At 41.2% G+C, this 576,716-nt stretch overlaps 2 protein-coding genes across 6 annotated transcripts in view; one reads left to right on the forward strand and one right to left on the reverse strand.

Moving 5' to 3' along the window:
• Positions 1-2,406: 2,406 nt before the first annotated feature.
• On the forward strand, positions 2,407-277,066 carry fstl4 (follistatin-like 4). Its single transcript, XM_030069530.1, has 16 exons — positions 2,407-2,597; positions 22,026-22,185; positions 33,535-33,568; positions 110,162-110,404; positions 184,720-184,910; positions 188,993-189,113; positions 239,280-239,446; positions 245,115-245,235; positions 247,979-248,140; positions 253,378-253,512; positions 256,191-256,217; positions 257,430-257,548; positions 259,647-259,796; positions 266,888-266,995; positions 273,958-274,067; positions 274,328-277,066. The coding sequence occupies exons 2-16, from the start codon at positions 22,036-22,038 to the stop codon at positions 275,028-275,030; spliced, it is 2,541 nt and encodes an 846-aa protein (XP_029925390.1). The 5' UTR covers positions 2,407-2,597; positions 22,026-22,035; the 3' UTR covers positions 275,031-277,066.
• Positions 277,067-430,931: 153,865 nt separating this feature from the next.
• Positions 430,932-576,716, reverse strand: part of rapgef6 (Rap guanine nucleotide exchange factor (GEF) 6) — a 188,188-nt gene continuing 42,403 nt past the window's right edge. Inside the window, exons 4-31 of one of the 5 annotated variants that reach the window (XM_030069452.1) lie at positions 573,938-574,021; positions 559,228-559,297; positions 550,352-550,495; positions 548,501-548,518; positions 500,879-501,010; positions 494,162-494,342; positions 491,669-491,805; positions 489,539-489,697; positions 488,030-488,182; positions 485,576-485,740; positions 483,623-483,730; positions 482,620-482,823; positions 481,728-481,836; positions 481,299-481,542; positions 474,984-475,141; positions 465,534-465,774; positions 454,475-454,642; positions 453,357-453,572; positions 449,037-449,248; positions 448,131-448,254; positions 444,849-445,069; positions 443,384-443,557; positions 442,094-442,240; positions 441,187-441,306; positions 438,187-438,415; positions 434,077-434,627; positions 432,373-432,729; positions 430,932-432,083 (exon numbers count right to left, since the gene is read on the reverse strand). In XM_030069452.1, coding sequence (XP_029925312.1) covers positions 432,061-432,083; positions 432,373-432,729; positions 434,077-434,627; positions 438,187-438,415; positions 441,187-441,306; positions 442,094-442,240; positions 443,384-443,557; positions 444,849-445,069; positions 448,131-448,254; positions 449,037-449,248; positions 453,357-453,572; positions 454,475-454,642; positions 465,534-465,774; positions 474,984-475,141; positions 481,299-481,542; positions 481,728-481,836; positions 482,620-482,823; positions 483,623-483,730; positions 485,576-485,740; positions 488,030-488,182; positions 489,539-489,697; positions 491,669-491,805; positions 494,162-494,342; positions 500,879-501,010; positions 548,501-548,518; positions 550,352-550,495; positions 559,228-559,297; positions 573,938-574,021 — 4,849 coding nt within the window. In that variant the 3' untranslated portion in view covers positions 430,932-432,060. Of the gene's footprint in view, positions 432,084-432,372; positions 432,730-434,076; positions 434,628-438,186; positions 438,416-441,186; positions 441,307-442,093; positions 442,241-443,383; positions 443,558-444,848; positions 445,070-448,130; positions 448,255-449,036; positions 449,249-453,356; positions 453,573-454,474; positions 454,643-465,533; positions 465,775-474,983; positions 475,142-481,298; positions 481,543-481,727; positions 481,837-482,619; positions 482,824-483,622; positions 483,731-485,575; positions 485,741-488,029; positions 488,183-489,538; positions 489,698-491,668; positions 491,806-494,161; positions 494,343-500,878; positions 501,011-548,500; positions 548,519-550,351; positions 551,182-559,227; positions 559,298-573,937; positions 574,022-576,716 lie in introns of those variants that run through there. The other 4 variants (XM_030069454.1, XM_030069450.1, XM_030069451.1 and 1 more) reach the window with 4 other exon arrangements.

A 576,716-nucleotide genomic window follows, 5' to 3' on the forward strand; every position in this document is an offset into this window, starting at 1 on the left:
AAGCATTTTTTTACATACACCAAAAAGTTACAAGAGACTTCCAGAGTTGCACAACTGTGCCAGAGTTGCCAGCCCTTTGCTGCATGTCATGCCCTTTCCTGTCTCTCTCCAAGGTGGCTGTCCAATAAAGCAGAAATGCTCCAAACCAATCTTAAAAAACATCTACTGTTTTACATGCTCCATAGAAATGACAGTTGTGGAATTTCAGATAGACATTGATTGATCACCAGTTTTCTGGCCACACACTCTGTCCACTGATTAAATCAAAGACACCAAGTCAACTTTTCAGCTTTAAATAACCTCAATGAAAAGTTGTGCTGACCCCAAATACTGTGCCACAAGGGCATATGCCTAATAGAATTCTCCTAAAACACTGTCTTGTAGCTTCAGTGATGCATTCTCCTCTAAGGAAGGCCATTTCCCATCTTATCAGATATCACCTCCTGCTGCTACAATACACCCAATTATCTGGCAGAATGAAATGTATTACGTGCCTTGGTCTATGTTTGTGTTTATGCTGCTTTCTTTCTTGCCCTATAACTCTCACTTTTCTTTCTTCCTTCCTTTCTTTCTTCCTTTCTCTCTCTCTCTCTCTCTCTCTCTCTCTCTCTCTCTCTCTCTCCACACCTCGACCCCTTTTTTCCCCTGTAGTTTACTATTCCACAAAGCCTGCAGCACTCTAAGGAATCAAAAGACTTGCAAGACTTCCTCTCTTTACTTTTCTACCCCTCCTTTTTTACTTATCCTTTCTTTATTCCTCCTCATCTATTTTTTTCTTTTTGTCTTTTTTTCTGTTTTTTTCTTTCTTTACTTGATAAATGTAACATCAAGCATAAATATTTCAGTGCCATATGCAATTTTGATGTAGGCGCCACCATTCCGGTGTCTTTTTAGGATGTGTAATTGTGCTATGCACGGTGACTCTTCCTTATTTAATACAAAGGCAGAGAGTGAGTGAGAGAGACAGAGAGAGAGAGAGAGAGAGAGAGAGAGAGAGAGAGAGAGAGAGGGAGCAAAATTACACCCATTTGCTTATACAGAAACTGTTTGAATTTTGGGTCACTACCATATACTAAATTAACCAAAGTACAATACGTGTGTGTGTGTGTGTGTGTGTGTGTGTGTGTGTGTGTGTGTGTGTTTCCAACATTTGAACACCACTTAATCTGCCCAGCTAATCCGTTGTAAAATTGCTCATCTGTGAAAGTGATTCCGACATTAGGTAGGCTATCTGTCCCCTGCATGGCTAATGGCTTTTGAACTTGAATTCTACCTTGTGATTGGTCAGTCATGCTTTACGTGTTTGTCATATAGTGCCTGCAGACGGTAGACCAATGGAGTCTGAATGGAATGACAGAGGGGAGAAACAATCTGCGGAAAACACAATAAAATATGTACGCGTTGATTTTGACAGTGTGACTGCTTGACTTCCTCGCTGAATGAACCCAGGCGACATGAATAATGTTTCAGAACATCCATACGATCCGTCATCGTACAAGGCTTTCCCTCTCTGATCCCTACCTGGAGTTCATCTAGGCTACTGGATTGGAACAGACAAAACACTGCAAAAATGTCATCTTAACACGTCATTTCAATGATACTATCTCATTAACAGAAAAAAAAAAAAAAAAAACATGGGGGTGAGATGATGAGGATTATACATCCACTCTTTATCAGCGCTGTTTCATTGCTCTCCCGAAATTTTCAAGAGTCAGATATAAATATCTCGAGAGAAGAAGAAAGGAAAAGAAAAAAAGAAAAGAAAAAGAAAGAAAGAACGAAAGAAAACTACTGAACAAATATCTTTTTGGAAACACGCTGATTTACACTGATTTAAAAAAAAAAAAAAAAAACACCCTGCTGTTTTTTTGTTAGATTAAATGACTTGGTAGATGATATTTATTATTGTTTTATTTTATTTATTTATTTATTTATTATTAATTCATTAATTTGTATGTGGTCAGCATGTAGGCCTACTCTACTAACTTTCGCAACTACATGCCCTTTACCTATACCTAAACACGATTCAAACCTTAACTCCACACACAAATCCTAATCTTAAATTACCCCCTTAAAAAGTAAGGATAAGCATAATCGTCACTGTGGAAGGTTTTTTTTTTTTTCAATCTTTGTATCCTTGTAAGGGCATTCGGTCCTCACTAGCATATAAAATACAAGCGCACACACATACACACATGCACGCATGCACACACACACAGGTGTCGCTTCCAGCGCGATGAATCTGCAAATGCAGCCTCACTGCATTTGGTGTGCAGCGGCTGACGTCAGGAGGAGAGCGGAGCGAGAGGAGTTGAAATAGGGCAGAGCAGGAGCGGAGCGCTGAGAGGAAACCAGCCGGGGGAGCCGGAGGATGGCAAGCCGCTGCTGAGAGTTGGGACGCACTATCCGTCGCTACTAAGACTACAACTACTACTAATACATCAGCCTATAATTAATCTGAACCCTGTACACCCTGCCGAGCTGGGGGAGAGGAGTGGAACTAAAGAGCGCAGTTTGGACGCATCGGTGCGAAGAAATCTGTGGCATATTTGCTCGAATTTCCTTTCTTTCTTCCCCATTTCCTCGGAATACCACAGGTAAGGTGGCAACTGTATTCATTAAAGCAGCATAAAGAGTCCAATGTTGCTTAAAGGCTTTTTTGAACAAGACTTGTTTGACTGTTTTGGGGGGTATTCAACACTAATTGCACTGAGAGTGTGAGTGGATGAAAACATGACTGTAAAGAGGATGGAAGTGGCGTGCTTTAATTTTGAATTAGTTTGTGAGTAGCTGGGGAGAAATGCATCAATAATACAGAGACAGAGCTCCAGAATTTACAGCCTCAGAGATATTTGAGGTGCAGCCTCAGCGCAGGGCGATGTCAACGACAATATGTGACAGTGTATAACTACACAGCCTATGTGTGTCGCCTATTGATACGTGTCTGGCGCAACACGGGGCGTAATTAATCATTTAATAAGACCAGATGCGAGCTTCGGTAACCTCACGTAACCGTGCAGCTCTACCTGCCGGAAAACAGCAGCGCAAATTTTGATAAATGGTTGCAATAGGACTCCTCTGCCTGGATGCACCAGGTTTGCTCAGCAGCAGAGGCGCTGAAATGATAACATTAGTGAAACACGCACATCTCTCGCTGTGCACTCTGGCGCTGATCCCCGGCCCCCCTCATCCCCTCCGGTCTCCCCGGTCAGCCAGATTTCTTGGCAGGGCACCGGGAAGACTTAATCCATTTGAGATAAGCTAAACGGGCTCTCATAAAACATTGAATCCCGAAGGGAGAACATTCCTAAACAAGGGGAGTTTTTCTATTGGGGCAAAAATTATTGTCCCTCTTTTCTGAAAATGTGACAAATGAGCTACCCCAGTGCTTTCTTATGGGTTAATCTTATCAGCGGCACCAGGGAGCTTGGCAGAGCGGCAGGAAAGCCTCCGTGACGGCCAGCGGAGTGGGAAATGAGGATGACTTTGGTCGGCGCGCGGTACTGTACTGTATAGCGTACTGCGCCGGAGCTCTCCATGGTGCTGAAAACGCTCCTACCTCCCTTTACCTCTCGCTCTCCCTTTCCTCTCCTCTCATTTTCCTCCTCCTTCACTCCGTTCGCCCTCTCCAGCCTCGACTTGGCTTGTTGTGCTGGGATGGAACCAGCTACGGACCCATCATCCTGCACTAGAATTATGGCAATTCATCACTGCGCTATCTGTACAGACTGATATAAAACGTGACCATCAGCTGTATGCGGGCCAGCGACCCCTCAACTCCGCGTGCCGAGAGATAAGCTTCCGCGCACATGCACCCGCATATACCTGGATCGATATCTCCGCCTCGCTGCAAATGAGAACATTAATGGCAGCGTTTCTCAACTCGTGTTGCATGCAGCGGGGCTCCGGTTTGGACACGTATATTGTAGTGAGTTAAAACCCACAGACATTAACCTGGTCGTTTTTTATGGAGGAAAATAACACACCAAGCATGTAAACACAAGACATGATATATGATTTACAGTGTAGCTAAAAATACAAACGGAAAGTGCAGTGAAAACTGGTTAGGTGGTTTTCATTGATTCAGTGTGCCAAAACAGAGGCGTTGTAGTCGCCCGTTCAACAGTTGGATATCCTAGTGTGGCTTTCCGAGCTTACCGCAGTAAAGCCCAGGAAGAATATAATGATTAAGGCAATAAAAGGCGAGGGACAATGGGTAAGTCCATTTCCAATGAGTTCACTTGACTTCAGCTTAAACAAGGTCAAATGAATGGTAAGGAAATTACGTTACCACAGCCTGGAACATAAATGTTGGCGGTTCATCAGCGACTCAGAATCCCAGGTAAAGCAATTTGTAAGAAGACCTAATGTTTTATTGATTTATTTAGTTAGTTGTGTTAATGAACACGTCATATCCACAGTCATGTCACAGTGGTCTTGCAACCCAGTGTGGATTCGCAGCCCACAGGTCAAGAAATAATGATGTAGCCCAGAATAGTGACTCAGTCAGGCTTATTACAGCAGGCAATCTGGTGTGTTACTTATTAGCTGTCTGACTGAGAGCCATTACAGCTCAGCGTCCAGCAGATTATGCCTGGTTGTTGTGCTTCAGAGACAGCCTAATAGTGGGATGAGTCGCAGACATACAGAGTAACAGGGATGCATACATACTAGCACATTATCACACATGGTACATTACACACACACACTCATGAGTGTGGGTGCAAACAAAAAAAATCTTCTCTTCAACTTTATTCATCGGAGTTGTAGGAGGCCTTTGGAGGACTCTCACCGCTAACCCACCCCCCAAGCTGCAGCACCAACCTGAGCCAGTGCAGGTGTATGTATATGTGTAAGATGGTAGTGTAGAAAATAAATATAGAAATAAATAAAAGTAGAATTGAATTTAAAAAAGTATGGATTGCAGTAAGAGTCTGATCCATTCTACTGTAACCAGACACGGGACATAGTTTGCACATGCCTCTATACTTCTCACATCAGGCTATTTTTAGTCTCATCTCTTTAACCATATCCCTAGCCTTTATGCATTTAAAAGCGGTAACATTAGCATGTAATTGACTTTTTGAGTGACACTGCCACAAAATTAAGCTGCCGGCATTTTCTTCTCGCCACTAAACTGGTCAGTGCTTTTGATATCCGCTGTCTTGTCTTGGTTGTTAAGCGTAAAAGAAAATAAATGTGATACTTTATTGATCTCAGAGGGGGAATTCTCTTTTCACCTACCCCTGTCCCGGGAGTTCAGAGGTCAGAGGTCAGGGTCATCCACAGCGTATGCCCTCCTGGAGCTGGTAGGCTTCCAGGAGTCTTCAGCCAAGTTTGTGCTCGCCGATGCGGTGGCTTGAACATGACTACTTTGGGTTGAAGTACAGTCTCTCCAACCACTAGGCTTTCCCGATGCTCACAAAAACTAAAATACTGAAAAAGAGGGAGTGACCTAGTGCTGCGAGAGATTCAGTGTCTGAGTATTTCTCCCTTTTTAGCTTTTGCCTTGTCTTTAAATGTAACTGCACGTTTTACAATAGAATCCCAACTATTTTGGAAGCTGAGGTCAACTGATAGCAAAAACCTTAATCATCTAAAGCATTACTGGGAAAGATCGTAAGATACTGAGGCAAATAGTGAAACTTGTGCTCTTAATTAATAGATTTTTCAACTTATTGTTGTATTTTTTTAATTGTTTGTATTTATAGTAGAATTAGAAGCATAAGATTATTGACAGAATTTCATCAATAGCAAAAACACATTCCCAACCCCTTTGTCCAAATTCCAGCTCGGTGCACTGAACAATCCACAAATTAAGAACCCAGGACAGCACTTCCATATAACTTTTAATTATACTAAATTAAATTTCCATTTCAATTATAATGCCCCACTTGTGAATGGTTTGAATGCTTGGCATCACATTGCCCGAACCCCATGCAGGGCTTATCTAATCAAGAGAAGGATTTATTTCCACACAACAAAGCTATCCCCCACAGTAATCTGAACCCACCCCCTTCCCTTCCTTTTGACGCCTAGTGAGTTTGATTTGTTTGGCTTTGCAGATTTTCCAAGTAAATATAATGAGTCATGCTCCAAAACAAAAGTAGAAATGTTTTACAGATGGTGAGTCACACTTTTATGGGTTGGCTCTCTTGCCGTACAATCACCCTCTAATGAGGCTGACAGGATTACTTTTAAATTAAACTGATGAGATACCTTCTCATGGGTGCAGCACATTAATCCACACATGCACACACAGGGAACGATAAAACTTGTTGGCATGAGGTTTATGACAATGGGAAGCACTTTGCTGCAACTGAGGTGGACTAGAAACTTGCATAGTTTGACTCTCTAACTTTTTATGCAGTACCACTGTGCCGGTCTGCTTACCTGCTAGAAGTCCTCACTTGTCCCTGTGGAGTACAAGGCCGCAAAATGTGGCCAGCATGGTTCACTTGAAATTCCGATCACTAATGTTGAACTTCTAGAAATGACCTTTACTGCTGCATCTCATATCAACACAGCGGCTGAGCTCGGAGCATCAGCAGCACAGCTCGGAGCAAACAGGAGCTCGCTGCCTCTCTGCCTGAATGGAGGAGCCTGACGAAAGAGTCAGCACAGAGGGGGAAATGCGTACAGGGGTTATGGAAAGGTCACCTCAAATTCAATATCTGTTTTCTGCAGTGAATTTAGTCAACCATCTGCCTACCCTTTTATGTGCTCATTCCTTATTCCACGCACATAATCTTACTTTTCACTTTTCACTTGATTACAGTAATTTGATTGTTTACTTTCTCCATCTTACATGATATGAAAAGTTCTTACCAGTACCAGACTATTATTAGCTGCTAATTATTTTCAAAGTGCTACAATACACCACCTTCAAATGGTGCTTTCTTAGAGCCAAATGGCTAATTACACCTGTTAACTGAACAACCTTCGACTGGCGTAGCAGAGGCAGTGTGAGCTCAAGCTGAGATAATCAGCCGCAAGCTTGCTGTTTTTAATGACAGGGGAAGATATTTGGGCTCAAACAACAGGTGAAGAGGCCCATAATCCCGTAAAGCCTACTGGAATTAACGGAAACTTTGTCTCCTTTCTTTGTTGCATTTCAAGCAAAAGCTGAAAAGGGACTTTCTGACTATAATGTGGTGTTTTCAGTGCCCCAACAAGTCAGATGTTAATTGCAACAGTTCGTTCTTCCAGCTCAAAAGTGGCTAAAGCTTTCACAGTTTCTTGCAAAGGTAGATGATAGGACAGGTGGATGGCCAGGCAAATCTCTTTTGATATGGTTTATTATTTTCAGTAAAGGATACTATGAGAAACATAAGCACTAACACCACTTACAGGTGTATGATAGAGGCTGCCAGTTATCTTTATTGCTGTCCAGTTTGTTTGCAGTAATTATACCAAGGTATCATGACTTTTTTGACAATGATAAATATCTTAGTATTTAACAGTTAAGTCTACAGAGCCACATATGATTCACCATATCACTGAAGAACTATTTACCTCTATATAGAGCAGCTTGCTGCTGAATGGAGCCATGGATGGGTCCTCAAACAACATCACGCGGGTTCAAATGGTTCTTCAGTGAGCGTTGGTCCTTCAGAGCACCATTTTCCTCTGAAGAACCATTTTGCAGTTTGAAAGTGTTCTTTTCTTGCCTCTTACAAATACAGACCTCTTACATGTTTTTTTGCTGCACTCTGCTGCCGCTATATAATCAGCAGTCAAGTTAGTGAGGCAGACCACGTTGTTGTGGCATTGCAGAGCCTCCTGATATCCTTTTCCCTCTTACAGCCATGTCATATACCCTGTGGGGGATTTCTGGATTTAACAAGTCACTTGCCGTATGCGTATGTGTGTATGTGTGTCTGTGTGTGTGTGTGTGTGTGTGTGTGTGTGTATGTATGTGTGTGTGTGTGTGTCAGCCATACCTGACAAGTAGGATGTGGGTTTTAACACCCAAGGGCTGCAGACCTGGTCATGGAAACTTGTCAAAGAGGAAAAGCCAATATCGGTGGAGAGAAAGGAATAGAAACAGAGTGAGAGAGACATAGGGAGGGGAAAGACGGCCACAAAAAGAAAGAGTCACTGTCTCTCTTTCTCTCTCTCTCTCTCTAACTACAGTCTTGAGCAGGGGCCTTATTACTCCCAGCAGCCTGAAGCTCTGTCTCTGTCCTACAGAGATAGAAAGTGGCAAGGAGAGAGTGTCAGACAGTAATTAATTCTGAGGAAACATGGAAGAAGCCATGCTGTTAAGGATATTTGGTCTTGTTATGGGTTGCACCAAAACTGGATTGTTTTCCCTGTGCTTTTTTTTCCGGGAGCCAGACATGAACTTGCATTGTTTGTCTCGCCGAGGGAATTTGCACCATGATCTAAACAGGCACACATGCAATTGCTCCTCGGCAAAATGACTGCACTAATCTCTGTATTGGTTCTGCCATATGTTTTTGTAGCATATTTTAATTGCTCTAATGGCGTCCTTGTTGTTGCTGATGTTATTTGCTATGCCGTTTGTTGTTTCCAAGTAGGCTACTTATGTGTGTGTCCGTCTGGCTTATGCCTCTGCTATTGTCTTTGCAAAACTGTATTGTTATTGTGTTTTCTGTTGCCTGCAAACTGATAGCCCTGTCTTCAATCCATGCTTTGTTTTTGTTTTTTAATTTCTTTTCCAACATTTCCCTTTTATGAGATGTTTTGTGAAATTGTGCTTCATTGCTTGCCTGATTAAATAAAGATCAAAATAGCTAAATAAATAAAATAAACATATCTGTTTTGAGAAAGTAGTTTTCATCAATATGTGTGAGAGCTCTAAGAAAAGTGGGCTTGTGCTTGGGTACTAGTTTGAATCCTAAAATTGTCTGGGAGAGTTTGTTCTGATGTCAATGTGAAAAGTTTTGGCATTATTGAAAAAGATCATGCATTGTCAGTAAAACGTACCTGGATTAATATAATGCCTGGATGTTGCTCTTCTTGCACCAACTACAATATTTAGTTGTCCAACAACTCAACAGTCAGCATCAGTGACATCTCAGAGGGAGTTTTTGTTTTTCCTATTTTATAACCAAAAACAAATTGTCTGAGTGTTCTTTGCTCAATAGCATTGATTTTATTGTATATGAAATATGAAATAGTCACTGAAAAGTCCTGGTTTCAGCCTCTATGCTTGTGTAAAGTCTTATTAACCGTGAACTGTCTGGATCCTGGGCTGATGGTAAAGATAAGGGCTGTCAACTTTCAATGGGTTCACTGCCAGCCCTCTTTCTCCACTCTAAGGGGCAGCACTTATGAACCTTTTACATTACTGTGAATGACAGTTCATAACCTTATCTTTCCAGGCTACTGTGCTGTATAAATCCTCTTTGGGTAATTCCACTCCAGAGCAGTCTGAGATTTATCACAGTTCGTTGTCATATTAAAAAAAAGTCCCTGAAAGGATGTGTATCCTGTTAACCTGGAGTGTCTGGAAGATAACTAGGGTTAGAATGTGTGATCCTGACACTCAGCTGACAGGCGGCTTGACTCCCCTGGTCTCCTCAGTATCTTCTCTAACCACACAGGAAAAAAAAAAAAAAAAAAAAAAAAAAAAAAAAAAAAAAAAATATATATATATATATATATATATATATATATATATATATATAAATTGAAGAGCGAATCACTGCTGCGTTCAAGCATCATAAAAAACAATACAGGCGAATGCAATCCCCTCAGTGGTTCTGTTTCATGCTATATAGACATCTGTCTGAGCAAAGTGCTGTTTGAAACCCGGTGCAGGCAGATAGGCCAGCAGATGGAGGATAATAGTAGAGACTCAACAGTAAAGGCTTACGTTTTGAAGTGGAGCGTCAGTGTGAGGCAGCACTCAGTGATAGCATTTGCATGCAGAGAGTTTTGTCAAAATGAGTCATTTGCTGTATGATCTGGGGTAAAAATGACACCCGCTTTTACACAATGATTGATAGTGGAAAAAAAATTACCTTTCTAGTTTTGAAAAGTAAATCTTGGCTGGGAAAATGCAATACACACTATACTCGCTGATTTTCCAAACGGATGTATAGTGATTTCAGCACTAAATCTTTATTTCAGAAGCATACAAGTTTATAGTTTGGGGTGGTGAACTAGCAATTTTACAGCATGCAGATTAACAGCATTGTAAGAATCAGCATGCAGTGTTCAACATTCACAGATGGATTTTTTTTTTCCATCTCTTCCTCCCTCCTTCGTAATCTTTTTAAACACTCAGCAACTTGCAGGGAGGAAGCATGCTGAGCGGGGACTGATTGTCGCACTGGAACTGCATGTGCCATTTGTAATTGTGACAGCAAACCTACCTGGAGTGGAGAGCTGCGACAGAGAGTAGGAATGAGAGCTCAGCCTGATCCCTTCAATTTGTCTCAAAGCTCGGCTAGTGGCCTTCCCTTCCCTTGCTGCCATCACACACACACACACACACACACACACACACACACACACACACACACACACACACACACACACAAACACAGAGACAAAAATGAGAGAGAGCCTCTGAGGCTGCATGCTGTGTTCATGTTCATACAGTTTTAAATTAGACAAAGATGCCCTCTAAGTTTTGGCGCATCTTAGCTGATTCCATTTAGTGAATCACATATTGACTAATGACATGGTTTTGATCAACAGTAATGTCTCAGTGAAGACAAAAATAAACCATTGCACACTGAAATAACTTTACCTTTTTTGGGATTGAACAAGGTGTTTTGCCCATTGCTTCCTCAGTTTCGCTCAATCTGAGGAAGATTGGAAGCCTCCTGAGGAAGCAGCAAGCGAAATGCATTGTTCACTCCCAATAAAGTTACAGTAAAGTTATTTCAGTGTGCGGTGGTTTATTTTTGTCTTCACTGAAATGTTCCTGTGACCGACCAGTATCTGATTGTAAACACTTTCTGCACTCACAGAGTTCAGCTCACAGCCCAACAATATCTGTTGATCTGGCAGCTGTCTGATAGTTCTGGACTGTTGTCAAGATGGACAAATAAGGCAGTGCCCTTTGTATGTTGAAGCATGTCTGCGATTTGACAGTTTAGGGTAATTGCATCTCAAGAATATTTCAAGGATAATTATGATAGCAGTCATCTGCGGTGATTTTTACTTTATTGCTGTCAGCCCGAGAACAAATTAAATTTATATCTGGCATTGCTATGGTGCAGATCTTCCATGTTGAGGTCAACAGAGATGAAATAAAAAACAAATGTATACAACTTGGTCAGGTGGTTTGTGGCATATAACTCTTGATGAAAGTAACACTTGTGTGGCTGCACTGCCATCAGATTGGATTGAATTAAAACATAACAGGAAGTAGAAGAATGGAACAGCCAAGGCACGGTTTGCAGTGAAGGGACATGCTCATTTACAAATACATATCCTGTTAAATTTTGCAAAGACTGCGTTCAAAGCAGGCCTATCAGAAGATTAAATTGAAAACATTGCCATCTAAAGCCAGTTTCGGTGTAATATTCCACCTACATTCTTGTAATGCTCTGCTGAAGGAGAAAAAACTGTATGATTCAGCTCAGCAACCCTGAGATTAGCATCAATTTGATTTAATTTGATGTAATTGCTGTTCACAAAAGCCTGCAAAACCACTTTTGGGTTATGAGAAAATGTACTCAGAAAATGCTTACCACAAAAGAAAAAAAGATAAATAAATAAAAATCAGTGCTGTGTAGCGTACGCTGCTTACCGGGAGCCAAACATGATGTCGCTGACACACATCACCATTAGCTGTGGCCTGACAGCCTGTGTGTGAGCTTTGGTGAGCAGAGCCAAAGGTTTTTATAGTTTCTCATATTGTGCGTTCAGAATGTCCAAAGAACATCACATAAGCCACCAGCTTTCACTTCTCAGCTAAAGAGAACTTGGAAATTTATTCAGTGAAGCTCAAGGTCAACATTGGTTTTAACATTTTTCAAAAAATTATGAATTCGTTTTCAAAACAGTAGAAGTAATCATTCAAGCCAGATCTAAGTAGAAATTCCAGTCATTTTTAATTGTTGAAATTCAGGAGAAAAAAAATAATAAATAAATGCAGAAATCCTGGAGGTCAAACTAATAAAATGAAAGTCATCAAGTCTTCAGGGATTTAGTGCTGTATTTGTTTGACAAAAAAAAGAAAATAAATTCTGAGTCATACTAGCAAATATTATACACAATGATATAAAAAGGCTTTGGTTGGTGAATATTGGTTTTGTCTGCCACACAGACTGACTTACATTACAAGGTGACTTTGAAGTGTTATGATAAATTTGCCTAAATACTTTAACCATCTTCACATAAAAATAGTTGGCAAATAGGTTTATTACCTACACTCAGTAAATTCATGGAGGGAAGAGAGCCTAAATGAATAAAAAAGTTTTTTTCTAGACAGTGATTTGAATTGAAAGAGGGACATTCAACAACAGCTGCGTTAATGCAGACGACTGATGATTGGCTGAAGGACATAGACAAGGGCAAGCTGGTGCAGGTGGATTTTAGTGCTGCATTTGATGTTATAGGTCACTAATTGTTATTAAGTAAACCATAATGTTATGGCTTTGATCCATCTGCAGTGGCATGGGCTGCCAGTTACTTAACTAGCAGAGCAACACTAGTTTACTTCAATGGCAGCTGCTCTGACATGAAAGAAGTAAGAAGTGGATCATTGGAATATGTCATTTTTACAAATGATTTTCCACTAAGTGTGAACTTTTAAAATACGGCAATGTATGTAGATGATTTGACAATATATATGTCTGCAAATACAAAAGGTGTACTTGAAACAGTATTGAATGCAGACGTTAATCTACAGCAGGCCGGGTAAACAAATGAATTTGTGCTCAATGTAGCCAAGACTAAGTGTATGTTGTTTGCCTCAGATAAACATTAAGGAAACACATTTGTTTGGACTGATCCATAAAAAACATACTGATTGAACAAGTTAATGAAGCAACTTGGAATCATCACACAACATCATGTATCATGGGACAAACAGGTAGATGAAACTATAAAAGAATGGGTAGAGGTATGACATTTATATATCACACCTCTACAGGGGGCTGTAGTGCAAAACAATGGAGGGCTATAGCGTTGTCACAATTAGACCATTGTTCAGTTATGTAGTCTGACACAACAGGAAGGAATTTAAACACACTGCAGGTCACGCAAAATAGAGTAGCACATATTTCACTTAGCTGCCCTTAAAGAACAGGGATATTTAATATTCATAATCATTTATCATGGTGAAGTGTGAAAAGTAGGTCATGGTTATGTCATTGATTAATTTGTTTGATAAAAAACACATTTTTCTGCAACAAAAACCCCAGAGGTACTCTACAGGAATCTTTTATTTAGTTCAGGGAGGCACCACTATCCCACAAGACAGGCATCCAGTGGCCATTTTGTATTACAGAAATATCATACTGATGCAGAAAACAGTAGAATACCATGCAACTACATTTCTGATTGTGGAAGACAACAATATTAATATATTTGAGAAATTGTGAAAATTGTATTTATTGTCACTGGAAATGGACTGTTGAGTTTCTCCTACATTGTGTGTGTGTGTGTGTGTGTGTTTTTCCATGTGTCCATTTGTCAAGACAACTTTGCAACTATACAAGAATGAGCCGTGGCATGAAAATGAGTGCTTGACCTTAACCTAGAAAAAAACTAGGCCATGGCTGACTGAGGCTGATGTGCTCCAAAGGCTGAGGTGTTGGCAGGCACGCAGGATGCTGTGTTCTTCTGAATGCATTGTATTGATTTGTGACTGTTGTGCAGGAGCAGATGGCCTCAGCTGGACCTGAGCGCTTTACATTTACATCTCAGCCTGACCTTCTTCATTGTCCCTTACCATTAGTGCAGCGATGAAAAAACTTTCACTTCCCAGATTGTCAACATGGAAAGCTACTGATAGAGCTGAAGGGACAGGCTTTTATTTTTTCCACATAGAGAATTATATTGCTATCCATACAGTTAGAATAGTCTAAGGCTGACATGCCATCACGTGCCAGATTGTAAAAAAAAAAAAAATAATAAGCTATATGTTTGAGCAGAATCAACTAGTCCTATTTCAGCTTTATTGTTAAAACATTGAGTTTAATCTCCAAGGTCTTCGTGAAATTCCACCGTATATGCAAGTGCTAGTGAATTGCCATCTATTAGATATTATGTTTGTTTTGTTTTTGTATTTGTGGGTAATCAAAGCTAGCAAATATAAAAACATAAATACACCAAGCAAACAAATCTATAACCTGAGGACAGCACCTAAAGGTATTATTTAAAACACTTAATTCCAACATGGTCCTCAGTAACAAACTACATTACAATATAATCATGGACAAAGACAATCCTAAAAACATAAAAATTACATTTAACAGGCCACTATCCTCGCAACTGACCTGCTTATTGAAAACACCTCTGCTTTGACTATCTTTAATTTGTCAGTGCTGCCACAAAAATAATATCCACTCAGAAGAAGCTGCATGTAACCGGTAGCCAAAACAGAGAGAAGTGGTGCAAGAGGTTAGAGGTGCAATTTGTTAGAAACAGCAGAATTGCATTATGGCATTTAATTATTCTTTGAGGAAAATAAGAGCTTTCAGTCGTAACTTCCAGAACAAAACAACTTATGCAGTACTGCAGTGTTTCCAGTTTTCTTTTCCGACAACACTTTCCTTCATATGTTTCACAATAAAAGCATTATTAAGAAATGAATGGTGTATGCCCACTGAAACGCTAGGGGGCTCATAATTTGAAAAGGATGCAGATCATGTTAAGTTTGTATTAACAGTGTCATGCAGTTACTTTAACAATGCATCTCTGATTAAAATAAAGTGAATTAGGGCCTGCTCACATTAGGGCCGTTTGTTCTGTATCCTGCTAAAGCAAAAATGCCCCCCTCCCCAGTCCCCGGCTGGCCTGCACTCACATTACATAAAGCCCAAACGCGCCCAAGCACGATTGCCCCCGGTACGTACGTCATCACGTTGAAATACGACAACAGGTATGGTCCGACGTCATCATAAATCAATATAGTTCAAATACATTTATCATGTCTTCCTTTTAACTAAAAGACATTTTTGTTCCTTTTAATAAAACATGGGATGTTTATTTACCTTGACAGTTTCGGAGGTAACTTCCTCCTTCTTCAGAACGGTCCAACTGACAGCCGGCACCTGGCAGATCCGGCACAACCTGACTGGGTGCCGCGGCCGGTGCCGTCCGGCATCAGGTCTGCCAGATCTCTGCGCACACAGACTGCTGTACTTTCATTATAAACCGACTTTTGTTTATATGCGGTTGCAGCAGCACAACAGACAGTGACACAGACAACATGGTTGATTATTGATTGCGCAACGCGTCCATTCGCCGGTAATCGCACCGCGCGCATTAAACAGTTTTGCAGAGGCAGGAGGAAAGTTGCATGATTTACGTGGTATCAACGTCCGCGCACTGCGTGCGTGACCGTGCATGTGCTCGTGTATGCGCCCGTACCGTGCTGAAGCACACCCCTTCCAACCGTGCCAGAGGGGAAGTGTACTGTATTCAAGCACGGAACGGAGCGCTCACACTAGTCAAATAATCCGGATTTTAGGGGCAAACATGCCTGGGCGCTCCTTACACTTGTGAAACAGATGGAATTAGGAAAAAAAAGGCCTTTTAGGGCCCACTCACATTGGCAAGTTTGAGCCCGTATCGTGCTAAAGTCAAAATCCCCCCCTCCCCAGTCCCCGGCTGGCCTGCACTCACATTACCTTTTTCCCAAACGCGCCCAAGCACGATTGCCCCCGGTGTGCACGTCATCACGTTGAAATACGACAACAGGCATGGCCCGACGTCATTATAAATAAATGTAGTTCAAATACATCATGTCTTCCTTTTAACTAAAAAACGTTTTTGGTCCTTTTAATCAGATATGGGATGTTTATTTACCTTTACAGTTTCGGAGGTAACTTCCTCCTTCTTCAGAAAGGTCCAACTGACAGCCGGAGCGGCACCTGGCAGATCCGGCAGACCGGGTGACCGGGTGACCGCACACCGCGCGGTGCCGCGGCCAGTGCCGGCCGGTGCCGATGCGGTGCCGGCCAGCACCAGGTCTGCCGGATCGCCGCACACAGACTGCTGTGCTTTCATTATAAACCGACTTTTGTTTATACGCGGTTGCAGCAGCACAACGGACAATGACACAGACAACATGGTTGATTATTGATTGCGCAATGCGGCCATTCGCCGGTAATCGCGCTGTGCACATTAAACAGTTTTGCAGAGGCAGGAGGAAAGTTGCATGATTTACATCCGCGCACTGCGTGCGTGACCGTGCATGTGCTCATGTACGCGCCCGTACCGTGCAGAAGCACACCCCTTCCAACCGTGCCAGAGCGGGGGAAGTGTACTGTATTCAAGCACGATACGGAGCGATCACACTGGTCAAAGAATCCGGATTTTAAGGGCAATCGTGCTTGGGCGCGGATCAAACTTGCCAGTGTGAGTGGCCTCTTAGGGCCCACTCACATTGGCAAGTTTGAGCCCGTATCGTGCTAAAGTCAAAATCCCCCCCTCCCCAGTCCCCGGCTGGCCTGCACTCACATTACCTTTTTCCCAAACGCGCCCAAGCACGATTGCCCCCGGTGTGCACGTCATCACGTTGAAATACGACAACAACAGGCATGGCCCGACGTCATTATAAATAAATGTAGTTCAAATACATCATGTCTTCCTTTTAACTAAAAAACGTTTTTGGTCCTTTTAATCAGATATGGGATGTTTATTTACCTTTACAGTTTCGGAGGTAACTTCCTCCTTCTTCAGAAAGGTCCAACTGACAGCCGGAGCGGCACCTGGCAGATCCGGCAGACCGGGTGACCGGGTGACCGCACACCGCGCGGTGCCGCGGCCAGTGCCGGCCGGTGCCGACGCGGTACCGGCCAGCACCAGGTCTGCCGGATCGCCGCACACAGACTGCTGTGCTTTCATTATAAACCGACTTTTGTTTATACGCGGTTGCAGCAGCACAACGGACAATGACACAGACAACATGGTTGATTATTGATTGCGCAATGCGGCCATTCGCCGGTAATCGCGCTGTGCACATTAAACAGTTTTGCAGAGGCAGGAGGAAAGTTGCATGATTTACATCCGCGCACTGCGTGCGTGACCGTGCATGTGCTCATGTACGCGCCCGTACCGTGCAGAAGCACACCCCTTCCAACCGTGCCAGAGCGGGGGAAGTGTACTGTATTCAAGCACGATACGGAGCGATCACACTGGTCAAAGAATCCGGATTTTAAGGGCAATCGTGCTTGGGCGCGGATCAAACTTGCCAGTGTGAGTGGCCTCTTACCCTCTCTAGTTTAGGTAGATAAAGGTCTCAGTCACATTTGAGTAAAATAATCTTATTTCTATAAATGTCATAGAATCTTTTTAAAAAGATTTTATTTTCACGGACCCCTTGCAATTACACCACGGACCACTAGGGGTCCGCGGACCCCCGGTTGAGAAACACTGATTTAAGGGATGAGAAAAAGAGAACACACATAGACAAAACTATTACATATCAGCAATCACTACTACAGTACAAAGCTTTTTTTAATCTACTTTTCATGTATTTTTTTTCCTTATGAAAATATTGTTACAAGCTTTAACAGACTGCTGGGATTCCTTGAAATGCTGATGAAGAAATGAGTTGGGAATTTGCTTTAGCAACGTGGGCAGGCAGTTTTCAGAGCTGTAGGAAGAAAACGTTGGAGTCCTAGGGTCCTCACCATTCCTGTCGCCCCAAATTAGAAGTGCTAAAGACAGGAACATGAAGGATAAGAGCCTGAGGCAGACGTATGTGGATGAAGTTGGATGTCCAGGGCTTGGAGTCCGCCCTGTACCTCTCTGAGACGACTTTAAATGTGAACAAGTCCAGTCTGAACAAAGTCATTGGTGGGTCCAGTGGTTTAAAGGAGCCTGTCTCTTTAAGCTTTTTAACATGCTGGTCAAATAATGGCTTTCTCATACAAGTTCTCCCTCCTGATGAATTTCAAAATGGACCTGGAAGCCACTTTTTCATTACACACCATCAGGCCTCTGTGTCAGTGAGTGTGTTCCTATATACTTGTGTATAAATGCCTGAATGTTTGCGTGTGTGTGCGTGTGTGTGTGTGTGTGTGTGTGTGTGTGTAGCTCTGTGTGTGTGTGTGTGTGTGTGTGTGTGTGTGTGTAGCTGTGTGTGGGCCAGTGCCAGCGGGGGCAGGCAGCACATTAAGACAGTGACTGGCAGATCTCATTTGGTGTTTAATTTCACAAGGGTGAGCTCTCATCTATGAGGGCCCATTAGCTCCAGGCTAGCGGCTGAATGATGTTGGTGGTTTCTGGTCGAGTTATGTTTACACTGAGAGGTCTTCCACTGTTTTGCAGGTCCTTTGCAGTTTTTTAGTCAATAAAATAAAATAAAATAAAATAAAATAAAAGATTGATTCTGAGGTGTCATCTCTGAGTTTCTCAGTTTCTGATGGTTTGTGACTTTAAAGCTCAAGGAACACTGCAGGTCAAAAGACAAGAAAGACTGAAGGTGAATTTCTTATTAGCAACTACCTTTCATTAAACTGTTTATTTTGTAAAAGAAAAAAGAAAGAAAGAAAAAAGTGATGTTATGAAAATTGAAGTCCTTTTATTTTCTTATGAGGCTTCTAAAGAGTAAGGGGAATAAAATTATAACCGGGAACAACCAGGGAGTAACACAGCAAAATGAACCACAATGTCCATGTAATATGCAATATGATGTTTTACTGAAGAATGGCTGCACATATTATACCACTATCAAAAAACAAAAACAAAAAACAAACAAACAAACAAAAAAAAAAAAAAAAAACTGTTACGGTTGTCACACTGTCCCCTAAAGGGAAATTTGATATCAGAAAAAACAAACAAACAAACTTGTAAATAAAGACAGTAAAGGCACATAATAAGAGTAAGACCAAATGATATAAAAGTGCAGTTATACAAATAACAAACTACACCAAGCAGTCCACCCATAGTCCATAGGCGGAAATCCCGGGGTGGTCGGAGGGGACAAGACCCCTCCATCCATAAAGTTGTCCCCCGAAACAGTGTGTTTTTAAGTGTTAAATTTTTTTGAACCCCCCCATGCCTCACAGTGGTTTGGTCCGCATCCTGCTCCCGGCAAAGCGGCAGCTCGGTAACTTTCAGTTAGTCCGTCAGTCGGCGAGGCAGCAACCTGGTGAGAACTAGCAAGAAAACCTCCTCAAGTGAAAGCCAGTGAGTCATTTATCACACCACTTGTTCACCAAGCACAAGGCTGTAATATGAAAAGCGATATTTTCCTCTGCTTGGTCCAAAACCTGCCTCTGTCAGCTCTCTGTTTAAGCTAACAGCTAATGATTGTTTACAAGCTCAAGCGAGTGCAGGACAGTGAGGGAGAGAGAGGACAGACCACAGGAGGAGCAAATACTGAGCTTTTTATTCTTTCAAAAAGTCTGTCAGGATATTAATGTCACAAATAGTTCATATTTTACTGGTATTTTCAGTTTGTCTCTAGAAAGATATCTTTTTTTTTTTTTTTGCATTTTAAGTTGCATTATTTTGTGGCATAGTTTCATTTCATTTTCTTATTTTATCTAAAAGGGACAGTGTACAGCTCATATACATACATAACATATACTGTATTTGATGCCATATCTTGCTTTGTTTTTTGTTGACACTACAATGAATATGTGTTTTGAAGAACAGTTTGATGTAGTTGAATTATTCAAGGTATTTCCTCTAGTTTTACAGCTTATTTTGAATTTCTAGTTCTTGTAAAGCTACTTTGATGGACTGTAGTAGAAATAGAACAGTGAGCAAAGAAATTTGCTTAGAGGATTATTGCTTTTAATAGCATTATTTAAAACATATGAACATGCTGAGGGCTTAACGCTGTACGGCAAATTTCAAAGGAACGTAAGAGAGAAAGAGGGTGGTCCAGTCATGCCAGACAGCAATTTTTTCATGCCCCCCCCCCAAGGAATTACTCCCTGAAATTTTACTGTTTATTGTCCCCCCCCAATAATGAAATGGGATTTTCGCCCCTGACCCATACAGACCAGCATACGATAAATCCAGACAAGAAGTCAAGAGTTTGGCAGAGTCCAATAAAGGCTGGTCATTGGTGAAAAATACAAAGTTCCTCTGGAGGGCATTAGACTCTTTATCATTCAGCAATCTTATTGCAGTGGGGATAAATGACTCCCTGATTCATTCACTCTTGAATTTTGGTCCCCGAAAGCAGCATCAAGACTGCACTGGGTCCAACTGCCCACTATGTTGAGGATCACACTGGCATTTGGTTACCATCTCTGAAATATTTCAAATCTGTGTCTGACTATCAGAAATGTGTCCACTCTGTTTTAGCTGCCAAAGCTGTTCAAATTGGTGATAGCAATATTTGAATGGTTATGTTCCGGTAAAGCTGCTTCAGGAGTTTTTCACACTGCAGCATTACGACCATACACATCTTCATGCTGTGAATGTATTTTTTTCTCTTGGATCAGCCTGCAGGTGTGTGTGTGTGTCTGTGTGTGTGTTTGACAGCACTAAAATTGAGCTTTTCAGTTTGCTATATATTTTAAGCTCCCATGCTGCACTCAACCATTCTGCAACTTCAGAGAGCCGCGTCTACAGTGACATCAAAAGATTTCCTGTTTCCTTTGTAACACAGATGTAATTATCCCCTCAGTTTTCGCTTTGATGCTTACATACAGTTGTTGCACCATGCTGTGCGTCTGTCCTGTTGTGTATTTGTCTTTGCATGTACTGCATGTACGTGTAAATACAAACATGTGCAAATAACACAGAGTTTGTTGGAAGGGTTGAAACATGACACAGTCCAAGATATTTATGTTTGCTATTAACACATGCTGTGTCATATGTCAGTGGATCCGTATGTGCATTTTGTGTGATGAGACATCCTATCATGTCATGCATGCCTGGAAGTAGTACAGTGGTTAAGACTCCTCTCTCTAGATGCTCTTTAGATTCCCCAAAACCTTCTCCTAGCCTGCGGCCCTCTCTGCTTCCCTTCTGTCTTAATAAAAGGTAAAGCACTGAGGGAGGTGGACTTTCATTTTCATTAAAAAAAAAAATCAAAATCATACTGCATTGTTTGAAGGTGATTTCAACTCTCAGGCCGCTTAGCTCATCAGCAGCCTTCATCTGTTTCATGGGGAAGAATAGAAAATAATATCTCAGTTCCTACTTGGCTCACTACTTAGCATTACCGACTGAACCATTGTGAAACATGCTACAGTAGATATTATATCCATACAGGGATGCACCCCTTAAACAGTACTTTTACTGTGTTCCTATGTTATACCCCCATATGCATAGTGACTACAGTCATCTTCAGTTTCTGCAGTCTGTTTTAAGCAGAAATCTGTGCTACAAGTAGTCACTCATTAAAAATCATACTGAGGCTGAATGTGACTGGTTTAAAATCTAAATGAGGAGCAACAGGTTTTAGCTCTAATGTTCATTTAGCTCTAATGTAAACAGGGCCTGTGTGTTGTCTTCCCATCCAAGCTGTATACCAATAGGTAGCCTTATAAATCAGTATTACACAGCCATGATACAAACTATGACAAACCGATAAGTTCTTCAATCCTATAACATCACTGAAATAAATTTGCCTCCAAAGGATTGCGGGGTATTGATACTACAGCTGATGTGTGAAGATTTGTAGTTGAAGCTGAATTTTCTCAATGATCTGTCTGTCTAACTTTGTGGAATTATTTCTATGCCAATCATTAAACAGCAAACATTGTACAAACCTTTATGACACCATGACCTAGTTTCATAGTGCCCAGGTACAGAATAATGAAATGTTACTCTGCTTATTTTTTACAAGAATTTGTTTCCTGAAAAGCATTGTACTGCACAACATGTTTGAAGACTGCTGTGGCTAAATGAGATAGTCCAGTGACTTTGTGTGTGCCATGTTTTACCTTTCCATGCAGGTAGACACTCATGGGCAGCCTGGGTGTTTGGGCTGTGGCTGTGGCCACTCTGCTGGGGACCTCGGGGTGCTGGCTGGCTGAAGGCCACAAGAACAGCAGGAGAGGCGGCATGGATATAGCCAGCACATCACACACTTCCTCCCAGGAACCACACTCCATGGTAAATATGCTGTACACCTTCTGCACACACACATACACCTGAATACATGTGTACACAGTTGTTGCCACAGATGCTAAAAATTCATGCAGTTGTAGTTCAGTGAGGCACTTGAAGGTGAGTGCAAAACAGAATATGTCATGGTGTGTTATGGCCACACACACGGACACACTTGTGCACATATACACAGCACGCCACCTGACACACATGCAAGGATGCACACACTCATTAATGTGCAAGTAGGTAAAGGAGCTAATTTACAGTTGTGTCACAAATCTGCGAGCAAATACATCTGGTGTGGTCCAGTGGAGAATTGGCCATGCGCAAATGATGGCTCAAGTTATAGAAAACAGACAAATATCTGAGACTTTTCCAGATATTTATTCACCACCTGGTTGAATGTGTTGGTGCTTTCAGAAAAATGCAAGATTCCTAGCTGTTGAACGCTACTTATAAATAGCAAGATGGTACTGTCACTACCATATGACATGAATGTGGCTATGCTTTATCTATGCTTTATTAATGTGTCTACTATATATCTAATGTGCAAGTCAGAGGTGTGTAAACCAAGGGAGTGAAGGTCAGTGAGCTAAACGGTATGCTTAACTTACTTTAGATTAAATTATCTAAGCAGAAAATTGACCCGACAACTCAGTGATAAAATGATCAGGTTAGAGTCTGATGAAATGTCCATATTGTGTTTTGACATGCAGTGAAACCCGATTTTCACTAGGGTGACCCAGGTTTGAGTCTGAGGCATTTCTGGTCGTTAGGCCTAAACCTAACCTTTCTTCACCTCAATATACATATTATATCAAAGGAAATTTTGTGTTCATGGATACTAACTTAATTTGTTTCCACATGCACAAAAAATGGACAGTTCGTGTCCATGGGCATGATTCTGTAGATTAAATTTGGTGACTATTGCATGAATTTCGATGAGACAAGGCTGAACACACACATACACTGCACACTCTTTGTTTCCCTTGTCTTTTCTTTCTCAGCAGTCCCTTCCTCTCCATCATCTGTCTGCTCTATCTTTTGTTCTCATCACGCTCCTCCCTCTGTAAAGGTCTCTTGGGCTATCTACTAACCTGTCACGTATCCCAGTTTTTTTTTTTTTTTTTTCAGAAGTCACTTTCTCCAAAGATTAATTACATATTTTAAAAAGTAAGAGTAAACTTCATGCTATATCTGACATATTTAAATACTCCTACAGTCATTTGCAAGAGAGTGGAAGGAGCTGTCTTTTTTGTGGGAGGAGGGATGACTGTTTTGTCTGCGAGGCTGTTGAGAATATGGGCACAGGGTTGCCTAGTTACCTTGCAGTCTGAGGCAGGCATTTCTTTATCTCTCTCTTTCTTTATTTTCCCCCACTTCTTCTTCTGCGAAGAGGGAACCTATAGGAAGATAAAGCACATGAGGGTGTATAATTTAGTCAAATAACATACCAAATGCGGCTGTATGATACTTCACTCCCCTGCATTCGGAAATGGAAGCCACCACCAAATGAATCGCCACCTTGGTTTCACTCTATTTAAGTTTGGTTCAAATCCCTAAATCTGGATTCACTAAACCAGGATTAGTTTTTTATTGTGCAGCCTGTGCTATAATGTGAAGCGTTTTCAGATCTGAAGTCTCTGTGGGTGTGTTAGCACTGATAATATGTGACTTGCTGTGCTGCATGAACCTGACTTTTCATTTCATGCAGCTAAACCTTGTGGTAATGTAAAAGAAGTGCCATCTCTCATAATTCCTAACCCTAACCTCGACTCTGGAACATGAGAAACTGAAAATAAAGTTTTTTTTTTTTTTTCAGTCCAAAGCATTTCCATCAAAAAAGAAGAGAAACACTCACCATTTAGCTTTACTGAAGTTGGTGTTGGATAATAGCTTGTAACTTTACCATGTAAAAGGTATATTGCTTTTCTTTAATATTAATTAATATTAATATTTCATTGTTAATGGCTGAGTAGTGTTTTCAACCCCTGATGTTCTTTTTTAAATTCATTTACAGTGGATATTACATAGCTGGTTGAACTCAGTCAGCTTTGGAATTAGCTCGGCTGGTTGCACAACTGTCTATCATGGTGGCACGCAGGAGGTTCAGGAGTTCAGAAGAGGAAAAAGACTAACCCTGAGAGGAATCTGGTCTTTTGTAGCTTCAATAAACCCTTAACACGTGTTTTCTGCATAACAGAAAACATAGGGCCCTAACCGGCTCTCAAAACAAGGGACACGCACACACAGACACACTCAATACCATGCAGCCCTGCAGTCGTCCCAATTCTTTGTGAAATGAAGCATGTACACCCCCTGGTCTGTTCTAAGTCTGACTCACTTTGGGCTTTGCCAAGTTGGCAGCCGGCTGTGGAATGTCATTTTGCCCCGGTGGTTCTGTCCCCTTAAATCCCTTGACGCAGAAACAAATTCCCAGGCACTCCCCCATCTATCTGGCCAGAATTGGAAGCTAAAAAGCTGTCAATCGGCGCCAAACTTTAAAGTCGACCCCGGGGTGAATTGGATCGCATGATTATGCAGGATGCATTCGGAAAAGCCTTTGGGAATGAATAAGTGGTGCCAGTGTTTCTCTTTTTTTTCTATGCACAAATCCCCCCCAAATAATACAAAAATCTAAACAGTGAAACAGTGGTGCTTCTCAGGGGCGTTACATACTGCAAAAAAGACGGCGAGGAGAGAGGCTAAACCGACCAGATAAAAGACTTTCAACTTCTGCTTCCTACATTCATTTCCTGAGGGCCATCTTGGATAATTAGAGGTGAATTATGAGCTGACAAATCCAACACTGCGTCTCTGGCTGCTTTGGTACAGTTACATTACCCGAGGCAGATGGAAAGATGCCAACATGCAGCCAAACCAGGCCATGTGGGGGCAACTAAGGCCAAACAACACTAGAAATGTATGCATGACGCCTGGATATTGTACAAGTGCAGGATAATGGGAAAAGGGCTAGGTTATGATGGCGGAACAATCAATTTTCCTTGAGAATGCTATGGATGTAGCTTTCCTGGGACCAGTGCTATGTTTTTGATTCAAACAGAATAACAGATCAATGTAATACAACAGAATCCCAGTCTATCTATCTATCTGTCTATGTATCTGTCTGTCTATCTGTCTATCTATCTGCTTTTGAATAGTAATATACCATTTTATCACATAGCATAACATATGCTTATACCTTAACTGTTCTCCAAAGCACATGAATCACGCTTTGCTGGACCTCGACACATTGTACTATACCATTTTTCAGTTTAAATAACTTCACATTGATTCAGTGTGGTTCATTTCACTGCATTATCTCAGCTTTACCAACAAGTCACCAAGAATATTCTCAAAGAAATATCATTTTGATGCTATCTTGCTTCAGTAGCTTGGCATATTTCCAATTGAGAGACAGCGCTGGGGCAGGTCACGATGCAGGGAGGGACAGCTTGAAAGTGGGCAGGTCAGATCAGGACAAGCCCAGCGTACTATCAGTGTAGCTGATGAAGTTACCGACCTGTGGACTGCTTTGTTTACTAACCTGAGCCGTCACAAATTATGGATTCATAAAAATAAATAAATCACAACCACTCGGAGGCAAACCATGCAGTCTTAGGAGAAAGGAAGCAAAAATGCACTGCAGTGCTATGTTACCACTCATGTTTACCTGAAAACTGTGAAGTTGCAGGTTGCAGGGGAGGAATCGTCCAAAAATCTTCGATGGAATTATTGGAATGTTCGCTGCCTTCTACACCAAGGCCAAGTCAGCCAAGAATACTCTCAATGAGTGACAGGTCCTCCCTTTGTTGAAAATTCAGATAATGTGCTTGATCTCTTAATCTATTGATTTATAGTTCATTCAGCAGCAGGATTCACAGTGACTATATTACAGTTTACCACCTTAGCTATCTTTGCTGTGGTAGTAGGCTGGCTAATGTTAGCAAATGCACTTGACAGGTAGTAGGTGATTTCGTCTCTGCCCCTTTCATTTTCTATGAAACTGCTGGGAAAAGGTGAGCACACAGGAGAAAATTGCCATTTTGAGGTTGCATCCATTGCAGGGACTGACATAATTTGTCAATCCTTGTTGCCTATCGCCTACTCTCTGTCAGGCCTACAGAGAGACGCTGCAGTGCTGGTCCAGCTTAACTACTGTTGTTTAGCATGTATTTTGACATTGATATGTGTTATTATAAGGACAATTAGCAAACAAGGTGAAAAAGGGCTGCATTCTATTCAATTTGAGAAAGCACTTACTTCTATTCAGGGTCGGTGGAGGTGAAAAGGTAATTTTTCATTTTATTGTGACTTAAGTTGCGGAAATACCTTTGCAGCGAAATTCCTGTACTCAGAGTGATTCTGTGTTTCATTCTTTGCTTCTTTATTCTTTAGTTCTTTTTTTTTTAAAATGAAAATAAGAGAGACAAGACAGGAGGGAGGCAGAGTAGAAAATAAGAAATAGCAGGGAGGAAGACGGGCTGGACGAGGAGAGATGTGCATTGGGAGTTTCTTGATAGAAAGAGAGAAAAACTGGGCAGAGGAGGTGAGGGGGAGGAAAAGATGATGGTGATGCAGTTGGAAAAGATGCTATGTCGCAACCGATCACTGAGGATGTAGATGCCAGCCAGAAACTCCCCAGACATCCTTACTGTGACACCCATGTTGTCTGAACTCAGAGTGGAAAGCCTGATGGATAAAGACGCATCTTGTCCCTAATTCAGAGCACCCAAGGTTAAAAGAGAAGGTTTTTTTTGTAGTCTTATCTTGCTACCAGTGAAGGGTTTTTAATAAGCTGACAACTTTTGGATTGCCAGACAGCTCAGGCAGTAGGTACTGACCAAACAGAGGGTCAATAGGTCAGTGAATTGCAATGCATATTTGGACAGTTCACTATATATGGCACAATAAATATGGAATATCCAGCTTCATTCTATTGCCCTGTAGCAACTAGCAACATGACAAAGGTTAGATCATGTATTAACCCATCAAATATGATAAAATGTGTCTATAAATTGTCGTACATGTAACTAAAACTTGTAATTTACTGTAATGATATGTTGCACTATTTTAAAACAAAACAACTCTACAAGGTTAATTTTTGACTTATTTGGAGGGGCATGTTATTATATTTTTAAAAAGTTTATTCATGTATAGGTTGAACTGTCGGTCTAAAGCACACTGTACAGTGATTACACAAACTAGTCCCAGGCTATGCACAGTAATATAAAGACGCTTATCAATACATGTGTAAAAAAAACTAATAAAACTAATTATACAAATGTACATTTTCCTGTAATTTTCATGCAATAACTTAGATCAAAGGAGCACAGTTACATTTACTCCATAATGCACTACATGTTTGTGCTATGCTTGGGTGTCACTGGTTGTGCTGTTATGCTTAGAAGTTATTTGCAAAGGGGTCGAGGTTGCATGGCACTGACAAATCCATTTCACCTGCCCTGTTGTGCCCTTCTGTTGGAGTGTGATTAGCACATTAATTAGGAAGTACTATATGTGGTAGTCTATAAAACATGTAAAAACTTAATGAGGCTCTTTTGTGTGATTTTGTCCCGAGGAGCTAGAGACAAATTAGAATTAATGAAAATGTTTAAGGCACAGATCATGCCAGTGGATATCAATGGAAACATGAAGCCACTGTAGCTAATGATGTAGAAAAAAGCTGAGGGGAGGAAAAAAAAGAGAGAGAAGAAGAGACCTCATAGGTACAACTGCAATTTGCCAAGTTTTAGTTCTATTTTTAGGATTCATCAGCATTAGGCCTGACAAGGTAATGCCACTTACATACAGTGCTGTTGCTTTCCTCTGGCTCTTTTTCATTTAGCTCATTAAGCAGCTTGTTTTGCACTGATTAATTACTATTAGATAAGATTGGTCCAAGCAACAGACATCAGGGAATCGCTATTGAATGTAGATAGATGAACTACTTGCCTAATGTGCGATGTGAACACAGACACACACACACACACACAGACTTAGCTTAGGTCTCTTGGTATGCTTCCGTGGAAGTATTAAATTTGAATATGATTACATTTGCTGGCACCAATAGCTTTCCCACCTCCTCCTCTTAAGGCAGTAAAGATATTCTCCTACGGGTCAAAGTATCAGTATGCTCCTCTTTCTCAGTGTGAAGGAAGCTACTGCCTTTGTCATTTAGCAAATATACTGAAACAGCATAGCTGAGTTGGCATACAGGGAGCTAATTCCAGCAGAGAGTTTTGCTATTGACTGGAATTAGAGGGAGAGAGGGAGAGAGGGAGAGAGAGAGGGTACAAAACATATGGGTGCTTGAATGAAGAGTGCCTGCACAGCATCCTACATAAAAGAAGAAGGAAAAGGCATATTCATAACCTGGCTCCATAACAGACACAGCTCGGCTTGAATTGCCCTGCTGTTCAACTTTCTTTCCCACAGAATGTCAGCCTGTATGGCAGCAATGTCAGATTCTTGTTGTGTGTAGGTATTTAATGGCATCCAAGATGGAAGCATATAGCACTGAGAGATCTGTTTATGTGGATATGCTGTAAGTCTATAACCAGCTCATTGGGTCTGTTGCTGCTGCATATACCAATGCAGCAGGCTGGGGTTGGGATGATACACCATGTAGAAAAATCGTAATACTGGGACAAAATTATTGATAATGACCAATATTTTGTTATATTTACATTATTGTCGAGGTGTGAAAAGACCATTTTTGCCACAGGGAGACACCAAAGCATCAGTCTTGAACACAACTTCCTTGTTCTTATGAAGTTTTTCTGGTACAAGTGCAATGTTAAATGGTTCTCTTTCTCAGCGACGTCACTGGACATCCCATCCACTGCGACATCCACAGTCAGATTTGTGACTTCATTAGCTTGGTGTCAGGGTTGGTTTTTCCTCCTCACACAAAGTATCGTTAACAAGGTGCTTGTTGCTGTGTGGTGTAAGCAGAGTCAACCTGCTGCTGGTGGTGTTGGTAGTTTCCTTTTACAAAAATGGTAGTTGCAGCCTCACACCACACAGCAACATTAACTCTGATCTCCGGCTAGGCACACTTCAGACTGTAGATGTTTGCTGGGTGTCTTTATCTAATGCAGTCCACAGTGTCATGCATGTTGAATTGGTGGGAGAAGCTATCATTGAGAGAGAGAGAGCATTCTCATTGGCTGTTCAGCCTAAGCAAATATGCACACAAGAACAGACACAGAAATATGGTTGTGTTGCTATTGTGATAACTGGCTAGCAAGCAAGAAAGAGCTAGCTGTGGTAAATAAATAAACCTCTGGCAAGCAGAAGACCTTCAGGCTGACAATGCCAGCACCAGCTGCAACTTCTCACTAAGACATATTCAAAACCATAGATCATCGGGTAAAACTATTTTTTTTTAATCCCTCTGCAATCTTGATGACAGAAAACCTCAACAGCTGAGGTTCACACAGGTGTAGAACGTGTGTGCATGTCGGCCTGCAGCTGTGTGGTGTGTTCAGCGACAACTTTTAGCAGGCAAAATGAAGCAATGCAAAGCGCTCTGCTGGTTAGCCTGGGTGTGTCCAGTGCATCAAGTATGGGAGGATATGTATTCTGCTTTTCCTACAGCAAATAACAGTCAGAGACTGAGCACACTGCTTGCAGTTAAGTGGCGTTACATGATTTGTGGATATTTAAGTTGTAGTAGTTTTCAAACAGTTCTTTCTTGCTGCCATTTGAAGCCGTCAACATGCAAAGCTGCTAATTACAGCTTTAAAGCAAAGAGGTAGAATATCTACTGTAGAGTTTTTGTCAACGTTGTGCAGTGTTGGAAACATGGAATTAGCCATGAAACCTTACATCAAATGACTCTATCGCTGTGAGACTTGCCCCCATGAAGAGACATCACGTTATGACACTGATATACAGTAAGTGCTTCAATTGGCTACTATATCATTAAATACTACCATAAAAATCCCCTATAGCTGGATGCACTGAGTAAAGTGACAAAAAGAAACCCTGGAGAGTAGTGGGAGAGAGCAGCCACTATTTTTAGAGAGAAGCAAAAGCTGAATCATAGCCTTTTTTTCACCTCTATGCTTGGTTTGATTCTCTAATCAACTGATCAAACAGCGGCTCTCGAGATGATGGAAGACTGTGCTGATGAGCACACTCAATTTTATCCTGCCATCATGAGGAAGCACGTCTGCAATTAAGATGGACAGATGGCAGAAAGACAGAGAGATAGAGATATAGAGCGAGCGAGGAAGAGGCAATGACAGGAGGCAGCGTTTGGTTCAAGAACTGATGTGTCCCTTATGAGGCTCTCAGTCTCCCGGGATGCCAAGAGGCCTCGCAGACTCACATATGTTGTATCACTGAGCCTCATTACCACAGACATCCAGACTGAGGGACATGAATGCAAAATGTCACAACACTTCAATTGCTGCTGCATATTGGCTGCTTCAGAAGCGGCATTACACTGTCAGACCTGCTTCTGTTCTATTTTTAAACTGCAAGCGGATCCTTTGTTTTGCATAATATGTGCATTAAGTCACATACTAAGTTCATTTATGCAGAAGCACATTCTCGGCGTGAAAACAATGGGGTGATTAGTAGCTAACAAGCACACAGCACATACACATACACACACACACTGCAGGTCAGGGAAAGGCAACCGCAAAAATAACACATACTATATCCAGTAAGGTGCAGTGCGATTGAGCGCACAGTGGGAGCTGCCTGGTGGCTGCAGCCATTCGAGGCTTTCACAAACAGAACTGCAAACATTTCCAACCTTGTTCAGCCTTAATGCAAGACTCCATAATCTACTTAGTTTTACTCGCCTGGCTTTTCACCCTCGTTTTCCTTTTACTGTTCTGCCTCCTCGCTCCTGTTGTCAGGCGTACAATGAATTCATCCGCTACGTTATATTTTAGAGCGCTTGTTTTAGTATGCAGATGTACCCGGAATGCTGTTTCACATTTTCTTTTCTGCCCCTGTCACTACTCTTTTAAACCGCCGGCGATATGATTGTGCCTGGCTGTTTCACTCTGACGCAGACTGACTTTTTTCTCTTCCAGTGTCCTCAGCACTCACTGTATTGTATCTCATTTGTAAAAAATGTCACTTGACTTTTTTCATTCTACGGAGCCCTGGAGAGGCCACCGAATATTTTTTTTTCTTTTTTGTGTGCACAACTACTGAATCGTGCCCATGAAATACTAAATCGAGATCATAAAATCCTAATTTGTGTTCATGATTTACTCATTTCATGCTTTCAGTTTGCTATTTTGAGCTTTCAAATTAATGAAACTGTGCCCAAGTTTTGCCTAATTTGTTTCACAATTCAGATTTCCTTCTGTAAGGTGTACTGCAGGCCTATGAACATCCATCTATAGCCATACGATCTGCCGTTGTCTTGCAGTGTTGGTTTACATTGAATTCAGTAACTTGATCCAAATCAGCATATTGATGCCAGTGGAGTTCATGCACCTTGCTCACTATAATGCCATAAGAGGTAAGGGTTCTCAACATGTCTCCATAACCTATCCCCATGTCAAAATCCATCTCATTCAAAGAACCCCATCCCCATGCTGCTGACAGCTCATCCATTACATCACGGCCACGTTTTCTTTAGATGAGGGAACGATGCAGCTAAAATGTGGGCACTGTCATGAATTTGAGAGCTTGAAATGTCAAAATGAAAGCACAAAAATGTAAATCATGCACATGAATTAGTATCCCGTGGCCTCGATTTACTATTTTGCGGGCACAAATTAGTGCCAGTTTTTATATGCTTTCTATACTGCTGAAGTAGCTCCCACTCCCCTGGAAAAGGCTATATGCAGTAGAGAGGAGCTGCTGCAGTGTTTCTGTTTTTATATTATTCCATGACATTTTTTTTTGGTTAATCACATATTCACAATGATGAATACATGCTTCCCAGCACCCACTTAGCACATTCCTACCACATTTGTGCCCTTTGGGGACAAACAGAGGTTGGGTATTAGTTGTTTTTAGGTGCATTGTGCTAAGTATTTTTAATAACTTGGAATGGGAACGTTTGCCTCAGTTTGTCAGTTGATTTATCATGTAATATGTTGCATATTTTATTCGTTTGTCCAGATGTTATGCAGTAGATTGTATTTTAAGCTGTATTCATTTATTTTATCTGCAGTGTATTATGACACAAATCATGGCGTGACCCATATATCATGATACATATTGCATCTTGAGGTCTTTGCCAAGACCCGGCCTGCCTGAAAAATGTACCTTGACATAAAAATCCATTAATCTTTTTAGAGTGTTTTTGAGGGTTAGGGTGCTGTTGGCTTATATGTACTGTACCACCCCCGTGTGTTACTTCTCCCACTTTTCTCATCCCCTTAACATGCTCATCCTCTGGACTTGTACTGGTGGAAGTGTTGTTTCATCTAACCATTTCAATTAGCTGAGAGCTCTTGATTTCCAAACCCCCTCATCTTTCTTGCGCACACACTGCGTCTTCAAGAGATGCTGATAATTAAACCAGCTACCATGAGAAACCCAAAGCTATCCTTGATACTATACTTGAACTGTTAAGTACAGAAGCACCAATCTGTTTTTGCTGCATCGGGCCCTGTGGTTAAATTTTGTCCCAAAGCTGGCGTTGTTTACATGATGAATTATGGGAATGAAGAGATATCTTGCTGTTGCATTTATTAGCTTAAGTTTTGATGCGAGAACTGGCCACACTGTAGATGGTAGCCGAACATGTTTTCCATGCTTTTCATCATGCAGAAGTTTGCTGACATTTTGGATACCTTGAAAAACAAGAGTGAAATCGGTATCTGTCTTCACATATGAGCGAGTAAGAAAGAAGCCAGACAGCGTGGGTTAATTTTTCAAGGCAGTTTCATTGAGGTCATACTTGAGTATACTCTGAGTTAAGATAAATTAAGCACTGTGTCTTTGAGATCGTTGCTGCATGAAATTTCTTGCAACTTCCTCAGCATTCTGAGAAGCATTCCACCACGGCGTGGTGACACCTGCCATCTTGCAGACTGTTGGTAAATGTATTTCCAAACAGGGTGAATGAATTGACTTGGGCAACTGCCTTTGTAAAAGCCTCCTCACGTCCTCCCTGTCATCCACCATATGCTTTCTTTCCTGCTCCCCTTCTTCCCCTCTTTCTTTTACTTTTTTATTCTCTTTTTGTCTGTCCACCCCTGTTTTGCCTTTTTGCCTTCCCTCTCTCTCTCTCAACTAAAAAAAAAAAAAAAAAAAAAACGGGAAAAAGCATGGTAACACATTGTCCGCTAAGTGCTGCACAGAGGGCTGTTTTTGTCTCACTCCTCCAAGCCTGTAATAACCACTTTTGTCTTTGCTCTCTGTTTGCAGGAGAAAGGGAAAGCAGACGGGAACATCGATCAATGTGAGTACACTTACTGTGTTCAAACCAAACAGCATTTTTCAAAATATGCCATGTTGTGCTCTATGACATTTTTTTTTTCCCCGATTATTGTGGCATACATGTCTGTTTGCCAGATGCTGGGGAATACTGCAGCAAAGTATTTCAAATCTGGTAAACGCCCTCTATAAAAAAGACTACATGGCCTATTAAGACCTCCAAGGACCATGTAACTGTGACAGTTGGTAAAATCCAACGATTTACTGCATGCCGCATAATCGGCAGTGCACATCGACTGAGCTTTTGCCCTGTCTGATGGAGGAATTGTTTGAAAAATTCAGAGCTTGCAAGGGTTTCAGCCGGATTCAAGAGATGATCTGCCATCCACCTGTAGTAGAGGCAAAGCGCCTTTGTTTGACTTTTTCTTCAGCTGTATTTTACACTTGAGAGTTAAAAGACATATCTGTTCATTCCAAAACCTGACAAGTTCTCTTCAGGTCTGAAATGCTTTTAGTCATAACATCAAAGGTCATGTCATGGGTAACCACAGAAAAAAACAAAGTTACGAGGGGAATTCTGAAGTAATCCTCTGATATTGAACTGAGGCACAAAGTGGTGGCACCTGAAATCACTCATCCACTGGTGTCAGGCCTGTCTATTTGCTGAAAAATGTATTTGTCAGATGAATAATTATTCAGCCGCTACCAATTTCCGCACAAAGTTCAGTCCCTTGTCAGAAATGAGTAAGTTTTGTTTGGTTTGTGCCTCGGATGCTATTTTTCACTGCAGTAAATGCTGAGAAAGTTGATTCCTTTAGATAAACAAATTCACATTCCCAACTCCAAACTCCCTTTTAAAGTGATATTTCACTTTGGCATAACATGGTTAGTCTCCAGCAATTGTACAAGTAAATAGAGGCATTAGCGGCCCATATTCTCTATTGTCAGCATAGTAGCGTCTCCCAGTTGTCAAGGTCCTAATACATTTCCATTCATTTTTCAGGGCCTTGCAAAAAAAATAATAGTTCGGAGAATAAATCAACTACCGTGTTCGGGAAATCAATGTTTTTTTTTTTTCTTTTGCCACAGAGGTTTCTTTATTTATGAACTGCCCTGCTGTTTTTAAGTTACCGATCACTATCATTAGCAGGATTTTTTTTTTCTTCAGCCATAATAACATCAAGACATAGTGCAGCTCAATCCAGTGTTGTTGCTATTCTTGTAGGCATAACCTTGAAAATGAATGGCAGTGAGCTGGGAACAGGCATGATTAGCAATGCTGACAACAGACAATTAGGTGGAAAGATGTCACTAGCCCACTTTTGGTGCATCTACATCCAGATGAAGCCGAAAACATTGCATGTTACACCAAAGTGAAATATCCTTTACTCTCTGGTGTCTGAGAGGCATTTTTTAGGCATTTAGGGATTCTTACAGTCAAAATGAATCAGCCATTCATAAAATCTCATATTGGATAAATCTACAGGGTTGGGGCAGGGTTTCAGCCACTATATTTTATATCTAGCAACCACCAATACCTGGTGGCCACATCTGAGAGGTTTCCTTGTTCTGTGGCTGTATTGAAATCTCTTTCCTCTGTGTAGCGTATGGCCTAAGCTTCTTTATACGTTGTCTTTAGCCTCCTGTTTTGTGCATTTTGCTGGATTGTAGCAGTGAGATTGAGGGGTTTGCAGGGAAGTTACTGTAGCAGCAATAATTCTTAGGCTGGCTGCTCCCTGTTTGACAAGTGACTTCCTCTGTAAGCATTAGGCCCATTATGGCGCACTGTCATCTTCATCTCCAGCGTAAAGTACTATTTCTCTGCTCGCAATGTGAGTTTTCACTGCCTGCTTCCATCTGGTCTCGCTAAGACCCAAAGGAAAAATTGCATTTGTGTTTATTATTTTCTTCAGCATTATTTATTTTTTCCAACCTCTCAATGTTTGTTAGTTGATTTTTCTTTCTTTCTTTCTTTCTTTTCTTTTCTTTTTTTTTTTTTTGGTGGGGAGAAATCTAATTCCCCAGGTGATAATTGCTTTTTCCGGCTATGTGTGCTTTGCTCTGCTGCGTCTTACAATTCTCCTGCAGCGCCTCACATCCTGACAGGAACCATACTGTGAGATGATGTTTGTGCTGACATTTGTACGTGAAGACAGAAATACCCTACGAGCAATGATCGGGTATATGCTCACAGAAAAAAACAGAAAAGTAGCCATGCATATGTACAGTAGCTTGATGTGTGATAGATTTACCACACTTATTTTCCTTGTCAGGGTATCAGTCTTAATTAGCAAATGGCACTGTGAAGTATCTATTTTTCAATAGATAAATGGGTGTGCAGCCAGTTTTATCTTGCTGTGTACTATAATACACGAACACCTGTTGGCAGATCAGTGTTAAAGGAAATCCACCTTTTTTATATCATTGTCTCACCTTGAATTGTCTTGAGTGTTTGATAAGAAAAAAGTTTAAATTGCATGGCTCATGGAGAGCAAACACATGAACTACGACTATTTCTGTTACAAGAGAGTCGGCAAAAGGAGCATGAAAATGTCCATTTCGAATTCTGAAACTCTCCATGCAGTAGACACGGCCTTCAGCCACTAAAACGACTGAAGCATCAGTGCACCCAATGAGTAAGTAGGACTCCTGGCCCAGTTTGGTGAGCGTGGTTTGGGCAGTAGTGAACAGTCAAGTCACTCACAGTGAGTTTGAGAATTTGAAATGGACATTTTCTTTCTTTTTTTTTTTTTTTTTGTTGCTGTTTGTCAAAATTGCTGATGAACTCCATCCCAGCAAAAATAGTTTTTGGAGTCTACATTCTCCATTTGGTAATGCATCGGACTATTCCTTTAAATCTGTTCAGTATGCAAATGCAATATGAGAGGGGACGCTAAAAACCAAGGTGTTAAAGTGCCTCTTTGAACTAGACCTATACAATTTTAATGTGTATCTCCAGGACTGAATGTTTCGGTCACCTATCAGGTGAACTGATTTTGTCCTGCATTTATGAAATCACATCTTATTAAACCTGCACTTGAGTAGTCATTGAGTAGTAGTCATTGAGAGTGATGATCCTGCTGTGCATCCAAACAGAATAGAAAAACTTTATATGCATTAGAACTCCTTACAATCCAACAGGACAGATTTTTTAAACCTTTTTTTTGTTATTATATTGAATAAGGTTGGGCAGGGAAAACGGACTGTACGTGGACACACGCACACAAACACACACACACACACACACACACACACTGACACACACAGGGGAACTCCCCAGTACTACCAATACTCACAAGTGCCTTGATAGCTGTTGTCTCTGCTGCTATCCAGATTTTTCCAAACACTCTGGGAATTCATAGCAGCAGCCTCCCGATAACAAGCCTGTTTCTCTAATTATCAGCCGACTGTTGCCATTTTATATGCCTGACTCTGCTTAGTGATGTGCGTCAGTTCTCGGTGTGAATCATTGTAATAAACAAGGTGATAACATGACATGACTGTAGTTGTCATCGCTTTACGTCGACAACTGCTCGACTGTGTTAGTGACAAGCACGATAAGTGTGCTGTACGTGACGTCAGCACTGACAGGGTTCCCATTCTTTTCAAGACACAATTTTCCAAGACATTTTAGACGACCTGCAGTATGACAGACGGGGATCACAGGCAAACTTTTATAACTAGGCAGTGTAGACATGAAATGAGATATGATTCAGCAACTGCGGGGCCTATTTCTCACATGAAGCTGACTCAGATATGGATTTTGATGGATGAAGTTTTTGATAGATTGTTGTGGAGAAATTTGGAGTTTACTGAACGGCGACTGTGTTGTTTCTCGTTTGAAAACAATGGAGTGAATTCCAACAGACAGCCCAACCAAGAGTGCATTCACCCATTAAGACTGACTCATGCTAAGAGCTGTGGGCAGCAGACCACTGTGGAGCCCGCTTCGATACTGAGGGCTCATGAGTCCATTTTTGAGGCACAAAATAAGAAATGGGGCATCCTGCAGTCTCGTGGACCTTTTGGGAACACGCAAATTTGAACCACAGGACTGCATTTCCTCCATTTCAAACAGGGTCTTAGTTTCTGCCATAACTATGAGAGTAAAAGTAGATCTCTCACTCCAAGGATGTCAAATACCACAACTTGGTCACGGCCTTCTGCGTCTGGTGCGGATGCCAGAAGGCACCCATTAGAAGCCAGAGGCACCCTTTGGCACCAATAAGAGACGCAGATGATAGAGATTATAGTGATTAGGTTTACTCCTAAACCTAAATCATGTGACACTGACACGTGATAAAAGTGAGAAAGCCCGATGTGTCTCATCCTGACGCTGAGGAGTGCCTTTTGGTGTTGGTATCACATGTGAAATGGGCGTGACCAAGCTACGGTATTTGATGACCTTGGAGTCTGAGTGTGTTACATCCTTCTTGAAATGAGGCAATATTAGTATATATATAATGACCAAGCATCTTATGGTAGTGATAATTTTGTGGAATATGGATAGGGGAAACAATTTATATTTATGTTTATGACTGTCTTACTGTGTACAACCTCAGCAGCAATTTTTGCCAAGATTTGGGCTTTTAAAGGCAGTGGTCTTAAACTTGTGATCAGCTGATGAACAGCCTATTTATTATTTTTGTCTCACTCCCATTTCTTCTTTGTGCATTTTGAAGCTCTACTTAGAACCTTCTTAAGATCCAACAGTGCAAAATGTAAATTCTTGCAATTTCTCAACTGGTCTTAAATTTTTGATCAGGAGTGTACATAAACCACTGTTGGAGAACAGTTAACCAAGCTGTTCTGCTGCAGTTTAACCTTCACCAGGGTTCAAGGTTAGCAGACTCCAGCATTAGTAAATACATAAATAATAAAATGCTGTTTGTAATATGGATAGGGGAAACAATTTCAGCATTGACTGGCATTTATTGAGGCACTGAGGCATTGATTTCAGCCTGCCAGATTATGTGTCTTGATACTCAATGCTTTCTTTAATAGCCAAAGTTTTGGGGATAAAAATACTCAAGCCAAGTGAACACACTTCCTGCCACACTTTTCTGACTCCATGTGATTTACAGTTATAGTTTATACAGCTTATATTGAGGATGATTTTTTAAACATCTCAGTTTGGTAAGTGTGTGACCTTCCTAAACAAACCGAGGAGAGGAGCACTGCCTATCAGAGAGAGAGAGCGCTGCTACTAGACTACGTATGTATCCCTCAGGATATATTCACATAAATCAAATGTTTCACTGAGCATACCTGTTAGGTATGAATATGTTTATATAGTTATTTATTGGGTAATCTTTTTCTTATTTAATGCAGTTGTGTGTGATATTATTTTGCCTCTGCACAAAGAAATTATTGTGGGAGAAAGCACTTAAGAAATGACAAAGGGATCATTTTATAGTCTGACAGCTTCCACACAGAATCGAAGGACGCATGCGGTTTGTAATAATAAGTGTGATCTCCGTTTTTTTCAAGGCAAGTAGGTGGGTTACCTTCGGTTGACTACTTTATTCATTGTAATATGGTGAGCTGCGTTGAAAACGTTTTACCGCTTGAAAGCCAGCAATAGAAAATCTGTCCGCAAAAAGTGAAATTATTTTTTGTTAATAACATTGTCTCTCCAAGCGTGAAATCAAGGCGATGTGGTCCAAGGCTGCTTTGACAGACTGTAATTGTGCACCGACGAAGGGGACACACATTTTGTCTAGGATACAAAATTTGGCACAACACCAGGATGTGACTCAGGGTGCATTTAAAAGCTCTCAACCCTCATCTTCAGGGTGTTGCTAAACAAGACCCAGAGCAGACCATACCCTTTGACAGTTTGCACACAGAGGATGTGAGAATGTGTAAATTAATGTCCATAAAAAAGTGGGAGACAAAAGGTGCTTTCAGCCAGGCCAAGATCTAGTGCATGACACGAAAAAGCAGTGAAAGCTGAAGGAATACAATGTTGCATGTAGATATAACAGCCTATTAAAACCTGTTGCTTTAGCTTTTCAATTTTCACTTTTTTGTGTATAGTATCTTGAAATATGATGTATTTATTTATTTTCTTTATCAACACTCTGATTACAATAGAAAGGTAAAAGTTATTGTACATAAACCACTGCTGGAGAACAGTTAAGCAAGCTGTTCTGCAGTTTAACCTTCACCAGGGTTCAAGGTTAGCAGATATAATCAGCAATAAATACATTCTGACATCCAGCATGGAGTCCATTCAAACTCCAGCATTAGTAAATACATAAATAACAAAACACTGTTTGCAATACTGCTAACCCTTATGGGCAATGACATTCCTTGCAGTCAGAAATATAAAGTATAAGTTATAAGAATGTGCTTTATGTACAGAATAGGCTGTGTTTATATGTATAGGTATATGTGTTGTCCTGTGTGTGTAATTGTGTGTATTTTTATTTTATTTGTTGTGGTTGTACTTTATTTAAGTGAACATGTCCTTATGGATCTGTATTCCTGTCTTTGGTCTTGGCATATGTTTTTTTCTGTGAGTGTCCTTCTATGTATGCATGTTTTTGTGCTTTGCCAGTCCTTGCACTGTGTGTGTGTGTGTGTGTGTGTGTGTGTGTGTGTGTGTGTGTGTGTGTGTGTGTGCGTGTGTGTGTGCGTGTGTGCGCGTGCGTGTGCGTGTGCGTGTGTGTGAATATGTATTTATGTCTGCATGACAGCATCAGTGCCAAGATAAGGTGCACTGCTCTAGTAAAAGGCTCTGCGACACTGTTGATGGAGCATACCGTTATTGACAAATATATTCGCAGCTGGGGAATCAGTACACCACAGTGCTGTGTATCACTAATGCCTGACTTTTAATAGCTTCAGGTTGAGCTGCTTCTCGTCACATAACCTATACAGGTTTATGTAACAGCACCAATCCCGTCACACATCAGCACGCTGCCTTCAAACTGTGTTGTAACCTGGGTTGTGTAGGTTTTGGTACCTTCTCAGGAGAGCAGGCAGAAGATCTGTATTGTGTTACAGCACACTCTGAGTTGTTCTCATGAAATCATATGTTGTTGTTGTTTCTGTTAAATCAATTGCATGTTTGGGAAGCCATTGAACTTTGCAATAATTTGCCATTTGTCGGGGCAAGAAGCAAAGGTTTGGTAGGCTTTTATATTGCCTGTTTTTTACCTTCAGTGATACTGATAATGTTTGCTTAGCTCTTGTGTTCTTTCAGGCATTTATACAGTTCCACACATTTAATCCAAGGGGCCGTCCAGTACCAGCACAGTCAGCCATGGTTGCATCCACAGGAGCGGGAGGGGGTTGAGTACCTTGCTCATTGACTCCTTGCAGACTGGACTTTTAATTATACAAACAATTCTTGGAGGCAGAGCTTCTCTTCAGGCAGAAATAATCTCATTGGTTGAGTTGTTCAACCTCAAAAGGCAGAGCTGAAGAAGACAGCTCTTTGGGCTAACGTGGCTCCTCGGCAGCAGTGGAAAAATCCTGCTTCATATTTCAAACATTTTAGCACCAGGCGTTCCAGAGCAGGAGCTTGAACACATGACGTAAATAAACAATCCCACATATTAGAAAGCCATTATCGATGGCCATGCTTACTCATTAACCAAATGCTGAGGTTTTGTGATTAACCCATGAGGTTACACGCTTGCCTCTGCAAGGAAAACGTGTTTTATTAGCATGCAATGTGGGAAGTATGACTCAACAGTGCAACTGTGATTGTTCACCATTAACTGCTTAAATCTGAATCTGCAGCCTGAGGGAGGGAGCTCAACTCTGAGCCTCAGCTTCTTCCCTCAGGCTGCACATTGAGGCTTCCAAAGGCAAGATGTAATAGGTGGAACATTTTCTTTCATACCCATGGCTGTAGGTTTATTGAACTCAAATACTTTTAACTTCAACTGATTAGAATATATGGGGTGGGTAATGTAAGCTGTATGTATTATTGTTTGCCTTGTATATTGCTGTGCTTGTTATGGTGGCTGCAAAATGAGTTTTTCTTCAGGGACAATAGAGGTACTGAGCTGAGCTGAGCTGAAATAAACCGAAGTGTGGTGGCTTACCATTACTAGTGTACAATTCCTTGTGTGTTGCCATGTTTGCATGATGTTACATACAGAACTATGCTCTTAGCAAGTTTCCTAGCTGGAACAATGTCTTTGTTTGGCATTTCTCTGGTTGGAGGTTGGGAATTCTGACTTTCGGAGTTGTCTGGAATGCAACATAAGTGACATCAGACTGAGGCCTGATGAAAAAAGCAAGATGAGAAGGGAGGTAGTTAATATAATGCAGCCTAGTACTCAGTTCGGTCCAGTGCAGTTAAACGATGTGGCCAGAGTAAAGTGAGCGATGTCCTGCACTGCCATCTCTTGGTGCTGAGAAAGATACTGAGAAACTGAGAAATTAAGTTTGCTACTTATATAATGCAGTTTGCCCACCATTTTAGCCTGACGTAATCTAAACTCATGATATACTTTAGAATAAGTAGCCTACTTTCAAACTGATGCTAGTTGCTTGAGGACAGGACTAATTAATACTCTTGATTTTTGTTTATATTGTTGGTTGCCTGCCTAATGCAGATCATTCTCAGTGTTTACCCACATTTTGCTTCCCAACACATCACTGATTAAAACACTAGATTCAGTCATTTTAAATGAAGCGTGATCATTTGATCTTGGCACTAACAACGGCGAGAGGATCAGCCTGGACACTGTCACCCTGCCCATCTGGTTTTCTGCATCGTTTAAAGCACGAGATCAAAGTGCAGTGATGAAGATTGTACTTCGTCTGTGACCAAAGTGTGAGCAGAGGAGAGCTAAAGCGAGAGTGAAACGTCTCGGCCAATTGACAGATCGGCCTGTAATGTGTCTGCCCCGTCAAGTGACAGTCTCTTTGATACTGTGAGATTTTTTTTCTTCTGTGTGCAGTGAATTCCCTCTTGAGACTAATTATCCGCTGCCTGTTTGTATGCTAAACTGAAACCACTGTCAAATTCAGGCAGTTGCATTTCATTTGCTCGTTTTCTTAGCGTTTGCTCGTTTGCCTTGGATGATGATCAGTGTAGCTCTGTGGGACTGTGTTTCCATAGCTGTTGGCGGGTTTCTGCCTCTTCCGCTCGCCATCCCTCATTCTCTGTTTACTCTCCCCTTCTCCCCCTTTTCTCGCTTTCTCTCTCTCTTTATTAAACCGCTTCTATGTCCCCTGCTCTCACTCTGTCACACTTCCTCCACTCTCTGCCTCTATCCCCTTTATTTTCACACTGCCTCATCCTCCCTTTCTTGCATGACAGTCCTTTTTATCCTGGTGTCTACGCTCCTCACATTGAGGTGATAGCATTAATCAAATTAGCCCAGTTTTACCTGGGATACACAGATGTTACTAGGGGAAGTTGCTTTGGTGCAAACATGGCACATGATGGTTTCAGCCAGCTGTGACAAAAGCCGTAAATAAATGACATTTTACTGGCTGGTGATGCACAGCCAGCCCCCGCAAAGGTCAAATTGTCGCAGTAAGGGAACAGAATATGCATCCACTGTCACTGAGCGTGTTCCTTTTTTGCAGTTTGTTATTGTTGTCATTGAGATCCATATGCAAAAATTGAATATTGCCCATTCATCTTCCCGGGGAATGGTGATTAATTCGGCCTTGAGTGCCTAATTTATGAACCTTTGCAGAGTCCTAATCAGAGTTTGTTACCGTCACAAATTAAACAATGGGAAGAGGCAAAGCAAGTTAAGCAGTCCTGTGGTTCATTTAGATTGTAATTGGGTGAGAATTAGATGGGACAAGGCTGACAGAGAGACTCTCTAATAAGCAGCAAATGACTGGGGAGGAAGATGGGAGAGGAAAGGAAGTAGGAAAGGGAAGGTCGGAGAACAGGAGAGGAGACTGGAGAGTGGCCACGCTTAGAGAAGCAGCAGGAGGGGAAAACAGGAAAACGCATGCTAGCAGGGTTCGCACTCGTTCCGCTGCGCAGCTGAAACACATTTAAATGGACTGTGAATCAAACCCCAGACTCTGTTTTTTTGTTACTTTGTCATGTCATGTTCAGCCATGTTCAGACAGCAATATGGCGTTATTTAATAACTTTGCAATGCTAATGGGCATCAACAGATGATGGTAGCATCACTGGTGAGTTATCCTGAAAATAGTCAGATGGCAAGTGTTTCTATGAGAGGGTGGGCCAGAGAGTAGGACAGAGAAAATGAGATTTGGATAGAAATGGGGAAGGGAAGGCAGAGGATAAAGACTGCATGGAAAAGGGGACAGAAGAAGGCAGGAGGAGAAAAGGACAGGATCTAAAGAAGGGGAGAGGGAGAGAAAGGACTGGCTCAAAGAGGTATGGTAGGGAAGGGAAAGCAGCCTGGATCCAGACCAATTAATCGCTTTGTTTTTTTGTTTTTTTTAATACTGATTTTTACGTTTGGGGTTTGAGATACATGAGCCATGTCTTTGCGGGTGCTTTCTTGAATTCATGGTCACCTGGGATAATTGTATGTCCATGTTTGTCCAGACCAATCTCAGACTCAAAGAGCTGCTTGATTCATGCGTTTACAGCATCCAGCCCACAAACTGTCCATGCCACATGCCTCTCTACTCAAACTGCCTCCTCACTGCTAACCACTGCCAGTCACATGAATCACCAAAATCAGCTTTGGTGAGGTTCTTAAGAAGTGCATTTGAGTCCAAAATAATTAATTCAGGATCTAGACTTCAGGAGTAGGCAGCAGGTAGCAAACGAAAGAGAAGATAGAAGAGAGCAGGAAGGAGAAAGGCTGAGGAGGAGGATAATATTATAGCAGAGAAGGAGGAGGCAGGAGAGGAATAAGGCCAGAGTAAAAAGAGATGGGCTGGAAGAAAAGGTAACAGAGGAGGAAGTGAACAGAGTAGGAGCAGTCCTGCCATCCTCTGTGTATTTTATGTTGAAACATTACATTTTGATATCAAAGCTCAGAGGAATAAGTTGATTCTGTAAAACATGCTGAATTTTTTTTTTTTTTTACCTGTAAGTTTCCCCATTGTCTCTGTGCAGAGTTTCACCTCCTTTGGCACGGTAAACAGGGAGCTGTGGAAAGACAAAACTGTGAATTCACTGTAAACAGCAAAGTTTGATGTGTTATGCAATTAATTAATTACAATATTAATTAATCACAGTACAATACTAGTAGTTAGCAATATGCTTGTTGATGCGCTGAAGTCAACTGCCCAATGATGAAAGGTCTTGTTAGCTAAAGTTAGCTGGGCAGTTGCTGTATAGCAGGTTATCCGATATCCATGTCAGCATGTTGCACGTATCTAGTGTTAATGAGCTGTTGTGTTACATGCATCAAATATTGCTATTTGTTAGGATTGTGGGAATAGTGGGAGTAGAGATGAGAGTCAATGGAGCGAGAGTGAAACCTTGATTAGAGGAAGTGTTGGCAACTCCCTTTTTCGAGAAAGTAGCTGTTGGCTGCTCAAAAAGTCATTAAAAGTTGATAGATAATGTTAGAAGCCTATTTGCATGCTGGTATCCCTGCTAAAATTCCCTCCTCTCAGCTAAGGGAGGGGCGGCTACATCGTGCACGGGAAACACAGCGATCATAACACCTGTTTGGGATGTGCAAACATACATCTGGCTTTGGTGTCACCTGCACCGCTATATCACCAGTTGCTTTGGGAACACAACGCTAACAGTGTTTCTTATCGTCAGCAAAAAGTTGCAAGGTGTCACTATGTTGCTTTAGAGAAGTAAAGTTTCCCAGGGGAAGGGGGAGGAGGAGGGCTGAAAAGTCACTAAATCGACACCTCAGGACAAACACACACCACAAATGTGTGTGTCAAGCACTGCGGGAGGGGAATTGGCAGAAATGAAAGCTATTATAATAAAAATTGTTAAGGGACGATTTAAGTGAAGACTGAAGTCATCTGACAAATGTGGCAAATAAGCAAATCAAACTGAAATTGAATCTACATTGTTCTGAGTTGCTAAAAAAAAAATAATAGTCTTTTTTGTCAGTTCAATCTAAACTGTCCTTGTTTTCACAATTTAACTTGCTGTCTCTTTAAAAGCAGAGTGCTAGAATGGAAGTGTATGATATTATGGGTCTAAATGGTGACTTTTATCTCCTCATTTCACAGCCCACTCTCTGGTGTCTGCAGAAGACTTTCAGCCTGTATGAAAGTATATCAAGGAACTCCCTGCACATGTGCTTTGTCTGCTCACCCACACCACACACACACATGCACACACACACAAGCCCGCGGTCTTGAATTTAACTCAACCAGGTTTGAGAGCTCTCCAGGTACTCTAATATTGTAGATTATACTCTCCCAGAGACATCCCGCATAATTAAAACAGGCAATAAGGATCATTTTCACTGCTGATAGTTGTAAGTCACTATCACAAAGTCACGTCGTAAATCTCTGTGAAATATGATTTCATTACGCTGTAGAACAATAAAGATTACCAAGCGAAGAGTTCATAAAATACTGACCTGAAATCACTGAGCCATTTGGGGACTTAATCAAAATAGTAAAATGAGATCGGCTTTGCTAAAACACCCTCCACCTTATAGACTTGGTTATACAATTAAAATATCCTCTTCAAGTACAGTTGTGATTCGCACCATAAATCCTACGATTTCCACATCGTTGTCAACCCGAATTCGACCAAGCTAGGAGTTACGGCTCCCCGGTGTTTGACTTTTCTTCCCTACGTAATCTAATTGAGAGGCAGCCAAAGTTTCACACTGTGATAATTTTCACCAAAAAGTCTGAAAGTCAAAGACAAAGGGGATTGTGCCAGCAGTGTAAGCTCCATGTTGAGCGTGCCCGCAGATACAGCTGAAGGGCTTAAGGAGGGCACACGGGCTCTCCAGGGACTGAGAGGGACTGACGGTGGCACTCTGAATAACACTTTGCTCTGACTGGAGGAGGCTGTGGCAGTGTGCCTACTTGAACACACACACACTCACACACACACACGCGCGCTGGAGTGCTGATACGTAGACCAAAAGAGACAGAAGCTGCGTGGAGATAGACATGCTGAGAGGACCAGTGAGCGGTGATAGACATTGATTCAGAGAGGTGAAAACCACCTTGCAGCTTCCTTTGATCTTTAAGCAGATTGAGATATGTTGTTGCATCATAATACTTTTCTATTTAGCACAGCCAAACAGTGCTAATGTGACAGCTATTTGCATATCTCAAGAGAGGGAGCAAAAAAGATTCCACAGGTTGAATTTTCACCAAAAAAAAGAAAAGAAAAAGAAAAGAAACATGACCCACTTTTTCTGTTCTATTAATACTTTCCTTTTTCCATTATTAATATGTGTAAAAAGTCCCTGTGGTTAAACAGAAGAGTGGACGACTAACAGTGGTAGACATCTTGGCTTAATCGTCACTGTTTTTTTTTTTTTTTTTTTACACTAGAAGAATGAATCTGATTATACACGAGCTAAGTTTGAAAGTGTACAAATTTCTCTTTTCTTGTTACTAATGTAATTTATGATTTAATCTGGTTATATAAAAATGTTCAGTTTTTTCCCCAGCTGTGAGCTGCTTGTGCCTGGAACATTTCCAAACAGTAAGACCAAAGTCTTATTCGGAAATTTTTGCTTTTTTCCTCACCCTCGCAGTCAGAGTGACTACTGCCCCTCAAACATTTTCCTAGGTAATCCAAAGGGTGATTATTCATAAATTCCATATTTTCAGCAGTGCCACATGAATTAGATGACATAATCAATACAGTTGATCAGATTTTTTTTGTTGAAAATTTCAGGCTGTATGCAGATAACAAGCCTGTCAACATACAGCAGTCAGAGCTGATGCTGAAAATGGCTGAATATTTGACAGAAGCTTCAGACTGTGTGTGTTTCAAAACAATGCCAGTTATTATTTATTTATTTATGTATTTATGGTTTGTTTGAATGGGACCCAGATACAGTGTGCATAGACAAACTGAAAACAGCTTTCCAATACAAGAACACCCGTCCCCCTAATATTTAAAAACTAACCCCAACAATTCAGCAGAGAGTAAATATCTGCAACATAGACCGGCTCTGCAAAATAGCATTGCATCAACGTTAAAACTTAAAGTCTGAAATCCCATGTGAACCACACAGTAGTAGCTGAGTATTTATGCTACTCTGACTATCATGAAGGAGTAGCCTAACTACAGACACCAATATGTGCTGAGTCATGGTTACTTTCTACTAACCTAGGAGAGTAACAATAACTGAGAGGCATATTATAGACATAATACCTTTGCTGAAATCTTGGATTATCTGTGTACACAGATGATCCATGGCTTTTTGAGACATGCAATAACTGAAATATATTAATCAATGGAATGATTTTATTATAAAGTATTCTATTATTTTATTCTATTCTATTCTATAACAGTATTCTATTATAACTTACACTTAGGATTCAAATTTTGCAAAGATGCAAAACTCGACAAAGCTTTGAGTTTTGAGCAGCTTGGAGCTAAACAATAAGAAGAAGAAGAAGAAGAAGAAGAAGAAGAAGAAGAATTAGTAGTTGACAGGTTAAGTAATTATCGAAAGAATTGTTAATTCCAGCCATAATTTGCAATCGTATTTCCAGGGGTTTTCTTAGCTACTGCAACAAATTAATATTAATATTTTCTTGAAATATGATTACTATAATCCCATTTCATGTAATCCGTTAGTCCGCAGATGTACATTACATACCACTGACTGGGTGCCTGACTTCAGCCGTCACTGTGGACCCTGTGGATCCCCTTCATCCCCTGTTTTTACTGCCTGCCCCATCAACAGCAGACAGCTTTATGAGCTGAAAACAAAAATGATTGCCTTTGAATTCAGATTATATGCTTCTCTGCTCAGCTCTCTCTTTTTTTCTTTCTCTTTCTCAATTGCTCTGCCTCTGCGCTCCTACCCCATTCCCACCTCCATCACCACCTACCTGCAAGTACACACATACAAACACAGATCCGCTCACACACACGCCTGCTGGAGTTTGAGGATAAGTTATTGAGATGGGGATCTCAACCAGCAAGGTCCTCAGCAGCACTTTGTCACACTGCAGAGGACAATGTGTATTTGCATACCTCCAGGGAAGTGGAAATATTAATAAGATGCTGTCAAGCCAGGTTTCTATGACTCAGTAATCACATTTGCTCCAAAATATCTTTGTATGCCTTCAATGTCAACACAATTCTTTAGTTGGGGCTGTTTTATTGTTCACAGCACATTCTTTTACGACAGATGCTTCTTATTTCATTCCTCAGATCTTCCTGTTGTACTTTTATAAGTTGGATTTTTGTGTCTCTGTAGATTGGTTAAAAAAGGTGCCGTACTTTGAAATTTTCTGTCATCTTAGGCAAACAAGACAGGCGATGTGTCAGGTTTGATAGCGTTGTTCAGTGTTGTGGAGGGTGCAGACAAAAGTCAAATAGAGATGTAGACTGAGAGACAGTCGGGGTAGATGTGACAAATACCCCTAAGCCTTTGTCAATATTAGACTTTTTAGAGACAAAGACAGTGACTTAATGTGACACCAGCACACAGATAAAGACAAAGGTTTGCGCAGGTGCTACATCTCTAAAGTGACTAAATCAAAGTAACACGCTGTTCGCTAACCTTGCACAACGAGTGGACAGTGGCCAAAGAATATAGTCCTTTTGCTCTTGCCATGGTGATTCATATTTAAATTACAAAATATCATTGTTTTACCCAAACAGTTATGTGTCCATGCCATGCCGATTGCAAGTGTGCCCATTTCTCTAGCACTTCTAACCTCGCCCAAACAGTTGTAGCTGATAATCCTCTGCCAGGTGGCGTATAAAGACTGGGCAAAGAGTTTGTCCATTCAGAACCGCTGCTGTCGTAACTGCAAGACTTGGCATTGTTGCCAGCAAGTTCGGAAATTAAGGGAGAGGGTGTTCTGTCCTACAATCTCAAATCGGATCAGAGAATAATGCAATTACAGTACACACAACAGTTTAGGTCACAAGGGGCGTCATCCATGGTGGATTAGTCTTACAGCTGAAACATTTGCAGTTGGTGATGAAGAGGCTGTTTGCTCACACACTGCTGTTTTCCAGGGCTTGTTTATGCCACAACTTGATTTGCATAAGTTTCTTAGTGAGTAAGACTTTGAACTCAGAAGATGATGCAACTGAGAAGCAAAAAAAAAAAAAAAAAAAAAAAGAAAAGAAAAGTGTACAATGTGCCTCTGCAAAACAATCTGAAGCTGAAGGTTTGGATATTGTCAGAGAGAGATACAGCGGCTCCAAGGACTACAGGTCATCGCGGCCGCGCTGTAATGGACTGTAAACCCACAAGCGACAGGGCAGCCAAGGAGACAGTTGCGACGCAGCATAGATTAACAGAGAGATTGAGTGCACAGACTGGAAGCCTAGGGGAAGGGTAACAGTGAGGGTCAGGAGAGAGTGAGACAATAGTTGTAGTGGAGAAAATAATGCCTTGTAAGTAGAAATGAATTTTTATTTGAAATGTCGAAGGGGACATTTCTGGTTAAACTGTTACACGGACAAACGTGAAGTTAAAATATGAGGGATCCCACTTCAACTTCACCTCTGAGGTTACTGATCTCGCATGACGTTACAATGTATATTATCTATAAGAACATCTGTGAGTGTTTCTTATTCCTGTTAACGCTCGGTTTGAAATGCCCTTACTCTTAGTTTCTTTAGACCACGATGTCTGCAAAATGATAATGTCAATTTAATATGAATGCATGATGGTGTGAGCATGATTGTTGGATGGAAGAAATCAAATAATCTAATACATCTCTCCTAAGTATGGATTTTGGAGAAAATTATGGAAAACTACAGTTGAACTGCTCTCTAGTGTCTGAGTTTAAACAAATCTACGATTAACTGTGCATGATTGAGATGTTCACTAGTGACAAACGTTGTGTCAGAGTGGCTCGACTTTGCAGACTTTATGCTACGTGTTGTTAAGTGTTGCCTTTGGAAGCGCACTAGTTGAGATGTAATTATGTTGTCCTGATTAGTTTGTGAGCTTTGAATTCAGAGGGAAGGATTAGAAGGTGGCACGTGGTTTACATGGTGGCTTAAAATTGATATAACCCTTTAAATCTGCATTTTGTGCCCATTCATCTTGTTCCTCTATTTATAGCCGATTTGTCTTTGTCAACCACAGATATAAAATACTTACCATAATTTAAAAAAAAAAAAAAAAAAGTTTGCAATTTGCAAGAGTAAAATTTCATCTGAGTGTTTTTTTTTTTTTCCAGAACAGTGGTAGTGTCAATTTGGAACAAAACTCTTCCCTTGACAATGATAATTGAACTTGAGACGGTGAGGCCTGGGGTGGAAAGCTTGGGGCTCAGATGAAATAAACGGGCGAGCATTGAAAGGCAGTGAGTCAGTAAGGAAACGAGGCAGGGATCAAACCAGTGCACCCTGCCAGGCTAGACTGAGATGAAAATGAATCAAATGGGCACCGAATAGAATTTAAAAAAGGTTTTAATATGGTATTTGTATTTCCTACATCATTTTCCTAAATATGACAAGCAATTACCATTGTCCAGATTTTGGCAGCCGGAGTGAGTGGGCCCTGCCAGGATCCAGCCTTTGAGGGTGTGCTTTTAGAATTCAATATGCAATTTGTGATTTCTCTGAAGCTCTTTATCCACATCTGCTCCTTTTGTGTTGGTGACAAGACAGTGCATAAAAGCGCCGCAGCTCCTGTGACAGACATTGTGATCTCAAAAAACTATGCCCATATCCCACAGAGAAAACTCTCTAAAAATAACCTTGTAGATTTACTTTATTGTCTGATCGCTGTCATGGTATATATACCAGCATCTATTTTTAACACTCGAGTTGTAACAGTGAAACCTTTTGAAGTACGTGAATCTTAATGAGAATCCTATCAAGGATGTAATCTCAAAACAAGTCGGTGAAGGAACGGCACCCTTGGCTATGTAGGTGGGTTGCTTGTTCCTGGAAATATTTGCCACTTTCTTTGGAATTAAATCACTGAATAATTTATAATTCAACAAATTTAAATGTAAAATGGCCTGGTAGCAAGCTACCAAGTGGGGGGAGCATCACTGCAGCTGCAATAATAGCAAATATAACAGGCTGCTTTTCTTCACTGTGCTCACTGTGAGCAGAGGAGGGTGACTCGAATCATATCATGCATATGGAATGTGATAAGGTCATAGGCTCTGATGGCACCACAGATAGGTCAAAGGTCATAGGATTCATAATGTCAGCTGAGATATAGCTGCTCATATCACCGTGTTTGCCTTCATGATTAGAGTTTGATTTTATGTAACTTGAACTCTTGATTGGACTGCATAGGCTGAGATTCCCGCTCACGTCTATATTTATGAAAGGTTTGCAGTTGCACAAATTGGATTTACCAGAATCACAAGGTTATGCGCTTTTAACCTAATTAAAATGTATTTTAAAGTGTGACAGCAGTAGGGTGCAAAACGGGAGGAGGACGTTATTAAAATTATCATGAGGACTCCTGTCTGATTTGGTTAAGCAAAAACTTCTGATTTCACCCTGGATTGTGCATGGATTTGAACGCCTAGTGAGAGCACATCTTATTTTTTGTGATAACATGGCAGCTGTCTCGTTCATAGGGAGGGACAGAGCACACTGCTTATACATTACCCTATGTGGGATGTCAGAAGATGAGGTAAAAATAGGTGTAGTTTCCAAGTTATGCTATTCTGTGTTTCCTGGAAGAAATAAGGTACGACTTTGAGTCACGACCCAGCAGCAGACATGCCATTCCCGCTTTGCCCAAACTTTTAGCACTCTTCATCTCTTGGCCTCAGGGTGTTTTCAGCTGCTGGTGGCATCTACAGCCGGGATGTCACAAGCATTTGTTACTCTTGTGCTGTCTGGGGCAGTGAAGGCAATGCTACAGTGACATGGACAATATATCTGTTTCCCATGAACAGCAGACAAAATCAGACACTACAAATGTTTATGTTTTTTCCATAGAAAGATTCCCAAATGTCATCAAAGCAGTAAATAAAGCACATGGGCCCATAACATCTCCATCTGTAGTTCACAACATTTACCAAAACACAAAACCTACTCCACAAACATAATGCCCAGTGTGTCATCACAAACTAAGGAGCCAATTCCCTGGTTACACCCACAGTTAATTCATAACTACCAGCAGGCTGCATGAGCTAATGTCAAACAGAGACCAAGGCTGTGGGTGTTGTGGTTTTTAGGTAAGAAATATAATCCTGCATTCTCTCAGTCTCACAAAATGGAAGAGATAGCCGCTGCCTTTTCAAGTTCACAGAGGAGCTGTCTATTCAGCACCACAAACACAGTGTGCTGCTGGTTTGTTTGCTGAAATCACACATGCATGCGCAGATTTTTCAGCGCATCATCACAAGCACTTAGTATTCAGCTTGAGAGAACGTGCATCTTCTGTTACTCACAGCTCATGCCAGTTTTGGAGAGAGGCAAGGTGCAAGCCCTAGAATTAAATAGCGCCTGCAGTACACTAATTGCTTAACTGTGGCTGAATTTTGCTTGACCTCATTTTGATAACAAATGATTGACAAACAAAACCTGAAACAGTTGCATTGGTATTTTCTGTGTGCATTTGCGCATCTTAGTAAATATGGATGTTTGTTGTTAAGTATTATTAAGATCTGGCTTGGGGTAATAAAAAAAATGCTCAAAAAATACTACTATCTGATCAGAGCTTAATATTAGCTGCTGGCATTATAGTATGATTGACGGGAGGTGGTATTTTCTGCCAAATAAAGCCAAATGATGAAATGTAGGATATTTGATTATGGATACCCTAAGATCCAGATAAGCTAAAGGCCCTTTGCCAAATGTTGTTGGTGTTGGTCTTGGTGTTTAGTTTGGGCAGGTGAGAGCAATGCAATTCAAAGTTGATGAAGTTTGTTAGGAGTGAGAATATAATCTCAAACAAGCACCGGCCATGACTCCAGAACACAAGGTTTTATGGTTACAAGCAGACAGATGTTGTAGTATGAACAACAGAAAGTAAATGACACATCATCGTGCTTAGTTCATGTTTCAGGTTACAAGAACTGTAACTGGATTTGTTTTCATTCCCCTGCCACCTAAATCTCCAACCTCACAGGATAACAGGCCACCAAAAACTCAGTAGTAAACAAGCTACTTGTGAGCCTGATGTGACTTACAAGATGTAGTTCATTTGTAAGTGGGCACTGTGAACCGAAATGAACCAAATACCAAAATGCAAATCAGTAAACTTTTCTCCGAAAGTTTGGACAAAAGAAAACCAGCTGTAGGTGTAATCACAGCCCATATGTTAGAACAGGAGAATGTCAACATATGCAGCTCCAAATCCTTCCCTTTCTCTCTTTGTCTTTCTGTGTGTTCACTGCCTTTACTCTCCACCTTATCTTTTCCTGTCTGCTTCTCTTTCTCTTTGCCATCAGTGGCTCACTCTGATGTGTCACCACTCTGCCAAGCTTGGATTATTAGTGTTGAGTTTCCTTTACACATCTTGTAACAATACACTTGTTTGATATCTTATTCAGCCTTGTGATTAACTAAGCAACAGGGTTATCTTCTCTTTTGCAGAGGTTTTATTTGTACTTCAAACAGCGCTTCGGATTAGGTCAGTGACTGTGCCTCATGTGTTAATGGGAAAGGATAAAGAAAGAATTCACAAAGGTGCCACCTAGGCACACCTACACCCACATTCACTTTCAGATGACTGGAAGCACTCATGCTTACAGGTGAGCTTACAGGTGATGTATGTATGGATCAATGCATACCTACCTGGGTTCACATACACTCACACATTTGTGCTTTGCTGCCTTCAGATAATTCCCCAGTGCTCTCCTGCTCTGCTTCCCTCTATCTGTGCTGACTTCATTTCCTCACCTATCATTCCCCTGCCTTGAAAACTGTGGCTGCAAAAGGATGTCTGCTGATGGAAGGATGTGCCTTAACATCCAAATTGTCATCCGTGGACACCTTAGTGCACCATGTACACATTTGAGTGTGTGCTCACGGTGCTAAAGAAAATGTAGAGGGGAAACGGCTCAGTTTTTCCAGGACAGACCTCTGGCTGACAGTGAGCCAATCTATCCATCTACAACACATTTTTGTTTGGTGGTTATATGGTTAATATATGGTAAATACAGTGGTTATGTTAATACTTTGTTACATCTATTTCTATGTGTGTATGTAATTGACCTAAGTGCTTAACACCTTTGATTTTTTCAGATATTAGATTGGGATCCAGAGTTAATTTGTGCTGATTAAAATGATTATTCCAATGCAAAGAAAAGCATTTCATGGTTGTTCGGTACTTTTATTTAACTACAATGGCCCCTCACAGCTGCTAATTTTTCCATACAGACATAATTTATGAATATAGTTAAGACCTTGCTTTCCTATTTAGGCTGCCTTAAAAATTTAAATAAATAAAAAACATTGGACTGGATTTTGCCAGATGCTATAGCTTATAATGTCAGTATGACTTTTGGAAATATTCTTCTGAAAGGCACTTAAATGTTCAGAAGTATGCTACTGTAAAGTAAATTGGCACATAATAGTATTCATGATGGAAAGTGACTTCAAGTCATTAGAATGAAACCCTATTGTGCAGTGCACTCCTAATGGTCACTGGGAATTCCTTATTCCTACCATTTACACGGGACCGCGCCTATGGAAAGCTAACAATAACAACCCAATATCAGCAATTGGTATCCCGTTTTGCCACACAATTACATGCCTTAAAGCCTTCAAACTTCCCTACAGGTAATACAATACAGTGAAGAGGCAATCTTGCTCAGGAATAAAACATCTCTCACATCTCAGCTGCTCTCTCAGGGGAGAGAGATATTCTCCAGTAATATTCAGGAAATGTATTTCATATTCAAACACAAATGGAGCAATTTGTGCAAATAGCATGCGTAATAGTGGGGCAGACTCCCAGGTGTGTGAACGACAGCCGGGTCCTGGAGGAGAGGCTCTTCACCCCGAATACATCAGCAAAGAAACCCCAGGCTCATGGAAATGGGGCAGGGAATGAATTAGGGGTGTCATTGGTTAAGGACATCAGTGAGAAAGAGAGAGAGAGACAGACACGCAGGGAGAGCGAGACAGAGAGAGAGACACACACAGAAGGAGAGCGAGATGTAATTGCTACTTGCCATACTAAGCAGCATCAGCAACTATGGTGTGAAATCAGATAAAGTTGGCTGTGGCTAGCATGGTTATTTTGACGTGTCGGAATGAGCTGTCTCTCAGTGAGCTAAGTGATAATTCAGCTGTCATTCTGAGGGGGAGGCGATGATAACAAGTTTTTCAGATGCTTGAAAGAGGGCATGGATTGGAGAAATCAACCCAGCCTCACTCTCTGTTAGTAGGTTGATGCAAATTACGGAGAAGGCATTCAGCTTCTTTCTCTCCTACTACTTACAGGGTGTTTTCTCTAGCTCTCACCTTCATTCCCATCCACTCTCCCTGTGTCTCTCATTGTCTTCCTTGTTTTTTCACTCCTTGCAACCACCCTCTGTCTCTGTCTTTGACTTTTTCAGTCTCTTGCACTCTTTGTAATGAAAACACACATCCTACACATGGATGCAAGCAAAGCCATTTACTTACGGCCCGATTCAGATTTAAGCAACTCAAAGTGATATTTAAATTGGTTTTTACGATGTAGTCTGTCAGCCTCACATAGCCTCCTACAAAATGCACAGTTGAGTTGAAAGTATATAAATTATGACACTGACTTAAGTCTATTTATATAGTCCTTATATGCCAGAAACCTTGCAATGTCTAGTGCTCCCATTATTCATCACCACTGCATCCTCTAAATGCCAAAAACATCAAAAAAGATCTGACTTTTTCAGTCTCAAAAACTTGAAGCAATAACTCGTGTAGTTAAACCCAAGTAAATCTTCAAAAAGCAACCATAATGATCTCAGTCTGACGAATAAATGAATCCTTCATGAAATTCTTGGATTGAGCTTTTATGTACAAATGTTGCTTTTTTTCTCTCACTGGATTCTTCTGATATCTACTCACACATGGCTTCCTGTAACAAAAGGCAGCTGAATTTCTAAGCGATCATTTTTAGACAGAAAGTATTAAAAGAGGGCAAGAACGGTGCTGAGAAAGTGAGCTGAGTTTAACAGATGCCTGCAGCATTCAGCATTTAAGCATGGATAAGGCTGTAATGTATTTTAGTATTCCCGTCAGCTTCCTACACAACTAGGAATTACAATTAGGGATCTTATGTTTTTTTCTGAAAACTCCAATATAGCAAACTAGGAGGTGAATGTGGAAAATGGTGGCTGTTAAAAGTAAATAACTCTAATGCTACTTTTATCTTGCATGTGTTTTTAACCAACAAACCAACTCTGCCTATCATATTTTGTTAAATTAATGGCTTAATACTATTATCTTATGGTGTAGGCTTGTAGAATTGTGATGTTATCTTACTTTACTTTCCTGCTCACGCACATTACTTTCCAATTGACTTGAACCCTTGCAAGTTGTATTGATGGGAATCTTTCTGACATCTGGCTTTTCATTCCCGTATTAGGTGGGCACAGCATTAACATTACATTTGCTGCTATGGTTACAGAGCTTAATGGCCAGCGTACGACTTTAGAACAGTGACTAAACTTGAGCCGCACTACATGAACATTGTGAATGTGTTGTCAATCTGAATTGCAGGCGCACAGTAGTCAAAGGAAATGCCTCAGCAGAAGGACACACACAGTAAAGGAGAAATATCTAGGTCCAGATTTTCCCCCCACGCCAGTGAGAGGGACAACGACGCCAACGCTATGAAAAAAAATAAATCTGTGCCAAACGCCAAGGCATGCCCCACAGTCCTCGCTGAGCACATCAAATGGTCCAAGTCTGAATCCTGTAGGTCAAACATGTGAAACTCAAAATCCATTAAACCCGTGTAACTTTGGGCCCTTTCACTTTTTTCACTCTTTCTTTTTCTTGTTTTTTCTCACATACTGTAGCCAGGTGAGAGAGGCTGATATACTGTGTACATTGTTTAGCCTTGCTGACTATAAAGAGGATTTAGGGAAATATTATATATTAATGCCGTCTGAATATTTTAATGCAAAGTTTAGCCGGGTTGGGATGTATAATCATTCATCCATAGCAATTCTGCTATACTGCTTTTGTGTGTGTATGTGTGTGTGTGCACATGCATGTATGGGCATGTATGCTGAGAGGGGGTTGAGTTTATAAAAAATATATACGTCTCCCTTAAGTCGTCCTCTGAGGGGTGTAAGGCTGTATCAAGCCAGTTGTTAACAGACACCACTGGCAAATGAAAAAGTTGGGTGGTAGAAAACTGTGGCCACATACTGTCACGACTCTTACATATTTTATTATCTCACACCCCACTGTGCTCTTTTGTCCTGAATGTGCATTGGCCGTTTGATTGGTTCCTGTGTAAGGACATTGCCAACGGCCAGGGTTGAAACAAATGGGAATGAAGCTGTCTCACTCTCTGTTGTGTCGCTGTAGCCAGGACAGGAAGCAGATCTACATGGAGCTCGTGCTGTCATGTTGTACAGCTTTAGTTATGCAAACATTTCTTGGAGGCAGAGCTGTTCTGGAAGCAGAAATAATCTCCTTGGTTGAGTTAAACCTCCATGGGTGGACCCTCCCCAAAAATCACTGTTTTTCTGGATGAGTAACGGACTGAAGCCAAGTGGAAAAGGCACGAGGTAAGGGAGCGGCTAGATGACATTATGAAGCCTATTGCTGCTGTTGCTTATTGAAAGAAATGTAATTTAAACACACCACAGTATGTTATCTAGGTTAGCTCGTTAGCCTAATTGACTCTCCAAATGGGGTCCACCCTATGTTCCCAAGGTCCTGTGTTCACGCTATGCAGTGTTTTCAAACTGCAGTCTGCCCAATGTTCCCTCAACATAAAAAAAGAAAAATGTCAGTATCACTGGGATATCAACAAAAATGCATCTGATGGCATGTGTTTTATCAATAATTTCTGAAATGATGTTTGCTTTTTTATTAATATACCAGGAGAATAGTATTGGGGGAACATGGAGGATTTTTCACTTAAAAAAATACATTGAGAGAACGTAGGACTTAGGGAACACAGGGCCCAGGAGACAGGGATATGCGCCCTTTGAAACTTGCCTCTTAAGCTGTGGTTATCCAGGTGAGCTAGTTTAGCATGTGAATACTGATAGCAAACAAAATGAACTGAGTGATTCAGCTGCTAAATGTATGGCCATTTAGACAACGAAGACAACGGCCTGAAAAACATTAGATTCAGTTACATCAGGAAATGCATCATATGAACCCTCCTGAAGAACAACATTTGTTTCAGAACATACATTATATTGTTCAACAGTGGAAGGGTAAGCAAGCAGGTCATTTTATACATTTTAAACGTGTGTGTGTGTGTGTGTGTGTGTGTGTGTGTGTGTGTATTGTTATTTATCTTATGAGCAAAGTTCTTTCCTTGTCACTCCAGTTTGCCAGTTTGCAAACTTGCACTCTGAAAAGCTGTGGTCCTTTGGCCTAATCTGCCCATTGAGGTTGAAAAATGTTTGTACATCTAAAACTCCAATCTGCTGCTTTCATATTCAGTTAGATGCAATGTAAGGCTATTAATGTTCTTTTTGGTTCCGGCGGGCGCTATTCCAGCTTCCATATGTTGTTCGAACTATTGATCAAATGTTCTTTGGGAGGCTGTTTCAAAATGTATTCACACTCTCAAACAGGCTTGTGTGCTGTGGATGTAACTAAGGGTCAGTCCCTTCGGTGTGTGACTTGACTTATTTTCAAACGGCAGTTTGGATCAGAAGGTCCAGAGTGATTGAGGTACAGGTAGGAAGAAATTCTGACAATTGTGCTCAGTTAGTATAATAGTACCATATTATAATGGAGGCTGATTTAATTCATTATGCCCATTCAATTAGGATGTTTGAAATTTGGATAATGAGGTTCCACTGTAATGGCTATTGAGTTTTAATTCTTCATTACAGAAGGAAGAGGAAGATTACTTTAATATTAAGTTAAATTTGTCTTTCACACACATAGACCCCTGCAAATCCACATTTCATCAGAGCCTGCTGTGGAGCAGACTCTGCATCAGTTTGAGCTTCAGTATGTTGCTCCAGGGCACTGTGCTAATGACAGTGCACTCACAAGTGGAACACACTCCCACTGGTGCGCAAGTTTGCAGCAGCAGCTTTTGAGTTTTCCTCAGCCTTTGTACCTGGAGATCGTCCTGCCACAACATGCCAGCCGTGCACACCGTGGTTTCTATTTTGTTCTGCTTTATTTATTTATATTTTTTGGCATGGCTTTCAGCAATCATCACATTCTCACACCAGAGGCTCATTGAACTGAATTTCCCGAATTTCCCTCGGGATCAATAAAGTTTCTATCTTTCTATCTTTCTATCTATTGACCTTGAAATCTTTAATTCGGAGGAAACTGTGGCTTCTGCAGACTGTATGCTGTCCTCTCTAACAGAATTTGACAGAGAGTAAAATGACCAAATAATGATCCCCCATCTTTCTCTGCATACCAAACACACATTAAAATCATTCTGACCCCTATTAAATCAGAAAGATGAAATATATTTGAAGCTATTTATTAACACCAGTCGGAACTGATATCAAGTTGAAGCAATAACATCGCCATGCTGCAAAATAGAAACTCTTTGGCTTATGGATGAGGCTAATTAAGGCTTGCTGAGTTCTCATCTTTCTCATTCCCCATTCATTTGGCATATTAGCCGAAATACTCTAAAAAGTGTAATTACATTCATGTATCATTAATAGCGTATCTCAGTGTTATTTAGATGGAGAACAGAGAAATGTAGTTGTACCACACTGCGTGTTAGCCGATAGATTGCACATGAATCACACACATAATCTTTCAATAAAGTTATAAATACTTTAAATATTTGCCTAGAGGAGGAATATAGTGATGTACTAAGCTGTGGAAGATAATGGAATACCATTTTTCATCTTCCATTATTTGCATTTAAGAAAAAGAAGATCTTTTTTTGTTCTTGCAAAGCCAACCTTATCAAGGATTAAGGGATATGAATGCATTCAAATCTACGCTGCCTTCATACTTTGTATTCACGAGGCTGTTGGGCCAATAGCACTTTTTCACACATTTACCAACCACTGCAAGTAGTAAGCTATGTTAGTTAGTATGGAGTAGAGCGTATCTGAGGCATGTGGGATGTCACTGTTGTCGCTGTTTCTTCTTTTTTTTTCCTGTCGAATATCAATGAAGAAGCATTTCTCAGATGCCAATGATAATTTTATGTTTGCATCCCTATTCTAAAGAAATCAATGCATTTTTAAGGTAAATTCAGGGACATTGTGCAGGGCCACTGTGTATACAAGAAAACAAACTAGCTAGAGAATACTGCGTATCTGCACTGACACTGAACAGGAGTCATTTATGGCTTAACACTTGACAGAAGAATGGTCGGCTCACTCGGTATTACTGGAGGTGCTGTTTCAGGAATGTGCCTTAATCAGTCAACTTATTATGCTGACATGTTCTTGCAGGGTTGTACAATTGCAAATGACAAATATGACAACTTCTCCCCCAGGATCATATGTGCTACTAAATTGAAAAATTAACAAGCATGGGGGGAAAAAGGAACATCATCTATGAAAAATAATTGAAAATGCCGAGCCTGACTTTGAATCTTGAGTATTTGATTCTCGTGAGCTCCTTCCTCAGTCCTTTAGCTGGCATTGGCAGTGGCTGGGATGAATTTATTTTCAGGAACATGAGTGACAAAGTGACACACAGCCTGCACAGCACCTCTCCTGTTTCAGTGATCGTGTCCTGGTGGCCCTGACCTCGGATGAGAAACCAGAACCGCTTGCTGCTCGCTTCAACTCTCAAATCTACTCTATCACCAAGGTATATTGATCTCTATTGGATTCAGTCCACAACGCACTCTCACCTAACTCTGAGGTTAACCCCCAAAGGCACCTTAAGACTCTCTGAAGTTTATAGTGACTCTGCCAGGCAGGGAGAATGAATGAGCAATGGCTCCTCCAGTGCCCAAAGGCAGCTTCAGCCCAGCAAAATCACAGTGCGGCACTTTCAAGTCCTGATTTCTGTTTTTTTTATTTTTTATTTTTTTCATTTCTCTTCATGAGACTCAGATGCTAGGCAAGGTTGAGAGTTGGGAGATTGGGGAAGAAATCATTTTCAGAGGTTGAGACAGTGTCAGGTAATGGGGATTTTGTTGACTGTAGCAGTTTATGTGTTTTTGAGCGATGGAAAAGTTTGGGTGGAAAAAAAAGTTATAGCAGTAGGATCAAGTTATAACTCAACGAAATGTGTATATTTCAGCTTCCTGCAGTTGATTATGCTTGTGTGATTGACTGTTAGATCTAAGTATGTTTTAGACACCAGGACATGGTTAAGTGCAACACATCCAATACAAGGCTCACACAAGCAAAGCAAACACGTTCACAGAAAGAATCAGGTCTCTCTCTCTCTCTCTCTCTCTCTCTCTCTCTCTCTCTCTCTCTCTCTCTCTCTCTATGTGTATGTGTGTGTGTGTGCATATTCAGGTATGTGCGCACACACCACATCACACTGTTTTGTAGTCAGGCAGAATATCTTAGCCCAGCATTGTTATTACCATAACATTAGCATCATGTACATTATGTAGGCTATACTGCTCAGCAAAACACTGGAAAGAGGCAAAGATCGTGCTGAGACAGAAACACATACACAGACACACAAACACACGCACACCAGTGTTTACTGCTGCAGACCCCTGCTGTTCTTGTTTCAGTCAGATTCCTCGAGACGGCGAAGTATATTTGCTTATTAGAGACTGATATTGCTATATTCAGCAAGGCAAGGGCATTTTTTGGCAGAAACCAAAACAAATAAATCCCATTCATATGAAATAGTCACAAGAAAATTTTTGAATTTATATCAACATTACATATACTGACATGCCTGCAGCTTGGCTTTTCCCCTCCTTCTTAAAGTGATAATCAACAAGATTCGTGTTTTTCTAGGTTTGGTAACACCTTTGGTGAAGAGCAGCCATGACCTTGGTTTTTTTGCACTATTATTGTGTTGGGCACTGGTCCAACATAATAATTAAGACACTGAATACATAAATGATAGCAAAGCTCACTAGGCTAAAGGAAAAAGAGACATTTGCATTGCTTCTCAACTTGCAGTGATTTTTATCTTTGATAAGCTCGAAACATGAGGTTGCACCAACACTTATTTCTTTGTTATCACAGCTCAACTACCCAGTTTATTTATTCTACCAAGCTGCTGTTACAGGTTTTGGAGACATAAACTGCATTATTTCATGTGTAGCAGAAAAGTTTTGCCAGGAAAGACTTACCTGACAGTTCAGAATAGCAAATGTTACAACTTTTAACAAGTTAAATCACTATTGTTAGTTAAAGTATAGCAGGATGTTGAACCCGTCAGTGACAAATAGTAGCAAAACAGACATATATTTATGTATTTAGGGTGTGGATTATGACTGAGAGGAAATATAGATGATGGTTTCATATGAAATTGTCACTTCTGCAGCAGAGGGGGCCACATTTCTTTCTTTGAATATGTACAGTTAGACTGCAGAAAAAAAGAAAGAGAACAAAAAAGCAACACTAATGTATGTATTGTTTATGCCGCTGTCAGGCAGCTAAGAATGCACGTTTTGTTTGAAGATAGATACGAGCAGTCAAAACCTGTGTGGCAGCGCATTCTGCAGCTTTGGATTTTCTTTTTCTTGTTTGAATGTAGATATAAGACCACAACTAAAACTGCGGCATAGTCTGTGCATGGTGTGCGGCTGTATCTTCATACAGCTTTTTGTGGGTTTATGCTTTATATTGAGCTACCATTTGCAATCAGCTGCAGAGATTATAGTATCTTTTATAGTTTTCCCTTCCTGCACTTTGGGCTTGTCTCCCCATAGTGCTCAATGTGCAGTTGTAGCATTCACAGATACGGAAAGGCCCCTGCTGAGAACTAAACACAGCCGGCCTTTTCATTTCCTGTTTCTTCTCCTGGTTTTGTAGTGAACAAGGGACAAAGTTGGCAAGGGGGCGATGTGCATAGAGTTTTACATGAAAACTTTCTTTCTTCTTCCCTTGCTGCTTCTCTTTGACTAAATTATGTCATGAGTAGAGCTCATCTGAGCTGAGATTAATTAGGGTTTGTAGAGATATAGGGCCCTATCTTGTGCCAGCCGCTATCCACTGCCACTACCCGCTACCCGCAAATTGCGGATTTAGGAACTTCCGCTATCCCTAAACGGTATCTTGCGCCACCCGCTACCCGCTATCCGTTATGCCGACTCCGTCATTTGCGCCTGGAGGTGTGTCCGTGGGCGTGTTTCATGCGCTATCCCTAAAGTTGCTATCTTGCGCACACACTTTAGGGAAAGCGGATAGCGGGTGGTCCTGACCACCCGCTATCCGCTATCCCTAAAGTTTGGGCTGTTAGGAGAGCGCGCCCAGGCGGCTTCAGTGCACGCCCCGACGGAGCCTCGCCACGCACACGGTCGGACTGATACCGGGACGCCGCTGGAATGGACTGAGTATATTACTCATATAGACTGTTTAGAGGAAAGACTGTTTTAATTGGACACTTACGCCAGCACGTTTTATTGTTTTATCATAAGCCAGCAGCTGTGCTATATTTTTATTTTTAATATTTTATTTGCCCAATCTACCTTGTCAATAAATTAGTTTACACATAGTTCCACCTCTGCCTCTTGTGTGTGTGTGGTGTGACCCGGGGATTTTACTCAATCAGTACAACCTTGTGACACGTCCACTTGGACGCATGTGGCTCCACCTCCCAAATTAACTCGCCTATAATAAAATATATAATATGTATATAAAGCCAACTTGCTTTAGCCTCAGTAGAAGCCCTGAGAAAATCTACCTCCCTCTCTCCATCACGGGTTTAGGATTTAGGATTTAGGATAGCGCAGCCTGCCCTTAAAGGCAATGGCACCTGGCACACTGATTGGTTTAACTGGCGTAACGCCCAAAACACGCCTATGCATAATATAGCGGGTAGCGCAGGTGTTTTGCGGATAGCAGGATTTGCACAAGATAGCAACTTTTACGGGGGAACGCCTCTTCCTAAATCCTAAATCCGCAAATAGCAGGTTTAGGGAGTCTGGCGCAAGATAGGGCCCATAGTATGCACAGAGAACAGTGGGTAATAAAGCTGCAGAACAAGATGGAGCAGTGCTGTGACTATTCTATCAACAGGGCACACAGTGTAGCTGAGCTGGATAAGTACAGAGGTGTAAACAGGGCCATGGGTGGAGCTCTGCCCCCAACCAAACACCCCCAACCGAACATCCCCACCCTCATCCTGTGATGCAGAGGCTGAAGCTAGATTTACATCTGGGTTTACACAGAGGCTTGTTTCCCTTCAGGGCTCAGCAGTGTTGCCAGGGCCTGCTGTGCAGTGCTGAGCCATGCTGGGTAGGCCGGGGTAGGTGTCGGCGCAGACAGACTTTGTTCACACTGGGAGATCAGGCAGGCGCTGCTCTATAGCTACAGTTAATGGAGTGACACACAAACATTTGCATATGAAAGTGTGTACACACAGAGATAGATACACAACCTTACATTGGGATGAGCAAATGCGTGCATACTGCCTGTATGCATACACACATCCTCCCTAGCTCACATATTAACACATGCATGCCTGTGCATGGACACACATACACGCACAAACACACACACACACTCCGCATCCTGCCTCTGGCCCCCTCACTACTCGCATTGATCAGCACAGCGAGGGCTGTGCAACACAGCAAAATTGTCAGTGTTAATTTAACTCAGAGTGTAAAAATAAACAGCGTGTCAGTGTTTATGTAAGTCTGCAACTGTCTGAGTTAAGTTAACATTTTTGAGCACCCGACTCAAAGCCATATCAGCAGTGTGAACGGACAAACAACTCTCCAGTCAACACTGGCCAAACTCAGACTAATCGGCCCTGAAAAATTAACACTGGAAAGTCATAAAGGGAGGCTGGAAGCTTGCAGGCACAAAGCACACCAGACCAGACCAGAGCAGCTATCACCTCCCTCCCCTCCCTGCCTGTGTATGCATGGCTGGATTCCAATCGTGGATGAATATGGAACTCAGCTAAAGTTGATGGATGCCATTTGTCTTGGCAAGCAATCATACCTGCACCAGTATTTTCGGTCCCCTTCATTCTCTCTCTGCCTCTCAAGAGAGAAGTCAGTTAGCGTGATAAGTGATATTTATAGCCATGATGGCAGCTGGGGAAAGCATGCACAGCATAGCAAGGCAGGGACATATCAGGAGAGTGGACGATTCAAAGGCATCAGGGAATTGGGGCTTTGTTTTCATTAATTGCCTTCCTCGTTTCTCCCTCCCTCTCCGTCGCTGTGTGTTTCTCTCTCGCTGTCTCTGCCACCATCTCCCACATACAAACTCCTCTCCTCACATCTGGCTTGAAGGACAAATATATGGCCGGTTGCTGTCATCACTTTTTGTCTGAAATATCCAGTCTGTTGAAAATATCAGAAAAGGTGCTTTCACTGCCAATGTGTTATCTTCTTCAGCTGTTAAGAGGGTGAATATTTTTAAGGTCAAGGGTGGCAAATCTACCGTGCCTACATTGATTTCTGAGTGCAGCTGATGGCTGGTTTCCCTTCCAATCAACAGCAATCATCACACCTGATTGAAGATGATAGATCACCTATGATGAGGGTCAAATCATGATAACTTAAGGTATAATAATGATAATGGCTGGAGATCCTGAGGTGTTGCAGCACCATTGGCTGACCTTTAATCACCTGCTATGACTTGGAGGCACCGAGCGGCAGTAAATGTTTTTACTCGTTCCAGCAGAGCTAATTCAATTGGAACAGCCAAAGAGAAAAGGGGTTTTTGAAAGACTGCAGCACCTTGGAACAGCATCAAATGACAGGGTCAAAAGGAAAATGATAGAAATTGATTGGAATTAGTGTGAACTCACTGTGAAACATTTGACTCCATAATGAGAAATCCGCTGTTTGAAAAAATACGGGGACTTACACCCACGCCACAGTTTCTGACATAAATGTCAAATCATTTTGGAAAAGTGCAAATTATTAGCTGTTTCATGACAGTTGCTTTCAGAGTCTTTATGAGAATAGAATCATCATTATTTCCTGACTACAGTGAGATACATTTCAAGGATTGAAACAAAAAAAAAAAAAAATGCTGTGCTCTAAATCATAAGGTAACTATAATTTTCAATAAACTTTAGATAAATGTATTATCATGGGGTCCAGATTGTCGCCTGGGTTTATTTTGTGCAGTCCTAATCTGTAGTCCTGCCAGTAATTTAGCTCAGTAATTTTGGCAATGTTTGGCTTCACTGGTGCCTGAGCACGGCCCGTTTTCCCTCTATAATCAATTTGAGCGTTGATCATATTTGTATTTCTAGCCCTTCTCTATCTGCTTACACAGCATTACATATTGCTGGGTTTCATTATCAGGTGGGCAGCTAGCCGTGTCAGGGAATAAGAAGCGAAGGCTTGGCTAAGACAAACACTTGGAATGAGTTTGGATATCTTTTTTTCTCTAATAAGCATCTTCAGCCCTGCTGAGAGCTGTTTATAAAAACACAGCGCCATTCCCCATCTGTACATTAACTGGGCACAAACAGAACGAGATAAATTGGAAAGTATGTTTTTCCCCTCTTTTATGCATAATTATGTTTGTCAGTTGAATGATAGAGAAAGCAGGGGTGAAGAAAGAGGCATATCACATGAGCTGCAATAAACCACTGCTGTTAAACACTGTATAGTGTTCTTTTTGGACTCAACTGCCTGATACATGATGACCTGATGACCTTGACAGTGCAAAATGTCAGTGTAGCTGTGTGTGTGCATGCAGTTGCGATCACCTAAGGTAGATGGATTCAGTCACATCATCATTATGCCTATAGTAGTTCATACTTATCTGTGCAACTTGTTTCTCATGTTACACACCGTCTAAGCCCCCCTCTGACACTGTTACCCAGAAGTACCTGCACTGAGTTCAATAGTAAATGAAAGCTTTTTTTTAGATGGCCGACAGTAAAAGGAACAAATAGTTGGAGTGCAAAGTGTTAAAGCTGCAGAGCCCAGACTGTAGATGTAACAAATATCCCAGTGTCTCTCCCCTGCTGTGCTGTGCATTTTAATTGGATACATCAATAGGTATGAAAAGATGTGCTTTCCTCCAAGGGGCCAAAACCGGCCTTGGCTTCAGAAGTCCTGGGAGAGACAGTCCCTCTGTTCCCATCTGCTGACAGCTGAAACATTGTGCATCAAGAAGACAAACCAAGGCATGCGTACAATGTAGAACTATAAAGTGAACTTTTCTCTAAAGCTAGACTATTCGGATATTTCCCAGTGTGAGGTTTTTTTTTTAAATAATTGCGCCATCAAAACGATCTTCACATGACTTGCATGTAAGCGAATGTATCTGCATAATCTTGATCTTGGCAATGGCAGTGCGTCTGGGCCACACACAGGTGTGTTTTATGACCATGTGAGGCCGTGATCACATAGAACTCGCTTAATCTGCTGAAACACGAAGCACACTTGTGATCGTTTCTTGTAAACAAAGCGTGCACTGAGCGCAAAGGAGCACGACATCATTCCTGTACTTGTCTGTCAAGCTAACAGGGACTAATACGTTGAAAATAAATGGGGTTGAGACAAAATAAGCAATGATTAATAGCCATTTCTTTACTGAGAATGTTGCTAAACCTAACTTCTACTCACTGGGAGAATATAACTGTATGTCGAGCTAGGTGCTGCTGACCTGTGGGACGACACAGCTGAAGCAGACACACAGAGGAACGCCTGAAAACACGGCACATCCAAAAACACAGCTGAGTTCAAAAGTGCAGTCTTTATGATCACAGCCTATGAGGCAATATGAGCTGTGATTTTTCCTGCAGTTTGGACTTCTTCCCGGCTCCATCTGCAGAGCTGGGAGTGACTAATTTCATTTACACACGTTATTGTAATTGAGTTACGTTTTTTTTGTGTGCCTCTACTTTCTCCGGGTATCTTTTTAAAGTCACTATTTTACTTTTACTTTGAAACATTTTTGCTTGAGTTCTGTCCTTCACTACATTTTAAGTCTCATCCATTACAGAGAACAAATGAACAATGACAAACTGTGGAACCTTTCACAATAAAAGCTCAGTCAGCAAAGATGAGAAGAGGAACCTTCGTCTGCTTTGTTGGTTCTACTTTTTTTCATTTCCAATTTTCCAATAATCCAGATGGCCAATGGAAATGAGGACCATTTACACTCCACTGGCAAAATATGTGGGGAAAACGTAAGTGTGGGGAAAAGGATAATAATATCAGTGAGTTGGCCTGATGATGAGAACCATGTAGACTAAGCCATCATATTATGTGCTTAATCCACCCTTGTCAGTTGAATCTACAGGGTCCCTACTTCTGTCAACCCTCAACAATTTTGCAGAATGCACCTTTAAAAGAATGTAGTTTGGACTGTGATCTGTCTTTTTTTAACTGCATGGAAAAATCCACACCTAACACAGTTACTGCTCCCAGTACATTTTGAATGAGCTACTTTTTACTTTTATGTTAGTACATTTTTACAGCAGTACACTACTTAAGTAAAATATCAGCAAAGTAACAGTACTTCTACTTAGGCAGCAATTCGTAGTGCACTTTCCATCACTGTCCAGCTGCCCTTTTTACTTCACTCTGCGATGTCTCCATTGACTCCAAAAACACAGCACTCGCACATCCCACTCCCCTGGCTTCATACATCGCAGTAGAAGGTCAACAGGTGATGTTACAGTCACTTTGACCACTATTTTTAGTGACATCTTTGTTTACTGTGATGTCTTTTCCTGTAGAAATTTCAGCCAGTGAAGTTGGCATTTTTGAAGGTGGAGCTCTTTTCTTTCCCCATTCAGCCACCTTCTCTCAGTTAGTCTAAATAAACTGCTGTTGCTGCTGCCAGAAACATAAAACACCTCAATTCTCCAGAGGATTATTTCGAGGAAAGACCTAGCTGACACCGGGTGTTTGGAACTGCAAAACTAAAAGCTTTTATGAACTGAGAATGGGTTGAATCACTACTGTGTTATATCGGTTGGTGATATTGAGTAGCACACTGGACCACAATTCAGCCTTGGGCAGAAAATACAGAAGATGATTGCAGAGTAAAGATGATATTATGAGGATGTAAGAGAATACAGCATTATCACAACCAGTTAGAGCTCAGTCTGCCAAATCTGCACACACACAGACACAGAGTGCACTTGCACTTTTTTCATGTGCCAGATGTTGCAAATTCTTTATATGAGAAAATATTTCACAGCTACTTCTTTCTGTGATGATACTGTGTTTTCCTGTTTCCTCACTGTGGTTCCTGCTGTATGAGTGTAAAGTGGTCTTCGGCATAGTAACCTGGGGCTGAGAGACAGTATCCTTAACTGAGAGCCAGTGTGTGTGTACCTTCAAACTGTGTCCTTGACGCAGACGCTGAAGTCCTTCCCGCCTCAGGCATGCTGCTCCTGATTGCCCCTTGCACTCTTATCCCTCTGGTGAAATACATTAATATATGCTTCCCAAAGGGATACGCAAAGAAATTGCATATCCCTTTGGGAAGGTAATTACACTGTGTTTAATATGGCAATTTGAAGTGCTATAAAAATTCTCCTTAGCATCAAGTCTCCGCTGCTTCTCGACTGATTTCATCTGTATTCTGTGCAAGTCATTGAATCCGGAGGGTTTATCTCACATACAGAGCCAAGATGTCTGTTCATTTGCTGAGTCACACAGGTTTCTTATTCCGCATATTTTCCATTTGAAAGTATTCATTTGTATTGTACGGATTTCATCGGAGGCTTGTTCCCATGCTTGCGCTTTCACTTTTATTTTTGGCATTTCTGCTTTATATGACAGTCACAGTAGAGAGAGACAGGAAAGGCAGGGGAGAGAGAGGGGATGACACTGGGGTCAGATTCGAACCCAGGACACTGCAGTCAGGACTCAACCTTAACCAGTGGTACGTGCTCTTATCTGGTGAGCTGCCGAGGTGCCCTGTGCTTTAACATATTTAGTCAATCCTGAAATGAGGCAGGTTTTATTAAGCGCCACATGACTCTTAGCTGCATTTGAAAAGACATGGTAAGTGCTATAAAGGTAAAAGACTGCACATAAACCAGAGCTGGTACTCATTCCAAAGCATTCTAAATATCCCATGCTAAGCTAGTGTACAATAATCATTAAATCAGTTATAATGATTACTGATAAACCACCAAACCACCAAACTACACGCAGCACGCTGGCTTAATTAAGATGGTCATCACTTTGAGAGTGCTGTTGAAACATACAAATGAGATCTTCCCCGTGTTTCAACATGCACAGTCACTGTCTGGGCTAAAGAACCAGCGAAGGCACAAATAATTACAGTATAGGACAAAACATACTTTCCGGCATCACTCTCTTTTCTGATTGTCATCAGAACAGCACTTTCCTCACCAATACTGTCATACATGTCATTGCAGCTGTTTGTAAAAATATTAATTTTCCATAGAACCACTGAAATACTAGCAACCAATTACCATGTCAGCTTCATACTGATGCAGTGTCTCCAAGTACAGAAAAATGAGCTGATGTCAGATGTGACACTTTTTTATTTTATAGAGGAATCCAGGAGAGAGAGAGAAAAAAGTAAGCACTTCCCTATTTCAAAGCCCATCAGAGACACAAAAAGTAATATTGCAAAAGTTGTTTTCAAAATGGCAGATATGTACAAGACACCTGGTGATCTGGGAGGTCTCTAAGAAGAGATGCTTCTCCCTTCCTCTCCATAACCCTCTCTGACTGACTATCTGCACTCCCTGTTTTTTCACACCGTCTGATGGCTTGTGATGACTGAGGAGGCGTGAAGCAGATGCCACTCAGAGGACAGAGCACAGCTGCTTGATGCAATAACTCATGCAAGGGGTGTGACCTCAGTTGGTGATGGCAGCGGGTCTTGCACTGACTGACAAATATACTCAGCAGAGCAACACTGCAAAATACTACCTACCCAAAGGCACAGGACTTAGCTCCCATTCAGGTTCATGCATTGTGAGGACATGTCTGCACTTCAGTTAGATTTCTTGACTGTGACCAAGTTGTGCATGGCTCCAGTCTGTACAAGACTATAGATTAAGGGATGATGCTTACTGATGTCTGTTATCCACAACTGTTTGTAGGATACATTTTGGTATATTAAGACCCCATGTTTGGCTAAAGGCAGTGGGACAAATTTGCGAATTCCATTTGCAGCCTCTAATTTCAGGGATGCGACGTACATTTTTCCAAGGACTGCACAATTACACACACCACATCCACTGTGGGTGCTTTGTCCAAAGGCCTGGTTCCCCCAAAACACAAAAAAATATATGTTTTCCCACTCACTTGTGCAATCTAGCCACCCAGATAGTTTTGTGATTTGGTGGCGTTTCCACTCAGTACAAATTCAAGGCAAATAGAAACAGACTGATAGTGTTCTTTGGCAGGAAATAGTTCCTGATGAAACTCTGCACTCCTTTGTTTTTTGGGAAAAAGCTGTTGCTGTCTAATTGTTTGGGCTAAAGGGAGACAGACTAGATTGTACTAGGGGTAAATGGGAAATCATATTTTCCTTTAGGTTTTTGGGTGAACTTTAAGTTTTGCCTAACAAGCATGAGGCTGTGGCAAAATAAATGCACAAACCTCTATGCTTTTGTGCACACCAGACTTGCTGCCCATGACTTGGAAAGCTACTCAGCACAGCTTCCAAGTTTATAGTACGATACAAATCATCAGGCGTATAAGAGCGCAGACGGTGACATCCATGAGGCTACACTGGGCAGTAGTTCACTCAGCTCCTCTTTCCTCTGCATCATTGCTCCCACAGGACCTCCTGTTCCCACCAATCCTCACTCAATACCTTCATCCAAAAACAGCAAGTTGCCAGGGTGCAACAACTGAATATACTGTCTTCTTTCCAACAAGTGGATGAACAACAGAAGACAGAAAGCTGTGTGGCCTAAATTCTGAGGTAGAACATCGACAGGACAGGATCCAGAAATACATATATTTCTGGATCCTTGAAATAAATATGCAGGATTATCATGGTAACCTGTCAGTTTATGAAATCATGTAAATAGATTAAGCAGACTCCTGTCGTAATATATGTTAATACAGGGCAATTTGGAAATTGTGTGATTTGTGAACTGTTCAGTTTGTTTGAGCTGTTTGCTGCTGCAGTGCACTGTTTGAGACTGACATCCAACAACTCTCAAACCCAGACTTTTTGTTTTGGAGGTAGCAAAACTTAGACTTATACTGGCATTTTGAAAATGACGGACTGCTTCAACCTCTTGACATTTTTTTTTTTTCCCACCTCATCATCATTCAAGACCAAATTGCTGGAAATAATGGCAGATCTTTGGGGGATAAAAGCAGCAGGTTGAAGAGAGGCAGTGGTAGTCTTTGAGGGAGAAGGGAAGTTGGGCCTGTGAAACCTCACCCAGGGGAAAAGTCTGCATGGTGATAACATCAGCTGTTATCACTAGCTGTATGGTTGACTGCAGCCTATTGTTCAGGGACAGGCAGACCCATCCGTCTCCACTGACTCTCATAGGCCGCTGTATGGCTCAGGAATGGACTATCAGGATGAAATGCTGGGCTGATTTTCCTAACCATTTCATATTTTTGAGAATTGCAATTATTGTTGTGTCCGTTTTGCTTTACCCCCTCTCTGCAACAGAATGATTAAAATGCTGCGAGTGAATGTTTGTTTGTTTTTCATTTTTTTCCCTACATAAAGGAAACAAGGAGAAATGGGGAAGAGATCATTTGTGTGATGTTTTTGAAGATTGTTTTGGAAGATTGACTTTCACTGCCCTGAGTGTTCTTGACTTTAACTATTCATTTTATTTAAGTTTTATAACATCTTTGGCATCGAGGCCTATTGCTGTGGTATTGTTGCACACTGTATCCAGTGTATCCAGTACTGTGGCATCATTTTCTTTGGATTTTCTCTTCTCTTCTCTTCTCTTCTCTTCTCTTCTCTGAAGTTTGAGGGTATGTAGGTGGCACTCTTGTTGGTCTGTTTGACCATGGTGGTTATTGCTGCTTTTGCTAACTAACCAAACACATGTTAAAAGCATGGCTTCCTGTGTACCAGAACATTTCTCCAGGAAAGATCTTCCACACCTGGCATTTACAGAAGCAGATGTAAAAGCTTTCCTGAAATGGCTATAGGTTGAATCACAATAAGACAATAGAAAAACGGGGAATTATTTGTAGGAAAATGTTCCAGATTATTAGTTGAAATCGTTTCTCACATGTGCACTCAACTCTGCCATTTCCACTCCTGGAGCTCTGGATGCAAATTTGCAGGTTTCTGCAACTGTGCACTTGCTTTACAGGTGAAATGCAAATGAAGGCTTGTTCATCTTCACAGCAATACAGTTTAAGTACAGCTGTAGAACAGAGGCATGGTGCAGAGCTGCATAGTAGTGAACAATCAGTGTCTGACAGGTACTGATTGAGTAGAAGAGTGATCCAGATCTGTCTAGTTACTTGTGTGATACAAACCCATTCTGCAAAGTCTGTGAATTACAGAGTTACTGGCCCTAAAAGACAGGTGATGGTATTATGATGAATGAAACAAAATGCGACTCATTTGTATTTGTCCATATGTAAGAACAAAGTGTTCAAACAATCTTTTTTGCCATTTCTCTTATGTAATTGAATTTTCAGGTAGGCTCTCACGTAGCTCACTGTAACTTTATATAATCCATGAAAGATAGCCTAAATGTGTGTTCAGCTGTCAGAGTATAAGGTAAGATGCCATATAAGTGGTGTGCTAAATTTGGTTTGCTCTTAAAAAAACATCACAAAAAACACCGTGTTCGAAAATGTGTCAGGCTGTTTTGTAGTCCTCCCAGCCTCCAAACTAGAGATCCCTGGAGGCACACGCTATTTTTTTATCAGTGGCTTTGGAGGGGTTGCTTTTTTCCATGACAAAACGGTGAAGATGGACACACTCGTTTGTAAAAATGAGGAGATCCTGTACGACAAAATGTTTCTGCCAGTCCACAACCGAATGAGTCAGTTCAACACCTAGATTGTTTTGTGCAGCTGAATTAAAGCCATATCAGCTCTTAGTGGGCAAACGCTCCAGTCAACACTTGGCAGCTACAAACACTTGTCACAAAAAAAAAGAAAAAGAAAAGAAAAAGAAAAAAAAAACAGTTTAAACACAGGAAAATTTGCTGTGTGGAAGCCACGTAAAAGTGTTTTAAAGTGGTATGTGAATAAAGGATATTACTGCAGATATTCTAAGCTGTTAATTTGAATTTCAAATCTGGGGTGTTCAGCTTGCTGCACATGCAGAATCCCATGCTTTTTAAAGGTTTAGTGCCTTTAATATAAGCTGCTGTTTCAAATGTAAACCATATGAAATAGTAATGGTGAGGTGACAGGATGTGGCATTGTAGTGGGCTCTGCCGGTTTTGCTGATTGTACCTGTTGGACTCTGACTTAATTAACATATAATTGCAAACTCATCAAATGAAATATGAAATTTGCCTTGCAGAAACTTAGTATTACCAGTATAATTAATCATAATGATCTCAGACCTTCAAATCCTTCATAAAATGCTTGGAATACACTTTTACGCACAGACTGCTTCTTTCCACGTCTCATTTCTCTGACCTGAGCGCATATTAACTCCGATGCAGGTTCATTTCACCTCAAATTCAGATTCATTTTAAAGTTATCATCAAATCAGACAGAATACCAGGTTGTTTTGAAAGTTCCACGGAATTGTTTGAACGTGCAGATTTTAAAGGATGCGTTCACTGTGCTGTGACCTTAGGTGCGTTCCGATCGCCCTTTAGTTCCCTGTGCAGTGGACTACACAGGGTGTGCTGCCATGTTCAGTGTGATTCCAAACCACAGGGAGCAGTGAACTGTGCAGGGAACAAGTGAACAACGGTTCCTCACTTCGCCCAGTTCGCCAACGGATATTACCCATCAGTCATTGCGCGCCGGCAAGTCGAACCAACGGTTAACTGAACCGCCTCGCTTTGAACGACATATGTTGCCTGTTGTCATGGCGACGAGGCGGCTCGAGACGCGGCGGTTATTTCTCTCACCACCGTCATTATTAAGGATTTTAAAATAATCTGTCAGTGATCAACATATAATATGACACAATTTGTAAATGATGTGATGCGAATCTCTTCAGGAATGACACCGTACATCTTGCAAATGACAGCGGTAATGTGAATGAATGAAATAACATTTCACAAGACATTTCACCGGGGCGTGTTTTGGAAACTCGGCTGGAAACAGCTGTGACGTTGCAGGGTGTTCCGATTGGAGTAAATTCGTGAAGTGAAGTTCCCCAAGCCGACGTTACCTGTGCAGGGAGTAGGGAGTAGGGAGCTCTGTCGCAGTGCACTGTGGATCGGAACTCACCTCTTGTTTGAAAGATGATTTTTGGAGCCAGAGCACACAGCTGAGATCCCTCCCAGGCTACTCCAAGTTACATGCAGCCTTCCCATCCCAGCAACAGGTGCCTTGTCAAACAGTTTCTGTAGCTGCAGTACGGTTTGGTGGTGAGTTGAGTAGCAAGCCGCTGTCTCTAAGAAACTTATATTCTGATATAAACGTACTTTTTCACAAAAAACAAACAAAAAAAAACATGTCCATGTCCAACATACATTGTTATATAATTAGGATTCATAAGGTTTCCAGTTCACCGTCCACTGGCGTCCTAAGCAGCTTTGATCCAAAACAAATAAAGGCACAGTGTTTGAAGGTGATGTCCCAGGAGAAAGACATGAAAAGACGTGAAAAAACATGAAAAGAAGTCCATGGCCCAATTTTCTACCACACCACCAAAAGGACAGACAAAAAGCCAAGATAAAAAAAAAAAACAAAACAACAAAAAAAAGCACACACACACACACACATGCACACATTGCAGCTTTTAAATTTCTCAAGTCTGAATTGGAAAAAGGTCAGTGGATCTAAATGCACTTGAAGATCCGTGGAACTTTGCATTTAAAGAGGAGACATTAACAGAATGCACCTGCAGTGTAAAAGATCAGCCGTGTTTTACTTTGTCAGTGTTGCCCTGGAAGTGTTGTACCCAGGAAGAAGTTATCTATTTGCATTGCATTGCATTGCATTGCAGTGGAGGGGGGGGGGGGGAAGCACTGGGATCATAATTCTTAGAGTTATTGAAAGGCCATAAACAGGAGAACAAAAATAAAGCACGCTCATAGCAGCACTCCAGATAAATGTCCCCACGGTGGGAGGAAAACTTGTTTTTTCTTCCCGTGGCTGAAAATCAACCTTGAGGTTTCATAATGTGCCGATGATGATGGCTAGCCACTACATGAAAGCAATTTCATCCGCGAGTGAGATCCTTGACTGGTGGAAATCACACATAGCGTCTACTAACAGCGAGCCCGTGCGGACAGACGCATGCATGGAGGCGCCCCGGCATCAATCACGCTGCAGCCAGAATTTTTAATAGGAAACAGAGCAGCATAATAAATAACACAAGTCAAGCGTATACTGTTACTAATGATCTTTAGATTAGCCATTATGAGGAGCAAAAGTGCTGGGAGTCACTTAATTATTCTCTGTGGAGGCGTCTGGGCCATTGTATCACAAAAAAAGAAAAGAAAAAAAAAAAAAAACAACTCGCCCAGCAAAAGAAATTACATTGTTGGAGAGATGTTATGAGCATCGTGAGATGTGTGTTTGTGTGTGTGTGTGTGTGTGTGTGTGTGCAATGCATCCACCCTACACGTGCTGCCATTAAATATTGTAATTTTGTGAGCACGTGCCTTTGCTGGGCAGGTTAATATTACTGTGGGAACTCATTGTTATGAACCTTATCTGCACATATGTGTGGGAAGGGCAGTGTAATATAATGTCAGAGACGAAAGTTATGCCTATGGATGTGTGTGTGTGTGTGCTTGTGCTGTATGCCTTTGCTGTTGCTAAAGCCAAACCTTTTTCTTTTTTCATGCTACTTTCTTCTGGTTTGGTCATTTCTCCCGTTCAGTTATTTTTTACTGACCCACATATCCAATCCAATGGCCGTTTTATTATTATTATTATTTTTTTTTCAATTTATTCTGCCAGATAATCTACTTAACACATTTGGCTTAATTTTTTTTCGCACTACATGGCAACCCATATCAGGCGTCTTCTTCAGAAAAGACTGAGGTGTGACAGCTTGCAGAAACTGAAACATTCCTGCAAATTTAAGTGTGAGACCCTCCCAGATTTAACTCCAAGCCACATCAGCCAGTATCACGCATTTTGCAAGGTGTGTAGAGAGGACTGCAACACAGGACTATTACAATTACATTTCACATTTAGCAGACACTTTTATCCAAAGTGACATACATATGAGATTTTCATACACCGATAGGGGATGATCAATCCATTGGGTGAGAAGGTGTTCCCTACAGAGCCTTCTCCTAAAGACTGAGAGGAACTCACACTCACACTTTAATTTGCTATTAATTTGCTAATGTCCAAGAAAGTCTCCCTTTTTTCTTGTTGAAAGGCAAAGGTCAAGTTGCAAACATGGTTGCGTGTTGTGCTGTCTTTAAAATTGAAATAATTATAATATCTCTTTGTGGTGGGCTCTGCAGGGCAGCTTTAGTGCTGGCAAGAGGTTAGATCTGTCTGTGTCTCTCTGTGTGTGACCTTTTGATTAATGGGTTGGCAAGGTGGCCTGGTGGAGAGACTGCCCTGTAACTGAAAGGTTGCAGGTTGAGTCCCTGTATTAGTTAAAATGCATCTATCAATAGCCCCATGTCCTTGAGAATGAACCCCAGTTTGCTCACCCATTGTGCCTGCTCTGAATACAGACGTCAGCTAAAGGCCTAAATCGTAAATTGTGCGGTTTTGCAGACCAGGATAAGATATGTGCCATTTTGATCAATGTTTCAACAGCCCCGCCAGTGGGAGGAACTGGAACTGATTCAAGGTTATACCAAGTGCCATGTATCCCATTTAGCCCCATCTCTTAATCAGAGTGTTTTAAAGGTGCGAGAAAGGAATGTGTCTGTTCTACGTCTGTAGGCCTGCTTGTGAAGATAAATGGAAGTGTGGGAGTGTATAAGGCTGGGTTTCATGTCTGGTGATAAACTGTCTACCTTGCAATATCACTGATTGGCCTGACAAGGATGCTCAAACAGTCAAAATCTCACACGTAAGCACACGCAAGTGCAGAATACACTGATTGGCCTAATAAAAGCACCATAATTAAAGGTGAAACTGTTAAGAGACAGGAATAGAAGACAGGAAGGAACGGACATGTTTCACTCACTGGCTACTTCCGTCATCATATCTGGAATAAATACGCAGACCTCAGTGCTGAAACTTAAATGGGTTGAACATATTTTTTCTTCCACTAGTATACAAGTGCATGAAGCTTATTTGTTTGAGCAACATATTGTTTGAGCAACATGCCACAATGTTGCCGAGGTATGACCTCGGCAACATTGTGGCATGTTTAACTCAGACTGTTATTCTGTAGATCATTTTGAAAAACAGTTAATTAATAAGGTTTTCTGGGTGCATTTTGCAACTGTCACCTTTCAACAACCACATGTAAAGACAGACGGACAGACGGACAGACAGATACAGTAGATAGACTGCTCACTATGTGCCATGAGAAGATATTGGTGTTTTCTTTTCTTCCTACAATGATTGAAACACCACACCAGTGATTTTGAATGTTTAGCCCGTTTACTACAGTTTACCCACATTTTACATCGCAACAAACTGTTTTGCAAATCATGGGGTGGTGCTTAAGATTTCACAACATATAATCAAAAAGGTAAAATTCCTCGATTTTCAAATTTGAGTTTGTGGCTGAAACAGCCACCTTCCACCGGTCTGCTTCTGTGGCTAACAAAGTCGTCGCCATTCATAAACCACTGCACTGATAATTCACTGTGTAAAGCAAACCTTTCCCTGGGGACAATTTTTTTCTATTTCCGCTCAATTTCAAATGATTCAAGTCATCAAAACACAACAGTGCTACCAATTTTAGGAAAACGGCTGTGTTACAGTGATGGCATACTGGTGTGAAGAAAGTCTGAAGTCTCTAAAAGTTAAATTTCATATTTTAGTGAGATGAATGGAAACCAGTCAATAGACCAGAAGTGGGGGAAAAATGATATTTTAGTTTATTTAGTTTATTGCTTTGGGAAAAGATTAAGTTTATATATCTTGTAGATATTTCACTGAACTGAATTCTTCATCAGTGAATCCTCTGCCTGTTACTGAGTGCTAATAAGACAATAGTGATGCAAACATTATTGCTCAGTGGTTTATGTCCCCATCTTTCCTGTTATAACCCTCTTGCTATAACTCATTTGCTTGAACGTGTGTAAAGAGGTGGTCTGAAATTAGTATGTGAAACACAGTATGTGAAATCTGCACAATGCAATATTATCCAAATTTCTCCTACCTATTAATGAGTGCTAAATGGACATTAAATGAGACAAATGTCAGCATCCTTTATACTTTAGTCTATTTGCAATGCATTTCTTACTTAGCCAGTCAGTTTGTTTGCAACTTTCAGGGCACAATCGGATCCAGAGCGCTTGGCGGAACGTGGCGATCTTCTCCAGTTGTTTCTGCCTCTTGCTACAGAGCTCTAATTAGGCAGTAATGACACAGCTGTCATCATTTAACAGCTATCAGGATTGATCTCATGGTTTTGTGGCCTATTTCCTAATTCCCAGTGAGTATCGTGGCACCCGGAGTTGTTTTTACTCCTTCAAGTTGTTTCTCATCTCACTTCCCTGCTCAGCTACTGTTGTCAGCTGATGGCCAAGAGAGAGAGAAAAAACAGTTTTTAATAAGATGTGTACCTGTGCACCTAAATAACTACATTTATGAACCTCAATTGTCATGACAGGAAGAAAAGAAAGAAAGATGGGGAGATGTGTGCATGTGTGTGTGAAAGAGAGGAGCATTATTAAATATGTCATGTGATTGTGTTGTTTACTCCCCTCGTCGTCCTTCTTCCCTCCTCCCCCTGCAGTCCTCTGGGACCCCTGTCTCTCTGCCAGGGGCCCAGAGGCTCTGTGCTGCTGAGAAATGCGAGTCCCCGCGTGTGACTGTGCATCCTTGATGTGTATGTTTCTGCACGTGTGCGCATGTGTGGCTGTGCTTGTGATTAAGTGCATATTTTTGTGTTTTTATGTGTTATCATGTTTGTGCGTGTTGTGAATGTATTGCTGTGTTTATGTATTTATGTGTGTGTGTGTGAGAGAGAGAGAGAGAGAGAGAAAGAGTGAACTGTTTCTGATGTAAATACCTACTCTAAAAATAAATAAATAAATATGTGCAAGTAATTACAATAAAAATCATACATAATTAGTCATAATCATACATAAGTTACTCAAATTATGTGTGTGTGTGTGTGTGTGTGTGTGTGTATGAGAGAGAGAAAGAAAGAAAGAGAAATTACAGAAACAACATAAATAGATACAGGTGTGGAGAACAAGTCAATAAATTAAGGTAAATTAGATAAATGAAATAAGTTTAATAAAAAATAGAAAGGAACATATCAACCTGTCTATCTATCTATCTATCTATCTGCACACACACACACACACACACATTAATTATCATGTTATTTATTCATATATTTATGTCAGGGTTTATTTATTAGTATGCTTATATGTGTTTATTCTTTCATTTATTTATTCCTATATTTACTCGTTGACCTGTTTATTTTGTTATGTATATGTATATAATGGTATATTTCCTCATCTACATGGTAATGAGGGGGCAGCCGGCGTTTCAGCTTGTTTGACCCAAGACTCTCCCGTAGTGCCACTGACGACAGCCGGACTGTCACAGATCTTCAGTAACGTGGACAGATAAAACCTTCCGATAAGTAACTCTAAATCCTGTGCAAGGGAAAGACTCAGGCAATGAACCACTTTGTCCAAATTGCTCAACACAAAGTCGGCCTCTGTCTCACTAACTGCACCTAACTGGACCGACTTGTCAGACCGTTCCTCCACATCACAGTGTCTCCAGCTGTGTGAGCCGAGGACCTCAAAAAGAAGTACAGAGAATACATACTCACATACATACTCACTTGTTAGGTTTGATTCTTTTATTAATGTGTCGATTTGTGAAATTCCTAATTTTCTTGCACATTTATTTATTGTGTTTAGGCATTTATTTATTTAGTTCTTTATTGTGGATTTTGTCAGGCTCAAGTGGCTGTGGGCTTTTTCAATTAAGTGGTTTGGTCGCTGCAGGCACCCATCTCCTCAAAACTAAATGCACCCCACATTTTGGGACTCCCTCTGGAGCTCCTTGTTGAACATGTCTTAACTATAAATGTACAGTGCATCACATCAGTGTTAGACAGGGAAAACTAGAAGTGCACAGTAATGCTAACCTGAGGCACTTGGTGCATTTTGTAATGTGCTCCTCATCATCTTCTTCAACTGTAAGCTGTCCATTTTCAATTTGAACAAAGCTTTCCCATTTGTCAATTTTGGATGCATAGTGAATGCCAATTAACTGAATCTGATGATGATGATGATGATGATGAACACTTGTTGCTGCCTCTGTTAACGACACTCACAGCTGTGCTTTGCATTTGAACAGCAAAAAGCAGCATTCTGTGTCCTGCATGATGACGTTTCACACAATATCTGATAAAGTGTAATTCAAATCAAAAGAATGCATGGAGCGTGGATAAAGATCCTTAGTTTGCTCACCAGATGAACATGCGTCAAATGGTGACTTCGCTTTTTTTTTTTTTTTTTTTTTTTTTTTTAAAAAAAAGGAACACTGGGTCCACACAGCATTATGGTCTGTGGCACAGAATCAGTAGGAACTGCTTGGAAAATGAACAGCTGTGTGTCTTTACTCTAGCAGACCGCCCATGTCAGCCGGTACAGATGTGTTTTCTGTTCTTGTATTGATCTCCACCAAGATAATTTGGGAACGAGTTTCTTCAAAAGAACACAAACACTGACTTGTTGTTCTCAGATTTGGTAATAACCTCATGTCTCCCTCTTGTCACCTAGTGCAGTGACATGCTAATTTTGGTGCGGTTTATTTTGCAAAAAAGACTGACTTAAACCCAAATCAGCATTATTTTATGATAGTGTGGTTTTCTGAGGGTCCAAAAATGAATACATGAATAAATAAAGACCCTAGGAGAATAGTAATACGAATCAGAATAATCCCTTTCCATACTCTTCCAATCACCTTTAACCATCTTTTTGAGATTGTTCTCTGTGGAGCATCTCAAGACTTCTTATCTGATGTTCACGAGTCAAAAGTTTCAGTCTTATTCCTGGCCTCGTGACAGGGTTCTTCATGTTCACAAGTCTTGATTTCATTGCCCTTGAACATACTTTAATTGCAGCAGGGAAACAAAGCAGTGCAGGAGCAGCCTCAGTGATGATGTTCACCGTCTATGGAGGAGCTTCAGCCATAATAAAATAAGTTCCCTTCGTAATTTGACATTAGGTTGATTTCAGCTATTTAATTAAGGATGTTTACTTTGTTCTAATTTTACATGAACCTACAGGCTAGTACATTATAATACAAGCTATAGGCTATAAGTGATATTGTAGCTTCCCTCTGCCTTTTCGGTGCAAAATGGGATGGTTTGGCTTGCAGCTTGACAATTTGGGTACATGCTGTAATAGCTGTCACAGAAGAAGAGCAGAAGCCTTGGCAATCAGTAGTGCATGTTGAAATAACAACCATATGGTTCAAACTTTCTGCAAAAATCACAGTTTGTTCCTTCAACTGTTAATAATGTTGCTCACCAGTCTTAGATAGTTGTACATGTCATTGCTACGTTTCTCTATGAATTTCTAATGCAGCAGCATGGTTTGCTTTTACAGTCAATAATCGTCTTTGCCACACTTCATACCCATTTTTCTTTCCTGTCAATCTCCAAATGGCTATCTGTTTGTGAGATTTTTTTTTTCACAGCAAGACAAGGAGTGAAAGAAATATTAGGGAAGATGCAAACCACTTAACTGTCTGACAGCATTCGTGGAAATCAAGATGCCTCCCTATTTTTGGTGTCTTCAGATGTCTATGGCTCTCCTCTGAATCATTTGCATAGCTATCCCAGCATTCCTTTGGGGACCCTGTCTCTCCTTCCTACACTCAAAAGAAAAAAAAAAAAAGATCGACCCATAAAAATGACAAGGAATATTAGATGAAAGCGTGGAGAGAAGTTAAGGCAGAAAAGTGGTGCTAAATTCATTTCTGTCAGTTTTCAAGCCTTGCTCGCATCAAAGTTGTGCTAATGAATATTAATAACAGTGATTGCAACAAATTTGTCAGCGAAATAGAATATGACCAAATGCTTCAGGTGGCTTTCAGCTACAATAAACCGTTCTGTCTCTATTCAAACATTGCCTAGATTTCCAGATGGGTTACTTTTCAAAGTGCCTGGTCACTAGTAGAGAGAAATAATTATTTTACACATGTAAAGGACTTCATCTCATTTACTCTGCATACAAAGTAGGGATTTGTTTTGGGAAGGTGTCTGTTTGATGTTCCAAAATGTAGCATTAATTCACAGTGTAGGCAGTATTTTGCAGGAATAATCACGCCTGGCACATTTCTGTAGTCACAGGGTCATATAATTACCGGACTGGTGTCAGAAGAAAAGAAAACTGTTTATAAGGCTGATGGAGGAAGGAACCCTAATTTTCCCTCTTTTTTCATGTTGCAATTATGCCTGAAATTTTTGAATAATTTTCTTTTCTTTGAAGAATTTTCCATTCAGCCAACATCAATCTATACATTATGATAATGGGAGTTAGGTGTCAGTATCACTCTCACCGCACAAATTATACCATACTGCATGTGAACTTAGGACTTTGCTGCACTATTCATTCTGAAAGGGCACTTGCCATTTGGTATTATAATTGGTTGTGTTAATTTCATCATTTTTAAAAGGGAAGAATGTATTCAACATTCCCCTCCACGCTGGTTACCACCATGATGTCCATAATTCAATTAAAGCCTATCATGGATAACACAATACAGCCATGGAGATCATTCCCATTGTGGTTCTTGTGGTCCTTAATTAACATCCCTATCTCCCGCCTCGCCCGTTCAAAGAGAGTTAAGGGCAAAAGAAGGCCATAAGAACTCCATAAAAATGCAAATCTTAGCCACATGTTTAATGCAAATCACCGCAGAGGTGAACTTAAATCCAGCTTGAGTTAAACCCCTTTATAAGAAATCTCCCTTTTTTAACTTCTGAGAGCTCGCCCTGTTGAGGGAATAAATACCATTAATGTCACCTAGCTGACAAATGCAGGCAGTGAAAGGCTCAAAATGTTATTAGGCCTATTTTTTATGTGTTCTATTTCTTTCATGAGTGTCAGATAATTTCTGTAATTAGTGTCAGGTAGCTGCGATGTGTTGCGCTGTTTGTCTTTCCAGGAACACAGTGGAAGATGTGTTTGCTCCTGTGCTCCTTGCTAACACTTTGGCAAACAGTGATAGAGGGTGATTAGTGTTATCTCAACAGAGAGAAAATGAAAATTTGCAGCAGTTCTCAAGCAAAATGGTGAGTGGTCTTAAATTACACACAGCTAAACCTGGCAGTTGTTTGTCGGAGATTGGTAAAATTTAGAGAAATATGATATATATATAAAAAAAAAAAACATATTGGTTTGCACAGCCAGAATATGAATATGTTGTTGCTTGAAATAAGAACAAAACAACTCAATGTTAAAATCAAGCCATTTCATACGGCTTGAGGCTGTTGTTTAGCATCTTCAGCAGACTGCAGCAAAACACTTAATTTTTTGTGTAGGTAGCTGTTTTTACAGATATTCATCCTCTCTTTATTGTGCAACGCCATATCTGTTATTGCTCACACAATACACTGAGAAAGAATACACTGGGTCACACCAAACAATTTGACCAGGACGGGAGTTGATAAGGGAATGCAGTATAGCTGCTGAATTCTGAATTAAAATTAATTTGACCTCAAATTAAAAACAGTATACCCACCCTTGACCTGAAATAATAATGAAAAAAGCATGACTTTCCCCTTCAGTGTACCCCTCCCATAACATTGCGAAAGGTCCCTAACATCACTCAGCAGTTGCAATGGCAAAGGAAAAAATATATATTCAGCAATCTAAATCAGAGACAACAGTCATGTTTCAGTGTCAACCCTTAAAAAACAAATCAACACTCATTGATTTGCAGCAATAATAGACAAACAAACAGAGAGAACCTCTTTATAGAGAGAGAGAGAGAGCACACTTCTTTTTCCAGTTTCGCTCCATTGTAGCTGCAGCTGCTCTCTGCCAGTTTTACCAATGGAAAAACAGGATTACACTCTTAAACGATAAAGAGCACCAGAAACACAGTGTAAATCAACAATACCTGCTTTTTTAACAGTGCTAACCAAAATCTTTCTTTATGTCTTCAATGCTTGTGCTATCTTTTGAAATCCGTGTCCAGAGAGCACAAGGGCATTCTTCAAGCGGTGGGCTTAGATTATAAGGACACAGTTGTCTCTCTCTTTCTTTTCTTTTGCTTTCTCTCTCTCTCTCTCTGCGTGCCATTCTCTGTCTCTCCTTTGCTCTCTTTATCTCTCTATTGCTCTATTTCTTTGTCTTTTTCATCTCTCCCCCGTTCCCTGAGTCTAGATTTTGGCTTCAAACCGGCATGGCTGACTTTGTGCCCAGCAGTCCAGCCGGCCAGTCAGCCAGCCAGCTGGGCAAGCAGCAGATGACGGCCTGTTATACCCATAATGGGGGCGTCCAGCTCCATTTTCACCATGCCAGGTGGGCCTCAGCGGAGACCCGGAATGGACGATGACTCACCACCACTTTCTCCTCCTATTCTCCTCCCATCATCCCTCCTTTTTCCAGCGTAATGGAGCTAATGTTCTGCCTCATGTGGACAGCTAACAGGAAGGCCTGGGCCTTATGCAAACTTTATGATGGCGGAGCCCGCCGTCTCTCCGGCACGCTGTATAATGATTGTCGTTCGGCGCTGCACTTACTCGAACCTGATTTCTGCTGAATTATTGATGATCAACAGGGTCAGGGTTTGCTTTTAGTGCTCCCCTGTGGGGAGGCGCAGGGCTTCGCACTGCATCTGCGCTCATAATATCATCACCACCCGTCCGACATAGAACAGACTCAGTCACTCAGCAGCAGCCAAACTTCCACCTAACTAAGTAATGGGTTTGTGAGCAAGTATGTGCTTGGTGTGTGTGAGTGTGTGTGTGTGTGTTTCTTCATTTATATTGCATGAACGCTCGACATTCTGAACTCTTTTTTTTTTTTTTTTTTTTTTGTTCCTGGCATTTTATTTCTTTGTATGGGGGAGCATGCTCCACAGCTACTGTATATTTCAGCTCTACAACTGGAGAGACAGACACAAAAAAAGACAGTGATGGAAAGACAAGAAGAAAACAAGAAACAGAGGGGCAAGGTAACTGACTGACAGCAGCTGTTCCAAGCTGAAATTGAACTAATCAGCTGATTTCTAGTAGGATGAGCTTGCCTTTCGAAGCTGCTCACAGCTGACCGACATTGCCGTCCCTATTCTCCTCCTCTCCCTCATTGCACATGAACAATTAATGAGAATGGTGTGTCTCCGACCGCTCAGAGGAAATGACTTGATTAAGACAGCTGTGTCTAATTGGCACAAAGATGCATTGTTGAAGTAATCGCCACAAAAAATTAGCTCTCTGAAGCTTCAAGATGTTCTGTCCCACCCACTGTACTTACACAAAGGAACTGAGGCCAAGTGGAAGTCCCTGCACCGCCTGTGCATGCGCTGACTCTCTGTTACACATCAAAGTTGGATCTGTTCCGTTAGTCAAATCATTGCTGCAGGGCGGTCGCCTTGGTTACCTTCACATATGTTTATGGAAAAAGCAAGATCCTAAGAAATTGTGGCATTTTCACTTTTTGAAAAGTCAACTACCCAGGATTATATTGCACAACATGGCATTAATGCATGCTTTAAATCAAGAGTTTCATAGATGCTGATGTGCAGGAAATTGCTAAGTCCAAAGACTCAGGTTTACATGAAGTGCACATTCAGCAACAAGCCAAATGGCCACCAAATATTATACAATATTAAAAATCGTATTGAAAAAGATTTGGAAAATGATTTGAACTGAATCATAAAGATAATCAGGTCCTGGTGTGAGAAGCAGCTCTGGACAACTAGATAGGCAACATCTCAACTTTCATTTTGGTGCTGGTTTCACAGTTGATCATCTATTTAAGATACAAATATTTGCTGTTGTTGTATCAGTAGCCATTCAACATAAAAATATTTGCCAGATTCATAAGCATTTACAGTGTTTACAAGGGGCAAGGGCTGTCACACTATTGCATTCAATGCCAGTGTTTCTTTCTCTGTGATTTTTAATGGCCAAACTCTGTTTTGGAAAATAGAGCTATCTGTAGATTTTGCAGAATGTGAGCAAATGTCTTAATGATGCAGGCAAATTGGCTGTGTAGGCGTATGTTCATGTGGTTTTGCTGGTGCTGGGTATGTAACAAAGTGTCACACACAGCGCACTGAGATCACACATGCATGTTTTATTACTTTATTGCCAGTGATATTTACTTGTTTAATATTGAAGCACTGATGAAGTAGGATCCATCAAACATTTGTCTTGTATATCTATTTTTCATTTTGACCAGGAAATCATATTTAAAAGTGAATGTCTGTCTTTTACAAGCAAAGCCTGTTTTTGTCCAGGAAGCGCACACAGAAGGGCAAACATGAAAAAACATTCTCACCAAAGATCCATTAAGATAGAGCATGAATATTAGATAAATACACTATATTACACTTTTTTTTTCTTGCATGACAGAGAGTGATGACTGCTCTTTGTGGTTCAGGTCTGAGCGCTTGTGGCTCTTTGTGTGTGTATGTGTGTGTTCCGGAGTACAGAGTCATTTTCTCCATGGCTCTCCTTCATAAGTTATTTACATGGCCATCTATTATGGATTGTAATCTGATTGAGGCTGAGTGTTCTCTGTCTTGCCCCCTCCATGAACTCACCACATGAGCACCGATTTTGAAGAAACCGGATTCAGCCCCATTTCCACCTCCAAAACAAACTCCCGCACTGAGTTTAGCGTTTGTTTCATACTTAAAAAGTTTTGCTGCAAACTTTTAAAGGTTGTTTTGTGTTGTTTGCGAGTTGTTTGAAAGATCAGAATGGTTTTATCCATGGGTGGAAAACGGGGAATGTCTAAAAGTCTCGGCAAGAGAAAGCAACCTCAAAACAAATACTGTATCTGCTCTTTTATGTTGCAGAATGGGTTGCTCAGTCCCATTTTCTGTATAGAGCGTTTTACACAGCACAAACAACACCCTCCGCGTTTCCCCCAGCAACAAAGATCAGATGGAGTTTGTTGCTGGTGTTAGCCACGTTCCCTCCCTTAGATTTGACTGCTGAACCTAAATCTAACTCGGACTTGTACAGAATACCCACATCGCCAAGCAAGAAGCATATTTCTGGCTTCACGTAAACACACTGGCAGCTCCAACAAGTCCTAAATCCCTAATCCTCAACACACTTGGCCAGATCCACCTCTCCCTCCATCCATCTCTCTATTCTCTCTTTCCCCCTCTCTCTCTCTGTCTCTCCCAAGCTCTCTTGCTTCCACTCTTGCCCCTACTCACCCTCTCTTGCTGTCACCACCCTCTGTCTTATACTCTCTTTCACTCTCTCTCTCTCTCTCTCTCTCTCTCTCTCTCTCTCTCTCTCTCTCTCTCTCACTCTCTCTCTCACACACACACACACACACAGTGATGCAGAGCCTCAGTGACCGCTCAGTGGGTGTCCCTCAGATGCTTGGCTTCTGTTCATTCCCACCCGCTGCCCTCGCTCCCTCTCTCCTTCCTCTCTTTCACCTCCTCATCCCTTTTTCTTCGCTTTCCTCTTCCTTCTTTTTATCCTCCTTCGCCATCTCCTCCTCTGTCCTCCCTCACTTCCGGACCTCCTCTCTTCCTCCTGCCGCCTCCCTCCTCTGCCACCACCCTCTCTTCTCCCTCCTTCTCTCCTCTTTGTCTCTCCACCCTCTTGTTATTCTGTTCTCTGTCTTGCCATGTCAAACTTTTTTTTTTTGCGCAGTTGTAACAAGTACAGACATATTATAGACCTTATTAATTTTTATTTTATTTGAATATGACTTCAGCTCACTGCTCTCCCCAGTGCTGTGGTTTTCAAAGTGGGGCCAGAGACGCTCAGCGGTGCAAAAATGAGGAATAGTTTAATTTCGCTATAACTTAATTCACTTGAATTGTTACAAGATAAATAAATAACTAAATATAAATGTATAAATAGATATGGAGGCAATTCATATAACGCACATTGTCGCCCTAGAAAGCCCTTCTATGTATGTAATATGCTTTAAGCTACAATAGAAGGCAAGAAGCCCAATATTACTGTATTCCTTTGTAGCAGAGATGAAGGCAGCTGATCGTTTGGGAGCCAGAGTTGAGGTCATCACATTCAGACGAATTAATAATTCATCAGGTTTATTTCTTCAAATGTGCCATGGGACGGCGCAGAATCTGTATTTGTTTCCTCATGTCTTTCCTTCTCTTTGTCTGCTTGCCTTCTGTGTTCCCACTGGGTCACCTCTCCCCTCTTTACTGTCACCTTTCCCTCTCTTCTGCTCATCCTCCTGACCCCGCTCCCTCCTCGGGTCCCTCCTCTCGTCCCCTGCCTCCCACCTCCCTGCTCCCCTACATTGTTCCCTGTCTCTTTCGTCTCCCCGCCCGGTCCCTCCTGCTGCCTGCCCCCCTTCCCCTTCTTCTGGATAATGACAGCCGGCTGTCAACAGCGCGCCGGCTCTTCTGACCACCAAGTAGACTTGACGGCGGCACTGATGAGATCGCTCACCGAATGCCTCTCTCTGGGCAGAGCTGAGTCAAAGCTATTTTGGATGGTGGTTGCTCTCTTTTATTTATTCATTATATTTCTTTTTTTTTTTTTTCTTTGAGTGTGTATGTGTGTGCGTGTGTATTCATGTCTGTGTGCTTATCTCCTCCTCCATGTTTTGTTTTGTTTTGTCCCTGATGATTTTAATCCAAAAAGAGTTTGTATATCTAGCCAACGCTAGATATACCCCCCCCCCATGATGCCTCTTGGGTACCTCGAGGCAAATCATCATTTAAACATTAGATCTGTCAGTTGTATAAGAGGAAAAAAGTGTTTATGTTTTATTCAGTACCTCTAATTCTGGGTTGCTCCATTTGTTGCTCCGTCTTTACCTGTCTGTGGCTCGGCATTGTCTTAATGTGGGACTATAGGATTTCTGTGGGGTTTATTGCTGGTCAGTGGCGTGTGTAGTCTGACTTACTTAGCAAAAAATATATCACTGTTAGATTAGTAATGATGGTATAATCTACAAATATGTGTGTTTTCAGGTTAGACTGCAACAGCCACCTCAGTGCCTTTCAATACTATCATGTCATATCATAATTGTGTATCATGTTGCAATAGGATGGTCCACATTGCCAAGAAAGTGTGCCGTCATGTCACCTTTAAACAATAAATGAACAGTTCACCCAAAATACAGATAATTAAGATATTTTCCCACTTATCCCTGGCACAGGCTATTCATCCAAATGGTTTCTGTTTGATTTGGTGAGATTTCTGCTCTGCCACAGTTTTCCCTGTCTCCCAGGACACAAGTACAGTGGAGCTGCATGGATATTTCTTCCAACAACAATGACAGGGATAACCGCCATAATCCATAGCCCTTGGGGTCAAGGGGTTTCTTGGGAACTAATTCCTGCCAAAAAACGCCAGCAAGCTGTATCCAACCGCCCCTAGCAAGTACAAATTAGACTCAGAGAGCATTTTCTTCGGCCAGAAATAGTTCCCAATAGTCCCAACAAAAACTATCCGGATGGATAGATTGTATCAGGGATAAGTGGGAAAGTATATTTTCTGTATTTTGGGTGAATTGTTCATTTATGTTGACTCGAATTTCTGAGTTGTTGCAACATCTCTTAGTTGAATGCTTGCATTTTAGTGGAACCGTGTAATCAAAACATCTCTGTGCACACATTCGTTTTGCTGAGGTTCCTTTGGGCATATAAATATCATTTGGTCAGTGGTAGTTCCACACCTTTCCAATTAAGCTGCATATAGGGAAAAGCTATTAAATGGATTGGCCTTCAAGTTTTCCATGGAAGCCTTTGTAAGTGCAGAGAAAAATGAGTCCAGTAGTAGGAAAAGCATATTAATAAGCAATACCTTGGTTTTCGAGCAAAGCAGGGAGCACTTCTCATTTTTTTTTAAAGGCAATCCTGCTTCATTATACTTTACAATGCATGGTGGGGAGTGACAGGAAATACGAGAGAGATGAAGCATGACAAAGGTCACATGTTGGATTCAAAACTCATGACACTGCGTGGCTGGTGCAAGTCGCTTGATGTGCCCCTTGTATGTTTGCTGGATGCCACGAGTAACACGCTAAGACATGTGTACTCCTCTGCAGCAATGTGCCAGACAGCGTGTGTGGCTGCAAATGGCGTTTTTGTAGTGGTGGCGTTATTTTTTTTTTTTTTGACTGAACAGAGACGCGGTATAGAGCTTTCAGCTTTTAGAAACAATTGTACATCTGCCAATACGTTTTTTAAAATTGCGTTTTTCTTTGAGGGCAGCACACTGTCCCGTAAGTTGTCATGGCTGTTTTTTTGTGTTTACGTCCGTGAATTTTGAAAGCCATAACAGCATATGAACAGCATCAGGATGAGGTTCATTTTTGTTTTGTTTTACTTTTTTTTTTAAAACTGAGTGGACACCTGGTAATGGAGGTCCTAGCTTTTCCAGCTTCGAGTAACCATTATGCCACTGTTGCTCTGACACGCTGACAAGCTTCTTATCTCACTGGTGGGAGATAAGAAGCATGCAAGCATTTACAGTATGTAAGCAGTTAAAGGTACACTCCAACATATGGACAAAACACCCTTTTCTGATTTCCCCAGACTGAGACAAGATGTTTGATACCATTTTTCACCTCTGTAAATCCACTGGTTCAGTTCCTATGGGTAGCATTTCCTTAGCTTAGCAGAAAGACTTGAAGTCTATGTGAGTTATTAGCATTGCTCAATCAAGGTGACATGCATCCTTGCTGCTCTGAAGACAATGTCAGATGACTGTTACGACTATTGGCCGCTACTAGTAGTTAACACACCTATTCATCAGCATGAATGTTAAGCAGGGCGTTGCTGAAGAAGAGCCAATGTGCTAATTCAGACCCTACCTGCATAAAGACAGTAATGGGCAAAATTTGATGCTGCACAAGATTTGATCTGGCTTTCCAAATGGTCCCGTAGAGTGATAAGATGTTCAGTATTAACAAACAACATGATGGCATTAAGCCCTGAGAAGCTAATGCCCAGCCCTTCAGCTCCTGGCTCTTAGTGTTGAAAGCTCGGGCATCCCCTGCTTTTAAAACAGAGAGCTCCGGGAAAGCTCTTGGGCAGATTTTTAGTCTTGCTTTTTAGCACTGTGGGTCAAGGGGAAATGCTTCTTTTCTGTCTTTTTTTCCCCTTTATTTTTTATGATTCACAAAGATATCCTCAAAGGCCTGTGCAGCCCTTCAGACTGTCCCCTAGCTGTGCAAGGGCTTTCAATTCCAAGTTGAATCCCTCTCTCCTTTCCCGTCTCATCCTTTATCAGTCCTATCTTTATCCTTTCTCTCTGTTTTTCTGTCTCTCTCACATCATTTATCTTTCTATCTTTCTGCAATATTCTCAGTCTGTACCATCTCCAGTGTCATCAAAACCACATGAGTATATCTCAGTGGTTATAGTTAGTTTCTGAGTAAACCTCGGCACGGCACTTTTCATAAACCTTACTTGAGTTAATGAAAAAGCTAGCATTACAGACACTGAAAACTTTACAGTCCCATGCAAAATTGTAGAGAAAAAAAAGTTTCCCTTTTGTCTAAAATTAGTTGAATTGTTGTCATTTATTACTCATGCTCCATCCTCACCTCTGTTTTCACAGAGGAACTATCCTAATCCATCTCTGCTTGATTGGACCGTCTAATTAACTCTCCCTGTCGTATTATGTCAGATTCACCATCACATAATTGGATTTTTTTCCCCTTCTTCTAAGTCTTGCTATTAAATAGACATAAAAAGTAGACAGATATATTTTCTTTCTGCGCAAAATATGAAAATAGGCAGCAAAGACATGAGCATGTGTGCGTATGTTGTGAGTCTTTTTGCACAAGGCAGTGTTTTAAATAAGTAATCCATGCGTGAGCTCAGCAAAATCAATTCAATATAACATTAGGTTTCCAATAACCACTGTTTTCTCTTGTTAATTTACCACACAATCAAATCCTACTGCATGTTTTGCAGTGGTATTTGCCTGAACATTTCTTTAGGAGATTATTGACAGTTATAGTATTATTGTTGGGCCTTATGTTTGCAGACAACATAATGCCCTCACCATTAAGACTCTAAAACAGCATTGAGAAGTAATACAGTCCAATACCCAAAAGGAGTGGAGTGCAATTGATCTGCTTAATATATAGTGTGACTACAGTCCAATACCATTACCTTCAGTGTAATGCTCTCTCAGTCACTACACGTGATTGTTAACCAGACTTTCATGGACTCTCTTTAACATCCAGGTAATTTAAAGTGTGAGACCAGCTTTGCCAAAGCCTTGTAGCTACATTTAGGCATTTCAAACATTGGTGCTATGAATTGATATATATATTTTTTTTAACTGTATTGTAGTACTGACATGTCATAGTGTGTATTGTGTACTACAACTGTAACTTCAATAAAAACATCAGGACAAGCCACAATTGTGCCAGTTTATGCAGTAAATACCCTTGCTAGAAAATAAAAATAAAAAAACGCAACTGCAAACTTAAAAATGGTATGCTCAGACCTTGTTTCTTTTTGCTACACATTTCAGCACCTTGCAGCTGGAGATATATTCTGCTCTATATTTACTCAAACAACAAAAGGCACCCAAACAGAACCGATAGCGATTTATACAATAAGCACATCTTTAACACAGCAATTAAGCAAACATATCATCCTCCTGCAGCAGTCTGTGTGAGCGCAAAGCTCCAGATGAGGTGGAGGGAAGAGCTCAATTCACTCAGGACTAATATTACCTGGAGACGCTCAGTGATTTGTAATAACAGCGGAAATCGCCTGGGATTTGAATCTACCTTCTCTGCAGTGTTACTGAACTTATTTTGGTGAGACAGAGGTACCCTAGATGACTACTAATCTTGTGCAATCTCTGTAAGTTCAGCCATAGAATTTGTTTTTGCCGCAATGATGTTCTTCTGTCTTCCTCCTCTCAGGACAAGGTAGTAGAATCTATAGACGGAAGTTATCAAAAGCATCCCCTGCAAGTTTAAAATTCTTGATTTCATACGATTGTATCTGGGTCGCTGGTGATATCAGGCAAATTTCCTATCCTGGTGCAATATGTCTCATAAACAAACAGATATTGTGTGACAAATTCCTTAATTCAGTGAGGTCGCTGCATAATAACTATGCCAGTATTCATGGAGGCAAGTCACAACTCCTTATTATTTTATTCTCCAGGTTTCCTAAAGTATCAGTCAGAGAAGATGGTGGTTGGTGGTTCTCAACTGGTGGGCCGTGTCCAAAGTGTACTGGAAGTTGAGACTGAGTGGACTGTAGGTTCAAAACTGTGCATGAATGCATTTCGTACTGGCTCTTATGTGTGGGGACTGTGAGTTAAATGACTTTGGACAATGTGGCCCTTAGACTAGACCAGCTGAGAGCACTGAACTAGTGCATTATTCCTCTCCCCTTTGCCAGTAATTTATAAATGACTTAACATGGTAATTACCTTAGTTACCTTGTAGTGTGAATAATAACCCCATTGTAGCAACATGTGTGGGTTCAAATATCCAAGTTTTTTGTGTACCTGTTGCTCATTTGTGCACAGATCAATAGTGCTATCAGTGGTACCATCATCAGTGACAGGCCGATCATCAGTGCAACAGTTTCAAATGCCAGGTCAAGAGAGCGGTCAAATGCATGTTGTAAAAATCGTTGGCCAGTTTCAGCAGAATGGTAGTCACAGGTATGACATCCATCAGGCAATAACAGTTCATGTCTGATGTTGCACTATGAATTATACAGCCTATAATTTCACAGCCTATATGATCAAGGATTAGAGCCAGTTTATATAGCTTATATGCTGGACAGATGGCTGAGCCTAAAACATGTAATTGTGATGTAATTACGATGTTTGGGTGCAATCTGTGATTTACAGGCCAGCAATGTCATGCAGCCAAGAGAACGATGTGTTAAACACAGTGTATTATTGGAGTTTATTTACCATTTCTGCTTGCTGTGCACTTTTACATGGAGTGTTCTGTCGGTAGTAGGCTACACAATCTGGGTATAAATGCATCATTTGACAATGGCGATTAAACCAGTGATTGGCTGATCTACTGTTTCCAAAAAAAAAAAAAAAAAAAAAACGGCCCGAGAAAACCTCATGAAAGACATTCCAAAAATTCAGCATAACCATGAATGAAACTACTAAGGATTATTTCTCAATCGAGGACTCTGTTCTCTATGAGAGCAGCCCTGTAGCATCAATAATATTCTATGCAGCTAAATAGATATCAAGGGTTTAATCTGCAGCACCAGCGCTGTATGGAACGGCTTTCAGTCAACCATAGCTCACGCAGCTGTGGAAGGTTTTACATTCTGTGTGAAGAGGATGTATCTGTTCCATCGTCTCTCTCTCCCCTCTCCACCTCCCACCTCTGGTGGCCTCTCACCCCGTGGGGGGCTATTAGTCATCTGGCTGTGGGAGCAAGGCCCGAGGCCATTCGGGGCCACTTGGTCTCTGTTCTCTTACAGCACTGCTGGGAGGGTGGTGCAGGTGTTGTGTCAGCAGAAATATACGTAGAGACATATAGAGGTAGATGAAGAGAGAAACAGTGAGACGGCGAGAGCAAGGTGAGGCTGAAGACTGATTGAAAGGATTAAGATGTAGCTGATAATAAACAGGAGTGCAATATACTGGGAATGTAGTATGGGAAGCTGCTGGAATTATGGAAAAAAAATATTAATCCATGATAAGGGAAGTAAACTACAAAAAAAAAAAAAAAAAACTCTATCATGATAAGTAGTTACTCATATTTATTGTTTAAAATGTTGCTTTTCTTCAAACAGGTTGAAAAAAAAAAATTGCCAGTGGGGTGAGATTCTTATTGGTCTGATCTGCTTTACTCTGCCTTGTTTTCAACGTATCATTCCTTGTCCTAGAAAAGTTCCTGAAACAAGTAAAATTGCCTCGGAAACAAGCAGCATTATGTTGTCTGACAGGCAGATTTTTCCCACTTTTTTTTTTTTTTTTTAAGGAAACAAAAAAGGATTTTAACACTAAATATTGGACAATATATATCTATATATCTATATATCTATATCTATATATATAGATATAGATAGATATAGATATATATATATTTTCTTTTGTTTCCACATACACAGGCACACGTGCATGATCACAGATGCACACACACACACACACACACACACACACACACACACACACGCAAAGATGAAAATTTAATTTCAGCACTGACAATTAAGATTGTATGGCTCCTGGCTCCTATGTACAGCACACGAGGGAAGTTGCTTCTCTTCTCACAGCATAATATGTACAACACACACTCCTGAAATGTGAAGGGATTTCTATTTTTTTGAGAGACTATATTCCCCTTGCAAATACACACACACACACACACACACACACACACACACACACACACACACACACACATCTGCTGCTGACAGTAGTGCAGAAAATATATTTGAGAGCTTATTTCAGCATTGGACATGCTGGCATTAATGTGAAAATATGAGTGTGGCGACAGAAGAGGACTGATGCTCAAGCCCCTATATTGCTGTAGCCTCAGTTGTAGCTGCACTGATTGTAGGATTGCAGTAAATAACCGAGCAGGAGGAGTGAAGCAGCCTCTCTGAGTCCTGGGGATCAATCAGACGCAGCTATATAGGGCTTTTTAAGTGTACTTCACCACTACTCTTGTCGACATATACTGTAAACACTTCAACACACACCAGCACGTAGTCAGGTGAGGAACAACAAGGCATACATTTGAATTTTGATCCCGCTGGAGTTGGAACATATGGTGCACTGCTAACACATGCGTAAAACTGTAAAACCTTTTCATTAACAAAGCACGACACTTCAGATTAATTTCTGTTCAGGATGCACAAGTGTCACCCTGTAAATGAGATTTGGTGACTTTGCTCTGAATGAATGTATGGATTTATGAATATGGATGCCAAAGGGGGAAAAAAATTGAACATGTAATCTGGCGTTTTTTCGTAAAACTTTGTTCTCATTAATGCAAGTGGGAAAAAACGGCAAAGAGGTGAGATAATTCCTTGTTCCCAATGCAAAGCAATTCATTTTAAATTCTCAGGTAAACCTGTCTCACCTTGTTTATAGTTTCACCTGATTTAATGAAAAGACACCTAACAAGTGAAGACTTGATGAGCTGTACTGCTGTGATGGATAGCCCTACATTTTGCAGCATAGAATGTAGAGAAAGAAGAGGCAGCGTACACCCACTTCCACAACTATCACGTTGTGCTGTTTTTTTTTGTTGTTGTTGTTTTTTTGTTTTCAGTCTGTGCTGGAGTGTCCCAAATTCCAATAAACCCTTAGAGCTGGGTGATATGGCCTAAATTAAATATCACAATATCTTTGAGTGAATACCTCCATATTAATATTGTAGCATTATTGTGGGGGTGACTAGTGGTGCTTTCATATGACATTTACAAGAAATTCATTTATAATGTGAATGTTATGCCCAGTCAGGTACAGGCAAATAACAGAACAGCTACAGCAGTCCAACATGGTCAGAAAATTGCATCATTTTTTTGTAATGCAGCCTTCAAAACTAGGAAAAGACAACATTTATGTCATATCACACGATGATATGACCCAAAATCCCAGATGATCTCTGGTCTCACATCATAATATGATAAATATCGATATATTCCCCAATTACAACTTAAAGCTATTCTATGATAATTTCAGCAGCAGGTTAGAGAGTGGAGATAACAGGATAGGAGGCAAATGTGCCCCATGAAAAACCTTGACTCTTGAAATCATGATGTCACATTTCATTGCTCGGGTCTTTAATGACAGCCACTGACTGGGCAATGCCGATGCTAATATACTGCCACAGTTCCTTGGGATTTGAATTCCAGAATAATAATCATTGCAAATGTTAATTTGCCAAACCTGTGGGCCCCCCTGACGCGAGCTCACCCAGGTTGCTGAACTGTGACGCCAAACAATGATTATTCCTTTCTCCTCTCCGGCTATTTCTCTTAATTAATTATTGTAAGAAGCCTCCAGGCTGTATCACATATTCATTATTTCCCAACAAAAGTCTTGCTACCCTCCCAAATCATCTCGAGTTCCCTGGGGGGGGGGGGGGGCGCAGACCCATACAGTGAGAAACACGTACCTGTCATACTGTAACTAACATTCGACTGTGTGACTGACAGCTGTGTAGTGTGGATTCCAGCTTACCCCAGTCTCACAATAGTTTCCCCTTGCTGTCAAAGCTTTGTATCACACCAGCTCCTCTGCCCTCACGCCTCCGTCAGTATTTACTCGCATCATTTTTCTGCTCTCATTCCCTTTCCCTGTGGGCAATCACACTCCTAGTTGTCCATGCCCAGAGACAGCACAAGTGTGGATGCCGATGTTTTCCCCTAGCCTCTCACAGTCATACTCTGATTTCACTTCTGTTTTAAAATGGACAAAATGAGACTCTGGGCTTTCTTCGTTTCAAACTGTGGAATAGCAAGATAAATTTTTAAAAAAACACACATTGAGGGTGATTGGATTGTTGTTTCTGTTTCTAGGTGTTATAGGTCTGGCTGGCTAAATCCAAATTTCTAGATATTCAGTTAATTTGTTGTTAGGTTGCTATTCGAATTGGCCTAAAGGAATTTCAGCATTTGGGTAATTCAAGAGGGAGGGAGACAGTTACATGATATCTTTCACAATGTGTACGCAGAGATGCTGAAAACATCTGCACTGTGGAATCACTTCATATTAAACTGATGACATGGAGGTTAGTGTCAAATATGGAAACAAAAATGATCATGCCAGTACATTAAATTTTCAAAACCATCTGAATCGGGCAAATATTGGGACGCAATTGTTAAAATGTCACTGACAATGCTACATGTTCATATTTTTGATTGCAATCTTCCCACATTTTGGGGGAACTTACTGGTGCTGCAGCATCTCTATCCTTTGAGAGATCCCTGTGTTTGTTTGGAGTGCACTCAACTATAGCCCAATTTTTTTTTATTTTTTTTTATAGGCCAATTAATTTAGAGAGAATATCTGAATATTCATCAGTAAAACTCAGTGATTATCCAAACATAAAACAAAAATGTCTTTGGAACAACCCTAGTAGTGTATAGGGAAGATAGTTAATCAAAACAAACAAATTACAAGGTCTTCAATATAGCAATAAACAGCATGTCATTGTGCTGCCTTATCTCCTGTGCCTCTCCTGCTCTGTAGACAAGCCTTTCAGCAGACATAAACCAACAAATACCTACCATCCACTACGAAAAAAAAAAAAAAAAAAAAAAAAAAACTACAAGTGTGTAATGGATCACATGAGGGCTGAAGGCAGAGGCAGCTGGCTCTCTCAGGATTGGATGTCCAGTGAGCGGAGCCTCTCTGTGGCCTGGCTGCAGATTGAAGGGGATCAGTAGATCAAATAAAGGCCTATCAGTTGAACCAGCCAGATGAGCTCAATGACATTTGGTCTCAGGCACAGACAGAATATCCCCAGTCTTTAGAGGCCAAGTCAGCTACCACTGACTCTATTACAATCTGTCGCCGAAATCTGTCCCTCTGAAATTCCTTATTTTCAGTCTTTGCTCAACTTATTGTTTGTCCATTTGTTTGCACGTTCATTATTTCTGTCTGTATCTTTCACTTTTCCTCATTCTCTTTTTCTCCATCCCATCAACAGTTTGCTGATTTTGCCAACCTGCCATTATTGTCTCTCTGTTTTTCCCCTCCTCCTTTACTCTGTCCCTTTCATGCGCATTGCATTATTTCTCCCTCATTAGCTTCAGTTTATCACGTTCCCTCATTTGATTTCTACATTTGATTTTCTCTCCTTAAACAGCTGAGTGTTGGAAGTTCATACCTTAACTCCTAACTGTGATTAGTCATTAAACACCATTGCATCCGCAGAATAAAACAGACACAAACTCTTCACTGGACAGTGGTTATTACTGTGGGATTTTTAGTTCTACACCGTTTTCTTAATGAAATTAATTAACATTTGAGGCCGGGCCATTTTGTCATGGCCCCATGAACAATACCCACGCAAGGTAAATGGCCTCTCTCACCCTCTTCATTACCAAAGAATTAAGGACATTACATGTGTTTCTTAGCGCAGCGGGGCCTCACAAACAGTACTGGCTGCCAGTCGTTTCACTTGATTACCTCTTTCATTTGCATCCTTTATAATCCATAATCTGGGCGGGAGGAGGAGAGTGAGAAACACACAAAGAGACACAGAGCGAGAGAACATAGGCACTGAGAAAGAGATCATAACACTCAAAATGTGCTAAGAGGGGCCCTATACTGTTAATTATACTCAACCAGTTATGTCTGCTTCTCCTTTAGTTGTACCATCAAACGCCACTGTAGCCATCAGCCATTGAAGGAAAGTTTCTTTTGAAATCACTGAAAGCTGCTGCAAGGCTCAATTTTCCACTGTTGCCACACTTATTCATGCTATAGTGTGTTGAAATAACAAGAAATAAAATTGATATTGGTTGTGTTGTTGGTGTATAGGCTCAGGTAATAATCAGTATGATTTTTATTAAAAAAGAAAGAAAGAAAAAAAAAAACAGCCTTTACAATTTTCAAAGTGGCAGCCATACTCCAAAAGCAGGTTATTATTGTATACTGCTGTCTGGCTATAGTTTGTGGCGGTGATGTAGTTTGTTTCAGTTAAGCTTAAAATATATCAAAGCTATACTTGTGCATATTGATGAACATAATCCAGTTGCATTTCACCTCTGCTCCTCTTTCATAACATGACAGTATGTTGAGCAGCTAGAAGGAACATTGATGCAACTCTGACGGTGACAACGAAACACGGTCAGTGGCATTTGAGGGTGAGCCCAGTGAGCTAGGCTTCAGATCCAGCTGCAGCTCGGAGGTGGTGGTCTAGAAACCTGAGATGTAGCTGAACAGATTTTGTGTAGATTTATCTCAGTCATCCAGGTAGGACGACATCCACTACATTCAGTCTATTCACGTCTTCAACCGAAAGATGAAGTCCAGAAAGTGAAGCCCTGTCTTTTCACTGTACTTCAGTTTGTGGGTTGAGGATACTTCCTCAATTGATTGATCCTGAACTTACTAAAACTTTGAGTTGTGGAGTTACTATCACAAGTGTTGATGGTTTATAAAGACAGTTGCGCCCTGAATTCACCTGATCTACAACATGGTGAAAGTAAAGAGTGGGACCCATCGCTGTGGACACAGATGTTAGGCTGCAGCGGCGCTGATCCATCACTGCGCGGACAGAAATTTGACGGACTCCATCTGTATCAGAATCTGGTTTAAAAATAAATAAATAAATAAATAAATCTAATTCCATTGGGTAAATGGATGATGGCAACTTTGTCAGTCCCAAAAAAATGTAGCCTCTCAATACTTTTGTGTCTGTCAAAAACCAAAACAAAACAAATGGAGACTGACACATCATCAACAAACCAACACTGCTTATTTAAAAAAAACAATTGAAAACAATCATACGGACAGACAGTCTCTATGGCCAGCGCCTCAGCCCCCTTGACTTTGTTTTGAGAGCTGAGCATGTTATCTTGTGTACTTTTGAAAAGACTTTGTCATTTATTTTGAAGTTCTGTCCCCGCAGTCGACAAAGTGAATCAGCTGTTGACACTTTCTCTCTCATCAGTGACAAATCAAGTCACAACAATATTCTCCAATCAAAACAACAGTGTGGTGAGGACCAGGCAAATTGATTGCGGGCTCTGAATTGAAATTCCCTCTTGTGCCTGGAGGAGATGCTGCCTGTGGACTAAATGGTTCAGTTTCATGAGCCAAGCTTGGAGGGGTTGAAAATGATCGCCTGAAAGTCATTAAAGAGCCGATGCCACTAAAAACATGTTGTGAGTAAAGGATACGGTGTATTGTGATTCTTTACATCATGGCTAGTATAGTTTGGATTCATACTCAGTCTCCAGTTATTATCATTTTAGTCTTTCTAATGCATGGGAAACTTAGGTTCTGAAGTTCATACACTTTCTTATTATGTAAAGAATTTCTTTTTGTAAAAATAAAATAGCAATTACAGAGACATTCCTTACAGATCCGATTATCATCTCTCAGATACGTCTTTACAGCCATTCTCTTGTGTAGGGAAGACCACGGTACTTGCTAACCTGCCATTAAGAGAGAGGTCATGGAGGTAACAAGTAATTTGCAGCACTTAATGAAGAAAAATGACTTTAGTCGGAAGTTAATATTAAATGTAATTATCTTCTCTTCTGAAGTTACTTCATATAGTAGTGTTGCTGCAGTCTAGTGTCCTGAGTGAGTCAGCAGGAGACATAATTTTTCAAAGTCACTATTCACGACTATTATTGTTCGAAAGGCCCATGAGTCCTGGTTGTCAAAGTCTGGGAGAGGGAGAAGGAAAGAGAGAGAGAGAGATAGACAGCAAGAGAGAGAAACAGAGAGAGAGAGACAGAGAGAGAGACAGACTGACAGACAGACAGACATCTTGGTATTGGCAGACACTGAATTTTGAAAGGCTCATATTGGGATCAGGAACAAAAAAATGTTGATCAGGATATCCCTAGTTAGAAGTTCTATTTTCTGGTGAAATTCTGAAACTAGCAACACTGCTTTGTGCATGAATTTGTTCTTGAAAAAGTAATGGAAGCACACTCTTTAAAACTGAGACATGTGACTTCTAAAATTCAAAGCAGCTATCAAGTGACGGCAGCTTATTATTCTAATGTTATGTCTAAAAAAATTATCCAAAATAAATCCTCCTAAAATCAGTGCAAAGCAAAAGTATTTCCTCTAATATCCAAGTAAAGGGGGCTGTAACTGCTTTTATTTCACCTCTGCTTACCTGTACTGCACATAACCAGAGGTGAAATAACTTTAGAGCTAAAAAGTAATACTTCTATAAATATTAGTGTTTTTACTACAATGCAGCAAAACATACAGTATGTTCTTTTCAGTTTGCATGTCACAGCATATCTCTCACCCAGCAAAGCCACAAGCTGCTGCTGGCCATTGATATTCCAGCTCAGCATGCGTGTCAGAAGCACTTTGGCCAACAGTGCGGCGCAGGGGGAGACGGTGTTTGACGGCGCATCTCTGAATTTAATTATCTACAGCTGCTTTGGAGCAAATAGAATGATCTGTAGGATCAGCAAACGTGACAGGGCTTTTCTTGGGGTACAAAACATACACACACTCATGCACACAAAGCATGAACGCACGCCACAGAACTATTAACAAGGAAAATGAGACGATAACACAAGGATGGTTGAAGGGGCTTTGTCACATCTAACAAAAACTGGCTGCTGGGGGAAAAAAAAAAAAAAAAAAAAAAAAGTTCTGTGGCTGTAAATGCCACGTCCTCATATCCTGAAGGGTCCGCGACTGCATCCTCTGTGTTTCTGTGGATCAGGGCAGACTTTAACATGGTACCGCTGCAGGCAACAAGTCCCGCATCAGCAGGGCAAATGTTCTTCCAGTCTAATTAGTAAAAGGCATGACAGTGTCCCTCCTATCAAAAACCACAAACTCCCTTCTGTGGAGCTGGCGTAAATAAAAAATAAATAAATTTGTTTTGATTGCCTTTAAATATTTAAGGGATTTAAAGAGCTTGAGAGCCTAGCCTCAGGTATAAATATACTGAGGCATATTTTGGTAACTAAATGCAGCAAGGGTTTACCCTTATGTACTTTGCCTCCAGAGTGCACTGACATATACTGTAGCCCAGTGTGTGTGTGTGCATGTTTTTGTGTTTCAGTGAGTATAGTGGACATTGCGTACTGTGTGTGTGTGTGTGTGTCTGCCTGCATAACAGATGTCGTTTGTATTCATATTACCATCACAGTGATACAGCAAACCTGAAAGGCTGGGGCTTACGAGAGTGCTGCTCCTCCAAACAAATGAAGCGGCAGTCAATCATTCGGAGAGTCATGCTTGGCTCCAGTTTTGCTCTCATCTACTTAGGCTTGCAACAGCGGAAATGAAAGGGGAAACATCTCTTTGTATGTGGAAAAATGTCACAAAGATAAGGCAATGGTCTTAACACTTTGTACAAATCCCACATGTACCCCTGCAATTACTGACAACGCTCCATGTGTGACGTGTCCTGAAAATCTCTGATTGTGTGGTGGACAATTGCCGGACTCAATTTCCCTGAAGCCCAATGGAGCTCAGCAGCAGAAGAGCCCTACTGGCAATGAGGTGGACTATAGGGAGGAGAGAGGGATAAATAGATACAGAGAGAGAAGAGACTGAAAGAAGGAAGGAAGGAAGGAAGGAAGGAAGGAAGAAAGGGGATGGGAGGATCCTGAGTGGATGGTCAGCCTGGCATTGTCTTGGCACTGCAGAGCTGCTGAACTTGTAAGAGTCATTTACAAGCATTGTGCCGCAGCTTAGACAGGGAGGATTATCAGACGACACTTTTAGCCTCTTAAGCAAGCCACAATGGCAGCCAACATGTTCCAAGAGAGAGCGAGAGAAAGGGCTTACTGCGAGGATGAACGCATGTGCTGGGACTTAGCTAAATGTCGGACGACTTGTGTATTGTCAACGCAACTTTTTATGTGCCTTTGTTTCTCTTGTTGGAGCCGCTGTTGTTCCTGCGCTCTTTTCTGCTCACAGAATAGGAAGCAGCGAGGGAAAGAGGGAGAGAAAGGAGAGGGGAGGGGAGAGTGGGAGGGAGTTTGAAACAAGAAGAAGTAGAAGAAGAGAAACAGCCACCGGTGGGATCGCTGCCGCTGGACGGTGCTGCTAAGCGTTTAATCTCCCACGCTCGGAGAATACAAACGATCTGGTAATCGTCCCCGACCTTGACATGAACAACAAGGTCACAGGGGAGCCGGGCTATTTTGCATTTCCCACAGATGCTTCGCCGAGACATGCAGAACAATTAGTAAACTGGATGAAACGGAACTGAGTGTACCCCACTCCCCCACCACCCTGACATAATACGCACTCACACGCATGCACACACACCCCTCAGGGTAGGTGCCTGCCCCCCCGGCCTCCAGCAGATTCCTTATACTTACTTATGATGGAAGAGTAGTCATCACTATCAAGCCAGGTCAGCCTGTGTGTGTGTGTGTGTGTGTGAGTGTGTGTGAGTGTGCGCGCGTCTGTTTGCATGCATAGATGTGTCTGACACTAGTGTTGTCTGTTAGACAATGGCTGAACACAACAGTTTGTGTGTATAAATGTGTGTTCATCTGTTTATGTCTGAGTGTGTGTATGTTTGCCTGCAGACTGATACCTCAAAGAATGTAGGCAAGTGCAAATGTTTTGTGTTTGTGCGAGTGTGTGTGTGTGTGTGTGTGTGTGTGTGTGTGTGTGTGTGTGTGTGTGTGTGTGTGTGTGTGTGTGTGTTTTATTAGGCTTTTTGTCCGCCACTGTGCGTCTGCCCTGGAATTGCCTTTATGTAATTAAGGGACTTTTGTCCTTTGACAACAGCGCATTACCTCTATTATTAAATATGCTGCGAGCTGAGATATGATTATTCTCAAGGCAAATTCAATTTCTGTTTTCAGCAGTTTGATTATAAAAGCCTAGACTCGGGTCTTTAGAGTTAAGCCAGTATGGTTTTTAGGCTTTACCACAGAGAGATAATAGAAATGGCCCCTTCTCAGCCTCTTAAACTACTCAACCTCAAAACAATACAAACACAATGGGCACTAAGTCCCTTTAGGATGTGTATTATTTTCCTGTTATGAAAAACAGCTCTCATGGTGTCCTATAACTTAGGATTAAGTTTGAGAGTGTCTGTAGTATAAACACACAATATGCAAAGATATGTTCAGTCAGTTTTAGTCTGTTGTTTGTTTGCTTGTTTTTTATTTATTTGTTTCCTTGTTTCAGGCAATTAAAGAAGTTTTACTGTTTAGTTTTTTGAACAAAATGTTTTTTTTAGCTGTAGTTGCACTTCATTTTAACCATTTAGAAATGATTTGTTCCCTACATTTATATCAGGTTCAGTCAGTGTGTAGTGTAACATTCCTTCCTTGTAGCGCTGCAGCCCAGAATTGCCTCCTTTGTATTTTTGGTGGTAATTAACGGAGCTTGTTAGCATCAAAGGTACAAAGGTAATAATAAAGTAAAAAAAAAAAAAAAAAAGACTGCAAACTTGTGGCTTTAAAGAAGAAACTCAGCTGGGTCACTTAAGGCCAAAGCTTTGCCTTTATGCCAAAATTCCGCAATTTTATTTGATCTCGGGGAGATAAATAACGATACATTTTTTCAGCCACGGGTCCATAATGGCTGAAATGCTCCTGGTTTCCAAACAGTTTGTGGAGTGTGTGTGTTTGTTTGTATATACTGTACTGTAACAACATGGACAGTACTAAGATGTTACTGAGGGAGACATGGAGAGCTGGGGTGAATGTGTTTCCTTGTCTCTCCACAGGCAAACAAAACAATAACAAACTAAATATTGAACAGCGTTGGTGAATTGAGCATCAAATAGTCTGAATATACAGTAGTTTTGCCTCAAAGATGAAGACGTTAATATTTCATGTTATCAGGAACCACTTAGTCGGAGCTGCTCCACTGCCAGTGAATTCAGCGCCGACTGTGTGGACACTTGTGTGGGAGTTGTTCATGTTTGCTAATATTGATTAAACTGTCCATGATCATATGAGGAATGCGCAAATTCTGTCAGGGGAGATTTTTCAATTTAATATTTATTTCTAATTTATTGACACTGACATTGTCAAGATTAATGTACAAATAGGCTGGAGAGGCTCCGTTGCTCCACCCAGACCTGCAGGCGTGGAGTCTTTGCCTTCCCCTCAGGCTTGGACTCATAAATCCGTGCTCAGATCTCAACAAGAGAGGGGGGGGTCCCGGTCAAGCTCAGAGGCAGGAAAGATCAATCCAAGGTGGTGTGTCTGCAGGCCTCAGCAGCTTTTTGACTTGCTTTAAGTGCAAATAGATTAAATCAGTGGGAAGTAGCAAGGTGTCTGAAGCTGGGGAGCAGGAGAGAGTGGGTAACGATGGTGGTGATGCTGGATGTGTACTTGTGTGTGTGTGGCCTAGGGCAACTCCCTGTGCTTTTATATTTAATTATTTATTTATTTTTAATGCATGTGTGTGGTCTTAATTAGTTGTGTTGTGAGAGATGTTAATGGAACAGCTTTTTTTAAAAAAAAAAAAAAAAAAAAAAAAAAAAAACTGTTTTCCCACTAACCCCTTGTGCAGTCTATCCATCAAGATACTTTCTGTGTGATTTGGTGAAGTTTCCAGTCTGTCTCCCTTCGTCCCAGTACGATGGTGCGATGGACAAGAGCGAGGTTCTGTTCGACTCTCAGAGCGAAGGAGATCTGTGATGTCTTACGCAAAGGGTGTTTGTAGATGCTCAGCTGAGGAGGAGAGTAGACTGACGCTCACACTGTGTAGTACCACACCAGTTCTGAGGGTTGCCCACTGGCATGTCTTATTTAAAGGAGATATCCTTACCCTTATCCTTAAGTATGCTGGAGGTCAACAGCTCTGTGTCCGTGTACGGTGTCAATCTGCCTGGCCTTGTCTCCCCATGTCTGGCATGCCCCCGACTTGTGTGGCCTTGGTACCCTGGAGACAGTTTGTCTTATCAGCGCAACTGCAGTACAAGTCCAAAGACAGAGAGCAGCTCAAAGGCGCCTAAATGTGACCTACAGCTACAGTCCCTGACCCTGACTGCTTATGGCAGTACCTATGGATCACATCTGTGAGGGATATTCCTTCGCAGATTGGGCTCAGCTCCATTGCACCATCAAAAATTTACATGTGAAAAACTTAGCAACAGCCCTTTCCAAAAACAGTTACAGGGATACCCGGCATAATCCACAGCCCCTGGGGGCAAAGGGCTTTCTCGACGACTGTTTCCTGCCAAAGAACGCTGGTTAAACTGTATCAGTCTGCCACAGTAAGTAGGAAATCGTGGTGGATAGATCCAGTTTGCTGGTGTTCTTCCGCAGGAAATAGTTCCCGAAGAAATCCTTTACTCCTATGGTTGTGGATTATAGTACTAGTTTTGTAAATTTTTGTAAAAGTATGTACATTTTGGACAGTTTGAGCTCCAATAAAGAATACCCACCGGGCCCTATTGTTCTGGAGTGCTTTTTTTTTTTTTTTGTATTTGGTGTGTGCCGTTCCTTTAGAAACAACACCTGGCTGGTGAAATGCTTGGGAGTTAGGCTGTATCTAAGAGGAAGGTTTTTCCTCATTAACACACCGGCATAACCACAACCAGAGCTGGAGGTTCGTAACTTTAGCTGGTGTTCTCTCTACATTTGATGTTGCAAGGCACTGAGCCTCTTTCATTTGCATAAACATTGAGTTGGTGTATTACCATGGTAGTTCAGTGCTTAATTTGTCTTGTGGCTGTGTTGTAATGTGTCCGTTTTCCTCCTGTGTCTTGCTGTGCCGTTTTGTCTACAAGTGCAGTATTTGTTTAGGGTGAATGTAAGCTTCTTTTTGTTTTCATTTGCCTCGAAGTGCCACCAAGCAACTTCACACTTTTTAAAGTTTGAAGGATTTTTTTTTTTTATCCTGAAATTGTGTAATGTGAAATTGGTAAACTGCACATTTCTTGCACCTAAATTTTTTCTTCATAGTGGCTGTTTCAGATGGAGGTGGTGAAGACGTTCAGCCATTATTGATATTTTCAGCTCTCTCTGGGAAAAAAAAAGCCCTGCACATTGTTGTTTAACAAGCAGTTTTCTGTTTTGCTCTTACGTTTCATTTTGCTGTTTTGAGATTTCCAACCAGTGAGCATAGCAGACACCTGAATTTCATTTGGGCAAGCTGGACAAACCTACGGGGTCTCAATTAGTGGGGGTGGTCTTCTTTCCTGCAGCCCTAATTTGAGATCTAGGTTGATGAGATGGGCCCACCTACAAAACAAGACAGCCGCCCGTAGCTGGCAGCTTTTTAATATGTCATATGACTCTTGTGATGTGCCGTAATGACATTTTCCCAAACACACCACAAAAAGCCCTCTTGACTGTCTTTTTCTTTCTTTCATCCCAATGGAAAGAATGGATTTTATTTATGAGCTTAAAGAGCTAAGGCTCTTAATTGTGCTGCTGTCCTCCATCCAGCCTAAACCCTCTCCCCTGTCGCCTCTCCTCTCTCCCAGCCCTCTCTGACCCAGACGGAGGCGCCTGCCGGAGGACCTACTGTGGACGGGGTCGGCAGTGTGTGCTGATGGCAGAAACCGGGCGCGCCGAGTGCGTCTGCCAGGAGAAGTGCAGGCCCTCCTTTGTGCCGGTGTGCGGCTCGGACGGCAGGTTCTACGAGAACCACTGTGAGGTTTACCGCACCGCCTGCCTGGAGAGGAGACGCATCTACGTGGTGCACAGCAAGGACTGCTTCTTCAAAGGTAACCACCGACACTGCACATGGTTTGGTAAAATCTTGTAATATTTATCTCACGTAAACAAAGTAGACCTGGCCATGACATTTAGTAAGCCAGTGGTTTTCGCATTAACCCCGTTACATCACGTTATAAAAAGGATGTTGCTACTTGTCTCCTGTCCTTATCGGTGCATCATGTGTGTTGCTTTTTTTCTTTGGTTTACTGAAGAGGACCAGCTGTTGTGGTTCCTTCCTGCAGTCGTGTTTTGTTAAATCTTGTCACCTGTGTCCTGTTAACCCAGTCTGCTAGTCCCGCCTCCTGTGTTTCCCCAGCCTGTCAGCTCGCTGTGTTAGTTCCCTGTGTCTGCCCTCGCCTCCTGTACCTGCTGGTGTTAATTGCCTTGTGTGTTTTTAATTTCTCTGTCCAGTCATGGTCCTTATCAGATCCCACTGTTTGTCTTGCCAGTTTCCTCTTGTTCTGTTCCAGCCTGTATTTACCCTCAGTATCATATGGAACTCCTCTTCACTAAGCCTGCCTCTGCTCCTGCTTTTGGGTCCTCTTACTAACACGTCGCATAACATCAGCATGTTGGAGGTGACTTTTCCATCAGCCTTGAAGTCCCTCCTCTGTCTGCTACTGACAAAAACTCTGGAAGTTTTAGCTTCCTTTGTGCCCTCCACTTGTGTTTTGCTGTAAATCAACAAAAGGACATTTCTTGACCCAGTAGCATACAATGTAAAATTCAGTTTAGAGGCTGGTAGATGCTGTCAGTCTTCTAGGCAATAATCTTGTTTGTTACACTGCTGCCTCAAAATAAATGTGACTATTAATTATTGATGTCAGAATTTTCCACATAGCACCTTCAATCTTATAACACTTAGTTTCACACTAGTAAAAAGAGATAGCCAGTGGGAGAGGATCATTTTCTGTGTACAATGCAGCTTCACCTGTTTCAAGCAGGTTTTGGAGGAACAAAGTGGTGTCTTGAAATAAAGCGTATCACTTCAGATGATCCATGCTATTTTCAGGCGATTAAATAAAATCTTGAAAATTGAAATCAAGTTAAATAATTTTGGCACACTGGATTTTTGCATTAATGAGAAAAAACAAGTTATTAAAACTTGAAACAAGTTTTGAGTGGGTTATTGATCACTTTTTGCAGTTTCAGTGCTCCGACACCAGAGCAATAACACAGTGATGTGTCAGAGAACTGATGCGGCGGGTTAATTTTTACTTTTGCATAGGCTAGTGCGGCAGAGAGTGATGCTGTTAATGGCTTCTTTCTTTTAGAAAATCCTCTATTTGCCCTCACTTGATGTTGTGAAACTTGCAAGGTACACTTTGAGTAATTGGAAAGCCGCACTGGTGCTATGACTTCATTTTGACGTTGAAACGTTTAATAGAAATAGAGTTGTACAGACAAACAGAGCAAATGTTCCATAACGCGTTGCCACCCGCCAAGCTCTAGTCACAAGCATCAATCACTCGGTGGAAATCATGCTTTTCCTGTCAGGGATCTGCTCAATCAAGTAAAAGAACAGAGACATTCGTAGTCTGGCGTTGAGGGCTGTGGCATTCGGTCCAGTTTGTTAAGAAAAAGCGAGCTAATCACTAACACTGGCACTCTGACAGTAAACTTTTTTTTTTTAACAGACACTTTATTCATTTGTGTGTGCTCTACTATTGTAATCGTACTGTTTTTCAATTCAAGTCAGCTTATTCCCTTAGCAAGTGGAGCTAATCACAGACACTTGCTTCTGAATCATTTCTGCTGGAGCCCTAGAAGTTGGTTTAATGAGCAGTCTTACTGTAGAATTTTAATAGTGAGTTTCCATTCAGAAAGTAAACAAACTTATGGCACTTCAAAGCCACTATTGTCTGGCTCCTCTTGCTATAATTTCTCCCAAGAGTTAATACTGTACATGTTTCCTGTGTGGCAAATGAGATCAATATTCAATCGATGTGCATGCAACACACTGATATGCACCCGTATAAGCGTGTATGTGCACATAAGCATGCAGACACACAAACATAATCTAACCTGTGTTGACCCTATGTTTATCTGCGTCACACTCCCCTCTACTCCCTCTACCAAGTCAATATTCCAGCAGTGACAAATCAACACAAGGTTACTGTGGATCACCAGCGCACTATAGTAAATCATTAAATTCTCCACTGCTCGACTATCATTCATTAGTAAAACTGCACCCTCAGCATGAACACTCGGCAATATTATCCAGCATAAAGCCCAATCACTTCATCATGACTTCGATTTAGCTGTAACATGGGTACATAGGACTACTGCTCATTTAACATACACTACTTGGACTTAAGAGAACACAGGTGTCTTTTGCTGGAAACATGCTGTCCATTTTTCTTACTGTGATTCAGATGAAAAGATCGACACCAGTCTCATTCCAGTGCGTCCAGTGACTGACAGGCCACATGCTAACTTGGTTAACATAAGACCACGATGTCTGCCGAAGTGACTAGCCTAGTTCGTCTGGCACAGCAATATTGTTAAACTAAGTTATTACGTTAGTTATTGTTAAACAAGTTGTCTATATACATACTGAATGTATTGTATGTTGCTGATTTTTGCTGATTTGGATCCATGTTCGCAACAACTGAACATCCAAACAACTACAATTCCAGTCAACCCGGATTGGCGATTGGTTATTTATGAAATACTGAGAGCTTTTCTTTTTCTGACTGTCTGAAGTACATAAAACGCCTTTGTGGCCTACGGTAAGTGTTGTATCACCCTCTCAGCATAGATGATGACTGATGGGAATTTATGACTGTGTTCCTGCTTCCTGATAAAGAACTGGCAAATCCATAAGTTGCATCTGAAGGAACATTGCACAGCTGATCATCGATGCATCCAGCAGATGGATGAAGGGTCAACGATCATTCAGCATGATATACCACTGAAACAACTGCTATCTCATTTTTACTTCTTGATTTTTACTTGAATATGAGATAGAGTCTTAAATATGCATGCTGTATTGCCTAACAGACTCAGATGCTGGAAGGTGTATTTTTCTCATTCCACAGGTGCTAGGCTTGTATAAATATTAGTATTGTGCTAACTCTGTCAGCATGTTGCCTGTTGCTGTCTTTGTACTTGACACTATAATGAGACTGGTGTCATCTAATTTGAATCATGGTACAAAAGATGAAAAGCAAATTTCCCCAAAACAAACACACACAAAAAATGTGTGTTCCTTTAACAACCTCTTTTCTAATGCCAGTGGTCTTGATGGTTGACTAAAGCCAGAAGCAAATTACATGACCAAATGCTGCAGGACATCTCACACTTGAACAACAATGTGAGTTTGCACATTACAAGGGAGTTGAAGACATTGAAATCTCGTAGGTACGGCCCTCATGGGACCAGTGCCCTCAAGACAGAAAGCCAAACGGGTCATTAGTGGAGACATTTGCACAGTGGCGTCCAATAAAGACAACAAGAATTATGTGGCAATTTGTGTTTGAACACGAATATGTGCGGACGGAAAAAGGACGATGACTTGGGTTTGGTGGTTAGGTCGATTTGGAATTACAAAGCAAAAGCATGCACTTCCTCAGTCTAATTGGCCAGTTTGACAAATTGCCTCATTGTGCCCTCTCACACTACAAGAGCAACGATCAAAGTTCCCAACATACTGGAAAATGATCGGGACGTCCCGCATGGTCCAAGACTGCATCAGGGGATCAGGAGATGACAGACTGACCTTCTCACACTACACAAGCAATTTTCACTTCAATCTTGACTATTTGTCTGGGACTGTGTTGGACACCTATGTCACATCGGCTGTGACATCATCTGGTCTTACTGACTCTTTCACTGTTGCCCTTACTGAGTCCTCACATGCACTTACCCACATTCTCAAAGGCAGAGTGGTTGACAGTGACTCTCAAACACAACACACACACACACCTATGTGCTGTATACCTGTTTGTATCTAACATTCCCTCACACCTTGCCAGCTTGTTTTTCAGCTCAGGCTAGTATTAGACCATAAATATAATCCAGGTGGATACAAAAATAGAAAGTAAGGCTGTAGTTGTTTAGAGTGCATGGTGTCATATCAATGCAGTGTACAGATGCACACACACACACACACACACACACACACACACACACACACACAAACACACACAAGCATTTTCAGTCATGTCACATTAGGGAAAGGAAGGATTCCTGCCAGACACCACCATGCATAGCTAATCCACATTAGGGATGTTCAGTCGCCACATTAGGCTTAAACCAGTGATGTCTGAATGCAAAGGAAATGGAACATGCCGGAAATCAGTCAAATGTCATGGGAGCTGTATGTGTGTATGTGTTTCTGTGCAAATGGGAAGTAATTATTGCATGTGATGCACTGAGACATTAATGAGCAGTGTGTAGGCATACCGCATACTGTCAGGTTATTCTGATGGCCAGTGTCATTATTCACATTTCGATATACCATAACACGCACTGCAGAGGTGCCGCAGCAGTTAAGTTGTCACTGTAGCGGCATGCATCCCTGTTGGCCTGGTGTCGACTCCATCCTTCTATGTATGCCCGTCAGCAGTCTTACTGTCTCAATAAAAATCATTGCTGAGAGGAAAGGACAGCCAAAACTATTAAAAAAATGCCCCTTGTTCTTTGCTTTATAGAAGGAGTTGTGTCAGTAATTTCACAGAATGGCAGGCATTCTGATATTGGGATTGCATTGGGATAGCTCAAAAAAACATGCAGAGCTATCCATCATTAACTTGTACCCCTGCTTCTTTGATGTTGTTTGTCTTATTTAATATAGACGAAACTCTATATAAAACACATTCATTACTGTTTTTTCTTCCTGTTATTTTTATTGTGAAAGACGAGTTGGCAGTCCACTTGCCTCTCACTCCTTTCTTTAGACAGGAAGAAGGAGCAAGGCTTCAAATTTAGGCCCGCGGAGGCAACCGCAGCTCCAGAGGCGGAGGACTTTACCTTGGAAAAATCTCTCAGTACCCAAATATTCTCTTTGATGCAGCCTGGAGGAGACTGCAGTCTGCCTCTGACCTGATAGTATTGGTGTACTGTAAATGTTTGGTTGTGGATTTGCTGGTTGTGACAGGCAAGAGAGATGCTTGCATCCAGTGAAAGGGATGACTATAAACCTCTGAATGGGCCCTTTTGTTCTCCCCTGTCACTGACTTCATGATTTTGTACTTAACCCATTTAGCTGCAGCTTTCATCCTCTGTCACTTTGCAATAAGTGAAAATTGTAGAATAGCTTTAGAGTAAGAGAATAATAGAACAAACGAAAAAGTAACACCCATGGACTAATATATTTTCAAGCAGATAGACACTATTTAGGAATGAGACGAGGGGAAATACATTGTTAGGAAACAGAAAAATACTGAAAAATGGATTTTCCTCATTCTACCTTTTGAAAAAGTTGATGCCTGCTTTTATTGCAGCACTTGAAAGATTAGTCAGAGATAGCTTGCCTGTCCTTTGAACAAAATATTAAAGCCTTAATTATCAAATAAATAAATACTGAACAAGCAGAGATGAAACTTGTGTGTGCAGAACTTTAGTAAGTTGGCAAAGCTTCAAAGTCTGTTATCATTTGTGCCAAATTCGCTTTGCAGCAGAGGTAATACATGGTTGGTTAACAGCATTAACAGGCCAGCAGCACGCCTAATAACCAGTTTAGAACTTACTGACAAACACCACGTGTACTCCCTTAGGATATTATCTTTAACCGAAAAGTTTTGTTTCACCATTTGAAAAAAATTAGACATTTTGAAGGGGTTTGAAATTGGCACCTTGTGCTGCATCTTTTGTCATTATATCTCATACTATCTTCACTCATCACCCATCCAGTTTACCAACAGCAATAAGTGCCTTGTAAATACACTATCATTGAATATTTTACCTAGCTATATATTTTAGATACATTTTAATTATTTTAATGAATTCCTTACTGTGCTCAGTGTTAGTCCCTGTCATGGCTCATGCCTCCACAAAGCTGCAAAGATCTATTAAAAATTCTGGTCATTTGTTTCTGTCTTACTTATTGATAAAAGACATATCTTATTGGAGAGGTGTAGCCTCAGAGGTGTAAGAAGTCTGTGGGAATCCCCAACAGATCCAGTGTGAAAACTGAAGTTTTAGCAAAGTAAAGGCAGCTCAGTGGCCAGTATGTATGTGTCACTGAACAATGACTGTTAAAATAAATAAACTGTCTTGGTTATTATGCAGATAGCCAAAAATATTGGTGAATCTCACAGATGTTTTTCATGGAGTTTAGGGTGATTTTCTTCTCTTTATATGACATCACATTATGAACTCATGAACTCAATACCTGTGTCACTATATAGGATGTGTAAGGACGACAGAGTATCTTGCTTACCTCCTTTTATATGAGCTGATTTTAAAGGTATTAAAAGTATTTATTTGGTTTTTTAGCCTCTGTAGCTGAGGTTAAGTAGTTTCCTCAAATGTCAAAAACACAGTGAAACTGAAAAGCTAATGCATGACACACAAACACAAAGGCAGCATCATAACAGTTGATTAACAAGCAGATCATGGAAGGTCATTTACAAAATAGGCCCCGACCAATCACTCTGTTTTTTTCTCTCCGTTCTGCCACGGTGAGCGCTGTACCAACACTATGAGGTCAACCCAGTTGTGACACTGGCTTTGATTACAGTCCCCTCCCTTTAAAACTGTTTGAAACAGAACTAACATAGTTGATTAATTGCTTTCATCTTCCTGATGACGGCAAAGCGCCTGAGTCGAGGCGGTCCAAAGCGGCATCTGTTTTTGCTGGATAGCGGTGAGCGCCTGGCAGGGGGTCTCTCATGCTGCCGCTGTGACTGCTTCATTAGGGACGACTGCCGTACTGGTGACACTGGCGATGCAGACGGGTCATGTGTAGGCAGCACTCAGACTTAGTGAGAAAGAGTTAGTTATCGCCGGGTCGAGGTGAGCTCTACCTCAGCTGGGAATGTGCACCCAACCATATCTATCCATCCATCGAGTCCCTTTGATCCATCCGGCCAATCATCTGTCATGGTCAGTGCTAGACATCACAAGACAAGTAGTCAGTGTATCATGATAAACATTCAAACATTCATAGAAATACTAATTAATATTGCAACCAGTGTTGGAGTAACACATTAAAAAGGAATGCATTACAGTTTCCAGATTACTGTTTTTTTTAATGATAACACAGAAACCAAGTACCCACTTATTCAATTACTTTTTCAAATAAACAAGGTGTTCCTCGACATTTTTTTATCCTGATTCTTTTGTTGATGCAACGCAAATAATTCATTCGCTGTTTGTACACGTGGGCCACATAGGTGTGCTGCAGATTCTACCTGTGTTTAGCTGAGCCCTCAAACTCTAATATCAGCCTTAACGTCATGGAAGTATTCCTACAAAAGGACTAGTGTGTCTGTCATTCTTGTTATTACCATGCAAAATATATGCGATACGATGGCTATAGTGTTGTGATGTTTAGTAAGGATAATCACCATGTGCATGGCATTGGAGAGAGGATCCATTTTTAGTAAGTGCTCTAACATGTTACTTTTCTTAATAAATAATGTAACAAGTTACTTTTAAATGTAACATCACCCACCACGAGCAAAATTTTCAAGCAAAGTCTCAAAGGATCTCTGTCTTTTTTTTCTCCACTGCTTCCCTCCTTTCTGTCCATCCATCCGCCTGTCCGTCTGGCTGTCCATCCACAGCTTCTCTCAGTTCAAGAGCCACCTTAACCACTCTGATTACTCTTATCGCTCGGCCTGGCTCGGTGGCGGCTATTGCATTAGCCATCAAAGCTGCAGCCCTCCTCTTTCTCTCCAGCCTCTCCACAGCCTGTGGCAGTGCTCTGCCTCCACCGTCCGTCTTATTGCTCGCTAACCCCCTGCCCTCTTCTGTGGCTGAGGCCATTAGCTCGGTCACACAAACACACAGCTCTCATAAGGAAGATAAACTTTGGCGTGAGCTCCAGCCCTACAGCTTTACTTGTGTACTCCAAGGCCGGGTGGGGTCACAGCAAGACGCTTTTAAAGGTGGCAAATATACTGATTCTGTGTGGGTGTTTGCAGGACATTCATAATCTCTCTCTCTTGCCTCAGTCTCCCTCTTTTTTTTTCACTTGCTCTCCTCTCTCTCTTTCTCACATCTTACTCTGTGCTTATGCTCTGTAAAAGGGATTAAATGCCCTGTTTTGTGTCTCTGCATAGCAGTTTGTCATAATTTTGGTGTATGGTGTTATTCTCTCAAAACTGAACTGAACCCTGGCTGTGATGTCTTCTTTTAACTGAGACACCATGGGTTTGCTCTGTTTGTCCAAATAACCTTCACTTTACGGAACATGATTACATGATTTGGGGGATTTTTGCAGTTTTTAAAGAGCTATATCAGCCATTTCTAAGTCAAGGATGTTCATAACTGCAGTGTTCAGCTTCAAGGCGTATCACAACTTTGCCTGCAACAAACTGACCCAGCGCACTCGTCTGTTCATGAGAAATTACCCTCATTCATTCTGCTGCAACCCTTTAAAGCCACATCATTCAGCGCTATGGCAGAATGACATGTTTTATAAATGCACACAATTTGCCTAAACTGTGCCAGTGGAGTTGTAAAGTTGTCCAGGTCGCGCAACGAAACAGTAGATCAGAAGTTTCCGTCCAGCTCTGTGTTAGGTTAATCAGGACTCGAGCTGGGCTGGGCTGCCAGGTGTGACACGTCCATGCACACACACTCTTGTGCGCACACACAGCACCCTCCAGGCCTCCCCTGACAGCCCTTTATTTGTTACAGTGTGCTTATTAACGAGCGGTCTAACTATCCCCATCTTTCTTTTCACGTTTTTTCTTCAGCCCAACATGTTTCTCCCCGTTTTCTCCTTCTCTTTCTCCTCCTCAGCGGTCACGTGGGTCTTACCTCATTAAGTTGATTTCCTCCCCACAGATTCATTATGGTGGAAGTATTTGCTGTATGAAATGGATGCCCTGTCCCAGATAGAGATGTCCCCTGGTCCGGCGCTAGTCCCCTGCCTCATAAACATCAGTCTCCCCTATGAAAATAGAAAGCTCTCTTTGGCCACTGATGTCCCCGGCTGTTGTGGTAGTGGGACATTGTCAAGGATACTGCACCAAAAAGAGCGCTGCACCCCTTTCAACAATGAATCAGACGATGGCCAATACGTTGAATCAGGCTGCACCTGGTATGCTGTTTAGACACAAAAACAGTAGGTTTGGGATTTTCAGAAACCCATTCTACTGATCACTAATCTAGAGCGAGAGGTGCTAATGCACTACCATATTATTACTTTTCCAATAAAGGAAGGCAAAGATATTGCTTCTTCAATTCTGTGATAATATTGCAGTTACCAGTAAAGAATAAAAAGTCATTTCTTTTATTACCACAAAGTATTCCTCACCCCTTGTCCCTGTATTCATTTTCATATCATTAGTCATCATTCTATCACTTGCATGCAAGCAAGCTAACTTAGATGACAAATGTAGACAGGTTTTCTTTCTCTGGGTGGAATTATTCTCACTGCTTCGATTTTAGCAAAGAAAATGATAATAATAAAAGTCTTTTTTTGTTCATTGATCCTTCACACAGGGACATAGCCAAGCCAGTTTTCAAGTGTCTATTAGAAAACTAATGGTGTAGTGTGATGAATTACTACTCCCAAAAACTCATAAATGCGATAATGTTTAATTTTAATGTATCATTTGTTTAGTAGCAGCAATGCTAATCAAGCCCACAAATCGCAAAATCCCAAAGTTTTTACATTGGTGCCCTCGTTGGTGATGCACTTGCACCAGAGTGGAGCCATTTAGACTATAAAACTGCTCACGCATTTATCTATCTTGTGCTAGTGCTGCACAGTTCTTTTCATAATATTATTCGTTTATGAAATAACAGCAAGACCTAACTGAACAATTCTAACTACAATACCTAGAAACCCTGGAAGGTGTCATGAAATGTGAACTGCACACAGCATGCTCATATTCATCCACCTGACAAGTCAGTGATCCTTTTATACTAAGCCAAAAAAAAAGACACAAACGGTCAAATCCAATGTTTGTGAGTGGAGCTTTTTCTGGACTGATGAAACATTTGCTTGCTGCTATTTAGGAAACTAAAAGTATATTGTCCCTCTCGATTACATGGAAAGGGCATTCTTCTCTATTGTAGCCCTGCTTTGTGATGAGACAGGTGTACACCCCAAGTTCTCAAGTCTTTGGTGATCATAAGTGTAGGTTTAGAAATTCAGATCCTCCCATTTTACTCTCATCTTTTCTCATTGGTTAGGAATGAAACTAATGTTCTGATAGATCACGGAAACTTGGCTGGTTTTCTCTGTATCCTCTCAGGTGCTGGGCAACACGTCACAGATGGAGAGCCGTTTTGACAAAATGGCCTCCTTGCGGCATATTGCCCCTCAGCTGGGGAAACATGAAGGCTGCCATATACAGAGCCAGCTTTACGTATGCACTGCGCCCACACAGTGATTACTCTCCTATTAATGTGTGTCTCCCAGTGGTAGGGATAGGAGCAACAAAAATCAATACTTTGTAATGCAGTGTTGCTTTCCTGCCTAGTCTTTTAGCAGTTTTCTAATGCCAGCTATTAATGTTTTCATTCACATTTCACACATAATGTCCCATCTGTCGCTATTTTCACGATTATAGTTCTATTAAATTGTGTTCTTCAGAAGTGGGAAAAGGGTCCTTTCAAGAGTGCTTGAGCGTCGGAAAGGTCTGACATTTTATCTGGTAATGGAGTACCGGTTTTACCCATGCAGACTCTTTAAAACAACTGCTAAGTCTATAGTATGCAGAAAACTTAGTCCGTCTCTTGTGCAGATGTCTGTGAGAGGGTATATTTAACACTTGTGCTTGGTAAATGGTGTCAAACAGATTTAGGTTATTTGACATGAGCCTCTTTTAGCAAGGAAAACAAAGGATTAAAGGAACATTTATCAGTGTTTTTTTTTTTTTTTTTTCCTGAAAATATATGTCATTTTATGATGATTGTTGGTGTAGATCACAGTTCACCCATCATTTTATTCACCACTACATCACCGGTGATGTCTGAGTCTGAACATAAGGGGGTGGATAGCAGCTATCTTGATGACAGATTGCCCAAACTCACTATATTTGTCTGTAATATTTCTCTGTAGAACGACCATGGACTCATTTATCCTCAGCTTGACTAATCTGCACATGAAACGATGCTGCCTCTTGTCACTGATGAGTGACTTCTTCAGACAATATTGAGTTATGACTCTGCCCTTACAGACTGATGTTTATGTGGTATATGATGTGATCATTATTATTATTATTATTATTTTCATTACAGCTGCTGTCTGTAAAATATTTTTTCCTCGCACGACAAGAAAAATTAATGAAAGTTGTGACATAAAAGAAATACAGAATAGTATATCATCTAGCGGTATGAGATTACAATTTGTGTAATAAAACATTTTATGGGAAAACATTAACAGTTCAAAGACTTTCTTTCTGCTGGCTATTTTCTCGTCATTTTTTGGCTAAACAAACTGGTTCCAGTGAGTGCGATTAGCTTACAGTTTCCAGGAGAGTGATGGAAGAGCCTGAAGCCACTTTTTTCCGCTATTGTATTTGCATATTTGCATGAGTGTAATACATATTTTTTTACTTTTAGTTTCTGCCCAATATGCAGCAGATCATTTGCAGGCACTGCTGCTGTGGAGCAAAGTGATGCTTTTAGATGATGGTCTTTATGGAGGAGCTTTGATAATTAATCCCTCTTGATTGCTGAAAATGTTTTACAAATACACACAATTTGCCTAAACTATTTAAATGTTTAATGCTTTATAATCTTCATCTTTCAATTTTTATTTTTTTTTTATAACTGAAATTGCTCCAGCCTTTGTGTTTGTCTTCTCCTAGTTGACAATTTTCCTGGTAGCTTTTCTTCTTCATATGCCAACTCTTGCCAACTCTGCTTTTTTGTGCTTTTTTCATCACCTCTCCATCATAGACTGCCTACTCATCCTTCTCTATCTGTCTACAAACACTCACAATAAGACACACACTTTAGCACACACACATACAGACACACGCAAGCATAATGCGGACACACCGCTTCTATCGTGACAGAAACAAAATAATCTCCTCTGAAAGAAAAGGTTTATTCATGCCTAAGAGATTTTGACATGCTTGTCACAGCGCTGGTGTTGCCTATCACTGCCTTTTCAGGTGTGAGCTGTACTCCACATCACCACAATAAGTGCCTTGGATAGGCTGCACAGGTTTAGCTTTTAACGCGTGCTGCCCAGCCTGGCACATACGCCTGTGCCATAATTGAAATGTGAGATATGAATGGGTAAATTGAAACTCCAGTGCCATTTGGAATTCAATCTTTTTATTTCTCTTTCTATCTCCCTCTCGCACACTCTCACTCTCACTCTGTCGCTCTGTTGCTGAAGTAATTACCAGCTCCCTAATGTTGAGTTTGTAAATGCTTTACAGCAGAGGCCATTTTGGCATTCTGTTCCATCTCTTGTTGAGTTAACAGGTGGTGTTTTTTTGGGAGCTCTCCATCTACACGGGCTGCTTTTATTGCTGTTCATAACACCACTCTTTAAAAAGCTGTTGGCAGCCACCTTAGAACAACAGAGAAGCTCGAAAGTGACAAATGAATTCATTTGGCCCATCCCCTTCATTTCACAATTCTTTCATCAGTTAAATGGCTATGTAAAAGGCAAATACATATGGCTGCCAGTGCGGCTGGACCCAACTTTGAAAACTTTGCTCATCAAATGTGTTTGGAGTCTCGATCCAACTGCTTCTAAGTGAGAAGTGTGTGTGTGTGTGTGTGTGTGTGTGTGTGTGTGTGTGTGTGTGAGGGGTAAATTAACATCTCTCAAGTCAGTAGTGCTTTAGACAGCAATCAAGTAATGTATGTACTGTTTGCCGGTGACTCGTCTTTAGTGGCATGCTGCCTATGATGCAGTGTAGAAATATACTGCAAAAAAAAAAAAAAAAAAAAAAAAAAAATGCCCATCTCAACAAGTCATTTCATCTCATATTCAGTCTTAAAATCCTTCTTCAGACAAGTGGAAAATGTGAGATAATCCCACTTATTTAAAAAGCAGTTTCACTTGTGGGACATTTTTTTTCTTGGAACAGCTATGAATATGAGAAACAAGGCACAATAAAGCAGATCAGCCCACAAGGATGAAGAAAATGTCACTTGATTCAAGAAATCAAGTGAGGTAGAATTATCTCATCCCACTGCCATATTTTTTTTTTTAGATGTTTTAAGAAAATACAGGATTTCTTTAAACACTAAATCTGAGAGTAAATGATCATTAAAATGGAGGGTTTTTTTCAGGGCGTATAAGTCTCTCCTGTTTCTCAGTCTCCATGCAGATGTATCTATCACCTACCCCACCACTCTCCCCATATACCGCTCTCCTCCTCTGTATCTTTCGCCCTCGTTTTTCACTCCTTATGCCCCCAATATGGTGCAGACAGGGATTTGAGCGACTCTGTCAAGCTTCTCTCTACATTCCCTGATCTGTGTTAAATTGGCTCACAGCTTAAGTGGAGTGAGAACCTGGGAAAAAAAATAAAATAAATAAAATATATGAATATCACCTCCAGGCAAAGTGACCCAAGTTTAAAAAAAAAAAAAAAAAAAAAAAAAAGAAGTGTGTGTGTGTGGGTATATATATATTTATGTACATATGTCTCACTCACTTTATATATGTACACACACACATACACGCTGGCAGCAGGCGGTGTGTCTGAAGTGTGGGTCACGATCACATTTCAGAAGGCAGATTTGGTGACATTAAACCAAAGTATTTCTGCAAGAAGAGACGCAATTACTGAGGCAATATGAGAGAGAGGTCACCTTGCCCGGATGAGTCACAGTTCTCATGATACGGAAGTTTTTATCTAACTCAGGAAAACATTAAAATCATATTTGTTTAAAAAGTGTATGTCACATAATCACACATTCATCCAAGACTCATTCAAATGAGTTATAATGGAGCAAGGTTGTCAGAAATTATTACCTTGTGAAGCAGCCTTCTTACAGAACCACATTTGACAAAACCTTCTTGTACGGTGCCACACAGTCGGCACACCAATTTCCTAATCGGAACTTTCTGGAAGATTTTTGCCGAGCCTCTCCAGCCTCACAGCCATTTATGCGCTATGTAATCATTGGCTGATTTGGATTGTAATAACGGCAAATCACAGTCGGCTCTCCTGGTGCACAGACTTGTCATTTGCTTTCATGTCACTGTGCATGGGCGTGGGTTATCACATAGGGAGTCAAGTTGAATTATACTTGATCACTCTCATAAAGTCTGTCTAAATTGGGGACACGGGCTGCCGTTTCATGGCCTGGCTCACACCCCTCCTCGCCCCCCCCCCCCCCCCCCCCTCTTCCCCTCTTACTCTTTCCCTCTCTCTTCCTCCTGCTCTCCTTTTCCTCCTGACCTTGCTGGGGATAGATAGATAAATAGTCCCTCCACTGTCCTGTGTAATGTGAGCTGTCAGATTATATATTTCCACTCTGCCAGCTGAACAGTTGGACCAGAGGGCAAAGAACAAGCCCAGATTGACAACTAGTGAGGTTCAATGTGCTGTAGCAACTGATTTGCCAAATGTCTGGCTGACTGAATGATTCACTCACCGACTGTCCAGCTTCTTGCAAAAGCCCATATTTGACCAAGGTACCTGAAGTACTTGCACCTGAAATACTGCTCTCACCAGTGTGTGTGAGCCCCCACAATGTAGGTACAAGAAACCTCAAAATGTGCAGCAGGCAGTTACATTCTTAAAAAAAAAAAAAAAAAAAAAAAAAAAAAAACATTATATCCCTCTCTATAATACACCTCATACCTTTTCATGAAAGCCCAAAATGCAGTTTCCACCAAGAAGCACATTGCCAGCCCACCAGCCCACACAGATGTATCCCTAAAATTATTTTTTGACAAGGCTATTAGACAGTGGTGGACGAAGTATGCAAGCCCATTAATTGAGTGAGAGTATAGATCCTCCTGGTCAAATATTTTTCCGGCACAAGTGAAAGCTGCTCAGTCAAATTTTTACTTGAGTTAAAGCACTGGAGTATGTGCTTTTAAAGATACAGTGGTCCCTCGTTTATCGCGGGGGTTACGTTCTAAAAATAACCCGCAATAGGCGAAATCCGCAAAGTAGTCAGCTTTATTTTTTACAATTATTATAGATGTTTTAAGGCTGTAAAACCCCTCACTACACACTTAATACACTTTTCTCAGACAGGCATTATCATTTTCTCACTTTTCTCTCTTGTTTAAACACTCCCAAAGTTCAAACCTTCGTAGAAAAATAAGTCCAGTATTATAGAATGAACGCATTCTGTACTGTACAGGACACACGGCACGGAGGAGATTGATTGACAATGGTTTACAGTCCCTTAGCCAATCAGGACGCAGAACACAATGCGCGGGCTCTCCCTTAGCCAATCAGGATGCAGAACACAATGCGCTGTTGTTAAAAAAAAAAAAAAAGCATGCAAAATTGCACTAAAAAAAAATCCGCGAAACTGCAAGGCCGCGAAAGGTGAACCACGTTATAGTGAGGGACCACTGTACTTAAGTTTTAATATCAATGTATTGCTGTATTGTTTTCACAATGCATTTAGAGATCCTCCTATCTCTCTGAAACCACCTAATGAATTCACGTACAATTCTTGTACTCACCACTGCCGGGTTAGTCGTTTGTACTTTGCCATGGAATGGATGTGTTTTATTTTGAAAGCGGGAGTCTTGCTTGTGCTTTTTTCACAGAGCTGGATGATGTAGTTCCAGTTTTACATCAAACCCAGTTGAGAGCAGGTCTTGTGATTGTTTTTGTTCCTGCGAGGAACACAGCATGTGGCCTGCTGCGTTTTAGGAAAAAAAAAAAAAGAAAAAGAAATCAACAGCTGACTTCAAAGCCATGCATAAAAGTAGTGAGTAACGACAACCTGCATAGAAAGGTAGTGCAGTCGAAAGTACAATATTTGTCTTTCGAATGCAGTGGAGTAAAAGTCATCACTTTCCAAAATTGAATAAATAAATAAATAAAATACTTGAGTAAAGTACAGACACTTGAAAAATGGACTTAAGTCAAGTAAATGTACTTCATTACTGTCCACCTCTGCTATTAGATTCAGATGTGCGATGGCATAATTCAAACTGGGCCTATCCCAGAGACGTTGATTGGCTCTACTCCAGGACAATGATAGTTTTCCAAGACTTATTACACACTTGGTGTTACACGCACTGGAGGAATGGCGTGTCAAGTCAGTTTGCAGTCATCCACTTTGTATCTGAAAATAATGAGTCAGCTTCTGCATGATGCCACATTATTGGCTCCAGTCACCTCTGATTTTATGTGTTTGTATTTGTTTATGGATTGTTCATATGAAATGGTTCTTAATAGTGTCTCTGTTCCATTTGACACATCTGCTCTCCTTTTATTCAAAGATATGGCGCTGACATGAATGAGTGATTTAATAGCTAATGGCATGAACCGCCCTGGAACAACATCAGCGGTGATCTGTAATGAGACTGTGTTTATTTGGCTTTTGCCAGGCGTAGTAAACAGTCTTTATGGCTGACAGACCCGTTGTTTGTGTACTGTATATTTTAACAAGTAGCCTAGTTTCACAGCAATGGTGGACAAAAATGTATACATAACAGGAGGGAGCGAGGATGGTGTTCACGTGATATTTCCCCTTGGGAGGAACAAGCATTTGCGTCTTTTGTCACATTCCACGGTCATTCCACACAACCAACATGAGAAATTAGCTCCAATATATATTGAGTGGCACCGTGCCCTTGGCGCTCATTATCAGCAAGTACAGCGTCTCAATAACCACAGGGCCTATGTGCATTATCAAGTCACCGCTCCACTATAAGTCGCTGACTATGGAGAGCGCTCTAATTCCAAGGCCCAGAGGGAGCGAAGACCCCCATAGCTGCCTCGGGGAAGTTATCAGCACGTGTTGTTGTTTTCATGCTCATCCCATGATTTCCTCAGAGAACACAAGCTGCATGCACGGATGCTGCTGACCTTTCTGTTTTAGTGCCTGTGTTACAGGTGTCATTCATGCTAGCAGGAACTAATAGCTTCCTCGCAGGGTGAGTCTCCATCTGGTCACAGTCCCTCAGCACTATGCCTGCTGGCAAGCTGCACGGTCATGCTGCCAGCTGAGCTAATTCAGAGTTTGCTCTCGTGTTAGATGAAACGAAGGGCTTCTACCTGAGGACCGAGTTGGATTGTCTTCAACATTGTTTACACCATTACATGTTTACATTTTGAGGTTTTTGGCTGAGGCTGTTTTCCAAAGGGACATACAATGAGAGAAAAGTAGAATGAACATCTGTTCACATGGGACCAATATGACCTCTGGGCATCCAGCAATTTGCAATAGTCACAGAGATTGTTGTGATTTTAATGCCATACAGATCTGTAGTTGTAAAGTAAAATGTCCAGTGAAAATACCCCACCGTATTCTGGTTGGGACGAAATGATTACTTTTACAGGAGACATTAGATAATTTTGTGCATCACAGACATCCCCAGTGATGTTAGTCCCATCCATATCGACCCTGTTTTCACAGACAACCTCGGCAACTACCTACTATTTTTAGTCAAACTCAGAGGATCTCTGGTAGATTTAATCCCATACGAATGGAAATCTGTGTACTGAAACACAAATTGTGTGACCATTACTGGATATTGTAGGCCCAATTTATTTTTTAATTGTATCCTACTTCTCACTGGAATGCTGGTCAGATGTGGAACTTATTAGAACAGCCTTTCACTGATCAACTGGCATGGGCCGCCTAAAAGCACCAACCAGTTATACTACCTGCTTTGAATCTTAACTGCCATCTCTGTAATACTGCGGAGAGATTACACAGATTCTCATCCTGTCAGAACAGGTATATGAAATTTCAGATGTCCTCTGTTAGTAATTAAATCTCAGACATCATTTGTGAAACTAATCCCCTTTTAATGGGGCCAAAGGTGCACTGATAATACTAATTCCATGTGAATCCAGCTCTTGGTCATTTCAGCCATAGTTTGTTTGGCACACAATTTCAGATCTCTATCCTCATGCTGCTGTGAAGCAATAGAATATATTGAGGAGGGTTTTATATGCATTTTCACCATAAATTTCATGTTTTGCTTTGCTAAACCAGGAAGACACAAATTGTGAAATCTTGACTTTATAGAATCGTATCCACAGCAGTGGTGATTATAGCAAATCTCATTATCCTGTGCAAATGTGTTTGATAAAGAATGGAGAAGCTGGAGGGTCATTTATTATTTACATGAAGCCCACACATAATATTAGTCCTGTGCAAATTACAAGCAAACGGAGCTACATTGCTTGGGTTATGTAGTGAACATGCACAGTAGTCTTTCTTTCAGTGGGAGAGGGAATGGAGAAAGTGGTGATGCAGTTGTGAATATTGGATATGAGCAAGGCTTAACCTTTCAGGCGATGAAGTCGATGTAGTGAAGGTGGTTTTGGACTGCTGAAGATATTGCACATGTGGCTTGGTGTACACAGTTAGCCGTCTAAATATCTTTGACATTTGTCATTGGTTTGCTATACAAACATTCTTAGCAACCGCCACAAGCCTACTGCTATTTCTAAAATTTGACTGCAAATATTACTATTATGGTTACAACTGCTAGAGGGACAGTGTCTCTGCCAGAGCCTGTCAGCGGTGTAGTAGTGTACGTATAATTATGCAATACTGATATGTCAGGATGGGCTTTCTCTACATCAGTTTTCTCCCATTATATTTTGTTTTGGTGGGATGTAAAAGTCTCTAAAATGGCCTAAAGACCACAGACCATAGAAAAAACAAAGCAGTAACAAGTATTAAGAGAGGTGCTAAGTAAGATCTATTAAGTAGTACTAAGAGGTGTGCTAACTGAGTTTTGTGACGTGTGTGTTGTGGCCAATTTAGCTGCGATTCCACAGTGAATGGGCATTAAAATAAACACAGCAGTAAATTCACTTATTAACATATGGCCAGTGCAACAATACCAATGTGTTTTCTGCATGCATCATTCTTTATGCATCTTCATCACCAATAAAGGAAAGCCACAGAAAAGAGAACTGGAGATTTTAGCTGCACAAACTAATATACACATACCACAAAATTATATTGTGTTGTGCCCTTGTGCGAAAATGCTGTGTTGCTTATCGTTTCAGACAGTTAACCCAATGGGAGGAACAAAAGAGATGGCAAGACGTGCCTCTGTCTCATGTCTCCTCTGTGCCATAGGCTAACAATAATAGGCATGTTAGCAGCAAGACAAGGATTTCACAGGCGTAAAATAGCACACGCGATCACTGAGTTGGTAATTATGATTAGACTTGATAAATAGGAATAGGTGGTTCATTACCATAATCCCCTCCCAGCACTTTGCACTTTGACAGGAAAACTCGGATGAATGTATGTGAACAAAAGTGGTCTGGTCTAATTATAGACGCTGAGGGCCCAATGCGCTGGTGCAGTAGATTGCGACAGTCAGTGGCACAAAGCTGCACCAGATCTGCCCACGTGTGGCACTGAAATCCCCAAACCTTCCCCAGCTCCTCCGGTGATGTTGCAGGTCCTTGTCGATGGGATGGCAGCTGTCATGCTCAATGCGTTTGACATACATGACAGTAAACCAGCCTCTTGAACTGTCAGTTACATCATGCACAGTAGAGGAAAGAGTAGAAGTGCTGTTACTTTGCTGTTATTGTCCTTCAGTAGCAATAGAAATACTGCTGTAAAAATGTACTGAGGTAAAAGTAAAAAGTGTCTCATTTAAAATGGCAGTAAAAGTCAGAGTTCCTTTTTCCTAACAGTAACTGTGTTAGCTGTGAATTTTTCCATGCAGTTAGAAAAGGAGGAGAAAACACACTGCAAACTACATGCTTTAAAGGGGGCATTATGCAAAAAATGAGGTGAGGACCCTGTACCCTCAACCAGGGGCAGACTGGGACAAAAAATCGGCCCGGGCATTTTGGACCAGACCGGCCCACCACATTCGATAACGCACACCTTTCCGGTCTTTTTGCTCTCTTAAATGTGTATACCAACTGTGCAACTCTTTAAAACCATAATGCCATGCAATTAGTTAGCTGTCATCAGCAGTGTTGGGCACGTTACTTTGAAAAAGTAATTAATTATAGTTACTAGTTACTTCTACTAAAAAGTAATTAATTACCAGGAAAAGTAACTATTACGTTACTTTTTAAAAAATTGTTCAAATATGTCAAATTACTTGGCTGCCCCAGTCATACTGGCCTATAGTACTATAGTGGAACAATAAAATACAATAGATGAATAGGAATTGAACTTTTTTATTCTGTTGAACAGGCCACAACTGGCCAACACCTTTTGGACATCTATTTCAGATCAGTAAGTGCAGGTGCCTATCAACATGAATGGAGAATGAGCCCAAACTGCACATAGGAAGGTCATGGCGACAAACAAAGTATACCACACAAATCCTTTAAATCTGAATCTGATACGATTGGTATATATATCTCCCCATAAAGTTAGAACAAGGCATTAAAAAAAGGCAAAAAAAAAACAACAAAAAAACAACAACAAAAAAACCCAAAACAAAACAAGGCAAAATAATAATAACAATAATAATAATGATAATAATAATAATAATTTAGCACCTGGGTTACAAATTCACAAAAAGAGTACAGAAATGAAAATTACAGAAACCCTAAATGCCACTGTGTGTGTCATCTAGCCAGTGATAGGCAGAATGATAAGAATCACTTCACTGTCATGGTTAACAACAAAGTGAGGTAGGCTAATAAAGTAAAATCCGCCTTTTGTCCGGGTGGGGAATTGAACCGAAGACCTCCTGCATGGCAGACGGGGGCACTATGCGCTCTACCATGGGGTATTGTGTTCCTGTGGCATTGTTTGGGCTTGTTCTTCATTCATGTTGATAAATTACGAAAAAGTCCGATCGGTTTGAAAATTGACAGCCGCTTTTTTTCTCGCAGTTTCTCTGCGCCACTTTTGTGTTTTCTCTCCATCTCAGTAGATCCTATGAGATAACGCTCAACCGGCGTTGCACTGCACACCGGCTCACCGAGCCACAGGCTCGTGATATGATTGGGCCAGCCCCGTGTCAGTGAAGAAAAATAACCAATGGGCCGCAGAGCAGCGTGTCTCAGGGGCCGGCCCGGTGGTTAGTAAACAAACTCTTGCAATGACTTTATTTGCCGAAATCATTATGCAGGCGGGACCAAACTACGCAAAAGGGGTTGTTTAGCAATGTGATTGGGCCAGCCCAGTGTCAATCGGGCCGCTGATCTACTGATCTTACGGTCAGCTATTTCAATAATAATTAAAAAAAAAAAAAAAAGTGTCGGGGGACTGTCGGCCCACTTAGCACATCGGCCCACCGGGCATTACCTCAACTGACAACTGTGCAATAAGCACATAATATACAGTTGAGTTTAAATGATCCTTGCTTCCGTCGACAAACTGCAGTTTCTCATTGTGTAGCTTTTATTATGAAATTGCAAACTACAAAAAGTAGAACCAACAAAATAGACCCAGGTTCTTCTTTTTCATGTTTGCTTAAAGAGCTTTTGTTTTGAAAGGTTCCACAATTTGTCATTTGTCGCTGTAATGGATATATTTTAAAATGTAGTGAAGCACAATACTCAAACAAGAATGTACTTAGGTAAATTTAAATACTCCAAAAAGTACAAGAACACAAAAACTGCTCATTGACGGTAACATGAGTAAAAGTAGCTCTTGTGCTACATTATTTTTGAACCTACAGGAAGAGGAGGCTCCACTCCTATGTCGGAAGAACTATTCAACTCTGCTATGAGAGCAAGAATAATTAATTGAAATGATTTGTAAAAGACATAAGGTCTAATATACTACACAAAGTGGGCAGTCCTCTGATATGCAGCGTGTTAAAAATGAACATATTCTTATGAACAGGCCTGTTTGAGTGTTGACCGGAGGGCTCTCAAGGCTCTCCACCCGCATTGTTAATGTGCTGCACATTTTTTTATGTAATATTAGATATTTTGTTTGCGGGGGATTGAATTGTAATCTCTGGCCTTTCTCATTATCATGCAAAACAGTTGCATTATTCAAGTGTGCGGCACAGTGATGCGAGCTCTCTTCAGTGATGGATACTATTTCAGATGAATTAGTCACTGCACTTCAAGTGAATTACTTACAGCTGGGTGGAAGGCAAGTGTTGCTTATTACTCACGATACTAATACAGCAGTTTGTTTGCTGCACTTGTATTCCAGCTCCCTCCCCTGCTACACAACATTTTCTACATTTTAAATGTTTAGCTGAGCAAGCAGGTAGAGGCTTTGTGCCTGTTGAAGGTCATGTTAAAGAGCAGGCGGTTGTTGATAGACAAACTGGCTTTTGCAGGGATTGAACCTGTGCCCTTTCTGTCAGAGAACAGACTATCAAAGCTCTTGACTATCCTGCTTCCATGTTTATTCTTTTGTGCTGTGGCATACCACGCACCGTAACATAAATGGAACTACAATAAACAAAAAGATGCTTCCGCCCTATGCTCATATAGTGTGCGCACAAGTTTGCTTCTCTTTCTTAAGATGGCAAATTATCATCATTAACTCTTCATGAACGCTGGGCCCTTCTTCAGTGCAAGGAATGTCTACAGTGTAAACAAACCACTTCAAGGAAATATGTTTTTTCCCTTAACTGAGAAAAAAACAACAGCTGAAATCCAAAATGTCAAGGAACAGCTGCAATCTTGTGCAGACCGACCTAAAAAAAACTTCATTACCTCCCGCACAGAAGGCATAAGGTCCTCTGTGGAGAACAAGATTGTTACCAGTGGTTGATGTTGGAGAAGAGAATATATATTGCTCAGTGGAGGCGAGGAAGCCTTAGATGAACATACGTGTGTGATTAACAGTCAGACATTCACACTAAGCCTTTCATTTCCACCACAATAATCCTCCATTCTCTTTCTTTCTCTCGGTCTGTCTCCCTCTCTCATCAGTGCTGATTGCGAATAATTGATCAAGACAGTTGATAATTATCTCTCTCACTCATTACATCTGCAGTTTTGTGTGTGTGTCTGTGTGTGTGTGTGTGTGTGTGTGTGACTGAGAGTGTATGTGTGTATTATTAACAGCCCTGTGTCAGCCAGTCAGTGTTGTATCACTGGTATGTTGCAGTATAATTGATTTAGTATACGTTTTTAGCTTTGTCTCCACAAGCTTGAAATTGTACCCTGATATTTTGGCTGTCCGATTTTTTTTTTCTTCCTCGTTAGTCCTCAGATTCACTCTTCCCTTTGTTAACTGTCCTGCAATCAAGAATTGAAGCCTGTGGAGCGGGTTCTTTTAGCTTGTGTGTCCCCAGGCTCTGGGCCTCTTTTCCACTGGATGTAAGAACATCAGAAAATATGGAAGCATGTAAGAGAAATCTACATAATTTTTAGATATTTTTTTTCTATTTTTTGTGTTTGATTTTATTCTTTTAGACTTTCTTTTATTTGTTTTTAATAATTTATGTGTGAGTATACTAAGTATTATTACTCGGATATGAAACACATTGAAGTATTATTACTGTTATTAAAATGTCTTTAGTTTTGTCAGTTTGGTTAAATGTATGAGCACAACCAGCATGAGGAGGCATTGGTGCGGATGTTTACTGAGACTGGGACGTCGACATGACAGGGAGTCCGCTGCCTTCACAAAGTGTTGGCTATTGGAATGCCTGTTCTGAACAAACACCCCCCATATTAGAATAAAAATAAATAAAAAATAAAAGTAAAAAATAAAACTAATATTGAAACGAATAAAAACTAAACTAAAACTAAACATTTTGAAACACTCTGGAAACCACTTTGGAAATGAACTGAAACGCAACTGAACTGAAAACAAAAATTAAAAATGAGTTTAAAAAATAAAATAAAATAAAATAAAAAAAAATAATGAAAAATGTAAAACTATAAGAACTCTGATTTAGTTCTGATTCTGGTTTGCAATAAATGTTGGCACAAAAAAAAAAAAAAATGATTGTAATGTTGGCACAAAAACACCAACCACTGGCAGCTTTAATCTAAAATGTCGGCATCAGTATCAACCTTCAATAACATGGAGGCTGAGTTCATTTGAGAGTGAAATGTACCATCCATATTCATCAGTAAGGCACATGTCTAACTCACTGACTGCACTACTACCATACTATACTATCTTAACATTCCCCTTTACTGTCTTTCCTCCCTCGCTTGATTTGCTATTTTTCCCTTGCTTATTCTTACTTCAGACAATGAGAGCAAATCCCCAGGCAGATGATGACAGCAATGCCACAAAAACACTTATACTATTTTAATGGTCTTGTTATCGAGTCAGATATAGTTGTATCCATTGTGGGCAGAGACGGCGTCTGGTACCTTATCTGTGCCAGACTTATGATGTTATCCTTCCCGCTGTCTGTCTCATGCTCGGTGTGTAAGCAGGGGTTCACATGCAGAGAGGTTGATAATTGAAATCCTGAGTGGCAGGTCACTTTCATAGTAAACAAACAGTGTACTTTCGCTTTGGTAATTGCTTTTGAAGAGTACTCGGTGAGAAATGCAGACTTGCACTCACAAAAGCACATGCCAACCCCTGTGCACGGACACACACACACACACACACACACACACACACACCCCAAAAAAAAAAACGAACCCAGCTCTTTCATACAGGGTCATTTGCAATGGAACGCTGCACGAGTAGTTGGCCTGGGAGCTTCAATGACAAATACACTACTTCTCCCTCTTCATCCACACACACATGCACACACACACATAGACCAGTGCCCCTAGAGCCCACAGAGGGAGTGACTTCCATCTCTGCCTTCTTTTCTAGCGTACGGAAAGCAATGGAGCAGCCATCCCTGCAGCTACATCAGTTTCTCAATCAGCCACTTCACTCTTTTGTCCCCCGAGCCTCAACCCAGCTGTCCTGCGCTCTCCAACCCCTCCGCTCCCTTCTCCCCTTTCTATTCTGCTCTTCTCCCTTTTCCTCCTCGCCTATCCACTCCTCCCTCCTGCTCTCGATACTAGTTATTCACTCAGCCACTTCACTCTTCATCCCTGAGGCTCCGACCTGCTCTCCCGTGTTCCCTTCTTTTCTCTCCTCTCCTGCCTATCTGCTCTGCTCTGTTCTCTCCTCTCTCCATACTGTTATCGCCTCTCCCTCTTCTCTTCCACTCCTCACTCCTTTCCTCTCCTATTGTCCATGAATGACCTTTCATCTCCTCGGTTTTCATCTCAAAAAAGTAGATCTGGAGCTCTTTTCTAACCAGCTAACTTCCTCCCTGGAAAAAAAAAACAAAAAAAAAAAACTGCAGCTCTCTGGCTCCGCTGACGAAGGTTTAACTCAATCAGTGAGATTATTTCTGCCTTCAGAGCAGCTTTGCCTCTGAGAAATGTTTGTATAAGTTAAACTCCAATCTGCCTCAAGAAAATCTCACGTCCTATGGGTTCCATCTCGCCTCTTTCCCTCTCGCCCATCTCAAAACCTCCCATTCCCTCTCTATTTGTTTTCAGCATCATTTTTGTGTTCCTCTCTTTCGATCTTCAATTCTTTGACTTCTCTCCTCGTCACTTCTTCAGCTTTCCTTCCAGCCTTCTCTTCCCCCAATCTATGTCTCTACTCTTCCCTCACCTTCCTATTTTGCAGCCTTCCCCTCCCCTGCAGCCAAGCCCTTCACAGTCACGCAGTGCACTGAGTGCTCCCTCCCTCCCCCGTGTACCAACCCAGCTTCATGTTACTGTCCCTCAGTTACACCCCAATCCATTCTCCAACGAGCCTGCAATAATCTGTATAACACAAAGAGACACTTTCCATCTCCAGAGCTGTGCGATGGCGATTCAGGCCACTGCGCTGCTTCCCCCAAATGGCTCACAGCTGCAGAGAATAGCGTGTTGACATTAACCTCAAATGTCTCACACTGAGGAATATATTAGGCTTTAATATGCGGAGATGCCCCAAGACTGAAGGAGCTGAAACAATAACTTAGTGTGTTGCCTCAAAGGCAGGGCCAAACTTTTAGAGACTTTTATTATCTTTTACAATGAACCAAATTCAAAATCATGACAAACAAATGAGGCTTTATATAATGCGGTAAATACATTTGCAGGATAGAGCTGAAATATTAAGTTAAAGGTTACAGTTTGACAGGGAGCTTTATTACTATGTTATGATCAGTGTTTGATATTAAGTCTGCTAGCAGTAAAACTGTTTCACACACTGGTGGCCACAAAAGCCAGCTAGAAGTAACTGTTTGGGGAGGACTTCAGTACTCAGAAATAATTGAACAGAATGCCAGTAAACTGCACACCTCACACTCATGTTTACTGGCCTGGCTGGTCTGTGATTGCTTTATTTCAAAGCTCACCAAAAGGACAAGGAATGCAAAAGATCTGACATTTCAACAAAAAGAGGAAATGTTTTCCTTTGAGTAAACTTGGCACCTTTCATTTTTGTTTATCGTTTAAAGATGCTCATGAAATGTGGCATTTCATTTGGGCAAACAGGGCAAATCTGAGGCATCTAAGGTGTTGGATTCGAGAGCGGCCTGTTCCACGCTGCAGCTCCACTTTGGATTAGTCTCATAAGACTTGGTGGGCTTTTTGCATAAAATCATGTATTATTCAGGTTTAAACTTACTCAAACCATGGTATGGTTCTGTTTTGTTTTTTGTTTTTTTTTCTCTGTGTAGCAGGAACATGAACAAGGCAGCCAGCACTTAATCCTTATCTTGGATGCAGTCAGTAGGGGAGCTATGCATCTCACTGACTGCACATGATGCTTAATTACTCAAACAGGTGCTTGCCACTGAGGCAAGATTGATGCTTCAAGAGTGCTCAATTAATTGAAGCCCATTATCAATAACAGACTGTGAATCATTCCTTAGATCTTCTTTGATTTAATTTAGCAACACACAAGGATCAACAGTGTTAATTAGAGATTTACAAGAAGGTAAGGGCATCAGAAATAAATGTCAGCATCTGGTATGATTAATTCATCACATGCTCTCTGAACAACGACTCCATAGGCTGTTACTCACTTACCGGTCTGTGGTTAAGGTTTAAATGAGCAATTCATATCACATTAGCAGGTAATATATTTCATGGCTCTCTTGAGAGAGCACACACATGATAGACATGACTAGACATTACTAGTTATGGAGAAAAATGAGGCAATGATATCCTCTGTCCTAGAGCTAATTACATGTTGCACTGACCTTGTGTGGATTGAGTTAACCTAAACTGATGTGCACATACGGCAGTGTGTGGTCAGCAGAGACTTGTGTTCACACATACAGGTGCACGTACACACACACACACACACACACACACACACACACACACACACACACACATTTTATCTAATGCGATTACCTCGGCAGACATTTATAGACCTAGTTAATCAAACAGCAGGAGCGGCGCACCAGTCCATATACTTGTTTTTAATTCCAATTAAACCTGGGCTGTGGACAAACTAATTTTCTAAACCAATTACTCTGAGAGGGGATAAGATACAGAAGTAACCTTTGAACAACCTCTTTCTACGAAATCACTAACCTATGCAAAATAAAACCTCGATATACAAATCTCCTGGTAAGCCTGGCTGCAAGGCAACATGCCAGGAATGTCTCGTAAAGAAAGCACGGCTGACTTTCACCAGATTTATGTGTGAGGGAAGGGCCTCTGCATCTGACAGCCTGCAGTCAGTCTTTAGACTGAATCACTAAAGAAGGTAAATCTAAATGTTCCCTAAGCTCCATATCTGTAACTCTTTGACCATGTGACCACTTTTAAGGCTCTTTTATTATAATTTAATGCAGTTGAATGGTATAATAGCATGGATTGCATTATTCCCATACGGCAAACTGGTGCTGCAATTAAGCATTCAATATAAGCATTTATATTTTCTCTGTAGTACAACCCTTCCCAGGGATATAGTCTTACACTACAACCCAGGGAATAACAATCTGAGGTCACACTATTCATCAACATCCATTTGAACCATACTTATTCTTCGTGAATGAATAATTTAATAGATCAAATAACAGCATTTCCATTTTCAATACTCAGCACCCATTGGCCTGCACACCTAGCTGCACAAACAGCTTACCATAAATGTATATTTATTTGCCTAGTAGTAGGTTGTATTTTAAGTACTATTTATATAATTTAAGTCAAGTCCTGTAGAGTACTGCAATACATCATAATACAAATCGTACCATGCCCCATGTATTGTTAAACATATTTTATCATTAGGTCTTTGCCAACACCCGGTCCTGTTGGCACACTACAGTGCATAATCCAATAGACAGTGTAATATTTAAGCGATGAATTTAGATAATTCATTATCAGAGTTCATCAGTTCAACATGAAATGGTATCCTGGTACATAGGGATTCACATGGTTAGTGTCTGTGTTACAGTTATCTTAGTCCCCAGGCAACCAGCAGGGGAAGTTCATTGAAAATATTTAACAGCAACAATGCAGTCAAATATCTGAGATGATCAAAGAAAAAAATATCTATAAAGGTTTAAAGGGTGAAATGGCCAACGATACTCTGACCTTGGCAGGCAGGTTGCTCCAAAGGCACTTGCGTGAGAAAAGGCTCGGCCATGATCTCAGATATAAAAATGCTCTGAGTCTTCACTGACTGAGAAACTCCCTACATATTCAAGCTCCTGACCCATCGCCACCCCTGCAGAGGGCCTGCAGAGCCCCTTTAGCACTGGGGCTTTGATCAGCCAGCTCAGGGCGGGTGCCAAGAGCATCCTAAAGCCTTGACTTTGACTGGTGCCGGACCCCCTCCTAGAGAAGCCCAGCCTCATGGTGCGGCTCCCCCGCTGGTGTGAACCATAGATCTGCTGGCTGGCAGATCCACAGCTCTCAAATTACAGGATAAAGTTGGCTATGAAGAACGACATGCGTGTATATACGTATATACATTCCCTTCCAACATTCTACTACTCTGTAAAATGTCAGCTCAGTGACTACAAAAATGCATCTTAAGAAAAGTTTTGAGGGTAGAATCATCACTGGAAATTGGGGATTTCTATTCCACCACAACATGTACATATTATTCTAAGAGGTCTTTTTTTCCCAAATCCCAAACTTTTTGAGTGCCACTGTATCACGCTGACCAAACCATCTGTTGCTGTCTTCGCTGAGATACTGCTGCAGCAGTTTGGGGGAATAACCTAAATCCCATTTTGAGGGGCAGCTGTTTGACAGCTCTGTGGCAACTACATAGCAATGGATGTCAAAAAATGGCACTCTGCATGCTTTTCCACAAAGGAGATTGTACACCCGTCCAGTGACAGCTAGCTCACCACCGAGAGATCGAAATACAGTTCAATTTTCTGACTCTTTTTCATGTTACATGTTGGAGGTAAGAGGCTATGCGTGTTAATCTTGCTATGTAAGGTACTTATACTGGAACGCTGGCTGCTTGGTTCTTAAACTGGCATTTAGCTGATTTGTCATTTTCAAAGCATTACATAAGCAAAGTACATACGCTTGCATAGCAATTTAGCTTTAGCATATTCTCTCCAGCCTTGGGACCATTTTGTTAATATTAAGCTGCACCCATTTTGAACTTGTCTCCTCTTTTTCCACCAGATAGCTCTCTCCTATCTGAATCAGAAAGGTATCACAGCATTCACGTGGTGAATCCACAACGCACAGTGTAATGAAGGCAAGTCACTCATGCAAACCATGTGTATCATATAATTTGCACATGCTCTGCATTCACCTTTGCTATTTATTAACCTCAAACCACAGCTGTCATGACAGTAATTACGTTGAGTTAGTATTTTCTAATGTATGTAGAAGCACAGAGTTTAAGGGCAGCGATACAGTGGCCTTGTGCTTGGGGAGATATCAAACACCCAGCATGTTCCTTTACTACTATGGGTTTGTTGCCATGGGAACCCATGCAAATGACAAAAGGAAGGAAGACCTTGCATTTTCTTTAAAGTGCTCCAGAAATATCTATTCATGCATACCTGGTGTATAGGAGAAACTGAGCAAATACAGGAGGCATATACACCAAATGAACTGCATGTGTCTGCGTGTGAGTCACAGTGAGGGTGTTATCTTCGGCCGGTTTTTCACACACAAAAGCAAATAAATATGTACATGGTTGCATCAGGCAGGGGTGAGAAAAATATTAGATTGCCAACAGTGCTTAATCCTCCTCGTCAGATACACTGAGGCACGAAATGGTGTTTTGTTGCTATGTAGGTTATTGTGGTCTGTGCAAGCTAGGCATTTTGTTTTGTGGTTTATTCTGCTCCTAAGGGTGCTGTAAAAGTCAGTTCTTGTATTAGTAACCGTGCAGTAGTTCTGGATATGGTAAACAAGATATGAAAAAAAGATTTCATATGAAAGAGATATAAAATAGTCCCACATGTACTTGTTGAGTTATTGAGTTTAAATTTGATTTCACTGGAGGTTTATCGGTTTTGCGATTACTGTGACTTCCTTAGGTTGTCTTTCTTTCACAGATTAATCAGGACAATCCTGCCAGCACGTTTTTGTGGTGTAGCAAATTGCAGTAGATTTCACATGGAAAAGCAAGACTTGCACTATGTTTCTCTTTTATGCCACATTGTGACATTGTGTTCATCCCATCTCTAATACTCACAAATAACCACTGAAATGGGAGACGCTAAAGATTCGTGTTAACTGCCCTCCTTGCCATTATATCATGTGTCTCTAATGTTACAACCCTAACTGATGCATTAGAGGTGTCAAGAGTGAAGCGAAAGAGTGATGAAACTTGCTTTCTAAGGAAAATGGAAGACATTAACACCCCCTCAAAGCTTCAATATACTGCAAGTCAGCAACAGACTCTATTGTTTTAATGTTTTCTTAAACGGATGGAAAAATAAACAGAATATTGTTTACAACTTGGCATAATGCATTTTTATTTACATGACACACTTTGATGTTGAAGTCCCCCGATATGGCATAAAAATCAACAGTAAAACTTTTCACAAAATGCAAAATAAATCATTATTTGTCCATGTACGGAATGAAATCTATACTGTAAGTTTGTTCCGAGAGGCCCACTGGTGTAAATGTCATGATCTCCTTTTCCTCATTAAATAGGAACAGCATGTGTGTATGATAAATGTCAATTCCAATTCAAGAAAAATACTTCACAAATGTACTTTGAATGGCTTATCCTCTTACGCTACAATGTGCTATATTTTATATTCATTTGTATTTACAGTTGATTTCAGTTTTCCTGACTAACATCAAGTGTAAATGCTTTTTCTGAGCATCTATGGGGAACCCCGCTCGTCTCTTCACTCCTCCATTACCCTCCCCAAAGCCTCAATTACTGCAAAAGGCCAAGCTTGTCATTACATAAGGAATGTTAATTTCCCCTCTGAAACGGCAAATTATTGTATGAAACATTGCATTTAAAATGCTGATTTATCAAGGCCACGAGAGGAATGGAAAGATAGAAAGAAGAGTGGAGGAACGAGTGTGGGAGAGAGCGGACCATTTAAGACATGCGAAAGCAGTCCAACCAATTGCCGCACTGTAGATCAAATAGATTGCATTTAAGCTTTGCAACGTAAGGAATTTCCAGAGGCACTCAGAATGGAAAAAGAAAAAAAAAAAGAGTGAAAGCGAAATCAAGAATTGATCACAGTTCTATGACTTTCATACACTTTGCAGCACTCACTTTTCAGCCAACTTCCTCATATCAGGGTCTAATAAGGCTGAGACTGAATTACAGCATCAGTTTAAGCTTGTTAAATCTACATCTGAAGGAGGACTGAGACATGGGGTTTACCTGTATTTCAGCCTCTGTGCAGCCTGTGATTGAAGGGCCTTGTAGAGGGTTAAATTGAATGGGAAATTCAGATAGAACCTTCTGGCAATCACCTTCTTCTGCTTGATTTTTTTTTTTTTTTTCCTATTATAAAACGTTGGTTATTGGGAAAAGCTGAATTCATCTCAGAGAAAATACCAAAAACAGTGAACATTCAACAGTATCACATTTTTCCCCTCTCTCAAAAAGAGAGGCCCTGGAGGCTTACGTACCACTCCACACAGAATATAAGCTCTTACCATCGGCCAGGCTATCTGTCTGTCCTGCTGTCTGTGATGGGGCCAGCGAGTCCCTTCGCAGAGCAGGAAATGACCCACTCCACAAAGGCCCTCCTCACCACACGCGGAGCCCCGCTTGATACGAGAGTGCTTTAAGAGAATAGTGATCTGAGGTTTCACAGCAAGAAGGGACACTCTTCGAAGGCCAGTGTCCAGGCTGAATAATGCGAAGTCTCTAGATGTGTGTTATCTTCTCCATGACTTACTCATGAGGCTCTTTTCCTTATCGTCCCTTTTGAGGCCTGCAGTGTCTCTGTACGTGACATTACTCATTTCTTTTGCCTTCCCTTTCTCTCTAAATATACCCGTCTTCCATTCTATCTCTTCCCGGTTCATGCCTGTTTTTTTTTTTTCTCTTTCTGCTAACCTGCACTGTTCTCAGACCCTCACCAGCATTTCTGTTCGTAGACTATCTCATTTCTGAGGTCCAACATATATTGCAATCACTACATAACAGCAAAAGAGTGATGACATACATAAACAAATACAATTATCAATATGGCAACATACAGACAGACAAAAAAAAAAAAAAGACAAACCACATAAACTAAGTAGAGTGCCTAACTTGATCATTTGAAGGAAAAGGTACAAGATACCTTTGTAAATAAGGGAGACAATTGAAATAAATATATATAAATATAAGCTGAAGCCAGTGAATGTGTCTTCTTCAGTTGAGAGATGGCCATTCAAGTGCATCACACATTGTGCAGTGATGAGTGAGAAAAAAACATCCAAGGACAAATCTGCAGTCATATGCTGTGCTAAAGGGAACAAGGTCTGATTTTACTGCATTTTGATAGACAGCATCTCCATATTCAAGACTCAGAGGTTGAGAGGCAAGTTTCTTACGAACACCGCATGTAAAACAATTTCGAGAACGCTGTAAAACATTGATTGCAATGTCAGCATTTTACGTGCAGTAAGACATGTGATCTCAATGAGGGTTCAGTATCAAGCCAAACACCAAGATATCTAATATTATCAACTTTATGCAGAGGAATGCCGTCATTACAAGTTATTAGGCAAGAACCTGGTTTGGATTTGAGTTTCTGTCTGGGACCAAGGATCATAATATAGGATCTTGTTTTACTGAGCAATAGTTTATTACATGACAGCCATTCTTGGAAGGCATTGAAATCAGACTAAAGAGAAGCTTCTGGTATTTCCTCCATTCTTACATGTTAAAATAACTTTGTAATCTTACACCCAATCGTGACCATCAAAAAACATTTGAATCAAAAATTTTTGTTTACATCCCTTTACCATTATGTTTTATTATAATCACTTTGAAACTACTTCTCAGTGTTCAAGTATGACATCCTAACAATTTAATACTTAACAGAAACCAAATCCCTATAAGGCAAAAACACTTGAAATGAGGGTTTCTGTCTTAATGAAAGTCGACTTGGAGGTTCTAGGACATGAAAGAGTAATGAAAAACCATGTGCTTCTGTATCTGGTATATAAGCAAAACATTTACCACTGCATGGTTTGCATATGACATATCATAATCACCAAATGAGCATATTAGAGTCGTAGGGGAATGAGAAAATGTGGTAATAGACTACACAATCCATTATAAAACTGGTGTGACCAGAGTATGAGGCTGTGTGCAGCAATGTATTTACCACTGGGATCTGTATATTTCTTTTGTTTAAATCTATATTCTTAATAGTATGCTATACCATAATTAGTGTGCCATACTATAATTAATCTTTGGATTAATCAGATTATCTACTGTTAGGTGAAGTGACATTAGATGATTTGTTGATATGATGTATCTGTGGATATGAAAGTCATGACATGCCTATATGGCAAAAATATGTATTAGCATTTATTGTAAATGTTTTGTTAGTTTGTCATACTAATGACTTCTTCATGGACTCATAGTATTGCTCAAAGGGAGACCAAATACTTGTCAGTTATATTTTTATTATGACTTGTGAAATCACTGCTGCATGAATTTTAAGTCAGGTTTCAATACCACCATTATTTAAGACCTTCTGAGAATTTATATTGGCTCAATTTACTGATGTAAAAAAAAAAAAAAAAAACTAAATACATGAATATTACATTGACAGTAGTCCTTGAAAATTTCATTTAACATAGGGTAGATGCATGCATCATAAATCTTGAACCAAAAAAAAAAAAAAAAAAAAACGAATCACATCTGGTGTGAAGGTCCACTGGAGAATCGGCTGGGTAACTGGTAAAAACTGTGCTAAAAAAAAAAAAAAAAATAGAGAGAAATATGTGAAAAAAGATAGTGATCACTGCAGGTCTAATCATACTATAACTGAAATACATTGTTATATAAGGTTTTTTTCATGATTTATTGTGCTGTGACAGAGTCAACTGCCTAGTCATTACTTTTCGCCTCTACTCCAAATCTGTCGAGCTGTACCTTGAGAAGAGTCCGCCGAGACAGCCTCTGGTCTTCTAATCGTAACATATTTCTGACATTCCTTTGATCTTTCATTACACCGCTCTTTTTCATCGTGTTGTTGCAGTGTTAAGGGTTCATGCAGTTTCCCAGTGCAGAAACACACACGGCTGTCTGTCAAGGCCTATCAAGCCCGACTTAAAAGGTGACTGTTTTCACTGTACTCTGCTGTGTGTGCTTCTTTCCCGTAATTAATTATGGTACAGAGAGCAGTGTGTGTGTATGTGTGTGTGTAGGAGTGCATGTGTGGATGTGTGTGTCTGACTGTACGTATGTGTATACATTTGTGCCCATCTCCACAGCCACTATGTTGCTGTTGGTGCATAGAGGGTTTTAATATCCATGTAAATATAACACCAGAATGAAAGCTGATTTGATGTCCATTGTGGTCCATAACTACTAGCTGGATCATTTTGTGACGGTCATGGAATTATGAAAAGTCCAGGAAAGTCAGGGATTCTTAGGGCAAGCGTTGGAATATCATGGGATATTGTCAGCTCCAGTTTAATAAGTCACTGACTAGTCACTAAACATAATTTTTATTTTTCATTGGCTGCTGTTCTCTTCTCCTGCAGAATAAAATGAAAAAAAAAAAAAAAAAAAATATATATATATATATATATATATATATATATATATATATATATGTCTGAATCTGAAGAGTCTGGATCTGAAGTGTGTTTCAAATTTCAGTCAAGAAAAAAAAAAGACCCCATTTACACCTGGAATTAAAATGTGATCTGTATCTGAGCATATCATCCAGATAAGGAAAAAGGCATGTAAATGCAAGTCCTGATATCAGATGTCATTAGCCAGATAACATATCCAGATACAGAGATTACATTGGTCCAAAAGACATCATTTTACATATGGCATAGTGGAAAATGTAACTATAAACTGTAACTATAACTATATATCATATGTACATTTTGTGTTTATTAGGGTTATATGATGTGCTGAATCCGCACATCATGTAAACCTAACTGCTTGTGCACACTGCAAGCACCATGGTTGTTCTATTTTGACGAATATTGGGTGGGGACCAATTGCATCCGCACAGCACTCTCATGCAGCTACAAAGAGCTCGGTAAGTGTTTACAGTGCAGTGCATTATAGTACACATGGTTGTGATGAGTTAACATAAATAACAGGAAACATTATTACATTAATTAGGTAGCATTAAATATGCATTAAGATTTTTACTGTCCCATGTCGGTCTCGCACCACAAATAAAAAACAAACAAACCTTGAAGGATTTCACACATTGCAAGAAGGCCAAGTGATGCAAAATGGTCTATTACATTACATACTGCTCCTGTGAGAAACAAGATGCAGAAAAAGAAAATGTTTCAGTCAACAAACAATCATCAGTTCTTGAAAATGCAGACCTTATATAAAGTTTGACAACCATTGAAATCACAGACAAGCCTAGAAGAGACTTTGTCTTACAAAGGAGACCAAACCACCTTTTATTATGCTTCTATGAACACTGTAGAATTTTTGTACTTACACATCTGAGACATTTTGCCCTTAAACTCAAGAAAGAAGAGCTTATTTTACCATACCGTTACCATTACCATAATACTTCTGCTGTGGGTTGACTACTTCACCAAGTGCTTTCTAGTTTTCAGAAACTCCCTGTCCAACCCGTACTTTCCGCTTTGGCTCCTCTTGGCTGGCCAGTTTGTTGAATCTCCACATGTCACCGGAGTTTTCCTGGTCGCTCTGCTCTCTAGGAAATGAATGGACTTCTGGTGGCTTGCTGATCATGTTACTCTCAGTGTGAGCACGCAGTGAGGGGCTGGACTTAGCCGCATCCTGCACGTCGGCTTCCGTCAAATGCTTGCTGGGTATGCATGCATGTATGCACACCTGGCCATGTACTGTATGTGTGTGTGTGCCTGTGTGCACATACAGACAAGACAGTGGGGTGAGCTTATTACGGCAGCTGATGAATAGATTTCCGCTCGGGTGGAAAAAGAAGGTAGTGGTTGCCGCCTGAGGATGTTCCTTCCCAAAGAGCAGGTGGGACTCTAGGACGCAGCCTCTCAGTGAGGGAGCTCTGAACACTTCCCCAGGTAGCCGATGATAGCCTCCAACTAGGCAAACACCGTTCATCATGATAGGCCCGCTGGCAAGCTGATAGAGCACTGAGACAATATTTGGAAAGCGTTATTCTGGATAGTCTTTACTGATGTGTATTTGTGTGTGTGTGTGTGCCCATGCGTGCGAGTGTTTGTTTGTGTTGGTGGTTTCCAGAGGGCTGCTGCTCTTCGCTGAAGTGTGTGAGAGTGTGTATATTTGTGTGTTTCCCAGAGGGCTGCTGTATGCATTGATGTGATTTGTGTTGGTGTTTGGCCGATAGCTCATCCTCACTGGAGAGGATGCAGAGGTTGCATTATTTTCTCCTTCTTGATATCAGTGGTTTACAGTCCCCAGCTTTTATGAATCCATATTTACATTACGATGCCAACACAAGATGTATATAAAGTTTATGTAGTGCTGTAGCCACTTTAGAACTCCCACTTTTTACTGCATGCATGTTGAACTATGCCACCTTGCAAAGGCAAAAAACAGTAACTACGTTTTGTGGCTTTTATGTCCAACATCCCGGCAAAGGTTCAGCATATGAAAGTTATAAATACTATTCAGTCATACTCACAGCCCACTTCTGCACCAACAGTATTTTTTTTGTTGAGGCAGGAGATCAACTTTAAATAAGTTTTTCTCAGTTTCACTGCACTACATTTACTTGCTGGGCAGTATTGTAAAATCAGGTTTTATCATCCTTTCAGTTTTGTGTTATAATACACTGATTTGGTTCCTCTGCATAACACGCAAGAGACAAGTGTCTCTTCAGAGATACACTACAAGGATGATAAATGCATGGCGGGAGGTGGGGGGCATGGCACTGCTTTACATATGAACTTTGATTAGTCTGTAATCACTACGTTAAGTCCCAGTGTATAGAAAATTAACTATATCACTCGTAATCATATCACTCCTGAATTCGTTTTGATAGCATAGTGTTATACCTGTGCAAAAATAAGACCATTATGCAGAAAACAGTAAGAGCAAACTCCTCATTCTATTGTATGTTATTTATTATTATATATTATATATTTAAGTATTATATTATGGGCAAACAAACACACCTAGCTAGGGTGTGCAGCATCATCTATTGTTGCTGTCCTGGGATCATCTGCTGCTAGTTCAGCAAAATGTTTGCCTGGAAAAATATAATTTGTAACTGCACATTAAAACACATCGTGACATTCAGTGAGCAGGTACCATTATCTCACTACACGTTTTGTGCTGTATGAAAAGTCACGACATGCATTTTCATGTCCTGTTTGCTGTATGTTTTTCTCGGTGGGGGGGTTGGGGCTTTTCGCGGAAAAATACAACCTCTAAAATAGTACCAATAAGGGACTCGTGGGGCCGCCAAAGTCAACATGTTTCACGTTCTACAGCAGGAACTTTAATAAAAGACTGCTTGGTGGTAATATATGAAAAGAAATTGAATGAAATGAATGTGAATGTCAATTACTTCCCTGGAATATGTTTCTCCTCTGTGACTCCGAGTCTCTCTCCAAATAATGAAGCTTCATTACAGGAGGCTGCCATGGACAGGCTGTGTTGCATTTTATGCTCATCAGAGCAGGAGTTACAAAGGCAAAGGGAATGTGGAATGTGGAACAAAACTGTGACTCATTTTCAAGAACAGCCGGTATGTGCAGATTCGACGCTCCAGTATGATAAACATTTATGATTTGAAATCCAAATTAACCCTGTAACGTAGGGACTTGCACAAGGCAATCATCGACTCAAGTTAGATAATACAGCTATAGAAATGACAGAAATGTGCAAGATTCATGTTGCCATCATCAGTGAGGTATCTGCACTTGAGACACTGCTGTCTCAGGTGCAGAGAAAAGCATTATACCTTTAATACTGGTAGGATGCTGTTAGAGGATATTGTTATCCATTCAGTCTCTGTAGTCTTATTAGTCATGGTGGTTGCTTCACTATCTCATTGCTCCCAATGAGCAATGAACAATGGTTTTGTATTAGGATTAGGACAGCAGCTGGCTCTCTACAGGAGGACATTACTTGAGGTCACTATGCGGTGAAACATGCCCATCTTAACAAGTCACTGATTTTAATATTCAGCCTTTAAAAAACAAAACTCTGCCTGGGGGGGAGAGATAGCTTCATGTGTTTACAAAGTAATTTAATTTGTTTCAAGAATTATTTTCTTCTTTCTTCAAAAGTGGCAGTGACAGTGCACTCATATGTTGTTTTTTGTGTCTTTTTTATTTTATTCAGACAGTAGGGAAGTAGCTACAGCGACACGGGAGAGAAAACTCAGGCAGGATTCAATCTCAGGCCAGCAGGGGCACACATGTTTTTCCAGAAGAGGGTGTCTTAACAACTCACCTCTCTGGGCACACATCAAACATGACTTGTTCACATGGATATATATATATATTTTGAGGAGGATAGTGTTGTCTTATTATTCATCTCAGTTTCTTCTCATTCTCAACTCCCTGCTCTCAATGAACAATGAACAGTGGCTGTGTTATGGGATAGCAGCTGGCTCTCCACATGATGAAAACACCAAGACCTGGCTTTGATGTGCTAAGCCTTTGTTTCTGTGTGGTTGAGATGTGGGTAGGTGTGTGTGTGTGTGTGTGTGTGTGTGTGTGAGTGAGTATTCATGTCATACACTAGTCCACGTTCACCATGACTCTGTCTGTGTTAAGGTTTCTGATCACAACAAATATGTACGTCCATTGTTCTTTACCTGAAATGACTGTTTTTATTCTCTTAAAACATTTTTACTGTTTTAATAGATCTTTCTACTTCCCATACTCACTTTCCACAATTTTAACTTTGCAGACTATGGTCAGTGTGGCATTTGAAAGACCTTCATTCTAATTACTGTGTGAGGAAGCTCATTATGCAGCAATGGGGTGCAGTAATAGTATTGGTTTAATGATACTTTTAAAGTGACATTTCTACCGGAGTGGGATATTTAAAAGCCAAGTTACTTTACCAAATTTATTCTGTTACTCATTTCCTTTTAGCTTAATTCGAAGAATAATGGCAGCAGCAATACCAGCTGAATTTGCTTGGTCCTTCTGACAGTACCTACAGTACATTCTTTGGACCAAGCTGAAGCAGGAAGCAAGTTGGATCCAAACTACAACACCGACAAGACTCTGCTTTCAGGTCCTGAAGGTGTTCAAATAGCTAAAGCTGGGCATTATTTGGGACTGTGCTCTGACCTCATCAGTTGGTTGCTCCTCTTCACTCCAAGTTTGCGATTGATCAACTTTGTTATGCTAGGTTTTAAGGGAGTAAGTAAGGGATCATGTGCACCACGGCCCTTACTATGGCAAAATAAACCCAGACGGGGTGATCAGGAACTTGACATACATTGCTCTGCTTATTACATGGCTACTAATGAAAAACAGCAATAATCTGACTCTCAATAAATTATTTTATTGGCTTTCAACACTCTGCTAAAGCAAATAGTCCATAGATTCCATTTGTGTCCATTGCTAACTTAAACTCTTTCATAACATTTCAACAGCTGTTTATATGTAACTGTGGGATTCCATGATATCCATGTTATAATGGCTTTTTGGCTCCAGCAGGTGTCACCTTAGTTTGATTAATGGCAGGTAATGGACCAGACTTTCTGTGCAGAGTGATACATCTACAGCAGCAGTCAGTTTTTCCTAATGATGGTCATTATTCAGAAATATTGCACTGCATGGACTTTCTTTGATCAATCAGATTTGAGTATTGAACTAAAGTCGTGTAACTGTTGGTAAACGTGCGAGCAGTTGGGCTGGCACAGAGCTGGCGCAGAGCTGCATGAGCTCCAATAGGAAAGGTCATATGAGAGCAGAGAGAGCTTGAAATCAGGCAGAAAAGACCACAAAATATCCTGTGTCAAATCGTTTGACAATGATGAGAAAATGTCTTTGCACCTTTTTTTTTTTGCGCTGTGCATTTTGGCCATCACTGCATCTGAATAAATGTAACTGTGAACCTTCTGGTCTCATTTGGCTGAGTGTGAGCTCTCTCTGTTTCCTTATTGTCTGTGTTTGCCCACACACTGATCTTTGCTATGTCACCACTGGCAGCTTAGATCTCCCATCCCTGCAAAGTCCTGCCATTATTCCACTCGTCTCCTTCCTGATTCCCCAGCGGAGGAATGACCTTACAACTTCAGTCTGAACAGCAGATTCGCTCGCTGCCCTCCATCATAGCTGAACACTCATCTTTTCGTGTCATCTTCTTGAAACTACAAAATATCCCGTCTTCTCTGCTCGGGGTAATTGCTTTCAAAAAAAAAAAAAAAATCACATCTGTCTTTCTCCTGAGCTCTTATTTTATTTCTCTTCCCAGCACTTCTCTCTTGCATCATCATTCTGCAGTTACAGGAATAAGCCAGGGCCCAAAAGCTCAGATCTTTGATGTTCTGAGTATTGACTGCTGGTAATTTTGATTACATAGGGAAAGTGCGCTGGAAAAGCTCCTTGCCTTTAAAAATAAAACCAACTCAATAATATAATTGGTACTTTTAATAATAAGTAAACACTCTCAAATAAAGTCATAAAATGTTGCCTATATTACATTATGACCTTTGATTTTGGTCGACACATATCATGTTCTACACACAGCATTAGCCCATCAAAGAAGATTATTCAAAAATATTAAATGTGGGTGTCAGGACACTTCCTCATTATCACTGCCATCTTTTCAGCATTGCCACTATCAATACGTTCCTCCTGGGCCAAAAGGCTCCTCTTGTCCTGTAATAGCTGACAGTCCTGGGCCTGATCGTGCACGGGGAAGGTATGGAAATGAGCCTGAAAGCACCATTTAATGACAGTTAGTATTAATGTTTCCTTGGAAGACGTTAGATGCGATTCGCAGACAGATCAATCTGCATATATTCACGGCAATTATATGGTAATTTAAGAGGGAAGCCTTGCATTCATGAATACTGCTCATCAATCACAATGCCACATTTAAAATTCAGATTCTTGCACAGTACTACACCACGTGATGCAGATGGCCTACTTAAACGAGATGTGTGGTCACAGGGAGGGATTGAACCAAAGTATAGTTGAGGTACGCACAGGTATATTGTTTATACCCACCATTCAGAATATACGGGATAAGTCGGTATCAAGCGTCTTAGTGAATCCACAGTGATGACATGTACCATGTACTTGAAACTTTATTGGGCTTGAATCCAACTCATGACCTGTACTGCTTATTGTCTCACTCCTGTCTCTCCTGTCACCCTTCACTGATTACTGTCTAATAAAACAAGTATATGAAGTATCCCAGTGTGTATCCCAGAGTTCACCCTGCCATGGCAGAGTCATTGGAAGGCAACCAATTGAAAAGAATTTCATTTGTATTGGTTTCTCTGGAGAGTAAATGCTATTTCAGAGGTCTTTCCACACCTACTTGAAAGTATTTCCTGACTGGAAAGACTAGAGTCGAACTAGTCCCCGCCTCACCACCACCACCACCACACACACACACACACACACACACACACACACACACACACACACAAACACACACGCACACAAATACACACCTACACATACGGAGAGAGGTCAGAGTTCAGGCTCAGCAACAGAACAGTGTCACTGGAGCTGGGCTTCTGGTTGAAGGATATTCTCCATAATCACTGCACTGTCCTGCTGTGTATTTACAATGCTCTCTATTTACCTTTGAAATATATTAGCTGGTGTGATGAGAGTGCAGTATACCCTCTTTAGCTGAGAGCATGCTGCACCCTCACTTTCTGAGTGATAGTAAGACATTACTATTATCATTAAATTGTTTCATTATCCAGACAAAGAAAACTGACCTTTTAGTAAGACGAATGAATAAATAAATGAATGAATAAATGAACAAAGGGGTGATATTTTAGGTGTCCATGGCCACGCATGCCATTGTTTTTTGAGTCCAGAGCACAGACAGGCAGTAAAAATCACGCAAGACCTGTTGAGGTAAGCAACAAACAATTAACCCAAGATTGATGTCAGTTTCACCAACAAAGTGGGATTGAAACCTGTTTACCTAGGTTGTAAATTAGAGTTTGGGCATGACAACTGGCAGCATTTAAAACGGATCACCAGGTGCCCAGACATCTGTGTGATTCGCTTCAGGGTTAGAACAGCATGTGTGTATATGCGTGTGCGTGTGTTTAGGTCTATCTGCACTCTCGGTGTGCGTGCATGAGTTTGAATGTGTGTCTCTGTGTACACTTGGGCCTGTTTGTGCGGGTATGCGCGTGTGTGTGAGTGACTTGAATTATTTACAAGAAGCGATCGAGAACGGTCCTGCCAGCAGCCTCCGCATCGAGCACAGATGGAATTCTGGGAAGGGGCAATGGGGTGAAGAAACAGAGGAGGAAGGAGGGAGGGAGGTAGGAAGGAGTCAGGGAGGGAGAGAGGGAGGGAGGCGCAGGAAGGAAAGCAGCGGGGAAGGGGACATGCAGAGAAACAATGACGAAGTCAAAATGTGTCTCATCCTGATTAAATCATGTAGAGGCTGCAGCAGCGGCAGTAGTCCCAGGCATGTGCCAAATCACGGCTGAACCCCCCCAACTACTAGATCACCCACCAAAAAAAAAAAAAAAAGAAAGCAAACAAAGCTGATTTATTTTGCATCTCATTTCACACATCCAAAAATTGTAAACAATTGTTTATCATTTCTATTTGGTTATGGAGCAATTGAAAGCCAATGAGTTTGATTTCATCCTCCAGTGATCAGTGATGTCACTGGATAACAGTGTGTGTTTGTGTTGTAAGGAAATCGAGGTAATGCAATGCAGTTTACGATTGCATAGCACAGAGTTTCATTAAGGAATATCAAATCTAGTTTCCAATTCAATAATGATTCAAATTAAAACAAAACAGTTGAAACAAAATTTGAACTAAATGTCACAGAAAAAAAATCAATATTGACGGATTGCAGGGACAGAGCAGAGCTAAGGTATACTGTTTATGGAATGACCCTTTGTATTGTACGTCTGTATTTCCAGCTCCCATCTCTGGACTCTGTGGCCTCTTGGGCATTCATGATTTTTTTTTCTTTTAACCTTTATTTATCATTGCATCTACACCTGGGAGATGTGCAGTACAGCTGCAGTTTTATCTACAAAACACCTTAAATGGATCAGGTTGGTGGCTAATGGCTGATTTATGGCTCCGCATCAAAGTGTCACCATAACACTGTCATAGTTGTCTGTGGCGGTGTATTTATAGCTCTGCCTTGGTGGATGTGTGTGTAGACCACCAGGGCGCTAGATGGCAGTGTCAGGTTTTTATTGATTCAGTGCTAACAGAGCCCAGATAAAAATGGAAGAAATTGTGTTTATTTGTTTATTTATTTCTCACACAGTTAAAAAAAAAAAGCCCACTGACAGACATACATAGTGTTGACAGTGCTTCTGCCAATACTATGCAGGCTTTTTTGAACTGTGCTTGAATGATTTTCTTGGCCTACGCAGCTTTAAGGATGTCGAATTGCAATTATTAAATGCACAGTGAGTGTCCCTGATACTACTTGGGACATTTCTTGCCGTGAATTGAGTGACATCTGGCAGTCTTGATAATTTTGTGATGAGTTGCAGTACAAATGAACATCTTTGCAAACCTCCTCCACTTCTGTCTCTTTGTGTGGCTGCATGTTGTCTTCATAGTCGGAGGAACTCGGGAAACACAGGGGAGGAAGAGCAGTGTCCAAGCAGGCCAATCATAGTTCTTGTGGTTTTGTGTCACTCTATGCGTGTGCAGTTACATTTTGGACAGGTGCTCATCAGCTGTGACAGCATCCTCTGCAGGCTGCTTAGCTCACACCAATGGTGCCATCCTTTTCCATGTTTGTCCAGGGAATTTAAAGTGTAAATGTAATGTCCCATCTCAGTTTCTTTCTCATATCCTGTCCCTGCCCAAATTTCCCAAGCCAAGCTGGGATTCAACACTAACAATGTACCTGTCACATGTTTACTTTCCTCACCTTGACTCTCCTGCCACTTCCCCATGCCAGGCAAGCATACTTATAAAATCCAAGGTGATATTCAGCCTGAATCATTCTAACTCACCTCCAGTGGACACTGCTTATCATCGCAGCAATACATCATGTGGCCCCAGCTTGTAACAGCCATATTAACCAGACATATGTTTACCGTCTCTCTGTTTGTGGGGGAGGGAGTTGTAATTTTTGTGGGCTACTGTGAATCCCTACAGGTGTTTAAAGGTCCAGTCCTTGATCCTGGCATAAACAAAAAGCATCGGCTCACCTTCCCAAGGTTCAGTCCCACAAGCCCAAACAATGGGTTTGAAAACATTTTTCACTTGATGGTGGAAGTTATTGTTTGCAATCTGTGAGTAGCCGGCAATGCCACTAAACTTGAATAAGTGAATTCACCCAAAATTTGAACAGAACAATATGAGACAGTGTGTCTTGCAGGTAAACATACAGTTGTAACCCTAAAAATACCTCCTATTCTGTGTTTTTACTTTACAGCTGTCCTAATCTAGTATTGCAACAGCCCCTTAAGTCTATTCTTTCATGCTTATTCCAGATAGAGCCAACAAGGCATCACACAAAAATTCTTTACATTTTAACTATGTTATTCTTTGCTGCCTCTGATAAACCACCAACAATATCAGTATCTTTGAAAAGTAAACCAATCCAAGTAATAGCCCAGAGACAGAGTATGGCACTGAACAGTCACTTTATCTTATTAATAACCTTATTAATAACCTTATAGCGCAAACTGGACTGTATGCTTTTAACCAAGACCTGGCTCAGCACTCTTATTGAGGCCTCTCTCTCAAAACTATACCTCCTCCTGCAGACAAGGGGGAAAGGGTGGCGGGACCGCAACTACATCCTCAGTTGCTCTTGCCTGCAGGGGCATATCTTTGGTGATTTGTGTTCATTTGAGTATCATGCCACCGTGACGACCTTTCACTGCCATCAGTTTTCTTTATTTTGGACCTGGTGCAGCAGTCCCAGTCCCTCACGCTTCTCTTAAAAATCAAACTTTTATTAGGTGAGGTTTTGATGGCTGATACAAATACCAATATCTATGGTTTGAAAGGTGACATTTTACCCTATTAAACATCTTTTTCATGTCAAAACATCACAAAAAGCCAAGTATTCAGTGTTTTGTCAACTTTAAAATTATTTCGATATGTGGAGTGAAACTGTGGAACAGATTGACGGGGGAGCTAAGGCAATGTCCAAGCATAAGCAAGTTCAAACAGCGGTACAAACACATGGGGCTCTATTTTCGCAGACCAGGCGAGGCGGAGGCGCAGCGCAGCTGCGCTGCGCCAACTGGGAGTGGCCAAGTGGATTTTGCTATTTTGGCACGCCGTGCGCCTTGGCGCAACTACTGCGCAGTTCCTCCTACCGGCGCAAGGGAGGAGAGAAGGCGTGGAGTGGGTTTGACACAGCCGATTCACTTTAAACCAATCAAATGAGCCCCTGTCCTCACCTTTAAAATGCGCTGCGCGAAGGCGTAATAAACGTTCACACAATTGACATGGAGAAAGAGAGCAGCCGCGACACACACGCAGTGAGGCCAGTCTTGGCTGCTGGAATGTCGCTGGAGCTACCTGCCATCCATCTGTCCATCCATCCATCCATCCATGCATCTATCCTTAAATTCGTCTTCCTGAGTCCCCTGTCTTTCCATTACCTACCTGCCTCGCATCTCTCTTTTTCCAGCTCTGTCACCGTCTGTTAAAGTTATTGATTTTTACAAGGAAATATAAATTTTACTGTGAAGCCCCCATTTTTAATGAATGTTTTTACCTCAGAGGATAATCCTCACCATATTCATATAAATACATGTTTGTTTTGCAACTTTTGACTCCCGTCACTTACTGATGCAACGACATACTAGAGATTAAAACAAAATCCGGTTCATGAAAGCTTTTACATTTGCTGTTCTAAACGCCCAGAGTCTGGCAAGGAACCGATGCATTTTACATTTTCTATATGTGTGGAATCAGGGTTTCCCCTAGAAAAAAAATTGGCACCGGACAATATGACCGGCAGGTTTTCAATTTACCGGACAAATGTTTGAAATTCCGGTCAAATATTATCTGAATTTATTGAGCTTAAAATTATATGCAGGCTACATAAGAATGACATCAAGGCATGTCAATTTATATCGTAATATTTTTATTGAAAAGTAGGCTATATCAAATAAAATTAGTGCCGTCAATTGACTCAAGTGCGTAACGTCTAAAATAAATAAATAAATAAATAAATAAATAAATATTGCACAAGCCTGTGCTCTTTTAACATGAACATTGCATACAATTGCAAACAAATGCAACTACAATTTGCAAACAAAAAAACTGGCTCATACCATTTTAATAACGCTGCGTGCTGCCAACTTGAAATCAAATAGATGCAATAAAAACTAAATTCAGCAGCTGAATTAAAATCGAAAGTCTCAAGTGTCTCTCCGCAACTTGCAATGCGCATCAGTCTTGTGACCTTGTTCTCCCCCAGGCAACTTTGCTGCGCTGTTTTGATCCGGTTCTGCAGAGAAAAACCTCTCTCTCTCTCTCTCTCTCTCTGGTACATTGGAGACAGGGATCACGCAGGCTATTTTTTTTTAAATAAATAAATAAATAAATAAATAAAATTACGTGAAAATTGACTGTTTTAATAAAATTCAAATTGTGCTTAGAGGGAATATTTTCACCGGGCATTTAAAAATTACCGGACTTTGGCTGATTTTAGGCTACCAGTCATAGTCCGGTGATTACCGGATAACGGAAACCCAGAGTGGAATATTTATATATATGGAAGAAGAGCTGTGTAGTTAACAGGAGCAGTGCCAGACACCATGACTGGAAAAAAGACATCACGGTACTGGATACATTGTTTGACTGACAGGTGATCAGGTTGGGTTTCCATTACGCTGCCAAACGGTGCCAATCTTCTTTGATCTGACATCAGTTGTGACAGGACAGTCGATATGGAGATACATTTATGTGCTGATTGAGATAGTAGCATTGAATTGTGTTTTTTGTGTTTATTTATTGCATTGTTACTGTGCCTGACAATCTGTGAGGTTTTGGAGACGTGTGCGCACTGCCCGCCTGCCAGCCAAAATTCCACTGCGCCGGCCCCGCTGCGCCTTGCGCCGAAAGTAGACGTGGTTTCAGGAGGCGAGCTTTTGGCGCACCTCGGCGAAGCCTTTTGGCACGAAAATGTCACTGCGCCAGGTTGAATCTGTCGGCACCTCCCCCTGCTGCGCCGCCACTCCCATCTCGGCGAACCTCGGTCTGGGAAAATAAGAAACTGTGCGCCCCACGGGTTGCGCTGGTCGAAAATAGCTTTGCGCAGGGTGCGCCTCACTGCGCCACCCTGCGCTGCGCCGGGAAAATAGAGCCCATGGTATTCACAAAGTATAGGGAAGAGGAAGGGTGTGACGAACACTAGGGTTCTCACATATTGTTTATTTACTTGTTATTTATTTTATTTATTTTTTTGTTGGCACCGGTAAATATGTTGAGTTATTTGTGATTGTGAGTATGTGATCAGAAAAAAAAACAAAAAACAGGATACACAGGAGGTAAACTGATTAATTACTAAGTGGAGAGGGGGTAGGATTCAATAAGCATTGTGCGTCTTCCTACTCCTTTTCGAACATGTTAAGTTAATATTGTTTTCAACTGTTCTTTTGCTGTTTTGCTGTTTGTTTGTTTTTTTCTTTTTGGACAACTTGCACATGTTCGAAATAAAGCCTTCATTCATTCATTCATTCATTCATTCACCCCAGAATTTTACTCTTGTTAGGGTGCAAACTCCACCCCACCACCATGGCTCACAGAGACTCCTTCCTGTAGACCGATGAAATTCTTGTAGGGTTATAGCAGCTGTTTAGGGAAAGGTGAAGCATGTTTGATTTCAGGATTTACCACCACTGCTGAAGCTGTAGAGAAATCATTCATCATACTGGTGGTGGACAACACTGACTGGCTGATATACAGGTCTAACCCAATTACTGATGCAATCTCCAAACATTTGTACCAGCACCATGCCCGGCTGTGCACAGTTCACAAAGCAAAGCAGCTCTTTTGTCCCACTGGACTGGGAGGCTCCTTTTGAAGTACTGCAGATCTGTCTGATTCATCTGGTTTTTGATACGTCCAGATGGCATTGAACAGATTTTTTTTTTTTTTTTTTTTTAATATATGGCAAAAACAATAACAAATCATTTAATCTTGTACTGAGCCCAGAAAATGTATCTTTGTTAAAACAAGTTTGAAAAAAATCTGCCAGTGGGATGAGATAATCCCACATTTATTTCCAGAACGTTCTTGAATCAAGTGGCTTTTTCTTGACATTAGTAGGCTGATTTGCCATAATCTGCCTAGTTTCTACATATGTATACTTGTTCCCAGACATGTGTTGAACAAGTGGGATTATCCCATTGTACTGGCAGACTGAATATGACACTAAATGATATATAAAATGATATATAAAATAAAAATTATATATATATATATATATATATATATATATATATATATATATATATATATAAATGAGATATATTGATATATAAAATGATATATAAAATAAAAAATTATATATATATACAGTATATATATATACACACACACACACACACACACATACATTTCAGTGTGATCTCAGTCACTGTTTCTGGTGTCAGATGTCGATCCACAGTACAGGATGTACCTCTGATAGGATTCTTTACTCTTTTGGCACTATGCACCTCCAGCAGAAATTGAATTGAAATTACAGCAAATTGTCTGAACAACTCAGATTTTGTTCTGTTCTCAGCTGACTGAATGCACAGGGAGTCATTACGCACATCCTCTGACTGAGAGACACAAATTTGCATGATTTTATTCCTATCCAGTTCTACTTTACATAACTGAAGAAATGTATAGCCTGTAGAAGCAACAACTGCAGTACTAATGGGGGATAGATAGAGGATATATGCATTTTCTGCAGATTTCTACAATGACCCATTATCCTCAACACCATGAGAGCACATCCGGTTCCAAGAATGATGTCTGGGCTCATATATTAGACAGATTTACTGTGTCAAATTGTACTGGAGCCAACACTGTAGGGGAGACTGTTTAGTATAGTTACACAGGTTTCTTTGTTCCCTTGTAGAGAAATATTCAGCACAATAACTCAACCATGAGCCTTTTTCAGTGGTTGTTATTGACTAGTACATTCTCAATTTCAAGTTTCAAGTGGTAATCCTCAAATTCCTCATTTTTACATTTTATTTTGCCGTCATTTTTGGAGCTAAGCAGTCATTGCTGTCGTGTTGTGCCTCACTGCACTGCCCGCAGGTAACTTGGCACTGCTCAAACAGTGTTTCCAGTACCGCGATGTCTTGTTCCTCGGATTTTCTATCGATGAAGATTGAGTTTCCGTCAGCAAGGCACTTTTCTTTGTCTGCTCAGTGGTGGTGGCTGTAGCCGCCAATGCTAATGACTTTATTTTTCCCTGTTTATTCCTTACAAACTGCTGTTGTTATTGCCTGAGACCAAAAAAAAAAAAAAAAACACTATACATGCAATAATTATAAATCTACCTACGTGGCAGAGGATTTGTCCCAAAAGAGTCTACAAAAGCAAATGTAAAATCTTCCATGACAGCTGGGTAGAGACTAAATTATCAGTAATCACTGCTACAGTTTCAAAGGGCGTAAAAGTCACACAGTTATAGAAAACAAAACGACAACCCCTTGACCTGAACCATCATAGCAGACAAGAAAAACTCTCAGGCTGTCCAGGAGTACAGCGGGTGCCAAATGGGCAAATATAAGTTTAGATCAAAACAGTCCAAACCAGATACACATAAATGAAAATGATGGGAATTATGGTTTTAAAGCTGTGTATTTCACATCTGTCTCACATGGTCACCCAGTGTATGGCTGCACTCAGAGTTGATCTGGTCCGACCTCTCCTATTCTGCAACACCTGTTCCCTGGCACTGACAATATCGCATTGTCTTGATCTCAAGCCCACCGGTGTGTCTGCGTGCATGTTAGACACCTGTGTCTGTCTTTTCTAATAAGGTTAGGCCACGGCACAACTCCAACAATATCACCACTTCCTTTACTGTAGCTGCTAATGTTGCACATCTGCTCTTTTAGCAGGTTGAGATGATTCTCAGTGGGAAGCTAAATTAATGTGCAGCTAAATTACACATCTGAGTTCACATTTCATGTAAAATGTGGTTCAGGAGGCAGACTACTGCCAATTAAATTTTAGTTGCCTCAGCAAGATTTGGAGTGATCTTAGACAGCAATCTGTCTTCACTTAGTTGAACTTAACTTTTCTTTTTTTCCTCCCTTCCTGCAGCCTTTGCCTTATCTAATAGGTATTTTCCTCTCATCTTTAAAAGTCAGTCTGTGACTGTGAACTTGTCTTTGTTAAATCCAGTAGACAGTGAACTACCAGGCACTCTTGCAAAGGCACATCATTCTAAAGATACAAGAGCTTTTGGGTTCTTTTGGGGTGCCTCTGGAGCTCAGCTGGTAGAGCGCACACCACTTATCAAGGCTGAATCCTGACCGCAGCGTCCTGGGTTCAGATTCAAGCCCAGGCCATTTGCTCCACGTCATCCCCTCTGTCTCCCCTGCCTTTCCTGTCTCTGTCTACTGTCATTATCAAATAAAGCAGAAATCCCAAAGAAAAAATCTTAAAAAAAAAAAAAAAAAAAAAAATCAAGAGTTTTCCAGACCTTATACAACATTATTATCTTTAAGCAACATGATTACTTGACAACACAGTGAAAAAGATGCGGTCTGTCTCAGCAGTTATTCTAATGTTACACATGTTCATGTTGCACAAGGTTAGGGAACGGTCATGGGTTGACATCTGCATGCCAAACAAACAAACAAACAAACAAAACAAAACAAAACAAAAAAAACTCCTTCCCTAACAACTCATTTAGTTTCATTTATTTTATTTTATTTTATTTTTTTTTTAACAAGGGCATACAAATCTGCCAGTGTTATGAGATAATTCCACTTGTTCCCCATGCTAATGATCTTGTATTTTTTCCTTAAATCAAGAGGCATTTCCTGGTGGGTTGATCTGCCTTATTCACCCTTGTTTCAACTTATTTTTACTCATTCCCAGAAAATTCCTGAAGCATCTTTTGATACAAATCAAATGATCTTATCCCCATCCCTACCCCCCTGTTTAAAAACAAATAGATTTCAAGATTGAATGTGAGACTAGAATGAGTTGTTAAAATGGAAAAGTATTTGCAGTGTTAATAAACGAGTGACATTTTCCTCACAGGCAGGCATGCAACAAATGCCAAACTCTAATAACGAGACTTCACTGACATTTTGATCTACATTAAAACCACTAGAAACTAAAGCTCATTAAAACTCTAATTTGATTAGCACTTCTGAGAACATGCAAGTATCGAAGGCAAGCGTTGGATTAACTTAATCCATTAGTGTCTGTCTGTGTGGGATACGGTGGAAATTTAGGCTCAACACTTTAATGCGATTATCAGCGCTTAATTAAAGCATTATCAAGATGGCTGCCACCGAGAAATGAAAGCCATTCTGAAGTTTGTTTTGGTTACCGGGAGGACGGAGGTGCAGCGGCGTTTACCTGTCCTGTCTGTTCTGATGAAATATGGGCTCTGTATGTGTGCACTCGCAGAACGGAACGACTGATTAATTTAGTCCAGCTCTGTCTTGTTCATGCTTAGCCAACTCGCCGTCGTACAAACAGAACCATTCAGTCAGCAATAGTTTGCTGCAGAGTGGAGTGCAGACACACGGTGATTAATTATCTGCTGTAGCTGAGGTGTTAGAAGCCGACTGCCGGCGTTCGCTGCCAGTCATGTGCTTCCTTGTTTATTGTCGGCAATTAAAGGAGTATATCTCGCAAATGAAGCGATCAGGGTATTATACATGTTTTTAGAAGCTGCTAAATTCCGTGCAAATAATTTTTCTCGTCCGGCTGACATGCATTTGATGTAGCCGTGTCAAGAAACCATCTCATTTAACTGGAAATTTCAAAACATTGCCTTTCAAATCTGAAGATTAAAGCGCCTTAAAATAGCAGACTTTGCTTGTCTTAGTGAGGCATTAAACTGACAATTATTAATATACTCCCACTTTCCTCCCTCTAGAGACAATGACAGTTACACTAGCCCTAATCCACTGTTTGGGTAATAATTAGTTGGATTTTTTCCCCCCCTCATTATTCATTAAATGCTCCCTGTCGATTAATTATTCCAGGAGTTCAGAAGGCTCCAGAGAGACAAGAGAAGAGTTTACTGTAAACGTTTATCATGCCTCGCTATTCTGACAGCAAAAAGAGCTCCTAAAACAAAGATGGCTCCCCGCTGCTGCAGTGTGAGCTCAGTGCCAGGATGCTTCTAACCATTTCTAATGAGACTTCTTTACATCGTCTCTCTCCGCCTACTAGTCACACTGTAAATTCAGAGAAAAACATTCCCCGCCGCTCTTGGTGTTTGACTGGTGTCTTCAACATTATGTACAGACGAGTGTGGCTGCTACTTCAACTGGCAGCCTTTTAGATTGCATTTAGGAAAGATAAATGTCATCATAGCTGGACTCGAACATTTAAACACTGCTGTGTCTGGCAACTCTGCGCTTTGATTTGTCTCAGATCTGCCCAAATGTTCTTTGGTCTGGAATTACATGACATGACATGATTATCCTTGTGGGGGAAAAAAAAAAAAAAAAAACCTTCACAAGTCATTTAGTCTGGGTTGGGATGATTTCACTTGTTTCCTGTGTGCTTTACAGTATTTAAAAACAATTACTTTGTACAAATATGCTAAAATAAGGCAGAATAAGGCAGATCAGCCCATTAATATCAAGAAAAAAATGACATTTGACTCCAGAAAAAAAAATGATTTGCATTGTATGGAAACATGTGGGATTATCTCATCCCAGTGGCGGATTTTTTCCCCTTGTTTTAAGAAAAACGGGATTTTAAACACTGATTATGGAGGTTTTTTGTAGAATTCTTCGTCTCAAAATATACGGAGTTAAACATCAGAACACTTCTGAATTCCTGATAATGTCCCTGTCAATGTCTGATAAGTTATCACAGAAAAAAAAATACACTACTGCTTTACTGTGATTGCTTAAATGTCCTAGTTCCATATATATTCCTCTGTGTGGAAAAGCGCTCTTATCTGGCTCCACTACGCAAAACAATTGTTTTCAACGACTAAAACACATGAGTCTGGATATTATTGAATTTGCCTGTTTACTATGCCATTGTTTTTCATTAATCTAGACAAATTAAGTTTAAGTGTGTGAAAATATTTCTTTTTTTTTTCTTTTTCTTTTTTTTTTTTTTTTATCCAGGCTTTGTTAATTAAAGAAGGTACACTGACAAACTGTGTAGTGCTAATGCTCTCAAATTAGTGGCTGGCAGAAGCAGGAGTGGATCAGAGAGAGAAAGAGAGAGGCTGCACTTTGTGTAACTCCTGCTACACCGCACTGACCTACATCTACTCCACTACCCATCATTTTGACATATTTTGGCTGCCAACACTTTCATTCTTTAATTTCATTCTTTTCTTTTTTGGCACTTCTGTCTCAAACTACTTCTGGCTCTTCTGCAGCTAAAAGTGCTGTTTTTTCCCTTGTCTGTTTTCTAATAAATGTGGATAGGAAGGATCTTCCCAGTTCTGATCTGGATGGCGTAAATGGATTGGTGTAACAAAATCAGATCCAGTGTGTGCGACCTAAATGTGACTTGTATTTGAATGCTTGAATTCATTAATCTGAGACAATAGTCATTATGTGGGCAGCCGCAGCAGCTTGGCTCAGACAGCATTAGCATGGAGGACAATGCAACACAACAATGGGCGCAGAGTGGAATGGCTGACTTGTTCGCCTCAATTCAGTCAAAATTGCAAAGTACGAGGGCACATACTGTTCTGTCACTGAAATGTGTTCCTAACAATCGCAAGTGAAATGGCCGACTGTAGCACAGAGAAGCGAACGCATATCATCTTTTGCTCTCGGTGGTCACGTCTTTGCGACATGGCAGTCTGTTCATTTTGGTATCAGTGGTGGTTAGAGCCTAAATCAGACACAAATTGTCCTCCCAAAAAAGTCCAATTTGTTTGGAACAGAGCAAATAGGCCTGCTTTATGAATGTAGCCTAATTGTTTCTGTCTGTCTGCTGTAACTGTCTTTCTCTCTGTCTCTGTCTCTCCAATATCGTTTCATGTAGCTGGTATAAAGCAGCAAGGGAAAAAAAAAAAAAAAAAAAAAAAAAAAACTACAACACCGTACCAAGGGAAAAATGTATATGAGAATTGCCCGGCATGACATGCCTTTAAAAAATCAACATGTTGGAGCTCAGAGACAGCTCGTGGTGGATTTGCGTGCGATGAGTGACAGCGTTTGGCGAGGGGAGAGGGATGTGGAGGCTTGGCCCGGGATCCTGAGGGGCCCGCGAGCCAATGGGTATTTAAATGGCTCTAGATCCTCGGCTTTGAAACATGTCATTCCAGCTGACAAGCCATTCACTCAAGGGCCGGCTCCCACTGTTAGGATGAAATCATAACATCTGAAAGCCATCCATCTCTGCTAGTCTGTTATATATGAATTCATGAAGAATAGTGGAACAGGAAAAAAAAAATCACAGAAATTTCACAGCAACTTTAAAAGGTCACCAAGTTTTTTCTTTCTTTGCTAGAATGCTCTGGGTTTTCTTTCTTCTCTCTTCTTTTCTTTTCTCATTCTTTCTCTCTTATATATATATATGACTTGTTTTTTTTTCAGCGGCAATTCTCTGAAGGGACAAAGGGTTGAAATGGGGTACATGTTTTTTAACTGCCCAAGCCCCAGTGATAAATTCACCTGTTCCACGACAGCACTGTGGTCATTACTAAAAATAGCCACGGAGCCGGTAAGGTCCAAATAACTCACAGTCCATCCAGGTCACCTCATTATTAACAGTAAACCACAACTTCGACAAAACATGTTTCCTTTAACTTTTATATTTATGTCCTTATTGTCATGATGACTCACGCCGACGGCCGCAGACGTGTGCGACCCAGATAGCTGCACATAATGAACTGAGGGAAAACGTTAACAAGGAGGCCATATCAGTGTAAGCCAGACAGGAAATAAAAAAAAAAGAGGGAGAAATAGAAAAAGAGAAAAAAAACAAACATGTTTTGTTTGTGTTTTGTTAATTTCTCCCTTCATTAGTTCTATTTTCTGGTTAATGGCCTGCACTCCCACTATGTCTACCTGCTGGCAGGGAGAGAGGTGTGTGTGTGTGAAGGGCTCCAGTTGTAAACCTCTAATGAGTCAATATCAATCCACGGCTGCCGATGCAGCCCGGGGCAGCCGGCCGGCTACGCCACGCAGCCGCGTGCATTCACCGGCTTCTTGTTCTGTTTGATTTATTTAGTTTCTTTTCTCTCATCAAGCAGATTGGGACATGGAGCAGAGCGAGGTCAATAAAATGTGATTCTGAAATTTGGAATAATAATACTGCTTTTAAAAATAATAACACTTTTCAGAATAGCATTTTCATTTAATTATTTATTCATTACTTGGCTGGCAACTCAACACAACAGTTGTAGGAACTATTAGATAAAAGGAAAAATAACTAAATAAATAATACTGGTAATAATAATAATAAATAAATAAATACATACATACATTTAACAACTGAAACAAAATAAAGAAAGAAAAAATAATCTATTTAATTGATAATTGTTGCTCTAAAATTTATTTTATACTGGAGTTTTAGCCAAACAATAATGCAGTGATGCAGTATACCGGCAGATTCAGCTTTACCTACTCACTTTGGGCTGCTCATGATTTCTGTTATAACTGCTCTCAGATAAGGTAGATTTTTAGAAATCTGGATTAGACAAACCAGCTGGGCATGTATGAACATCAGCTGTACCAATTTATAGACAAATCCTTTCAAAGCCAAAACTTTTGCATTCTTCCCCATGGAACAAAACGTAGCAACATTTGTCGCTTAATAAAAAACAAGAGAGACATCTTAGAAGTCGTTAAATCTAACAATAAAGTTGGCAAATTGGCAACAGTGATTGGAGTTTTAATTACACAAAGATTTCTTGGAGGCAGAGCTGCCGAGGAAAAAATAATAATCATCTCACTGGTTAAACCACAGTTGCCAGAAAACCACAGTGTTCTGATATGTGGTGTGATGTGATATTTGATATGATATTTGCAAGGATAAAATCCAGAAATATTCTGAAATAATTTCATTTCGCAAAGTTTGCAAAGAAAAAGTGAGAAAAATATGGAGACACTAAATTGACACACTGGACATGCATCCCCTCCCAAGCCACCTCTGATTGGCTAATAATTGTTGCCTTCATTTGGTTTGGTTGGTTAAGGTTAGGATTAGCCAATCAGAGACAGCGTTGGGGCGAGTCTTCACGGTCAGCATGCTGTGTACTCACAGCCAGGACGTCAAGTTCAACATACATCCTGTTGCTTTTTGCTTTTCATTTGAAGGTGAACTCAGCCACAGTCGTCCCCAATAACATTTGAATTAACACAAAGAAGGAAAAGCAGTGCCAAAATATCTTTACCTTTATGCACCGCCATGCAAATGGCTGTGCTGTAATTATTGGTAGGGAAATAAATGACCACATTATCAACTGATTGCATTGTCCCTCATTAAGTCAGGGGAAAGGTACACATGATAATTGAGGGATGTCATCAAACAAAGTTGAAATTAGCTCCCCATGATTGCTTCATCTGATGGTAATGAAAACACTGTTGCTATTGTATGGATGTAGAGACTCAAATATTGCAAACCAATTCATCTTGCCTCTTGGGAAAACATCAGAGACTAAATTAATTTTCCCTTTATGCCTTGCAGTGGGTTTATGCCTGGCATGATTGCTAATACAATGAATATTTTGATGAAACTACAAGAATAAAGTTGGGGGTGCATCCCATTTCCTGTACGCACCCAAACTCTCTGCTTGAAATACAAATGGAAATGTAATCCAATGCACAACTCAAGCCAAGTGTTTGATGAGGCGTTTTTTTTTTTTTTTTTTTTTTTTTTTAAAGCAGTGAAAAGTACGTAAAAGTTTCACTCCTTTCGACAAAGACTCCTGTCGAAAACCTACGGCTGGTAAACTGAGAAGTATTAATGATATTGCGCCTCAGTGTCAGTGTACCCTCAGTATACGCTGATATGCATGAGGGTAGTAACACTAGGTGTCGAAGCTGCCACATCAACATGAGGAAAATGAATCTGCTGCCAAAGGAAACTCCAGTACAAAATACTGTAGCTCCTGCCAGTGAAGCGATGTTGTGACCCAGAGAACTGAAATGAAGACAAGAGATGAAGAGTCGTCTTATGGCAAACATCCACAGGCAGAATTTAGATGAAAGACAAAACTCTGAGATAAAAGGGACACATCTTCCTCCCTCTGACTGAGGAGGCCATGAAAGAATAAAAGGCTTGTTCTCATCATGCATCTCTGTCTTCTCTCGCGCCTTCTCTGTTGTTTTCATATGTCAGTATTCTCCAGCACCGAGCTGCACATACCTCTGTGAAACTAATCGCTGTACACCTGCCAACTTCTTGATCATAGCCAGTGAAAGAGCACGGACGTCACCCATCCTAATTATTCAAACCCCGATGATTGCCATTGAAGAGTTTCTCCTCTATTACTTTTTTTTGGTTCCTTCACTGCATACTCACCTCTAAGATGTCTCTGAGAGCGGAAAGTTTCATCTCCATGCAGCACATATGTGTTTCTTTCTAAATTGGATTCTTTTGTACTCCTCCACTCCTGTTCCTTTGCTCTACAAAATCCATCCAGCCGATTTTAATGAATTGTCTCCACAGCAAATGTTTGGAGACCTTTGATCTTCATTGCGGCATTTTCTAATGAGGTCTGCCGACGGTGACAAACCGAGGCCGTGGTCAGAAGGTTTCGACATTTTTACCGCCCCGATATCTTGTGGCAGGAATTTGTTAATGTTGACTAGTGTCAAATTGCTCTCATTTGCATGAGCTTGAATTTGCATTCAGTCGTGAAGATGGTATGAAGATGGCAGTCGGCCACAAAGAACACACTAGTGGCCAGAGTCCTTCCATGCCTGTTGATTACTATACCAGCTAGTTCCACTCTCGCTTTTGATTGGCTGAGAGGCACCAGTATATCCCAGTTATGGCGCTCTAACTCCATTTTTGTATATGTATCTCTCTGCCTTGTTTATCATTGATACCTTTCACTAAGTTGATACACAGTCACAGTCATGTAGATGGAACTATTTTTCTTTGTGGTTGAAAGTGCAGTATAATCGCAATGCGCTCTACTGTATGATTTTTTGGTATTAGTTTTCAGCGAGATGTGCCTTAAAATTCATTTGATCTGCTAATATCACATTTTTACAGCGCTCCCTCATGAATTATTATTTGAGTTATGAGTTCCTGATGAGGATCCTTACAGTTAAAAACTTTCATCTGATTTGACATTAAACTTTAAGAGCAATTTTTAATTCACTGCATAATCAGTTTTTTTTTTTTTTTTTTTTTTTTTTTTTTTTAATTGTAATTGCATTTAACTGCACATTATATGGCGCTGGACAAAGCTGTCTTGTTTTAGGACAACCCATTTATCTTACTTTTCGGATGATAATACCAACACAGTGTGGCTTTTAGTGCTTTTCTCGGTGAAAAGTAATACAAAAGTGTGTTTCAAAACTAGATATATGTCTTTGTTGAAAATGACAGCAGGCCAATGAAAGAGTATTCACTGGAGGGTACTACCCTGAGAAACTTGTTTAATAACTTTGAGGCTACCTCCCTCTTTGAATTGGCTAAAAATCGTCCTTTCTTTCAATGCCTCTGAAACTTTCCCCACAAGGTCACTGCGGTATTCGGGCAGGCTGATGTTGGATGTTGGTGCGGGGTCCTCTGTCGTCAATGGGGTTCAGTTAGGCCACATACAGCCAAAGGCAGCCATCTCCTCCAGTTGCCACATCCAGGCAATTTAAAACCTGTATACCCCTGGGATCATCAGGCAGCAGCTTGCAGGCCCCAGCAAGGGCTGTGAAAGGCCTTGAGATTACTGTAGCTTACACTGCAGGTGTAGGGGAAAGAGGAAGATGGATGCTAAAAATGTAATCAACGCCTGAGCTTGTTCCCAGTCTCAATCTATTAGCAGGAGCGGGGGCTTGGTAATTATTTTCTTTCACTAAATCCGCTTCACCAGGGCAGAGGGTGCAAGTGCAACTGTATTTATATTCAGTCTGTGCCAGATACCACAGAGAGTACAATTGTTTTTGTTTTTTTTTTTTTTTTTCTGTTGTTGCTCACACTTTACTGAACAGAATGATTTCTTTTTACTTGCTTTAGGGGTCACTGAGGTCACCATACAGTTCGTGACTCGGAAAACTGCTGGACTCCATTAGGCAACACTCTCACGCTATTTTATGTCCAAAACCACATTTTGCAAGAGACCGCATTCACATGTTATAGAGTGTGAAAAATGACAAACAAGAAATTGCATAAGTTGTGGTTTTGTTGTTTCTGTGGAAATACAGCTGCAAAATGTGTTGCTTGTAATCAAGCTAGCACCTTTATTTGTGGAGGCTTTTGGTCAGTACCAAACAGGCTTTTTGTTCTGGAGTCTTTATTAGCCTTTATTACTGCCAGAAAGCCCAAAGGAAACTTCAGAAGTTTTAGTGTGTTTGACGTAGTTTATTCAAATATTTCTTTACACTGGTTTGTTTGGACAAGGTTATTATCATAAATCAAAATGAAAACCTAAGTTTTAAGGTTTGAAAAAAGACTGCTCTAAATGATTATTTATTTGCCAAGTAGCCTAAACTGAAAACTGTACTGAGCATTTTTTTCTCTCTCTCTCTCTTTTATTTTGTTATTTTTTTTAACTTTGCCATTACCGCCCCATGTAATTGTGCTAGGTCTCATTCAGCCGGGGCCCGTTGCTCACTCATGTTGGTAAAGCAAATATCACAAAACTATTAAATCTAAAACTACACTAAAACTACAGTTAAAGCTATCAAGCTCATTCCAAAAAATAACTAAAACAACTGAAATTGAAAAAATAAATAAATAAATAAAAGGAAAAATTAAGGAAAAATAGTTAAACTTTGATAACCTTTGTGAGGGTGCCATTCAGTGCCATTCAAACTCAGATGGACACTAAACAACCAAGAGCTCCAAGAAGAATGTCAGCCATCTTCCAGCAATCTGTGGTGCACTAAGTTTGAAGTGAGAATGTAATCAAAGCCAAATACAGGAAACAACTACAAACTGGTATAAGTACACATAATCATAACTTCTGTTATGATTTGACGCTATCCAAATAAAATTGAATTGTACTGAACTGAACTGAAATAGCATAGCACCAGTGAAAGTAAACAAAGAGCACAGGAAAGTTCATTTGTTTCGTTGCTTTATTTTGACCCACCAATGCCAAATTCTCCAACCTGGCAGGAGGACGCTGTTGATGACACTCTTTTTTTGTTCATAATCGAACAGCGTAAACTAAAAAAAATGCAACAAAGTAAGTTTTTTCAGTGTGGTTTGGACTGGAGAAAACATACTGCAGATTTGATCGTACCCTTTGACTTCAGATACCTCACCCAGTTGTTTTCCAGTACCTGGCTTTTAAGCCATCGATCCAGGAGCACTCTGTCAGTAAACTCCTCTTCTGACTGGAGAGATTCTCAGTGAGAGCGAGTAAGTGAGAGCGAAAGAGAGCCAGACACAGAGGGAAAGAGAGGAGGAGATACAGAGCTGATGTGTATAGTGCTGATGTGCAGTTTGAGAAGCCAGGTCTTGATGATAGGCATGTAGACAGACAGGCAGCCACTGAATGCTACTGTACTATTTTTCCTTCACTGCTTTGCCAATAACTTTGGTGTTGCAAAGGGTTTCTCATTTAGTGAGTGCCAAGCTGCACAGACTCTGATAAGACTTTCCGAGCACACACTGATCCACTCTGCTGAATGTATGACGAGGCAAACTGGGCGACAGCAGGCCTGCACTCAGAAGTCTCGTGGCAGCGTTTTAAACCTGTGAGAGTGTATGGGGCGAGGAACGGGGGATTTCACTTTAAACTGTGAATCATCACGTTTTAGCTCTTGTAATATGGGATTACTGTCCACACTATCAGTACTACAGTTCCCAAGAACAGTCCCATATGGTATGTGTATCTAGAAAGTGAGCTTTTGGGCTGATACTTAGGGCCCTATCTTGTGCCACCCGCTATCCGCTGCCACTACCCGCTACCCGCAAATTGCGGATTTAGGAGCTTCCGCTATCCCTAAACGGTATCTTGCGCCACCCGCTACCCGCTATCCGTTATGCCGACTCCGTCATTTGCGCCTGGAGGTGTGTCCGTGGGCGTGTTTCATGCGCTATCCCTAAAGTTGCTATCTTGCGCACACACACCTGACCACCCGCTATCTGCTATCCCTAAAGTTTGGGCTGTTACGAGAGCGCGCCCAGGCGGCTTCAATGCACGCCCCGACGGAGCCTCGCCACGCACACGGTCGGACTGATACCGGGACGCCGCCGGAATGGACTGAGTATATTACTCATATAGACTGTTTAGAGGAAAGACTGTTTTAATTGGACACTTACGCCAGCACGTTTTATTGTTTTATCATAAGCCAGCAGCTGTGCTATATTTTTATTTTTAATATTTTATTTGCCCAATCTACCTTGTCAATAAATTAGTTTACACATAGTTCCACCTCTGCCTCTTGTGTGTGTGTGGTGTGACCCGGGGATTTTACTCAATCAGTACAACCTTGTGACACGTCCACTTGGACACATGTGGCTCCACCTCCCGAATTAACTCGCCTATAATAAAATATATAATATGTATATAAAGCCACCTTGCTTTAGCCTCAGTAGAAGCCCTGAGAAAATCTACCTCCCTCTCTCCATCGCAGGTTTAGGATTTAGGATTTAGGATAGCGCATCCTGCCCTTAAAGGCAATGGCACCTGGCACACTGATTGGTTTAACTGGCGTAACGCCCAAAACACGCCTATGCATAATATAGCGGGTAGCGGAGGTGTTTTGCGGATAGCGGGAGGTGCACAAGATAGCAACTTTTACGGGGGAATGCCTCTTCCTAAATCCTAAATCCGCAAATAGCGGGTTTAGGGAGTCTGACGCAAGATAGGGCCCTTACTGTTTCACCATCTAAACGGGAGGCATGCCATTCATCATCTCAAATTTATTTTATTTTTTTCTAATCTTTTACTCACTTTCAAAGAGTCCTGTGACAACAGATCATGTTTAACGGCCTGCACAGAACATGCTATATGTTTATGACTCAGCATAAACATATAGCATGAACAAACTCTCCTGCCAAGGCGCTGACATCAGTGAATGTGTCCAGGGAGCCACCCAGAAATAAAAAACCAAAGGCCAACAGATGAAACATGCTTGGTAATGCACAACAATAGAAAAGGAGGGAGTCGACACATACTCTGGCTCTGAACAAGTTTATTAAAAAAAAAACAAAAAAAAAACTTGTTCTTCTTCTGCCTTCTTTTTCTTTTCCCATTGTGATCACACTGGTCGGCTGGCACCTCATCAACACATGGTGTGCACTGTTCTCCTCCTCTCTGCTAATGTATAACAACAGACTGCAAGACTACTTTAAGTGCTATTTCAGATTTTTGCCCATATTTCTTGGTTTATGCCAGAGTTTCCCAAACATTTTCATGCCCGGATCCATGTGTAGAGGTATTGTTTTGGGAAGTCAAATAAAGCTGTCAAGAAAAAGCACCTGTATCAATCATTTGGGTGAATTCTACATTTGTCTGATATTTAGCTGTACAGTATTGTCTTACATTTAAGAGTCATGGCCCATAGTTTGAAAATCACTGGTTCATGCAAGTGAAATATATCCACATCCAAGTTTTGGTCCATGAACTCTGTCCCTGTCATGAGAACAAATGGGCGGTGTAGTGCTTCAGAAAGAATGAAATAGATACAGACCAGAAAACAACACAATTTTGAGTTGAACAATTGTTTTGAAGGATGCATAAGAGCCCACATTTGCTATAGTTTCACTTTCACTGCTCTTTTCGGTCCCTTGGTTTCCAAACTGGTGGAACTATTTTCTACCGTAGAATAGTTACGCTATTTTGGAAACCAAACTTTGTGAATGCATTACACTCCCATAGACTAACTAATACCCCTGTATGGATGAAAACACACACTATCACTTTATGTGGTGTGTGTTAGGGTGGAAAAGTGAAAACAAAAAAAAAAAATCTGCATTTATTAATAGTTTGACAGCAAAAGATAAGGAAAGCCAATGGGAAAGTAAAAACAAATTTAAAAAGTACATCTGTTGTGAAACTGAGAAGTCATTAGAGTTTGTTTGACATGTTTTTTTTGTTTTTTTTTTTGGAGGTGGATAGAGATGAGGAAATGATCACTATAAGCACGTTTGAATTCTGTGTTGTTGCTCCTCTTTGTTTGCAGTGATCTCTATTTAGATCAGGGGTGTCAGACTCATAGTAGGTAGTGGGCCATATTCATTCTAATGAGACCTCACGGGGCCCAGATTATGTTTTTACTAACATCAGGATGGCTCAAGTTGACACATGGATATTCTAGGCTACTTTCTGATTTATTATTTTAAATTAATCAAGTTGTAGCCAACCAATTAATGAGAAAATATTTGCTTGCACATAAAAATGTAGAATGCATAAAACATAATGCAGAATTACATAAAACAGAAGAGAGTGCATTTTGCTCACAGAAGTAAATAACCCTTCTTTCCTTCTGTCTTGAAAAATTCTATAGGCTATACCATGTCAACCTTTTGTTTTTTGATAACAAATGAAATGTGGACTTGATAGCAACACACAACACACACACACACACACACACACACACACACACACACGCACATGTGGCTCTGCTCCCCTGCTCTGACACAATATCTGTTTTGCTGCTTTCACCAGAATGGGAATTATTTTTCATTTGGAAAAATCTGTTCATTTTGATCCGTTCACCAAAATGATTCGTTCACTGATCCGGTCACTCGTTTGTTCAGTGGTCCTACATGATCTCGCTCTCTCATTTATTGAACGGGATCGACTCAGTGAAGGAGGCTGACTGAAAACAGAGCGACTCAGCGAGGTTACCTGTCAGTTCAGTCCCAGTTGCGTTGAAAAGACGTGAAAAGCTGCTGCCTGCCACTCTCACACACTTGGAAGTCATGCAGAGAAAATCCATTTTGTGAAACATGTGACTTCTTGTCCACATTTCTTTGCATTAATTAAAAAAAAACACTAACACACTTTACTTACAGGCTTAACTGGGTTGAATAGGTAACTTAACTGGATGTTTGGGTGTACTTGTTGTCGACTCCAGGATGCCCCGGTGCCCTGTGGGGATAATGAGTTCTTTATTTTAGTGGCAGCCACGCTGGCTGAGTCACGCTGTTTTGAATCAGCCTCCTTCACTGAATCATCCGATCCGGTTCAATGGGCCAGATTTGGCCCACAGGCCATATTGCTGACATCTTGGATTTAGATGAACAGGTAGTACATGTCAAAAAAAGAGAAATTCAGCCTTAGTCAATCCATCAATCTATGGGTACTTTTGCACAACTGCTATCATGTTCATATCTCTACTTTCCTTAAACCTGCCCTCACCATTATGTGGCTTATTGCTTTGTATTATACAATGGGTAATTTCAGTCTAGTAAAATGACTGGGCCAAGACATGAGCGAGCTTTGCTACTAATTCCCATCACTATGCTAAATCCTGTGGCTCTAGGGAGTTAATTAACAAGCTTGCCTCCTTTTACATGCTTTTATTTTTATGTAGACACACCGCACTACACATTACAAATGCATCGGCTGCCAGTGATCAAAACTCAGCTGTGCCTCACACTCCACCACGTTCTCTTTTTACACCCATCATCACAGTAAAGAATGCCCTCCTGGGTGTTATTGCTGCATGTAAAACCTCTTTCAAAGAGCCCTGTGCCAAACATGCATTTAGAGGCACATGAAAGGTGGTTCCAAGAAGTTATTTTGAGCGCGCAGACAGATAGAGTTGATTTGTTACTATGGCGAGCATTGTGTTAATGACGGTTGTGTTTATTTAGCGCTCCAAGTTTCTGTCCACCAAGAAGGGACTTTAAAAAACATAATAATAGGATATATAAAAGGTTATGAAAATTAAATGTCACATTGAGATCACATTTCTCTCACTTGCTGATGTCCTAGTTATTTCATGCCTTTAACTTTAACTGAACCCTCTCCACATTTTGGAGAGGGTTTTGGAGAGTTTTTTTAGCTGCAGTATTTTGTTGTAATTTTTTCGAACCAGCAATTTTCTGCAAATATTACGAGGACAAGTGCTTTTTTTTTTTTTTTTTTTTTTATTTGAATCATCTTTTATCCACATAAAACACAGCACATAATAATAATCATTTTTGCCCAAAATGCCACTTACGCCCCTTTGGCTCTAAACACTTGATATTACACGTAATTATATGTGTACAAGAGTATCATTCTACAGTGGACTAATTGCGGCACAGTTTAATACGCAGATCCTTGCATCGTTATCCAGAGACTTTCAGTTTCCATTAGTCCTCACACTTATCATCCAAATAACCGAGACTGTGTCCTTACAATTTAAATATTTCAAAACATTTCATAAACATTTCAAATGAACAAGCCACAAGTTCAAGTGATTCCAATCATAATGATCAAAGAGGTTTTCCTGTTCATTATACCTGCTCAAACCGCCGCCTGCAGATATTATGCAACATGAAACTCTCCCGTGACTTGTGTCACCCCTCCAAGATTGGCTTGGCTCTTGCAGACCTTGTTGCCTTCAGGAGCGAAGAGTGTCCATCATATTCATAATTATCTGTGAGGGAGGTCCATCACCATCGAATATTAGCAGCACAAAGACGGCATGGCAGTAAATAATCCCATCATTTCACTCATAGGAGGTCATGCAGACATAAATTTAACACAGAGTGCTTTTACGTCCTTGAGGGCATTGTAGGGAGGTTTCATCATCTGAAGGATTGATGCTTTGGATTTCCACTCCCTCCTTCTTTTAACTAGAGCCAAAGACTCCGTTGAGTAAAAAGTACTCTTTTTGATTTCATGCACATCTCAATTAAATGTAAGACTATTTTTCAGTTGCATTGCACTGGAACTGAAGTGGATCAGTACCAAATAAGTTTACCTGTAACAAAGTAACTGCACAAAGGTGAACTTCAGTGTGCTAGGAAAGGAGTAGCGCGCTATGCCTTTGCCATGAACAAATACTCAGATATATACTCACATGGGTCCACGCCACATTTTGTGTTTTGTTTTTTGACCTTTTATATACCACTCTGAGATATAGCTGCTTTAAATGCCTCAGACTTCCTGCGCTCTCATCTACAACATCCCCCGCAGTACGAAGGGAACTTTCTTCTCGCATTTCTCTTCTTTCAGTTTATTTTCCCCTCCCTGACATTTATAAAGAGTGAGCTCGGAGGGTGTTTTCAGCGGCACAGATGAGCTCTGTCTCTGGGACATTGGGCATCCATTGTGCAAGCAGATTCGGATCACTCACTTAAGCAGCTACCATTTCAAACGGGCAATAAAGAGAGTCCTAGTCCCTCTAGAACAATAAAACAGCGTTAGAGTCAGGGGTGGATGCGCTGCAATACAGACAGATATTTCTCTGCAGCTGCTGCGCTCAGCAAAACGACACAGACAGAATCAAAGGACATCCATACCAACCAGGAGAGAGAGACTGACTCACTGTTTCCAGCTATAACAATCACTGTGTGGACTCGGCAGAGAGGCGAGAACACATACCCGGATTTAAAGCGGCGTTCAGTGATCTGTGACCTTTACTGACCTCTATCGGTGAACAGCAGAATTGCGACAACACCAGTAGGACTCATCTTCTCATACACAAGTTTCTGGCTTTGGGTCCCAACACCCACGCTTTTTTCTTAGCCAGTTAGCCACTTCAAACCGGAAACTGGCCAAAGTGTGTGAGTGGGCATGGAGACTGCAAGTTTTCAGAGGGTTTTTCAGTGCACATTGTGACACGAAGGAAAGCGAGTCTGCTCTAGTGTTTACGACCCTTGAATGACATAAGGAAGATGTGTTTTGTAAGTAAATGTGTGAATTAAAGGCCCAAGTAGCAATTTAAACTTTTAAAACAACAGACTGGCCAAAATCATAGATAAGTACATTAGTGGATAAGCAAATAAAGACATAAATGAGTAAGCAAATGATGAAATCACATTTGCCTAATTTATACTGGGCATATTGCCCATTAATAGAGGCTATAACAACCTAATATAACTTTCACTTACATAGGCAAGTTGTCATCTTAATTGTCGTTTCTTGCTCTTGGTCCACAAACTCCTGATGAATTGTGGGATACATTAAGCAGATCGAGTGCACCTGTGTCTGGGTCTTTTCCAAAAAAGCCTCCGGTGCAGCATCCACCACCTACCTCACCTGTCCCCTTGATTTATGGAGGGCTGTAATTGACAAAAACAATAAAGTCACATTTCCACTATAGGGATGAGTGAGCTAACTAATTATAGAGTTGTGATTCAACAGTAAAGTCATTTTGCAGAGGTATAATATGACAGTAAGGAACACCTTACATCATAACACTGCTTTGACGACTGCTGTTGTGGCTTCAGAACGAGCATTTTAGCCTTTGTAGAGGAAGTATGTGGCTTACTGTGTGTGTGTGTGTGTGTGTGTGTGTGCAGGTTAGTAAGTGAGGGCTCTAAAAACCAGTATTGAAAGCCAGAAATCTCAGCACCTGTCATCGTGATTATTGAGTCATTGATACTGATGAACAGCACTATCAACTCCCTGCAGATATATTATGATCATTTTGTGCCATGGGGCAATAAAACTCTCACTTATTGCACCTTTAAAGAGACTGTCTTGTTACTGGAAGGTCAGTCCCTGCAGTAGGTTAATCTTCTACCACGGTGTCACAAAATATCATTGGTATGACAAGCTGTTTTAGTCTAAAATGCCACCAACTTTACAAGTTCGAACTCAATTTTTACAAGTAAAAATCCCAGCTAAAGACAATTGCAATTACAGTTTTACTAGCAGAATTCCAGGTATCAATTGCTATATTTGGCAATATATCAGTTGTGCTATATTCTGCCTCTAGATATCAATAATATTTATTCTAGCTTGTCAAAACTGAATTTTAGATATCTATAGCTACATTTAGGGCTCTGAAATTACACATATCTTTTTTTACAGCTAGATGTAACTGTAAATTAGTATTTTTACTAGTCAAAATTCAATTATGAATATGTGCACCTGGAATTTTTTACTTATCAAAATAATAGTATTGATGAATGGATTTACAATCTCTGCAAGTAAAATGATTAAAGATAACTTCATTTCACTTTTTACAAGTGAAAACTGATCTGTAGACAATAAAATGAGATTGCATGTAAACCAGTGGTTAACATATGACTAATCCAAGTTTCTTTATGGATATGTCTCCCTGACTTTATGACTAGTCAGAATCTTTGTATAGATACGTGGAGCTAATAAAAAAAAAATAATAATAATTGTAGGTATACGGAAATAGAATTTCAACTAGTAAAAATGTCATTGAATTTGCAGTTGGAGTTTTTATGAGTCAAAAATTTTGTTGTAGTGCTGGTGGCATTTTAGAATGAAATGACACGCCATGCATTGAAGGAAATGCAGTTTTCCATGTAGATTTTTTTTTTTTTTTTTTTTTTTTGTCTTTTCTTATAGTGCTGTCCTTTTGCTCTGTGCAGACATTTGTGGGGGCAGAGTGAATGTGAGGAAAAGATGGGATTGTTCTTTCCATATATGACAAGATGTAAATCAATGTGGGGGTGTTAATTTATTTCTGTCCTTCCAGAACAGGGACAGAGAAGACAGCTAGGTGATGATCCCTCATGTCTGATCCATCTCACGCCCCATTCCCCTCGCAGGAATAACATTGAGCAGGGATTTAGCCGAGACCTTGACTTGACTGCCAGCTAGCAGAAAAGTGTGCACATTGTGTGTTATGTGCGTGTGTGTGTGTGTGTTCATGTGTAATAGATATAAGGTTGTGAGTGGGTACAAGAGCATGTTTCTGTGTGTGTGTGTTTCTTTGGGATTGTCTGCGTATGCGTGTGTTCATTGTATCTGTGTCTGCGTGCGCACGTGTGTTGTGCGTCACAAGTATATTTGAGTGTGTTAAAGGTCATGCGATCCTTCCAGGCAGGGGGAATAAAAGAGGAGATAATTCAGGATTTTTGGATTAATGGCTTGTTATAATAACTTATAACGTTATCATCGTTGACCTCTCCCACCGAACAAAACATGTCAACGCTCCCATGATGGATGTTCTCATTACCCAATCTGAAAACTACAAATTAGAGGCTCTTCCAATCTCCCTTACAAGATCGCCAGTGATTGATCCACCGCTGAATGTGTGCAGGAAGAATTTAGTGAAGGGGCTGAAGCTGTAAAATTCCCCTCTGTGCAGCGTCCTGGCTGCTCAGCGGGCTGAAGTGCGTGCCAGGTGCCTGCATCATGGTGTGTTTGAATCCAGCTTTGCTGCATGTTATCCCCTCTTTCTCCTTTGTTCTGTATAAGCCCAAGGAGCACCTGTCTCTCTCACAAATTTGCCCCACATCGCTCTCTCTGTATGTAATCCAATAAAGCACAGATACCCTGCAACGTTAAAATTTTTGTTACAGCAGTATTAAAATAATCTTGGCCTTTTGACCCTTCGTGAAAGCAATGGATAGACATACACATGCATGCATACATTCATACATACATACATGTTGGAATCCCTGCCCCCAATTGTATTTCCTGTGTTCGGCATTGATTGTTGTTGAGCTGTGTACCTCCTGTCCCGACTATGGATATAAATGAGCTTTTTAGCTAAATCTGGCACCACTGTGTCCCAGACAAATAAACAACAACTAAACTGAATTCAGCTCAGCTCAACTCAATACTACCACACTGTTTCATGTTTGTGTGCAGACTCCATATTCCTGTGTGTAACTCGCCAAGTGGAGGCAATGCTGGTATGTTTCCAGTGCAGCTACACTGGATTTTAATAGGACAGTGTTTCTTTTTCACTATCTAAACCACAATATATGTCAAACACGGGGATGATTTTTGGTTTTCTGTCAATGCTGGCCCGGCTCCATATTGCAACGCCACAAAACACCTGCGCCCCCCACCCCTCCTCCTCCTGACAGGCTCATGAGCGGCCCATCAGCAGCTCCCGTCAAGACAGTTATTAGCAAGATAGTTTGTTAGCGAGCCAGCTGCAAGCAATGTCAAAACGAAAAGTGGAAGACAGGTTTTTTTTTTCAAGATAGGTGGGAAGTTGATTTTTTTGTAAACACAAGTCAACCCGCCTATATTTTGATGTGCGACTTTTTAAATACTTTGGCATATATTGAAAATATTAGTTGTATTTCTAGTTGGATTTGCATGCCAGTGATGTGCATGTATGGGTAAAAACATGTATGACTGTTGATTTCTCTTTTGAAAGGATTCAGGGCTTGCAGTGCAGATACAGAAAAAAAAAGCATTGTTGCAGAGGAATGTTTCATATAAAGTTTATACTTGTACTTACACAGGGCAGATTTTGATCAAAAGAATAACTACTTTGGGTCAAAAGCCTTCAGTCAATAAAAGCCCTGTTTAGCCCTCATATTGGTTGTGATTTTTTTTAATTGGGCCACTTTAGTGAGCAGTGAGCATTAGGTTTTGGGGAATCAAAGAGCAAAGCTTTCTTTCTCGACTCATCATGTTGCAGCATTGTTCCACAGTCAGGGGGAAATCCATTGCGGAGGAAGCAGAGAAACCGATTTCTCCACCCACAGTCGTCTCAATAAACCAGAATGTAATGCAGCTCCAGTTTTTCTCAGTAAAATGTGACTCTTTGTTACATTTCAGTCCCGTTCAGTGACCCGCAGCCAGGTCCGAGCTTGGTGGAGAGCTGGGTGGTTCACACCTATCCCATCTGATCTGTTTTAATCAAACCATCCAGCGTTCGTTGTGTTTGTTTGGTACATTTGGAATGGTGGGAACACGCATTCAGGACTCCGATGCGGATCAAACAAGAGGATCACGGTCCTCGTGAAAACTCGGGCTTCGGTCCTGTTCAATGTTACCACAATATGGTTTGTTACAAGTGTGAATGTAGACCAACCTAACTATAGGAGGCGAACCAAAACACAGTGCATTGTGGGCTGAAAGCTGATGTTGACACCTGAAGCTGCGAGAGTGACAGAGCTGCTAGTGCTGCCAAAATGATGATGGGAGACAAACATGGAATAATGATGAGGTGAGGGTCGCTGTGGAATTATGGGCCAACAACAACATTTCATGATTGCTTGTGGAAACCTATAAATACCAAGCTCTACATTATTATGTCTTCGCTCCATTCTACCAGTGTTGCTCTTCTTGTTGTAATAAGCCGCTGTCTACAACTGGTTTCACTTGTGAAATTACTGTCCAGTTGATGAATCACCTGTTCGACAGGTAATTCGTTCATAAAATTTAGTTCTCTTGACATAGAGCCATGGGAACACCAACTGTACCTGATGAAAAATGCAACAAATTAGCAGCCTGGATCAGACCAAACGAACTGCAGGTGCAAAAGTGACTTTAAAGGACCATAGCAGTGATTTATTACATTTTTCTTCACACTTTACATTGCAACTGCAAACCATGCCAGGGTACAAAGGATTTCACACCATAACCAAAAATATGGGTTAAATTAGGATTTTTGGTTGAAAAATCCACCTTAACTGTAGCTGACAAAGTCGCTGATAAAGTCGCCAACATTCATAAAGTACAGAACTAATAATTTGCTAGGTGATGCTCTCGTTTTCCCTTTGACGATGTCCTGCAGAGGGACCCTTTTCCTTCTGCCCGATGTCAACTCATCAACACACAACAGTGCTGCTGCTTTTAGAGAAAGTAACGCTGATGACTTTGTCACAGCGATGAAATACTGATATGAAGAAAGTTTGAAGTCTCTGAAAGTTCATTTTCATATTGTAGTGGAATGAATGTATACCAATGGCTGGGGGAAAAAAAGGCAGGGAAATGATGCTGGATTTCTAAAATATGTCTGTTTGCTTTGGGAAAAGATTAGCAGAAACGTGAAGAGCATATATGTTTGTAGATGTTATGTTAAACATGCAAAATCACAAGGGTGGTCCATGAAGCCAGGAAAACATCGAGAAAGCCCATGTGTGCATAAGTATAAAAATATGACCATCTTTAACACAAACTGTAACATACAGAACCACAGCAGGAGACGTTTCTCCAGCTGAACCCTTGTTGACTCCCCTGCAGTAACAATTTTGCTAACAACCCTGAAGCGCCTGAGGACAGCTTCGTACCGCTGAGTCTGGGCCCCCGAACTGGCTTGTCGGGGATGAATTTTTCGGCTCTTTCAGTTCGGTTCATCGTGTCCTCTCACTTTGTGTTCATTAGCTTTCATACATGTTGAGTTGTCAGAGGAGATTAGGCAATGAGATCCACGCCCTGCTCCTCTCAGAGGGGGGTCCCACGCTCCGCAGTGATCGGGGGGATGTCGCCTAATGACTTATTCATACTGGAGAGCTTTTCATATTTTGTTCTCTCATCACCCTGCCTCAGATGTGCACATAGGACTTGCTCCCTGCCGCCCTCCTGTCAGCCCTCTCTCTGGGGCTGCCGTCAGGCCCAGGTGGGATTGAGGAGAGGGGGGGGCGACGGGGTGGAAGGAAGAAGAGAGGGAGAGAGGGGAGGCTCCTCTCATCTTCTCCCTCTCTTTCACTCTCATTTGTGCGTGTGCTCTCCGTTCGTATCAAGTCCCTCACAGCATGCGGCGGACGTGTTTTGCATAAATTTTGATTTCAAGTGTAAAGAATAAACACTCATTGGTGCCCTTGATTAATTTGTGGCCTCTCATTTCCTCTGCACATCCTCGTCGCAGGCAGAGCCGTGCAGAGAGTCGGGAGCTTGACGCCCAGCCTGGTTTGATACATGAGCTCTAATCCCATAGCAAAAGAGGACGAGAAGCTTGAGAGGGTCTAAATGAGGATGTTTACCTTTTGTTTTCATGTGGATTCAAGGATTACTCGTAATTAATTGGACCCCCTGCACCGAAAAGCTGTCAGACAAATTATGCAAACATGAAAAAAAAATCATATTTTTGAATGAGTAAACATTCTCTCTTTCTTTCTCTCTCTCTCTCTCTCTCTCTCTCTCTGACTCATACACACACACACACACACACACACACACAAATAAAATTGTTCCTGGTCTGTCCTGGTTTCTTTCTCTCTCTCTCTCTCTCTCTCTCTCTCTCTCTCTCGTCCTGTATAAAACACAAACACATTAAAGCCAATTTTCAGCTTCAATCCAAAGCCTTCAGTTTGTGTAATTGAGGTTAATTGAATGCCTTTTCTTTCCCTGTGTGTGTGTGTGTGTGTGTGTGTGTGTGTGTGTGTGCGCGCTTTCCCAGGTGATGCATGCACCATGTCGGAGTACAACAGGCTGAAGAGCATGCTGTTGGACATGCAGCCGAAGGTGCTGAGCAGTGGAGAGCAGAGCCAGCAGAGAGACATGGAGGAGAAGAGAGCGCTGGTGGACACCATGTACAAATACCTGGACGTGGACCAGGACGGCCGGCTGGTCAGTGATGAGCTAGAGAAGGTTGGTATCAAGTTGGACAGGTTCATGACTGTACACACACACACACATATCTCCTCACCAAAAAAAACAAAAACAAACAAAAAAAAAACTGTCTAATAATAACCTTTATTTATATAACACATACAGTTACAAACTGCTTCACATCAAAGAAGGTAGTGTAAATCTATAAAGAAGGTAACCATGTGGTCGTTGGATTTTAACAAGAGCTTAAGAAACAAAGAATAAGGCTAATCTGTAAAAGTTAGTTTTCAGGAGCCACTTGAAACAATCAATAGAGTTAGCATGAGGACAGCTCCGAAGTGACGGTGCTACCACTGCAAAGGCACTTGGATTTAAAGTACAACCCAGGAACTGATAAGAAGCCTCGATCGAATGACCTAAGCTGCCGACTGCTTGAGTAAAGACTCCACAGCTCTGCAGCATAAGCAGGGGGAAGGCCATACAAAGCTTGTAAGCAATTAGTAAAAGTTGGATTGATTGATTTATTGATCATTCTTAAATATACTGTCTTCAGATATTGTCAGGTAATTCATTAATCGCTGAAAAGTATAATAAATTGACCATCAGTTACTTTTTTGAGTTTGTCAGAACTTTGGCACTGACCGTTTTGCCCTATAAAGATAAAGTAAACCAAAGCCAGGTGACTGAAATGAGGCTGTTGCCATGGAAAAAGTAATAGGATTCAGTGGGAAGAAAGGAAATAGAGTACAGTGGTCCCTCGCTCTAACGCGGTTCACCTTTTGCGGCCTCGCAGTTTCACAGATTTTTTTTAGTGCAATTTCGCATGCTTTTTTTTTTTTTTTTTTTTTTTTAACAGCGCATTGTGTTCTGTGTCCTGATTGGCTAAGGGACTGTAGACCATTGTCAATCAGTCTCCTGTACAGTACAGAATGCATTCATTCTATAATACTGGACTTATTTTTCTATGAAGGTTTGAACTTTGAGAGTTTAAACAAGAGAGAAAAGTGAGAAAATGATAATGCCTGTCTGAGAAAAGTGTATAAAGTGTGTAGTGAGGGGTTTTACAGCCTTAAAACATCTATAATAATTGTAAAAAATAAAGCTGACTACTTCGCGGATTTCGCCTATTGCGGTTTATTTTTAGAACGTAACCCCCGCGATAAACGAGGGACCACTGTATTACAATATTAGCAGCCATGTCGAATATAAAATATGCAATAAAAACAGTAAAACAGTATCAAGTAAAAAAATAAGCAGTAAAGTAAAAAAAAAAAAAAAAAAAGCAATAAAATACCATATAACAGTTGTAGTGCTCTGGGAACTTATGCTGACCTTATGCTTTTGGGAAAACAGGCAGGGAATGTAGATGAGATTGGCACGGACATTTTCAGGATGAGGGAAATAGATTATTATGGGCATCATCTGGTATCAGGAAATGGGCATCACAATGGAGTGTTAATTACAGTCATCCTGACCCATGCCATGATTGCAACGCCTTCTGCCAAAATGCAATGAACCGCGTTAGAGTCCCACCCCAGTGAGTACAAAAGGAGGAGTAAATCAGTGAGCGTATTATAGCTTTACTTCATTAAAAATAAAATCAGTAGGTTGACAGCACACAAACAAGCTCGTCAAATGTTAACAATCAAAAGCCAAATATTGAACAATGATACAGTCTTTAATCTTCTGTCATCTCACTGAGGTTTCGAATGACAACACGCTTTGCTCACTGCACACTGAGAAGATTCAGAGCTTTTCGGCCTAGTTCTCGGAGCAGAAGAAAGAGAAATACATTATAAAACTCCTTCCGTGGTGGCTCCATTCTCTTTCTAAAAGAGCTCTGATTGAAGATTTTGATCAATCACACCCGGCAATTATTAATGTTGATACGTTGCCAGGAAACCTTTAGAAAAGACACTCTTATCCTGTAGGAATTCATAAATTCGGTTTCAGTGAAATAATGCTTTAAAGATCAAAGGGGTTCAAAGATGAATTTCATGACGAAAATATTCTTAAATGCCATCAATCAAGACCGTCTCCAGTTCGGGGTCTATCTTTTTTCACAGATGGCCTTAAAGGGGAAAGTCACTGTACTTCAGCTTTGAAATATGTTATTCATATGCCCAAGGACAGATCAGCCTGTATCAGTGAACGCTGGCTGCAGTCTCCTGTAGGCAGAAACAAGAGAAAGGAGTTTGTCACATTCCTTAATCTGCCATGTCACATGAGCAGCTCCGTGGAGAATGAATTGGAAAAGATGAAAGAGGGCAGGGCTATATTTTCAGGTTTGGAAGTGATGGCTGAAGGAATTAAAATTAACATGTATCTCCTACTTAGTAGTTTTAGGTTTCATTCACGGATTTCTTGGAGCCAGAAGCCTTAGTTGGCCTTAAATCACACTGCATTAGTACAACCTGTGTGAGTTGTGCTAATATGATCGGTAATAGGAAGGACACTGTCATGCCTTAAACTATCTTACCCAAAGAAAACCAAGTGTCGCTATGGTTCACTGTCTATTTTTAGAAAACGTCAATTCTTTATGCTCCATATCAAACTACACAGACTCCTAATAATCATATCCCAAAGGAACATCCAGGCCTTCATCGTTTAGGCCGATTTTGTAGTTTCAGTCCAAATGTCATCCAGTAAAATGCATCTCCCTATTTGCAACTGACTTTCATTATGGGCTTATAAGCTGCATTTCCCAGTTAGTTGCCGCATACTCAATGCGTTAAACAATCAGACTGAATATTGCAAAGTCATGTAGGCATGCAGCTATGGTGCATAGTGAGTGAATTTCAGGTAATATATTGTTTTTTTTTTTTTTAATGGAAATACATTGTGTAATCAAATCCTTTCATTGTACATGTAAACAAATGATTACACTAGTCTGTCCTATATGAATTTTTAAATAAGTAAATAAATAAATTTGATGACATTCACATGAGTTTGTTGGCTTGTTGATCATAGGTTAAAGTGCCTTTCAGTGTGTGACTAGCATTTCTGTATCATTAAATGACATGATCTTCATTCATCCAGAATGTCAGTGCTGGTTTCAAGCTTCAGGACTGACACGTTCTTATTCACAAATACTAATTAAGCTGCCCCTTTCCCTTAAAAATAACATTTTTTTGTGGTTAAATTATGTGGCGTTTGGACTTTAAACAAACATTTTATCAGTCCACAAAGTCAATCTTTCAGCTAGTGCCAGTGGCGTAGCTCCAGGCTGGGCATCGTCGTGACAGTGAAGAATGAAGTCGGAGTGTAAATCCTTCCTTCAGTGCTAAGCGCTGGGCAGCTCTAAGCAGCACTTAGAGATGCTGATAAAGCGCAGGAAAACCAGCGTCTATAAAAGCTCCAGGGCTCATTAAGCTCTGATTCTGGTGATGTCTTTGGTGTGGTGATGTTTTTGTTGCATGTTTCCCAAAGATCAGATATCACTCCTCAGTCAAACCTTGGATTTTCTGTTTGTTAAAGTTTGGGTCTCAGGAGGTGGCACTCTAGAGGCAAATTATACTGTAACTGGATACCTAAAACACATCACTGTGCACTGAAGATTTTATCTGGGGAAAGGCCAAACTTATAGTAGGTGTTTAGGGCAGGAGATGCAGCAAATGTAAAAGCTTTCATGAAATAGATGTTGGTTGAATCACTGCTGTGTTTTATTCATCACCCATGCACAGCAGCCAAAATTATTACACAGTCGATTATTACTTTGGATACTCATCAGCCTAAATAATCCTGCAAACCCATTTTAATGAATGGGAGATTCTTTGTTTCTTCTCTCATATTCACAAATATGGATTGGGCTGCCCTTAGCTGATAGGAGAATATTTATAAAACATTAAATGGTGCCATATCTCTCCTTTGTAAAGGTCAAATTTAAAGTTATACTGAAGGTGCATAATTTGGTGCCATCTTACAGTAGATAAGCTAGAATAAAGAAAGATAAAGAGAGGACTAAAATGATAACATAAAGGCCATGATAAGATGTGAGACCTGTGTAGCTCAAAATGTTAATTTGCCTTTATCACCTAGTTTCTGCACACTTTCCTCACACCATTTTTTCACGAGATTACTGTTTTCTTCGTGCTGACTGTATGATTCAATGTGCTGGTTAGATCTCTATGAAAGAGCACCTGGAGGACAGTCTTCTGGAGTGCACCATGCAGGACCTGCTGCGCTACGATGACTACAACAACGATGGACACCTCAGCCTTCATGAGTTCTACACGGCTTTCCGTGAGTCTGTTTTGCATCCCTGTGTTGCTCTTTCGGCATTCTCATTTTTCCCCCCTTTTCATCTCCCCCCAAATTTCCTCTCCGTCCTCCTCTTCCCTCTCTTTTTTCCCTTTCCCTCTGCAGCCTTTTGGCCCTGCAGCCGTATCTTATTCTGTAAAACTATGTCCAGTATGTGCTGTAGTACAGTGCATATGAGAACCGTGCCTTTAAATAAAATACACCACTAAGTCCCCCATACTTTTTTAAACCTGCTGTCCCCTCTCTCCCTGCGATCCAAACAGAAACATGGCACTTCAGAGGTCATCAGCCAGTTCAGCCACAGATAACCTGATAATTCCACACTAGCTTTCTTGCCCAGATCTAGCTGTGATTAGCTGTCTTTCCACTGTCGTGCCACTGCGAGCTAGAGCTGTCTTCGAGCCAGACGGTGGCCTCCAGCCGCAAGAACAAAAAACATTCGCATTTCTGCTCTTGTGCTGATAATCCCGCAGTCTCCTTCCATCCATGCATGTGAGTGGGAAATAGGAAGCGAGTGGTTTAAGTCTGCACACTTGGCACCGACTAACTACTGCAGAACTACATACCATGGGACTCTCTCTCTCTCACAATATATCACATAACGTCCTAATTTCGGCAAACACCGTCCATTTGATGTTGGACGTTATCCTTTGCCCAGATAGTGAGCAGAGCCCTAATGTCCTCATTTGACCAGTACTGCCGCTTGTTCTCCATTTTTCTTTTCTCGATTATTTTTCTGCTACAAAAGCGAGCTGCTCCGCTGACATCTGTACTTATCAGCTGCATCGTCTCCCCACTTATCACCCTTAACTCCTGCTCAGACCTCGGTTCGCCCTGTCAGGCCCATGGGCATTTGGCACCTGGAAACTGGCCCCAACAGCCCCACCAAGGAGCCCATGTTTGGTGCGACAGTAGAAAGCTGGCTGTCATAGCATCTGATGCTGCCATCATGGCCTTTGGGGTTTAGACTGAGCCGCAGCTGAGAGCATTGGCTGGTTCCACCTTATTAAGACCAATAATCACCAGTCGGCCAGAGATGGGATAGTAAAATCAGCAGCGAAATCACTGGACAGCAGAGCAACCTGTGACCAAATAATCTCCATTTTAATAGGACATTTAGTCTCATATTCAGTTTTAAAATCTTGTTTTTCTTGAAAGAAGTGAAAAAAAAAAATCTCCCAGTGGGATCCCACTTGTTTCCAATGCTAATCAATTAATTTCCAGAATTTTCTTGAATCTTGAAGTGTCATTTTCTTGATAATAGTGGGTTGAGCTACCTTATTCTGCTTATTCTGCATACTTATACTTATACTTTCCTTCAGAAACAAGTGAAACTGCATTGGAAGCAAGTGGGATTATCTCGTCCCACTGGCAGATTTTTTTCACCTTGTTATAGGGAAAAAAAAAAATATTTTAACCATGAGTGTGACATGAAATAACTCGTTAAGATGAAGCGTTTTTAGAGTGTTTGTAAGTTCATCCTTTTGATTTTCCATGTACATTTCCGTTTTCCGCACATTGTTCCACCACAGATTCAAAGTACAATGAAATAACCTTAATCTGATATCAAAACTGGTGATACAACCCAATAAAGTTGATAAATCATGGAGTTAGTGGTGGCAGACGGCCATTTTGTAGTCCCTACCTGCAGTCTGTGCAGGTCTGTTAAGCCTCCCCAGTCATTTAGCTTCCTAATGACTGGTTATAGTGGGAGCTGACCCCGCTATTATTCAGCTGCACTCCCTTCACATTCCAGATGGGCTGTGAACAGGCATCACATGGTTGGTATTTATCTACCTACAGGCCTGCCTGCAGGGTTTGTTAAGGTGTTTTATGTTTGACAAGCAGGTGAAGGAGTGGGCTGGGACTAATAAAACAAGCTATTGATCAGATGATGCTCAAGGTTAACTGTTGGGATGCAGCGAAGAAGACACCAAGGGGGAGTAGTTATTTTTGAGTGGCGCATCTGGTGTTGTGGATAATGTTGATGGTGTCGAGATGTTCGTGTGTTTGCGTCTGTGTGTGTGTAAGTGCAAGTGTTCATGCATGCATCTCTGTGTGTGTGAAATTGTGGGTGAGTGTCTGTGCACATGTGTGCCAGGCGTGTGTGTTTGTGTATGTGTGTGTGTGTGTGTGTGTGTGTGTGTGTGTGTGTGTTTTCCTGGGATGCAGTCAGCGCCCTCCCCATTCCCCAGTGAGTGGTCTGAGGAGCCGAGCAGCCAGGAATCACAGGTGTGTTTAGCAGAGTGGAAATTTACAATATGGGCAAAAGCATAGCAATAAAATTCAAATTATAGAGCTAAACGATGTGAATGCTGTAGCAGGTATTATGCTCTGATGGATATTCCTCTGTCAAGTGACTCGTCTGGCTCTGCGAGGAGTCAGACCTGAGATGAGAATTTGAAAATGCAAGCTTTCGCCTAGTTTTGAGGACATAAACAACTCGGTGAGCTGATTTGGGAACAGCATGCCACAATCCTAGCTCAGTTCACGCGGTTCTCCTCTGCTTGGCACTTTCTTTCTTTTCAGCAGCTCTGATGTCTGAATCACAACAGTCTGGCTGCTTCCAGCAAAGACAACTCGGGTTTCAGTGCTGGTCCTGCATTCACTGAACTTCTGCATTGTTAAGAACACCTGATTGTTTTTCCCCTCCTTGTTGTCTTTTTCCTTATTTAACATATAAACGCTGACAGGCACCCCGCTCCTCACAGCTCTATTCTGTGGCTGTCTAAATCTATTCCTCTCTTTTTTTAACCACAAATTGAATAGAGTAGAATATGCTTCAAGAATACTCCCACGATGATTACATTTATATTGATTTTTTGCCTTATTCAAGCTTTTAACAGCTCAGCACGTTGTTTTATGTAGTTCTTTTTACCTCTTTGTTCTGCAGCCCTGGCACCTCTGTTAAGTAGATTCTGCTTAAACACCCTCTTTCTCCCTCCAAGATTATGAAGTTATAATTACGATCAATTTCAAGAATAATACTATCTGCTTGATTTGATTTCACAGCGTTATTGATATAATTTTGTGGAGTACTGGCAATCACCGGGACTCTGCAATCACATTTACATTTATATTTCAGGCATTAGCTGGTGTTCGTATGCAAAGAGACTTGAAATAAGCACAACTGCAGAAAAATCTCAATCTAAATCTGCCGTTGTTCCATGAGCAGTAAGTAGTGCAGGGTAATATAGCAGGGGTCATAGCTACAGCACATTGGCCATATATGTAACAAATAAATGTGTATCTTGAATTACTCCCTATGGCAGAGAATGGACAAACGCTCAGAAAAAACAACAAATAAACAAACAAATTGATCCCTGTCATCCTCTATCCTTTAAGTTGGCCTTAATGTTCAGTTCCCATTTCTGTCATACTCAATCTATTTACCTTGTCTGTTCGCATTCATGTTTGTATGCTATCCAAATCTGACTTCAGTCAAACAGATTTCTGTCCTGAAAGGGTCTGCATAAGTGCATTCACAAGCATGTGTGCTAAACAACAAATAATAACATTTTCATGGCAGTCCATCATTACATTGAATGACAGAACGGTGCAAGAATTCATTGCTTGGATCTTTTGCACTGAAAAAGCGTGATGTAGGCCTACTCCACTTGTCATTGCTCTCAAAATGAATTTGGCATTTGGCCTTAATGATAGCTCTAGAGGTGCACCTTCATAGTGTTTGCTCAACTCATCAGGATTCACATAGCATAGATCCTGCCGTCATTCCATTTGAATTTTTTTTCTTATGCCACTACATAATAAGCAGTACATCCACACATCTAGATGGGAAAAGAATAAGTGTTTTAATTCAGTTGTGGATGTCCCTTTGGGCCTGCTGGTAGCGCTAGAAGGAAGGCCATAGGGTCATCAAAGTTGCCAGGTTTCATCCCCTTGGCAACGTGAATATTGCCACCAAATTTCATGGATATCCATCAAATAGATTTTGAGATATGCCAGTGTGGACCAACTGACTGACACAGTGACATGTAGACCCCCTACATGCAAACAAAGAATAAACCTGACCATTGTTGCAGCAGTGGCATTTTCTGGAAAAAAAAAAAAAAATCAAATTTTTATGTTCACGCTGCTCAGATCTGTGTCACCTGTAGCCAAACTTGTAATGTGAACATCGTGTTTGTCCCTATTTACAAGGGACAAAGAACATGGTGTTGAACAGTTTATAGTGCTGAACACCCTAAGCTGTTAAAATATAATAGTTACTAGTCGTTTCAAATGGAGCTGCGAGGCTACATTGGAAGGCAGCCCATAGAAAGAGAGAAACCCTTCATATTAATAGTTTAAATTCAATCCAAAATCCTGTATTTGTTGTTATGTTAAAGTGTGGCTCCCTGCAGTTATTACTTAAAAATAACTGATAATTTGCTCATCTAAACCTTACATTTTCCAGTGCTTGTCTGAAGTGTGAAGTCACTTGACAGTAGAAAATCCACCAGAGCATAATACCTTCTACAGTATTCACATGACTTACTTATGCAACATGTATTCCACTTCTGTGCTTTTGTCCATATTGTAAATCGTGCTGATGACTCAGTTCTTAAAACATATAAGCAAAGGTCTTATGATGGCTCCTAACTTAAATCAAATGTCATCATCATCATCAGCAATCACTGCGATTCGAGAATGATGGTCCTCCTTACGGTGGGTCGTCATATGGCTGAGGACGCCAACTCTGGGACGACAAACTTTCTTGCAGTGTGGGCACTGATGTGAACTGCTGGAAGTGGAGTGTGGGAGAGCCTATTTGGTGGGGACTCCACTGCTTGACTCTGGCAGCCTGGCGGAGATCGTCTTCATGGAATGTAGCTCCTTCAAGTAAAAAGTTTCTCCATGGGGTTCTGCTTTGAGCAAGGTCTTCCCAGTCAGAGTCAATGTGGAATTTTTTGTGGTTGATCTTGATGCTGTCCTTGAAGCGCTTTTTCTGACCTCTGGGTTCTTCTTGGCCAGAGTTAAGTTGTGAGTAGAGGACCTGCTTTGGGAGGCATGTGTTGGGCATACCTATTACATGGCATGTCCATCTCAGCTGGTCTGTGATAATGGTGGTGGCAATGCTGTTGATGTTTGCTTCCTCAAGAACACTGTTGGTAGTACCCTTCTCTTTCCAGCTGATATACAGGATTTTTCACAGGCATCTCTGATGGTAGGACTCCAAGATTATCATATGTCTACTGTAGATGGCCCAGCTCTCCACACCACATAACAGTGTGGGCTTGATAAATGCCTTGTAGACCAGTATCTTGGTCTTTGCAAGCAGGTCAGTTTTCAAAGACTCTTCTGCAAAGTTTTGCAAAGGCGCCACTGGCACAGCAGATGCGATAGTGTACCTCACTGTCTGTCCTTACTTTCACACAGGCAGTGATTTCCTTTAACATAGGTGTAAGTTTGGTTGAAACTCTGGCTACATTATTCTAGAAAACTCCTGATATTGCTTTGAGCTCTGCACAGACCGAGAATGTTATTCTGAGCTACAGAAGGAGAGCACCAATGAATAGTAATTATTGTTTTAGCCATGGAACAAATTGCAGGACAGAGATAATGGTGAAATGGCTTTCACATCAATCCTGGTTTGGTAACCGTGTGGATTCACTGAGCACATGTGCACTGTGTATCACAACCAGAATTAGAAACACTGTAACACCGCACAGACAAACAAACAGGGATTTGTCGTGTGGACATTGCCATTTGTGCAGGAACATAGATATTACACATTAACCCTGCAGTGACAGATTTCAGTGATTTAGCACTGAAGCACATAGGTGTGTAGGCTTGTTGGGCAATTACTGCAGTCTGGAGATATACTTTGTACAGTCACACAAGGTCACACATCCTTTGCCAAAACATGTGTAAAGCGTATAAAGCTTCTTGGGGCCCCTGGGTGATACAGGGACTGCATGTACATGATGTAAGGTGAGTAACCTTTCACAAATGTTCAGCGGAAGCCACTTGCAGACACTACATAATATCATCTTGACCACACGTTCTGCGGTTAGACACGGTCTATATCCGTGTATCCTCACCACAGCAAATTAGGGGACAGCAGGGAAAGACAACACAGAGGTAAAGGAGGACACTGAAGACTGAGGAGAGGCATGGAAAAGGCAGCAGGACTATGAAAACAACATCATCTTGTTTACTTGACAGAAATGTCAGAATACAGACTCTGTTATTCTTATGCTTGCAAGTCCTTGCCATTGTCAGCTTGTACCACTGACAATCTAGGAAATTTGATGAATTCAGCTATTCCATTCATCAAGTTACTGTAGATAAGAGGATTAGCTATATAAGTCAAATGGAAAAACATGTAATTGTTTGCTCAAGTACTGTACTTAAGTATAAATTTTATTTACTTTAGTATTTTCTTTTTGTGAGTTTTACTGCACCATATTTCAGAGATAAATATTGTACTTTTTTATAGCACTACATATATCTGATGGCTGTAGTTAATAGTTACTTTTTGGAAGAAACATTTCCATGCAAAGCATCAAATCTGATGCATTGTTAGAGTGTAAGATAGCCACCATTATATAGAGCAGTGAGAGCTACAACTTTGAAATACTTTTCACAGGTTGATACATCAGTAGTTGAACATATCTGAAAGGAATCATTCCTCACAATGACTACTTTCATATTTCATAGATAATTACACTTCACCACTAGTACGAATGCGATACTTACTTTCTTCTCTGTTGCTACATTTAATTAGGGTTTTGGTAAATCGTATTTAAAAAAGCACTTGTTAAAATACCGTTCCTCGTCAATGCAAGAACAAATGGCACAAATTCGATGACTGTTGGCACTATAGTCTTTGTTCAGGTCAGCATGAAAACATAAGAACTGAGAGAAATAACAATTCTGTGAGCTTAAACAAATGCCCCCGAGTGCTGCTCCCATGTCACCCCATTTTGTTGTTTATTTTCTTAAAAGTTGATGAGAAACTTTGAATCCACGCCCCAGTAAACCGGAAAAAAGCATGAGACAGTAACGCAAGAGTAAACAGGGTAGAGACAGGAAGCAGGAGAGAGGTGAGGAGCGAGCAGCAGGACGGCAGTACAAAGACAGAGGCATGACAATGGAAAGCGCTAAGTGAGAGCGATGGGGAGTAAAGTGAAGCAAAGAAGTGAGAGCAGCTGAGGTGAAAACTTTCTCTCAGTTCAGTTCAGTGATGCTTTTATTGGCATGAGACACATAAGTGCATATTGCCAGCGCAAGTAACAGCAAATAACAGATTACAAAAAGAGTTTGTTCGCAACCATGACAATGTGGCAACAACAAGTGGTTCAGAATACCTGTAGTCAATCGATATTTCAGTACACACATTTATTGCATAAATAATACATGTTTTTTCCTTATTGTTAAGGTACCTTCTGTCCAACAATTAACCAGGCTATAATAGAGATACAGGTGATTTTGAAGGTTCAAGGCTTTGGAGGTTTTAAATATTACCACATGTTTTGAATTTCAGAGGACAGATTTATCTTATCAGTATAATGCAGTAGCAAGTGCTCACACTCCATTCTTAATCTTTCTGCTCTCCTTTTCTCTTTTATTCTCTCTTCATGCTTGCCAAAAGAGCAGTTATCTGCATGTGCGGATGTTGCTAAGAGACTGTAGTATTTTCATTGAGTCCTTGCTGAGCGGTGCATGTCTCAAATGTCTTTGTTGGTAACCTTTATATCTGAAGGCCCAGAAGTTACGGCTCCTCGTGGTGCTATTCTTCTGTGTAGATACACTGGAAGATTGTTTTGTTTTTGTTTTTGTTATTGTTTTTGTTTTTGTTTTTCTATTTTGTGTTTCTCTACAATTTGAATTGCATATGCAAGTGTGTTGCTTCCTAGTTAAAGATTAATTTCAAGTCTCAGTTTTGCTTTCCTAATTAGGTAAACTGTGTTGTTTGGCAACATATCGTAATATATGTTTTCCATACTGTTTGATGGACTGCTTCATTCCTTTGCTGAGGATGTAACTTTACTGGAGCTGGCTTTGTTAAGTGCATGTTAGTAACATTAGTTTCTAAATTGCAGTAATGAGCCACTGATCATTTGACTGACAGCTCTGAAACACTGACTCACATCAGGCAAGCATGTAGCTAACTAATGGTAAACTCATTTTCACTTGTCTCATTTTTTCCGCTCTCTCTCACACTTTAAGCACTTGTTCTCTCAGTTCTTTCTCTCTTTTTGTCTCAATATTATTCCTCCACACTGAGTCAGTTTGTCCTGAGTGCTGATCATAGTGGAATTATGTGGAAATGTTAAGCTGCCCTGGTAGAGCTACTCAGATCTGACTAATTAATAAAGGGGCTGAAGTAGCAGAGAAGGAGAGGCAGGAAGTAGATGAGGAGGAGAAGAAAGAGGACGAATTGGAAAGAGAAAGTAATAGGATGAGGTGGAATAGGAGAGAAGTATCAAGGATTCAAGGTTGTGAGGAAAGAGGGATGAGAAAGGTGAAGGAAGAAGAGGAAGAAGAGGAGCGGAAAGGAGAAGGTGTGACTGTACAGCAGGAGAACTGGGTGAAGAAAAAGAGCAAGTGGGGAAACAGGGGGAGGAGGCATGTCTGTGGAGATTCTCAGCCATCCAGGTCATGATATGCAAATAGGGTTAGAGCAAAGTCGACTGGACTTGATAGCAGCTTTCAGAACAAAATTCTGAAATTCTACTTACAGGGGGGAGGAGGCGTTTAATTGGTTGGCTGGTGAGAGGGGAAAAGAGCACTCTGGGTCAGTGAAATGTGAAAAGGTTCTTAGGGTGACGAGAGGGATGGGTGTGTGTTGCACATATGCCTGTGTGTGTATGTGTGTGTGTTTGTGTGTTTGTGTTTGTACTGTATGTGTGAATGCCTGCCTGCATGTGAACACGTTTCCCTGCATGTCTCCATCTGCCTGTGCACATGTAGGTGTTTGCCTGTGTGTATATGTGTTTGGCTGCATATTTCGTTACATATGTGTGTGTGTGTGTGTGTGTGTGTGTGTGTGTGTGTGTGTGTGTGTGTGTTTTCAGTGTTACATACAGCAACACTACCATCTATCAGAAGGCCGTCTTTGTCACAAAGAGATCACAGCCCTATCAGAGATGCAAATGACCACATTACCACAGTCAATTAACACCCATCCTGAAAAAACAAAGACGCTGTCAATCAGTGGAGGACATTTAGCATGCTTTATATTGTGTTCTATATGGTTTTATCTATTACTTTATCTATTATTTAAATTTCATTCTAAACAAATGCACAACAGCATTTTCATACAATGCGGTGATGCCAGGCCCGGACTGCACATCGGGAGAACCGGGAGATTTCCCGAAGCGCCAGCCTGTCACTGGCCTGGTGGCCTGCCAGTCTTTTTTTTTTTTTTTTTTTTTTTTTTAGACATGTCGCCGGCCAGGCCAATCAGCTGTCAGGCCGGTCCGGTCCGGCTGGCCTCGCCAGTCTGACCTTTTTTTTTTAAGTCAGAGAGACAGGCCAGGCCAATCAGAGGCCAGCAACCTGTGAAGAGATCAAGACGTGATTGGTTTGTTTTGATTAACACCCGCCCCAACAGTCCGAGTCCGTTGTAAACAGAGGCAGCATGTTGAGGAGGGGGTGTCGCAACTCGTGTGTGTGTGTCTGACTGTGGAGGAGAGGAGAGGAGGCGGAGGAAAAGGTTGCGTGATTGAATTGAAGTTAATACATTAATTCGGTCCCGAATTGCGGGACCCGACGTGCCCCGCACTTTAGGAGGAGAGGAGGCAGAAGAAGAGGTTGAAGAAAAGATTGAAGTTAATACATTAATTCGGTCCCGAATTGCGGTCCCGAAGCGCAGCGCAATTTGCTTCCCCCGCCACCCCCTCCCCTCCCATACGACTGGACCCGGATTAACTCCCTCCACCCCCCCACCCCGGCCTGCTCACATGACTGATTTGTGGCCTGAAAAAGTCTCCCAGTCCAGCCCTGGGTGATGCCATTCAGGATAAGGGACAATTCAATTTCAAAATCTGACGTATTTTGCCAAAAAACAAAAATAAAAGAAACCTTCTTAATCTTATCAATGAATTATTGAGAGCTATGTTTGTGTCATTATTATTCAAATTTGAGCTTTGATTTGCAGTTTTGACTCGAAGGAATCAAAGTGAACCCAACCCACATGCTACTGAAGCATGATAATATCTTTGTGTTATTGCCCAGTGGCTCCCATCAAGGTTTGGCCTTTCATGTTATTCAGATTTGTCCTTTATCTGCACAAATGATCTTGCTGTGATCAGATATCACTTGTACAAGGCAAGCCTGTTGTCCTCTGACAGCCAAATGCGCAAGAGACCTCCAGCTATGCACTTAAGAGAGGGTGACTTTGAACTGTAGTTACCTGTGGGTTTATATTGATGTTAATTTATTTAAGAAGGGACAGTGCATATTAATTACCATGAGCACTTAGGTCCATCATGTAAATGTGCCTGATTTACCCATGCAGGCTAATCTGCAGTCTCTGGCAGGTTGATGGCTTATAAAAAAACATTAGGCCTAACAGAAAACATACAAAAGCACATGAGCACTGACAAATAGTACATCCATGCAAGAATTAGAAAGCAACAAGTGGCCATTAGCACATAAAAGCACATTAAAGCAGTAATAAAGACCCTGGCACCCCGCAATCTAACACTGCAGCATGGCAGTACACAAGCTAGTATAAACATGTAGGTGGAGTCATGCAACTCAATCTTACATTTCTTACTGTGTAGCCACACAAAAAGCGACCAACAAAGTATCAAACAGAAGTCATATCAAACACTCAATATGACAGCACATCACAAGTAACACCATAAAAAAGCACTTGATTGTCATGTCAAGTATTGTATTGCTGTAAAGCTCTTGACGCAAATGTGCAATTTGTGATATTGGGCTATACAAATAGAATTAATTTGACTTGACAGTGACATAACTTCTACTTCAGATTATGGATTTTACTGCCCAGAAACCACTGATTTATAGATTTGGACAAAGAGTTGAGAGATGTGGTGTGTCTTAGTTCTGTCGGTATAGTGTTCCAGGTATGTGCTACTCAATGGGAAAAGGCTGACTGGCCAAAGTTGCTTTTTTTATGTGGTATTTTTCAATAGGTGCAAATGGTTGCAACTCTGGAAGATGAGTTTTAATTTTGTTTATGTATTCACTGAGTGGAGGGGGAGCCAGTCCATAAAAAATGTTATACACAAGTAAAATTTTTGCAATTTTTTTCTTGTAAATTTGTTTTCCCAGCTAAAAAACATCATATTCAGTTAAAATTTTACAATGACGATTTTTTTTCTTTTTATCCAGTGTTTTCAAAGTATGCTTATAGAGTGTTTCTGCTGAGGTTTAACGTGGTCTTACATGTCTGTGTCCAGCTGGTAAGACCATAGTTCATGTGTGACAGAATCATGAAACTGAGGCCTTAGTAGTTAAATTGTTCCAAATATGTGTAAAATTTGTCAAATTGAATTTGATTTGCTTCACAACTTATGTTTTGAATGTGAGTTGTGAAGCTATTATTATGCCTGAATGTTTCAGTTCTTACAGTACTTCTCCCTTCTGCTATAACATCTGGCTCTGGATCTCTGCTTTTAGACTCTGAAAAATTTGTACAAACTGTTTTGCAGACATTGATATGTAAACGTGTTTGTTAAACAGAGTTATTGACCATTAAAGCTGATAGTTCTGCTACAGCTTGCTTCTTATTTTTAGCATGTACATATACAAATGTATCATCAGCGTACATCTGACAAGTAACAGTAGGTGGACAAACTTCAGGTTCGTCATTAATAAACAAACTAAATAAAAGAGGACCCAAATTTGAACCTTGAGGTACACCAACATAATTATCATCTATTTGTGAGGTTTTATGGTTAACATAGACACATTGCTGTAAGGTATGATTCCTTCCATGCCCACTCAGTTTTTACATTAACACTGCCTCTCCTCTCTCCATTGTTTCCTGTCCATTTTCTCTCTATTGTACCCTCCTTTTTTCTGCTCACCTTTTTCCTCATACCTGTCTTTCCTTGCTTCTTCAGCTTCAGTTATTTCATCCCTTTCCTTTCCTTTCCTTTCCTTTCCTTTCCTTTCCATTCCATTCCTTTTCTTTCCTCTTCTCTTCTCTTCTCTCCTCCCCTCCCCTCTCCTCTCCTCTGTCCCCTCTCCCCTACTGGTGTCTGATGCCTCATTACTGCTCAATGGACCTTTACAGCTAATTGCCAGTGTGTATATGGAGCGTTCTGGCACTTTCCGTGTGTCGGCTGTATTCCTGGGTAATTACCCAGTGTCAGGTAGCTGCAGTAACAGGTAAGGGACTGTCGAGGTTTGGTCTCAACTCCTCCATGCTGCACTGTTGTGGCCGAGGAGAGTAAAGAGAAAATACCCCAACCTCTGATATGGTGCATTACACCATTATCTTAATATGTGATGCTTGTTTTATGTGGTCTAATGGGTGGTTTGCTTCTGGAGTGAGTGATGATCGCTGTAAGTGTAGTTGATTTTGTGCATGCGTGTGCATGTACATTGAATGGCTTCAGTGAGGAAATTAGAGTTGTAATCATTGGTGCTAAGCACTCAGCGATATGCTGTTGTTGCACTGCACAGGTTGGTCGTAACAGTGTATCCATTACTGAAACATCTTTTCCTTGGATTTTCCATTGTTGGAGTTACAGTGTTAGTGATGCTCTATGCCAGGGGTGCCCAATACGTCGATCGCGATCGACTGGTCGATCACAAATCGATATCGAAATCGGTAGATCGCGTGGCATTAAAAAAAAAAAAAAATGGATGTTAGCCTATCAGGGCAGGGCAGCCAGTCTGAGATCTCCTGTTTTCTGACACACTGCCGCCACGCATGCGCAGTTGAGCTACTGCAAAATTCCGGCGGGCTAAATACCTAGCTAGTCGTCCAAGTTATTTCTACCAAAGAAACGATGTAAAAATGAGTGGAGCAGCTGGACCAAGTAAGAAACCAAAAACTTACCATTTCCATCCGGAATGAGAGGTGGACTTTTTTTTCACAATGTCATTTTCGAAGTGCGTTTGTCTGATCTGCCAATTCACCATCTCCCGAAGAGGGGAAATGTGGAGCGGCACTTTCAGACTGTTCATAAAAACTATGACACTGACTTTCCTCCGAAAAGCGAGCTGAGAAAGAGAAAGGTGAAAGAACTAAAATCACAGTTGTCCGGACAGCAGTCACTTTTCTCGCAGCTGACCTCAAAAGCGAAGGCAGCCACCGAGGCATCGTTCCGGGTGAGTCACTCCATCATCAAGCACAAGAAGTCCTTCCAAGATGGAGAGATGATAAAAGATGCATTCGTTGAGGCAGCTGACTCGTTATTTCGGGATTTTAAAAACAAACCGGAAATTTTATCTTCAATCAAAGCTCTTCAGCTATCAAGAAGTACAGTTACACGGCGCTGTGAAGTCATGGCCGAGGATTTGACACAGCAGCTTTGGAAGGACATCGCGGACTGCGAGTGTTTCTCACTTCGGTTGGACGAGTCAACAGATGTAAGTGATACAGCCCAGTTGTGCATTTTTATTCGGATGGTGTTTACAGATATGACTACAAAAGAGGAGCTGCTAACAACACTGCCCATGAAAGAACACACGCGGGGAGAGGACATTTTTCAGTCTTTCAAAAACTTCATCGACAAAACCCGGCTCCCAGTGCACTTTTGGTGTCAATCACCACGGACGGTGCGCCAGCAATGGTTGGCCGCTCTAATGGATTTATTGCCAAGTGCAGGGAGGACGATGCTTTCCCCGACTTCCTTAATTACCACTGCATAATACACTAACAAGCATTATGCGCAAAAATGCTAAACATGAAAGAGATAATGGATGTGACAACGAAGATCGCCTGTTCTATTCGAGCTAGATCTCTTCAAAGATGGCTGTTCCGTGCGCATCTGGAGAAGGCCGACTGCGACCACTCTGAGTTGCTGCTTCACACTGACATGAGATGGCTTAGTAGGGGCAAATTCCTGCAGAGATTTCGAGAGCTCTGTCCGGAGATAAAGGAGTTTCTTCTGGTCGCTAAACATGCAGAATACAAGCAACTAAATGATGACCAGTGGCTGCTAGACTTGGCATTTTTAACTGATCTGACCAACATGTTGAATGAGCTTAATTTAGAGCTGCAAGGAAAAGACAAAACCGTGGTCAATATGATGAGCTCAGTTAATGCTTTCAAACGAAAAATGCAGCATCTGTCGTCAAAACTGCAGCGCCATGATTTGGCGAACTTCCAAAACCTCGCGTCAGAGCTGGAGACGCAACGGAAGGCGTGTGCGCAACTTGACAGTGCGCGCTACACAGAGCAGATTGACGATTGTCTGTCAGAGTTTGACAAACGCTTTCAAGACTTTGCTTTACTCGAGCCAGTTGTGACATTCATGTGCTACCCATTTAGGGAAGATGTTGAGGTTGATTCACTTGCATCAAAAATTGCAACGCTGTTTCATCTGAATTCGTCTGGAGTGGAGGATGAGATTTTGACACTACAAGCTGACATCCAGCTGAAGTCCAGGGCCCATGGACAGTTCTGGAACTTATTCACAGAGGAAAAGTACCCAAACATGAGGAAATGTGCTACCTCCTTGACTGCATTATTTGGCTCCACTTATTTGTGTGAGTCAGCCTTTTCCCACATGAAGATTATTAAGTCCAAATACCGTTCCACCATGACTGATGATCATTTGGAAGCCTGCTTGAGGCTGGCTACCAGCAGCTACTGTCCGGACTATGCAACCCTAGCTGATTCCATTCAGTGCAAGTCATCAGAGTAAGGTAACGACCAAAAATGTAGAAGTTGTATTGTGCCATACTTGTTCATGCAGTTATGCAAGGTACATCAACACGCATATATAAAGTATACTCAGTATACATATATGTATGCATATATGCATTTTTAATGTAGGTAGATCATTTTGACTGGGACATTTTAAAAGTAGCTCATAAGCCGAAAAAGTGTGGACACCCCTGCTCTATGCTCTATTCTTTTTCTGTTGAGCCATGATGGCTATCATTGTACATACTACCCAGTTTGTCCTCTATTTTTAACACACAGAAAAAAAGTTGATTCTAGAAGTGTAAAGAACATGCTAGAGGATTGGCCAGAAATATGTTTCCATCAGATGTATACCACAGTACATGTAAAAGCTCTGCTGTTTTGCAGTTTGATTTTAAAGCTATCAACGGTTTAGCCCCTCCATATATTTCTGATCTACTTCATCCATATTCCATGTCTAGGTCATTCATGCCCAACAGTTAGTTGTTGATTTCTGTTCCATGATCTCAGTTAAAGCTGAGAGGGGGTGGAGGCTTTCTCTGTGGCCACCGTGAGGTAATCGCACAATCACGCCCATTAGGTCTGCACCCTCCATTAATACCTTTAAATCACAACTCATTACATCTTTTTTCCCTTGCTTTTAATTCCACATAAGCTTGACCTATGTTTTGTGTTGTTTTTAGTTATTCATTTATTTATTTATTTTCTGATTTTATGGTTTATCTTTTTATTTTGTTTTTGTTGTTTTGTTTTGTTTTGTTTTGTTTTTTTAAATTGCACAGTGCTTTAGTTGGCGCTGTCATTTTTAAATATGCTCTGTAATGACATGACATTAACTGGCAAGAGAGGGTATCAAATGAAAATGCAGATGAATCGGATTGTTTCTTAAAATTTACTGTTGTATTGTAATCTAACCTTGTCGCTTTAAGCTGTAGCTGCAACTCTCACCTTCCTTCACCAATTTTAGCCAAATCCTCATAAATATAGCCATCCAATTCCCCAACTTACTCCCAACATTCCTTGTGTCTATGTGTGTGCATGTGCACACACATAGACACACAACACACCTTACAGCCAGTGGTCATTTGGCTGTCTGCTCTGAATACAATGGTGAGAGAAGCCCAGCAAGTCTCCATGGCAACTGTGGATGTCTGTTTAATCTTGGGATCATTTCTTTTGTGCAGCACTTAGCCGATGCAGCTAATTCCCTGGTGGAGAGAGAGCAGAGAAAGAGAGCGAGAGACAGAAACAGAGAGAGAGAGGAAAGGATGGAAAGGAAACATAGCTGGAAAGAAGAAGAAAGATGAGGGGGAAAAAACAGAAAGGAGGAGGACAGGGGAAGGGCGTCTTCATACAAAATAAGTGTATACACTCTTAAGGTGTAAACATGACTCTTAAGGAGAGGCAATAGTTTGTTGTGTGCATCCAAATGAGAAAACATAGTCCCTAAAGGGGATCTAAAGGAGGTAGGGCATCAGTTTGTGTTATGGTATTACAAACACACTCCATGTACAAGACATCTGAGACACAATGAAGCACTGATTCCCTCAACAGAAATATCCAAGCTTCGAAAACATCTGTCAGATTTGGCACACAGTGCTTGTCCAACGGTGCAGTACAAACTGAGATTTACAGTATATTCCTCTATTCTTTAGAGCATTGGACACTTTTGCAAGTGTATTTAGGTTCATTTTGTTGATTTTGTTCAGTTATGTTAATGAGTTTTGGCACAAGTTCAGGTTCTATGGTTTGAATAAGCCTTTCAAAGCATGGTTAGTGTGAACACGCTGTTGGTAGAGAAAACTAAACTCTAATGGATCCTCTAACAGAAAACTATTGGCATTTACATTAACATCATTCAGCTGATGCTTGTCCAGAGGAAATTACAGTGTGATAGCAGAGATTCAAAAACTCACTCAGTAAGACTTTGAACAGGACACATGGCTGCTGATGGGCACACCATTCAAACCTGCAATCTTGTTCCTCATGGGAGAGTTTCTCTAACCATTATGCCATCCTTCCACTAATTAGCATGCACTTGTTTACTCAGTGACATGCACACTGACTATCATGTAGATCAGTAAATTAGTTTAAAAGCCACAGAGCAGCTATCTAACTGATTGGGCAATTACTCAGAAATGGAAGCAGCTAGTTAGGGGGAATGTCTAACCTTGAACGTGTTTCTAACTCTGTTAGACCAACGGTTGTTGGCAATGCAACTTGCATTTCTAGGTGTTAGATGCTGCATTTTTCTTATTTCTGTCAATAAGTTGCCAACTATAGATGGTGTGACATCATGTTGACATGTTATCAGTGTAATTGCAGGTGAAGATGAAACAATTTCAGCTGATTTTAAAACATAAAAGATAAACATCAGGTTTTGGTGTCAGAATCAGAGATGCAAGATGTTTCATTTTGAGGAACATCTCCAACTGGCAATATTTCTTTGCTAGAAAAACTTGAGCTTTCTTCTCCTACAGATTTTGTTCCCTCTACCAACGCATAAAACCAGCAGCTGAATGTAACAAGTTCAAGCGCATTCTCTGGGGGTTGTTGAAAGGCATTTTGGAAGATGTGGGAAATCACTAACTGAAGTAGACAGGGCAGGTTGAAGGAAAGTCGATACGGCAAATTACAACACAAATTACAAATCACAACAGCAAATTACCACACTTCATCAGAATATAACTCCTGCAGCGTATTTAACATCACAGATTAATGATATACAACAGTGTGAGAGTATCCAAGGGTGGAATTTTCCTCTAATGGTTCTGGAGCCAAGGCGTAAATTAGTCAAATAAAGATTTTAGAATAAGAATAATAACATTCAGTTGAGTTTAGCAGCAGGACTGGTGGGACGTGTCTCCTTGTGCAATAAATAATAGCAGCCAAGAGCACACAGGAACCATGGAATGGGAAGCGTTGATAACCCACAACTTCAATATGAAGAATCACCAACAAAATGCCTGACTGGGCCTTTTTAAAAAGGCAGCAGATATTTACATATTTTCTGTAACTACTTATTACCTTTAGAGGCTTAATCAAACCACCTAAATTGGGACCGTCTCAGCTGGGTGTCTGTTTTAGGGAAGAACAAAGAGAGTAGTTAGACTAATGTCTGCTTTGGCTATGTTAAACATGATGCAATGGAGTACAAATTGCACTTGTAATGCATTCGTCTCAACCACTCACACTAGTTGAGCTGTCTGGCCCTCAGAAGAGCAGGGCACGATGTAATAAAGGAAAAAAAATACGCTTGTAAAGTCTCATCGTACATCTGGAACATCATCCGAGGATCATTAAGACATGACTTCTCATTGGTGACATACTCACTGTTCTTCCAGACATCTAATATCTCTCATAATTACGCACGCTGAATAATCCCATCTACCCTCCTCCCCCACCCCACCATCACCACCACCACCACCCCCACTTCTCCATTTCCCTCATCCGTCTATCCTTCTTTCATTTCCACTAGTTTAATTTCATCTTTACTTCTCTAATTAGCCATAGAGATGTAAATCCATGCTTCGTGGGGACTGGAGGGGCTTTGGTTTGACCTATTACCCTTTCCGACATTCCTTGCCTCGTCTCCCTCTCCGCGGCCGTCTTGTGTCTTTTATTTTTTTCTTCTTTTCCCTTTCCTTTGCAACCAACGGGTCCCGAGGGCGGGAAGTGTGTTCCAACGCACTATAATTCACAGGCAGCAGCCCCCAGGCTGTTAGCGGCACAGCATGTGGTCTGCTTTTATCTCTCTCCTCTAACTCCCTTTCTGGCTAGGAAATAATTCATTATCATGCCTTCATTGATTTGCTCTTTCTCTTGCTTCTTTGGTAGGACTATCCCCTCCTCTCTATTTCTCTTTCTCTTTCTCTCTGTCTTCTTTTTTCTTCTAACAAGCCTTCTGCAAATTTCAAACAAGTGTATGTCCACATATGTGTGAGGTGGTCTATCTGTGTGCGTGTGCAGAAAAACATGCAAGGAGTGCCACTGCTCTCCTCCCCTCTCCTTTCACTGAAAGCCCCTCCAGCATCCACCTTCATCAGCTTTGAAAATGCTCTCCCAGAACAAAGGAGATAAACACAGTGGAAAACGGCTAGAAAAGGGAAAAATGGCTTTGTGAGGGGAAAAAAGATATGATAGGAGATTCATATAACACAAAACAACCCAGTAACATGACTTCAACTGCATCACTATCCCTCCTGGTTAGAAGACTTTTGAGTAGTCAGCTATTTTCAGCCTTCTCGCACTCGAAAGTGAGAAATATCTCACGCAAATCAATTGGCAAAGCGATAGGAGAGAGCGTTGTTTTCCTCTGGCAAACATCTGCAAGGTTTAAATCAGCAGTGAGTTTGTCCAGATGGCTTGGTTGCAGTGGTATTATGTTATGTTTTGATGAAATACTTTTTCCCCGCTTTGTTCGGTGAGCAGGGGCCATGTCTTGATGTCCTTGGCACTCAAGATGAGCTGAACTCAACAAACAACAGGACGACAAACACTTGAATCTCTTCAGGGAATGGAGGGGAGAGGGAGGGGAAGGAAGGCTGCGAGTGAGCCAAGTGGCTTCCAGCAAAAGCACTTATTTCACACACACACACACACACACACCCACACACAACCACCCACACACACACACACACACACACACCTTAAAGCCTTAAAAACACCTTAGGCTCTACCCCTTGTACTCTCTCCATATTCAAAAGGGTGGAAGTGTATATTGATCAGAGAAAAGGCCTGCAGACGAGGCCTTGGTAATCTGCTGCAAGCAACACTAATCTGCCTCTGTGGCGTCTGGAAGGAGCTGCAGACAGACAAGGTAATGTTGACCTGGCGATGCTGCCTGTTTACACGTGTTTACCAAGGACTAAGGCAGCAGAGGGAGAGAGGGGTGGGTGGAGGGGTGAATATGGGAGGAGGATGAAGAGTATAGAGTCGGGGCTGAGAGCCAAAAGGTTGTAGAGGGGATTGAGAAAAGCAGGTAATGCACAATTACACGTTTCCACATGTTTACCAGGGCCAAGAGAGGCATGAAAGTGGAGGGAGGGAACAGGACAAGGAGGCGGGTGTGGAAAATAGGGAGCAGGACGAGGGGAAAGGGAGAGACAGGAGGGAAGACGGAGAGAAGCCGCCAATATGAACATGTTTACACATGTTTATAATGGTCTGGGCCAGCTGAGGGATAAAGGCAGAGGCAAGGGAGGGAACGATGGTGGAAAATACAAACAGGAAGGTGGAGGAGGTGGAGGGTAAGAGAGATGAGGGATGACCTATTAAGGGAGGACGGCAAAGAAGTGGAGAAAGAATGTAAACGAGAACCGTGAGAATGAGAGGAGTAAGGGCAGGTGGGATGGAGAAGGGACACACATACAAAGTCTTTTGGGACCTACACCTCATCCACACATACAGCGATGCGAGCGATGGGGTGATGTCGCATCGCGTACCTGTTTCGATACGATCCAGAAGATTTAGCGAGAAAGAAATCAGAACCAATCATGAGGCAGGACCTGGGCAGGGCACAGCAGCTAAATGTCACTGAATACACAGTGCGGGTAATGTTTTGGCCCAGAGCGACAACACTTGTTCTGTTCATTGTCAGTCAAGGCAAACCTGTTGACACTAATGGTTTCTATTGATTTGTTCAAGTCATTCAGCTGTTCACTCGCTCTCATCTCGCCCTGTGCGCACGCAGTGTAAGTCTAGCTCGCCTTAGCCTTTTGTCATAATGTGTCTAATAGCTCTAGTCACATCTAAGTCATTTGGTTTTGATTTAGTTTAGTCACTAAACTAAACAGACCTAACACTTTACTGCTTGCTTATGTTACACGTGATACCCTCTGAACTTTACTCTTTAACAATCAGATTTGAAAACAGGCAAGCCTATATTTGGAGTTTGAGGAAATGATATTCCATTGTAGTGTGCAAAAGATAATCATTGGGAAAGCAAATTTGGCCACTGGACAGGGTCTCAAACTTTTATTTATTGTGCATGAATACAGCTGGACAGAGATACGAGACTAAATCAACTTTGTTCATTGACTGATGTTTTTGTTTTAATTCATTGCCATGTGTGTTCACTACAAGGAATTTCATTTGTTATTGTTTTCCATTTTTTTCATTCCATTTGTGTTAGTCTTTATCATTGTCATTTGTTTGAAAAAAGAGGTCTTTCACAAATAGTTTTAGTTTTGTCAACAACAACTAACACTGATGCACACTTTTTGGGCAGCAGAAGCCTAGAAGTCAGAGAAGCGGGCTAGGCTGGGAAACATGAGAAGTGAATGAGCAAGCGATCTCCCATTCCTCAACATCTGCTGTCCTTGAGCAAGGCACTGAAGCCCCAGCTGCTCCAGTGCAGCTGCTCTGTGACCAACAGCACAAGGCTGTGGCTGCACTGGGCTGCTCCCCGACACTTGCCAAATGATCCCTTTTTTACCAGGAGGTTTGTGATTTTCATGCCCATCTCCCACGCTTCTCCTTGAGCCTGATTTTCGCCCTACTTTGATCAAATTTCAAAATACTAGTTGACCTATATACCTGCTGTTATACCTGCTGCAATCTCAGCATTCTACTACCACTGCTGTTTGCAAAGGCTCAACAAAGTATGTCACAGCTAAAATGCAGTCTGCATGGTTACTGTACCTCTTTGGCAGAGCACTGAAAACACTTTCGGACTGTTGAACCACCTGTCTTCTGCTGCTGTTTTTATCTGTTTTTTTTTTTTTTTTTAATCTGCTTTTATCTATTATTATTTATAACGATCACTACCTCTACAATAACATGTAAAAACATATCCACACAACCCCTGTTTACATTACACTGTCTGCACTTTATCTACCCCTTTATTTTTATTTTATTTATTTATTTAGAGAGGACAATGCACATTAATTAACATTACTGTAAATGCGCCAGTGTTAGCCAGAGGCTAGTTTACAACCGCAGTCCTCCGGCATGATGTTAAAGAACCATTAAAATATACAAAAACGGGACACAAGGGTCATAATACATAAAAACAGGGACACAGGAGACATAAAATTTAGAGTAAGAATACAACATATCCATGTGGGAAACAGAGACCGGCAGACAATGACACTAAAAGAGAGACAATCAATCATGCAATTAAATAAAATTGGCCAAGATGAACTGTCAGGGATGGATAAATGAGATGGAGATGCAGCAATGCAAAGACCAGAGCAGGGTTTCTTGTTGGAGTTGTGCTAAGATGGATTAAGAAACACAATGAAACCAAATATATACGTTGTAATAAAGTGCTACAGTGCTCATGGAAAGTGCTGAAGTGCTCATAAAAGTTGTTGAGGTTAAGGGTTCGCTGTCAGAGGTGAGTAAGTGGGATGGAGGTGCAACAGTGCAAGGACCAGAACACGATTTCTTGTTGGGAGTTGTGCTAAAGATGAATTGAGAAGAGGTAACATTTGTAAAGTGCTCCAGTGCTACAATGAATTGAGAAGAGGTAGTACAGTTTTACTAATGTATACTGTGTATACACTGTTTATTTGTTTGTTTATTTATTTTATTTTATTGTTTTTAAGTCATGCTGCTCAAATGTGCCTTAAATTGCCCCCCGGGGACAAATAAAGTTTTCTGAATCTGAATCTGAATCTGAACCTGAACTCTTAGGCAGACTGGATTATTTTCTGTTTTGGCTGGGAGTCAATGCCAGTCTCATATTCAAACTCTTTACATAAGTAAACAAAAACATCTAGCAATCTAGCAATCTCTCCCATTTGGCACATGCATACAATATTGTATTTTTTTGTCAGTTGAAGGCAATTGAGAGATAACTTTAGGCAACATTGCCTACCTGCTGAATAGAGTTAGGGTTAGGGTCTAAATTCTGCCATCCATAAATGAATGCATCCTTACACATCCATTTATGTAAGCAACCAAACACACCAAATGATAAAGTAAATGCAATTACAACTTACCTCTTGTTTGTCCAGTTAGCTGGCCCAGTGCTCTTTAAGCTCAATACCTCAAATTTACCCGCAACACATTTCAGCAAAGGTGGCATCAGTCAGTCACTCAGTGAGTCGAGGACATAGCCTATGGTGTTCTTGGCCACAAACTAAACAAACAAACAAACAAACAAGCAAACACTGGAGAGTTTGAACACCTTTGTGTAGGGCAGGTTTTAGTGGATTAAACACCTTTCCAGTGACTGTGCACGTAATATGTGTGAAAACAGAACACAGTGCAGGAAGCTCATCATCAGGAATTTCATTATGTTTCCATTTATTATGCAACTCTAGCAGTATTGTCAATGAGACAGCTGCACCCTGAGAATTGCTGTTTATATCTTTCCTCTCTCCTTAAGTGGAGACACGGCAGTTTCCTAAGGCAGTGGAGTGATTTGACAGGACATCTAAATACATTAAACCTGCCAGATTAATTTACTCTTTGAAAAACAGGTTCAAACAGTTTTTATACACTCAGCATGAGTCTACAAGATGCATTTCCAAATCCAGGGTTTTTTTGTTTATTTGTTTGTTTGTTTGGTAGACCTTGGGGCTTTGACAGTTTTAAGCAGCCCTCAAACATTTTGAAGTGCAGTGTGTATGAGAGAAGGATAATGATAGAGGGCTGATGAGTGGGCAAGTCCAAATCTCCAAAGACTCAGTGTTTTCTCAGGAGTATGGTCTGATTCCCTGGCTCAGTTTCCACAAGAGCGTCAGTATCTCTCCCTCTCGAGCTCCCATTCAAACCAGTCTTGTGCTGTAAGACAAGGTTTTGTACCAAGATGTTGCGGCGTTGTTTTGGTTCGTCAGGCTGAATGTCGGCAGCAAGCTGTCTTCATCAAAGCCCTTGATGTGATGCTGCGTTGAGCATCTGAAGTCGAGAGAGAAACTTAAGTTTTGAGTTGGATGTCTTGATGTCACAGAATAAACTTCTTACATTCAGGGTCGCACCTGGTTGTAGCTTTTCCCAGCAGACACTGGGTGGAACACAGTGAGACACTATGGACAGGTCACCCCAGGAGTAAAATCACATCTGCAGGTGATCTGAAATTTGATTCAAATTTCATCTCTGCAAATCCATCTCAGTCTGACTACTCGGATCTTATTTCAAATGTTTTTTTTTTGTTTGTTTGTTTTTTTCTGGATAATACACTCCTGATCAAAATTTTAAGACCAGTTGAAAAATTGCAAGAATTTACATTTTGCACTGTTGGATCTTAAAAAGGTTCTAAGTAGAGCTTCAAAATGCAAAAAGAAGAAATGGGAGTGAGACAAAAAAAAAATTTGAGTAAGCAATTTATTGCAAACACCCATTAAACTGATATAGGCTTTTCATCAGCTGATCAAAAGTTTAAGACCACAGCCTTTAAAAGCCCAAGTCTTCGCAAAAATTTGGATTCAGTGTCATTTTCTGTCACATATCCAACTGGTCTTAAAATTTTGATCAGGAGTGTAAATAAACTCAGATAAGTGTGACGAAGGTCCAGAGAAGCCAAAATGTTACACTTTACAAATTTGTGTTTGCATTGTAAAAGCAGGATGTAGGGAGTTATTTATTATCCAACTCTTCAGAATTTCTCTGGCACACTTGCTTAAGGATCTGGATGTTTGAGAGGGGTTTTTTTTTGTTGTTTGTTTGTTTGTTTGTTTTTGTTTTTTCCCCCTCGTCACCTCCCACACCACACATATTTGACATGTCACATTGTGACAAGAAGAGGAGAGAGCACCAAACAAGGAAGATTAGGCAGCAGGACAGTACCGGTGTTCTAATATTTTATCCCTCCTGTCGTGTCATGCCACCAAGGGTAAAACGCATTGTATCAAAAACTGCTGCCAAGAGATATTGGAAGCATATTTTGATTATCAGAAAATGTTGCTTTATTTATTTATTTATTTATTTATTTAACCAATATCAATAGATATAACTGCAGTATGGCAGGGCAGCATGGTAGGAAATTCTAACTTTATAGCACAAATTGACACAGCTGCCTGGTGCCAAGACAAATGAAGAGGTTTCATACTTCCTGAACAGCATGAAAGATATCACCCTCCTCTGCCGATGATGTTTTCTGCACTGTGACTATAAAATGGCATCATTACAACAGTCAGAGCGAGCAATCACAAAACTTCTGTGTTTCTATGTGTTTGCAGCACTAATAGATGCTGGATAGAAAACGGGCCCTGATCAAACATCAGGGAAACATGATTTGTTTTTTTTCTGACCCGATCTTCAAGGCTGACTATCCACATTGTAATTTACAAGTAATCAGACTGGATTTGTATGTTTGGACAGCATGCTGGTTTGCATGGTAATAACACAGACAGTACAAAGCTGTCTAACACAGATCAGACATTTATGCCTATAAGTTATTTATCTGACGGTATTAAAAGTGCAATTTATTTAAGTCTCACATGTCTTTGGGCTATGTGAACAAGGGGAGAAGCTGCAAGAAAAAAGAAAGGTGCAAGGTTGAGGATCAAACCCAGGTCCCCCTCGCTGTGAGCGGCAACTGCTGAGTCTCTGCGCCGTCTGTGTTGTGATGCATTTAGTTTAATCATCAAGCATGCAGGGATGTAGCCTGAAACTTTCATAATTATTTTAAAAACTCCTGTCATGCTTGGAGGATCTGTGATAATTTAGTAGTGTAGTGTAGCATATGCACGCAGTAGACAAACTTTATTCTCCCATAATTCCTTGCTCTGAGAGAGAGGGAGGGAGAGAGAGAGGACTCCGGGGGAAAATGTGGAGCAATTAATCAACTTCATCAACTCATCAGCAGCTTTTTAAAAACCCTGTTAGTGGTTATCATGGCACCATGTTACTATGCCGGTTTGATTTGCCTTTCTGCTAATTAATCAGCCCACATTTTTACCAAGGTGTAACAGCAAGTAGAAAATATTATTACTCCAAATTTTAGTGCGGGTTACTGTTGTGACAATACAAATGTCACTGATCCACAGGCACTGGCTCAGGAAAAAAAAAAATATATATATATATTACAAAAAAAAGTAGAATAGACTCAGTGTGGAGAAACACGCACAGTGTGGAAGATTATTGTTTTTTATGTTTGCAGTCAAACAGGAGTCAGTGCACTGAAAGTGGTGCAACATCCAGTCGTTATGCTGAATAGCTTTAAATGTATTGTATAATATATGTATTACATACGTTATATAACAATGGAGGTTCCACAAACCAGTGAAAGTGTCGTGTCGTAGATGAAAAATCTGAGCCACAGAGATGATAGATTCTGGCTTTTTGTGGATTTTTTTATATATAAATATATATATATATCTAGAAAAACTATTGAATTGACCTCTCGTTTTATTTATTTACTTATTTATTTTGGGGAAAAAAAGTAAAAGAAACAGAAAAGACAGATAAAGGACGCCTCGGTTTTTTCTCCCTGCCCTGTCTTTCTTCTTCGTTCAGAAGATGTTGAACTGTACTTAACCCACTCAGTCTCAGGCCACTTTAACTTTTAGTCAATAGATGTCTTTTAAGAGGTTACTGAAGAACAAAATAAAAGAAAGTGTCTTTTATATATTGTATAAAGTTATATATTAAGTCATAAGCAATGGCAACTATAGTTTTCTGATTATGTTTGATTGCTGAGGCAATGCAAGTTTATTTGTATGACACCTCTAAACACAAGGCACTTCAAATGCCTTGTATTGTTCATATAGGTTTTTAATACTTAAAAAACAAAAATATTCATTAGTCTTGATTAATGTTAAACAATGATAAATCTACCATTTATTACAGACAGTTTACCCAAAAATATGTTGTATTGAGCTGGCAGCAATGTAATGGTAACTGATGTAGGTTTGTTAATATCTGGGAAAGGCACAAGACTTTTTTTCTTTTTTTTTTTTTTTTTCCCCCACATATTCCACTGTGAGACTAAACATCTGTACCTGTATGAATGTGATGTATAGCACTGCTGAGAAAGAGCACATGTGCTCAGCAAACCTTCCAGGGACAAATAAAAGTTAAAAACTGCATGAAAGGCAAACTTTACATCATACGAGGACGACCTGCTTCTTTTACTTTTGTATTTGCAATACAGGTGTACCTTTTCATTTCTGTTGTTAAAGGGTACCCTTCTTCCTTTCTCCTCTCTCAACATCAACATAAATTATTGAAAGTGATAAATGATGCAGGCCGTTGAACTCTGGTGAAGTTGCCTTTTATGTGAAATCTAACATGTTGATTTGCTCAGACTGGTCAGCCTGATTGCAGATCCCTGTCTTCAGCCGTCACACAGGATCAGACTCCATCATGCCTCACTCTGACATTGTAACATATAACATTCCTGCTTGTGTGAGCGTAACAGAAGTCCACCTGGACCGGAGAGGACAAGTGTTGTCATCTTCCATTTACTTCCACATCCCATCAGCCCTTGAGCGCTTCCTGCTCTCACGTCCCTCCTCTCCCAGTTCCCCTTTTCATTCTTTGATTCCCTCGTGCATGTGAATCTGTGACAGCCGTCATCGTGACATCATCAAGGTGGCAGGCAGGTGCACAGGACACTGACATGTGGTGGCTATACTATGCCTGTGTGTGTGTGTGTGTGTGTGTGTGTGTGTGTGTGTGTGTGTGTGTGCATATGCATGTGTGTGTGTGTGTCCCAGTGATCCCTCAGGTGATATGACATCATGCTACAAATTAACAGCCTGGCTCCTGCACCTGTATCAGTTCCTGACACACACACACACACATACACACACTAATACACACACAAATACCCACACCCACACACACACACACACACACACACATTCACAAACCCACACACCTGCACCTAACCTTTTCATTTAGGCGCACCAGCACATAAATTTGGGTGCATCCAAAAAAAAATGGCAATGTCTAGTGTAAAACGGTATTTTTCATCAAAGTTAATTTTTCACGTGTTTGTGCACATAACTGCTTACAGCATTTTGCTTCAGGTGAGGACCCGAGCAGCTGAGGGGAGTACACCCATGGTGTGAGCTAGGAGGGAGCCAGGAGGAACTCAGCCCCCTTTAATAAGGCATCAGCTCCCCTGAAAACATGATTTGGTCTCTAAAACATGAATTCACAATATCAAGGTTTTTCTTGCAATTCAGAAGTGGCTGTGTTTCTCAAATTTTGTGCAGCTTTTTGGTCCTGGCATGATTAAACATTTTCTTTTCTTTTCTTTTTTCCTGCAGCCATAGTAGAGGCATCAGATAGACAGAGTGAGCGCAAACTGCAGTGACAGTCACTCAGGCTCCTCTTCACACACAAAGTCACACACAGAGAGACAGCCACAGAAATGCCAAAATATAATAGAAACAGTGTAATATATATACAATAGAATAATAAAAATAATAGGAAATATTTTCTAGTGCAACAACATATTTTCTCCATTCACACTGGGGCGACTGGAGAAGATATGTTGTTGCACTGGCAACATTTTCTTTTATCGCAAATGTGATCTCCGTTTGCAGTCTAGGGACTAGGCACAGGTCCAGGCACACCAGCTTGTTGGTGATTGTGTGGTGGGCCAGTGAGTTTCATTTTGTAGATGATGGATATCAATTTTAAACTCATTATTTCCCAAAGATTCATCAAATCTGACCCACCACTGTCCGAGATATTGACCATGTGGCTTATTGTCTTATCGGCTTGGTGATGGTGTGTCGTGGGCCATTCAGGTTTATTTTCAAAATGCTAGAATCCAGCGTCAAATCCATCACTCCCCAAAGTTTTGTACAAAACAAGCCGGCATAGGGTCAGAAATCACGAATGATAGATGGATGAATGCACGGCAGGACCCCAATCTGTAGTCCCTTACCCAATCTAAACCTTACATAAATTAACCTCGTCAGCGAGGGTAGGTCCATGAGCAGTTACTAAAAAAGAAGAAGCAATTTACATAATATTAATTTTTGGAAAGTTCTATAGCCCACCTGTAAGATTCCTCATTAAACTGATGGGTTATAGAAAGTGAAGCGTAATTTCCTTGCAACTGCGCTGTTAAATTCAGGTTACCATCCAAAATCTACACATCAGTCATCTGAACTGATGAGTAACACCAGAGAATTTAAGTATTTATCTATTAACAGCTACAGAGAGTAGTATTTTTATCATGTATTTAACTGATGATACAGTAGCTGCTACTTAGCACTTAGGGTGACTGTGAAAAGAATTGTTACTGATAAGCTGTAAGGGATACTTCTGGTTAATACTCTGCTTTAGAAAAAAACACTCAAGAATGAAATGCAGTTCCTATGCAGGATAGATTAAAGGGCATTTTCCACCATGGCCTCCACTTTGAGAGCTATTGGAATATCACATGGAAAATAAATTGTTCAACACACACATGCACACATGCAACCTAGTTTATATGCTTTATGGGCAAGCTGCTTAGTGACCTTAAAATATCTAACTTAACGCATGAGAGCCTAATACTAGATAAGTGTTTGTACTTTGTCACACTGTGAACCGGCACTTAGTAGCTCCCACGGACTACCACGCTATTGTGTAAGCACACACATCTGAGGAAAAATAGGGCATTTAACACAACTTTCGACACTTCATTTGAAGTCGCACAAAATTAATAAAATAATCACTTTTTACTCAACTGTTTTCTCCACGGATAAAGATTTTGGTTGTTTCACCTGCTTTTGTTTTTCTGTCTTTTTACTTTTTTGGCCCTTTTGCTGTCAGAGCCTGACCTTTCTCTCAAGAACAAAAACAATCAGTATTTCTCAAAATTGCACTTGAAACACGCATTTTTAGAATATCTAGTACTATGTTTGATCCCGTACACCGTTTTGGAGTGGAGAGTCGATTGTCCTCTTTAACCTCGGATCGGTTTCCTTAGTGAACGGCACTCATGGAACCAAATGAAAAAGGAAAATCAAGGGTTTGGGTTTTCTCTACTCCTCTATTTGGCAGCTCCAATCAGAGTAGCATTGTTTTGTGTATGCATTACTAAGTGTGCATGAATGTTACTCTGCAGTACGCACACACACAGACATACAATGCTCAGTTTATCTCATTGTGTATGCTGTGTGTAGCAAGGCAGACACTCGGGTCGGGTCAAGCCGTGGCTCCTGCAGTGCAGAGTTCTGCTGCAGGCCACTAATCCCTCTTACCCTCCTCCTCCATGAGGCTGAAAGGGCTTTAAAATGAGAAAGACCACTTAGCCAACCCTGTCACAGAATGCTTCTGCAGCTTGTAAGAGGCATGGCTTGAGGGAGAAAGACAGAGAGAGAGAGGAAGAGCGAGAGGGAGGGAGCACGGAGGGGAGAGATGGAGGAGAGGAAGGCTCTTTTTTTTTTTCCCTTTTCCCTAAGGATGAAAGATTATCCAGATTGTCAGAGATCCTGGGCTGTTATCAGATGAGAGTATTACTTTAATGAATCGGGTCTCATCCAGCCAAATGAAGTATGGGAGATTAGCTCCAGACTGTCAGCTTGTTTCCATTAAGCCTCTCAGAGCAACTGTGAATGGAAGACGGACTACTTTGTTGGCCTTTTCAACTTAAAATGTTCTCTGGTTTTATCAAAGCAAGGGTGTGAAGATCATGACATGTTTTCCGAGCTGCAAGGCGAACTTGGGAAACATGAGCTGCCAAGCAGAAAATTCCGGTCATGTACATAATGTACATTCAGATTTTTTTTTTTTTTTTTTTTTTTTTGGCCTAAATGACAGGAATCTGTTTTGGGGTTGACTTTTTATTTCCCCAGACTTTTTTAGACATTTATAAAAGCTACAAAAAATACACTTTTGCTGCCTCCATACCCATTTTGGTTATCACATGCAGTCTTTTACAAAACTGAGCAAGAGTCACATATCAATCTAGAGTAGATATCAGCTCAAAAGGTAAAAGTTCTTCAATAACTTATGATTATATTGCTCAGTTTAAACAGATTACTGTCTGCAAGACTGTGCCATTAGCCATATTATGCCAAGAAATTCACGTCACCACAGACCAATGCATTTTAATTAAATGGGGATTCAGACCAAAGTTGACATTTATGTTATTAGTTTACAAAAACGCGTAATTTCACAAAATACTTTTAAAGTTTTGACTAAAAGGTTTCCGAGACCATGGGAAATGAAACCACGTGGCATTTTTAAGTAAAAGGTTGAAAGAAAAGTTCTTGCACCGTCATGTTCCTGTACTTATATGAAAGAAAAATGTCAAAAAAAAAAAAAAAACATTACTGACCGCTAATTCTCCGCCAACCATTTCAGTCAATTCAATTTGATAATGCCAGAGGGTTGTGGTTTCTCTGACCTTCAGAACTGCTAACTCTAATCTTGTATTAGATTTTAAAAATATATTGGAAAAGTTGAGAGAAGCATTCTGTTGCAGAGTGTCAACCCTAAAAATCAATATCGGTGCAGCTCTCCCGTAAACTGCATTAGCATGTGGTGACATAGAGGGCTTGGCATTAAGGAGTGCTTGCGGTAAAGGTCAGAAATTCTGTCTCAAATGACGGATTCAGCTTTAAGATATGCAGCAACATCTTGTCCATGGATGAGTTTGAATACAGAAACAAGTTAAAAGTTGGTTCCCCTTTAAATTAGCCTCTGCCACGCAAGGTCCACCATCTAGGTACACGTCTGTAAACCCTCCAGGCAAGCAATTAATCTGTCCTTTTTCCTGACGGGTTACTCCTGTCCTGAGGGAACAGAGCGACACAGTAAAGAGAGCTGTGTCCCGTCACTACCAAACTGATTACCAATGTGCTCAGGTGCTTAGCAGTAACATCCACGTCAGAAAATGAGATCTGTTGTTCCTGTAAAACCAGCCATTAAATAATGTGCTAGAGATTACATTTTTCCCTTTAAATAGCCTGACAAGTCTGCGTTATCAGGACTGTTACATACATTTCTTCAGAGATATGCACAGTTTTCAGTGGCTGTGTTATTTTTAGCGCCGGTGGTGTAAGCATTGAATCTATGTGTACTCCCATTTCATGGAGAAGTAACTTGTTCCATGCCTGAAGCTGTCTGTGATCTGTCGACTTCAGATTTGAATCCAAAAAGGTAGTCAATAGAAAATATTTATTTAGGTTAACATATTATCTATATGACTGTGCCCCTTAAATGGTGATGTTAGTAGGCGTGAACAAAATTTCAACCATTAAAAATAGCACATTTTTGAACATGTATGCTCCTCCAATCAAATGAAACTGCCTTCCTCCCCTGATCTGATTTCCCATTTGTTTACATTCTGTGACTTTTCTGTTGCAGTTTGTAAACCCAGCATTCAAAGTTGGCCCCTCCTCCCTGGCTAAGCTAACCACTGGCAGTGAGTTTTCATTTCCTAGGATGGCAAAAGAATGAAATGACGGCCCAAAATGTAAAATTGCCATCCTAGAAAAAAATTTCCTCCCGCCGGCAACTACCTGTCTAACAGAAAACTGGCCAACGCTGCATCACTCTTCATCCTCATCCTCTCCTACAGTGCTCACGAGTCGGTGAGAGCCAACTCTAGATTCACTTTCACTGTAAAATGAGCTTTGTCCGCTTGGTGTTTCGACTCGCTAGATTTCCTTTTTTTAGCTTCCTATTGGATGCCCTGCTATTGATCTGGCGCTGTGTTGCACTGTGATTGGCTGGAAGCTACACAACTGCTACACAAGGCCAACGCCCCCAGAAGAGTCTTGAACTCAAAAAAACAAGAAGATCCAGGCAGAGGGCAGACACACAAACATCGACACACACTTCTAGTGGCTCAGAAGTGATGTTTGAGAGAGCCCAAAACTCCACCAGTTGATTTCACTGATTGGTTCCTCCTCTCTGCTTGAAGGTGAGGTGATCAGTGAAATCACCTAGTGGAGTTTTTGGTTGGAATGAAAACCCTCAGCCTCTCGGCTCTCCATGGCACATGGTTGCCTACCCCTGCCCTACCCCAATAACCTCTTTCAAAGTAAAGGGCTCTTAAAATGCTATTTCGTGGTGACCTTGAAGTCCCCATGAAAAATATATCTTAAACATCTACAGTTAAATAGTTTCATCATCCTGCACTAGTGGGTGTGAATTACAATTTCAACCAATAAAACCTTCACAAATCTTTAAACCTCCTCTCTCATCCGCCTGTCCCTTCAAATAAAATAGTGTTTCTCTCCCAAACTGATATCCTGTTGCTTTACACTTTCCTGCCCTATGTTCTGCCCAAACATGCTGTTTCAACAGAAGCTGCATGGATTCAAAAAAGTAAGAGTCCATTTCATGGGGTCTTCAATAGTTTGTTTGAACATAGGCCAGAACAGCACCGTGTTCTTTTCTTTGAGTGTCTGAGTTTGCTTTGAGTGAGAGGTACATATTTTATGAAACATCATGCCCTCACTGTAAACTCAGCTGATTTTATTTCATTAGGGGGTCCCACCACATAACTTCAGCGTATAAGCTACAACACAACACATAGCAGCCAACATTTCTTATAATAAGGCTCCAGCAGCGGCGGGGTGATGGATCCTTGACCTTACGTTGTTAAAGTTTGAGTCTACTCACGGAGCCCACCCAGAGCCATACTGCGGCCCCTGCCTTAATAGTACAGCTTGAAACAGATTGTTTAAAATGCTCATCTTCCTCGCTATACATACTACCTTCACCAGCTCGCCCTCTCCTCCCTTTGTGATCCTAACAAGGCACATTCGCTACCTGGTTAAGGGCCCTACACTGGAGAAGAAGCACCATAATGACTTTCTTCATGAGATGAGAGACAGGCAGGCAACGAGGCACTGTTAAGGAAAGAAAACAAGAGAGAGAAAGACAGAAAGAAAGAGAACGAGGCGGCGGATGGAGGAAAAAGAGAGGCTGTTGTGTAAAGACCGAGGGGGAGAGAATGAGAATTGCAGATAGAGAGGAGGGGAAAGTCAGAGCGACGCAGTGGGGAGAGGCAGAGGATTCCTCTGTACCTGTGGAGGAGATTAAGGGTCTGCATCCAATGTGATTAATGAGCTGGCCGCTGATTACTCATCCCCATCTCCTTCCCATGAATAATCACCTCTCTGACGCGCTCAAAGTGAGAGCCTGTGTGTAAGTAAATGAGGAGCTGAGCGAGTGTGGGCGTACTGTAGGTGTGACAGACAGAAAAAAAGAGTGGTGAGGGAGCGTGCGTGTGTGTGTGTGTGTGTGTGAGAGAGAGAGAGAGAGTAAGAGAAAAAGAAAAAGAGAGACAATGAGAACATGTGTACATATGTGGGAGTGTGGGAGAGAGATTTGACATATGTATGCAAAATAGCTGAATGATAGGCTGATAAAATTGTGTGTGTGTGTGTGTGTGTGTGTGTGGTATTGAAATTGCTTTATTTCTATCTGATTGTTTTTGTTTTTTGTTTTTTGTTGCTTTTTATGTCACAGACACCTCTCAGTTTATATATTCTAGCCTTAGAGTTTAACCCCTTCAGCTCTGCTCAGTCGGTGGATTTTGTCATTTGATATTCTCATGGAGATTCCAAAGTTTCTAAAGATGCCAAATACGTCATGCTGAATTAGGGCACTGGGTGTAAAATGATGGTCAACGCATCTACATATTTTGTTTTCGATTTGTTTTAATAGTGCAGCCATAAAAAAAAATCTTGGTTTTGGATATTTCACTCAATATAAATGCATCTGTTTGACTGTTAGCAAACCATTTCCCCTTATGTGATAATTAAAGTTTTATCTTATCTTATCTTATCTTATCTACAATATGAATTTTGTTCAGCCTTACATGCTGTTTGAAAAGCTGACCATACTGTATTTTTCCTAATAGCTGCAGCCCCCCTGCAGAGGCCGGGCCACCTACTGAGATCATTTGTACTCACTGTGATCCCCCAGTGGGAGTCTTGTCTACCTGCATGTACAGAGACACTGGTGTCATTGTCTTCACAAAGGACATTATCACCTACAGTGTATTGATGCTGTGGCAAATGCAGCAGCTATATAAACTAGTCTATATTTTTAACAACCCATTCTCATTCCCAGGGCGATTCCTGATCCCTGTTTCCAGCGAGACTGTTTGTGTGTGACGGAGACTGTGTTCAGTTTCTGTTCTGTTCACTAAAAATAACCTTTCCATAACCTTAACCAAGTGGTTTTCTGGCTTAAATGTAAACCAAGTGAAACTGACACGTGACAAAAGCAAGAAAGCCTGATGCGTCTCATCCTGACGAGATGGTATCAAACGTGAAAGGGGCGTTCCCAAGTTGTGGGATTTGATGACTTGGGAGTGAGAGTTGTTGATTTTTTAAACTTTGCCACATACATATGGACAGCAGAGGGGATAGAGGAAATGAAATGAAATGAAAGGGTGAGTACATTACAGTGGATTCACTGTAACATATGTTTCATGACACATTCACAAATCATCAAAAGTGTAACAAGCTGTCATGTATTGTTCATGTCATGTGCTCTGTGTATTGTTATTGTGCTCTTGGTGAGTCACAAAACATGACATAAGCCTGTCTGCGAATGGATCAAACACACAAAGAGCTAATTATTCATACTGCCTAATTAGAATTTATATGAGTTTAAATGCACAGGTGGAATGTAGCAAAGCACATTTACAAAGTTTGTTTGCCAAGTCCTAATCAGAGTGACATTTATACTTTTTCGTTTGCTGTCTATTTGTGTCAATTTGGTTTCACACTGTTCAAATTTAATTGAACCTGTCAACAAATCATTTGGTGAGGTATACAGGAAGGGGTGGGGCTGGACGTATACTCACAAACGTCTTCCATTCATTGGTCAGAAATATAGTGTCGGAAAATGCAAACAACCCCTATTCAAATCATGGAAATCAACTGAGAACAGTGCCCACATGGAGCCGGTGCCACAGTTAGCTTTGGTGATACTGGCAGTAATCCTGCTTTGATGTTCCCACCAAACACATTTGGAAGACGTTGCTCAGTAGGAATGCTTATTAAGGCTCCAGCTTGTCAACAACATGTTGATCCACGCTTTCCAAAGAAGACATGTTGCAGTCAAACATCAGTGGACTGGAGAAGGAAAGCCTCAGTGCGTCCCTGTATGACCTGTTAAAATAATTATATGTAGCATATTTAGTTCACTTCCTGCAGTTGGGTTGAATCAGGGTCGAATCTGTTTCCCCCACTGCAGTCAGACCATATATGGTCGTGTTGGAAGCGGCCCAAGAACAGCTCTCACAAACAGTCCCATAAGGTGCTTTTACATATGCAGTATTTAGTCCATTTGATTTGAGCGCTGATGTGTTTTTGCTATTGCTATAGTTAATTTTGGCATTAAGGGTAAACACAGGAGTTGCACTTGGTTGTGGACCAACACAGCCAGTCCTTGCAGTGAGAACGCAATAAACCCAAGTTGACCCCGCTGCAGGGAGAGAACCAAACACAGGTCTTGATGGAAACACACTGGCTCACCTTCTCCAGCCATGTTGGCCTTGGACTGCAGCACATCTTCTTTGGAAAGAGTGGATTAATACACTGTTGACCTCTGGAGTGTTCATATGTACCTCCACTGGTGGAACAGCAGAGCAGGATTATTACCAGTATCACCAAATGCAACTCTGACACCTGCTTTGTGTTCTCTGGGCTTGGTTAATTTGTGCACTGTGCACACTCGGTGCACACTCTGTGCACACTCGGAAAAAGGTTTACTTACATTTTCTACCAGTATTCTGCCAATCAGTGAAAGACCTCTGTGGCTACTTTTTCAATCCCTCCCTTTCCTACATGCCGATCTGCAAATTAATTTTTAAAGTGTATTTATTTATTTATTTAAAACTTGTACTGTGTGAAATCACAGCAGACTAGGGGAATAATTTTCACTGATTCAGGCCAGGCACACAGACCTAGAGGTGAGAAACCGGCTTTTGTTTTTTTGTCTGCACCTGATTGTGATTGTTGCGTTCGACCTGCCAAAGCAGGATTTGATTCAAACAGAGAAAATGCTGCACCTTTACTCAGAGAAAGCACCTCTACTTTTAGGATTTGATTACTTTTCCCAGTATGTGTGTGTGTGTGCTAGTGTGTGTAGACATGCCTACAGTGTGCATGCGTGTGTGTGTGTGTGTGTTTGTATATAACATGTTTATTTGCGTCATTGTGCACATCATGCACTGTGCTCACATTGCAGAAGCTTGAGCACATTTATTTCTATCTGGATCCAAAGCCTTTTTTTTTTCCTAATGTTGTAACATGACCAGCTTGAGAGGGATACGCTCTTAGCCACCAAAATGCATCTCTGTGAGTGGAGGTGCACAGCATGAAACACTTTCCTGTCCGGCATAGCATGAGGGTCCGATACCTTTTTTTTTGCGACTTTTTTGTGGTTGCATAGCAACGATCGATTAGAAAACCCGTGTTGTCGCCTGGAAAAATTGATGGGTAGTGTGGTAGCGTTAAGTGCAACCACAACACCAATTACAGACCTCTTTAAACCCCACAGTTTTATGCTCCATTGCCAAGGTTGGCCAGTAAAACCCACTCACTCTAGTAGCTGTTTTTCACTTAATGATGAGCTTAATGATGAATAAATTTAATGTCACCTATTTAAAAATAAATAAAAATAAATAAATAAAATATATAATAACCCCAGGAGGATACTTCCTGATGAGGGTCAAATATAAATGATAATTTGAGTGCTGTGCTCACATTTGCATATGTGACTCAAAATGAAGGCAGATGTACTTGTCAAGTGAGTGATATTCTGCCCACCAACCGATTTCATTTATTTTATTCAGTTGACGAGAGAGAGAGAGAGAGAGAGAGAGAGAGAGAGAGAGCTCTGACTTGCTAATATAAAATGTCTAGAGTGCCTCTGTCACCAGCCCACAGCAGAGAAGACTTCATCCACAGTGTGTGTCTGTGTGTGTGTGTGTGTGACAGAGAGCATTTGCTAAGAGTGTGTTAGTGAATGCATGAGTGAATGCGTATATGTGTCTGTGCCTCTTTCCTTGTGTGTACATGTCTGACTGTGTGCATCTCTAAGTGTGTGTGCGTGAGTGAGTGTGTGTGTGTGTGTGTGTGTGTCCGTATGCGTGTGCGTGCTCTACCATTAAGCGAGGCGTCAGTCATCCATCAGTGCTTGATGACTTTACAGAGAGTGGGATATCTGAGGAAAGCGAAGGGCGGGACGTTTCCTGACACGTGAAGTGCTCTTTCGCCCTTCAGGCTTGATTTGTAAAAAGACTTCAGCTACAGGGTTTTTGCTGAAGGCACATTTGCCAGAATTACATGAGGTGATCTCAGTGGAAGGTAACATTGTACATGCCCTTGCTTCAGAGGGACAGCAATCAAAGATCAATTGATCACACATTTTTGATCACAGAGTTATAGAGAAATATACCTAACAGCAATACGTTTTTTTGACATTGCTATGCAGCCGCTGAATAACCTGAGTGAAAATACTGTGCTACTTACTGTAAAGCTGCTGTCACAGCATACTATCTACATCCACCCACATTAAGTGACTGCAGAAACCATTAACAATCGTGAAACTAACCTGCACTTCATGGAGACATTTGTACCCCTGATTATATAAACCAATACCAAGTCGCTAGGCCCAGTCGTTTTGCTGGATTTCACCTCTTTTTACTCTTTGCTGTCAAATTCTGGCCAAGAATGTAGCTCCGCCCACTCCTCACTAGTATAAAACCAAGCGCTCTCCCTCTTTGATATGACCCCTTCTACTCATCAGCTTCATTCAAAGCGTCTCTGAAACCAAACATTCTGCAGATAAATGGATCAAAATTTCAGATCAGTCGCACCAGTGATCAAAGCAAAGTTTGCTTGACGTGTCGCTGACAGTCTGCAGCTTCACCACATTTTCGAATTGGGGTTATCCAGCAAGAGCCTCGTTAGAATAAAATGTATCCCATATTTCCATCCAAAGAACTTTTTTTTTTTTTTTTTTTGCCTGAATTTTTGGTTTTGTGCAAGCGATCTACCATGAAACTCGGAAGCAGGACTGAGTACGTGTTTCTCAACACCCTCTAGTGGTCAAAAAAAAAAAACAAAACTTTGTGCAGAAATACAGACAGCAGTCGGGTTGAAGTCTACTAAACGTCATTATTTAACATTGCCTGCCTGTTGGCAGCAGTGCCTTGATATAAATTAGTACCTGTTTTCATCAAAAATCATGCCAGTTTTGTATATATCTTTTTCTCTGACAGTGGAAAAGAACTTTTTTGGCTCCACCCACTCATTTATGACTGTACATCGACTGTATGTATATCTATTACTCTTCATATATCTCTTTCTTCCCAGCTCTCAATTCAATTCAATTCAATTCAATTCAATTCAATTCAATTCAATTCAATAAGCTTTATTGGCATGACTGTACTATATACAATATTGCCAAAACATTTTTGGACAAACAGGTAATGAAACAGTGAGCAATGACACACATAAAAACAAATAAACAAACAATAATAAGAAATCAATATTCATATTATCTAATATTTTCATATGCATTTCTGTATGTGTATATTAATTTCATATTTACAGTATATCCTATGCATGTATTTGTATGCTCTCTCTCTCTCTCTCTCTCTCTCTCTCTCTCTCTCTCTCTCTCTCTGCTGGGTGGTTGGGTGTCTTGCTCCAGCTTACAGTGGTCTGGGCTAGTAAAACTGGAAAGGGACAACTTTCTGAGCCACAGTCTGAGCGAGCGACCCACATTAGTTATTCCCTGGGAGATGCTCTACGTGCTCTGCATCTCACTCCGTCTTGTTCTCTCTCTCTCTCTCTATCTGTCTTTCCGTCTGCCTCCCGCTCTGGCTGTGGCGCTTTCTCTCTTGCCCCCCTGCATCTCTTTCACCATGTTTTCTCTCTTGTACTCACCCTGTTTTTCACTCACTCACATTCATTCATTTATTCATTAAACCTTCTTGGTAAACACACTGAGGGTTAGGACCCTCTTTATCAAAAAATAAAAACAAACTTTTTTTCGGGTACTCTCTCTCTCTCTTTCCATTACTTGTCCTCTGTCCCTCTTTGTCTCCACTTTTCTTTTTTTCTTTTTCCTCCCGGCATTTCTCTCTTCCCTCCCTCTTTCAACCTCTTTCCCTCTCTGTCTCTCTCTATCTCTCTGTGTGTTTTATTCATGCAAAGTTTCTATTAGTAAATGAATGAATAAAGAAATAATATTTACAATGCTACAATACCAACAGCAACAAAGTCAAAGTCAGTAGCTGCCAAAACTCACTGGATGCAAAAGATGTTCCACACACTAAGTTCAGCATGTACAATTCTTGGTGAAAAATAATAAAAATAATATTACATTAGAAATATTAAAACAATTGGATATTACTTCTAAACTCATAGTAGGATGAAACAAATTGGCAGTTTGTAAGTTTGGAGGGGTCTGGCAGATATTACCCTGACTATGTGTGTGTGTGTGTGTGTGTGTGTGTGTGTGTTTGTAGTTTGGTTTCCTCCTCCCGCAGTTCACACTGCTCATATGGCCTCACATGGCAGTTTTCCCACAGTTTAAAATATCAATCAGTCAATCAATCTTTATATATATAGTGTCAAATCACAACAGAAGTTATCTCATGACACTTTACAGGTACAGCAGGTAAAGACCACTCTCTATAATTACAATCATGTCTACTTTCCTTTCCTTACTTATAATAATGCATGCAGTTAAATGTGTGTTGTTGCACTGCAGGGCAAGTTTGGTGAGAGGATCTCCAGTTGTAGCTGTTTATATGTGAATTTTCTGAACTTCCAGATGCAGGTAAAATAATTCTGCTCAACAGGTATGGCTGGGAGCATTTCTGGTAACGTTTCAGTTGGGCTTTTGTCCCATTTGTCAGACTGTGGATGACAGGTAGAGGCCCACACTTCACTGTCACACAGCATTATATGCAGTAAAATGCTCTGATAGATAAGACTAGGCATGGAGGTTTTTCCCAAATTTTGATCCAATAGCTTAGAAAGCCCATAATGTGATACTGGCCAGAGCCTTCATTGCCAAACCCCAAATCCCAGATGAGCTGATTTCCAGTCTGAGATAATTGTAGCTTATGCAGTGGATTAATGTGAATCTTCTGTATTTAAAATGGAATTTCCCGGGAATCTGGCCCTTATCAGCACAGAGGTTTTATCGAAATGATCTTTTAGTATCCATCTGAGACAGTATTGAACAAACAAGTCTAAACATTGTTGTCGTCTTTCTAGTGTGGCTGATATAATGATTAAATCATCTTTACACCAATAATTCAACTTATGAGTCATGAGGCAGCAGATTGCTCCGATATCAATGCAGTCTCATCTTTACAGATTTTATGCAATGTTGGACTCACATTGCAAGCCCACCTTGCTACACATCCCTGCATGAAATCATCTCTTTGCTTGCTGTCAGTTTTAACAATACAATTTGTCATTGTTTCACAATATCATGTTTTCCATCTCGTGCTATTTTGTAATAATTCAGCAGCAGCCCAACATGGCAGACTGAATCAACGGCTTTCTTAAAATCAAGGAAGAAAGTAAAACTTTCTGTTTTAGTTTTTTGAAATTGTGGTATGTCTGCCGCTAATTTACTCACCCTTTTCTCTCTCATAATCAAGCTTCCCACCCCCACCCCACCCCCCCTCAGTGTTAGTCTGGGCTGGATACAGGAATGCTCCCCGTTGGCCTTGTCAGCCCAGCCATAGCTCAGTTAGCAGGGTTGATCGATCAATACGGCTCACGAAGCCCCAGAAAGTCAATTACTAACTCGCACAGTGGCTATTTTGGAAGGAAGGGGGAAACTATAGGAATCATTAAGTAGATAATGTCATGTCAACCTTCCCCAGCTGGGGGAGAGCAGGCATTGCCTGTGGATAAGTAATTTGTCTGGGTCATCCAAGAGGTCCTGGGGATGGGAAAGAACAGATTGGAGTTTTAGTTGTACAAACATTTCTCCTAGGTAGAGATGCTCCGGCGGCAGAAATAACCTCATTGGTTGAATTAAACATCAGGGGGCGGAGCCAAAGAACCACACATATTTGGCTAAATTACAGTAGATTCAAGTTCAGTGAAAAGGCAAGGACTAAGAGAAGAGTCATTTATTTACCAAGCCCAGCCATCCTTCTACTTACTGACATAATCCAAAGGACGGCGCTTTGTTTTATGAAGATATGCTGCAATGTATTGATGTAGTGTGGCTACACAGAATTAAGCCTGAAATGCTCACTTGTCTGTTGAAAGCGTTTTTGTGACTCACTATAGCCCGGACCATGATCACTATGATCATCTACAGAAGAAATATGTCTCAGTGAGCTTGAAAGAGAGTGAGTGGGAAGGAAAGCGAAGTGCCACTGCAGCGTCGGTATGTTTTGAGCTTGAGAATATTTTGTTCATTCATCCCGCGCTTCTTTGTGTAATTAAAACTCCACTCTGCAATGACTAACTGCCAGAAAACAATCATGGAGACAGTGACTCTTCTTCATTTCTCTGTTTAAAGAGAGTTTAATTTGATTTTGTTCAGTGGAGTTCCGTTCAATTCACTGAGTGCCTTACTGGCAAGACACAGAGGTGTGATACTTTGCAGGTAGCACAATTAACTGCATGCACTGGAGAACAAATCTAAAGATGAAAACAAACGAACAAAAAGAGTCGACATACTGCTCTAATTTTATTTAGCCTTTTCATTTGACAGTGTGTTGGCCTTCTCCTAGACAACTGGATTTTATTTACCTTTCAAGTGTCAGTGAGAGTCAGCAATCAACAGCAGATATAATACACTTCTCATTTGATTTTTGTTCCATTTCCAAGTTTCCATTTATTTGTTTGTTTATGTTTTTATTTTTAATTTTAGTTTTATGTTTTCTGCCTAACATTGCAAGCGAGGGCTGACACATGAGCAATTTGAAAGGAAAGTGTAGCCTGCCCTCTGGGTCATATGAAGTGCTGGCAGACAGATGCTGGAGGTTTCTTAGCAAAGCCTCCCATTTGAAACTGACAGAGTTTCTCCTGTTTGGTAAGAAGACAGTGATGTTACAGCCCTGCGTCTGGGCTGGGGGCTGAAGGTTATCATCTTGCTGCTGTCAGTGCTGCTGTACTATTGAGGAAAGTGAAAGTGTCCATTCCAAGACTATCTGAGCCTCCTCAGTCAATATTTCAAAAATCAACTGATGGAACATGAATATGGCCTCCAAAATAGAACTAGTCAGTGCACGAAAGTCGCAAGATGTAACTTCAACAGCAACCTGTCATTTTCTTCACTTGCCAGCACCCAGTAAGTAAGAAAACAAATTCTTCATTCTTTGAAATGGTCAGCTCTGCTTTTGCATATATCAGCAGCCAAAAACAGACTTTACCTCACTGTTCCAATACTTACTTATGTGTCCCAATACATGTATGCATATGTGTTTATATCAATGAACACACATGAGTGTGTATTTTTGGAGCAATGGGCCTTCAGAGCAATGAACATGTTTTCAGGATAATGGCTTTTGGTTGAATGGCACATTTTTCAGACTGTTGGGGTTTGACAATAATGGGCTGTCGGACCAATGGCATGGCACCTGCTGGCTCGCTAGAATGATGATGCATTTTTAAACAAAATTTGATGTTGTGATCATTATTTGTTCACCCCCATTTGAAATGCATTATAGGTACTTCATGCTTTGGTTTTCAAAGTCTGGTCCAGGTGCTGTCAAAAGTGGCTCCCTCTGGAAAGGTATGCAGAGGATCCTTTTTAAAAATGTGTGCGATTGTTTTAAAATTATAATATAATCTCTCCACTTTGTATCCGTTTGCCAGAGTTCAAGTATGCCATCTAAACAATTTCATACTAAACCTACTGAACAGTCCCTAGGGCAAAATAATGGAAAAATAATGGTTGTCTTGAGTGTCTAGAACATGGAAACATTTGAAAACCCCTGTCACAGTGGACTGGATAGTGAATAAAATTAACCATTAAAAATGAGGACACTATAACAGAACAACAGACACACTATATAGGGGACTAGGGGCCCTATCTTGTGCCACCCGCTATCCGCTGCCACGACCCGCTACCCGCAAATTGCGGATTTAGGAACCTCCGCTATCCCTAAACGGTATCTTGCGCCACCCGCTACCCGCTATCCGTTATGCCGACTGCATCATTTGCGCCTGGAGGTGCGTCGTGGGCGTGTTTCATGCGCTATCCCTAAAGTTGCTATCTTGCGCACACACTTTAGGGAAAGCGGATAGCGGGTGGTCCTTACCACCCGCTATCCGCTATCCCTAAAGTTTGGGCTGTTAGGAGAGCGCGCCCAGGCGGCTTCAATGCGTGCCCCGACGGAGCCTCGCCACGCACACGGTCGGACTGATACCGGGACGCCGCCGGAATGGACTGAGTATATTACTCATATAGAGTGTTTAGAGGAAAGACTGTTTTAATTGGACACTTACGCCAGCACGTTTTATTGTTTTATCATAAGCCAGCAGCTGTGCTATATTTTTATTTTTAATATTTTATTTGCCCAATCTACCTTGTCAATAAATTAGTTTACACATAGTTCCACCTCTGCCTCTTGTGTGTGTGTGGTGTGGCCCGGGGATTTTACTCAATCAGTACAACCTTGTGACACGTCCACTTGGACACATGTGGCTCCACCTCCCGAATTAACTCGCCTATAATATAATATATCATATGTATATGAAGCCACCTTGCTTTAGCCTCAGTAGAAGCCCTGAGAAAATCTCCCTCCCTCTCTCCATCGCGGGTTTAGGATTTAGGATTTAGGATAGCGCATCCTGCCCTTAAAGGCAATGGCACCTGGCACACTGATTGGTTTAACTGGCGTAACGCCCAAAACACACCTATGCATAATATAGCGGGTAGCGGAGGTGTTTTGCGGATAGCGGGAGGTGCACAAGATAGCAACTTTTACGGGGGAACGCCTCTTCCTAAATCCTAAATCCGCAAATAGCGGGTTTAGGGAGTCTGGCGCAAGATAGGGCCCTATATACCTTAGTGGATATAGTTAATGATTTCAGGTACATCTTAGGTTTTCATGCAGCCTAAACATTACAGCACATGATTTCAGTGATTTAGCTCCTCTTGTCTGGTTGAAGATGTGCCAGTCAGTAAAATACCTGGTGTCGTCCTTGTTTGGAACGAAAACCTGCAGAGTCTGAGCTCTTTATGGCAGGTGGTTGCCTATCCATGTTTTAACAGCACTGGATCTGATACAGTTTTTGCTGCTGAACTGACTGTTATCTGATAGAGTTCCAGCCACAGCAGACTTTTAAAATTGCATCCATGTTTCTGTGTCTTGAGAGAGACTGTTGAGCAATCAACAGCTGAATTAAGACGTATCAAACCATGCTATGACAAGCCTCACTGGCATGCATTATATTCAGTGTGAGTGGCAGTCTAGTTGAAATGCCACGCCGGCTCCACCCCTCCGAGCCACGTCAGATCAATGCACTTCATCTCTCATCTGTCCACGCTGCACTCAGAGCCTGTTCTGCCAACTAAATTACTGCTCTGCAGAATTATAACTTTGTCAGAGCTGGCAGCACACCGTACCTGAGGCACTCTGAAATATCACCGACAGATCGAGGTGTGAGTGAGGATATATCTAACACCAGGACAGCCATGTGAAACAGACAGCTAATATCCAGGGCTTTTTACGACAGCCATTTTCAGTCTAGAAACTGCCAACCAAGAATCAAAAAAGGTGAAACCGGTGGCCAGCTTGCTGCTGCTTGTTGCATTCAGAGGACAAAATTAAAACGTGTTACTCCTTGGCTACACTGAACACGTAACATACCCGGTCTGTTCGCAGAGCAGCTGCTGCGATAGTACACTTCCACTATAATCAGTGAGACTGGCAACACCAGGTATGAGAGCAGCAAGTGATGCGTATGCGCAGTGGAGTTCTGCTCTACAAATACCAAAATAGGCCAGTCTTTTATTTATATCTTTTATGTGAGGTGTGCACTACCCCTATAAAGTGTGTATTTTTTCTCTTATTTTTTTAGTTTTCCTGTTGTCTCCTGTCCCTTGCGTCCTTTGATAATAGTTGACAAGAGGGATTGAAATAGCAGACTGAATAGCGTGGAATGAAATAAATTGGATTCTCCTGCTTTGTGAGCGTAGCCAAGGCTGCAAATGTTTCAAATCCACTGGCCATCAACAGCATCTAGATGGACAACAAAACATTTATCCACTCGAGTGCTGAAAAAAAAGTTTGACATAATGTTTTTGTCATTGCTGTTTAACTGGAGATGAGTGCAGGGCTAAAAGCATTGCTGTTGTTCAGGTGGTTTTGTGTGTTTAAGGTCTATTTGTGTCATAATGCCACAAAGTATAGCCTGTGAGATTATTATAGGTGTGTGAGAAAGTCTTTTAGGTGCCTAGAGAAAAAAAAATGAAAAAGTGCAAGTCCAGATCAGATGACATTCTGATACGCCACATAAACAAAAAGTAATTAAAAAAAAAAAAAAAAAAAAAAAAAAAAAAAGCAAATTTGACAGAAAGAAAAATATCAGGCAGATTATTATTAAAGGTCACTGTCAAATCACTAAAGTTTGGTGAATTTGTGTGCCATTTTTCAATTCGCAAAGCAATGGGTCAAGATTCATTCATAGCAAAATACTATGATTTCATTGTGAATGGTAAAATTATAAATATTTTTGGTTTGCACCTTAGCCTGGACATATGTACAGATTGAGCCACAGTGAGCTGACCTTAATTAGAATTGTGCCAGAAAGTGCAGGATGTTGTCTTCATATTCCTGTAACAACAGGAAGGGATCATATTAATGATCCCCCTCATGACTGAAGCCATCTATCACCTCCTGTCAGACTGCACGGTATGATTTGAGCACATGAGGATAAATGTTGTAAAATGGCAAATTCACCTGAGGTTTATGGATCTGGCTCTGCAGAAGTGTTTGTAAAGTCATGTAGTCGTCAATACATATATTCTTATATCAAGGTAAAAACTCTGCCAGTGGTGAGATGATGCCACTCTCTCCAAAAACAGTTTCAATTGCACCATGAATATCTTGAATCAAGAGATGATATTTTGATATAAGACACATCACTCCACCAGTATCAAGTGGGATTTCACCAAAATGGGTTTTTGAAGGCTGTTGTGAAGTTGATATGTTTGAATTGACGCTGCTTCGGTAGCTGATATTTTGATATTTCTGCGTTTTCATGTGCAGAAATTTCAAAAATATTTCAAGGATTCGGTCTTTATTCAAGAATTTTCCTCACTGCAGGGTTGAAAAGCCTCTGAGGGACCTTTTCGACCATTGTGTGACAACAAAAGTCTCCACTGAAAGTATTTATTTAATTCTTTTAGCACAATTAACAGCTACTTTAGGCGAGGTCAGCCAGGTACTGTATCATGGTAGACTTAATGTAATTTTTCTGACAGATTGTACTGAAAAATAAAAACATTTCTTCTGCCTATGGTCAGGGAGGAAATGGACGATTTTAACCAGCCAATGACCAGATTTTATTTAAATGTCTGCAAGCTAATGCCTCATATCAAGATTGGGAAGGCTGCATTTACATTTTAGGCATTTAGCTGAAGCTATTATCCAGAGAGATTTGCAGTGGGTAGTAAAACATGAAAATCTTTAATGGCAAATAAAAGTAGATTCTTTCACATTTCTCCATATTTTACCACCAGCAGTTGCTGAGCATATTTCTCTTTTTCTAGTTTGTCCTTAAGCACCTTTGTAAGTGAGTGAAATTGCAGCAGAATTAGGCTTACGTTTAATATGCATTTTAGTTATTAACTTGCAGTGAGCACAAGAGCACATTACATTTATATCACCAAAATTATATGCAACCAATAATCAGAAGTGCAAAGGTTAGGGTCTCAGTGCCACTGCAATGTTCCTGTGACCATAAAGCAGTCCAGTGAGAGCAAAACGCTGGGTAAAAGTAGGATAACAGCCAAGGGTAGAGCTAGAAGTCCAATTTTTTTTTTTTTTGTAAAGTGGGTTGAGAGAGCATATTACTCCACTGGCAGAGGATGAGATATTTCTTGGCAAGATGAATTTTCAGCCGACAATGGAAGATGGACAGGTGGTCTGTTGTATGGACTTGAGTTGGAGCACAAAGAGGGCGAGGAGTCAAGAGGTCATCACAGGGAAATGACAGGCAGAGAGCTAAGTGCCTGATAGCAGGAGAACCCAGATTACAGGCTGTAGGCAGATTACAGACTCACACAGCCAGAGAAACAGACGGGGAGAAACGGGTGTGAGGATCCTTCTTTGGCCTCACACCAGGTTCTGGATTTGTTCTGAGAGTAGGAGAATGAGATTGGAGAAATTTGGGGAGGTTGATGAAAAAACAGCACGAACGAGGAGTCAAATAGTGTCAGTTCATTAAAAAAAAAAAAAACTGCATGTGGAATAAACAAGACAGTTTCATTCTAATGGCAGTATTTTTTGCAGATTTATTTTAAAGGTGCGCTGTGTAAAACTGCATTGATGTGAGGACTCTTTAGACTCATCTGACAAAAAATAATGGATAAGCAGGATAGGCGTATATCAGGTGAGTCTAAATAGTCCTGGCTTCAACGAACCCTCCATATAGCACAGTGCACCTTTAAAATTTTTTTTAAAAGTTTTTAAGAGTAGATTACATTACTTTCTAAGAGCAACCATTTCTTGCAGTAAAATCATATTAAAAAAAGGTGTCATATAATCAATGTAACAGACAATTTATGTAATTATTTCATGCAGTTAAGGTCATTTTTAGCCTCTTAATGTGCTCTCTTATCCCTCTGCATACTGAGGATGTTCTTCTTGATTCAGAAGTGATAGTATCAGGTTTCTCAGATAGTTGCTAGGCTACTGAAAAAAAATAAATAACATCTCAAGTGCTTTGACATTTCAGAGAGCAGGGTTTGAATTTTAAAACTTGTTGCTCTGAATTGTGTGGCCTCCCGCATGTTTATTCATCGTGAGCGCTCGGCCGTTCCTCATCCTGTGCCTCATATGAAACCAAATGTACCGATGAGTTTAACAAATGTTTTATTCAAGTTTTAATGACATTTTCTTTCTGTTGCTGCGTTACAAGTCAATTTGCATCATGCTTGTTCTTCATACTAAGGGCATAGAGATACAGCACTGCAGCTAACCAGCGGGAAACATAAAGCAGGGATTGAGTAATGTGCTAAATAGAATGGATTTGTTTTTATGGACATGCATGCCATATCATAACGAGGAATTGCCATTTTCCTGTTTTATTCATGTTCATGTTTTTGTTATTGTCCCGATTACATCCTTGAATGGTGTCTGCTCCTTTAAATATTTCAGTGCTTAAAGGTCATGCAGCAAGGATAGTTAATGGTGTCACTCCAGTAAATGGCTGGTGTGTGCGTGTATGTGTGTGTGCACACCCACCCACATGTACAGTATATTTGTGTGCATTCATGTATGTGTCTGAAAGCAGTGGGGATTTACTGAGTGTTACCACGCTTGGTTGACTCCATTTAGATTTCTATCAGGTGTCTGGGTCTCTTTATTTATCGAACCAGGTACATCCCACTAAGTACCTCAGCCAATATTGACCCAGGGTCACACACCGACATATATCATCTCAATCCCTACCTGCCTTGACTCCGCATTCACACGATCCCTCTCTGTCCTCTGCATACTTTTCACTCTCAGAATTTTAAACCTACTTGCTTTATGTCTTTTTTAAGCTTATTTTCCCATCTCTCTTTATTTGCATAGCCAGTGCACAGACAAAATGGGTGATAGAGGAGAGGAAAGACGAGGCGTTGGTGGCATGCGATAAAAGTCATGAGCCATATTCAAACCCATAACGGTGAGATTACATGGTATATATGGTGTATATACACTAAGCTGCAAGAACACCCCTCTTATGTCTAGTTTAAACAGCACGGCTCCGTGTAAGAGGAAGCGGAAATAAGGAAAGGGCTCATTTTATCATAAACTTTTCAGGCTCTATACGTTTTAGGCCGTGCCACACAGGCTTGGCGACAGAGACTATTTATGGGACCAAGGGGAACCAGGGAAGAATAATTCTTAATTTGCCGTAAAGGTGAATTGAACTGGATGGCCATTTCAATGAACATAAATTTCCCTTAATGAGAAGAATGATATTTGGCTAGCTGTGTGTCCTCTGACACTTGGTCTTTTTTCATACTGGATATCCTTCACTCCTGGACAGCTGTTTATCCTCCCTGGCCCACTAGTAATGAGATGGATGCTTAGAAATGTATTAAGCTTGGCTGGAGTTCCACTATATCAGCTCCCTCATTTTGATTTGTGATTTCCTCTCCCCTCTTCCTCTTCTTTCTACTACTTGTCAATCTTTTCCTTCTCTCGCTCACCCCTCCTCTTTCATCGCTCCTCATCTCTCCCTGTCGTCTTTCTCCCTCTTCCTCTCACCATTTCTCTCCTTTTCTCATCCCTCTGTCCGCTCCTCTCCCTCAAACAGAGGTTGTGCAGCTGAGCCTGGCGGAGGACCAGAGGGTCAGCGTCTCCACGGTAACGGTGGGCCTCAGCGCTGTCCTGTCCTGTGCCATCCAGGGGACGCTCCGTCCGCCAATCATCTGGAAGAGGAACGGCATCATACTGAACTTTCTGGACCTGGAGGACATCAACGTGAGTGGATGTTGCTGTTCGTGGTCGATGTTATTTGTTGTTGTTGTTGTGTGTATGGCGGGATCTTTCGTCTGGCTTTTGTTTTCACTGGTTGCAGGCTAGTGGAAAGACCAACTTATGGAGTTGACTTGGACTCTGTTACTGCTCCAGCACATTATGAACAGGAATGTGAGGACAGTAAAACCACACAAATTCATTTTAACCATTTTTTTCTAATCACAGGATAGAGTGTATCCACCTTTTTATGTATGCATGCAATATTTAATATATTGTTACGATGTAAATTCATAGTATAAATAAAATTAGTATATAAATGCACGCTAATTCACATCACAAGGATAGGGCATTTCATAAATAAAGGCCTAAGTTTATGCTTTCCTGAAAAAAAGCCTTTATTCATATTGGTGATAAAATATACTGGTATATTGGTATTGGTTAGTTTCACATATTTCTGTTCCACTACATCACTTGTAGTAGATATACAGTCAAGTGATGTTAGCATTATGAAACATATTAAGTGTGTGATTATGAGTAGAACTTTTTTTTTCTTTCTTTTTTTTTTTTTTTTTTTTTTTTTGAATCTGTGAAACTGATCAAAGTTTCCCAAGGTTAGACATGCTTACAGCTTTGATGTGTGTATGTGCGTGTTTTCAAAATGTGCCTTCATAGAGATTTAATTGGACCGTCTGGTTAATATTTGATAAACTTCAGGAGCATAAGACACAGTTGGGGGGCTCCTCACTGTGATTTAAAACAATTAGTTCATTAACATTTTTTTTTTTTTTTTTAAATCAAGAATTCACATATTTTAGCAGTTGTTATTCTTCAGTTGGTTTTTCAGTTAATTTCTAATTACAACCTTACCAAGGCTTGTTTTTATTTCCTCCCTCTGTGTAATAGCTTGTTGTCAAATATTGTTAGGATGTGAGATCTTGGGAGGAGTGCCAAGAATCCTGCTGCGTTCTAAAAACCCCTTCCATGATCACACAGATATGCCTTCAACCAGGCAAGCCAGAGAGTGCAGGAGGTAAAGAAAGAAAGAAAGAAAGAAAGAGAGAGAGAGCGAGAGAGAGAGAGAGGGAGAGAAAGAGACAGACAGGCAGGAAGAAAGAAGAAAGGACAGAAAAAAGAAAGAAAGAAAGTTGTTGGAGAAAAATTATTTTCCAGCTCCTCCCTCTCGGCCCGCAGTGGAAATATGTGAGTCTGTGCTTAATGAACTGTGTAGTGATGGGGCTGTTCAGACACATCTGCACAGCTGACAGCACAGCGCCGGCCGTGCCGTACCCGCCGCCGCATCACACTTCTCTAATTGCATGTTAATGAGTGGCCTTGTTGGTCTGCTGTGATGGTGAGCCGTTAAACAACGACAAGCGCCGAGGTGGAGATAAGGGGAGAGGTGTTAGCAAGCGCGGTCCCTCAGGCTCGGCAGTGTGCACCATGGATTTTCATGGAGTCGAGTGATTTGGATAGAGGTGGTAGATAGGCACCGTGAGCGGGGCTGATTCGTTTTTCATTCAGTCCATTTGAAATAGAGGCTGAAACCACACTGATGATGGCAAAATCCTGAGTATTTTCTCTATAAAATGTAATTTCTTAACACAGTTTTATTGCAAAAGTTACTCATTTTTTAGATTTTGAAGAAAATGGACTATCCAAATTGACAAACGTAAAAATCATTCCCAGTATGCACATTTTACCGAAGTATTTTCAAGGTTGTGGATGACGGCATAGCTGAAAGACTGCATATAGCTAAAATCACTGTGCAGTGAATTAGTATGTGGTATATTCACCCAACATATTTATAAACCAAACTTGTCAAAATCAGTTAAATGCAGTTAAAATATTTCTTTTTTTTTTTTTTTTTTTTTTAATTCATTTAGGAAAATAAATGCTGCATAATAAAAACTTTTACACATTTAGCAGATACTTTGATCCAAAGGAACTGGCAATTAGTGTAACAGCAATTACTGTCTCCTACTCTGGTTAATGCCAATCACCTGCTATAACTCAATAGTTTATTCTAAAATGTTTTTCATAGAGCATCAGCTCAAATCATCCACCGGGAACACTTGGAGGACTGTGGTGCCCGTATTCTCATCACTCAGCTCAACTGAATAATTAGTCTTGTATATTGTTTCAGAAGAGACAGATCAAATTAAAATGATGAATACATGAACTTTCATCCTTAGTAGAACTATTATAATATTATAATGCAGCAAATGTGAGATGAAACAATACTGACGCATTGAGAGACAGAGAGACAAAGGGATAGCGACAGAGAGAGAGGAGTTAAGGACCCTTCGGATGTTTGGAGCCCTTACTTATCCCGTATTTTCTGTTATGTCCTCCAAAAGTCAAAGATGAGGCAAGATGAGGAGAGGTCAGGGATTCTACTTTCCTTTCAACACAGCAGTAGAAGTATAGACTTCATTTATAAACATGTTTAATAGTCCTGTGCTATATGGAGACAGGCCTGTTTGAGAGTCTGTGAACAAATATTTCATTTAACCATGATTGAAATCCAGCTATACAAGCCACTCTGGCATACAACTCCTAAAACAAACTGAAAGCCGATTTGCCTTCATTAAAACCAGTCTCATTCGTTTAGTCACTTTGCTCCCTGCTCTCTCTCTCTCTCTCTGTCGCTGTTTATTCTCTTGCTGTCTCTCCCTCACCACTCTCTCTCTTTCTCTCTCTCTCTCTCTGTCCAATATCTGTTCCCTCTCACTCTTACTCTATCTCTCTGTTTTTCACTCTGTCACTCACGCATAAATACAGGGCATTTTACATATTGAGTAGGGCTGTGTTCTCCAGAAGTAATTGCACTGTGTGTTTTGGAGGGTTCTGACCTGCTCCCTCAGGTTTGATTGCACAAGAGCAAAACGACATAAGCACCACTACAAACACAAGCAGACAAAACAGCAATATAATCTGCCACAGCCCCTTATACTGTAGCCTCTGCAGTCCAGTCCAGCAATTACTGAAACAGCAGAGCAGTTGTAAATCTGAAGGAAGTGATTCATTCGGCAACAAAATGAATAATGCACATTTCTTTTATTGAAAACAATTACAACTTAGCTACTTCAATTAAGACGGCAGAACAGCTCTTTTATTTGCGGGCGTGTTGCAGCAAATTGGTAAATATGTAATTCTGGCTCTTACATGGCAGCCAATATTTATTTCTTCAGTAGTATTCGTGGTCGCTTATGAAAAAGCGCTGCTTGATAATTGAGGAAACTACATAAAAGGAAATATTTGACACAGTTTTGCATCTCTGAAAGCCAAGTTAGTTATATTTGTTCAAGCCATTTCAATGTATAGGTCCTCTTCCACTGTTTCCTTCACAAAAACCTAAAAAAATAGTTCTTGAAGAGATGTGTTAACATGCTGACTCTTTGCTCCCATGAGTATTCCCACAGTCACATGCAACACATCAAGTCTTCATCAAGCGTGTGTACATCCTCTGAGGATGTGATTTTTGAAACCTTTTTTTTTTAAAAAAAAACTTTTTTTTTTTGAAAATCTGTGAAATGGTATGATGTGGAAATAAATACTGTGGGAGCATTGATCTGGTGTGCAGGCACCTCTCCTCAAGAACTCTTTACAAAAGCTTTTTCCTTATGCAATAAATGTCTACCGTATTTCACCAATTAATCGCCCGGCCGCAAATAGCCGCCGGGTTCTTATAAACGCCTGGGGTCTGCACCCATTTTGCGTATTAAACGCCCACCCGAATAACCGCCGGGGCGATTATTTGCATCATAATGAGGTAACCCAAAATAAGGCTACTCACCTTATTTTTGCAGCAGTAAACAGTTAGCCGCACAATAACTGTGCGGCACTTCCGTTTTCTGTCAAAATAAGAGCGCTAGCTAACGTTAGAAAAAAAGGGTGCACCGTAATCTTAAATTGCCCGACTGTAAATATGTTGGACGGTAACTGTCATCACGATAATGGCCTGGTGCAGGTCTGTGCAAAAATAAATAAAGGCCTGCAGCGAATAGCCGCCTGGTTCTTTTAAACGCCCGGGGTCCAAGTTGATTTTGCATATTAAACGCCCGGGCGATTAATTGGTGAAATACGGTATGTACATTTTTTTTTCATGAATTAACACTGTTATAATGGCCGCCTAAAAGAAACAAAAAATCTTTAATACTCTTATCAAATAAAAGTCCATAATGTTAATCTTAAGTAAAGCCTGCAGGGGCACCCCGGTGGCTGACGTGGTAGAGCACGTACCACACATCAAGGCTGGGTCCTTACCGCAGCGGCTCAGGTTTGATTCCAGCCTGAGCCCTTAGCTGCATGTCATCCCCTCTCTCTCCCCTGCCTTTCATGTCTCTCTCTACTGTCACTATCAAAATAAAGCAAAAAATACCATTAAAAAAAAAAAATAGCCGGCAATTTCCCTCTGAAGTCTGGTGTGTTCTTCTTAAATACCATCAGTATATGTAAAGCTGTTATGAGTTAAAAGGTTAACAACAGAACCGTCCCCAGGTACAGCAAGACTGGCTTTGGATTATGTGGGTATAAAATAAATACCACGCAGAAATCCCGCACCCAGATGCACATTTATTTAGATGACACCCAGCAACTCTCAGAGAGGGAGAGAGAGAGAGAGAGAGAGAATGCAGGCGTATGTTTTCCAGTCATCACTGCATATATTGATTTTGGATGGAAACATATAAGAGAAAGCACTGCCAGACACATCACAGGAGGCTATTACCTTTTAGTGCATATGGCTCATACAGTTTTAATTGCCCTTACTAATGCAAAAGCACATCTAATCTTAATTATACGGCTTACTTATTTGTACATTCTGTACCTTAAAGGCTTTAATCTAAACCCGCAGCAGACCCGTCTCCCTTACAGGAAAGCCGTTTCACATTTCCCTGCCACAAAGCTGCCCGTCTCTATTTGGTCACGTCTATTTCAAGAATCCTCAGAAAGAAAACAGCCATTTGTGGCTTCCGTGTCATGATGGAGCCGCATCCAGACATCTGCTCTGCCACTTGGTGGGACAGCAAACTATTTAATGCCTTAATCCGCCCTAAGCTGTGGCTGGAACCCCCTGGTGACTGCTGCATGCTGCACCAACAACAACCAGCTCCATTCATCAACCTAATGGGCTTTATATTTTTAACCCTTGCCATTTATCAGACTGAGGCAGCATGATGAGGGGAGAGAGGAAGATCAAATTCCCTAACGCCTGCTTCGGCTCAACAGGGAAACCGTTGATTCATGGTCTCTCTTCCTTTTCGCATCACTCTCTTTTCTCTCTGTCTTTCCCCATCACTCCCCGCTGTTGTGCGATTCCTATCCCCTCTCCCCGGTCTCTCTAAACACCTTTACACATTCTATCAAGCTACCTTCATTTCCCCCACCGCCTGTCCCTCACTCCCTGTGGCTTTCTCCTGCACCCCATTCTTCACCGCTATTCCCTATCCTGCAACCCCTGCTCTTCCCCTCCCTCCTTCGCCACGATATCCTTCTCATTCTTCTCCCTGCTCTCTACTGTCCTCCTCTTCCTCACAACACTTTTCCACTTCCCATTTCCACTTCATCCCCTCTCTTGTGCAATTTCATCTCTTCCTCCTTTACATTTCATCCAATTCCTCCTCCTCCTCCTCCTCCTCCTCCTCTCCTCCATCTCTTCTCCATCCTTCAGGACTTCGGGGACGATGGCTCCCTGTACATCACCAAGGTGACGACCATCCACATGGGGAACTACAGTTGCCATGCCTACGGCTATGAAGACCTCTACCAGACACATGTGCTGCAGGTGAATGGTCAGTAGTGGCTCATTACTTACTTACAGTGGTGGGAGAAGTATAGACAAATTGCTCTAGGTTTGTTTGTAGTACACTATTTTACCCCAAGGAGGAAATTTGTCTTACCGCCTGCCCAGCTTAGAGTGAAGAGCTGGTTCAGATTCAGTAATAATTCTGCAGTGCAAACGCTTGGGATCATGGGAGTTTGGAGTGAAATTTGCTATGCATAGCACTTCAGCATCAGTAAATCATTAAAACATTAATTTTAAGATATTAGTATAATTACCATACACAAACTAGAGCATGCCGAGAAGACTGGCAGCTGCTGCTGGCCTCTACTCTGCATTTTATGTCTCTGTGACACATTTAACTATATTTCTTATATCTAATTTAACTGTGAAAGCAATCCCTGGCACTGCTAAATAACTGAAGCTTTAATGTGCTTTTTGAATTGTGTAAATGGAGAGTGAATAATCCTGAATACCGATTTCCAGGAGATGCAGTGTGGCTGTGTCCTTTGTCATAGTACTTGTCAGCACTTAAATTGTGTGAGGATTAAGCACAGTATTTAGTACATTATATATTTATTTATGTTTAAGTCTATTTTCTGTATATTTATGCACATTTCCATAATATTTCGGAGGTTTTTTATACCTAATGCGCTCTTGGTTTAGTCATCAGATAAATGGATAAATGTTTAAATCCCCATGAAAGACGTGGTTTGTCAAAGTGATTCATTTCCCCGCAGGAAGAATTAATCATACAGCTGTGTTATTCATACAAGTGCCTCACAGGATCATGACTGTCAAAGCACTGCATCAGACTGGCTCTCCTGGCAGTGTCCAAATAGCAAAACATAGCATCATCTCAGTGTTTTGTATTCGAGGCTGAAAACTAATTGTGTGCACACACAGCGTATTCAATTGATTGCATACCGAGCATAAAAACAACTTAAGCTATAATACATCCAAAAACCAGTGGACACATGCGCACACACATACGCACCGGCTTTGGTTGGCTGGCAGTTATCAAAGCGCGCTCTTGCTCAGATTTATCATTTGCATAAGTCTTTTCTTCTCTGCTAGACAGCTGATTACTGGGCCTCTATCGAATGAGAACCCAGGGAGGAGGAACTATAAAAGACCCCCTACCTATACCATAGCAAATCAAAGATAACAAACCTCCCAGTTCAGGGGCTTTTGTCTCAGAGCCAACAGATATGCAAAAGGGGCACGAAAAAAAAAAAGCTTTCAATTAGGAAGGACAATAGGTGTGATTGTGTTGTTTTTGTGAGAGGCGGGATTTAGGCTAATTGAAAAACTATACAGCTGCATCTTAGACCTTGAACTGAAGTGGGAGTCAGAGGAGAGAGAGAGAGATGTGCCGAGGGAGTTTGGGGAAACAGATTAGCGCTTGGGGTTCTGAAAGGCAGGTTATCTGGAGAGAGCAATTACCATATGTTTGTATTGGGGATTCAAGGTATTTTATTTCCATACTGAGATAGGGTTGAGAGAGGTGAGGTGGGATTAAGGGGAGTCTAGCACCATACTAAACTAAGTGAATGGCTTATTATGTTGCCTTATTGCAGCAATAATATTTGTGATCACGGGGATGACAGTGCTGCAGCTCAGTTGTGCTTCATACCAGTGTCACTGAAGTACCCAAAATCACAGTCAAGTACTCCCTCTAGGGTATTATGGCTTTTATACGGTGCTTTCCAAAGCATGGGTGCTGTTCGCCTGTTTTTCCCTCAACATGGAGTACATACGTAATACTGAAATCAGGAGAAAGGAGATTATACCACAGACTAACTCTGTGGTTATAACAAGAGTCAGCATCACACCAAACTCTAGTTCTGATGCAGTGGAGTAAACTACTGTGGGAATATCAACATCGTTAGAACGTTTTTGACAAATCAGGCGGTTTAACAACGCTATCCACTGGGGAATAGAGAAATAACTCAAATTGTCACTATTGACTCAAGTTAAAAACGATTGCCAGGTTTTTCTTTTTTTAATGTCCTTTCAATAACCGGCACATTGTTAAAGGTGCACGCTGCAGAATTTCCAAGAAGCAGTTGAAGTGAGGACTGAAACAAACATGGGAAAAGAATGTCATTTGTGAGTCTGTGAGTCGGTCCAACAATGAGGAACATGTAGACACAACCATCAAATTACATGCTTATTCCACATTTTTGTCAGATTAGTCTAAAGAGTCCACACAGTGGATTGGAAATTGCGTAGTGCACCTCTTAACTGACATGCTGCAAGAGGCTTAAGTAATACACACATACGTCATGAAAACTGACACATGGACTGGATTACTATTCATGAGCATGCCATGTAGTTTTGAAGCTGGTGTTCAGGCTCATGAATGGATCATGAACAGGAAAACCACGCTTTACCTGTTTGTGTTAACTATTACTGCATATTTCATTTTCCCCTCAATTTTTCCTCGTTCATTTGCAGTCTTCTCCCCAGAGGAGGTGGTAAGTGGTAGATGCGCTCAACATCTATTTCATGGAGAACTCAAGTTGTAATAAAGCAGCCCCAGAGCTCTTGGATTCTTGTTATGTGTGAATATATTCAGTGCTGGGGTGAGACAAATTTTTCTCTGCCCACTGCGTGTGTGGTTGTTTGTGTTATATCCCCCCAGGAGTTGTGGTCTACCATGAAACAGTGTGTAATTATGTTTTCACTCACTCCTCTCCTCTCTCCCTGTTTGTATCTTTGTTTGTGTGTGTGTGTGTGTGTGTGTCCAGTCCCTCCAGTGATCCTGGTCTATCCAGAGACCCAGGCCCAGGAGCCAGGAGTATCTGCAAGCCTTCACTGCCACGCTGACGGCATCCCAAATCCCAAACTCCTCTGGCTGAAAAACGGCATGGACCTGCAGCCCAGATCCTCCAAACAGCTCTCTCTCATAGGTAAGGAGGACTTTTGCCATTGCTATTTGTTTTATTTATTAGTTGACAGTGGAAAGCAGCACGAAATATGGAAAAGAGGGAGGGGGGTGGCATGCAACACGTAGCCAGCTGAGCCACCAGGATGTTCCCTCCCACAGGTAAGGCTGTGTGTGTGTGTGTGTGTGTGTGTGTGTGTGTGTGTGTGAGAGAGAGAGAAAGAAATATACTGTGAAACAATGTGATTGGTCATGTTCATCTGCGTGTTTATGTGCAGGTACATGTGTGTGCACATGCATACATATTTATTTTCATGTGTCAGGATGTACATATGTGCTGCTGTCGGCACATCATGTGGTATTATCTATCATCAGGACTAAACCGCACTGCAGCATGCTATTTTTTGTTTGTTTGTTTGTTTGTTTTGTTTTGTTTTGTTTTTTGTTTTTTGTTTTTTTTTTTTTGTGTAAATCCTCATAAACCAAGAAAAGTTTCAGAAGTTCATGGTGCACAGTTGGCTGTTTTTCTGTCAGACAAATGTGTTGTATTGGTGACAGCACTTGACATCAATACTGTTTTGTTATCCTCTCTGCTGCACATTCCACACCAAAGTGATGAAACCCCCGCTCTATGCTCAGCTAATCTAGCTTCATGTTGCTCCTCCACTTACAAGTGGGTACTGATTTTAAAGAAAAAAACATGCCTCTTCCTTTGAAGTGAATAATAAAGAAATAAACACAGAGTAAAAATTAAATAAAATATACATCAAGAGGAGGCAGCCACTTATCTGGACAAGAAAGGTGTTTTTTTTTTTTAAAAGACACTCTCTCAATGTCAGAGAGAAAAAAGCAGCATAGAGCAGGACTTCATTTTATGGCCTGGTTCTCATTAAGTGAGAGTTTATTGGCTGTGTGTGGGTCATTACCTGTGGTAATAGCTTGTTATCAACCCTCAAACACTCAAACAAGGGAGGTTCTGCAAGGTTCACCAACACATAAACACTGTGGTTGCAAGAGTCGCAGATTTTGCCAACAAAGTGTGAGTAATGGCAATGAACACAGCTTCAACACAGAAAAAAAGCACTTTTGTAGATTAAACCAGGAGAGGAGTGGGGAAGTAGATTACATAAATTACCAGTCATCCTGCCCTGTTTGAAAAGAGGTATCAAAGCACAGAGGGACTATAATTTGTTTCATTTCTGACCATCCACATAACCCCTCTGCAATGTCAGGACTAAAATCAAGACATTGTGAAAGCATTGCCTGCCTGTGTGCTGAGTTAGCCATGCAGATGGAGGTAATGCACCGGGTGCTGTCCGTGGTGCTGAAACCAGTTTTGCCAGTGGTAACATTTTGCCTGAAATTCCTGTTTGTTTGGTTCATTATAGAGCAGCAGGAAAAGGGATATCACAACATTTTGAATTTTAGTCAGTTATTTTTTTCTTTCCCAGGCATGCTGTAGATAAAAACACCCTTTTTTCTGTTTTTCTTTTTTTTTTTTTTCCAGACAACACCAAAAAATAGGCTTATTAGCACTGATCACACACCTCACATTAATCAAGGGCAATGGATAGCTGCAAGCTGAGTTTGGGGCTATTGAATGAAAATAACTACCTGCACTTCTTTTTATTATTTATTTATGTATTTATTTATTTACTTAATTTGCCTAAAAAAAAGACATACAAAAAGTAAAGATGACAAAGGCAGCTGAATATAGCTCAGGTATCTGTAGATTTAAGGAGACTGGAAGTCTCCCTCTGTTTAAGACAAAACTACTTGACTTCAGAGTTCCGCATCACAGATTGCTGCAAGTCTGCAAACAAGGATATAAAGCCAAAATTTAATGTGTGGTTGATTCAGTGGTTTTCAATAAGAATTGATCAGAACATAATTATGAATTAGAAGTAATTAAAGTGGTGTCTCATTTTATGAAGCTCTGCTTCAAGGCAGTTTCACTTCAAAGCATTACACACTTTCCCCTGATAAAAGAGAATTGAGAACTGAGAACTATTATCAGAATCCAAAAGACATTTCACTAATGCAAAAAGCTTTGCATCAACTTCAGTAATGTCTTGCTATCTTACAACCCGACAGCCATGAATTAGATGGTAGAGAGACTTTTCAATGTAAAAATTAGCAAATACAACTACAAATTGTAGATTACAAGCACTGCTGTGTGCTGTGTTGTATTGTCTGATAAAGATTTGTTTCTGTTAGAGGACTTGAAACACTTCACAAGCTAACCAGTGGATTCAAGCCCACTTTTAGCAAAACATTGAAGGGGAGAAAAGACGCGATCAGAGAGGAGAGAGAGATTGAGAGCAGTCTGCGAAAGGAAGTGATAGATCCTGTATCTGAAGAGATATAGAAAGAGAGGTGAAAGATGAGCTGTTTTTCATGATCTTTCATGACATGGCCTGAGAGAGCTCCAGTCTGACACATACGTCACTCGCTCCTGCTGTGTTGTGAAGATTGTGGCGTTGTGATCAAGGTAGCACTACATAAAGGAAGGATCAGAGTGCAGCTGTACATCACAGAGGATGAGAGCTTGAAGCTACAGCACCCGCCAGAGAGGCTGCCTCTGATGCTGCCCTTCATATCCTAACATGGGGTTTCTCACCTGCCACCTCCACCTGACAGCACTTTGCTATGGTGCTGCTCAAGACAGACAGTGCCGCATTGTATGTGGGAAAACGTGAGCATGAATATTGATTAAAAGCTAAAAATGTAACAAAATTCAAGTACAGACTGAATGCTAACAAAAGCGGCCATCGGAACTGTTATCATAGGAAAATAATTATTGCTGCTATTGTGAGAAATTTAAAGTAAAACTATTATTTTCATACTGAGGTATAAGCTATATTTTGCTAATAACTGTAATTAAGCAGCTGCACTGTGTAACTGTATTTGGAGAATGTATTATCATCTGAGATATCTGCCATTTGAAAATAATTTTTAACACCATTCTTTTACAAAATCATTTTTTAAGAGAACGTGTCAAAGGGTTGTTGCCAGAGTTGATTATACATCTCTGTTATTACTGAACAATGAAATATTGAGCAAACCGGAAAAAGCATTTTTTAAAAAAAACGGCAACCCTCTGAAATGAACCGCCTCCATTTTTTTATGAATTGAAATTATAGCTCATCTTCACACTGTATTGGGTCTCAAGACTATCTGGTCCCAGACAGTTACCGTGCCAGAACTGAGTTTGGGAAACTTGCTTTTAAATACCATGTGCTCCACATAAATGGAATAATATACAGAAACTGTTGAAATTATACAAGCTTATCCCTTACAATCATTTAAAATTTCTGTGGGCTGACATACAGCAGTGTGAATGTATGTGTTGTTGTTTTTTTTTTTTTAATTGGCGTTGCTGTAACTTTGGTACTGTTATTGTTTTGTTTTGTTTTATTTCATGTTTTTAATATTTCTTGCATATTTAAATTTTTTGGTTTTCATATTTTTTATTTTGTTTTTACATAGCTTATGTTTTATTGTTTTATATTTTATATATATTGTGTAGTTTTCATGTACTTTTATTGTTTTATTGACATTGTTTTATATTATATTGTGTTGTTTTATATTGTTAATATATTGTACTGTGAACAGAAAAGAGAGTTTGCTCTTTACATTTTAAATTTATTATCCAAATCAAAATGTGTATGTTCTTAAGGTCTAATAAACTGTTACATACATTTTGAATATCAAAAGACATTTGTAAAGGTTTATTTTAGAATATTTCAACATCACATTGTTAACAGTGGCTGGAAGAACATGTGACACAAGCAGCAGTGTGACTACAGCGCTGTAGTTGTCACAGACTACACTGGGTACCTTTAAATCACTGCAAGTATGGGATATATCAAGGTGACTTCAAGTGCAAATCCATTCCCTCTAAAAAGGAAATGTCTACCAGCTCGGCGAGCTGTTTAAATATGTAGAATAATGGTGTTGCTTATGAGCCGCCTGAATCACACACAGCAGATATGACTTGGCGTAGATCACATACTATATCAAAGGCAAATGTTGGCCATAGACCATAAGAAAGAGAGGAGTGTGACATAGCACATATGGTACCTGATTATATCTCAGGTGTCTCTCTTCTCTCTTGATGAGACTTGGATGCATCGTGACATAAGATGAAATACTGTTGGCAAGGAGTTTTTTTTTTTACCCAGCAGATTAATTTGGATCATTTGCTGAGTAACAGAGTTAATTAATCCAATTTCAGAGGGACCTATTATCTCAGCGCTGTGACTTGGGCCCTTACACTTCACGCTGTTTCTTACTTGCGATGTTGGTGAGCTAAGAACGTAAGATTTAGTGTGCAGTCTCACCCACAGTTCATGTTCTTTGGTCCAAACTAAAGTGGAGAAGTTTCCACTGTTGCTGTTGTTTTTAAATTTGGTTTGCTTAGGTGCACACTACCCAGTTTTGAGTGCATATAAACCAAAGTCACTTGGATTCACAAGTAGCTCATTTATTAGACAGAGTCCTATTAACCTGCCATCCCATCAAGCTACATTTTGCTTTCTGTAAGTTCTCACCACATTCATTCTGCTGCCTATATGTTGAGGAGGCATTTTAACTTACCTTGACTCCAAGTTTGTCTTATGGTCATTTTGTTATGTTTCATTGATTTAAAAAAAAAAAAAAAAAACATTTTCTGTGTTACCTAATCACTGATAATCATGGAAAGACAGGACGGGAGGGTGAGTGCGTATGTGTGTGTGATATGAGACAGAAATCTTGGGACACATTTAACCTCAAGATATTGCGATTGCTTTTGGCAGGTGAGCCACCAGTTTGGTACGGCAGGCTTTCTAAACATGACTAACTGCTGGCTGTCAGATGTGAACGTCCATCACAACATATCTTCTTGTTTATTTTGGGGTTATTGCCTGTAGTTGGTTTGCAGTCTCACTCCTAGTGAACACCCCGGCAGTCCCACATTTTCCATTATTTAATGCACAACTGAGTTTAGATGCCATTGTTCTCACCCAGCCAACCAGACTGAATGAAAGGAATAAACAGTCCAGAGTTTGAATAAACCACTTATCACGTTCTTGTTGTCCATTTGCCCTTATACCATTGTTGCATTTGTTGTCGCTCTGCTCTGGGCTGTCAACTAAATGTGTGAAATGTAAGGTAGTCTATAAAATGCCTCAAAATGCCACAGTGAAAACAAAATCTGTTCAGGTAACACAATTGTCTTTTGTTTGTGCCTCTCCTTTTCCTTCCTCTCCCTCCCCCCAGCCAATGGCAGTGAGCTCTTCATTGGCAGCGTACGGTACGAGGACACAGGAGCCTACACCTGCATTGCCAAGAATGAGGTGGGGGTGGACGAGGACATCTCCTCTCTGTTTGTCGAAGATTCAGCCAAGAAGACCCGTGAGTCCCACAGTATAACTTTCACCTCTTATTTACAGAGATGCAATATGCAGCACCATAATATTTGCACAGGATGGAAATACAATTTGTAACAGGTACAAACAAAAACCTAATTTCTGTGTTTGTCAAACATTCGCCCAAGAAGACAAAGAGGAGGATAAACCCAACTAAGTTCAGACAATCCACTTTTTTATTTGCGGAATAGAATTTACCACCTCTCTGAGCTGGCATAAATTTTATGACATAAATTCATAGCATGCATGATGGTAGGTTGTGTACAATTGATTTAAGTTATATGAGGATTGGGTCTTTTACAAGAAATAACGCATAAAGTAAGGCTTTTCTTAAAATATAATTCAGTTTGATTTGTATTGGTGATTATTCGCCTTATGATGATCACCAACCGGAGGTCATACTTTATCCCTCTCTTTATTTACCACTACATCACAGCTCGCAGTCATATAGAGAGGTAGCTGTGACACAAATCCCCCATCATGCATCTAATCTGCATTCCTTGACCACTAGAGCCTCTTCTGTCTCAGATTTCCCTGAGGGGAAATTTGACGAGGGCAATAGTGCTGTATGTAGCACTGCTGCCCAAGTCATATTTCCCCTGTGGGACAATAATGCATGTCTTGGCTTATCTTATATTATATTATCTTATGTTGTTTTGCAGAGATGAATAAGCAAACTGTGACCAAAAAAAAAAAAAAAACTCGAGTGACCGATTGTCAGAACACTTTGTGCCTTTGAGTGCCTGAAAGAGTAAAAACAACTTTCAGGTCCAGACAATTTATGTTGATAGCAGGGCAGCCATGCACTGGTAGTGTAGCAAACTTCTAATAAACCGTGGGACTTCTGCAATAGCTATAACTTACAGCTAGCCATCTTTTATAGTGAGGGATGCAGTATAAAATTTACAGATAAGGGCAAACAGCCTATCTCAGCGACTGACCGGGACACTCGGATCAGCCCGCCATCCGACTGGACCCTGAAATCACCTTTACAAAGACCTCAGCAAGTTCTGCTACGTTAAAGCACCGGGGCGCAGTGCAAAAGTAAAGTAGGTTAGCCATGGGTATGGACATGCCCTGTAAGACAATTTTGTATCGCAGCCCCTTGTATCCTCTATGGAAAAAAAAAAACATTTGACACAGTTTGATCAGTCAACACAAACAGAGACTTTATTTTCAGAGGTCTAACCATGCACTCACACACTGCATCTCACTTGATGTGTTGCTCTATTCGGACTCTGGTTGTATTTAAAGTTAAAGTTTTAAACAGGCAATTGCTTTCATATTGACTTTCATGTCGTTTCATAACTTTGATTAATTAACATACCTAACAAGCACTAATTACAGTGTATTAATCAAAAACAACAGAAAATAAATACATTCCTTCAGAGCTTATGATCAACCCCAACAATGGATGCAACAAATAAAGGACTTTTAACTTGAATGCCTGGATCTGGATGATTTCTTTCGTTCATAGTTATTTCCTTTCCAGAGCACCATTGGTTTGCGGGACAGAAGTGGTCTTAACTTCTCTCCAACCATCCACTGCAAAATGGTGGCATCTATTCTCTTTCAAATAAAAGTTGTAGCAAACAGGAGCGATTCGAATGGCTGTCATCAACATCCACTTTGCACTTGCCAGGGACAAAAATCATGTTAGTAGGAAAAGTGCAGAAATATATTTTTTTGACAACCTATGATTGTGAAACATTCTGGTACAGCCAACTTTTCTTGGCCAACTAGCTTGTTAGGCATCCACACATTGGGTGAGTTTTTCTCTGAATGGACTCTTGGTAACATGTTGCAGTGTGTGTGCATGATAAAGTTTACTGAAATGATGAAATGAAATTGCTTGTTTTACTTTCTATCATATCATATCTATCATATCATATTTGACAAATGAATGGTAAAAATATTGTCTTTTTACATAAAATGCCATTAGTTTATTTCCTGGAAAACAGACGCTGTTTAGTAGTGACGCGCTGTGCACCAGGAGGCATACATGAAAAATTAATAATTTACAGTGCATCTACCTTTCCATCAAAAACAAAACATAACAAAATTTCTCTCCCTAATTGATATCCAATTGGCTTACTTTTTTAAATGATCCATGTCCATGTTATGTTCTACTCAGAAATACTGGAAATATTCTAGAAATACACCAAATTAACAGAGCAAGATTCCCTCAAAATGCAGTTTCATTGTGACTTGAACAGCAGGACAAAAGGAGTATTTTTTTTTTTTTCAGTCTCACATAAAACTTGAAAAAGTAAAATTCCAGTAAGTAGTATCAAACTGGGAAAGACCTTCTAAAGAGAGAAAAGTGTGAACTTTTTTGTTTACTCTGGTGGCTGTTCGCTGTGGTAGCCACTGAATGAAGGTCAGTGTTTACACACCTTTTTGTTTTCCTGTGCTGTGTATGGCTCACTTGTCTCCTTTGTTACAATAGAGATGAAGAGATCTCTTGTTTCCAGAGGAAACACGGCCTTGTCAACATTAATGTGGAACATTTTGGTAGACGTCAAACCTCGATTTGTCCTGACATGGCCAACAGAGACGTCGCCTCATCTGTACCTTGGAAGATCTGTCTCTTTTCCTGATGTGATTTGATCTCTTTGTTCTCTCTTTTTTCTCTCCCTTTGCCTTCCTGTCGCTCTGCTGCAGTTGCAAACATTCTTTGGAGAGAAGAAGGTAATACATTGTAGATCTTCATTTGTTTTGGTATATTTGTTTACTAAAAAAAAAAAAAAAAAAAAAAAGTAGTGGTCATATTTTGGAAATCTCCAAGGCCCACCGCTACATATCCACTGTCAGTTTAGGAATGTCTCTCCAGTAAAGCATTTTCATTATTTGTGGTTTGTATTGCTTTTTTTCTTGCTAAGTTTATCTGTATAAAGACACTACATTTCCAATCTGTTTGTCAGAAAAATATCACCTGAAAGAGGAAACATTTACACGTATTCAACTTTTATGTGTACTTTGCAAACATCCCCACAGACACAGCATGGTGACTACATGAAAAACACCTCTGCGGTTTTCAGTACAGCATAAATCCAACTTGTCTTTATATATTTTATTACCACATCAACATGACCACAAATTCAGTTTGCTGACTGGAAGAGAAAAGCCGCTCTGGTTTACGGCACAGTACAAATCCAATCTGTTTTATGTACATCATCAAGTTTACCACAGATCCAGGAAAAGCCGCAGCGGTTCACAGTACTGTGTAAGCATTTGGCCAACTGTAAAAGTGGCTGACACCCGTTGTGTTACCCCTGGCCTTTGTGAGACTTTCTCAGCACTTACAGTGTTGAATGACGCTTGTTTAACGATGTGTGTGTTAACACTGCGTATTGTTCTGACAGTGTGTTTAACAATGCTGAAAAGTGCAATTTCTGTGACGTGCCATGTGGTTTGTTGTTTATCAGACGGCGTTATTTTGCAAGAATAATATCCTGAGAGGTTAACAAATGAATCACTCGCATCCTAGCCGTGTGTATGCATGTTTGCGTGTGTGTTTCTGCAGGTGCAGGGCTGCATATGTGTCTCTGTGTTCAGGTGATAGAATCCTGACAGTGCTGACAGCCCGCTGCTTCTCCACACATCTTTACATCAAACTGTGATCCTTGCTAACTAATCAGCAGCTGTTGTTTACATCGATTAGACAGGCCTGTGAAACGCTCTGCTTTTGACGCGTCTTGCGGCGTGGTGGACATGTTGTTGACAGGGTTCCTTTGTTGCTACTTTCAAAATGGCAGGATACTTTCAAAATGGCACAAAAAAAAAAAAAAACTTTTGAGGCAGGAGTGTGGTGTTGGTTTTCTGCTCATTTACCTTATTTTTGTTGCTTTCTTTCACCATTTCTGACATCTTTTTTTTCTGCTTTGCCCTCTTGTATCACAGGGTTGAGTGTGGGCAATATGTTCTATGTGTTTTCTGATGAGGGCATCACGGTTCTTCAGCCCAGTGAGTGTGAGATACGCAGGCACATGAAGCGCACGGAGAGGATTGTTGCTACCTATGTAAGTACTTAAAACATCTCTTTTTTCTTAATCTTACATTTCATTGTGCTGTGGTTTAAAAAAGAAGAATACTGTATCAACAAGAAAACGTTATCCCTCAGGAAATGTTTAAAAAATGCTATCTAATACACTATAACATAAAGATAATAACATATAAGGCTAACTTTTAATATTTATAAACAGTGAATTCATAATTCTCTCCAAAATTGTGAATTCTCAATTCAAAACATGTTTATAAATGTTAATGATATCCTTATATGTGCTCAATGCTATGTTAAATTGTGTTAGAAATTATTTGTAACTGTTTAATTTATAATTGTTTTAATTCATTTATAAATTTTAGATGGCGCTTTTTGCAGCTACTCAACAGATGCCCATTTAAATTCAAATATGCTTAAGGCTGAAAGGCACCACACTGAAGGTTTTTTACTAGAACAAAAGTTGGCAGTCATCAAATTATTTAGATCGAATTAATCAGACACACCACTGAGAACTATTCACTGTGAATTAGTAACTTCACAGGCCTTAATTAGTTGTTTGTTCGTCAGTCAAAATAAGAACTGCCAGGCACCAGGTGGCTTTGCGTTGTGTTTCTTCAAAGGGAGAAAATAGCTGTATTACAAACACTCAGTAAAAGAAATATGGAAATGGAAACCATGGCTTTCATGGTGAGCCTGCATTATCTAGCGAATGAGGTGGAATGAAACCTCGGCAAGCCACTTACTCACGTACTGTACAGTTTTGAGGGACTGACGCTTCATTTGAATATTGCACTTACCGAGACTTAATACTTTTATTGCACTATATTTCAGAGGGAAATATTGTAAAATATTGTAAAACACATACAGCTTAATGCAATGCTTGAAAGGACTGTCTGCTTTTACTTCATGTTACTGCTGCTACTTCTGTACTTACATAACGTTTTGAATGTACGACTATTTGAATGTAGAGTGTTTTAGGCTTATACTCATAACACCATATAGTTGTATACAGATATTTCAGTGTGAAGCATAAATGGAAATGGTTATGCCATCAAATGTTCTACCTTCTTCCCTTTCCCCCCCTCTGTTGTCAGAGTGTGACTCCTCACCTCACTAAGTGTAATGGGATTACTTGTGACCATTAGTCAACAGTTCTGCCCAATAGACTGTATAGAGCCTATAGTATAGACCCCAGGGTTTTTAATCCACTAGAGAACATCCCTCTCCCAGAGCAATGGGCTATAGATGGTAAAAGTTGCTTGTTCCTCTGAGGGATTTGGGTTTTACAGGAGCCTGTAATTGTATTAGAGATCGATATAAACTCAATAAGCCATGTGTTAGCCAGTTGCTGCTGTAAACAGCATTTTCTCTACTTTGGTGAGGCGGGGAGGAGGGGGACACTCTTGGAAAAAGGCCTGCATGCGCGTGTATGTGTGTGTGTGTGTGTGTGTGTGTGTGTGTGTGTGTGTGTGCGCTTGAGCATAAAGGTCTTGTCAGCAAAGACAGCAGGTTGCAGGGTTTATAATAGAAGTGAAACATTACACTTCAGCCAATATAGCAAGTTGGAGAGTTGTTGATGATTGCTTCAAATTGATGCAAAAACTGAGTTTCAAACCTAATGTCAGAATGGCAACAGCTATCACAACCCCAGCAGGTATCCCTGACAGTAATAAGTATCATTAGTACTGGCAGTAATTATAGTGACAGTGTTTACAGTCAATGTTTCCAGTGGAAATTTGATGGTGTACAATTATGTGTATGTATATACAGTATATATGTAGATATACTTCCCTCTTTCAATTGTTGGAAATTACATTGAAAAGTCCATGTACATTGAGCTGTATTCTGCACATCACATCTACTTTGCAAATAAAATTGATTGACAATTGCAATATTTCATTTCATTTCATTCAGTATTCAGTAGTAGCCACACGCTGCACGGATGACTCTATCATAGCAGTGTTTCATGTCTATAATGTACCATTCTCCTGATCTACAGTGTACGAGCTATGATGCACTAGTAAATCTGCCCAACTTTTTCCTTTCTCCACCACAACCCTGTTTCCATCCTTCCGTCCTTTCCATAACCCACTCCACCCACTGCTGGTGTTTCCCAGGAGGAGATGTGTCCCAAAGGTGAAGGCGTGTCCCCCCAGCACTGTGTGTGGTCTTCAGCGGTCAATGTCAGGGATAAGTACATCTACGTGACCCAGCCGCTCCAGAGCCGACTGCTGGTTGTCGATACCCAGGCACAGAAAGTGGTGCAGGTGGGTGACGCAGGTATTCAGCCTGCCGCAACAAGCCAAACTATGAATTTTCCTGTGTTTCTTTATATATTGTCATGGGTTTAGAGAGTTAGGGATTTAGAGGGTTACTTAACATATTCTCATCTGAATACATTTGAGCTGATGAGTGTCAGCATTGCCTGTCATTCATTTTATGTGATGTGCAAAGATCTCAAGAGGTATTAAACTATGACAGTGGTTTTCAAAGTGGGGATCTGTTAGGGGCCTCCAGGGGCTCCTCGGCAAAATGAGGAATACTTTAGTTTCCTTGTAATTTAATTTAATTCACTCAAATACGATACAGAAAAAAAATGTATGAGTGATTATTTTAACTGTTTTAATTGCAATATTTTGCATCTATTCATCAGCTTTCAAGTATGACATTTAATCAATTTAATAGTGACCACAAATTAAATTATCTTTTTGATATCAAGGTTGCTTAAGCAAAATCACTTCAAATGGGGGTCCACAGCTTAACCCTATAAAGCCATTTGTATCATATATGATACACATTTTCAATTCTGTTTTTTGTTTTCAGTTTAATCAATACTGTCATACACCAGAAAGGTTGTGTAATAACATATTTTTTGAATTTATATATATATATATATATATATTTTTTTTTTTTTTTTTTTTTTTTTTTTTTTTTTTTTGTTATAGGACTAAATAAAGGGTTCAGTTTCAAAACACCCAGATTTACCAGCCAGCATGGTCTGTGATGCTTTTTACCAAAATATCCTAGCCGGAGTGCTTACTGCTTTTTAGTAGATAGTTTGTCTTAAGATTTGAATCATCAGTGTCACTGAAGAAATGTAGAATATCAGAAAAAAGCAAACTGAGCCAGTCTATAGGGTCTCAATTAGAGGAGACAGTGTAGTCTTCTATTTTGCAGCCAGTGCATCTTTAAAATATGACTTACTTCCATGTAATTTGTCAATCTTGAAACTGTATTTTTCATATGTTTTAAAACATTTAGTTCAATCAAAAATTTCACATATAAATCATTCAAAATAATCATTATTTCTGGCCGATTTTCAAATCACATTACTGACTCAAGGTGCACTCGATTCAACTCATCACACGATTGAACTGCCTCAGATGTAAGAAGACCACATGCAAGGTAAAATAAATCAAGTGCACCTCAAGCACTTGAAACAATATGGTGCCCAGGTGGGTGCTGGCTGCCTCGCCATTCGTCTTGCCTGTAACGGCTGTTTAGAGACCAAATCCCTCAGGGGTTCTTCCCAGGGTCAGCATCATTTATACTGAGGAAGAGGATGGGAGGAAATAGGCCTGACTCAAGGAGAAGGAGGCAGGGAGAGAGGAGTGGGGGAGATGAGAAGGTTTGGGGAATTAAGAAAGTGGCAGAGGAGGATAGGGGGGTAGAGAAAACAGAGGAAACGGAGAGAATCGGGGAAATGGGAAAAAGGGGAAAAGTAGTAACTTGGTCTTAATGTTAGTTTATGTATCAGCCTGGTCTCAGAGAAATATGTGTGTCTTTAGTCATATTGATAGGACTTTTTCCCCCAGTTGTTTCAATAAAAAAGGTTTTAAGATTTCCAGGTTTCCAGACCCCATGTACCAGGCTCTAAGTCTGGCAATTTCTCCATAAGAGATGATTTGCCAAAGTCAGTCCTTATACCTCCTAAGGGGCAAGACCATTGGTTGGCGTTGAGCTGATCATGGTAGGTTAACTGGATGCATCATCACAACAACAGCAACTTTTAGACTAGCTGATTGTTTGTCTTTTAATTTATTGATGCTGTAATATGTCATGAGAACAGAAGAAATCATCGGTTTTAGCTTGCTGGTAACGTCACAACTCTCAACTCAAGTTTATTTACTTCTCACTGCACACTGTGAAGGCATCAGAGAATTTGTCAATCGGCCAATCAGGCATCTCCCACAGGGTGCAGTCCAATCTACCCCCAGGAATGAGAGCAGCTCCAGACCTCAGAAATCACCACATCATTCAAAAATGTGAGTGTGGTGATTCACAAGGGCTGGATCCAAGCTGGATTTGAGACCAAATAAGAAATTCAGTTGTTCAAATGGAGTTATGGAGAATTTAATGCAGTTTTCTGTGAAAACGCTAAAGCAGTGAGAATGTAAAAGCAAGAACATAAATGAAGTAGAGGTGCAAAGTGAGTGTGAAAAGAAAGACAGGTGTATTGTGGCCACATTATATATACTCACTATATTGAAAGTTCAGGTCATGACCTCTGGTGTTTGCAGCCCCCTCTGTCTGCCTCATAGTTCCTTTTTGTCTCCATGTGTCACTATCCAATAAGACAGTGTTTTCCTTCTCTTAATCGGCCGATCTCTGTCTGTCTCTGCCGAAGACCCTTGCGGGCCTCTGGGTGCAGGAGGTTAATGCATCCTGCCTTTTTTCTCTTTCCTCCCCCCTCCCTGTCATCTCCTCTCCAGTCTCAGCCTCACAGCCTTTCTTCACAAAACACCTTCCTAGCTTCTTTTCAACAAAGACTTTTAGAAGGAAAAAGGGAAAGAGAGACAGAGTACAATTACTGCACTTTTGCTTTGACCAAACAAACAGCACGAGCAAAACAACAGATTTCATTGTATTCATGATACAGACAGAATGTAGTGTTTCATCAGCATCACCACAGAGAGGAGACCAAATACAGTGAGCTGGAAGAGGCAGAGAGGGTCGGATGAGCCCAAAAGACTTTTTTTTTTTTTTTTTTTTTTTTTTTTTTGGAGAAAAGAAAGCAAGCACGGCTTTCTTATCTAATTTATGAGATGAAAGCTGCACTTGCAAGACTTTTATGTAAAAATATGCCTGTCTACTCAATGTAAATCACACAATGGGGCTGTGGCAGTGAAGAGTGCCCCACCCTCACTAACTGGGATCTCATAGTTTTTCCCTATTTAGTCAATAGTCTAACATTAGTGAGGCCATTGTGTGTTTGTCTTCACCGCTTGTTCTTGTTCATACTGTGACTTAGCCAGCATAACTGTGCTTATGACTCTTTGTCTAATATTGTATTGCCTTATTGTCCATTATTCACCTCCCTGGCTTCACCTGTTGCTTGTGAGACTTTACAGTAAGATGTTGCCATGGAAACCACATTGTGATCTATTCTGTACCAGTCACATGATACTTCCTAGTTAGATTGCTTCATTTCATGTAACCTTTGGGACAAAATAAGTACCTAATGAGGCAGAGTCGTTACTAGGTAAACAGGGTGATAGGAAGCAAATGAGACGGACTCCGAGACTTTCTCCTGAAGTGCTGCGTCTAGAAGAACCTGAATCACTAAAATTTGCTTTCACCATCTGCATTCTCAGCAATTCTCACCACCAGTGTAGTTTACTAACATCACTGAGCATGATTTTAAGTTATTTTTAAATAATAATAATAAAAAAAGCTATTAGGGCTAACAAAGTGCAAAGTTTTTTAGTGCAGCTTTAAAGTGCCTTTATTTTGGCAAAACCCCATCTTTAGGCACACCTACTTTGTCTGGCACGCACCAGATCAAGGCAGTGAACATGTGGAGAAGCGACAACAATAAAGCCCTTTACTATTGTACATAAGAAAAGGGCACTTTTATCTTTCTCAACAAAGGGGTCTAACCTTGAGTCTGATGTGTCAGAACCACGCCAGCTAAGCCTCCCACTGGGCCCGAAAATGAACAGTATGCCGGCTAATTAAAAAGAGAGCCAGATGGCAGAAAACCTCTGGTATTCAAGTCACTTTGACTTACTAGGGTGGTATTTAAGTGCCTTGTCGCTCACACCGCAGTAACACGGTAGGAGGTGGCATGCAATTGTCTAGGCAATCAGGTTTTTTCTATCAAAGTAAGAGCCTTTTTGTGAGATCATTGGCGGGCTTTTTGTTGATGACACAGTGGCTATCACCATCACCACTCATGTATGCTACCCAGATTTGTAATGAACATACCTGAACATGAAAGATGACGTTCAACTCAAGTGGAGCAAGTGTCAATTTTCTGGTATTTCACTGAAATACATGCTGGCCAAGTCTTCACAAGATGGGATTAACTACGCACAGAAAGTTTTTCATTTTTTGAAAATGAATGGGAGTGAATTAGAGCAAGTTAGCCTTGACTTCCACTTAACTACCAAAGCAAATTATCTACATACTTAGACACTGGGATAGCCTATACCACATCACATCAGGGCTTCAAGCAGTGAATCCAGGATCCTGGAGTTCAATCAGTAAATCAGTCAGTCACTCTTTTCATACAAATACATGTAATACAAAGTGCTTCACACAGTAAAAAAAAAAAAAATAAATAAAAATAAAAAACAGGAACTGAGGAAACACTAATCTCATCAATTTGCAATGAGGAAACACCAGAGGCAGGATTAAGGCAATAAGACATAGATAAAAGTCAAAATAGCAAAATAAAAGCAGTATTAAATAAGTGAGATATGAAAAAGAAGATAAACAAAGAAACAACTAAATTAATACATACATAAAAAAAGCTGATAAAGAGCAATAAATGGTTTAGAGTGCAAGATAAAATAATCAAATACTAAAAGAAAGGACATGTATAGAAATGAGAAAAAACAGAAAATAAGTCTTTAGGTCTATTTTTAATTAGAAAAGATTTTAAATTACAAAATAAAGTGCAAAACAAAGTAAAACCACACTAATTTTCTATTTTTCGATGACTGGCTATTCACTGTGAATGTCTCTACAAGTCATGATGATGTAGGGCCCTATCTTGCGCCAGACTCCCTAAACCCGCTATTTGCGGATTTAGGATTTAGGAAGAGGCGTTCCCCCGTAAAAGTTGCTATCTTGTGCACCTCCCGCTATCCGCAAAACACCTGCGCTACCCGCTATATTATGCATAGGTGTGTTTTGGGCGTTACGCCAGTTAAACCAATCAGTGTGCCAGGTGCCATTGCCTTTAAGGGCAGGATGCGCTATCCTAAATCCTAAATCCTAAACCCGCGATGGAGAGAGGGAGGTAGATTTTCTCAGGGCTTCTACTGAGGCTAAAGCAAGTTGGCTTTATATACATATTATATATTATATTATAGGCGAGTTAATTCGGGAGGTGGAGCCACATGTGTCCAAGTGGACGTGTCACAAGGTTGTACTGATTGAGTAAAATCCCCGGGTCACACCACACACACACAAGAGGCAGAGGTGGAACTATGTGTAAACTAATTTATTGACAAGGTAGATTGGGCAAATAAAATATTAAAAATAAAAATATAGCACAGCTGCTGGCTTATGATAAAACAATAAAACGTGCTGGCGTAAGTGTCCAATTAAAACAGTCTTTCCTCTAAACAGTCTATATGAGTAATATACTCAGTCCATTCCGGCGGCATCCCGGTATCAGTCCGACCGTGTGTGTGGCGAGGCTCCGTCGGGGCGCGCATTGAAGCCGCCTGGACGCGCTCTCCTAACAGCCCAAACTTTAGGGAAAGCGGATAGCGGGTGGTCAGGACCACCCGCTATCCGCTTTCCCTAAAGTGTGTGCGCAAGATAGCAACTTTAGGGATAGCGCATGAAACACGCCCACGGACACACCTCCAGGCGCAAATGATGCAGTCGGCATAACGGATAGCGGGTAGCGGGTGGCGCAAGATACCGTTTAGGGATAGCGGAAGTTCCTAAATCCGCAATTTGCGGGTAGCGGGTCGTGGCAGCGGATAGCGGGTGGCACAAGATAGGGCCCGTAGTCTCTGATGCTTATCGACAGCAGACCAAACTTTTTATCTCTGCCACAGATGTCATTTCAAATGTAGCAAAGGACAGCAATTTAACAAATAGTAAAAAGTCAAATTTCCTTTAAAAAAAAATACTCAAATAGTACAATTGTACAATAGTGCAAGTACAAAAAAAAGCCTCTCAGTTTCAGTAAATGTAACCAGTTACTGCCACCCTTGCTGAACGGTCATGTTGGACGTTTAGAGGTGGACACAGGAGCCGGTCCATTGCCTGCCGGTCCACTGAATCGTGGACTGACCTCCACCCTACCTCTGCTCCCATCATGTAGGACGCCGCACACACACGCACACACACACACACAGGCAAACACATGCGTGCACATGCTCACACACTCTGCATACATACACACATGCTGAGTTGACAGTTGGCTGACCAGTGGAGAGCAGAGGGCTGGACCTCCCATTACTGAGCACAGAGCTTGTGGTCTCGCTCCACTGGTGAGGGTGTCAGCAGCTCCCCGTCCAGCCAGCCAGGAGCAGGGTAATGGATTGTGTTATTCCTTATTGTTGACATTGCATCAGGCCCGGGGCTCTGTACTGCCTCTCTCTCTGGCTTCTCACTTCTTTCGTCCCTCCCTACTGTCTCCATACCCTCTGTCTCCTCCTCTCATTCTCCATGTCTCTTTTTGTCTTTCTCTCCTCTCTGCTGTGTCTCTTCATCACCCCCACCCACCCCCCACCCCCTTTTCAGCGGACTTGAGATCTGAGGTTATGCCCTGTACAAGTCCTCAGTGGTCACATGGGATAATCTGTAATATCATCTGAAAATCCACACACTCGTACTTCTCAATCATTTCCGAAAGCTCAGTAACCAGCCCAGATTTGCCTGTGATTGTTTTAACTGATTCTGCAGCCTATTTTATGGATGTTTGATTTTATGTTTTGTTTTTGTACTTTTTGCCTTTTATAATCTCTGATCTTAAATGAAGGTCGATGGATGGGTAATAAGGATCTAGGTTTTCATGCCAAAATATTACACATAATTTGTTTTAATTTAATTGTTTAATTTATGATTTACTCTAAATTTGTTATTTATTTAATTTGGCTTTTGACAATCTGTGCACGTGCAGTGGTTACATTTTTCTCCTGTGCCATCAGCTGCAGTATTTTGGTTCTCATGTCCTGCAGTGGAACAGAAGTGTGGTCTTCCTGGTGTGAAGCACAGCACCTACTTCATTATTAGGCTGAATCTGGCACCACTAGATTGGCTTTCCCTCCACTTAAAAAATACATCTCTCTCTCTCTCTCTCTCCCTCTCTCTCTCTCTCTCTCTCTCTCTCTCTCTCTCTCTCTCTCTCTCTCTCTCTCTCTCTCTCTCTCTTGCTCTCTCTTTTCTCTAGGCGGTAGCGACAGATCCTTTTCCAGTGAAGCTGCTGTACGACAAGTCACATGACCAGGTGTGGGTTCTAACCTGGGGAGATATGGACAGAACACACCCGACACTTCAGGTAGGTGTGTGTGCATGTGTGTGTACACACACATGTGTATGATCCTGGTAATATTGTTTTGACATGGTTTGATGTAGCTCTTTTCCTATTTATAATCTTTTTTCTTTTTTTTTTTTTTTAAACCATGAGAACCATGAGGGTCCAGAGAGAGAGAGCTAAAATGCAGCAAGAAGTTACTGGTTTTTTTATGATTTTTATGATTTTTTTTTTTTTTTTTTTTTTTTTTTTTTTTTTTTTTTGCCATTTCTTGTTTATTTCGGATTCAAACCCAGTAAGGACGCAGCCTTGCTATGTGGCACACACTCTATCGGGTGAGCCGCTGCTGTGGCCCATGAGGATACAGTTTGAATATTAGGACAGCAATACCCAGAAATCATCCAACATGATGTCAATAAACTGCACAAACTGCACTCAGAGCCAAATGGATGACATTACTGAGTCCAGACTTTACAGGACGGATTGTTGGCTCACTCCCAGGGATGCCAAGACATCAGGATTTTGGTGATGATACCAAAACCAGTAAAATTCTACTATTCAAATGTAGAATGAGAGCACTTTGTTACAAGTGCAACATCGGCCTGCAGCCTTCAAATGCAAAACAAAGCAGCCCCAAATAATGCACATTAGAGGAGCTTTGTGAAATGTCCTGCTGTAACAGTCAACACAAAGGTCTGATTATGTGCTCTCACAGTCCTTTAAGCATGACTGCAGCTTGAGTGTTTAAACATACAAGCAAAGGCTGCATTAGAATAGCAACACTTAGTTACAGAGTGAGGTATCGAAGTTGCAACGATACTACCAATACTAAAAGTGTTGCATTTCTCTCTTTAGTTTTGATTAGTCACTTCCTGTAACTTAGATGAATTCCTGACACTGTGAAAATATCAGACACCAGAATTTCAAAGGCAGGGCAAGTAGCTTAGGGCAAATTTATGGAGTCTTCATTAGCAGAACAGGATTCTCTTCTCTGTTGCAGCCCCACTTTGTGAATTAGGCTGGCAAAACAGGTGCATTTTTACATAAAAAAAAAACTTGCCCAGTGCAGCTTTAAAGGTGCTAAGTAGCACTTCTTTATTATCGTCGCTGTTATTTGTTTGCGCGCTACTCCACCACTACTTACTGTGTGCACAGTGTATGTGTGACCTGTTTATGTGATGACTGATTATCTAAGGTGGGAAAATATAATCCATATATGCTGTAGACCGTTCACCGAGCGAGCCAAATGGCGCCTCACAACTAATTGAGCCGAGTGTGTACCTGCGTGCCTGTTTATGTGATAAGTATTTGCATGAGGGCATTTAATCTATATATGTTTTAGAGCATTTACCGAGCCAGCGAAACAGCAATTCACAGCTGCGGCGTGGTCGGCTTGTGCCTGGCGTCCCTTCGGACCGCTGGTGTTGGAGACTTCACAAATGAGAAATGATCACAGGTGTGGCTGTATTTAATCCACCTCAGGGGATTGGGTGAGGTGAGGGGAGAGAGGAGAGAAGAGGATGGAGAGAGCAGAGGAGACGAAGGCGATGGGAGGGGATAGGGACGAGAGCTTATACCTGTGGGAGAGGTATGATGCTGTTTTTCATGGAGCCCCTGTGTGTGTGTGTGTGTGTGTGTGTGTGTGTGTGTGTGTGTGTGTGTGTGTGTGTGTGTGCGTGCACCTGTTTCAGCAGTGGAGGACACTGCAGCGGGTAAAGCTACCAAGGGATCCCATTGTCATTTCTGTAATAGACACAAACATGTTTATTGTTCTGCTTTGTCCCATTGGAGGGAAGGATCCCATTATAATCTTGTGAGGTGTTGTGTTCGGTCCGCGCTTTACGGGGATATGATGTTGCCTATTCATTATGGGCATTGGGGAGGGATGACACACCCTCAAAAATATGGTTCTTCAGAGGGTGTCCCTATGTGAAATGATCCCTTTTTTATTTGAAGAGGCGCCTGTATGACTCTCAGTGCTGTCTGTGGAGCCACCGGCGTTTTTGCCTTTAACGGCTCTGTGGTTAGCAATGGTGCTGTAATGGTTTAACTGATGGTGTTTCAAGGTAAAGTCACAGTTCTCCTCATGATATTGTAATAATTCCAATTTGACCTATTTTCTATACTATTGCTTTTCTTTTCTCTGCTTTTTTTTTCAGCTTGGCAGCTGCAAGAATGACAATTTTTCACCAAAAGACTTAAGGTCAAATGCTCTCTATTTAAAGAGACATAAAATAAACCAAATTAGATAGTTATTTTTTTAAGAGTGTGGATATCTTCTCTTTTTTTCGTTTTCTGGATTGCTTTCAATGAAATCAAGAACCAGATAAACCTGCTTTGAGATTTGCATGTTTTTTTTTTTTAACAGAAATTTTAACAGAAACAATAAGAGTACAACACTTAACGTTAGTTAATGCCGTAATAAACATTAAGTAACAGTTAACTAACCATTAACTAATGTGTTTAAGAATCATACTGCTGTTCATGCTAAGGTATTAATTTATATGTTATTTAAGGGTTATTGTAGATATTATTAACATTAGTAAATGCCATAATAATCATTAACTAACAGTTAATTAACCATTACGGCATTAATTAGCGTTAACTAACATTAATTGTTGTACTCTTAGTGTAAAGTGTTGCCGAAATTTTAACATGAACAGGCCACTTGATTTTTCACAAAGATCATCAAACTTCAGTCCTTAGACATAAAGTGATTTAATACCACAATATTTTAATTATATATATATATATATATATATATATATATATATATATGTATGTATGTATGTATATATTTTTTTTTTTTTTACAGTAAACACATTTTTCCTATGACACATGCCAAGAAAGTAAATTTTGATACTTTGTAGCACCTTGTTCAAAAACTGGTTGAAACAAAGTGAGTAAGATCCGTTTTGGATCAAGAAGTTTGTTTTGGCCACAATAAACGGTGAAAAGGCAGCCAACTGTGTGTGGGATTTAACAATTTTCTACTGATTCACACTCGACACAGCAACTCTGCTTTTCATTATTTTAGCACCTTTCCGTCACAGAGTGTAGGTGTACTAGCAGGGGAATGGTCCCTGTGCCGTCGTCAGTTGTGGCTCTCAGTTACTGTGCACACTCAGGGTTGTTTTTATTCGAGTTGTTTTTCAACTTCTCTCAGAGGATATGGTCTTTAATGAAGAAGAAAATACTAACATAAAAGATGTTTTTCACTTCAGACAAATTATTTTTTTCCTGTGTAATTTGGAACAATTTGAGCACAGAGTTGTTTTGCATGAAAACTTTCCTATTTTGACTGCTTGTCCGAATTGCAGGAAAACACATTTTTGATTTTTTCATTTTCATTTTTTCCCACTCTCCTCCTGCAGTCATTCAGTAGTAATGAATAATTTGAGAGTGGGATATGAATTACCCAAAAATGCAATTGCAGAGAAACTACATAATGGATTGGAGGCCACATGGATCACACCACAAATAAATGGTCTTGCAATGTCATTATCATTTGGACTGTAGGTAATTGACCTGTGTATCAGCAGCCTGTCACCACCGGAGGCACTGCTTTAGTGGAGCAGATCATGAATTTGTGTGTGTGTGTGTGTGCGCGTGTGTGTTTCTCAGCGAGTCTGTTTCTGAGTGTGTGCATGTGAGCTTGCGCACTTGTACTCATGTTTGTGAATGTGTAGTTGTGTGTCCTACCCAGTCTGCGCACATGGTGTGGGTATTTTTAAGCAGCCAAGTTTTATAATGGCTCAATATCCCTGTGCAAACACCGGCATGAGTGTGATTGTCAATTCATTAGAGAAGACAAATGGAGGAATCGCGGCTGGCCAGGGAGAGACACGGCCTTTCAGGCTGTCAGACCTGCCTGTGCCTACGTGCCAGGAAGACACTTAACTCACGGACACCTTTTTTTCCTGTTCTGTGCACATCCACACAGTGCACGCACATACACAAGTGCTGATTCCATCTGTCCAAGTACTATTATTATTGTGTTTAATTGTTTCAGTTTCCATGCCAGAAAACTACAAATATTCACTGTGTCCCCCTGGAATTGTATCTTTGGCGGGATGGAGAAGACTTTGAAGCAGCATTTAGGCCATCGTGTAGAAATATAAATGATCACATATTACTTTCTATCTATCTATCTATCTATCTATATTGGATATGTATGTATCTATCTGTCTGTCTGTCTTCCTTGTCTTAACATTGCCAATATATCAAGTGAATCCTATCAAGTATTCAGAGAGTAAACCACACCAGGTAGTAATTTGAGTTTTAACATCGCAGAGGCAACAACCTCAGAGAGTTATGACGAATTCATTATGTATTGTATGTTTCCCAGGTGCAACCAGACAAGGAGTCCCGGCGGTATTTTAAAAAAATTACCATTGTTATAGCTTTGTAACAACCACTGCACAGCTGTAATATTACACTAAAGCGCCTTGTAAGACTTACTGCATTTCCTAAACGATACAGATAAATTGAAGCGCTCGAGGAATTCCATTTCATTTGGATGTAGTTAGATGGGGAAAGGAAAAAGCTACTCAAGGCTTCTGGAGAGTGGATGTCGTGGAAAAGCAAAGCCACTCAGTCAGAACCAAATCCCCCTCAGGTATTAGGCCTGCCAGCGAGGAGAGATTTGGCAGGGGGAGAGTAAAACTCGATTGGGCCTCAGTGCTGAGTGTGTGGATATGAAATCCAGGGATGAGTGATGACAATGGGAAGCCAGTGGCATTAAGTTGAGAGCACCTCCAGCCCTGGAGACCAAAGCAGCTGCCTAATTATACATGAGTGATACTACATTGATCCTCATTAACTCCCGCCATTGTATTCTGCAACTCTTGTAATGACTATGTTTTATTTTTTTCTTTATTTATTTTAAACAAGGATTCTTTTCATGCTGGCAAAAGGGTAAAACACAGGGTTATCTGTTATGTTAAAAATGGATACAGAGAGAGAAAGAGATTTTGAGGAGCACTGCGGCACTGTAGCAAAAGCCACAACTCAGCAACTTGAAAACTGCTATTTTTATTTCACAACATTTGATAGTTCTTTGGAAGCAGTGTGAAGCCTGGCCCCCCACTGGGCATCAGGTAGAGATACAGCTTTAGCGGTGTGGGCGTAGACTTCAAAATAGATTTTCCACTCAGTTCCTTTCCTTTTTAAAAATATTCTATATGCTCTCTAGCAATATTTGCCTGGATTTCTAAACCTAGAAGAGCCTTAATGAGCCAGGTTTCTCCGAGAATTTAAGATGGAGTCTATAAAATGAGAGGAAAACAACTCTGGGGAGCGTGCGCGAGTTGTTCCACTGGCTGCTTTGATTGAATGCGCACCCTATGGATGGAGTTAGTCGTATAAACCACCTCGCTCGTCCTTGACTCCGACCTGATCATGCAGGCATACGTGATGAAGCGTGTGTCACTGACAAGGTGGCATATTGAGAGCCCATCAAAAGTGGAAGCGCTCCCCCCTCTGCAGTTTGAAAACCCGCTGAATCAGGATGAGGTCTGTGACATGAGAGATGGGGCTTTTATTGTGGTGTCTGCTCCTAAGACAACCATAACTAAATAAGATGCTTTATCAAAGAAGCGAGGTGGGGCCACATTTCATCAGCCGCAGTCATATACGGTAGATGTTTATCTGCCGCAGGATGTATGGGAATGTCACCTGGACAAGCTCTGGCTGTTAACATCCGAGATACGAGTCTTTGTACTTGGCTTGTAGAAACTGCCGTGCTGTAGCTAGGAGGTGAAAGGTCTGATTCTTGCAACAAGTTGTGTTTTATTACGGTGTCCTTGAGCAAGACACTGAACTCCTACCTGCTAAGCAATTCATTTGCTAGGTATCAAAGCTTTAGCTATAAATGGCTTCGGCGGTATTCAGTACCAAGCCAGTGTTTGAAAAGTTTTCCATTTCAAAAGTTTCCACCCACTCTCCCGTGCTGACTGCTGGCATTAAAGCCTCGATTCACATGTAGTGTGACACTCGTACGGTCACCAGAAGGTTGAGTTGTCATGGTCCGCAGTCTTTTTAAACTCAGTGTTGTCATTTCACACAGGAAAATGTTGATCATGTAAAATCAGCCATGTATCGTCTATAGGGTATAGGACTCAGACTTCTTGTGTGTCACACTAGTTACAAGAGTGTGACTTTAAAGTGAAACACATTACAGGTTAACACCGGAGTAACAAGTCGTCTTAAGACGTTCACCTTAACCCTTTATCGGGCACTCATTGAAATACTTTGAAATTCAAAAAAACAACCCTCGACTGTTATTAGTGAACATGACATGACTTTATTACTTTTAGAAAATTTTTCAAAAAATTTCATTTTCCTATAGAAAATCAAAGCCAATGAGATTGGTCAAATGCCACAAACATGTGACCTGGGATGTAGAGCGATCTTTGCTGATTGGCTGGGTGAAGACCAAATGATTATTGAGCTAACTGAGACAGGGGATGGGCGTTATATGTAAAATTTTTGAAATTACCAAAAACAGTCACTTGCCCGATAAAGGGTTAAGGCATATTCTCATAAAATAGTAGGGGTATGTGGATTCACCGAGGATTCATCGCTCCCCTCACTCAAAGAAGACAAGCTCTCTTCCTGCTCTATCTCCTGAATCATATCATACCGAGGCGATGGCTACTTCAAATGTATCTAGATGTGTTATATCGCTGATCATGTATCAAGGTGCGTATTGATTTGGTCTCAGTGGGAGAGATGCACACCCCTATGAAATAATTCATTTTCTGAGGACAGAATAATTTCTGTTTTTCAAGTACTGCCTCATGATTTCGAATCGCACATTCTTTTCAAAATAGTGTGGATGGACACTTTTTTTTTTTTTTTTTCAGCTTCAGCGAATTCATTTTCCAACATTTTTTGCTGGTGCTATAGCTGGATAGCTATACCCCGAAAATACCTGTGGACTGATATTTGCTATTTTTCTTGTCCTCTGCTGCCAATGTCTAAAGGTAATTCCCCAAGCCAGTGTTGGAGAAGTGCATCATGCCATCCGCACGACGTTCCAGAGGGTTGACGACTTCTTTATTCCTCCAACGAACCTTATCATCACTCATGTGAGGTACAAAACTACCCGTGAACCTACACACACACCCACCCACACATACACACAGAAAGATGCCCACACAGACGCACGCCCACATGCAGACACAGCTGACCTTAAAGCACAGGCCACCTCATTACTCACTCATCACAGCTGTCTTTCTGAAGTGAAGGAGAAAAGAGCAAATGAGAATTCTAATGAGAATCCTGATGTGTATTAATCACTCCCCAAAAAACTGGAAAGGCTATTAACCTTTCTTTTGAACTTTGTCGATTCAGGTTTGCCTTCGTCTTCCTCAAAAATGAACCTGCGGTACATAAAATTGACCTGGAGACCTTCCACCGCGTCAAGACCATCAGCCTGAAAAACTACAGCTGCATTCCAGCGAGCATGGCCTACACCCACCTGAGTGGCTTCTACTTCATCCAATGCCAGAGCAAGAGCCACCTGCAAGGCCCGCCCCAGCTCCTCATCGACAGCGTGACGGACACCGTGATCGGTCTGAACCTGAACATCACAGGCCAGCCCTACGTGTCACCGGACGGCCGCTACGTGGTGACCCCTGACCCGGAGAGTTCAAAGCTCATAGTTCAGACGGTGTCGTTCCAGGGGGAGCTGGCCCTGAACCAGGAAGTGGACAACCCTATAGTTGTCTCCGATCTGGTCTTCCAGCCCTCCTTCACAGAGTCCAACCAGCATGTGGTGGTGGCCACATCAGGCTCAGGCACGGACCTGCTCTTCTCTGATCTGTCCTCGGGCCGCACGGAGGTTCTGCGGAGCCTCAAGGAGCCCCTGGCCCCCCACGCCTGGCCCTGGGGAGGCCCCAACAGAGTGGTGGTCTCCAGCGGGTTGTTCGGACAGTACCTGGTGACACCGTCAGCCGAGTCCCTCTTCGTCCTCAACGGCAAACAGAGCACGCCGCACTGCGAGGTGTCAGACATCAAGAGAGGCAACACAATTGTGTGGGTCGGGGAGGTATGAGTGAGAGAGAAAAAGGAGAGGGAGACGGAGGATAAGGGAAAGGAGTGAAGAAGAAGAGGGAGAAAGATCAGGCCAAAATACTTATTATTAAGATTTATGTGGACATAAGTTGTGGACTCAACCCTGGGACTGAGCGAGAGGAATACATGCCTGGGTTTATTGTAACAAAAGTACACTTAAAAATAGAGTAATTGAGAAAATATTAAGAAACCCTGTTGTGATATTTCTATTGGGAGAAAGTGTCAATGCCGTTCAGTGCAACAGTGATCTATGTGCACTTAACTATACAGAATTGTACATTATTGCACTTCCTTCCATGTTATCACAGCAAATAGGTACCTGAAGAGGGGTTATCAATGAACTATGAACTATGCACAATGCTCACTTTTTTTAGAGTAAAGCTTTTCGTTCTTGTTTATCTCAACAATGTTTGTCGTTTTCACCAGTGCTGCATATAGTCACCACGAAACGTCCGTCTGTCCGTCTGCCTTTAGTGTTATGTGTGTTTTGAGTCCTTTTAAATGCTACAAGCCCATGTGTTTACTCACTTTTGTCCGTCGTCATGGCATTGTACTGTATTCTCCCTCTAAAAGCTTTCATTCGCCCCATGCCAGCAATGGTTGGCTTTATGCACATGTGGAATTCCCCTATTATCAGTGTCTTTCCAAAGAGCCCCATTGGTCCATTACCAAAGGACCATGGATGTTTTTATTGCATAGAAAACCCACCCAGATATGAGCAGTACTTCTTGTAGGCGGCTCCTGATATTGTACGATTCGTCCCCCGTCTCTCACACGTCTTTGTACCTGCAACACGACACTGTGCTCTGAAGCCTGAAAATGCCACTCAGCAGTTTCTTCAGGGCAGTGACTCGGGTTTTGTTGCACCAATATCAAAGTGGCATCAACTCCACTATCTGATTGGCTATGAGCATTTTATTTATTTATTTATTTATTTATTTATTTTTTTAAACATCATCCGAGAACGCTGTGCATCAAGATCAAATCCAAGGAAAACAAACTGTGCTTGCCATATTTTAATTTATATTTTACTGTCTGTGCAGTCAGCTCCAAAAAATGATGTGTTTGGATTACTTATCTGTATTTGGATAGAAATAAGAAATGGACAGGGCATGTACAACAATCCAGAATGGAAAAATTATAATATATTATATTAATATTTACTTGTAAGTCATTAAATATACAGCCTGTTTCAAAAGTAGCAATACATTTTTATATATCTCATTAGTTCCAGAAAGTCAGTAAGTTGGTTGATTGTCAAATTATTTTGCTAAAATGATCAAACACATAAAATGAATATTATTATTATTATTATTATTATTATTATTATTATTACTATTATTATTATTATGCCATACCTATTTTTGAAACACTCTGTATTTCCTGTCCGTAGGCATTAACTGAATTAACACCAGCAACTCTTCGTCTATAAAAATAAGAGATATTTTCTCTGACTTTGAACTGTATCATCTCTGTTGTGATTGGCAGTTGCACTAATCATCATAATGATGATGATTCGTTTGCAACAAGAAAGCTCTGCTGCTTATCAGCAGATGTAATAATGTTGTCAGAAGCTGCAGTGACCTTAACGCTTTCATGGCAGTCCTGACAGCCGTGCTGAGGTCAGCGTGTGAACATCTACAGGCAACACGTTTGCTGCCTTGCCTCTTGAATGTGGTAGTAAAGGGGCTACAGTGTATATAAGTGCTTGGCCAGTAATTTTGCCTTTGTCGTTGTAAGTTGTATTACCTTGCCCTTTGTGCCCCTCTTTCCCAAGCTAAAAAGTGAATGTCCGTTATAATTCAGTTACCATACTCATTTATCATTTGCCATAAAGGTTTTTGTTTTCTCATTATACATTATAATGTAAATGAGAGGATACGTTGCAACCAGTTGATACTAAAATCTGGCTAAATTTGTATTTTCACTCACTATGTGTTCAAATCGTTCTTGTCAGCAGGTTTTATAAACAGCTATCTCCAGGTGTGTGAGGAAAAAAAAAAAAAAAAAAAAAAAGAACTGTTCCTTTTTATATTTGGGCAGCTAACTTGGTAAACTAGCCACTTCTTACAGTCTTGCTAGAATATAAAAGGTTTTGCAAATAGATTCTATTTTAAATTAGCTCATCTACTTAGCATAGATTGATGAAAACAAGTAAGCTGTGTTGCAACTGAAAGAATTATATTGAGATTATACATAAATATCCAATTATATTGAAACAAACTATTTTAAGAAAAAAATTAAATACTAATTGACATTAGAGCTCAATAATTGCATGTAATTTTGAAACATTTTCTTGTGATGGAATATGAATTTGCACAGGATCTTATGGAGCCTGAGAAGTGCAATGAGAAGAAGAAAAAAAAAAAAAAAAAAAAAAAAACATATATATATACATATATATATATATATATATATATATATATATACATGTGTGTGTGTGTGTGTGTGTGTGTGTGTGTATGTATACACACACATTTCGATTACTAATGTAATCAGTTTACTAATTAGTGGTCACAAGCTATAACATGTTCCCTCAACTTAATTAACCTCTTCCCATATTTCAGTTGATTTGTGGCCACAAGATATAACTTGTTCCCACATTTTAGTGAATCCATGGCCACAAGATTTAACTCATTCCCTCAATTTAATTAAGTCGTTCCCACGATTTAGTTTGTCCATGGCCACATCGAGGATCCCTGGATCTTCAAAGGACTGAAGGAACACGTTATATCTTGTGAGCACAAATTAGTAAATTGTGGCTTTGAATTTTTTTTTCTCATTGTACTTCTCCGGCTCCGTCGCATCGTGTGTGTCTGTATGTAATACTTTTACAAATGCTCACAAGCCTTTTAGGATTCTGAAGTTGTTGACCATTTTGGCTGGGTTAAACATGTTAGAAGGGGGACAAAAGTCACGGAGAGCACACGCTGCTCGTATTATCTCTGAAGCCCTCGAGCCCTCAACAAACCAATGTGTAAAAGCCCACCTTTGTATAGATATCCTCTGCTGGGGTCTTGTGAGAAACATGTATTGTGAGGCTGGAGTCACTGTAAATCCAGCTGGAGGCTTGCTAATGGAGAGTCGGCTCATGCATTTGTTCACAGAAACAAACGCTATCCCAAATGAGACATTTTTCATCATCTCCTAATACGTAGTTGTGCCTGTAACTCCCCAATGCAATGTGTAGGGTAGAAACCAAGCTGTGTAAGAAAAGAAAAAAAAGTATACACAGAGTGAAACAGATTTGTCGTTCTTGTTCGTGATTTAGGTATTTGCTGCTAATCTGCCTTGAAACAATTCTGGCATGAAAGCCTGTTTGATGAAAATTTCGAAGGCAAAGACTTAATGATGTTGATAATGTTTCCTAGACCACTGTTGCACTGAGGAGAGAAATAAATATCCAACATAATTTATGTTATTTGAGGGGAAATTAAGCGATCTGTTCAATTTGTAGCCCAATTATCTCACTGTAGCAATGAAAAAAAAAAAACACACACACACACACACACACACAAAACAATTTATATCTCAGTGTTGAAGGATTCAGGTTCTGTCACCTCCCAAAATTAAAACACCCCATCCAAAGTTACTCCCCAGTGGCTCCGATGAGTAATCTACAGTATTTGAGCGCTCCAAGACATGCATGTAATGGTAATAGATCTTCAACACAATTAACATTCAGATCCCTTTGATCTCACACAGTCACATACAGTTTACAGTTGCTTGTGAAAAAGTCACTTTTCTGCCCTCTCGTTGTCACATCTCTCAGCTTATCTCTTAAGGTCGATTCAGCAGTATGACATTGCTATTAGAGCCAAGGAGAGCAAGAACAAAGAGAATGCACCTGCGCTTGCTGATATAACTATATTATTGGCTAGCTCACGTTGTTTGTTCGAATCTACCTTCAATGTCACATTACTATTTCCGTACCTCTCCTCGAGTAAGGGGCTGCAGAGCTGAACCGCTTGGTGTGATAGACATTGATAGGAACCACTGTTGTAGATAACATTGTCCATGTTTAGACCACATTCAGACATGATGAAACCAACTGTACAGTTTTCTTTATGCATTTTGTGTGTTCTGGTTTATGAGGGAATTGTTTTGTAAGAAAAAAATCTAATAAAATATATTGTAAAAATCACGCAGCTGTGTTCACTGTGCATCACTGATGTAATTCCGCAAGAAGTTATACATATGGAGGGCTGCATGTCACTCAGCACATATATCTGTACCTACTGTAGTATGAAGGCATACAGATGGAGGTGGATCCCAAGCAGTTTAGCAAGCACATCATAGCCACAAACGTGCACTGTGTTCAGATGATTAATTTTATTACTATGTCTTCATATGTCTCATTATATGTTTCAATAATCCATAAATTACACAACACTGCAGCATCCAAAAATGATGGGAGACTTATAATATTAACAGCTGAGCTTACCTGCATGTCGGTATGCTTGTAGGAAAAAAGAGGAAGCACAGTGCTCGGTTCGCCTCTCTGCAAGAGAAAGAGTAAAAATGTAGAAAAAGCCACATACATCAAAATATCAAAAACAAGCACATTGTAGGACATAGCCATTTTGTTTGTCTCTGTGTGCACCATTTTAACATCAGTCATCATTGCTAGACTCATTGTGAGACAATATATATCCAGAGAAGACAGGGCTGTGCTCGCCAGACTCTGTCCCTGGCAAGGTTTAGTTATCACCACTAGGGGGCTCCAGGAGGTGAGTTTTGAAAAAAGTCAGTGGCTGTGTTCGAAATCGCCTATTAACATCCTGCCTACTACATATTCAAACGGTATGGACTACATACTGCATACTCAACCAACGATTAGTATGTTATTACCAGCGGTCTGTTCACTCTCAAGTATATTGCTGAGTATCCCAGAATGCATTTCACACTGAACGGCGCAAAATCGGGACTTCGGGAAACAAGGCTCTAAAAGCTGCTGCACTTTCCGTTATAACACTGTTAATATGTCACTTTAATAAGTTTCAACATTTTTTCAGGTAGCCATGTAGATTAGCAATATGTGATCGGTTTATCCAAATAACGCCTGTTTGGAAATTTGCTCTGATGTTGTTGTTTACAAAATAAAAGCGTTATTCACCGAATGACTCACCGAATGAATACATTTTAACCAAGAGCGGTGCTTTTGTTCTGAAGACAGGATGTACAATGTGTTTTTCAGCGACACTGATATAGTGTTAAATCACACATTTGTATGGACGGTGGTGCGTACAGGACCATCCACTTCACACTCCGTCATCACACAGTCTGAATTGACGCGAGGCATTTTGAGAAAGTTGAGTATAACCAGTAAACTCACGCTGCATGCACCAAAAAATTTGCAGGCATTTCTTGCATACACAAAATCCACATGCCATGCAGTTGGAACTCACTACATTCTCAATTTGACGTCACACTCAGTACAAATAGTACGTTAGTGGGTGATTTTGAACACAGGCAGTGGGTCACATTCAAGTTTCTAGGTCTTCCCCCGGCTAGTGAACGGTAACCACCACAAAACAAAGAGGACCATCACCATGTTGATCTCTACTGGCCTTTGTAGTGCAGTTTACATGTTATGCCACTGCGTCAGATTTTGCAGGAAATCAGCTGCATCGCTTTGCAGTACAAAACAGGAAACGACTTAAAATGCCCAAGAAAAAAAATCATTTCCAACATATTAATTCTCTCCACTTCAGTATTCAATAAAGAGAAAGAGAAAACATTTTACTGAAGAAGCAATGATTTTCCTTGTGTCAGGAACTGGTTATGGGAAATGTGCCCACTGACATCAAACAGGCTATCGATTGTCTTGTCCAGGGTCTCATTTGTTTATGCTGAGATATCATAACTGATAATGACATGGTATTATCAAATCATAAAGATGTGTTTTGATCAAAATGATCCCTGATGTGAAGTGTGGCCACTGCGAAGTGAAGTTAGTGTCTCGGTTCATGGTGTTTGTTCATTTATAGTCTCTGAGGGAAGGCCTCCAAAACGACGCCTACTGCTTGTCACTCTTGCCTTGAAACTGCTGTGGTTGTCAAGCGAAGACAGAGTGACAGTCTTACCATCCAGGAAATTACCGCATCTTTGCCACAAGTCACTGCCTGTAGTGACCTTTCATTTCCCATCGCTGCCCATCTGTGCGCCATTGTCATTTATAGTCTCGGCCCATTGATGAGCCGGCATCGAGCTGGCCTTCACTCCTGTAAACGTTAATGTAATCTATTGTCTCTCCGTGTCCAACACGCTCCAACAATCCATGGCCATTACTTACAACAATGTCCTGCTGAGGGACGCTGTCAATACGCTCTTCATCAGTGTCAGAGCGACAGGAAGTGGGAAAGCGAGAGAACGAAAGAGAGAATAAAGACTTCCTAGAGCCAAACATCAGTGAGGCAGGAGAATCTGATCACACAGACAATTATCATCCTTCTTCAGCTTTCAGCGCCCTCTGACCCAGAGAGCAGTATGAGCCGGGGAGAGGAGGACGCCATCCGTCATGACACAGCTGAACTCTGCGGAGAACTCAGACCACAGTGTGTTCACACTGCATGCCCTCTTACTTCTGAGTTTCTGCTCATTTCTGATTAGTTTGGTACAAACAGGAACTGACAGCAGTGCTGAGAAGATGCACATGTAGAGTAAAAACAGAGTTAAAAAAAAAAATAAATAAAAGGAATCACATTCATTTTTGCACCGAAGCTTCAAAAAGATCTCAGATATTGCATTTATTTTTGAGTTTTGATTGACCCGAAGTGTCTTCCCAACCATGGTCCAGTGTAATTAGATTCTTTTTCCCCAGTGATGCAGTAACGTTTGAATTAGGCTATGTTAGTTATGTCAGGGTACAGTTACTTTTTTAATAAAAATCATGTCACTTCCGTTACTCGAGCACAGGACTTCAGTGGAGTCCCGTCAACTTAAACACACCAAAAATCACATCAAATAAGCAATCTGTCATGGTTCTGTATTTATGGGGTTTTTTTTGTGTTGAATTCTGGACATTTAGTTGATTTCATGGACTCCATGTGCCACTGTGAGCCCAGAGTCTGCAGGTTTTCATTCCAACCAAAAACTCCACCAGCTGATTTCACTGATTGGTTCCTCCTCTCTGCTTGAAGCTGGTGGAGTTTTTGGTTGGAATGAAAACCTGCAGAGTCCAGGCTCTTTATGGCCCATGGTTGGACACCACCCCCCCGTGTGTCCCTCATGCTTACCTGTTGCTTGGCCCTGCTCACCTGCTCCATGTTTCTCTCCTTATTATTTTCACCTGTGCCTTGTTACTTTAGTTCCTTTGCTCTCCAGCCCTGTCCTGGATCTCCCGTGTTTTCCCTCTATTTTCTGTCCCTGCCTCCTCACCAGCTGTATCTTGTCTCTCTGATTAGTTCCTTGTGTATTTATACCTGTGTGTTTCCTGTTGCTCCTTGTCAGTTTGTTGTCAATGTACCCTCGTGTTGTAGCTGTCATGTTTAGCGCCTTGTACCCTTGCTCCAAGCTTTTTTTTTTTTTTTTTTTTCCCCCAGTAAGTTAGTACATCTATCTGTTAACCAGAGTCTGTAAATAAATAGTTTTGCTCCTGCGTTTGGGTCCGCCTGCCTGCTGCAGCCGGGACACAGTCAAAATCACTCTTGCCTGCCTGCTCTCATGTGGTCCAGTGCAGCGGGTTGGATCAGCAAACTGCAAGATCATTCAAGATCATTCTGAGAATCACTGTTATTTTTTTGAAACTATAACAGAGTCGTAGCGGTGAGAATATATTTACAATATCTGAGCTGAGGTGAGTTTGTCCTGATTAGTCTGCTGAAGGTGTGAGCCACTTCATTTTAAACAGCCTGTAAACCCTTATAAACCACTGAAACTGCTCACCACTGTAGATCATGGAACTTCATCACTTGTAGTGCGACACTTCCATGACCGCAACTGAGCATAATCCTTATTTAATGATGTTTAAAAAAAAAAAGTTGTATGATTTAGTATCTTATTCTACTAATAAGGCCTGAACTGGGTTTATAATTTAACACACAAGTGAAATATCAGTAGTCCATTAGTAGTAGTAATAGTAATAGTAGTAATGTGATTACAATTTGTAGACAGTAATGAGTAGCTTTACTTTTTTTTTTTTTTTAATAACATATCCAACACTGTTCCCCAAATACCATTCATGTTGGCTAATTCACTCTTGTTTCAATTGTGCTGTCCTCCATGGTAACGCTGGCTCAAGCCAAGCTGTTGTGGGAGGCAAAATTATGTTAATTGTATCAAGTGAAGAACATAAGGTTTACTTGTTGTCATGGTAACGCTGGTTCCAAACTGATGGTTCAAATACAAGTCACAGCTAGGCCTTGAAATAGAGCGTTGTGCTGAATATCTAGTCCCAACTGAGAAAAAAAAAGAATGAAAGAACATTAGATTTGTAGAAAAATCCCTCATCTGCAGCGGTAACTGAGCTTGAGAGTCCTGATAAAAAAAATAAAAAAAAATCTCACCGCAAGGAGGAGGAAAAAGATGGAGTGCCATGCTGACTGAGTGGAGTGATCTGGGAAATGGTCCATGCTGGAAAAGGGAAGGTTTCAATTGAGCTCAAAGGCTGCCTCTGTTGGTATCAGGTCTCATTTTCCCTGGGACCCTGGGAAGAATCAGCATTTATTCTGCAACACAGAATCTGAATAAACAGTAAATGAAATGGACTTTTTGTCTATTCTTATTGAACCATTCAAAAGTCTGAGTGTAGTGTAAATTATAAATTAAAATAATAATAATAATAATAATTATGTGATGGACTGGCGACCTGTCCAGGGTGTCTCACTGCCTTCGCCCTATGAGCGCTGGGATAGGCTCCAGCACCCCCCCGCGACCCTAGTGAGGATAAGCGGTTTAGAAGATGAATGAATGAATGAATGAATAATAATAATTATACTTCCTAAGTCTAAATCCAAAAAATAAAGTGCTCATTATGGGGAATATTAATCAGTCAAATGCAAAGTATTGTGAGTTGCTCTGTATCTAAAACCAAAAAAAAAAAAAAAAAAAAAAAAAATTGATTTATAAAGAAATAATGCAATAATGATTCCCATAATATATCACTGAAAGGGGAAGTGACAAACACATTACAACTAAAAAGGTGCTACTATTGCTTTCTACAACAAAAAATAAAGTGTTTCCTAGCGTTCATAGTTGCTAATTAGGTTTATGCAATAGGAAAGACCATTCCAACCATTCAAAGAAAACGCAAAGAAATTAAAGGGACATTAAGGGATTTACAACTTCCTCTGACCTCTGTTGGCAGGCAGCAGGAATTACAGCAACACCAACAGGGTTTTGGCACAGCCACCGCCCAACCATCCCGTCCCCTGTGGTGTCACGGTGGCCTGTAATTGGCACAAACAATAAAGTCACATTGTAACTACTGCGACACGTACGCCAGCTGAAGCAGTGATCAAACAGAAACGTCTGTTGAGGAGGTATTATATCACAATGAAAAATAATACCGCTTTTTCATTTGCTCTTTTGATTGAGAAAAAACTGGCTTCCAATAGGCATAGCAATTTCTCACATATGATAGATAGATAGATAGATAGATAGATAGATAGATAGATAGATACTTTATTCATCCCGCAGGAAATTCGCATATGGTGCTGGCATCTATTGTTCAGCAGCTGAAAATGCGGCTGGGTGCTGAGTCGGGTTGCCGGGGGTTTTGTTCCAAAACAGAGTTGGAGGCCTGAGATTGAGGTTTGAAAGCCAGGCGCCTCAGGACCTGAAATCACTTCTAGGACTTGGAAGTGATTGGTGAGTACAAACCCCCATCAGCTCCCCTGCAGAAAGAATATAACAACCTTTGCATGCTATGGGAAAGAAAAAAAATGCAGACCAAAACTAATTTATCACTTTATTTGGAGTGTCCGATGTTAATATTCAATTTAGTAAAAACATTTTTTTTTTAAATCAGTCTAAGGCTAGCCTTAACCCTAACTGATACAAAGACACTAAGTTAAAAGTCAACTGATTTTACTGATATTGAGTATTCATGTCGGGCATGGTGATATGAAATTAATCTACACTGACTCAATTGTTAAACTCAACTGATACAATGTTGATAGTAAAATGGAAAGTCCAAAATGGAAAATAAGAGAACAAGCCAGTGTGGCATAGTTCGAAAGGGTGGTGTGTACTCACCAGCAGGAAGGCTTAAATTACCTCAGCAGCCATGGATGTGTGAACCTTGCTCTGACTAACAAGAGGGCGATCCTGGATCACCAAACCCACTGCAGACCAGATTTTCAGAAATGATGTCCCAGATGTCTGGAGGTGGCTACATTTGTCTGTCAATATACTATATAACAATCACAAGAGGGGGAAAAAATGAAATAAAATAAAACAGACAAACAATTTAGTATCAACAGTTATTTTCACAAACTGTTTGACCCAGGTAAAACAGAGAAGGGTAAACAGTACAGACACCCAAAGCAGAGCCAAGTTGACATTCATAGCATAGCCCGTGTCCTTTGCTGTACATCTACGTCTATGGCTGGGTTGTTTACACCTCTGATGAACAAGATCCATGAGAGAGCATACCTGTTACCCATCTGTCCTGCTCACACATGACTGGAGCTAAAGCAGCCCAATTAGAGCAGAGACACACTCGTGATATCTTCATCGTCAGAGCTGGCTTTTACCTCTGTGGCATATAGGAATGCTCCGTCAAGCATGTGCCATCAATGGTAATCACCCGGTATGAAAAACACCTTATGGACATGAATGCTTATAAATAAAAGATGATGCTGGAAAGTCTGTGGTGGAGTAAGTTGATGTGACAAGTGAGTGCGGTCGAAGTGCTATCACCAGAAACCCAGGACGCACTGAAGTCAGGAATCTGCTGTGACAGTATCGCTCACTGCACCTTTAAGAACTAACTAAATAAATAAATAATTAAAAAAACACACAGCAGCAGAACAAATACTCAGGCATGAGCACACTCTCGCTCACTGAGTTTCTGTGCAGTGTTGCCATGTGGTCAGATCATTAGTATTTAAGAAGAGACGCAAGTTCGTTATATGTCTTTTTATATATTTTATATGTTTTGTTGTCTGTGTGTGTGGATCCCAGGAGGAGTAGGTGCTACCTTAATCGCAGCTAATGGGGATCCAATTAAAGTATAAAGAATACAGTAACAATGAAAGACAATGAGAGCGATGCCTTGATTATCAGGGCCGGTTCTTGCAGAGTATCAAAAACCCAGATATGACCTGTCAAGAATCTGTCAGGAATACATGATGTATTGCAACTAAAAAAATGGAATGGATATAAAATGCCATGAGAAAGTCTGTGGTGCAGTTTGTGTTTGAGGCTGATGTGGTGTTGCTGGGCAAAATCAGTCATTAGAGCAGAGATGCAGGTAACAGTGCCCACTGGTTATGAGTTTCACAAATCTAGATTTCTTCTGCCATGCACAGGCCCATATTTGGGCATTGGAAATAATCCACTGGCATGAATCAGTACATGAAAAAGCTGGTTTTGAATTCAGCATCATGCTTCGTGTGACATACAAAAAATACTTTAAATAGAGCAGAGATGGTCGTCTTAACTCTTCATTAGGGTTGGACCTGAAATCTTATGATGAAGAGAGTGAAAGAAACCCGAGTAGTAGTTCTCCAGGATATCAATATATCATCATTTGTAGCTAAAATAAACATAACATAATGACAGTGGTAAGTTAAAAAAAAAAAAAAAAAAGGCAAGGAAAGTCTATAGTGAAGACAGTTTGTCTTTGTGGTTGACATGACTGCTGACCGAGAGTCAAATTAGGGCACATCCAAAATCCAGATATACACCCTCCCAGGAATCTGTAATAGATACATTATTCATTATAACTAAAAAAAAAAAAAAAAAAATTATACATATAGCCATTGAGTGCTACAGTGCAGTTAGTTTCTGATCACTGCTGATGTGACATGTGGCCACATCATTAAACAATCTTGATGGCAAACTGTGTATTAGAGATTCAGATATGTTCTGTCACGAATCCATCATGAATATATCACCCATTACAGCTAAATAAAAAATAACCAAACAACAACCATAAAATATCACGGGACAGTCTGCCGTCCACTTTCATCAGTTTCCGTTCATGGTTGATGTGACACTCCAAGGCCAAATCTCTCCATCATTACAGCAGAGATGTAAATAATGTCTTCATCATGAGGGCTGGATCTGGTGATCGCTATGATGAAGAGCGTGTCGTAAATCCAGGTATGTCCTGTCAGTAACGCGCCATGCATATTTCAATCACGGAAGGTAAAAAATAATCAAAACAGAGTAATAAATCTGAGAAGAAACGGAGAGTTTATGGTGCAGCCCTGTGACTCGCGGCGGAAGCCAAAACCGTGTCATTAGAGCGGAGATGGTGGCGGCAATTATATTTTCTTCTCAATAACATATTCTGTTCTGCCTTTATTAGAGGAAGATATGCTATGTTTTCCCTCCATTTTTCATAACTACAGGACACTAACGGACACACACAAACCCACACAGACAACTCTCTTTTAAAATTGCTTTGTGATACTCCTGAGTCTGATACTCCTCAGTTGGGCAGGGATAATTGATATGTTGTCTTGTGCCACTGTGTCCGCCTCCATGTGAAGAGACAGCACTTTACTTGGGCTCCAAATCATCCACCCGCAGCAGGCAGCGGCGGGCTCCTCACGCTGGGCCCTTGCGCCAACCGAAGGGACGGTGGATGAAATCTGCACCAATGAAACTGGCACAACCACTGAGACTGCAATCATTTTTCCCCACATGATAACAAGATTTTTTTTTTTTTTTTTATGGACCAGGGGAATGCAGTTGTATGTTTATCTTTTGGTCTCTCTTCAGAGGGAAGGATAAGTAATAGCTGTTAAATCACAGCAAAACGGCAAGCTTTTATTTTATTTATTTGTTTGATTTTTTTTTTTTTTTTTTAGCGGGAGCAGAAGCAGCGGTGTTTCTCGAAGGCAGTACCTTGATTCTGTTTCGTAATAGCTCAGATGAGAAGTAAACAATGTAATCATCTTAGTACTCAGTGCTGATGGTGGACTATGATGAAAGCACTGCATTTCATTTGTACCTAATGTTCTCCTTCAGAACCATTTACAATAATTGCAGACAAAATTGCATGCTTTTTCCCTTACAGCACAGCCTGCACAGCAATACCAGAAAGATCTAACTGACACGATTCCAACGCGCTGCTTTTTAGGCCCTGTTGTCCTCTCTTACCATGTGCGCCTGTGCATAAAGAGAAAAGTTTCTGTTTTCAGCGAGACAAATTATTGGGCAGTTTTGTCCTTGTCAACTGAAATAATGTTGACTTTAATGCTGATAAGTGCCCTGCCAAAATGTTCAATACAGATAATATTAAGTCTCACAGAAAAAAAGTGTGTTTCCGTTGATGGTAAAACTCAAAAATAGCAGTAACAATACTGTGTAAACAGGCTCCTGCAGACACAGAAATGTTTGCTGTGGCTGTGGCCCAAACCTATTTGGTGCTACTGAGGGCTTTGGCTTATCCCACTTCAAAAGGCAGCCATCCAGAACGAGAGGTTCTTTATACACAGCAGTCTACTGTCTGCTTTGTAGGCGGGAAAGAGCAGACACATTGGATTTGATACATAAACACAAAAATGGTAGATCCACAAGAAGTATCCTAAACCCCCGGAACAGACAAACACAGTCCACTGTCGCCTTAAAGAGGTAATCCATGGTGATAACAATTCGTATTAGAGCCTCGTTCAGCCTATTTGAGTGAAAAAGCAGAGATAAGTAGATGACCGATGTTGGAATCTTGAGGAGAAATAAAACTGAGCTTGAACAACCTGGTGGAAACCACTAAGCCATTAGGAAAGTGATGTACTTGTCAATTTTTGAGCCGCAATATTTGAGGAACATGGGTAGAAATCTAAAAAATCCTCTAATGTTTTCTGGTAATGTGCAATTAAATCAACAACACTGAGGCATTCGCTGTACTTTGTTGCCGTTCAGAGCTGCAATCATATCAGTGGACTTAAAATCAGAGTATATTTACGCCCTCTGGTGATCCTTCATCCCACCGCTCGTTTTGTTTATTTCAATGGATTTTATGTCTGTTATGGTGGGATGTGAACATTTGATAGAAGTTATTTTCAGAGCAGAAAATCGTAAATTCCAATAGCCTATGGTACGGTGCACTTTCAACGAGCACTTCCCAGCACTTTTATTTGGTGGCAGAAGCATTCTTGGCTCTTATCAGCACAGAGCTCCTAGCGAGTGTCATACATGTTTATCATAAGCGAACACAACCCACCTACTTCACAAAGCAAAGCATGACATAAGTTATGTCAACCGGCAGAATGATAAATATTTCTGACAAGCACATCATGTTCCTGCCATTTTGCTAAAGGAAGTTGTTACTTTTTAAGATATGATTAGATACTGATTTTTAACTTTTTTTTTTCCCCCTTCATTTTTACGCATGATGCCATAAGCTTCTATAGCACCTGTTTCATTTGAACGTATACTGCAAGGTTATTTTCCATCGCAAATCCTCCCACTATCAACTGCAGAGTCCAATGTCACTGAGACAAACCAACACACAGATTTTCATGTTACCCTGCTGAGCATTAAATAAAAGCTTATTTGAAAACGCATTGATATGTGAACAGAGCTAAAGAGCATCGTCGCCCTACACCTTTAAATAAGCACATATTGCTCAGTATAACTGCAATTTGCACAAAAAACTGATTATGCAATTGCACATCATCTGATCAAACAAGCCATGCCTTGGCAGCCTCCCTTATGCTCTGGGGAATACAGAAAATCCTCCTATTATCTCCAGGTGGTGACATTATTAATAAACTGCTTATTAAGGAAACTTATTAAATCCACACACACAACAACATTGTACCTTACTGCCATAAGTTAAGAAATTAATTTGTCGTGTTTACACTGATGAGTTTATGTCTCCTACAGTGTTTCTGTGTAAGTGTGTATGTAATACGTGGTAATATGACTTTAGCGGCTCTAGGTGACACCCTGATTTGAAACTGATTTGAAAACGTTGGAATGTATTTAACCAGGTTTATTTAACCGCCTTGCCCCTCTGACTCTGAGGAAGACACTGTGTATTAAGACGGCGGTCGATTTACATTTCCACCAATGAAGCTCTGTGATCCCGTCCATGTGCTCCACACATCACCTCTTCACCTACAGTACCCGCAGTCACCTCTCTGAGAGTGCAGATACTCTCTTCATTACATGTTTATTGCTTTTGTTGATTTAAGTGATTCTGATTACATTCACTCAGGTGATAATTACTTTTCATGTGCACACATTCAGGAAACAACACCAGATGGTTATTCAGGGACCACGGAAATAAAACGTGAGTGCATGAAACCTCGCAAAATTGAGAGATTAGGCTTTCAAAGTCCCTCGTATTGATGTTTCAGCCAGATATAGCTGCCATGGGTGTGATTGATGAGGGAGCTGTACCCCCGCCTTCCCATCTCTTCCAATCCCTCCCCTTCTTTCTCTGTTTACTTTTGCTAATCAACTTTGAGCTTGTTTTCTTCTACATCTCAATAAATGGCATGTTAATCCTGCTGGGACAGCCGGGTGGAAATGAGTATTGAAAGGAATTAGTAAATCATATTTTAACAAGGCTGTCTGTGGTGATATAATGGGGCCTAATGAAAGTAATGTTTTTGCTGCTGTGCTGACAGCATGGCACTCGCCCAGCTGCGCCTCTGTCTTAGCCTTGTGGATGAGCGAAAGAGGAGAGGGAAGGGGCTGAGATGAAACTCTGGGCTGGGATGAAGGAATGTAGAGAACACAGAAGGAGTTTGAGTCAAAGTGGGTGATGTGGGGATGAGGGAGGAAGAAGTTTAAGGGGAATTCCAGTGAAATTAAAGTTGTACCAGGCAACTGTGTGCATTGAAGGCTTTACCAATATACCACCCGCATCCCACATTTCATATATGGCAAATACGGCAAGTCTACAGGGTCTCAATTAGTGCAGTTGGCGTGTTCCTCTGCGTTACAGCTCGCCTTTGTGATTTAGGTGGATAAGAAGTGTGTGTGGGGGGTTTTGTTTTGTTTTGTTGTCCTGTTTGTTTTTTTTGTTTTTTTTTTTTTTTGGTAGTGCAACTTTAAGTATTACCTTGTGCAAAAGAGGACATTTTTTTTAATAACCATCTTTTTTCCTGTTTTTCCATGAATTTCGATTGGGGCTCTGAAGATCAAGGAAGATCATGCTTCCCCACAGCCACAGATGAGTAAAAGGAAATGCTATGAAATAGTCATGCTCCAGAACATATATGAGGTACTCATATATGTTCACTCAGTCATCTCGGGCTGTGCAATTTGACCGCATCACATATGAGGAAGAGCAAGAGATAGCAAGCAAAGAACAATCTGATGTGAAATATAAATAAAGTAATAAATAAAATAAAGGCAAAAGGTAGAGGAAGGGCTTTGAAGAGAGCTCTCAGGTGATGTAACACCTTGTGGAGGATGTACTGTAGGTCTGAGGTTGATTACTTCATGGGCCAACTCAGAATTGATTAGAATGATTGATTTCTGTGCTGTTTTTGACTTGACACTGATCATTTCACACTGATACACCACAATCAGTCAGTTTTGTGTTCAGTTACAGTATAACCACTGAATTTGAAAGGAGTAGAACGGTCTTTCCCATTCACATCAACATACCAGGACGGTTGGAGCGGCAGCCATTTTGATGGGTATTGTTGCCACGGTACCAGGACAGCGTCTGTACAAAATGACCTGCGGCAGGTTGACTCGCTGTGGTGAGAGGTTGAGCAGCGACGACCAAAGCAGTGGAAAGATGTCCAGCCTTTCAGCCAGTGTCCATTACCTGATCAAAGTTAACAGCCTAGGGCGGCCTCGGGCAGCAACATAGGCAGACCCGCCACTGAGTACAGTCTTGCTTATGTTATGCTACCCTTGTGTAACCTTGAGTATTTTTTTTTTTTTTTTTTTTTTTATCATTGTCATTATTAATATAATTATTTATTTAACCTTTATTTAACCAGGCAAGTCATTACAAACAAAATCTTACTAACAATGGCAGCCTGACAAAAGGCAAAGTCTCTTGAGGGAAGGAGGTTGAACAGTTCAATGAAAAAAATGTTTTGCTCACATATCTAATAGAAACGAACATGTTTAAAGTAACTTTGGTTGCTTTCCTAAATGACACCAGCTTTTTGTTGGGCTTAACTGAGCTGACACTGCACAAGCTGCAACCCATCATGCTGGGACTGGGACCAAAGCAGCTGCCACTACAGACAACATAGAATAAAGCAAACAGACAACAGACTGTTTCACTTTAGCTATTAAATTTGGATATGTTTAGACATCATCTGTACACAGTAAAGTGTGGATCCGACCACGTATTTTTGTCCGAATCCGACCCATGCCCAAGATTTTGCTCATCCTCCATCACTAGGTTACATTTACCAGACTCGAACCCAGACATGATTTCTAAATTTTTGTCCAATTCGGGTCGGGTATCCACACTCTAATACACAGTCCCTGATGGCACCATATGTGGTTGCTAGGATACTGGTCACACAACAGTAAAGTCTGTATACTTTGTTTATTTGTTTTTTTTTGTTTTTAAGGATCCCCAATCGCTGAAAACTCAGTAGTCAGCTAATCTTCCTGGGGTCCACCCATAAGATAATGACAATATTATAATGATATGAAACAGTGATGACAATAATGAGATGACAGTCATTTGAATTACAAATAAATTACAATGATGTTGGATAACAGTTATTGCTCATTAATAAGCAAAATACCATTCTGACAGTTGACATTGATGTGCACAATAAAGTGTGAGATTGCAACTCATGTGGCAAAATATAAGGGGAAAAAAAATAATAAAGAATATACTGACTGTCTCAGGTAGTGGTTTGGGTCATGGTGACAGAGGATGATGTGGAGAATGAGTGGTGAGATAAAAAATAGATTTCCGTAGGTGTTAAAGGTAGAAAGTGATAAAAAAAAAAAAAAAACAAGGACAGAGAGCACGCACAGAAAATGATGAGTTACACAGTGTAAGTGGATACTATTCACACAGTGTCAGGCAAGTTGTCACACAAACATAAAGTCTATCGACTTCCAGACTCTTTTTTTTTTTTTTCACAAGATACGGCAAACTCTGGCAGAGTGGGGTTAAGAAAGCCACCAAACTATTTTTAAATCTTAAGTCACCCAGGTCAGAAAAAGGAACAAGGCACAACAACAGGGGAGTGGACAGTGGAGGAGAGGGAGGCGGGGAAAAACAGTGTCCTTTAATGGATTTTGTGAAAACAATTGCATTCTGGGCCTGGCGAGCTGTAGCAGGGAGACATCCCCAAAGACTTCCCAGGGGTGGGGTGGTGCAGTGGAGCTTATCCGGGCTGGGCAAAAAATTGAAAATCTTGAACTGTTCTTGCTTTCTGCTAGGGCTGTGTTGCAGGGAATTGTTGTGGTGCATGAGTATCGCCTAGAGAGGAAATAAAAGAGGGTTCAGGCTGCACAGACTCTGAGTCGACAACTTAAGGTACAAAATCGCCATCAGTTGCATGTGGAATCAAGGAAATTAGACCTAAATGAGGATGCAATGAAGTTGCATGCCTTGTACTTTAGTGTAATTTGACTATTAATACATATTACTTCACAGCTGTGTGGAATGCTCAATTCTGATTGGTTAATCACCTGCAGTCTGATATTTGTGAATAATGACAGACATTAGGAATAACTGACGCTGCCATATGGAGAGTTATTTGTGTCTTGCGGGCTAAAAAAAAAAAAAAAATCAAATTTAATATTTTGTTTTTGTTTTCTTTCATAAGCAGCCATGTAACAAGCAGGACTAACCCTATTGGGGGTTTATTTTGCAATAATGACTGGCTGACTGCACACTATGCCGTACATAAGATAAAAAATGAGTTGACGTTTGTGAGTTATTGACTGCTTTGTAGGTTATAACTGCTGTATGTAAACTACTGTGTCAAGACTGACTCATTGCTATACAAAACAGGTGGAAAGTGAAAGAAAATTAATTTAAGGAAAAGATATTTAGATTATTGTTCCATAACAGTTTGGTTGAAGTTTATATCTTGGATTTCAGCACACTCATGAAAATGCAGAAATGTGGCTTTGTTTTTTAAATAAGGCTACTGCTGCCAGATAATAGACCTTAAATACTGCGAAGGTTCTCTTCAATACTATTCATCTTTTCATGGATACAAGGTGTTCTGAGAGTGTTTTACTGAAAAGGCCTGTAGATAATTGATGAATGTTCTCGTCTCCAGGCAGGAGCACTCGAATGCAGCTGGAACAACCACATCTTAAAAAAAAAAAAAAAAAAAAAAAAGTGAGGATAAAGTGGTGGGTAAGTACCCCTGAGTTTGTCTGATGCTCTCCAACAACAGCACTCACAGATGCCAGAAAGAAGAAGAAAAAAACCTTGTTCCATCTCTCCGGTGGATTTTGACTTGTGCGTTGATAGCTGTGCAGCAGTCAAAGCTGCAGCGCGTCTTCCTGTCAAGATCCCATCCGCATGTTTCCTCTCAGACAATTCGCCATAAGCAGGTGTGATCTTCAAAGTGGATCCTGCCTCAGTTACACTCCTGAGTCTTTAACATGACAGCCAGAAAATGAAAGTGGAAAAAGTGTGGTTTCCAATACTGGCTGCAGCGCTGAGGAAGGCTGTGTATTTTTAGCAGCTGTGAGCAGGCGCTAACTGCATTAGCCTCTCATCTCATTACCACAATGGTGCGACAGCTAGATATTGCATCAAAGCATCAATATTATTAGGAGCAGATGATCTCTCCGCCTCATTTCAATCCCACACTGGCTGCAACACTTTTCAGTTACATGAAAAAAATTGCGGATCATGAATAGTCAATTTAGTAAATTATCAAACACTTCTCGTCCCGTCTCCTGCTCATTGTCGATAGCTGTGTTAATGTTACATTTATTAACCTTTAGTGGTGAACACACACACACCTTGATCGGGCGTCATTTGATCTGACAAGTAGTGAAGCCCTCACCTGTCCACATCAAAATCAGCTACGTATTTTATTTATAGCTTTCAGAATTAAAGGGTGAGAGAGAGCCACATTAGCATATTTTAAGCAGCTGATTTACACATCTGGTATTCCACAGGTGTTGGCTACGGCGTCGGTGCTGAGCAGGTTTTGGCGTCAGCGGTGACTCACTGACAATGGTAGAAACAGAACATCTTGCTTGCACCACACTGGTGTAAAAGTGCTGTCTACCTGTACACCTCCGGTGTTTCTGTTGCATGCATACTGATGACAGAATTACATTATGGCGAGCACAGTTCTAATATTGCCAGTTTCATTTTCTCATCACACGGGCTTAGGTTTATCCTGAGTGAGCTATCGCTGACAGCTGATCATTAAACTGTTATGTGTTGATTTGCTGTCACTGACAATTAATTTGTCTCGAGTCTATTTGTCTGACAGATGTGGTGAAGAGGGAAATTGTGTCAACACATTACCGTGCTCTTCAACAGTCAGGTATCTGCAGGCGGCAGACAGATTGAAATCTGCTGCATTCGTAATTTAAAGGGAAGTATCGCTTTTTTTATTGGAATGTTTTTCACTGCAGGCTTTTCCTCAGCTGAAGGGCCGTTCATCATATGTGCCCGAAATGACTCACGGAAATACTGTCCTAACACATTCTGAGGTGTCTGATGAGAGTTAGGTCGCTCGCTAGTTAGTGTGATTTCCTCATGAATAATAAAAGCACAGTTGTATGCATCGTGATAGATGTTAGTGTGTGTTTTATCGTTTGTTCATTGGTGCTCTTTGTTACCTCCGCCAGCAGAGTTGGACAGGGGTGAAGGTTTTGCCCCGTTCCATTTGTCTCGCAGGACATCTCAGAAAGTTTATCTCAGAAACTTTGTGGAAAGGCTGGTCATGGGGCAAGGAAGAGCTGACTATATTTTCACACCAACTGGCCAAGGGGGCTGTGGAAATGGGTATGATTAACTTTCGGTGAATATCCAACATGTGGAACTGGAAGTGCAGTGTTGGTGGAGGCACAGTATGCACTTGACTGGGTGCTTTCTGCTTGTATTGACTTCTGTGTCTAAACTGGGTTGCCATCAGGGCTATGAGAGTCAGTCCAGGAGCTGAACTCCCTCTCAGCAGCTTTTTTTTTTTTTTTTTTTTTTTTAACTTGAACTTAAGTTAGGTGTGTCTGCAGTATGTCACACCTTATAAAGACTGCTCAGCTGATTTCCTCCCTCTGCATCATCTTTGGTGCATGAACCCATCAGGCTGCCAGGAGCCATTTAGCAGCATCAGATACGGGAATTGCTGTTGTCGAACCATCAGCACTTAAACTATGAGGTGGGCCTCCGGGACTTTTGCCAGGTTGCCTTTCTCCAAGGCTAGAGAGATGACGGCATAGCTCATGTAGGGAAAAACAACAGTTTTGCTCTGTGCTGCCAAGATTTTTCTAATATTGGTTTATTGATGCAAAGACAGACAGTGGAGACAAAAGGGTTGATGAGACAAAAAAAAAAAAAAAGACAATAAACCTCAACACAACAGGATCACTCGGATCTAAAGGAACTGAATCGGCTACAATCGGCTACCATGTTCGCGACACCTTATCCTCCAATCTACCATCAGTAATTTAATTAAACCTAAGACAATGTATGCTGTCCAGCATGCTTTTGACTGTGAGAGCTTACAGGATTCTGGAAGGTTTCCAGAAAGAGGGTCTGTCAGTTTTTATCGCTTTCAGTGTGTGAAAGTGGCAATCAATAAGTCATCAGCAGTGACAGGGCACAAAAACAAACATGTGCACAGCCTTTCTTACCAGCACACACATTTGCACACCATACCTCCAAATAAAAGCCCACACATTCACAAATAAATCAATATACGTATGTGTGCAAAATAAACAACCTCACGTGTGCATACACTCGTTCACACACACACAAATGCACACACAGCAGTGAGAGGGGAAATCCCAGACTTCAGCAAATGTTTGACAGCCGATAACAGAGGAGCCAAAACAACCAGCGACCACATGATCTGAGAAAACCAGCTGATCCGCCGAGGAGTTTACCAAGGAAATCCAAACACTGCCAAATGTGTCTCCCTGAAGTTTACCTGGAGTGCAGAACCGCCTTAGCTAGCAGCTCTGTATTCTTAAAACCTCTGAAGATTAGGCAGATTGAATGCAGCAGCAGAACACACACGCTGCACTAAGCACAACACCTCACACTCATTGATCAGGGCCTTTCAGCTGCATTTTTTCCTCAAGTACATATACAGGGTGAATAAAATGCACATATCCCAAAATAGAAAACTCTTCCCAGCTGAGCACAAAGGTATTATGTGCTTTAAGTGTAAGAACCACAGGGATGAGAGCTGTATGATCCACTTCGCAGCTGAAGGGACAGGCTGAAGGTGCATGTTGTGTCTCTCTATATGAAGGCCGCATTTGGAAAAGAGGATGCTGTTACTTGTTCTCCCTCGCTGGTGTTATTTCACATTTTTTAAAAAAAAGCATGAAGAAGACTGAGAGCAGAAAAACAGCCCTTTTCTAAAATTCCTCACTCCTTTCCTCCTTTTATCCTTTCACACCTGTTTCCTTCAGGTCCTTTAAAGGTGTTACATGTAGCAGTTTGTGTTTCTCAAAATTAAAATCACAAAGCATGAAAACCACAATCACTGTTGTTTCCTGTCATAGACTGGATGTTGCTATGCTCCCCCGCTTCTCTGACAAGGAAAAGCTTCATTTGAGTTTGTTGTGAAAAGATAAGGATGAGAGCAGGTAATGTAACAATCAGTACATATTCACATGTATTTGTTTTTTCGCAAAAACAAATAAAAATAAAAATCCCCAAAACAAATGGAAGCAATTACGACAGCCTGAACACTGTGGAAGTACTCCCACTATTCTGAATGTGAGACTGAAAAGAGCAATATCACAGTGAGGAGTAAACTGTGCAAAAAATTGCATGTTTTTGGCTGTTTTAGCCTATGGTTATAGCATTTAACTCTATTGTCTTGATTTTATGCTTGTATTAAGCAACGTAATAAAGAACTATAAAGGAAGTAGTATAGTTGATCACTGTTATTATCTGGCAGAGTTAATCACAGGCCATTCTGTAAAGCAATCTGCCTCTGTGCTATTAAGCAAAATAAAGCACTGTTTCTGCAGTGCCATGAAGCACCATAGAACCGATACCATGTCATGGAACCAGGACTCATAATTAAAGTAATAAAGATTTATTGATGTTACATGTTGCCCCCTTAAAGAGACAAGTAAAAGAAGTGACCCTAACCCTTTCTCTCAATCTCTCTCTCATCTCATTCCCCTCTGTTTTCCTCCCCTTTTCTTCTACTCTGCTTCTTTTGTTTCCTTGCTTGTTTGCTCTTTTCCTTTTGCCCTTCTGTCACTTTCTTTTACTAATTCTCTCCCTCACTCTGCCTCGATATCACCCATCAGGTCTCATGCTGAGATTTGCTGAGTGGGTAAAGTGTTGAGTCCCATCTGGGCACTGTGAGATGCAGACCCGCATCCCAATCCTGCCACACACCATTACAAAGCATGGCCAGATAGAGGAAGTCTGCAGGTTATCTGCACTCACTTTGACAATGTATTGCAAAACAACCAATCAAATAGAGAACTGTGGATTTAGCACCTAAAACAGCAGTGGTGTGGAGGTAGCATACAATATTTTTTTTCCTGCATCTCACATAACACCTATATATTACATAACATCTTGAAAATATGTTTCAGTTAGTTTTTTTTCTTTTCTCCATCTCTCTCATCCCTTTAAGTTGTTCAGTAGTAAAACTTTAGTGTGAAGGTTATTGGGTTGCAGTGTAACCCTGCAGTGTAACCATGAAAAAACATATGGAGACACACTCTTCATTATAAAACATTGCAAAGACTTGGATGATATCCCAAATTACAAATGGCAGAAGTCAGGCAAAGAAAGTGCACAAGTAGCTACCATAGTGAGTTTTGAGACTCGGAAATCTCAGAGCTTGGCTAGGTACTTGCTGAGTCACTGGTATTACGGTCATTTTGTGTTATGGGGCAGTAAAATCACCCCTTTAAAGATGAGATGGCCCAGATAAGAACATTTTAACAGCAAAATGCTGTCAAGATTTTGTTCAACAGAGTTTCAAGACAATGAGTTTCATGACTTTATTGAACTGCGGGTGATTTGAACTCATCGCTGCACATGGGGCTGAGCGCAGTCTCTCTGCTGAGTAAACATTCTCTGCTTTGTACTGATGTCTTTTTGCAGAAGCAACCCTCCGCTTTCTCAAGTAAGCCTCCTTGTCCTGTAGGAGAGTGAGATCAACCAGGCTCTGACACTGTGAAACCTACTGGAGCTTTGCAGTGGAGGGAATCTTTTCAAACATGACCAGTGAAGAGCAGAGATAAAAGAAATAAATATGGTCATAAAGTATAAAAAGGCCTCGATTAAAACTATTATCAAGTCAAAAATCGAAAAGAAATGGTAGGAAGAGTGGGATAGAGGAAATACGATATTACTACAGTATCCAAAGAAAAGTAGGAGAAATGAAAGGAAGCAGTAGAAAGAGAAAGGAGGAGGACATTATTTCAAGGATGAGGTTTGGTCACACCGGTCTGAACAGAGCATTAACAGTGGAGCATGTATTTTTACACTGTCCAAGATATCAACAACAGAGACAGAGACTTAAAATTGCACTCCAAAGGAATCAAATGACACTAAGTATTAGAGAAATGTTGCAGAGGAGTTCAGGTGATGTGGGATAAAGGGGCTACTTTCAGATTTTTAGAAAATAACAGGGGTAGTAGGAGAATCTAATTTATTAGTGCAGTAGCCGGTCTAATCCATACTGCATACCTGAAGGTGGCAGTAATCCACTCACTCAGTCAAGAAAGCCTTTATTCGCAGGCTCCAAGGGTCTTGTGTGGCTGAGTGGCAAAGTTACACCGCCACCTACTGGCCTGGCATGCATACTCTGACGTTTTCAATCTTTTTTCACAATCCGTGTGGAGGAGGAATTTTCTCACAAATTTGTCTTATAATCATGAAGCTTTTCGAAAGTGCAAAGGAAAAAACTTTTCTGTCCAACCTTTAACATATAAACCTAAATTTCTGCATGCCCTTCCTCTGCCTTCCACTTCCCCCCTTAACTGCTTCAGCTATATTCAAAGTATCTCTGAAACTGCACATTCTACACAACAATGGGTCCAAATCTCAGATCACTTGTGCAAAGTGCTTCATAAATCTGCAATGCAGCAAAAGAACGCTTACCTAGTAGCTGAGAGTCTGCAGCTTCACCTCAATTTTAACTTGCAACAAAAAACACATTTTTATCTTCACTTTCAGTTTGTATAAGCATCCCTCCTGGGGGAAGCAAAGCAATGACATTTTCAAATGCTTCCTATCTTTGACAAAGCTGCTTTACCAGTCACATTTTACATGGATGTCCATAGTATCCATCCATTAATTTATCACTTTCATTGATTAGCCTATTGCCATTCTTGTGGTGTGCTCGTCTGATGGCTCCTCAGCAGAGGAACCCACTCTTACTCATGTGGCATGACACAGTGATGAATAGATTTATATTTACATTTTAAAGTAGAGGCAATTATCTGACCCTCTACCCAGAGCATTTGCCTAATACTCTCACAAGCCTGGGTGGTCTTAAAAATAAATAGATAGATAGATAAATAAATAAATGATTAATGAACCAGGAAGCTGCCTGTTGGCAAAAACCTCCATGCAAAGACCATATGAATCTCCACCGTAACAATGCAGTGACAAGTTCACCATGGTGTGAAAACCATCTAATTGAACACTGAATACATTCACTCCAGGATAAAACTAAAATTAGTCACACCACAGTAAGGTGATAATCACGCAACTCAGGCACAAAAGGTAGAAGATTTATACAGTTTTATAAAAGTTAAACAATTCTTTAAACCGGCTGGAGAAAGACTGTCAGTCTTTCCACTTGGGTCAACATTTCATAGATTCCCTTCCCAAACATAATTCCATCCCAAACATATTTCCAGATAGCCAGCAAAATATAAACATATTTCAAGTTTTTTTGTGAGCTTTGCAGGGTGTTATTTAGCATACATTTGGCAATACATGGTATTTTGGCATCAAAAGATTGTAAAACACACCTCAACTTTATACTGACAGCAGGGAAAAGTCTAGTGAGAACTGTAAACAACCACAATAATATCTACACCATTTTTAAAATAAAAGATTCCCCACATGAGACTAGTGGTGCTGGCGAGCAGACCTGGCACAAGAGGACTAAAATGAAAGCATGGCAACATAATTACGAAGCGCAGGTTCAAGTAATCTGGATTGTGTAATCATTCCAGTCCAGAAAGTCAACCACAACCACTAATCATAAAGGCGAGTCTGTTGCCCTGGCTGCTCTCTGTTCTGTCGAGTGCTGTCATTAAGCGTGGCTGCATGTCGTCAAGTCAATTCTGCAGCTTATTTTAGAAGTCAGTTGGTCAGACTAACAAAGGATAACAAGGGATAAAGTATGAATGTAGGATGACACTGTTCATGCTTAATATCTGCTGGAAAAGCCCATCCTAAAAATGACAGACGGACGGACAGACGGACAGACGGACAGACAGACAGACAGACAGACAGAGAGACAGACAGACAGATAGATAGATAGATAGATAGATAGATAGATAATGAATGTTTTTCAATTGGTTTTCCAGACAAATTGTTGCAAAAAAAAAAAAAAAATAGATTCTTCACTTTTGAAGGATGATCACTATATTGCCTTGACCAGCTGTGTTTGTTTTTATCTCAACTACAAGACAAGGCTCTACCTCACCACATGACACAAATTCACTTCCCTTGTCTCTCTAATTTCCCTCTGCTTTGAAATGTTCACACCCATATGGACAGACAGAGATGTGCCTCTATCGCTGAAGAACTGAGGGGGAGAAAAAAAAAACAAACTTTCTCACAACAAAGGATAAATACAGGTGTCATCCGCCTTGTCTGAGGGGTGAATGATGAATGTAGCTTCCCGCCTGTTATCCGATTTCCCTCCTTTGATGGCTTCTTCGGGCCTTTAACAGGGTTACTGAATGATGTATGTCACGGCTGGCTCACAACAATCCCTGCTGCTGCTCAAAATGTTGTCAGGACAAGCTAATGCTGTGAGAACTCAGAGAAAGCAATTTAGTTATCAAAAGGCAAAGACGGTGGGGAAGAAACAATTCCCCCCATGTCACAGCTAAAGCTGTAAATATTGTAAAGCACACAAACACAGACATAGATTGATGTAACTGTGTGTATGCAACAAGCACAGACTCTGTGGCTGTGACAAAACACTGAAACACCACAGTGCTCCTGCTAAGGGGGCACCGCGTAAGGTTTTTACTCACTATAAAATTTCTGTAGGGGGTTGATGGAGTCATTGATCAATACCAAAGACTCAGTGATTACTTCACCTGGTGCTGAGATTTCTGGCTTTCAAAACTCACTTTCCAGCCTTTCCAAAGGCTTGAAAAGAAGAAAAAAAAACAGAATGCCCATGTTTCTCCAGTTCCTTCTGATCATATAAAAGATCACAATGAAACAGCACTTTGAGAGTCTCTTGCTTCCTGAATTGAATGTATTTCGTGTTAAAACATGTTGTTGGGGAAAGGCTTAACACATAGAGCTGTCTTTCAAAAGTGTAAAGCCATGGGTGGTCAGTTCGGGAGAGAGGCTGTTGTGTTGGGCAGGAGGGTCCCCAGTCATGTTGCCATTTACATGTTTCACTTAAGTCTTTCTACAGATTTGTGGTTTGTCACTGTCTCCTGAAAGCAAAGAAGTTTTAATTCGACATTGGATGCAAGCTTTTTAAAACTAAAGCCCAGGGCTCTGCCAGCAGACTGCAACCCTGAAATTGAAAATGAGAGGCTTCCAAGCCCGTTTTGGACGGTGGTGTCATTAACCTTCTTGACCCCGGTACTCTTCTGTGTGGCTGGGAAGACAGTTCATCCTGCCATCCCCATCTCATACAGAGACATGTAGAGCTACGCTTTGGGAAAAGTGTGTGCTGTCTCCACTACAGGGATGCTGCGGTCTGATAAATACTATTTGAACTGATCAACTCTCCAGCTCACAAAACTCCTCTCTGTACTCTCAGTCAGTTCTCACTGCTTGTTCCCAAACAATCCCACAATGCATTTCACACACCACGTGCCAAGATGGCGATATTTGTGAAACGGTGCATGGTGTCCCTTTGCAATGTCCTCTGGAGACAGGACAGGTCCTCAGACAGGCGAAAATCATCACAAGCCAAGACAATACGGTTGAATTTTGTTCAGTCGGGACAACTTGCATATATGAAATGCGGTTATTAAATAAGCGGTTCTCAAATGCAGGTACGTGTACCCCAAAGGGTAAGTTGGAGCACTGCAGGGGGTATATGAGGCTTTTTTAAAGTGTTAATTTAAAAAATATCAGTCATGCATTATTCTTGAAGTTTTTAGCCTATGCTATAATAACTTCAACAAAACTGCAAATGTAAGTTTGATACTGCACATTTTATATTCCGTTTTCCTTCCGGGTTTCCCGAAGGTGTCAAATGTGTGTGTTTGTGGTTTAAATCTGCTGCCGTGGTCGTTGAGCAGGGACGTTTGTTCCATGTGACCGTGAGGCTGAGACAAAAATCAAGAAAAAGAATTTGTGGTTGAAACGTAGCAGCGATAGAGCTGAAAATGAGGAGAAAAAAAAGTGGAAAAGAAACAAAAACAGAAACAACAACATATCCTCAGCATCAGGTTGTTGCTTCAGACACTGATGGAGCTGGGTTGGACTGCTATAATTTGGAACATGGCTGAAAAAGTATTTCCAAGGGGGTACATTATTGAAAAAAAGTTTGAGAACCACTGCATTAAAAAAAAAAAAAAATCTAAATGTAGCCTTTTGTTTGGCGTTTATTGTTATAGTCTAACTGAATATTCTGGCATGGAAAATGCCTGGAAAGTTTTTTTTTTTTTTTTTTGTCTTCAGTGTCTTTTTGAATTAACCAGTTTGTGAAGCAATGTGTTTGTTTTACTGCTGTGCACGTCAGTGTAAGTGACATTAGTACATACAAGTTACATGCATTAAAGTCACTTTCTCTGCACATGAAAGAATGAGCGTATTCGACTGAATTGACCAGATCTTCCTCCAGTCTTCTCTGATAATTGCACCATCAGATGGAGAATGACTATTGTTCCCACTGCACAGCCCACACAAAGGCTGTTAATTGCAATCAGCCTGCAACAATAGCTATTATTCCATAGTCGAATGCACCTTCTGCACGGTATGTCTTTGTGTGAGAGCCAACAATACTTGAATATATGACTAATTTCCTGAGTTAAGCAGACAGTAAATACAAAAAAAGAGGCCAAATATATACAAAAGCAATGCACAAAACAAAATGGATTGATTTAAACTGTGAATATTTTGTTTTGTCACAAGACCCCGAGGGCAGATCTTCGGGATTAGAGTGTTTGAAGTTTGAAGAGGACGTCTTCCTCATTGTTGTCACTGGCATCCTCACAAGCTCGACCTTAATTGGCACACTGCTATAACACAGTATTTCCACTGTATAAATTTAGCAACCAATCCTGAGCCACAGGTCTCCTGAGGCGCGCCAGACACAGTGCTACTTTCTCCATGCATTTTAAGTATGCATCGTGAGCAGGCAAAAATCAAATCTGAGCACATTTTCTGGGTCGGTTTATTTTCTAAATAGAGGCATCGGTTGAAATCTGTCAGCAGCGGGATGATTGAGAGATCTGAGAGGGACCGTGCATGGGCTGTGTTCAAATCCCCTGCACTTCCCCAGAACCCCAAATCCCTCATCTCCTCCAACCAAGCCAGACAAACTGACAGGTCTTCCTCTTCCACTCTGCTTCCCTCCATCTCCCTCTCTCTCTCTGTTTTTCGTCCAGTTTCTGTTTCTGTCTGTACCTCTACCTGTATTTCACTTGCACTCTCTCCCTGATTGTGTTTGCAACAGTCTCTCCCTCTCTATCCCTCTCTCTCGCAAGGTGGCATTGCTGTGCGGCCAATTGTTTTCTTGGAGGGAGGAGATTAGATTAGAGAGGGTAGAGAGAGAGAGGTAGAGAGAGAGCGAGACACAGAGAGAGAGAGAGAGAGAGAGAGAGAGAGAGAGAAGAGAGAGAGAGAGAGAGAGAGAGAGAGAGAGAAGGGCTGAACTAAACCCACAGACAGCCTGCTTCACTTCTTGCCAGGGCCTTGCTCTGTGCCAGGCTTTGTGTGTGTGTGTGTGTGTGTGTGTGTGTGTGTGTGTGTGCGTGCGTGCGTGTGCGTGCACCTTGGCAGTGGGCCTGGCCTAGCAGCAGGGCCAATTCTCCCTTTGCCCAGACCTCTGCACGGGTCTCTTTAGCTCAGGGGTTCCCAACCTTTTTTTGGCAGGTGACCCCACATTGATGTCAGGAAATTACTGAGACTTCAATGCTAAAAGTCACAAAGAGTGTGCACATGCACGTTCTACTGATGTATGAAGAGCAGGCCAAGAAGTTAAACTCGCTGCATTTCTCAGGCTGTTAGGAATCCATCTGCTGTTGTCATCTGGTCAATGACAACTGTGTACACACAGGTTGCATGGCGCACACATGGGCCTCTGCACAGTCCCACAGCTATTGAAATCAATTTTCATATCTAAACAAGGGCTGCATGTTATTATAGCCAATTAAATTTATTATACATTACTTAAGTTTTTCATAGGCCCCATTCGTCAATATTAGGCTACTCCTGGAAAGCCATATATCTGATTCTGTGCCGGTCAAATTTACAGCCATGCGCCACACAGTGGTCTCCATCATGTACATAGCAACACAGACAATAACATCACAGTAATTGTGAAACAACAGCAGATTAGTGGTTTACTATTGGCTACATAAAACTAGGGTAATACTATCTCTTAGATTATTTCAGAAGTTTTTTTGTCAGGAAATTAGCATACTGCATTCGGCGAATACTTTTATGCATAACACTGTATATTATTTAAAGAGGCATTAAATAGTGTATGACCTCCATCGACTCCTACTGGAAATCCAACAGCAACTGCAACATCATCAGCAGAACCAATCTCTCACACAGCCCCCACCTGTCCTGTGCACATTTTCACAACAAGCTCGCTTATTGGTGCAGATATCGAAATGTCTTCTGATATATGAAAAAGAAAAACAGTCAAAGCCTTTTGATCTTAAGGGCCATTAGCCTTAAGTCCATTACTCTTTGTGGGTGAAACTGCCTGCTCCTAGCATTGTCCTCCATTATTGACCAGTTGGAGGTGTCTTGAAATGTAGTTCATCAAGTAGTCCTCTGTGTGATCAACAGCCCTATCAACTCGCCACAGATGGTCATTTTTTTTTTTTTTTTTTGCAATGGGGCAATTAAACCATACTTAGTTACCCTTTAATGCTTTTATTGCCGTATGAGTTTTGGGGATCTAAGACAAGGCCAACAAGATGTCAAAGATGAGTAAATATAATTACAACGACTGCATCCTTGCATCATTTTGAAAACCTAATGACTCTGGGTCGTGCAGACGGTGGGTCTAAGGACAGTTATGGAGGGGATGTTGAATGCTGAGATTTGGCCTTTCTAGCATTAATGTAGCCCATACATCCTCCCTGTGGTTGCCTGAGTAAGGAACAAATCCCTTATTTCGACAATGTTGAGCTCAGCTCTGCCCATTGAGCTAGTAATAGTCCCTTTGTTTCTCTCTTATTACTTTCTCACACTTTTATTACTGTCAAGCACACACATGCACGCACACACTCTCACAAACACATACTCCGAGGGAGCCAAGGTCAATACACACTCACAGATGTACAGCTATAGACTGCGGTTGGTCTGAGAACAAACAAAAAATTACATAGACAGGAGGTGCTGGTAAAAAAAAAAAAAAAAAAAATCAACACAGCTGCAGTGGTTAATCTTTACTTTGATCGAGAGCTCCATCACGCTGTTTTGTTTTTGGGCTCAGATGCTTATCATAGAAAAAGATTGAGTTCCCTGAGATTAGAGCTGTTGGAATTGAGAAAGCTGAGTGAAATCTCTGCGTGTTTCATAGGGATATATGCCTCTCCCACTGTGCGTGAAAACATTTCCAGTGCTATGAAAATCATATTTTTCACACTGACGCAGGAAAAGTAGCACCATTCGCCTGACACTGTTGTCCACCTGATTGCTTTGATGACCTTACACGATTACTCAGAAGGTTCAATTGCCATTTTGTTGTAATTTACATACCATATTTTCTTTATGTTTCTGAGAGCAGGAAGTGAACAAAGACCCTCTTACTTTTCAAAAAAAATGTGTGATATATGTGATATCACAGATAATATTTATCACAGCCACATCAAATTGCCATGCTTCCAAACTGCAACACCAAAAGAAACATAGCAGCTTGCCTCCCAGTATAACAAGGCTCATTACTCCTTGTACTGCAGAGCCTTCCCACGCCGCGTCTACGAACACATGATCTGTCTGTGGCCTTTCAGAGGGAAATGTCAAATCAGTGTGTAGGATAAGGTCAGGATGAGAACAGTCGATGGGGCATCACTTTATCTGCCACTTCACTACACTGCAAAAAAAATATCCACTCTCACAAGTCATTTAGCCACGTATTAAGTCTTAAAATAGCGTTTTTGCAAATGGGAGAGGATGATGGAATGATGTTTGTAATGTAGTTTCACTTGTTTCCGAACATTTCTTGAATTAAGTGATGATACCTCGAAATACTGGAGGTTACTTCACTGGTATGAAGATACAGTCACCACAAGATTTCCTGACACATGTTTGACTGCAGGGGGTTTAAGTGTTTTGATCCCTTTTAAAAGTGTTTCTGTCATATACTCCAGCCATAAAGAGAAATCTGATTTCAAGACTTGGAACTAGATGAAATTACTTGCTGTGATGGAGTTTTTGTTTTGTTTTGTTTTGTTTTTTGCAGTGTAGAATACAGAGCGAGGCGTACAGACAGAGAACAAACAATTAATCTGACGTTGTCAGACCTGTGCGTGTGAAAGGGGAGGTCCAGGAAACATCTCTTCAAAAAACGTTACAGAATGAACCCTAGTGGGTCCTGAGGCAGTCTTTTGTCAGCATCTCGTCTGCTAGACCGACAGCTAGCACCGAGCCTGATATTAGCAGGACAAAGGTGCACTATATGCAAAATGGAGGGTTAATTGAAGTCAGGATTGTGAAGAATGAAATGAAAAAAAAAAAAAAAAATGGAATAAACACAGAATTTATCAGTGGGTCTGGACAACAATAAGAGCCAATAGTTACTCAGCTTTCAGTTATCATGATTTTTTCCTTACTTCCTTTCCTTACTAATGAAATTTATTTATTTATTTAATAGTGCACCTTTGCACAGAGGTCAGCCTATGTGCCAGAACATACAATGCAGTTTTAAGGGACTTGTGCTTTGCTAGCAGATTTAATTTTTTTTTGCAAATGCTCTGCTGAGGTGTTTTTTTTGTTTTTCTTCCCAAGGATTTACTTGAGTAGTACTCCATCAGGTTATTCCTGCTTTTATTTGAATTCGTCTACCTCGTCTGTCACTGGTTATGCTTTGCATGTCTGCACAAAGCCAGAGCCTATAGTCCTTTTATGTTGACCTGAATAACACCTCACACCTCAGTCTGAAAGAGAGAGAGAGAGAGAGAGAGAGAGAGAGAGAGAGAGAGAGAGAGAGAGAGAGAGAGAGAGAGAGTCTTCCATTTATCATAAGCAGCCTTGGAGGAAAATATATATTACGGACAGAGAGAGAATGGAAACTGCTATTGGTCCAACAGCCGAGCTAAACCCCATTCAATCATACCTATGTGTGTGTTTGTTGTTTCCTCTCACACTCTCTTTTCATTTCCCTCTACATGTCTACATATCTCTCTACCTCTGCCTCTCCCCCTCTGTTTCTGTTGTTGCATTTCCTCTCTCTCTCTCTCTCTCTCTCTCTCTCTCTCTCTCTCGCTCTCTCTCTCTCTCCCACTTTCTCTCTATCTTTCTTTCTTTGCATTTCTCTTCATGCATCTGTCTCTTTCCTTTCCTTGTTCTGCACCTCTCTCTCCCCCTCCCTCTCTTTCTCTCGCCCCCAAATTATGAGAAAGAAGCTTGGTGAGGCCCAACAGCCTGGAGTTGTGGGGCTTTCTCCTGAATTATGCTATTTGTTTTTCCCAATCCTAAAGTCCTTGCAGGCCTGCTTTCAACATTTTCACACCCCTGCAAAGAGAAAAAGACAGACAGAAAGCAAAATGGGTGTGGGAGCTGGTGATGAGGCAAGGGGGAGGGGAGGAGAGAGGGGAATGTGTGTGGCGCATATGTGTATGTGTGTGTGTTCTTTTATTTAATTCTTATGTCTTTTTCTCACAAAGCCACAAAGATAAGTAAAACTTGAGGGCAGTTTGCTGGTCCTCACAATGCCAAGGGGCTACTTTAGAATTAGGACTTTCGTTTGAGGTGAAGATTAGAATTAGGATTGGGCTCAGGTTAGGATTTTTTCATTTGACAGCCTGCTAGTGATAGCACCAGGCTCTATAGATGGAGATGCCAGTCTGTTCACTATTGAGGTCATGTGATCTGGGGCTTGCTGTTAGGTTTCACTTAGGGAGAAGTTTGGTTACATCAACGATAGTCAGTGTTTCACTAGTGTGGCAGGCCGCCACGATCGATCAAGTTGAATGTAGCCTATTTCTGCAAAGACACACCACGACACGCAGCATGTGTGCACAGACAGAGCAAGAGAAGCACACACACACACACAAGCACACACACACACACACACATACCACCTAAACTATTCCTGTAATATTGTTCTAGCATTTCTGTGATTATTCAGTAGCGCCACTGCTGATGAAATTATACTCTCCAGGTCATGCATTAGCTAATTCCACTGTCACTGGGGTTTGTGTAAACCAGTGCAGGCTTAGCACTGGTCACAAGCCCGGTTTAATGGGAAGGGTTGCATCGTTAAGGGCATCCGTTGTGAAAAACCTATGCCAAATCAAATATGTGGATCATAAATCGGGGCCGGATGATCCCCTATGGCAGCAGCCGAAAAGAAAAAGAAGATCATGCATTAGCTGGGAGAAGAAACAATCTGGGAGACACTGTTTAGTCAGTAGTATAGCAGTAAATCACCAACTATGGCTATTCTAGAGATAGTATAGGAATATAGTAGATAAATTGTGCCTAAACCATCATATACTGTACTCTTGGTGTCAAAAAGATATATTCACTATTGCATCCTATGCAGCTAGGAGTGAGATTTGTTTTCATCTGCTGAGCTGCATTTAGTCTACAGAACTTATTTTCCACACATGTGACTTGCTGTAGAGCTACAGTAGCCTAGAGTTGTGTGTTGGCAATAAGCCCAAATACAGAAAGTGAAGGAGAGTTTTAATAACAAGATGGCTTTATTAAAGCATTGCAGGATTAAATTACATTCCTGTAAAGCTGACTCAGGCTCTCTACGTCACATGTGCTCACTGTAAAGTAAGGGAAGTGTGGTGTTTGCATAATTTTGCTCCACACGTGGCAATGTGACTAACTCACTCATTTGCTCAGACAGTTCATACAGCTGCTTGGGTCTCTTATGCAGACCACTTGAGGGGCTGTTAGACTCTTATATCTGCATGTAAGGAGTGACTTTGTCTGTGTTTGGGTATCTTACTGAGTCTGAGTCTGGCTCTGTTTGTGTTTGCTTCTGCATGTGTGTCTTTTAATGTGTTTTGGTGCACTTGCGTGCTGGACAAACACGCTGCAGACAGACCATCTGGAGCACAGAGAAGTTTTCCCAGTGGGCTGGTTGACCTCTGGGCCAGCAGTGAACCAAGACAGACCATTTTAAAAGGATAAATAAAAATTAAAAACACACTCACACACACAAACAACACATATATTTTACCTAAAATAATTGATGTGCACAATAAGTTCTTGTTTGTTTAAACCTGTTGACCAGCCAGCTGGCGTCACAGAGGTCATAACTGCACTCTCTCCTCCCAATTCACGGCCCACTGGTTCTTGTTCTCCCGCTGCCAACCTTTGTTTGATACAGCCCACTTTTCCCCTTGCTTCATCCCATACTCTGAGCTGGCAGCGACTGACTGATTGTGTTGTATATTAATGAATCCATTACTGAACCGAGCAAAAATGTCAATATGGAAAAGCAGCAGCTGACAAATACAAAGCCTGGGCTGAAAAATTATGAGAAAAAGAAAGTCCCTTGAGGCAGATATGGCTAAATGCCACAAATTAATTAATCTGTTTGGTATGACTGTAACATGGGCTCAACAAGTGTCAGTTCTGCTAATGTCAACAGGCAGCAGCACAATACTCTCTTTTCTAGCAGATTTCTGCCTTCAGTTGGAAATACAATTACAACCAAAGCACAGGAACAGCCGATACAAAGGCTGATTTCTTTTATGATACTTGCTGGTTGCTGAGATGTAAATTGTGGAGGCTGTGTCAACAATTGCTAGAAAACTGCTGATGCATTCTATTATGTTATTGTGTGACATTCAAATAATTGCTATTATTGTGTGCTGTCTTCATTAGAATTGAACTTTTAGTTGTCATACATTTATATGAATGTTTGGCTAACACATTTAAACACAGATTACATGCCCACCGCACAATTCCTCCTCTTTTCTCTGCTGCTGCAGCACAGCGTATCCATGTACCATCTGATTTATGAAATAAGACAACAGCCGCCAAGAAATTGCTATTGCTACAGGGTACATTTTATTATTTTTATCCACCAAAGGCACTTGAGTCATATTTATGACTTCCAAACACGGAAGTATGAGCCTGCAAGGAGTACTTGAGGGCAGCATGATACCATCTCTGTTCACTCCAGACTCTTAAGATGAAGGGACTGAGAATAATTCATCTCAATGTTGAATTTTATATAAAGGTGCTACAAGTTGTATTTTAACATCAATGAATTATTAATTATCAATTATGAACTCACTTAGAAAAATGTGAGCTTCTACTCGCGTGTACACTGCATTTTCTGCTGCGTGCCACTAGGTCACATTTTGCAAAAACACAATAAAGTGCTGATTGCTTTAGGACACAGAGGTCTCTCTCACTTTTGAGATAAATATGGTTGTCACTTCTCATTTGAACGCTCAAGTGAAGTGCACACAATTCTTAATGAGAGCGATAATTAGCAGTCTTGCTGAAAACAGGTAGCAACAACTGAATTGTTGTCCGGTTGTTGTTGTCATTTACTTACTATGCAGATGAGCCTGGCTGTGTGTGTGGATGAGAATGGGAGTTGACAACCAGTAGTTGATGTTATGTAACTAAAATACAGAGGTGAACCTTGTTAACTCATTCATACATGCAAGCGTTCTCAATGTTATAACTATGTTAGTGTGCAGACACAACATGAATGACTCGACTTTGCTGAGCCCCAAGATGCTAATGTGACCATGGCTCAAGAGAAACTGCTTTATGGCACAAAACAGAAGGAGGGCATTATCTTTCCAGAAAAAAAAACAGAGGATAGAATTTTACAGTTTTTATGAAGTGATAAAAGGCAAAGAATGAGGTAAACACAAGCTAAACAACAATGAACCAATAGTCAGTGCCAGTTTATCCTCCTCAGCAGAGGAAAAGGGAAAGCATAGAAACGCCAGGGGAAGGCTGGCTGAGGGTGACTGCATGAGACAGCAAGGAGCTGTCTTGGTCTGGACAGGCTGCATCCATTTGGCAGCGCTCACTCAAATTTTGAGCATGGCTTTTGATTTGGTTCTCAAGTTGTTTGAATTTGCAACGGGCCCTCACCGGCCAATCAAATGAATGAGCATTGCCTCTCAACCCGCAATACCATCAGCTGCAGCCAAGGTGAAATCCAACCACAGTTTAGGTTTGAGGGTACAGTCCCCTTAGTAGCTGCATGATAAGCCAACAAGATCAAAAGAGCTTTTCCAAATATTCTAGACCTGCTCATCATGACAGGAAGCAACAGGGTTCAAGCTAAATGTAAGGGCAAAAGTAGCCAGTTATATTTAATCCTGTTTTATTTATTTATCTAGAAATCTCTACTGTCAATAGACTAAAATGGAAAGAACTAGAATTAGAAATAACTTTGTGATGCTGACAGAAAGAAAGACCCAATGGCTCTGGCCTGCGTGTGGCAGGTAGATGTGTGGTATGGCATGTATGTAACACCCAGTGCCCAGTCCCGGCTACCTTGGCTGTGTCTCACTTGCCCCCCTCCTGTCCTGCTTTGACCCGACTCTCCCCATCTGAGTGGTGTATCAGCCTCCTGTATCTGATCTTTTCCCTCCATCGGGGTTTCTTTGTCAGTGGCTGTTCTTCCCCACAGATTATTGAACTAAACTCCAGGCAAGCGAGGAGGATACCACAGATAAGCTATCAGGGCCTGGCATCACACAGAGAAACCATCAAGCCATGAAATATGTGTCTGGCTGTGAGGCAGGGTGGCAGTTCCTGCATGAGGAGAGGGGACCAGCATAACCACACACACACACACACACACACAGACACACACACAGTACAAGCATATGCACATACCCACACGCAAACAAACAAGCATGCACATTCACTCAGAGATGGTGACAGATACTGTAAAGAGATAGACATACTGCACACGGAGACACAAACACACACACATTTACATTTACATATTTTAACATTTACAGGCAAACGCAGCAGAGGACGCACAGCTTACCAAGTATATGGTAAATGACAGGTGCAGATTCACATTCAAAAAATAAATGTATTCCAAAAAGAATGTATGTAGAACAAAGGATAGCGATTTTTCAGCTGACTTTCAAATCACCTCTGACAAAATCTAACAAAGTTAGATGTAACAAAGTTAGATTCCCATCGAGGTTAAGTTAGGTTTTCATTAGGCTGTTTCACCTCATCTATCACAGAATCAGTGGTCATGAAGATGCTAAATCCAGACTATGTGCTATTCTTAGCCACAGCTTAGTTGTTTCGATTGACTGGCAAGATGGCAGAACACCACTGAGTTACATCACTCAAACCACATACCTGGAAAACCTCTGATGCGAGAGCCAGAGCTACTTTTTTTGGCCTCCTAAACTCACTAAAGGCTCCATCAATAAATACACAAGTTGTGTGGCCAAGCTTTGTTCAACTACACTGAGCTTTATTTTAAATCTTAGTCAGGATCCCACCATTTATAATTGTGGTTTGGGTACTTATTTACATTAAACACATGAAAAAGACACAAGAAAAGAGCATGCAGAGTTAAGATTACAGTTGTCCCTTGCTATAATGCGGTTCACCTTTCGCGGCCTCGCGGTTTCGCGGATTTTTTTTAGTGCAATTTTGCATGCTTTTTTTTTTTTTTTTTTTTTTTTACAGCGCATTGTGTTGTGCGTCCTGATTGGCTAAGGGAGAGCCTGCGCATTGTGTTCTGCGTCCTGATTGGCTAAGGGACTGTAGCCCACTGTCAATCAATCTCCTCCGTGCTGTGTCTCCTGTACAGTACAGAATGTGTTCATTCTATAATACTGGACTTATTTTTTACGAAGGTTTGAACTTTGAGAGTGTTTAAACAAGAGAGAAAAGTGAGAAAATGTTAAAGCCTGTCTGAGAAAAGTGTATAAAGTGTGTAGTGAGGGGTTTTACAGCCTTAAAACATCTATAATAATTGGAAAAAATAAAGCTGACTACTTCGCGGATTTCGCCTATTGCGGGTTATTTTTAGAACGTAACCCCCACGATAAACGAGGGACCACTGTACACCAAACAAAGTGCTGTGGACTTACTTCTTTAGATGATTTGGTCGTCTGGGCCAATATTCACAAGACATCTTAAGTAGCTCCAAACTCATTTATTTAGGAGCACCTCCTAAATATCATGTGTGTGTGTCACTGCTAACTTCTGGACTCCTACATTTTTGGAATATCAATATTTAATAAAGCAGTTTAGCACTGAAACCAGCTCCTAAATCAGTGAAGTCACAAGTAGTGAAGATGATTTTTGGATTTCAATGATAACAAGCTTTTAAAAAGTAATGATGATGTAAGAGCTAGTTAGGGCTGCGGCAGTGATTCCCATTGATGTATCAAATTGTAGCGACACTTTGATTTCTGCCGCCACAGTTTCAGGTTGCTGAGATAACATATGCCATTATTATTATTGATATCACTTACCAACTAGGTGCAATTTGCAGTTTTCCGCCCAATGACAACTTAAAACCAACCCAATCTAATGAAAAACCACCCCAAGATATAACTTTTCCAAAAACCCATGTAAGACCATAGAAAACCATTACATGTGCAATAGAGAACATGCCATTTGTTATTGGCCATCTCTGGCATTCGCTGTCATATTTATTTTGGCAATTAGAAAATAATAAACTTTTTCAGATGTTTAGGGTTGGTTTACTGAGACATTTAGCTGCCATCGGCATCATCCAGCTATAGCTATACTGTCACTCTGGAAATCAAAACAGGCCAGAGAAGTGCATGTACAGATTTGTAACTGTACAATTCATTCAATAGCCTGGCTGAGTAGCAGTTCTGCACTGGATACCAAACTGAAGTGTAGCTTGAGTTCCTCTTCTTGATCTAAATTCCCATCAAGGCAGTCTATCACTAACCAAAGGAATTTCAGTGCGCGCCCTCCATCATTAATAGTTTCACAGATATTCTTACAGTCACTCTTCCATTTTGCCATTTTTTCCATTTTAGCAAACCAATTATAGGTTTCTCTAACCATCAAGGCTGCTTCGGAGAAGGTGCAAATACAGACAGTAAGCAGCAGATGAAGCTGCTTCTGCCTGAGAAAAAACAGTGATTTTTTCTTTGCTCACTGATATATCGGTGCTTTTGTCAAGGTAAAGAGAATAAGAAGACTCACCAATATCTTACTGTTGATGTTCTCATCCTGCTGGAAACAGCATGTATGCACTGGAATAGATGTGATAATGGTACTCCTTAGCCATCGATATTAGATTGTTGTTTGATTGTCCAATCATGTGCGCAAATTTATTGAGTACCGTTTCCGTTAAATACCCCTGACTTCCTGGGGTCAGAATGAGCCTGAAGAAGCCACCAGCGAAACGCGTTGCTCTAAATAAAAGATCCTCATTACACAGTCCAGTGTGCGGTATGTTTCCACTGTATGTGGTTCTCTTTACTAGTTTATCCCTTCGCCACATTACCGGCACCTCGACTGCTTGCTGTGCACGGGCATCTTCTTAATTTTCACCAATATCTTACTTTAATTCTTCTCTGAAGCGCGGTGCCAGAACAGAATGTAGGTTGCAATCTGGTGTTCCTGACGTTTTTAGTCATCTTTGATCATGTGTTCACCTGTGTCAGATGCTATTGGTGTGGCTTCATGACTTCATGTTAGGCACACAGCAGGAGTGACTTGTTCGATCGCTAAAATGAGTCCCTGATCTCCATGTTGCAAAATTCACATTGGGCTTTAGACTCATCTGCTAGGACAGAGTAAATCCACTGATGCAAATTTGGATCTATCTGTCGGCCACTCCTTGCGATAAGTCTTCTTGCACATCCCCTACTTAGGCAGATTTAGCTGAATGTAATGTAAAGAAGTAAGCTAGCCATGTAACCTTGGGCTAATAGGCAGCTTTTGCTGGCTGGCTACTGTGGCCATAAAGGTTAGTAGTAGACAGGCCTAACGTACAATGACAATGACCTAGCCTTAACCTTGACCGAATACAACGAATAGGAAATTATCACCACTACAATGCAAATATCAGCATATTTTGCTGTTCAACATTAGTTTTCAGTGGAGGCTGCTGTCACCATGTGGACAGCTTTAACTGATAACCCACAGGACCCTCCTTCTGTTATACATGTCAACATGATATTTCTTTCTACAGTATTTCCATCAGTTCACCGACAGAGCCAACTCCTGTCAGCCAATCATGGATATAGTAGGTAAGCTTGTTTATGAAACACAACATCATCCATAGCAACAAGATCAACCTCTCCTCATGCTCTTAGTTCAAGAGTTCTCGCAGTCTCTCTGTAGAGGTTGGTCCTTGCTGCTTTGAGAACTGGTTTTAAAGAGGGAGCTCTTAGCTAGGGAACATTAAGTGCTGTTTTGTGCATATACCCCTGGCCAATGACAAAGGCCAGGGGAAGGGAAGTGGGGGGAGAAGAGAAAATAGATGTAAAGACAAGGAAAAGAACAAGAGGAGAGTGGAGGACAAAGATTTTGGATTTCATACTTGCGGGTGAAGGGTGGACGGTCTGAGATTGGGGTGAAGAGGCCTAGGTAGTAAAACAGTTTTTGCTTTCATGGAAAACAAGGTGGTAAATTTGCCCTAATGTAGCACAGACTTTCCCAGTGGCCTCTAGTAGGGGCCTTTAGGTTAGCCTTATCTCAGTGTACACACCACCACTACTGCTGAATCAAATTCTGCAGCCATGCACACGCACATGCACACACACAGACACAGGCACATACACACACACAGAGAGACACATGCACATACACACACAAGCGTCAAGTCAACATCAGTGCTTTAGCCACCGCTAGCTGCCTTTGCCCACTGACACACATCCATACGCACACACACACACACACACACACACACACACACACACACACACACACAGTGGTGGTTAAAACTGCAGCCAACTTCTCAGGGTGGCATTGTTCAAACACACAGCTGCCCCGGCTCTGATTAATTCATTACAGGCCAAGCACAGTATATGTGTGTGTATGGGTGAGAGAGAGCGACAAAGAGAAACAGTGGAGAGAGGAAAATAGAGAGAAAGGACAGAGAGAGAACGAGAGCACACAGAGATAAAAAGAGAGAGAGAGACAAAGAGAAAGAGAGAGAGAGAGAGAGAGAGAGAGAGAGAGAGAGAGAGAGGAAGGGGCAGTGAAAGAGAGAGCAGGGCATGTCAGGTCTGGATTATTAGTGCTCCCTAGTGGCTGGTTGGTGGATTTATCCATATGATTTATTACGCTGCCCCAGCTCTGGGATTTCTGTTTGTTCCCTCTCACGCTCCACCCCTCACATTGTATTTATCATGCGTGTGACTTTGAAATTGCGACTGCCATCGACTTTGAGCCTCTTAAGCAGGCTTGGCATATACTCGACCAAAGCAAATCCTCTCCACCCCCACGTTTCCTCCCAACAACCACCCCCCTCCCATCCCTCGTCAACCACCCCCTTCCCACCAAGCTGACCCATACATACAAAATACCCAGCAATTAATTCTAAGAGGCAGACTAATAAAGGCAATTGTGTTGATGTATGTAGCTCTTAGGCGGGGTTACATTGCGTTCCAATGGACAATGTTTTACCGAGTTGTGTCCCCATTGTTCCATTTGAAATGGAGTTAGGAAAATACCCTATTTATCGTCCGCTGAACAACAACCTCATGTTTCTATATAAATGTTAATGCTCTCTCCCCAAGCCAACAGTGTAGTCCAAGGAGGGGTTTCTGAATACAAACAAGAGGGAGGCCGCCAGCAGAAAAAAAAAAATAAAATAAAAAACAAGGCAACAGAGGAATAATCGAGTAATCCAGCTTTTCACTAAAATCCTGTTTTACAAAATGTCACATTGGATTCACAAAGGTCGGTTCGGAGTGGTATTTTGTCCGATTGAAGAGCCCAGGGAGTGATTTAGAGGAGTGCAGAGTCGGGTGTGCACGCACTCTCAAATAAACCCAAGCGTGCACATACGCGCAAATTTGTCAGAGTGCCTACAGCACATGCACTTGCACATAGGCATGCATAAAAATGTGCATACATAATCATGAAAAGACAAGCACATGTGCATGCACCAACATAGACATCCATACACACACAGTTATATGGATGCATATGCACAGTGAAATGCACACATGTATGGAACAATACACACAGGAATGGTAGTTTTGATGATGTAACCTGATTGGCTCAAAATGCATTTGAACCATGCTGAGCCATGCAGCAAACTGTGCTGCATGGCTTTGCCGCTGTGCAAGGTGTTGTGGCAAGCCAGTTAGCAATCTTTGTTGTTTTTACACTTACGTCTGTGCACTTTTTCAAAGAAAACTTCTCAGTCAGCATGCCTGCATTGGTAAATCCAAAAAACATTCTTGTTTACTATGACGGTTTGGTGTTGCCAATGGAACACTGAAGTCAAGTTGCACCACTGTCATATTTCTAATCACAGTAAAAATGGCACTTACTATATTAGACCTGTCAACCTGTCATAAACACGACAGAGCAGGCGTATTTACAAATGCTATTTGGCAGTGTTGTAAATATCACTGGTCAAAACAAATTATATTTCTACCAATGTCAGTGTCAGTACAGATACAATAATTGGTAACACATTATTTTACAGGACTGGTTTAAATAGGTAATTATGTGGTAAGAAGAAGTAAACATACCAGGTTGCGTGTGTTAAGGGCAGAATCAGTAGGATTTGTCGGTTGTGGTTTGTAAACACAACATTCAAAGTTGGCCCCTCCTCTCGGTGCTCTTCATCCTCATCCTCTCCCTCAGTGCTCGCCAGCAGGGGAAAGCCAACCCCAGAGTCACTCTCGTTGTGGAACGAGCTTTGTCCACTTGGTGTTTAATCTTGCTGTATCTTCCTTTTTTTCCGCAGTCTGTGTCCACAATTCGTAGCTTCCTATTGGATGTCATGATCTTGCACTGCACGTTGGGTTTTCTTGCTCAGCAAAACAAGAAAACCCAGGCCGAGGGCAGGGTCTCTGCAGACACACACCAACACACACTTCTAGTGGCTCAAACGTGATGATGGAGAGGGTATATATTTGTTTTTGTTTTTTTGTTTTTTAAGGAAAATCCTACTCATTCTGCCTTTGACAAGTTGTAATACCAAATGCACACTTGTTTTAACTATAAAGGTGCACTGTGTTCAGTTAGTGTGTACTACTCTGCTTGATGCAGTGTTACCAGGTTAATATCTGTATACGTCACTGAAACTGCAGAATAAAGTGAACACATTCACAAAGTGATTTTGCAGTAAATAACTAATATTTTGTGGTACTAACAAACTCAAAATCAAAAGGCATATCAAAGCAATATCACTTGTTAACTCAGCATTACCATATCAGTGACTAAATAATAAATTAGTAACACTGTGGGAAGATGACTGTAAAATAAACAGATGTCCACATCCACATCAATGTCCACATAAATTATCTGGTATTTCTTTGAAAAGCAGCTATTATTTTTTCTTTACCACATATGTACTCACTGCATACCAGGTATGAACTGCAAATGAAGTGCTACCCAATAATCTGTTGGCCTCTCCTCAAGAAAGACATGAAATTCTTAAACAGTCGGCTGAGAACTAACCTCAGCATCGCTCATGAAGGAGCTGCAAACAAAACCAACAGTGAGAGCGCAGCCTGCGAATGTTTGGCTCCCAACTGAATACACCCTAGATCAAGACCAACTTGAAGTAAGAACAAGCAGCCAGTCCACGGAGAGACCTCCCCACTGTATCTCGATCTCTCTTTCTTCTTCCTCTCCTCCTTCTCTGCTCCATTCATCCTGTGATCTGCTCCCTTCATCCCCCCGTCTATCCCTCCATCTATTCTTCCTCATTGCCTTTCAAAGCCATCCAAGTAAAACTTTTCTCCATAGCACCTTGGAGACGGACAGACTTTCTAGAATAAACATTTCATAATGGAACTATTGATTTGCTGAGGGTTTTTTTTTTTTTTTTCATTGCAGATGGAAGTATTCTCAAGGTGATGAGGATGATTATATGAACAGCGCCTTTTGAAAACAAACATGCTCATTTATTTATTTATTTACCTATTTATTTATTTATTTCCCTACTTATTTATTTACTTGTTTATCTATATATTCAGTCAATAAGCAGCAGGAAACTAGACAGGTGAGGAAAAATGTAAGGTCAGCGGATAGACGAGGATAGAGATTCGTAAAAAAAAAAAAAAAAAAAAGATGATCAACAGAGGAATCACAAAAGTAACCCAAAGGCTGTGTATTATGATGATGATTATTCGTAGTAGTCGTTGCAGTCGTGGTATAATATTTGCTCTTGAGTAGGGTTGGTGTAAATGGACTTTGAATTCAGAATCGAAACGGCAATCCACAGTAAATAACAGTAACAGAGCCTTAATTCTGATTTTTGTTCATTCGTTTGCAAACTCTTCAGTTTGAAAGAAAATCCACTTTGTGAATTGACCCCAACACTACTGCTGGCTGCTGTAATTCATGCATTTGTTCCGCATTTTCTACAATGGTGACGTAGAATTGCTGGGGAAATGGAAAATTACTATTAACAGCCATGTATTGTTTTATTTATTTAGTTAGTTTATTTATTTATTTTTATCTGTATCCATATATCTAAAACCTGAAGTGCCAAACTTAACAATAATAATCTCTTCTAAATATCTAAATGTTACTTGGAGCATTTCATATTTACACCACAATAACCTAATGAACCTTGAAGAAATAGTTATTTTCTGGCTCACAAAATGGAGCTCACCTTCTTAAAGTGCCCACAATGCAATCAGTTTGTTCTCTGATTATACAACTTTCAAGCCTTAGATTTGACTTTCATACAATGGAATATTCAACAGTGTAAAACTCATGTCCTAAGACTGACCTAAGACCTTGTCCTGTGTGTTCTTCAATCACATGTAGGCCCACTGTAGCTACATACTTAGAGGTTCCTCCCTGACTACAGCTACATAAGAATAGTCCTCTTAATTGTTCAGTGTTTTATGTAAATCATTTCAAAATAAAGGTCGCAATCTACTCCAGAGTTTAATGCTATGTTGTGGGTTACCTTACCATAAAAAGCTTATGTAGTAGTATATGTTTCAGTGGAGAGTTTTTGTGTCCCATGGTCTATGTGCTCCTTCAAATGCTTTTCCATCCTGTCAAAAAATAAAATTATAGGGAGAAGCATTCAACAGCTTTTATTTTTTGGATTAAAAAAAAAAGTGGGTTTTTAACTTTAGAGATACACAGAATATCAGGCATCACCTGTTGTCATGTCAAAGTAAAAAGACAACATATCGATATGGTATCAGCCTTCAACAGTTCAGCCCTCATCTTTATACTAATTACTATATGCTGGCTCATGCTGTATCACAGAAATACAGTACACTACTGTCATGTTTTGTGCGTTTGTCAGATATGTGCTCAAAAATGGCTATTACAGAGTAAACACTGTCTACATGTCAGGCTGAAGGCGCAGATTGTTTGACGCATGTTTAGGTTGTCACTGGCTTTATGATGTGGTGACAACTTCTGCCTATCAGCCACACAAGAGATCTAGAGATCCCAAGTTGCCCGAGAGGCTACTTGAAAGCTGGGAATAGAAGATGAAAAGAGGGAGGGGAGGGGGACAAATTCCCTTCATCTTTCGCTCTCTTTCACTCTCACTCAGAGTCCTCAAATTTTCTCCCACTCAGCCGTCCCATCTCTCTCTCAAGTACGAAACACGATTCCCCACTATCAATGTCCGTTTCTCCCTCTCTTGAAATCTCTCACTTCCTCTTTTCCTCCTTTCTCTCTCTTTCATCAACTTCCCACCTCTTTCCATCAGCGCAATAAAGGGAGAGAGAGGTGGGAAGAGAGCGTCCCACCTCTCTCTCCCTTTATTGCGCTTTGTAGTTTCATGGGCTTTCAGAGTCTCCAGTGTGCTCTGTATCCCAGAGACACAATACGATCCATTCATATTACATCAAGAGACAGAGGCAGCACTTATTTGGAGGGTACATAGGGTTGCACAACCCTGTGATCGAGAGGATGGAGGGAGAGCAGAGACAGATGAAAAGCAAGAGAGAAGAGATACAGAAGACCAGGGACAGAGGCAAGAGTTGAAGTTTATGGGGAACGTATGCAAGGTTCGGTCGAAGTTTTGAGAGGGTGAGAAACTTCCACAGGCTGTGAGCAGCGCTTGAAAAGGGTAGTTCACTTTAAGCGTGTCATGATTAATCTGTGGCTCACCACTTTGATTTTTGAGTCCGAACAGTTGAGCTTGTCCCTTCAAAAGGAAAATCTGGTCACAGCTCCGGTGCTGCAGTTTTAAAAACCTCTGCCTTGTTGTTGAGGGAACTTCAGCTTTCGTCACAGTCTTGATATTATTTAGCGTTAATGCAAAACAGATTGAACTTATGTTGTGTTGAAATGTGTTATCCCAAAACAGACACATGATGTGTTTAAAATAACACGATTTTTAGTGTCTGATAGAGGTAGAATGTAGTGCTTTTCCTGTAAAAAAAAAAATACAGCCTAAATAACAGTGGGACTGCCCTTATTGGCACAAATGAAATTCTGGCACCAGGTCTGAAGACTCTTCTACCACAAAATTTGAAAACTAATTCCATACTGTCTCCTGAGGTGTATTCCACGGAGCAGGATTAGAAAGTTGGCCAGATAACTGTGGAAAATATGATGCTAAATCCTGGTGATAGTGATTTGAATCTATAAAACAAAACTTGAAATTCAGGTTTAGGAAAAAATATCCCGTTGATAATTGCTAATTATCAACACAATTTCAGGAGATGTTTTGCAACTTTTTTTTTTTTTTTCAAGTTAACTGGCTGACTTACTTTGTGGAGCAGCTCCCTCAACAACAGAAAGCCAGTGTTCTTTAAAAGTTGGACTCACCAAGATCACATCTATTGCCCTTCTCTTCTCTGTGGTATCCTTCGCACTTTGCTTTATTCACCGACACCCCTAAAAGACAAGAGGAGGTAACAGTTTATAAAGTGTTGGAACTTCAACAGCCAGTGCTCATGTCATGTGAGATCAGTCAATGCACATTAACCAAACCGGACAGTCTGTGATGCCTCATGCCAAAACATATCAAAGGAATAACACAGGCAACAGACCAAATGTCGGTGCGTCCAGTTTCCTCTGGATGTCGTGTTGACTTACAGCTTAGGGCTGGCTTACTCAAGTGGTGGCATGTGGGCCACATCCAACTGAGAAGTAACCTCTGAGTGGCTAGGCAATCTTGGATGAAATAGGCTGCTATAATTGTTATTTTTATATTTTAATTCTAATACATTATATAGAAATTATTTCTTATTAGCAGTGTTGTTGCGTAGCCTAGATAGTTACAGCACTGGTGTAAAATCAATGAGCAGTCAGGAAGCAAAACCAGTGTAAAACCTGTGATATCTTTCGCAAATTTTCTCATGGGACACAATTGAAACTACGCCTGGTAGCTTTTCAAAACATCTGGCCATTGGCAGTCACAAGTAGGCAAGTTCTCTACTGAAAATAAAGTCTCTGTCAGGACTGAAACGTAAAAAACTCACAATGAAAATGATCGGTTTAACCCTGCCTCGACTGGCAAATACTTGACTATTTTACTGCCATCTCCAATCACCAAACCAGTGTGTCTAAATTGCAATGGGTGTGGAGGCATCACATTGAGAAACAGCAAACTTTCTGGACAAATTTTCACAGGAGAGGGATGCTCAAGTGCAGACTTTGATTGCATCTTAGCCGTATTTACCCTGGTGCGGTCATGCACAGACCGAGAGAGCTACAGCAGCTTCCCTTCATTTATTCTGGGTCGGGCATGTGTTAGAATTTCACTTTTAAATTTCTATTTATCACTTTAAAGCATGTGGGCAAAAATAATTTCATGCCAGTGACCATAGCAACACCAGAATTTCAACTGAGCAAAGAGGCCAAATCTGGTTGGGGGTCGGATGTTCTTGTCTACTGCAGCCCCGTACTGTGACTTCATTGATCATGCTGGTCCATTTTGACTGCTGTGATGGCATCTGTCCATCACAAAAATCAGTAGCATAACTTACCCAAATTCTCCCCCGTTCATGTTAAAAAAAAAAAGTGGCAAACTGCTCCACTGAACTTGAGCATTGCTGCTAATGAGTAATAACATCTTGTGAATTCTAAGATGGTATTTACACTTACCACAGTTACTGTTTTACTTGGTTACAAACAGCAGAAATTCATGCAGCTTACAAAATAATTGTAGGATGGTGGGCGTCCCATACAGTCGTCCCTCCTAAAGTACCTCTGCACCGAGGGACGATCATAACAATGATGATACTGATGATGAATGACTGCCCTTTGTGCGTCAAGACAACCACAACTTCCACTGGCGTGTTGCACTGGATTACACAACCTTTCTTACTAAAAGTCTGCTGAAGTTTTTCTTTACAACTTTGACACCTTCAGGCATCACAAACTGCTGAAAGAAGAAGAAACGAGAGCATCTACTGTATAGGTCCCACACGTGTCACACCGCATCACCTCGAAGAACGCGCTCCCTCCGCTCCTGTATCCATCCACGACACATTCATCCCTCAAAATTTGCTCTCCGTCTCTTGACTTGCTGCTCCATTTCTCCCGTTTTGCGTGGGCACTAAGGCGCTCCTCTGGGCACGACTGTCATTGTTTTCCATTTGGGACAACTCGAGGCTCCTCAGGCGTCTCCAGGCCACACTGAGCGAGATGGGACGAAGGAGAGGGAGAGGGAGGAGCAGGAGCAAGGCCAGGAACCAAGGATCCGTGGCCAATCTACTGTGATGCACCGCTCTACAGCTCTGGGAGTGAAGTCAATCTCCCGCTACCATAATCTCCTTACACACATTCAAGCACAGACACACTCATACAGATACTGCCTATGCAGAAGTAAAAAGTTTTATTACGTGTATGCTGAGCTACAACACCACACACTACTACTCCATTCACAAGAGGAACTGTTTGGAAAAGAAAAGGTTTTACACTCTTGAGTTGTTGGATGTTAAGGGTTGGATTTTTTTTAATGGATTTTTTCAGACTGGTACTACTTCTGACTTTTTTTTTTTTTTTTAATGAGGCTGCCAATAGCTGATATTTTGTGCCTTACTAAAGCACTTTAGCACTCTAGTGATATTACTAAATAATATGTTCTATTTTAAATGTACTTTTATTAATAGAGCAAATCTAAGACATTTATGATAAGATCTATATTTTTGGCATTATTATTTGAATGTGACAGAAGAGAGAGACAGGAAATCCAGGAGAGGGGGGGAGACAAAGGGCTCAGTCCAGAACTGACTGAGCCCTCTGCCAAGTGAGCCACCGGGGCACCGTCAGTAAATCTCTTAAATGATGTATTTTAAGTAATCAAAATGAAAAATGAAAAATTGAAAAATATAAAATGAAAAATTTTGTAAATGTAAAATGAAAAACAGACAAACAATATAAAAAGAGCAAAGGAATAAACTCATATCAGAGAGGGCAGACAGGGACATACCGATATCTATTAAAAAACAGCAAGAGATATTGGCTTGACCGATACATCAGGCTAACTCAAGTTGAGATATTGCAGGCAGTAGTTATGTTAACCTTCTGCCATTATTTTTGTTGTGCTGGCAGTGATAACCATTAGCCTCCTGTAAAGCACTGTTGCCTGAAAAGAAAATGCCTGTATGATTACCAAGCACAGAGGTCAATTTTGCTGAAATCATTGATTATTGATTGTCACTATGTGTTACGCTGGCTCAAATAAACAGAAAATGACGTCTGGTTTGAGCATTTGGCATAAATCAGAAGAAATAATTTTAAACATGAAAACCAATAGGATGAGGTCCCTCACTTACTCACTAATTTTCAAAATGAGCAAACTGTCCCTTTAAGACACATAAACACACGCGCTGAAATGGTAGTTTGCAGAAGTACCTGCTGCAACTGTAGCAGGGACTAGGTGACAGGTAGCGTATGGTGTGAGTGGTGTCATCAGACACACACACAAATGTCACAGAGTAGGAAGCTGCTGCCGCTGGTTAAGGTGCCGTCACACACCGTAATTATGGAGGAGAATGCCTGAAAGCTGTTAGACGTCCCATCTGTTTTCTACTTTACGTCCAGGAAGTTCACAGGCTGCAGTAAATAGACTCTTGACAGATTCTACACTTTTGCCTCACAAGCCTTTCCAGTTTTTACATGCAAGATATTCTTTGAGGGAAAAAAAGAGGGAAAAAAAGTGATGCTCTGAACTCTGATGGAGTATCTCCCACTGTTTTGGGTCAACTTTGATTCTACTCTGCTTCTTTTCAAAGCGTTCTCCCGGACGGCAGACGCAATAGATGAAAATGATACATCAAGCACAGATAGTGTACCCCCTGCAAATACAGAGCCAAGAAAAACCTAATAACAGGCTCTTTAATGGGTCAAGTCTATGATGGGGTTTATGATGTATTGGGCAATCTTCTCCCTGCGCCCCGCAGCGCTCCAGCACTTTCCATCCCTCCGTAACATTCATAAGGCCTAACTCAGCCGAGGACGCAGCATTCTGGACGGAGGGGAGGGAAGGATGGAGGCAGAGGAGAGATAAAGGAAGGGGCCTAAGGGTCGGTGGAGGGAAAGAAAGTGAGGAGAGGGAGCAAGAAACAAGAGGTGAAACAGAGAGAGAGAGAGAGAGAGAGACACCCCAAAGGAAGGAGCAGAAGAGGAGCAATAAGGGAGAGACAGACACACAGAGAAAGAGAGGACAGAAAGACCAGAAACAACTTGGATGAATGAAAATCTTCTGCAACCACATTAGACTGGCACTGAAAAATGTGTGAAAAAAAGATCCACATGTAAATCTGTTTAGAAATGGTTCTCTTGGTTTCATAATCCATGCCCGCGAATTGTGAATCCATGCCCGGGGATTTGTAAACTGTGCCCTCAGATTACATTCCCAGTTCTCTGAAGAAAAAGTCACTTCAGTGCACGGATTTGGAATTTGAGGGCACAGTTCCTAAAGTGTGGGCATGAATTTATAATTTGCGGGCACAGATTATGAATCCGAAAGCACAGTTTAGAAACCATGCGGACAGATTTCTAAACCGAGAGTTCATATTTACACATGGGCCTTTAGTTTTTTTGTTTTTTTTTCCTCAAGGGCTCCATTGGCATGCATTGTCCTCTCTCAGTCCCTCTCCCAGTGGTGATTTTCCATTTTCCTTAAGACTAAAACATAACTTAACTTATAATTGCAATAAACTTACGTGACATTGTGCTCAATGATGCTAGTGGAAGTGCGAGTTTCAAACAGGTGTAATAGAAAAGTGCGAGTTTCAAACAGGTGTAATAGAAAAGTGCGAGTTTCAAACAGGTGTAATAGAAAAAACATTAACCCTGTTTAAAAACAGGGACTGGTTTGTTGTTTTAGGGCAGGGATACTCAAATACCTGAACCTGGGGGCCACTTTAGGAAAATGGCAAGGGGCCAGGGGCCAGTTGATAAAATGACAACATTAATGTTAATGTACTGGCCAAACATGATGAGCTCTCCCTCCTCTGTGCTGGATTTCTCCCGGTATGTTTGTTTAACATTGCTACAAACTGGTCAGTCTACAAAAAAGCCCTTACCGATTTAGTTTTAGGTACTGACTTTTAGCTGAAACCTGACAGCTAATGCTTCTGTTTTAGATCACTGCTTTTTTTTTTTTTTTTTTTTTTGCTTCCTATTAAACACCTTACCCCTCTCATCCTCTCCATCCCCTGGCAAGGTAATTGATGATTCAATGGTTATGATCAACTCCCTATCAACCCCTTGCAGATGGAGGTTTGATCTGAATTCAGATGTTTATTTTGTGCTACAGGAGAGAAAAAATCTTGCTTATTTCCTCTCTCAGTAAACTGTAATCCGATGATGGAACTATTCCCTCACCTCCCTCCTCTCCATATTCCTTACAAAGTCCACTTCGGCCGCGTTCAGATTGCAGGCAAATCTGATTTGTTTCCCAAGTTTGATCTTTACTGACTGTCTGACTGTTCACGCTATTATTTGCCAGTGATCCAGCCCAATTCGTATTTCCAGGCACCATTAAAATAGTTGCATTGGTTGCTGTGGCAACGACATAGGCGTGTATACATAAGGAAACTGATGTCATGTTTTTCAAATACAGAGGTAAATCAAAAAGCCGCAGAAAGAGAATCCTGCACATCATTTTTTGCTTCTCGCCATGTATATATCAAGCTGAAGCATGAAATTCCACAGTTGCAGCAGACAACATCATCAACCAAGGAAACTGATAGATGCAGCAGCGTTTCAAGATACAGCTGCGGCTGGGGTCCCAGTGTCTGTGTTTTTTTTGTTTGTTTGTTTTTTTGTTTTTTTTGTTTTTGCTCATTTCTGGCACTCTGGACATGATGCCACCCTCATGTCCACATTGCAAGTGACTTGAAGGACAGACTGAAAAAAAACATTTTTAGTGGTCAGAGCAGTCAGACTGAGACACGTCTATAGAAATTCAATTTGAATTGCATTTCAAATCACATCCAAATGTAGCTTAAATCTGATTTGGAAAAAAAAAAAAAAAAAAAAAAATCCATGTGAGGTTTTTAGTTTTGATTTAGATTTAACTTCCTTAAATCAATCTGAATTTGATCTGGATATGCCAAAAATCAGATTTGGGCTGGCAGTCTGAACAATGCCTGCACTTGGACACTGTTGGCAAAATATTTTAGAGACATCACAGCTCAAAATATGTTTCTACCTTACAGTGGTGTTTGAGGGTGGAAAAAATTGCATTTTAACAAACATGTACTCACCACTGCGAAAGTGAGCAAAATTCTCTCGCTAACATAAAACTAGTTTGGAGCATATGACATAGAAAGGTCTCATGATCTGATAATTATATGAGAAGATGGGTGGTCTGCTCATTGTAAAAGGGCAGTTGAATTGCTTGTAGAGGGCAATTTACACTCTCTAACACATATATTAAAAAGTCACACAAGCACCTTGCAGGCAGTTGCAGCATATTGCCTCATCATCCCTTTGCTGTTGCTCATGTTTAAAACACACTGTCTTCATACTAAAGCAAATCAGATATTGATCATTAATTTAAATGGTCAGAAAATTTTTTAACATAGCACAAGGATTTTGACATTTTTTCTTCATCCAGCCCCACTTTTTCCATTGCTCTTGTTCTCTTTTTCAAACTTTCACATGGTCACATCCCAGATAGTCTCTGTGAAAATGATGCAACAGCAAGGATGACAAAGTCAAAGAGTATTTTCTTTTCACCTCTCTCCCGGATACTCTTCTCTTTGCTTACAGGAAGTAGTTTCATAGAATGAAGAGGTTTCCTGCCCACTCACATGGATACATGTGCACATTTGCAAGAACATATACTGGGAGCTTTCAAATTCCCACTTTAATTCAGAGAAATGTGAAAATGCATCTTTGCACATGCATTTGGCCCTTCTGTTGACACAAAATCATGGTGTCATCTGCAAAAACTGAGCTTCTCAAAAATGCTCTTCCAAGTGGACACATTTGAAAATGCCAGTTTGGTGCTGTAGTGTAGCCAACAAAAACTCGGAAAACACAAAGGTTTTTTTTTTTTGTTTGTTTGTTTGTTTATTTTTTGTTTTTTTGTTTTGTTTTGTTTTTGATGTGTGATGTGTAATGTGTGAGTGTCATGTGATTCTTGCAGGAACCACAATAATCACCATGGTGATACAAGGTGTAATCCAGGTGTTTTTTTCTGCATGCCAATTCAAGACATTTACATTTTGGTTTTTGTGTGGTTGACTACAAAAACTTTGAAGGGAAAATTTGTAGGGAAATTTATAAAAACACTAGGGTAGATGGAATATAATTTGATATGAAAACATTGTTTTCAGATTTCTCCAGATTAGTGTGCCTTAGGCTCACACATTAAGTAGATACACACTTTATTCTTGCTATATTCTTACTTTATTCTCACTGTACTGCCTACTGTACTTGTATCTTACTGTCAACCATTTCCTATGTTTCCCAGAATGACCTCTGACATCTCCCAGAGAGGAAACATGCTGCTGTCAGCTGTGGGTTATATACAGTGCATTCAGAAAGTATGGACATGATATGGAAAGGCACACAGCTGACAGTGCATATCAAAGGAACTTCCTGCAGAGCTCAGAGACAGGACTGTTGCAAGGCACAGATCTGGGGAAGGCTACAAAAAAAAATTCTGCTGCACTGAAGGTTCCCAAGAGCACAGTGGACTCCATAATTCTCAAATGGAAGACGTTTGGCACAACCAGGACTCTTCCAAGAGCTGGCCGCTCTGACTGAGCTCCAGAGATCCTGTGTGGAGATGGGACTAAGCTCCAGAAAGACCCTAACCCTAACCCTAACCATCACTGCCACCCTTCACCAATCTGGACTATATGGTAGAGTGGCTAGACAGAAACTTCTCAGTGCAAAACACACGAAAGTCCGCTTGGAGTTTGCAAAAAAGCACCTGAAGGACTCTCAGACTGTGAGAAACAAGATTCTCTGGTCTGATGAAACCAAGATTGAACTGTTTTGACTCAGTTCCAAACATTATGTCTGGAGGAAACCAGGCACCGCTCATCACCTGCCCAATACCATCCCAGCAGTGAAGCATGGTGGTGACAGCATCATGCTGTGGGCTGTTTTTCAGTAGCAGGGACTGGGAGACTGGTCAGGGTTGAGGGAAAGCTGAATGGAGCAAAGTGCAAAGATATCCTCAATGAAAACCTGTTCCACAGCGCTCAGGACCTCAGACTGGGCCGAAGGTTCACCTTCCAACATGACACTGAGCCTAAGCACACAGCCAAGACAACACAGGAGTGGTTTAAGGACAACTCTGTGAATGTCCTAGAGCGGGCCAGCCAGAGCCCTTACTTGAACCCTATCCAACATCTCTGGAGAAACCTGAAAATGGCTGTCCATCATTAGTCCGCATTCAACCGGACCAAGCCTGAGAGGACTTGCAAAGAAGAATGGCAGAAAATCCCCCAGTCCAGGTGTGGTCTTGCTGTGTCATACCCAAAAAAGACTCAAGGCTGTAATTGCTGCCACAGCTGCTTCAACTAAGTACTGAATAAAGGGTCTAAATACTTATGTCAATGTGATATTTCATTTTTTTCTTTTTAATAAATTTACAAAAAAATCTACAATTCTGTTTTCACTTTGTCATTATGGGGTACTGAGTGTAGAGTAATGAGAGAAAAAATGAATTGAAATGATTGTAGCACCAGGCTGCAACACAACAAAAGAGAGAAGTGAAGGGGGTCTGAATACTTTCTGAATGCACTGTATGTAGGTGGAGAGAGTGATAGCATAAGCAGCAGCACAGAGCAAGGCCATAGTGTCCCCATGCTTTTTTACACGTGAGGAAAAAGCCATCAAGGCAAGCTGAGGCTGCAATGAATTTTGGTTTATTGAAAAAGAGCTATCTGTGACTACTCTGTGATGAGTTTATCATTGTTGAACCTCAGTGCAAAATGGTGAGGCAAAGAAAGCAGATGCTCTTTGATTCTTGGATATGAGCAGTGTTTTAGTTTGATTTTTTTTTTTCTTTAACCTTTAACACTAATCCTTACTTACTCGTAACATTGGAGGCAGCCCTGGCCTGATGATCAGAGACACAAGCCTGTGACTGGAAGGTTGCTGGTTTGAAAATGTGATGTTACATGTGGGTGGAGAACATTATAGTGACTCCTAGTGGTTGATATAACAAATGCGATTGACTAGACGTACTATAGCTTTTGGTTATTTGTGATCACGTGGGTGGGGATAGGCCTATAACTGGAGACCAGACAGTTTGTTTGGAGATTTTAGACAGTAAGCTGCTCAAGAGCTGTTTCTGTTCAATCCTCTGAATTCATCTTTGTTGAGACTGGAAGAAGCTTTTATTGTAAGTTTATGCTATTTGTTTAATCTTTATGGATAAATCCTGAACCATATTTTGAACTTCTGAACATTGAACATTTTATGTCTGAAGAGATTTATGGCCACTTTCTTCAACTCTTGTCATGTGCAGTGCAGCTATTAATGTGAAATAACTTTGTGTGAAGCACATATTTCTATACTATATTGAAATTAAGAGCATTTTCTTGGGTATTTTAATTCCAGTTTCACAAAATGTATGGGAGGACACTGTTGAAAGTAACAGATTAAGACAAACATGTAAACAGCCCTCAATTTTACTTCCATGTCTGAGTCATCATTTAACCCTTTCAGCACGTGTTTAGCAGTCTGTCACTTTGTGTAGACCCATACACACAGGGGACAGAATAGATCCCTCAGACACACAGGAAATATCAGTTGGAATGAATGGTGCTCTCACCTACCTCAGTCACCACCCTTGAGCAAGGCACTTAACCTCCAACTGCTCCGGCAGAGGAGCTCAGTACTCAGCAAGCCCTAACCCTGGGTAAATCAGTGAATTAAAAATAAATACATCTATGTTCAACACTTAAAATAACTGAAAGTTGCACTAGTTGCAGCAGCTTATTACAAGTGATAGTTACGCTTTAAAGTTAAGCGCTCTCTAATGGTCCTGTAAATAACCCTGTGGTGTATATGACACTCCTCTCACTCAGCTAATATTAGTGAAGGCTCACTAATATTAGCTAGCTAATGTGAGCGAACATCAGCCAACATGAGCCAGCGTTTTGTAACGTTTACCTTTAGTTTTTCCTAACCTTAACCATTATGACACGCCTTTAGCTAACCTTAACCATTATGACACAACTTTAGCTAACCTTAACCATTATGACATGTCTTTAGCTAACCTTAACCATTATGACACACCTTTAGCTAACCTTAACCATTATGACATGCCTTTAGCTAACCTTAACCATTATGACACGCCATTAGCTAACCTTCACCATTATGACACGCCTTTAGCTAACCTTCACCATTATGACACACCTTTAGCTAACCTTCACCATTATGACACAACTTTAGCTAACCTTCACCATTATGACACATCTTTAGCTAACCTTCACCATTAAGACACAACTTTAGCTAACCTTAACCATTATGACACGTCTTTAGCTAACCTTAACCATTATGACACGTCTTTAGCTAACCTTAACCATTATGACACAACTTTAGCTAACCTTAACCATTATGACACGCCTTTAGCTAACCTTAACCATTATGACACGCCATTAGCTAACCTTCACCATTATGACACGCCTTTAGCTAACCTTCACCATTATGACACACCTTTAGCTAACCTTCACCATTATGACACAACTTTAGCTAACCTTCACCATTATGACACATCTTTAGCTAACCTTCACCATTATGACACAACTTTAGCTAACCTTCACCATTAAGACACAACTTTAGCTAACCTTCACCATTATGACACACCTTTAGCTAACCTTCACCATTATGACACAACTTTAGCTAACCTTCACCATTATGACACGTCTTTAGCTAACCTTAACCATTATGACATGTCTTTAGCTAACCTTAACCATTATGACACAACTTTAGCTAACCTTAACCATTATGACACGCCTTTAGCTAACCTTAACCATTATGACACGCCATTAGCTAACCTTCACCATTATGACACGCCTTTAGCTAACCTTCACCATTATGACACACCTTTAGCTAACCTTCACCATTATGACACAACTTTAGCTAACCTTCACCATTATGACACATCTTTAGCTAACCTTCACCATTATGACACAACTTTAGCTAACCTTCACCATTAAGACACAACTTTAGCTAACCTTCACCATTAAGACACAACTTTAGCTAACCTTAACCATTATGACACGCCTTTAGCTAACCTTAACCATTATGACACGCCTTTAGCTAACCTTCACCATTATGACACAACTTTAGCTAACCTTCACCATTATGACAAGTCTTTAGCTAACCTTAACCATTATGACACAACTTTAGCTAACCTTAACCATTATGACACACCTTTAGCTAACCTTAACCATTATGACACACCTTTAGCTAACCTTAACCATTATGACACACCTTTAGCTAACCTTCACCATTATGACACAACTTTAGCTAACCTTCACCATTATGACACAACTTTAGCTAACCTTCACCATTATGACACAACTTTAGCTAACCTTCACCATTAAGACACAACTTTAGCTAACCTTAACCATTATGACACGCCTTTAGCTAACCTTAACCATTATGACACGCCTTTAGCTAACCTTCACCATTATGACACGCCTTTAGCTAACCTTAACCATTATGACACGCCTTTAGCTAACCTTCACCATTATGACACAACTTTAGCTAACCTTCACCATTATGACACACCTTTAGCTAACCTTCACCATTATTACACAACTTTAGCTAACCTTCACCATTATGGCACAACTTTAGCTAACCTTAACCATTATGGCACAACTTTAGCTAACCTTAACCATTATGACACACCTTTAGCTAACCTTAACCATTATGACACAACTTTAGCTAACCTTCACCATTATGACACACCTTTAGCTAACCTTCACCATTATGACACAACTTTAGCTAACCTTCACCATTATGACATGTCTTTAGCTAACCTTAACCATTATGACACAACTTTAGCTAACCTTAACCATTATGACATGCCTTTAGCTAACCTTAACCATTATGACACGCCATTAGCTAACCTTAACCATTATGACACAACTTTAGCTAACCTTCACCATTATGACACAACTTTAGCTAACCTTCACCATTATGACACGCCATTAGCTAACCTTAACCATTATGACACAACTTTAGCTAACCTTAACCATTATGACACACCTTTAGCTAACCTTCACCATTATGACACAACTTTAGCTAACCTTCACCATTATGACACAACTTTAGCTAACCTTCACCATTATGACACAACTTTAGCTAACCTTAACCATTAAGACACAACTTTAGCTAACCTTCACCATTAAGACACAACTTTAGCTAACCTTCACCATTAAGACACAACTTTAGCTAACCTTAACTGGGTATTTTTAGTGGCAAGCTAACGTGCAGTCACCTCTCTGTTTATATGGCGTGATTAATCAAAACTTAAGAGTGAAATAATCAATTTTAGATCTTTTGCCTCTCTGGTGCCTTGGGTGCTAAGCGTTACATACCAGCTGGGTGCTGAACAGGAGGCTGCTATTTTCAGTGTGCTGATTGACTGACGTCTGAATGCTGAAGTTCACACACCTTTTAGTTGCTGCCAGTGCCGTCTCATTAACCCTAAACTCAACCAATCAAAATGAACTCACTTTGCCAAAAATGTCTTCATAGGCCTACTTAAAGCTCTGAAACACAAACTGTCTCTTTCACAGGGATATAAATATAACAGCACACACATGCGTATACACACTCACATATATCCTCAAAACACACACGTAAATACTTCACAAACACTTGCACACACACGTTTCTGCCCACACAGGTAAGTCTTGGTATTTCTTGCTCAGCATGTCCTTCTGTGCTTACACAGATAGTGACCATGCAGAGATCTACACCTTCTCTCTCTCTCTCTCTCTCTCTCTCTCTCTATCTCTCTCTCTCTCACACACACACACACACACACACACACACACACACACACACACTCACACTGAGATCTTCCTGTCTGTGCTTACACAGATACTGACCACTCAGTGATGTATGGGAGGTCAGTGAACTGAGCATATTCTCAGCAGGCTGCAGGCTACAGGGGTGTGCTTGGTCAGCACAAGACTGCTCACCCTTATCAACAGATAGGGAATACCTACAAGACTGTCTCAGTGAGAAAACGAGTGAAGACAGTGTGTGGGCATGTGTGTGTGTGTGTGTGTGTGTGCGTGTGTGTGTGTAAATGTATGTGTGTTTGTGTATGCCTGTACCTACAGGACTAGCTCAGAGAGAAAATACTGAACTGTGTGTGGGTGTGTTTGTGTGGGTGTGTGTGTTTCAGCGGATTATACGGGAAGCATTTTGCCTGCCGGTCTCCAGCTTGTTTTTTTTACACACCGAAAACAGCCCACAAAAGAAAATCGTTTTGACTATCAAGAGGAAATGAAAAGGGATTAAGGATAATTTTAACATTTTTCTGGTTACATTACGAAAAGACATATCATATAACAAATACCAGGCCCAGTGGTATAAACAGTTCTTGTAGCATCCATGTCAAATATCCCCAAACCATCTGGATTAACTCTAAACCCTTTTGAGAGCTTTGTGATAAGGCAGAAACACATCATATTTATAGTAAGCACTTGGGATACTTAAGGATACATGCACTGTCTCTTCACATAACATTTTAATGTGTAAGATATGCAAAGTATATTTCCTGTCAAACTGCTCTGTAAGGCCAAGAAAACACTGCAATAAACCCATTGCAATTAAAACAGTAGAAAATTGGCTGTAAAATTGCAATTCTGCTCAGCAACATCATTAATAAATGGGACATTTCTGTTTAAACTACAACGTCCAATTATAATTCAGTTTTTCTTGTTCAGTGGCTAAAATAGGCTTGGTTGTTATGGGCCTTGGTCAAGCTCTGGTGTGACAAACACAGTGGTGGTTTTCATGGGTGATGGAGGGGTTATACCACAGAACTGGAATGGTCTTTGCACTGTTTGCCATGGTCATTTGGTACAGCATAATATGGCGATTATGGTTAGTTGCTAAGGTGATAACCCAAGTCAGCAGGGACCTAAAGTATGTCATACTTGTTTAATAACAGTGCAGATATGTGCAGAAATTAATATTGGGATTGTGAACATTTGAACCACTGTGTCCTTTTGTGTTTCTAAGCGATCAGGCAACTGTCAAAAACACTGGTAAAAATCTGACATCACTAAAGGTGTTGACAAAAACATTATGTAAGATTGTGCTTCATGCTTCCTAGCAGGTAAACATGATCAGACATACTTTTTCCTTAATAAAACCCCTAAATCTAACAAACTATCACAGCTTAGCCATACTTAAGTGGAGAAAAGGGTTGTTTTCTTGACTTTATATGTTTAAGGACACCTGCTTATACTGTAATGATAACTAGCTATAGGTAGTTCTCCTCAACTGAGCAAAGACGTAAAAAACTTCGATTTAACCTACTTTAAAAATAGAAAGCGACAACCTAAGTGCTGGCGTAAGTGACAACTCATGAGAATCCAGTGGCCATCAAGTCTGGCGTAGTGAATGTAGACTGTGGGTACAAGCCTGTTGTTGGGCCACTAGTTCAGTCAGCATTGTCCTCAGCACCACACAAGAGGATTGTTCTTGGTTTAAAGAAATACAAACAAGCAAAATGATAATGGGTTTAGACCTTTCTCCAGTGCTGACTGAAGAAAGGTCAGTGTTAAAATGAAGTGTGGAGAAACTAGCGGCAAACCACAGACGTCAAAAACCTCAAGGAACACCCACATCAAGGATCGCAACCTCACGCCTTTCCACTGCTTTGGTCCTTGCTGCAAAACTTACTACCTCAACTAGTCAGCAACTTGCATTCCCATTCCCATTCAAGCATTGACATGAATGGGAATGACCGCTCTACTCCATTCAACTGCTGCAACAGTTTATGTCAGTAACTAATAAACAGTATTTTTAACGGCATGTTTTAGAAACATTACAAACCAGCAGCTAAGCAGTCATGATGGAGTTGCTAAGGATTTGAGCTATGAGAGGGATAACTTCACTCTCAGCGATCCCTGTGGAGAAATCCTGTCAGGTTTGACTAGACTCTGGCACTGTAACCGGGGGCTTGGCAGCAACTTGTTATCCTTTTTGCATGTGAACTTTGCATGCACACTACAGTCTGTCGACAGCAGGGACAACTAAATATGTAAATGTCCACATGGCTGCCTCTATTTTGTTTGAGATTCTATTTTGTTTACCTCTGGGAGGCAAACAAGATAGAATCTCAAGGTTTACAGATGAACTCAAAATATACAGTGTGAATGGGAACGTATAGGTAGTGCACTCTGCTAATGTGTTTTTCCTGCTTAGTTCTGCCTCTGTGTGTTGTTGCTCCATGCTAGAGAGCATTGCTTTGTACTCCCAATTAAGTTCACTGAAGTTTACTGGCTTGTAGAATGAATTTATATGAGATCAGAAATCTCCCTAATGTTTTTATTCGACTGTGGCACAGATCAGACAAGTCCAAGGCTGTGTGAACAAGTAATCCACATGTTTTTATGGTTTATCTCTGAGAAAGTCACATACCTTTTCTTGCCATACCTTTGCGCTGACTTACTCTGTTGTCATAGCCTCGTCTCAAACATTTGGGCCTTAAAACACAGACTTTGTTGGGGAGACAGAACTAGAAACAAGAAGTAGTCTAACATTGAAATAATTTATGGGAAAGTAAGAGTGTGGAGGTGAAAAGTCAGATACTATAGGTGCATACATTCACCTCCAACTCCAAAAAGCTGGATGCAGCTTCCAACTCATGAAGAGAAGTTTCCTACTGTGAGTTAACTTTTCATTTTCAGCTCCTATTTTTGTATTTAACCATACACGTTTCTTATTCATCCTTATAAAGACCCTAACCTTGATAGCTCTAGCTTGCATAGATCCAGAGATGTGGTCTGTTCAAGATGCTGTTCATCAATCGACGATGAGATCCACTAGAAGCAGCACAGAAAAACCCCTCATCACCAGAAATAAATGGCATTTTCCCAGGAATCTGCGAGAAACAACATTCAAATTATCTTATACTCTGGTGATTATGCAAAATCCCTGTCTGGTAGTCAATTGCCGAGGATGCAGGAAGCAGACCGTGTCAGATGCTACAAAAAAATGAAGCTGGGAATCTCAACTGGAAGCTGAACAGTCTCACCATGCTGAAATCCCTGTAGATGTTGGCTCTTATTAAGGGAAACACCATCTTTTAACCTCTCCAGGGGACACTCTTAGGGCCCCAAGCAGCCATATAGAGGGAAGGGGGCTAGTTGAGGGGGGAAACATAACTTTTAGCTAACCTTTTCATGTGACAAACCCAGGAAAATGGCATGTCCACTTTCCATCCTTGGTGGGGGAATGTCTACAGCATGTGATCCCGGTTTCAGAGTTCATGCTTACTTCCCTTTTTCGATTTCCAGTTCGATTGTATTGCATTTTGTTTGCCACAGTAAAGAACATCATGCCATAGTTCTTTCACCTCTACCTTTGTCTCTTCCTATGTACCTCCCTCCCAGCCAGCTTGCCTGGTCATTTCTGAGAAATCAGTGTACCTTGGTTGTGTAAGCCTTGTACAGAGCTCGTCACACTTTGGTATATATACCCTATCTGAAATTTTGAGCAGGAAGATTTGTTACAGAATCTCAGTGTTGTCACATTTTGTTCAGCACACATATTTTTTGCACATTCTACAAGCACATGTTGAAATTGAAATACTGAAATAGATATCTTTAAAAAGTCACCAAAGCCACACATCTTCAAACTGTTTAAAAAAAAAAAATCAATCCATATCACATTGTATTGTGCCTGTAGTGCCTGTTATTACCACAGTTGGGGAAGCACTAGAGAGCGCTGGACATCCTCCTCTCTTTCCATCTTTTTGTCCCTTTGTGTCTCTCTTTCTGTCTTCCACTCTTGACCTCGAAGGCAAAACACACTGTAATCACTCCCTTTCGAGAGTAAAATGGAGTTGTGATTGAATTCTCAACTCCACTTATGTATATCTGCCTGGGGCTGTCAGGGTGAGATTCTTTAAATCCAGGCAAAGCAAGCCTTTTTAAACCATCATCATCTTTTCATCAGTATCTATTTGGTGTCTCATCCATTTATGCGGTTTCCTGTTATCCTAATGGTTATGTGGTGAAGCCCATAGTGCACTATCAGCCTATCCAGAGCCACTATATTGAAAGAGAATGTTTAAATGTCAAGGAGACCATGTTTAAAGGGGAATATGTTTGGCTTGTCACAGGATGTAATGATCTAATTCATTACTCAGCGGTGCAGAACGCCCAAGCTCACACATTAAGGATTGATGGACATCCAGTTAACATCTAGCATCTATTTATAATCAAATGCGAATGCCGGTGCTCTTTAGGTACCCAGGAAAGTTTGGTTCTGCACGCATGCTGTTTTTCTGCACTTCCCTGCTTGCCTTTTGCAACACATTCAGGTTTTGTGCAGCTCAGAGTGCCATCAGCAACGCCCACAAACAGTCTGCTGGCAACAGAAGTTAACTGCAGGAAAAAAGAAGGTAATCCAAATAAGTTGCCTCTTCAATTACAGATAATTAATTGCACAGCAATAACTGGTATTAATTACTAAGTAATGTGCAAATAAAATTGGTGAACATCACAAGTAATTGTTGAATGATTGGTTCTTAAAAGTTAATTAAGCAGCAGCAGTAAAAAGAAAAAAAATCACCTGGAATTGCACTGTAATGAACTGACAGGCAATGTTTTTAAAATTATTAGCACCAGTTTTCAGCCTGACTGGCTGTCATCAGATGAGTAACTTATTCTGAGTTACATCTAAAGTAAGAATTGAGTCATTTAGTAATTACATAGTGGTCATTCCAAAAGTAATGTGCTGGTGAAAAAGGTTGCTACCTGGCATGCTACGATTGCTACAGACTAGCTGTTTGCAACTAACGAGCAGAACTTGAACTTGGTGACAGCTGGTAAATAAAACCAAACGGAGTCACGGACGGTTTATGATAGTTTGTGGTTATATCTTGTCACTCTCCTGTATGCACCTGTAGTAATGTTACAGTGAACTGCAAATCTTAAAAGTCTCCTCCAAGAATTAAAAAAAAAAAAAAAACTTGTCATGTACTGGTTTTTCATTACACATTTCTGTTGGATCTCTGCTCTGATGATTCATGGCTGCGTCATGGTGCCCTACACAACCACACTTCTCTAAGAATAAATAAGTTCTATCAATGATATGTGATTTTATCGACTTATAGAGGTTAACAAAGGCCACACAATGTCCCTTTTTAAGGCTGGGGTCTGACGTTGTGCTGACCTCTGAATAACAAGAGCAGAAAGGTCTAGCTGCTAATGATGGTGCCCCAGAGCGGCCAATTAGCACAGGCGAATGCTTTCTGAAAGTGGGAACTCAAACACTCGAAATATATGAAAAGGAAAAAAAAATGTTATGAGAAAAAACGTAAACACTCAAATATAGTCACATATTGAAGGCTATAAACAGACCATAACTCAGTGTAGACTTTTTTTTTTTTTTTTACTTTGTAAGCTGATCTGAAGTTTTCTAATACAAATTAATAGCAAGATTAAAAAAAACAAAAAAACAAAAAGGGTCAGTTCAACAAAAACAAATGAATAATACCGATGACTCTTCCTCTCATAATCGTTTAGAGCAGTGGTCCCCAAACTACGGCCCGCGGGACGGATACGGCCCGCCTCCACATTAGGCCCGGCCCCCTGAACAATACCAGAGACGCATTATGATTTTTTTTTTTTTTTTCAGTCTGGCCATGCGATCGAGACTAATACACGCATAGAACGTGACAAGCCTACTGGAACCTACAAAAGGATTATAAGGAAGGAACACAAGAACTTTGAGAGACTGCTCATATGAGTCATTTAAGCAGTGGTGGTTCTGCCTATATTGCCGCTCTTGGCGAAATTACTGGCTTGCGCCCTTTCATGTTACTAATCCAACCGGGGCAGCATCAGTCGGCATCAGGCGAGCCGGCACTGGCCGGCATTAAGCCGCTCACCTGTCAGATCCGGCAGACCAGACCGGGTGGGCACAGTAGCGGCCAGTGCCGCGGCCGGCCCGCCTGATGCCGACTGATGGTACTGATGGCATGTGCGGGTCAATATGGTAGTCTAGAAAACTGGCGATTTTTTTTTTTTTCTCGTGCGCCCCCAAGTAGATTGCGCCCTGGCCCACACTGCCCATAGCAAAAACCGTCCCTGCATTTAAGTAAGAGATTCTGCTCTGACAACTAAGCTGAACTTTTACCTGTTAAGATTGTGCACGGCACAACAGAAAGTTAATGTTCCATGGACTTCTTTTTCTGTGAAGAACCCAGAGAGGGTTATTTGGTTATTATTTATTTCATAAATAGTGTTATTATATATTTCCTGACTTTATTTTTTCTGTGAAGAACCCAGAGAGGGTTATTTGGTTATTATTTATTTCATAAATAGTATTATTATATATTTCCTGACTTTATTTTTTTTGTGAAGAACACAGAGAGGGTTATTTATTTCACAAATAGTGCTATTTATTTCCTGACTTTATTTTTTCTGTGAAGAACCCAGAGAGGGTTATTTGATTTTTATTGATTTCATTGATAGTGTAATTTATTTCATTAATAGTGTTATTATTTATTTCCTGAGTTTTTTTTCTGTGAAGATCCCGGAAAGGGTTATTAATATTTGGTTATGTGTGGCTTTCTGGAAAACAATCAATGTTTACATTTAGGCACCCCTGTGATCGTCACACTTTTTCTGTTACAAACTGACTCCGGCCCCCCATCAGAGAAGGGAAAAGTTATGTGGCCCTCACAGGAAAAAGTTTGGGGACCCCTGGTTTAGAGGTTTATATCGATGGCTGTTCTCTATGCTGATAGGTTAACACTATATCACTGCAGATAAGCCTGGTCTCGAGTCAAAGTCAACACGATGATGCTCAAATCTGTGTTTATTCCAGTGTGTGAACTTTAACAAGTCACTGTGGAGCTGCTGAACAGTGAAATCCATCTTTCGCTCTGTGTTTTGAGCTTGCTGTCTACACCGAGCATACAGAATATAAAGAATAAAAGGAACAGCTTCCAGACATTAGGCTGCAGATGAAGTGGATTTAAAAGACGATGTCAGTAAAAATATCCTATTTCCCGGAAACTGTCCCTGTATTGTGTCCACTGAGTGTGTAGTTTCACAATGAATTATTATTATTTTGTGTGTGTGTGTGTGTGTGTGTGTGTGGGCTTCGCAGTGCTCCTTATACAACAATATTGTAATATCCAGACCAAAATATTCAGATAGGACTTTATGTAAATCATTAGGTTCTGCTGCCTGGTAATTGACTGTTAAGTTTCTTTCACTTGATGTCAGTGAAAGCTGCCATCGCCTTTAAACAAAAATCGTCAGAACTAATTATACCTGAGTAAAAAAGTGACGAATCGCTTTCAGGGCGAAATGCAACACATTTGGAGGCTTTCAAGCAGCTTTCAAAGCAATCTTTTTCCTTTCTTTTATTAATAGCCTTGTGAAGAAAAATATCAAAACAAAGTGTCAACCTCAATAGAGCACTGTAGGATAAGACTGAAATCTAATTTTGTACTAGTTTCTTCTGCATATATAGTGTGTGTGTTTGTGTGTGTATGTGTCTCTGTGTGTGTGTGACAGCAAGACAGAGTGAAAACCTGCAAACAAAAACAAATATGAGGGCAGACTGACAGAAAGAGAAAGCAGAGAGAAGAGGAGGTTTGTGTGCTTGAAATATGCAAATATTCAGACTTCCTATTTTGATGAATGATCTATTTAACACAGTTGGCATGGGTCACCACAGAGGTTCATCCTTTTCCTATGGCAGTCAGACAGAGCAGTGGATACCGTTTGTGTGGCTTAAACAGAATATTAGCAGACAGGGGGGAGGGCATGAGAGCGGCACACCGGCTGTTGCAGGCCAGCAGCAGGACAGAGCACAGCGGCTCAGAAGATAACACTGTCACTTCACAGCTGGGTTTACTTCCCAGCCTGGGTCCTTACTGTGTGGCGCTCACATGCTGGCATTTATTTGCATTCAGCAGGCATGTCAGATGGCTTGGGATTTGTCTGTCTAGGTGTGTTTGCCTTGTATGGACTGGTTTCAGCCCTGCAAACAATGAAAGTATGGTATGGTTTTTGACCCTGTAGGTGATGAACATAAACAATCACTAAACACAGAATATGCTCAAGTGTTGGCACAAAGCAGTGGAGCAACAGCTCTACTGGCAATGATTTTGCAACTGGATTTTGATGTGCATCACTGAAAGGATGAGTCAGGTATCTTTCAACTCAGTCACTACTGAAATGTGGATTCCCATCATTAACAGCATACTTGTGCATACCAAAAAAACTCACCGCTCAATTTAGTGACAAGAAAACATTTTGATACAGTCTAGGCTGGAAAATACCAAGCTTGTGAGCAAGGTTATTATCATAAACTAGAGGTGTTGGCCTCTGGTCCACATAAATATAGTATTTCTGGCCACAGAAAACACAGCTTTAGAAAAAATAGCTTCCAAAGTGTAATTTTGAAATGCCATTTTCCTTTTGCTGTGTGGAAAAATCATTCTCTGTAGTTTCTAATAATTTGTATTCATTTGTATTCATTTGTAGCTTTCAGTGGGAGCTCTGCTTTGTCATCTCTCTGTATACATGACTAGCCCTCATTTTTGTCATCTCACTGCTCTGACCCATTTTCTACACCGTTTTGGACAGTAACAGGATTTTTTCTAAACTTGCATTTGTAACTCAGTGACATCAGCAAACCATCCAGTCACTCCTCAGCTTCTTGTGCATGCTCATATATGACACTGTGGTGCATTTTTGCATTTTAATTTTCTTAAATGGTCCCATGTGGACTTTATTTTTTTGTAAAAATGAAGGAATGTACTTACGTGTTCAAAAGCACCCACACCTCTGCAGACATGGCCTAAGCTGATGTCAAAACATCACACGAGAGAGACAAAGAAGGCTATGCAGAGGGAGGGGAATGGGACAGATGGGTGAATAAGGAGGTGGAAGAGAGGAGGAGGGAGGAGACAGGAGTATAAAAAGGAAAGCACGAATAAAGCTGAAAATAATGTTGGGTGATGTGGTGGAGGGATAGCTGGAAGGGGCATGTGAGAATTATCAAGTAGCACCTCTTTTAGTCGGATTTGTATCGGTTGACAACTGCAGAGAGTAGGAGGTGAAGAGGAGAGGGAGAAAGGAGAGAACGAGGGAAATAGAGAGGGAGCATGCGAGGACTGGAGGCGAGAGGACAGATAAGAAATCAGCGAGTGAATAAAGGAGAGGGATATACAATTCAATTTCAAGTTTATTTTCCAGTGGATGTGAGCTACAAAAAGCCAAACTTTATAGAAAACACTCATCTTGTGATATGTAGAGATAGTCCGATGCACATCACATTTAATTCTCATTCTCAGTCCCCCAGGCACTTATAAGCACTGAGCAGAAAAGAGGGAGGGGAGGTGAGAAGATGTGAAGGGAAAGATGAGAAGAGAGAGTGAAAGAGTTAAAACAAAAATACAAGAGAAGAAAAATAATGAAGAGTGAAGGGAGGCTAAATGACAAATAAACATAAAGGGAAAGTAGGAAATGCTATGTGTTTGTGGCTTGTTTATATTGTTTACCTGTCCTACATCTTCATGTCTTTATTTTCTTATACAGGATATTTTTGGAGGAAATGCGTGGCATTTTTACATCTATAAATCACTGCCACATTAATTTTGAGATAGAGCACCCATTGGTCTGCACTGCATTTTCCATTGCGCATCACCAGGTCAGATGTCACAAATAAGGGTTGCTTCACAGCACGAAGAGGGATCGCTTTATGGCACAAAACACAAACTATTTTACATTGTAAGTATTGTAATAAGACAACTTTATTCAAGAGTTTTATTTGCTTGGGAAAGAGAAAACAGACGTTTACATTGTCAAAGCAGGTGTGAAATAAAAACAACAAAAGTGTACATTAAACCCAGCAATTACTGTCAGAATTATATATACAGATAAGAAAAAAAAAAACTAAAAGAAAAAATAAAATTAAAAAATGTATATAAATACAAATATGTGGGAACTATCCAAACTTTTTTTTTTTTTGAATGAATATATTTACAGATATTTGTATGTGCAATAAGTGTATAAAAGTTCCACTATTCTATATGTAACTGAATAGTTTCAGCTTCATTTTACTTGTCAAAATAAAATAGTGGTCTATAAAATAGACCACTAAAATGATTTGGAGCTTCCAGTTCCATCAGCTCAGTGAAATAATGTACAAATAACAATAAAAATAATTATTATTATATAATTAATAATATTGGGCTACAAAATCACTGCTCCAAACTATGTCCAAAGTCAAGGCTGTGGACTGATTGGCTTGACATCTTTTGGATTTAACACAGATGTCTATTTGTTGACATGGTGTGGACCAAGTTCTAAGCTGTGTTAAAAAAAAAAAAAAAAAAAAAAAAAAAAAATCTAAAAATCGCATTACCTTGCTTAGCATTTAACCAGCTGACTCCGATGTTGACTCCGATGCTGACTCCTCATTCTCAGCTTGTCTCTAACAAAAGTTACCATGGTGACTCAATAATCATTTGCACTTGTGAATCTGTTTCATCGTAATTGTTGTAAAATGTGTGTACACGGCACCACACATAATGCCCACTGTCATGGCTTCACTGACATTATCCACGGCTAGTGTGTTAGGTGTTAGCTCTCATGTCTCAGACTAACATTTTCAAAGGACAAAGGACTGCTAAATGGGAATCAGAAACAGCATTCGTTTCCACATAAAGGAACCAGAAGTGCCCTGGAAGCCTGACCACTTCACTGGTTTAAAGGCTGCCATCAGGGTCTACTATCAGCTCTCACCCTTTTTATTGCTCTTCAAAATAAAACACAAGTGGAGAAAGTCTAGGGAAGGCCGTGGGGGGACAAGTGGCTTCCTTGCAATAAGCAGCAATAGTGTTTATGAGAAATGCAGTCTTGATTTTTTGCCACACACACACACACACACACACACACACACACACACACACACACAAAAACAAACAAACAAACAAAAAAATGCTGCATGTAGCATCTTTATGGGAGAGAATGGGTTAGAGGAAGTTTAGAAAAGAGGAGAGAAGAGACAAAGATGAGATAAAAGTCTAGAGAAGAGAGGCAATGTTGGGATGAAAAGGATCAGAGGAAAATAGGAAACAAAACAGAGAGCAATGCATAAAAGTTGAAAAGCATTACAAGAATAAACGTGAAAAGAAAAGAGAAAAGCAAGGGACGGGGGAGCAGTCTCAGCATCTTCTTTGCCAGCCCACTACACATGACAGAGCAGGTGAATTATCATCCATCAGTTCATATTATACAGCCTCTCTCAGAGTGGCTCCTTCACTGCTCCTCTCCCAGCAAATAGATTAGGATGAATACCTCGCTGCTGCTGGATTTAAAATTTAAGCACAAAGGTACTCTTGGGAGTTTATAGCGGTTGTTAGTTATGTAATTCATACTCGCCATATGTCTACATGTCTGTATTATTTTTACATCCGAATAAAAAGCGGACAGGAGCGGACGGGAGGAAATGGGGTAGTGAATGGGTGAGAAGATTAGTGGGGAAAGGAGAGGAGAGTGTGACAAGAGTGCAGAGAAGAAGGGTGGGAAGAAAGGACAGGAGAGAAAAAGTGAGGAAAAAATAAAACAGCGGCATTCAAGCGTACAAAAAAAAAAAAATGGATGGTTAGTGTTTAGAAAACCATCGCCGTTCATCATGTCACATCATCAGAGCCATAACACATATTTCTACCTATTTTTCCTGTGTATGTACGGGATGTGTCTGCCTGCAGTCCTATCTATCTAGATTTGTGTCAAATTGGTTATAGGTGAGTTTCTTATTTGTTCATTTTTAATTCTAAGCATTAACTGCTGTGGTGTTTCTGCGCTGCATTTCCCGGTAATCTCTTGTCAAAGTGTGTTTAGCACCGTGACATCGATTTTTATGTTGATGGAGTCGGAGCCTCTATAGGTGGCACTCTTCTCTTTGCCTATTCAGCCATGCTGGCTATCACAATTACCCAGGTTTTATTCGATTTATTCTGAACAAACTGCTGTTACTGCTGCAGGACACATAAAACGCATCACTTCCTGTGCATCCGAGGATTAATGTAAAACCTTTGATGAGCCGCTATAGGTTGAATTACCTGGTGATAGAGAGTAGCAACACAGACATTTATTTATATAAAAATGTCATGGATTATTGCTTTAATAGAGCCAGTGACTCAAAGCTCTATAACTGCAACCATTCAAAGTGTGTATGATGGAGGGAGGGTGACACAAATCGCTGCAGAAATCCAGTTGTATGCTGACATCAACAAAACAGCCTCAACAGTGCCATAAAAGCCATCTTCAGAGCCCCAGAGAGGAGGTGCAGATCCTGTGGGAATGTAATGAACAACAAATGCAGCGCGCGGGACAAATAGAAGTCGCTCAGCAAGCCTAAGTCACAGGTCGTGCACTTGTGGCTTCATTATTTACACTTCTTCCTGCTGTTGCTTCCTGTGTTTTCCCCTGTGCTCTCTACTGAATAGTGTCTAATAAACCAAAAAGAGCCCAAAAACATATTGAAAGAGAATAAAGGTGATGGTTACACAGCATTATTGAACAAGGCTTTGACAGATTGTCATTTCCTTCTGAAGTGGCCATTTTTCATCTGTCTTTCTTTTTTTGGCATGCCAGCCTGATAAAAAACTTTCTGCTGAAAGACATTGCTTTTTATGTACAAATACAGTTTTTTTAAGGTATTCTTCAGCCTCGAAGAGTGGCTGAATTTGCTTTTCCTTGCCCCCCTGGTTATAAGGCAAGGATGTTTTGTTTTTTCACCAGGCAATATGTGCACAGTCTGCAGTAAAATCTGGCCAAATATCAAGATGCAGCTGGGCAAGTTCTCACCCCAGCACCTGTCACTCATCTTGATGTAACTGGCTAAAACTGCAAGCTTGCTATGTAACAATGTAATAAATTATCTAAAAATAATGAAATTGGCATTTAAATTTAGATAGATAGATAGATAGATAGATAGATAGATAGATAGATAGATAGATAGATAGATGTGTAAGAGAAATAGAGAGCATGAGGATGAATGCAGTACTAAGAATATTCTTTATTTCCTGGAATCAACAGCATAAATAATAATCACTTTTAGCTGGGTAGTAATTCTGGGAGAAAGTTGAGGGAAAGAAATAGGCTGCTTAAAAGCTAAATACAGAGGGAGAAGCATGTGTTTTTTCCTAAGGAGAAGTAAAAAAACGGCAGAGGGAACATGACCCGGAGCTGGAAAGCTGGATGGGAGGTATTTCCTGAAGAAATGAGTTTTCAGTTCTCTACACACACCTGTGGCGGAACAGTTTCAGCTGGATCACATGAATTTTAAACCAGTATAAGCAATAGGAAGTCACTCCATCACCACTCAGTTCCACTACTTCCTCTCTCAGCTGTTTGCACTCAAATATGGCACGACGTCCAGCATCAGTACAGCATCACCGATACTAATCAGTGGGATCAAGAGCCAGAAGACTCTCACAATGAAAGCAGAGATCTCTATGGAGCTCTTTACTGAGCTTTTACAACAAAATAAGTTATATTAATAACTTTGTGATATGTCAGTCACTGTGTACACTTGTTTGAGGAGGTTACAGGTGAAGGAATTGTGACCAGAAATTTGCTGGAGATCAACTGATCAGGAGTCTGTGATTGGCGATGTGGTCTGTACTTATGCTGACTTCATTTTTTCCATCTATATTTGATGAATGCTACCAAGTTTGCTCGTTAAATACCTGTGTTGACTCAATGTAATGTCATGAAAGGCAATACCAAAGCAAAAACTAAATGAACAAATTAATTAACTGTCCAAAACTTTGTAGCTGCACAAGATCAACACATACATGTAATCAGGCCCTCACACACCACCAACAATCTGTCAGAATAGAGCAAAACATCAGCCAAGTGTGAATACGGAGTAACACCCTCCACTCCTCCAACAGCTATCAAGGTGCCCTTCAGGCAATTAACGTCCACCTGCTGCACCAGAGCTGCTCACATGCACTTGTCTTTCTTTCTTTCTTTCTTTCTTATGTTTCCTTCATGTTTGAAAAAGATCTGAACTGTGTGATGTTTTGTGTTTAAATGAGGAACGTGAAAAAAGCATTCTGGTCACGCCAGAAATGATTCTCCTCTCTAGAACAGAATGGACATCATTGTCTACTGCTTCTGTGAATATCACATGAGAAAAAAAAAAAAAAAAGAAAAAGAAACATCCTTTAAGTTCAAGGTTAGTTGTCCAAGTGGAAGTCCTTTTTTATCTAATCTTTTGATGCCTTGAACACTTAGCCAGGCATGCATCAATCGTCTCCCACTCAAATATGTGGCTGCGAGGCACAGCTGCAGAGGAAGTCATTCTAAATTAATGTTCAGCCATGACCATCATCATCATCATTAACAGCGGGGAGAGCTAATTGGCAGAATCTGTCTCTTTTCCGGCTCAGACTGCAGTAGAATCAGTAGAACAAGACCAGGAAGCCAGGTGATGTGCAGGAAATCTACCGTGTGCATCTGTATATTAAAACATCTGTACATTTCTGCATGTGCTGATCTGTTTTATTGTGACTATAGGTGTGTGTGTGCGTGCACGTATGCAATTGACAGCACGTGAATTTTCACATGCATATTTGAATATATTTGCATGTTTCCTGTGTAAGTGTGTTTCATGGATAGGTGGGGGATGAATAAGCTCTCTCCACTTGTAACTTGCAGACAAAGCAGCCCAGGCACAGAGCGGAGCAGGGCAGCAGTCTTGGAGGACATGAACTCTTGAAATTTCCTTGTGAATCCAAAACCAGCTCTGTCACCGGGAGGGAGCCGGATGTCCTTGAAATGGCTTTGGAAGAGGCTGCATACAGGGGCTGCATAATATAATGTCTACACTGACGGTCTAATGTCATTACAAATAATTGAAAAAGCCAACAGTGGCAACATTTGAAAGCTGAGCAGTTGCAGGAGGAAAATAACTACGGTATATGATAAACAAAGAAGAAACACAAATGTGACAATAAATACATAAATAGAACACATATTTGTACTGAACCGTTCGGTACAGAGCTTTCAGTTCAGTACGGATCACAAACCAAAATAATGTTGTAAATGCCACTTTAAAAAAAAAGTTCTCTGTGCCATTCATGGATGTATAAAGAGAAGGCCAACACAACATAACAGGCAGCGTGGCATGATGTCTGTCCCTCCCATCCCCAAAGAAATACACTCCAGCTAAGCTAGCTCATTACAATATGGCAAGTATGGCCATTACCATGCCAGAAATATAAGATCCTCCAATAAACAAACAGGTCTGATGTCACTTTGGTTCCCCTGTGAATTATGAGGCAATGGCAAGAGAGTGGGAATTCGTAAAACATGACAACTCATGTATGCCGACGACACCCTGGTATGTCAGTAGGTGGAACAGGACAAAAACAAGGAGCAACACACACACTATCACCACCAGCAGGCGCAGCCATTCCAAACTGATTCAAACAGCAAAAGAAATCACCACGGTAACTGGTACATTTATAGCCACAGATATGAGAGCGGACTCTGTGGTGGAAAACAAAAAAAAACAACAAAAGGCCAAATAGAGAATGACGCAGCTGCTGTTGCTCTCACCGCAGACGGCTGGACATCAAGAGCTCCACAAAGCTAACTAACTGTAACAGTGCATTACCTTACCACTGGATGGGAAGTCACTGCCATAGTCATCATCATTATCATCATCATCAAATAGATCAGACTTTATGATGTTGCTGTTTGTGTGTTTGTTTTACATGCTGCTAAGACACTCCAGGAGATGGGTCAGGTATCCATCCTTGTTCATTCTAACAAAAAAAATGTCATGTTGCAATGAATTCATTTAAAACCTCTGTATTGTAACAAACCAGACTGAGAATTTTGTGAGCTGTACACCCCTGATAAATAGATAGGTGGCGCTGGTTATTGCCCTATGCCCCCCAGCTGCTGGCATACAATGACACAACTTCTGTCAGTCTATCTATCTATTCATTCATTCATTCATTTTCTAAACTTCTTATCCTTGTAAGAGTCACGGTTGGTGCTGGAGCCTATCCCAGTGCTGATTGGGCAGAAGACAGGGGGACACCCTGGACAGGTCGCCGGCCCATCACAGGGCAGACAGACAAACAGGCACATTCACACACACACACACACCTAGGGGCAATTTAGTGTCTCCAATTCACCTAACCTGCATGTCTTTGGACTGAGAGGAAACCAGCACTCCCAGTGGAAACCCACGCAGACACGGGGAGAACATGCAAACTCCACACAGAAAGGACGCTGGTGTGTGTGTGTGTGTGTGTGTGTGTGTGTGTGTGAGGAGCAACAGTGAATGTAGCATACACAGACACACTCACAGGAGTATCTGATGTTATGTGCAAACACATTCGTAAACTCACACTTGCAAAGACACACACATGCGAAAGCCTATACCACACATACACAAAGTGTGCAAACATGCACTCACTGGCTCGCTGACATGCGTATACATTTCCAAGAGGAAATATGCCCAACCATAAACACACATACACACACAAACGCAAGGCGCATATTATTTGGAAGCCCTCCTACAGTTGCGTAGATGCACCCCACTGATAGACACACGCACACACACAGACTTGCATACACACAATCATTTATTCAACTACAGCGGAGGAAGTCAGTCTTCTCTCAGCAGTCTATCATTTCATTGATCTGAGGAAGTGGAGCGGAAAGGAGAGGAAGGTAAAATGCTGAGGTGAGGCTGTTCTCTGTTCAAACGGCTCCAGCCACTCAATACAGTTTACAAAGAATTGTGATTCAGAAAGCCACATTTTAAACAGAGATGTGTCAGTGCAGCTATAAACTGTCCCTGCTTACAAGCGCATGAATTTATCTTTGTATCTTCTACCAATTACCTCAGAATGAGTTATTATAGATAGATCAGAAATAGATTTATAACGAGCAGGGAAGGCATTTGAAATATGCGCTCCAAAATCATATGTGTTAAAACCAGTTGTCCCTGAATGCACATGTACAAGTGTTGAAAAAAAAAAAGGTGTCAGCAGCATCTCCTGATGTGCAACTTTAGCACATTTTCAGAGAATTCATACTCGTTTGCTCAGGAACAGTTCAGACCATGCAGTCTGTTCAACTATTTTTTTTTTTTTTCTGGTGGGTTAAATACAAGTTATTTTTGATTCTGTGTTAAAATTTCAACCCAGGGAGTCTTTTTACTGATTTTGACCTCTTTTTGAAGGAATAATCTGAAACATTTTTAATGCCCGTTTTTTTTTTTTTTTTTTTTTTTTTTTTTTTTCATTTCCATTATCAATTGAACACATAGAAATTCAATGCACACTCAACTCATGAAAGCTTTTACATTTGCTGTTAAGTCTCTGCTGGGAAAATCTACCAACACTGGGGAAATTCTGCATTTTACATTTTCAATTTGTTTGAAAGAAAGTAGTAAATTTACTTTTTTTTACAAAGACTTTTTGGGCCTGTAAAATGGTTTAAGAACATTTAAAAGTATTTCCAGGGCTTTTTTGTGTTTATTTGTAGAATATCTGCCAACCTTGAGCAGTCTGATGAAGATCAGTGACTGGTTCAGTTTCTCTGCAAAATAAGAAAGAAACAAACAAACAAACAAACAAACAAAGACAGGAAGAATGAAATAAAGAAGTCCATCTTCACAGGTCAGTCTCATATCCACTCTTAAAATCTTGTTTTTGTTAAAGCAAGATAAAAAATTTCAAGTGGAATGAGATAATCCCACTTGTTTCCAGTGCTATTCAACTTGTTTCCAGAATTTTCTTGATAATTATTCTGCCTTGTTTCAACATGTTTATACTTTGGGAATAAGGTTATTGGTTTATTAAGATTCCAATTAGCTTTACCAGCTAAGCTAGACATACAAATATTTATCAAAAACAACAACAACAACAAAAAAAGTTTTAGCAGAATGTGCAATTTACAGTATTATTGATTCCAACCCTGGCTTGTACTAAAAAAAAAAAAAAAGTAAGAAAAGGGTAGCATGAGCAGCGATAAACATCATGACTAAATAGACAAAACTACAAAAAAACTACAGAAACTCAAACTTCAGCAAGAAAAAAATCCAAGGAAAAAGACACTCAAACTGTTTGACTGACAGGTGATTTCCTGGGAAGTGCGGTGCAGAAACAACACAGTTGTGAGCACTTAGCGCCAAATATGTCGCCAAGACTGAGAAAAATATATATCACAAAACATTGCAGGCTACCACTTAAAAGCAAAACTTTAAGGTGTATTTATGAAGATATTTTGGCATGATATACTCCCATGCTTGTAACTCAGCCTTAACAGCACATGCATTCTGCCTCATCTGCATTCCTTTGACCTCAAAGGCATCATTCTCCATCTTCTCCACTTCATAGCATCTGAAAGCTCTGCAACTCCCACCAGAGCTGGCTTCATATTCACGTGGGAATGTTGCACTTTTCCTTTGGACATTTTATGTTGTTGTTTTTTTTTCTTCTGAACATGACAAGGCCATGAAATATCACATTGACACACAGGAGGCTGGTGCTTGTACAGATAGGCAGAATGCAGAACGAGGTTTTACAAGCCAAAGCTGTTCTGACGGGAAGGAACGGCTGGCCGTCACGGCCGCTGGTGAGCTGTGAGGTATGGGTGCCATTTCAGCCACGCCACGCCATATGTAAATGACAGCCCACGTCAGTCAAGCATTCAGTGTTAAAGAGAGAGGGAGGGAGGTGGATACTGAGCTAGCGAGCGAGGCAGCAGGAGAGAGAGCATTGACACACTGGTCAGTGCCTTTTAATGTCAATTAAAAAGCAGCACCATGACAGGAAACTCTCTATAAAGTCAGGGAGCTGTGACGGAATGACTAACAGCAAGGCCAGACCAGCAACCCTCCTTTCTCTCTCTGTTTATCACTCACTGTTTATGCCCTTCTCACTGTCGTCATCTCTATCAAACTTTTTCTCATTTTTCTTCCGATTTCCTCTCTTCAATGTTTCCACCCTCCTCACCTCTCTCCGTGACTCCTCAGCACCTCTCCACTTTCTAATTTATCTATTCCCGCAGGCCAACGATATGGAGTACATGGATATGGATGTGGCCTTCAGATGAGTCATGATAATGGGTGCCCACCCCTCCTCTCTTCTGACCCCCTCACCTCACCTTTCAGGTCCACTGAAAAGAATTAAATGCCAAATTTAATTTGCATCGAGCCCATTTGCTCAAAAAAAGGGGAGAAAGGATTTTTTTTTTTTTTTTGAACACCAGAATCACCGTGTTACACCCAGTGTGTAATTGGTAATTTGCTTATTTCACATATCACCTTGGCACACATATATAGATGGGCTTTCAGGTGATGTAATGTACCCTCTGTCAGCTCTAGTAGAGGTGATCTGCACTTGGGCTAATGCTGATTGCATTATACAACTTGGGATCGGGCATGATCAACAGCATTTCCTCAGTGATACATCTGGCAACTTCAAACTGATACTATTTGATTTCAGAACCTTATAATCCTGAAAGTAATGTGTTCTATGTGGAGGCTCCTCCTGCTATTTCCCTTTTTGTTTAAGAGAAGCGCCCCCTGCACCGCCATCCCTGAAAATTAACAGTGGAGGAATCTGTGAAGTGAGAGAGCACAACAACTGAGGCAAGTGGTGGGACTAAGCTGAAAAGTCCGTGCTCTGAGTCAAACAGAGAACATGATAAGAAACGTAACAAAACACGTCACGGTTGGTTTAGCTCAGATATTAGCCTGCAGGCTCAGAGCTCAGCAAAGCCTGTCCTCCACTTGCCTCTGCATTGCCATGTTGTAAACTTCTGGAGGAGGTAGAGGCAGGGAGGGAGACAGGGAAACAAGAGTGGCTTTGTGTTCACACACCTCAAACCCATCTAGTGGTCAGATAAAATTACGTACTTTATGTTTAAACCAGCCAACCATACGTGCTTATTCTGCTCTTTTTGCCAGTTCATTCTTAATGTCCTTACTTAAATTGACCCTCAGCCGTTTTACATATTACACCTTAAACATAAGTTGCTTTGCATGATTTGCATGCTGGATATGTTGAATGTTTGGCCCATTTACTACAATTTACCCACATTTGACACTGTAACTAACCATTTTGCAAATCATGCATGGATACTAAAGATTTCAACATGTAACCAAAATCCCTTGATTTTTAAATATTGTGAAATATTTTTTTGTTGATAAACCCACCTGTTAATGTTCTGCCTCTGTGGCTAACTCTATTGTTGCTATTCATAAACATTTCCCAGGGGAATATTTCCAACAGAGGGACTGTTTCATTGTAAGGTGTAAAGTTAATTCATGGTAATTTGTTTTTTGTTAACTGAGCTTGAAGAGGAGTGACCACTGACAGATGAGCAAGAGCCACAACTCTGAAACAAATCCTCCCGATCAGACTGTTTTAGTAATAACATTCACCTGGACCCACACCTCATTGCAAATCCGTTACAGTAGGATAAATAAATAAATAAACATATATATATATATATATATATATATATATATATATATGTGTGTGTGTGTGTGTGTGTGTGTGTGTGTGTGTACACTGAGGCAGAGAGCAGATTAAGGATCCATGCCTTGCTCAAGGATACATCAACAGGGAGAGGCACAGTAGCATTAAACCTGTGACGGGACAGTCTCTCTATACCTGCTGGGCCCTCTGGCTGCCTGAGGAAGGTGGCTAGGTAAGATTGACACTTCACTGATCCCTTTAGTGATGCTTTCTGATACCTGCAGCATAAATGGTTCCCTTTTGTGTTCCTGTTCCACCCAGCAGCAAAATCTTTACTGCTCGCTGCCCATTTGAAGCATTTAGCATGGAAATCAATCTGACTTCAGCTACAAAGCCTCGCCTTTGAAAAACGCATTTGTGCAATAACAACTATAATAACTACTAATTTATGGCACAGCTGGTTGCCACTGATTAGCATTGCCACAAATATGTGCAGTAGAGTGCGACATGTTGCTTAATGGAAGTTTGAAGTCATTTACTGTGGTGCTATTTGCTTGATAAGGTCTTGTTTTGTTCACCAATAACAGAAGCAGCTAGGTGGTTGAGTATGTTTTTGCGGTGTAATGCTGAGATGATCTGTACTGTACTACAGTGCCATTTAAAGTGATTATGTGATTTCCCTAAACATGCCTTTCTCTTAGCAGCATTGCCCTGCTTCACATTTACACAGCCACATACACAGACACAGACACAAACCTGTGACTTCAATGTTATGCTGTTGGCCACTGAGCAGCTCCATTACAATAGACTGAAGCTCAATGCCTTGCTCAAGAACACCTTCAAAATAAAAGCCAAAGGAAGAACTCTTCCAGTTTCACTGTCCCCATCCAGATTATCTCAGCCAGTCTGAAACTGATCAATTCTATTGTTTGGATTGTTGAACTATTTTATTTAATTCCTATTGTTATTTGGATTCCTCAGTTTTATTCATTCATTTATTTAATTTCATTTGAATGTTGGTGGTTTGTGTGTTTTTTTTTTTGTTTTTTTTTTGTTTTTTTATGTATTTTCCTTACTTTTGTCATTCAGCAGCAATGAAAATGAGGGCAAGCCTGAAATGGATTCTCTAGGTTTAAATAAAGGTTACAGTCAATAAATCAATCATCATTTCAGTCCCCTGGTTATTGAAAAGTGACCCAAGCTTCAGTATGGCCACACTCTGAATTGCTTTATTTTTGCAGAGACAGTCATCCCAAACAGTAGGAGAAAGACAAGGACATAAAGTCCCATTCACTGCAACGTAGACATAAGACGGCAGACTACAAATGTCACATTGACTTTTACATACACATGCAACATTCAGGAAGTCTGGTACACACTAAATTTGAAGGCACAGAGAGACCAACAATACACCGCAACACTGTATAATGAGTAGAATGGAAAGCATGAAATTATGCTATGAAAACTGTGGAGCACGGACGTAATTCCCTGAGGCTAAACTGACTTGTGCGGACTTGTCACTGTGGACAGTGAATGATCAATAACACAAACCGAACAATGAATACTGATTTATACTTTGTCACTGACATTTTTGACAAACATCCGTCACTGTCATGTGCATGTAGAGTTTTTTCCTGTCGCACACATCACTCAAGACTGTTGTGCAGTATGATTGTATATTCGTTGCCAAGGTGAAGTTTGGCACGGCCTTAAATGCTGATTAACAACAAACAACAAAAAAAACATGGAAGGAATAGAGGAAATATGAGCAGAAGGAGTGAGAAAATATCAGATTGCCAGTACTTTAAATGCTAGACTATTGGAGAGCAAACACAAATGAAAGAATTCGCAGGACCAGTAAGTTTACAAGGAGTCTCCATGGAAACCATGGAACCATGGAAATGACAGAACACATAATCTTTGACAAGGTATAAATGCAAGCGTTGTGCAAAACAATGGATCTTATTGTTGAGAGACATCTGTCAAAAATGGCAAAGAAATAAAGTATAAATCAGCCAGCCGACGGTGGTGAGAGTACAGTCAGCTGAACAGAAGGGGTTGAAGAGGAGACCGGAGTTTGTGTGGACAAGTTCTGGTTGATTCTGAGGAGGGCTTCTTGAATCAGGTTAATGGCTCTTGGGAAGAAGCCTTTGAGGTGATGAGTAGCTGTTGCTCCTAATCATCTCTCAGGGGACACGTTCAGAACAGTTGGCAAACCAATGGATAACAATTGTGAGAGACTAAGCCTTGTTTTGCTCAGCTCTCTGGTCTTGGACTGAGCTTCTGGCTCTCACCGTGTCCACACAAAGAGGAAACTGGGCACTGCCATACTCCTGACAGTTATATTAATTAACCACTGTGGCTGCCAGAAATCCCAGTCTGCCCCTCTGTCCGTCCATCTTTCCATCTATCCTCTCACCCCTGGAACTTACTTTTGCACTTTATTCCTGCCTGCCCTATTCCCTCTTGGGTTTATCATTCAGATTTTACTTATGTGCATTTGAACAAGATTTAAAAAAAAAAAAAAAAAAACAGAGGGAAAACAGAGATGGCAATTTCAGATGAAACTCCAAAGCATTTATGTAAATATCAAACCTCAGATGAAATAAAGCATCCAAAAAAAAAAAAAAAAAAAATCAGTCAAGTTGAGATGAATGAGACGATGACAATCTTTCCTTTCCTTTTCCTTCCCCCGTGTTTGCCTGCTCCCTGTCTGAATGTTTTCCCTTTACTTTGCCCTTGCCTCTTTTGCTCTTCCTTTTTTCCCCTTCAGCTCCACTCTTACCATTCCTTATGTCCATCAAAGGGGAGACCATGCTACTCTCCACCCATGTGGGAGGAAATGGAATAAATTACAGGCTTTCACACCTATGGCAACAACCGGGCGCAACACTCTCTCCATTAAAAATACAGCTTTTGAGCACAAAGTCACCCTCCAAAGAAATTTATATCTGCGTAATCAAAAGCATATCAGGTCTGAAATCACATTTAAACATACCCCATGGTGCATAGTGGTGGTCATGCCCTGTAATCTTCCTCTATGTCACTTACAGTGGGCAAGGAGGCAGCATCTCTGTGCGGGAACTAAAGTGGAAAACATCATTTTTACTGGGTGGATAGCTCCTAATAAACTTGCAGAAGGTTGTGCTCGAGCACTATCTGACAATCTTTGCATGCAACTCTAATATTTGTAAGCACAAAGAGATGATTCTTATTTAAAACAAACTGACTTCAAAAGGCTAAAATCAGGGCCAAAGTTACCCAGCTGGCAAACGCAGTGAACACATTATTGATGTGGATAAAAATGACAACAATTTGATTTCTTTTTCATAGAATGGTATTTTAGTGCCATGCAACTGTATGATTGTTATTCCAGATTAGGTTTATCTGTGCACATGATTTACAAATCCATGGGCATGGATTCATAATCCAAGGGCATGGATTAAGGATCAAGAGCACGGATTTGGAAAACCATGCGCACAGATTCCTAAGCCAAGAGTATAGATTTACTTATGGCATTTTCAATTTATCAACCGACCCCAGGGAGTCTCCACAGTTTTAAGTCACTGTCACTTTGTATTTCAGAATGCTGCACTGTAAAATCCACCCAAACCCCTAATTTAATGTTTCGAATAGGGAGGCAACCGCACTGATAATGGTTAAAGATATCAGGCTAAATTACAGTATTGGTACTATTGAATTTCCCCAACACTGAAATCCACTGCCAAGAAACGTTCAACAGAAATCAAAGCGAAGCATCTTTTGTCACACACCAAAGGATGTTAATTCTCTCTAATGGAGAAAAATGGGTTATATCTCAATCGTTTTGGTCCAATGGCCCCAGAATAAATTGGATAGTGACTTGGTATTGAATGATACTTTAAGTTTAATAGTTGGAACTGGTATTGGCAGTGAAAGGATGGTGCTGATACTACTCCTGTTTCAAAATGTCCTTCTACCAAACTGTGTTTGAAGAGTTTAGTGAATTGTACTTCTCAAAATGTTCTTTTTTTTTTTTTTTTTTTTTTTTTTTTAAACAGTGTGCCTATCTGTCTCTTCCACAGGCTCAATCTGAATGCAACTCAAAGCTAAAGCTGCATGCTAAAAGTAAAAGCACACCAACAACAATCAGTTAGTCTATCTGGATAAAGGTATTCAAAGGACTGTTGAAGCATCACATTCCAGCCTGGAGAAACAGACTGTGTGTGTGGGTGTTTGTGCATGGATGTGTGCAAAAATGCGTATTGTGTGTGCGTGTGTGTGTTTACTGTTTATAGCTCTCCACACCAGCCAAAGACTCAGCCTTGACCAGATCAAACTAAAAGCATTATCTCACAGAGGACTGTGGCCATCTGCTACGGTTGTCTCTGACAGCCTGAAGAACAGAAAACAAAGCAGAACAGGACTCGATGTTCCTGCATCCCCTCCTCTCCGCATTGGGAAGCTCACTGGCCACTTCAAAAGGGGTGACAGCAAAATAAAGAGACACAATCTTGGAGAGATAATCAGCAAAAGAGACAGGAGGGTTTCACAACCTCAAATAAACACAGCCGCACACATAGTGGTCTCAGAGATGGGAATCTGTCAGACGGCGAGGAACATACTTTATTCTTTTATCTACGACAGTACAATGAGAGATATGACAACAGGCTGGCCCTCCTGCCTGCCAAAAGCAGACAGAGAATCAAAAGATGATTGGTCTCTCTGGTAGAAGAGCTGCAGATTGTTCCGTCTCGTGCGCCGAATATTAGGCCACTACTGAGCATTCTGAATGGACTTTGAAATGCGCCCACTTTCATGGAAATGGGTGGTCCGCATGGGAACACGGTAAATTTGGCCCAATTTGATAAGATTATTTCCTTTTAAAAAGTGGTCAGTCCACCCGGCTCCATTACCTTTCCTCAAACAGTAGAAGAGCAAAGAAGGAAAGAGAATATGAGAGGCGCAGGAGAGAATTTTTTGCCGGCAGGAGCAAACATGTTGGTGCAGAGGAGGAAGATGCAACTGCTTCACTATTGCGGGGCATTATTACAACTATTTTAAAGCTATATTTTACTTTTGGGTAATTAGTGGATGTAGCCCCTGCGCAGAGAGTCACATTAAAGGTGCACTACGCAAAAAATGATGAGCGTTGATAGACAAAACACATGATCCGTCGATGCCTGCAATGAGAAAGCTGCAGACTCAACCATCAAATGATGTGTTTATTCCATGGTGTTTGTCAGTTGTATCAAAACAGTTGAAACTGCAGCACTAAGATAGTAGAATAAGTATAAACCATTTCTGTGTGTTTGTGCTATTTGAGCATCTTCAATAAAGTAAGTAAAGAGCCTTTTAGGAGAGAGCCACGGTTACTACAAAACTATGAGACTTTTTTTATGTGGAAAAAATACATATAGAGAGAAACAGGTCCATTTAGTAATGACTGCAATAACAAAAGCCATGTTTTATGACCGGGGGCCTAGTTAGTGAGTTGTCTATTTTTTTTTTCCTGAACTTTGCTCTTATATGTGTGCGCTACGTTTTCAGTCAGGGCACATATTGTAAAAGCTATAACACTCCGGAGGAGAAATTGTTAGGGTAATTATGGGCACTTTGTTGCTGCTGATGGCCATTTCACCACCATACCCATAATCACAGTAAAAAATGTTACATCGGGTATTGCTGCAATAATCCACTGGCTTTCAGTCAGTCCAGACCAGAGGTTTGTGTCATTCTCAGGTCTAATCAAACACTTGACTATGTCACCATTTGGTTTGAACTCACTACCCTTTTGTTCTGCTTTACGTAAGATTTGAAATCCTGTGCTGATTTGGTGACATTTTCATAAACCACGGCGGACTCTGTCTAAACAATCACTGTCCATTATGCGCTCTGAGTGCTGTTGCTTGGTTACAGTGCTGCGACGACACTGGCTAAAGTAGCTCAGATCAGATCAGATAGTCAGTCGGCTTGGACGGCTGACTGAGGGTACTGCGGTCCAATCAGTCACTTGGCAACACCCTCTGACTTCCCCACCCAGTGATGAGAACGTGCCGAGCGAGCCACCAAGTGGTCGTGAGATTTGTTTGAGATTGGGCCTCGGGCTCTGTTGCAACACTCATCAAAACAAAGCTTTATTGTCCCATCTCTGTTTACGATGTAATTACACAGAGGATTTATACCGCCGCTGTCACCCAGCTTTGCCTAGAGCGCTAAGTTCCCATGGCGAGGAGCTGGGTGTCCTTGCACAAGCGCCTGCTGCCTGCACACCTGGCACAGCAGGGGAAACAGATTAGGATGGCATATGCAGCAGTTACTGAACGGCCTCCGCAAATGGCTGTCCCGGGACGGGCAGTAAAAGAGTGGCGTAATTCAATCACACATGCGCATTTTACACACACTCACAGCCATGCACACACACACACACACACACACACACACACACACACACACACGCGCACAAACTTAGGGACACACATATGCAAATACACTGTATGGACAAAAGTATTGGACCTCATACACATTACACTTCCAGGAGCTTTTATGACATCCCATTTTAAAGCCATAGGCATTAATATGCAGTTGGTCCGTCCTTTGCAGCTAGAACAGCTTCCTCTCTTCCGGGAAGGCTTTCTACAAGATTTTGGAGTGTGTCTGTGGGAATTTTTGCCCGTTCATCCAGAAGGGCATTTGTGAGGTCAGACGCTAATGTTGGACCAGAGGGCCTGGCTTGCAGTCTCTGTTCTAGCTGATCCCAAAGGTGTTGGATGGTGTTGATGTCAGGGCTCTGTAAACTGAAAAGGGCCTTCCCCAAACTGCTCCCACAAAGCTGGAAGCAGAAAATTGTCCAAAATGTCTTGGTGAGCTGAAGCATTAAGATTTCCCCTCACTGAACTGAGGGGCTTCAGGCCGACCCCAGAAAAACCAGCCCATAGCATTATCCCTCCTCCAGCAAACTTTACAGTCGGCACAATGCAGTCAGGCAGGGAACGTTCTCTTGGCGTTCACCAAACCCAGACCTGTCCATCAGACCGCCAGATAGAGAAGCGTGATTGGTCACTCCACAGAACACGTTTTCACCATTCCAGAGTCCCATTGCAGCGTGCTTTACACCGCTCTATCTGATACTTGATGTTGTGCTTGGTGATGTAAGGCTTGCATGCAGCTGCATGCAAGCATGCATTAATCTTATTCCTATTGTCTTATGTTCTCTTTGTAATACTGTTTTACACATGTGATATATGGATAAACTTTTTTTATTATGATTATCATTATTATCATTATTATTACTATTATAAACCTGTGTTAAAGTGAAAACTGTTTTGTGTTTTCATTTGAAAGTAGTGAGGAATGTCTAATGTAAGATAAGGCTATTTATGTTTCTATTCACAGCCTGTAAATGTTTTTTTTTTTTTTTTTTTTTCTTGTTCCAGAGACTGTAACTTAATTAGCAAAAACCTGTTGCTTATGAGACTTGATTAGGCTACCAGGGAGACCAGCGGCACTGTGCTGCAACATATTCTACATTTGGTACATGACACTTCCCAGACCCTTTAATTTCATGTAACCTTTTGGACAAACTATATACTGAGTAATGAACATTCTTCACTAGGATGGAATATAGGAGGCTTCCTTGCAAATCAGAGACCTCTGGGTGTCATGCACCACCTGACAATCGAAACAACGACAGTGTCACAGTTACATGTACATGCCCCCAGCTAAACAAAGCTGGACCGGAACCATTGGCCCCATTTGATTTTTTTTTTTTTTTTTTTTTTTTTTTTTTTTGCCTTGATGGGAGATGTGGAGTGCTAAACCTTGACTTTTCAGGTGTGAAATGCATAAAGCATGATCCAGGAAGCACCTAGGGCATAATGCTAAGTGCACACTACAGACATTCACATGTGTGTTGCCAAACACAAAAAGAAAATCTCTGAAACACACCAACACATAACATTTATCTCAGCCATTGTCTCATTCACCCTTCCTTCAACTCCCTCTCTCTCTCTCTCTCTCTCCCTCTCCCACGCACTCATTAGTCAGAGTGTGCCAAGTGTTGGAGACAGATCAGTCAGCGATACAACTGCACACAAAAGCTGCCAAGAGCATTAAGGGAAGGGTCTCCATGCTAATAAAGAGAGGAGAGCGCTGGGGGAGGGAAAGGGCATGGAGGGTTGGTGTGAGGGAAATAATGACCATTAGGGCACGGGGGGGTTCTGTGATAATGAAAAGACAGGAGCAAAGCGTCACTATCATTTACCTCTCCTCTGAACTGGAAGAGCTGTCACATATCTGATACCTCTCCTCCCTGATCCGCCATTATCTCTCCATCCTCTACCTTCCCTCCCTAAGAGTACCACAGCTGAATAAAACGAAGATGAACGACTAAAACTGAGTATTAAAACATGTTTGTGAGTTGAAAGAAATTCAAATGAAATAAAATAAAATAAACCATTCATTATGACTTGAAATGTTGATGAAATAGTGGGTTTGCACACCCAGGTTCATCACAGTGTCCTTTTGATTCAGTTTCTCTGCGCGATAAGGCTTCATTGTTACTGTAATTAAGAAAAAAAAAAAAAACACTTAAATGTCTTCATCCAGAACAAAGCAGTTAAAATGAAAATTAACATGCCTGCTATGCTCATCCACTAATTTGATAATTAATAATTTTACAGCACACTGAACAGGTTACAGATCTGTTGCATACATCTTGAGTGTATGTTTTTTTTTTTTTTAATTCATATCATCAGTGTACAGTACTTTTATAACTAGCATTTTAGTGTGCATCACTCTTTTTTTCACTGTTTTTGTGATATAAAATTTTCTTTTTATACATTTTCGGGTTTTTTGGATACCTTGTAGCCTCTCTTTGGAAAAGCCCATTATAAATAAAAGTTTACTTACTTACTAAATAGTAAGTAAACAAACAAACAAACAAAAAAAAAAACTAGAAAACAGAGGAAAACGAAACTTAAATTGAATGTTTCTAAAAAGTTCATTTTTTAGCACCACTCGATTTTCCCTCACACTTGTCACAGTCTTCTCTGTTTCAGTCTCGCCGTCATTGCTTCCAACTGCTGTCTCTTTCAGTCTCACTTTGCAGGACAGATGCAGGGTCAGCCGGACTTCCACAACGCCCAGCACACTGTCTTGAACAAGCCTTACTCTGTGCTTTCTCCCTGGCAGGCATTTTTCCCTCCTTCACTGCAATACCTTCCTTTCTCCCTCCATCTCATTTTCCTTTTACCTTCCACCCCTCTGTCCTCATCAGGAGTAATAGCCCTTTTCTTAAACCTCCTTATGGACCTGACCTTTTCCACTGCAGTGAATGTGCAAATTATTCTTCATTTTTTAACCAGAGCATTTTCTATCTCCCTTCCACGTCCCCCTAAACATAAAACGTGCTGCAACACACCAGGGCACCAGTCAATTCCACGGCTACCGACTCATACATCATATTTTGAGTATATGGATTTCTAATATCTCGCTACAGCAGTCAAGATGATGTAACAGATATGGACTCTGAGCACATATCAAATAGGCTCCTTGAGGATATTCAGTGTGTCTGCTGAGGGACATCTGATGAGATTATTAAAATAGATAACCTCCCATAGGTTGGATTACACTATGAAATATCAAAAGTACTTCTGGGAGTAATTAGAGTGGGATGAAAATCATTAATGACCATCTCAAAGAAGAAAAGACAGGGAATAAGGTGCTCTTGCTGTTCAATGGGATGTCTCCACTGCCACCATTTTGCATCCCTGGTTGAATTGAGCAAAGGGCTTGAAATTGTAAGGACAGAAAATGGCCACCTTTCAATGTAAAAGTATGCTTGCAAAATATTAACTTTAGGTTCTATTACAATTGCTGAAGGCATTTCATTTGCAGCTAATAATAGCCCAAATAAAAGGTCACTGTGAAATCCAATGAGGTTCGAAACAGTATTTTCCTGTATTGTGAATTTTAAGTATTACTTTTGGAAACAAAATGAGGTAGTTCCTTTACACACCAAAGGTTTTGAAGTCCACAGTGTTTTGTGGCTCTGTGTCAGAAAAGTGTGGAGTACCAACTGTATATGTTCCCTAACAGTTCAAATGTTCAAATGCAGTTAAGTTTGGAGATGACACTGAGAATCCAAAGACCGGACAATTGTATATTACCCACTGGAGCCATCGTGGAACCCAAGAGACGCACTTCAGCCGGCATAGTTGGTGTTCATACATAAGAGCAGGGCAACTGCTCGGCAAAGAAAGATGGTTGTGGAGAAAATACTTCAGCCAGAAGAAGTGGCAAAGTGTGCCACGCCTGTCTGTCAGGTTAAGTGGGCGAAGTGGAGAACTGAGAAACTCTCGAGAGGACGAAATCTAGCTGGAGGGAGTTGTGGAGCACAGGGGCAAAGCTAATTACATTCATTATAATGTAGGTGCCACCTATAATATGTTGCCATCTACCTAAAATCAAGAAGTAGGACCCTGCCTGTTCCTTATGTGCCTTCTGTTCAGCCAAAGCTACTCTTTGCCTTTTTTTTTTTTTGGTAAGAATGTAACACAAGTCTGTCTCAAGGACAATATGCCTGGTGACATAACCAACTAATGAAGCATCTGACAGTGGCACTGGAGTGCACATATCCAGAAATGAATTCATTAGCTAATAGAAAGAAAATAATGAGATGAAGAGTGAAGCATTTATGATGGAAACTGATAATAATACCACTGGAAATAGTGAGCACTCTCTCTTCAGGTTCATTCCAGTTTCTATTAATGTTTGAGCTCATGAACAGCACACATACTTTATATTACTACCAACTATCCTACCTCCCAGGCAGCCATCTGTTTCCATTCATTGCACAATAGTACCCAAATCAACTTTTATCTAAGTTACTTTATTGCGGCACACATTGATTTGAAAAGTCTGTTGGCCTTTTGATGTGTTCATGAGCTGACGGAAAGCTCCGGAAAGCTGGTGGCAGCTATGAAACAGCATTATTTGTGTACTCCTTTGTTGGAAAATAAGCCTGTGACAAAGGATAAGCAGACACGGACACTGTGAAAAAGATGATGTGGAATTGGCTGCTTGTCTCTTTTCAAAGGTTAGTCTGGCTATCGAGGAGATCGTAGTACATATCAGATGTAAGAGCTCTCCACCAGCAGTGCAAACACACCAGAACACCTGCAGACTTTTCAAATCAGTGTCTGAGTGCATAAAGTAACAAAAAAAAAAAAAGAAAAAGAAAAAGAAAAGAAAAGAAAAAACTAGGGCAGGATATTCACTGTGATGGATTACATATCTCAAGCAAGTTTCAAGTGTCTGCAAGCAGGTTTTTTTATTTAACAAAATGAATGGAAATGAATAGCTGCCTGGAAGGTATAGGAAAAAGCTTTGGAAAGCTCTGGAAAATGGTTGGTAATAATGCAGAATCTACACACTATGGACTAAAACACGAATAGGAACTGGAGCTGTCCTTTAAGGTGTTGTGATCAGAGGTGCAACGGGTTGTGTATTGTGTGAAGCTCTTGGTGCCATGGGAAGACGCAGTAAATGAGGCAAAGCAGAAAGTTAAGGTATGCTGAGCTGGCAGCAGGGATGGAGCAGCGGGGCTGGAAAGTTAGGATGCAGCGTGCTCCCTGAGGATATGGCACAACGGGTTCGTAGCAAAGTCAACTTTGAGGGTGGAAAACTGCTGCCTCAATTGCATTTTCTACTAATAATCTGAAAAAATGACGTCATGCTGTTTCCTTAATGACCAGCTGCCTCTATAAGCAAACAGTTCTTATGTCCAACTGTCAAGCACTGAGCAGAAAGTCCCGCAACACAAGTGCTCTTCTCCATACCGACTCCTTTTGAGTTTTCATTTCCCAGTTAAATATAATGCTATATAAGGCCTTTAAAGACTAGTTCTGGACAAATCATCATTTTCGTATTCAAATAAGCACTGAAGCATAGGAAATATGAAAGTAAGTTCTGTATATTTGGTCAGTAGCAGGCAGGAACATGGTCTGTTATTAACTCCATGTTTCTACGCCATGTTATTATAAGATGATATTTACTTTAGGTCAGGTACTGTCGAAAGGTGGTTCAGTAATAAATCAGCCATGACTCTTGTCCACACAACTGGAGACACAGAAGTATGGAATAAGAATTTCCTTCAATTTCTCTTTACAGGTAGGCATGAAAGGTTAGTATAAAGTGAGTTTTATGAATAATTTCCCCAAGAGGTAAGTATAGCAGGTAAGAATAAAGGCAGTTGTAACATCAGAAATGTTGACTCCAGTGCAGAGCAATGTGACTCATTTGAAGGAAAAAGGAGAGAAACATTAAATTAAATTCTTAAGTTGAACTTATGACCTCGTAAATTCTAATTTAGGACTATTTAATGACTTTTATGGCCTAAAATTTCAAAAATTGAATTGCTATATCTTTTATGGATACTTAAATGAAGAAGGAAAAAAAAACAGAAAATGTCTTCAGTGTATAGAAACATTAGAATGAGTAAGTTAAAAAAAGATCGGTTCAAAAGATTTGTGCACCAAATCATTCAGTGTTCGATCAGCTGTGTAGTGCCTCGTGAAGGACAAACCAGTGAGCTGAGAATTTAGTTGGATATAGACAGCATTTACAAACTGAGACTAAGTCCTACCATTCTATGTACAACATATAACGTGTATTTTCATGACACGTAATCATTAAATAAAATATTTGGTACTGTATCCTACTTAAAGATGAGAGGGAGGGGGACAGGGAGGGAGAGGGATGGGTTTGAGTGACTCAGCAAATTTCACTCGGTGCTCATGTTCACAGTGTGCATTCAGTGAACCAATCACTGAGCATGTTCAAACAGTGACGTGTTACGTTATGTGTCTTTGTACACACGGAGCACTGTGCACAGTGAATGCTATTCATAAACATTGCACAAAAAGTAAGGAAATTTGTGTTTGGTAGATTATTTCTTTGTTGTAACAATGCTTCGTGGCAATAAATCTTATACCGTTGGAAAGCCTGTTTATTTCCCTTTTAAATGGTGCCACATTTGTAAGGAACATGCATTTGTGGGATGAGCAGCAGAGCTGAGGATGTGGGTTGCGCCCATGAAAAATTTGCCAAATCTTCTCTGCCAATGCCAAACAGCTTATTCTGCCACTGACTCTTATTTGGTGTTTGGTGGATTGAATGATTGAAGTTTGAAGAAACAAGACATATTGGCAATTTAACAATTTATTGATTTAACAAACAGGAGCCTCAGTAGCGTGTGGAGGAACCATACACAGCACAACAGCCTGGCACCTCCTCCTCATGCTGGTCACCAGCCTGCTCACACACTGCTGTGGGATGGCATCCCATTCTTCAACCAGCATTTGTCTCAAGTCTGCCAACGTGGTTGTGTTGGTCACTCTGGCACCAACAGCACACCCAAGATCCCACAAGTGTTCAATGGGGTTGAGGTCAGGACTGCTGGCAGGCCGTTCCATCCTCTCCCCTCCCAAATTCTGGAGGTCGTCACTGATAAACCCGACTCTGTGGGGGCGAGCGTTGTCATCTTGGAGGATAGAGTTCGGTCCCAGACTGTGGAGATATGGCATCGCCACTGGTTGCAGAATCTCATCTCAATATCCCTCTCCATTGAGATCACCCCCAATGATGACAAGCCTCGTTTTTCCAGTGTAAGCTGTTTGGCATTGGCAGAGAAGATTTGGCAAATTTTTCATGGGCGCAACCCACATCCTCAGCTCTGTTGCTCATCCCACAAATGCATGTTCCTTACAAATGTGGCACCATTTAAAAGGGAAATGAACAGGCTTTCCAAATGGTATAAGATTTATTGCCAAGAAACATTGTTACAACAAAGAAATAATCTATCAAACACAAATTTCCTTACTTTTTGTGCTATGTTGATAAGTTCAATCTAAGTAATGTCATATGTCTGGATTACAGTCCATGACCAATGTTGTTGAATCATTGCAAATGTTAGCAACCCAAATCAGTTGTGTATTTCAATTTGTGAATGTCATTACTCCAATATTTTTATTCAAATCTTTTCAAATTTGATACGTAGGGATAGTCACAAGATGTTAGATGTAATTTCAGAGATTTACCTTGCTGTCACTCACCGACAGCATGTTTAGTCTTGGTAGATTTGTATATTTGTCTCAAATAAACTTACTGTTTGCAGGTACAATTTAATTTTTGAAGTGTTACCCATGGAGCAGGTATAAAAGAGGTATAAAAGCACCTTATATGCACCATACTTGGCTAAGAAATTCTGGGACATCAGACCTTACTGTTGAGTCTTATGGAAGACCATGATGGACCTAATTCAGCAAAATAAAATTGTGATGGGGGGTGACAATTTGATAACCTCCTTGACGTATTCACACACTCAGCCCTGTAACATTTAGATTAGGAGGCTGGTGAATGGTGCTGCTGGTCAAATGGTCCTTTAGATTTATGATGATGTAGCTTGATGTCCTCTACAGTCACCATTTGTGGGTTCGTTAATCATTCCTGTGACATCTGAATTGGGTTTCGGAATGGATGCTCAACCTGGGTTATTGCACAAAGGACTGTTACATCCCATCAGGAGTATTGATAAATGTGCCTCCTTTTTTTTTTTATCTCGGTACTTAGAAATTCATTCTAAAATAAAACCAGATATGCTCATAACAAATACGCTGGCTTTTAAACCTAATTCTTTTCGCAAGAAATGTAGGCCAGGTCTCCCACAAACATGTGAGATCTAAGATCGTCTTTCTCCATTTAGTTTCAAAGGAGCAAAACTGGTTGTGGATCCTGGATGCTTTTGGGAAGCCGAGCCGTACTGTTTGACGGCATGTTGTCAAAAGGAGACGTACATATCCACTGTATTCCACGTTGCACGGTGACACACATACGAACATAAAGTCAAACACTTCCTCGGTAAAAACTCTGGCAAACAAGTTTAGGTCAGATGAGGTAATGAAGCAAACATTTTCAAAAAGAATTTCCAACTTTATGTATGCCTTTCCATGGTGCATGCGTTAACTTGTTTTTTTCTTCTTTTTTTTTTTTTTTTCTTTTTCAGTTACAGAAAAGACATTTTGCCTTGATGCTTTCATATTTTTCCTGACAATGTGTCTTCTCTGCTCCCCCACCAGGTTTCATCCATGTACGGTCTGTCTATCAGTTCGACTTGGAGCGCGGCGGGGGGGCTGCTCACAATGCAGTGCACTTTTCCAGTGCATGGGCCTTTCAAACCTCATACGTCAGCTCCCATCTACAGTAAACAGCAGGTGGAAAGAGGAAGAGAGAGGTTGAGAGGGATTGTGAGAGAGAGAGAGAGAAGGTGGGAGGGCAGGAGAGACACGGCCACAGCAGGACGCCCTTCACTACGGCAGAATCAAGGAGAAGTGAGTGGCAGCAGATGAAGAGGTAGATACAGAAAGAAAAACAGATAAGGATGGGGGAAAAAAAAATCTCTTCCGGTCTCTCTTTCTATTTAATCAAAAAAAGCCTGAGCAAGAGCCATGCAACTGGGGAGTGTCCTTGGTGGTAGCAAACTCAGAAAAAATGTTCAGCTCACCTATCGCTCCTTGACTCATTTGCTTTCACTCTAAATAGCCTCTTCAGCAGCCGATGCATCGCCCTGGGGTGAGTCGGGCCGCTGCACAGAGCAATATTGTGTTTGTGTTTGCTTTTTAAAAGGTGAGACAGCTCGAGCTATATTAAACTTAGCAGCTCCTTCTCCAGAACATAATTGCTGCCCAAGGAAAGATGTAAAAAAAAAAAAAAAAAAAAAAAAAAAATGAAAAATGAAGGACAGAAAATTGCTGAGTGATAGAGAGACTAAGAGATAGAATGGGTGGGGGGAATAGACCAACTCACTCTCCCAACTCCCCCGGGTCCTTGTGTTAGTGGGAACTCCATTAGCAACGATTAAAAAGCCATCGCGCTAACAGCTTGTGATCCTAAATAATCACAGGGTCCCATTTCACTGGTGCCTCCCTCCATTTTCTGATGAGCCTCAAGTGTTGTTGCTGTCACCCTGTGATCCCACAAGGACCCTGTAATCGCCGTTATGAGTGTGGAGGACTTTGGAGGGGATTTGATCAGAGAGTCCAAGCCCCGCCGCGGCTCTCGTTCAGACTCACAAGAACCAAAGTGACTGTACCTTGAGGTCAGAGGTAGAAAGTGGCAAAGCACATTTCCTTCATAAGTACAATTGTAAGGCAGGCCCACTGGCACCTTACTTGAGTGTTTCCATTCTGTGTGACTTTAATTCCATCACATTGTATTTTTTACTCGACAACATGTATCTGATGGCTCTGTTTATGGTCTGCAGGGGAAGATTTAATATGAAAAACATATAATGAGCTCATAATATATGATGCTACGTTAGAGTCTAAACTACAGGCAGTTTAATTCTCCTGTCATGTAAATACTTGGGAATTTGGTATATATTCACATTTTTAGCTCTTGTTTCACTATCTCTAGTTCCTTTTTGTACTTGTTCACATTATATTATATTATATTATATTATATTATATTATATTATATTATATCGAGTGATTTCATGTTGAATGTTTCACACTAGGAGGTGCAACTGACAAGCCCCTGTGGCTTTTATTGGCTCCTCCAGCACATCTTTTTTTGGTGTGTATGTGTGTGTGTATGTGTGTGTGTGTGTGCTTTGTTTTCTCTTCCCATTCATTATGTATGTGGTGTCCCCTGCTGTTATTGTATGTATTGCATTATTTTATATGTGCAATAAACTTAAACCTGAACCAAAGCCAGCAATGGGCTACAAATTAGACATTAGACCCACAACATTATAATGCTTATTACAAATTAATAATTTAACCAGGGACAATTCTTGTAATGCAGGGCTTTTGCATTTAATGGAGAATTTTTTTCCTTTATGGTATTGCTGTGGTATTGCTTTTACTTGACCAAAGTAAAAATATATAATCAAATACTTGTTCAGCCACTGCTTGTGGTATGGTAAGTAATTTAACACAACCTGTCAATGTACCTGCCTTCTGTGTGTATCCCCCGAGCCGACACACTGAGGCAGGCTGAAGCATCTGAGTATGATTGCTTTTTCTTCTGCATCAATGAAGGTGAATCATAATACAATAGGCGATGGAATGAAAAAAGCCTGAGTGAAGATTGTCTTGGTTGTCTTGTTTTTTTGTTTTTTTGGCCTGTGTGTTGTTTTGTCTGCCACCCTGCCTGACCTCTCACACTAGAGTCTCCTAAAATCTCACAAACATCAGTCCACACACACTTCAGCCCACTAGCATACTTTGCTGCAATCCAAACTGGCAGTAAATATTTTTTTTTTGTCTTAGGATAAATGTGAAAAGTGCAACACAAAAACCCAGTGATGAGATTTCAGTACTGAAACTTCATGAAATATCGAAGGGGCAACTCAGGCAGATTTTATGACTTTCACTGGTTTTAACAACTAAATATTTAATATTTCTGATCCCTGCAAATTAGGTTAGTGCACACTGGCTCATATCAGTGGCTTCCCTATTTCTTAACCATATATATGGTTTATACTATAATTAAAAAAATATCATCTACCATCTAAATGAGTTGCAAGTATTGGGTTTTCTTCGATAATGGTCAAAATATTGAATTTGAAATTGGAAAATTATGTCTTTAAAATAATACTTTGCCTTAAACAATGACACCTACAAACGCATCTATTCTCCTCATAGATTATATCCTGTATTTTTCATGTATAGATAGATATATGACTGAATTAGCCATATTTATTTATATGCTGTATCTGTGAATAATTTATGTTTTCTGTGGTTTTTGTTCGTTTTTTTGTCTTGATTGTCTTTCATGATAATGTATTTTCTGCAAACTCTATCTTATTCTGACAGTGCATGCAATTTGTTGCACCAGTGACAAGCTGCGCCCATGTGTCTAATATCTTTTAAACCCAGTTAGTTGGTATGTGCCCAGGTGAAAACACAGCACCGTTGAAACCTTGGTGGTTAAAGTGTGAAGCGAAGTGAGGGTGCAGTAGGATCTGTGTTTTTATTCTCTTTGGTCTACTGTCATCCTTGAAGTGAAAAACCAAGTTTGAATCTCACTGTCTCACTATCACTCTGCGATCGGCTGACATTACTGAGTCCCTCGATCTCAGTATCACACCTATAAAATCTGTTCATTTGGAGCGCTGATAGGAATGGACAAGTGAAACAGCACACAAGATGGTTCTGCTTCCATTTTGCCTTTAACAACCGGACACTTTCCGATCCCTATGAAGTCGGCTTGCGTGCCTGTGTGTTGAATTTGTGCATCACAATGGCGAATCTTCACCCTGATGTTATTCTGTTCTACTCTGTTGATTTTCAATAATGTAGCCATCCCGCAATTGAGCTGATCTGATGATGTAGACGTCGAGGCAGCATGAGTTTAATGCAGTGAGAGTGGAGGAAAGCTAATGGATGGACAGGAATTTAGGAGACCAGAGTTATACATCTTTCATGCTCCCCTAAGCACGGGCCAATTTGAATATTTCTGATATGCTATTTATGCTCACTGCAGCAGCATGGATACATGCAAGGAGAGAGCGAGGGAGAGAGAGAGAGAGAGAGAAAATTCATGAGCGTGTGTGTGTGATTCATAGAGCATGTGTTATGTTTTGCAATGCATGTGTGTGAAAGAGAGAGAGAGAGAGAGAGATCCATCTTTTGGGTTAGCATAATAGACGCAACCAGAACATCCTGCTTCATAATTTAACTGAGATTTCATTGGAACTGAAATACCATCATAATAAAACCATAATGAAGCTGAAATTATAGCCGTGTCCAGAAAGCCCCGCTACATAAGTACACTGTCAGCACTTTGATCAGGAGACTGTGAACACTGACTTTCAATGGTTTAGCAGGCAAATATTTTTTTATCATTCCAAGATGCTGTACTTATTCCCACATTTGAATGGGCATTCATCACAGAGAAAAATACTATGCAGGAAGTGGTGCTATTACAAAGGTAGCCATTAGGCCACAATGCAGCGAGCAAAGTAAAATCACGCAATCACGGAAAACAGCGATAACATGGCACTAGATCTGTATTTGTATTTATCTTTGACTCGGGCGCGGAAAATAGTGAGTGATGGAGGGGTCGGAGGTACACAGCATGGGTTGAGAAAAAAAAAACATTAACAGACACACAGAAAGAGAGAGAGGGAGAGGCATTTTGTAGTAAACTGTCCTCAAAGTGGAGCACGCCTCACCTGTCCTTTCTCAACTGATTTATTTACAATGCAAATGGAACATCAGCATTTATGCTTCAGAACAGATCTAATTTAGCAACTAAAAAAATGTCATCCTCCACATGGGAGTAGATCTACCATTAAATTATCCAGTAGGATAGCAGAGATTAGATGCTGTTGCATTTACTGTCCTAATTATGTGAACCTCGGCTGCAGGTTGCCTATAAAATGCATCCTACCAAGGTATGTTTAATAAAATGCAGCAGAAAATGTTGTTTTGTTCATAGAAATTGAATGAACCTCCATTCAGTTTCTATGGTTTTGTCTTGCATTGCATAAAATGGTCCAATTTTCATCTTATTGGTTCTTGTATGTGTGTGTGTGTGTGTGTGTGTGTGTGTGATCTTCCTGCCTATACAATCTCACAATCAATTACAGTACATGTGGTCTGTCAGATGTTCCCTGATTATAAAATGTGGAATCACAGAACAATCACGAAGCCTATCTACTGTAAAGAACAAGATGAACCTCTTAATGGCTCTTCACACCCACAAACAAAACCATCAGTGGTTTGCCATAGCATACGAAGCAAAAGACAGTTTTTGTTTTTTGTTTTTTTTATTAGAGCACTTTTTTCTTTCCAATTTTACACGGTATAGATTTTTCTCCAAACCACTTCACCACCACACTCACAGCCAGATAAGGGCCGCGCACAGTGCAAGAATATCACAAGGTCAGCCATGAGTGCAACAATTTATTTTACACGGCACAAAGTAACAACTGAAGCAATTTCAAATATTCTGCATTCTTAAGACGCCTAGTCTTGTTTTAACCCTCCAGTCAAATCTGCGAGGGGGAGAGAATAAAGTGGACATGCATGCAATGGAGCAATTAACTGGGACGGAAACTCAGTCCGCATGTTTGGTATTCTGCTGAAACTTGGAATCCTGATTTATTTTTTGCTCATCTTCACTCGCTCCCTGGCCGGTTACATGCACATCAGACCATTAGACTCCCCCCCCCCCCCCCCCCCCCCCCCTTTTTTTTTTTAGATCAATATTGATCTTGGATGCCAATGCAGAGGCCCGGAGTAATTGAGTCTTATCTCGATGGTTGTAATTTTAATGAGGTTGGCTGTGGCCATAGAGCCCCATGGGCTGCAGGAAGGGAGGGATGACACAGATAGAAAGACGGAGAGATACAAGGACGGAGGGACTGAGGGGGGCCCTGGAACATAAGCTTTCCTGAAAGAAGCGGGTCCAAGGCCTAACAAATGGCTGTGACTTGCATGCTGTTGGAAAGATTGTGAAATCTCATCTGCCAATATCATAACAACTCAGCCAGTGTGTCAGATCTCTATTGTCATCTGTATTGCGATGTCAACGGGTGAGGACATACTGAATCACCCGACAGGCAATTTTCAGAGATATGGCAGGGGTTCCTCTGCCTTTCGTATGAAATGTCAACATACAATATATTAGAGTTGCAAGAAACAATGGTGTTGAAGGAAGACATTGTTTGTATGAGTGTCTGTTTGCATTACAGGAGATAGCTCACATCTCCTCGCGGCATCTGATACTACAGGCTATTGTAAATTGTCTTCCAAACTTTGGCTGTTTGCCTTGCAAGTGATGTGAAAATGATTCAATATGTCCTCACATTGCATGTCTGCTCTTCATTTTCATCATAAATATTCTTGGAAAACATTGTTTTTCTTTGGTTTAATGCCCACCATAAAAGAATGTGTATAGCCTTATTATAATGTGCCATTTTCACAGACTATATATGGTGACTGTATTTGCAGTGATATTTACTGTGTATTGTCTGTTGTAAGCCTTGCATCATCCCCTGCATGTAGGAACATGTTGTCCCTAAAACATATTAGTCAATATATACTGTGTTACTGTGCAAGTTGTTGGTATGTCTCTGCAACACTGTCACCGGGACAAATTCCTGTGCGTGTTATTATGCCTGGCAAATGAAAGGATTCTGGGTCAAATATAATAAGCAGAGGGCGTATATGGGTTCATTTCAGCTACAAAAGCAAAAGCCTTCAAAAATACACGACCATGTGCCTGATTTGTCCATATTTCACAAGGACCATGAGAAGGTCAGTATCTGTCTTCCATTATAATATTCTTAAAATTCTACCGTTCACAGGGAAAATGTGTTTAATAAGTGGTGATAACAGGAGAGATTCATCTAACCTTGATCCCTAGCAAATCACCCACAGGCACACATGCTGAGAAAGCTCAAAACACTAAATTTCCCCATTACTGGATAAAATATAGGAGACTGAATGAAGCAAGCTATATCTGTAAATACAGTGGCTAAGAAGTAAACAGGGCAATGCCATTTAAACCAGTGTTCCCCAACCCAGTCCTCAAGGACCGCCTGTCCTGCAGGTTTTGGTTTCAGCTCTGCTCTTGCACACCTGACCCAATTAAGGCCCAGGCATCTTCCCGCACGCCCTGTTCAGGTTGATCTGCCTCAACCAATCAGCATGAAGCCCTTAAATGGATCAAAACTTACAAGGTTAAAGTCAGAATTCCCATGATAAAGCCAGAATTTTTGGGATAAAGTCAAAATTCTCATAGATTTTTTGGCCCCATTACTTTTTTTACTTTTACTTTACTTTTTTTTTTAATCTATGTATTTAATTTTTTTTATCATGTCATGCTGTCACATTGCAAAAATTTTGCTTGGGTTGGTGTTGAACCTGAATGTCATGTACACCAAAGTGTTTGGACTTGGCTACTTTGTGCACACTGCCATCCATCATCACGGCTGAGCAGGAGAAACAGGAGCTCTTTATGTTAATTCAACTGTTGGTCAACCTGTCTGACCGAAAAATAGAAAAAGTAGAGTCTGCACACTAGATAAAATGCTTCCATCAACATTTAACGTGGTGCCACGGTGTGATCTTTCAGGTGCCTCAGAAAAAAAAAGTAGGTCTGAGAGCTTGCACCCAAAAACGTTAGTACTACATGATTATCTGTCCAGTACCTAGTATATATCTTTGGGTACACGCTTTCGGAAACTTGCACAGCCTGTCTGAGTGTCTGCATGTCGGCCCGTCCATCCAAATCTCCACACTCCCCAACTGAGGTGAAGACATATACGCACTTCACATAATGAGGGGAAGTGAAGCAGCGATGCATAAAAATGCCCAAGATGTGTAATTCATCTAATAGTCAGCCATCTTTTCTCTGCTTCCTGAGGACAGCCACCGCGCAAGGCTCAGTGTCACTTAGAGGTGAGAGCGGCACAAGTGAACCAGAGAAAATATTACTTTTATTCAATGAATGTAATATGATTGACAGCCTCGAATTGCTTTGCCCACGACCTTGGAGGACTGATGCTCAGGCTGACATTTGTGTGGGTGTGTGAAACTGTGGCCTTGCAGTCTGCCTCGCGCTGATGCAATACCTTGCTTTTGCTCTGTTTTGCATTTCCGTATTAAACAAGTACATTTGCACGCAGGGAGTATACTAAATAACAGAAGCACTTGGATTTCCCACGATGTAAAGAAGAAGGTGAAACACTTTGATCCCTTATAGATTTTACTTGGCAAATTAGTTTAAGGGATATGTAGGTGAAGGTTAGAAAACAGAGTAAACAAGGAAATTTAAGCCCTGAGAAAGTTGAGTGATTCAGGGAAAGATTAGCTCAATATTACTTTTACAACATGCAAATAGTAGGGCCATTCCCATAACACTTAAAAAAAATGGAAAAAAGAGAAAAATCCATCGCCTGTTTACCATTGAAAATCATCAAAATACACAGAATCTCATCTGTGAACGTTGTATTATTTGTCAACCAAGGACGCTGCCCGCTGTCAAAAAGTAATTTGTTTTATATTTTGCGCTATCAATCATTTTGTAACTGTAGGTTGAAATTACTTTGGATATTTCATTTGAAACTTCTCAGCTGCCATCGCCCATGACCTTGGAGAGGTGGTGCTCAGTTTGAAGTTGGGATTTGAGTGGGCATGTGAAACTGTAGCCCTAATGTAATTTCTTTGCATTTATTTATGCCTTTGAAAAAATGCAGACGGGTCTCTCTAGGTGTACGTGATCAATTTTGCCTCTTTATTTACTAGTTTCTTTTTTTCTTTGACTGTCTGCCTTCTCTTCTCCTCACCCTGAATATCTCTCTCGCTTTCATTCTTCCTCCATATCTTAATCTCTCTCCCCCCTGCTGTACAGACAAAAAAATGCACACACACACACACACACATACACGCGCGCGCACGCGAACTCAAGCACACAATGCAATGAAAACATCTATCCTCAGGAGAGTGTGTCCCAGTGGCCCCAGCCCAGTGTGTGTGAGCTGATGAGGTGAAAGTAATCTAAATGGTGTTCAGAGCAGTGGAGGTGGCCGGACACACAAAACACGCACACACACACACACACACACACACACAGACACACACATCCTCTCATGGTAAATCGTATCATCACCCCACCCCGCCCCAGTGTGGCGCACAGGCTTTTCCAGAGGACGGCGGCGCTCAAAAGGGGGTGAAAATGTCGAAAATGAGTTGAACCTCCACAGAGATGGGGGTTCGCTGTGTTTCTTCGCAATTTTCCGTCTCTTTCTCACCGGGGTCAGTAATTGAGCATTGGAAATTGGAGAAATTGCCACGAGTCGAAACAAAGTCACTAAACAACTTTATTTTCTCAGTTATATATGAACAGGGAAAAAGCCAACTGGGAACAGATGAGAGGGCCAGAAGGTGGTTTTATGTCTTTCCACACTTGCACAAAACACCAAACAAGTGTGCATGTGTGTGTGTGTGTTTGTGTGTGTACGCGCGCATCGTGTGTGAGCTGGCTGGCAGTCGTTCAGTGGCAGTAATTTCCCCTGTCATATATGGTTGTGTTAGTAAAGATGCTCTCATGGGCCCCCGAGCTGGTTTCCAAATGTAGAGCAAAGCATCTCCCGACGCACTACTGCAGCTTTGTGGCTAAGTGCAACTTGTTTTCATCTTCAAGGACAAGGTGACCCAATGCCATTGACACGAAAAAAGGGAAAAAATTGAGAGCATCTGATCTTCTGGGGATATTAAACAAGACAAATAGGCATCCTCCCATCAGCATAGCAACAAGGAGAAGTGTTTGATGCGGTGTGAGAATATGGGAAAACTGGCTGTTGTTGGCATGTCACTGAAGGACATTTTGGTCAAGGCGGCACGGTGGCCTCGAAATACAAAGACATTGAAAAATGTATGCAAAAACACTTCCAGTGTTTTTACATGCATCACAGAAATTTAAAAAGGTAGATGTTTTAAACAAGCCTGTTTTTGAGTGATTTAGTATGCAGTAAACTACAGCTTTCAAGGGACTTTGTTTACACGCATTTTGAGAAATGAGGCACAAGAAACTGCATGCAATGAATTAGAGTCACCAGTGGCTTTATGGAAGCATCTAGATGCATGCAACTACTGTCTTCATTATAATTTCAAGATAATGCTTCTCAGATCCAATGAGGATGTAATACATAACTCATGGAGTGCACTGCTACACAAGTACACAAAGAAAACATTCTGCTCTCGCTATGAGAGTTATCAAACAATTTATCATCCCAAAAATGAAAGATAAAAGTTCAAAAGCACATTTATAATGTACTTTTGAATCTAGGCATAAAAGATGTATTTTTAGATTTACCATTTTCACTTATCCCTTTTTTTAGAAGAACAATTTCACTGTGCTTTCTCTTCATCCCTTAGCTTGCTGATATATTCATAGAAAACAATAAGAGTTCCTACACATGCATACAATCTGAATCTTGGCAATTTCTCTCCTCTGGCTTTGCGGTATCTACAGAAATGTAATCTGCGTGCCTGTATTAAAATTCATGAGGACAGATAAGGAGGTGCTTTCATTAGTGTGGAATTGTGATGCTGATAGTTTGGGAAGAACAAAAGGCTTACATGCGTGGAACTTCCAGCGCTTTCTAGGACTGCATCTGAGGTCAAAGAGGTGAGGTCAGGATGGCTGAGGCTCCGAGCACCAGACACGCTGGATTACATGTGCAGCGAGTGTTGGTCTTGACTTGCCACACAAATTGGAAGCAAACCAGCCGTTGACAGCATCAGTGATTAAGAGTTCATCCACACCAAGCCTGTTTGGAGCAGCTTATTCAAACTCCTTCAGCTCGGTTCACTTGGGCTGCTGAGAGCAATGTCATTTTGAACTCAGGTGGCACCAAATAACTGCACAGAAACATGAAAACCTGAGTCTCTTCCTCTTCCAAACAAGCTGTGAAGTGGCTCAATAGGAGAGAGGATTATCTCTGTTTTAGCTAAAGGCAGCTGAGTCCTACTGCAGAGTTATAGCCATTTAAATTCTGAGGGTACCAAATTACCTGCACCCAGTGCTAACCCTAGACTGCTGGTGACCCTAAACAAGGTGTGCAGCCTCACAACACTCCAAACACCAGCGCATTACACCCACCATTTATTAAAAAATAACAAATCCATTACATGACACTTAATGCAATAGCAGCAGCGGCTCTAACGACAGCACAGAATAATTATCCAGGGGCCAGCTCCGCCTGCACCGCAGCAGGTGATGCGCCCAACACTTAAGAACGCCGTCTATACCGGCAAATTGAAAATTAATTAATTAAAGTTACTTATTGGTGTGCTTTAACCTTCCTGAAATGTAAAATGAGTGAGTTTTACATCAGTACGGTGATCCAAATAGCACTATCGCAGCGGGGGAAATCAATTAGTCATAAAGGCAAATTGAATCCTTTGAAACCCTTGAAACATATGTAGCGCCAGACCCAGTTTTCTTTTCGCTGATTTGTTTTGATCTGTAGACTTTGCAGGGAAAACAACGTTCAACATTTGCCTCACAGTTGGCTGAGCTCGTATTATAAAAGGAGCGAACTTGCAAAAGGTAATTTGATATCAGAAAAATTGCCTCACATGTGAAAAATACAGCCATTAGAGTGGGACAGCAGGTTCCCTACGCGAGGAGCTAATTCTGAACATTTTCTGTGATGATGGCTTCATAAACTTATATCACGTTCCCGTCGCCGGTGTAGATTTACCAGTTTTTGTCTTATTTTGCCAAGAAACTAAGCAGGTGGTAGCACAGTATCAGCAGGCAGTAATGCATGTACATGGCACCTGATTTATAAGTCTGAGATGTCTTCACTGCATGAGCAAATGAAGTGATGCCTGTTATTCAGCGGCAGGATGATGAATTTTGTCCAACAGCAAAACCGTACTTCTTGGTATCTTCCAGTGGGAGGAATGTGGGCCCATGTTTGACACTTCTCATTGTTTCCATGAAAAACTAATTAGGTGCAGGTCCCCCACACTCTTTGTCAACAGTTTGACACTGTGGCACCGACATACCTACTGATAATTAATAGAAAGGACAGGAGAGGAGTGCCACGGTCCTCTCTGCTTTTAACGTATGTCATGCTGTCACCGGGAATTTGTTTTGGTTGCAGAGAGTGGACTGTGACTGCAGGATTCCTGACAAGGCTTCAGGCGCTTGGTTTCTAAGCACCAGCTGGTCATTTATTAGCCTTGGCATGCATGCACAACTAATGGAGAAAAACAGTCTCAGCTCCGTAGCCTGTTTACCCAGCGCTGTTTACCCAGAGAACTACTGTTACATCACCAAAACCCTGAAACTGATGTGGAAAACATTACAAATTCAAGGAGTATTTAGTTAATTAAAATACAAATCTAATTAATCTGATTAATAACTCTTCAACAGGCGTCTCATCATTGCATAGTGGTTTTTGAGGGGCAAATATGAAATGAGTGACTCAAAAAGAGAGAGACAAAAGAACAATGCAGATTGAAGCTCAAAGCAGGCAGTGAAGGCAAAACATGTCATAGCAGGGAGGCAGAGAGACAGACAGCAAATACGATTCTGCATTCCCGGTAATGTTCTTTTTTGTTCTTTTTGTTTTTGACTACAACTGCTGGCCAACTAGTGTGGAACAACTCCAACTCTTGATATGAGCACAACTACAGGGGCTGGGATTTCTGATACAACTATTACATAAGCTATTGGGCCTGGCTCTTCACAACGGAACAATAAATTAGGATCCATAAGCGCATAAATTTTACTTCAATCTAAGTTCCATGTCAGCAATGTGCAAACAGGACTTCATATGAACTGGGTGCTGAGTTATAGCTAAAATGGTAGATTTACCCATGTGTCCAATTCTCCTATCTGCACAGCTGATGTTGGTCAGGTAAGAATCTTAATAACCTGTCGGTGGCTTGTGGCGGGAGTCCTCTCCTGCACTCCTGTCATACTTGTGACTCATGCTGCTCTCCCACTGTTTGTTTTCCCACTGTTCCTCCCATACTTTGATCAAATTTCACAGCCTGTCCCTTCAGTCTGTTTGTTACCAACAGTGACACAAAGAATCTCAGGCCTATGGCATCCATTGTGACCAAATGGCTGCGTACATACACTGTACAAACTTTACGGCTTCTGTTTTGTTTGTGATTTGCATGGTATGGGTTTGGCTACCATCAATTTCTATTTTTCAAACACATTAAGATTCTACATGACATAAACAGATGCAGTTTTTGCAGTGTATTTTCATATTTTCAGCGTATCCGCGGGGTCTTGAAAAGTATTAAAAGGTGATAAATCAATTTTGGGAAAATTAAGACCCTTAAAAAGTATTAAAAAGTCTTATCACGACTTTATAAAGTCTTAAATTTTGAAAGTATTTTTTCTGAATTAGCTGTCCAAGAGTTTGAGTCCCAAAAACATCGTAAAAGTGTGTGAATTTATTCATTTTTATTAAAAAACAAAGATGAACAGGTACATAAAAAACTAGGCTATTGTGGGTGCGTTCATAAATCGTCTCTGAGAGTGCCAGAGTGGGCGGGCGAGCGGGCGGATGGAAATTCAGAAGCACAAAGTACGCTCTGGCGCTCCCAGTGCATATTACGAACGCACCGAAATGTTACAAGCCTCGCAAAAACGGAAGAGAAGGCTGGTGAACGCATGGATGGCTGAACGGTAATATAATGGGAAAGTGCAAATTTGCCGCATCCTGGCTGGAAATGCCAGACTTCAAAGACTGGCTGCAGCCAGTCGAGGGGAATGTCAGGGAGGCATATTGTACATTATGCAAGAAGAAGATAAGCATTGTGTAAATTAACTAACTGAATTTTGTTGTATCATAGTGGTCTATAGTCTTTATCACAAACTAAAACTATTAAGTTAAAAATATCACTGATGTAAATGGTTACAGCTTGAAGTGGCCGTGAGGTATTAAAAAAATATTGAGAAGGTCTTGAAAAAGTCTTAAAAAGGTATTAAAATTAACTTCAAGATTCCTGCATATACCCTGATTTTCATGTTTACCACCAGAATGCAAGAAAGTGACATGTATGACTCTTGTGGTAAGACCTCTATATCTGGTTGCTTCTGCGGCTGAGTCTGCTGTGCGGCTGTAAAGTGGGAGAGTTTGTCTGAGGACGCGCTGTCACCCAGACAAAGTTGGGCAGGAGTACTCAGAGGACTGCAGCTGCCAGACTACAAAATGAAAGCCTGCCTTTGCTGCCATGCTAACTTACAAATTATATAAGAGCCACAAAGTGCCTCTGATTAAAAAGAAAGCACGCTGAACGGGGCACAAAACTGCTAATGGACGTACCTTTGTGGAGTTTAATGGATTATAGTAACTTTAGCAAAGATAGATTTGTGTGTTCAGGTGCCGTTAAGCTGCCTGCATTGGCTGCCGTGGTAACGACCCAAGCCATATGTCCGTACAGCAACTGTTTTCAAACACAACGCTACAGAGAGAGAATGCACACTCATCAGATTTGGCTTCTCGCTATCTCTGTATCAGGTCATGGAGCAGAAAACAAAAGCAACAGAGACGACAGATACATGCAACAATGTTTCCAGTTGTTAACTGATGGCTCTTTGTTGCTGTTGTTGTTGCTGTTTTTATTTTATTTGTAGCACTCTGTACATGATGCCCGACATGTGTTGCATTACAAGTGAAGGACAGTTTGAAAAGCATTTTGAGTGGCCACAGTTGTTGTCGACTGTGAGGCATCGGTAGACATCTGATTTGAATTTCATCTCAAACCACATGCAAATGTGGCTTTCCACAGTTGAAACTTGAAAAAATAAACAGACAAACAAACCTAAAAAAAACAATCTGACTGCAATCTGGATATGACAAAAATCTGATTTGGCCTGGCAGTCTGAACAAGGCCTCACGCTGCATGCCACTGTGTTCAGAAGTCAGGAAAGAAAAAGCTCTCCTGCCAGGATTTGCCCAATAGAACGGCCGTTCAGATCACACAAGTGCCTTTAAAGCAAGTGGATTACAGTAATGCCTCCAACTAAAATATGCACATATAGTTTAGGATGTTGTGCCTCCCTGGGAACAATCACTTTGGATCTTATATAAACTGTTTGAGAAATATAGCTTTAAAAAAAAAAGTGGTTTTGTGGCACAACTTGCCCCCGGTGTGGGGTAAATTGTGCCATTAGAGAGAATACACTGGGGTAAATTGTGCCATTGATAATTGAAGTAAAACAGATCATTTTAATCTCACAAATGATAATGCTATATAAAAGCAAAACAAATTCAATACAAAATTATTTTTTTTAACATTTATTTATTATTTTAACAAGATCACAGGCCACTTTTCTATAACAAGGCCTAGTGCCACATGAACACATACCCAGAACAAAATAAAAATTCCAAAATGAGCACCTGCAAATCATCTTCATCTGAATCTGAATAGTTTTAGTGATCAAAGGTAAAAGACAATGTACAATAACAATAAAATACAGTAAAGTAATATATAGTATATAATCACAAGTTGTGCTACTGGCACAAATTACCCCAGGCCCTTTGGCACAAATTACCCCAAGCCCACCATTTTGAAAAAAAATGCATCCCCCAGCTGTTTTGAGCTAACATCATGCTAACTGTATAGACTCATGGTGTAGCTTACTAAAGTACTAAAACCTGTGTGAACTGTTTTCAAAGTTTTCTATAATTGTTCAAACACAGCAATCAAAAAACCTTGATCATAGAAATTTTACTTTGGAGGGCAAAAAAATGTTTTTGAACTGAAATGTGCTTACCTCTCAAGCCATGTGTCTCCCTTCTTTGCAGGATGAGTGAAATGGATGCCTCTTCAAAAATATGTGGTCACATGACCAACTTCTTCTATGCTTTTCTAGATAACAGGGGTGGCACTACTTGCCCCTTGGCCCAAATTACCCCACTCTCCCCTATGTTGGCTGTTGCAGGGATGAAACCTCGATACCCCAGAGCAGGCGCCTCTCAGTTCCAGATGTGGTTAATGAACTAGCCGGAACATTTCATCTCTTGACCCAAAGTTTGACTTCTACCCTTTTCTGCCCTCTAGCTCAGACTCTGAGTGTGCCCGGCTGAGAAGAAAAAAAAAAGAGTGTGACAATAGCCCCAAAAGTTTCAGGTGTGTCTTGTGCACTGGCGCCTGTGAAAAATGCCTCAGAGGAACCAGAGGGAAAGAAAGCAGTGAGCAGTGAGAGCGAGTGTTAATGTGAGACAGAGTAGAGGTGTAAGACAGGAGAGAGGGACTGAGTTCATGTGTGAGAGGAGAGAGAGAGAGAGAGAGAGACAGTGACAGGGACAGAGAGAGAGCGGGAAAAAAAAACATTCCTCAAATCAAAAGACAGATCTGGCTTTTGATTTGTGTCAGATGTGTGAACCGCGGTCTCGGCAGGTGGTCCACGAAGGGACAGAAATGAAGACAGCTCTCTCCGACTGTCTCGAGTTCAGTCGCTCTCTCATTGTTCTCTTGTTCCCTCGCTCTTAAGATTGTTTTCATCCAACTGTCAAGTGAATTTTTACACAAACTTTTGAAATGCCACGAAAAAATAAAATGCAAATTACATGCATTTCCATCAGCTGGGATGAAAAAATAAATAGGCTCCCCGAACATCAGAATAAAAATAATAAATCCACCAGCAAAAAAAAAAAAAAAAAAAAAAAATGAAGTCTCTCAAGAGTATTAGACATTTTTTAGCGGGGTAAAGTGTCAGTTAATGTAAGACATATTTCATGCTTTTATCAGTAGGCAAAACAAAAGAAATGCACCATTGGGCCAATCATGCCAGGCTTATATCATTATTTATTCAACAAATGCATTTCAGTTGCTTTTTATTGCGTAATTTCTTTTGACAAAAAGTTAGTGTCTCCCTTTTGTGTTTCTCCTTTCAATGGCTCCCTTCCTCCCCGGTCTTTGCTCTCTTTCTCCCTCTTTCTTTATTTCTCTCTCAGGGTCTCCCTGCCCTCTCAGTCTTTTCAGTCAGTTTTTTTCTACTCCATCTTCTCTTTATCTCTCCATGCCTCTCTCTTTATCCCCTCTCTCGCATCCATTTCCTCCAAGGCTGCCTTTATCTCTGTGTTTCTTCTTCTTTCTCAATGGCTCCCCACTCCCTTATTCTTTTTTCCTCCACTTTTTCCACACAAGCCCCTCTTTTCCTTCTTCTGACTTCTGTTTCTTCTTCCCTCCCTCTCTTTTTTCTCTTTCTCCTCCCCACCTCTGTGTGATCGCAGCAGTCTGCCGGTTGAACAGCTGTGCTCACCTGCCAGGCTGAAAACAAAGTGGCAGCTTTGGCGGCCCAGAGGTGCCGCAGAAGAAATGGAGGTCTCTCAGATAGATTCTCATTTGATCTTTTACTCTCTAATTTCCACGTTTGTGCTCGCTTTTCGCACGCAAGTCTGGTAGACATAAGCAGGCTCGGGCGCACGTAAACACAGACGCAGACGTCCGCGCACACATATGCACCCGCCCACGCACACACGGCCGCATCCAGCACAGTGTGTCGCTTTGACGTTCATGCCGTCTCCATTTGCGTTGATTTGCCGCAGCACTGCCGTGACATACACTTACAGAGGAGTGAGAGTGACTGAGTTTACCTGCAAACCTTTTTCTTCTCCCAATACCATCTAGTGGCAGGTGTACCTCTGTATTTATTTAGCAGCGGTGCCACTCCATTCTGTCTGGGTTTTTGTTTTGTTTTGTTTTGTTTTGTTTTGTTAGTCTTTTTTTGTGTGGGATATCTCAAAAAGTTTGGCATGGTTTGCACGAAACTTAGTGGAAGGCTTGATCATGGACCAAAAGAAGAACTGATCGTTTTTCACACTAATGCAACACAACAAAGTGCGTCATGGCTTCACATAAAAAAATGCATGTAACTTTCTGACAGATTCATGTAACATCATAACCCTTAGCGTAAAGCTTGGTCATGTGGCAAGGAAGCACAGATTATCTTTTCACACTGATCGGCCAAAGCTGGGTGTGATTAACTTTTGGTGAATATGTAAACATATGGAACTGGCACAAAGTGACAACTGCAGTGTAATATGACCATCAGCTTGAAACATAACTTTGACCCAATCAAAAATATGGGACAAAACTAGAATTACTGACCACAGCTGCATAAAATTACAGAGGAGGAAGTGTCTAGTGGTCGGATAAAATTGCGTGATGCATGTTAAAGTTTGACCTTTGACAGAGAAATCCAATAACTGAGTTGGCCTAAAGAGCTTCAGAGCCAGTGTTTGACACTTCAGTGTAATTCAAAAACTGTTATTGCCTGTACATTGTTAATTAGATACAAAAGCATTGTGTTTACTGAAACTCGAGGAATTACATTAGCACTTCTTCTAACTTAACGAGGCAAATAATCTATAGGCGTTTTCACTTACATTGCAGTTAAGTGACAATGGGACACTTGAGCTATGCTGCACAAGTGGCTTATAGAAATTTGAGGGTAAACTGGATGATAAATAACTGTGTCCATTATGGGACAAATATATTGAGTATTCTCAGTTAGTACATAAATAAGGATTTTTTTATACAAGGATGAACTGAAATTCCAACTTTTCCACAAGTGTTCTTGAATAATGATTTTCAGCACCCCACTGTGAACTGGGTCCTTCTGAGTTCAGCAGGGCCCGCCTCGCTCTCTGTCACGCCGCCTGGCTTTTGATCAGCGGCTTGCTCCCCTGCTTCTGTAGTGACAGGCACATTTCAATAATGCAGGTGGTGCAGTGGTGCTTAGACACTGAGGGGGCTGGTGAGCCCCAGGACTGTGGTGGGGTGTGTGTGTGTGTGTGTGTGTGTGTGTGTGTGTGTGTGTGTGTGTGTGTGTGTGTGTGTGTGTGTCAGTGGGCACAGCAGGCTGTGTCAGAACAGTCAGAAGTTCAGTACTTTGCTTTAGAGCATTTCTGAGGTTTTTAGTGAAGAAAGGGAGAGCTTTGTAACCTGAAACTGGAATTGGCAGTTATTTCATTTCACCACTTCATTCACTTCAACTTATTCTTTTGTCGTGGTTCTGAATTTTCATCATCCTCTAAGCAACACACCATGGCTCGTTCCAGATGGATCAAAAAACAAAATAAGCAAGCAGTGTGGTGGAAAAAAGCCTGACCCAGGCCGTATCTGTCTATCGATAATGCATTATGTGATATCTGCTGAGATTAAAATGCACAAGCTGCAGTTTGGAGCTCAATTCCTACTGAAGTGGAATTGCCAGATGTGTTTTGCTAACACCACTGCTCCCAAAGTAATGTTAGCTAACCTATAGTTCGCAAGCCAGCAGTGTTGTCCAGTCAGCAATAATCACCAAACAACACCAATTAATAGGAATGTGCACATGTCACAACAAACTGATGTGTGTCCCTTTTCCCCTTGGAACTTAGTTTTTCTTTTTTGAGTGAGTCTTTCTGTAAAAAAAAAAAAAAAAAATATATATATATATATATACATTAACAAAATAATGCAAGAGTAAATACCAGTCAGAACATGAAATTAACTGCTCAGTGTCAACTAAGAATAAAAAACAAATGTGTTATTTCTTATGTAGATGCTCTGCTTAGCCTGCAGGTGGTGCTAGAGGAAAGGTCAGAGGGTCACCAAAATTACCCGGCGTCATCCTCAGCAATTTAAATGCTGCCACCGAATTTCATGGCATTGCAAAAACATGTATAATCAGTGTATATTAGTTTCTATTACATATTAGTGTGCAACATTAACAACTTGACCTGTTAGTGGCGACAGAGGGAAGGTCATGGTGTGAGCAACACGGACACATTTCATCTTCTAGCCAATGTTGATGTTGTCTCCAAATTGCATTGCAGTTCACCGTATAAAGTTTCCCATTAAAGGAAACTGCTGACGGACAGACTGACTGACATGGTGACGTAGAGGCACCCGAATTCCACTTTTGACTTTCAAAACCATTGAGCCCGCAGCATCGTTACATGCCACAAAACAGCCTGACTAATCAGCGTCCTTTGAGGATCTACAGGCGTGGCTTAAGTGATAACAGCGAGAAGCTACAAGAACACATAAACAAAATATAACAAATGACAAAAATTGTGCACCAACATGTTTCTCAGTATGCTTGTTGATTTCCACCAGCAGTTTCTTATTTTGTCAGTCAAACTACATCTGTTTGTGTGTGTGTGTGTGTGTGTGTTTTGTTTCTTTCTGATTTGACAGTTATGTTTGGTACATATTTTGGTGAACGCCTGTTGCAGTCGCCCCTTTTGTCTGAACCTGCCAGTGCTCAGACTCTGAGTATGTCTGTGCCAGGCTACCAAACATGCACATCCCTAAATTATTAGTGTAAAAACAAAATTGCATTATTTTCTCTGGATGGGCTGGCTAGCTAAACAAAGCACAGGTTATAGGTTTACACGTCGCTAAGCAACAAAACTATTTCCATCCGTTTCATCAGGTCATTTGCATCACAGAGTTTGAAAAAAAAAAATTTCATCCACTGGCCAGATGATCTGAAGGCCACAGGGGTTGCAAGTCCATTTCTCTTTGGAAGATCATCCTCCATTTGAACGCAGGACTTCCAGTCTCCAACAATCTGTCAATCTATCGACCTGTGAATGACGTATCTGTGCACAAGCCTTCGTCTCTTGTTTCACCAGCCACCGGCCCGCTAGAAACACCCAAGCTGCCTTTTACCCCATTGCTCATCTTCATCTTTCCCTGACAGTGTTCACTTATTAACCCTCAGCTGCTCGTCCTTCCTCCTCCACCTCTTTTCTCAGCGGACGTCACCCCTTTTCCCCCTCTCTCCTTGTGTTGTCTTACCCTTCCCACATCCTCTTTCCCCCCTTTTTTCTTTATTCTTGACAACACTACAGCGCTGCAGTCCCACTCAGCACAGTCTGACCTGGCCACCTGTGAGGCACACACACACACACACACACACACACACACACACACACACACACACACGCACACACAGTCTGCAGAGTCATTAATCAAAGTACCAACTGACCAGCAGCACCTCCAAGGTTCCCATTTGGAGTATGGATTGATATTTTGCCCAAGCGGTTAAGCCTCATAATGCAGCGTTTCTCCTTGGATACAAAGCAACACATACACATCCCACTCCCAGCAGAGAGCCAACAAACGCATAAACACGTCGACGCACACATACAATCCCCAGGACCCACATAACACCATACACATGTGAATTGCGCCTGGGCCTCCTCCCCAGACCGAGCGTGACTTCCTGGCAGCCTCCTCTGTCTGGCACAGCTCATAACCTGCCAGTTAAGATTTGATTAGGGCAAATCTCGAAGAGCTGAAACCCTGCTGTGCTGGTTTCTCTTCTAGGAAGCGCACTGGCAATCAAATTACGCCAGGAGGTGTTTATGAAATAGTTATACTGATATGTCTCCGGAGAGACAATTCATTTGAATAAATCCGAGCATTTTGACTGTGTTCATCAAAATAAAGGAGAGAGAAAAATATATATATACAGTACAGGCCAAAAGTTTGGACACACCGTCTCATTCAATGCTTTTTCTTTATTTTCATGACTATTTACATTGTAGATTGTCACTGAAGGCATCAAAACTATGAATGAACACATGTGGAGTTATGTACTTAACAAAAAAAGGTGAAATAACTGAAAACATGTTTCATATTCTAGTTTCTTCAAAATAGCCACCCTTTGCTCTGATTACTGCTTTGCACACTCTTGGCATTCTCTCCATGAGCGGTAGACACCTGAAATGGTTTTCACTTCACAGGTGTGCCTTATCAAGGTTAATTAGTGGAATTTCTTGCTTTATCAATGGGGTTGGGACCATCAGTTGTGTTGTGCAGAAGTCAGGTTACTACACAGCCGACAGCCCTATTGGACAACTGTTAAAATTCATATCATGGCAAGAACCAATCAGCTAACTAAAGAAAAACGAGTGGCCATCATTACTTTAAGAAATGAAGGTCAGTCAGTCCAGAAAATTGCAAAAACTTTGTTGCAGAGATTGCTGTGCCTGATTGGCTGCCAGCAGGACGACCGGGATTGGACCAGCCAGCGGCAGAGAGAGCTATATAAGGAGACCGGACGAAGACAGAGGCGGCATTCTTCTTCCGCTCCCAACTCAACACTCCCTGATATTTGTCCTGTGTTATGTGTATGTGTGTGACAGGGAATATGAGTTGTAGCCTAATTGGTTCTGTTAATGTAAAATAAGTGAAAGTAGAGGTGGGCTGCTCTTTTCTTTTGTGACTGTTTTCTTCTGTTTTGTCAAGTTAGGGAGGTCAGTATTTTTGTATTTTATTTTCTCTTCATTTAATAGATTATCTCCTGGCAATTAGGTAGAGTCGTTTTGTTTGTTATTTTGGCCGGAGCCCACCTTGAAGTCTAAATCAATAATCTTAAACTGTAAATATAGTATAGTTTTTTGTAAATAAATGCACTTTCACTTGCCAGTGTTGTGTGATTAAGGTGTATTCGGCTTGGGAGTGGAGGAAGGTGCTCTTTTCATGTTGTGACCCTGGTTTCCCCTAGACGGGGTCGTAACATCCCAACCCCATTGATAAAGCAAGAAATTCCACTAATTAACCCTGATGAGGCACACCTGTGAAGTGAAAACCATTTCAGGTGACTACCTCTTGAAGCTCATGGAGAGAATGCCAAGAGTGTGCAAAGTAGTAATCAGAGCAAAGGGTGGCTATTTTGAAGAAACTAGAATATACAACATGTTTTCAGTTATTTCACCTTTTTTTGTTAAGTACATAACTCCACATGTGTTCATTCATAGTTTTGATTCCTTCAGTTAGAATCTACAATGTAAATAGTCATGAAAATAAAGAAAATGCATTGAAAGAGAAGGTGTGTCCAAACTTTTGGCCTGTACTGTGTATATCACCCTTTGACACATCCAGGACTTTGTTGCCTCAGTCTTGTTGTTGGAGTTGCTGACACTTTGTAGTCACAATTTAGGCACGATACTGTGGGCACTATCTTCATCAACCTGCAAGATTTAAGACTTCTCTAAAAGTCCATAAACTGTAATAAAATTGAGTTTTAGGGGATGCGTTTTTTACAGTAATACATTGCAGCAGGGCTGGGTGGGCTTAAGCTCCCCTAAAATGATAAACAAGTAATGATGCTGTCATTTGCCAGGGTGGCAAATTAGCACCCACCACCTGCAAAATTCAGGTAAATACTTGAAGTAGCAGGTAAATTTTGTAGTTGACCAGATGCAGTTGCTTGTTAAATAAAATGGGGTGTGAACACACTGTTTTTTAGTGACCAATTGCCAATGATACACATCCTTTTTGAAAGCAGGCAACTCACAGCACAGTAAAATATATCTTCTTGAGATTGACCAGCCAAAAAGACTGCAAACTGTGCTTTATAAAAAGTTTTATTTACTAATACACTTTTTTTTTTTTACTTCCACACCAATGCAGGAGGCTACACTGCTTTCACAGGAAGTTGGACTTTGGAAAAACCATTGTGTAAATTTCCAGCCTCCAACATCATGATGTTCACGGTGCGACCTCATGAGAAATGCCTTGATTTTCCTCCATGGGATGTGCTGAAGAGCTGACAGCCTAAATGTCTTGTTGTAGAAATATAATAGATGATAGTCTGACATCCAGTGTCCGGTGAACTCATTTGTCCTGCAGATGATTCATCTGCAGATGAGATAAACTCAAAAGCAAAACTAGCAGAAAAAAAGGTGGCATTTTGTCTGTTCTCTGTTACTGCTGACAAGAAAAGGGCACTGGTTGGGACGCCCCAGGGGCTCACCACGTTTTTTAGCATTCGTTTTCCTCACTTTCAGAATATATCAGCAGGGCAGCGTACACATCTGGTCAAATAAAGTACTGCACAAAATTGCCTTAACAAACACTACACATGTTTCTCTCTCCCATTGCTATCGAATAAAGCAGTAATGCCAAAATATAATCTTAAAAAATATTGATTTTTATGATGAATACTTGTAGAGGACTTGTAGAAGTAAAGTTGAAGTGAGAGACTCCACAACTGACACATCATCAGCTAAAGCTAAACATTAGATTAAAGCATTTTGCCAGCCGCCACCTCTTCTGATACACTGTAACTTTATATTAGTAAGATAATCCTTGGTGAAATGGTGGATTTATATCCAGGAGCAGCACAAAATTTGCATGCTGGGCTGATGAGCTAACAGATACTCACTGCTGTCTGTTGAAGCTAGTGGAGGATACCACATGCAGTTGAGAAGTCCATCAAACAGGGCCAGGAGATATAAAAACTGAGACTGTGATCTCATTGGATCGCTCCACTCTTACATGTGAAAGTAGCTTTTAATTTCCAGCAAAACCACTCGTTTGACTCAGGAGAAATCAAAAGATAGGCTTCTCTCTGCATTGAAAGAATATCAGATTCTCACACTATCATGACATTTTGTTGCACCTAATAGTGACCAAAAAAAAAAGTTTAATATCCCTTTAGTAGGAGTAATCAGCTTAAGGTAATATTGCCATCACGACATACCATACTACAATAGATAGAATGTTAGGCTGTGTGACTCTACATTATACTGTAACCTCAATCAAAACAGACTCACTCTCCCATTCACGTATATGGGCGATCAACACAACCAGTCGATGTGACCAGCATGTTTTTGGCCTGCACTCGAGCACCCCAAGGAAACCAAAAACACAGGGTGAGCATGACAAGGGCATGACCAGGCCAAGATTTGAACTCAGGACCTTCTTGCTGTGAGGTGACATTGCTTGCCACTGAGCCACTGTGCCGCCCATCTGACATATGTGCAGCCTGGGGGAAAAAAAAAAAAAAAAATCAAAACTGACTAAACTACTGATGAACTGCTGATTTTTTTTTTTTTTTTTTTTTTTTTGGACTGTTTCTGAAGGTTTTATTGTAATCCCAGTCACAATCCCAGGTCAAAATGACATCTAGGTGTGCAGCAAGCAAATCAAGGCAGGGATGCACCACTGGGCTTGAGTCAAACAGCCCTCAATCTCCCAAAAAAAAGTTTGGTTGTTTTGTTTTTGGGTCAGATAATGTGTGAGAGGGAGCAATTTGGAGGGGAAAGAAACATTTTTAGAGTGGCCTACAGTCGTGGACGAATAGCTAAGAGGTCTTACTTGAAATTCTAGTAAATTACATAATTCTCAGATTTAAAACGCATTTGTCTCTGTTTGAGCTGGTTTTAATCCCTGCAGGCACTGAGCTCAATAGACATCAGCATCGCCACATAATCTCATTCTTTATATTTTAGACATTTCCTTATCCAGAACGACTTATGAGTGCAACAGTAGAATGGGCTTAAAGTTGAAATAAAAATAAACAGAAACAAATTGAGAGCAGAGCGAAGGAGGTGAGCAGAAGGGATTTTTTTAAAAACATATAAAAATGAGAGAGGTAGATGTGATTTGGGTCAAGGCCAGGTGGAGTAACGGACAGGAGGGGAGGGGCATCACATGGTTCCTGAAGACATCCTCATGAAGGTGATTTGACCTTTGGACAGCAACAAAAACTAATGTAAATACTCAGTGGTACTGAAGTGTTAATCCTCAAGATCCTCCTTTATGAAAAGATTTTGAAAAGGTCCTTGGTGCTAAGCAGTCTTTGCTGTGGTGTTTTGAGCTGCATTTCCTCATTTTGCAATCCAAACTCTGCCGATACAACTTAATTGATTTGCCAAAATCTAAAATATTGATCTGAAAAGTTCAAGCCCAAGTTAAGCCAAAGATCACACCTCTGCTGCTCATGCTTTACAGAGTTCGATTTACTCCAACTTGCTGCTGCATTTGAAAAATGTGTGAGGATTTTCCATGGCAAAGAATCTATGTAGGTATGTATTAAGTAGAACATTAAGGAACATTGTACCTGCTTATAGGTTGAGTCACTATTACATTTTATCAATTGGGAATAGAGAGCCAAACGGATAAATGAGCCTTGATTCTTATGTTGATGTTGCAGATTATTATGTTCATATTTAACAGTGATCAAAGAAACCCAACACAGCTGCATAATGAGCTCAAGCCTCCTGATTTCAGCAGTGTTTCAAAAACAGACACTGCTCATAAATGATAAAATGAATTACTGTATAGACTATGACACTTAGTTTTAGTGTTTTATATAATGATCTGACTATCATACTGCTCCGTGGGCCGTTTCAAGCCAGAGGGTCAACCGAACTAATAAATAGATTTTATTAAGTGGAGCCAGCTTGAGAACCCCGATCACACCAGGCCTCTCCTTTTGCTTATAACATCCAAAGTCAAGTGGGAGAAACCCGACTTTGGACGTTAGAAGGAATAGGTCAGAAAATATTTTAAAGCAAATCTTGTTTACTGATAAATAACTCTGATTCACTTTTAACAAGACTGCCAGAGCCCTGCAACTCACCATGTGCCTGACAACACCTAAAACTTTCAAAGTCAGGATTAGCGGGGCAGTGGAGTAACAGGTACAAGTCGACACCTGTGAAGCCTGGAGCTGGTGTGATTGTTATTTGCGCATCTGATTATTATTTTTTGCACCTAATTCTGAGGGCACGGCTTGCACTAGGTTCTCTTAGTCTTATTTCCATCCACCCTCTGTTGAGCATGCTGCCATTTGCATCAGTGTGCAGCAAGCACAGACCAAACAAACACATCCACTGTATATTTCCATTGCATGTAATGAGCATTTACAGAATCTTAAAGTCTGTACTGTGTGGATTAGTGGTTCAGCCTTTTCTTGTATACTTTTGTCAAAATCAGAAAAATCCCAAGGCCAAGTAAATTAGGAACTACTTGCAAATGCCATGTACAAAGAAAATATTGATTTGTTAGGAAATGTCACATAAGACCTTATATCAGTATATGACAGAGGCAGTTCCAGTCCTTGCCAAGCTCGCTTTACCATGTGAAATGACCAGACATGACTGTAGGACTGTCCCAAAACACCACCTTATATCTCTCTGTGTGGGAACCCCCATTAAGCATGACCTAAGACTTTTCCAAAATCATTTGTGTCCATCAGTAAATTCAGCACAGATATGCTCTTCAAAACAGCACTGTATTTCTGTGTATCAATGCAAATTTTTTAAAAGTGGTACGCCTGTTATTCCTCCAACCTTCTGCTATGAGAATGCACTGGGAAGTGGTAACAAGACAAGTTATTCTTCATTGATCCCCATGGGGAAATTCCTCCTCTGCATTTGACCCATCCTAAATATTTGGAGCAGAGGGCAGCCGCTGTGCAGCGCCCCAGGGCAAAGCTCCAACATTAAGCGAGGGTCTTGGTGGGGGGCGCTGACAGGAGAATTAACCTATCATATATGTTTTTGACACAGAAAGAGCAGGCTGGGATTCAACCCAGGACCTTTTTCCTGTGAGGTGGCAGCACTAACCGCAGCCACCGTGCTGCACAGAGAAAAAAGAAAATCACAAACGCTTAAGGCATTGCTGTTTGTTGATCATATGTTCTATATGAAAAATCTGGCCATAGATGAATGGATCTGCATAATGATGCAGGGGTTGGCTCAGGTCAAGGCAGATTTGAGCGTATTTCAGGAGAGAGGATTAAATTAAAATGTCCTGTTTCTTATTTACACACTGAATATGTTAATATACAAACAGGGTGACAGAGTCAGCAAACTGAAGAAGAGGTATAATTAATTCAACAGCTATGACAGAACTCGGGAAACGCAAAGAGAAATAGCATTCTTCAACACTTTTGGCTTTTGAATCTGTGGCTGACAGGCTAACATGGCAGCCAGTGTTTTCAGGCAAAAACCGTTGCAGAGTAATGTAAGCCAATATTTACCACATATGACTGACAAAACAAAACAGCAATGGGATTAACTCACCAAGGTCTTCTCAGTTCAGCTCCATCCATTTGTTAAGAGAAATTCAAAGATTTCAAGTCGAGCCATGTTGGAAATGGTCGGGTCGTGACAAAATGGAAGGAAAAAAAATCTCCACATCTTCATGCTGGCCAGCTTACCCACTTAGAAAATAGAAAACCAATTTGCTGCCATGTGCTTGTCTTCTTTCTTTTTTTTTTTTTTTTTGGCCTTCTCTCCCCTCTCATTAGTCTTTGCCTCATATTTCCTCCTCCTTTTCCTCCTCCTTCTTCTTCTTTGGTGTTCCCTCCAAACCAGGAAGTAAATGAAGGCGTGCCTTGGTGAGGCTGCAGCAGGGTTGCAGTCAGATCCATGTCGAAATGCTTTGTTCTGCATATAAACTTCCCTAAGCGGATCCCCTAAATTCCAAAATAATATGAAAAATGACAAAGAAACAATGTGGAACTCGAGTGGAACTTCTCTTAAGCAAAGGAACATTTATTCTCCCTTGTTTTCTTGTGTTTATTCCCGTCCACAAAGGGCAGAAAGTGTAAGCTTCCAGCGTGAACTGCATCCCATCATTCACCATTCTGTTCTGGTTGCTGAATCCACACTGAATGTAAAAGAACAATGGCTGGGGAAAATGGTGTATATCGTATCACGTTTTTTAAGTGTTTCAGTAACCCCAAATCTTCAAAAAGGCTTCATGTGATTTATAGAAGCTGAACCAGTTTAGTTGCTACTTTATTTGGTTTCAAACATGAGTAAAACTTTCTGGAAAAGCTGTTTTTTTTTTTCCCTTCAGAGAGTAAAAACAGGATTCCTCTCTTACATAAAGCAGTGAGGGCTGTTCAGTTTTGACTTGGTGTGATCCCTCACCTTTCCTCTCCTGCTGAAAACTATAAAGTCCTTGAGCTTCCATGCTTTTGCTTCCTCCACCTGCATGTATAACCCTTTACAAACCACAGCTGTCGTTAGTAATCTCATAAAGGTCAGTGTATCTGAGATCAGGCGAACCTCCAAAAGAGCTCAGCTTCGGCAGTCCCGAGGGTCAAGGTTAACTCCTGGCTGCCGATTCAGAAATCTGAAGTGTGGTAGGATCTAGTTTTTATTCCACAGTTTTTAAATGTCAGGGCAAACCTGTGGTCAGTGAAAATACTTTGATGCAAAACATTACAGCAACAAGCCTTGTGGGCAGTGAAAGCCCTCAGCTCGCAAACAAACAGGGCTTGATAGGAGAGGCAGGAGCTTAAAGGTTACAGGCAGGAGGATCCAGATAGTTGCCGGTACGAATGCCCTGACAGACCGGAGAAACCTTTGCAGCAAAAGAGAATGATTACCTTCTTCTCTGTCTCAGTAAGTACCACTGATGTGCCCTTGAGCGGGAGGGGGGGGGGGGCAAAGAGAACCAAAACATCCCACTCAAATAATGTTAACTGGCAGAAATTTTACATCTAGTAGTTTTAATGTTGTTTGACCTCAGTGCTTATCTTTTTTAAAATTACATGGAAAAGATCAAATATAAGATTGGTTTCTTTTCTGAAAAAAAAAAAAAAAACCTTGGAAACGTACCGACTACACTATAGATAAGCTTCTACTTACTTTTACTAAAAACACCATACTAGTGACTTGGAATTGAATATAGTTCACATTTTTGTTACTCTTTTTCATTCCATTGAGACTTAACCTTGAGAGACTCCAAACCTTCCTCACAGCCGTATTTCATCTCTGTAATAAAGTCGTCCACATTAGTTTTCCTAAAAGCAGCAGCAGCGCTGTTGTGTTTGATGACTTGAAAATGGGTGGAGTGAAACGGTCTCTCTGCAGGAAAATAGTCCCCAGGGAAATGTTTGCTTTTCACAGTGAAATATCTTCTGTTCTGTGGTTTATGAATGGCATCAACCCTATTAGCTCTAGAAGCAAAAACACAATTTCAAATTTGAAAATGAAGGGAGTTTGATTATATGTTGTGAAATCTTTAGTACTCCTGCATGATTTGCAAAATGCTTTGTTGCAGTGTAAAATTTGGGTAAATTATAGTCAATAGACCAGACCTTCAAAATCACTGGTGTGGTCCTTTAACTGTTTTTTACTCCCTTTTAATGTCTTGAACTCTAATTTTACATTTGAATTTCCCCCTTAGTAGTTTCAATGTTAGGAAAAAAAATCCTTTTTCTACACTGTACACGTCATACATACAATATTCTGTATTGCTCTTTGCAATGCTTCATTGGAGCTATAGCACTTCAAACCCAAAATGCCTTTGGTTTATGGCTGCACCATTACATCAAATGTGCATCATTTTATACACATTTCCCTGAAATGCAACAGGACATATTTGGTATCTTTGGAGGCCTTGGGATCTCCACTAGAATTTAAAATAAAGTTCTGTGGGTTTGAACAAAGTGTGGCTACAAAGCATGCATTTAAAATGTTAGACCTGCTGGGACAGGGTTGAAATGGTTTTAAAAATGTAAGGTAACAACTTAAAATAATAATCAAGAAAGTACAAATTCAACAAAAAGCTACCCAGGTACAGTAACTCGAGTAAATCCTTGAGAGAGGCCAGTCGTCAGGAACCCCCGGTGAAGCTGCTGTGTGACAAACAATAGAAGACTGTAAACAAGTGCAAATGTAAAGCATGGTGTTTCTGGAAAACAAGTGTTCAGCAAAACCTTCTGTGAACAAATGAAGGTTAAAAAAAATGGACTGAGTGAGTCGCAGCTCTGCAGCTGAGCAGGCCAGTTTGATTCTGTTTCAAACGCTGGATGACACAAAGTGCACTCAGTTCTCGTGGCGCCGTTGGAGTCGGACCCACAGTGGAGCCCAGGCATCCCAGCGCTGCGCCGCACGCGAGTGTCTGCCGTCGGCCCCGCTCAGTCCGCCTTGCACTGTGCTGCACTGTGGCGGCACAGACAGAACAGGGTCTCCCACAGGATCCTGGGTAATTTGGCAGGTAATGAGCACTCCGACTCTGCCGCACAGGACCTCTCATATCTGGCAGTGGAAGGAATACACATGCACGCACACACACACACACACACGCGCGCACACACATTACCATAACTCCAATTCCCACAAAGTCCTGAGCACACCCCTGCAGTATCTTACACCTGCTGCACAATTTCTCCACGCCCCAACAAGCCGATAAAGATCCACAAACCCAGACTCCCACAGGATAACCACTGAGTTAACCCAAAACTAAGTAAATACCCATTTTCTTTACCAAACTATGCACTTATTAGACCAACACTTTTTCGTATATTTAAAGGACAGGCTCTGTATTTTACAACCCAGGCTGTATTAAAATGTTGACACCCATTATTTAGAACCATGCACTGCACAACTTCACCTCTACCACCCTGCCGCAGCTGCTTGCAGCCTTCAGCACAATCCAACAGGGCACTCGTTATCAGGCTCAAAAGCCAGTGTAAATGAAAACGCAAAACTCACAGTACAGTTAAATATATCTTGAAATTGTCCACCCAAAAATGATTACAGTCTGTGCTTTCTAACATGTTTCATTCAGCATTTACGATAATACACTGAATTTTGTACATCCACCCATTCGGCTGCTAATTCAGCTAATGCTGCATTCCCTCGCTCTTGGACATTAGAATCTCTTGTGTTGTAAATTCCCAAAATGCAGGAATATTGTGCTCACGGCATCATCTTGGCATAAATTAATGCTCACAAGAAGAAGAAACTCCACTGAATTTTTCCACACAGGAAATGCCAAAGAAAAAAAAAAACAGCAATTACCCTTGAAATGACACCATGAATGTAATTTACAAGACTGAAATTCCAAAGTCCAAGTTCAAGTGAACACAGCATGAGCTGAAAAGAAGCAGATGAGTGCGTACATATCCAAGGCAATGTCAAGGCAATCTCTTAAATGCTTTAAAAATGATGAGTATTCACATTTGTGAGTTGAAAAATAGCAAACCTCTCCTTTAACCTGGGTCAATATTAATTTACCAGCATCAATTCTTAAGTGTAACAAAGTAAGTTAAATGATTTGGGGTGCCGTATCATTTATAACCGGGTCTTGTCTGCGCACCACAAACGATCTCACACACACTCCAAAAATATTTGTACCGTAACTTGAAGATAGAAATAGAGAGAGATGGACAGAGGAAGCCAGCGGGGGAAAAACAAAGAGCCAGAGAGAGAATTACACCGAAAGAGTGGAACAGAGAACGAGTGAAATCTAGAGAGTCGGATCACCTTCTCTATCCGTCAGAGGTGAAGCATGACAGAATCAGATCCCAGGAAGCTGAACATGCCCGTGGGCACATCAACACGCTCTGTCCTCCTGAAACAAAATGACTTGCATTGAAATGGGCTTCAAATGGCTGCAAATGGCTGAATGCTACACATGGGTCTTTGATAGAGTCTTTGGGTGTGTGTGTGTGTGTGTGTGTGTGTGTGTGTGTGTGTGTGTGGTGGTAAAGAGGGCTGTCCTAGCCAGAGGCGAGCTGTCTCCATCCGATTAAACAGAGCAGGACGAGGTGATCATTCACCTCCACTTGCCCCTCTAAGGTCTCACACACGCGCACACACACACACACAGACACACACAGACATACACACACAAACACACCACACAGAAGTACATGCACACACAAATACACATTCATAGGCGAGCTTGCGAAGACACACTCAATACACACTTATAGACACAATTATGGTGTGCTGCAACACATGGAATAAAATCACACGCACGCACACACACATACACACACACACACACACACACACACACACAGCTGCCCTATGATGCATTAACAGGATGTGTGTCATCACTGGCGTCTCCTCAAGAAAGCCAATCAAAGTGGAGTGCTCAGCGAGGTCATGACTGTTATCAGCACCACCATCTGAGCACAAACACACACATGCATGCTGGGATACATACATAAACATGTCTGCACGTGATTCAGACACACATAGACACACACACACACACACACGTCTTTGGAAATCAAATTAGGTTTTGCCTTTTCCCTTCAAAGAATGAGGAACCTGGGAGAGACGAGAAGAAAAATTAGGTGAGAGGAAGGGAAAGCGGGTGAAGAAGGAGGAAGAGGAGAATGAGGATGATGAGAAGGAAGAAGATGAAGAGGATGAGGAGGAGGAGGAGGAGAAGGTGGAAGGAGAATAGAAGCAAGGGTCAATCCATTTCAGCGGGCAGCTCGGAGAGCCCGTGCATGTGTACACAGCTACATCAATCACAACAGTAATCTGCATACTAACTGCTTGCTGATTGACTGCTGCACACACCTACACACAAACGCACACACACGCCTATGCTGCGTTCATGTCAACTCGGAACAAGTTAAAAAATGAGCTCCAACTTGTGAAAAACAAACTGAACAGTCACCAGTGGGAAATTTGTGGATCATTTCAGATCTCCGGTTAGCGAGTGAGTCCGTCTGTTCCATGATTAGAGCCATGTCGACTCGACCGTCATATTATGTGTTCATTCCATATTTTTATATCTAAAAGATCCTCGCTTCAGTTGACCCTTGACAAATTTGCACAGTGCACCTTTAAGCAAATTCATCCAGTTTTTGTATTCCCTCGGAAGGAAAATGATGTTGATTCTACTTGTGGGAATTTATTTTTCCAAGCTGACAGTGTGAACCCAGTGTTGTCACAGTTTGGAAACACAAGTCGGAAATTCCAAGTTCCAGGGTGAAATGAATGCAGCATTAAAAATAGACAGTCTGCTAACGATGTGCCACGGTTTCCAGGTTGAACGTCATGTTTCCTCAAACTGGTGTGAAACAGGCTTCGGGGTATGTTTGGTGGGTGTCTCAGAGGTGTTATCCAATCAGCAGTGACATGTGATATAAACCCTGCCCTATTAAAAAGGCAGTGCACACAGCGGATCCAACACTGCTGGTGTAACACAACCAGCAGTTTAATTTACATTTTTAAATAAACATTTTGCTACATTTTATTAGGCCAAGCCCTTTGCGGTCACCCCTCTACTCCAATGTCTTTCCTGTCTCTGTTCAGTCACTATCAAATAAAGCAGAAATACACAAAAAAAAAAAAAAAAAATCCTTAAAAAACTCCATGATTCAATGAAACTTAAACTGTGATTTGTCCTAAACTAAAACACTTATCACGAAGATTTTTTTACACACATATACTTACACTAATGCTGACCCGTTCAAAGTTCAAATGGAGTTTGTAGGGTAAAGGTTGGCAGAGCAGTGACAGTATACGAGTGTGTGGTTTTGTGCAGGTTCCATATTATGGCGCTGATTGTTTTCCCGTGCAGTGGGAGTGGTTTTCAGAGTAGGACACGTTGCACTTGTCTCTATGCAGATTCATACTAGAGAACACACATACACACTCACACACACACACACACACACACACACACACACACAAAAGCGCACGTGCCCATGTATTGTTGTGGTATGGGGAGTCACACTGAAGATATCCTGGTCTGCCTGCTAATGCCAGTCGACATGTTATTCCCTCCTCGGCGACACTAAAGAATGGAGGAGAGGCGCTGTGCATCTTAACAACAGCAGCCTGGTTTGGCCGAAAACATAATTCTTCTCCTGTGACTCGGGCGTGTTTGAGTCAATCAAGTTAGAGTTAGATGCACAAGAGCACACAAACACATACACACACATGCATACATACACACAAACACACACACACGGCTAGTCGAACAGTGCCCGTGTGTCTCCAGGAGGTCAAGTCAATCAAAGCACAGTGGTGGTGAAAAATGATTATGAATGAATGATAAAACCAAGGTTAGAGTCCACCAACATGTGTGTGCATGTGTGTGTGTGTATGTGTGTGTGTGTGTGTGTGTGCACATGTTCTTTTAAATGATATGAAAGCTGGTTTGAAAACGGAGACAGGTTTGTAAGTTGGAATACTCCCCTCCAGGCATTGTAATCCATCACTTCATCCATCACTCTGTAATCAGACTCACATTTTCACTTTTATTCAGCTTAAAACAGCTCGAGAGAGAGAAAGTGACGGAGAGAGAGAATGAAAGTCAGACAGACAGATGGAGAAGTTAAAAAGAGGATAACGTACAAATTTCAGAACTCAGTCTGAGAACCTGTCTTCATGCAAGAGTCTTTTCCCCCGCTTGTTATATCATCACTCCCCTTACAATATGTCACTTTTCCAATTAATTAAAAAAAAAAAAAAAGTTCAAAAAAGCGAAAACTTCGATTTTTTCTTACATTGATATTGCACTCTATAATTTCTCAGATTCATGAAACAAAAGGCAATTGACAGTAAAGTGCTAATCTACTCTGCAATTAAAAATGCATGGCTTTCAGAGGTAGATAGCTTTTAACAGTGAAAGAAAACATTATAAGTAATAATAAAGATAACTTTATTTGTATAGCATCTTTCCAAACTTCTGTTACAAAGTCCTTCACAAACAAGGACAAATAAAAGAAAGCAAATACAAAAATAAGTGACAGAAAAAATATCTAAGAAAATTGCCAGGTGGCAAAAAGTCTTGGGAGACAAAAGAAGGCGGTGAATTTCCTAGTGTAAATTTACAGGGAGTTGTAGTCCGAACAGCAAAAACACAGACCTGTACTATATTATTACCTCTTTTCATTTGTTATTGTCATATTTCAGCTGTCAAAAAATATGAATCAACTAAACACGTCTCTCTTATAAAATCTTATGGCAACATGAGCACATTCTGGTATTTTCGTTCCTGGGATATAACTGAATATATAACTAGTACTGCCATTACTGTTGTAATTTTATTCCTTTTAATTCTTAGCCCTTGGCAATACATAAACACTGCTCTGAAAATACATATCATCTGATGTTCAGTTGTTACCTGCTGATCCTTGACTGGTGTCAGCAGCAGTGTTGCAGTCTGTGCAGAGCACATGGTGGCCAAGTTTGGCCCTTTCCCCTGGTGACTTTCTAGGAATTTGGTGCCAGGATCTACTTCTCTCATTATGGTTATGGGTTTGGCTGCAGTCATTAATATTATGAATACTAAGTATGTTATGACCATCTGCGACACACTGAAAATATGATTTCGCTTTGCCAATGTAAATGACGGGTGAACAAGAAGGCTAGCTTGCCAATACATACATAACAATGGGCTAAATGTTATTCAGTTCACACTCTCAGCTTTCCACATCTTGCCTTGTCCATTTTCTTTTACAAAGGAGTTCAAAGAAAGGTCCTCACTTGAGAAGCCAGCCGAAGTGAGGAGGGGAAACATGCGGGATAAAATCAAGGTTCAAGAGTGTTGCTATCAATTTGGGGGTCCCAGCTACTGTCTCATGAAATGACATAACGCATTTGTCAATCATCCCTGCTTGCAAAGATTTTTTTAGTCGGTGGGGGAATACAAAGGGAATGAATCCACCATTATGGATGTTCTGCTTCCTCTTTTCTTCTTGTTTTGCTTTTCGGCAGGCCAACACACTTTGATGTCAAAATGCATACCTGCAACACAAACTGCGTACACACTGGAAGGTCTGCTGTCACCCTTAGTCTTCAGCCTTGAGTGAGGAATAGCTAACAAGGCCTTATTAGAGCATCTTAAATGATAAGCTGGTCAGTAATGATTTTGGAGCTCAGACAGGTAGTTTGTTGCCAGGGCCCTTAAAAGCCAAAACTAAAATTTTAAAATCAAGGACAGGCGGCTAGTGCAGGGAAGCTAAAATAGGGAAGATATTATGCTTTCATGATTTAGTTAGAAGTGAGGTGGATGCATTTTTGAAACCTGGAAGCCATGAAGTCATGTTTTGGTCAAGGCAGGTAAACACTAGTGTGCCAAGAGCTGTCAAAACTACAATATTAACTCCTGTTTTGGAGGAGTTCAGCTGAATTTTTTTTTCTGCCATCCTTAACCCCAGCTAGCCAATTCTGCAGGGAATTTAGATAATTCAGCTGGTTTACAGGGGTGCAGCTGTGTATCATCAAGCAGTAAATAAAGAGAAAATGAAAATTGGCCCTAGAATGGAGCCCTGTGGTACCCCATATCTAGGTAATGCCTGAGCAGAAGTATAACCATCAACAGACACAATGATTTTTCTGTCAGAAAAGTATGAAGAGAATTACTGGAGGCCAGTCCTGGAGGTACAAACCCATGTTCTCAACCTACTCAGTAATAATGCAGTGATTCACCATGTCAAAAGTGGTGCCAAGATAAAAAAAAAAACAAAAAAACAGCACAATATTCAGCTGCATCAGCCTTCATCGAGATATCACTGATAACTCCTACACAGTTTGTCTCAGTGTTATGCTGCTGTCAGAAACCGGACTGAAATTTCTCAAAAAAGTTATTGATCAAGACCTCCAACAAATGATGAGAGACAATTTTCTCTGGGATTTTTGCAGAAAGGGAAACTTAGAAATTGGTCTATAGTTGCTGTGTTCATAGGGATCAGAACTAGGTTTTTACCAAGTGTCTGGACACTTGCAGTCTTAAATTGATCTGGAACACATCCAGAAGAAAAGGATCAGTTGATGATTACACAACCTAGAACTTCTAAGGCAAATTTGGCAGCTATTATGTCCAATGGATGTGATGATGGTGTCATGTGTGAAATAGAAATAGTCGCCATGAGTTCATGGATAGTCGTTCCCTTTAAAAACACCCTAAGTATCCAGCTGAGGAGAAGGTAAGTTAGACACAGAAGTGTGTGTGTATCTTCAATCGAATTTCCTCAATCTCATCTGTACAAAAGGTTAAAAACTTGTCACAGTCTGCATTTGAAGTAACAGGGACACCAGGGGAACCAGGGTTGACTAAGCAATCAATGGTCTTAAATAAGATCCTAGGCTTGTGCGGGTTGGTGGTGATGAGCTCTGAAAAATATTTTGCTCCCTGCATTATTACAGCTTCTGTTCAGCTGACCACATGCTGTGGTCAAATGAGAGAGGCACATCTGAGAGGAGGGATGAAAGAGAGACAGAGACAGCAGGAGAGAAATAGACTGACTGGGTTTCCATCCAAGTGTGTTTTTGTGACTTATGAGGTACCACATTAGAAAAGGTCAGAGGAAAGAGCAAAATTTGATTAGATTGCCTCAGCGTTGAAAAAAAAAAAAAAGTTTGCAGGTGGAAAATATTTTTTGAATAAAGAAATTATGAGGGAAACAGCACTGCAGTCAAATTTGTCAAATAATTAATGAGATGGAATTTGTGGTTTAATTTTTGCTTTTGGTGCTTAAAGGAACACTTCATCCTTAATTCTAAGGTTTATATGAATTCTTTATTCAGTACAACTGTGTTATGATTCAGCCCCGATGACTGACACATCAGTCTAGCTAGCCAGTGAGTGAGTGTGACTCTGGCCGGTGAACAAGCTGGTGGCAGCTCTGAAATGTGATGAATCATTACTTTGGGATGCACTGAGCACATGAATCGGCAGTCAACATTTGGATCACGCTGCATGAAGAGTTTGAGAATTAGAAACAAGTTTTCATTCATCATTTTTGCTGCCGTTTGTCGAAGTTGCTAGTTAAGTGTTTAACAATAAAATTTCTACAGTTTTGCCTCCTAGAAATGCCAACGGTAAGCATTGAGTGAGGCATTATTGGCACTTAATATTCACGCCCTAAAGCACCTTTTATTGTTCAATATAATGCAAGCACAACGTAAAGCGAGTGTAAACAGCGCTGAAACTTTTATAATTTTGTGTTTTTGTGCATGTTGTTGAATCCCTGTGCACAGAGTGGGCAGCCGTATCGGAACTTGACCAGGTAAGAAACACCTATACAGATACTTTTTTTTTTTTTTTTTAACTCAAAATCTGTGTCAAATAATGCAGTTCCATGCAGAGATGCTGTCTGCGCTGAAGGAAAAATTGAGCTTGGGTTTTCCTCGTGGTTGTAGAGCCATTAAGGGGTGAATTAATGGCTTCTTTTTTTCCATCTTAGGGTGAAAGCATGGCCAACATTAATTGGTGCTATTAAAAAACAAAAAAAAGAAAAACAACTATGCTATTGTTCATACCCAATACTAAATTACTGAAACCATCTTTTCTGGAGAGATTCTATTCATTTGTCTCATGTGTGTGTCTTTGTTGGTTTCACACTCATACCAGCTGATGGAAAGGCACATCATTTGCATTTTATTTATTATATATTTTTGCAACATTTCAAAGGCTTGCATAAATCTTGCTTCACAGTTGGATGGAATCATAGCCACTGTGAGCGAAGGACAGAGATGACACGGGGAAATAGAGAGAGGAGCTATAAAGACAGGTTCAGTGTGAGGAGGATGGAAGACTGGGAACTTGGTACTAAAACCTGCTCTGCTCTCCCGTCCTCCGTTCAAACACACTGCAAACATCCCTGAGACAGGCTGACAGCAGCTGTAAAGCCCCTCATACAGTAATCCCGTCATCTCAGCATTCAGGTAGAATCCACTTTTGATAAATGGAATAGGTGATTGCGCTCTCTCTCTCTCTCTTTCTGTCTTTCTGTCTCACTGCTTTTCTTCCATTTGATCTCTGTCTTTAAACTCTGCCTACAGCGCTTCCTATCTTTCTGTTTGTCTGTCTTCATATCAGTATCTCTCCTCTTCCCCCTCCTCACCTCCGCTCTCCCGCTTCCTCTCTTTCACACGGCAATTCTTTCCATCCCTCTCATTCCCCATTTTGACACGCGAAAATCACTCTCCCCAGCTTCCTCTCGTCTTCTATTTCTCTGCACTCTTTTTTTCCCCACACAGTGAAAAGACATTTGTACTGTGCGAGATGAGGGGATTGTTAGCTGTGTGGCTGCTGGCTTGAAGGCTGGGCAAGCAGAGAAGGACAGTGAAAGAGAAATTGCACCTGACCTGAGGAAGTACATTATGTACATTGGCTGACTGAACTCATAGTGTAACAGTAAAATCAGCTTTCTAAAGATTCAAGGATGTTTGAAAGAAAGCACACTGTTAGATGTGGTGTCCAGTTTCCTAGCACGTCTTTCAAAAAATCTACTGACAGTGCAAGTGATATGAAATCGTGCGTATTTGAGAGGGTAAATACATACTATTCTACATTATACAATATTTTATACAGTGAAAACAAGATTTTAGCCACAAGATTACATGTCATCACCCCTCGAGAGGATAGTTTAACAGTTTTGAAAAATGTGATATTACTTTATTTACCCTAGCTGTTATGTGGGACAGTAGAAGAGCAATGGTCCTCATTACTGAGTGACCAGATCCTCCAAATGCTAACCGTTAGTGTCCCTCCCCTCAGCTTACACTCCTCAAAATAACCACCATAATCCACTCAGAGGTTTTTAACATCTCTATTCTGCCCTCCAGGCATTCTCTTTTGTGTTTTAGCACCACTAGTGGCCATGTGAGGTAGTGTTACTCTTGTTATCAGAGGTTGGCAGAGGAGCAGCCTGTTAGTTTCTCTCCTGCCGTCTGTTGATTTTGTCCATCGAAAGCTTGAAAGTGTCGTCATACTGTCTGTAAGGTTATCTACTAGAAATGCATAACATCAGTTACTGATAGCATGTTTTTCATATATATGCTGTTTACATCAGCATATTTTGGTTAGTACACACAATGGTACTGTTACTAAGATCATATTAATTGTGATTGATTGTGATCTTTCTTTCTCAGATGCTCAGGTATAATTTTAACACTACTTTCATGTCATTGTTTTTGAGTAATAGAGGCTTTTTATTGTGTTTTTTTTTTTTTTTTTTTTTTTTTTTAGTTTCAGTCCATGTCAATAGACTGAGTTAAACTTCATTTAGAGCAAGGTATATTGTGGCTCTGAATGGAAGGCAGTTTTGTTGGTTGACTAATTTTGACTAATTTTGGTCAGAAACACCACTAGGAGGACAGTGCAAACACTTTACAGGTGTGACTACCCAGCCTACCAAGTTCACACACACTTGCTCAAAGTTTTTGCTGTTTTTGCACTTTTGCTCTAATTACTGTTGGCTGTAATTTTTGCTGTTATCAAAATCCGGAAAGATTTGGCAACATCTGCGTTACCTGCGCCACTCCACACCAGAGGAGCAGTAGTCACCACAGACATGAAGTAGATTGCTTATCACTTCTTTTCTTCACTGGACACATGTAAGTATGTTGGAGGACAAAAAAATAACAACTTTCTACCAAGGACTAAAAGGAAGCTGGCAAGTAATGTGGAGCTTCTTCTTTTCTTCGGCTCCCCTCTTTCACACACATTTCACGTACCTGCCAGCCACCGCTCTAACTGAGGACCAGCACAGACAGCTCAGACCAATTTTTTTTTTTTTTCCAATGGTCAGCATTTTTTACATCATTTCAGTCTGGAAAAAGCCCACTGCACATCATTAAACCCAAACTTTTGTAATTTAACAATTTGTATGGATTAAGGTGGTAACTTTTAAGGCCATTAGCTGGGGGGAAGTCCACCTCAGCGCCAGGAGGCTAATGGTTAGTATTTGGAGCATCCAGCCAGTAGCCAGCACTAACAATGAGAGGAAGAGAGCACCACTACTGTCCTACATGACATTGTTTACCGAGACATTGTTGAGGTATGTCTGTGGCTTAAAGAAGCGATAAGCATTTTTCCTTGCAGCGTGATCTAAAAATCACGTATTGCTCCTTTAGTTGAGAGGTGTCTGATGGGGATCTGCAGCCAAACTACTGGGGATTAATCCTGACTCAAAAAGCACGATGGTTGCATGAAGTTGCATCAGAATAACCTCAATTAGAGGGATTACAAGTAGAGCATCCTAAAATGAAAGTTGTCACTATCTACACAAGCACAATGTCACTATTTATAGTTTTAATACATGGCGTGAAATGGTAATCAGTTTTTTTCTAAAAAGTTCACGCAGCAGAATGCATGTTTGTCTTTGTGAGTGCTTTGTGAAATTTGAAAAAGTTGCTTTATAGCAGCCCCGAGTCATTTCTATGATCTGTTGATACAAGAAATCTTGGTGATGAGAATGATGAGTAAAACAACTGCTGTGCTGGAACTTTAGACAGCTTGTATTTGAATAGTTTTCAAGCTTCAAGCCTTCCAAAGCTTAAAATACTACATGGGAAACAGGATCACATGCAGCTGGACAGAGCTGTTGTATTGTTGAAGAGTTTCAAAAGTGTCACAGTTGATGAGCATGTAGGAAATAGTCCAAAGAGCCAAACCTAACCAATACCACATAAAATATATTGGTGTTTTGGAACATTTTTACACACCTTGTCTTAACAAATCTGTCTGAGGACTCCCTGGATATTAACGCTTCGATGGATCTCATACACAGCTGCATGTAAGAGAACTACACACAGACCCGTTTGACCTCCTGGCGAACGGTACCAAAGACGGTGACCAGACAGAGGAACGGAACCGCCAATCAAAGAGGCCACAAGAGGAAAACGTTTTCGACAAGGACACAAAAGAAGATCCAGTTCAGGAGTGCAGAAGCCGCTCTAACGCTGAGGAGTATTGTGACATCCTTGTTGTCTTTGTGGGCCAGTTTGGGAGTTGAGATGGCCACAAGTCAAACTCTCCGGCTCCACTTTGCTCCACACTGATCAGGACACAAAGGTGGACAAGGACAAAGTGATTAGCGGGTGTGCCAAACTGAAGGAGAGGAGGATGCTGCTTTGGGACTTTGATTTGTATATGGTCCATTCTGTTTGGATTATTATTTTGTCCAGAAGACAATGGCGCAAAGCAGCGCTGTCTCAGCTGAGCGGAGACTATAATTTGCGTGATTAAAGCTCCTCGGTCTGCGTTTGTGTGCGTGGGTGTGTGTCCGTCCTGCTTGTGCCATCTATTTTGTGGTTGTGAAGTGAGACTGCCGTGTCCACTTAAAATCTGAATGGGCATTGTAGTGTGACAGATCGCTATGTACCCCATTTTTCATTTTTGAATAGAGGTATTATTGTAGTGTGATCACAGTTGCAGCATTTTAATGACACGAGGTCTAGTGTGCTATTGAGCTGGAAGTCGCTGCGTAGGCTTTTTGTTGTCCCTGTGTGGTTGGTGCTGAGCCATCTGGGGTAAGGATTTACAATGGCTCCTGGAGAATTAACAACTAACTACTGGTTCTATGCACCAATTACCACTAGCACACGTATCATCACTCATAATTCACTGTATACGTTTTATTCATCAGTATGCTTTGCCTGATTTAGCCTGTTTGGACAGCATCCATCACCAGGTTCCTTAATATTACACTACTCGATAAATGCTTACCAATTACATAATCAAAACCTCATCAAAATGTTCCAAACAATATAACTAATCAGTAGCCAGTACTGATGAACTACTAATGAGTAGCCTTGTAGCCTAATATCAATGTCTAATGTCATGGTGATGAAATATTTATATATAAAATATGTAAATGTATTTGTCTATGTGATCCGTTGAAAACATTTGTACATATACGAGGCTTTTGGCAAAGGATTATCGTTTTTATCATTTATAACAAATGAGCTTTTGTTTAGAAATTATTTAAGGTTGCCTTCAGCACTGATCTTCTAGGAAAAAGATGAAAGTTGCTGTATGGAAGAAATACTAAGCATTAGTTTGACAAACGTGCAAATATTAAAGAAGAGGGCAATAAATCATATTTTCATCATCCCATAGTACATAGTGAGCTTCTTATATATGTGGATGGAGTTTGATAGCATCAACAAGTACTTCACAAAATAGTGAGATCTTGTGCTTTCCAAACTCACTCCAGCCCCTCTGTACCAGCTCCCACACCCCAGAACCACCAGCAACATTTTGAAGTTGAATTTTATTGATGGATGACGGCTTCAGAGTTAAAGGAGCTGACTGAATAAGTCATTTATTCTCAGTTGTCATGCTGCACGAGAAGAAGTTACTGTTTCATGTACCTACACTGGCACTGCCTGGTGAGGTGACTAACTCAGCTCAGTAGCTCCTGGAGAATGAACAGCTAACAATGGGATCTGCACCAGCTAACACTAGCACACATATTAATAGCTAGATAATAATAAGTGGTGTGTGCCTTTCATGACCATTAACCATTATGCCCTCCAGGACCTATAATTCTGCTCCTAATCCTCTCCCCTGTATGTGAAGTCACCAGGCCCCATGGATTCCAGGAAGACCCGCCCCTACTCTGCCTCTGATTGGCTGACCCGAACCCTAACCCCACCCTAGACATAACTGTGACCAGTCCAAGCCAACAGAGGCAACGAGTGGCAATGACTAGACCTACTGGCCAATCAGAGGCGGAGTAGAGGCAGGTATTACTGTAACCTGTGTGGGATAGTGTGGTTAGACTCAGAGATAGACGAAAAAAAAAAGAAAGAAAATGAGCAAAACACAAAAAACATAGCAGCATTTGGATGCACTTCAATAAAGGCAATGATAGAGTGGAGTGGAATATTTACAAATCAAAAATGCCATTTAAAGGCTAACATTTAAATCAGCCACTTATGTGATTAACTACTGATATTTACCATTTTGCCTTCATTGTCACTAGTGCTGTGTTTATCTAAGTGTTTAATTAGTATTCAACTGATGTGAGCACTTTATTTATTATCATTATGTAAGATCTGGCACAGAGCTGACCATGATTGTGCACTTAGATACTTAACCTCCGTATAGCAAACATTACTGTAATTATGTTGTATTCGGTCCTTTCAGTTTTTTCACATCTGCATGCACTTTCAGTCCGCATTAAATATCTGGAGCTCGAGGGCTACATCCTTAGTGGCTGGGGTTTGTGTGGTTGGAGTTTTGTGGTTGCTGCACCTCTAGGTGGACAGTAAAATGTGTTTGGTTGTACACACTTCAGTCAGGCTGTAACTGATAAACATTTAAGGAGATAATGAAACACTGTGAGATAAACTTTCTTTTAAAAGTACATTACTTTCCATTGAAAGCAGTTATGTCGAAGGTTTGTCATAAATCGGCTCTTTTAGCAAGGAAACAAGGAAGTCACAATCTCCGATCAATGGATGTCCTGCAATTTGTCGTCCCCAAAGTGCAAACTGAACTGGGCAAGAAAGCATTTAGGTTTTCAGCATCTAATGCTTGGAATAAATTACAATCTGATCTTCGACTTAAAGCCCTTGTTACACTGAATGAGTTTAAAGCCCTGGTGAAATCATTGCAGTCTGCATTGTCTGTATGCACGTGCTTTATGTAAGAAAGTTTTAATGTTGTAAATTTTATGTGCTGTTTATTGTTTTTAATGTACTGTAACTATGCTGCTGCCCTCTTGGCCAGGTCTCCCTTGAAAAAGAGATCTTTGATCTCAATGGGACTAACCTGGTTAAATAAAGGCTATTAAAAAAAAAAAAAAAAAAAAAAAAAGTTGGCCATTTTACAGTAAAATGTAGTTGAGTTATCCACTGTTCAGTCAATTTAATTTAATGATTCCTCGCTAAAAATGTGTTCTCATATAAAAAAAAATAGATTTTATATATATATACATACATATATAAATGTATGTAAAATAAGTGTAAATGAAGTATATGAAAAAAACTGGGCTACTGGAAGTTTTTTTTCGCTCCCATAAGAATCGACCTTCTGTATATTAATTGGTTTTGTGGGTCAATATTGGAAAAGGCCCCAAAAATCCAGCACCCAGTAGTCAGGTTGTAGTGGTATTTGCTAAAAGTGAAGTAAATTGCAGCTGTCCTTCAAATTGAGATGTTTCAAGACGTGAGAGAAGTTGCAAAATTCAGCACGAGTCAAACTCCAGTTAAACTCCTCAAGAATCTGTGTGAATAAAAATGTATGTGGGCAAATAAATTGTGGATTGGCGCTTTAATCCTGAGCATCAGATAGGGAGGGCTTCCTACAGCGGAGTTAAATGAAGTGCAGGATCAAAGCCCTGGCTTCAGCTCAGAGGCACAGGAGGAGGTCAGACCCTCAGCATCCCTCCTCTCCCCTCCTCTGCTCCTTTCTTCTCTCGGTCGCCCTCGCCTTCCCCTCTCTCCTCTGTCTCCCCGAGTTTGTCTGTCCTCTTTTTTTCTCTTTCTCTGCCACACTCTCTACTCTTTCCTTTCTCCCTCTCGCTCCTTCGCTCGCTAGCCTCCTTAACTCTCTCCGTCGAGATCTCTGTGTGTCTAATCTGCTCCACTCCTCTCGACTCCGCTGAGATGTTGCCTGCTCCGTCTCTCTCTCTCTCTCTCTCTCTCTTGCTCCTGCTCCTGGGGCAAAGGGGGGCCTCCCACTAAGTACCCCCCTTCACCTCTCTCATCCATTTCTATCCTGCCTCTTCCCTCATTTCCTCAGCGGGGGGTATCTAGGTCTTCGCTCTGACACTCCCTCAGTCTCTCTCTTTCTCTTTCTCCTCCTCGCTCTCCCTCTCCCCTGCTACCTTTTCATCTTTCTGTCACTCCCTTGCACACTTTCTCCCACTTTTTCTCCGTTTGCCGTCGATCACACTCCCATTCCCTCTTAATACCCTTCCTACATGCACACACACACACATACACACACACACACCCCTCACTTCTTTTCGGTCGTGCTTCAGGCAAAGGAGATGTCATGCTGAACCCCCCACCTGCCTCCACCCCTCCCCACCCCAAACTCCTCCCATCTGCTGTCCGCTTTTTCTTCAGCATTATACCTCCAACCTCTCTCCATTTCCCTTCACCCTTCACCACCTCCTCCTACTCCCCCCTCCTCCCCCCCTGCTCCCCCCTGCCGATTAAAGGGCAGAAAAGTCATGTATGTTCATCCAGCGGCGTATGTGTGTGTGTGTGTGTGTGTGTGTAGGGGGGGAGGATGTGGTCGATTGTCCCATTCAAACTCTTGACCTTCTCCTCCCACTCTAAACCGTTTGACCCAACTCATTATTGGAAAGTGGCATTGGGCTACTTTACTCTCTCAGCCATAGCCGTTCCCCCCCGTGGGAGTTAGACACGCTCAAATGCACACACACACACACACACACACACGCACACATGCACACACAAACACACACACACACACTTAGAGCTATCCGTTGCCAACCTTGCTTAAGAAGGACAGGAGAGGATATGAAGTGAGGCTGTCCTCTAGCTCTGCTGTAACGATGTTTGTGTGTGTGTGTGTGACCGTGCGTGAACGGTGTGTGTGTTCGCATGTGAGCACACTTAATTGCAACCTTGTGCATGCATTTGTGTGTATGTGTATAAAAGCGTACAGTGTGTGTGTGTGCATGGAAAATAATGTTACTCGTAGGTGAGAGTGTGTTTTTGAAGCACAAATGTAAGCACTTTGTGATTGTTTGTGATTGTGTGTGTGTGTGTGTGTGTGTTTGTAAGTGCCAACTGTTAGTTACTTAGACATGGGGTCTGCTCCCTCCCTGAGGGCATCTCACTCTGCTGGTTAAAGTAATGATATAGCATGGATGATGATGATGATGATGATGATGATGATAATGATGATGATGATGATGAGGTCCTTATGTGCAGCTACAACTGGCTCTTGTATGGTTAGGGAGGACAGATTACACTGCCTAATGGCTTCTGCTTCTACCCTTCAGTGCTGTACCGGCAAGGGAAACACACACACACACACACACACACACACACACACAAACAATACACTCACTTCAAGCAATACCGGTTCATACACAGAAGCAAACTGACCACAAACACACAGATAAACACACACAGTCGTGCAGACGTGCATGCAGGATGCCTCTGAAGGCACGCAGCACAAAACAAGGAGACGTTTTACGTTTTAAAAACACCAATTAAATCACAGCGTGGACGAGTGGCAGCCGTCCCGTCCTCAAGACACAACGTTTACTCGTTAAGGGGCGAGAGAGAATTCGCAGAAAGGGCAAAGACAATTGAGACAGATATAATCATCGCCTCGCCAAAGTAAGGATTGTGTTGTTCCAGCACGAACGCAGTGTTGGTAATTTGCACCTTAATGGGATGGCCAGTCTCTGGGGGAAAATATGCTTCCCACATAGTCCTGTTTCACAAATCTTGTTTAATGCCGGTGGGTCTTTAGACACAGAGACGAGGCTTCCCATCGGCGCCATTTAGCAAAATGCAGCACTGCCCCCTCATGTCTGCAGGAGGAACAGGAGGAGGAAGGGGAGCTCTCAGGGTTGTGAGTCCCGTGGGAGTCCCGACTGCCGTTTGCAGAATAATGAATAAATACATTTAATCCAGATCTGTATCCAGAGGGCACAAAAAGGCAGCAGTTTGAGTGTTAGGCAATCATAGTTTATGTCAAAATATTTGTGTTAATTAGGACTGTGTCTTGAAATCTCATTTACTGGACATCCGTGTCACTTTGAAAGTTACTGAGAGAATCAAATGCCAATATCTGAATGCCAATATTAAAGCTGCTGGCAAGGGACAGGCTTGAATTTTTAACTGAACCCAGAATTTATGCTGGTGATCACTGAGGGTCTTTTGAAATGGAAATAATATTGGAAAAAGAATTGACACCTGAATCTCATACAAAGGAGTGGAAAAAAAAAACAAAAAAAAAAAACAGGCTGGTACTCATTCTCTCTGAAGGATTACCTGCAGGCGCTTTAACATTGGATTACATTTTGTGGGCTTGTCAGGTCATTTATCTGTGGTGCATTGCTGACATCGCTGAGGACAGGCTACAATGAAAAGCAAGGACAACGACCTCACCTTCTTCTCTGGCTGCGCCTTGAGGAATGGTGACAAATGGCCACCGAGACCCTGGAGCACACGGACGCAACATGTGGCCCGGCCTCTCAGGCGGTCTGGCGCGGCACAGCGAGGTGTCTGGGACTCGGTTTGCTAAAAAGAAAACAAAACCAGGACTTTTTTTTGGGGGGGGTCATTAATATTCAGTTCATAGTGGTAATCTGCTACTTTCGCCAGTTATGTAACATCTTTAACAGCTTGGATTTTATGTTGATGGGGTCTGAGTGTCTGCAGGTGGTGCTCTGTTCTTTTTCGGTGTGGCCATGTTGGCCAACACTACTTATGATAACCACCCAGTTTTTCTTCTATTTATTCCAAACACACTGTAAACGCATTACCTCCAGTGAACTATTAGCCTACAGGATTTTTACAAAGAAAAACCAATTTGACAGCAAATGTTTTAAAGAGCAAATACTCTGATGAACTGGTTATGTCTCCATTGGTAGGTCACTGTCCCCACGGCATAAAACACATGTTTATCTACACTTTCAAGCAAACAATAAGTTGCCCTATCTTGAAATTTTGTTGTAAAGCTGAAGTTTGTTTAACAGGAGAAGCTGTGTGTGAGATGTATCTTTATACTCAATGACAAATGGAGTTCCATTCCAAAGTCAAATATGCACCATTTGAAAATCTACAATTACAGATTAACCCTAACCCTAACCCTAATAAATGGGAACAGCCAGGCTGTGCTTACTGGACCCCATCTCTAGCAATCCTTAGTTGTCACCACTAGGAGGCTCACGTGGATTTGTCCATCAGTAAGTCAGTAAGTGACATTTAAGTTTCTAGGCCTTCCTCTCACTAGTGGGCGTCGCCTCCTGGCATTTCTTTTTAACTTGCAAGTCAATAGGCAATTGAACCCTTGCTCTAAAAATTGTATTCAAACCAAAATACTCTTAATCAGTCGAAAAACAGAGAAATTAGTTGAGCACTTTGTTTAAGCAATTGTGTACAATTCTGAGATTTAAAACACAAGGTCGACCTGCAATAAGATGGCTAACATGCGCAAAATTGTCTAAAACAGGAGGGGATTACTGTGCGTTAACACTCGGCACAATAAAAGAGATCTGACCGTAGAGAATGGGATTTTGGCTGCGGCACCACAGGTTTTGTGAAAAATAGCTGAAGTGACCTTACATGACACCTGGCGTAGCGGGTGAAGAGCAAGAACAAGAAGATGAAGCTGACCTCTGAACTGGATGGAGCACTCCGCTGGGTGCCACCTCTCCTCGGACAGCGTCGTTGATCACTGACTGGCCTTTGACTTGGACGGGAAGTGTGGTCGAAAGTCACCTTGTCCCCTACTGTGCATCCACCCCAACCAAAAACAGCGGTGTATGGAAATTGGCCGAAATGTGCACGCTGAACTCACTGAGGCACAAACACACAACATGAGACATGAAAGAGGACGATCAGCTTGTTTGGGCTGCCAGCTTTTTCTCCTGCTGAAACACAGAACGACACCAAGAGGGTAAAGGACGCTAACGCTGCATTCACATGCGACTGAAAGTGAGGTGGACGCAGGAAAACGCAGGAAAATATAGGTCAGGGTTTAGGTTGGAGCTAGGGTTAAGTTAAGGTTAGGGTTAACAACGCAGTTCACAATGACAGACAATGTGCACAATGAAGTTTCACGAGTTTTGGTTACCATCTGGACACGCCCTTATGACACAGCTGAGTTGAATACTTCATTCTGATTGGTCAACAAAGGCATTCCGCGATTGGTCATTTCTGAATCGAGGGTGGCCGTTCTGCGCCAAATTAGGGTTAGGTGTGGTGGGGAACAAAGAAATGCACTGGCACGTAATTAACTTATTAATTTTTTAATTTTCTCTTTTTACAGGTACAGAAGGACCTCCAAAGAGTTTACAGGTAAGTACTATTTTTTTCTATCTTTTTTTTTTTTTTTTTTTTTTTTTTTTTTTTGCGCCAAATTAGGGTTAGGGTTAGGGTTAGGCTTAGGGTTAGGGCGTCATGAAGCCTTGCCTCTGTGTAATGAAGGCTGATGTTAGCAAGCGTCATATGCAGAAATAAGAGTGGCCATGAGGCGCCCCCTGGTGGCTCACTTGGTAGAGCAGCGACCCGTTCAATGTTCGATTCCAGCCTGAGTCTTTTGCTGCATGTCATCCCACCTCTCCTGTCTCCCCTGTCATTGTCAAATAATGCAAAATGTCAAAAAATGATCTTAACGAAAAAAAGTCAGGTCATTAGCTGACTCACAACACCAAGAGACATTATTACCTACCTGTCCTGTCACCCTCTACAGTTACCGTTTATGGTTACCATCCACAATCAACATACATCTATACATCTGTCCTAAGATCAAACTGTATAATAAGCATCATAATCCCCTCTGAGATGGGTTTAAAATAATGACCACCCCCAGCATGCAGCGGAGCGGAGACTGTAAAGCACTCCACCTCCTTGTGGATCATCCCTCATCCCTTACAGTGTTAGGGCTCTGTTTGGATCAGATATGATTGGAACCATCAACCAGGACGGTGTGACCCAACCAGCTGGGATTGATACTCTTCTCAAAAGCTCCAGTGTCCAGCCACAGCATATGAGCCCATTTTAGAGCTCTCCACCAAACACAGGGATATAAATAAATAAATACATAAATACACAAACAGATTTCATCTTTAGTTACCTGTGCTTCAGTTTTATGTTGGGACACGTTCAGCTTGGCACCCCAAACATCTCACACCCCAAAGTGCAGGGTGCATATTTTGGACGAGGGGTGCCCTTGCTCTGACCAAACCATTTAAAAATAACTATATAAAAAAAGAAAAAAAGAAAAAGAAAGAAAAAAGATGAAGGCATATTCTAAAAAGCGTGCTACGTGATTGCGGCCTCACCAGCGTATCTGAGCCCCCACACAGAAACCAACAGGTGACAGGTTAGGGCACTGTAGGACAGCCAACTTGTCTCCATTCATGTAAATGCATACAAACACACACTTGGATACACACATAACACATACACACACAAACACACCTACACATGCTCAAGGGCAGCGTCGGGACTATACAGGTGACGGAATATTTTCCAAACTGTTTTGCCTCACAAATTTTCATTTAGACAGGAATATGCTAAAAGCCAACCCCCATGTGCACACAACCCTCAGGTGGTAAAGTTTCCGTTTTCCCTCCTCCTGCTCTCAGCTTCTCCTCCTGACAAAGTCACAACTTCAAAGTCAAAACAGAGGAGAAGTGTGACACACGTACACACACACACACACACGCGGCGTGCACCCAGGCACACACGCACACACACACCACATGCATGCCCACACATATTACGAGACCCAAGCGTTCTCGTTTTCTCCACATTTCCTCCCCCTGCTATCCAGTGGGGCTAAATCGCCCTTTGTGATGTATAATTGAAACTGTGTGTAATTTCACCAGCTCGTTTCCAGCCAAATCCCACTTGGAGCCCAACTTTCACTTCTCTCGTCGTTCTGGAATATTCTCTCTGAAGTGGAGAGACCGGCTCTTTGAATGTGCTGTTTAACATGCCGGTCTTAACCCCCACCCTGCCCACCACCTCCCTGTCTCCACCATCAATCTCCCTCTATCACAGAAAATGACCGAAGGATCTCGGAGAGGCAGATTGTGTCACGTAGTCCTTTTTTTTTTTTTTTTTTTTTTTTTTTTTTACGTCCCACTCTTTCCTGCTCATGTTCTGGATTTGGTACTCCGAGCTCAAAACGAAGAATTTTGAGCCTACTTGCCTACCCAGGTGTGTAAGTGTGATGTTCTGGGCCAAATATACACAGATATTACTTATTCAGGTGCTGTGAGTGTGCTGTGTGCATTTTTCAGCTGTCAGCTCACATGCTACAGCTTTGATTTTTTTTTTTTTTTTTTTTTTTTTTTCCCCACAGTTCCCTCTCTTTGCTATTTGGGACACCCGCATGCAGAGCTGCTCGCTGGAGCTTTAACATCACCATGCTATTAATTCTCACCATTTTATAGCCTGTTGACTACAGACAGTCAAATCTAACATCTGGGGGCTGGCTGACAAAAAAAAAAAAAAAAAAAAATCAAATACATCTTCTACCTCTTTCTCTTCTTTCCACTCCGTCTGTCTCTGCTGCCTCCTCGTTGCTCTGGTCCCTGATCTCTGTTTCCACATGTTGCCTCTGCCTGACTCTTACATTTGAGTTTGATTTGATTTTTGAACTTTGCTTTTGATGTCATGCAATCCAGAGATGGCCAGCCCACACTGGCTCACAACACGCCATTATTTTAGAACAAAAATACAATAAATGAATAATCAGCAATAATCACTAATCCAAAGTACATCCAAATACATACTTATACTGCAAAATAGCAGCTGAAAAAATAAATAAATAAATAAATAAAATTTACCCCCCTTTCCAAAAAAAAAAAAAAAAAAAAAAAAAAAAAAAAAAAATATATATATATATATATATATATATATATATATATATATATGTACAATTCATATATATTTGCTTTTATCTGTGTTTGACTTCTCTTGCTCAAGTTGTTTTTTTCTCTTTTGTTCCTATGCTTTTATTGTGTGATGCACTTTATTTTTCAGTTGATTATATTTAAATAATAATAATAAAAAAAAATCATGATGTTTGAATTGAATTGATTTGGTCTAAAGATAATCCACTTATCATTTTTTGTGTACAGTTGAGCCTGCACATGTGGATCTGTAGAAATGCAGCACATATTCAGTCCAAAAAAAGATGGTGCACATCCACACACACACACAGGATAGAAACATCTCAGTGTAGTGTTAGACACACACTGGTATGCTGTCTCTCTCTTTCACACACACACACAAAACCAGCAGCACGGCTTCCTGCCTCTCAGTGTGACAGTAAACCTTTCACAGGAAATAAAAGGGATCTGACCTTGAGCGCAGCGGGACGTCCCAGTGACTCTCTCTCCGGGTCTGATCACATCTGACACACAGCGAAACACAGGCAGGAAGGAGGGGAGGACGCCGGGGCGAGACTGAGGACGTCCCGGCAACACAATGAAGAGATTATGCTCCTTTTCCCCCTCTTTAAAGATTTACCCAGCAAAGGTATCGGCAAGTGGAATACTTGCTGAGTTTGTCTTGGTAAATGTAACGACAAAGCAGGAATTCAGATTCTGCTCCTTTGTGTGGCGCAAAGTTATTATGTGGGAATTTTATATGATGTACTGCAGCAAAAGGTTAGGGCAGTCAAAATACCACTCATCTATATTTCATTGAAAGGAAGGTTTTACATTCGCCTCTTGCAGGTGGGACATAAACGTATCACTTAAAAAAAAAAAAAAAAAAAAAAAATCTAACCCCAGCAAATGTTTTTGTAAGGTTGTTGCAAACGGAGATCTTAAATTGGACTGCAAGCTCGCTGCACCACTGCTGCTCTGCTGCTCCACCTCTGAGAGGGCTTGTTCCTTTGTTCACTTTAAAGCACACCTGGTGTAAAGACTCAAAGAAGCTGGAAAGTGTGTGTTAAGAAAAAGAAGGCTTCTGCAGCGCTGTGGAGGGCAGCTGCTGGAAGCAAACAAACCTCTTGCACCCGAAATCTCCATCTTAGTCAGTTAGTCTCATAACCAGTGATGAAATCTTTTCTTGACAAAATAAAACTCTGTCTGTCAAGAGGAGGAGTCACATGACCACACCTGCCTGGCAAGGACCCGCCCCCCTCAGGTGCATCCACCTCACCAGACCGCAGGCTGTAGATACTGCCCTCCTAATGCTTCAGGCCCTGTTTACACGACAACAGTTCTGAAAAAAAAAAAAAAACGGAAAACCTTTTCCTTTGCGTTTTTAAAAAGTTTCATGTTTACACGATAACGCTGTGAGAACGATCCTCGTGCACACGGATCCGCAAAGACAAATGAAAACGCTGTAGTGTGCATGCCAGGCCAGTAGGTGGCGGTGTAACTTTGCAATGTAACACCACAGAGTAGCACCGTGCGCCTGTGTACAAACGCTTTGGCGGCGCGGCGAGTATTCGCACATGGCTGAAAACGTCATAGTCACGTGAGAAGTGGGGCCGTGTCGTCATCGTTTTCACATGAATTGCGTTTTGCCAGTTTATACGGCGGCGGGGAGAGCGCCGTTATCAAAAAAATGCCACTCTGGAACCCGGTTTCCAAAGTTTGCGTTTTCTAGCAGCTAAAACGCCGTTGTCGTGTAAATGAAAGGCCAAACCGCAACAAAAGTTTACCGTTCTTTGTGAAAACCGTTGTCGTGTAAATGGGGCCTCAGTTACCTCTGTCACACCATTTCTGCTGAGATTTGCTTTGACGTAAATAATTTTGCTCCGTCTTTGCAGAGCGTAAACCCCGCATGCGAGGGAAAACGAATCCACAAAGAAATCAGGTGTCATTTTCCTTTATAGTGCTGTGACTGTTTCAACAGATTTATACTTGAAGCAAGCAAGCGGGACCATAACATCCCGCTGGAAAAATCACTTTAAAAATGATTTTCAGAGAGAATTAGATGAAGCGGCTTGTGAAGGTAGTGTGCATTATAATGCAAGCCAATAAAATAGCCCTATAGTAAATACCAGCTTTGTGAAGTTTAAGAGAAGTCTTCAGTTTTCCGTTGGTGTCGGAGGTCATGGCTGAGACTGGAGTTTGTGGTGTTGTCAAGGAAACGTCCCTTTAAATGTCCTTCAGACAGTGCTGGTGTGGGTGGGCACATTTATGCACCGATTTCTTTTTATGCTGCCTTGAACACTTATGTATTAAAAAATAGTGATTGTTTGCTCTCCTACACTGCAAAAAGTCAAAATCTTACCAAGATTATTTGTCTTATTTCAAGTCAAAAATGCCTTATTTCTAGTCAAAATATCTTATTACACTTAAAATAAGACATGATCACCTCAGAAGTAAATTGTTTTTAGACAATTTTCACTTGTTTCAAGTGAAAATTCACTTGAAACAAGTGAAAATTTGCTTGTTTCATTGGCAAAATTTGCCAGTGGAAAAAGTGAAAATTCACTTGAAATAAGTGAAAATTAGCTAGAAACAAGAAACAAATTTTGCCAATGAAACAAGCAAATTTTCACTTGAAACAAGAGACAATTGTCTAAAAACAAGTTACTTCTGAGGTGATCATGTCTTATTTTGAGTGTAATGAGATATTTTTACTAGAAATAAGACATTTTTACTTGAAATAAGACAAATAATCTTGGTAAGATTTTGACTTTTTGCAGTGTAAAGCTGACACACACTGCTAATTGGTATTAAACTGCAAAGTTCATAATCAGTTCTTTCTCTTGTGTTTCCGCTATTTTGTCCACTCCCTGTATGTGATTTTTTTTTTTTTTTTTTTGATGGTTAGGCATACATAGGAGCACAGTCGGCACCAAACCTGCATCCATGAATAAAGACGCCAAAGCCTCCATACGCTTAACAGTTTATTCATTGTCCAAATTCATATCAGTAGACTTGGAGAAATAAAAGGTATCTTCCTCTTTAAACATTCTCTTAAACAAAAATATAACAACTATTTACAATCACTGGTAAAAATACATAAAAAGCGTACGAGCCAAATCATGTTGTCTTTCTAAAAGACATAAGTTACGACAGCTATGAGAAGTGTTAAGACGAAAAGCAAAACTTGAAGCCACAGACCAAGTAATACCTCTTTGTACAGATTGTGCAGGACACTCACCACAGCCAAGCTTATTGTTGTGCATTTCTGCTGTAATGCCAAGGATGTTTGCACGTTACGTAACACATTCACATCTCTCTTATTGCATTCCAGGTAAGTTGCGACAGGACGCCGGGGCTAAACTCCAATCAGACGGCGGGGACTCGTCAAGGACGCCACGCGGCCGACGTGAGGACGTTTTCCTCAGGCCGCTCTACGAGCTTGTCTTCTCAGGTTTTGGATAATTCAAACACTGACATTTTGTGTTCACTGTGCCAAGAGCTGCTCCCTGCCGAGTCCTCCATGAGCAAATACCTACACAGAGACGAGGGTAATGTCTGCTGAATGAAATTTAGCCCAAAAGGAAAAAAAAAAAAAAAAAAGGGGTTCTAGCATATTGTTGGGGGTGCTTTATAGAGCCATAGTGCTTACAAGACACAGTGTGGGAGCAGAAGGCCTAAGAGCAATAACAAGGCAGCCTCCCATGTTCATGAGTTTTCTCCGGCACAATTCCTGCTTTGGGAAACAACATAACAGTGATGGTAGGAAAAAAAACAAAAAGAGTCATGTCAAGAACTGAAGATTTTCAACCCAAAAATATGGACAATTATTTCACAAAAAATGCAAAATGCACACACACAGGGGAAAAAAAATAGATCAAATAAAGAAAAAAAAAAAAAAAAAAAAAAAAAGCCTGATGTTCAAGTTGTTGTAATGGGTTAAAAAAGCTTCTTGTAAAGCATAAAAGGTATTCAAAGGGAACTAATGGGAGATTGCTATCAAGGGGGTAAAAACTGCAGTTTTGTCTGATGGCAAAAAAAAAAAAAAAAAAAAAAAAAGGTGTTTTAGAGCGAAATTCTTCAAGTTGTTTTCGTAAAGCTCGGTGCAACGTTCTGGAGCCGTTCGCAAACTCCGGGCCGACGCCTCCTCTGCGTCTTCAGTAAGGTTTGGCATCGGCACCGAGTGCTGCACAGAGTAATACTGATTCACGGTCTACAATCGGAGGACTATAGTTGTGCAAAACAAAACAGAAGCGAGAGAGAGAGAGAGAGAGAAAAAAAAAAAGCGGGACCAGGAGTGACAGCGCCTCCTATTGACGAGGAGGTGCCACCTCCTGAATGCCAAAGCCAGCTCCCACCGTCGATGGGGAACACAGGCATCAAGGACGTGGTGAAAAGATGATTTTCATATTAACCCCAAACTGACGGGGTTCAATCCAGTAGACGTGTAAAGTGGAGAAAAGGATTTTAAGTGAACATGATGACAGCGAGGGAGGGAGGGATGGAGGGAAACAGGGCGACTACAGTGGATGTGGCATTGTGGCAGAGCTTGTTCTGTTAAACTCAAACAGACTGGGAGCATCAAAAACCTCCTTTCAATCATCCAGTCGGAGTTTGATTGAGTTTGCCTTGTGCCACGGAGCCGATGGCAGGAGACCCACAAAGGGTAAAAGCCCCACCTTCCTCCAGACAGGAACAATCAAAGCCACCAAATAAAAAAAAGAGGGCTTCTGAGCTTTTGCCTTATGTGCTGTATACCCAGACTGAATTGAAATGGCATTTTTAAAATGCTATCATGATCCCAATCTTGGCAAAAGAAAAAGAAAAAGAAAAAAAAAAAAACAAAGAAAAAAAAAAAAACATCTACACAACACACACAAGCAGTCAAATCCCAAAACACAGCAGCAATTATTGTAGGCAGAGCAGAAACGGCCCCAAAAAAGTGAAGGGGAAAACAACTAATCAACAATGACAGCAACAACTAAAAAGTCCTTTTACAGATTCCTGCCCAGAGACAGAAACAGGGCGATCACAACCTTGGATTTTTTCTTATAACAAAATATTTAAAAATATCCTTTATAGAGGACTCTCTTTTCTCATCTATACATGATCCGTTTACATTAATTTACGGCAAGAAAAAAACAAACAAAACAACAACAAAAAATATATGTATAAATTCATATATATGCAATGTATATATTACCATTGACGATTTCAAGTCTTTGTATGGCAAAACAATAGAAAAGAAGCGTCACAGAGCGCGAGACAGACAGACAGCTGAAGGAGAGGAGAAGAATACGCTATTCCAGTTACACCCCCGCTGCACTGTAGCTCAACACAACAACACCAAGTGTGTCTCCAAAGCCTCCGGGGTCAAACATTACTCCGAATGTACAAATGAGCATTTGCTTTCAATACAAATAAACATTTTCAAGCAAATCCTTTAAATATTCTACAAAAAAAAAATGTACTCCTTTTAGAGGGCAGCAGACTACGAACAACACTGCAAAAAGTCCAAATCTTAACAAGAATATTTGTCTTATTTCAAGTCAAAATGTCTTATTTCTAGTCCAAATATCTCATTACACTTAAAATAAGACATGATCGCCTCAGAAATCACTTGTTTTTAGACAATTTTCACTTGTTTAAGTGAAAATTAGCTTGAAACAAGTGAAAATCGTCTAAAAACAAGTGATTTCTGAGGCGATCATGTCTTATTTTAAGTGTAATGAGATATTTGGACTAGAAATAAGACATTTTGACTTGAAATAAGACAAATAATCTTGGTAAGATTCTGAGTTTTTGCAGTGAAGGAATGGAGACACAAGCCAGGCCCAACGCCTTTTCCCTTAACTTTTCTTTTGTTGCCCCGTCTTTTAAATAAGACGGGCTCTGAGTTGAAGGGGGAACGTCATGAGCACGGAGTGGAACGTGTCGTTTATGCTGCATCCGCACATTCCCGCCGCTTTATGAACAAATTTACAAGATCAAATGAACCTGGAGCGTCACACTTTTACATTTCAGCTTGTAAGTCAACAGACAACTGCTAGTCTAATAAACACTGTAAACAAATGTGTAAACACTGTCGAATGGAGCATTCCTCTGTCTTCACACACACACACCAGCTAAGGTTTCGGTGTGTGCGTGCATGTGTGTGTGTGTATATGCGCACACGTGCATGCGCGTGTCAGCGTACAGTGCTAATTCACCGTTTTATTAGAGCTACTGCAATAAAATAACACGTGTTTTACTCTACAGGAAGCGGTGAGGCATTTGTTCTTCAGTTCATTAAAAACGAGTTATAATACAGGTTTTATAGAACATCCAGGAGGCAGCATGCCGCTAAAGTACCTCGCGTTAGTCTGAACGAGCAATAAGAGAGGCCGCTGCGTGGCGGAGAGGAGAGGAGAGGAGAGCGCGACGCACAGACACACAGAACTGCCTGAGATGCTGTTTTCTTTTTTTTCTGGTTTTTTTTTCTTCTTTTTTTTTTTTTAAAGCTCAACAAAGTACAATAAGTGCTCAACACAAACACACACTCTGTTCTCCTGCAGGAGGTTCTTGCACTTTCTCCCAAGCAAGGGGAAACAAATGTAAAAAGGCCCCCTCGTGGCTCCTGAGGGCCTTCCTGACCTCCAGTAGGAGGCGGGACAGTCCAAAGTGTAAAGTTTGAGCACGGCGAGCTTCAGCTTCACTGCTGCTGCGCTTCTGCATTTAGAGGCGGAGGCATCTAACCACCGACACCACTGCTGAGGCCAATTTCTAGATATTCCTTGTTATTCTTTCAACAGCATTAGACATAGAGGCCGATAAAAGCCATTTAATCAGAGGTCAGAAATCTGTGGGTCAAAAATTTCATCTCGATCTGCAGGTGAATCAGCAGCCAGAAAACAAAAACTCAAGCTCACTGTGGTAAAATTACACCACTGACTGCAGCTTTCTATCCCTTTGTCCGTTCCTCCTGAATGTTTTCATAGCTAAACTCTTTGCATTCTGCTTAAAGCTCAGAGATGCAATTGAAGGGAAAAAAAAAACAAACACTTTACAGAAAAATATCACTGTACAACATGTTGAGACTGTAAAAACAATGGAAAATGCCTGTAGACAAGAGAGCTTGTGGCGCAAAATGGAGGTACATGGTGGTCTGTTTCTGAGGAGGCTGACTTCTTCTCATGAGGCATCACCGCCGCCGCCGCCGCCGCCGCCGCCGCCACCGCCACTCTTTCCTGTGATTTGTTCTGTTCTCGTTTGACATCCATCACACGGCGCCTAAAAGTCCTGTTTCACTCGAGAGTTTGTTTTTTTTTAAAGTTTCTAAAACCTTTTTTTTTTTTTTTGTTCTTCTTCTTCTTTTAAAATGGGTTTAAAAGAGATGAGTACAGTTACAGTACAACTCCTGGGAGGCGGAGAGAGGTCACGTGATGGTCTGGTCTGGAGGTGCATGATGGTCCGTGGTGATGTCACACAGGGCTGTGGGCGGGGCCAGGAGAGTGTGCTCTGAAGAACGATGACAGCAGGCTGCTTAGCTTAGAGTCCGCGGCCCATCCGACGTGACTTTGTCCGTGTCCGTGTGTGTGTGTGTGTGTGACGTCACCATTTTTACACCGCCGACACCTGTTCGTCTGGAGGACAGAAGAGTGATGAGAGGCCAGATGTTAACTGTGGCATCAACAGGCTTCACAAAGCTAAAAGGAACTGCAATTAAGACCAATCTAATCAGTCGAAATGATCAAACAAAGCAAAAACAGCTCATTTCTGATTGAACATAGGTAATAAAAGTCTCCTTGTTGATGGGGGGGCAAAGTAAAATGATGAAATTAGAGTTAGAATCTTTTTTCTAATGTTTGAACATGCTGAATAAGTGTGCTAAAAAGTCGAGTGGTATCATTTCCTCTGCCTATGAGCACGTACCGTCCTCACTGTCGGCCGGCCTCTGCGGCGGCAGGCAGATGCTGGGCGGTCTGGAGGAGCCCTGGCCCTGCAGGGAAGCCGTCGTCCGCGCCTCCTGGTGATGGTGGTGGTTACCGGCCAGCCTTCGAGCCTCCGCCAGCCCTCCGGCCGCTCCGGGGCTCTGCAGCAGCTTGCTCCTCTGCAGGGCCACGCTGTAGTCTGGGGGTCTGAGGTGGGGAGGCCTGGGAAGACCTCCTGGCCCACCTGCGACTCCATCTAGGAGGCCCAGATCCCCCAGAGCCAGACCTTGGTAGCCTGGAGGGGTGGGAGGGGGAGCTCGGTAACGCTCATCCTTGGCGGGGGAGGTGACACAGTACACTGGATGGAGGTGTGGACCAAAAGAAGGAGGGATGCGAGGAAGTGAAGGGTGTGAGGGGCGAGGGGAATGATAAAGTTGCAGGAAAGGAAACGTATGAAGGGGGGAGAATAAAAGAAAATAATGGAAAATTAAATCAATGAGATGTTCCACCAACACAATATGTGACTAGGCAGGCACTAAAATGTGTCCACTGCAAAAACGCAAAATCTTACCAAGATTATTTGTCTTATTTCAAGTCAAAAATGCCTTATTTCTAGTCAAAATATCTTATTACACTTAAAATAAGACATGATCACCTCAGAAGTAAATTGTTTTTAGACAATTTTCACTTGTTTCAAGTGAATTTTCACTTGAAACAAGTGAAAATTTGCTTGTTTCATTGGCAAAATTTACCAGTGGAAAAAGTGAAAATTCACTTGAAATAAGTGAAAATTAGCTAGAAACAAGAAACATATTTTGCCAATGAAACAAGCAAATTTTCACTTGTTTCAAGTGAATTTTCACTTGAAACAAGAGACAACTGTCTAAAAACAAGTTACTTCTGAGGTGATCTTGTCTTATTTTAAGTGTAATGAGATATTTTGACTAGTAATAAGACATTTTTGACTTGAAATAAGACAAATAATCTTGGTTAGATTTTGAGTTTTTGCAGTGTCAAATGAAAAATATACAACAGGTGGGATGGATGGCTGCAGTGAATACAGACAAAACACTGACTAAACTCCTTAGGCTCAGTAACAAAGGATGCACGGAAGCGCCTTAACCTGTGAAAAAGAGCGCGACTGTTTTTCATTTTTCTACAACCGGTAAACTGTACAGTCTCTCAGCTTCTAATGAAACTGTGGCGGGGGATCTTAAACGACTGTATCAGCCAGAGAGCCTAAAGGAAAATTTACACCCGGGCTCATGAGGACGCTCCATAACTCCTGTCAGGTGGGGAGCCAACAGCAACAGGAGCAGGACCTCGTTTGGATCTCGGCCCAAGGTTTGAGAAATGCCAAGGTGCGGCATTTGTCAGCTGTTCGCTGGAACATAAACGCAACGCGCAGGACAGAACGCTGCAATGAATCACTTCAAATTGCAGTTTTAACCTTATTCATAGCAAGCGAGCTTAAACTATATGGAGAGCCATTTTGATAATCAGTATCAAGATAACTTAAGCATGAGCCAATTAATATCTTGAAACTGTTTAGCTTGGCTTGTTGTGGCCAAAATGAATTTAAAGCAAAGCCACGGATGGGGAAAATTGTATTGGACTGTCCCTATTTACACACACACACACCACGGTGGAGGCACACACACTTAAAGTGCTCACAGGGAATCAAACTCGCAACCCAGCCCCTCACCTATCAGGCCCTTCTCTGTGCTTGATGTCACCGTTTTGTAGGCAGGGTCTGTGCTTTGCCCTCCTTCCTCATGGGCTGGCGAGGAGGGGTGCTCCGAGGTGTTGCGGCGTTTTATCGTCCCGTAATTCCCCTCGTAGGTGTCCGACAGCGAGCTGGACGACGCCCAGCTCTGCCGCGACTGGTTCGACAGCTCCGAGCTGGAGTCCTTGGAGTTCCGCTTGGCGTTGTCCTCGTTCGCCCACGCCGTGCCGGCCTCCACCTCCGCGATCGGCCCGGACAGCTGCGTGTGTCTGAAGCCGCCCAGGTGCGTGTGCGGGAGCGCGTGTGCGTGCGGGGGGCCGTGGATGCCGTGGTCCCAGGGCCGACACGAGGAGGCGGGGAGGCTCTGGAAGGAGTCGTGGGAATTGGAGGAGCAGGACGTCCAGCTGCCGCGGCCACTGTCGACCACCGAGTCCAGGGAGGTGTGGTCCGGCGTCAGCTCCTCTGTGGAGACGGAGGAGGTGAAGGTGGAGGCTCGCGTCACGCAGCCTCGAGCCAACGATGAGGAACTGGTGCAGAAAAGAGAGAAAGAGACTCAATGACAGAGGAAAAATGAGTGTTAAAGTGTAAGAGGACAAAAAAAGTGGAGGCTCTGAGGAACTAAAATGAAAAGCATTTAATGTCCCTTTTTCCGAGCAGGAACTGTCCCTGGAACAGAGACACCCTTTTGAGGAACCAGGGATCCTTACCCGTGTTCCCACTGAGAACCAGTCTCCCTTTTTGCACTGAGGGTTCAGCTCCTGAACCCCCAAACTGGCCCCTGCAACAGCTCTTGCTTTTCAAGCATTCTCAATGTCATTTTGAAGCTCCGCACGTCTCCTTTCCCAACCCAAACTCACCAACACAGTAGTACATAATTATGAAAACAGTTCAACTTTACTGTTTTGCTGTTATCAGTCGCATGCAAAATGACATCTCCTCTTTATTTTGCATTACGCTGTCTGTTCTTCACTGCAAAAACTCAAAATCTTACCAAGAATATTTGTCTTATTTCAAGTCAAAATGACTTATTTCTAGTCAAAATGTCTCATTACATTTAAAATAAGTAATGATCACCTCAGAAGTAACTTGTTTTTAGACAATTTTGTTTCACTTGTTTCAAGTGAAAATTCTCTTGAAACAAGTGAAAATTGCTTGTTTCATTTGCAAAATTTGCCAGTGGAACAAGTGAAAATTAGCTTGAAACGAGTGTGTCTATGGATATTCTCATTTATCCAGGTCATCGTTCTCTTTGGGCAAAATTGAATCAAGTCCAGCCTACGATTCAATCTTGAAACAAGTGAAACTTGTCTGAAAACAAGTTATTTCTTAGGTGATCATGTCTTATTTTAACCCTATAAATCCATTTGTATCATATATGATACACATTTTCAATTCCGTTCTTCATTTTCAGTTTAATCAATACTTGACCAAAATACTGTTGTATACCTTTGAACACTTAACCCTGTTCATCCTGGTCCATACCATTGGCACTTCAAGTACATATCATATATCATACACCAGAAAGGTTGTGTAATAACATATAAATATATATATGTATATATATATATATATATATATATATATATATATATGTATTTTAATATTTTGTTATAGGACTAAATAAAGGGTTCAATTTCAAAAAATTTGAATTTTCTGCCAATTATTTCATAGTTCAGGCTTTATAGGGTTAAGTGTAATGACATATTTTGACTAGAAATAAGACATTTTGACTTGAAATAAGACAAATATTCTTGGTAAGATTTTGAGTTTTTGCAGTGTTGGGGTGCAGTGGGAATGCAAACACAGGAGCTGACGGTGCTCACTTCATCCCAGAATCCTCTTCCAAGAACAACAACCAGTGATTTTTGGCATGTGATTTTCTAGCAAACTGTTTTGTGGCTGTGAAGGTGAATGTAGACGACCATGTCATATTGCCACGCACCACCAATGAAGAGATATGGGAGGCAGTCGGAGGCCGTGTAAAAAAACAAACTATAAAAAGCTGTGGGGTAGAGGACACGCGGGTCACCAAGTCGTGCTCTGACAAAACACTGGACAAAAGAAGACAAATGAAAGCGGGGCAAAGTTCAATGTGACAAAGCCTATTTGTGTTCTCTCTTGACAGTCTTTGACCTTCAGCCACAATAAGTTGTTGTTCGGATGAGTTATTGTTTGGATTACTCGACTGTTTAACAGCCATGAATCATAACAGAGCAGACTCGGTTTCTCTGTAAAATGTGTTTACTGCGAATCTTTCGCCGTTACAATTTAAGCCTCATCTGTACAAGAGTTCCTCTTTTAAAAAATTCATAACCAAAATTCGCCTGTCAGCTTTTTTGTTGCGTGATATATTGGTCTGGGGCACTGTTTGGTAATAAAACAAAAACAAAAAAAAAAGCTTTTTTCTCCTCGGATGGTTTCCATGAACCAACAGTTTGATTCACTGACAAGGTTTTACTGGGCAAACCAGCCACTCAGTGAAACCAAACCATATTTCATAAACAGGCTGATGTTATATGGCAAGGCTGCCAAGGTAATATAATACCAGAGAAGCAGACAGATTATTGCATCCAGTGATATTTTATAGTCTTCGCTTTATGAGACAGAATGGCCTGATCATAGAGGAACAATAAACAAACAGCAGACAATAAAAAAGGCGTGTTGTTTACTTGGCCAGATTAGAAAGCTGCCTGCATTAAAAGCGATACGTTGTTAACGGAGAAAGGGACAGAGAGGAGGTCAGTGAATGTGGGATGCTAATAAAACCTGCCGTGTTTACGACTTCCTGTTCTCTGCGTTTTAATGAGGAAAGGACATAATTGGAATCCAGCTGGGAGAGGAAAGGCAGCTTATGGGAGGTGTGTGTGTGTGTGTGTGTGTGTGTTGGGCTAAAATGTGTGGTGCCTTGATGTTTATATTACCATTGGGAATGTTTCTGTGTGTGTGTGTGTTTGCTGTTTGAAGCTTGCAGAATGCATGCCTATTCAAAGTCAAGACCGGAAAAAAAAAAAAAAAACAATTCAGTCTCTGCAGTAACAAGAGGCCCCACCCCACAGCACAGACACTGTTTTTGTATCCTCAAATGTCCTTTGGCCATGATGAACCTCTGTTAGATTTGACACCTGTGTGTGTGTGAGCGTGTGTGTCCTCCCACGTTATGACTCTCACACTCTCACAGATGGCGCACTTTGAAAACCTGAGGATGAACGCCAAGGATAGCCAACAAACGGTCCACATGATCTTTGTAAGAGAGAGCATTTGTGTGTGTGTGTGTGTGTGTGTGTGAATGTGCGTTGGCAAGTGCGATGAAAACATTCATCTGCATGTGTACCCTTATCTTGTGTTAATCAGCTTGACTGTGTGTGAACAATTTGTATGAATGTGCACGATTAATTATGTATTCAATTATGCTGTTGAAGTTGTAGTGTTTGCACTGTTTATGTATATCAAGGCCTGCGAATGGTAATCCTGATGCCCTGTCTGTCTTGTGATTAGTGCTGAGAAAATTAACGGTACATTAATCAATCAGTCAGTCGACTGAAATTAAGCGCAAAAAAAAAAAAATCCCAAACATCTGCTAATTCCATTCACAAATTGTTTACTTTTCCCTGTTCATGGCCTTGAGTGCTTTAGGTTTTTAGGGTTGCTGGTCAGATTAGGAAGCTATCTGAAGACACAACTTTGGCCTCTGCTAATTAATGACTATGAAAATAATTCTTAGTTGCAGCCGTCCTTGTTTTGCGTGTGGTAAAACCTTTTTTTGTGGACTCCAGGAAGACTAATGGTGGCCAAGCTGTGTCTGCAGGCAAGTGTGGACAAGTGAATTTGTAACTGTGTTATTATAACATCAATACAATCTACTGCAAAAAGAGAAGAGAAGAAACTAATTACTTTTAGTAATCATTTCAATCAATCCCTATGGACTTTTCCATTTTCTCTCCACTGCTAAACGTTTCTCGTCCTGGCTCACTCTGTTTGTTCCCAAGTCTGTCAGATTACTTGATATCTCCCTCCCTTGATATTTCCCCTGAATCAGTACCTACCGTGGCGATTAGATAAGTTGCAGGGCACTGGATTGAACTGAATTACCTTGTGCTAGGCTGGTTGCAATCAGCGTTTGAGTGTGTATGCAAGGCAGCTGTGTTCTCAACAGCAGCGGCAGCTGTTGTCGTACAGGTCCTGTTGCTGTTGTTACACCGGTCGTCAGGCCCAGGGGCAGGCATGGAGTCGACTGAGCAGATACTGGAGCGGGAGGAGATCTCGCTGTGACTGGAGTCTGACAGGTTGTCTGCCTTCCCAGCTGGTAGGAGAGCATAGCCTGGATGGAGGGAAGAGAGAGGGAAACTATTCAAACTTTAACGCACTTTTAGTATTTACATTTGAAAGTGAAGTGACAATACAGATGATAATTTTAAAAAAAAAACCTCTCCGTCCTAAAAATGGGGTGAAGCAGATTAAAGAGGGAAAATTGGAAAGAGTACAAGAAAATTATGGAGAGATATAAGGTGGATGGGAAGGAAGGAGGGAGAGTGACAGAGGGCTGAACAGAAAGGATGGAAAGGAAGGCAAGACGAAGGAAGGGAGGGAAAGAAAGGATGGGAAGAAGGAGACAAGAAAGAAGGGAGAGAGGAAAAGAATGAGGAAAGTGTCTGTAGTGTATAAATACAGATGAGCAGCATCCAAAGAAGAAACTGGGAGGTCAGGATGAATACTCCTCTTCCATGAGCATTCAAGGTAACACTGCTAAAATGTGTAGCATATGCCATTTGGTGGATGTTTATACCTTACGTGTCTTACAGTAGCAACACACTGCAAAAACTCAAAATCTTACCAAGATTATTTGTCTTATTTCAAGTCAAAAATGTCTTATTACTAGTCAAAATATCTCATTACACTTAAAATAAGACATGATCACCTCAGACATAACTTGTTTTTAGACAATTGTCTCTTGTTTCAAGTGAAAATTTGCTTGAAACAAGTGAAAATTTGCTTGTTTCATTGGCAAAATTTGTTTCTTGTTTCTAGCTAATTTTCACCTATTTCAAGTGAATTTTCACTTTTTCCACTGGCAAATTTTGCCAATGAAACAAGCAAATTTTCACTTGTTTCAAGTGAATTTTCACTTGAAACAAGTGAAACAAGTAGGATTTTGCGTTTTTGCAGTGCAGTGCAGACTTCATACAGTGTGGGTGGTTCCTGACCCTGATACTTTTAGTGCCATGTTCTGTGATGCAAGTTAGCTTACTTAATATTTTTGGCACTGTGTCTCTGTGTTTGCAGAGGGGGTCCCAGCTGTCTGAGCTGATTTGTACTCATAACATGTTAGGAAACTAAACTACATCCATACTGATTTGAGAAAGTGGGGAGACAATTTGAAGTTCCTGCACTCTTTTAATAGCCAATAGTTCAAAGTTACATTGCTAACCCAGCTGGAATTAGCAACACTTCATCACTGTCACTATGTGACGCATGTTCACCTGAAGGTTATACAGTAGGTGGATTCACAGACTGAGGGCATACGCACAGAGCATCCTGTGACCCACAGTAATAAATCTTGTAGTTATATAGCTCTGGCATCTGTTAACTCGGGGCATGAGGTGAGATTGTTGACCAGGGTGCCTTTATGTGCTGCTCTATACTGTTTGCCCTATCATTTCTTTTGGTTGATGAATCACTTATGGAGCAAAAGTTTAGAAGTGGGCAATCAAAGATGCCTGTGACAAATATCAATGATCTCAGTGTGGACAGAGACTCTGAAAAACTTCTATCAAAATCTAACAGGACACTCTAGGGACCCTGGTACAAACTTTACATAAAAAATACATGTATTAAAGTGCTTCTAAATATAGGAAATGTAACGAAACATTACACAAAAACACAAACAATGCGTAGTATGGGAGAAACTCATACCAAAACACAGACGTCGTGCTAAAAAAGGGAATGATGACTGGATGCAGGCATGTTTTCTGCTCGGACGGTGCACACAGTATTTTGCTACATTTGGCTGTGGGTGATATTCTAAGAGAATACTTAAACAACTCAAAGAACAAGTCCAATGAATACAGAAACACTGGAAGAACTCAGAAAACTACTTGAAATGGAACGGTGTCATCGTGTTGACACTGCCACAGACAAAATCTATTTTCCTTATCAGTGACGTGTTGGCTGCTTCCAAACGTAACCATGCAAATCTTTACTATGAATACCCATTCAGGCTGCTTTTCAAGTGTTGCTCAGAGCCTCAAATCACATCATCGGTGCTAAGGCTCTTCTCTCTGCAGTAACACTGAAATCCGGCGTCATCACTGTATCCTCCACCACTGATATAAATGTATTTTCCTTCATAAAAGGAACAAATTGTTTATCTCTCTGCACAATATTCTCTCTGATTCACCACTAACATCCTTGGTTCCTCTATTTTCTCTACAGTCTACTGCTTTCCCTCAACAAATAAACTGATTAGTCAGCCCTGTTCTCTCTGTCAGACAGTCTTCCTCCTTTTCTGTGTGTCCATGCAGAGCCACATGAGGGGGTTGGGACTGATTGCCCTCCTTGCTCTTTGCTTTGCCTGCCCTGGTCTCATGTCCTGGGAAAAAAATGGCACCACTTCCTCTGGTTCCTCTCCACCTTCCAGACTGAATCTGACTGTCTTCATCCTCTCCCTGGACTGACTCCTCTCTCTCAGCTTCCTAAATGGTGATGTCAGCCTTTTCCTGATCGGGGATTCTTGGGGAGTTTTGTGCCTCAAGGGGCTGCCTGACTCTGTTCCTGTGCTTGAGATGGACTGGGGGTGAGGAGGAGGAGGGGAAGGGGTCATGGGTTCCAGCCCTGGATGGGACGAGGAATGTATTCCAGGCGTCCCTGTCCATCTCTGGGTAGGGCTTCCTGCTCTTGTCCCTAGCACTGTTGGCCCTGGATGTCTCTGCTGGGTCTCACAACTTCTCCCTCTGCTTCTCCTCTGCTCTGAGGAAAACAAGCCTCTCTGATCTGTCTCCTCGTCCTCCTCTGTCATCTCCTCTCTCTCCCTGCCTTCCTCTCTGCTGTGCTGCCTGGTCATCAGTAGGATCCTCTTGTGGAGGAGCGCCCCACCTATGCCGTAGCTGCGCAGGCTGATGGTTCCGGCTTTGGTGCTGGCGTCGCTGGTCAGCGAGGATGACGATCCTGACAGGTTCATCTGGCTGGAGTTCTGGGACTTGGGCACGCCCCCTACTGGAGGGAGGAGGGAGGAAAGGACGAGGGAGACAGAACAATAGGGGAAGAAATAAAAAGACCAGAATCGCAATTAACATAAGACAGATGTACGCTTTGACATTTAACCTAGAGTTCAAAAATATCTATTTTAAAATTTAATCAATTAATCTATTTATTTATTACTTATGTATTCCTTTTGAATGAGGGGAACATAAAGCGCAAAAAATAGATATGTATTTCTGATATGTGTTCTCATTATTTTTTATTAATTAATATTAATTAATCAATTAAAAAAATGAATAAATTAACACCAGGTGTTTTTTTCATTAATTTCCTTAAATTGTATTAGTGCATATAAGGGAAAAAAGCATACAGAAGGCAACAGATGAACAAAGTAATTGCTCAGTAAGCAAACATGCAAGCATGTGTTTGACAGTGTGTTTTGAGTCAGTCTGACTCCTCAGGCGGCATGTCCCAAAAAGCATGTGAAATGAAAGTGGGTGTACAACTGCAGACACAGAGAAAAGTTCACCCAGAATGAAAAAGAATTTGTGCAATCTCCAAACTTTTCAAAATACATTTCATTTTGAAACTGAAATCTTCTATTGTCTTCATACCTGTACATAAACCCTTGGCACAAATCATCTAAACTTAGTTGAGTTATCGATAGAATTATAGATCTTAGCCCTGAGGTAACGTGTATGACAAGGTGCTAAATCCGCTCTGGGCTAGCTCTGTGCCTCAGGCCCAGGATAACTCTGGGTTACAAATACACAGTGTGAAAATCCCTTTTTCTGCTCCAGACCTTTGCGTGGAGAGCCCTGTGGGGACACGGTAGGGCTGGAGTGAAGGGAAGAGATGGTGGAAACGGTGTCGTCAGCTTGTCTCTTGGTGCTCCACTCCTCTGCTGAGCTCACTGGGGGTTTCTTCACCACCTGAGGAGAATTTGAGTCTGGAGGAAAAGAGAGACCCCAAAAATGAAAGGTTATAGAGGCGTAAACAGACCTGACACACCTCTGATAGTGGGAAACTATGGGTTTTCCTTCACTTACACTTCACTAGTGTAGACAAATTATTTTCTTCAGCTTGTTTATTTTAATTTAGGATAATAATATACTAAATAAAACTAGCTCTGCCCACTCCTCCCCCTCCAGTATAAAACCAGCACTCTCCCCGTCCCACTTCACATTTAAAGCGTCCCTGAAACCACTCATTGTGCAGATAAACGGATTCAAATTTCAGATCAGTTGCGTGATTGGCTCTGTCCCTGCAATCAGCACTACAGTGACAGAAAGTTCATTCAAAGCAGTTGTTTAACTTGTCGCTGAAAGTCTGTAGCTTCACCACATTTTTGACTTGGAGATCAGAGACAAAATAATCCAAGTAATCTAACAAGAGCCTTGTGAGAGTAAAATGTCTCCCACATTTCCATCCAACCAAAATTTTTTTTTGCCTTAACCTGTGGTTTTGTACAAGCGATCTACCGTAAACCTGGAGGCAGGACTGATTGTGTGTTTACAAACAGAGATTGAGCTCTCAATACCCTCTAGTGGTCAGAAAAATAATTAGTGCTGCTTTAATATCCTAAATATATGTGTGAATGTGGATATGAATTACTTGTATTTGCTGTATTTACTATTCTGTTTGTTGTAATGTACTTTGAAGGATTCAAGTCTTTATTAGATTATAACAAAATTAAATTAAATTAAATTCTACTCTAAATAGTAGTTGTGAGTCCATGTGATCCTTATTAATATTCTCCAAATCAGTGTAATAATTTCTGAGGAGTTAGGTTTTCAAAAGTGCTGAATCTGGAAAATAAAAGAAATAAAATACAATTTAATAAGAAGTTATTAATTAATCCTCAAATATTACACTACATCATTTGCTACTATGAAGAAAACAATGTAGGACATTAACCCATCATCAAAAGGTACCACAGCCTGTATTAGCTAGCTGAGCTTTAAGTCATGTGGTGTGCAACAGTCACATGATATAAATAAAAACATGCAGAAAGTAGAATGAAACCTGAAATTGGAAAAAAAAAAAAAAAAGCAAAGAAGTCTTAATTAAAAGTAAATACTGGTCAACATACTAGGTGTGCCTATATCTTTGGCAGTGCTCTTCTTTCTTAGTGGGTACAGCGGGACCTGAACCTGGAGAACCTGCGACACCCTGTTCTGCGTTTTTCCTGAGGGCAGAGCCGACCGTAGAGACACGGGAGACATGTCCGACTTGGTGGATCGCCTCTCACTCAGGTTTTTAGACACTGAAATCAGAGGAAACAGCTGAGAATGAATCAACAGCAAGTGATGCACAAGGCTCCAACATATTCCAACATATTCACACAAATTCCACAGTTTTTCCCAAATGTAGTTTCTCCATGACTGCACTTATGTTCAGCTCAATATGAGGTATACTGATAGTGGTTGGGCAATGTTTCTTGTATTACTGTCAACTAGGCAATACAAATATCATGCTGATGATTATTCTTGACAACAAAAATACTTAAAATGTCAGTGGGGTTTACAACTATATCAATTAGTAGATCTGTACTGAGACTGACGGTATTTTCCCAAACTTTTGCTGTCTTTTTGCACAATTCCTCATTTTTTCAAGACCTATTTGATTTAAAAATGTTAAATTTCTTCTGACATTTACACATTACATGACTTTACAAACCTCCACAGGAAACCAGATTCATCCTCTAACAGCCAAGAACGAGACTGACAAGTTCAAAAGTCAGAAAGCGGTCACTTGAGCAAACTTACTCGGCACCTAATATTGACGTGAAGAAAAGCCTGGATGATATTTTGATGCCTTGATATCATCAACATGTTCCCTCAACTGGTCTCTCACAGATATACTACCTTTGAATAAACACTAATGCACTGCTACAGTTATGATGAAAAAAAAATGCAGGATTTGTGTGTGTGTGTGTGTGTGTTATAATTAGTTCTACAGAAAGGCTGGGTGATGAATTATGTCGAGCTACAATGATGCACTGCAAGTTATTTTTCTGCAGGACATTTACAATTACACTAGATGGCAGTGCAAGGCAATAATAACTATTTTATCTTTGTGTACTATAAACTATAGCTCTACAAAGGATGATTGATTTTGAAATGACTGTGAAATCTCAATTATATTGATTAACACAAACAAATAATTACTATTTTTTCTGACTCCCCCTATTTATTTTCCAGTCTTAAAGATCCTTTACATAAAGACATAAATACATAAGTAGGTGTTACACAAAACTGCTTTGAAAAATGACATATTACACTGTGTTACCTGGAGATGTTAAATATTTTTGCATTGTGTAATTAATAGGACGTGTTGGGGGGTCATCATTCAACAAAGGGTTATGCTCGTGCACAGAGTTATGCAGCCTTCTTCAAATGCGCCACCATTCTAGTTACACAAGCCTATGTATGTATTAGGGTAAAGGTGAAAGGTCAAAGACAATCCACCAGTACACATAGAATGTATGTTACAAAACAGCTAGAGCAATTCATAACAAAAACTGAAACAGTCTCAGAAAAGGCTGGTCTACTCACAGGTGCTGTAGGCCGGCTCACACTGCAGGGACATGATCTGGTGTTTCTCCTCGTCCGTCTCCACCGTCAGGTTGGACAGGTACTGCTTCACCTTCCTGGCCATCTGGGCGTCCTCGTACAGCTTCTTGGCATTGAGGAGGGAGCTTCGACGCACTCGCTTCTTATGAGCGCCGCCCTGGACGTCAAGCATGTTGGAGTTGGTGCTGCCCTGACTTAGAGACCTGAAGATAAAAAAGGAGCGACAGAGGAAGAAGGAAGGAGAGGGAGGGCAGTGATGAGGACGGTGGAGGAAAGGAGTGGAGAGGGAAAAGAAATGGAGAAAGTGTGTGGCAGTAGGAGTGAAAGATGGACGGATTTAACAAGAGGGGGAGGCGGGATTGTAGAAAGAGAAGATAATGGAAGAGGAGAAAGAAAGGGAAGAAAAACAGATTGAAATAGATGGTATGAACAATTGAGAAAGGATGAAAATGTGCAGTGAGAGAGGTGTGAAGAGGGGAAAACAAGAAGTGATGAATGTCGTGATGAGAGAGAAGGAATGCAGAAAATAAAAGGAAGATTGACAGGGAGAAGGAAAGAATGGTAAACAAGGGTCAGTGTGAATTCAGAAGTCACCAAGAAAAGAGGTACAACTAACTCCTCTTTCTTTCCAACTACCTCTCCTACGGTAATAAGTCTGTGTGTTGGAGCATAGCATTTTAAAACAGGACCATGCAATAGGGAGGGAGACACTCTCGCTGGTGTGCCATGCTATAATTAAACAAAACAGCAGAACATTTTGCCAGATGGAGGCAAAGAGGGTTAGGAAATAAAAACAAAAATATGTAGACAATTCGATATGGGGAATATTATGCCAGGATGCAGATATGTACAAACAACAAACCTGGGTCAGACGGTACTTGCAAATACTTCATAGTTTGTTTTACTTTACCTTTTAGGTGCCAGATGGGAGGGGTTTTGACACACAGGGCAATACAAACAATGCAAGAAATGCCAATCACAGGAAATGGAATACTTCCATGTGTTTGACCACTTAGGTGACACTGTGTAAAATGTCCTGATGTGTTAAGACACTCCCATCTGGTGCTCAAAGGAGATTAAAACAAAAAACTAAGTATTATTTCAAACTACTACATGACCCAGATCTGACAAACACACATTCAAATGAATGAGGGAAAACAATTAACAGGTCAATGATGGACTTCAGTATGGTTCAGCGGTCAGGCGAACAGGCACTGCAAATGGAAGGGTTAATCACACACACAAGCACAGGCAGATAACACACACGCACACACACATTCGATCATACACACACAAGTAATACAAGTAGGGAGAACATGCGGCTTTTATGGTGGCGGATGACACAATGGAAGGGAGGGATGCACAGTGGACTGAATTTATGAACCAGGCTGGTCCAGGCTGAACTGGATGGAACCAGTCCCAGGACAAACTTACCCTAAACTCTTCCACCTCTTCTTCCTGCAAGCAAGAGGCGTGAAGATTGAAGCGTGATTTTAAAGACAGGGTCAAGGGTTGGGGGAGGAGACAAGACTATGTAAAGGTCATGCGACCACAGACAAACAGGAAATGACCGGAGATGAGAGGACGCCAGACATAGGACCCCATATCAACCTGAAGTGCTTATGTATGTGACAGAGTGTGTGGCGGATTTTTTGAAGCCTGTTTTAAATGCCATCATTTAGTGACACTTCACATGAACTCCAGGTTATATTGCATTCATAACACTGAAACAAGGGTTCCCACTCCATTACTTTTGATGACATGATGATTTCTTTGCTTGTCCACGTTAAGATTTTAAGCACACTTCAGATTCAAAAGTCTTACTACAGCTCATTATTTCTGCGGAAGTGAATATAATGTGAACACAAAGGGTTTTCCCTTTATGTTCACGTATGGTTTGCTGATTTAGCTTGACTGATTTTTTTTTTTATTTATTTTTTTTTTAATTAAGACTGAAAAAACTTTCAATATATTCCATGACTTGTCCAAAGAATTTATTAAATTCTTACAATTTTCTCTGTGTGGAGTAGACTGAAAAATTCCATCAGATTGCAGAAATTTCATGTTCCAGTGGGAACCCTGTGAAATAAAAGCTGCATAACAGTTCTATCACACTTAAAAAAAAAAAAAAAAAAAAAAAACACACATAAAAAAACTTAATTCTTGTACCAACATAGTTTTGTCACATTTGTCATATATGACGCGATGATATTAAATAATCATTAATCTCAAAATAAAAGTCATGTCATTGCTGTAACAGAACAAAAAAACATGCTTTGAAGTGTTCTTGAGGTGTTCACTCTCAGGATGACAATCGCGTCTCATAAGAAAACTCTTGTGCTTGTAGTATGGGGGCACTGCCAGCAGGGGGCAGTCTTACCACATGACAGTGACAGCCTGTGATACACACCCACATAGTGAGTGACACAAAATAAACACTGCAGTTGGCATCAATTCAGTCTTAGTTCCAGTCAATCCATGCCTCGGGTCGTTGTGTCATTACCTACCAACAAAGGAATGCAATCACATCTCCCTGAGACATGGAGTGGAGGGGAAGTGAATGTGAATTGATGGATCCAGACCTTGTGTGTTTGTGTGCCTGAATCTGCTAGTAAATGATCCAGGCTGGGTGCCAGAAGTCTGGGATGATAGTGGTAACATTCCTTGTGTGCCAACACATTTGGTGCCCTCTATAACTTAGGTTCCTTTCTGAACCAGGAATCTACTCGGTAAAGTGGGATCTCTTTCTGAAGAACTCGCTCTCTCAGCTGCCTGGGAAACACCATGAGTCAGAATCACAGATATGGATCATACAAGGAAATCCTTGATTTGATGCCAGTTTAGGCAGGAAAAAACATCAGACTAATTGAGTTCAACTAAAACCTCATTAGATAATAAATGGTATAATTACTTGTCTTCTTTCCTAATCAGTTTCCTGTTAAGCAGCTTGGAATTTTACATTCTCATGACATCAGACTCTTAGTTCTCAACAATCTTCACTTTGAGTGGGGGATTTTTTGTGGAGTGATAAGCTTGGAGTACAGCTTTTTGGAAACAAAAGCTGCATCCCAACAATCTTAGACCAGATGGATTGCCCTAAACCAAACAGCTTAGGACTATCCAGGACCAAATGGACATCCTTCAGGAGAGTTTGTATTTACCATGAAGCAGGCCAGGGAAATGAAATGGCTTTAACTGACCCTTATCTGTGAAACTGTACCCATTGGTATAATAAACATAATGGTCAGTCATAAGACAACCAACCTCTGTCGAAACATGAGGGCAGGGTCCATATTGGCAGAGGTCATCCGCACCACGTGTCTGATCTCCTTGGCGATCATCCTCAGCTTCTCAAAGTTCACCAGACCGTCCACATTGGAATCATTGCCTGGGAGGACACACACAATGCACCCATAAACAGATGTGCACACACAGAGTTTGTATGGGAGCAACTGTCAGCTGTCAACAATAGAAGGGAAAAGACAAATGATTCATATCTAGGGACATTTTCAAGATGCTAGTCGGAACAATATTTCTAAGTGTCATCTTCAGAGTACAAGGAGACTTGTTCTTGAGCTATTCTTATTGTTCCTCTAGGAGATGAAAGTGTCGTTCTTTCAGACTGAGCCTTGCTAGGCCCTTTGAGAATACTTTTCAACTTGCATAATGAGGGAAACTTTCTTGTCCATTCTTAACATGGCCACAACTAGACATCTTTACGACAAAAGCTTGAAGAGGAAGTTGGAGGGTGAGAAGAATAACCATTGCTAGTTTTGACCTTATGCAGTGTAATATGTAAAAAGACAAGATGAGGAAGCCATTAGCAGAAGCAAAACTCCTGAGTGAGCCTGAGATTTGCCTTTTGCACAGAACAGAGGAAGTAAGAAACACTAAACTGGAAACAGGAGCTCTTCAGAAAAGGTTTCCGCTTTTAAGCCACTTAAAGTTTGCATAGACGCTACTGGACACACAAGAAACATTAACGTATGAACTGGTAATCACTAGTTGAGGTACTGAATTGAACGTTGGCTATACAGAAAATAATTCGACTGCAGATTTTGTACACTGAAGGTCTCTCACAGAAGAAACAAAATCATATGAAAATACACATAAATCCAACAACTTCCCAAAACAAGAGACTATATAAACAGGCATCACTCATTGTTCTACCTTCATGTAGGAAGGTGAGGTCCTTCTTAACCACTGGGAACAGGGGTATGATGGGAGGCTGCATGCTCTGGCTGCTGAGAACGTTGCGGTACTTGGCCATGTTCCTGGACGGGTCAAAGACGTCCTGCAGGTCCCCGAAAAGCTTCTCGTACTTACTGGGCAGTTTCTCCCACGATCCCCTTAGCCGAGCCACCGGCGCCAAGTTCAGACCACTATTGACAGAAGGAAGAAGGGGAGGAGGGATGTGGGAAGGGAGGTAAAGATAAATAGGGTATGTGGGAAGAAGGGAGGGCAAGGATGAAGGTAGACAAAGAAGGACATGAGGGAGGGAAGGATAAAGACAGAAATGAGTGAGTGAGAATGGAGGATTAAGGATAGAGGAGGAAATGCAGGAGAAGAGGCAGTATGGAAAGCAGAGTAGGAGAGAGGTGAAGGCAAAAAGTATAAAAGGAATGAGAGAAACAGGGAGTATTAGGGAAGGAGAGAGAGACAGAAAGAGATCTAAGGTTAGCTACCACTGAGTCAGATAAAATCAAGGGAGAAAGACAATGCGGTTAGCTGGAATGGACAGCTGGCCACAGTACTCTGCTCTCCACACTGCATTACATCAAATATACACTGACACACACTCCTCAGGGAGAGGACAAGGAGGAGGAGAGAAAGAAAAGAGAAAGAGGAATGAAGAGAAGAGAAAAGACTTGTACAGAGCACAAAAGAACAGAACAGAAAATGAAGAAGAAAATGAAGTCATCACCTCAAAGTCCACACAAGACATCTGATTAACACTTGATCCACATAATTCCTGCTGGAGTTGTAGTATTCAACAGAGACCACATATTTATGGTGTCAGTCTTGTCACGCACTTGGATGAATTTTTATTTGGTCCTGACTCAGTCTTGGATACTGAAGACAAGACATTTCTTCAAGGACCAGGAGAGACCATTGTATAGGCTTTCTGATCCAAGATTTGCATTGGCTCACCAAACACCAAAACCAATCTCTTATGCAGCTAATCCACAGAACCATAAATGGAACGTTCATTAGTAGAGACTGCCTGTTATGCCTGTTATTGTTGCTGTACCTCGTCTCCCCTCATAAAGCTGTGCTCACCTATTCAACACCCTGGTATTCAGAATGTCCTCTAAGTCAGCTATTACAAATTCTGAATTTAAGATCATACAGAATTTCTGTCTGAAAGCAAAGAAAATGGAGCATACAGTGGAGTGTAAATTCCAAAATATTTTCCAAGTAAACCTGACAACTGAATAAGTATATTGAAATGAAATTATTACATGAGGCAATATTTTATTTCTTGTGTGTCTGATTTCATTATTTATCTCTCAATTGTGTAAATTAAAGCATCTAAAAACATGTTGAGATGCAATTAATTATTATTCAGATGATGGTCTTGAAGTGGACTAGCACAGTTCTGGTCTTGGTCTTGCGCAATGCACACGTCCATATCTAACCCTAACACTGACACTTGCACAATTACTACTTCTCCAGCCAGCTATCTTCAATTAGGGTGGTCTTCATTTCTCCACAGCAGAAGACCCCTTCAGGCAATGTCAACTCGGAGCAGACTCTTTTAGACAGCCGATAATTATGACTGGCACAGCCTTTGTTTCTGCTGCCGTCTCTCTTATTATCACTCCAATTCCTTTCTGTTCCCTCAGTTGATTTGTTCATCAGCTTTCCACCCTACATTCTCCCACTATCTCCTTCTCTATATTTCTCAGTTTCTTTCCTCTGTTCTCTTTACTTCTGCTGGTAGTTACACGCTTTTCTGCTCTCCAACTTTATGTATTTCAGAGATCTGGGTCAAACAGTATCAGGAAACAAATCTTCAAGCCTGGTTCACTTGCGTGTCAAGTATGGGCGGGATTTGTCAAACAGTATGATGAGAAGAGTTCTAGAAAGTTTAGACAATGACGGGGAAGTGCATGAGAGTTGATCTAGTGTACTTCTATGTGATCATCAGCTTAGTGAACTTGACCTGAATTGTCCTGATGCAACCACACCTATGTTTCATCACATGGAAAATAAAACAAACACTATTACAGCTGGGATTTCAGCCAGGTCAAGGATTTTTTTTTTTTTACTCTCATCCTCTGTCCATCTTTTTTACCCACTCCCCAACCATTCCCTTCCCACTTTGCCACTTGATTCAAGTAAAATCTTGATAGGTCAAAAAAAGTGAAACTGCACGAGGATAATTTGTGACCCAGCTGATATACTTCTTCACCAGTTTAAAGAAAAATAAATAAATAACTAGTACTGCATAATCTGTTGAGATGGATATCCTTTGACATGTGCTGGCTCCTATTTTTGAGTCTGTATTAAATGCATATGTCAAGAGCCATAGATCACTGGATTGACGGATCCAGTGCAATGTGTTGAACACCTCATTAAACACTGGAATGGCTGATATTAGAAAGATTGGAGGAGACACGTACAAGCACACATGCGCACACGCACGCCAAAGATGTTGCTGGAAACCAGGGTAGAGGTGAATTAGTCCATACACTGACACACACACACACACACACACACACAATTTTTCCAAGTGCAGATATGCACTCTCACATATGGTATGTGTACATACATACACCTGTATATACTATACACAAACTCTCACATGCACATACACGCACGCACACCCACACACACCCTGTAGAGGCTCCTGTCATTAGGCATGCTATGCAGCAGACAGCCATATGTGCGATGCCGGCCTGCTGTGTGAAGAAGTGTAAAGGGACGTGGAGGTCAGACACTCCTGTTCTCAAGTGCCTTTTACAGCAGGGAACAGACGATCACCATGCTGAAGTGTTTCTTAAATGGTGGGTCGGGACCCAAAACATGTCGTGGGTCTGTCTCTGGAGGGTCGCCAGACTGACAATGCAACCATCCAGAGCTTTTCCCATTGAATAAGACTAAATCTATTCAATTACAATGCAGATACTGAGTATGTATAAGGAAAAAAGGGATTTCACTCTGACCGTTAAAGAGAAAACCTACTTGTTACAGTTTTTAGGGCTGGAGCAGCAGTAGATCAGCAAGCATCCATTAAAAAGCAGTACTTATCCTGCTGCTCCATCTGTAGATTCCACAGGCACAGTCTGAAACCACAGTGACGCTACACAAGAAAATTTAGCCAAATCACTGTCAGGACACACAATAGAAGCTCTTAATAGCTGAGGTCATCCTCTGTCTCTGATCTTATACCCATGAAAAGGTTCTGGAGACTATTCATATTGAAAAAAAAAAAACAACAACAAAAAAACTCAAACATACACAGAGACATCAGCGTAATTCCTTACATATGAAGACAGAGCTATGCAGATATAAACACATGGAAAGCCCATGTACGCACAAGCACTGGTGTCTGTGCAGCCAAAAACGTGAGTGCAGATGCTGATGAATACACACAAGGACAAGCAATGATGGAGGCAATCGCACACACAAACGCAAGAATTTTCCCCACTTCATCTCTGAAACACACACACACACACAGCATTAACATGACTATCCTTGTGGGTTTACCCCTTTACAATGGGGCCACAGTGACAACCTCAGCTCAGTCTAGCAGCAATCTCGAGCCAAACCACAGAGGGAAGCGGAATTAACAATAACAACAAACAATAAGTCTAACTGTTGCCAGGGGACTCTTGTTTTGAAGCTCTGGGGTTGTGGAGGCACAATCTATGTGGTTTGGAGGAAGCAGCGCTGATGCAATGAGCCGGCAGAGACAGAGACGGAGAGGGGAGGGAGGAAAGAGGCGAGGCTGGTTCCCATGAGATTAAGGGAGAGAGACCAGCGGCCAAAACTTATTTGGTACGGTAGCTGTCAGGGGAGACGGGGTAAACACACACACATGTAGCGCATGCTGCTGTTGTCATGGAACCAGAAATCTGACTTTGATACTACTAGGATTCTGCAGCAAACCTCCACATATCGCTGCTGGTGCTGGTTTTGCCAACCAGCTTAGGTGGACTAGAGTTTAGCTGCAGATGTGGTGGACTGTTTTCTCTGGTTTGACTCAACTGGATTTTGCGCTGACTGCTGCAGTCCACTGTCAAGAGCAAGACTGCTGCTCTCTGTTCCAATCCTCCATCTTCTTTTTATTTCAATAATTTCAACTGATGTGCCGCCAGCACATATATGTCCCCTACAGGTGACGCTCAAGTGAAATTGCTGCTTTCGGAACATATTTGGTGAAGGACTTTTTATAATGTTATTATATGAAAGAAAAAAAAAACAGCAAAACACACACAACTTTACATGCACACACATTTTATCCCATTTATTCGCCAAGCCCACCTGATAATGGCGAACATGGAGTTGAAGTTCTTGCACTCTCGGCAGTGCAGAGCGATCTTGATGAAGTGTTTGATGGTCTTCATCCTCTTCAGGGTGTTGGGTTCCTTCAGGATCTCTGTGGCGACCCAGAAGGTCTCCTGGTTAATCACCTCCTCAAACTGTTTCAGATGGCCACTCCCCGCTGAAGAGTCCAGTTTGAACAGGTCGTCGACATACCTACAAAGTTCAGGGAAACCGTTGACTCTTTGGTTTCTTTTTTGGAGCAGTGGTATAATATTATTACACAATCACACCAATATGAACATCCTGCAATGCTAAGTATACTATGAGTTTTACTGAAGCAATCTGATTGGTGACAGATGAGTTCAAACTGTGCTCACAGGTGGCTTTAGTGGCAGTACATCTTAGTCCCACTCTGGGAAATTTCTTTTTTTTAAGTGGCTAGCCATGCTACACTAGCTGCTAAGTCAACTTCAGGGACGTAATCAGGAACATTTCTTGTTTCTTCTGTTTTTCATTCTTGTAATATATATGTATGTATGTACACTACTTTGAAGAAAGCTTTTTAGTCAGTTCACATCAGTTGGTAAGCGCTGTACAAAAGCCTTGATACCCATGAGGGAATTTTTTGCTCTAATTACTGGGGTGCAACAGATGGTACTTGGGTACACCGCTTACCTACTGAATCACTGATGCATCCATAATAAGGCACTGTAAAATAAGTGAAGTAAACACCCGCTTGGATATTATTCTCATAATGAGTACATACTTAGTCGAGTAAACATTTAGAATACTAACACATGAATATGCAGGATTTGTGCCACAGTTTCCTACATAGTTGACAAAATATAGTTTCTGAAGGACTCAAATGCCATGAAATGCTATAAGCTGGCAAAATCAGCCATCTTTGAAATTGCTTCCTAAAACATACTCCTACAGACATGGTTTTATGTAAGTGAAGGTTCTCTTTTTGGACTATTGTCCTTGTCTTGTGTAACCTTGTTTCTTGTCCTCACTATGACGCACTTGGCAAAAAGCAGAATACAAGCTACTGTTATTATTCTGAAAAAAGCAGTACACCCACTGTCAGGACATTTAGATATTAGACAAGTACGCACTCAGTGGACTCAATGTTCCTGAAGAGGTCAAAGTCTCTCATGGAGAGCTGGGCAGCGACTTCCACAGTGCTGAGCTGCAGCAGTGAGATCTGACTCTCTCTGAGCAGATCCTGGGCGTCCTCGTCTGAACACAACGTCTCCGTCTCCATGTTGTTTTTCAGGTAGTATCTGCAAGGAAGAGGAGAGAGAGAAGGAGTGAGAAGTGATGAAACAAAGCAGTTAAGAAGGGGAAAGTATGCGACTGGTGAGGAGTAGATATGACATTTGATGTGAGATTAAAAACTAAATGACACGGAAACCAATACTAAACATCCCTGTTGATTGGAGCAGGATTCCCTTTGTGGCCCTGATATTAAATTGCATAACTTCTCCATGATTCTCCCTAACTAAGTTATCTAAGCACTAATTAATTCCTGGTTTGTTAATGTTTTTCAAGTCGGTAAAGTTTTAAAGGGGAAAAACAGTCTGGCCTCTAATACAGTTGGAATTGCCATGGAGAAAAATGGCTACAAACCACCATCTAATGCAATTAAATTGTGACAAGAGGTGAAAAATATTTTCCGATATCTTCCTGTTAAGTGACTAATATTCCTTGATTTCCCCAGACAATTAATCAAACTCACTGTCTGGAATAATGTATGCATACATGCCACATTTCATTATATTACAAAAAATCCATTACCTGTGGAGAAACATGAAAAGTGACTAGAATATGTCTAATTCTTGAAGTCTACAGGTAGTGAGTGTGGGAGTGGGACTAAGTAGTAGATATGCCATAATGTAAGAAAACAACAAAACTTTAAACTTATGATGGTGAGTGTGTTTTTTGGAGCAGGGATACTACACCATCAGTTTCTCCGCATGCTTTAACACAGACAGCAGGTCCAGACAAGCAATTCTGGAGGAGAGGATCCAGACAAATATATCTGTCCAGTTTTTGTAACTTTCTGTTGCTATGCCCAAAATAAATAAATAAATGAATAAATAAATCTTTTGGATGTTTCCCTTTGCTCACATTTCATCTCAAAATGGGCACATTCCCTGTCCACAGCTGAAGATGGGTTTGAGGAAAGGGAGAGGTACTTCAACAGCTTTGATGGATTATGGCCATACATTCACAGTCCTCGGAGAAAGAGGATGGGCACTTGACACAGAGGGGAAAAAAGAGAAATGAAGTCATTTCTCTTTGGGCCTGATTTCCAGTAGTTTATTTGGCAGAGCTACCAACAGCAGGCCATTTCTCTTACCTCATGATGTGCTTCTATGTTTATACATCTAATCTCTCTTTCCCCCCAGCTCTCTCACTTCTAATGGAGACATAATGTGCCCATCCTTAGGATATGGCACCTTAACACTCCATACACTTACAATCGGCCAAGCCTCAGGGGCAAAGAGTTGGCACGGATGTGGCCCTAAATTGCCCCTCTGTTAGTCTGCCAGACGTGTTTTGGAGAAGAGCGGAGAGAAGAGCAGGGGAGGGGAGAGAGGAGGATCTAAGGTGTGTCGCCAGGTTTCATCAAGTTAAAGATGAGACCTTCAAACCTTTTTAATGCCAGTTAGCATGAAATACAATATTCATTTCAAAGACTAGGTACTGGCACTGATCCCTTACTTAAACTTGACTCTACACTGATTTGATTCAGCGTCACATAATTTTAGTTTGGGATGTTTCAGTTACAATACTAATTTTGCAGCTTAAATATAGCTTTGCTCTTGTTCAACTCTTCTTTACTATCATGATTTTTAAATCCACAATGCATCACGACGTCTGCCTTTAGGCTTGATGGCGCTAGATTCAGCGAGGATCTCCTGCTATTGCTGATCCATTTGTTCAAAAGATAATTTGATCAACTGAGTTTCTGAAGATGAGCAGACGACATATATAAGATGGGGTACTACAAGCGCCATGTGATCTTAGGATTTTAAATTCAAGTAAAGGTTGCAATTAATCATAAATAATTTTGGCACTTGAACGAGAGTGGTGGAAAAAAAAATCTGTCAGAGAACATGTCTGTGTGACTGGGCCAGCTTCTCTCTCAAAGCTCTGTGCACCAAAAATCGGCAAGATTTTTTTTTAAGCTCTCTAAAATGGAATGGGAGACTTAAATGTTCAAATTAAGCATTCAGATTTAAGACATTTTAAAGCTATTTAAGGACCTGTAGACACTGTGGATTAGGATAAGTAAGAACCGATGAGAGAAGGAGAGGAGAGGGGGGTGAATTAGTGATGGACAAAGTGGTGCTAAATGGAACTGGGCAGGGTGAGGGCACTGGAACCAAGCCATTGTAACTGACTGACTCCTGTGTGTGTGTGTGTGTGTGTGTGTGTGTGTGTGTGTGTGTGTCAAGTTGAGGGATCCCCTGGCTATGTCTATATGGGTTTTAGCTGTGTGAACAAGTCTTGGCCCAGGCCTGTCCCCTGCCAGACCCTCTGCCTGTCAGTCAGCAACTGCAGAGAGAGAGACAAGGGTGAAAGAAAGAGAGGGAGGGAGAGCAAGAGAGTGAGAGAGAGAAAGAGCGAGAGAGAGAGAGCTATCCTTTTTTTTCAAAACTGTTCATGATTCACACTTCTAATCTATTTTAATGGACATGATCATGTGACTGGTGAATTGCAGCTGTGTTTCTGGACATGCATATTCTGTGGAGATGACTGAAGCGGGGCTTGTAGCAGCTGTTAACATGTAACAATAAGAGGTGGCATTATAACACGCATAGTCAAAATCACGATTTTACAGCTGGTTACAAACAGTTTTTTACATTTGATCTAAAACATAAATTTGAATATATAGATTTATTGCCCAGCCCTAACTTCTTTTAGTCTAGAAAAAATACACCATGAGTACACTATCGGTAATATGAATATTATATTACATTATATTTCTGTATCTTAAGACAGAGAGAGAGAGAGAGAGACAGAGAGAATCCTGTCACTACTAATGAAAAGAGATGCAAACAAAAAAAACAAAAACACATATACATTGGCCTTTTGTGAACAAATACTGTGCATTGTGTTGAATATAAGTAAAGCAATATGCTTTACTTATGTCTGTACATGACATGTGTACTGTCAACCAACCAGCAAACACCAGTGTCCACCAATGTCACAAAGACTAATTCCTGTATATTGTTCAAGGACATAGAAATCTATTATCTTTTCATATCTAATACACAATATACATTATATGAAAGAAGAAATGGAGAGAAAGGAAACAGATATTGAAGAGAGCAGTATGTTGTTGTACCGTATATCTGAACCGGCTCTCCTCGACCTCTGTCCACCCCCTTTTCTCCCAGTATGGCTCTGTATTTTTTTATTTATTTCTCCAGCTCAGTCATCCATCAAAAAACACAGAGAGGGCGTTCCCACGTCCCAGGAGTGCTGCATGAGTGAGTCTGCACGTGTGTGAGTGTGTGTGCTTGTGCCTGTGGACACGTATGTGCATGGATGTGTGTGCAAGTGTGTGTAGGTGCATATGCATGTCTGAGAGTTTGAGAGTGTTTTGCTGAGTGTGTGTGTGTGTGTGTATGTGTGTGTAGGTGAGTGTGCAGGGGTATGTCTGTGTGTGTGTGTACGCATGTGTGTTTTTATTTAGTGTGGGTGTGTCAGTATGTTTGTCTTAGTATGTGTGTGTGTATTTATGTAGGTATATGTGTGTGGTAGTATGTGCATCTCTGTATTCTCTCTCTGTATCCTTCTGTGTGTATGTGCATGTGTGTGTGGGTGTGTATAAATGTGGATGTCCGTATATATGTGCATGTCAGCATATGTGCATCTATCTGTGTGGGGATGTAAGAATATATATGGGTGTGCAAGGTGTGCCTTTTGAAACGTTTGTGTGTGTGTGTTTAGGTGCGAGAGCATCTATGTGTGTGTGTGTATGTGTTGGTATGCATGTGTACGTACATGCCAGTGTGTGTAAATGAATAATTCCAGCCGTGCCGTGCTGTCTGCCGAGGGCCCGGCCCCTGTCAGAGGATGAAATATTCATGCTAACCTAGTTGGGATGGGACTGATGAGGGACCACAGGAGATGAGGAGAAAGAAACCGAAAGAAACTGAGGGGAAGCTGAGGGAGAATGCTTTTTTTAAAAAACAGGACTCTGCATCTTCGTTCCAATTATCCTCCACGTCCTAGCAACTTTCATCTTCAAGAGAATGTGCCCTGCGTTAGGAAGCTGGTTTGATCTGCCACGAACTGGCTGGTGAGCTGTGCACCTTTTGTCAACAAAGCTACAAGGTACAATCATTTTACCAGGCACACACAAAAACAGCACCTGGCAATTCTTAGTATAAAGGATTTTTCAAGTTTAAATAGATTCTAGTGTCACAAAAATAAATCCAGAATCCTGCACCATGTCGGATTTTGAGAACATTGCGGCTGCACAGTTGCTGCACTGGATGCAACTCATCAAAAAATTACAATTTGTTATTTTTTTTTTCCCCAAGTGTTTGAGCTCTGCTAGAAGGAACTGATAAGGTGTCCAAGGGTCACACGACTTCACTGATGAATTCCTACTATGATATTCAAATCAAATCAAATCAAATCAAATTTTATTTATATAGCACCTTTCATACATAAAACAAATGCAACACAAAGTGCTTTACATTAAAATACATACAACCGTAATCCCCCACCCCCTCATACTCACCCACACACGCACACACACACAAGTACAACATATTTCACACATGCATACACTCCAGGCATACACCCCACCACACCCCAGCCCACCCCAACCCAACCCAAAGATAGAATAAAATATGGCTGAGCACTGAGGGACCAGATGAGGAAACACCATTCATTCTTTGGGAGCCATCCACACCGGGAGGCGTCCCAGCCCACGACTACAGGGGGCACCACCACAGAGACCACCCCGACCCAGACAGATAGGAGCCCACACCACGGCCATAAGGCCCTGGAGCAGGGCCCCCAACCATCCAGGCCAGGACAACCCCCAGGACGGCACCCCCCGCAGGCAGGCCAGATACAGCTCCCGGTGTGGAGGGCCCCCATGAGGAAACACTGGAGCTAAAAACTAAAAGATAACAGAGTAAAATACAATCAATACTAAACGGAATAGAGAAGAAATAAGTAAATAAATAATATATATATATATATATATATATATAAAAACATATAAAAAAATGAAGTGTAATAAATGATAATAAATTAAAAACAATAAAATTAAAACAATAAAACAATGCAGGCAACATAAATATGTATTAAAAAGTAAAGAAAGAAATTATTAATCAGCAACTAAAAGCAGTAAAAACAATAGAAGCAGCAGAAAAGAGTGGAAATAGAATCAGATAAAAGCCAGATTAAAAAGGTGGGTCTTGAGCCTGCGTTTAAAAACATCAACAGTCTGAGCAGCCCTGAGGTGCTCCGGCAGGCTGTTCCACAGACGTGGGCCATAATAATAAAATGAAGATTCACCATGAGTTTTTGTTCTAACGTTGGGAACAGTTAAAAGACCGGTACCGGAGGACCTCAGGGTGCGCGAGGGCTGGTAGGGTAAAAGCAGGTCAGACAGATAAGAAGGCCCAAGGCCGTTAAGACACTTAAAAACTAATAAAAGAACCTTAAAATCAATCCTGAAACGCACAGGGAGCCAATGCAGTGATTTTAAAACTGGTGTAATATGAGCCCGCTTTCTGGTCCTCGTCAGAACACGTGCAGCTGAGTTCTGGAGTAACTGAAGGTGTGAAATACTCTTTTTGGGGAGACCAGAAAGCAGGGCATTACAATAATCTATACGACTAGAGATAAAAGCATGCATTAGCACCTCTGTGCTGGCCAGAGAGAGAAACGGGCGCACTCTGGCTATGTTCTTAAGATGATAAAATCCTATCTTTGTTATACTTCTAATATGTGGAATAAAATCAAGCTCAGAGTCGAAAAGGACGCCCAGATTTTTGACACATTTTGCGGGTTTAAAATCCTTTAATTTTGGTAAAAGTTTCTCTCTCTTGCCTTCAGGGCCAATAACTAAAACCTCTGTTTTGTCCTGGTTGAGCTGTAGGAAGTTCTCTGCCATCCATGACTTTATATCTAAAATACAATTTAAAAGGGTATCAATAGGCCCTGTGTCATCAGGGGACACGGCAATGTAGAGCTGTGTATCGTCAGCGTAGCTGTGAAAATTGATGCCGTGTCTCCTGATGATGTCCCCAAGGGGAAGCATATAGAGATTAAAAAGTATTGGACCTAAAATTGAACCTTGGGGCACCCCACACTTCATTTCATGGGTTCTAGAGGAACATGTATCCAAACTTACGAAAAACCGGCGATCTGTGAGATAGGAATAAAACCAGTTAAAAACAGTACCAGAGAGGCCCACCAGGTTTCTGAGTCTGTTTAATAAAATGTGGTGATCTACTGTATCAAAAGCAGCGCTTAGATCCAGTAGCACCAGGACTGAGAGCTTCTGTGAGTCCATGTTACACCTGAGATCATTAACAATCTTCAGGAGGGCTGTCTCGGTACTGTGGTTCATCCTAAAACCAGATTGATATTGATCTAAAATATTATTTCTGTTTAAAAAATCATTTAATTGGATAAAAACCAGTTTTTCTAAAATTTTACTTAAGAAGGGTAAGTTGGATACAGGTCGGTAGTTATTAAGAATGTTAGGGTCCAAATTGCTCTTCTTCAGAAGGGGCTTCACCACTGCCGTTTTAAAGGCAGCGGGGAAGACACCTGTCTGGAGGGAGCAATTTACAATATTTAAAAGTTCAAACTCAAAGAATCCATAAAACGTCTTTAAGAGTGATGTGGGAATTGGATCTAAAAGGCAGGTTGTTGGGTTAACTCGGGAGAAAACTCGACCAAGCATCTCTGCATCAACCAGGACAAAATGTTCCAGTGTTTCCTCTGGTAAAAGCAATGGCTCAGGACTATTAAAAGCAACACTGTTTTGTGATAAAAAAGTAGATCTAATGACATCAATCTTACTTCTGAAGTGGTCTGCAAAGTCCTCACATAGAGCATCAGTTGGTACCATGGAGGACTTTTTAAAATCGGTGTTTATTAAAAGATCAATTGTGGAGAAGAGGAATTTATGGTCATTCTTTTTAACTGAGATAAGTTTTGAAAAGTGGGAAGTTCTTGCCTGTTTAACTGCGTTATTATAAATTTTGAGTTTTTCACGGAATATTTCATGGTGTACTGTCAGTTTTGTTTTCCTCCACTTCCTTTCAGCACTCCTGCACTTTCTTTTCAGACTCTTAATTTCAGAATTTATCCAGGGGGATGTAGATTTAGTTTTTATCGTTTTAGTTAAAAGTGGAGCCACTGAGTCGAGGGCTAACCTCAGTTTAGTGTTAAAATTATCGACAATAAAATCACAGGGTGCAGGTAAAATTTCAGCGGGGGTATTATATAAAATCTCAATAAAATTTGCAGCCACTCCAGAAGTAAGATGGCGTTTCCTCACTGTTCTCACCGGGGCCTCCTGTTGAATAAAACTGGCAACTTTAAAAAACACACAATAGTGATCTGACACAGCCAGGTCGACAACAGAGGACACACCAGTGGACAGGCCATAGGTTATGACCAAATCCAGGGTGTGTCCTCTGTTGTGAGTGGGCTGTGTGACATGTTGCGTAAAATGCATACAGTTTAATATATTTAAAAATTCAATAGTAATGGGATCTGAAATGTTATCTATGTGTAAGTTAAAATCACCAGTTATTATCACTCTGTTATATGAGGAGTGTATGATTGATAAAAGTTCAGAGAATTCACTGATAAAAGAGGAGGCATGCTTAGGTGGTCTATAAATTGTCATACATAAAATAGGGGGACTGCTAAAAACAAATGCATGATATTCAAATGTAGTGTAATTATTTTGTGGAATTTCCTTCGTTAAAATAGAGTTAGAGAAAATTGTTGCAGTCCCACCACCTCTTTTACCACTCCTGTTAGAAAATAAAAAATTAAAATTTGGTGGGGAGGCCTCAGTGAGAACAGCTGGTGCATCAGCGCCCAGCCAGGTTTCAGTTAAAAAGAGACAATCAATCTTGTTATCTAAAATCAGATCATTAATAATAAAAGACTTGTTTGCTAGAGAGCGAACATTTAAAAGTGCCATAGTGAGGGTTGCAGGTGGACCGGTTATCTGTGAATTATTGTTCTGAATATTAACATAAATCAAGTTTTGACGGGAAAAGCGGGGAGGTTTAACAGAAAAAGAACAGTGGTTGCGTAGTGGCCTATTATTTGCGATGACTGGGATGAATGTTGGTTGCAAAGTGGCGTTAGAAGTGGTGTTATGGCGTCAGTCGGCAAGGCTGGAGAAATGGTTGGAAAGGTGAGAGGCTAGAACAGAGATTCCTTTATTGTTAAGATGGAGATTGTCGTACCTGTACAGATGAGTTTTTTTCCAGAATGAGTCAAAGTTATTGATGAATCCATAGCCACATGCTGCACAGAAATTGGACAGCCACTGGTTGGCGCTATAGAGGCGGCTGAACATTTCTGATCCTCGTCTAAGGGTGGGGATTAGACCAGAAAAAATGCAAATTTTTCCCAGCCTTTCGATGGTCTCAGCCAGCAGCTCGTAATCAGCGTGTAGTTTGGTTGATTGTCTGCACCTGAGATCGTTCACACCGCAGTGTACGATGACTGTGTGGGCGGACGGGTGACGGTCGATGATGGCGGGGATGTGTTTGTGTATGTCCAGGATTTTTGCGCCAGAGAATGAATATGTAATGCCATTTGGGATGGGAACAGACCTAACCATGGAGTCACCTATCAGGATGTATTGTGGAGGTGGAGAATGGAAAAGGGTGCTAGCACTAGCTGTGCTAGCAGCCTGAGCAGCGGGGGGGAGATGGGGGCTGGAGGGGGCCAGAGGTGAAGCCGGTCGGTGGTGGTTGTTGGTGGCCCGTGAGCAGGTGGTGCTGGATGGAGGCTGCACCACGGCAGGCTGCGGAGAGGGGAGCCCACTCGCGGAGGATTTGCCCGGCTGGCTGTTCTTCTGTCTCGCGGTGGACCGGGCAGCCGCCCGATCGGCACCAGCATCAGGTGGAGGGGTGACAGCGCCAGCAGAGCCGCCTTTCCTCCGGCCAGCTCCAGGAGGACCCGCAGCGGCAGCGGAAGGCGGGACGGCCAATGCAGCAGCCGCCGCCGCAATAGGAGCCGTGACCGCGGCGGGAGACAGCGGAGCCCCCGTCACACTCACAGCGGCTGGACGTGGACTAATGTTAGCCGTCGTCAGAGCCGCCGACCCCGCAGCCACCGGCACGGCCGCAACAGCAGGAACCGTCACGGCAGAAGCACGGTCCGGAGCAGCATCAGCCTCGGCCATGAGGACATCAGCAGGGTGAACTGTGACATCGGGTGGTAGCATGGAGAAGCGGTTTGTGAGGTTGAGTTGCGGAGGGGAGGTGACTCGGGACTTTACCCTCTTACCTCCGCACACCACCTCCGACCAGAGAGCCTTAGCGCTGGGAGTTGAACAGGAGGAGGGCCGGGAGCGGGACAAAGATGGATCCCAGAGGATGGTGTCTGCAGCGGATGAGTTCATGATGGAAATGATTTTGGATTGCGTAGCTGCAGTGTCCATGAAATCAGACAGGAGAGAGTCTTTTTTCCGGAGTTCATCTGACAGCCGTTTAATGTCCTCTCGGAGGTTAGTAATGCTCCTGTTTGCGATTCGGCAGTCCTCACAGGGCATAACGGTGTTAAAACTAGCACACAGAAACGACCACAAGTGAGCCGGAGCCTAAATGCTTGCTCACACACACATACACGTCCCACGCAAGCAGGCGAGCAGCTGTGTAGCACCAGAACCTCCAGGGGTAAACCCGTATTAAAATTTATGAGAAGCCGATCACAGACTCTGGAGATCCAGCCAGAGCCGGAAACTGTTTCCCCGCAAAATCGACCACACGAGACAAGTCTCCACTTACCTCGGTGAGGTCAACCGGCAGGAGGAACAGCTAGCTAGCTAGCTAGCGCGTCAGCACAACTCCCAAAACCGGCGGCACAGAAAGAAGGTGGAAAACTTCCTCCGAGCCGCCAGCAAGGAGAGTATAGCGACTCAGGGCGAGGAGGGATCAGATCCGAAGAGCACCGGTAAGATCTGATCAGATCGGCAGTTTTAATCCAGAACAGTAAACAGTAAACCAGGGCTCCCCACACAGGTAGGCAACAGGTAGCAAACACAGACCACACACGAGCAGCGAGAACGAGCAGCGAGAACACACGAGCAGCGAGAAGCGAGAACGAGCAGCGAGAACCCTGTTCCTGTGGTCTGAGGCAGTAGATCTCCATATTGATCCTCAGTATTGTTGGTTATCATTCAGATCATCTAATCAGGGACTGATTTACTCCTGGGCATGCAGAGTGTGTGCAGGTGCAGTTAACTACCTGGTGGGACAAGAAAAATGGCAGCAGTCTGCCTCCCAGATCCGAACTGGCAACCGCTGCACTAGTAGAGCCCAATCAATATTAATGTGCAAGACCAGCTGTCTCCCAGAGCTATAAACCAGAGAGATAAGACTCAAACTTGTACTGTTGTCAGGTGTAAGAGTGGAGTCTCTCCGCTGGGAGTAAAATTGGAGAGATGTGGTAAAAGAGAGCGAGCACCCAGGGAGATTTTTTTGGTGATACAGGGTCACAAAACCACTGCAGAATGAAGCTCACGTCTTGTGTATAAAATGTAAATGGGTGCTCTGTGGCTTCACAAAATCCTAAGTCTGCCATTAGTGGCCAGAGATAGTCGTGCAGTAAAATCCCCCGACTATACTACCACATTTTTGCCCTCTGTGGCCTGCGATCAAAACCCACCAGAGTTTTCGCTCCTCTCTTTCTCTTACTATGTCTTCCTCTTGATTTTCCCACTGTCTGAATAAAGAACAAACACTTAAAGTACCATGGACTAGTCCTAGTACTGTGCATTCTGTAGTGCTTCTGCAAAGACAAAAACTTGGTAAATTCTTTGATATTCCCAGATCTCCGTAGAGAACTGATTAAATGTCCTAGACTTTTCCCTCTAAAAATTCCATGATATTCCAGATGTTCCATGAAGGGTGGAGGCTCCGTGTCTCTTACCTGCCGTTGAGCTGTATCCGATCGGCTAACTTGGAGAGCTGGTCGGGCAGACGGCGCTGTTTGATGACTCCCTCTGGGCTGACGGACACCTCGCACAGGGAGTAAGTCTCTGGTGAGGCGAGCAGGCCGAACTCGTTGACGGTGTGGGCGACCACGTCCTTGGCGGTGGTGTCCTTACTGATGATGATGTAGCAGCTCTGCTGGTCAGCCTTGAACACCCTGATCACCTGGTCTGGGATGTCTGAGTGGGTGAAGGCAGGAGAGAGGAAGGCTATCAGTGCAACTGGCTATATAACATATTTAATAGATGGAAGGGTGGATAGAAGAACAGGTATGCATTTTATAGGCAGAATAACTGCCTATAAAATTTCTAGAACATAACAAAGATACAGTAATGTAATAAAATCTTTAATAAATATGATAGCATTTTTACAGAATAACAGAACACTTTATTATGGTATTGTTATTTGGTTAAACCATGTAAAAGCCTCTTCTTTTACAGCCATTTTTTCCTTTTTCTCTGGTCTGATTGTTATATTTTTAAACAACCGGTTCTCAAATGGCCCTCCATGCCGGTGCCACGAATGACTACAAGGAGATTTGAAGTAAAATTGCAAATCATCTATAGCTTTGATTCCATTTAGTGTCATTATATTAATGGCATGTATCATGTTATAGGCAGTTATGTTGTATGTCTCAGTAAGACAGACAAAAGCAGATGGAGATAGAAACAAAGAAAATCAGACAGACACACATCTGCTCTTTTCCATCAAACACAAATTTAAATTGAGCGTGACAACTGGAAGCCGTGTACACGATTTGAGCACTGACATTAACTGTTTCAAAAATCAAAGACACAAAGGTTTAAGGGTCCAAACAAAGACAAGTGTAGACCGGTACAGCCTATCTGAAATATGGCTTTAACTAAAAAACAAATTGAAGCAAAACAAATAGACAAAACAGCATACACCCACAAGAGCCAGGAAATCCATAGTGTGCAAGGAAGCATCAGCGTATCAGAGGCCGGAGGCATCACAGTTTTATTTCACTGCAGAATACTTTGAGTCAGACAGCGCACATTTGGGTTCACGGACAATTAACCAAACATTACTGGCTCACCTTGTTTTTTTTTTGTTTTTTTTTGCTGGCTCACCTTGGATATCTATCATATTGCCACTCACTTTTATTTGGCCAAAGGACCTAGGCATATTTGTTTTCTCTTTTCAGCACCCTATTTTTATTACATCTGAGTCCATTTTTAAATTGATCACCCACTTCCCCTATTCTGCACGGAATTCCAGGACAGGTCACAGGTTTGCAGAAGAATATGCAACACCATGAACACAGGCTCATTTAACTCTGTGGGAATCTGTTTTACAAAAGAAAAAGTTATAAAAATTTGTCATTAAATGATGATTTTTTTTTTTTAAAATAAGCAGCCTTATTAAGGAATATGCCATGTAAGCCATGAATGTAAAAAATATATATATCAATGAAAAGCAATAAAAACAATCCTGCACAATGAACTTTTGTTTTGATGCAATTATCAATAGTAAGAATTCAGAATAAAAGCCTGCATGCCAGTGGTGACTGCAATTTCCCTGGGCAGCTAATGCTGGAGCTGTGGATATTGACTGCACACAGGTCATATGGAGCTATGTGTGTTAAATAATGAAAATGTTCCCCCTGAGTGAAATACTGCATTAAAGATCCCTGTGTTTGAGTAAGGCAGAGGCTATGGCCCATTACTCACAGGGAGAGAGAGAGAGCTTTAAAACAATGAGCCATGAACACTGCACAGTGATAGGTGGAGGGCGGGAGTGTGACAGACTAGATAAAGCTGTCATACAACTGTATTTTGTGTGTGTGTGTGTGTGTGTGTGTGTGTGTGTGTGTGTGTGTGTGTGTGTGTGTAAGTTTGTGTGTGTGTGTTCAGTGGGTTTTAGTTACCTACTAACAATAGAAAATGGAAGCAGATCACGTGAAGAGGGTGGCATTAGGAAGAAAGAAAAAATGGGCATGTTTGATCGATGAGTTTATCTCAATGCATGCACACACACACACACACACACACACACACACACACACACACACACACAGCTTCTTCAGGTGTGTAAGAAGCAGAGAGGGTAAAGCTCAATTATGTAGATGCCAAGTCATTATGCTCACCCTTATTAACGCAGATGTCTGATCTGTGTGCGTGTGTGTGTGTGTGTGTGTGTGAGAGAGAGAGAGAGAGAGAGAGAGAGAGAGAGAGAGAGAGTGTGGTGGAACTCATAGCTCCCACCTTTATCATCATTATTACAAAAGCAGCAGGATAAGCCAGAGCAAATTACTGAACCCCAAGCCAATCTTAATAAAACGAGAGGGAATGTATCTTTGTTTAAACAGTTGATAATCAATCACCTCAGTCAAATTAAAGAGCTGCAGGTGGAGGTGTGCGCATGAATAAGAGATGAGACTTGTATTATTAATTACTACGTGTGAGCTCTGGACACATCGTACAAAGTGAGGACTTTTTGGGAAAAATCACTTCATAGTGAAAATGGGCCAGTGGTCCCAAATACAGCGATGCTTTCCAAGGTTTTCATGATCGATGGTTTCAAATAAAGTAATCTGTCTTATGCAAGACGCTAGAACAGAACAAACAGTAAGACACCCTTTTAGGATGGTTCAGACTGTTTCCATCTTGGTTAATAAAAAGGTCCTGTTGATTAAGTGGAAATCAACAAAACAAAACAACAATAATAAAGCACAACTTAACAAAAAAAGAAAATAGGCTTATTAAGTTTTCTTTAGAGTTACAGCTTAATGAAAATATGTCAGTAGAGGGTCCTCACACATGTAGTAATCACTGGTAATCCCTGATGAGTATGCACTGCATAGCGTGTGCAACTTTGTGTCTGTCTTTAAAATTCCGTCGCTCTCTTTTTTGTATGCTGCCCTTGTAAGCCGACTGCTGAAGTAGCAAAGCTCGGCTGTGTTTACATGCAGGGAGGAAGTGTATGGGAGTGCGGGTGTGTGTGAGTGAGTGTGGGCTGAGGCTAAACGCTTTTGTGTCTCATTAGCTGTGATTTGTGACTGGGGGTCCTTGGAGTGCCCCAGTAAAGAGCAAGCTATCATATCCAGGAGCCTAATCATATTTAATCGTCTGGACAGGCTCTAAACTGACCTACACGCAGGATGGTGATCGCTGCCCATCCAGTGGAGCGTTTCCCATAAACACCCTATCATTTGTTATCTCTAACATGGTACCATTCATTTTAATCAATGCTGCAGAATTTATTTATGGACTCAGGCCAAAGAGGGGAATTGCTAAACAGAAAGAAAAAAAAAAAAAAACACAAAACAAATTGGCGTCCTGGGTTGGGTTTGATGATTTTCCTAGTAAAGTTTTTGCAGACGCAGCACTAACAGAGGTTATACACTTCCCACCAGACTCCTCCTCCTCCTCTCCTCCCTGCCAAAGCGTTTCCCACTCACTCCATCAGTGAGTCAGGAGAGATAAATCACAAGTTAAAACACCTAGCACAGAACCCGATGGCTTCAGCACACAAAGGAGAGGAGAGCAGGGTAATATATATTAACACACTAAGAAAAAAGGAGGACGAAACACCGTTAAAGGTATAGTGGGGGTGGAAATCCCAGCCAATCCACGGCTGACACTTTTAGGGGACCTGTCAATTTTATCAGTTAATATGAGAGTCAACACTTGCTTCATCAGATTAGCCCTAATTGCAGCTAACAAATGTATAGCTATCAACTGGAAGAGCAAGGACCCCCCTGGTATCTCTCTATGGCTTAAAGAACTCTCGTCATACTTGCCATCAGAGAAGATCATGTTTAATCTAAAGAGAAAACCACCAGTCTTTGATAAATGTTGGGGAGGATTTATAACCTTTTTACATAATAGAACTGCTCCTATAGATGACGTCCTTGGTCAGAATTGAAATGGAGCTTGATCCTGGAATTCACTCAATGTATGGGTAAACAACCCAAAAGATTAGGTGTAATGTTACACTATGTATGAGACCTCTATGTCTTGTCTTATCTCTATAGTGCACTCTTTACAGGTGTATGGGTCATTACTGTTGCTGTAACTTAATTTGTTGTACTGTTCTTTTAATTCATCTTATTTGTCTTTTTTCTCATTTTTATTTTTATTTACTTATTTACTTATGTATTTATTATTATTATTATTGTTATTATTTTTACTATTATTATTATTATTGTTATTATTATTATTACTACTACTACTGTCATTATTATTGTTTTCGTTTTCACTATTTTAATTATCACTATTGAACTTTTTCGTCCCACTCTTGTCCATGGGGGAGGGAGGGGGGTGTTAACAATTAATGTTGTATTCACTCTGAAATAATATATTCTGTCTGAAAATTTCAATAAATAAATTGTTCAAAAAAAAAAAGAAAAAAGGAGGACGCACATACCATGCTTACCTTGCTGCACATACAGAGACCTTACATCCTCTCCATTATAACGCTAACCTTAGCCATTCCCTTGACATAAACCTAAGTTGGCATTCAATCAGTGTGCCCAGTCCTGAGATGATGTCTCCTTTTCTGTCTCCTCTTCTGTCTTTCTGTCTCTGATGATGTCTCCTTTTCTGATTTTCTGTTGATGGAGTTTAAGTTTCTGTAGTTCATGCTCTTCCCTTTGACTTGTCAGCCATGGTGGCTATCGCTGCTCACAATGACTGCCCATTTCTTCTTCTGTTTATTCCAAACACTGTTATTGTTGACAGACACATGGAATTCATCACTTCCTGTGGGGTATTTCTCTTGGGGAAGACCTGCCAGCCCTCAGGCGTTTAGAACAGCTAATATAAAAGCTTTCATGAGTTAAGTATAGGTTGGAGAACTATCATCCTAAGCATCCTAGGCAGAGCTCTGCATGGGCCCTTATTTTCCATTCTGCGACTGCCTCACAGCTCTCGCATCGATACTGACACCGAGCTGATGCCTGTCATCAGGTTAGTTTCTGTTCTACGAGCGAGCCACCGGTGCACAGATTGTTTCATCGCCCTAACCGATTAAGTGTAAATTAAGTGAAGGCCAAGTCAGTTGAGTGAGATTCAATTCGGACAGTGTATTACAGATTATCCTTTCATTATTTCAGCTGATAATTGTCCACTTTGAAAAATAAATGGCTACAGGCCATTCTGTGCCAACATTTCGATGCTCATTTTTCAGGAAAATGACACAGGTATTTGTGCAGGCTTGAAAAAACAAACAAACAAACAAACACACAAACAAGCAAAAAAATAACCCTTAGATAGCATTAAATTGTAACTCCTAATTTTATTAATGTGAACCATTGATTGCCCTATGTTCTGCCTGTTGGGGGATTTTCTTTTCTGCAGATTCTTGTGGAAATTTATGGATATCCAATGCACCACAAGACTCTAATCCTAGGCTTAAACCAGTTGCTGTTTAGGCGGTTAAAACAAAAAGTGCAGCACTCTGGACCTCAAGGACCAGATCTGAGTACCACAGCTTTGATCCTTAACCCACGTCATCACATGAAACGAACCCTTTGTAGAAATGAATACCGACGGACAAGACAAGAGGACTTATCGAAAATGTGTCATGATGGTTCTCGCAAGGATGCAAGTACAAGAACACAGACACAAACACACTATGAGGCCCAAACCCACAGCCAGAATCAAGCTGCGGTTTATGGGATAAGGCATGGAGGGACGGAGATAGCTCATGAATGAAATAATATAAAAAAGGCATGAGGGAGGGGACACTTGGGAGGAATACATTTACTAGAACACAAACAACCAACAGCATTGTAGGTATTTATACTTACAGTACAGTCCCAAGGCTTGGCAAGCAGAGAGGAGAGAGAAGAAAACACAGTGAGCGAATAAAACAGAAAGAGAGAAGAGGAGGGGGCAAAAAGACAACACAGTGGTTGGAAACATCATGACAGGAGGGAGAGGGAAGGGAAAACCAGAGGAGTTTATACAGAGCTTTAGCCTTCATCTGTTCATATGAAACCAGAGGGGCTGTGTGTGACTCATCAAGTCTACAAGAGAACATCTGTTTAAAATCAGAGCAGCAGACAGAGAGAACAAGAAATAGAGAGAGGGGGGGGGGGGCAGAGGTGTACAAGGTGAAGGGAAAGAAAGGGAGCTTTACAGAGTCATTACAGAGGGAAATGAGAGATCTAGAAGGCGAATATGGAGTGTGACGAACACACACACACACCTCTGAACAGACACAAAGGCATCACTCCTCTCCTCGACTTTGCACACACAAGATGACACGAAAAAAAAGCAGCCCCTATAGTAAACCCTCCTGGTCGCCGGCCTCCATCAAAGAGCCACCAAGAACAACTGCACGGTTCCTGCTCCCTCCAGTGATGTGATTTGAAGTTGGAATGCACCACCAACAACACTGTGCCAGATATTCGACCAATACGCCAGCCAATTCCCCAGTGATAAAAGCCACGTGTATCAGATCAAAATCAAAGAAAATTTGATTTTCTGCTTCTTTTTCCACACGACAAAAGCTGATTTTACTTTTTTTTTTTTTTTTTTTTCCAAAAGAAGCCACAAAAAATTCTCTGAGAAAATCAAATTATATGTCAATCATTTCAGCTCACTGAGCCCGAGTGAAGAGGTTTTTGCAGAGCCTTTATGGCTCATACCTCCCTCAAAATGAAGTGATGTCTATTTGTGGTCTCTGTCATGGATAGGCTCCACAAAGAGAAGAGAGTGGTGAACAGAATGATTGTCTCACTCTAGGTTGTTTCATCTGATTGTTTATCAGAGGCGGTGGATATACTGAAACTAGTCAGAATTTCAGAAGGGGAAAAAAAATAAAACACAATTAAGAGAAGAAAAAAGGACAAGAAACTGTGCACAGTAGAATTTCTCTCATGATTTCATTTTCCCCAGAATTATCTCACAACCCGCTGTGGGCTCCCGGCCCCTCACATTTAAAACCACTGCCCCTGATGTCTAATTTCTGTGTTTTTTTTTTTTTTTTTTTTTTTTTTTTTTTTTGGAGACAAAATTCTGCCATATCCACAAGACTTCACCAAGATTTTGCCTGTCTGGAATGGACATTTCTAAATTCAATTACATTCCAGAAATGTCTTGACCCATGGGGACTCTGTCCACAGAACCAGTGATCCAGTACTTTTACTGGCCATCAGTAGTCTGTATCGTCCAATACTTAGCACTACTTTTAAATCCTGGGCAATGGAAAAATGATAGTGTTGTATCCACGGTTCCTCTGATCCCTGTGCTAATGTAATTATAGGCAGGGCTGTGGAGGGATTACAAGCCCTGCAGAGCATCTGGAAAAGGGGGTTTTGTCCAAGCAGACTGTTCTCCCCCCCTCCACTATTAAAGCTAATGGGAGAACACACAGAGGACCTGGGAAGACGAAAGGAAACTTGAGCTAATGGTGGATGATTAATGTGGCACAGTGTGTGCGTGTAGTGGTCTGTGTGTGTGTGTGTGTGTGTGTGTGTGTGTGTGTGTGTGTGTGTGTAGTGTGGTCCTGCACAAGCATGTGTGATGTATTGCTTTGCACCACAGCCTAGGACACTGTGTGTGGTTGTGTGTGGTTGTGTGCATGTGTGTGTAGCTGATTGACAAATGGTAAGTGGAATAAATCAGGACCACATTAACTCTTTCTTTCAGTCATACACACACACACACACACACACACACACACACACACAAAATCCACTGGGGGTGCCCTGTGCTTAAATAATTAGGGACTCAGAAACTTGTCTGACAAGAAAGGAATAAATAAGTCTTATAGTCCAGGAGGTTAATCCTTGTCAGAGGGACACAATTCTGCAGCGGCTTTGCACCACTTCAAAAGGAAAGACCCCAGGGAAAGTGTGTGTGTGTGTGTACATTAGTATAAGTGAAACCTGTATAATAGGAAATGCTGTGTTTTGAGTGTGAGTTTGTATTTGTACAAGTGCTGTGTGCACTACTCCATTATCAGCAAAACCAGCTTATTAAAAAAGTGTGCAATTTTGCATTACATTATTATGTGAGAGAGTGTGTGTGCGCCTGCGTGCCCCAGTGTGCTCATGAACCCATGTGTGTGTGTGTGTGACAGAGAACCAAGTGCACGCTACAGGTTTCACATGGTTGCTACATGTGAGTATGCTTGAGGGTCACGGGTCGCCTGCACAGCGGCTCTCTGTGCTCGTCAAGCAGCGGAGTCCTTCACTCTACAAGTGGCCGTCACCATTTAATGATTTGCATGAAGTCGAGGTCTCAGGTCAAGTGTTACAAAAACACTACAGCTTCGGGAGGGAAGCTCTGAATGGTGTGATTAGCTGTAGGTCTGCGTGCCTCAGCCACCTCAATAGCTCAGCGATATCAACCAAGGCCTTCAGATCTAAGAGTCATGAAGGACTGCGTTGATGTTTTTTTTTTCCTTTTCCCTTAACAAACCCGCAGCTGACACATATTTCCTGGTGTGCAAATAAACATATCACTCTTGAATTGTTTTTAGTTCTTTTCTTTTGTGAAAAATTCTTGGTAAGTGAATCGAGTGCTTGGCTCTTCTGCTTTATTGGATACAGCGGACAGACAGGAGAGACGGGGCTGGGAGAGAGGAGATGACAATCAAACCTAGACTGCTGTGACAAGGGCTTAGCCTTAACTGTATATGGTACAAACCCTACATAATCCACTATGTGGGCGCCCCATATAGACTGCATGCCAACATATTTAGGTCTCCTGTTGGCTGTGTGATGTGCTCCTCAGGGAACCAGGCAAGACACTTAAACTCCATTGTGCGATCCGAGAAAGTGGTTTTCAAAGTGGGTTCTGGAAATCCCAGGGGGTCTATGAGGCATTTCTAGGGGGTCCACACCGAAATGAGGAACATGGTAATTTCACTCTAATTTAATTCCCTAGAAAACTGTTAGAAAATTTTAAAAAGTGTAAGTATTTATTTTAACAATTGTATAGCATCTAAACAATTTTATAGTTAAACCAAAATATCTTCTCAAATGGGTGTCACAGGCTTAATGACAGTCAAATTGTGGGTACAAAATGTGAAAGAGCTTGAAAACACCCAGTCTAAAATGTGCCTTAAATCACTGTACCAATCATGTAACTAACAAATCAAATGTAAGTCCTAGAGAAGAAACAAAGACAGGTAGGAAAAAAAAAGCAAACAGCAGACATGTCACTCTATATGAAAGATACAATTCTCCCTGGACCAAATGGTGACAAGCATGTCACTTTGTTTAGACGTTTGACTCACAGCTTGGCCAAATGTATCTCTCCCCAGAGAAAATCCAGTCAGAGGTGTCTGAGATAGCAGCAAATGGACAAAACAAACCGACAGAAGGAGACCAAACCCAGGCCATACTGCTGGACAATGACATTGACGTGATCTCTGAATGCTGCACCGACGCCGTTTCTCTCTCTTTTCTCACCTGCAGGGTTGGAGAAGTCGAGGACACTGGTGGCCGGCTGCAGCAGATCGGGGCTGCTGGATGACAGGCTGCCGGGAATGGGCATGATGGCCACGCTGTGACGGCACTGCTTGGTCCCGACGATGCTGTCGTCCTGAGACTGACCCACACTGCCATCACTAGCAGGAGGGGGTGACGGGATGAAGAGGGGAGAGGGGGTTAAAGAAGGAGGGGAGGCAAGAAGAGTAGAGGGAGATGGAGAAGAAGCAGGAGAGGGTGAAGATGAGAGGGAAGGAAGGGGGTGTGAAGGTTGGAAAAGGGAACGAGGGAGAGATTATGAGGGACAGAGAGAGAAACCCAGAGATTAGATTTACTTTGTCATAAACAAGGTGCATGATCTGTTCCACTGAAACAACGTTTATGCTTCTATTTTGCAGTGGTAGACATTTTCTAAAAATCTCTCCAAAATGTTTTTCTGTTGTTTTATGAGATTTCAGTACAACTACCAGCAGGTGTGCATTTTCCTTCATCCTGTGAACTTGCAACTCATAAAACAGAGAGGAAAAAAAAATGGTGGGAGATTTAATCAAAATGTCTACTTTTGCAGAAAGATAACGCAGAATACCAATATCAGTGAGTTTGCCCTTTAATATGCAGCAATGACACGGCTGAAATTCATCCATGAGAAGGTTTCATGAATGGCATTAACTGATAACAAGCATTCACGGACACAGGCACACAAATGCACCACACACACAGACACACGCACACACACACATACACAGAATGACACGGGACAAAGAGACTGGCATATACAAGCTGACATATACACGGGGACACACACAAGCTTTGTGGACAGTGGGAATAGATATGAAAACAACTGGAAACTAATGAGTAACGTTTGAGCTCAGGCAGCCATTTTCCTGGGCTCAGCGAGTTTTCATGTGTTTATCTGCAGGTTCATGCGTTGTGTGGCCTCAGTCTTTGTGCGTGTACCCAGTATTTGACCAAACTATGAGCCATCTCTCCAGGGTAAACTAAATCTGAGAGGGAGGCACCATCCCTACCTGGTTCCCTCACTTGGTGATATGCAAAGATCAACCTTTGCATTAATGGCCTCATTAGCTTAGCTGGGTCTCTGTATAGGGCTAAACGAGGCAGGAGATGGAAATGGCAATTCCCCATAGACAACCTCATGGACTCATAGTTTGGATATTGTAGCTTTGAAAGACAAGTTATGAATAACACTCCCCCTCATGATGAAAATGGGCTTTGGCAGGTTTGATAATGTTTGTATGTATCACTTTCCAACAGGGGATCTGCAGGTTTCAAAAATCTGTGCTTTTGGGTAATTGTTTAAGCACTTTTGTACACTTTGGAGTTCTTTTGGGTGAGTTGTAAGTCTTTTCCAGACCAGACAAAAAAGAAAAAAAAAAAAAAGAAGCAAAGCTGGGGATTACAGCAGCAATCCACAGTAAGTTAAAAATACAGAAAAGGAGGCCTATACTTGATGTTTAAAATCTTACTTTATTATGACTCACTCAGCTTTCTGCCACTGAGTGTATTGTCCTGTGAGGCAAACCAACCAATCTAGCACTCTACCACGAGTTACAAAAATTGCTTATTCAGAAACATTAGCAAATACTGCCTGAATGAATATGGTGCACGCAATAAAAGGGCTACTTTTTGCACTGTTTCTCATCAGGCCAATTTCCCCATAAACCCTGTTGCCTCCTGTTGCAAAGAGGTGGTTGCTACCCGTCTCTCCTCTTAGTCATTCCTTGGCATTTTTTTTTTTTTAAGAGAGTACAAATTAAAATAAGAACAACACTCCTTTAAAGCAACCAATATGCATTGGGACTCAGTAAGCTGTTGAATCTGAGGGTTTGCCATGTCCTGCCTGCATGCTAATCTGTAGCCTCCCTTGAGGTGTGTCTCCGGTCTGTATGTAGTGAGGGGTGCAGAGGAATAGCATGGGGCTTCCACTAACACAGCTGATCACTGCTGTAGCAAAGCCTCGGTAATCTCCCAGTTGTCAGTCGATATGTACTGCAGCAGCAGTGAGGAGGAGAAAGAAAGGAGAGATGCAAGAGATGAAAAGAGAATAAAGAGTGAAGAAGATGGACAGGCAGACAGAACACAAGAGGAAGAAAGAGAGAGTGAGAGACTGAAATGGGTAGATTGGAAAACTGAGAGGGAGGAGAAAAAGAACAGGAGCAAGAAAAGCAGAAATCTAAATAGAGAATAATAGAGAAATTTAGCTCTATTGAGAAGAACACAGGGCTCAAATTAGCCCAGAACAGAGACTGCCAGCTCTTGATTGCATCGCAAGGCTAATGATGTTCTTATTTGGAACAATATCTGATGATGCTGATTGTAGGTGACAGTGAAAACTCCTCTTGGCTGCACGTGTGGTGCAATCTGTCTCATGCATACAGCACGTTTAAATTATGGCACCATGCTTAATTTGGCGATAATAACAGGAGTATAGACAACATATTCTGCATACAATGAACAAAGTATCATTTTCTGGCTTCCGCAACTACATTGTGTGTAAATAGGTTTTCATGTGATTTATTTCATTAGCCAGCAGGTGCTCAGTACTGTGCTGACACGTGAAGAGACTAAAACCAATTGCAGCTCATGACAATCTTTTCCTTTATTCAACACTGTGGCAAATCAAGGGCTCCTTGATATTTTCCACGGCACGAATCAAACCCTGTAGAATAAATTTGGTTGAATAACAGATCATGTAGGGCCCACTTCAGAAAACAGCAGCGAATCAAACATTTAAGTCGACAGTCTGAGTGTGAAGAAGTGGAGAAGCGAGCACCTTGACTCTGCGGAAAAGGGAGCGAGGTGGAGGAGGCGGAAGAGGAGGGAGAGAGGGCTTGTTTGTTGAACGAATTAGCATGAAATCTACCAGTGCAGTCCTCTAGCCATGTTGCTGAAGGTCAGTGGTGCTAGTGCTCTGTGTGGCTGCCTACTGTGTGCTTGTCTGCAATGGATGCTGAATCAGATGGTCAGAGGATGGGGAGTTACACAAGAGGTCTTACCCAAACAGGCCCCTGAAGCAGCGGAGACAAAGACGGGAGAAAGACAACATTGAAAAGCATGAAAAAAAAAAAAAAAGAAATCAAGGATCAGAGCTCTGCTGAAGTGCTTTGGCAAGACAAATAGCTAAAGCATAAAGACATAAGGCCTGTGCATGAAAGACAAAGTGTCTCTCTCTCTTACACACACTCTCTCTAACACACACACACAGGATATACAATAGGAAAAGTTTGCTGGTGAATGACAAGTTGGCTGAAATAATAAAAAAGAAATACAAAGAAACCAATATCCTTACGCATTTAGTGCATGTAGCACTATGTGCATAAGGAATACAGCGCTGGCTGCAGTAGAGGATGTGCACATTTCCTCTGCTGCAGCAGTCTCCTCCCTTACTTACACTTTCCACTACACACAGCTATTGTCTGTTTGGAAATGTCACATACGGGTAAACTGCAGTCTGACCACACATACTAGAACAAATACAAAGCTGTAGCAATTCTACCTTCTCTTGCACCTTCTTCATTTGTACCTTCTGCCTTACCTTGGAAAGTGGATGATGATGATGAGAGGAGCTCATCAATTTTCATATGAGTTAAAGTAACAATTTTTCTTTAGTTCTGCCTTTCATTGTTGATATGAAATATGAATATGAAATATCAAAGGGTATCTTTGCTCACTCCATGCTCGCTTGTGTTACAGAGATGAGAATGTCAATAGTTCCGTCTACAATAAAGATGTTTGCATTGGTGAGATTTTTTTTTTTTTTTTTATGTCACATGATCTAAACGCTGTTTCAGAGGCTTTTACATGCCACCGACATACAGTACCGTGGCAACCATTAAAAGACTGTCTGTATTTATTCTGCAAGTGTCCTTTGCTTGTTTGGGAACAGCTGCTGTAATCTATTTTCTCTTGTTTTTTCTCACTGAATAGAGAATACATATAATAAGTAACATTTCAAAAATTTCCAACTAATTAATTGCCATACAAGGAATATGCCTCTTTAGATCCTCAAAAAAGTCTGAATTTTCTTAACAGTTCCTCTCAGAAGTGGAGGGACAGTGCATCATTAGCAAGGAACAGGCAGTAAAATGTGGTACTTGTACAGTTGTAAAAGATGAATGCTGGAATGGACTGATACTTGCTCTGAATTAGTGTGATATGCACTGTGGTTTAACACTTCAATGAATCACACAAGTTGAAAAAAAATGGAAGTAGCATCAGGGGACATCACGTTACTGCGTTAATGTCATCTCACTAAATCACCACCACCTCTGTTTGAGACAAACTAACTAGAAGCTAACAGCTCTGTCTATTGCTTTCCAATCTGGGGAATGTAAATCAACTGAGGTGGTCAATAGGGGATCTGTGGCACGCAGACACACACACACACACACACAAACACACACACACACACGCACACACGCAGACAAACATATCTTACTTTGACAGAAAAATTAGTTGTCGATTGCAAAGTGCTTTTTTAATACTTTGCTGGACTGTCCTTGTCATATAAAGTCCTAGTCAGAAATGGAGCACAATGTCAGCCAAGAACAGAGGGAAGACGCAGAGAGGGGTTTGTGTACATAAGCCAGACAAGTGTAGAGATGAGACACATCGAACTGCAGGTGTGGAGAATCAGCACAGTTTCAGACCTGCAGATTTAGATTTTGGACTGGCCCTGAAGCCAAGAAATGATTTATAGCAAGCCTGAATCCTTACCTTAACCTTAACCTGAACAAACCCATGCCTATAAATTAACCATCTCTAACCAGTTTAAAAGCCTTGGTCTAAAATTGTGGAGCTGGTGGACTGCATGCCCGCAGCTTGATGATATTGGCAGATGTGAAGTTCAAACATTTACACCATTTATATTCTCTCTGTTTAACTTGCCAGGCAGGTACGCGATTGGCTGGGGCATTCAAAATGTGGGTGAAAGAGACAGTCCTATATCCAGGTCACAGATTTGATACCTGAAAGAGCCAGTGTGTCCTTGAGTGTGACACTGAGCTCACACTGTACGTGCACGGTCCCAGGGGGGATGGAGAAGGAGGTGGGGGAGGAGGGCTTCAAATGTACTTAATTCAAAATATGTCTTAACTGCACTCTATACCTCTGTGCACGTGCAAATGCAGAACACACAGACAACTATGTTAAATAAATTCATTGATGTTGTTCATGCATCTAGCCCACCAGCATGTTTCTCCCCCTTTTCCTCCCCCCTTAATTTTTCATCCTCCAACAAGCACTGATGAATCCTGATTGTTCTGAATCACTCCGCCTTATCTCTGTTCTCATCTCCGTTCCCTTTAATCAGTCGTCAATTCCGTCAAATCAAAGAAGGGCTTGAATGGTGCCAACCGGCGAAATAAAAACGCCATGAAAGGCCTTGTATGGTCGATAAACAGAACGACAAGATGGGTCTTTGGAAGCTGTGCGTCGCATCGGTTCAATGGCTGTGTGATAGTGCATGGCGTTATGAGGCAGAGTGCAATCAGTTTTCATGCATACTGTGTGGCTCGGTTGATGTAATCACCGCAGAGCTGGAAACTGATGGAGCAGAGACAGAGATGCGGGGCATTTGGGTGTGTGTGTGTGTGTGTGTGTGTGAGAGAGAGAGAGAAAGACAGTGAAAGTGTTTGCATGCAAACGTGTGCGTCTTGTGCATGTGTTTACAGTACGTGAGAGCCATACCGACAGTTAGCTCCGTAATTAACAGGGCCAGAATAGCATCTTCCCTCACCAGCGCTGACACAATATGGAGTTTAATGAGGCCCGGGGAAGCATGAAATGATGAAATGAAATCAAGTCTGTAATAGCACGTTATGGCTGGAATATTGAATGTGAGCCTCTGTCTGCACAATTACTTTCAATGGCTCCAGATGCTGCAAGTACAATGGGCGGTTGCGGACGACAGCGATGACGGTAATGATGATGATGATGTTCCATTTTACATTTTAGAAATTAAGCTGACACTTACCCACAGCGACTTACAATGAGTGCAAAAGTAGACTGAGCTTCACTACCTCCAACATCACAATAAACCAAAACTAATGACATGCAAGGGTCAACGCCACAGTGTCCAAATAATGCCTCCTCTCTTTAATATAGTGTACTGATACCTGAAATTTCTGCCACAGTAATGCTAAAATATGTTACCCTTCCAAATATTTTCTGTTGCAGCAATGCTGGAATATACTTTGAACAGTTTTGGTGTCTGTAAAACTGCAAAATGCCTTTCTTTGGAGTTTAGGTAATGCAGAACTCCTCAAATTGTCTTACCTGAATGGCTTGGGTGGCAGGATGCTAAAGCGTGTCTTCTCCAGCATCTTCCTGATCTTGTTGCGTCCTCCTGACACAGTGTTGGCCTTCATTTTCCGGGTGCTCTTCTGGTCCGTAGGGAACTCCATGTCTCCTGGCAGGTCAGGGATGGAGAAGCGATTGCCCTTCTTCTCCTGAATCTTTGGGATGTGAGGTCCGCCGTTCTTCTTCTCGTGAACAATCCTGCTGAGGAGTTCTTTGAAGACTACAGTCCGTGGAGGGAGGAAAGAGAGAGGACTGGTTAGTGTCTGTCTCAGTCTCTGTTTATTTCTGCAACATGGTTAGAGACATTCAGTGAAGGAATGAGATAAGTCACTTGACTGTATCCGACATCTCTAAGGATGGCACTGATGATGCTGTATGTGTGTATAAGTCTGTAAGTCCACTCACCAAATATGTTGGTTTTGACAGTGAGGGAGAGGTGTGTGTTATTCCTCAGGATGTCCACAGCTTTGGAGTAGGAAATGTTTTCAAAGTTCTGACCATTGATCTCCATGATCTGAAACAAGACAAAAGTCATAACAAATCTGTCAAAAAAAAAAAAAAAAAAAAAAAAAATCGCCAGAAAGTTTATCACAAATTACATGATGTCAGGAAAGGCAACACCAATTTTTGTCTGTGTCTAAAGGAACATTCACTTTTGGACAGTGGAGCAACAGACAACATACATTTCTGATCTCATGAAAAAGCTTCTTGTTTCACTTTGTACTTGTGTGCAAACTGAAATGATTAAGTTTAAGTGGATTAAAGATTTGAAGCAGAAGAGTTGACGTAGATTAAAATTTTGGGTAAGGCAGGATATTGGCCGCCTTGGCCTTCAAATTGCTAATACAGGATTTCAACACAGAGCCAAGAGTTCAGTTTTAATCTTGGCCAGAGGAAATCTCAAAGTATTAAAACAAGCCCATTTTGTGGACTCAGTTTAACCATATTCACTTTAGTGCCTGAAAGTAAGACTGCTGATTTAGAGACTGCAGGGCAGGTCACGTGACAATAAAAACTAACACCTCCAACACAAACTGGTCAAAGATTTGTACTCCTTTGACAGGTCTACGATTAGCATTCATCTTCAAGGGAAAAAAAAAACACCCTTTCAGGTGTTTTGAGTTTCTAACTGGTAACCTGGTTATAACAAAATTTAATTTTATTATCAACGGCAGCCAATTCAGTCTATAATAAAACATGCCTGTGCTTTATCGATGCTTTATGGAAGTTATCAGCATTCTTGGAAGGCATTTGTGAAACTATACAGATATCAGTGCTGTGTCACATGTCATCCCACCTGATCTCCCCGTTTGAGTCCTGCCTCTGCTGCCTTGCTTCCTTCCTCCACCGACTCAACAAAGATGCCAAAGCCCCTCTCACTGCCGCCCTGCAGGCTGAAGAAGAGAGGCGACTCCCTGGATGCCTTCTGCAGGGTGATCTGCCTCCACTTGGCCTTGGCTGCACACGCTATGTTCAACAGCCGCAAGTGGCCCTTCATTTTCTGACAGGCAGGGCAAAAGAGGAGAGGGTGAGCATTAGGAGCGCTGCACTGGGAAGTCATTTTTTTTTCAAAGGTGTGCTTTGTAGTTTTGGGAGGAAAATCGACTTGAATAGCAATCGCTTGCAAACAGACCGGCTGCAAATCCGTCGAAGAGACCCAAAAGTGAAGCTTCAATGCATTCACAAACACAATTTTCTTTAAAGGTCTCACCTTATAAAGGATTTTATGTAGTCATCCCTAATTAAAGATAGATCTTTACTGATTTAAAAAAAAGAAAAAAGTATGTTGATAATGGTTATACCACTGTCATTACTGCAATGTGTTTCTGTAATACAGTAAATGATGCAGAGGCTGGTTGCTTTAAATGGCATGAATATGTATTGACAAAATGAAAAGAATACTGATAATAAATATCCCATTTGAAATTTTATACGACATAAACTCAGCTGCTCTCCTGACAGGGGACGGACCACATCTTTTAATGAATGATGTTAACCTGAGGTGACTGGCTCGCTTAAAATTTTAATTAACTATGAGAATAAAAGCTCTGATGAACTAGAGGTGTGAGGTTTTGGAAAGGGGTGGTAGACTTTGTGGGAAAAAATGAAACAAAAAGAAACAAAAAACAACAACAAAACGTATACTTGCAGAAAATTACTTTCCAAGAGGCCACACAGAGGTGAACCGGTGACTTCCTGTTCATATGTGTGTGTCGTAATGGTCCAAACAGTTTCATGTGCAAGTGTGAAAAAACGTACTGCAATAAAAACTGAGCACAGACTGAGGACTTTGATCTTACTGTGGCTTCTAGATGTTTCTCAAAGTCCTCCAGGAAGCGAGTCATGGCCGGATCACCTTCAAAGTCGTTGAAGTGGTTGTTGACCCATAGCAACACTATTCTCGTTACCTGGAGACACAAAGAGAGGCTTTATTCACAGTAGAAACACAAATTAAATCATACACCGCTTTTGATACAGTTCCTTTTTACATTTTCTCCTCACAACCCAGTTCTTCAAAAGCCTGACACAATGAGAAATTTATTCAGGGTAGACACAAATCACACACATCTTTTGATACAGTTCACTGTAACGTTTAATTTGAATTTCCCATTTCTTCAAAGATGTTGTGCTATTTCAGTACATGTCACGTTGAGGTCAGAGGTGAGCTACAGAGCGACATAAGCTGATGGGGATTCACAGTTTTGCTTAACAAAACTTCAGCAGGCAGGATGCTTGTCAATAAGGGGAATTTAAAACCAGATATTCTCTCCGGAGTGCACTTTGTCACCATGACGTCTAACACTGTCCATATGTGCTAAGTAAGGTTCTTGATTATACACTATATCATGATGAAATCAGCCGTGATGCGACTTTTTTAATGGCGTAAATCCATAATTTATCCCAATTATGGATCCATGTGGCTTGTTTCTCTGAAAATTCTCTTCCAGTAGGCTGGTAATGCATGAGGAGCAGCAGGAAGGCTAAATAATGACCTGCTGCATACCAGCAGAAAGCAGATCACTGCTTTCTGCTGGTAAAACGTCTTACCCAGGCGTTGCTCAAAATTCATCTGACGATGATGAATAGAACGACTATTTTAAGGCAGAGGACATTGGTAAACAATGGGTGGACTTCAGCAAATTTATACTAAAGGTAACATTTGTTTAGATGTTAGCAAAAGGTCACAACAGCAGTCAATCAATCAATGTCTGACAGAACCTATCACTTTTTAAACACACAGTATCTCTTTTCCCACTCTCTCTCTCTCTCTCTCCATCTCTCACATTACATATATCTTTCTTCCCCCTCTTCCTGCCTGTTCTCTACAGGTTGCAGCCTATTTACTGGGGCCAAAGATTATGAGGCCAAATGACAAGACCATAAACGCTATTGACAGCACAAGACAAATCTTAGGTTAAATCGGTTACGGGCTATGGGAGTGTCAGGCTTGAATGAATCTCTGCCAGCCTCAAAGACAGCTGAGCTAGCTGAACTCTTATTGATCGCCAGCTAAGCGACACACACATGAATCTCCACCAAGACGTGTAAACACAAATAATGACATATGAGCCAATAGGAGCACAAGGACAGGCGTGTAAAACTGCCCGCATAAACCCAGTGGGGATGCAAAACACACACTCTAACCGCAGTGTATATACTCATATGCTCTCCTACTCTATATGCTCACACACACACGCGCGCGCGCGCACACACACACACACACTAACATTTTACCCGCCCCAGCCCACTCACCCGCATGACCTTTCATGTCCAATTCTTATCCAAAATACACATGAACTGTCATAGAGACACATGCACACACTTTCACATCCATCACCACTGCAGTATAAACAAAAGCGCGCGCACACACACACATACAAACACACACACACACACATACATACAGGGTTCCCTTATTTCTTCCATGCCTAAAATGTTTTAGTTCCACAACCTATGTAAACATAATATTCTTCTCCTTGACCAAATTTTTAACACAGTTAAGATTCAGAGGTCCTGTTCAAGTTAAATGAAATCACTCTGATTTTGACTAAAATTCCATGATATTCCATGACTTGTCCCACGAATTTCCTAAATGCAATGTTATTTCCCTGACTGCATCATACTTTTCAAGATTCCGTGACCCGTGGGCACATGCAGGGAGATAAACCCAACTTGTACACATATACCAACGTCATATGTGTCATGCACACATCCACACACGCAATGCTACGCCATCATCCCCACACACTCACCGTGTCTCGGAGGCTGTCCACTTTGAACCACTCCAGTAGTTTCTTGCCGACCTCCATGGGACTGGACAAGAAGGTCCTGTAGGTCAGCAGGAAGTCCTCGATATAGGTGGGGTCCACCACCGACGGTTCCTCCACCAGGTGCATGATCAGACGCTCTGGGGTTCCCTAGGGTGATAAACAAACACACACACACACATAGATAGGGAGAAACAAACATACATGAATTTAATACTACAGGGAAATGCTCGCAAACATACACTGAAATAAATATACATAAACCCAAACACATGTCTAAGACACCCAAAATCACACAAGCAGATGTACATATAGGCACACACACACACAAGCATACACACAGACAGGCGGACATACAGGCAAAAATACATACATGCAAGCAAGTGCTCACACACGTATACACAGATTCGAATAAATTACAGTATGTCCATATTAATCATAAAACTGACAAGGACATAAACTAGAAAAATGCAGATATTGAACGGAGCTGTCGGTTACTTGTCAACACACACGCACGCGCGCACGGACACACACAGTCATGGGCAAAAGTCACATATTTCACAAATGCAAACTCCACTTGTGTTGATAAGGTATCCAATCCTTACTCATTCCATTTCTACAGGACTTAATTTATGATTTCTAGATGTGTGATTAGAAAATGCGTTGGCGAAAGCAGTTTTGGATGGAAAATATATGAAATGTGACTGCTGCATAGATAGTAGTGTACGGGGTTGTTAAGTAAGTTCTGTAGGTATGCTGCTTATGGAAGACATAAACTATGAATGCACTCAGTTATAATTAAGCGATAATGACGTGGATGGGCAGGTAGAGTCTAATTAGACAGAAAATGAGGAGACAAAATTCTGTACTCCTTTCCTGACTGCACTACTTGATATTCTGCCTCAGGAAGATAAAACATACAACTTCTGTTTTGAGAAATCGTCAACTGCATAACAGCTGAGGTTGCTGAGGAAACGGCTCATTTGACAGGGAATAGAAACTAAAAAGGCATCCATTTTTATCTGACAACTGAAGAACAAAGCCAAAAACAGAAGCGGAAATGCTAACACTTGTGAACTGACTCATCTCCTCTGGATGTGTTTTGGAGCCCGCAGGCTTCCTGGGAGCAGAGACCAGGAGAATCATTCAGGGCCCATTATCCAATCAATACTTGGCTGCCTCTGGAGGCTCGGGAGGAGGATCAAACGGCCTTGAAGCGTATAGCGATGCAGTGTACAAGCAAATGCACCGGCAAACACTAATAGTGCTCACGGTGCCTCTGAACGATCAGCTGAGAGCCCCGTGCAAAGTCACTGGCGCTTGTAAGAAATGTGAGGGCATGTTCAATTTATAATGGGGTGATTTTCAAATCAATCTGAGGCGTTTAAGTGTATTTAGGACATAATGATGAAAAATCGACTGAGAATTTTGATCTCTGAATGGAGTTATTTAAGTTAAGTCAAGCTCCGGGTCAGGTTAGGTATGTTCATTAGCTTGCTACCATGTGACTGAGCTTGAGGCGAACCTTGAACACCAAACCTCCTGTGTGCCCTCCCCTCCAACTCCTCTAGATAAAGATGCGGAGATTTCTTTCTTGATTTTTACCAATTTACCAACAAAAGTCAAGCTTTGGGCGAAGCATCAGTCTAACTTGACCTTGTACTTGAACCCCAATCCTTCATGAATTGCCTCCCTTTCGCTCAGTGGCGGATTCAATCCAATCTAACAAGGAAAATTCATCATTCTGTGGTGATAATGATGATGTGCTACTATATTGATCCCTGTGTGGTAATTTTCCTTTCACTTGTTCCACTCTAGGGAGGTCAGAGGTCAGAGGCAGATAAAAAACAGCACCTTTGGGTCTAATAGAGATTTAGTGTCTTGCTCGAGGATGCTTTAACATGGTTCATACTGTTCTACAAAAGGCTTGAACTCAGGTTGTCTGGTTGAAGGACAGTCTTTTTGACTGCTAAGAAACCATACTGCCCTCATTTGTTCTTGCTGTTTCCTTAAAATCTAGTTAACAAGGAGCAGCATTTAATTTTACGTGTTAAAAAGGGGAGCGACAGCCTAGCTGATCCCCTCTAAAATCATTAGTGGCTCAGCAGGCAAAGGTATGCAGTATCTGCAACACTGTAAGCTTGAATCCAAGTCATGCTTGATGTTCTTCCAACAATCCCACTTTTTCCTATAACACTCCAGTTCATACTCATTGAATTATCATGTTTCTGTAATGTAAAAATTTTGGTTGAGCTGGCCATGGAGTGATTAAACAGCACTTGATCTTACCTTTGCATAAAATACCTAAATGTATACACTGATGAAAAACAAAAAGGCACACATTTTTTCAAGCTCATGTCATGATTTTTTTTTTTTAATTTCGTATTCCTCTAATGAGCACTTTGTTCAAGATGATTTGCCGCTGTCTTTCCATCTCACCTTGATGACGATGTGTCCCTTCCTGGTCCCGCTGCGGTCCAGCTCGCGGTGCTCCTTCACCATCACAATCTCCCCCTCCTCCTCCACCTTGTGTGTGTTCTTCTCCACGTGGTTGAGGATGCGCCAGTAGTCCTCCTGGGCGATGCAGACGAACTGGTCGAGGACGACATGGGGACAGCGGGTGAACTTATAGTACAGTAAAACGCTACTCTGCACCACAGCCGGGTACTCAAACAGCAGCAACGCCGAACCATGAGGGCAGCGCGAGGGAGGCATGGAGGGATGGCTGGACGCAAATTAAAATCCAATTATTAAACTGGCTGTCTAGCTACAGATCTGTCTTTCTTCGGTCCAGGTACATTTCAACAAACCAACTTGCAAAAACATCTTTGACTACTATTTGACAATACAGCTACACTGATTTTCCATAATGTTCCAGTGAACACAATGTGCAAAGAACACGTGCCTCTCCGCCTAGCTACTAGTCCACAGCATGTCCACTTGTTACACTTCCCTTAACTGAATCATCACTGTCTTCACTTGCCTTGCGAAGCCCCAGCTCTGCATCTATGTGTGTGCGGACAGGAAATGATGCATGCAATGGAGGAACTGGGCAGTTTAGAGACTAAGAAGGCTAAGACACTTTTGATACCGCAACTTCTTCAATTTCACCACCCTCTACAACGAAAACGGCTTCCTCCTGAGCGCTGACCAGGAACCCAACATGAGACAAATGAGACAATGGTTGAGATGTCATCCATCACAACCAAAAAAACAAAAACCAAAACCAAAAACAAAAAACAAAACACTGCATGATAGTAAACACTAGGACTAAAATGAGATTCAATATGCAATATTTGTTAAAGTGTAACAAGTTTTACCATGAAAGAAAAACAGGTTAAAAAAAGAGGTTAAAATTCAAGGGTAGACTGATTTAGGCTTGCTTTCAAACTATTTACAAAAAATGTTAAAAAAAAAAAAAATAAATAAAAAAAATAAAACAGTCATCTCTATATTATAAAAACCGTGGATACAAAAATTATCAGAAAGTATGTGGAATTTTCTTATTAAACCTGGTTATTATAATTATTTATTTCAATCATCAATGCCTAACTGCTCGGGTAAAGCGTGGTGAGTTTCAGTTGTGGGTCAAGTGAAACAACAACTTGCTTCCTCACCATAAAAATGACCGACGAAAGTCTCTGCGGGCTGAAATGTCAGTGATTTTAATGGTGCATATTATATTTATATTGTGAGCGAGAGTGGTGCCTCTTCACTGGACCTATTTAACTTTGTTTCCTCTTGCACTTCAACCCATTCCCGTGCAAGCTTTACCTTGAGTTCAGCGGTGGCGAAGATTTCTGTTTCTAAGTAAAATGTGTGTGAATGAAACATCATCAGATCATCAGAACAGCTGCATCAAGGCTGCAAGTGTTCACCAACATCTTTAGCTGTGTAATGCCACGATCACCAGTGCTTTCTCTTCACTTCTTTCGCTGTTTTTCTCACCTGGCAGTCGTCACCTTTGGTCCGAACCTCTCCGTTCATGAACTGCTTGTCTAGTGTTGGAGAAATGCCGAAGCTGTTTCCCATGCAGAGAGTCTCCGTTCTTCCCTCTGAGTGGCTGATCTCCACGGCACCGTTCAGGATCACATACCACAGGTCCAGCTGCGGATAGAGCGCACAGAGACCACATCAAACATATGTCAAGTGCTTCTCACATATTTCATACTGCACCTATTTCACAGTGTCTTTTTGGCCAACATCTACTGCTACTATTGCATCCTGTCTGTGTTCTACTATTGAGATGAAAACTACAAAATCTTGTATTGTATAATATCAGGGAATCACAAAACATATAGCTGGTCTATTTGGGCTTGGGAATACAAAGATAATGCGATCAAACATATAAAATCAGGATCATGGAATTAAGGTCTGACTGCAGTTTGGTGCACGCGGATTACGGCCATTTAGACCATTTCAAAAACTTTGGTGTATCACTCCAACATATAATAAGCTCTAATACACTGAACAAAAGTTATGAAAAGGACCTGAAAGTAGGGGCAACTATCCAACCAGGGGACAGACGCTGCATACTGTCTCAGAAGAGTAACTGTATGAATAGGTATATATTTTGAACTGACATTTGGCATACAGTGAGCATAATGTGAGTGGTGAAGTATGACTATGCCAGTGTGAAGGCATTGTGTCTTTGGGGATGGCTTTTGAAAGAAAACACTAGCAGGCATAATATAACACTCATTCATCTCGGTTGCGACTGAATGGAGAGGGAATGAATGAGTCCAGAGGGCCGCCTCCCTCTGCAACTTCACCTGATACTTTCCTCTCAATGCTTTTTCATTCTCTCACTCAGTCTCACCCGGCCGTGCTCTATTTGTCAATCTCTCACTGCCTGCTCTCTTATTATCAGTTGTTTTATAGTATTATCAGCTGCTGGCTGTCTCTCTCAGTCTATCCCTCTTGTCATCTTCTTTGTCTACTTGTTTATTTCTCTTAGCTTCTCTGTCTCTCTCCTAGAACAGAAGTGCTCAGTTGTGAGTGCTTCTCTTTGACCTTCAACTCATCTATCAAAAGCCTGAACACACACATGATGCATATAGTACCACCACCTATACATGTGGGCACACACAAATATGCACACAGGCTCACACTGTTAAAAAAAGAAATGTTCACACATATACATGCACACAGACACTCAAAGACATTGTGTGTGTGTGTGTGTGTGTGTGTGAGATGCAGATTCCAGCCCACACCAGCTTTGCGGCTGACAGTTCACTCCATTTATCACAGTCTGCTCTAATGCTGCCGTGTGTATCCAAACAGCCATGACATAGTTCCCATTTCCCAGCCACGTAACTTAATTAATTAGCTGTGTAGCAGCGTAAATGATTGACTGGCCTTTCACTCTGCAGTGAGTTTGCACATACAGGCTTTTGTGTAAGATTAGCTTAGGTAGAGTGCAAGACGCCGTGGGGTGGGGATGCAGGATGCGTGTACAAATAAGTGTCTCCATGCCTGCATGTACTCTGTTTCACTGTGTGTGTGTGTGTGTGTGTGTGTGTGTGTGTGTGAGAGTGCGCTAATGTGTGCTTCTATGCATTTGCATTCATCTTTGGTTTTGTGCCTGCGAGCATATTTCTTAATTTTCTATTTTATTTCAATTTTGATGTGAGTCCTTATCATTTGTATATCCACCCACACTTGCCTGCTCCTCCACATTTGTGGGTTGTGTGTGTGTGTGTGTGTGAGTGTGTGTGTTTGTGGGCTGACACTAGGGACTTTGCAAGTTATGGAAAGCCAAAATGAAGAATATTTAAGATGTGTTTAGTGGTGTCTGTCATTAGTGTAAGACCAATTTAAAGTAGAGAAAAAATGTAAAAAAAAAAAAAAAAAAAAAAATTATATATATTTTCAACTGAACACAGCTAACCAGGAAATGAATTTTTAGGGGCAATGAAGTCTAATTGTGTTTAGTAAACATTTCTCAGAACAGCATTTAAGACAACTTTCCAAGGTCTTGGATCCCAAATTAGGGACTTTTTCCGATGATTTTCCATAGACATCCTGATAAACATGTCTTTGATTCCATAGTTTTGACTGTGACTAGTCCATCCGTACCTCCTGTTTGTCGTGCAGTATGACTGTGCCGGCTTGCTCCACCACTTCAAACACCATGACACTGCACAGGTCCCTCCGCACCGACATGGTCATGTTGGCAAAGGCTGGTAGCTGGTGCATGAACTCCAACAATTGCTCTGTTTGCACACGAGAACAGGAGCGAGGGTGAGACCCAGGGTGGATAACAGCGAGAAAAGCAATTTAACAGAAAAATATGAGATGAAAGAAAGACAAACAGAAGTATGAGACAGACAACGCCACAATAAGAATTTGTATCAGTGTGATGGGATTTAGAAACCGAGAAGAAACAAACATGAAACATACCAAAAATAACAATGACCTTTAAAAAAAAAAAACATAAACAAAGTCTTTTTTATTTTATTTTATTTTATTTCATTCTTCACTGATACTGAACTGAATAGTTCCCGAGGTCACTTAAAGTTCAAAGTGAGAAGTTAAAAGAAAACAAAACTAAAATAGTAGTCATGTGGCTCTCATAAGACAACAGGGATTACGATGCATACGTCAGTAGGGGAAGAGAAACCTAACCCAAAAAAATTCTAATACAAATAGATGCAAAGCAAACTGATCTGCTCCCTGTTTCACATACACTGGAATGTTAAATCACACTAATGGAGTACAACAGATGATATCTCAATTGTTTTTGTTGTTTTTGTTTACTGTTGGAGATACCATTATGGACTAGATCAGCACTTACGGGCAGACGGTTCTAAAGGTTAAGTATCTAGAATTGCTGTGAGAAGTGTAAAGAGGTAATGTGTTCTGAGGAACTATCATGCCCTCTTCCTTTCTTTCTCTTCATGTCTGAATCTTTTCTGCCCCCTTTTCTCTCCACTGTGTCTGAAAACAAAGCAACCTGGCTCCAACCAGTACACTATAGAGTCTGGCTCAATGACTCCCTTTTGTTCCCACTGCTGTTGTTCCCACTCCTTGTTGATTTTCTCTCTCCCTCCAACTCTCTTTCTTCTTTAGTCTCTGACAAACCTCAATCGACCAGTCACAGTCATTTCAGATCATTCTTAGCATTTGTTTTAACCTGCTTGGAGTACCAGGTGTGTGTGTGGGGGGGTGCTACATAAACAAACTGGAAATGTGCACGCACATCCAGGCCAAAAAAGGGAAGGTGCTGGGCCAAAAATAATGAAACAAGGGTTTGCTGCATAAGACATTGTAATAAAAGAGACAGAATTTAGATTCTTTGAATACCGATTTAGTGCACACTGACGCCATCTGAACCGTCCTGATATGGTAAATGCCATGCTTCTGGTAAACTAAGCAGGTTAACGCTGCACTAGGCATAATTGTCATGTAAAAATAAAACTGGCTTATCAGGCTAGACAGGACCCTCAAGTGTGTCTCTAACTGAGAATGGTATCCCATTCTCCATAACTGAAACAGTGTAGTTTCACGCCATCAGCCCAAATTATTTACAGTAATTCGGTGTAAGATATTGTAAGTGGTATGAACCTTTCTCAACAAATTAAACCTTAGGGGTAAAACTAAGCAAACCTGAAACAGCAGCTCTATCTCTGCAAGCACCAGAGGATCTGTTTTGATGAGTAAGCAATTTCTTGCAGTCATCTTTCAATTTCTGGGTATTCTGAAGTTGCACAATTCAAACAGTTACCTCTCCATGCCATTTTAGGCCCACAAATTTGCAAAACTGCAAGATTTAAAATGAATTATTGAAGCTAGAAATTATACGATCACATAAATACTAGGCTATTTGACCCCGGGTTGGACTTCAACTCTTTTCCTCTTCTCCCATCCTCCTCTCTTTCTTTCTCCTCTCCTCTCAGTGGGTTGCCAGTCTAACCAGCCAGCAGAGGAGAAGGCCATGAGAAGGCCAGCCTCCCAGTGGGCACACAGCATGGCAGCCCATCGCAAACTCTCTGAGCTCTCTGATGTGGTCACCTTCTCCTCCAAGACCCCACTGGGTCCCACTAATGAGGTCGTCTCACTGATTGCTCACGTAAAAATAAACTGGAAGGGCACTTGTGTTTAGAGACCACTGCAGGGGGGTTTATAGTGGGAGAGGCGTGTGTGTATCTTCTCTGCGTGTGTTTACTGAATGATGGATGGTGTCTGTAAAGGACTGCACAGACAGTGTCCATGAGAGAGAGAAAGAAGCAACTAGGTGAGAACAAATGAACTGGGAAACAAAGAATACAACATGCACACATGCACGTACGCATAAATCATGGAAGGAGCCACTTCATTTATAGGTCAATTAATCAATTCAATCAAAATGTAAAGTGATACTGTTATTCATTGGTTGATGATAGACCATTTGAATTCATTTCAGTGAAGACAAGAAAAACAATAAACTTTTTCAAGAAGGAAAGGTTGCCAGATTTGAAAGAAAATCCAAAGTGAATGAGAGAGAACAGTGCACACAGATACACTCACTCATTCCCTCACTCTCAGACACACAAGCAGATGACAAGAAGAAGAGCCGAGCAGAGTTCTCACCAATATCATCGTCGTTGCGGTCAGCCGGTTCTTTTTCCAGACACTCCCGGACCAAATCTCGGCCCAGCAGAGTGTCTGACGCCCTCTCCAGGTCCTCATCTTCCTCTTCCTCCTCCTCACTGTCCACTGCAGCCTCCGGGAGCCCAGACAGGTCCACATCGCCCAGCTCACTCTCTGTGGCCTGTAAGGAAGGACAGTGGACAGGACAGCACATTGATTGGTGACAATATAAGGAAGGAAGACGTCTATATGAAATAAGAACAGGGCATGACGTGACTGCACGGTTTCAAATGACAACCTCGAGCTTGGAGGAAGGGATCAGCTTTTCAAGAAGTATGAAAAATGGCTTCTTAGTGGCTTTCTTAAAATATAATAACTTGTTTAGATTGGGATTCTTTTGTTTTGGGGGTGTGGAACTTGCTAAAACCATTAAAAACCTGTGAAAACTGAATTTAAGTTGAGACGTAACCTAAATCTGTGCTCTTTCAAAAAGTGTTCCAGCACGAATTCTATAGTATTCAGCTTCTACGACTGGAAAGCAACATAAACAAAGAGAATATAGAGAGAATATATGTGAGGGGAGTCGAGACAGATCATTATAATGTAGATAAAAGTCTCTGCAATCTTTGAGTGTCCAGGGTTACAAACAAAAAGGAACATGATATCCTTTGCCCATTAAATATTCCTTCTAATTTCAGCTGCAAACTGAAACACCCACAGCAAACAAACTTCTATTTGTTAGTCATTGTTTCTTTCTCGAAGTTAATATGTGAAGAGGAAGCTGCTTTATCAACAACAGAATCAAGTGTTAAAGAAAAAAGGAAAAAAAAAAACATCTTCAAGTAGGGTGAGAAGGATCATAGTTCATCATGAAAATCTTTACCCACAAAATATCCCCTCTAACTAAAAGGTGGGAAACAGCTCAATTCATCCCCCATGTTATTTTATGTTGATTTTCCAGTGATCAGGCATCCACAATAAACAAGAGATCTAAACTTGGAATAAGCACCTGTGTGACCCTGAGCTAGACGCCCAGCATTAATTCCCAAACAGACGAGGAAAAACAGGCAAATATTTAAATCCACCAGTAATAATTCATATTTTGCTGTTATTTCCCCTGTGCAGTGCAGCCAGATGGCTGGCAGGGTACGGTGCTATGGGGCATGGGGGCTCTCAGTTCAGTTGGGAATTGAACCATCAACCCAGAGGTGAAGAGATCAACTCTCCAGCAGTAGTGGCAGCACTGCGGGCCATCTGTTGGCTCTTCAAGGTAGGCCTTAAAATTGGCAGAATCTAGCTGATGTGCTGTGGGCTGGCAAATTTCATCCGTTGTGTATTTTTCCGTTTTATTTATTAATTTATTTTAGTTTACTTTTGTAAACAGAGGCCACCCTCGCCAAGAGAATTCACTAACCTCTCAAGCATTTTTCTTCTTCACTGAGGAGGTGGGAAAACATGAGCGGGAGGGCAAAAAGGGGGAATTCAAGGAACAGTAGGTAATGTACTGTATGTGTGTGGCTTATTTTCACAAGGACAACAGCAAGGGCATATTGCAACCAATTGCTAGAGCTGGCTGGTACACATGTATATAGGGATTAGATACCCTTGCTCAAGGATAATTGGTAGTGCTTGGTCCTGTTGGGGCTCAAAAGCAGTAACTCTCCGCTCTTCTAGGGGTGACAAATCATCACTGCTCAACCAGTGGCCAAATGTATGTAAAGGTAACTACTTTTTCTAGTCAAACTCTAAGTGCTTTTGATAACTGGCATGTAATGGCCACTGTAGCTGCTGAAGCAAAAATTTTTTAAAAGAAGTCCATGTCTTTCCCTGCACACTACAAGGGTAACTCCCTATCCAACAATCCAATCTTGCTACAGGGTTCTATGGAGATTTGGGAACTAGCCAAAAGGTTTATAGGTCCCTCCAAGGCAAGGGGATTAAGCTAGCAGTCCATCCCAAGTTCAGGCACAGGTCCACTCTAGTTTTAATGAATTAGGTTGAACAACCTATTTAAAACCATCTGTCTGGTCCCAGGGGAATGCTCTACACACACTGGCTGCTCAGCTCTGCTCTGCACAAGGTAGATCTAAACTGAACAAATGATTGACAATATATAGACCAGAAGAGAATTTTTCCTTGCCCAAACAAACTGCACTTTTCTCTGGCAATGTTTTATTACATGAACACCAATAAAAAAATGACACTAACACATAAACTGATGAGAATGATCTATAATGATGTGATGAATCATCCTCCTTTCCGTCTGAAATAACAGAATCAAAAACAGTGGAAAGGCTAATCATAGTCAATGCAGTGAGACGGCTGTAATGCTCAATAATAATAGAACATATCTACTGAAAAGCCGGCATGCAAGACAATCACACCAAATGTCTCGACAGGAGTCTTCCTCTGGGGTATGCTGGTTGTTCTGCAATGCACCACAAGCATCTACATTATATAAGAAATACATTTTTCTTTGGCTGTTGCTTCTGCCAACTCTGATTTATTGATCCTTAGAGGAAATTTGTCTCATGTAACGATCAAGCCAGCAAAGTGCAAACGGTATAAGAACAAGGCAGAGGACTTAAGTGCACTGGTGCATCCTAGTCGATATACAACAATAACAAGAAAGCCCAGACACCACATTGTCAGATAGGGGCTGCTGTGGAGGCTGTTAAATTCTTGTGGCCATAGAATTCGATTCAAACTTTCTCAAAAAGACATTAAGAGACATTAAGGGTGCTGGCAAGTTGCTGTCCCCTGGTCTCAGATCAGATTTGATCCAGGAGGACACATCTTAAGGCTGAATTATGCTTCCGCGTTGGAAGAGCGTACGGAGGTTGTGCGAAGCTTACGGGGGTTGTGCGACCGCCGCAGAGCCTTGCCGCGCGCCTCCCAAAAATTGTAACTACGCGGACCCTCCGCAGCCCCACAAGAGCTGTGATTGGTCCGCCGAAGTACATCATTTCCGGCATTTTGTTGCAACCGGTATCACATCCTGTTGTTGTGCCGGCCGACAGCGCCGTTTTTAAAACAACTGTTGTGTCTCGACTCGTCGGTTGTGTTTGAAAACTTTGGAGAATGCTGGATCTCGCGGAAGAGCCCCTGGCCGAGGAGGTGCGCAAGTACCCGCACCTATACGACTCGTCCTCTTGCCAAGAGCAGCGACCATACGTCACAGGGTCTACATTGGTGGGAGGAGAATTGCTCAGTGTGTTTCGCAGAGGTATGTTGGACACACACGCGCTGCGTAGGAAATGCGTGCTTCGCACAACCCCCGTACACTCTTCCAACGCTGAAGCATAATTCAGCCTTTAGTGAGGAGGGACATTGATCCCGCCTACTGATCTGGGATGCCAGAAGATCCACACTTCACACAATTGTCATGAAGTAAAGAAAGGGGATAAAGGGAGGGGGGAACAGAAGTTTGGAGTAAGGAGTCTATGAGCCTTCTAAGTTCATCAGTTTTGAATAAAAAGTATTTACAGATCATTTTATTGCAAGGACAATGAGCTAGGTACTCAGTTTACTTCATATATGCATTATTTATTTGGTTTGGGATCATCAACTCTAGCAAGCATCTTTGCTGTGAAGCCCAGAAACCACAAATACAAACACTATGGTGAAAATGGATGGATCACGTAAGGTCAATATAATACAACCTAGTAGAGAGAGGAAGGAAGAGGGGAAGAAAAAAAAAAACAGGACATGGGAAAGCTGAGGAGAAAGAAGATGATGTGGGGGTAGATTAGACAGGGTTGGGAGAGAGGGGAAGGTGAGACGAGACTGGGTGAAAGAAGAAAGGAAGGGAAAAGGGAGGAAAATGAGATATGACGAAAGGAGGGAAACAGAGAGAGTAGGGGAGGGAGGAGGTGAGAAATTTAAGTGAAAAAAGAGCAAGTTGGGAGGGAAACAAGAGTAAATGAGAGAGAGTGGCCACAAAAACAGGCAGAGGCAATGACAGCTAAAGACTGAGGCTGGCAGGGGTCAATTCTTTAAGACAGCTGTAAACAAACACAGAGCTGGGTCAGTGGCGAGCTGATGGGATCAGCTCCGTGTGATAAATATCTAACCACAGGATGAAGGGATCAGGTCTGTGTGTTAAATATCTGACCCGAGGTGACCTAGCTTAGATCAATCTGCCAAAGCTCTCAGGCAAGCTAGGGAGGGAGGATAGGTAGTGGCGGATGGGATGATGAGGGGAAGAGATAAAAGTGGTTAAAACAGTTAAGTGATGTCTGTTTTCTGACTTTGTTGAATACCAGCAGCAGCGGCTGACAATTTCCAAAATTAGTGAGCAACTTGCAGTAACATTTTGCCAAGCAACTAGTTTATCTAATTGCTAGTCCCTGATCACACCCATCTCCAGCAAAACAACCACATGGGACTTGTTTGCCACAAAATGGCGCTCTGGGTGCTGCCTTGTGTTATCTATTCCCTCCACATGTCCATGCTGTTAAATGGAAAAACTACAATAACACTGCAGCATTAGCAAGGCTTTGAGAACAGAGTAAGTCCTCCAAATAATGCGTAGACGCTCGCCAAGGTGGCTGGTAAATATATGCCATCTTCCCAAAGACAGTTAAAAAAAAAATCTACCAGCACTTAGCCTCTGTTTATGTCCCACTCTCGATTTGCCATGCTGAGGGAAAAAAAGGTTTCTGAAAAAGTACTTTAATGTACTGAAAATCAGCAACTAACCAACGTTATACCAGCTCATTATCTTGTAACTAACTCATTAGTTTGTAGCAAGTAAAACAGTCTGGTTTCAATGATAAATGCTCACAATGCCAAAACAGTCGACCCTTGCATCTGAATTAAATCTTGCAGCATCCTGTTAAGAAAGATGAAAGGTATACATATTACCAGGGGGGCTTTAAGTTTTGTCTTTCTGTTGAAGCAGGGGAGGTTGGGAGAACAAGGGGACTGAAATGATGAGATGACAGGCCTATCATGTACCTCTTATGGGTTATTGATCCTCAGCTTTTTTAATAACCTACATGCATGAGAGACATTAAATTCCAAGGCATACCTACTTATTGACAGCTCAGAGATGTCACACAAAGGGAAAGCTCATACAAGAGGAGAGAGCTGTTAGCCAGGCAATCTCTGCATTTGCATTTAACTATTACATGCCAGGCATTTAACTGACTGTTTTATTCAGGGTGACTTGCAACAAGTTCAACGGAAGAGTATATTTCCAAGTAAAAATTCACTAAACAATGTCATAATTTCCCCAGGTCGACATGTTTCCATTGATTGTATAAGGTGAGGGTGAGGGTTGTCAGGTGATATGTAATAGACTATTCGTAATGCCAAAGGTCTGACGGATTGGAGGTTTCTAACCTTTGTATGTTCGGGACAGACTTGACTTAAAAAACATGCTCACTTCCAACCACACCATGCTGTTCCAGAATGTGCCATGATCCTCGACACGTTGACAGCAGCTCTTGAGGGAAATGTCAGTCTAGGATGTGAGCTGACAAGCGTGACACAAATGCTGATGTCACCAGGAGGAAACCTGGGATTTTTAATTCACTATTTAATTCAAAACTGGCACAAGTATTCCTCTACGCGCTAAGGCACGCAAAGTGTACCTCTGACTTTATGTGTTCTATTCCTGCTCATGACCCTTTGCACATCAACCTCACTCATTTTTCCTGTCACTCTTCGCCACATACCATCAAACACAGCAGAAGTACCTTCAAAATAACTATTACATGCAAATGAGATCTGATGTTTCTGAGTGTATCGTGGCTGACAGTTTTAAAACCCATATACCTGCAGCACAGGTATAAACAAAGCTTGAAGGGTTAGGTTACGTTCCTGCCTGTGACCTTTCCTCCACTGCAGGAGGTAGAGAGGGAGACTGATCACCAGGACACTTCACCAATGTGCTATAATTAGCAAGCTACCATGGATTAAAAGGAGGGAGGAGGGAGGACAGGTAGACCAGCAAGGCAGATAGACAGATAAAAGTGCCGAGAGTTAGATGAAAAAGAAAGAAAGAGTATACTGAGCTGGGAGGAACACAGCATCACTAAGCGACATTTGCCACTGAGCAGATGTCTTTGCATTGTAATAGCAGAGCTAGAGCAGGCAGCGGGTTTGTCTCATTGCATTAGATGGGCTTTTTTTAACATCAGCTCACCCAGGCAAGGCAGTGAAGAGCTTCATTGTTCATTTATCAAAAGCTTCCATTTGCTAATTGAAAGTAAAAGGGTGTGGGCATCCCAGAGTCTCATTTTTAAGACAAGAGATAACCAACTAGAGATTCAGCTGCTAGTGACCTACTTTCCCAGGTTGTGAAAATGAATGAATGAATACATGAATGAATGAATAAATACGGTGATGTGTATTTTTGAAGAAAAATAATGGCACTTTTTAAGTCTGGAATTTACATAATCCCTAAAATCATACCACTTGCACAGGCTGGGTCCACTATATTTTACACATACTGAATGATAGTGTTGAATGATGAATGATTTCCAGTAGTGATGTGCTCAAGCAACCAAAAGAAGAGGTGCTGCTGTATTTTGTTTGGACAAATTTCCACTGAAAGTGACATTTTCCATTACTGATTCATCCCCAAATGAATACATACTGTAGCACTTTGCAAAACAGCTTGACAGTTGTTGGTGCTTTCTGAAGATAGAAATGAAAAACAAACAAAAAAAAAAAAGCCAGAATTCTGGAAGCAGGAAATGACGTATGCACCTGGTAAATATCGGATAGGCTGCTGCTCCCCGAGTCGCTTGCGATGCTGCATCCTGATTGGCTGGGAGGCATGTGCATCACCTGCTGGTGGGCGTGATCTGTCAGGTGCATCTTATTGAGGTCAGCAGGAAGCTGTTCAGACAGACAGGAAACAGCAGAGAGAGAGGGAGAGAGGCAGAGAGAGAGAGAGAGAGCGATGAATTCAACAGATATAAACAAAGATACACACATACACACGCGCACGCACACACGCACCCACTCACACACAAACACAGCCGTTTCATCAGCCTGAAAGCCAGAGCTGGTTTGGCACCATTTGACATTTTGTACTGCTAGATCATCAATGTGAGGAGCTGGCAGCTCGATGAGATACTTCAGAGGACTGTAAATCATATACCATGCAGCAGGTTGATGTTATTTTTGATAGTTGGGGGACAAAGGCAGGTTTTATATTGTTGGAGTGACCTCAGCAAAACTATGTGACAGTAAACTATGTGACTGTTTTCCTAGACTAGGCTTTCTACTGTGTAGACACCTGTCATGTCAGCTGTATGCATACAGTATATACAAATACAAAACTGGGGAACGAATGCATGCAAACACACTAAACCCTCAAAAACATACTTAAACATCCACATCCACCAACAATACATGCACAAACACACTCGACCAACAAATGCACACACGAGCACGAGCTTAAAAGAATGACTACTATTCTCTAAAAATACATAAAAAATAAAAAACAAAAATTCCCCAAACCAATCTCTGCAACTGGCAAAGTTTGAGTATTGATAAAGGCAGTGATTTTGTTTCTCTTCCACTTTTCTTCTCTTCTCTTCCAAACTGCTAAAAAGTACAAAGGGTACATACAAACAATAACCCCTGAGTCAAGATGAGACAGAACTGTCAGTCAAGCAGCAGCTTCTAAAATTCCATCACATCACACCTTTCCACAGAACAAGGGTACCAACCTCACAACTATAACTTCTCTCAAACTACAGTATTGTGCAGTCTCCAGTTTTCCATTACTTTTCTTATAACTTATTTCTCCAGGGAAGAGTTTTTCTAAGGACTTGCCTTGCTCAAGGGCCATCTCTGTACCTGTTTGCTGTAGCCCCTATGTGCAAGCAAATAACTTATTCACTTTCCCTAACAGGAACTTCCCGGTGAGATCAAACCAACAGCTTTGGGACACAAGTTTGCTTCTGTAACCTTGGTGCTATCCTGCTGGATGCCCAATAACAAAGCATAGTCATGTATTTTGTGGCAGACTTGCTGTTCACAGCAAAAGAGAACCAGTTTTAGTAATGAGGCATTACGTGATGCTAAAATGGCTAAAATGATAACCCTCACTATTTTGCCAGATGTTGTTACCATGATCATTAATATTCCTTGTTATTTTAGATGATCTGGAGAGAAAAGCTGTTTTATTGCACTTTTTAGAAACAGTATATCAAAACTGAGTATTACATACTGTGGAAACTTTGTGTATCCTCAATGGCTATTAGACTTGTGTGCATCCTAATTATGAGTATTCAATTCATAACGTTAAAATTCACTGAAAAACTTGAAATCTGTGTTATACAAAGACATTTGGTTGGTTGGATGATTGACACCTGATTGATTCCCAGAGGGGAATCAGTAATACCTCCGGTGCACAGCAGTGACATGAATTACATACAAAAGGAGCCTCCAGCACACTGCTAAACCGCACAAGGAGAGAAGGAGGAAGTCAAGAAAAATAGTGCAAGTCTGAAACAGTCTTGCACAGATACAGACAAATGACTTTTTCACCCGGTGCTGTTTGCTGGTAGGATGAAAGATACTGCACTGAACGTTAAACTCATACTCCCATGTCAAGGCAGGTAAACTTAGAAGTGCAAGTCTGCTCTGTATATACGAGTTCTGCTCCAAGTCTTGTCACCACAGAGTTGAACAAGGTAAGGAGGCTGAGAGAAGATGCCTTTTTTCAAACATTGGGTAAACATACAGCACGCTGCCTTCCTCCTAAACACAACAATGTAGCTTCAACCTGCTTCTTGAGGTTCTTAATAATTTCTGTATAAACAGTATGAGATTTATATGTCTTCAGCATGCCTTCAGCTCCAAGTTCAAAGTAAGCACACTAATAAAATAAAACATAAATGCAGCTTTGATTTTTGGTCACCCATTACAACACTCTAATTCGCCCAACTGTATAGCATTCAAGAAAGAACTGTCTACTAAACACAAGAAAGGGGACTTTTACAATGACTGACACCCTACACAGTACTCACGCAGGACTAAAGCAGTATAAAGACACAGAAATCTATGGAGCTAGGTGGCCAGTTTGCCTCCTCAGTCCCCTGGCAGGTGGACACATGATCGAGTCCTGATGCGTTTCTCTACTCTACAAAACCAAACAGCTCCCTCTCAGGTCTTACCAGTTTGGATCGGGGTAGAGTCAGGGTGAGAGAGGATGTCCTCCTACGACATCGGGCAAACCTACAGCACATCTCCTCCATCGCCACATCCAAGAGCTCCAAACAAACATACATACACAAATACACACGCTTATACACACCACCAGATGCACATACAAAGCCATGCCAAGCCAAACTGAAGCCTGGAACCTAGATGGGGCTGCATGGAGCCTTGGTGCCACCATGCAATATTAAAGACGTTAAGTCTGGGGGCGCTGCCCCCTATGTGCTCCTCTCTAATAGGCCTGCTGTACTGTACAACCCCAACGGCTAACAACCCCCACCACCACCACCACATACACACAAACACACAGGGGAACATAGTACTGAGGGGCAGGGACAAGGAGTTTAAAGACTGGCTTGTTCTTGTTGTGCAGCACATTAAAGGATAAAGAATTCATACACACTGACAGTACTACGTTTTAGTGACACTGTTGGGGTGAATCCAACATAAATACAGACAAGCAGACAAGTTACCCAAGGATTTTTGAGTGTTGAGTAAGACTGAGTATTAAGGACATCTCAATAAAATACATATCATGATACATAGGTCATGATGTGATTTCCAGCACTCTACAGAACTGACTTAAAATGTATAAATAGAACTTTAAATACAGCCAACTACTTAAAACCGGGGTAAACAAATAAAATATACAACAAATTATGTGTTAAAGCTGGTGACAAACTGACTCAAAACTATTTAACTCAAAATTCCTATTCTAGTTTATTAAAATATAGTGAGCATAACGCTACTTAATGCTGAAACATCTATGTCATAACATCTAAGTGAAAATTAAGCGTATAAACAACATATGTCAATACAAAGGAGCTAGACAATTGATACAGCACTGCAAAAATATACTATGATGCTCAGCTGCATCAATTTTGCTGCACAGCCATAGTGTTGAGACAGTTGAAATGTCATTGTTCAAAAAGAGGCTGCAAAGCAAGATGTCCCTTAGAATTTGTATATTCATTCCTATGATGGAGAACAATATTTGTGCACATAAAGAACTCTTTCCTGAGGCAAGAAATGAGAGAAGACTCAAACCTATGATGTTGTGAAGATGGGCTAAGTGGAGCTGCACACTGTGGTGAGAGGAAGGAAATCCTAGACCGTTTTTATGACTGCATATCTGAATTTCGCTTTGAAACATTAACCGTACAGATTCATACACATGCGTGCCTGAACACACACACACAGACAGGCAACTATGCAATATGGGACTGCAGGGAGGTAAGAGTGAATAATGTAAAGTCTGTTCACACACACAGCTATACTAATGCAATAGTGTAATATTTACACATCCATGTTTGAATGTTTGTGCATGCACAAAATGACAAGTAAAGTAGCAAAATAATAATAAGACTACTATTTCCCATGTTTACCTCTGTAACATTCCAACATGCATCCCTCTTTCATGCATACACACACACACACACACACACACACACACACACACACACACATGTACGTGTCTGACATTAACTTTTACTCCTTCTGTATTTAAGCGAAATCCATTTCCCATTAGGAAGGCAGGGCAGCACAGTGCATTGTGTGTTCCACTTACTATTGAACCCACGACAACACAGGAATAAACCACTGTTATTATTGACTAAATTAAACACACACACATGCACACACACACACGCACACACGCACGCACACACAAACAGGTAAACACTATGAAGCAAAAGTGGAGAATTTTGGTTAGCAGCCAACACCTGGGATACAATTCTATTTGAGTGTGTGTGTGTGATGGAGTGTTTGTGTGTGGCCTCAAGTGTGTGTGTGACAGAGTGTGTGAGCATGTGAGAGAGAGAGAGAGAGAGAGAGAGAAAGAGAGAGAGAGAGAGAGAAGGAGAGAAGGAGAGAGGGAGAGAGAAAGAATGAGCACTAATTCCAACACAGGTAAACAGTTATTGATTTCTGTGTGATGGAGCCGTTATTGGCCAGTGACAATGAATCTCCCTCCCTGCATCCATTTCACACACTTACCCAAATCCACATGAAGACAGACACTGATGTGGCCAACTGCTGAACCAGTCAGGACTCAGGATGACAAACATGCACACACTTTAATGAAATGAAGGGACTGAGATATGGCAAACTCCAGGTGGAATAAGATGAGGAGAAAAAGGAGAGAGGGTTTGTTTAATAAAGGCAGCGAGACAGAGTGAGGAGCAGTGAGGAGATATTTGTGTGCTCGCCTGTCCCTCTGAAATCCAGTTTTAGATCTTCAGGAGCTCATATTTGTTAAGGCATTTGGGCTAGTCTGTTTGGGGTTATGACCTGGGTTTGGTGGTAACTAAATTCAAATGATAACCAAGATTCAGAGGCATTTAGAGGCAATGGTTAATGCTGATATACAAGTTTCAAATTATGCTGCAGTCAGAACATGTAAATTCAGCCTTATTTAGACAAACTTTTATCATGGTTGACAAATTTCCAGCATGAACCTGAACCTGAACACGAAGTTTGTGAACAAAGGTCAAGCTGTTTAAAACCATGTTGTGTGGCATGGTTCAAGCACTTCAATCTGTCATCCAAGATAGAACTCTGATAACGATGATGTGTGTACATCACTCTCAGATTGTTCATTTCTTCACAATCACCTTCGAATGCCACATCAGGTTGTGACAGATGATGTGTGTTGTTTGGTTAGAGTCAGATGTATGATGCAGCCTCTATCCTTGTGTCAAGACATGGCAAAAATCTGTGTTACTGTGAAAGCCTAATCTGACATGGTGGGCATCATGACGGAGGGGAAGCATCTTATGGCCCGATACTGGCTTTCATGCAGATGTGCAGTCTTCATACTTTGGCATTCATGCTTCCACACTGAGTGCCTGAAAAGTCCTTGGTTTAGGAAAATGCTGTCCACCAGAATGGGTCAGTGGCTCTGTCTCCTAAATGGAGTTTATGCAACTGTGATGCTGCTGGTTTGGTTTCAAAGTTCAGGTGGTGGAAAAATCCCACGTGGCCAGCATGCCCAGCCAATTTTAATGTAATTCTGTCATTTTGTTTATGCATAGTCTGGTGCATTTAAATTGACCGTTTGCAACTTTTTTGTTAACTCCCGCCTCTCCTTAGTTACTGTTGCTATGTCCGACAAATAGTCGGGAAGGACACTACCTCAGATATTACCGTTTGCTTCAATGGTTCCCCAACCTTTACCCTCTTATGCTCTTGTCAAGCATCAGGCTGCTGAAATAAAAGCCAAATATGATGTTGGACCTGTGTCGGACACTCAGAGCAACAACATCAGAAGTAATAGTACCTAGAGGCCGATATTAAGCCTGAATTTTGTCAATCATTACTTCGTAAATAGGCAATTCCACATGAAGCCTGAATTAGGATTAGGGTTAGGGTTATAGTTTAGGGAGTCAATGTATTCAGTTGAAGGTTCTCATAAATATAGCGTGTCCATGTGTGTGTGTGTGTGTGTGTGTGTTAATTGGGAGGGGTGAGGGAGGTTATGCTAGACAGACAGAGGGCAAGGACTGGGAAAGGTAGTTTGTGTTAGAAAGAGAGGGAGCAAAAGAGAGAAAGAAGTGGATGTGAATAATTGTGTCGGTCTCGTGGCTCCTATTCACACCGCAGACTTAATTCCACTCTAATCCCCCCTTTCCCTCTCCCTGCGGGCCAAGGCAGGGAGGTGGGGGGGTGTCCCATTCTCCTCATGCATTAATGATGAGAGTTAGGAGATTAAATATAAATGTATATGGCTCCTCCAGCTGTACGAATCTATCATGTCAACAAGGAGGCGCAAGGATGGGAGGATCAAGCTGACTCGAAATGCTGTGGCACATCCAAATAAAATGAGCATTCAACTTACCTAGTCTGATTAACTAGAGAAATGAATCCACTATCTATAACAATGAAGAGTCGATCAGGTTTGCTCTAAACACTATGCAGTAGCCCAAGAGGAGAATCTATAACAAAGCCTGTAGTGGTTAGAGCATCAATTTGTTACCTAGCCCTCCTGCTTGTAAATAAATAATTGTCTAATGTCAGCAACAAGGAGTACAACCACGAATTGATCAGGTACACTTTAAATACCACACAGTAACCAATTAAGGTGAAGATCTATACAAGACTAAGCCTATAGCATTTGACATTAAGTTCAAGCCTTTGCTGTCTTGAAACAAATGCATGTAACCTGTCACCAACAATATGACAATCACAATGATGAGTTTTCAATTGCGCGTACTAGCAAAAAAAGGATTTATCTATCTATGATACATCCATAAAGCACAGAAACATGTTTGCTGATGTAAAATAAGTAAATAAATGAATGAATGATTATTTTCCTGCTAACCTCTTCATGACTCCATTCATCTTTCTATAGGCCCACTCAATTCACTGAAAGCAAAGCAAGCCAGGCATAACATATTAGGGTGATATCTTCTTTTTCCCTCTTCTATAAAACGCTATTTAACTTAATGCAACCTATTTCAACAGTGTGATTAACTGGCTATGGGACTGATGGCTCCGTTCCCCCTATTTCCTTGGTGATAAAATGAGCTATAAAGGCTAGGCTGGCCATTTGGCTGCACAGACAAGGGACTGGATTTCCCAAAGGCATTTTAGAACTGGAATAATCTTTGCTCCATTTTAAGTCAAAGGGGAAAGAGACGTTTTGATGCCAAAAAGGTTTTGGGGAACATGGGAAGACTGTAATGAATGGGGCCTGGCCTGTCTATCCTAATAGTCTGGAATAAGTTGGTTAAGTGTCCCAGAAGGGGGAACACCATCAAAACACAATAACAGGAGGAAGAGAAAGAGATGAATTGGCAATTTACTATCAGTTTTGAAATGGTTCTCTTCTGCTCCCTTATTTCTGCAGGTGGCATTATGAAGGAATGGCAAAATGAAATGTTGAGATGATGCCTGCGGTCCATAGCTATTCCCTGAATAATTTTGTTAACTAAATACCTTTCCAATATCAGCCCAAAGTAGCTTGCAAAATGGTTTCATTGAAAGTGTTACCATGTTGTAATATCATTAGGTCAAAATTGTTGTACTCATTTAGGTTGATGTTGAACTTGACCTCTGGCATGCCACCATCTCTCAAATGCCGGCTATATTTCCACAACAAATTCTCCTGTATCAAAGGCTGTAAATAAATTCCTACAATGTGGTACTAACATTTGCATAAGAAAAGAGGTATGTTTCAATAGAAATGATGATAAAAATAACTCATTTCAAGTGAAGCATCACTGGATTCATCATTTCAGCAAAAGTTTGATCAGGCTGCAGCAACTCAACCTTAATGACTGCGAGTATCACCACCGTCAAACCAGCAGATAAACAGAGGGGAGTAAGACAAAGACAGAAGAGATAGATCGAAAGGAAGAAAGTTGGGACAGAAATGACGACGGATACACTGACAGTAAGATGGAATGAGACAGAGAAAGAAAGAGAAAAAAAGAGGTGAATAACAAATAATATCAATGTGAAAAATGTCTATGGGAATTAAAAAAAAAAAAAAAAATGTGAAGACAAAGCTCATTTGAATTCACTACTGTGGTGGTGATGGCAGAGTGATGAAGCCGACGAATCCTGATGAGGATGATAATTAAGGCAGGCTCCAGAAACAATGACCGCCAAACTGTGCTCGCTGAATATTAAAATGTAATATTGCCAGGATTATTTGACTGCCAGGAAGACAACCAAAAACATGTAATGCCCGGGCCAAACAGCTGCTATTCAATAACTGCAAAAAGGCCAGATATCAAGTGTATGCAATACAGTCAAGGAGTTTTTCCAAGGCTAAAGGCTCAAGGTTCAGGGTTGTGCTTGTTAGTGCTGGGCTCTTGCTTTCTTTAAATGAACACATACATGCCCACAAATTGAGGAGCACATGAGAATATTAACCATATCCCCATATGAAAGGGACTTACTTACTCAGCAATCAAACAAAATCATGTCTTGTGGAAAAAATTAAAACAAGATGAGCAATGAAGAGCTGGTTAAACAAAAAATGATGTGCAGTATGACAAAACTGGAATAATCTGACTAAACATTATATCTCAAAAACAAATCAAAGTCTATTCCATATCTGAGCTGCAAGATATCAGTTAAAGCACATGTTTTAACTTCAGTCATACCCGGTAAGCTATTTAATGCTGTACATGCAATAGATCATGGGTATGACAGTGGTGCAGCTAGGTGAAAGGTTCTTGAGCTGACTAATGCTGACAATTCAATACTGTGACCACAATCGAAAAGCATCCCTAAAGGAATGCTGGGTTCTTCTCCAATAACTGCCGGTGCATGCACTGCCCTGACTGAAAATGCAAATGAAAAGTAAATAATAATTATGGTAAGGTATGTTTAAGAACTTGCTTGGCTGGAACTACCATTCATATAAAAGTCAAACCTCAACAGCTGAGTCAACACAGGCAGGGTAATGGACAGTGGAGTCACAACAGGGTTATATGACATGAACGTGGTCGGCCTGTAGATGTCAGCAGTGACAAAGTGCCTTGACATGACCTGACTGGTGTGACTGGTGAGTGGTGCACACAAGCACCGCTCAATGGACAATTACACTAAAACAAGCATAAGGGATGTATGAAGACAATTAATTTGACTGAGAGCTCTAGGTGGAGAAGGTCTACATTTTACCTCATTATGGTGTTTACTTAATATATAAGCACTAACCTACACAGAGTGGAAATTCTGTTTGCATCTCCTGCTATGATTCATAATACAAGGATCAGTAAATGGATATGAATGCCCCAAGTCTTTCTTTATCCAAATATGTATAACAGATGAGAGAAGGAGCTACAATTATTGTGCTCACTGAAAATAAAACTTAACATTTTCCTGGACTGCCCTAATCAAGACATGCAACATTATGTGAGAAGTTCAAGATTCAGAATCATTCCAGTAAGGGAAGTCTTCAAAAACTAAATAAATAAAAATAAGAAGTGTGGCAGCAGCATTTGCAAAAATCTTCTTAGCTAAGAAGGCTAAAACTTTTACAGGCATGTATCCATGTGCCCGCATATGGCGCATAAATACACATTAAAACAAGCAAACCTCACAAGGTAACATCTGTCTCCGGTGGTAACAGCTGTCCCTGAAAAGTGGTGAGTTAGCTGTCTGCATCAGAGCACGTAGTTAGGGCAGAAACCGCAGACAGCAACTCTGCTCACTTCAACAAAGCAACCATGTAGCTGCTGTATCAGAACACAAATTTGTTACCGTTCCTTTGATGCAGCACTTAATCTGGTGTCTGAATCTGGTTTTCGTTGGCTCTTTTCTCACTCCGCTCCTTTCAGTCACATTTTTTCTTTCTGCTGCCTCCTCTCCTCCACCACCTCTCTTATTAACTCTCTCCAACTGTTCACTCCCTCTCATTACGCTGTAGCTCCCTCTTTCTCTCTTGTTCCTTCATTTTTGTTCTCTCACCTCCGTCTTTTTTATTTTTTTATTTTTTTACTCTATGGAATCAAACCCCCTTCTGCTCTCAGCAGCAATTCGGTATCAAAAGAGGCAAGGAGGGGTGTAAAGACCCCCAACTAGGCTCCCGAGACAGGCCATGTGAGAACATCAGCTCTATTCTATTCTCTGGAAAAAAAAAAAAAAAAAAAAATCTGTCACACTATATTCAACCATTCAGAATAATAACATATAACCTAGCAGCAGAGACGCTACCAGCTGATTCAGTTAACAGTTACTCAACTTGAGCCATGGCATTGTAAACACTGGATTACATATTACACATATCTACACAAAAAATGCTCAGCTAGCTCAGTGGTTGTTGGAACTTTACACCAATGTTAACTGTGGAAAAAAAAATAATAATAAAAATAGTTTTTAGGCAACTGGTACTTTAAAGTGATAGTCTGGATTCTTATCCATACAGTGGTATTTGCTGGTCCAAATCCTTCCCCGGTACTCCCCCAGTGAAGCTGTCATTCTTGCAACAGGGAAGGATTTAATGGACCGGACTTGGTAGATGTACTGCACTTGCATGGAGCAGGAAATACCACAATACAGTATGGGTAAGAATCCAAACTGTCACTCTAAAAACAAGACAGTGTGGCGGCTGATGTAGCAGCTTAACACTGAAGTTTGAGTTTGTTGCTATGGTTACATGTTGGTTTGGAACATTACGGCCAGTGAACAATTTTAGAGCAGTGATTAAACTTGAGCTGGACTACAGTAGAAGTGTGTGTGTGTTACACGGTTTTAACACACACTCTCTAGGAAATCAGAAATGAGTATTCATCAATGAAGACGATGGGATAAATTTTCATAATGCAAATATGCACGAGTGCCTATACATGCACAGAAATACACATTCGCACAGACACAGACAAACACACAGACACACACACAGGAACACACACAGGAACACACACAGCACATGATCCATTCAATAAAACATACAGTGAGCTCACTGACTGGCCTCAGCACACAGCTACAGTCTGCTCTATTACTGGCAAGACCACAGACTGCTGGATTAAGATACAGCACAGGAGACAGATGGAGATAGAGAAAAAGAGGGAAAAAAATATATGAGACAGAGCGAGAGAGAGACAGAGCGAGAGCAAGAGTATATATATAAACTAGTGGGGGGAAAGCATATGCATGTACTGCAAGACAGAGGAGAGAGTGGAGAAGACAGAGAGAGTGCATATGATTTAGACAGAAATATATGTGTATGTGTGTGTGTGTGTGTGTGAGAGAGAGAGAGAGAGAGAGAGAGAGTGAGGGTTGCAGAGAGTGAGGCAGAAGCTTATAATAGAGATAGGAGTGACAGTGAGGGGTGCAGTGATGACAAAGTGAAAGACAGCGAACATATGAAGAGAAAAAAGTCTCAAATATTCTTTTAAGAACCCAATTCTACCTCGACCCAGGAAAGCATATCTGTGGCACCCTGGCAAGCAAGATTCTGTGTGTGTGTGTGTGTCCATCGTAGCTGAGACTAGGGGAGATATAATGAATTGAAGTTGGAATTGGGGGTGACAACTACACAGGCAAACGGTGCAGGCAGAGAGAGAGAGAGAGAGGGAGGGAGAGAGAGAGAGAGAGAGAGAGAGAGAGAGAGAAGGAAAGGGGAAAGGGGGCGTTAACTCAGTGCCACCTAGGGAGATGAGAGGACCTGATGACTGTCAAGCAGATAATATGTGCGTGCGCGTACACACACACACACACACACACACACACACACACACACACACACACACACACACACACACACACACACACACACACACACACACACACACACACACACACACACACACACACACACACACACACACACACAGAGGGACTCAAATGCACATTTACAGCTTCTGGGTTCCGGTTCTGTAACTACTAACTTCAGCTTCTACCCCAACACTCTAGTCCAGGTAAACTAAGATTAAACTCCAGTCCAATTACAGATGATCATGAGTGTGTGGTGTGTGAAGAACTATTTCAGCCAGTGAGTTTGTGTGCATTGCACAGTCCCAAGTCAAATGAGGCGCTTTGGTATCGATGCAAACTTGTCCTTTCTAATCAAACAAACCAGGCAAATTTCATTTCCGCAGCAAGTGTACTGCCAAACTGTGTAAATGTTTTAATGATGAAAAAAGCATAATCTAATCTCTTTGCCTGTTTCAGTAGACCCAGGAGTTATGATTTTTATAAATGGTAAAAACTGACCTGATTGGGTGTGACAAGTGGCTCACTGGTGGAATACGTCTTTTCTTGTGTATCTATCGACTTTTCTGTTTTTCCTACTCCTGTCACAACTGTCACAGTGTTTACTTTCAGGAGAGCAGTGTATCTTTAATGGTGTTCTCATGGTGCACCAGTGGGCCTAACCAAAAATTTCAACCAATATGACCCTCCACTCACCCCATCAAATGAAACTGGTTCTCTCCTTCACTGATACCCTATTGGTTTACACCTCTGAATGATCTCTGTCCACATTATGCCAACTCCCCAGCATCCTGTTAGCGCAGGAAATACATAAAATCAAAGAAATGAAAGTGTTCTATTTGCATCTTTCAAACTGATTGTCTGAGCAGTACATGCAGAAGTGAGGAAACAGCAATGAGCTTGTCTTCAGTAAGGTTCCTGTTTTGAACATTGCTGGCATGACTCCAGGTTGTGCAGTGATAGCTGACACTTGGGCTGCACAATATTGACAAAACTTCACTTGTTGTCACATATACCAATTAACATGCTTTCCTTAATAGTATGATATGACTTTTTTCCCACATGATTTATTTTTCAGCAATATGCACAAAAATGTGCCGGGTAAAGAACATGATACACTAATGCTGAATTATATATATATATGTGTGTGTGTGTGTGTATATATATATATATATATATATATAATTTTTTTTTTCCTCTTAAAAATGCATCTCCATTTGTAGGCCAAGGACAAGACCATAAAACTGTCTGAAACACACTTTAATGTGGGGAAGAAAAATGCAGCCTCTTGTGATTTGGATATGACAAAAGCTCTTGCTGGCATGGCTCTTGATTGGACAATCATTGGTTTGTGAGGTGCAAGGTTCATTGGCTCATTGGCTGGCACATTTTTCGACTTTACTGTCATTGGCTGGCAAGCTTCTACAGCGGATAAATAGCAATTAGTTGGCAGTTTCCACTCTGAGCCGTGCCAGTATTGTGACAGACGGGATGCTGGATGGCACTGTCACCAGCCCTGCCAAAGGGCTGTGACTTCTGCCCCAGTTGTCTCACAGAGTGATTGAGAGTGAGAGAGGGAGAGAGAGCGAGAGAGAGAGAGATACAGAGAGAGAGAGAGAGAGAGAGAGAGAGATACAGAGAGATAAACAAAGAGAAAATAGACAGAGGGAGAAAGGAGGGAGAGGAAAAATGACTGTACAGTATGTGTGTGTGTGTGTGTGTGTGTGTGTGTCATGGTAGTGCCAAATACTGACAGTGATAGCAGCATTTCCTCCAAACTTGCCCTCTTTTCATGTTTATTCATCCACACAAAGTGAAGCCTTCAAAATATTACTGAATTAACAAATACCAGGATTAACTCCTCGAGAACAATGGACTCTGTTGTGTGTGTGTGTGTGTGTGTGTGTGTGTGTGTCCCAAAACAAATGGTCCAAGTGTATACTGCCCAGTAAAAGTAATCGATCAGGTCTGTATTTGGTATCAGTTGATACTTAAAAGTTTCACACTGGTATTGGCACTGAAAAACTGGTATGAGTGCATCCCTGAGCACTGCATTAGCCACTACAGGCTATTCGGGTTCAATCGCTTTGCCAGAAGGAGGAGAAAACACACTGTTGCTTGCAGAAAATGTCAATCTTCTGAGCTATTCCACATTGTATACTATATTGTAATTGTGCAGTACACAATCAAAAGAAAGAAGGAAAGAAAGAAAGAAAGAAAGAAAAAGAGAAAGAAAGAGACCAACATTTGCTAAAACCAGTGGTTTCAGACTTGTCATTTGTGCAAGACAATCCTCTTGACCAATCAGGGGTTATGTCATCAGTGTATGGCATTAAAAGACTTTGCACACATGAGCTGCTTTTGTTGATCAGTGGCAATTCTGAAGAACCATTAGAACGACACGGCTTCTCGAGGTAAAGACGATTAGCGAGATTAAAAATTGTTCACGGGGATGACGAACCTGATAGGCTTGCCGACTGGCTCTGGTTCAGCCCCCTTGCCCTCATCAGAATATAAAAGCTACACTACCAGTCTGGGTTTCTCAGTGAGTAATAGCTCTAAATTGGCTGCATGTTTAATCATCCCACACACTCCCAGCCACTCATTCAGTCTTCTGGAGGCTTACAGTGAATGAGGAAATTAGCATGGGTCAGCGCCCCTGCAGAGTGAAGTATTCTTCTCTGGAGGACTGGAGGTATTACAACCAGGCTTTAGTGGCTAATTCCTTCTAGTCGGCATCAAGAGAGTAAGGGGGAATAGTTTTCTCTGTGTGTGTGTGTGTGTGTGTGTGTGTGTGTGTCAGCAGGTAGCAGACTGCAGTCCCGGTGCCAAGCAGAGTCAGATGTGCCTGATATGAATATTCAACCTGTCGCAGCCAGTCTGCCCTCTATTTCCTCTCTCTCGTCCTCACCTGGGTGAGGGGATTTACATGGCAAATACTCCTGAGTGTTTGTTTTACAGCTGCTTGGAGCACCGGATGGGTGGAGTTTGCCGCACTGGGATAGCTCAAACGGAGAGTGTCAGGATGAGTTGTTAGTCACAGAAGAAAAATGACATTTGGCATTTTCCTGTGGATTCTTAAGGCTTTCTGGTGTAAAATATTGGCAAGTACTATTTTAGACTTGCCACTTTTATCCATCTCACCTCATCTTCTCACATCTTCTGTTTCCTTTCTTGTCCCTTCTCTCTTCCACAGCTATTTGCATACAGCCTATTTTGTGTCATTACACCATAACAGTAAGAACAACTAATAATGTTATGATGATTATTATTTTTAGCGATTATTGTCTTGATTAAATGATTAGCCAATTTGTCTACAAAGCCCACAAAAAATAGAGGATACACATCCAGACGTGTTATACAACCTCTTAGAAATGATTTCTTAGTTGGACCAACAGCCAAAAAAAACAACTAAAACATTAATTTTATAAAGATATGAAACTGCACAAACAAACAACAAGTGACAAATGATTAACAGATTATGAAAATGAACAATTTTCTGCAGGTCAGCTCATCAGTCACTTGACTAATTGATTCAGAACTACATGCATTAATAAACTATTGAACATCTAGTCTTCTGGTTGTAATGATTTTTGTTAATTAACAGTGAAATATCACATTATTACTTAATAACGGGTTTGGTGCCAATGTCTCAGAAACAAAACAACTCACTGTGAGACGAAACTCTTTAGTATTCTTTGAGGGGGACGCTTATTTGTGCACCCTAGCTGTTTTCTTTGTTTTTTTGTTTTTTTTTTTTGTGTGTGCGTGTGTGCGTGTGCGTGCGTGTGTGTGTGTGTTGCAGGAAGCTGTGAGGCGTCTCTGTCTGGGCCTGTGAGGAAGGTGGTCGGCCGGATACAGGGGAAGGCTGAACACTCTGCTGTAACACAGACACACGTGCACGCACAGGCACACACACACACACACACACATTCAAAATAGTCAGATACACTTAAAATAGTCTCTCACACACACACACACACACACACACAAACAGAGAGATACATACACCTTAGTACCTTCTGGTTCCCCTCTGTTAACAGATGCTTCCTGCCCTGTGCCCCAACCCATGCTGCTTCACACACACAAGCACTGGCAACAAACACACACGCACACGGCACACACACACGGTGCACACAAACACACACACACACACATAGCATACCCATGGAACCCCCTAAAGGTTGACCCAGGGCTAGTTGCAGGGGCAGCCCAGCCCTCCGTTCCCCTGCTGTGCTGCTGTTGATTTTGGATCCTGTTCCACTCTGTTGGCTGACTACTCAGCCCAGATGGAGCGGACTGCAACTTCAGTAACAGGAAACTAACTTTGTTTGCCCACTGATAACAGCAAACACTGAATTCCGAACTTTATCAGAAGACTTTCACCATTTTACCTGACAAGGCAGATTTTTGATGAGAAAAGAAACTCAAATCACCTACTTAGAGCAGGGTGACATGGAAAAAAAAAAAAATCAAATACTGCAACATTTGACTGAATTCCTCTATGTTGATATTGTGACAATACTGCAGAGATGGCATGTTGGTGCTTTCATAAGATATGTACATAAAAGCGATTTCTGATTAACAGTCATTAGTATTGTGGATATGCAGATCAAGTAGGTAGAGGCAAACAGAGCACTTAGCCTAATAAGTTCAGAAAACTGCATCTGTGTACTGTAATGCAGCCATTAAAACTAGGAAAAGACAACACTGATGCTAATGCAGAACATATGAAGCCTCATATGATATGATATCAATGTGACACAGATATCGATATTGCCCTACACTTATTGGCTCTATCACAAAGTGGCTCAGTAGAGGGGGGAAAAAAAAAGAGAGAAAACCTCTTGCCAGTTGTGGTTTGAGTCCATCAGAGTCTGGCTGGTGGCTGGTGTGAATTCCCCACCCTGCTGCTGAGATTTCTCCTCACACCATTCTGCAGATGTGGATTTGTGTGCAAAAGGCTTTAACACCAATGTATGAATATTCAGTATGAGAACGTTAAGCTTTGTATGCAGAAATAAAAAATGAACAGCTGCCATTGCCGACTATAGTTCAAACCAGAAATGGAGAAACACACACTGCTCTTGTGATTCTTTAACATTCTGATACCAAACCAAACCAAATAGTCTTAAAGACTACAAAGAGAAGTGTGCTGCGATTTCATCATTACAGGGCTCTTTAGGGCAGCCCCCTGAAAGTCAATGAGTTGAATCATCATTCACAGACCTCTGTAGTCAACTGAGCATGCAGTCTCGGAGAGTTTGGTTTTTAAAATAAATAAATAAATAATATTCACAAGTATCAGTTTTCCATTTCCTGGACAGAATCCTAAATCCAACTTTATGTGTGACACTACCTCATCTATTTTTCGTGTTGATCGAATCTTTTAATTATCTTAATTACACCAATATTGTTCATGTGAAAGAGCCATTTTGAGTCAGTCTTGTTGCAGATGCACCACAATGCATAAAATCATGGATGTGCAGGAGCTTGGCTGTTCACCATCAGAAGCGTATTTCTCTGTGGTGGTTACAGTCTTTCCGTCTCTCTCTGTCTCTCTCTATCTCCTTCAGTGTGTGTTCGATAAATGTGGAATGAGCTGCAGTGCGCCAATTCATTTTGAAAGAGCATTAGCCGATAGCGAAAGTCCAACATGCAGCCAACGTCTTTGGTCTGCAAACCCTTAGTGCAACTTTGATCACTCACAGACGAGGGCTGGCTGCATGATGCAATCCAGCCAAAGGCTATCATGTTGTCGGATACTTTATGATGTTACTTTCCCTTGTTGTTACCTTTTCACTGTTAATTCTTCAGCAAATAAATCTGGATTTGAACATGAGTCTTAATGACCACTAGTTCTTGTGAAACTGTGCTGGTTTATGAAATCCAGTTTGCACATTTAGAGATGTGAAAAAGGACTTTCAAGACAACAAGAGACTCACTAACTGATGTGTGTGACTGGGAGTTAAAAGAAAAAATAATAAAAATTTTAAAAAAAATTAAAAAAAACTTCTTTCCCTGAGGAATAAGGAGATTAGCAGGTTGATAGGTTTTGGTGTTCATGCATCCAATAGGCCCTATTGCCAAACTCCTTCAGAGAGCAAGGAGACACACACAGACCGTTTGCCTGCAAGGACACTCACACACACGTACAGACATAAAAGCATAAAAATGCAATTATAAAGACACACCTACACATAAAGCCACACTCACTCTGTCTCCTCTCCTTCCCTTCTTCTCTCTTTCTCTGCTTCACACACACAAAGCAATGATCCGTCCATTGCATTCTGTATTTATAAACGCCCTTGAAAATTATCCAGTAGGACTTTCTGGTTGTGTAAGCAGTGAAAGGAGGATCAATAGCATTGAGATAATGGGAGCAAGTGGAATTGGAGGGGGGTGGGGGTATGGGCTGTGTATATGTGTGTGTTGAGGGGGTAGGGGAGCTCATATTAAAGCTGTTATGGGGTCTGTATATATGAAATCTGTTTGTAGAGAAGTACACTCATGTGTTTTCATGTCTGTGTGTGTTAGTGTCTGTTGGTTTTGATGACTACAGTGCCAATACATGGGCCTCAGTGTGTGTATATGTGTATCTGTGTGTCTTTGCATTTGTATGTGCTAAACTGTGTTTGAGTGCTTGGGGCCAGCAGTAATAGGTTCACCTCAAGTCACTAGGTCAGACGTGCACATGCACATGCACGTGCGTAGCCTGTGTGAGTGTGAGTGTTTGTGTGTGTGTGTGTGTGTGTGTGTGTACAAACACCAGAGTGCATCTCCACAAGAGCAGCCTCTGTCTCAGTCCATTTAGCCCTGTAATGTTGACCAGCTTGGGCATGCTAATGCACACAGAGCCTGAGCGTGTTTTTCACTTTAAAATGTTGGACTATCAAGCCTAATGGACAGTAATTACACTATGCAGGACACTGGCTCTTTTATTCCAGTGCAACCATTTATACAGTGAGATAAGTTAAGGTGACCAGATTTCAGGAATATTCTTCTTACTGCATTAAAAAGCAAAGTGTGGTAACCATAGTTATGTTATTCTGGCACTTGATGTGGTTATTCTCTCCAGAACTGATCCTGAATTGTTGTTGTTCTCTCCTGAATTGATCTTTGCTTTCTGGTGTATAAAAATCTCTAAGAGTGGGACTGGGCGATGTATGAATATTAGGTCATTATCATATTATCTTATCTTGGATGGCTGGTTTTCCAGGCTGCATTACAGTAATGGGATGCAATTTTCTGAATGTACTGTAGCTCTGCTGTAGTTCTATTATTTGCCTCTACCTTGGTCATCACATCCACATTAATAATGACTGTTTATCAAAATCTCTTGTGTGTAAATATCTCATGAAAACACCAACAGTCAAATTTACGATATTGCCACAATATGTCAATATCAAGGTATTTAGTAAATGATATTAGGATTTCTTCATTCCATCCATATTGGAATTTTTTTAAACAGTTTAAATACTCAAATTCTGGGAAGAGTAAAATTCATGTGCCCTCGAGCGAGGCATTGTGGCGAGACTGTGGTTGTGCTTAGAAACTCCTGGGTTAGATTGTGTTAACATATAACCAGAGAAGAGCAAGCATGCGCAGTCACCTTTCCCAGTATAAATAAAGGTTCAAAGTGCACATCAGCAACTATTTTTCCTGCCCAAGTGCCCCTGAGCAACACGCTGAGCCGCTACCTGCTCACTCATTCCAAACTGCTCTGGGTGAGAGTCATTTCTAAACACAAAGGACTGAAAATGTTTAAACAGTACTTATATTGAAATGCGGTGCTAAAAACAGGACGAGCTATCACTCCCCACATTTCCCACTCAAAAGGATTCAAAACACTCGCCTGCAACAGCCAAATGGAGAGTCCATTTGCACTCTCTCAGAGGTTACAATAAAGTGGAGCGGAGTGTCACAATTCATCAGCCAAAATCAGTGCTTTTTTGTAAGCAAAACAAGAGGAAAGGAGATATGAGGATGTTGCCTCTCAGATTATGCCTAGAGGGTCACTGGCAAAGTCAACATCCAGCTAGAACAGGGGATTGATCTTCTCTGCAGGGTAATACTTTCAAATAAAAACAAAACCCAAACAAAAAAAAAAAAAAAACATTCAATTCATGCTTGACTACAATTGTAAAATGTCAGTAATTTCTGATTTGAACTGCCAAAACAAGGCAGCGATGTCAACAAAGAAAATCAAAATGTCAAAAACAACTTGACTCCTTGCACATTTCACTTTTTTTGTTGTTGCTATTGTTACATTATTGCTGATCTCACTAATGCCTACAACAGCAAAAAATTAACTAAAGGTGTGTGTGAGGAAATACAATAGTCTAAATCCAGTTCAAACCATACCACCAAAACCAACCACTGTTACAATTAATTGACTATTAATTAAAATGTCTATTTTAAGTGATTTGCTTTTCAAGATCTGAGTTTTCATACAATGTAGAAGTGTTACTGTCTTACACTTTTGATATTAGTGTGTAATATCCGCAATGCTTTGTGACTTACACATGCAAGAGGTATGCTTTGCGGTGGTGCCTGTCTGTCATGATTTTTCAATTTTACTGTCCATTTTTCAGACATTTTCCAGACCTGTGCTGCAGCACTGGATGAGAGATGTGTATGCTGGAAGGGGAGAAAAATGGGAGTGAGAATGTGTTTCATTGGGCAGGATTGAGCAGTAATTTATGGACAATGGGTGGTGAGTTTGGCCTGGCCTGGCCTGGCCTAATGCAACCCATATCGATCGTTATCACCCCTACTTCCCGTGCATATGATATCCTAGACCTCCCTCGACGTGCTAAAAGCTCTCTCTCGCTGTGTTGTTCTCTCTTGCCCAGTTTCTCCCTCCTTTTTTCTGTCTTGGCATTTATCTCTTACTCATTCACTCTCTCCTCTCTCAGGACACCCCCCCTCCCCAAGTCTCTGTCGGCTGAAAGGCCACATTACCTTGACTTCCTCCGTGAGCTCTGTCAGTCTGTCAATCAGCCCGTCTGTGGGCCGAGGTCAGCGCAAATCTGCCAAGGCCAACACTAAGAGGCTGTGGCGTTACGTCACCGGCAAAAGGTCACGCAGCCTTTTAGCGCACAGAACAAGTCCTGTCAACGTGGTTAGATACCAGGGGAGCTGCGATGCGGTGATCTAATCTCTTTTTACTGTGCCTGGAGTTTCCCTCCAGTGATCTGATGATAGAAAAGATTACAGACTCGAGAACTGACAACCATTGTTACCCCAACCTTTTGATCACATTTACCATGGACTTTCTTGTGATAAACTACACATTATCAAGACACTAGGAACACCCATTTTTGAATCTGTTTACCAGATTTAGTTATAAATTGTAATTTTCCTGCAGTGAAATCTATTTGACAATAGTTTGGCTTTAGCCAGAGTTTTTCTCCAAGGCTCCTTTAAAATGCAACATTTACTCATGTCAATTTCTTCTTTGTACATTATGATACCTCAGATACCAAGCATTTACCAAACTGCCTCCATCAATAAGGTGGTTGCCATGGCTGCGCGCATAGACGCAGCGGCTACAGCTCTCCACTCTCGGTGCTGTATTATATGTTTTTGTATGTGTGAACGGTTGTGTTTTTAGCTTAAAACACCACCTTATGTTGGGCAATGTACGCGTACAGTCATCAGCACCTTTTGAGCTTGGGATTGTGCTGCGAGGTACCAATTTCGCCGGACTTTCATCGCTACCAGGACATTCCGGAGGACGCCGTTAGAACACCGGGGTCTCCGTGGATAGTTCTTCCCAGTGACAAGTCCAGGAGGAAAGGTAAACAAGCAAAGGAAACAACAGTTATCAGGACCTTTTGAGCTTGGGATTGCGCTGCGGGATGCCAATTTCACCGGACTTTCATCGCTGCCAGGACATTCCGGAGGACGCCGAGGCTGCAGGGCCGGTGCGTTGACACGGCTGAAAGGACAGCCCTTTGGGCCGCCGCCTCCCAGCTTTTTCCAGCGCCAGGTCCATGGCGAACACGGGATGACGAACTGTGCTTGCACACCCAACAAGTGTTTCCGTGACTGTTGCATTTTTTCTGATATCAGAGACATGGCTGCAGCCATCTATTACTGGACCTGGCTATTCAACTAGCAAGATGCATGATGCTTTCTATTCTCCCCTGCACCGAAAGGACTGAGCCCTAATTTCGTTGCATTATTATACGTATATGATTGTGCAATGACAATAAAAAAAATCTATCTATCCTGTAGGACTATTTATGATATTTTCTTGTCAAGGTTTTGTTGAAAGGAGGTATTTGTTTTGGTTTTGACATCCAGGTTTACTTCTGGGTCCAATCCAGGATCACTTCCAGTAGGTGTTGAAGTTCAAGAGTCGCTTTTACTTGGATATGCAAGTCGCCTTGTCTGTCCGCCTGCGCATGCTTGCCTTGCTCTGCCCTGGATGCCCTGGCACTGAATCCATCATCCCGTCACAGCTCTCTGTGGCCATAGCCTCCATGGCCCCAGCATTACTATTCAAAGCAACATCGGTGCACACAAACTGATTATGCCAAAGTTCAGCAAGGCTCTCTGATTGCTGAGGAAAGCAAGAGCAGCAACCTGGGTTGGCCTGGGTCTGGACCTGCTGCACTCTGAGAGGGAAAATCTGCACCCCAGGGAGGAAGGACACATGAGGGGAGGGAGAGAAAATCACTCAAAGTGGATAGAAAAGGATGGGAGGGGGGTCAACAACTTACTGCAGAGACTTGTGTCTGCAAGCTTTAACACCACACTGACATTATAGAGCCACTATGTAACAGCTTCATTGAAAAGGATGGCTCTATTTTCAATGAAAATAATGACTATGGGTTGAACGAGAAAAAGTGCTCCTATCAGCAATGCAGGAAACTTCCTGTTTTTGCCCATGAAAGCCAATATGGTTGGAAATTACCAGCGATGGGAAATCTTGAGCACAAAAAACTGGCTAATGGAAATTAAGAGCGAAATAAAATTTTAGTTCTGAGCAACAAGAATAACACTTTGTATACAAAGGGCTATAATCACCAATAACGTTTGAACCTGCTGTGAAAAGACTATGCTCACCAACTCCACCAGCCAGTAAGTCGAGGAAATTCCCTTCCAGTGAGCACAAACTTTGGTGAAGTCACACAAAGTTTACTGATTCCAGAGTAGTGACACAATAAAAAATCAGTTACCGTTTGCTGTTGTGTAGGGAAACCAACATGCAAGGTTTCACAGCTTTAAACCAGCTTTTAGTTAATTTTTCCTAGCTTGCTGGTACACATCATGACTGACAGGCTGAGGAGTACAGAGCAAGTAGGAACTGAGTAGGACAAATTATGCAGAGCACACATACAAAAAAAGCACAGAGTAAGAAAAAATGTGATGGGGGATAATAAGGGGAAAAAGCAGTGCCAAAGGGTGAAGAGGTCAAGGGCATGGGTTGAATGTGTGAGGATACAGACCAGTTTAGAAGGAGCTTGCGTGGTTTTTAAATCAGGAAGTAGCAAATGAATAAGGATGCAGCCAAGCAGGACAGCAACAACAGCAGCATCAGGCTGGCAACAACAACAGGCCCCATTATTGATGTTTAAATAATAGATGGAGAGAGGGAAGGAGAGAGAGGGAGAGAGAGAGAGAGAGAGAGAGAGAGAGAGAGAGAGAGAGAGAGAGAGAGAGAGAGACTAAGTAGTAGAAGAATGAGCAGCCCCTTGCTAAAAACAGACAGGCGAGGGAGGAAAGCAGAGAGAGGATGAGTGAAAGATAGAAAGAGACACTAGAAAAGAGGAAGTCCTAACTAAAAACAGATAGGACAGACTGAGATAAAAAGAGAGACAGTGAGAGAAAACACACATACACACACACACACACGCACACAGAGAAAAACTGACAGAGAGGAAGCTGGGGAGAGACAAGGTCCCGAGCAGGCAGGAGCCAGGGCCACAGAGTTCAGCGGCAGAACATTTTGACAAGGCTTCCAGCAGCAGGAGGAGGTGGACTGAGGTTAGGCTCCACAGGCACCAACAGCAAGTGGTTCAAGTTTGACATAAAGTGCCACGGCAGTTACCTAATGAATCAGCATGGTCAGGGTGCCTCCCCTGTTCTCATAAGGACACAATCTGAGTCCGTCTTCTAGACTCTGTTCCATTTTGACACCACTTTCCCCTTTGTCTACCCTGATTTATTGTGAAACGCTGCTGTGACATGCACCAAGATGGCTGAAATACTCTTAGACACAAAATCAAATGACAATATGAGCAGTCTGCAAGCCGCAGTTAAGAAAGACAGTTTTAAGATAAGAATGGTGATGATACAGTGACACATGGTGACACAGTGAGTTCTTTATAATGGAACCATAAGTTGAAGACAGGACAGCAAAGTACCTCGAATCACAAAATAACAATAAATAAATAAATTAGTTAGTTAATTAATTAATACCAATTGCACGCCTTAAGATATCAACTATTTTATGGGCATGGTTTAGGTGCTCCACAAACCTCAAAGGAGGCCATACCTTACCCAAAACGAGTTAAATCAAGTGCCACAAATATTTTTTGTTTTGTTTTTCGTTTGTTTTTCTTAATCTTAAGTATACAAATGCATTCATCTACTGATTTAAACCGGTCTGATTTAGGCTAAAGCGGTGGGTTGTTTATTGGAAACATATATGAATCTAGGCCTCAGAAATGCTCAGTGCCTCAGTAAAATTGGCCTGTTGGCCCCACAGAGCAGCTCCACTGGCCTACATTTGGCTCTCTGTCATCTGCCGCCAACGTTCCATCCACAGAGGCGGTACTTCAATACTAAATCCCCGTGCTTTAGAAATTAGAGCATACAACTACATCATCCTATTGGCTAAAAGCTGCAATATTTAAGTCGAAGGTAAGGTGCCCCAGTGGAAAAGTAAACTGTTTACTTTCCATAGTGAGATGCTTCCCCTGTTTTCAACAGCATTCACTACAGCCTTGAGGGTTCTTCGCCAACTGCAGCAAACACAGCATATAGAAAAGACTGATACAGGAAAATTGCCTGGGGCAGCTGCTGATCCCCAGTCAGGAGGTAAAACTATGTGGCACATATGAATCAAACAATGGTCTGTTTTCTACTTTTGCCATGCAGCCTCTTACATCTCCTGCAGTAAGCCTATTACTCCAGCTCTAAGAGTAATAATTATAAAATTGCGGGTAGTCAAATTGCATAATTTAAGTTCACTGACTGGCTAATGAATAAAGACAGGCTGGCTGACTGGGGTTCTGACTGGTGGGGAATACAGCCAATCAAATATCGCAATAGGCTTAAAAGACTGGTTTTGTATAGCCTTGTATATCATTAGCCCAAGATTACTGCAGCGAAGACCCATGCAGAAACATCACCAACCCCAGCCAGTGCAAGCCAGCCAAAACTATCAAAAGAGAGGCTGACTTCTAGAGAAAATAATTGGCTGCCATTCTGAGAAGCCAGTCAATGATGAAATTGTGAAAACCTCTTGAGGAATAAAAATCACTGCCTAAGAAGCTTTCCCTTATTCACTGATTATTGTATCTCTCTTTCTTTCTTTCCTTCCTCCCTCCCTCCCTCCTTCCAAATCAACTCAATTCCAATGTCTCTGTTACTCTCTCAACCTCTCTTCCTTTCTTGTTCCCTCCACTCTTTTCTGACAAATCAGCAAATGAAACAGTCTCACAAGTGTTCAGAGAAACCAAATAATTTCGCATTTCGCTTTCCCTCTGCTCATCCCTCTCTCGCCCTCCCTCCCGCGACAGCGCTCTCCTCCGTCCCTGCCGTACTGTACCTCCAGACAGAATACACACACACACATTACCTAATGGGAGGAAAAGGGAAACTTAATTAACCTTTGTGAAGGTTGGGCTCATCACTGATGCCGACCAATTAACTGCAGATTTCAAAAAGGCCGAGCTACAAAGCTGGATGAGGCTTCAGTGGCTGCAGACTAAGGATAAATTAGACTCATGAAGGATACACAGGCTAACAACAGAGGATACATTGTATCAAGATAAGCCTGAGGGGAAAAATGCCACTCTCCCTCGCTCTGATATTTATTTGCTTTTCTAGAGCTTGTGTGTCAGGTGCACAACAGCTTCTTTGTACAAAATAACAGACAAGGATCCGTGAAGCCTTTTCTGTTCTTCACTTCACATATGATTTTTTGTTTTGGGAGTATCTGTTGGGGTGCACATGGATTACCTTATGCTACAACTCCCATTGTGATTATTTTTCATGTAGCAAAAAGGTATTTAAACAACGGCAGTAACGGGCTACAGGATGGCTACACAAGTGGATGAGACAAAGTCTGAGTGGAGAAAGGTAAAAACTAGATCTATACACATATGGCATGAGATGTATGTAAACCAATGTGGGGAGAAAAAGGACACATAATGGAAAGCAGCCTTTTGTTTTTCATAGATTCTGAGATTTGTGTTTACAGCCTTAATGGCATATTGCTTAACTGAGGCAAATAAATTATTCTGTTTAAATTATTAACTATGTAATCAAAATTTCAATCAAACTGGTTTTGGTGTTAAAAGGGGCCCCTATGAAATTAAATGTACCTGCATTGATGGTGTTTGGTCGCGTTGGTCACGTTGATAAATAACTTTACTCAATGAAAATATTCTAGAGGTGCCTTTGGCCTCCAAATCCCATCATATTACAGCTGTAACCCGTTCCATATGTCCTCAAACATCAAAAGTAGATTTTTACCTACCTAGCACGAGAGAGAGCAATATCATACACTGTGTAATTATTCATTATGTCTTCGGAAAACATGGCTTTTCAGGATTTGTAATTTCCTCCAATTACAGACTCGACTGTGGATGGGATTCCTCACTCAAAGCGTCTAATTTGCTCATCAAATTCAGTAACCATGCTATCACCCAAGTCAAGTGAAGGAAATGAAAAACACCTGAATTAGAATTTCATGTAGCAGAGATCCCCCTCAAGTAGCGAGGCATCTACGCATAATTTGGGAAACACAAGGGATGGAAAGCAATAAAGTCAAGTAATAAAGTATTTAAGTCTAGCCTCTTTAAGTGTGACTGGGACTGTGAATGTGTGTGTGTGTGTGTGTGTGTGTGTGGCATGGGGGGTGGGGGAGGTAAGGGGTAATTTTAATGTGTTATCATACTCTGAGCATCTTCTCGCTTTATCCCCTTTCATCTCCGGGGACCTCATTATCACTTACCCTACTGAAGACACGCGCCTCCACACACACACAGACACACACACACACACACACACACACACACACACACACAATGAAGACAAACATCTCTGAGGCTTTCAGCACCCCGACAGACGCTCCCAAAGAGACAGACACGTGGGGATCTGTGTGACTGGCAGTCTGCTAGGACAACCAACAGGCTGTCGCGAGGGGAGGAGGGGGGGCGGGGGTCCTGACAAGTTAGCAGGCAAAAACTGTATTTGCATCCCCCACTTTAACATCATTACAAATCATTAAAATACAAACAACAAAACAAGAATCCATGGAGGTGCCGTCACGACGCAGCTGAAGCCTCGTCCCTTGCATCATATGAAGCAGTTCACCAGAGGCTTGGCTAACTCTGTCAGATTATTCAGAGCAGCTAAAACTAGGACATCACACTGTTAATTATACACACAGCTACATCATCGACAGTCCACTGCTGACTACTGGGATATAGCGGACACACATTCTCCAAAAAACACAAAACAAACTCAAAACCACCACAACATCAGTGAAATCACTGGAAATCCGAGTTAGGTCCCAGTTAGGTCAGCAGACTAAAGTGCAGACCATGCTGGCGACTACACAGCTAACAGATGAGGAAGCAAAATTACAGCTGAAATGATAATATCAATTTGTTCAGCTAGATATGGTTAGCTCATATTTTTACTCCTTCTTGCTTTTTATTATACTGTAACAACATACCGACCATTTTCAATGACAGCTGGCATAACATTTAATACTTCCGTCACAGAATCTATACTTTCATATATTTTTATGCACAATTACATACGATTAATTGTGCAGACCTACTCACAACCTGTTATCATTACCATCTTGTCACTTGCCACGACGCAACATCTACAAAAGCAGAAACATCTTAAACATGGCCTGTCAGAAAGATAATCACCACCATTTTTTTTTAGTCAAACAGATGAGGGCCCGGCACTGTGGCTTTCAAACATTTTTGGGAAGCCCGAAACAGCCGGGCTTTTGGGGAGCATGGAGTAGCCTTGTTGACATTTGGCAATGAATATTTAACTTGGCACAAAACAAGAAGAATAAGCTCCTTCTGTCTTCATTACAGGCCGCCAAAACACTTCATTGACTATACATACGAAAGCATATGGTGCGATGTTTTGGTCCTTAGACCATCATCTTGTTATCTGCACATGACAAAAGACTGTAGAAAGAAGATGAAGCAAACTGCATTGTAATCTTTTATGTCTGCTGCAACATTTCTTGCAAACATACAGTAAACTTTTCATGCAAACTAAAACGGATTTAGTTGTCTTCTGGGTAGCGGGTCAGTTGTCTATATTCAGTCATTTAAAAATGTCTTGTCTTTATACATTTTTTTATTCATCTTGCCTTATATTGTGGGAATGGGGAAGACTTAAGCAAGGCAAATCTTCCAAAAAAAAAAAAAAAAAAAAAAACTAAGTTCTGTTTGGTTGGCTTGAACAAGAGAAATCTTTGAAAAAACACTGATGTACTACACGAACACACACGTATACAAAAAGGAGGGTGGGGGTGAAGGGGCTGGGGGGACAAGACTGACACCCAAATGCTTGTTTGCATCCAAATTGCCAAGAGGAAGAAGGAATGAATGTATTTCAAATCAGACACAATAAATACTACTCATATGCATATAAATCAAACTCCTTTTCATCCCCCCATCTCTCTCTCTCTCGCTCTCTCTGTGTCACACACAGACACACACACATAAGTGCACACACACACACACACACACACACACACACACACACACACACACAGAGGCGGCAGCATCCTAAACCAGCAGCACCAGCCAGAAAAGGGATTACGACATCGCTTACTTTGGAGGACCACGGCTGCAAGCAGTTGGCATAGCAACGGACCAGGAAAGCCATTTCCACAGGAGGGCGGGAGCCAGTGAGGGAAAGTTTCCCCTCGTACAACAGCAAGACACGGAGAGAAAAAAAGAGAAATAAAAAAATAGATATATACTACTAATAATTAATTAGAGAGGAAGGCAGCGGCTGGTGCCAACCTCTGTGCAGGCAGATGGGAATCACCAAGGAACACGGTGTTTAAAAAAATCTTTAACGTTGTTTTGGCATCAGTACACAGCAGTAGGAGACTGTCTTGATGAGTGACTTCAGATGGAGCGAGATCCATTCATACAGTCCAGTTTTCTTCCCTCTTCTTGAGCACTCAGAGAGAACTGTGCAGCTCAGTATATTCCTAATAAATCGTGTGGAGTGGAAATTTGCAGAACAATCAAAACTAATTCCAAAGGAAAAGGAACTTGCATGGCCAAAGCTGAAGCTACTGAGCCAACTTGCTCAAGTTCAGCAGATTTCTCCGTTGCAAGAGGCAAATGAGCTCTTTTCCCTCCACAACTGCAATGTGAAAAACTTAAGTCCTCGGTGCATCAGGCCTGTCTTTCTTCAGATTCACTTTCCGTCTTCACAGTAACAGGAGGTCCTTCCCTCCAGATAGAAGCCAGGTCTGGACAAAAAGAGGGGCTTGTCTGTGCATCAGCAGCCCCCTGGAATGAGGGCTCTTGCTTGGCTTCAAGTCACTCTGCAGTCCCCTCTCACCTCTTCAAAGTCCAGATCATTGCCTGCAGCTCCTCTCTTTCTGTCTGTCTGCCTGTCAAACTCCCGTTTCTGTCTCTTTGCAACACTTCTATCTGTCTCTCTCTCACAGAGCTCCAGCGGTGCATGTGTGGCTCTAACTGTGCAGCTCCACGGCAGGGGCCAGTGGTCTTGCTCTCGTACCCCAGCTTCACGCTCTCATCCCCGGGTAGCGCTGCTCGCACCTCGCCGGCTTTCCTCCCCCCACCCTCGGAGAGGAGCGACTACGGATTGGGTGCTGCGCTGTGAAGAGCCAGCCTCTAATGGGAAACGGAGGAGAGAGTGAGAGCGGGCAAGGGAGGGGAGGAGGGAGAAGGGAGGAGAACCCAGCTGAAAAAGAATGACATCACCTGTGCGGGGAGAGAGCGAGAGCGAGAGCGGGAGAGAGAGAGAGAAGGGGGGCGGAATAGATGAAGCAAGTGAGCGAGAGCAAGCAGGGGGGAAACTGCATTAGATGGATTGGCTGACGAGCAGATGTGGAGAGAGAGGGAGGCAGAGAGAGAAAGAGAGTCAGACAGAGAGAGAGAGAGAGGGAGAGAGAGAGAGAGAGAGAGAGAGAGAGAGAGCATCTTTATTGATCTACTGGTAACATAAAGCTGAGTGTATTGAGGCAACCCCCTCCCCTTTGTGAGCGCGGCGCATAAATAACAAAAAAAGAGGGGGGGGATAAATCACAGAGCCCCTATCGGACACGAGGACAGACGCTTGGGATGTTTTGGTGAATGTGAACACGCGACACAATGGCACAAGCTGATAATGGATTCTCCCCCTCCAAAAAGCCGCCGTCATGATGATTCAAGAGGCTTTGATATGCAGGCAAAGAGCGTCAGTCACCCTTAAATCAAACCAGGGACGTGCAATACATGGCTGCACTAAATAGCGCAGTAATTGGCGCATTATGTGAACAGTCAGAAATCTGTAAGCTATTGGAAGCTCTGATTCTGTTAGTGGCTGCAAATAATTTTTAAGTGTTTGTTTTAACCCACTTGGAGCATTGGCAGGGTGGAATTTACCACCTGGGAAAAAGTCATCACTCAAAGGAACTTGAATTGAGAAGCCAGTACCTCTCATCCATTTGGCTGGATTGCCTGAGTGCAACTAACACTTTTGAGAACAAAGCGAAACACTGGATAAACAGTGAAACTTTCAGACAAAACTATTTTTCCGTCTTCCTCTCCAGGCCATTTAATTTAAATTAATATTGGTGGAAGCCAAGAGGCTACAGATTAGCAATCTATTTTTTCTCCCATCCTGAAATTAATCTTGTGACCAGACAGCCTTAAAACGATGGGTCCAAACTTTTTAGCACTCAATGCATTGTTCAATGAGACAAGCCCTTCCCATCTGGTACTCCAAACAGCTTAAAATAAACACCAGCCATTCCTATACCTGTCCCATTACCTATAGCAATGCCATTCATCCCTCTTCAGTTTAGAGAGGGAGTCTGCCTGCCTTTTTGAGCCATAATGTCCATATAAGACTGCATGAGCCTAAATCTCAGCTTACAGTATGATCTCACATATCTCCAACTTCTTTCTTGCCCTTCTGTCACTGCATCTGTCATAAAAAATATCAAATGAAATAAATTAATTAGTGTTTTACAGCGGCAACGGAATGTTCTGCTGCACTCGACTAAGCATTACCTTGAAGAGGTGATAGAGTTTACCTTGCACATAACGTAATGTAGGAGACCTGTCAAATTAATAGATTCACTCAAAATATTTAAATAATTAAAGCGGAACTGCAGTGGTAACTGCAGCTAGAAAAGTAAAATACATCACGCTGTCACCAAGAGCAGCAAATGCAGAAGTTTTCATGAGCTGGCTATAGGTTGAATCACTTCTGTTATCATTAAGCAACGGTGTGGTAAAGCGACAGAGTGGCAAAAAGCCCATTCAATTATATAAACTTGTCGCAGATTGCTACTTAAATGGAAATGTTCCCCCAAGTTGCATCTATCCACCTCAAATAAGTATGGATTCAAAGCTGATAGATACAGTTTGCACTGTTCTTCGTCAGGAAATAGTTCCCAACAAAACTGTTCACCCCCAGAGGGCAGCTGTCAGGATTGCGCTGTTGTTTTTGGAAAAATAATGTTGTGGTTTCCACATGCACATTTTTGATGGTTGAGCTGCATAAAAGAATACCAATCCAGTCTCATTGCATTGGGGTGCCGGGAGACAGGGAAGACTGTGGCAGAATGGAAGCCTCAGTAATCACACAGAAATTATCTGGATGGATATATTGTACTTGAGTAAGCAGGGGAACCCATTTTTTATTATTATTGTTATTTTAGGTGAACTGTTCGTTTAAAATCTACGAAGAAAAAAAAAGAAAATATAAGGTGTTTCACCTTAGATGGAGACCCGATCTTTGTGAAGGAGCGGGGCGGTCCTGAGTTAACCTGCCTATCTCTATTGTGTTATTTGTGATGCTGAGAGACAGAGGGAAACGGGAGAGATGAGAGGTGAAGTGAAAGCAGAGACAATAGGAGCTGCCTGGCTGTTTGAGCGGCTGATTCTCCCCCAGCAGAGGAGAGATGCCAGCTCCTATTACCAGACGCTCCAGAGAGAGAGGGGTGGGGGTGTTTCTCTCTCTGGCCTCCCTCTCGATTTCCTCCTTCCTCATACTGCCATTCGCTACTCCTGCTTCTCTATGACTATCCTCTCTCTCCGGTGGGCCTCCCTCCCCCCCTTGTCTTTCACTTGCTATCCCCAATTTTCACATGGACTTCTTCACTATCTAGTGCACTCTTTTCTCTCTGGCTTTGCTGTCCCTCATTTTCTCGCTTTTTGCTTCTCCTTTCTCTGGCCTGTTTGCTCTCCCCAAATCTCTTCCACCATCACTGCCTCTCATTTGCCTGTTCTCTTGGTCTCTCTTCTTTCTGTTTCTGCCTTTATCTCAGTCTGCTGGTGTCAATCTCTCTCTCTCTCTCTCTATCTATCTTTCGGGATGGATCAGAATCTCTATCCTCAGATCTATCTCCTCTCTCCTCTTTTTGTAAGTGCATGTGTGTGTGTGTGTGTGTGTGTGTGTGTGAGAGAGAGAGAAAGAGAGAGAGAGAGAGAGAGAGAGAGAGAGAGAGAGAGAGAGAGAGATGATGCTGAATCCCCACGCCTCTCTGCTAACAATGACATCATCCTTTTACTCAGCAACCAATCAGGTGCAAGCACATGGAGCCCTGCCTTCAGAGCAGTGTTATGTACACAAGAGCGAGAGGAGAGGAGAGAAGATAGACGGACAGATAGATAGATGGACAGATAGACAGACAGATAGATGAATAGATAGATAGATATATATTTAGATAGATAGATAAAAAGCAATTGCTCTATTTAGATAGCCTCATCTAGTGGGAAGAGTGTGTGTGCGTGCGTGTGTGATACGCACACATAGTCCTTAACCCCCACCTCTTTCCATGAATGAAATTACCAAGCACTGAATGGATTAAAGACTCCAGGCCTGGTGAAGGAGTCCTGTGTGTGTGTGTGTGTGTGTGTGTGTGTGTGTATGTGTGTGTTTAAGTAAGACGGAGGGAGGGAAAGAATATGTGCAAGAGATCTTGTCATGTTGTGCTAAGACTGTGTGTGTGTGTGTGTGTGTGTGTGTGTGCGTGGAGAGGGGTGGGGGGATATATACTAGCTGCAGTCCCCTTAGTACACTAGTGTGTGTAGCACTGCATCATTCCCTGGCCCAGCTGTCAAAGCTGCAGCCCTAATAAAGACACGCACACGCACACACACACACACACACACACACACACACACACACACACACACACAGAATCACAGTTTCTATTTCCTCAAATTCTCTTTCAAAGAAGTACAAGAAAAGATAACTATGAGACAGAATGTGAAAAAAAAGAAAAAGAAGAAAAAAATACTTTCATACTTAAGTGCTTTTTTTAGCCAAACCCCTGGGGATTATGGGAATGCAGTAAAACTGAGCTGTAGTCCAGTTTTTTGACAATCATCTATTCTTTGCCTACTCTGGAACACTAATTAAATTTTTGATTAAATATTCAGCAAGCTCCGAGTAGAAACAGGTCTGATTAATTAATAATCATTAATGATTAAAACAATAATCGGCAACATTTACATATAAATAAATGTCCATTTTGAAGAGAGAGAAAAATAGCACCAACCGCTGAAACACAGACTTCATCAGCAGAAAAATGCAAGGGAAAGTCACAGCAAAGCAAACACTGACATTGCCATTTCAGTATCATGTTGAATTCACTCTTGACACACACACAAGATAGGCAAGTTTTGCAAGCAGAATGGAGTTTTAATGGTTGTCATGAAAACACACTGACATCAAGTCAATGTGTTCCATAGTTACTTTGAATAACAACGAAGCCACCTGCTCAGTGTGGTTTTGTAAGTTAAGTAATGGCTCGGTTTGTAGGTTGAGCACTGACGTAGGCTCAAGTCCCACTAACAGCAGTGTAAACAGGTAAAGCAGCATATCAGCCCCGTGCTCTGGATCCTGTATTACTCCTGGTAATTATCAGCGTCAGCTCTTATCGGCAAGGATCACCTGCTGATTTGTGAAAGTGGCTAATCTGGCAGGTAAATACTGTATATGTATAGGGCTTTTGCTGTACAGTTTCCTCAGTTATTTTATTATTATTATTATTATTATTAAACCTAGTACTCCCAGGTAAAACTAGAATTGCCGTCTCATGGCTGTATACATCCGCAAACCTGGCAAGTTGCAGTTTACATCCATGTCTGCCCAGACTCAATATTTGTAGACTTTGAATGAATTTAATAAAAGGTATTAAATGTATTTTTTGGTGAAATGGAAGTTATCACTATATTAACATGGATGATTCCAGTGCATAATTTTCAGTGGGAGACACGCCTTCACGTGAAACTATATTCACAAAACCAATGAGCTTGTGGTATTGAATAATGGTCCGAAAAAATGTTTTTGCAGACCATTATGATGGTCACAGTGAAGCTGACCTTTGACCTTTTGGATATCACTTCATCATTTGATCGTGCTATCATTTAGCATGTGAAATGTTGAGTTGTCACATTGCGACCTTGACCTTTGATCTTTGACCACTAAAATCAAACCAGTTCATCTTTGAGCCCACGTGGATGTTTCTGTCAAATTTGAAGACACTCCCTCAAGTTGATCCTGAGATGTTGCACAAGATCACAAGATTCACAAGATCTCATTAATTATCAGTATATTAGCCTCATTTCTTCTCTACAGTTACACGAAGTTATTTCACTCTCACACTTTACAACATGTTATGTTCATGCATAAAAACACTGCTTGGACACCACTGTGCTTTATTAAAATGCCACATTGATGTGCTGTCTTAAAGTTATACAAATAATATGTGTCTGATTATTGAATTTGTCCCAATTTGTGATTTCTACATAACTTTTCCTTTCTTTAATGGACTGGATATTTCTACAAAAAAGAAGATCCAGTTTCACAGCTCCTAGGTTCACAGGAGTTACGTGTCTCGCTTTTTCTAAACCTCCTAATTTCGGCTCATATGTACAAGAGAAAAGTACAAACGCGTGTGCTCATTTGCATGAAGCATCTCTGAGGACCCATCATCCCTCAGTACACAATGATGATGAGGGCTCTGTCTGGCTGCGAGCAAAACACAGCGCAGGACGCACGTCACACAGGAAACACATCCTGGAACACTGTGCACACACATGCATGTGTGTGCAGTGTGTATGTGTGGTGAAATGAAGGGAATGCATGTAATGAGAAGTGAGAGAGAAGACAAAGACAGAGGGGAGAGAGGGGGAGACAACGAGAAAAAGAAGAGAGAAACGAAAGAGAAAGACAGAATGTATATCTAAAACACAGGATACTGATTTAACAGCATGTTTTTTTTAGTAGCAAAAAAAACCCCCAAAAAAACTGAAAAAAAGATAATGTGACTGTTGAAGTTGAGATGAAAACTGAGATGTTGAGATGAAAACTGCACACACACACACACACACACACACACACACACAAAGGCAACTTGCATAATCCCACAGGCAGGACACCAAGGGCACATTAACTGGTGTTTGTGTGTGTGTGTGTGTGTGTGTGTGTGTGTGTGTGTGTTAGCAGAGAAAGCAATGTCCCTGGAGTGCAATCGTCCCAGTAGCGTCAGACTGAGTGACTAAGAAGAGATGGTAACCCTCAGAAATCACTGAGCTGTGCCATGCCTCAGTGACCAGCCAACGCGCACACACACACACAAACGTGCACAGACAGACAGACACACACACACACACACACACACACACAGGATGTGGTCAGTTTCTTTATGCAAGCATGTGAGGGTTACAACCTGCTGTGTGTGTGTGTGTGTGTGTGTGTGTGTGTGTGTGTGTGTGTGCGCTGTTCACAGCTAATCTTTTCTGCCAGCCTAATTAAAAGGAGTCAGCTGTCTAAAGCCCTCTTAACCCTGTAAAAGAGACACACACATACACACACAAACACAAGTGCACGCACACACACACTCTCACACACGCTCACAGCTTGAATTGCTGAGTTGTTGGAGGCATATCTGTCTGTGTTTGGCAGACATTATTTTCATAGAGAGGCTACAGTTTGGCGCTCTGCCTCTTCCACAACAGAGCTGAAGCCGAGCCGTCTTGGATCATCACACAGCTTTGTCGACACCAAGACGACACTGCAGGGTGACGGCTGCCTTACAATTATATGGAGAAGAGAATGTGGGACTTGAGAAGTGCGGGTTTGAATCCCCACGCTGGTTAGTCGTAGTAAGGTCAAACCCCAAATTCCACTGAACACGCTGCATTGTTTCAGGATGAGTGTGTGGATCCCGCCGCCGAGGAGAAACGTGTCTGGATCAAATCCATCATTGTGCTTGAGTATAGCTTTGGTGCTTTGTAAAAACAAAAGTTGGAACAGAAATAAACTATGATACAACATTCATGAACTACCACGCATTGCAAGGATCACACTTTTCAACTCTCTCTGTAAGACTGAAAAGTGCTTACCCGCAGAAAGGAAGCAAACTCAAAGAAAAATGTTTTCAAAAAGCGAGCTAGCTCCTGTATCTGCAGCAACATACACCGAGCATCTTGGCGTATTAAAATGTATTGCAAAGTCATGTCTTTGTCTGTCTGTGATTGTATTGCAGTGTTGACCACATTAGAAATAAGTGTTTTAAACAGTGCTTCATATAAAGAATTCCCTGATTTGTGCTGTTCCATTTTTATTGTGTATCTGTAATTGTGTTTGCAAACTTTGATTACCCAACCATAAAAAACACACGCAACCATTCCATTCAAATTATGTTATGACGTCTCCATGTGCTTCACTACACCAGGAACAATGTCAACACTATTCCCATGCACTGTAAGGATGAGTGTGTCTGTGTCAGCCACAAAAAAAACTCTGCCTCTGTGATTTCTGAGCTTGAATGCCTCTGTGAAATGTGACGCAATGCAGGCGGCGCAGAAACTTTAAATGATTGCAAAGGACTAATTCACATAGCTGGTAATGTGTGTGTGTGTCTGTATAACCCTTCCTCTCGTCTCACAACTTCCCCCTGACCCTGCTGCTGTAAATCTGTTCTTGTGCACTTCCCTGGTGAAATGCAGGTTAGCATTTTATTATGACAACCTCGTCTAACAAATAATACTTCAAACTCGCAGGCCTCTCCACCTTTGGTCTCTCTTATCAAGAGAACACTCGACCATGCTCACTGCCGCTGCTATTCATTCTGGGTAATAACCGTGCTGATTATTATAATGTAGTTTAGCAGCAGGGAGTCGGGGCCCTGTTGGCTCTACAAAGGTGCTGGTGTTTAAAGCCCTTTAATCTGGTGTTTAGCAGTGACGTCAGTTTCCTGCACAGAGTCCGCATGTACACAAAGTGCAATATGGTTCGTGCACGCATAAACACATCACGTATGTTCATGCAAAATGTGCACACACAAAACTATGCGGGAAGGGAAAGCTCTAGACGTTTTTCTACGTATGTGTGTGCGCGTCTGTGTATGTGTGTGCTTGAAGGACAGGAATTCCTGCCATTTAAACTGGACCTTCCCTTCCCGTCTAGTCCCAACAGGGAGAGAGAGAGAGAGACAACAGTACAAATGAGGCAGAGACAGAGAGACATAGGAAGTGAAAGAGACAGACAGAAACAAGGTAACATTAAACTTGTCATCCACTGCAAATGATGAAAACCCCCTTGGGGCTAATCAGTGACAAATACTTTTGCTTTGACCGGTAATTGAAGCACCCCTCCTGGGCAAATCAGTGCGGTTTGGTAACTATCAAAACAGAGAGGTGAGATGCGTCACTTCCCAAAGTATTGTCAAAATCTGGGAGTTCATCAGAAAAAAGGGAAAGAAAATCAAAAGTGAGGGCAAGGGTCGCACAGAAACAAAAAGAGAAAGGCAAGACACAGAGAAAGGATGAGTCAGAGACAAGCATGAAAGGTGAGTCGAGCAGGCCGGAGGATGAAATATTTAGACAAACGCGGAAGGAAGACGAGTGAGAGGAAGGGGAAGAGCTGCCAGCGGGGCTTTGAAAGGTGAAGGAGAGGTAAGGGGGGAAGAGCGGGAGGTTCTCAAAAAAAAAGTTTCTTTTTTCGGGAGATCAAGGCCCTTCTTTTGTTGGGACGCACAACTTCCATTCATTTCTGTCAGGAGGATACTAAATTCCTGACTTTTATTGTCCCTGACTGCAGCATTGTAGGGGAGACGAACCGTAGACGTCTGCAACTCCCCTCTTATTCAAACCAGTTGCTCCCGATACTTCAAAGTGAGGAAAAACAAATCAAATCCACCCCCCGAAATAGCTCTTTTGTTAAGAATTTTAAGGGGAAAGGCCCAGTCTGAATTGTAGATTGGCAGTATTTTTTTTTATGCTATTTTATTTATTTATTTTTTAATTATAAAATATATTTTGAACAGGTTTCCAGGCATCTCTCAGAGCTTTTAAAGACTCAAACTGCAATTCAAGAGAAAGGAAACGAGACAAAGACATTTCAGCCTTATCTACTCTTTTGTGAGTGCATATGGATGTGAATATGTATGCATACTGTATTCCATGTTTCATAGAGTGAGAAAAAAAGATGATGAAATTATGAGGCAGATGCCAAATATCAGGGGAAGACGAAGGCAAGGAAAAGAGAGAGACAGGGGAAGGCAGAGATGGAGGATGCAGGGGGCGATGGAGAGGATGGAGAGAGGAAAGACAAAGTGAGAGGGGGCGGATGCGAGGGATAGAGGCAATGTAAGAGAAGAGTGAGAGGTGGAGGGAGGAAAAAAAGAGGGGAGGGATAGTGGAACGAAGAGAGGAATATAGAGAGGGAGTTCAGCAAGGTTGTCATCTTAGTGTTGCTGATGTAATCCCTAAAATTAGACTCACTCAAGAGGCAGAAGCAACAACAGCCGCAGCAGCACGAGGACACTGTGCTGCACACACGCACACACACACACACACACACACATTCATACAAACAGTACACACAGACTCAAAGCCATTATCAGGGCATCTGCGGTTTTCAAAGAGACAAATTTAACTCTCACGACCTTTTGAACGCAACCTGGAACTGAACTTAAGACCTTAAGAACTTGAGAATTTAAAATCAAAATAAAGAAATAACGCTGTAAAAACCTGACTATTGCTCACTGAACACAGCTAATGAAGAGTCTGATGGGTACATGGGAGGTAAAAACTATGGGAAATGTAATGTTAAGGGACATGAAAACCAAATGTGTTTAAAGCAGATACAATGAAAACGGTGCTGTGCATAATGCTGTACTAACTCTGTTCTGTATTAATCTAAGAATCGATATGCAACACAAAAAAACTATAATTGCATTGAGAAAAAAAGTAATCTAATAGGTGCATTTAAAACATTTTAATCAATTCTTAAATTTAGATCATTTATTTGAGTCTCCTTCAGACACTGTAAGACCTTGTGCATATCTTAAACATGAGTTATATGCACACACAGATGCCTGGGTTATGAGGGGGGCAGGAGTCCAGCAGCAGGGCTGGAGCAGCTCTGGGCCTCTAAGGCCTGTGGTTGGTTGTAGGTTGTTTGAAGGCGCCCATCCAAGACTAAGCTGAATATTATGAGATTGAGTCACAATTTGTGGAAGTAAACAACTCATGGACTGGCATACGACCAGCGCTCCGCGGGCCCAGCCTGCCCTTTGCTCCAAAAATAATTCAGGTCTGTTTAGCTGCTTGTCATTCAACAGAGAAAAAGTACATTCCCCCACACACAAGATAAGTTAATTTAACTGTCACACATACATTAACAAAACAAAGTAATGCAAAAGTGACTGTGGAGGAATTTATTTTGTTTCTAAGTACTTGGAACTTCGGAGCCACTAATTCCCTACAAGACAAAAGGGAGCACATTGATGTTCTCTTTCTTTTTTGCTCGTTGCCCAGAATCTGATACCAGTATGTATCCCTAGCTTTTTTCCTGGTTTTCATAGTTGCGCACCTCTACAACACAAACACACATCTGCATTACAGTTTTGGCACATAGCTGGTCTTCTTATCAAGCGTGACTTTCAACAAAACATTAGAGTAAGCTATAATTTCAAGATCACAAACATCACACACAACCGATGATAGTGGAAGGGCGGGAGCGTGTAATATCGTGACAATGGCCAGGTTAACTATGTGGTGGTGGGTAAGATGTAAGTGTTTTCACTTTTCACAAACAAGGATTACCACCTCAGTTTTACTGCTTACACGACTCCGGTCCCACTGTCTGTTTCTGAACATCTTCATGATCTCTAAGAAATTCATCAACACGTAAACAAATACCAGTTGCTTTGAGAGAGTCAGTACAGTCACCTCTTATGAACTGGGGAGTGTTACATATGCGACGCCTCTTTTAAATATCAAAATTTCAACTTGGCCACCGCAGACCACCATGGTAAAGTGCATCCACAGCTGTTGCCACCGCTACGGTAACTTTATGAAGCTCGTGAAATTACCGTGCCACAGACGTTGCACCGTGCACCACTGTTATGCACTGAGCTCTACGAAAGGAGGCCATCATTCCTGTGACCCTAGAGCAAGCATGTAAGAGAGACGTGCTCGGAAAATATATTAAATAAGAGCTGAGCAGAGCGATAAAGGGGATTTTTTTTTTTTTTTTTTGAGCAATTACAGCGAATTGAGAAGAGGAGATATGATTCAGTGGGGTGAAGGTGATGTGAGGGTTTTTTTTTTTTTTTTTTTTTATCTCATACTCTCCATCTCTATCCACTCAAGATCTGAGTCAACCTGACATTAATTTTTAGCTTTTATTGTAACCTGAATCAGGCCAGTGCTGATCAGCTCCAATTAAGATAGTTAGATAAGTTGATACACAGAGAAAAGTACACTCAGTTGACTTTCAAAAGGGGTTTGGGTGGTCTTAATGGAACAAACCCACCTGTCTCGTCCTCCGAGTGGGTAAAAACAAATGCTAAGCATCATTCACAAATACTATTTAACTCATGTCGGATCCATTCCACCTCTCCATCCTCCCTCACTCCCTCACTCTCCTGCCCTCATTGTCCTTGACCCTGCCCTTCTCTCTCGCCCCATCCCCCTCATTCCCCCATTAAATTCCCACCTGACCTCTACGCAACCTTCATCCTTCTGCCCCATCTCTTCATCCCACCTACTCTCCACCCCTCCTTTTCATTGTGCCGCCACTCGTTTTTGCCATCATCATCCGTCAGAGGCCCCCCTTCCTCCATTATCTTAACCTCCTTTCTTCATGTTCCTTTATGCCTCCATCCCACCATCCTCTCTCCTCCCTGCGCTCTCCATCACCTTTGTCATCCCTCCTTTCTCAAATACCCATCCTTTGCCAATAATTTTATTCCATCTTTCTCTGTTTTTCTGCTATTATTCCATCCTCTGTCCTTCCTTCCTCCACCCTTCTTTGTCCTTGTCGCAAACTCCAAAGAGACTGTAGGGACATTTCTTTAAGTTTCTTTTCATTTTCAATCTCGTTCCTCCTCCCTCTTTTTATCCATTTTTAAAGCTTATTTCAATATCTCTCTTTGCTGCACTGCACACATCCCACATCATGTGTCCCTGGTCCTGCTATCCTTTTCTTCTTCTGCTACTGCATTTATTCTCTCCTCTTTGCCCTCCTCTCTCCTTGATTTTACTCTTACAACATTTCTGTTTCTTTAGACACTTTCCTAAGACCTTTTTTTTTTTTTTTTTTTTTTAATTTTCTGGATTTAAGAAATGAAGAAACAATTGCTTACCTACAGTATCTCCACTTTTTAACCTTTCTACTCTTCTGTCTTTTCAATTTGGTGTGTGTTTTTGTTATTCATTGTGATGTCTGATATATGATCCATGTCAAAGGAGAACTTGTGTTACACTGTGACAGACAAAGTGTCTTGAATCTTGAAGAGCAACAGTGATGACAGTGAAACAAATGATGAAATGACTGATGAAGTAACAGTGAAATTTCACAATGCCATACTGTGCCATATTGTGCCTTTACTCATGTTTTAGTGTATAGTGGAATTTTGATTTCATCAATAAATAATCATGTAATACATTTCAGTTAATTTAGTTTGTTTCTGTTCATCAACGGAGACTAATGTGATTGTGATTATTCATTATTATTATTAAATAAAATATCATCCTAATTATAATTTCAGCAATAATGGTTGCAGCTCTACTTGCATGTAAAATATGTATGAGTGAAAACACACAAGACTTCAAACTCATGACCTTCCTCGGCTATGACCTTGCTTATTCTTTTCCTCTCCACTTCTTCCTGTCTCTCCGCCTGTCCCTGGGGCCCTGCTTGGTCTAGCAGTGACGGGGCTGGCTGGAGGCCCTGGGGGCTCAGCTCGCCCCACCTGCATCCTGATAGAATGAGACCACATGAGCTCAGGGATGGACTGGACACATTAAAGCTGCTGGAGCCTTTCAACTATATGCAGCCCGAAGCGTTCAGCACTGCAGACACACAGCAAAGATGCATGTAATTTACGCACAGACATACAGATGCACATTTAACCATACACCCAGTACATAAAGAGCCAAAAAAACATCAACACACAGAGAAACACACACAGCACATATGCACTTCTGCAGACACTTGCACATTTTCAAAAACACACAAATACACACTAATGACAAGGAAACAGGAGCCAGGGATATTACGGGAATGTTAGCAACTTCTCCTCGACACGATGCCAAGCAAAACCCAATAAAACCGGCCGACACCACTGAGCTCATTCCAACACAATCAGGGCAGGAAATTGACTTTTTCATCAAACCACCACAGTGGCTGGTGCTGCCCGCATATCCCAGACACATCCACTGTTCGACCAGCCAGCCTGATTTGAAGGAAATCCAAACAACTGGTTGCCTGCCAAAGTGGCTGGTAGAATGGTCAAACCTTCCAGCCACAGTCAAAATTTACCGTCATGGTGGTCATCCCCCACCTTGAAAACTGAAAGCCAGCGCATCAGCCTGTCACCCCATCCAAACGACCTCCAAAGCTGAAAGACGATACACTCTAACACTTGCATTGGTTTTCACACCAAGTAGACCCCCGTATGACAAAGCATTTCTGTGAGTCAGACATATGACTCGTTCACCGCATGATGAACAAAGCCTCATATTTAACCAAGTTCAAAGCCCTGAAGACATGGCATCCTGAATAACATCACTGCATGACGAACACAAGCTCATCACATTTAGATAAAGTGATAGCACTAAATATAGCGTCACCAAGGTAATGCTGCCACTAATGGATAGGGGGAAAAAAAGTTGGCTTTATATGAGTTGTGACAAAGAAGCCTTGGATTAATTTTAAACTTGCAAGTCATGTGAAAGGGTTTTTCAAGCTGGAAGGTCATGAAACCTCTGCAGTGCATAGAGAATTTTGTCAGCTTTCAATTCAAGTAAAATGAATGAAGAAAACCAGCATGAAAATTGAAAATTGAACTGAATTGGAAATAAACTGACACAAACCTGACAAGCAATTTGAACCAATTTCTGTGATTTTGTAATGTTGCTAATGAATAATATGATGGCAATGGTATGATGGTATGATACTATGCTAAACCCTGTAGGGGAAATTCCCTGTTCCTTTGCCCCCCTCAGGAGTCATTTAAAACTCACTTTTTAAAAGGCGCTGAAAATGAACTTTAAAGTGATCTGCCTCCCTATTAAAGTCCCGCTTTGATTGCATGTTTGTTGCATCACTGCTACGCTGTTTCTGAAGCTCAGCAGGAACTGGATGGAACGGGACGAAAGTCATATTAGGTGCCACTGGTAGTCTGCACCCTCCTGAGACATTAAGAGCTTCTTAGAGGCGGGTGGGAATGGAGGCATGGAATAAAATCTTTCAGCAACAGGTTCAACCACTGCTGCTGAGTCCAGCGTTCTCTGGAAGAAACACTCTTTTTTTCCTCCAACCCTGGCCCTGAACTTTACTTTATTTATTTATTTATTTATTTTTAAATGTTGCTAGCTTTGCACAGAGAATACTGCCCACCAGTTATCAAACTCAACACCTCAAGGGGGATGAGCCCATAGTGTCACCATGGCAGAAAAGGATGTTCTCCACTTTTTCCCCAATTTGTGATTTAAATTGATAAGCCGGATATTTTTACATGAAGATCCTGCCTAGTGCGGCTTTCACTAACATCCCCCATTGCCTGAAGGATTTTCATTAGCCTTTTGTTGGTCACTGAGGTTTTCAATTATTTATGCAGGTTTACACATTGAACTTGCATGCTCCAGGTTAGCTGGTGCATGGAGAGACAGCAGACGACTTGTGCTCTGACAGGAAACGTGCTAAGGTAACCACAGACCATTCATTTGCAAACGGCTGAGCTACTTCCGCTGTGCTGTGCTGCTGGTGCTCGACTCATCCAAAGCAGTGGAAAGGATGCCGTTTCACGCTGCGCACATTTCAACAGCCCCACTCAAATTGAGCCATTCATTTATAACACAAATTGAGCTGAAGGGCTTAATAGAGCAATAAACTGATCGAGAAAACAAGCTAGTTAAAACAAAACATAATTTTACAGCATGAGGTCAAAGTGTGTGTGCGTGTGTATGTGTTGGTCTACACTTTTTACAGTGTTTGTACATTTTTACTGCAGTTTCTCTATATAAAATGAGCATTCAGGTGTGTGTGTCAGTGTGTGTGCACTGCATAGTCACACACACATGCAAAACCACATTCATCTATAAGCTGGTGGTGTAAGTTTATGTTAGCTTGTCTTTATCTGTGCCTGCATCTGCATGAACATGCTAAATAAGCATATGTATATATGTGTGTATGTGTGTGTGTGTGTGTGTGCAGCTGTGAAAGAGTATAACTAAGTCATATGCAATTTCCTTAGTGAAACACAAGGAATGGCATGATAGCATACCACTCTCTCCATTGTTTCTTGTCTACATTTTTCCTGACAAAAACACTCTGTATTCAACTTTGAATTTGGTTCAACTTGGGTCAGACACACAGTGACAAATGACACTTTGCCAGTGATATTCTGGCCACTGTATACTGAACTATTGTTATCCCGTGCAGATGGCTGGAACTGTGTCATGCTAAATTAATGATCCTGGGATGCCATGGAGCAGCACTATAAAATCGGCCCGGCTGTAAAAGCCCTTACAGCAGGTTTCCCCTGCAGGGCAGATGAGGTGATGGGTTCATCCATCTATCTAGGCACTGCCAAGCAGAGACAGCGAGGGAGAGAGAGGGAGAGTCAGTAACCCAGCAAGGCATCTGATGTCTTAATGAAGTGACTTGCTCTGTGTGCATGAGTGTCTGCGAACCATATCTGTCTGTTTCTCTGTGTGTGTGTGTGTATGCGTGTGTGTGCGCGCACGTGTGTGTGTGTGTGTGAGTGTGTGTGATAACAGTAGGACTCATTAGTAAATCCCAATGGTGTGCTATGGTAGTGAGAGAATGCACAGGATACTCTGTGTCTCACCCTGCTGCAAAATGAATCAGGTTTCTGGATCAATGAGGATCAATTACAACCAGGGGCATGGAGAAAAAAAAAGGGCGGGGTGGGGGGGTTTAAAGGGCTTGGTCTAATCGACAGTTCCATTTTTTGGAAGCAGAGAAAAATCCAACTCATTTCTCATTGGTGAGATTTTGGGCAAAAATGTTGTAGCCTTCCACTCTGTAGTCCGATTCTTGTGAACCACGCATGAGATACTAAGGCATGTTATTCCTATTGTTCCACTCTCCATCATGCTTTTTTTAAATTCATGGTTTAAGGAAGTTCATCACAACCCATTGAGCCAGAGCGAGAGATGGAGGGTGAGAGAGAAGAGAGAGAGACAGGCCAGACACACCAGAGGTAATGGATTACTGATGTTATTAGGGTTCAATAAGGCCCCTAAATAACATCCTCTGATCCAATGCCAAAGAAATACAGTCTTCTGTCAGTGTGTGCGTGTGTGTGCATGTATGTCTGCATCATACACATACATTGCCATTACATCATTACAACTGGGCTATCACTAGGATATGGGGGGGGTCATTAACTATATAATGACCAGTGCGCTTTAACTGAACAAATAATGAAACAATCAATCAGTCAATGGCTTCTCCAAGAGCTAGGACAGCGCGAGTGTACATTCATTACCACAGTATGACACGATGCACGTGAACTTCATGCAGACCTTGAAAATCCACAAGGCATGCGCAAACAGAACCTGGATAATCTCTCTTCAAACTCCATCCAAATCTGTGGGGCCGTGTTTAAGCAATTTCCAGTGATTTTTGTAAGGGATATATCTCGGTGGACTATTTTTCAGACAGGCCCTTTGTCCGAAACAGCAAAAAAGGCGGTAATTGGAGGCAGAAAGGCATCAAGTCATGTCCCAATTGAATTTTCTTTCCATAAAATGCTGCCTACTGAGTTGCCTCCAGAGGCCAGTTTTCTGCAGGAAGCATGGATGGAGCCTATGCTGGTAAGGATATCACGGTGACAATTAAGCCCTAACTGTCAAGCACACATGCAGAGTTTGTATATAAATGTAAGTTATTATAACTTGAGTTTCACTTTTCTACTATGAAGTAAGCAGTGAAGTCACTGAATGTTTACATATTTAACTACGGGGGTGCATTAACATGTTTAATCAACTTTAAGAGACTTTTATATTTTCCATTTTTGTGTTTTTTTTCTGTGTTTTTTTTCCACACACACACAAAGAGTGAAGGACAAGCCAGTTGTCATTAATGGAGCAGTAATGACAGCGATCTATGTGGTATCTTATCACTGGCATGACATACGCCACCTTGGTAGCCCATCTAAAACCAGAGGCCTCTACAAGGACCTTGTGTGAAAATGCAACCTGCTGAGGACACTGTATCTTACATTTTGGACACAGGCAGGGTGAAATTTTGGTCAAGATGTCACCATATTGGAAGCATCCCATTTTACTACATGCTTACTGAATTGCAGCACTATTGCTCCACCATCACAGGGTGTAAAGAACAGTCTGGCACATGGTAGTTTGTGCTACAATACGCTCAGGTCTATTTACACCAATCAGAATTAAGACAGTTGCAGAGCAGATGGAGGATGGGGGGGATTTTTGGTAGCAGCCCATTCAGATAATGCAGGGAAAATAACTGTCATTGCGTCACTTAACCACAAAACCACTCTGGACGTTTAGAAAGATAACGGTACTGGAGTCTCATACAACCACCTCCATGCAGGAAACACTGACAACTTTTCCTTTTGTCTAGTGGATTCCATTAACATGGGCCCAGACCAAGTGACGATTTCAATGTTAGAGTCAGCTCCAACCTGTCGGGTTTAAATGTCAAACTCAAAACTTTGCACTTCTTCCTCCATTTGGTAGCCAGTCGGTATTTTTTTTTCCCAGCATGCACCTGTTAATTCCAGAGGTATCCCTTGTCACTATCTGCCACCCACACTGTCCATAAACAGCAGTGTGTGTATGTGTGTGGCATTCCCGAAATGACCTGCTTTTCCCAATACTGCTGGTTTCTAAACAACAGGTGTCAACACCAGGAGTGACTCACACACACACACACACACACACACATACAGAAAAAAACCCACTGGAGGGGAAAATACTTCAAAGACAGAGAGATAGAGGAGAGATAGGCGGCATTGAGAGGAAAGTTTCATTTGGTGTTGTCACCGACCTGGCTGTCGACATAGTCCTGTAGTTATCAGCAGACATGAAAAAGAGCAGAAAGAAACAGAACATACAGTCAGAATGGGAGTACACATTCTCTGAGTGTGTGCTTGTGTGTGTGTGTGTGTGTGTAGTAGCAGCTGATAAACTGAAATGACTGTGGGCTTGCATAGCATATCTATTGTACTTTTGTAAAAAATGTCAAACATGTCAAGAGCATCTTCAGTCAATTACCAAAGACCGGCGCACCATGTGTGTTAAAGCACAATGATTTGTTTTAATGCTCATTTTTGACCAAATGTTTCTCTGTTGCATCCTACTTTTATATCACTGCTCCAATTTGATACAAGACAAATTCATTTTTTGGTATTTCTAGGACATTCGCACCATTCTATTGCTGTTTGTCCTGCTAGTAGTGCTGAGCTGGCACATTGGAGCGGCTAGCCCTTACATAATAAATGCAGTCAGAGAGAAGAATGTGGTGGGATTCGGCGACGCTGAAGGCAAGAAATGTAATTTAAAAAGTGGAACAATCACCAAGAGAGTTTGGAGGCAGGTGGGGTCAGCAGACGACACTTCAAGCTCTCCATTAAGCCCCTTTGTAATGCCCCGGGGATTTTTGCATGAGCGAGGGAAGAGTGTATGTAAGCCAAGTGTTAAAATGTGCTTGTGTGTGTGTGTGTGTGTGTGTGTGTGCCTGTGTGCGCCTGTGTGCTTGTGTGCATCCATCAGAGCGTGGCCACTGGTGATTAGCGTGAACTGTAACTGAAACACTGCAGGCACCACTGATCCTATCAGCAGGACAGAAACTAACCCCACACAAAGGACACAGAGACAAACACACACACACACACACACTTTCAACACTTTGCTTACACTTTGCTATAGACACTCAAGCAAAAATCTCCCAACAGTATGAAATGGCCTCGAGAGAGACTTAGTTAGTTGCTCCCTAAAAGTACCTATTTAAATTAAAAGGTGCAGACATTGTTACAAGCACTTCTTTCTTTTCTTTCCTGAACACAATCGCAAAGTCATTCACAATGGTGACAACTACCATTTCACCATAAAGATAAACACTGTCACAAGGCTTTTTCCATCTGCTTTGTTGCCTGTGACTAGCTTTTTTTTTGCCTAAATCCTAACAGAGACAATGAATCTGATGATAGAAGGAAGACTGTAGCTATCTTTGCATGTGCAGACACTGCAGAAGAACAGTACGCTATATTCCAAGATGTGGCTATTGTATTATCTCTAACAAAGCCGTTAGTACACATAAGAATATCTGCTATGAAACAGCAGGATGAAACAAGTAGAAGCTCTTAGCCTTCGACTGAAGAGACTTTTCAGTTTGAGTCATCTGCCGGTCAGGGAATGTACACGTTTCTGAAAGCCAAATTTTAAGCTTCTCAAGACTTGTCGGTTCGTGTAAGAGGTGAATTTAAGACCAATTCAAAAGCCAAAAGTAGAGAAACAACGCTGGTGAAACATTTCTGATTGAACATAGCTAAAAGAGAGTTTTAGGACTATGAAGTGTCAGCTTGAACATAGTTTGAACAAATTTAAAGGACCTGTGGAGACTGTGATTGGTCGTCCTCTAGCCACGTGGAAGGCTGTAGTGCTGGACTGAGGACAAATTTGCTGGCTTTACAGTCCAGGTTGTTCACGTTGTGGCAGTGAGTGGCAATTATCAATACTAACTTCCTCCAGTTACTGTTCTAGTTATCGGTATAAGACAAAAGCCACTTAGCATTAGCTCTGTAAATGAATGTCCCCTTCTCCCAAACATGTAGCAGCTCTAAGCCATGGATTAAAGACAAAACAAAGAATTTATCTCAAGCCTGTGCCTTGCTCTTACCGTGTTGTAGCTGGCGGGCTCCTGGCCGTCCGTGATGAGTTCCCGCTCTCCCCGGGGGTTGACCCTCCTGAAGCGACGTCTGGACCTCCTCTGGGACCCCTCCCTCTGCAGGACGCCGTCCTCACCCTCAGTGCCGTTATCCACCTGCAACACACAGTCAACACCCTCCTCAGAACAACAGCTTCCCTGGGAATCGCACTCGCAAGTCTTATTGTTCTCGCTCGCTGAGTCCCAGGAGCATGGCTCCGAGCTGCTGCGTTTTAGCTGATTTAAGTTCTGGATCTTCAGTTTAGAGCTCTGGTTTGTAAATTCCAAGTTTTGGTTGTTAGGTTCTGGGTTCAGGTTGTCAAGGACCAAGTTTTGCTGCTTATATGGGGTCCCTTGGTCTTCCCGCAGGTCCGTGGCCTGTTCTGAAGGTTCTGAATTTCCACTCTGTTGTTCTTCTGGCTCCTGGTTAAACATCCAGCTCCTCCAGAGCGAGGAGAGCCGGTGCCAGCGCAGCACACTCATCTGGACACAGGGACGGGATATAAAAGCAGGAAATAGCAGGGGAGGGTATAAAGGAAGGGAAACACTTCTATTCAAAAGATGAATAGAAGTGTTGCGTCCAGAAGGAAAAAAAGTCCCAAACCATGAAGGATCCCGAAAGAATTACATCCTTTTGGGCAGCATCCAGAAAAACCCGCCCAGAGAACCCAATCATATGGACAAGCGAGCAAAGCGGCGCGGACAGACCAGCGACGTCGGTGAGTCTCAGTCTCTCTCTCTCTCTCTTCGACTTGACAAAGTTGTCTCTCTCTTCTGAAGGCTGTGGAGTTCAAGGGCTCAGCTGCTCAACACGTTGCATACATGCAGACTTACTCACATGCTTGCTCGCTCACGCTCACTCTGTCTGACACACATGCACACACAAAGCACAAACTGAGGCCACAGTTTCCTGCAGGAAACCGTAAATACACAAATATCCTCTCCTGGCAGAAAAAAAAAAAAAAAAGCACGGCAAACAGATTCCGCCCATAGAATTCATTCCCTCTCGTCTCTTTGTGCCTGCCTGTTGTTGCAGGAGGAATTTGTTTTCTTTCCCCATTGCATAATGTTAAGCCAGTCAATGCCCTCATTACTGCCAACAATGACAGCAGTTTTCCAAAATTCAGTCAAATCAGTTGCGTTTTTTTTCTTGCAATCACGGAGTTGTGGCTTTTGCGTATTTTTACGATGAGACAATGTAAGCATTTTGCAGTTTTGCATTTTTTTTTTTCTACAATCATATTACGTCATTGTCTCCATATCAATTTCACTTCTGCTTTATCACTGTGCAAAACCTAGACATCTGTATTTACACTTTCAGATCTCCTAAAATAAAGTAAATCATTAGCACTGGATATATGTTTTCTACTGCATGATTGCATGAGGTTGTCTCGCTGTCTGTTTGGCGATGTGTGTCTCTTCAAAAACTCAGGTTGCCTTGCCTCTCTGTATGTCATATGTCATATGTTGCTTTTTGATCGGGCTCCACGGCAGGTAAATCATCCTAGAGTGAAGGGAAAAATGATTACCTAAACTAGATATCCAATAAGCAGCAACCTTAAATTCAGTTTCTCACTTGATAATGTTATGTTTAGGTCGGGGTTTGCTTCACGGCGGCCACTGGGTGTATGCATTCCATCACAGCCGTGCGCTCCAGTCACATGATCAGGATGGTACTGGGCGCCATTAACAACTCTGCCCTATGTTTTTGTTGGCCAGGTCAGAGCGCCACTGCCTGTTGTTGTGCCTCCCAGTCTGTCAGGCTGTTGGTAAGCATGCCTACAGATCTGAAATTCCTCACAAACGGGAGCCGAGAGAGAAATGAAATTAACCGGAACCATCTGCTGGAGTCCAGACATTGTCGAGCTGCTTCTTCTTGGTCGCTCCTCCTTTCTTTCTGTCTGTCTCTTTCTCATTCCCTCACTCACTCAATCACTCACTCCCAACCATCTGTGGCCATGGCAGTGTCTCTCCTTCTTGCTGCTTCCCTTCCTTCCTACTTTTCTCCTGCCTTTTCTCTCCTTCACCATGTCTCTCGCTAACCACTCCTTTTCCACATTGCCTCGTCCTTCTTCCTCTCTCTTTTCCTAGACGACACAGTCTTCAAGAGCCAAATTCACCCAGGCAAACTTCACTCGTCTATAACCAAATAAGCTATATCATTATGTATACACCAACTATGGTTTTTACTGAGTTATATGCAATTACTAAAATGTAGTAAAAGTCGAATTACTGTGAAATTTAGCTTTAACTATCAAGGTTAGGGTTAGGGTTAGGTTTGTATGTCATCAGCACCAATTCACAGAATCGGTAAACTAATTTCTCTTTCTCCTCATCCTTTATAATTCTCTCTCTATCTTTCTTTCACTCTCTACTTCTTACTGTGTTTCCCTATCTCCTGCTCTCTGAGTGATGTGCTCTGTGTGAACTATCTTCTTCCACAGTATTTAGTAAATCACAAGACTGAGAAATGATGCATGTGAAAACCAAGCAAAGACAACACAGTCACTATTCACTCCTTGTTATGCTCTATCTCAGCACCAGCGTGCGTGACTGAGTTGAGATTCACTTGAATCTTTTCCACAAGACTAATCTACAGACGGATGCATTTGGTAGTAATAAAATTTTAAAGCATGTTTGCCTTTATACAGACCAGGGACAGACTCTAACCCAGAAGTTATAAGCCTTTTTATGAGAAGCGGCGTTCACCAGCACACAGCCCTTTGGCCAATCAGAGTGAAAAATTGAACAGTTCTTCCTTGCCTAGTGACAACAATTTCTGTAAAGTTTCGTGCAAATTTGTTCAGAACTGTTACAAATACCCTGATAACAAACAAATGAATAAACAAAACGGGGCAAAAACATAACCACCCCCTCCTGTTCAGAGACAAAAATGTAAAGCTTTGTCGATGATCGAATAAAACACATTTTTGCACTGTACTTGCAGCAATACGTTATCTTATAATGTTTGACTGCAGATATATTAACAATAAGGATAAGGGAGACTTTTTTCAAAATTGATTTCATGGCATTCTGAAATTAAACCATTAAATTTTTCTCTAGCTTTAAGATGAACTACTTTAAAGTTAAATAGTAAGAAAATATGCATGGTAAGATTTGGTAATATCGCAGATAAATCCACAGATTAAGTGTTTGTTTTGATCGAAGACGCCAAGTCAGTCATATCAGTTATGTTCAGAGGGGGGTTATCAGCACGTAAAATAAAATAAGATAAAATAAAATAAAAAGCACAGAAGTCTAGGTTAATTTCTCCGAGTGTCGTTTCAGTGGATACACCAACAGGGAACAGCGTTAAATAAACGGTCACATAGAAGATGCCTTCAAAGATTTTCTGTCACAGCTGAAGTGGGACTCAGTCGCCATTATGGGCTGAAATAGAGTGAAGAACAACTGTGCATGAGGGAGTATTGACATGATACACTGAATAGCTACTGCATCTGGGACTGCTGACTTGTAATGCACCGAGTCACTACGGTAACGGTGATTTTTGACTGTAATAGACAATGAAACAACTGCACGAGGTGTAGTTCAGCTGCAATGTACTAAACAACAATTCTGCAATGGTAAATAAGCTGTAGTGGACTGAATGACGACTGTGTCTGGTTAAGTTTACGTTTGTTTTTAGGATTCAGGAAATTCTTTGATACTGACACTCTGCAGGAGTCTGCTATTGGCACAATCACTGGTATTTGTATCAGTATCAGAGTCGCCCTTCTCACAAGGAAAAAATGTCATCTCGCCCCGTTTAACAAGTCTCATGAGACACACTGCTGGAGGTAATATTGGACATGCACAATAAATCCTGTAGGCAAGGTTAAATGTGCCACACTTCTATGTCTATTCTGTGACCACACAATCTTCTTTCTGTCTGTCTGTCTGTCTGTCTGTCTGCCTTTCTCTCTGCTTGACTGAATGTGAGCACTATCTATCCCGTGACCACAGTAATGGCCAAAGATTTGTTTTTGTCTGCCACCCGGCCCGTCTTGCCTATCCACTCCTGAATGGCAGGCATGGCTGTAATGTGACCATGCGTCCTATTCCCTCCATTTATTTCTGTGTCTTGATGGGTGTCTAACTTTACATTTACTTGTCTATTGCCTTCCATTGTTAATCTGCCTGTCTGTCAGGATGACTGCCAGCATGTAACACTCCATTTCACCCCCTTTTACTAACTTTATTCCCTCTATTCATTCTTTCCTTATTCATTCACTCACTAATTCCCTGTCTACTCGCTTTCCTCCCTCGACTCTACCACACACACACACACACACACACACACATACATAGACACATATGGGCAAAAAACACACAACCAAGCCCTGTCATTCTGTTAATGTCGCTCCTATCTGTCCTATGACCAGACTCATGATGACAGCCACAAAATGTGCTCCCTCCGCTATTCCCATGGCTCTCATTAGCTGATTGGCTGCAATGAAATGGGACCACAGACGTAGTGTTGTCTCCCTCTTCCTGTGTGTGTGTGTGTGTGTGTGAGAGAGAGAGAGAGAAAGAGAGAGAGAGACTGTGTGTGTGTGTGTGTGAGAATTTGTCTGAATGTGTGTACATGTTTGTTTTTTGTTCTTGACAGTATGCTCTGTCATTTTTAGTCTTCATCAAATATTTTTTTCTTACTTTTTCTTTGTTTGGCACATTTTAGGTGGTAAGCAGGCACTGACATACTGGTAGGCCTAATCAATATCTCTCAGACACTGGAGAACTTTTTACTCTTTTTTTTTTCCCAATCTTTTTTTTTTTCTTGTATGCTTTGTGTCATGGCCATTATTATTGTTTTTTATGTGTGTTTTATGTGTGTGCTACATGTTCCAGAGATCACTTGGCAATCAACCAGCGTTGTCAGAACTGTTTCACATTTTTCCTTGGATTTGGAGAGGAAAAAAAAGATATAAACAATAAAAGGAAAAATGAGCAGCACTCTTTGTTCGGCCATGGTGGCAATCACTGCTCATGCTAATGACCTGATTCTTCTTCTATTTAATGGGAATTATAAAATGTAATAAATATAGACATACATACATACATAAATTTGCTGTTGCTGCTGCCAGAAACGCATCATTTTCTGTGCATCAGAGGATTTTTCATGTTTAACACCAACAATGGATGTTTGGAGCATCAAATGCAAAAGCTTTCAGGAGCCGGTTACATTCTGAATCATTATTGTGTTGCATTAAACAGCGACAAAGAGCAGCAAAACAGCCATGTGTTTCATATTAAAATGTTATTACTTAATGATGCTCTGCTTACACCAGGCATTTAAAAAAATACAGACAGAACTTGAACATATGAATAATCTCAGCAAAAGCCTGTGAGGGGGAAAAGAACGGATGTGGACTCATGTAAATCTAGTCAAGACTGACTTGACTTCAAAACAGCGTGGGAGCCCTCGCTCTAGAGCGCTGTCAACCCACTGAGTTGTTTACTTCCTGCGAGTCCGATACTTCTGGTCCAAAGCCCCGCCCCTGTCCGCTGTGCTGTGGCTGGCCGCGGCATTACCGACCACTAAGGCGGACGAGGCGAGGATAAGCTCGGATATGAAGCAAAGAAAACAACAGCCTCTTGCGCAATCTCATTTCCTGGTTCACAGACTCGAATGCACACACTTGGAAATGGAAGCTGAAACACACACACGCATGGGCCCCCAGACACACACACACACACACACACACACACACACGTTCTCCCGAAGGCTCTAATCAGCTGGTCCATCTGAAAAGAATGGATACTTTCATTTTCTTTTCCTTAACACCACCACCACATCTCAGACTCTTCACTGCCACAACGAAGAACCTTTTTTTTTTTTTTTTTTTTCTATTTAATTTCATTCTTTGTTCATCTCTGCTCTCTTTCCTGGGGAGGATCAAGTCCAAGACTCCCTTGTATAACCTATAAGCTACATAATGTCCCATTATTTAACTGCTAAATAATAAAGGCCTTCTCCCTGTCTCTGTCTTTTTCTCACTGTCTTTCTCACACCCACAGGTCACAGACACTCACAAACATGTTTGCAAACCCGCCAATGGTCTGGGCAGCATCAAATAAAGCCTGGTTCTCATGGGCAGCAGTTTAATCCAATAATAATACATACAGCAATGCATGTGATAAAAGTTGTTTTCAATGGAGCATTTTTTCCCTATATGAGATTGAGCTCCACTTGTAATGGGTCAAAATGATGTATTTGTTGGCTCGCTGGGCTTGAGGAATGGACCAACTTTAAGAAAGTCAACATTAGCCAGCTGGCTGCAGACCACAAACAGCACTTTGGCATTGTGACACTATTATGTTTTGCCACTCGTTCATATTGAAAAATGATAGAAAGGATAAAAATCAAGAGCAGACATTCTGAATGAAATGAGATGTCTCAGTGTTATTATATACCAATATTTTAAGGTTACTAACTATGGAAACTAAAAGGGAGCTCCCTAAAGGTTCAGAGGACTACAGGCAGTGGCTCCAAAGTGGAGCCTTGGGACCTCCAAAAGTCTTTGAGCAAGTAAAATGAATAATAATTTCGGGCGGTTCTTTTTTTCCCCCCCATTTTTAATTCTGCCAACATCTTTGGTCATTGCTGTGGTGTTTCTTTGCACTGCACTTGGGATATGCTAGGGCATCTACGTACAACTCTGACCGGGAGATATACTAAAACACACTGGGTTTCATTAATAATTATATATGTTTGTTCCTAAAACAAGTATGCATTAAAGTTCCCATTTTTTGCACTAAGAGTCACAGAGATCCCTTGTCAAAAAACAAAAACAAAAAGCTGTGTGTTCACATGTGTTTGTCCTTTGGATTTTCTCCTGATGCTGTTAGTGTTTCTATAGCCGGTGCTGTGTTTTTGTCCATTCAATGATGGCCAATATCATTGCTCATCCTAACTATTCAGTTCTTCTACTTATTCCTAAAAACACTGCTGACTGAAACATAAATCACATTGTGGCCCCGGGTGTGTATCTATATCTTTATCTATCTATATCTATCCAAGCGTTGGATGAAGCGGTGTAAAGCACGCCACCAATGGACTCCGGAGCTGTGGAAACGTGTTCTGAGGAGTAACCAATCATGTTTCTCTATCTGGCGGTCTGATGGACGGGTCTGGGTTTGGTGAAGGCCAGGAGAACGTTCCCTGCCTGACTGCATTGTGCCGACTGTAAAGTTTGGTGGAGGAGGGATAACGCTATGGGCTGGCTTTTCTGGGGTCAGCCTCGGCCCCTCAGTTCCAGTGAAGGGAAATCTTAATGCCTCAGCTCACCGAGACATTTTGGACAATTTTCTGCTTCCAGGTTTGTGGGAACAGTTTGGGAAAGGCCCTTTTCTGTCCCAGCATGATTGAGTCCCAGTGCACAAAGCAGCTCCATAAAGGCATGGCTGGCTGAGTTTGGTGTGGAAGAACTTGACTGGACCACACAGAGTCCTGACCTCAACCCCATCCAAAACCTTTGGGATGAACTAGAACAGCGATTGGGAACCAGGCCCTCTGGTCCAACATCAATGTCTGTCCTCACAAATGCTCTTCTGGATGAACGGGCAAAAATTCCCACAGACACACTCCAAAATCATGCACAAAGCCTTCCCAGAACAGTGGAAGCTGTTGTAGCTGCAAAGGGGGACCAACTCCATATTAATGCCTACAAATTTAGAAGGGATGTCATAAAAGCTCCTGTAGTTGTAACATGTACAGTAGGTGGCCCAACATTTTTGTCCATACAGTGCATAAGCATCCATCAATCGGCAATAAACAGCAGCAGAATAGACATTTTTATTCATCTGAATCTCACAGTGTATTACTTTAATTTTACTTTTATTTCATTAAATAGGAGTAAAAAATAATAGATGTATAGAGATGACATTTCATCACAGTGTTCTCTGTCCCTACTGCTAATCCCCCCCACATAACGACAGCAATGACAGTCATGTTTTGTTCAGAATTACATAACAATCTGTTAATCTTAGGGCACCTTAGGATAAAATTTCACTCAGGAACCCGGTGGGACCCTTGGGGGTCCCCAAACCCGACATTAAGCCACTTTAAGCACCACTGTAACAAGACGAAGACAAAGCGTGGGTTAAAGTCAAGGAGCCACAAGGTCGGATCAGTTTGAGGTCTTTTCGTTTGCTATTCAACAGCAGCGGTGGAACTGGTGCTACTCGCTGCTATTGGTGTAAAACTCAACTGCTTATCCTGTCTCATCCTGTCTGATCCCTCGAGTCGCTGTGACAAGGAGACTCGGGAGAGGGAGGAGACGAGAGGGGGAAGGACAGAGAAGTAGGAAGAGGAAAGGGAGAGAGGGACATTTTGTAAGCACTGCAACCTTGTGGAAAGAGAGTAAGTGAAACACACTTTGCTTTCTCATGTGCACAATATGACAAGATAAGGGAAACGTATTAATCCAAATGCAATCCAAACCCAAATGTGATTTTTTTCCCCACTGAAAACAAATATAAACATTTGCCCTACGCTTGATTAATGTCACTCGTCACTGATCTTGCAAATGTGGTTGGTAACAAATTCTCATCCTGCCAATAAAGCTTATTTGAATTTGAATGTGACACTAAGAGAGAGCGAGAGAGAGGACGGAGGCCTGATCAGAGAGGGAGAGAAAGAAAGGGAGAGAAATGAAAGGGGGTGAGAACGAACAAGAGGGTGAACGAGAGAACAGTTTAGGCAAAAAAGAACAAGGTGAGAGAGACATCAAATAGACGTGTGAAATATGGGAATAAAATCAAAGAAATGAGATGGGGGATGGGGAGCTGAGCAGAGAGCGAGAGAGAGAGAGCGAGAGAGAGAGAGAGAGTCAGTTGTTCCTACTCACCACAATCATTTCTGATGGCTCCAAAGTGATGCATTCACAGCCTCGTCTGCCCCCCAGCTGCTTGCCAAAACTGAGGATAGTGAGCACACACACACACACACACACACACACACACACACACACACACACACACATACAATAGGTGTTAGAACAGAAACAAAGCCAAGGCTAAGCTAAGGCAGTTCTCACACTTTGAAGGTGGCGACAAATGCAGTCAATCACATTCACCCACCCACAGATGAACACCAGCATTACACTCTGTGCTGAATCACAGTCATTTATCCGAGTCAATGAGATGGCTTGCTACTGAATGTGGATTGACACAAAAATACAACTACACATGTCTGCTTTGCACTATATGAGATAGCATGGCTGTCTTGTGCATTGCGTTACTTGAAACTAATGAACTCAGAAAGTAAAGGGGGATGTGGTGCTGAACTCACAGCATAACCCTCTCCAAAGCTCTTGTTCGATCATGTGTTCATTCAGCTTAATGGTATGTTGGCACTAACAACCCAACAACAAAGACATAGCAATCTCAAACATAACACAATCATAGAAAAAAAAGGCTATTCCAAGGAAAATTTGCCTTGGAATAACTCAATTTTACTGATTTTTAACAAAACTATAAACACCATGGGAGCATGTCCTAAAAAATGTTCAAAGATTAAGTAGACCTCCAATGTCTTCTTCACCCTGTCGAAATCACCAGACTCCTCTCAAAACACTTAATTAATTAATTTCAACATATGATTGCTGTGCAATTACCTGTACTGTTGATCATCATAACTAAAGTCAGAAGTGAGGTTGAGATGTGCAGCTGGGAGAGCAGATGTGATGTGTTTGAGTTTGGCAGCGACTAGCCTTTATCTAGCAGTTAGAGAAACCGTACAATAAATGAAAATGCACAAGTTCAATCCAAAGGCACTCTGTGTCACTCCAAAGCCGAGTAGCTCTTCAGCAAGTGTCACAGAGAAAACACAGAGTCTACCTGTACACTCATTAGCCTCTTTCACACACACTTTCAGAGTACTGATTTTCACAATTCACACAAACACAAAAAAAAAATTCCCAGATCACTTCCACGTGTGCTCATTCGCACTGGGGATAAACACGCTGGGTGAGGGTAGAAGGGACGGCACAAGAGACATATGGAGATCCATGTAAAAAGAATGTGTTGGAGGACATTGTTATTATATAAACTTAGCAAACTCAAAATACTTTTCTCATTTAAATTGTTCAATATTAAGTTTTAACAAGACATGAATGATTGGCCCTAACAGTCCCTGAACCAGCCTTAGTAGAGGATTCTGATAGTATTATGGAGCGGTGCAATGGAACCAACACTCTGCGGTAGAGGCTTAAACCACTGAAAAGACACTGAAAAGAAAGTGATGCGAATAGATCAATAAGTCCTTGTGGCTGACATGACACCTCAACATGAGCGGATGCAGTCCACAGAGACCAGAAACAATGTCAGTGCTCAAGCAACCTTGAGGAGTGAAATACCTTTTGACCACAACAGATGCAATCCTCAGAGGGATGCTCTCCTGCATTTTTGCTTGTTATTTCCCTCTACAAGACACTCGTGTATACACAAACTGCAGCTCACTGGACCGACTGACTGACTGATTCAAATCAATGGATACATCGGACCACAAGCATGTCATTTTGCATTCAGCAGCACCTTTGTGCTTTAATGAGGGATACCTTTTACTTAACGTGCAACTGCAGAGCATATGGGGAGCTGAAGTGGGATGTAAGCTCATTAGCCTCCAATGGTATACTACTTTTCAGTCCACCATGTGCTATTAATTTGAGTCCCTTATGAAACTCTTATTTAAACAAAAATGCTGGTATTGTAATTAAGAATTTCTAGGAGAATTTTGCAGGACATGGCATTAATTTGTACTCCTTTTACACCAAGTTTTTCCCAGCCTAAAAGGAAAAATAACACGCTGAACTTCAAAATGTCAAGCTGTCCCTTTCACAGAGACCATTTTGGTCTGGCTAAGGACAGGATCAAACCACTGTGTGACCAATAAACAGCTTTGGCACAATGTGAGCCTTTGTCTGCAGGGCTTTTAGGTTTAGCTCCAGTCGAAATAGTTGTTATGTCCTTGGATATGGAGGAGGAGAGCAGCTGATGGCCTGGTGAGACCATGTGGGTCGGGCTGCTCCAGTCACATGGAGATTCTGCATGTCACCTCAATTCATGTTCACAACTGGTAGGCATTGAAAACCCTTTAAGTTTTATATTTTAGCCTCTCTCTTTACTGCCCAAATCTACAACATGGTAAGTGCACACATATGAGGGAGGTTTTCAGCAGCCTTTAACAAAATGTGTTTTACAACTTTCATACGTGGTAAAGTCAAAATGCACAAGGTACATCTGATTTCTATGCAATCCCTATGCATTTATCATATTGTAGTGAATAAAGCAATTCTAACTGATTCTGATCTCCTGCGTCACATGACATATCATCTTCAGTTTATTCTGAAACATAACACCTTTCAAAGCTTTGTTATGAGGCTTACAGATTAAAATGCATACACATTCACTTGGGCTGCTTTTTTTCCCCCCTTTTGAGGCCAATAACAATATCTGGTGTGTTCCAGCACAGGACAATTGATAACAATATGCATTTATGTAAGAATAGGAATACGAATGAAGGTACAAAATAGGCTAATTTTTTCAGACAGGTCTGTCTAAAGATAAAGTTTCTTTTGTAGTTATGGTTTTAGACAAATGGCCCTTCAAGCTTTTCCAAATTTGCTGTTTTTTTCAGACACTCCTAGAAAAAAAGGTCAATTTTACAACCAGCCAAATATTACTGTAACAAAAACAAAAATATTGGACCAATACTGCTTTTAAAGCTCGGCCAATACTGACAGTCTGGTGATATATTAGTCATTTGCTAACATTCATCAGCAAGTTTCTTCACTAGACTGTCTGCATGTGAGACTGTCATCTGAGACTGTGAGGAAAACTAAAAAAAATAAATCAACAAATGAAACTTTTTCAAGACATGTTTGGCTCTCAAACCATAAGGCATTTCTTCACCACAGTCCTTTGAAAACTCATTCCCACCTCCAATTTGTATGTATGTCCATTTGTGTCTATGCACTCTTTTCTCTCTCACTCTGCTTCCCATGTATTTTGTGTTTGTGTGTATGTGTGTATATGTGTGTGTGTGTGTGTGTGTGTTCACCCATCTGAGGAGCTCAATCAGTATGTGCTGGGATTCCGTAGGGCAGACGGAGCTGTGAACACGTCTCGCTCCCTTTAGCGTGTGAAAGTGGCGACTCAGCATTGTTTTCAGGACTAGGAGAGCTTCTGGTTTTAATTATGGGAGCGTGCTGAGCTGGAGGAGCACCAACTTTCACTCCCACTTCCCCTCCTTCTTTCTCACACTTGCTCTCATTTGTTGCTTTTTTTTCCCTCCCTTCTCCATCATTATTTTCAACCCCACCCTTCCCTTTCACTCTCCATCTCTTTCCATCTCCTGCACTCTTTGTTTCTTCATTTCTCTTAGCTAGTGTTCTCCTTTCCCTCCATTTCAGTTCTTCTTTACTTCCTCCCCTTCCCCTTTTCTTTATCCTCCTCCCTCTGCTGGTCTTTTCCTCTCTTCCCTCCATTCCCCTGTGTCTGTCTTTGTCCTCGCCTTTCATCCTTTACCCCTCTCTGCTGTGCTGTCTCATTTCAACCCTTTTCTCCCTGTATCTTGTTATTCATGTTTTTTTTCTTTTCTGTTGTTCCATCTCCCATTCACTTTTTGCCATGCTGTCTCCCTTTGCACCCCATCTCTCTTGCAATGTACTTCCCTCCTCCCTTTCTTTCCTCTTTCTCTGGTCCCTCTATCTCATCCCGTATTCCCTTTCATCCTGTCTTTTTCTCTCCTTTCCACTGTTCCCATCCTTCTCCTGGTCAAAATAAAGAAGCAGGCTTTCATCTCATCAGATCCTTAATCATGGTTTCACACCAACACGGCTCTCTCAATTTCAACTTCTTGATTTAGGCCCAAGATGAAAGTCTGTCCTCATAATGCGTTCTGATGATGGAAACAATGATGAAAGACCTTTTTTTTTTTTCAAAAAAAAAATAACTCTGAATTGGCCAAGTAGCTTATATCCCAATGACCAGATTCTCCAGGAAATGATAAAAGGAAGTGGTTATGAAAAGCTTGAGTAATCAAAGCTATGATGCATCACAGTGATTCGAATGATACCCACACAACCCTGGAGTTAGACCAAGCCACCATTCGACAAAAACTATGAGTGTATTGCTGCTGGCAGCCCATCTCAGTGTAGCTGTACCAGGGTCAAATTAGCCGTGATAGAACAAGAGCGGGGCTGTTCCACGCTTCACTGCCACATGCACTGGAACAGACAAGTGTGTATCAACAACGTCACACTGAGATTCCCTGAGTAAGACAGAGATCTTTACAGCAGCACCAATTCTTGCTCTCTCTCTCTCTCTCTCTCTCACACACACACACACACACACACACACACACACACGCACACAGAAACTGCTTATTGGCTGAACAGCAGCAGCTAAAATGATAACCCTGAGTATTTTGCTAGAAGTTGTGATTATGATTAATAATTACTATTATGAGTCAGCTGGGAGTTTTTTTTTTTTTTTATAGTGGCTGCATGCAGTCTGTTTTGAATTAGAGCAAGCTTTAGTAAAGGAGGCACAATTTAATTATAGCACAATATTGCTGATTTTTTTTTTTTTTTTTTTTTTTTTTTTTTTGGTTAAAGGTTGTGTACTTAACTTTTTTCCTTCATCATTTTGACAATGTGACAATGTGTCAAATCAATGTGTGCAAACTCAATGTACTGACAAAAAAATCTTCCAAGATACTCAATCTCTTTTGTTAAAATCCGAATCAAATCCGACTCAAATCAACCAACCAAGTGTCACCATCTCATGCACATGCACCACTGCCGTGTGCACTTGCCTCCCCTCCCCAGATCAACTCTGCCTACCCTACCATAGCTATAGTTATTTAGCTTTGCATAGCTGTGGTGCGCCAGTTCCTACATCCTCACTGCATCGGGATCAGAACCACATACACATGGGAACGACTTGGACAAGGTAAATCTCAGGTAGGTGCTGTTTAAGCTGTTTGAACCACCAACACAACCTTTAAATGATCACTGATGATACTTTACCCACAGCCAGTATAATAGCAAGTTTGGAAAGCCCAATTATGTGTGTACTCCACACCTACTGTATTTAAATGAGAAAAACAAATTAATAAAATATAAGGCATTATTGTTATTTTTATTAGTTGTTGTAGTAGCATTCATACTAGATTCTGTAGTAGTTGTTGTAGTAACACCAATAACAGAAATATTATTATTATTAGTAGTAGTAGTAATAGTGGTAAATATTTATTTTATATTTATCTGGTTATCTAGTTAAGTGAGGATTCAGTCTTGCCCAAAGGAGAGTCATTGGAATAATAACAAAAGCAGATGGAAATGGATGCCAGTTCTGTATCCCAAAAGCCTAGTGTGCCAACAAAAGCAGTTAAAAATATCCATATAGTATTTACATTATAGCTCCCACCCAACCCTAAAGACCCCGGCCTGGTTGTTAGTGTACCCAGGGAGGGATGCAGTCTGCTGGGCTCGGAGCTCTCACAGAGAGCCCTTAGCCTGGAGGTCAGCCCGACTCTGACAGCTCTCTCCACACTCCACTGAGGCGGGACGCACGGTTCCTGTCAGCGCCGCACACAGCCTGCCAAGCCCGTCTCACACTGTGTATTTGTGTGTGTGTGTGTGTGTGTGTGTGTGTGTGTGTGTGTGTGTGTCTATGTGTGTTTGTGTGTGTATGTATAGAGAGGGAGAGGCTGGCTGAGAGGACTGAGAGAGAAATACAGTCTGCAGACAACTGAATGTGTGCGCTTGTGCCTGTCTCTCTGACCTGTTGTCACCCCCACCACCACCACCACCACCCCAAAAAAGAGAAAAAACTATACTTTGCCTATAGTCAAAACTGTGCATGTATGTTAGCTGAATATGACAGCCATTTGTTTGCCTCATAGAACTGAAGTTTCTTTATGGAGCCATGCGACCTGCCCTTACTTTGTGTCTTATGGGCTGCTATTAATCTGTGTGGACATAAAGAAATTATTCAAACGTGCTGCCTTATTTGTGTGTGTGTGTGTGTGTGTGTTAATATGAAGCTCAGGGAGGAATTAAGAGGAAGAATGCAGCGATTATCCCACAGTATCAATCGTCCCGTTTTGCGTTTCGCAACCAAAAACTTTAATTGAAAGTGTCTTAACAATTTTAATTGTGACTGAACCTGCTCCTTCTCTCAGTGAGTGACTCCCGACAGGCCACAGAGTCTTGCTGACTGTCATGTGTACATCAACCAGACAATACAGACAGAGCCAAGTAAGTTGTAAATCATAAAAAAAAGCTCATGGCTCTGACTTCTTTGTCATTTCCTGTGTTCCTCTAAATTCTGTGGTCTCTCACTGTATTTTAATCTTTTGTGGCAAACCCCACCCATCTGGCATCTAAGTGGCTCAAACAAGCCAGAAAATTCATGTACAACTAACATGTGCGATTTCAAGACTAGACTATTGAAATGCCTTGTTTGCCAAATGATCAGAATGAATCTCTCTGTGCTTTTCACAACTTGGGAGAATGCGTTGCCTGAAATTCCTCAATCAACAATTTAAAAAGAGATGATTCCAGAAAACATACATTATCAGTAAAGGATAACTTATCCCAAAAATCCCACTCCCCAAAAAAAGGTAACCTCTCCACTGGAATGAAACTCTTCCCCCCCTGCAGTGAAACCGTCCCTGTGTTGGATTTCAGCAGGTGATGATTTTTCTCCCCTCCTTTCCTGCAGAAACAAGTCATTGGCAGCGGGGAGAACAGGTTCAGCCCTAGTCCAATGACAGCTGCAGCACCCTGGGCAATAAACCGTGACAGCCGGTAGAGAAACGATGGCCACACACACACATAGAACTGGCATCACAAGCTTCCAGTGATGGGACCAGGAATGCACAAAAAGTAACATGGTTCAGTTTTGTTTCTTTTCTTTCTTTCTTTCCTTCTTTTCTTTTCTATAGTGCCTGACAAAGGCCAAGCACAATTACATACGAGTTGTAGGGATGCACTGATATATACTGGTATCAGTATCGGTACCAATACCTGGCTGAAATAAAGGATTGGTGTCATAGATTTTTACCCAAGACTAATCCTGATCCTGATACCAAAGGCACTAAATAACACCACGACCCTGGGCAAAGGGAAGCACACGATCTTGATTTTCTCCATTTTTAGCACGAGTGAGCCCAAACTAAATGACCCAAGTTTCTTCAGTTAAGTAATGGATTGGATTGGTACTTGGTATTGGTCAATACTTACATTTTTGGACTGTGTATCTGTGTCAGTGTTCAAAAAGCGGTATCTCGGCATGCCTAACTGTTTGTACATTTTGAATGTAAAAGGCCGTGATTAAGTTAGATGTCATACTAAAAAAATCCCTTGATCTTGGCAGCACAACTTAACGCAGTCTTAAAAGTATGTGGCTTTGTTCAAATGCTGGCCTTGGTTGGCAGGTAGTGACATCACAGCATATGGACTATTTTTGCTCACATTTTTAAAGCATTTGTCATTCAGTCAGCATAATTAGGAAGTTGTTTCTCTTCAAGTTCCTTCGAGACACAGTAACACACACACACACACACACTCACGTACGCATTCATCCAGCAGGGTCAGAAGGCAGTGGCAGCGCAGTGCCTTCACTGTCGTGCTCAGTGACATTTTGACAGGGATGCATGACACTTTGGCTGTTCTGGGGATCAAACCTGTGAACTCTGTCCAACCTGTAGCGTCTATAGGCAATATTGAGCACTTTTACAAAAACGGGGGAAAAAATAACATATTCCTGAGATTGGTGACACAACCTTGGGGCCTTTGTCTTCATGTTGTGTTGATGTATTTCTTGCAGATTTGCCACTAACTAGAAATCAGTGGCAAACCAATTCATGCCACAAATGACTGACAGTTTGCTGTAAACTCTGCATTATTGGAAAAGGCTTGTGTTAGGTGGTTGGTGCCACATCTCCTCACTGACACGCTGTGTTATACTGGTCTCTATGCGTACAGCGATACTTCTGTTGACTCAAATAAACTTCGATGGTTTAGGAGGGCTTTGGTCAAAAACCAAAGGAAAGCAGAGGCCCGTGCCCATTTGGCACCCATGTTTCCATGGCAATGATGACCAACAGTAAAGAAAGAAAACCGCAGACCACAGTCTACCACATACACACATAAAATCACACACATGCACACACAAATACACACACCATTCCACTTCTCAGTTCTCTCTGTTATTCTCTCTCTCAGTTCCAAAAGTTGTCTGGCTAAGATTGACCATTCTGACTCACTCAGGCACACACACACACACACGTATATTAAGACAGACTAGAGAGCTGGCCAGCAGTCAACACTACAGACAGACCACCAGCACAGACAAAAATCATACACACTCCAAGGAATGACGTAGCAGTGTGAGCAGGTCATTCAGAGACATTATAAGCAGTCATTAGCAAAACAAGAGTGTTATCCATTCAGGGGCCACGTCAAAACTCGGCGTATCAGTGCCAGACAGCACACCACCTATGGCTACAGCTTCAAATCCCTCATGTGGCGAGATTAAGTTTCCTCGGAGCTCAGAGACAGAAGGCGAAACACATTGGACTGAACACATGAATGACAGTAATTTTAGCGCAGGGAGACACTAAACGAGAAGCTTTAGACATCACAAAAGCCAGTAAATGGTGGGTAGATACACTGTGCATGAGAAGTAGGCCGTTTACTAAAGGTGCCAGAAACATACCCACTGCACTTCCTGAGGACTAAACAGGCTAAGGCGGTGATTTTCAAAGTAGTGTTTGGGGACTCCAAGGGGTCCTTGAAGGTCTTCCATGGGGTATTCAGCAAAATGAGAACATGTTAAATTCCCTTACGATTTACATCACTACAAATTGTTACAATACAAAATAAACGTGTGACATTATGTTTTAATCTCACAACTTTGAAACTCTAATACAACTAAAACATGTCATAATTTCAGATTAACTGACTTCAAACTGACTTAAATGGAGTTCCATGGCTTGATGAAAGCGCTATGAGACATATATCACAGTATAAATTCATGACATTATAGGTTTGCATCCAACTAAGGAACTCTGCTACAGATGATCTCCTTTTTCTGCCATCTTTCCTGTCAATCTTCACTGCACACTCTCTAACACAGCATTAACACCGTCACAACAATCTTCAACAAAGACCGACACTTCCCACCACAACCATTTCGCCTCAGAGCCCCAAGTCAGACGTGCAAAAGTCACTTCTCATTTAGAGATAAGCCAGACTTGAGCCTACTTTAATCTTTTTTTGGTTTCACCCTCTAAGAGAAGTCTGCTTCTCTTTAAGATAATCAGAGCAGATAATGGGCAACAACACAGGAGTTAGCAGAGTGTTTTTAGAGCTCAGGGCCCCAGCGGTGGTACGCTATCCTGGGTTTGCACCACAGGGGAATTCCTGGCTATCCACTTAGTTAGCAACAGTGGGCTGGAAGGAAATGGACCACGCTGTGTTTAATACTGACCGCATAGGGAATGAGAGTGGGAAATTTGAAAAAAAAAAAACTCGAATGAATTGGGTGGAAACGGCCTCCACAATCCTGTGTTACAGCAATCACCTCTGATCCAAAACACACAAAGCAAGCACGAGAGAGAAAGGAACAATATGCTGCAGAAGACTGACCAAGAAAATTAAAGTTGGGGATCCGCTTCTTTGGGTTCTTGGTGAGAGAAATGATATCCAGCATATTATCCACAATGAGAAAGATGGGGGAAAAAAGATATTCCAGGTATAGATCCACAAATTGTTGCGTTTGCTTTATACTCCAGAGTGTTAACAAGTTAAGAGTCCCTTTAGAAAGCAGAAGTTGGTCACTGTCAGCTTTTAGTTTGTCTTTGACTGAGGGAGGAGTGTGTTCCCTCCCGCTCTGCTCTGCTCTGTTCTGTTCTGTCTGTCTGTCTGCTGGCTCCAGGGAGGTGTGTGAGTGTGTATGTGTGTGTGTGTAGCCTGCTCATTTCCTGCCTGGATGTGCTTCTGGGCTCCAGGCGGGCAGGCTGCTCAGTAACACATGGCCAGCCACTGTTCTGCCAGGGGTTCCGCATTCCACACAGACACACACACACATACACACAGATACAAACTCCACTCCCCCGATTAGCTCCCTCTGTGACCCTTTCCCAGCCCCCCTGCCACTACCAGTACTCTAACACACACACACACACACACACACACCTTCCAGCCCCCTGTAGGCAGTAACCCTCCCCCACCCTAAAGTCTGTCTGTTATCAACTCACCCATACATGAGCACACAAATAGACAGATACATGCTTACACACTCTCACCCAAAAGTCGCAGCTCCCCTGAGGGTGCTGATACTCAGCCAGTAACGCTCTCTGCTGCAGTTCATGTTGGTGCTGTGTGCTTTTGCTGGAGAAGCTGCCTCCACTATGCACCAACTAGTTTGAAGTCTCTCTCGCTAAAGTTCAGTGTCGCTGCTTATACTGCATTAACCGCTGCAGTCAGTTAGGTTTTAGTCAATTACAATTATTGTCATTTAGCTGACACTCTCATTTGGAGTGGCCAATACCTCTGTGACACCAAGCAAGCAGCTTTTACTGTACGCATTGTTATATTGTTTGTTTGTTTGTTTGTTTCTTAGCTGGGACTACCTGCTAAAAAAAAAACAAAAAAAAAAAAACGGATGACACCATTAACATTAGCAGAAACCCTGTTGGCATATTTCACCTCCAGGTTACCGGTGTTACAAACTGAAACGCGGCATTTTCTCTGACAATCCAACCTAGCGTCTTCCCATTACCACTGCATTACAAAACACTAGCCAATCCAAAACATGGTGATTTATTGGTAATATATCATGTTACACATGTTAAACAGTTAAAGTTACACTGAGGATAGGGCCGCCTACCTAAAATGTAGGGCATGTCCTGTCTCATCACACCTCTGTGGGTCTCAAATTAGCAGGTGACCTTTACACCTTGATGAAGGCTGAAACAGGCTCGTGTTTTTGTTGTTTTTTGCTTTTACTAAAATGAATTAATTCAAGTCCCATATTTTTGATACTTTGAAGAGGAGTGGCCTTGGTTTCTTGGTGTCCTTGGGCGGTGACATGTTCACACCTCTGTTGATCCAAGCTGAAGCTGATAATGACCCGGGACTGTTGCAGGTCTCAGAATGCTGGTTAATCCATTTACAATGAGCTAATGTCCTGGATGGCGGTCTTATTTTAGGTCAGTGCAAAACTGGTATATGACAGGACTCTTGGCATTTTATGTTCATGTATTTGAATTTATTTAAACTAATTTTTCATATTAAGTTACCAATATTTATGCAACAAATTGGTACCACAAGTAACTTATGTAAGTGACAATTTTGAATAAGTCAAGGCATCTGATTAATCCTTACTCTTCCCCACACTTTCCTAATGTGCATTATATGTGCCAGGTGCATATGTTTACGTGCCCCCACAATTAATGATATTCTAAAATAATAACAATATTATATTATTATTTCCATTGTTTGGAGTCTATTCTTAAGTTCATAATCTACTTTTTCTTCCCTGCCATATCATATTACTGTTTTGGCTGCAATGACCCAATTTCCCCCCAAAGATGTTTCATCTTATTTTACAAAAACACTGAATGGTTCAAGAATTCAATCTGTGACCTCGTTGTGGAACAGTATCTCTAACCATTTGGCCAGGTTACAATATCTGCTCTCTTCTCTGCCATATGAATATTCAAAGAATATGCTATAGCAGCCACTGTGAAACTTATTATAATTATAATGAGGCCAACTTTCTGTGCAGCTTCTGTCCTGACAGCTAAAATCCTTGTTACTGCATGTTTGCAATGTTGGTGATGCATGAATTCGAGCCTTTTCTCCAGTTGTTTTTAGTGAACTTTAAGTTGTTCAGCTAAATGTCTAAAATTTTTATGCTCCAGTCATACAATCTTACCGCACATCAACAAGGCTCTAGACCCACTTGATCAATATATTATTTATTTCTACATCTTTTAGAAGTTAAAAAAAAAAAAAAAAAAAACAAAGCCAAGCAATGAGTTTGATCATGTAAAATTTCATGACCTTCTCATGACTTCAATAGCAAAACTGCAGAGCTTTCATGACATAAAAGTTTTATTTCTTCCTGGTTTGTTAATGCTGTTTTTCAGCAGACAAAATGTTCTTAAGAGGTAAACAGTCTGGTTCCACTTGGGCTCACTGCAGAAAAAAACAGCTGAAAACCACCATCTAATGCAATGAACGTGTGAAACAAGCTGTAAAACCAGTTCTACTATATTCCCGTAATGTGATCCATTTTTCTTCCAACACACTGATATTACCTAAAACAATTTATCGAATTCCATGGCTTTCCCCTGGCATCCCAATAGAGTTCATCCAACTCCGGTGACATTCCCTGTCTGGAATACACCAGTGAAACTTCAACACTACCCTAGAAAGTCCGTTACCAGCAGGAAGCCTGTTAAACTTCAATGTGTGGTGGTAGTCTGACGGTAATAAGAGACCAATCTTTTAGGCAAAGACCCTGCATCCAAGACCCTCCCACACTGTGTCAGCAAGCACCCACCCGGATTAACTTTCCATGAGCAAGGCACTGAATCCCAACTGGATTTACAGGTACTATAGGTGAAACCTTGCTTAAGAAAGGATGTGCCTGTTATTATTTGTGAATACCGTATTTCCCCAAATAATAGCCCGGGCATTTAATACGCAAAATCAACTTGGACCCCAGGCGTTTAAAAGAACCAGGCGGCTGTTCGCTGCAGGCCTTTATTTATTTTTGCACAGACCTGCACCAGGCCATTACTGTGATGACAGTTACTGGCCAAAATATTTACAGTCGGTCATTTAAGATTACGGTACACCCTTTTTTCTAACGTTAGTTAGCTCTCTTATTTTGACAGAAAACCGAAGTGCCGCACAGTTATTGTGCGGCTCACTGTTTACTTCTGCAAAAATAAGGTGAATAGCCTTATTTTGGGTTACCTCAATATAATTCAAATAATCGCCCTGGCAGTTATTCGGGTTCGCGTTTAATACGCAAAATGGGTGCAGACTCCAGGCTTTTAAAAGAACCAGGCGGCTATTTGTGGCCGGGCGATTAATTGGTGAAATACGGTAGATGCTGGTGAGATATGTAATCAGGGCTCATTCATCGCTTTCCCTCCTCCCATGCTAGCCTATCAGAAGTTGCCCTGTTTTCTGTGGGCTCTTTGAGCCTTATAAGAGTCACCTTCATGCATGTTTTTTTCTATTCCTTTTAAGGCACTCACTTCAAAATTACGTTCTAAGGCGGCTCATCAGTTACTACAGCTACATCTACCTGTCAATATCCATGATCCAGAGATCCAATTAGAATCTCGGCTTCCCACTCACCTAGTTGTCTTTCTGTATAAGCGCCTTACTCATTTTGTATTCATGTTGTCATTTCAGCTTCAGTTCATTTGTACATCCCACCAACTGCCCACCACCACCACCACCACCACCAATGTAAAGGCTCCAGAGACTCACACAGTGGGGAAAACCTAACCACCATCCTCAAGAGAATCATCTTCTTCTCATATATGAGCAGTGTCACAAAATCTCTTCATGTCAATACATGTTTCATTTTATTCAGCTAAGTGTCATTTTGTCTTCACATTAGTCAAACTAAACATTATCTCCCAAAGCACTACGGCTGCATAAAGTTGTAGAGGAAACACTGACCGTATGTATATTTTTATTCAACTAAAATGAAGGTGCAATAAAGGAATAAAGGGTGGGTGCCTGTCTGGTAGTTCCTCTGTGCATGAGACTTTCCAAGGCCTTGTTCATATCAGAGCTAAAAGCAGTTGTTACTCGTCATTTTAGTGCACAGAACAAGATCAACTCGAGTTAATAACTTTGGCTGTCGAGCTCCAAGACGCTAATGTGAACAGGGCCTAAGACATCTTAACTCAGTTAACATGGATGCACATAAATGCACAACCACTTCCGCACGCTTGCGCACACTCACACACACGCACACACACACACACGCGGGTCATATTGGCTGAGGGAGGGGAAGCATCACATCTGTAACACATTGCTAAACACAGCACTGCATCCTATACACTTGATAGATAAGTGTGAGTGAGTGTGAGTGTGTGTGTGTGTGTGTGTGTGTGTGTGTGTGTGTGTGAGCACCACTGCCTTACATGCCAGTAAACCATGGCATCCTCTTTTCATGTCTCGCTTACAGCTCTGTGACAAGCTGTCTCCCTTATCATGTTACATACATACAACTACAAACACATGTGCAGACAGACACAGACACACAGACAAAGACACACACAAACACACACACACACACACACACACACACACATTCCATCTGACATGATGATAAGACAGGGCACAGTAGCTTCAGGTGTAATGTCAGACAAGTGACACCTCCTTTAAATGTCTCAGCCCAACGAGATGCTCTCCTCTCTACGTGTGTGTGTGTGTGTGTGTGTGTGTGTGTGTGTGTGTGCGCGTGTCTGCGCGTGCGTGTGCGTGTGTGTCAGTAAGTGCTACGTACCAGCACCTGGCCAGGTACATGTGCTCCTTGACGAAGACTGATCCGGAGAGCAGGATGTACCAACAGGTAGCAATGCTGTCTGGGCTGGAAGAGAGAGAGAAACCACACCACTGTTACACCCAACGAACGTCTGACACTCCACACTCTAAACTTTTTAACCAGTTTATTATCCTCCAACATTCCAATTGTTGTTGTTGTCGTGCTTTTAGTGCTCTATTTTATGACTGAGAATTAATGGGTTGATTTATTCTTTGTTCATTATTGGGTGGCCTGTTGACAGCCACCCCCCGGCTATGAGCACATATTGATTTAGCTGTTTAATCTTATTTTGTATAATTTTGTGTACACAAATATCCCAGAGGTAGCCATTTTATGCAGTCACGCTTTCTCTCAATGGAGCATTTTTTTCACCATTTGTTAGGAGAAATCTTTGAATTTTGACTTTCAATTTGTGACTACTTGTGTGAGGAGACGTTATCCCACCAGTATCCAAACACAGAACCTAAATAATACGACAAATGATCCAGGTGATCATGGGAAATCTAAAGCATATCAATTAGTGGGGATGATATGCTCTCTTCTTCATGATTTAGCCTGTGAAAATGAGCATGTATTTTTTTATATTAAAATCGTGTCTAGTCATTTAAATCTTGAATGTCAATGCATGGTAGTAGCTGATGTAGTAAAGGCTGTACGGGGCTGTAAAGGACAGTTTAATATATGTCAGGATGTGACAGTGACATTCCCTCCTTCCAAGGATTAGACAAATGTAGGAGTTTGGGAAGGGAAATTGAACAGTACAATCTCATATAATACAAATCCCCAAGTCCTATAACTTCTATTAAAAGAAATGGATTTTATGAATGCAATAAAAATATAGGCACTCTCAGACTATAAGACGTGCCATCACTGCAAGATGTGGTGAGTCCATTTACAACAGGAAGATATGATGCAGGGACTGGAACAAACAGTGCTTCAAGTGTCACATACTTCAGCCTGACATTTGAAAAGCCAGGGCAGGGAGTTACTTTAAATGGAAATAAATCAATCCGAAATATGAGCTGCGTGGCTATCCATACTGTCTTTCACGTACACATTGTATTGATTAAATCTCTAAACCAGTCTAATTAACTTCCTAATAAGCTACATGGGTGCTCAATTCTGCATCAAACCAACAAGCAATCACACATGAGGAGGTTAGATGGCGGAGAGCATATCTCTGCCTGTGGCTGTGAATACAAATTGACCAGAGACAGGATGAAACAAGACTGATTACATAGACAGAGGAATAGAGGCCTGACATGGAGGGTTTTGAAAGTGGTTACTAGTGGCGAGGGGACATGCACTCATGATTAGAAGAGCAACAACAAAACAAGAAATTGCAATGCTATACACTCTTCCTCCTTGACAAGAGACAATAGCTCATTTTAGCCCAACAGCAGAGACTCAAAAAAAAAAAAAAACTGACTGTGGATGGTATACATCGCAGTTGTGCAATTGCATATGTTAACAAATTTAAATAAATAAATTAGAATCAATGGAAAATGCCCTAATGCACTACCAGCAAGCATTTAATCAAACTAACAAAGATCCAAAAATTACAATATGACATATTCAAAATTACTATCAAAACAGCTTTTCAAATTATTTTAAACTGAAATCAAGGGCCCCACTCCACAAAATGATGGCTGTGCAAGACTAAGATTGCTAAATTTACACTGCCTTTCAAGGCTGGCGCAGGCCTTGGTATCAACACCTCTTCAGCACCAATAGTTGGCTGGACTGCCTTGTGATTCATTTTGAATATTTGCGCCACGAACGCACGTTTCTAGCAGGGCGTAAACCTGGTCGATATGAAGTCCTAACAACTAGGAATCAACTCAAGTGCTGGTTGAGAGGCTCAGAGACAGGACAATCTGATGAAAGAAAGATCAGTACTTCATTTCCCATATGAATGACTAAGATTACACCTGGCTTTGAGATGCAATTTTGAGATGTCATCCTATATATCACACTTGCCATGAAAATGGTTGCTGTGCGTCTCCTGTACCAGAATTTTGTGAAATATGTGTCTGCATCACTTTTACCATACTCTCACCATTTCTTTTCATAACTAGGATTACTTGGCCTGACCATTTCTATCACTGGTTTTGAAGATCCATTGGCAATATGAAAATAATTTGACTCTTATGAATCCAGACCTGTAACTTAATCCATTCCCGTGTGACCGTATGATAAAATCCACTCATAAGTCTTGACTTCAGTGAGGGGGATGCTGTGATTCTGTACTATATGTACCCATTTCATCGAAGATTTCACATTTGAGTCTGTCACCCCTGTAAAAAAAAAAAAAAAAAAAAAAAAAAACTTCTCCATTTTATGTTTCTGGTAGCAGCAGCAAAGGTTTGTTAAGACGAAACAGAAGAGGAATTGGGTAGTTAGCATAAGCAAACAATCATCTTGACTGAAAAGCCAGCAAAACAGTGAAGAAGAAGTGAAAGAAAAGAGCGCCACATTCAGAAATTTCAGAAACAGAGAATACAAGAGAAAAGCCATCACAATATTGGGCACAGTGCTTGGGAATATAGTGTGGGGATATAAAAAAGGTGCTAAAATTCTAAATAAATTAATAATAAATAAAACAGAGAAAAAGGGAGCAAGGCTGAAAAGGGAAAATTAAGAAAGCTTCTATTTTGGCTGAACTCTCCCCACCATCTATGTGTAGACCTCAAATCCTGCACAAGTATTAAACGTCATCCCTTCTCTTGTTTCAAGCTTC

The sequence above is a fragment of the Myripristis murdjan genome, chromosome 14 (genome assembly GCF_902150065.1).
Source record: "Myripristis murdjan chromosome 14, fMyrMur1.1, whole genome shotgun sequence".
NCBI classification, from domain to species: domain Eukaryota; kingdom Metazoa; phylum Chordata; class Actinopteri; order Holocentriformes; family Holocentridae; genus Myripristis; species Myripristis murdjan.

Coding starts and splice junctions, on each gene's coding strand:
- fstl4 (XM_030069530.1), top strand. CDS start 22,036: ATGGGCAGCCTGGGTGTTTGGGCTGTGGCTGTGGCCACTCTGCTGGGG. Junction 33,569..110,161: donor AGACGGGAACATCGATCAAT/GTGAGTACACTT, acceptor CCTCTCTCCCAG/CCCTCTCTGACCCAGACGGA. Junction 184,911..188,992: donor TCAGTGATGAGCTAGAGAAG/GTTGGTATCAAG, acceptor TGTGCTGGTTAG/ATCTCTATGAAAGAGCACCT.